This window comes from Oncorhynchus mykiss, chromosome 10, assembly GCF_057628025.1.
Source record: "Oncorhynchus mykiss isolate SJ-2025 chromosome 10, ASM5762802v1, whole genome shotgun sequence".
In the NCBI taxonomy this organism is placed as follows: Eukaryota; Metazoa; Chordata; class Actinopteri; order Salmoniformes; family Salmonidae; genus Oncorhynchus; species Oncorhynchus mykiss.
The window spans coordinates 52,157,520-52,724,942 of record NC_143031.1 but is presented as its reverse complement, the minus strand read 5'-3'; the positions used below and the strand labels follow the sequence as shown (position 1 = coordinate 52,724,942).

General features: G+C 42.5%; 8 protein-coding genes and 3 long non-coding RNA genes across 61 annotated transcripts; 5 read left to right on the top strand and 6 right to left on the bottom strand.

The window, feature by feature from the left end:
- Window positions 1–4,410: 4,410 nt before the first annotated feature.
- On the top strand, window positions 4,411–19,202 carry arcn1a (archain 1a). The gene is given in 10 exon segments (NM_001164069.2): window positions 4,411–4,546; window positions 8,739–9,002; window positions 9,277–9,456; window positions 9,678–9,880; window positions 10,083–10,244; window positions 10,488–10,653; window positions 11,342–11,489; window positions 17,013–17,121; window positions 17,281–17,485; window positions 17,694–19,202. Coding segments are annotated over 10 exon segments (1,530 nt in total). The 5' UTR covers window positions 4,411–4,543; the 3' UTR covers window positions 17,784–19,202.
- Window positions 19,203–20,093: 891 nt separating this feature from the next.
- On the top strand, window positions 20,094–105,275 carry phldb1a (pleckstrin homology-like domain, family B, member 1a). Of its 38 annotated transcripts, none has more exons than XM_090187064.1 (24): window positions 20,094–21,004; window positions 42,894–43,004; window positions 44,363–44,486; window positions 47,535–47,705; window positions 55,634–55,759; window positions 65,797–67,025; window positions 76,541–76,792; window positions 78,123–78,302; window positions 78,870–79,007; window positions 79,426–79,554; window positions 86,236–86,391; window positions 87,697–87,897; window positions 88,488–88,637; window positions 89,804–89,929; window positions 90,096–90,254; window positions 90,700–90,846; window positions 91,053–91,175; window positions 91,364–91,454; window positions 96,676–96,823; window positions 97,361–97,451; window positions 97,771–97,917; window positions 98,667–98,886; window positions 102,506–102,591; window positions 103,153–105,275. In XM_090187064.1, the coding sequence occupies exons 1-24, from the start codon at window positions 20,870–20,872 to the stop codon at window positions 103,291–103,293; spliced, it is 4,581 nt and encodes a 1,526-aa protein (XP_090043190.1). In that variant the 5' UTR covers window positions 20,094–20,869; the 3' UTR covers window positions 103,294–105,275. The 38 variants fall into 38 exon arrangements, with proteins under 38 accessions (XP_090043190.1, XP_036789233.2, XP_090043192.1 ...); XM_036933338.2 differs by having other exon boundaries at window positions 78,120–78,302; XM_036933342.2 differs by lacking the exon at window positions 20,094–21,004 and adding an exon at window positions 27,718–28,161 and having other exon boundaries at window positions 78,120–78,302.
- Window positions 105,276–133,752: 28,477 nt separating this feature from the next.
- atf5a (activating transcription factor 5a) lies at window positions 133,753–139,499 on the top strand. Its single transcript, XM_021618985.3, has 4 exons — window positions 133,753–134,134; window positions 135,494–135,748; window positions 136,077–137,316; window positions 137,604–139,499. Exons 2-4 carry the CDS (start codon window positions 135,604–135,606, stop codon window positions 137,791–137,793), a joined length of 1,575 nt encoding a protein of 524 aa, XP_021474660.3. The 5' UTR covers window positions 133,753–134,134; window positions 135,494–135,603; the 3' UTR covers window positions 137,794–139,499.
- Window positions 139,500–140,794: 1,295 nt separating this feature from the next.
- Window positions 140,795–151,687, bottom strand: stk36 (serine/threonine kinase 36 (fused homolog, Drosophila)). Of its 6 annotated transcripts, none has more exons than XM_090187060.1 (20): window positions 151,109–151,687; window positions 150,830–150,970; window positions 150,612–150,673; window positions 150,346–150,476; window positions 149,677–149,926; window positions 149,360–149,453; window positions 149,084–149,244; window positions 146,367–146,548; window positions 146,009–146,168; window positions 145,763–145,879; window positions 145,369–145,545; window positions 144,988–145,079; window positions 144,780–144,843; window positions 144,581–144,691; window positions 144,323–144,397; window positions 144,119–144,236; window positions 143,747–143,873; window positions 143,394–143,577; window positions 142,049–143,089; window positions 140,795–141,419 (listed from the first exon to the last, which is right to left on the bottom strand). In XM_090187060.1, the coding sequence occupies exons 4-20, from the start codon at window positions 150,402–150,404 to the stop codon at window positions 141,321–141,323; spliced, it is 3,111 nt and encodes a 1,036-aa protein (XP_090043186.1). In that variant the 5' UTR covers window positions 150,405–150,476; window positions 150,612–150,673; window positions 150,830–150,970; window positions 151,109–151,687; the 3' UTR covers window positions 140,795–141,320. The 6 variants fall into 6 exon arrangements, with proteins under 6 accessions (XP_090043186.1, XP_021474656.3, XP_021474658.3 ...); XM_021618981.3 differs by having other exon boundaries at window positions 150,612–150,689; window positions 151,109–151,473; XM_021618983.3 differs by having other exon boundaries at window positions 146,009–146,144; window positions 150,612–150,689; window positions 151,109–151,473.
- Window positions 151,688–151,825: 138 nt separating this feature from the next.
- Window positions 151,826–155,961, bottom strand: LOC149980066 (POU Class 2 homeobox-associating factor 3-like). The gene is made up of 4 exons (XM_090187063.1): window positions 155,645–155,961; window positions 155,183–155,274; window positions 154,724–154,978; window positions 151,826–152,330 (listed from the first exon to the last, which is right to left on the bottom strand). The coding sequence occupies exons 1-4, from the start codon at window positions 155,652–155,654 to the stop codon at window positions 152,118–152,120; spliced, it is 570 nt and encodes a 189-aa protein (XP_090043189.1). The 5' UTR covers window positions 155,655–155,961; the 3' UTR covers window positions 151,826–152,117.
- A 180-nt stretch (window positions 155,962–156,141) lies between these two features.
- pou2af2b (POU class 2 homeobox associating factor 2b) lies at window positions 156,142–161,142 on the bottom strand. 2 transcript variants are annotated; one of them, XM_021618980.3, is made up of 5 exons: window positions 160,927–161,142; window positions 159,264–159,364; window positions 157,682–157,724; window positions 157,077–157,381; window positions 156,142–156,760 (listed from the first exon to the last, which is right to left on the bottom strand). In XM_021618980.3, the coding sequence occupies exons 1-5, from the start codon at window positions 160,949–160,951 to the stop codon at window positions 156,359–156,361; spliced, it is 876 nt and encodes a 291-aa protein (XP_021474655.1). In that variant the 5' UTR covers window positions 160,952–161,142; the 3' UTR covers window positions 156,142–156,358. The 2 variants fall into 2 exon arrangements, with proteins under 2 accessions (XP_021474655.1, XP_090043185.1); XM_090187059.1 differs by having other exon boundaries at window positions 160,942–161,142.
- Window positions 161,143–233,021: 71,879 nt separating this feature from the next.
- LOC149980064 (uncharacterized) lies at window positions 233,022–433,899 on the top strand. The gene is made up of 3 exons (XR_016483805.1): window positions 233,022–233,226; window positions 234,202–234,290; window positions 433,788–433,899. It is a non-coding gene; the product is annotated as an uncharacterized LOC149980064 (long non-coding RNA).
- On the bottom strand, window positions 264,011–297,323 carry adamts8a (ADAM metallopeptidase with thrombospondin type 1 motif, 8a). The gene is made up of 9 exons (XM_021618978.3): window positions 294,388–297,323; window positions 276,289–276,528; window positions 275,172–275,304; window positions 274,687–274,854; window positions 272,417–272,733; window positions 269,149–269,335; window positions 268,485–268,657; window positions 268,122–268,297; window positions 264,011–267,902 (listed from the first exon to the last, which is right to left on the bottom strand). Exons 1-9 carry the CDS (start codon window positions 295,120–295,122, stop codon window positions 267,170–267,172), a joined length of 2,862 nt encoding a protein of 953 aa, XP_021474653.3. The 5' UTR covers window positions 295,123–297,323; the 3' UTR covers window positions 264,011–267,169.
- On the top strand, window positions 297,802–332,247 carry adamts15a (ADAM metallopeptidase with thrombospondin type 1 motif, 15a). The gene is made up of 8 exons (XM_021618976.3): window positions 297,802–299,091; window positions 305,973–306,105; window positions 306,630–306,797; window positions 324,101–324,387; window positions 324,753–324,930; window positions 325,221–325,396; window positions 328,679–328,854; window positions 329,072–332,247. Exons 1-8 carry the CDS (start codon window positions 298,144–298,146, stop codon window positions 329,871–329,873), a joined length of 2,868 nt encoding a protein of 955 aa, XP_021474651.3. The 5' UTR covers window positions 297,802–298,143; the 3' UTR covers window positions 329,874–332,247.
- LOC149980063 (uncharacterized) lies at window positions 321,115–466,289 on the bottom strand. 8 transcript variants are annotated; one of them, XR_016483812.1, is made up of 6 exons: window positions 465,839–466,288; window positions 465,409–465,470; window positions 324,733–328,797; window positions 324,044–324,320; window positions 323,883–323,933; window positions 321,115–323,138 (listed from the first exon to the last, which is right to left on the bottom strand). It is a non-coding gene; the product is annotated as an uncharacterized LOC149980063 (long non-coding RNA). The 8 variants fall into 8 exon arrangements; XR_016483808.1 differs by having other exon boundaries at window positions 323,709–324,320; window positions 465,839–466,289; XR_016483809.1 differs by having other exon boundaries at window positions 323,883–324,320.
- Window positions 380,427–395,599, bottom strand: LOC149980065 (uncharacterized). Its single transcript, XR_016483814.1, has 3 exons — window positions 393,071–395,599; window positions 392,640–392,701; window positions 380,427–380,646 (listed from the first exon to the last, which is right to left on the bottom strand). It is a non-coding gene; the product is annotated as an uncharacterized LOC149980065 (long non-coding RNA).
- Window positions 466,290–567,423: the final 101,134 nt, after the last annotated feature.

Sequence of the window (567,423 nt, the reverse complement as noted above, 5' to 3'; positions counted from 1 at the left end):
TTTTTTATGTATACAGTAACTAAGATACTGTTTTAAAGGGCATACAGGTCTGCTCTGACTTTACACGGTTATTGTTCTATTTAGTTATTAATACTTATTTCCAAGTGAAATAGGTCTTAGGAACATGTATATGTAAAATATTTTTTTATGATTAGTTTTCATATGCACTTAAAATAGTAGATACCCTTTTATTTAAATTATTATTTTGTATTTTATTTTTCAGAATAGTTCCTGATTACACTTTTTAGTCTCTCTTACTACAATAACCCTTGGTTTGGTCTTGAACATCATTTTCAGTTGACTTGAATTTCAAAGCCGGTCTACCTCAAAGTTTATGGAATAAGCTATTTTCACCTTAATTGACTTAAATGGTGCAGATCTCGGTTCCTTGTAATTTATCTTCACTGCTCCTACGTTTTTGACTCATCCTACTACAGTTAATACTTTTATATAATCTTTGTTTTGTCTTTGTCTATAGTTTCTCTTAATGCTAAGGGGTTACGAAAAAATGTGAAGCGCAAGGCCTTATTTTTATTTGCTAAATAATTTAGAACAGCTTTTTTTTTTTTTCAAGAGTCTCACTCAATTTCGGCCTCAGGTCACAGTGGGGCAACGATATTTGGCTTTCCCATGGATCTGAACGCTCCGCTGGTGTCACTACAATGAAAAATAGAATTGGGGTTTTATACTTTTTATGGAAAAAGTTTGATCTTACTGATATATAGAGAGAGAGGGTTCTGGCTGACAGATCATTCACTTTGAGTAACAAAACAGGTTCCAGACAACCCAGAATAGATTTTTGGCTTATATCAAAATGTATTGATAGTGAGTTTGTTACTACAAATATTTGTACTGCTACCCTCACAGACCATAGGGTTATTTACATTGATATCAAAATATTTACCCCTGATACTAACCTTGGTAGAGCATCCTACTGGAAGCTAAATAGCTCATTATTAAATTATATAGTTAAGTTTGAGGTTAAAGATCTGCTTTCACACTTTTGGGAAAGGGTTTGTGAAGAAAAATCTTATTGCAAGAACTGGGAGCTCTTTAAATTTGAGGTGTCCAAATACCTTAGAAAATATGGTAGTAATCTTGCTAAGACCAGAAGAACTGAGGAGGAAAATGTGATCATTAAGATAACTTCCCTTTCTCAGAGGTCTCCAGGCGGCCTCTCGGGGAGGAGAAGATGGAACTAATTGAGTTACAAAATAAACTGGATAATATATATATATATATATATATATTTATTTTAGATTAAAAGCAAAAGGAGCCTTTATTAGATCTAGAAAAAAATTGATTGAGGAGGGAGAACATAATTTATCCTGTTTCTTTAGACTTAAAAAAATTAACTCTGAAAATAACACTATCCATAAGTTAAACATTGATGGTGTTATTACAGATGACCAAAAATGAATCGCTAAATTCTGTAGCATTTTTTACAGAAAATTGTAAAGCTCTACGTACTGTCAGGAATCCACAGATATGTTTTTTTGACTCACTGAATAATGTTCACTCTATCAGTGATATAGAATCTAAACAGTGTGATGAACCCATAAAACTTGAAGAGATTATAGAGTCTATCAAACATCTAAGGAACAATTAATCACCAGGTGTTGATGGAATTACATCAGAATTTTACAAATTATTTTCTGAACAAGTAGCTCCCTTCCTATTTGAAGTCTTTTTTTAGAGAGAATTAAAAACAATGTTCGCCCTCCTACAAGTGAGTAAGGGGTTAATAACACTGATACCCAAGCCTAAAAAAGAAGTGCTGCTCATCGATAACTGGCGTCCAATTTGTCTTCTTAATAATGACTATAAGATATTAGCCTTACTACTTGCAAAAAAAATTAAAGAAGTCCTGGATGCAATCATTGATGAAACACAGTCTGGCTTCATGAGGAACAGACATATTTCTTACAAGGTCAGACTAGTATTAGACATACTTGACTACTCAGACCTAATAACTGAGGATAGCTTCATATTATTTTTAGATTTTTATAAAGCATTTGACACAGTGGAGCATCAGTTCCTCTTCCACTCCCTTGAGAGACTTGGCTTTGGTTTTTTTTCCTGTAATGCTATTAAGACTGTCTATGCAAATGGTAACAGCTCTATCAAATTGAAATATGGCACCTCACCTAGATTTGAGTTAAAGAGAGGAATTAGGCAAGGTTGTCCTATCTCTCCATAACTGTTTTTATTAATCACCCAACTTCTTGCAAATTCTTTAAATAGTCCTGTACAAGGTATTTCCATAGCTGGTAAAGAAATTATTATAAGCCAGCTGGCTAACGATACTACACGTTTTCAGAAAGATGCTAACCAAATTCCCATATCGATCAATGTGATACAATCCTTTTCCAAAGCGTCTGGTCTATATCTTAATATTAATAAATGTGATCTCATGGCTGTCAAAGATTGTGTGACACCTTCATATTATGGTATTCCAGTAAAAGAAGAACTTACATATTTAGGCATAACCATTACAAAGGATCAGAAGTCTTGAGGCTTACTAAATTTTAACCCTCTTATTAAAAAACCCCAGAAGAAGATAAGTCCCTCTGTAGCCATTGATTTATCTTTAAAAGGAAGAGTCCTTATAACCAAGGCTGAAGGTATCTCTAGACTAACATATGGCGCTCTATCTTTATATCTTGACAGTAAAATAAGCAAGGAGATAGACCAGATGCTTTTCAACTTTCTGTGGAGAAACCGTACCCATTACATTAGGAAAACTGTTGTAATGAACACTGATGAATGGTGGGCTGAATTTTCTGGACTTTACTACCTTAAATAATACTTTTAAGATCAATTGGATAAAACAATTCCGAAGAAGACCCACTTCTATCTGGAATTTTATTCCTCATCAAGTCTTCTCTACTTTTGGTGGCCTTAACTTCATGTTGTTTTGAAATTATAATATTGACAAAGTTCCAGTGAAACTTTCTGCTTTTCATCGGCAGGTTTTCTTGTCATGGTCCTTAATTTATAAACACAATTTTTCTCCACACAGATATTATGTATGGAATAATTGGGATATATTGTATAAAAATACTTATTTGTTTTTAGAATATTGGTTCCGAAATAATATCCTATTGGTGAGCCAACTTGTAAATGCAGAGGGCCTTTTACTCAGTTATAAGGAATTCTTATCACTTTAGGTGTTACAGGGACCTTGTAAAGATTTTGCAATTGTTTTAGATGCCATTCCCTCAGGTGTTGCTCTGTTATTCAGGAACGTGTCAAGACCTTGTTGACTCATCAGTAGGAAAGATTTGTTTCTCTTTTGGCCCATTCAACAACAGAGTGATACAAACAGTAGATTTATAATTGAACAATTTTATGAATGTTTAACACTATTGTGGAGAGATGTACTGCTTGGATTCTTTACCTACGATAGGAATAATGTAATTAATTTAATTATTCTTTTGGCCAAATTTCATAGTCACAAATGTAAATTTACAAACAAAATAAAAAATTTCTTACCCTACAAAAATAAATTGAACTGTATTTTAAGACAATTAAATACTCTACTAACAAAAAAGCTGTTAGAATTATAAGTATATGTATGTCCCTTAAGGTCCTTGTGTAATGTGATATTGTACCCCCTAGCTCAATTGTCCATTGTATATGATATATATATTTGTATTCCCTTTCTGTATTGATTTGTTGTTAATAAAAAATAAATGTTCAAAAAAATTACCATGAAAGATTACCTTCAGCTAACATCACCTATTGTGAATATTGAAGCATTTGTGTAATCATAAAAAGCGTATAATGTATGAAGGTCATGTTAACTGACTGATAAATCATAGAATTAAACGTATTGGATCCCTTAAATCTGTGTTAACCTCAGATCTTATTTTCGGCGTTAATCCCAAAACTTTATTATTTCCCCATTGCCATGGCTGAACTAAGATAACTAATTTCCGGGTTTTTTGACTACATGCTGGCGAACTCTATTATACGTCAGTGGACCAGACCCAGCTACATTGCTGTCTATGGGAGACCCACCCCGTTAAGTAGACCGGAACTGATCATTTTTTTCAATGGTAAACGTCTTGAGAGGACTATCTTCATTTATCCACCATCATTGACCCTATCTTCCACATGTTCCTTTTCTCGTCGCTGCCTTTTCTGGTCGTCATTAGTTACCACAGCCACAAAGTCATAAACCCGGCCCATTTATACACTTTCTCTTCTTAAAATCCGATTTGAAACCTAACTTTGATCATAATCACACTGCTAAATGTGTCTAACCTTAAAGTAAGACCAAAAAGCGATTTAGTGTTATCATGAATCTTTACGACATAGCCCATTTGTCTTTGTGGCTGTGGTAACTAAGTGATAACCCTTTTACCTTGCTGACGAGCTCTTTCCGGTGGAGACGTGGCTAGAGGTCCTTCCATATTGAGACAGTAAATCAAACAGACGCAAGTTTCACTCCGCATAAATATTATAGTTTAGACACTAATACGTGGTATTACATTACAGAAACGGCACACGGATTTGTAGCACAAGGGATAACAACAAAATGGTGAGCTATGAAATGTAATTGATCTACTGTATTTAGCTATCTGTCTTGTTCCGCTTGACTGTGAACATTGCATTTGCTGATAGCTAACAATCTAGCAAATTAACATAGCTAATTTTGCTGCGTATGCAGGCAAATATACTCCCCTTTAGTATATATTGGGCTTTATATCATTAGCAAGCTATCAATAGCGCTTTCAAGCGCCATCTCGTCGATTAACGCCAGCTCAGCTAACGTCAGCTAGTTAGCCTTTGCGTCTGTTTTCTATCAGCAGGCCTAGGTAGCTAATGTTATATTGGCTGTTAATTGTAAGTCATTTAACTGATATTGGTTAGATGGCAGAGTTTACAAAATAGCCACTCTGTAAATGACTGGTGAAAAGTCTAGATTCCCTAGTATGTCTCGAGTTTAAATTGAGGATCCCAGCTTCTATACCAAGCTTGCCAAGTTGATAGCTGTGTGAAGCTAGCCACAATATTGGAATAGTCCATGCTATCCTGGATCCTTGGGACGCCTACCCCGTTGAAGTTGACATGTTAAAATGGTAAGGGTTAGGTGGAACCAGTACCTGAGCTTGAGGAGACGATGAATATGACGATCTCTGACGCCAAGGATCCTTAAATTCCCAACATTAGCCAGCTCTGCAAATGTTGTCAAAAACCGAACGGTACTTTACTATACATATTTAATTGAACCTTTATTTAACTAGACAAGTCAGTTAAGAACAAATTCTTATTTACAATGACGGCCTGGGAACAGTAGGTTAACTGCCTTGTGCAGTGGCAGAACGACAGATTTTTACCTTGTCGGCTCGGGGATTCGATTATAGCAACCTGGCCCAAACCTCTAACTACTAAACACAGCCCCGAATTATTGCCGTTATGAACGGTATGTACAAAAAAAGGTCTAAATAAAAATCAATGATTTTTCGGGATACTGTAGCGCTGCCGAAGGTGGTTAAAGCTATTTTATTTAACCAGGCAAGTCAGTTAAGAATACATTCTTATTTACAGTGACGGCCTAACCCGGATGACCCTGGGCCAATTTTGCGCCTCCCTATCATCATGGTCGGTTGCCTGGAATCGACCCAGGGTCTGTAGTGACGCCTCTAGCGCTGAGATGCAGTGCCTTATACCGCTGCACCCCCCCATTAAAAAAATAATAATAATGCTAAAAAAGGTTGGAATGTTAGATCATTTACAAGGATTACAAGAATTAATTAATTTCGCAAACAATTTAAAAAAACGTGTCCCACTGGATTTATTAGACTGCATAATTGCATTGGGGGTGTACATATATTCAATGTACAGCGTTTGCTACGGAGTGTGCACCCATGATACAGGATATCAGCTAGAGAACGACCAATATAGATTGTTTTAGGGCCGCTACCGATATTTGGGCGCCAAGGAGGTTGATGGATGATATTTTGTCATTAAATTTTTTTTTACCAACATTTACCAGTCTTAACTACATAATGTCGGTGGTAATTTTATTTCAATCATTAATCTCTTGACCCCAATTAGTTGACTGGTCTATTGTTTGGTCGATAGGCTGTTGGTCGACCGGGTTTTTTAAAAGTCGAGCAGTAGCAGATATTTATTTATTTATATTTTAACTTTTGACTGGTACTATGTATGTATGTATGTGTGTACATACTTATTCCAGGGTTTTTTATTTTTTACAATTTTCAACATTGTAGAATAACAGTGAAGAAATTAAAACTATGAAATAACACATGGAATCATGTAGTAACCAAAAACATGTTAAACAAATCAAAATATATTTGCAATTCAACAAAGTAGCCACCTTTTGCCTTGATGACAGCTTTGCACACTCTTGGCATTCTCTCAATTCTCTCATGAGGTACTCACTTGGAATGCATTTCAGTTAACAGGAGTGCCTTGTTAATTTGTTGAATTTCTTAATGCTTTTAGACAATCAGTTGTGTTGACAAGGTAGGGGTTGTATATAGAAGATAGTCCATATCATGGCAAGAACAGCTCAAATATGCAAAGATAAATGACGGTCATCATTACTTTAAGACATGAAGGTCAGTCAGTCTGGAAAATTGCAAGAACTTTGAAAATTTCTTCAAGTACAGTCGCAAAAACGGTCAAGAACTGTGATGAAACGGGCTCTCATGAGGACCGCCACAGGAAAGGAAGACCCAGAATAACCTCTGCTGCAGAGGATAAGTTCATTAGTTACCAGCGTCAGAAGTTTTCACCCAAATAAATGCTTCAGAGTTAAAGTAACAGACACATCTATCTCAACATCAGCTGTTCAGAGGAGACTGTGTGAATCAGGCCTTAAGGGTTTGTAAGTATTTGGTACATTTGCGTTTTCTCCTGTAACTGTTTTAAAGTCACCATTAGCCTCATGGGGAAATCATTGAGCATATTTTTTTCCCTCTCCGGAAACCAAATTAGGAAGGACACCTGTATCTTTGTAGTGATTGGATGTATTGATGCACCATCCAAAGTGTAATTAATAACTTCAATGTCTGCTTTTTTAAAATTTGTAGCCATCTACATTTGTGAGGCAAAGGAAAACCTCCCTGGTCTTTGTGGTTGAATCTCTGTTTTGAAATTCACTGCTCAACTGAGGGACCATTTTTATAGATAATTAATTGAATGTTGGGTACAGAGATGAGGTAGTCCTAAAAAATCATGTTAAACACTAATATTGCGCAAGGTCCATGCAACGTATGTGACTTGTTAAGCACATTTGTACTCCTTATTTAGGCCTGCTATTACAAAGGGTTTGAATACTTATTGACTCAAAAAAATTGAAAACCCGGAATTCCACTTTGACATTATGGGGTGTATTGTGTGTGGCTGTTTACCAAAAAACCTCAATGTTATCCATTTTTTAAATTCACCTTGTAACACAATAAAATGTGGAAAAAGTCAAGGGCTGTGAATACCTCCTGAAGGCACTGTACATCCAAACATTTCAGGCCAACTGAAGTGTCTAGTAAGGGCTGTTTGGAATTTAGCAATAGACTTGAGTTGACACTCATTGACACCTTTTCCATGATCATACAGTTATGGAGTCATAGACTTCCTTATATAACAAGAGAGAGACAGGTTGGTTGATTTTTAGATTAGGCCTAGTAATTGGTAGTGTGGCTGAACTTTCCCAAATGTATTTAAATACATTAAATCAAATTCAGGCCACAGACAAACACTTACTGTCAGAATTAATTTAGGCTATTTTACAAGTAACAAAAACCTTAAGTCAACTTCTTGGTGTTCTGTTTCCAGTCACACTAAAGGAAACTGAGACGATGTTTGTGCGTGTGGTCAACTGTATTTGCGCGTGTGGTTCATTGTGTTAGTATTAGCCTACCTCTGAAAAAGATGACTGAAAACATAGAACCAAGGTAACACAATGTGCTCATTTAACTGAATCTTTGAGGTTGAATGAAAATAACATTTGTTTTTCTCTCAGGACTTAAAGAGCAGCTACTGCTATGTTACCTAACCAGGATATTTTTGCCCCTTATGGTGTTGATGTTCATTAATTCAAGACATCTCATGTGTCTTGTTAGAAGTGACCACTGTGATAGCTGACTTCAAAAGCCGTACACCGAGTGTACTAAACATTAGGAATATGACACTGACAAGGTGAAAGCTATGATCTCTTATTGATGTCACCTGTGAAATCTACATCAATCAGTGTAGATTAAGGGAAGGAGACAGGTTAAAAAAATGATTTTGAAGACTTGTGACATTGAGGATTATGTATGTGTGCCATTCAGAGGGTGAATGGGCAAGACAAAATATTGAAGTGCCTTTGAACGGGATAAGGTAGTAGGTGCCAGGTGCACCGGTTTGTGTCAAGAACTGCAACGCTCAACAGTTTCCCGTGTCTATCAAGAATGGTCCACCACCCAAAGGACATCCAGCCAACTTGACACAACTGTGGAAAGCATTGGAGTCAACATGGGCCAGCATCCCTGTGGGACACTAGCGGAACTTGTGGTCATGCCCTGACGAATGGAGGCTGTTCTCGTGCAAAAGGGGGAACAACTGAATATGGTGTTCCTAATGTTTTGTACACTCAGTGTATATTGTAATATTAGCTGAATAGGAGCAACACTTGAATATTTTGTCTACACGTCTTGAATCTTATCCATGCATGGACTCAATCATTGCTATTCTGTAACTATGGCCTCTTCCTCTTGTCCCAGGTGCTGTTGGCAGCAGCGGTGTGCACCAAGGCGGGCAAGGCCATCGTGTCGCGGCAGTTTGTGGAGATGACCCGGACTCGCGTGGAGGGCCTGCTGGCTGCCTTCCCCAAGCTGATGAACACAGGCAAGCAGCACACGTTTGTGGAGACTGAGAGCGTGCGCTACGTTTACCAGCCCTTGGAGAAGCTCTACATGGTGCTGGTCACCACCAAGAACAGCAACATCCTAGAGGACCTGGAGACACTACGCCTCTTCTCACGCGTGGTATGACATACTCTCACAGATGCCCTGTTCACACGCACGCACCTTCACAAATATCCTCAGTCGCCGACTCACACATGGTCTCACCCACACATACTTCTAGAAGTGGCAGAGGACACACATGTAAACAGTGTTTGTTACGCGTAGCCCAAAAACAGTTTTTTTTCCCCAGTTTGGCAGAGCCAATACAAAGTTTGCCGCTGAGTAAAAGTATCAGTAGGAATTTGTGATGAGTTGAGCATGGATGACTAAATGACCAAATATATTTCTTCCTTAGATCCCAGAGTACTGTCGGGTGCTGGAGGAAGGGGAGGTCTCGGAACACTGTTTTGACCTGATCTTTGCCTTTGATGAGATCGTGGCGCTGGGCTACAGGGAGAATGTCAACCTGGCCCAGATCAGAACATTCACAGAGATGGACTCTCACGAGGAGAAGGTGTTCCGCGCCGTCCGAGAGGTGAAAAGAGAGCAGCAGCAGAACTAATGAACATATTTACATTACGTTATTACTGATTCTAACAGTCTGAATGAAGGGGAGCAGCAGAACTGAACATCATTACATTATTATTGTAATGTAGCTGAATTGCTAAATCCAACACTGTCTGAATGAAGGGGTTTTGGTTCAAAAGACATTCATGTTTTATTCTGAAAGTCTCCTTTGTTCTCTCTCCATCTTAGACCCAGGAGCGAGAGGCTAAGGCAGAAATGAGGAGAAAGGCGAAGGAGCTGCAACAGGCCAGGCGGGACGCGGACCGTTCAGGGAAGAAGTCTCCAGGGTTCTCCGGCGGGTTCGGCAGCATGTCCAGCAGCAGCAACGCTACCATCATCACAGACACCCTCATGGAGCCAGAGAAACCCAAGGCCTCACCTGTCCCTGCCAGGTACTACCCTCGGTATATTAGGATTTTGAGGTGTTTTGATTGTTATGATGAATGTATCCTGTGTTCTATGTGTAAGACGTATTTGTTAGTATATTTCTTGGTTGGTTATGCTCAATGACATTTGTGAAACTTGTTTTGTCATGTATTTTTAATATTGCAGAAAGTTAGGCCTATGCCTCATGAGCTATGTATTCCTCCGTAGGGCTAGTGGTCCCAGTAAGGCCCTGAAGCTGAGTGCCAGAGGGAAGGAGGTGGATGACTTTGTGGACAAGCTCAAGTCTGAGGGACAAGTCATCATGCCCAGCTCAGGGAAGAGGCCCTCCGAGGCATCCAAAGCCCTGCCTCCACCAGTTAACACAGAGAGGTAGGTTTACCAGGTTTTATATTTTATATATCCCACTGATTACAGGCAGTGTGTTTGAGGAATCAGTTTGCACAAGGCGAGGCACAGAATCGCTCATCTTGATCCCATAATGCAGAGTTATTTGGGATGCAAAGTGATTGTAGGTCAGTGATTCTACACAGTCCAGACTGCAATGTAGTTGGACTCAAACACCTGCAGGTTGATATGTTCAATTGTATCTTACCTCTGCCCCCTGGTTCCCAGTGTGCACCTGCGTTGTGAGGAGAAAATCAGCCTGACTTGTGGGAGAGATGGAGGGCTACAGAACCTGGAGGTCCTGGGTATGATCACCCTCCGAGTGGCCGACGACAAGAACGGACGCATTCGCCTCACCATCAACAACGGTGACAAGAAGGGAGTCCAGCTGCAGGTAGGTTCCAAACAAATACATCATTCATTCCAAAGGGGGAAAGGTTCTCTACCTCAACACAACAGATATATATGTCAAGGCATTCATGGATTTGGCCTGTTTAAATCAAGATTCAAAATGGCACACAACCACAGTTATATTTGCTTTTGGTGCAGCATGATGCCATGGGAATTTTAACAATGTGTTTTGAAAATATTTTTTATATATATTTTTTTACCCCCTTTTCTCCCCAATTTCGTAGTATCCAATTGTTAGTAGTTACTGTCTTGTCTCATCGCTACAACTCCCGTACAGGCTCGGGAGAGACGAAGGTCGAGAGCCATGCGTCCTCCGAAACACAACCCAACCAAGCCGCACTGCTTCTTAACACAGCGCGCATCCAACCCGGAAGCCAGCCGCACCAATGTGTCGGAGGAAACACCGTGCACCTAGCGACCTGGTCAGCGTGCACTGCGCCCGGCCCGCCACAGGAGTCGCTAGTGCGCGATGAGACAAGGATATCCCTACCGGCCAAACTCTCCCTAACCCGGGCGACGCTAGGCCAATTGTGTGTCGCCCCATGGACCTCCCGGTCTCGGCCGGCTGCGACAGAACCTGGGCTCGAACCCAGAGTCTCTGGTGACACAGCTAGCATTGCAAGCCATTAACAATGTGTTTCTATCAATTTTTTCCTCCCTGCTCTGTCCAGACCCACCCTAACGTGGATAAGAAGCTGTTCACCACAGACTCTGTGCTGGGCCTGAAGAACCCAGACAAGTCCTTCCCTCTGAACAATGATGTGGGCGTGCTCAAGTGGAGGCTACAGACCACAGATGAGACCCTCATACCGCTAACGAGTCAGTACACTTTACTAGAGTTTTAAGTATTTCTATACTAGTGTATACTGTTTTTCCTTAGTGTTTCTCTCTCTGGAGAGCTGGAACCCATTATGTTCCAAGCATTCCAACTATTGTGTTCCAAGCATTCTAATAGGTTGTTATCAATATAGCATCACAAGGTGTAGTGCGTTAAATTGGCCTGCTAAAACAATTGACAACCGTGTCATTTTCGAGGGATTGTTAGTAAATGTTAACTATTTGGTTGTAACATCACCTCTTGAGGAGCATAGTCGCAACTACAGATTTCTGATTATTCCATGCAGTTATGCACATTTAGCTCTGTCATCAGAGTTATACAGCAAGTAATTGCATGCTTTTCATGATCATTAAACATCAATTAGACTTCAGTGCAGCTTTTGACATTATTGATCAAAGTCTGCTGTTGGAAATACGTATGTGTTTTGGCTTTACACCCCCTGCTGTAATGTGGATAAAGAGTTACTTGTCTAACAGAACACAGAGGGTGTTCTTTAATGGAAGCCTATCAAATATAATCCAGTAAGAATCAGGAATTCCCCAGGGTAGCTGTTTAGGCCCCTTGTTTTAAAAATGTTTACTAACGGCATGCCACTGACTTTGAGTAAAGCCAGAGATTCTATGTATATATACACGACAGCGACTGAAATGACTGCAGCACTCAACAAAGAGCTTGCAGTTAGATTCAGTGGGTGGCAAGGAATGTTAGCCCTAAATATTTCTAAAACTAAAAGCATTGTATTTAGAACAAAACACTCACTAAACCCTAAACCTCAACTAAATCTTGTAATAAATCATGTGGAAATTGAGATGACTGAACTGCTTGGAGTAACACTAGATTGTAAACTGTCATGGTCGAAACATATTGATGCAGTAGTAGCTAAAATGGGGAGAAGTCTGTCTGTAGTGAAGTGATGCTCTGCCTTAACAACACTATCAGTCGTGTGGTCAGGTGCCACAAAAAAGGACTTAGGAAAATTGAAAATGGCTCAGAACAGGGCAGCACGGCTGGCCCCTGGATGTACACAGAAAGGTAATATTAATAATATGCATGTCAATCTCTCATGGCTCAAAGTGGAGGATAGATTGACTTCATCACTACTTTTATTTATGAGAGGTATTGACAAGTTGAATGCACCGAGCTGTCTGTCTAAACTACTGGCACACGGCTCGGACACCCATGCATATCCCACAAGACATGCCACAAGAGGTCTTTTCACAGTCCCCAAGTCCAGAACAGACTATGGGAGGCACACAGTACTACAGAGCCATGACTACATGGAACTCTATTCCACATCAAGTAACTGACACAAGCAATACAATTAGATTTAAAAAAAACACCTTATGGACACATGCGCGCATACACACACAAAATAACATACCCACTATACATACACATGGATTTAGTGGTGGAGTAGGGGCCTGAGGGCACACGGTGTGTTGTGAATGTATTGTAATGTTTTTAAAATTATATGAACTGCCTTCATTTTGCTGGACCCCAGGAAGAGTAGCTTCCTGCCTTGGCAGCAGCTAATGGGGATCCATAATAAATACAAATTGATAATGTAATTTCAGATACGTGAGGGTATAGTCATGACAGCTCTCCATCATTAGCTGGATATTTGAGTGATAGAACATTTTAAAAAGAACTGTACTTGACGAGTATGAGTGGTGTCGGTTAATTTCCAATCTTTGTGGGCTCTGCCTGTCAAGCAGCAGAAGGGAGCATTTGCCGATCTGATAATGTGTACTTTGCCAGTTACCGGTAGAAACTTTGTACCGTTGGCTAAACATAGTGGTAAGTAGACCTGATGTACTTTTTTTCTCCAACTTAACATAGGCCTAGCGAAGTTTGCTAACATTATCCCCTTTTCAACATTGTTTTTAATGTTGTTTAATCAAGAGTTCTGCTGACAGACCATGGACCACATCAATATGGCTAGTTAACAAGTTACCTTTCAGGGGATTAACTAGATGGCTATATCCAAATATTGTGTGATTTGCTTGCCATATATAGTGGTGAGGACAGTAGTTCGACTGCCAACTTTACTAGGACAATGACTTGCTGAAGTGAAGCTCTTTTCAAAGTCCTAACCTCTGGTGAAGCAAGCTGACGCATGTTGTGTGCTTAGCTAGCTAGATAACTACATGCCAAATGGATAGGCTACCCTCGTGTATCATGAAAATACATGATCAATTGATGTTTACTGATCATGAAAATCATGCAGTTCTTGCTGTATAAAACTCTGATAGTTAAATGTGTAGTTCTGACTATGCTCTTCAAGAGGTTATGTTAACCAAATAGTTATGACATTTTATTTCACAATCTTGTGAAAACGTCAATACAATCAAACTAGCAAGGGCAATGATCACAAGTCAATCATAATGTGGCTAATAGGCTAGCGCACGTGTCAAACTCAAGGACCGCTGGCCAAATGGGACGCATTAATCAGTCAACAGTTGAGTTTGAATGTGAATTCAGCTTCACTTGTGCTGCTTTCCTGTGTTCCGTTTACAGCGCCCCCCCCCCGAGGGAAAGTGTACAGACACATGCCACTGTCCTAGCTAGGCTACTAAAATGTTGCAGTCTGGCTACATTTTGAGTGCACCGTACAGCAATGCTGCATTCAGCTGCACTGGTGATCCATGCAGTGCAAAAAAGGAAAAACATGTTTTAAGTTTAAATTAGAGGTTGGCCGATTAAGATTTTAACGCCGTTACCGATTTATTGGAGGACTAAAAAAAAGCCCATACCGATTAATCGGGCGATTTAAATTATTTATTTTTTTTTAAATACGTTTTTTTTATTATTATTTGTAACAATGACAATTACAACAATACTGAATGAACACTTTTATTTGAACTTATAATACATCAATGAAATCAATTTAGCCTAAAATAAATAATGAAGCATGTTCAATTTGGTTTAAATAATGCAAAAACAAAGTGTTGGAGAAGAAAGTAAAAGTGCAATATGTGCCATGTAAAAAAGCTACGTTTAAGTTCCTTGCTCAGAACATGAGAACATATGAAAGATGGTGGTTCTTTTTAACATGAGTCTTCAATATTTCATGGTAAGACGTTATAGGAATTACAGGACTATTTCTCTCTACCATTTGTATTTCATATACCTTTGACTATTGGATATGCTTATAGGCACTTTAGTATTGCCAGTGTAACAGTATAGCTTCCGTCCCTCTCCTCGCCCCTACCTGGGCTCGAACCAGGAACACATCGACAACAGCCACCCTCGTTACCCATCGATCCACAAAAGCCTAGGCCCTTGCAGAGCAAGGGGAACAACTACTTTACGTCCTCAGAGCGAGTGACGTCACCGATTGAAACGCTATTAGCGCGCACCCCGCTAACTAGCTAGCCATTTCACATCGGTTACACCAGCCTAATCTCGGGACTTGATAGGCTTGAAGTCATAAACAGCTCAATGCTTGAATCACAGTGAAAAGCTGCTGGCAAATGCACGTAAGTGCTGTTTGAATGAATGCTTACGAGCCTGCTACTGCCTTCCACCGCTCAGACTGCTCTATCAAATATCAAATCATAGACTTAATTATAACATAACACACAGAAATATGAGCCTTAGCCATATTTTATCTAACGGGTGGCATCCATAAGTCTAAATATTCCTGTTACATTGTACAACCGTCAATGTTATGTCATAATTACGTAAAATTCTGGCAAATTTGCTGCATATACCCTGACTCTGCGTGCAATGAACGCAAGAGAAGTGACATAATTTCCCTAGTTTAATATTGCCTGCTAACCTGGATTTCTTTTAACTAAATATGCAGGCTTAAAAAAATATACTTCTGTGTATTGATTTTAAGAAAGGCATTGATGTTTATGGTTAGGTACATTCGTGCAACGAATGCGCTTTTGTTGAATCATCCCCAGTTTGGCAAAGTTGGCTGTCTTTGTTAGGAAGGAATAGTCTTCACACAGTTCACAACGAGCCAGGCAGCCCAAACTGCTGCATATACCCTGACTCTGTTGCACAGAACGCAAGAGAAAAATAAGAGAAAATAAATTCATGTTAGCAGGCAATATGAACTAAATATGCAGGTTTAAAAATGAATACTTCTCTATTGATTTTAAGAAAGGTGTTGATGTTCATGTTTAGGTACACATTGGTGCAACGACAGTGCTTTTTTCGCGAATGCGCTTGTTAAATCACCCGTTTGGCGAAGTAGGCTATGATTCAATGATAAATTGATTATATGCAACGCAGGACAAGCTAAATAAACTAGTAATATCATCATCCATGTGTAGTTAACTAGTGATTTATGTTAAGATTGTTTTTTATAAGATATGTTTAATGTTAGCTAGCACCTTACCTTGGCTCCTTGCTGCACTCGCATAACAGGTAGTCAGCTAGCCACGCAGTCTCCTCGTGGAGTGCAATGTAATCGGCCATGATAGGTGTCCAATTTTTATGAAAACTTGAAATCGGTCGACCTCTAGTTTAAATGTAACAACAACCTTCAGCTATGTTTTTGTTATCTGACTTTTTGATTAGGATCACAGCATATAATGCACATCTGCAAGCATAGCAGCAAAGGCTGGACAAATATTATTTAACTCTTGTTTGAATGTTAAAATGCTACATACAGCATCCTATGTACATTAGTGGACATTATAAAAGGCCATGTTTTATCTAATAAAACCATGGCCAGTTTGGGTCGCAGTTGCATGTTTTCTTTTTTTTTGTCTGGCTTGTGAAGTCAGAAGTTTACATACACCTTAGCCAAATACATTTAAACCTAGTTTTTCACTACACCTGACACTTAATCCTGGAAAAAATTCCCTGTCTTAGATCAGGTTAGGATCACCACTTTATTTTAAGAATGTGAAATGTCAGAATAATAGTATAGAGTGATTTATTTCAGCTTTTATTTCTTTCATCACATTCCCAGTGGGCCAGAAGTTTACATGCACTCAATTAGTATTTGGTAGCATTGTCTTTAAATTGTTTAACTTTGGTCAAATGTTTCGGGTAGCCTTCCACAAGCTTCCCAAAATTAGTTGGGTGAATTTTGGCCCATTCCTCCTGACATAGCTGGTGTAACTGAGTCAGGTTTGTAGGCCTCCTTGCTTGCACACACTTTTTCAGTTCTGCCCACAAATGTTCTATAGGATTGAGTTCGGGGCTTTGTGATGGCCTCTCCAATACTTTGACTTTGTTGTCCTTAAGCCATTTTGCGACAACTTTGGAATTATGCTTGGGGTAATTGTCCACTTGGAAGACCCATTTGCGACCAAGCTTTAACTTCCTGACTGATGTCTTTTCCAAAATGCCTTACTATATGTCATTCCCAAGCATTCTATGATTTTGTGAAAATGACCATTTCTAAGTGCTCACTTGTCAGAAAATGTCAAAATCTTCCTAGGGGTGTATATGAATAGATTTTAATAAGATTGAATGTAGCTAAAATGCTGTCAGTTCCGCTTTAAGTATTCTATCTGTTGTGTTCTTCTACTTCTCCCCAGTAAACTGCTGGCCCTCTGAGAGTGCCACTGGCTGTGATGTCAACATAGAGTACGAGCTTCAGGAAGAAGCACTTGAACTGAATGATGTAGTCATCTCTATTCCCATCCCGTAAGTAAATTGCTCTGAAGCACCTCTGAGATCCCATTTCTCGTTTTATCTTTTCCATTCTATACAATGGATTCCATATTAATTTCCAGTACTAGGGTCTTAGACACTGTTGCAGTCTGTCATTGGAGTTTAATTTCATATGTTTATCTGTCCCTGCAGGTCAGGTGTGGGTGCACCTGTGATTGGTGACCTGGACGGAGAGTATCGCCATGACAGCCGGCGGAACGTTCTAGAGTGGTGTTTACCCGTGGTGGACGTCAACAACAAGACAGGAAGTCTGGAGTTCAGCGTGGCAGGCCAGCCCAATGATTTCTTCCCTGTCAACGTCTCCTTCGTCTCCAAAGGAAACTACTGTGACATAACGGTCAGTGTTTTTTTATTTATTTATTATATTTCACTTTTATTTCACAAGGTGAGTCAATTAAAAACAAATTCTTATTTACAATGACAGCCTGTAAGTCTGTTTAGCAGTTTGCGAGACCATGTACATCTCCATTTATTGTGTTAACCTAATGGCATTTGGATTTTATTTCCATTGTGACGATGTGTAATGACTCCTGTTCCGCCTCCAGGTGGCCAAAGTGTCCCAGGTAGATGGAGAGGTTCCAGTGAGGTTCTCCTCAGAGACATCGTTCCTGGTCGACAAGTATGAAATACTGTAATATATTCACATACAGTATTACCAACAAACATCAAGATCAGTGGATTGACATATGAAAAAATGAAACAAAATGAAAGTGAGAAGTGGACTTGAAACCCTTTTCAAAAAGAAAAACCCTTCCCACCATGCTTGCCAGCATTTAGTGTCTTTGTACATTTTTACCAGAAATCTATCAACTGATCGGCCTATAGCTGTATGTATAAAGCACCGCTCAATGCACCTGCAAGAAGGAATGGTAAAGTCAAACAGGACAACGTTAGATAACTGTATCCGGGTTAGGTTGGGTGGACCTGGGGGGTGATGACATCTGGGGTGGGCTTTGTGAATGACCCTCTCATTGGCCCAGTTTGTATCAAATCCATTGACAGACAGATTCTGTGAACTATTGGCTAATAGTTTTACAGATATGTCGTAATCATGTACGGAAATACTCTTTCATTACACATACTCCAATACAAACAGGCTTGCGGTCCATGGTATAACACTACAACCACTCTTTGCTTTGGCAAGAAGTACCATATTTTGTGATTGGTACTGAACTGATCTGAACTGCCTGTCTCCCACAAGGCTAAATCTTAGCTAAAATTATTAAGATTGCATGTTTTATAGTTTAGCTTTGCTCGAGATTGAAAGACCTCATTATTAAATAATTTATTTTTCATTACACTGATCTGTCTACAGGCTAGTTAATGTAATGGCATATTTTGTTTGTGATATTCTATCAAATCAAATGCATGGAGTAATTCAATGCTGAAATAAGTTTTTGTACCAGACCAGTACAACTCAAGCACAGTAGTTGTATGTACTTTTTGCAATGGCGGGAGGTCATTCAAAGAAAAAGTCCTGTCTGAGATTTCAACTGTTTTGAGTCTACTTATAAAATGGAAATGATCTATCCAAGAACCATGACCTTCTAACACTCCAAACATCAAACCTTTTTATATGTCAATTATCAGATGCTTTTATCCTAAGCGTCTTGGAGTACAGTGAGTGCTTACATATTATAACATACGTAACCCCGATGGGAATCGAACCCACAACACATGCTCTTATCAACTGTGCCACAGGAGAACCCTGTCCATCAACACCACCCACAGTCCAACCTCAAACCAGCCCCGTTACAATAAGCCCCCATGGTTATTATGTATGTATGAATGAATGTCAGGGCTCTTCTTGTTTCAGAGTGTATCTATATAGATGGCCATATTCACCTTGACTTTGCTTATGAAATACAATTGAGAGAGGGAGAAGTTAAATAATATTTGTCTTTGTTGGATTTTTTTTCTTTTGAAATTCTGAATTGTATGGGATTCAGATTGGCAGTGAATCAGACTTTTGTAACCCTATAGAATAATGATCATGGGTAATTAACATTCCAATGTAAACATGAAAAAGATTAAAGTGTATTATAAACTCTGAAGAGGGTCTTTTTATAATGAAGTATTTTCAGAATCATGCGCTTTACCAAGGTTACTTGTCGTCATTTCAATAATCAGTCTTATCTAGTGACTGCATATAGAAAATGGTTTCCACAATCAAAGTGTGTTTTGAGTAGTGATAGATGTGGTACTATGTTCTGTGACTACTAGAGTAGTGACAGCACGCGGGGGGGAAAGTTTTACATGATTTGATATGGAATGGATGCGCAAGTGAACTTCAAGACCAGAGTTTAACGTAATCTGTTGGTTTGATCCAAATGTCTGATGTTCTGATTTCTTCCATTCAAATAAAGGTTATTTGTCACGTGCGCCGAATACAACAGGTGTAGTAGACCTTACAGTGAAATGCTTACTTACAGGCTCTAACCAACAGTGCAAAAAAGGTATTAGGTGAACAATGGGTAAGTAAAGAAATAAAAAGACAGTGGAGAAAAATAACAGTAGTGAGGCTACGTACAAGCACCGGTTAGTCTGGCCAATTGTGGGAGTATGTAGATATGGTTAAAGTGACTATGCATATATGATAAACAGAGTAGCTGTAGCGTAAAAGAGTGGTGGGTGGCGGGACACAATGCAGATAGCCCGGTTAACCAATGGGCTGGGGCACTGGTTGGTCAGGCCAATTGAGTTAGTACACACAATGATTCAAATAATCCCAGTCATGGTGTATGTGTTGAACCTTTTTGAGGTGAAGCTTTGAGGGAGCTGTCCTGTCCCTGTCTACTGTTCACTAGGGCAACACCGTAGCAGAACGCTTTGCAAAAAGAAAGTGATTCTATTGGGCAAGTTCAGGTAGTACCTCCCGGTTTCACTCAATTTCTAAACATTTTCTCCCTACTGAACAGGCGGTCCCATGAGCTCAACCCGCCTCCACAGAGGATATTCGGGTCACTAGAGCAACAGGATGATCCCTCCACAGGGACAGGGCAAGTTCTGATTGAATCTGGGGGGGAAATACATTATTTTGCTTTTATTCCATCCCTTTTCTGTCGTAAGTGCATTTTATAAAGGGATTTCAGTGGCAGAGAATGAATGTCGAAATGATCTGTTTACTGCTCTGTACTTGAGAGAGTGTGTGTTTGAGAGAAAGTAAGGGATTAATGATTTGGCTTCCCTGACCAGCTTTCGTAGCGTGTGTGATGGAGACACACGATCAGGAATACGTAGAGAGCTGAAAACAGGAGGATTGGAGGGTGAGTTGAGTTGAATGCATATAGCTAAATCAAAGCAGGATATTACAACTCTAATGAGAGAAAGGCAGACTTCTTATAGCTAGGGAGTGTTTTCCATGCGCCTCACACACACACACTAATGCATGGAGTTAGTATCTGGAGAAGGTTAGAGAGGCAGCAACTTCCTTCTTTGAGTGCGTGGGACGAGAGAGCGAGTGTGTCGCCTTTTGGAAATTAATGGACGTACAGTTCAGTGTTTGGTGTGTGACGGACAGTGTCTCAGAGAGAGAGGTATGTCGGATGGTAGCCACAACCTTAGGGCTCTCCTGGAATAAAGTGTTCTCTGTTATTAGTTCTGAGGAAGAAGCTCTTTCTTTTGGACTATTGGCTTTCTTCCTCTGTATTTCTTATTGTGGCTGGGGTGTGACAGTCGTGGAGTGAACCTGTAAGGAAAATTAAAGGGGAGACACCTGGGGATGTATTGTGATTCTCAGTTGGATGATGGCACAAAGACAGAGATGATGATTATCCCAGGATACTGCAGTGACAGAGGAGAGGCTTTCTCCTCACACCCAGCACCCAGACTAAAGCTCAAGAGGGTCAGATTCAAGGTAAGTTATTTGTTTTTTATTTGGCATCACATTACGCAATGCAAGTTTATTTTGTTACTGATCACACAAATATTGTGTTTTATTGGGTATATACCGTAAAATATTTAATTTAGATATGATCCTCTGTATGCTAGATACACTGATGTGCAGATGCAGCTGTACTAGTAGGCATACTTTAAAATTAAAAACACATTAATTTCTCCCTGATTTTATTTTTATTCATTTAGCTTAGGTTTATTTCAACATCTTGGAGAAAGCAGAAAAAGCAGAAACACAGTGCCATTAACAGTATTCCCACCCGTTGACTTTTTCACATTTTTCTGGTACAGACTGAATTTAAAACATATGGATTATATTGGATAATTTGATGATCATTGGCCTACACATAATACCCCATGATGTCAAAGTGGAATTATGTTTTTCAACATCTTTTACAAATTTAAAAATGTAAAGCTCATGTCCTGTATCAATAATTATTCAACCCCTTTGTTATGGCAAGCCTAAATAAGTTCAGTAGTAAAATGTTGTAAAATGTGCTTCACAATTCACATTAAAGTTGTATGGACTCACTCTGTGTGCAATAATAGTGTTCGTGATTTTTGAATAACTACCTGATCTTTGTATCCCAAACATACAATTATCTGTAAGGTCCCTCAGTCGAACAGTGAATTTCAAACAGATTCATTCACAAAGACCAGGGAGGTTCTCCAATACCTCGCAATGAAGGGCACCTATTGGTACAGGGGTAAAACTAAATAAGCGGACATTGAATATCCTTTGAGCATGGTGGATGTTGTATTAATACACCCAGTCACTACAGGGATTTCACCATGAGGCCAATGGTGACTTTAAAACAGTTATAGAGTTTAATGGCTGTGATAGAATGAGTTACTCCACAATACTAACTTAATTAACAGAGTGAAAAGCAGGAAGCTTGTACAGAATTAAACTTTCCAAAATATGCATTCTGTTGGCAGCAAGGCACTAAAGTAATACTGCCCCCCTAAAAAGTAACTTTTTGTCCTGAATATAAAGTGTTATGTTTAGGGCAAATTCAATACAACACATTACTGAGTACCGCTCTCCATATTTTCAAGCATAGTGGTGGCTGCATCATGTTATGGGTATGCTTGTAATCGTTAAGGACTGGGGAGTTTTTCAGGATAAGAAAGAAACAGAATGGAGCTAAGCACAGCCAAAATCCTATGGAAATACCTGGATCAGTCTGCTGTCCACCAGACACTGGGAAATGAATTCACCTTTCAGCAGGACAATCACCTAAACAAAAAGCCAAATCTACTCTGGAGTTGCTTACCAAGAAGACAGTAAATGTTCCTGAGTGGCAGAGTTATAGTTTTGACTTAAATCTATTTGAAAATCTATGGCAAGACCTGGAAATAGTTGTCTAGCAATGATAAACAACCAATTTTAGAGCTTGAAGAATTTTGAAAAGAATAATGGGCAAATGTTGCACAATCCAGGTGTGTTAAGCGCTTAGACTTACCGAGAGAGACTCACAGCTGTAATTGCTGCCAAAAGTTATTCTACAAAGTATTGACTCAAGGGTGTACTTATATAAATTATATATTTCTGTATTTCATTTCCAATACATTTTCAAACATTTCTCTGAACATGTTTTCATTTATTCATTATGGGGTGTTGTGTGTCGATGGGTAAGATGTTTTATTTTTTTAATCAGTTTTGAATTCAAGCTGTAAAACATGTCGAATAAGTCAAGCGGTATGAATACATTCTGAAGGCACTGTACATAAAATGCAATGTCATAAATATAAAACACAAGTAAAAAGATATGTTCAGCCTAACTTTAAGGGCAGTGCATCATCAGTAAGTCATAAACAACAAATTAGCTTACCAGTAAATCAATGGGTTGAGTTAAATGCGGAAGACACATTTCAGTTGAATACATTGTTGAACAACGGACTAGGTATCCCCCTTCCCCTAAATATGCATATCAAATGTCTTAGGTCATAGAGAGTGTAATTTGCATAGTTTGACAGCCCTAGCCAGAAAGACCTCTGGTGTGATGTGGCTTGTTACAATAGATGATGATTGCCTTAAACTCCTCAGATCATACTGTCTCTGTGTAAGGGTTGGAAACTTGTGCATTGGACTTGTGTGGTCTGCTCTACAGAGATGGGAGTGAGTTGTAGGGAGTGCCAATGATGCGGCAGAAGAACTCGAAGTTCTGCTACAAACGTCATTGCCTGAGTCTCTTGGTCTTCATCCGTAATGATGAGGAGCTGCATTATAATTACAAGTCTGTTCAGCATCAGCTGGGTCCCCTCCATAACAGGTCTTTGTTGTCATTGCCTTCACTGCCCTGTACGGTGTACTTTCCAGCATGTACTCAAGTCCTCTCAGCTCAGGTATGTACAATGCCTTTCTTAGAAACCTTAGCAGGCAAAAAGGAATGAATGAGTTTTACAGGGGAGATATTTTTCCTGGCACGGATGTGACGTTCTTCTCTTGAGCGAGCAAAGTCCATTAAGTTCAAGAGGTCCATAAAGAGCTCATTTATAAAGTATTTCCTTCCCCTTCACTGGCTCTGGGTTCATCCCTCACTCCCTCTAGTCTACATAACAGACTCTGGCAGATTGGCACAGGGATGAGAAATAAGCATACAATATATAAGGCATAGCTACAGAATGGTTCAGCAAGGGGGAGAGTATATTTTGAGCAGTTTGGATATTAGGGTGTGTTTTCACAGGCAGCCCAATTCTAATCTTCTGCTACTATTTGGTATTTTGACCAATTAGATGCTGACCTGTTGCACCCTCTACAACCACTGTGGTGATTATTTGACCCTGCTGGTCATCTGTGAACATCTTGGCCATGTTCTGTTATAATCTCCACCCGGCACAGCCAGCAGAGGACTGGCCACCCCTCAGAGCCTGGTTCCTCTCTAGGTTTCTTCCTAGGTTCTGGCCTTTCTACTGAGTTTTTCCTAGCCACCGTGCTTCTACATCTGCATTGCTTGCTGTTTGGGATTTTAGGCTGGGTTTCTGTACAGAACTTTGTGACATCAGCTGATGTTAAAAGGGCTTTATAAATACATTTGATTGATTGATAGATCACATATTTTGCTAATAATTAAACAATAGATCAGAATTGGGCTGCCTGTGTAAATGCATCCTTAGTGAACTTGAACCTGTTCTCCGTTTGAAGCAGGATTGGCAGAGGGACTGCACTTCATTGTTTTAGTCGCAAGGGGGCACTAGTATAACATTCCTCCCAGGCATACCCTCGCTCCTGTGTGTTGTTCTGAAGGCAATCAAGAAATCAGTCAGATGTCAGTCACACAAAAATGGTGATGCATTGATGGTTTTTACAAGTCCTATGCTTTAAAATCGATGAAGTAATGAGTGTGCTCTTTCAGTCACTGAACAATGGCGCCAAGGGTAATATCTTTGATAAATCCTTGTGTGTTGGTTCATACCGGTCATATGCTGTTGGTAAATTCCACTCCTCTGGACGGACTGGACCTCATCCCCTCCCCACCCCACTCCCCCAATGTAGTGCTAATTAGCTCTCTTTGTGAATTGATCAAAAAATTCCAATCATCTTAGAACAACTACCCCCTCCATTAGCCTGCCTACCTTTCATGTTCTTAATGAGAGCTTTCATCTAATTATTCCCTGTGGCCGTACATTGGAAGTTAGGGAGCTTAACTTTGACTGCATGGGAAAGGAGGTAAAGGGCTTCCTGCTCTTATAATACAGTAGAACTTTATTGTCAATTTGTGACCTTACCCCATCCGTTAAGACATGGTGAGACTGCAGTGTTTCCTGGGAAATGCAGTATTGTAATGTGTGGCTAGTTATGGTGATTGTTTTGGTATCAGACAATGAAGTTCCTATGGTGCATTTTGAGACACTTTCTCCCATTCCTTGTTTTTGGATGTTAACCGGTGGGCTATGTATCCATTTAGGATGCAGGGTGTCATGCTGGGTACGCAGTAGTGACCACATATTGTTAGAACTACTGGCTACTAGATTAACTGCTACTGTCTACAGCTCATTCACATAAAATATGCAGACAATTTCAAAAACACTTCAGACTACGTGATGGGATACTTGTTGTAACACATCCGAAGTTGCACTTCTCTCATGTCTGTCTGGGTTATAAACCACATGGTTATTGAGTGTTGATGGTCAGCTACGGTGCGTTCATAAAAATATTCAGACCCCTTGACTTTTTCCACATTCTGTTACGTTACAGCCTAATTATAAAATTGATAAAATTATTTTTTTCCCATCATCAATCTACACATAATAACTGAAAATGACAAAGCAAAAACCTATATTTATTTTTGCGAATTTATAAAAAAAGAAAAAAATTAAACATCACATTTACATAAGTATTTAGACCCGTAACTTAGTACTTTGTTGAAGCACCTTCGGCAGCGATTACTGCCCTGAGTCTTCTTGGGTATGACGCTAAAAGCTTGGCACACCTGTATTTAGGGAGTTTCTCCCATTCTTCTCTGCAGATCCTCTCAAGTTCTGTCAGGTTGGATGGGGAGCATTGCTGCACAGCTATTTTCAGGTCTCTCCAGAGATGTTTTGTCGGGATCAAGTCCAGGCTCTGGCTGGGCCACTGAAGGACATTCAGAGATTTGTCCCGAAGCCACTTCTGCGTTGTCTTGGCTGTGTGCTTAGGGTCATTGTCCTGTTGGAAGGCTAACCTTCGCCCCAGTCTGAGGTCCTGAGTGCTCTGGAGCAAGTTTTCATCAAGGATCTCTCTGTACTTTGCGCCGTTCATCTTTCCCTCGATCCTGACTTGTCTCCCAGTCCCTGCCACTGAAAAATATCCCCACAGCATGATGCTGCCTCAACCATGCTTCACCGTAAGGATGGTGCAAAGTTTCCTCCAGACGTTTGGCATTCAAGCCAAATAGTTCAATCTTGGTTTCATCAGACCAGAGAATATTGGGCATCATGTGCCTTTTTCTGAGGAGTGGCTTCCATCTGGCCAATATCATAAATGCCTGATTTGGTTGAGTGCTGCAGAGATGGTTGTCCTACGGGAAGGTTCTCCCATCTCCACAGAGGAACTCTGGAGCTCTGTCAGAGGGACCATCGGGTTCTTGGTCACCTCCCTGACCAAGGCCCTTCTCCTCCGTTGCTCAGTTTGGCCGGGCGGCCAGCTCTAGGAATAGTCTTGGTTGGTTCCAAACTTCTTCTATTTAAGAATGATGGAGGCTACTGTTCTTGGGGACCTTCAATACTGCAGAAATGTTTTGGTACCCTTTCCCAGATCTGTGCCTCGACACAATCCCGTCTCCGAGCTCTACTGACAATTCCTTCGACCTCATGGCTTGGCTTTTTCTCTGACATGCACTATCGACTGTGGGACCATATAAAGACGTGCCTTTCCAAACCATGTCCAGTCAATTGAATTTTCCACAGGTGGACTCCAATCAAGTTGTAGAAACATCTCAAGGATGATCAATAGAAACTGGATGCACCTGAGCTCAATTTCGAGTCTCATAGCAAAAGGTCTGAATACTTATGTAAATAAGGTATTTCTGTTTTTTATATATTTAATACATTTGCAAAAATGTTTAAACGGTTTTCACTTTGTTATTATGGGGTATTGTGTTTTGATTAATGAGGGATTTTTATTTATTTAATCCACTTCAGAATAAGGCTGTAACGTAATAAAATGTGGAAAAAGGGAATGGGTCTGAATACTTTCCGAATGCACTGTACATTTCCCTGCCACCAATAACAATAATTCTGGGTAATTAATTGCTGTCTGTGAGTGGAAGTTGTTTATAAAGTTAATTTATTTACAATTCACCCCCAGATTTAGTAATGTAGTATACTCCACGCACATTACAGACATAGGAGGGAGAAAGGCCCATAACCCAGTAGAAGGGGTAGAGGGAATGTTTGTGTTTTATTTGTGGCAAAACCAGCATGACGCACCACAGAACTGAACCAAACCCAGGACAGCAGGAACCAATTACGGCGTCCTAGGCAACATGTCCAAGAGAAACAGGAGTCTACAATTTCCATCTCTGAGGGAAAAAATGTGAAAATCTCCACTGCTGCGTTAACTATATTTTCCGTACTGTCGTTCTCTCCAAGGCTGTCTAAATTTAAGAGCACACCGTTTCTCATTCACATATGTCACAAAGTTACTTTGTTAACCATTCCAAAATTGTTTTCATAATCTTTTGGGGTTATTCTGGTTGTGTTGTGGTCATGGTTTAGTCTCAGGAGCCGCCTGGTCTCGCGACCTTACATTAATGGTTCGCAACACGGATATCGAACCATTAATGTAAGCTTGCGGCATCAGGCGGCTCGCGAGGCTAGTTATGGTTGGTGTGTTTTGTAAATTATGTTTCCTTTCCCGATATTACCATATACATTCCTTCCTAAATTAGATATTACAAAGAGGGATGGAGAACTCTCCTGACAGAAGGAGAGAGAATCTGTCAAACAGCTCAAATTAACCCAGATTATGCCAAACGAGGTGCACATTGCTATATTGTTATAGTCATTAGGAGAAACCCATGACTATATGACTCTGGAACCCTGTGACGGCACAAATCAAACTGTCTTATCTGAGTGTGTCAATGTGTTGTCTCATCCTCAGTTAAATGTCTCTCTCTCTCTCTCTCTCTCTCTGGTCCAGGGGTCCGAACAAGTGGGCTACCGCTCCGCTAGAGAATAAATAACAGCCTTGTGTTAGCTCAGAGAGGGAGCGGGAGAGAGAAGGTAGAGAGAGAGCGAGCAAGAAAAGGAGTAGAAAGAAAGGGTGGGTGGATGCAAATGGTAAAAAAAAGAAAAGAGAGATGGGGAGGGAAAGAGTGGTTGTAAGAAAAGGGAGGGATAGAGGGTGGGAGCAGGGAGGGAGAGATATGTAAAGAGGCTGGCTGTCTCTTTCCCATCCTCTGTCTGACAGTCTGTACAATGTGTTAATCTCTAACCACTTTTAGAATGTGTAAACTAAAGTGAACTCTTCACTGGAGAGACAGCATAACAAAAACAATCAGGATACGTCTTCCTAAGGATATCACCAGCTAGGACATTTCTCTTCTCTCTCTCTCATGCAATGTTGGAATCATGCCTTGTCTCTGAAAACTATTTGATTTGACCATTTCTATGACAAAACTCTTCTGAGACCAGGTAATTATATTTTCATTCTATTTGCTGTGTTTGTGTAAGGAGGTATTAAATGCACACTGAATGTACAGCACATTAGGAACACCTTCTTAATATTGTATTGCACCCCCTTTTGCCCTCAGAACAGCCTCCATTCGTTAGGGCATGGACTTTTCAAGGTGTCGAAAGCATTCCTCAGTGATGCTGGCCCATGTTGACTCCAATGCTTCCCACAGTTGTGTCAAGTTGGCTGGATGACCTTTGGGTGGTGGACCATTCTTGATAGACACGGGAAACTGTCAAGCGTGAAAAACCCATTAGCGTTGCAGTTCTTGACACACTCAAACTGATGCGCATGCACCTACTACCATACCCTGTTCAAAGGCACTTGCATCCTTTGTCTTGCCCATTCACCCTCTGAATGGCACACACACATTCCATATCTCAATTGCCTCAATCCTTATTTTGCCTGTCACCTCCCCTACATCTACACTGATTGAAGTGGATTTAACAGGTGACACCAATAAGGGATCATCGCTTTCACCTGGTCAGTCTATGTAATGGAAAGAACAGGTGTCCTAATGTTTTGTACACTCCGTGCAACCTGTCTTTCAGTGCTTGTAAGCATCAAAAGGGTATTTTTCCCCTTAGTTTGCTATCTTACAGCAGAATGAGTTTATGAGTGAGATTGAGATTGAGGGGAAAAAATTAGGAAAAATGTAAAGAGAGAAAGTGTCGGGAAATGGAAAAACTTAGGAGGGAAATGTCATATTTACTCATCACTGGATACAAGCAGTAGATCATGCATACTTTTGGTTAGTCACACATAGAGGAAAGGGTAGAAATGGCGATACTAGACAGCACGCTATACTAATATTGCAGTGTGTAATGCAGAGGGAGCAGAGCTGGGATAGAGTGGTGGCTTTGTCTTACCTCAAGCAGAAGGATAATGGATCTATTGTACCAGTGTGTGTCAGGGGTCCTAGTCTCACATGGCCCACTTATTCCTGCACTGTGTGTGTGTGTGTGCTGACCATCACAGTAGGAGTAGACCACAGAGCTCCACCAATTGAGCGCTCATATTTATAATTGTGGAAGATCAACCAGGAATGTCTGGTGGCATTGACATTTCTGAAACTCTGAATGCTCAGATCAGATGTATGGTGCGATTATAGTATGGGTGCCATGTTTGTGCTAGTCCAAGTTACACATGTGCACTATAATAGCCAAGAAACACAGCTGTTGAACTCTCATGGCCGGATATTGGTGGAGGACTAGAGAGCACAGGTGTGTGTGTGTGTGCGTGCCTCCGTGTATGTGTAAGTAAGCCAATGTGATTCTGGGCCAAACCCAGCAGGCTCAGTGAATGGAGGCTTTCATGTGTGGGAGATCAAGCTGCTTCATTGGCACTTCGGTAATTTGCTGCAGCTTTAAATTCTTGAATAAATTGTTTCTCAGACTGCAGTAGAAGAGTGCACATTTGAGTGTGTAGTGAGTGTGCAATGTTATTTTAGTAAAATGCTGAAAAATAAGAACTTGTCTTTCTGAACTGCTGTGCTCCCACCATTGGGACAGAATCACTACGTGTGGATTAGAAGCCATATGTATTGTAAAAAGTTGAAGTGTGTGTTTGTTCATTTTTTTGTGTGTGTGTTCATGAATTCCACCAGAGAGAAACAGCATAAGAGAAAGAGAGATGAGGGCTGGAGTCACTGTTGGAAACATTACACCTACTTTACCCGGGTGAATGTGATGTGATGTGTCTTGTTTTGTGAGAGCTATTTTGCATGTAGTAGTAGATCATTGAACTTGGGTATAAATTGGCAGAGTGTAAAGACATCTAGCGAGTTCGTAAGATGATGTTGCCTATTCAGTGATGGTACAGTGGTTGCGATGGTGAAATTTAAACAAATACATTTTCACACATTTTTTCCACTTCTCACAACTTCTTGTTTATTCACTGAATAGAAACTTGCCTGAAGCTAATTGAATTGAAGCAGCTGGATTATGGGTTTCAGTGGCGAAGCAGGAGAACTGTAGTCATCTGAATGTGCTCCAGTTTAGGTGGAAATAACAACTGCTCTTGGCCAAGTCTGTCTCCATTTAGTACTCACTAAGTCACTGCTCACCGCTGTCTAGAAATATAACCAGGTGTGCAATCCTTATAGTAGCTGTGTTGGGTTGGGAATATAAAATACACTGAGTATACAAAACATTAAGAACACATGCTCTTTCCATGACAGACTGATCAGGTGAATGATCCCATATTGATGTCAATTCATAAATCCACTTCAAATGGTGTAGATGAAGTGGAGGAGACAAGTTAAAGAAGGATTTTAAGTCTTGAGACAATTGAGAAATGTATGTGTGTCATTCAGAGGGTGAATGGGCAACTCATTATTAGGAAGGTGTTCCTAATGTTTGGTATACTCGGTGTACAGCATATTTTTTTATTGATTCTAAATGGTTTTCTTTTTATTGTTTCTCAATGGCTATCTGGAGACAGCTGAGTTAATGTTCATGAATGTGTTCCCTGTTTACGCTTGATCCAACCACAACTCCCATCCCACCTGTGTTCCCCGGACCCCTACCTTCCCAGACTCAGTGAGAGTGTGCATGCTTAAGTGCTTTAATGCTGGCTCTATTCACAGTATGCCTCATAATCTCCAAAGTGAAAAGAGCTCTCACTGCCAAAGGAAAGTGACTGGAACATGTGGAGCCCTCTGAATCTGTGGATAGGAAAAGCGAAGCGTGACAACATAATACACAACGAAACATTTGGAACCCAAAAATGTGCAACAGTAGAATAATGTGTTCCCAATGTTCTACCATCCCATTTCCCCCTGTCCAAGCCTTCCTTTGAACAAACACACATTCCATCATGCGCCATTGCCAGGGAGGCAACTGGCCTTCTCACATACTTGCACATAAACATGGACACACACACACACACACACACACACACACTGGCCGAGAAGAACATGTTGTGTTGCCAGAGAAAGACTGACTCATCCCCAGTATAAGTGTAGCTTCCAGACCCGAGGCTATGAGGCTATGGTATTCAGACACACTGGCACACCATGCAGTGGGGCAACCATACTTTTTCACGGAAGCAGACCTGGGTTCAAATTCTATTTGAAATCGTTCAAATACTTTGAGCGTTTTCTCTAGCGGGTCTGGAATGCCTGCAGATGGTCTGGGTTTACAGTTTTGGATCTCTTGTATTGGTCAACTAAGTCAGGCAAGCTCGAACAAGTGTTGGGAATTGTTTCAAATAGTGTTTGAACCCAGGTCTGAACTGAGGAGAAGTGTGGTCTATTGAGGACATGCTATCCTCTACTGATAATGTGCCCCAGACCCAGACTTTATGGTGAGCATTTGTGGTGGGAAAAGCTGGAATCTCAGAGACTGATCTTATACCCAACACTTTGAATTAAGATCCAGAGGTCTCCAAGGAGTCAGTAATAATAGATTGGAATTTTTGATTGGTAACTTTGAACTATAAAATATAGGGCTGGACTACTGCATTTGGGACTCAGCTAATTTCCTGCATTTCAACAACTTTTGCAACGTTGCAGAGAGGAAAAATGTGCAGTTTTATAATCCTATTTTGTTAAGAGGCTAAAAGAAGATTTTGCAGTTTAAAAGATAATGTCCTACTATTCTACACATACCATGAGGCTGACAGAAAAATGTGCAGTTTCAAGAATAATTTCCTGCAATTCTACACATTTTGCTATCATATGCTGTCTGGGGTAGGGCTGTGACGATTATGGAATTTTGGGTAACGATTAATTGTCATGCAAATGGCCTCGGTTATTGTCATATTTTACATTTTTGTTGAAAAACATTTTAAGATTGTAATGCATCATAATGCATATTTTGAAAATGAGCTATGACATACCTAATGAATAAAACACTGCTTCGGTGACACCCCTGTCTCCAAAACAAATGATGAATGAACACTTGGAACTTTTGGAAATTAAACCTTTCTTCCCAACCGCGCCGTTCTGCTCTTAAAATGATTACCAATTTCCCACTTCCTGGCTATTGGATAAACTACTGTATATCTACTTGAATATAACATTGAAGCCCCCCCTTCTCCTAAAATGAATGTATTAAGATGATTATGTAGATTTTTGGGGGGTTCACAGTTATTGTCCATAATTGCTGGTTAAATTATTTTATGATCTCCCGAGTGGCGCTGTGGTCTAAGGCACTGCATCGTAGTGCTAGAGGCGTCACTACAGATCCGGATTCGATCCCGTATCGCCGCCGGCCGCGACCGGGAGACCCATGAGGAGGCCCAGCATCGTCCAGGTTAAGGGAGGATTTGGCAGGCTGGGATCTCCTTGTCCCTTCGCTCTCTAGCGACTCCTTGTGGCGGCCGGGTGCATGTGCGCTGACTTCGGTCACCAGCTGTACGGTGTTTCCATCGACACATTGGAACGGCTGGTTTTCGGTTTAAGCAAGCAGTGTGTCAAGAAGTAGTGTGGCTTGGCGGGGTTGTGTTCCAGAGGATGTATGGCTGCCAACCTTCACCTCTCCCGAGTCCGTACGGGAGTTGCAGCGATGGGACAAGATTGTAACTACCAATTTGGATATCATGAAATTGTGGAGAAAAAGGGTTTAAAAGTACCAAACAAATAAAATGTAATAAAAATGCATTTGTAAAGTTATTTGACAATAATTGTGCTAGCCCTAATCTGAGGGAATGGGTCACATGCCCTGCATGCCCGTTCGGTAATCTGGCCCTGATAACATGTCTTTGAATTCTTCTTTTGGGACTTTGAACCTCTTATGAAAGTTCCGTATCAAATGAACATAGTACTCCTTCTACAGTACTTACAGTGGGGAGAACACGTATTTGATACACTGCCGATTTTGCAGGTTTTCCTACTTCCAAAGCATGTAGAGGTCTGTCATTTTTATCATAGGTACACTTCAACTGTGAGAGACGGAATCTAAAACAAAAATCCAGAAAATCATATTGTATGATTTTTAAGTAATAAATGTGCATTTTATTGCAAGACATAAGTATTTGATCACCTACCAACCAGTAAGAATTCCGGCTCTCACAGACCTGTTAGTTTTCCTTTAAGAAGCCCTCCTGTTCTCCACTCATTACCTGTATTAACTGCACCTGTTTGAACTCGTTACCTGTATAAAAGACAACCGTCCACACACTCAATCAAACACACTCCAACCTCTCCACAATGGCCAACACCAGAGAGATGTGGAAGGACATCAGGGCTAAAATTGTAGACCTGCACAAGGCTGGGATGGGCTACAGGACAATAGGCAAGCAGCTTAGTGAGAAGGCAACAACTGTTGGCGCAATTATTAGAAAATGGAAGAAGTTCAAGATGACGGTCAATCCCCCTCAGTCTGGGGCTCCGTGCAAGATCTCACCTCGTGGGGCATCAATGATCATGAGGAAGGTGAGGGATCAGCCCAGAACTACACGGCAGGACCTGGTCAATGACCTGAAGAGAGCTGGGACCACAGTCTCAAAGAATACCATTAGTAACACATTACGCCGTCATGGATTAAAATCCTGCAGCGCACGCAAGGTCCCCCTGCTCAAGCCAGCGCATGTCCAGGCCTGGCTGAAGTTTGCACTGTCTGAAGTCTGTACGGACGAGTGGGCCAAAATCCCTGCTGCAGTGTGTGCAAACCTGGTCAAGAACTACAGGAAACGTATGATCTCTGTAATTGCAAACAAAGGTTTCTGTACCAAATATTAAGTTATGCTTTTCTGATGTATCAAATACTTATGTCATGCAATAAAATGCAAATGAATCAAATTAATACAATGTGATTTTCTGGATTTTTGTCTCTCACAGTTGAAGTGTACCTATGAAAAACAATTACAGACCTCTCATGCTTTGTAAGTAGGAAAACCTGCAAAATCGGCAGTGTATCAACTACTGGTTCTCCCCACTGTATCTATCTCTAAGTTCCACCTCTTTAATAGCTAAGCTGTACTCCCACTATTTAACATACTAGACATATCTATAAAAATCCCCATAGATGTTAATTGCAGACTGAAGGTGGATGTTTAGTGAAAGGTTTCTCGAGGTCCAGCTGGAGCATCCACTTCACCATTCCCAAGAGACTTCCATGTCCCTGGGTTGGCTCACAGGAAACAGCCCTGCTCTCTAGGCCGGATCCTGGAGGAATCCATTCCATCTGGTTACTTGGTTGTCTGCCTTTATTTGTTTATGTTTTTATGATCCATCATCTGTACTCCATTTGTTACATCACTCCTTTGGGCTTGACCATGGGAAAAGACATGAGAGATCAGAGATAGTGGACTCTCTCTCTCTCTGATTGTTCCTGAGGGACATCACAACAACAGGCTCATACATTCTCTCACATCCTATGGAAAGATAGTTGTATCTCTATACGCATGTCATTATCAAAGCTACAATGATCATCTATGTCATATAAAACAATTCCCAAATGGTCCTGAAAATTCGCAAATATTACCACATTTCCAGTTTGGACCCCCCCCCCCCCCCTTTGTTTTGCCAACAATACAGAGACCAACAGCCTGGTGGAATTCCACTTATGACTCAAGGTCTTTTCCCTCTTTTCTGTCTCCTCCTCTTCCTGCGCCTACGCTACTACTCCACGTATTTCCACTGTGGGTCCCCGACCTCCTGTGACTGTCAATGTCTGCTTTTATAAAAACACTGGAAACACTGAATGTTCAGTGTTATTAGTGGTTCGTATCCATAGCAAAGCAGAGTTGGGCTGTTGGGCTCTCCAGCTGGGCTCATCTGTCCTGCCTCAACTCTCCCCGATCAATGGTAGGACTGTCTGGATGAGGAACAGATTGGGTTAGGTCAAGTTCACTCTCTCTCTCTCTCTCTCTCTCCTTTAGACTTGACCTCATGGCTATTTGTTCTGTGTGTGTTTAGACCACAGATGTTGGCGCTGAACTTTAAATTACACCCGAGGGTTACTCAGGGTGTCTGAGTAGGAAGTTTAGGGAAGTCCTGGGAGGTACAACCTTTGACCTGACGGCATATCTACTTCGGAGGACACCTGATGTTGTTGCCCCCCAGTCATTAATGACGAGGGTGTAACGTTGCACCCTGGGGCCCCCTAGAGTTCAGCTTAGTGAGTGACTGAAGTGAACGAGAGGTTAGACGTAAACAACCATGTGTCCGCTTCGCTGCTGCGACTGCTCTGTGGAATATATTACAGAAATTACACAAACTTTACTGCAACTTGTCTTCCCTACGAGTGGAGATGGTGAGTGATTGTCTGCTATACCCGCTGAAGTTTTTGACATGTTAACAGTATTGGCCTTTTATACATCGGGGATCATTGATATAACTCAGCAGTCAATTCATTTAAATCCTGTACATGTTCTATTACAGCACCACTCCATACATGTGCTTTTTAGATGTGCAGTATCCAAGTTTTTCTCCGTTTTCCAATGTCCCCTTGTCTCTCTCTTTCTTAATTTCATTTCTCTTTACTGTGAAAGGTTGAGCAGGGATCAGCCCAGAGCAGAGCCCAGACTGTGTGGCTGGCTAGGTCTATTTCTAGCAGCCCGTGGCATAATTGCCCCCGTAATCACACGTTACAGAGGAAGGCCCAGCGTTTACAAGCATGAGACATCTCTCCCACATGGGTGTGTGCACTGTATGAGATCAGAGTGGCCTGTGCTGTGTAGGAGTGTGTGTGTTTCTGTGTCTGTGTGTATGAGACTATCTGTGTGACACATTACACTGTCCAATGCTCCCTGTCCCTCTGTGTCTGAGTTCTTCAGTCCATTCCTCTGTGTGGATGGGTCTGTTGACTACTGTTGCTGTGTTGTGTGCTGGGTGGTAAGGCAGGGTAAGACAGGGTTAAGGAGCCAGTGGCCAGAGCCAGTGGTGAACAGGACAGGAGGATACTCTGTTCTCCATGCTATTGGCTCTCTGAGAATCCAACACTGGAGAGGATTGTCAGAGATGCCCATGTGGCATTACCCAGCTGCCTGGGCTGATATGACATCACAGAGAGACCGAGGGAGACACAGTGGGAGAAAAATGCTTTTAGCCTATTTTGCTTAATTACTCTAAAGTTCTATGGACAAGATTATAAGGGGGAAAGCAACAGGTAGTACCACTGTAATACTACAGTAATATCACCGGGGCGGCAGGTAGCCTAGTGGGTAGAGCCAGTAACTGAAAGGTTGCTAGATCGAATCCCTGAGCTGCCAAGGAAAAAACTGTTGTTCTGCCCCTGAACAAGGCCGTCATTGTAAATAAGAATTTGTTCTTAACTGAGTTCCCTAGTTAAATAAAGAAAAAAATTATGAAGTAAAGATAAAACAACTATTTTCATCAACTGAGCATAACCAAGGATTCTGTCATACTATCTCCAATAACTATCGTATTGTGAGAAATGATTCCTGAAATTCACACTAGCTCTGTCTTTTCTTGCAATCTCCCTGATAAAATGCAGAACATGCATGAGAGGGAGAGAAATAGACAGAGGCTTTAGAAAAGTTGTTGTCCTCAGATAGCATTTTTGAGGGGGAAGGAGAGAAGGTGTTTTAAGGTGTGTTCCTTATCTACTCTTTAGCCATAGAAACCATAAAACTGCCAGATAACCAGAACAAAGTAATCATCATTTATTGTTTGCTTTAGGAGTTGTTCCCCACAATGTGGATCTGTCTCTGTCTGTTAGTACTTTACTGCGTTCGTAAGTTAGTCTCACGCGATATCTCAGACAGCACTGGCTCGATTTAGACTAAACTTCGGTGAATGATGCGTCTTGGATAGAGATCCGCATTTACAAAATTACACTGACTGACTGGAAAAATGGTGGCGCTATATAACATCATTGAAAATGCTACATTTGAAAGGTCACACCCCTCACCCTATATAACCTAAAGTCATGCAATTCGTTACATAGGTCCCTCTCCTCACGCGGAACAAATTAGCCTCTTAATACAATATTTTACAGACTACAATCTAAAACATGGCTGCTATTGACCAATAAACATTTACGTGGGCAAGGTCTGGCACACAAGTGCTTATAAATCAGCCAATGATATTGGTATTGTAACAACATTTGGTACACATCAAACCTCCAAGACTCAATATTTTGAAGAACATTCATATTGATCACACGGTCGTGCTATAACAGGCACATGTTTATATCTCCTGATCTGTTCGATTGAGTGATGGAATTTGGCACACATGCTCAGGGATATGAATCTAGCTAACCCAGGTGATATCTCAGACACCATTAAACCAATTCTGATGAAATATGGGTGAATGATGCATCTTGCCATAGAGATCTGTCATTTACAAGATTACACTGATTGGCCCAAGGATGCTGCATCCTTCGTGGGGGACGACATGTTTACTGTTGCCTTGTTTAACTTTACCATAGGATATGGTTTAGGTTTCTAAAACAACATCCTAGATGGATGAAGTAGGTGGTAATGGAGGGTTATGCTAAATGTTTGTCTGCTTCCGTTTGTGGTTGAGACAGCTCACTGGATATGTTTGTAATGGGAGACAATTACTTAAATTCAAGTGTAGAGACTAGAGTGGAGTAGAGATGAGCAGGTGGAGTCTACATAGCAGTCCACACAGTCACTGCTGTGACATAGAGCATTTTATGTGTATGGTAGACTGGTAGCCATAAAAGGTTTAGAGTTAAAAACAGTGTGTGCAACATCAGCTATCAACTGATCATATCAACTGTCTTTCTGTAGATACAGTAGTTCCCTTTCAGTCAGTACTCTCGGTAAAACATAACTATGGGGAGTTGTACTCTCGCGACTTAGACTGAAAGTCCCGCCTTCCACAGGTGATAAGCCTGATATTTGGATCAATTCCATCAATTCTTCCGCTCTTCACCTCGATATGAGCAGGAATGATTCACACTACTAAAAACAAACATTCCGTGAGACTATCTGACTTTGCACCAACTAAACTGTCCCTTTGTGGAAGCGCGTGCTCACCCCCTGGACATTGTGTGCTGGAGTTTGTATTTGTTCTCTTAGTTTCCCAACCACAAACCAATGTATAATTTTTTTGATCGTTCGGCCTGGCTGTAGCAATGAGTAAGATGGCTAACGCGACTGAAACGATGAAGGCTAACAAGCCGGGTTTGGGTTGGCGACCATGCCCAAATGAATAAAAAGATACTCAAGTGTGTTGTCTTGTATGTCTCGGCTCGGTGCGTGCTCTGGCTGCTCTCGCTTGAATCAGTTTGTGTGAGAGACTAGGAGATGGTGCCAGTAACAGTGACTTGTCCGCAGCTGGCTCTGTTCCCCTAGTCCACGGCTCAGGTTCTCTTGACAAGCCTGTAACATTCTAGAGAGGGCTATGCTGGTAGGTGCCCTCGCTCAACCCAGCTCCTGTGCATTCTGTCTCCGGTTGTGGGAGGCTACTCGAAGAGAGAGGGCGGCCAGGTTCAGTGGGCACACACCCGCAACCTGTGTCTGCCTTGGACAAGCACCGCTTGCCTCTCTTCCCAGACTTGTTGATGAAGGGTCCGGTCCCACATTCATGATCCAGTCCTACGTAGACTTTCGAGACCAGGTTAGCTAAGCAAGCACTGTTATGCTCTTTGAGACTGCGGTCAACGAGACTAGGTAGCCTAGCTTAGACTAAAAAGTATACTGGTTTATGTCGGCTAACATGCCTGACTTACTAACTTTCCCACGATGTTATGGGAACCCCATTCCTATTTCCAAATCCTGGAGTTGGAGGGCATGGAGGAAGCGGTGCTTGCGTGCACCTCAGGTGAGGAAGCAGCCACAAGGGGCACGGGACTGAGCACAGGTCTGAGCGACTGGTGCGCCCCTCCACAAAAGCATTACTGTGACAACAGTGCCCCCATATTTGGTTACGGCCAAACAGGGTACTACGTCAGCCATTACTGGAGTCCTGTATGCTTGTAAGGGAGACGGCCTTTATTTAGGCTATACAGTCTCATGGAAGCACAACGTACTGTATGTTGGAAGCTTGTCCAAGTTTAATGCCCCTCATTGTTACCCCGTGTTCCATGGTGTTTACAGGGTCCAAGGGGTATATCAATCTCCCCTGGGTGAGAGTAATAAGTTGGGCAAATCATTCTCTATCCACAAGGAGGTACCCCTCCCCAATAGTTGGGTTATTACTGAGATTCATTGCTGATTCGTGCCTGTGGCTCATTAGTCCCTATGCGGTGTCTAGTGATACATGTAATGGGCTCTATAGGCAATTGGATGTTGGTAGCGGAGTCGAGGGAACGTGCAGGTTGGACATGACTCTGCTATTATTCCACACACAGTCTCTGTAGTTCATATGAACTCTGTAATGAGCTGTCTGTCTCCAGCTCAATACTTTTAATTCCTGGGAATTAGATTAAATTACAAATCTCCCCTATCTGTTACCACAGAAGCTGTCTGTCCCATTCCCAGCTAGGTTACTAGGCGCTTTGTCACCAGTACCTATGACTGGCCAGTAGGGTAACCTCCATGATAATGAAATTGTATGTGTGTGTGTGTTCAGCACTGGGCACTGCCAATCGGGGTACATCACAGATCGTAGGAGCCCTTGTACCCAGAGTGGACCGGGGCTTTAGGCAAACCTTGGCACATAAACAAAACATTTTCAACCCCAAGTTCCAAAGTGTTCATGGGTGTCAAAAGGGTTGTGAGTTCAATGAAAGGTGTCCCTTCTCCACATTCAGACAGACGGTTGTCAAGAGTGGTGGGAATTGAAAAAATAATCACTCTCCCTGTCCACAAGGTGGCATCTTGCCCCTTCAGATGGCACTTCACGCGAGGCTCACTGTCTGCCACGACCAATGTGTTGCACTGGATCATGGAACTTTGACTGTTTCCAAGTTCTCAGCGCCCGTTTTGGGGGAGGAAATATCCTCCCTTCTCCAGAAGCAGGCAATCCGAGTGGTTCCTATGTCGGAGATCCAGGACGGCTGGTATAGTCAGTGTTTTCTGGTTCTGAAAAGGGACTTTGTGTCCCATTCTAGACCTTTGTGCCTTCAACAGGCACTTCAGAGTCGACAAATTCAGAATGCTCACAAGCCACCAGCTAATACAGCCGATTGCTACAGCCATGCTAATGTCCCGTATTCAGTCTCTAGGGAGGGGGGGGGGGGGTATGTCAGTGTGTCAGTGGTGGCGTACATCAACCAACAGGAGGAGACTAGGTCTCTCCCCTTCCTTACCTTGTCTCTCTCCCTATTGCTGGGGAGCAGTGCACACATGCTCTCGCTTCAGGCGACGCATGTCCCCAGTTGCCTCAACTTGGTGGTGGATCTGCTAACCAACTTATAGTTGATTTACGTGGCTCCCCGTTGACCCAAGCAGCTTTGTTTCGCCTGTTGGGCTGGGTCCCGTGGCAACTGCTGTTGCGCAGGGACCTGTTGTCCCAGGAGCACGGGCAGTTTTGACATGCAAAGCCAGAGATTTGGTTCCTGTTGGTCTGGCCCCTGAGAATGCCCCTGTCTGATGGCTAGATGTTTACCTCTGAACATGATTGCTACTATTCAGTCCGTCTCTGGCGACTCTTAAGGTGACTTTGCTTCCGAATGCGGCCTTCGCCCTGAAAAGTCTTTGGCGTTGAGCTATACCCTTTGAGCCTTCTCCTTTTGCTTCTGAAGAGCAACATAGGCTGCATGCCCTGTGTCCAATACGAGCTTTGCATAAGTACATTGAGCAGACCCAAGATATTAGTTTATGTGACCAGCTTTTTGTCTGTTTTGCTTATCCAGCTTGCGGCAGGGCGAGCTGGATTAGTTGAGTTTTTTCTTAAGTTTTTCAGTCAAAGTGGGTGACATTGCAACTCCCCATAGTTGTGTTGTACCTTGTTTCCCTCCTTCAGGGAACAATATTTATGACTATTTAAGTTTTGTTTGGTCTCAGATCAACTCAGAGGTATGGAATGTTGGTGAGACTAAAAGTGAGTGAGTGAATGGTTGGAGGATTCTTGAGCTAGAGCAGACCAGACAGACATGACTCTTCAGCGTTGACTATTGTTTGTATTTGTGTGTCTACAACGTCTATGGTTTGTGTATACTGCAGTAGACATGTCTGATCCTCAGAGGCTTTTCCTCTTCACTGAGGTGAGAACGTGTCCACAGCTGGGCCTTATCTACAGTATCTCTGTGTGTGTGTGTGTGTGTGTGTGTGTGTCTGTGTGTGTGTGTGTGTTGTGCGAGGCTGAGTCAAAGACAGTGACCCATGGTGAGGGGAAGCAGCCAGGGTAAATATATAATTTTTCACATTTACATTTTAGTCATTTAGCAGACGCTCTTATCCAGAGTGACTTACAGTTAGTGCATTCATCTTAAGATAGCTAAGTTGGACAACCACATATCACAGGCATCACAAAGTCATTTTTCCTCAATAACATAGATGTCAGTAGTCAGAGCTAGGAGGGGGGCGGGGGTCAAGTGCTGCATGTGCTGGGGTGCCAGGACAGAGAAGAACTTGGACTGGGCTGAGCGAGAGCTACCCTCCTGTTGGGGTGGCAGGGCCAAGAGACCTAAGGTGGCAGAACAGAACGGAGTGCTCGGGTTGGGGTGTAGGGTTTGAGCATAGCCTGAAGGTAGGTAGGGGCAGTTCCTCATGCTGTTCCTTATGTAAGCACGATGGTCTTGTGGTGGATGCGAGCTTAGACTGGAAGCCAGTAGACATTTACGAAAGATGCATATGTGTTTAGTGAGTCCGCCAGGCCAGAGGCAGTAGGCGTGACCACGTGTTCTCTTGATAAATGTGTGAATTTGGCAATTTTCCTGTCCTGCTGAAATTGCCTTTCGCCATATGCCTGATAGACAGTATGTGGATCCCATATTTGTATTTATTATGGATCCCCATTAGTTGCTGCCAAAGCAGCAGCTACTCTTCCTGGGGTCCAGCAAAATTAAGGCAGTTTATACAATTTTAAAACATTACAATACATTCACAGATTTCACAACACAATGTGTGTCCTCAGGCCCCTACTTCACCACCACCACATACAGTGGGGCAAAAAAGTATTTAGTTAGCCACCAATTGTGCCACCAAATTCATAAATAATCCTACAATGTGATTTTCTTATTTTTTTTTCTCCATTTTGTCTGTCATAGTTGAAGTGTACCTATGATGAAAATTACAGACCTCTCTCATCTTTTTAAGTGGGAGAACTTGCACAATTGGTGGCTGACTAAATACTTTTTTGCCCCACTGCATCTACAGTATCCATGTGGATTTAGATCCACGTATGTTATCATGTGTGTGTGCCATATGGCACCATGTTCCCTTTTGACCAGAGCACTATAAAGGGAATAGGGTGACATTTTGGATGGCGCTAGCGTAATCTTCTACTGTTGTCCATGTAGGCAACGTTCATTAATATTGAACATCAAAAAAGCTGACAGCATATTTCCTACGTTAACAAATAATCAGCTGGACAAATATATACAGCTTCTGTCTTATGGTCAGGAGATGGCGATAGAGCCTATAGGATCCATTCATATCACTTAATAGACAGCCTACAAAGTTACAAATCAATGAGATTACTATATATTTTAGGATCTTAATTTCTCTAGTTGAACTGTTATCTGGGACAGCAGGGATCTCTAAGGAGAGCAGTGTTTCTATAATGAGTGTGTGTGTGTGTGTGTGTGTGTGTGTGTGTGTGTGTGTGTGTGTGTGTGTGTGTGTGTCTGTGTGTGTGTGTGTCTGTGTGTGTGTTACAACAGGATGTCTTCATGTGTGTCCTCTCCTCTGTGTGTGTTTCCGACAGGATCTTCATGTGCCAGTAGGTGTGATTGACAATCCAGACAACATGGACAGCCTGAAAAGGAACGTATTGGAACATAATGGACGACAGACTCACCAACACCAGGTCTTACAGGTGAGTCGTGTGTGTGTGCACGTGCCTTACAGGTAACTCAGGTGCCATGGGTGTGAGTCATTTTTCACATGCAGAAAGTAGTGCAGATCTATTCAACTTAGCTGTCATGAGAAATCAAAAGAAAAATATTGAAGAGTGACTGACCCATAAGGAACAATGTGTAAGGCACAGTAAAGTGTAGTTCAGTGTGGTAAAGCGTAGTAAAGGTCAGCAAACAATAAAACCAGCGCTTACAGCGAAGGTCAGGAGGTGGCCAGGGAGGAGAAATGGCTTAAATAAACGTCTGTGACATTATGAATTCTAGGAGAGAAATGTTGGTTAACTTTAGACAGACAGGAGAACCCGAAAGGTCTGGGCTCAAGAGGTGAAATCAGTGGTTACTGAATAAATCCAGGGGGAGCAAATGAAGGTATAGCAAAAGCATTTCATCATGTAAAATGTAACAAGTAAAGCTTCTAAAATTGCTTTATCAAGTACTTACAATAAAAGTAGTAGTGTCTGTGTAATTTACACACACACGCACACACGCACAGGAAATACTTACCTAGCTTGTTAAACTGCAGGTGAAAGGCTGAAACAGTGCCTTCTGGCAAATTGGCTGCTTGATCTGGGCAACACTAGTTTTATCTTCATACCTTCTTCAAAGAGCAGGGAAAATTGTAACTATTTAAAGACCGACTCCAAAGGCATGATGCCAAGACCTTAATTTAATGTAAGCAGTCCAAAGGTGAGTCATCTAGATGCCATAAAGCTACTCTGTTTTCTTTCTATGCATTATAGGCTACATATGGAGTACATAGACTTGGATCAAATGCAAGAAAACATGTCAAATAGGCCTACATTTGAAGTTATTAAATATGCTTTCATATGCCATGATTTAGTGTCCTGATAGTGTACTGTAAGACCAGTCCATATTTGACTGACACGCACGGACAGTCTTGTGCTTTTGTCTTCAAAGCTGAACAGATTGCCTGGAGGGGGTGGGGGGGGGGGGGTGGGGGGGGTTGAACCCACTTATCCTGTCTAGCTAAAGCCTCTTATTAATCCTGTAAGGGGAGCAGTGGGGTGTGGGCCGTGGGCAGACATAACACAGCTTAGATTGGGCAGACACACACAGACCAGTCTGCCCTATTGTTCCAGTAACGCTTCAAGGAGTAAAGAAGAAGGGGGATCACTGGGACTCTGCTCTCAGGAAGATCGCAATGTGGACATGGGTATGCAGTCACTGAAATGCAAAGATGAGGGAGTGCTAGGACTGAGCAATCATAAGTGGTGTATCCTCTAAAATAAGTCTCATCTAAAATTAATGTCTCAGGTCTCATGACAGTTTTCTTCTGTCTTGTTTGTGTCATTACCAGAGTACTCCATTGGACCTGATCGAGATGGGCAAGTCACTGAGGTTCCAAGCAGAGCACCCCCACCTGGTCAGTCTGGGTAGTGGCCGTCTCAGCACAGCCGTCACCCTGTTACCCCTGCAGGAAGGTAAGCACTTCTGCATCTCAGAAACATTAAAAGGGGTCTTCTATTCAGTGCTTTGTTCATGCAGACTGGTCTTGAAAAAATACCTTGTGCTGAAAGCTTGAAGAAATATTGATAAATAGAGAGAACTCCTAAATTGTTTGACAGTTACACCAAGAAATATTATGACCATAAGTGACAAAAGGTCCATTACAGGAAATGAGCTGACAAAATGTCCATTAAAACTATTAAACACATCATCCCAGACTGGTTTCCTAGAAGCATTCAAGTCTTTCCATAAGACGCTGATTGAGAATGATACCCGACACTCTTACACAGTAATGACCAAAGCTGGTACTTCTGAAGAGAAAAATCCCCTACTGATTTATTTATGGCAATATCCATCCATCCATGCACTCACTTATTCCCTGGCATAGAGCCAGCTGGTGGATGATATCATAGGCATCGGGGAGGAGGAAGAGGAAAGAGGGAGGGAGAGAAGGATGAAATAAAAGTGACGTGCTGTAGCTAAACAGTGGAGCCAGTGTATTCAGAGCCCTGCCATATCTAATCATCCTAAGAATGACAACTAGAGGACTTTGTGATACGGAGGGGATGGAGAAGCTGAAACTGAAAACAGGGATTCATTCTAAAGGTTTGAGATACACCATATAACACTGAGAGGGAAAAATAGGACCATAGCCTGACCTTGTCTTCACCCCCTGAAAAAAACACAGTTGAAGCACACTCTCTCTCTCTCTCTCTCTCTCTCGCTCTCTCTCTCTCTCTCTCTCTCTCGCTCTCTCTCTCTCTCTCTCTCTCTCTCGCTCTCTCTCTCTCTGCACACACTCCCCCTCTGCCCTTCTCACCCTCAGCATTGTAACTCTGCCAGTGCCAGTGTGTTAGTTCCTCCAACGTCTTGTTATTCCTTTATCCACATCTGTCCGTCTGGAGGGCCCAGACACCAAAACAAAAGGAGCAGTGCTGGGAGGCTGGAAGGAGGTGAAGTGGAATAGCCCACTGGACATGGAGATAGTGAATAGGAATCTAAGGCAGCCTGCTGGGGTATTCTCAGTGGTGTCTCTCCCCCATGTTCCAGGGCTATTTTAACAGTGTGGTGAGGCCAGGGGAAAGGCAAGGGGCTTGTTGGATGAAGAGAGGGAGGGGGCTTTTGGGGTAAAGTTTTTCACCCCCTTGGGCTGGTGGAGTAATGTGCTCCACTCCTTGTTTCTTGTCTTGTGTCCCAGACAGGCAGGCAGACAGGCAGGCAGACAGACAGACAGACAGACAGACAGACAGACAGACAGACAGACAGACAGACAGACAGACAGACAGACAGACAGACAGACAGACAGACAGACAGACAGACAGACAGACAGACAGACAGACAGACAGACAGACAGACAGACAGACAGACAGACAGACAGACAGACAGACAGACAGACAGACAGACAGACAGACAGACAGACAGACAGACAGACAGACAGACAGACAGACAGACAGACAGACAGACAGACAGACAGACAGACAGACAGACAGACAGACAGACAGACAGACAGACAGACAGACAGACAGACAGACAGACAGACAGACAGACAGACAGACAGACAGACAGACAGACAGACAGACAGACAGACAGACAGACAGACAGACAGACAGACAGACAGACAGACAGACAGACAGACAGACAGACAGACAGACAGACAGACAGACAGACAGACAGACAGACAGACAGACAGACAGACAGACAGACAGACAGACAGACAGACAGACAGACAGACAGACAGACAGACAGACAGACAGACAGACAGACAGACAGACAGACAGACAGACAGACAGACAGACAGACAGACAGACAGACAGACAGACAGACAGACAGACAGACAGACAGACAGACAGACAGACAGACAGACAGACAGACAGACAGACAGACAGACAGACAGACAGACAGACAGACAGACAGACAGACAGACAGACAGACAGACAGACAGACAGACAGACAGACAGACAGACAGACAGACAGACAGACAGACAGACAGACAGACAGACAGACAGACAGACAGACAGACAGACAGACAGACAGACAGACAGACAGACAGACAGACAGACAGACAGACAGACAGACAGACAGACAGACAGACAGACAGACAGACAGACAGACAGACAGACAGACAGACAGACAGACAGACAGACAGACAGACAGACAGACAGACAGACAGACAGACAGACAGACAGACAGACAGACAGACAGACAGACAGACAGACAGACAGACAGACAGACAGACAGACAGACAGACAGACAGACAGACAGACAGACAGACAGACAGACAGACAGACAGACAGACAGACAGACAGACAGACAGACAGACAGACAGACAGACAGACAGACAGACAGACAGACAGACAGACAGACAGACAGACAGACAGACAGACAGACAGACAGACAGACAGACAGACAGACAGACAGACAGACAGACAGACAGACAGACAGACAGACAGACAGACAGACAGACAGACAGACAGACAGACAGACAGACAGACAGACAGACAGACAGACAGACAGACAGACAGACAGACAGACAGACAGACAGACAGACAGACAGACAGACAGACAGACAGACAGACAGACAGACAGACAGACAGACAGACAGACAGACAGACAGACAGACAGACAGACAGACAGACAGACAGACAGACAGACAGACAGACAGACAGACAGACAGACAGACAGACAGACAGACAGACAGACAGACAGACAGACAGACAGACAGACAGACAGACAGACAGACAGACAGACAGACAGACAGACAGACAGACAGACAGACAGACAGACAGACAGACAGACAGACAGACAGACAGACAGACAGACAGACAGACAGACAGGAAAGAAAGAAAGAAAGAAAGAAAATAATTTACTACCAAACGTGGGCATGATATAATAGAACAGAAGATAATACAATTGAATAGAATAGTTTAATATCCCAATGGGATATTCTTTCTGATGATGTCTGATGATATGTTTAAAGGATTCATGTTGACATGTATGTCTAACTCATCATTGTGTTGTTGCAGGGAGGACGACCCTGGGCAGTGGGAACACAGACATCCCTCTGCAGGGTCCAGGCATCACTGATCAACACTGCTATATCGACAATAGGGCAGGCAATATCACCCTCAACCCCTGTGGGAACCATTGCTCCATGGATGGTCTCCCCATCTCCAAGCCTGTACACCTTTCACAAGGTACTAAACTGTTTAATAACACATTTTGTACAATGTTATAAGAGTGATTTTGATTATTATCTGACATTTCATGCCATAGTGTCTTCATATATCTGTACCTGTATGTAGCCTAATATCTCCAATTGGTCATCTCAAAATGAAACCAGGTTTTAATTTCACTAAATCACCATGCTCATTAATTGAATACCTAGCTAGCTTTTTCTCCTTTAATAAGAAACACAGGCAAGACATAGAGAACCGCCCATGCTTTATGGCTCATGCATGACCTTGACCTAGATGGAAGGGAAACTTGATTAAACAGGCTGTAATAATTGCTTCACACAGTCAGCCTCTCTCTCTCAATTTTCAATTACATTTCAATGTCAATTTAAAGGACTTTATTGGCATGGGAAACACATGTTTACATTGCCAAAGCCAGTGAAATAATAGATAATAAACAAAAGTGAAATAAACAATAAAAAATGTACAGTTAAACATTGCACTCACAAAAGTTCCCAAATAATAAAGACATTTCAAATGTCATATTATGTATATATACAAAAGGGAAAATAAATAAACATAAATATAGGTTGTATATTTACAATGGTGTTTGTTCTTCACTGGTTGCCCTTTTCTTGTGGCAACAGGTCACAAATCGTGCTGCTGTGATGGCACACTGTGGTATTTCACCCAATAGATATGGGAGTTTATCAACCTCATATTTGTTTATGAGAACTTTCTGGGTCCCTCCCTCCCTCCCTCCCTCCCTCCCTCCCTCCCTCCCTCCCTCCCTCCCTCCCTCCCTCCCCTGCAGTTCCACAATTGATTTAGTTAGGTGTGCTGCATATTAATTCTGATTTCTCTCAACGAGTAAGACAGAAAATCTCTATACTCTCTTCAGTAACGTGTGGACTTTCATTCCAACCAAAAGAGATGCCATGTAAACTGTTAAAATGACCCCAATTAGACTTGCATTTAAAAAAATCTCTAAACGTTTAAGGGCCGGCTATTAATGAATCATGAATATATTTTCATATAAAATAGCTAAGTGGAGTAGGGGTGTATCTTTGAATGTAACCTAACCACCAAATATATACATAGGCCTAACTCTAGTCTACCTTTTCCAACATTATTTGCATATTATAGCCTTAACACTTAACACAATTACTTGTTGTAGTGTAAAGTGCTAGGAATTGGGTGGGCTGCAGTATTGATGAGAGAAGTGGTGTGAGTAAGAGTAAGGCGCAGGTTATAACACAATAGAAAACTAAACCAATCTCTTATCCTGCCCCGGGTTATGCATTCCATTTGTAAAACTCGCAGCTCACTGGGACATGGTCGCATAATAAATAAACTCCACGCCCCCCTCCGGCGTTATGCAGACAGGGTTGGGCAGGCAGTTTGACAATAATATCATTTGTGGACTGGACAACCGGTGTGTGGGACACGGAGCCAACAGACAGCTCTTAGGACGACACCGACAATAAGGCATTGGTACTCCGGATTCAGCGTTGTTGGCTATCTGCGTTATTTTTGGAACTTGGATCATTGGCCAGCAAAATGCTATTGATGAAGCATATCACAAAAGCCTGCTTAGCCTAAAGGGTCTTCTAATTCACTTTAATCGGACGCTGGACATCAGCGATTTTTGTGCTGAAGAAGCAGGACGTCAAGGAGCGCACGGAATTGTATTTATTCGTACAAAGACGCTGCAGACGCACGCGCTACATGCACGTTAAAATTACATTTCAAAGGAAATTGAGCTCTTGCTTTTAAATGACAATTATGCCAGTGAATGCATCAAATTAATTGCAGATACACGTAAGTGCATATACCTATTTGATTATTAGAGAGCAATTCCGCCACTTTTCAACCTCATATTCATTATCTCCATAAAAATAAAAAAACGCGTTTATATGATCTGTGGTTAAAAATATATGAAAGGTCCTAAAAAATGCTTCTTTGTGACATCACATCGTAGGATTAAAAGTAAGAAAAACAGTGATTCTCATAGTGTTTTTAAAATGTTTAAACTTTTTAACGTTTTTTTTTCTATGCAAAGTAGAAATGCACCGTTTTCACATATGTAGACACTGGTATTGTGCTGGAGATAATTAAAATAAGGTTGGAAAGTGGTGGAATTGCCCTATTGACTGTTATTTTTCAAAAGGTCTGTCAGATTCCTAATTGTGTGAGAGTCATTTTCATAAAGTGTGAGATATGGATATTGATTGATATTGATTATAAAGATTGGATATGTTGGGGTGTGTGGTCATTGCTTTGTTGATACAAAAATACCAATGCTTTATTACACAGACACTATTTTCAAACAGTTTATGAGCTGTTATTGTAGTGACAGGGATTATTTAAAATACTCTTTGAAGAGGTAGAGTTTCAGATGTTTTCGGAAGATGGGCAGGGACTCTGCTGTCCTAGCTTCAAGGGGAAGGTGGTCCTGCCATTGGGGTGCAAGGACAGAGAATAGTTTGGACTGGCCAATAGACCAGAGGTGGCAGAACGGGGTGCTCGGGATGGGGTGTAGGGTTTGAGCGTAGCCTGAAGGTAGGGAGGGGCAGTTCCTCTTGCTGCTCCACAAGCAAGTACCATGGTCTTGTACTGGATGCCAACTTTGACTGGAAGCTAGTGCGGAGGAGCGGAATGACATGGGAGAACTTGGGAAGGTTGAACACCAGACAGGCTGCAGCGTTCTGGATAAGTTGCAGGGGTTTGATGGCACAAGTGGGGAAACAGCCTATAGCGAGTTGCAGTATTCCAGACGAGTGTGGATGACAAGTGCTTGCATTATGACCTGTGCTGCTTCCTTTGTGAGGTAGGGCCATACTCTACGGGTGTTGTAGTGCATGAACCTGCAGTTGCAGAGAACGACAGGGTGTTGTCACACCAAGGTTCTTTGCACTCTGGGAGGGGGACACCGTGGAGTTGTCAACCATGATGGAGAGGTCTTGGAGCGGGCAGCCATCCCTGGGAGGAAGAGCAGCTCCATCTTGTTGAGTTTGATGTGGTTGCCAGACATCTAAGATGAGATATCTGCCAGGCACGCAGAGATGTGTGTCACCACCTGGGTGTCAGAAGGGAGGAATGCTAAAAATAGTTAAGTGTCATCTACATAGCAATGATAGGAGAGACCATGTAAAGATATGACAGAGCCGAGTGACTTGGTGTGCAGAGAGAAGAAGAGAGGGCCTAGAGCTGAGCCCTGGGGGACACCGGTAGTGAGAGTACGTAGTGAAGACACAGATCCTTGCCACGTCACCTGGTAAGTGTGCTGAGCCTGAGACGCCCATCTCTGAGAGGGGTAGGATCTGATGGTTCACAGTGTCAAAGGCAGTGTATAGATCTGGGAGGATGAGAACAGAGGAGAGAGCTTTGGCAGTGCGGAGAGCATCCGTGACACTGAGAATAGCAGTCTCGGTTGAGTGACTCATCTTGAAGCCTGACTGTTTAGGGTAAAGAAAATTGTTCTCAGAGATAGTGAGAGAGTTGGTCAGAGACAGCACCCTCAAGTGTTTTGGAAAGAAAAGAAAGAAAGGATACTGGTCTGTAGTTTTTTTTACGTCAGAGGAGTCGAATGTTGTTTTTTTGAGGAGGGGAGTGACTCGGTCCATTTTGAAGTCAGAGGGGACGCAGCCAGTGGTCAGGGATGAGTTGATGAGGGAAGTGAGGAATGAGAGAAGGTCTCAAGAGATGGTCTGGAGAAGGGAGGAGGGGATGGGGTCGGCAGGCAAGTTGCCAAGCATTTTATCAATGTTATATGTCATATTAGTGCATTGTTATTTACAGTATGTCTTGCATATGTTTTAACCTTGTGTTGTCTCTGTGTGTCATTCATTTAATTAAATTGTATTTTAATACAAACCTTGGCTGTCATCTCCTACATGACGCGATCATCTCTGTGCCTTGACTCGTTCCCTCAGCACATTGGCACATTCGAGGGCGCCGAGTGCACTTGCCTTGGTGCTCTGTAGGGTCCTGGCGACTGCTTCACAGGGCCCGAACAGTGCTTCACTACACAGCTGAGCGCCTGTTTGTGTAGTCACTCGATTTTTGCTCTCGTTTCCCCTTGACGCTCTTGTCATCTTTCAGTATGTTGAGTGTGGAGAGGAGAGTGCTGCAGACAAGCGAGATGGCTTTTGTGCGCATGCACCTCCTGGTTGGACACAGACCTAGGATATTGGTCACTACTTCTTCCACACCAAAAAGAGACTTGCACAACTGTTTACGCTTGTGTGATTCCCTTATGACGTCTGCCACACCCTGCACAAAGTTCAGTGTGTCAGACACAAGGCTTACCTTGCGCAAAACGTCTTGCAAAACCAGATCCAGTGAATGGTTACTACAGTGCACATACTGCACATGGACCCTGGACATGCCACTTTCAGTCGAGTCTGCACACCTGAAAACTGGTTTGACATGCTTGCTCCATCAAAGCAATATCCCTGGAACCGTTCCATGGGAATGTTTAACATCGCAAAAAGATGCCCTTCACACACAAGAACAGATTTTCAGCCGTGGAGTTGGGGGCTTTGTAAAACCCCCAAAACTCAGTTTGACACCAGGTTCTGGTTGACGTACTGGAGATTGTTCCATAGTGCACGCGTCAGTGGTGCCACCATCAGTCAGGTCATAGAAGAGACACTGATACGCAAGACACAATCACCCTCTGTACGGCGTGAGCCAGTTGTTGAATAATCTCATTCTGCATCGTGTCCCACATTCAGTTGTCTCTCCTGAGAACCCATTCCTGTTCCTTTGGTAGATTGTAAATGGGCTCTATTATCAACTTGTAAAGCACACCGTCACGAGTTTTGTCACCCCTGAAAGGAACAACAGCTTTGTTCCTGGCAATGCACTGTTCTGTAACAGCCATATCTGAAACCTGTAATCCGCTCAAACATTTTCCTCATTGATAACATTTTTTCTTCACTATTTTAATGCATGTGAAGCAAAGCACTCATTCATCTTCCTAAACATAATGCAGCCACTGACATTTTGCCAATCAACCTGACTTAAAAGCACAGGAGAAGTTTTCTGTTCCAAATTGCCTCCCTGGGGAAGGCAGTCATCCTTCAGCTGTTATGGCTGATTAGCTAGCTTAGCCTTGGGTGCCGGAATGCAGTAGGCCTAGCATGCTCCTCTGTCTGGGGTTGGGCTAACGTGGAGCTGTTGCAGTTGGTGGAGTTAGCATCTTGCTCCATGGAGGCTATGGTTTTGGTGCCAGTCACGTTACTGGTGGCTTACTGCTGCAGGTACTAGATGCAGCAGACCCAGGGATTTCATCTGTTAGGGCTGCTGTGATGGCAGTTTTTTTTGGTTGGCTAGTACCAGGATTGAAGAAATCTGAAATTATTTCTGATACATTTTTGATTGACCTTGATCTTGTAAATGCTAACTGCTAGCCTACAGGAAGGAATGAACCGGAAAACTTCAACATCACGGTAGTGCATTGTCAGTGATTGGTTGTAGCTTACAGTATAAAGATTTGATTAAAAATATATATTTCTCTCCCCTACCCCAATCCCATTATAATTTATATCAATAATGCAATGGACATTTTTGTAAAAAAATGTTTTGGTGCAACAACACAAATTCTGACACCTCTTCTGCAGGGTGTGCTGCCGTTTTGCCATTTCACCACATCTTGATGACGTCAAGACAACTTGCGGGCAGTGGGTTAAAAAAAACAACATAAAAACTGTATAACAACAAATGTATATATATATACTGTATACCACCACCTAAAAAGGGCACTTGGCAAGTGGGAAGGCAAAGGGACATGTGCTCTGCAGAGGTAGACTCTATATGTGTGTGGGAGTGAACTATTTTAAGGGTGAAATTTAACAATATACTTTAGGCTACTCACCTGTTGTTCATCGCTCTCTCTCTGCCTGCTATTCATCTGGCTTGTTCCTAGAATGTATGTGCTGTTCTTGTTACCGTTAAAACATCTCCTCTTGACCCTTTCACCCTGGATCTGGACCACCACGTGCTGTCACCCTAGCTCCCTCCCTTCACACCTGTCCTAGAGTGGAATGTGGTTAACATTCCACTGTTGTTGTGTCAATACAGTAGATTGTCACTAGCGCTAAGGAACATTTTGGCCGGGATCCTCTGACCAACCAAATGTTGGCTAACAAATATTTATTGTGCCATATTGTATTTTCAGGTATTTTTATTTATTTTTGTAAATCTAAGAGCAGTGTAACAGGGAATCCTAACCATTCAACCAATACATTGATTAGGGACCTTTCTAATAATTTAGTGAGGTCTCAATCAAGTAAGCCATAGGCTATACGAAGTGCATTAGTGGAGAAGCACATGGTAAAGTTATATTTATAAGACAATTTCCTAAATATGATAGGCTCTTAACATCAAAATTGCTACGTTGCATGTAATGCTTTTGAGACGAGGAAGAGTTTCTCAAACGGCATATCTAAGGCTCTGTTTCTAAAATATATTTTGCTTAGGGAAGTCATCCATTTTCATTTTTTAGTGGTACAATTTTCTCCATGTACCAGTTATTATAAATAAAGCACAGTCCATTAGGTCTACATGACATTATGTCATTTCTCTCTCTGTGATTTTGTGTTGGCTGAGACTTGTCCTACACAGCATCTCCTAACATGTTACCTCAGACAGTCTATAGATTTACGACTCTCTCGCTCTCTGTTTCTCTCTGTTTCTCTCTGTTTCTCTCTCTCTCTCTCTCTCTCTCTCTCTCTCTCTTTCTCACTCTCTCTTTCTCACTCTCTCTTTCACTGATTGTTCTGCTCACACAGCCAGGGACATTTTCATAATTAAATGGCCTTTAGAAGTCATAACTCACCACGAGGTGTCTATCCTCCACTGAAATACACCTGGCTGAGATTGATTAATCAGCTCTTTACTCACTACAATGTCACCAGCCAGCCCCGAGGTCTGAGTGGTCTGAGTGGTGTGAGTCAGAGACAATGACTGTGTATGAAGGAGTCGGAGATGACGAGAAGAATATGAATAGAAACAAGGACTAAGCTTCGTCATTCTGTTTTGATATAGGTTTGTGTGTGAGGTGTGTGGAAAGCTTAAAAATGCAGCGCTGGCTATCTATATCTATCATGATGGATGTGAACCACACCTGGAAGTACTAGTTTGACTCTCAGATGTATAGAGCCAGGAGAAGTAGTAGACTAAGGACTGGATTAAATCCATAGTTCTTCAGCGGTGTTGCGCTGTTGAAATGTAAAAGTAATTTTAGATTGAGCCGAAAATGATGCAGTGTTATTATGCAGCGTTTACCGTGAATTAAGTCTCTGCAATTGCGGGAAAAATGGCCTATAAATATCAATCAAGCTACAACGCTGATGTTGGGTGCTGTGGAGTTTGTCCAGTGCTAAGTGGTTTGAAAAGCACAGCACTGAAATATGCCCTCCTGCCCTGAAGAACATGGTGTTACTTTGTTTACAGTACATGTAATAGAGGTGGTATAGGATAGGCTCCTGTTTGTGGTAACAGGGAAAGTATCAGGCACTCTGGCCAGTGACTGCAGAGGTGAACAAAGGGACATAATATGGTGCTTTAGCTGTTTTCACAACACCGCTGTCAAGTTGTCATGTAAAATGATTCATTATTTTCTCCCCCAATCTTATCTTCTTATCTGCCTTCAGCAGTCTTTGTTTCCAGAGTGCTCCTGACCCACTGTGGGGTCGGGCCTATGTTTCATGTAGGGCGACCCTATCAAACTTACATACCTAGCAAGCAAGCATAGATCGGATCATTGTCGTTTTGGCAAACGCGTTTCACAGGTGACAAATTTCCATTTCACGCATAGAAATCCTATTAAATTACTCAAATTGCTAATTCTATGGTTCCACCACCATTGGGAATGCATGTTAACACAGTCTTGGAAGCCTAACCTTCCATCTCCTACAGTAGTCCTTCTCTTGTCCCTCCAGGGTGCATGCTGTGTTTTGGTCAGTCAGCCTTTTTCCGCTTCAACCACCCAGAAGAGGCCCTCAGAATGAAGAGCATGCTGCCTGGAGGAAGCCAGGGGCCCAGCCCCTACAAAAGCCATCACACAGGTAACCATCACACCACACCAACTCACATCACACTATACTACACAGCATGCTGCCTGGAGGGAGCCAGGGGCCCAGCACCTACAAGAGTCATCACACAGGTAACCATCACACCACACCAACTCACATCACACTATACTACACAGTATGCTGCCTGGAGGGAGCCAGGGGCCCAGTGCCTACAAGACCTACCACACAGGTAACCATCACATAGGAACCACACAGGTAATGATAGAGCAGGTGTACTCAACTCTTATTTGAGAAGGTCCGGTAAAAACACATTTAGTAGGTGGCAAAGATCCGGATGGATGTTTTCATTTATTGGCATAGTAACAAAAAAACGTCTCGCAATCGATGCAACCCCATACTGTTCAAACTGCTCACACCCCTCTTGTTGGACATTTTAAATCTCAGTTCCTGCAATTCTACACATTTTGCCATGGAGCAGAAAGAGCAGTTTTGTTCAGTTTTCTAAGCTAATTTGCTGCAATTCTACACATTATACAATGGCTTATGTGTGTTCATATGATACCTGAGTGACTCAACAAAATCAAATGGTGGTCCCCTGGGGGTTGAGGCCCCTGGGCACGTATTCTGTTCATGATAACTACAAGATTTAGATTGGTAAGTTAAGCTAACAAGCTATCTAACAAGTGTCACTGTTCCAGACTCAGATGTTCTGTTAGCTGGTTACAATATCTACAGAGCAGATAGAGTGGGTAGAGGAGGAGGTATTGCCATTCAGTGGGGCAAAAAAGTATTTAGTCAGCCACCAATTGTGCAAGTTCTCCCACTTAAAAAGATGAGAGAGGCCTGTAATTTTCATCATAGGTACACTTCAACTATGACAGACAAAATGAGAAAACAAATCCAGAAAATCACATTGTAGGATTTTTTATGAATTTATTTGCAAATTATGGTGGATAAGTACAAGTAAATAAGTATTTGGTCACCTACAAACAAGCAAGATTTCTGGCTCTCACAGACCTGTAACTTCTTCTTTAAGAGGCTCCTCTGTCCTCCACTCGTTACCTGTATTAATGGCACCTGTTTGAACTTGTTATCAGTATAAAAGACACCTGTCCACAACCTCAAACAGTCACACTCCAAACTCAACTATGGCCAAGACCAAAGAGCTGTCAAAGGACACCAGAAAGAAAATTGTAGACCTGCACCAGGCTGGGAAGACTGAATCTGCAATAGGTAAGCAGCTTGGTTTGAAGAAATCAACTGTGGGAGCAATTATTAGGAAATGGAAGACGTACAAGACCACTGATAATCTCCCTCGATCTAGGGCTCCACGCAAGATCTCACCCAGTGGGTCAAAATGATCACAAGAACGGTGAGCAAAAATCCCAGAACATCACGGGGGGACCTAGAGAATGACCTGCAGAGAGCTGGGACCAAAGTAACAAAGCCTACCATCAATAACACACTACGCCGCCAGGGACTCAAATCCTGCAGTGCCAGACGTGTCCCCCTGCTTAAGCAAGTACATGTCCAGGCCTGTCTGAAGTTTGCTAGAGAGCATTTGGATGATCCAGAAGAAGATTGGGAGAATGTCATATGGTCAGATGAAACCAAAATATAACTTTTTGGTAAAAACTCAACTCGTCGTGTTTGGAGGACAAAGAATGCTGAGTTGCATCCAAAGAACACCAAACCTACTGTGAAGCATGGGGGTGGAAACATCATGCTTTGGGGCTGTTTTTCTGCAAAGGGACTAGGACGACTGATCCGTGTAAAGGAAATAATGAATGGGGCCATGTATCGTGAGATTATGAGTGAAAACCTCCTTCCATCAGCAAGGGCATTGAAGATGAAACGTGGCTGGGTCTTTCAGCATGACAATGATCCCAAACACACCGCCCGGGCAATGAAGGAGTGGCTTCGTAAGAAGCATTTCAAGGTCCTGGAGTGGCCTAGCCAGTCTCCAGATCTCAACCCCATAGAAAATCTTTGGAGGGAGTTGAAAGTTCGTGTTGCCTAGTAACAGCCCCAAAACATCATTGCTCTAGAGGGGATCTGCATGGAGGAATGGGCCAAAATACCAGCAACAGTGTGTGAAAACCTTGTGAAGACTTACAGAAAATGTTTGACTTCTGTCATTGCCAACAAAGGGTATATAACAAAGTATTGAGATAAGCTTTTGTTATTGACCAAATACTTATTTTCCACCATAATTTGCAAATAAATTCATAAAAAATCCTACAATGTGATTTTCTGGATAATTTTTTCTAATTTTGTCTTTCATAGTTGAAGTGTACCTATGATGAAAATTACAGGCCTCTCTCATCTTTTTAAGAAGGGAGAACTTGCACAATTGGTGGCTGACGAAATAATTTTTTTGCCCCACTGTATATACACTACCTGTTAAAAGTTTTAGAATACCTACTCATTCAAGGGTTTTTCTTTATTTTTAGTATTTACTACATTATAGAATAATAGTAAAGACATCAAAACAATGAAATAACACATATGGAATCATGTAGTAACCAAAAAAGTGTTCATCAAATCAAAATATATTTTATATTTGAGATTCTTCAAATAGCCACCCTTCGCCTTGATGACAGCTTTGCACATTCTTGGCATTCTTTCAACCAGCTTCACGAGGAATCGTTTTCCAACAGTCTTGAGGGAGTTCCCACATATGCTGAGCCCTTGTTGGCTGTGTTTCCTTCACTCTGCGGTCCAACTCATCCCAAACCATCTCAATTGGGTTGAGGTTGGGTGATTGTGGAGGCCAGGTCATCTGATGCAGCACTCTGTCACTCTCCTTCTTGGTCAAATAGCCCTTACACAGCCTGGAGGTGTGTTTTTTGTCATTGTCTTGAAAAACAAATGATAGTCCCACTAAGCCTAAAGCAGATGGGATGACCTATCACTGCAGAATGCTGTGGTAGCCATGCTGGTTAAGTGCGCCTTGAATTCTAAATAAATCACAGACAGTGTCACCAGCAAAGCACCTCACACCATCACACCTCCTCCATGCTTCACGGTGGGAACCACACATGGGAAGATCATCTATTCACCTACTCTGCATCTCACAAAGACAAGGTAGTTGGAACCAAAAATCACTTGAAGAAACTTTCGAAGTTCTTGACATTTTCTGGATTGACTGATCTTCATGTCTTAAAGTAATGATGGACTGTCGTTTCTCTTGATTATTTGAGCTGTTTTTGCCATAATATGGACTTGGTCTTTTACCAAATAGGGCTATCTTCTGTATACCACCAATACCTTGTCACAACACAACTGATTGGCTGAAACGCATTAACCTCTCTAGGGTATGTGGGACGCTAGCGTCCCACCTGGCCAACATCCAGTGAGATTGCAGAGCGCCAAATTCAAATACAGAAATACTCATTATAAAAATTCAGAAAAGATACAACTATTTTACATACGTTTAAAGATGAACTTCTTGTGAATCCAACCACGGTGTCAGATTTCAAAAATGCTTTACGGCGAAAGCATACCTTACAATTATTTGAGAACATAGCCCAGCAGACAAATCATTACAAACAGTAACCAGCTAAGTAGAAGAGTTACACAAGTCAGAAATAGAGATACAATTAATCACTTACCTTTGATGATCTTCATATGATTGCACTCAGAAGACATTCATTTATTCAATAAATTTTCCTTTTGTTCGATAAAGTCTCTCTTTATATCCGAAAACCTCTGTTTTGTTTGCGTGTTTTCTTCAGTAATCCACAGGCTCAAACGAAGTCACAACAGGCAGACAAAAATTGTATCCGTAAAGTTCATAAAAGCATGTCAAACGATGTTTATATTCAATCCTCAGGTGTTTTTTAGCCTAAATAATCGATAATATTTCAACCGGACAATAACGTCGTCAATATAAAAGGTAAACAAGAAAGGCACTCTCTCGGTCGCGCGCATGAAAAAGCTCTGTGACAAGGCAGGGTCCACTCATTCAGACTGCTCTTACTCCCTCATTTTTTAAAGTACAAGCCTGAAACAATTTCTAAAGACTGTTGGCATCTAGTGGAAGGCACAGGAACTGCAATTTGAGTCCTAAATCAATGGATACTGTAATGGCATTGAATAGAAAAAAAATCCAACTTCCTGAATGGAGGTTTTCGCCTGCAAAATCAGTTCTGTTATACTCACAGATATTATTTTAACATTTTTGGAAACTTTAGAGTGTTTTCTTTAATTCCAAATGCTGCCCCCTACCCTAGAGAAGTTAAGAAGGAAAGAAATTCCCCAAATTTAGCAGACACACTTACCCAGAGCAACTTAGTTTGTGCATTCATCTGAAGATGAATGCACAGCTCGGTGGGACAACCACATATCACAGGCATAGTAAGTATACTTTTCCTCAATAAAGTAGCTATCAGCAAAATCAGAGTAGGAAAAGGGGGAAGGGGGGAGTCAAGTGCAAGTGTTGGTTCAGGAAAGTGTGGGGAAGGGGGGGACTCTGCTGTCCTAGCTTTTAGGGGAAGCTCGTTCAACCATTGGGGTGCCAGGACAGAGAAGAGCTTGGACTGGGCTGAGGGGAGCTGCCCTCCTGTAGGGTTGGGGTGGCCAAGAGACTAGAGGTGGCAGAACGGAGTGCTCCTGCCGGAAGCAATAGCAGCAGCAACAGCAGTAACAACAACCAACAATAACAAAAGGATGGAAATAGTGCCAGGACCATCATGACAAGAGATGAGTCGTTCGGCGGCTTGAGGATGTCCTACGTCACCATTAATGGCAGCGTCAAATTTAATTTCAAAAAGTAGCTGGCAATACAGCTAGTTCTGAAGAACCTAGCAAGCTAAACTGGTTACGCGCTAACTCACTAACATCACTAACAACTAATTCAAATATTGTTATCTTTTTTTTTACTTGTGTTTTTGTAAAAACAAAACAAATGTTTTACATTGATGGAACATATTTTTTATGCCATTATTATAGGCTTAGTCAAAAAAACTATCACAGATCTGAGTTATCTTGTTGCAGGTGTGTTGGACACAATGCAATAACTTAAAAGAAAAGAGAAACAAACACACTGCTCTTGTTATATTAATGCAATACATTTTGTATGCCATCATCTACACTGTAGATAGCTAAGCCTTATAAGCCTACAAACTAGCTGGCGCTAGTGCTGTCAAATAGTCCCACTTGTGCAATCAAGGGATGTGCTACTTTGATGAGTGAAGAACCTTAGCAAGCATGCATAGTGTTCGAAACAAACGACTGGATCCATAGATATAGAACAAAAATAATGAAAGACTGGGTCACGTCTCTGGCATGTATGAATTTACTTATCAAAATGAAAATATGTAATTTCTATTCCAGTAAATGTGTGCTTTAGTATTGTTTATTTGGCAGCTGTGGTATAATCAAATAACATTTTATTGGTGGCAGATGTTAATGCGAGTGTAGCGAAATGCTTGTGCTTCGAGTTCCGACAAGGCAGTAATATCTAACAAGTGTAAGGGATGAATAAGAATATGTACATATAAATATATGGATGAGCGATGGCTGTGCGGCATAGGCAAGATGCAGTAGATGGTATAGTGCAGTATATACAGTGCCTTGCGAAAGTATTCGCCCCCCTTGAACTTTGCGACCTTTTGCCACATTTCAGGCTTCAAACATAAAGATATCAAACTGTATTTTTTTTGTGAAGAATCAACAACAAGTGGGACACAATCATGAAGTGGAACGACATTTATTGGATATTTCAAACTTTTTTAACAAATCAAAAACTGAAAAATTGGGCGTGCAAAATTATTCAGCCCCCTTAAGTTAACACTTTGTAGCGCCACCTTTTGCTGCGATTATAGCTGTAAGTTGCTCTATCAGTTTTGCACATCGAGAGACTGAATTTTTTTCCCATTCCTCCTTGCAAAACAGCTCAAGCTCAGTGAGGTTGGATGGAGAGCATTTGTGAACAGCAGTTTTCAGTTCTTTCCACAGATTCTCGATTGGATTCAGGTCTGGACTTTGACTTGGCCATTCTAACACCAGGATATGTTTATTTTTGAACCATTCCATTGTAGATTTTGCTTTATGTTTTGGATCATTGTCTTGTTGGAAGACAAATCTCCGTCCCAGTCTCAGGTCTTTTGCAGACTCCATCAGGTTTTCTTCCAGAATGGTCCTGTATTTGGCTCCATCCATCTTCCCATCAATTTTAACCATCTTCCCTGTCCCTGCTGAAGAAAAGCAGGCCCAAACCATGATGCTGCCACCACCATGTTTGACAGTGGGGATGGTGTGTTCAGGGTGATTAGCTGTGTTGCTTTTACGCCAAACATAACGTTTTGCATTGTTGCCAAAAAGTTCCATTTTGGTTTCATCTGACCAGAGCACCTTCTTCCACATGTTTGGTGTGTCTCCCAGGTGGCTTGTGGCAAACTTTAAACAACACTTTTTATGGATATCTTTAAGAAATGGCTTTCTTCTTGCCACTCTTCCATAAAGGCCAGATTTGTGCAATATACGACTGATTGTTGTCCTATGGACAGAGTCTCCCACCTCAGCTATAGATCTCTGCAGTTCATCCAGAGTGATCATGGGCCTCTTGGCTGCATCTCTGATCAGTCTTCTCCTTGTATGAGCTGAAAGTTTAGAGGGACGGCCAGGTCTTGGTAGATTTGCAATGGTCTGATACTCCTTCCATTTCAATATTATCGCTTGCACAGTGCTCCTTGGGATGTTTAAAGCTTGGGAAATCTTTTTGTATCCAAATCCGGCTTTAAACTTCTTCACAACAGTATCTCGGACCTGCCTGGTGTGTTCCTTGTTCTTCATGATGCTCTCTGCGCTTTTAACGGACCTCTGAGACTATCACAGTGCAGGTGCATTTATACGGAGACTTGATTACACACAGGTGGATTGTATTTATCATCATTAGTCATTTAGGTCAACATTGGATCATTCAGAGATCCTCACTGAACTTCTGGAGAGAGTTTGCTGCACTGAAAGTAAAGGGGCTGAATAATTTTGCACGCCCAATTTTTCAGTTTTTGATTTGTTAAAAAAGTTTGAAATATCCAATAAATGTCGTTCCACTTCATGATTGTGTCCCACTTGTTGTTGATTCTTCACAAAAAAATACAGTTTTATATCTTTATGTTTGAAGCCTGAAATGTGGAAAAAGGTCGCAAAGTTCAAGGGGGCCGAATACTTTCGCAAGGCACTGTACATATGAGATGAGTGATGTCGGATATGTAAACATTGTTAAAGTGGTGTTATTTAAAGTGACTAATGATAGGCATAGGCAAGATGCAGTAGATGGTTTAGAACAGTATATACATATGAGATGAGTAATGTAGGATATTTAAGGTGACTAGTGATACCTTTATTAAGTCCATTTATTAAAGTGGCCAGAGATTTGAGTCTGTATGTTGACAGCAGCCTCTCTATGTTAGTGATGGCTGTTTAACAGTCTGAAGGCCTTGAGAGAGAAGCTGTTTTGCAGTCTCTCGGTCCCAGCTTTGATGCACCTGTACTGACCTCGCCTTCTGTGGACCTATTGGGGCGGTAAGCAAATTGGAGTGTGTCTAGGTAAAAAGTACCAACTTTGACTTTTCTGTTTTAAAACGCCTGTGTCTCAGGTAGGGTGGAGGTGATATGCTCCTTGACTAGTCTCTCAAAGCACTTCATGATGACAGAAGTGAGTGCAACGGGGCAGTAGTCATTTAGTTCAGTTACCTTAGCTTTCTTGGGAACAGGAACAATGGTGGCCATCTTGAGGCATGTGGGGACAACAGACTTGGATAGGGATTGATTGAATATGTCCGTAAACACACCAGGCAGCTGGTCTGCGCATGCTCTGAGGACGCGGCTATTGATGCTGTCTGGGCCGGCAGCCTTGCGAGGGTTAACACATTTGAAATGTTTTACTCACGTTGGCCACGGAGAAGGAGAGCCCATGGGCTTTGGTAGCGGGCCATGTCAGTGGCACTGTATTGTCCTCAAAGCGAGCAAAGAAGTTGTTTAATTTGTCTGGAAGCAAGACATCGATGTCTGCGACGGGGCTGGTTTTCTTTTTGTAATCAGTGATTGACTGTAGACCCTGCCACATACATCTCCTGTTTGAGCCATTGAATTGCGACACCTACTTTGTCTCTATGCTAACGCTTTGCTTGTTTCATTGCCTTGCGGAAGGAATAGCTGCACTCTTTGTATTCGGTCATGTTTCTAGTCGCCTTGCCATGTTTGAAAGCGGTGGTTTGCTCTTTCAGTTTTGCGTGAATGCTGCCATCAATCCATGGTTTCTGGTTAGGAAATGTTTTAAAAAGTCACAGTGGGTACGACATCTCCGATGCACTTGCTAATAAACTCGGGCACCGAGTCAGCGTATGCATCAATGTTTTTGTCTGAGGTTATCCAGAACATATCCCAGTCCACGCGATCGAAGGAATCCTGAAGCGTGGAATCCGATTGGTCAGACCAGCGTTGGACGGACCTGAGCACGGGCGTTTCCTGTTTTAGTTTCTGTCTATAGGCTGGGAGCAACAAAATGGAGTCATGGTCAGATTTGCCGAAGGCAGGGCAGGACTTTGTATGCATCGCGGAAGTTAGAGTAGCAATGATCCAGAATGCTAGCAGTACGTGTCACGCATTCGATATGGTGATAGAATTTAGGAAGTCTCGTTCTCAGGTTAGCTTTGTTAAAATCCCGGCTACAATAAATGCAGCCTCAGGATGTATGGTTTCCAGTTTACATAGAGTCCAGTGAAGTTCTTTCAGGGCCGACGAGGTGTCTGCTTGGGGGGTGGATATATACGGCTGTGACTATAATCGAAGAGAATTCTCTTGGAAGATAATGCAGTCGGCATGGATTGTAAGGAGTTCTAGGTCAGGTGAACAAACGGACTTAAGTTCCTGTATGTTGGTGTGATTACACCATGAGTCGTTAATCATACACCCGATTCCCTTCTTCTTACCAGAGAGATATTTGTTTCTGTCGGATTGATACATGAAGAAACCGGGTGCCTGTAACAACTCTGACAACATATCCCGAGTGAGCCATGTCTCTCTGGAAGGCAACTCGTGCCCTAATTTCGTCCACCTTGTTATCTAGAGATTGGACATGCTCGGGAGCGGTGGATGGTGTGCTCTCCTTCTGAGTGTGACCAGTACACCGCTCCGGCTGCCTCTCCTGTTTTGGGTCGGCCTCCGGGATAAGATCTCATGTCCAGTGTGGAGGTCCTAACAAAGGATCCGCTTCAGGAAAGACATATTCTTGGTTGTAATGTTGGTAAGTTGTCATTACTTTTATATCCAATAGTTCTTCTCGGCTGTATGGAATAACACTTGAGATTTCCTGGTGATTTCTGGTGCTAACAATGTAAGAAATAAAATATAAAAAAAACAATCACTGCATAGTTTCCTAAGGACCTGAAGCAAGGCGACCATCTCTGTTGGCGACTCCTTGCAATCGTATAAGCGGGATAAATCCCTCCACACTGTACATTACCTTGGAAATAATGAACTCTGCGGAGGGACTCCACTCCGAATCGTCCCACTGTGTTGTCCATTATTCCTAAGGTAATGTACAGAATGTCAGCATTTATGCCTTACTTATACTATAGGGACTTTTTGTAGCCTCTATACACTTTATTGTGTCTTAATTCTGGCCCTGTGCTGATGATGTCTCTTGGCCTGTGCTGTGGGTGGTGCTGACTGAGAGTCCATTCTCCTCTGACCTTAGTGCTGCAGCTGGTCTGAGAGCCACACCCGATCGTGTGTGTGTGTGTGTGTGTGAGAGTGTGAGTGAGAACCACACTTTCCTGTCTGGGCCCAGTGAGATTGAAGTAGAGAGTGTTTAAATTTAGCAGCCCCAGATCCCTATAGGATTACAGCACACACAGCTGAGAAACAAAACGTACAACACACACAGGGTGTTGCCACAGTAGCCTATATACAGTACTGGATGTTTTAGTAGGCTATAAAATACTTTTGGGTGTGTCCGTCTGTCTGTCTCTCAGTCATTGTTGATGTGTGTCGACTACTTTAGAAACATACAGTATATACCTTTAAAACACTGACAGGTTCCTTTTCCTGTCTTACCATAGACTCCCACACGGTGCTGAATGGGAACCACCAGCCTGCCCCCCATGAGAGGACCCGTTCCGGCTCTGGCCCACACCCAGGCCCCCTGACCAGCACCATAGAGAGGGACCTCCAGGACATCATGGACTCTCTGGTGATGGATGACCCCCAGTCCTCCGGGAAGCTGGCCCACCACCCCATCCCTCAGTCCCCCCTCTCCCCCATGCTGAATGGGGGAGGACGTTACCTGCTCTACCCTCCCACCAGCCCTGGGGCCATGTCCATGGGCTCCAGCTATGAGAACGCCTCCCCGCCCGGCCCCTTCTCCCCGTTCTCCTCTCCTCTGTCGGCTGCCAGTAGTGATGCTTTTCCGGGGCCTGATACTCCTCCAGTGCCTGCCCGCTCCTCCAGCTACACCCTCACCACCCAGACCCCTGTCACCCAGACACGTACCACCCCTCCTGGGGGCTACAGTGGACCTGCTGATGTGCAGAGGGTCCCGGAGAGCCCCAGGCCTCTGAGGAGGGCCCTAGCGGAGTCCTTGCCAAGCCCCACTGCTTCCCGTAGAGGTGTGGGTCAAGACAGCCCAGTAGGCAGTTCAGAGACTCCTAGAGCAGTACATGGACCATCCCACATCCCAGTCTCCAGCGCCAGACTAAACTCTAAGTTCTCTGGATGTCAGGCATCCACGGCCCCCTCCAGCCCTAGGGTGAGGGTGGGTGGCTTAGGCTCTCGTCCTCCCAGCCCCCAGCACCTCTTCCAGGCCCAGTCCCACACAGACAGCCCTCAGCAGACACGTAGGACCCCAGAGCCCTCTGGACCCTACAGTCTGAGGGAGCTACCCCCTCCCAGCCCCTCCATGTCTCGTAGAGGGGCTTCTCCAGCACAGGGCTCCCTCCAGGATAGGGGGCTGCGAGCCAGGAGTCCCTCTCCCACCTCCGGGGGAGGCAGGCAGCAGAAGGGCAGCCCGGGTATCGCCATTACCCCAGCCTTGGGCTCTCTGTCTGGGTCTGGGACAGGAACTGGGCCCTCTCCTCTCACGAGCCCCCAGGGACAGAGGAAGAAGTCTGGTAGTGCTGGGGCCACCAGGGACCCAGCTGGAGCATCTAGGGACCCCAAGGGGCCTTTACGGCCCCGGACCCGGGAACGCAAGAACAGCATCTCAGAGATCAGTGACAACGAGGATGAGCTGCTGGAGTACCACCGCTGGCAGAGAGAGGAGAGACTCCGCGAGCAGGAGATGGAGAAGCTGGTGAGTATTCAGGTGTGTGTGTGTGTGTGTGTGTGTGGAGGTGGGCGGCTATATGTGCTCAGAGGAGTCTAGTTCTATAAAGAGGGGGTGGTGTCTATATGTGCTGGGTGGGTGTTACAGTCTAGAGGAAGCTTGCCTTGAAATTGACTGCTGCACCCCCGCTCCTGTGTTGGGTATATATAGCAGTCAGGGAGACACCCACGCCCTCAGCACATGGACTTTTAGACTCCCTAAGGAATTTACACAAGCATGTCACTCTGATTGCATCCCAAATGACACCCTGTTCCCCACAGTGGGCTCCAAAATTACTGGCACCCCTGACTGGCAATGCACAAACAATACTTGAAAAAATATAAATAATATAATTACAGAGAGAAACTCAAAATACCAACATGTGAGAAATAGTGTACTTTATTGATGTTTCAATGGAATCCACCAAAATAATTTATTGATTTAATTAAACATCTATATCCTCTACATCAAGGTTTCACAATTAATGGCACTCTTAAAGATTATTGTAAACATCTATCAACATTATTGTAAATTGTAAACATCTACCAAAATTACACCAGGAATTAAATTCCACTTATTTATGTTTATCTTAGTCTTAAGGAACTATATTGAGCCATTACATCCCTTCCTGTTTCACTAGGGTATACAAATGAGGTAACATGCATGCAATATCCCTTCAACATCCAACACCATGAAGAAAACAAAAGAACTGGCAGTTCAAAAGAGACAGATGGTCGTAGACCTTCATAAATCTGGTAGTGGCTACAAGAAGATCCACAAACGATTGAATATACCACTGAGCACTGTCAGGGCAATTATAAAAAAAATCTAAAGATAAGGAACAGTTGAGAACCTCACGGGTAGAAGACGCAAGGATAGGGAGGAGGATGGTGAGAGAAGCAACAAAATCCCCAAGAATCACTGTGAAAGAATTGCAGGCCTTGGTGGCGTCTTGGGGTCACCAGGTTTAAAAAAGCACCATCAGATAGGCTCTTTGGAAGGGTTGCCAGAAGAAAGCCCTTTCTGACCCCAAGACACAGACAGATGCAAGTGCTTGGAGTTTCCGAAACGTCATTTAAATTATGACTGGAAGAAGGTGATCTGGTCAGATGAGACCACAATTGAACGTTTTGGTCAGATACAGCATCGGCATGTTTGGCATCGAAACAGAGATGCATTCCAGGAGAGGCACCTCATACCCACGGTAAGATATGGTGGTGGATCAAATATGTTTTGGGGCTGTTTTAATTCCAGATCTCCAGGGGCACTGATTAAGATTGATGGCATAATGAATAGTGGCTAGTACCACCAAGTACCAGTCAATTTTGGCTGACAGTCAGGTTGCCTCTGCCAGAAGGCTGTGACTTGGCCGTAGGTGGATTTTCCAACAAGACAATGACCCCGAACATACCTCAAGATCCACACAGAAATGGTTCTGTGTCAACAAAATGTATGTTCTGCCATGGCCATCTCAGTCGCTGGACCTCAATCCAATCGAAAACCTGTGGGCTGGTTTGAAGAGGGCAGTTAATAAGCGCAAACCCAAAAATGGGAAGGATCTTGAAAGGATCTGAATAGAGAAAGGGTCCAAAACCCTTCCAAATGTGTTCCTTAACCTTGTCAAACATTACAGGAAAGACCTTTATCCTTGCCAGAGGTGGTTGCACTGAGTACTAAATGAGGAGTGCCAATAATTATGAATCCTTGATTTTGGTGAAATTGATTTTGTATTAAATAATTGTGTGATTTTGGTTGGTTCCATTGAAAAATGTATGAAGTACAGTATAAAGTACAGTATTTCTCACATGTTGATATTTTGAGTTTATCTCTATAATTATATTGTTTATATTTTTTGAAGTATTGTTTGTGCATTGCCAGTCAGGGGTGCCAGTAATTTTGGAGCCCAATGTATATAGTGCACTACTTTGGACCAGAGCTCTATGGGCCCTGGTCAAAGGTAGCTCACTTTCAGGGAATAGGGTGCCATTTGGGGCACACACCTCTGACTGAGCCCAGGGGCATGGTGGCTCAGTCACCATGCAAACGCACGCACGCACGCACGCACGCACGCACGCACGCACGCACGCACGCACGCACGCACGCACGCACGCACGCACGCACGCACGCACGCACGCACGCACGCACACACACACACACACACACACACACACACACACACACACACACACACACACACACACACACACACACACACACACACACACACACCCCCCCCCCCCCCCCCCCCACACTCCAGTAGCTCTGGGTTCATGCTCCTGCGAGATAGCAGCTGATGAGACCATGGGGGGGGGGCTATTTCTGGAGCCAAGAAGTCTCTGGGAACAAACAGGACAGTTATTGACAGCATTTTGCAATAAGCATGGGAGAGGGGGCAGAGTGTTAGCATGTATGGAAGAAAGGTCAGAGCTGTGAGTTGGGAGGGAATGTGTCAGGGGCCTCATTTATAAACTTTGCATACGTACAAAATATACCCCAAAACTTGTGTGTCAATTTTCACGTAAAAGTTGGCGTTTATAAAAAAACGGAATTTGACATGAGAAAGTGCTTATCTTACCACAAACTTTAGACAATGCCTACACACAATATCTAGTGGTTGAAGTTTTGCATTACAAGTATGTATTTTGTGAAAATAGGTTATATGATGACACCCTTATGCATAAAAAAGGAAAATATAGTAACAAGATGCAAACATTTGTCGTTAGCGAAATGAGCTAAAATCTTTTTCTTTTTTCTTTGCAATCTAAAATAATTACAAATAGGAATATATTCCATATTAATTTCCATGAACATTTACAGAATAAATTCCTCACCTTTTCTGACTGTGATGGTTTCAAATAAAATAATACAGTGGGGCAAAAAAGTATTTAGTCAGCCACCAATTGTGCAAGTTCTCCCACTTAAAAAGATGAGAGAGGCCTGTAATTTTCATCATAGGTACACTTCAACTATGACAGACAAAATGAGAAAAAAAATCCAGAAAATCACATTGTAGGATTTTTAATGTGCGTATTGTTGAGCTTATAATATAAGGAAATACAACTTTATCAACATTGTAAGCTAAATGGTCAGCCTCATAGCTTTTTAAAATGGTTTATGTGCAGTGGTTGTATGCCATCCCAGATCTGTTCGAGTCTGTTATGTACCGTAGACATATTTTTCATCTTCCCAGGGAAGTAGGATGCTCTTAAAATTTCGAGCCCTGGAGGGAATTATTTTATAAAGACATAAAAAGTGTGTGGTTTTAATTGTTATATTGCAATATTTTATAGGCTACTAAAGGTGGCCAACAATCCTCCAGGAGAGCCTTAAAAGGGGAGTGTTGTATTTTCAGATATGCAAAAAAGCCAATAGGCAGAGTGTATACTAATTTTTGTCTGGTTCTCTATGGTAAAAAAAGATAGTAATGCTTTTTATTTTGTAATGTGGCATCCTTGCATCATACAATGTTGTAAAAATGGTGTTAGAGACTTTAATAAATCAGCAACAAAAAAAATCTGTTCTACAACCCTGTAGGCTGTCTCATTGCCATTGGTTATCAGTCCTACCACTATTGTGTTGTCAGCAAACTTGAAGATGGTGTTGGAGTCGTGCGTGGCCACACAGTCGTAGGTGAACAGGGAGTTCATGAGGGGATTAAGCACACGCCCCTGAGGGACCCCCGTGTTGATGGTCAGCGTGGCGGAGGTGTTGTTGCCTATCCTCACCACTTGCTTTCAGGAAGTCCACGATCCAGTTGCAGAGGGAAGTGTGAACCTCAACACGGGGTCCCCTCCGGGGTGCGTGCTTAGTCCCCTCCTGTACTCCCTGTTCACCCACGACTGTGTGGCCAAGCATGACTCCAACACCATCATTAAGTTGCTGAAGACACAAAGATCACTGACAACGATGAGATAGCCTATAGGTATTAGGTCAGAGACCTGGCAGTGTGGTGCCAGGACAACAACCTCTCCCTCAACGTGAGTAAGACAAAGGAGATGATCTTGGACTACAGGAAAAGGAGGGCCGAACACACCCAATTCACATTGACAGGGTTGTAGTGGAGTGGGTCGCCTTTTCCCCCTCAGGAGACAGAAAAGATTTGGCATGGGTCCCCAGATCCTCAAAAAGTTATACAGCTGCACCATTGAGAGAAACTGTTCGGCATCCGACCTTAAGACGCTACAGAGGGTAGTGCGTACAGCCTAGTACATCACTGGGGCCAAGCTTCCTGCTGTCCAGGACCTACTGCATATATTAGGCGGTGTCAGAGGAAGGCACAAAAAATTGTCAAAGATTCCAGTCACCCAAGTCATAGACTGTTCTTTGCTACCGCAAGGCAAGCGGTACTGGAGCGCCAAGTCTATGTCCAAAAGGCTCCTTAACAGCTTCTAACCACAAGCCGTAAGACTGCTGAACAATTAATCAAATGGCCACCCAGACTATTTGCACTGACACCCCCCCCCCACTTATTTTTACACTGAGAGAAAGAATGAAAAAATAATCATTTGATTTAATGGCATAATTGCGTCATTTTCCCCCCTTGTTTATTATGAATAAACAAGGGGGGAAAATGACGCAATTATGCCATTAAATCAAATGATTATTTTTTCATTCTTTCTCTCAGTGTAAAAATAAGTGGGGGGGGGGGGGTGTCAGTGCAAATAGTCTGGGTGGCCATTTGATTAATTGTTCAGCAGTTCCCAGGAGCGGAAAAAAATATAAATAAATGATATTAAACATTAAATATAAAATCAAACAGCTATTGATTTGAATATCTTGTGGCTGAAATGTTAATGCCAGCTTTTTCAGTTTACTCTCTATGCATAGTCACTTTACCCCTACCTACATGTACAAATTACCTCAACTAACCTGTACCCTCGCACATTGACTCGGTAACGGTACCCTATGTATATAAACTCAGCAGAAAAGGAAACGGCCCTGTCTTTCAAAGATAATTCTTAAAATCCAAATTACTTCACAGAACTTCATTGTAAAGGGTTTAAACACTGTTTCCCATGCTTGTTCAATGAACCATAAACAATTAATGAACATGCATCTGTGGAACGGTCGATAAGACACGAACAGCTTACAGACGGTAGGCAATTAAGGTCACAGTTGTGAAAACTTAGGACACTATAAAGAGGCCTTTCTACTGACTCTGAAAAACACCAAAAGAAAGATGCCCAGGGTCCCTGCTCATCTGCGTGAACGTGCTTTAGGCATGCTGCGAGGAGGCATGAGGACAGCAGATATGGCCTAAGACAGCGCTACAGGGAGACTGGACGGACAGCTGATCGTCCTCGCAGTGGCAGACCACGTGTAACAATACCTGCACAGGATCGGTACTTCCGAATATCACACCTGCGGGACAGGTACAGGATGGCAACAACAACTGACCGAGGTACTTCAGGAACTCATCAGTGCTCAGACTGTCCGCAATAGGCTGAGAGAGGCTGGACTGAGGGCTTGTAGGCCTGTTGTAAGGCAGGTCCTCACCAGACATCACCGGCAACAATGTCGCCTATGGGCACAAACCTACCGTCGCTGGACCAGACAGGAATGGCAAAAAGTGCTCTTCACTGATGAGTCGCGGTTTTGTCTCACCAGGGTTGATGGTCGGATTCGCATTTATCATTAAAGGAATGAGTGTTATAACGAGGCCTGTACTCTGGAGCAGGATCGATTTGGAGGTAGAGGGTCCGTCATGGTCTGCGGCGGTGTGTCACAGCATCATCGGACTGAGCTTGTTGTTATTGCAAGCAATCCCAATGCTGTGTGTTACAGGGAAGACATCCTCCTTCCTCATGTGGTACCCTTCCTGCAGGCTCATCCTAACATGACCCTTCAGCATGACAATGCCACCAGCCATACTGCTCGTTCTGTGCGTGATTTCCTGCAAGACAGGAATGTCAATGTTCTGCCATTGCCAGCAAAGAGCCCAGATCTCAATCCCATTGAGCACATCTGGGACCTGTTGGATCGGAGGGTGAGGGCTAGGGCCATTCCCCCAGAAATGTCTGGAAACTTGCAGGTACCTTGGTGGAAGAGTGGGGTAACATCTCACAGCAAGAAGTGGCAAATCTGGTACAGTCCATGAGGAGGAGATGCACTGCAGTACGTAATGCAGCCGGTGGCCACACCAGATACTGACTGTTACTTTTGATTTTGACTCCCCCATTGGACACATTATTCAATTTCTGTTAGTCACATGTCTGTGGAACTTGTTCAGTTTATGTCTCAGTTTTTGAATCTTGTTATGTTCATACAAATATTTACACAAGTTTGCTGAAAATAAACGCAGTGGACAGGGAGAGGACGTTTCTTTTTTTGCTTAGTTTAGCTTCGTTATTGTTATTCTATTGTTCTTTTTAAAAATGTAATTTAATTTTTTACTTTATTTAGTAAATATTTTCTTATCTATATTTTCTTTTGCAGTTTGCAGTGTTGGTTAAGGGCTTGTAAGTAAGCATTTCACTCTAAGGTCTACTACACCTGATGTATTTGTCGCATGTGACAAATAAAGTTTGATTTGATACAACAAGGATACTATTCGTCCCATCTCTCATTTAATTGGAACTACTTCACAGTAGTAAATAGATAAGCTATTTCAAGTATTTTGCTCTGTGCGATCCGGAGCATGATTAAAAAAATAGGCAACAGGAGATCTTAAAGGAATACTTCCGGATTTTGGCAATGAGTCAGATAAACTGGGGAATACCATTTGTATGTCTCTACGTGCTGTGTGAAGGGAGTTGCTAACTAGCACTAGCGCAATTGCTAACTAGTGTTAGCGCAATGACTGGAAGTTTACAGGTTTCTGCTAGCATGCTAGCCAATACCCATCTGCTACGGTGCTGATGGTCTGTCTATCTGTGTTTCTGTGTCTGTGTGTGTGTCTGTGTGTACATGCATGTGTATGTAATCGCGAGTTGATCAGATATCCAAATTCTTTACACAAGATTACACTTATCCTCATAATGTCATTTTATGAGTAAGAGAGATAAAGAGAAATGCGGGGAGAAGGATAAGATAACAAAGCTAAAAGGATCAGAGCGAGAGAGAGAGAGAGAGCTTTTATGTTGTCCTCTCTCCTGTCCTGTGCTGTCAGTGAGGTAATGTGGGTCATGGTGTATCTGTGGTCTAATTCCCAGAAAGAGTAGGGGCAGAGCAGCCCATAGAAATTGAATTGCTAAAATGGAAAAAGACCCTCAGACCACAGCAATTTGACTGTACAGTCACAGCGCTGACTGAAAATAGAGCCAGTCTGAAAGACAAGTCCGCTCACTCAACAGTTTTAACTAACTAAAAGATATCCAGTTTCCAGCAGAGCCATAGATAGAGATTGGTTTCCGTTGTAGATTTAGGTCATTATCAGAGGCCCATACCTTTGTACTGTATCTGTATCTGTTCCTGGTTTACCCCGGCCTACCCTGGCTGTTTGACTGTTGTTGCCTTTGGAACTGTTTGTAGTTTAGGCTACTCACCATCAGGGGGCAACCAAGTACCATATCCTTGAACCTACAAACGTGGAGGATTTTTTAGAGTAGGATTAACTGGTGCTAGGAAGGTTATTAATTGTACCTGTTACTAGATATAGTGATGTCAGTTCAGCCTGCTCTCTTTGTGTCATGCTGTGGTGCTTTGGTAGACTGACTGCCGACATCTCCTTTTTAAATTTTTATCATATTCACTTTGGGATTAACAGATCCTTCTTCCAAGACTGGAATGAATGACACAAAGAACAAACTGGCAGTTACCTTTCTCACTGTTCCACTGAACAACATTTGGGAGTCTTGTTGCTGTTGTTAAACTCTGAATCCAGTCTTAAGGAATTTGACTGTAGGACCCTATGTAAATGCAATCACAATATGTAATATCCTGACAAAAAGGCTGAGTGTTCCACGCTAAGCCATAAGGAATGTCTGAATGTTTGTAGATACTTAGAAAGTATATTATAGTTGGGCATTCACAGGCTTTTCTCTCACTCTCTTGTGCATTTCTTCCCTGGTGGTTTCACAAACATGTTACACGGGTCATTAGTGGCCCACACACACACAGCGTTAAGTACCCTATTCTGACCCTCATGTTGTAGACTTAAGACACAGCTATGTATATGGCTCTAAATGCTGATTCTGACACCTCTTTTCTCAAGAGTCGGCCTTTTACAATATGCCTGTATTGATTTGAAATCCCTTTTCAGTCTGGGCAACAGTGGTCATGAGTTCATATAATTTTAGCTGTTTGCCAACAGTTTTGACAAAATAATATACCGTAACACTGTCATAATATCTACAAATGTACCTATACCGAGTTGTACTTTGTAGGTGCAGTATGATTCAATTTGTTATATGCAGAGTAACAATACATAGCAGTACGTGTGAATACATTGCATGACTCCATCAACCTGTTTGCAGGTCATGGTGAGCTGTGGTGTCTGTCATCTCATGCCACTATTATCATTTAGCCTAGCTTCTCTGGCCTGAATGGTGTGGAGTAATGGGAGGCATGGGTGTCCTTCCAATGGTACTGCCAACCTGGCTGCTCTACAGGCAGACTAGAGGCCATATGTATATGGTAGAAATGAAGTAGGACCTACATACACGATTACTTCACTAGATACCTTTAATCAGTCTAGTAAATACACAACATTTGAATCAAAGTTTTCTTCAGCAAGCTCAGCACCCCCTAACAAGTGATGTTTGTTTAACTATACAGACTATATGTACTGTGTGTGGTACACAGTGTAGTGGGGCAGAGTGGAGATACATGTGAGGGTAAATGACTGCAGCAGATGGTGAGGTCAGAGGTGAAAGGTCGGCTGAAGACACTGATGGGGTCACAAAATGGGTAGCAGCAGGGGGTACTAAGGGAATGATGGTAGCATTGTGTGTGTGTGTGTGGGGGGGGGGGGGGGGTGTGTGTGTGATAGCTGTGTTTTTGTTTGTGTTACTTAATGTGTCTATATTGAGTGTGTGCGTATCTGTATATTTGTACTGGAAGTAGGTGCATTGGTTTACACCTTTATTTGGTTGGTGTATATGTGAGTTAATGTTAGTTAGGTTTAGCTTAGGTGCTCTCAACATATCTGTTTCCTAAGAGGTGGTCAAGCAGCTAGAATAGTGCTCTATGGAAGTCTAAAATATATGTGATTTAGAAGAAGAAAGCTCTAGCCTGGTTGGGGCCAGAGAGAAAGTTTAACACTTTCCCTGTTCTATATCAAAATACAGACCTAGCCTATACAGTATGAGTCTGGCATGATGGCTAGAGGACCCCTGTAAAGGGACAGTTATGCTCATGCCTGTTTAGTCACTTCTGGTGTCTGGTTACAGTCAGCCAATAGGAACAGCCGATGGCGCTGAGACAGCTGCCTGGACGGGACAATGTCACACAAGGACAATTTTAGAGGCAATCTGAGCTGTGTCATTGTGTGGTTTGTAGGCCTTCTTACCACTTTGCTCTGTGTGTGTGTGTGTGCGCGCATGTGCGTGTGGATGTGTGTGTAGGAGCGACAGAGGTTGGAGACCATCCTTAGCCTGTGTGCGGAGTACACCAACTCTCCCCAGTGTCTGGGTGGTGAGACAGGGAGTACAACAGGGCACTTCCCTGGACCAGGGGAGGGGGGCGCTAGAGAGAGACCCTGTACAGAGACAGGTGGTGGGGCGACTCAGCGAGGAGGAGTGACTCAGAGGCAGAGAGAGAGTGACGAGGAGAACCAGAGAGAGGAGTCCAGCAGCACAGAGAGCACTCACCAGGAGGTGAGAAAAAATACACTCACGCACAAACAAACACACACGCGACGCAGGCACTCACACACACAAGCACACATGCATGCTCAAGCAGACAAACACACGCACGCACTCATTCTCAGACGGTGCAATTGCCGTACCATGTGGTAATCCAGACCGACAGGATGCTCCTGACGGTGCCTCTGTAGACGTTTGTGAGGGTCTTAGGGGCCAAGTAGAATTTCTTCAGCCTCCTGAAGTTGAAGAGGCATTGTTGCGCCTTCTTCACCACACTGTCGGTGTGAAGGGACCATTTCAGGTCCTCAGTGATGTGCACGCCGATGGACTTGAAGCTTTTGACCCTCTCCACTACGGCCCTGTCGTTGTGGATCCCTTCACACCAACGTGCTCTCTCTACTGTGTCCTGTAGTCCACGATCAGCACCTTCATTTCGTTGACGTTGAGGGAGAGGTCATATTCATGGTGCCACGCTGACTCTCACCTCCTTCCTGTAGGCTGTCTTGTCGTTGTTGGTAATAAGGCTGTGGTGTCGTCAGCAAACTTGATGATTGAGTTGAAGACGTGCGTGGCCACACAGTCATGGGTGAACAGGGAGTACAGGAGGGGGCTGAGCACACACCCGTGTGGGACCCCCGTGTTGAGGATCAGTGTGACAGGGGTGTTGTTGCCTAACTTCACCACCTGGGGTTGGCCCATCAGAAAGTCTAAGACCCAGTTGCACAGAAAGAGTTTCAGACCCAGGGCCCAAGGCTTGGTGATGAGCTTGGAGGGCACTATGGTGTTGAAGGGTGAGCTGTAGTTGATGAACAGCATTCTTACATTGGTAATCCTTCTTCCAGGTGGGATATTGCAGTGTGCAGTGCAATGGCGATTACATAATCTGTTTAACTATTGGGCGGTATGGAAATTGTAGTGGGTTTAGGGTGTCGGGTAAGGTGGAGGTGATATTATCCTTAACTAGCCTATCAAAGCACTTTATGATGACATAAGTGACTGCTATGAGGCGATACTCACTTAGCTCAGTTAACTTGGGTACAGGAACAATGGTGGACATTTTGAAGTAAGTGGGGATAACAGACTAGGGTAGGGAGAGATTGAACATGTCCGTAAACAATATAGCTAGCTGGTTGGCATATGCTCTAAGGGTGCGGCTTGGGATGCAGTCTTGCGAGGGATTATTAACACACTTAAATGTTTTACTCACGTCGGCCACAGCGATCAGGAGTCCTCGTGAGTCCTCGTGAGTGGCGTGGGCCCATGTTGGCGGCTCAGTGTTCTCTGAATGTTCTCTTTTATTATGTAAGTACTCACATTGGTGCATGTGTGCTTTATCCAGCAGGAAGACTCAGGGTCAGGGTTAGGTCTGGGTGTGTCAAGGTTAGGATCAGGATCAGGTGTGTCTGGGCGTCAGGAGCAGCAGTACCTGGAGGAGGAGAGGACCAGGGTTCTGTCCAGGGTGGATAAGCTGAAACACAGAGTCACAGAGCTGGAGCAGCAGCTACAGGAGTCCAGACAGGAGGTAGGTTAACAAACAGCAACCCTTGTCCATTTCCCGTAAGCACTGCACTACTCTCCAGTTGTAAGTGCACTGTTAAAATAAAGTGATTTGTAACACTTAAACTAGTGGCAACTGAGCTGCCACCAACTTAATCAAAACTAAATCTTAACTTTGCGGGAGGTAGCCTTGAGGTTAGAGCGTTGTGAGTCGGTAACCAAAAGTTGGCTGATTCGAATTCCGGAGCTAACAAACATTTAAAAATAATAATTTCGCTGTGCCCTCTGAGCAAGGCGCTGAACCTTAATTGCTTCAGGGGTGCAATACAATGACGACCCTGGCCGTGACCCCACTTTTTTATTACAAACTTTATATATATATATTTAACTTTATTTAATTAGGCAAGTCACTTGTGTGTAACAGGAAAAAGAGAAGTAACTTCTACCTGATACAGCCAGCTAAGGATGGACTTTAGAGTCTGGTTCCTCTCCAGGTTTCTTGCCGCTGTGCTTCTACTTGCTCTTTGTGAGTCTAGGCCGAGTTACTGTAAACTAAGCACTGTTGTCTTGTTTGCCTGTCTGTCCCTCCTAGGCGGAGATGGAGAGGGCTCTGCTGCAGGGGGAGAGGCAGGCTGAGCAGGAGCAGGTCGAGGCAGAGACAAAGATCATCTCTCAGCTCCAGTCTAAACTCAGCCAGCTGGACAGGGCCACCCAGAGGGAGAAAGACAAGGTAGGACCGGTCTAGTAACAGATCACACAGCTACACAGCTACCTACACGTGCACGCATGCAAGTGTGCATAGAATTTGTACTAGTAGTTGTACATAAAAGTATCAATGATCAACCTTAATTTATATGGCCAAGTGTGTTGAGTACTGATAGCTATACACTTTTCAGCTTATTTTTTTCCTTTTTACTCAAAAAGATGCTTGAAGCCTTGCAACCTTAACCCCCGGCACCCTAATCCTCCTACCCCATCACTCACCTACTGCCTTTGACCTCTCTTTAAAGCTGCTTGGCTGCATGGCGTGGTTTTGAGCCGTGTGTTTTGTTTCTCCCTGGGACGATGTGTGCGCGTGTGTGTGTACGGTGTGTGCGTGTGTGTGTACGGTGTGTGTGTATGGTGTGTGTATGTGGTTTGTGTTCTAGGGGAGGGCTAATGTGTCTACTGAGCGGCAGCTGCTGGAGAGACTTCATGAGGGGTACAGTGAGCTGAAGAGCCAGGTTCATAACTGTCCTGAATCTCTGAGGGAACAGTTACAGGAGCAGCTACGGAGGGTCAGTGCTCTTCACACACCCTAGTCCACTAGAACTAGAACACTAGGAAATAGAACACTAGGAAATAGAACACTAGAACTAGAACACTAGAACTAGAACTAGAACACTAGAACTAGAACACTAGAAATAGATCACTAGAATTAGAACACTAGAACTAGAACACTAGAACTAGAACACTGGAACTAGAACACTGGAACTAGATCACTGGAACTAGAACACTAGAACTTGAACACTAGAAATAGATCACTAGAACTAGAACACTAGAAGTAGAACACTAGAACTAGAACACTAGAACTAGAACACTGGAACTAGATCACTGGAACTAGAACACTGGAACTAGAGCTAGAAACACTAGGAACTAGAACACTAGGAACTAGAACACTAGGAACGAGAACACTGGAACTTGAACAGTGGAACTTGAACAGTGGAACTTGAACATTAGAAATTGAACACTAGAACTAGAACGCTAGAATTAGAAGACTAGGGGCTGTATTTTTGGCTGTGTCAAACGCACGTTAGTTTGCAATTTCACATTTAAAAATTGGCGCACTGGCATTTTCCAGCACAATGCCAGGTTCGGCAATTTATCTGTCTAACATAAGCTCACTTGCACTGAGGTGGGAGGGTGGCAATATTTGAGGTGTGTTCTTTGAGGTGTGTCCAAGCACAACAGTGTAAATTTCATGCAGTGCTAATTGTAAGTTTTAAGACCCACAAAAAGCAGCTCTTAACGGTTACGCAGTGTATAATGGCATAGATTTTGAGAGCTGAAGCGCAGCATATCCAGCCATGACGCACAGTGCCCATGGAAGGAGAGATTCCTGAGCAAGCTCTGTACTGGTGGTGCCCCGATCCTGCAGCTGAATCAACTTTAGGAGACGGTTCTGGCGCTTGCTGGACTTTCTTGGGCGCCCTGAAGCCTTCTTTACATACCTTTACAACAATTGAACTGCTCTCCTTGAAGTTCTTGTTGATCCGATAAATGGTTGATTTAGGTGCAATCTTACTGGCAGCAATATCCTTGCCTGTGAAGCCCTTTTTGTGCAAAGCAATGATGATGGTTTCCTTGCACGTAACCATGGTTGACAGAGGAAGAACAATGATTTCAAGCACCATCCTCCTTTTGAAGCTTCCAGTCTGTTATTCGAACTCAATCAGCATGACAGAGTGATCTCCAGCCTTGTCCTCGTCAACACTGTCGTGTCTTTGGCTATGCCAGATGAAGTGATATGACATGCTATTCTATAAAATAATTTATCCGTAATTCATTTTACCTGATTGAGCTAATCATGTAAATGTAATTAACTATATAGTCAGGGCACCACAAAATAACATTTATAGAGCTGTTATCTTCCGAATAAACTCTTAAAGACCTAGTAATATTTTACATCAATAGCAGTCAATATTTATCGTCATCTTAATTCCGTCTCATCTGAAAATTGTAAATTCTTGGTTATCTGCACGAACCCTGGCTAACAAGTTGAATCATCAATACAAAATAGCGTTTAATTATTTATGTACTAAATACATAACTAATCACACATACACATAATTAAATCATAACTTAATTACAAATGACGTCATAAAGGAAAACGTCCCTAGCGGGCAGAACAGATATGACAGCTTGTTACACAAAAGAAAAGGGTCTGGGTTTGAGTGAAAGAGCGGGAAGAATGAGGGACACAGGGAGAAGCTGTGCTATCGTAAATAGAGTATCTTATGCACTCGAAATTACCGCCCATTTGGAAAAGGAAAATGCAATAAATATTTACTCTGAGCTGCGCTTCGGTATGTTGGTGGTAGATGGAAGGCCGTGTTGCCCAACCGAGTCCTTTGTCCTTTGAAGAATGTCTCTGCTGGTCAATTGTATACGTTGTAGTAACTTCGTTGTGTGGTAGACGGGATACTCTGTCTGTTCCTTCCTAACCCTCGTTTGCATCTGCTGTTGCTAACTCAACGGCTAGGAGGTATCACTTCTGTAGTGAATAAGAGTTCAAAGTTCATACCATTTGCAACCAAAGCTCACGCTGATGTTGGCTTCGTTCTGTAGTTATTATCTGAACCATTCTGACATCGGACCGTCGTCCTCACATCCTCAGAACAGTAGGTTATATTGTCGTCAAGGCTTTATATAGGAAGGGAGAGGAGGGCGTGTTTGAAAAGTTTTATAGCCCATGTCCCTTCACAGGGGCGGGCCACTGATTGAGCAGAGCCCTACCATATGAAAACCCAAATCTCACATTTTAGAAGCTAAAATCACAATTCATCCCATCACGAATAATTTCATATTCAAACATTTAAATTGAACAACAATTCCATGTGAATCCGATAACTCTGATGTGTAGACTTTCCACTGTAGATTTTATGTTATCTTATCTTTGATGAGAATGTCTCCGATGACCACCGAACTGACACCATATTCATTAAGTACCACGGCATATGTTCAATTGGTCGGATTACCAGAATATAGTTAATTTCCTTCTGAATCTCTATGTTAACCAAGGGTTTTGCAAATGTAACATCAGTAGGGTAGAGAGGGGAAAAAGGGGTGAAGAGGTATTTATGACTGTCATAAACCTACCCCCAGGCCAACGTCATGACAACACTCACACCTGTGTTAACGAGCGAATCACTGACATGATGTCAGCTAGTCCTTTTATGGCAAGGCTGAAATGTAGAAATGTGGAAATGTTTTTTGGGATTCAGTTCATTTGCATGACAAAGAGGGACTTTGCAATTAATTGCAGTTCATCTGATCACTCTTCATAACATTCTGGAGGATATGCAAATTGCCATCATACAAACTGAGGCAGCAGACTTTGTGAAAATTAATATTTGTGTCATTCTCAAAACTTTTGGCCACGACTGTACTTAGAGTGCCTTGAAAAGTTTTTGCCCTCATTATTCACAATTCACATAATTGCATTTGCTTGTTCAAGTAGGCTATCCATCCCCATTTAGGGCAGCAGGTAGCCTAGCGGTTAGAGCATTCGGCCAGCAACAGAAACGTCACTAGTTTGAATCCCAGAGCTGAAATTGTGGAAAATTTGACCCTGTGACCGTGAGTAAGTCACTTAACCCTTATTGTTCCAGGACAGCCGTTGATAATGGCAGACTCTTGCCGTGACCCCATTCTCCGAGAGTATCTCAGGGAATGTTGGATACGCAAACAACATTTCCAACATACACATGCGTATACTTTACATACACACTTGTACATGTGTGAAATAGGACAAATGTTAGCACACGCCAAATTAGTGTTTTCAAAGAGTGCCCCTCGTCCGATTACCAAAGACACGCCCCTATTCAGTCATCCTACAATGTTATATCAACGACAGTTTTCTGTGACAATCTGCCTTGCATATCAGCAAGGATACAACTGACAGGAGCCTAGTATTTTGTGCGAATGAATGCATAAAGACATTAGGCCTACGTGTGCACACAGTGCCATGTAACAAGAGAAGCAATTTATGATACCATGCTTCTGACCCTACCATATTTAGAAATATTGTTGTTGGTTTTAAAAACAGATTGATTGTTTTTTGTTTAATTTCATTAAACTCTCTGCGAGTAAGGCTAGTTTCCTGAATTTCCGCCTGTCTGACGTGCCCAAAGTAAACTGCCTGTTACTCAAGCCCAGAAGCTAGGATATGCATATAATTGGTAGAATTGGATAGCAAACACTCTGAAGTTTTTAAAACTGTTACAATAATGTCAGTGAGTATAACAATACTGATATAGCAGGCGAAAACCAGAGGAATTGATCCGGAATTGTTTGTTTTGGAGCTCACAATGACTTCCAATGCAATGCTATTGAAAGATTCTAATTTCCACCTCCCAGATTGCAGTTACTATGGCTTCCACTAGATGTCAACAGTCTTTATACAAGGTTTTAGGCTTGTTTTTTTTAAATTAAGAAGTGTTTGTAGTCGTTCCAAGTTGAGCACCAGGGCAAATGTAGTCTTTTGCGCACGTGAACGTGGGCACACTCTTTGTTCTTTTCCTTTGCTATTGAACATAGTAATCTCCGTCTGAAATATTATCGTTAATTTAGATATTAGACAACCTGAGGAATAATAAAAAACATTGTTTGACTCCTTTGGACAAAAATTGCTGGTATCTTTTTGGAATCTTTTGTATGCATGTTGAAGGACTGGATTATTGAATTCAATGGCGCCAACTAAACAGCGTTTTTGGGATATAAAGAAGGACTTTATCGAACAAAACGACCATTCATTGTGTAGCTGGGACCCTTGGGATTGCAAACAGAGGAAAAGTAAGTAAGTCAAAGTAAGTGATTTATTTTATCGCTATTTTGTGATTTTTTGTCACTTGTGCTGGTGTGAAAAGGATGTTGTTGTGGGGCGCTGTCCTCAGTCAATCGAATGCTATGCTTTCGCCGTGAAGCCTTTTTGAATTCTGACAATGCAGTTCGATTACCAAGATTCTAAGCTAAAGAATCATGTATGACACTTTTATTGTCATGAATGTTTAATATTACGATTTTGTATTTTGAATTTGGCGCGCTCCGATTTCACCGGATGTTGTTGAACTTTATCCCGCTAGCGGGATCTCCGCTCTAAGAGATTTTAACAACCAGAAGGATTAGAAGGATTCACTGTCTATGGGTTTATGGCTGAAATACAATGCAATTTCATCTGCTATTTCTGGAGAAGAGCAAATATGATCTGTAAGATGGTTCCATAATAGCTATAAAACACTATATTTGCCTTTCTCTTTATCCAGTTGCGTTGTTTGTATTATACACCCATGGGGAGCAGTTATGGTGCCTGTAACTGTATTTAGACCTAGCCTATTTAAAACAAGTTATTGTTTTGTTTTTTTGAATTATACATTGTCTTTTTAGGCTTTATCAATAGCCTAGTGAATTTAATCTTGCTTATTGAGTATGTTTGGCATGTCAGACTGCAATGTACAGTAGACCTAGCCACTATATCAGTGCAAATGTTATAATCTATGTTTAACAATGTATTTCCATATTGAAGCAATGCAATTAGAACAATGTGGACTGAAAACATGTTCAACATATTTTGCAAATATGGGCAGGCTATTTAACGAACTAGGCTATAATGGGACTAACATTTTAATTGGAGTTGATGACAAAGCAATACATAAAATACAGTAAATACACAACTTGAAGCAGCTACTTATTTAGCCATGGAGCACGTTTTGATTGGCGGTTGAGGGGCCAAGCCTCAACTCACCCACAACTTGTTTATTCATAAAAAACCCAGCCCTTTCGCGCCACTGCCAGCTACCACTCCCATATTTCCGGTTCTGAAGATATCTAAAATATTTCTGACAGCCCCCTGAACCTATAACACTACCTCCAGCGCTAAGATTTACCATTGCGATAGGTTTGTTAAAATAGAGCCCTAGAACTTTAACACTAGAAATTTAACACTAGAACTTGACCACTAGAATTAGAATACTACAACTAGAAAACTGTAGAACACTAGAACTTGAATACTAGAACTAGATGCCCCAAAACAGAACAGACTCCAGAGTCATAACAAACCATGGGCTACAATCAGACAGAAACACCTGAAGTACAGCAGATACAATCATAACACATCATACAGTCATACTGTCAGAACCCCTTACAAAACATCACCCATCCTCAACAAATAGAGCTGGGCCTTTCCACGAAATGAGTCCATTTTGGGTAGTGTAACTTAATGAAAAGAAGGCGTTTTAATTCACATAACTTTAACATTCTGTCAGAAAGGGCATGTGTTCAACTTAATAAAAAACTAGTTTTTGCATTGACCCATTTCAGTTTTCCACCAAAAAACTCCAGAAAATGGCTAAAAAGAGCAGAACCAAAACCACTATGATTTTACTATTAGATATTTAATGTTTCTTTAGATTTTTTTTAATGAATATTTCACCATATTGAAACATTAAATCAATTCATTAAATCAATCAATTTCCTAGAAGTCACAGAGGGTACACAGAGGGACATGCCAAAATGTTGAATCTTGGAACAATTTTATATAATTTTACATGTGGTCTATATTAAATGGCACTTCATTGAACATAACAGGCTTTTAAATGCAATGTTGGTGCTCAATTGCTACTTAAAATATCAAAGGGACCCAGAAAGTACCCAGCAACTGCTTAAATGTATTGCCTTGGAAAAGAGCAAGCATATCAAAGCTGTGAATGAAAGGACATTTGGACACTGAACTTTATTCAGGACTTTGGAAGTTGTATCGCTTTGCATGTGCTTGTTGTATTTTAAAAAATTATTGTGAAGTAGCCTAGAAGTATACTGTGCCCTTTCTGCTATGTATGTTGCAATACTATATAAAAATGTACTTTACTAATGAAATAACTAGCTGCCTGCTATAGGATTTTTTTTAAATCCGAGAACATGTTTTTCATGTTTTACTTCTGATTGTCAGTGAATAAGACCTCCCCATTTTGAATTGGTGTGTGTCTGTCTTGCCTCTTGTCTGTCCGTCTGTTTGTGTCTGTGTCTCTGGCAAGATGCAAGATGGCACCGACAGACATCGCAGCTCTTTTTGTTAGATACTGCGCTGTTGGAGCTAGGAACACAAGCATTTCGCTACACCCGCAATAACATCTGCTAAATATGTGTATGTGACAAATAACATTTGATTTGATCTGTCTGTTGGTCCATCTGTCTACCTGTAGGAGGCAGATGCGCTTGAGGTGGGGACCAAGCAGTTTGAGGACTTGGAGTTCCGTCAGCTGGAGAGAGAGAGCGGTCTGGAGGAAGAGAAGGAGACGCTCAGCAGACAGCTACTCCTGGAAAGGGCCGAGTACCACCGCAGCGTGGCCAAGAGAAAGGTAGAACAGGACACACTGCTACACAGTAGTCTACACCATATTGGTCATGATGAACCCTTTTCACACTACTGATCTGAACTGTAATACGCTGGCCTGGTTAGTTGTTAGCCTCTACGAGATTGGTGTCCCTATACTGGGATAGTTGCGCTAATGTGATTAGCATGACATTGTAAGTAACAACAAACTTTCCAGGACACAGACATGTCTTATATGGGCAGAACGCTTAAATTCCTGTTAATCTAACGGCACTGTCCAATTTCAGTAGCTATTACAGTGAAAAAATACCATGGTATTGTTTGAAGAGAGTGCACAACATCAACAAACTTTTATCATGGCAACTGGCATGATACATTCACCTCTGAAGGTAAATAATGTACTTATATTCAGTAATCTTGCTCTGATTTGTCATCCGGAAGGTCCCAGAGATAAAATGTAGCATGTTTTTTTTTTTTATAAAATCAATTTTTATATTAAAATGTAGGAACTGAGTTCTACAGTTTGAACCCCTGCTTTCTCTGGCTCCACACCCACCCCGCCTGGCCATCTAGATGTGTGAAAGTTAGTGTTTAAGCTAATGATCCATCATGTATGACATTCCTGGGAGTGTGTAAACTTAAATACTTTATTACCATAGCATACCATATCATTTTTGTATGTTCTCTATAGTTATGTACTTGAAAATGTATCAATTGACCAATTCGGCACATTGGGCAGACATAATATTGTCCAGTATTGCAATGCTTCACTGGATCAATCTGAAACTGCACACAATTTAGATGTTGGCCATCTATTGGCCAACATCTAAATTGCGGCTAAACAGCAATATTACATTATGGCATTTCTCTTGCATTTCAAAGATGATGGAACAAAAAATATATAGAAAACGCATGTTTTTTTGTTTGTATTTTCTTTTACTAGATCTAATGTGTTATATTCTCCTACATTAATTTCACATTTCCACAAACTTCAAGGTGTTTCCTTTCAAATGGTACCAAGAATATGCATATCCTTTGCTTCAGGTCCTGAGCTACAGGCAGTTAGATTTGGGTGTCATTTTAGGCAATTTGTTTTTAAAAAGGGTACGATTCTTAAGAGGTTTTTAAGCATCCACCACAGTTGCTAATACCGTACTGAAAAGGACAATGAGAAAATAAAATATCAAAACTAGTTCAGTATGGTTCAGGTTGGGACAATAGTGTGAGAGCGATAATAGTCATACCATCATGGAAAAAGTATGGAATTAAAAAATCCTTTGAGCTTGCATTGTAAGATGGGATGTAAAGCGAAGTGCACCTTGTTCTTTAGGAGAAGATGGGTGCTCTGGAGGTGCAGGCCAACCAGCTAGGGGTGCAGGCAGCTCAGGACTGTGAGAGGATGGGTAAAGACAGGACCCTGGCCCTACAGCTGCTTCATAAAGAGAAGGACAGGCTGTCTACTCTGGAGAAGAGATACCACACTCTGACAGGAGGACGGAGCTTCCCCAAGCCCTGCAGCACCATGAAAGAGGTGAGAATTGAATTGAATTCATCTTGATTTGTACAGATAGTATTTCAATTATTTAATTATTTGTTTCTTAGGCTTAAAAATCTAGATAATTTTTGTTTGTTTTTGTTTTAGAATAATTTGAAAGGTGTGCCTTACAAGCCTCAGCTTTTTTTTACCTCTTCGGCACATATACTTTTTGTTTGCCTTTAAATCTCTCTTTATATTGATAATAATAATAAATAGTCCACTCAGCAGCAACCGTCACTGTTTCCTAGAGAGTCATGGGATCTATAAAAAACAACCCACAAGCCTGACAACTAACAAGTGAGTCCGCAGTACCTCAGAGATGCTGAGGACTCTTGTTAGTGTAAATTGCTGACATCACTGAGCTGGCCTCTCTTACTGAGAGGAGATCAGCTATGTTTGTCAAGCTGGACTCTAGTCTAAATTATATAGGTGAAGGCTTTTCTACTGCTGTGTTGCTGTAATGAATAGAGTATAGTCATTAGGGTTAGTGTGTGTTGTTGATAGTGTATTTACAATAGTAGGGTAACAGGTTAAACCATAGACTTTTGAGTACACGTTTGACTGAAAACTTTTACTGAAAACAGGAAGTACCAGTGCTGCATATCAGCGAACCTGACCTGGTACAGGGGGAGGTTGTCCCTCCTCCACATCCTCCCTGCCCTCCTCCTGCCTCCTTCTCTTCTTCCTCCTCATACACCCCCTCCCCTGACCTCTGTCCCACCAGGCCACAGGAGGTAAACACACTGACGCATGTGGACTGACTAAACTACCCATAATGCAGCCTGACTACACTACCCACAATCCCCCTTCCTTTGGGGATGTATCCTACCTGGCTTGCTCTGCATTTGTCTTGTGTCCACTAAGATAAATGGAAATGAGAGGAATATTTCACCTTTATTTAACAAGGCAAGTCAATTAAGAACAAATTCTTATTTTCAATGACGGCCTAGGAACAGTGGGTTAACTGCCTTGTTCAGGGGCATAACGACAGATTTTTACCTTGTCAGCTTGGGGATTTGATCTTGCAACCTTTCGGTTACTAGTCCAACGCTCTAACCACTAGGCTACCTGCCGCCCCAATATGTGTTTTTGAGAAGCTTGAAAAATAATTCCTTGTTTGTATTAGTCTGTAGGTGTGTCTTATGACAAGGTGGCCTGTGCCTGAATGTTTCTGCATCTACATTTGTATCGTTTGTGTTGGGGTTGTCTCAATTTGTGACGTTGGATCCAGTGTGTTTGGACCAAGTGTCTGTTTGTTTTTTGTGGCTTGGCTGGCTTACCTTTACCCTTTGTGATGAGTACCTGTACTGTAGTTTGAGGTGAGTTATTTTTTGTGTGATAATGATCAAATACAAAATTAATTTTAGGATCTCGTGCATGTGTGTGGGAATCTCTGAGTGTGTGTGTGTGTGTGTGTGTGTGTGTGTGTTTGTTTAACTACCCTTGTGGGTACCAGAAGTCCTCACAAGGATAGTAAAACAAGGGATATTATTCAGGGTGGACATTTTGCCAGTCCCACAAGGAAAAATGCAATTTTAGGCTTAGGGGTTAGGGTTACAATTAGGGTTAGGGTTAGAATTAAGGTTAGGGTTAGAGTTTGGGTTATGGTTAGGTTAAAGGTTAAGGTTAGATTCAGGGTTAGGGAAATAGGGGGGAATCAATTATTTGGTCCCCACAAGGATAGCAATAGAAAAGTGTGTGTGGGGGGGGGGATGTACAAAAAAGTACAAACATGTATGCATTCCCTACTGTTAGTAGCTCTGGGTAAGAGCGTCTGCTAAATAACTCAAATGTAAAAAAAAAAAAAAATGTATGGGAATGTAAGGGTATTTTGTCTTTAGGTATACAATATATCCCTTATTTCAACTTGTGTGTGCTTGTGTTGTTGGTGTTGATGCAGGAGTACCTCAGGCTCGCTGATGTCTATAAGATGTATGGGAGCGGTGGTCCTCTCCCGACCTACTCTACCTCCCCTGCTCCTCACTGCCTCTCTCTCACTGTTGCTGCAGCAGCTCTGCCCGGCGAGGTAGAATATACCACCTACTTTCTATTATTCCCTCTGTTTCTGTTGGCTTTCTTGGACATATAACCTTGGTTAACATTCCTACCTCTCTCTGCTCTTTCCCAATACCTACAACCTTTGCCTTGTGTTTGTGTCTGTGCGCATTTGTGTGTTGACTATCTTTGTAAAGGAATACGTCACAGTTAGTCAGTTAAGCCAGATGTTGGGGATGCAGAAACTTGGCCCCTCCCCCGCACTTTCTATCCAGTCATTCCAGCTTGCGCTCGCTGACGCTGCCTTCTCCTGCCACACAACTCCATGTGACACCTCCCCCACTATCTCAGTTGAGGTGTGTGCCTCCCTCCTGGCTTTAAACCCCTCTTACCTTTCAGACTGTCACACGTAGACCATGTTTATATGGTTTATGGAGATATGGAATAAAATGTATTGTGGATGAAGTTATCTTGGGATTTGCTATAGATAAACTGACCTTTCTCCTTTTTCATATAGTGTGGTTAGAATGTAGTTTTTGGTGAATGGACCAACCTTTTTGCGCATAGAATGTTCTGAAAATACTTTACTTTATTCACTATGTTATGAATGGTTTCTATTACTGTCTGGGTAAAAGAAAGTATTCGCCATCAGCTTTATATTACTCATATCAAGTAATTTCCGTTCTATTACTTCTTATTTCTCCTGCCTCCTACCTCTTTTATGCTTCTCATCCTGTCTCTGTTGCTCTCCTTCTTTGCTCTCCTCTGCCTGGACTCTCTGCACCACCCCACCCCTCTCAGAGCCAGCCTGAGTGGATTAGACCTCACAACCCGGCCCTTAACTTAGAGCGCTGGTACCAGGACATAATGTCAGCAGGGGAGCCCCACCACCAGTCATGCCCTCCCCCTCTCCCTGCTAAGTCTCACTCCTCACGCAGACCTAGCCAGGTAAACCTCTCGCCTCTCTTTGCTTTAATCTACTACGCTATTTGTTCTATTCTTTATTTCATTTCCTGATATTATGTTTGGCATTTTGATTAGGGTTGGGTTGCTGGCCAGTGTTGGTGATTGTTGACATCAGTCATCTTGGTCTCCGGTTGTGTCATGGAGACCTCTTCTGGTCACCTGTCTGACTCCTCTGGTCTTGTCTTCAGGTGTACCGGTCAAAACCAGATGGTGATGTAGGTCAGACAGCATCACGCTCTAGTAGTGTCAATGGTACTGCCAGCCCTCCACAGTCCAATGGGGTTACACTGGGCCGAAGCACACCCATCAAGGTAAGGGACTCTCTTATACATCCTCTACCCATAGATCATGGTGGTAGGAACTATTTCATTCTACTCTATGCTCTTCCCTTCTCTTTTATTATATTCTATTCCATATTATATTCTGATATTCTCTATTATATTCTACATGTATACGTAATACCTCTTCATAACTCCCAACTCTCTCTGTCCCCTCCCAGGGTCTCCAGCTGGTGTCCAGGGAGCTGTCGGCATCAGGCCCTCCAGACATGGTGATGGACACCAGGAGACAGCTGTCACTGCAGAGCAAAGGTAACAGAGCCCCTCCCTTTCCCCTGTCTGGTTCCATCTAAACTCAGCAAAAAAATAAACATCTCTTTTTCAGGACCTGTCTTTCAAAGATAATTCGTAAAATCTAAATAACTTCAAAGATCTTTATTGTAAAGGGTTTAACCACTGTTTCCCATGCTTGTTCAATGAACCATAAACAATTAATGAACATGCACCTGTGGAACGGTCGTTAAGACACTAACAGCTTACAGACGGTAGGCAATTAAGGTCACAGTTGAGAAAACTTAGGACACTAAAGAGGCCTTTCTACTGACTCTGAAAAACACCAAAAGAAAGATGCCCAGGGTTCCTGCTCATTTGCGTGAACGTGCCTTAGGCATGCTGCAAGGAGACATGAGGACTGCAGATGCGGCCAGGCTAATAAATTGCAATGTCCGTACTGTGAGACGCCTAAGACAGTGCTACAGGGAGACAGGACGGACAGCTGATCGTCCTCGCAGTGGCAGACCACGTGTAACAATACCTGCACAAGATCGGTACATCTGAACATCACATCTGCGGGACAGGTTCAGGATGGCAACAACAACTACTACATCAGGAACGCACAATCCCTCCATCAGTGCTCAGACTGTCCACAATAGGTTGAGAGAGGCTGGACTGAGGGCTGTAGGCCTGTTGTAAAGGCAGGTCCTCACCAGACATCACCGGCAGCAATGTTGCCTATGGGCACAAACCCACCGTTGCTGGACCAGACAGGACTGGCAAAAAGTGCTCTTCACTGACAAGTCACGGTTTTGTCTCACCAGGAGTGATGGTTGGAATCCCGTTTATCGTTAAAGGAATGAGCGTTACACCGAGGCCTGTACTCAGGAGCGGGATCGATTTGGAGGTGGAGGGTCCGTCATGGTCTGGGGCGGTGTGTCACAGCATCATCGGACTGAGCTTGTTGTCATTGCAGGCAATCTCAACGTTGTGCGTTACAGGGAATACATCCTTCTCCCTCATGTGGTACCCTTCCTGCAGGCTCATCCTAACATGACCCTTCAGCATGACAATGCCACCAGCCATACTGCTCGTTCTGTGCGTGATTTCCCGCAAGACAGGAATGTCAGTGTTCAGCCATGGCCAGCGAAGAGCCCGGATCTCAATCCCATTGAGCACGTCTGGGACCTGTTAGATCGGAGGTTGAGGGCTAGGGCCATTCCCCCCAGAAATGTCCTGGAACTTGCAGGTGCCTTGGTGGAAAAGTGGGGTAACATCTCACAGCAAGAAGTGGCAAATCTGGTGCAGTCCATGAGGAGGAGATGCACTGCAGTACTAAATGCAGCTGGTGGCCACACCAGATACTGACTGTTACTTTTGATTTTGACCCCCCTTGGTACAGGGACACATTATTCAATTTATGTTAGTCACATGTCTGTGGAACTTATTCAGTTTATGTCTTGAATCTTGATATGTTCATACAAATATTTACACATGTTACGTTTGCTGAAAATAAACGCAGTTGACTGTGAGAGGACGTTTCTTTTTTTGTTGAGTTTACTAGTACACATCACTGCTTCTCCCACTTCTACAGTATAATTCCCTCATAGCCAAAAGACCATGGACGTTACCGTACCTCTGAGACTAAAACCAAAACTATGATGTTGTTGGAGAAAAGATCAACTGTAGGGGGAAACTGTTGGGAAATTGTTTGATGAATTGCATGTATACAGCAGGATTAATTTGTAAGAGACCTGGGTCTCAATATGACTCTCTGTTGAAATAAAGTTTAAGTAAAATAAATGCAAAACCAGATAAAATGCCTCATATAGTAGAATGCTGCACTTAAAAGGGTGCCGTTGTTCTTCACTTAAATTGTTCTTACATTGTGGTTTCACAGAGTCCCTCCCACCTAACTCTGAACCTTCCCCAGTTGTAGACAGTCCAACAGGTAGTGGGTATTTTCTTCCTAGTGGCCCCTATGCTCTAGACAAATGTATGTTTTTTTTGTATTCGTGCCTATAACACAGAATTCAGACCAGCTGTGGCTATGATGCAAAAATATAGCCCTCCAAAATGTCTGGATCAATATGGCATCAACAGAGCCATACAGTGCATTCAGAAAGTATTCAGACCACTTTACTTTTTCCACATTTTGTTACGTTACAGACTTATTATAAAATCTATTAAATACATTTTTTCCCTCATTAATTTACAAACAATACCACATAACGACAAAGCGAAAATAGGATTTTAGAAATTCTTGCAAATGTAATAACAATAAAAAACAGAAATACCTTATTTACACCCTTTGCTATGAGACTCAAAATTGAGCTCAGGTGCATCCTGTTTCCATTGATCATCCTTGCGATGTTTCTACAACTGGATTGGAGTCCACCTGTGGTAAATTCAACTGATTGGAGATGATTTGGAAAGGCACACATCTGTCTCTATAAGGTCCCACAGTTGACAGTGCATGTCAGGACAAAAACCAAGCCATGAGGTCGAAGGAATTGTCTGTAGAGTTCCGAGACAGGATTGTACATCCAGGCACAGGTCTGGGGACGGGTACCAAAACATTTCTGCAGCATTGAAGGTCCCCAAGAACAGAGTGGCCTTCATCATTCTAAAATTGAAGAAGTTTGGAACCACCAATACTCTTACTAGAGCTGGCCGACTGGCCAAACTGAACAATCGGGGAGAAGACCCTTGGTCAGGGAGGTGACCAAGAACCTGATGATCACTCTGACAGAGCTCCAGAGTTCCTCTGTGGAGATGATTGTCCTTCTGGAAGGTTCTCCCATCTCTGCAGCACTCCACCAATCAGGCCTTTATGGTAGAGTGGCCAGACGGAAGCCACTCCTCAGTAAAAGGCACATTTTGCTTTGTCATTATGTGGTATTGTGTGTCGATTGATGAGGAAAAACAACAATTTAATACATTTTAGAATAAGGCTATAACGTAACAAAATTTAGAGAAAGTCAAGGGGTCTGAATACATTCCGAATGCACTGTATATCATTGAGCGTTAGCATTCTAGCTAACTGCTGCATCCAATGCACTGTAGATAGAAGAATGATATAGATGTAAATATTTCCTCTGCTAAATATCTGTCTGAGTATTTCATGCTTTCTCATCTGACACTGCTGTTAATATGTCCTTTACAGATAGTTGTTTCAGAGTTGCCCAGATGTTTGGCATGTGTAGGTGCTCTTGACAATGTTCCAGACCTTAGTTAAAATAAAGCAAAGTAATAGCTTAATGCACTGTTGCAAATCTGAAAAAGAAGAAGATTATTTATTGTACTCCATCTGATTCAACACAATACACATCAGTTACCACAGCAAGTGAAATCACTGCAACACTTAACAAAAGGCTGCAGTCAGTTTCAGAATGGGTGGCTAGAAATAAGTTAGTCTTAAATATAAAAAAAAAACTGAAAATCATAGTATTTAGGACAAATCATTCACTAAACCCTAAACCTCAACTAAAACTTGTAATTAATAATGTGGAAATTTTGCAAGTTGAGTGTAACCCTGGATTGTACATTGTCATGGTCAAAACATATTGATGCAACTGTAGCTAAGATGTGGAGAAGTTTGTCCATAATAAAGGACTGCTCTGCCTTCTTAACAATGCTATCAACAAGGCAGGTCCTACACGCCGTAGTTTTGTCACACCTGGACTACTGTCCAGTCATGTGGTCAGGTGCCACAAAGAGGGATTTAGGAAAATTACAATTGTCAATCTCTCCTGGCTCAAAGTAGAGGAGAGATTGACTTCATCACTACTTGTATCTGTGAGAAGTATTGACATGTTGAATGCACCAAGCTGTCTGTTTAAAACACTAGCACACAGCTCAGACACCCATGCATACCCCACAAGACATGCCACCAAAGATCTACTCACAGTCCCCAAGTCCAGAACAGACTATGGGAGGTGCACAGTACTACATAGAGCCAATACTACATGGAACTCTATTCCACATCAGGTAATTGATGTAAGCAGTAGAATAAGATTTTAAAAAAACAAGTAAAAATATACCTTATGGAATAACGGGGACTGTGAAGAGACAGTCACAGACACACGCATGCACACACGATAACATATGCATTATACAAACATGTCCACATGGATTTTGTGTTGTAGATTTGTGGTAATCGAGTAGTGGTCTGAGGGCACACACTTAATGTGTTGTGAAATGTCATGTTTTTACTATTATATATTATTTATTTTTTTATTATTTTATATACACTACCGTTCAAAAGTTTGTGTTCACTTAGAAATGTCCTTGTTTTTGAAAGAAGAGCACATTTTAGTCCATTAAAATAACATTAAATTGATCAGAAATACAGTGTAGATATTGTTAATGTTGTAAATAACTACTGTAGCTGGAAACGGCTGATTTGTTATGGAATATCTACATACGTGTACAGAGGCCCATTATCAGCATCCATCACTCCTGTGTTACAATGGCATGTTGTGTTAGCTAATCCAAGTTATTATTTTAAAAGGGTAATTGATCATTAGAAACCCTTTTGGAATTATGTTAGCAGAGCTGAAAACTGTTGTTCTGATTAAAGAAGCAATAAAACTGTCCTTCTTTAGACTAGTTGAGTATCTGGAGCATCAGTATTTGTGGGTTCGATTACAGGCTCAAAATGGCAAGAAATAACTAACTTTTTTCTGAAACTCATCAGTTTATTCTTGTTCTGAGAAATGAAGGCTATTCCATGTGAGGAACTGCCAAGAAACTGAAGCTCTCGTACAATGCTGTGTACTACTCCCTTCACAGAACAGCGCAAACTCTCTCTAATCAGAATAGAAAGAGGAGTGGGAGGCCCCGGTGCACAACTGAGCAAGAGGACAAGTACATTATAGTGTCTAGTTTGAGAAACAGACACCTCACAAGTCCTCAACTGTCAGCTTCATTAAATAGTTCCCGCAAAACAACAGTCTCAACGTCAACAGTGAAGAGGCGACTCCAGGATGCTGGCCTTCTAGGCAGAGTTGCAAAGAGACTGGCCAATAAAAATTAAATATTAAGATGGGCAAAAGAACACAAACACTGGACAGAGGAACTCTGCCTTGAAGGCCAGCATCCTAGAGTAGCCTCTTCACTGTTGACATTTTTACAAATATCCTGGCCTCTGTCAGGTCTAAACAATGGCCTGCTATGACATCTCAGTACCACTGGGTGGTGCTTGCGCTGCAGACATTAGATAACCATTTCACTGTCCTGTTTTCACCTCCACCCACAGGCCCTTCTCCCATGGTCCACCACTCAATCCTGCACCACCAGACACCCCCCTCAGGGGACCCGCAGTACGACACCCTCAGCCTGGAGAGCTCTGACAGCGTCGAGACCTCCGTCTCCACCGGCAACAACTCTGCCTGTTCTCCAGAAAGGTGAGAGACGAGAAGGGGAGAGACGGGGATACCACGGCAACTCAGTCTGTTTCCATGGGAACACTCAAATCTGCCCTCTCTGTGTCCCTGACGATGAGGGGTCACTGTGTTCACTTTTGTTCCCCTGACAACATGTTTTGTTACACGTCTGTTCCCTTGACAACAAGTTTTACTCTAGCTTGTTGCTATGCCAACCCACTCAAGCGGTAGGCAAGGAGAACCTCACCTGTTTGAATTGTTTATGGAGTTCCCCCGGGGAAGATACTACAGTAGAAACTGTTTCATATATAACTGAGGCAGATATAATAGCAGTTCCATAGTGTTGTACAAAAGCTTCTTGAATGTTATCCACAGAGGAGTGCTACTCTGGTAACTGGTTCTGCTTTGGAGCTTTGTTGTTTGTAGAATGTTGGATTTGGAGTCATGTTTTTATTTACTTCTCATTCCCAGTGCAGTACTGTAGTAAACATCTAATTTGAGATTCACCCCCCCACTCCTTGTGTAGTAGTAACATAACATCTCTCTTTCTCCATGTAGTGGCAGTGGGCTTGAGGCCCTGAGGATCGAGGAGATGGAGAAGATGTTGAAGGAGGCTCAGCAGGAGAAAGCCAGGCTGGTTGAGAGCAGAGTGTGTACAAACAACATGTCTCCCACCAACACCAATGGAGCATATAACCTACAGATAATTATGGCAAATGGAGATTCCTTCTACTACAGTGCAACTGAATTTTAGTTGTCTCAACACCCTTATTCTCTTCTATGTGTCTCACTCTCAATCATTAACCCTTATTTCCCCTGACCCTACCATTCACCTTGTTATTGTTTACGTCCTGCACTCTACTAACATGTCTATACTTCCTGTCTCTCTCATCTCTATTACTCCACTCTCCCTTCCTCCATTCTTCTCTCCATCTGTTCTCCTCTCTTTTCCTCCCGCCTGTCCCCAGGAGAGGGAGGTGCAGGCGCGGAGGCAGATGTTGGAGGAGGAGCGGAGGAGGCGCGAGGAGGCCGAGAGGAGGTTGCAGGACGAGACGACCCACAGGCAGAGACTGGTGGAGGAGGAGGTGAAGATGAGAGAGAAGCACTTCTCTCAGGTTAGTGTAACAACGCAGCAGGAGAGGAGGACAGGATGGAGGGGAGGAAGAATGGAGAAAGAGGGGGGTGGAGAGAAGGAAAGACAAGAAATGGGGAGTGAGGGTGGGAAGATCAAACGGTGAGTGAAGAGAGAAAATAAAAAGAGAGGGAGGGGAATGGAGAGTTTGAAGGAAGAAGAGCGAGAGAAAGACAGAGGGAGAGAAGGGAGAGAGTGCAAGAGAGAGAGAGAGGGTTCACGCTAAAGTATGATATATATCACGCGTGCTTTTAGTTGATTGGGTTTAATTGTCTATATTTTCTGCCATGAACAATGAAACTAAACAAACATACTCTGGGATGATGAAGGTGCACCTGGTGTGCCTAGTTAAGTAATACTTATATTATCATACATATTAAGTCTCCCCACTACACTGCTGCCTCAGCTTGTGCAGTATATGGATGGAACTTTCATTCACATGGTGATAGACATAAAAATAGAATTACTAAAAGGGACATAGCCAAGCCTCAGACCACTACAGTTGAAATAGAATACTCATGGGCACACTCAACATGGCCTTCGGTCCACCCATCACAAACCATTTATTTGAACGGGATATCCATACTAGTCATTCTAATTTTATGGTGAAGCCTCTTTGTGGGGTGTGTGTTAGTGTGTCTGGGGGGGTTTGGATTAAGGAAACAGACACATATAAGTGTCTCTATGATAATAAAGTCATGTTCTTCACCTCCCTGTCTGTCCTCTTCCCAGGCCCGCCCCATGACACGCTACCTACCCATCAGGAAGGAGGAGTTTGACTTGCGTTCGCACGTGGAGTCATCTGGTCACAACGTAGACACCTGTCCCTACGTCATCCTCTCAGAGAAGATGTGCAAGGGACACCTGGTCAAGATGGGTGGCAAGATCAAGTCGTGGAAGAAACGCTGGTTTGTCTTCGACCGCCTCAAGAGGAACTTCTCCTACTATGCTGGTGAGGAAGGAAGCCATTCCTTAATTAGTAATCACAACATTTATTTCTATGAACCACATAGGAAAGAGGCAATGGCCTAACCACTCTATTAGTGGGTTAATGACAGATTTCTGTTATGTAGCCCCGAAGATAAGATATGGCACCCTATTCCCTATGGTGTGGTTTGCCCACTTCTGCCCTATTCTCCGAATCTCCACTCCTCTCTCTCTTTCTCCCTCTCTCGGATCACTTCCGCCTAGCCTTTTCACCCCCTCACTCCTGACGATGATGATGGTGATGAAATAAGCTGCAATACTTTCTGGTGCTGTGCATTTCTAAGGGAGGCAAAGAGGCTAGGCTAGCTCCTGGCTGGCTTGGTCGTGACTAACAGAACCAAACTCACAACATCTTCAAAAACATTTATCTCATTACGAAGCAGATTTGGCTAATCAAAAAAGGCAAGATGGTGAAAGAGAGAAAGTGGGATGGGTTTCAAAGGATTTGCTTTTTAATTGTTGTCAGCTATTGGTCTGCTTTCTTTGTTTTCCATGTACACTAAAGCGCCTCGCTGGCTGAATATGGATAAATAAATATATATATATATATATACACAGTCCCAGTCAAAAGTTTGCACACACCTACTAATTCAAGGGTTTTTCTTTATTTTTACTATTTTCTACATTGTAGAATAATAGTGAAGGCATCAACACTATGAAATAACACACATGGAATCATGTATTAACCAAAAAAGTTTTAAACAAATATATACAGTTTATATTTGAGATTCTTCAAAGTAGCCACCCTTTGCATTGAGGACAGCTTTGCAGTGTGCCTTGTTAAAAGTTAATTTGTGGAATTTCTTTACTTCTTAATGCATTTGAGCCAATCAGGTGTGTTGTGACAAGGTAGGGGTGGTACACAGAAGATAGCCCTTTTTGGTAAAAGTCCATATTGTGGCAAGAACAGCTCAAATAAGCAAACAGTCTATTATTACTTTAAGACATGAAGGTCGGTTAATCCTGAAATTTTCAAGAACTTTGAAAGTTTCTTCAAGTGCAGTCGCAAAAACAATCCAGCACTATGAAGAAACTGTCTCTCATGAAGACTGCCACAGGAAAGGAAGACCCAGTTACCTCTGCTGCAGAGGATAAGTTCATTAGAGTTACCAGCCTAAGAAATGGCAGCCCAAATAAATGCTTCACAGAGTTCAAGTAACAGACACATCTCAACATCAACTGTTCAGAGGAGACTGTGTGAATCAGGCCTTCATGGTCGACTTGCTGCAAAGTAGCAACTACTCAAGGGCACCAATAAGAAGAGGAGACTTGCTTGGACCAAGAAACACGAGCAATGGACATTAGACCAGTGGAAATCTGTCCTTTGGTTTCATTTGAGTCAAATTTGAGATTTTTGGTTCCAACCGCTGTGTCTTTGTGAGAGGCAGAGTAGGTGAATGGATGATCTCCGCATGTGAGATTCCAACCGGGAAGCATGGAGGAGGAGGTGTGATGGTGTGGGTTGCTTTGCTGGTGACACTGTCAGTGATTTATTTAGAATTCAAGGCACACTTAACCAGCATGGCTACCACAGCATTTTGCAGCTATACGCCATCCCATCTTGTTTGCACTTAGTGGGACTATCATTTGTTTTTCAACAGGACAATGACCCCACACACCTCCAGGTTGTGTAGGGACTATTTGACCAAGAAGGAGAGTGATGGAGTGCTGCATCAAATGACCTGGCCTCCACAATCACCCGGCCTCAACCCAATTGAGATGGTTTGGGATGAGTTGGACCGCAGAGTGAAGGAAACGCAGCTAACAAGTGCTCAGCATATGTGGGAACCCCATCAAGAATGTTGGAAAAGTATTCCAGGTGAAGCTGGTTGAGAGAATGCCAAGAGTGTACAAAGCGGTCATCAAGGCAAAGGGTGGCTACTTTGATTATATTCAATTATATTTTGATTTGTTTAACTTCTTGACGCTACCCATCCCTTAAGCAGGACAATTGTCATCAGCAACCGCTGTCAAATAATATTAGTCAAAAAATATAATATACAGTCAAATAATATTACAAAAAATATTGATATTCATGAAATCACAAGTGCAATATTGCAAAACACAGCTTAGCCTTTTGTTAATCCACCTGTCATCTCGGATTTGGAAATTATGCTTTGCAGCGAAAGCAATCCAAGCGTTTGTGTAAGTTTATCGATCGCATGACAAAACATTAAGTACACTTAGCATCAGGTAGCTTGGTCACGAAAATCAAAAAAGCAATCAAATTAATTGTTTACCTTTGATGATCTTCGGATGTTTTCACTCACGAGACTCCCAGTTACACAACAAATGTTCATTTTGTTCCATAAAGATTATTTTTACATCCAAAATACATCCGTTTGTTTGTCACGTTATGTTCAGAAATCCACAGGAAAGAGCGGTCATGACCAACCAGATGAAAATTCCAAATAATATCCGTAATGTCCACAGAAACGTGTCAAACGTTTTTTATAATCAATCCTCAGGTTGTTTTTAAAATATATAATCGATAATATATCAACCGCAACGGTCTTGTTCAGTAGGAGAGGGAAAGGAAATGGCTGTCCATACTCTGTTGCGCGAGCAAAACTCATGTGACCACCTGACGCGATGTTATCTTTCTGGCTCATTTTTCAAAATAAAAGCCTGAAACTATGTCTGAAGACTGTTGACACCTTGAGGAAGCGATAGGAAAAGGAATCTGGTTGATATCCCTTTAAATGGAGCAATGGGAGGCTATGGAACATGGAGTTTTCAAAATAGAAGCCACTTCCTGGTTTGATTTTTCTCAGGGTTTCGCCTGCAATTTCAGTTCTGTTATACTCACAGACAATATTTTGACAGTTTTGGAAACTTTAGAGTGTTTTCTATCCTAATCTGTCAAATTTATGCATATTCTAGCATCTGGTCCTGAGAAATAGGCCGTTTACTTTGGGAACGTCATTTTTCCAAACATAAAAATTAGCTTCAAGAGGTTAACACTTTTTTGGTTACTACATGATTCGATATATGTTATTTCATAGTTTTGATGTCTTCACTATTATTCTACAATGTAGAAAATAGTCAAAATAAAGAGTAAGTATGTGTAAACTTTTGACTGGTACTGTATATAAAAATCCTTATTTTGCCACACAGGAGGGAGAATGAATTATTAACTCCAATATCAGTTTGGCTCTATTAAACTCAGTTTTCTTAATTAAGGGCATTTTTAGACAGTTCCACATCCATCCTAAGACTTATTTTAAGTATATTTATTAATTCATTTGCAGTTTATATTTTGGACTGCACTTGACCATTGAGTATGTAGGAAAAACAGAAATTCTTGTTGAATTCCAATTCAATTCAATACAGTACAATGAAAAATAGGGTAGATTCACAAAGTAGCCGGCTACAATATCTTCATTTCATGATTTCTTATGTTTATTTTTTCCTTGAAGCAGCAAGAAAGCTTGACACAATTAAATTCCGTGTTATTTTGTCTGAGTTCATACTGAAACCGAAAGGCCTGTTATTGCATCAGCATAAGACTATGAAATACTGTGATTCTCCCTTCTCTCCTCTGAGACAACTTAAAACACAGTTTTTTTCTCTTATTCTCTCAGATAAGCATGAGTCCAAGCTGAAAGGACTGATCTACTTTCAGGCTATAGAGGAAGTGTACTACGATCACCTGCGCAGTGCCACTAAGGTACAGAACCCTTCACTCTATCCGCTACAGCTCAATACTCAATACATTGTCATTACATTCTTCAGTCCTCTTTCTGAGATAGTTCTGAATTTATTTTGAATGTATGATCACTTTTTTACTAGTTAATGTACAGATTTTGTTTTGTTTTATTGCAATATTAATATTTGGTTTGAAATCAATTATAAATACTTTAAAGGTAATTAACAAGAATGTCGCATTTTTGCAAAGAATGCTCTTACTAGATGTTATTTACTGGAGATATATGTGAATTTTCAAATCACAGAAGAGTGTGTGTAAGAGCTCCCGACAAAGAGAGTAAGTAATTAACTTATTTGTCAACTAAATGTATTAATATTCAAAGACAAGTTACCAATTATATTCTTAGTAATTTTGTGATAATTAACACACTGTCAAATAAAGTTGAATTGATGGTGCAATTTATTTTTACAAAGAGTGACTGTGAGTGTTCACAATATACTATTTTCCACAAAGTATTTTTCACCTTGATAATACTTTATTTTATTTTCCTTCCCCTCTCCCTCTCCCATTCTCTCTCTCCAGAGCCCCAACCCGTCGCTGACCTTCTGTGTGAAGACTCACGACCGGCTCTACTTTATGGTGGCCCCATCTCCAGAGGCCATGAGGATCTGGATGGACGTCATAGTAACCGGGGCGGAGGGATACACACAGTTCATGACCTGAGGGACTGAGCTCTCCGGGTGACAGACCTTCCGACAGGGTTGTGTTTGTTAGGGCATGTAATGGAAAAACATTTTTAAACCATTTACAACAGAAAACAAAAATGTTAGTTTATTTTTGGACAAGTCCTAGTAGTTCCTCTATGTTTCAGTCCTTCTTCTTCCGTTTGGTGCCTAATGAACATGACCCAGGAGAGAGAGAGACCATGGGCTTGCTGCTCCCAGATTTCTGTCTGCAGCGCTGCACTCCACTACTGCTGTTCTTTGAGTCCTTGTTTATTTGGCCTTTATTTAACTGTGCAAGTCAGTTAATAAGAACAAATTATTTTTTCAATGACGGCCTAGGAACAGTGGGTTAACTGCCTTGTTCAGGGGAAGAACGACAGATTTTTACTTTGACAGCTCGGGGATTCGATCTTGCAGCCTTTCGGTTACTAGTCCAACGCTCCAACCACTAGGCCTACTTGCCTACAGCAGTCTAAGGCACTAGCTGTGTCACTACAGATCCTGGTTTGATTCCAGGCTGTGTCGCAGCCGGCTGCGACCGGATGACCCAGCGTCATGGTTTAGCGTTGTCTGGGTTAGGGGAGGGTTGGGCTGGCCGGGATGTCCTTGTCCCTTCGCTCTCTAGCAACTCCTGTGGTGGGCTGGGCGCATGCAGTGCGACTTGGCGGGGTCGTGTTTTGGAGGATGCACAGCTCTCGACTTTCGCCTCTCCCGAGTCCGTACGGGAGTTGCAGCGATGGGACAAGACTGTAACTACCAATTGGATACCATGACATTGGGGAGAAAAAGGGGGGGAAAAATAAAGATGCATATGGGGTTTAGAGGGTGTGTGTGTGTGTGTAAGAGGATAAGAGATAAGGATAAGAGCGTCTGCTCAATGACTAAAATGTAAATGTATATATATATCTCAGTCACCAGATCTCAACCCAATTGAACACTTATGGGAGTTTCTGGAGTGGCGCCTGAAACAGCGTTTTCCACCACCATCAACAAAACACCAAGTGATGGAATTTCTCGTGGAAGAATGGTGTTGCATCCCTCCAATAGAGTTCCAGACAGAATATATGCCAAGGTGCATTAAAGCTGTTCTGGCGGCTCGTGGTGACCCAATGCCCTATTAAGACTCTTTATGTTGGCGTCTCCTTTATTTTGGCAGTTACCTGTAGCTTTCCAGAGGTAGCCCTGGGTCTCAGACCAGTAAAGATCATAAAGGAAGAAAGGTTTTTACATACGATACTTAAAGGGATGTGTTTTTACTCACTCTGTTTAATATAATAGTCAGTTTAAGGGCTCTATTCAATCCGTATCGCAGAAGGTCAGCATTACAGGGTGATTGAAATGTAAAGGCAATGTTCCTGCATTAGCGGAGACTACATTCATGGTAAACGCTGCGTATGTCGGCTCAGTCTGAAATTACTTTTATATTTCTAACGCTTCAGCGACACAGATTGAATAGAGCCCCTAAGCGCTGTATTTATATTATAGAATTTTAGCCAGACTAGCTAAATGAGAGTTTATACTACCTGACTGTCTCTGGATCTATAAAGGGAACTTTATAAAGACAATATGAACATTTGTAAAGGATCGTTTCCCTTTTGTTGCCAAATGTTTTTAACAGAGTGTATGTGCTACTATATTGCCTCTGAAAATAATTCCTATTTTATTGAATTTGACTAATATTTGATTAACTATAAGTCATCATATTAATGGCATATTATTTAGATTTCACTCATTCTGATGAAATCTAAATCTTTGTGCCAGCTATTGTATGCTTTATGTATGTTTGGTCAGACTGTCAGAAAAATTGTATTCGTTTTTTTTATATTATTTTAAATACTTTTCATATGGAAAATAACATAACACAAGCACACCAACATTTAAAACCAGTCTTCTACACCGCGAACAGGGCGGTACTGACAGTGTTGACACTTTCTCCACATAAACACTTTTAAATAAAATTTGCAAATGCATAATTACCAATTGTGTAATCTTAATTTTGTCACTGACAAATCAGGCAGCTAGAACAGTAAATCAATGTGTACTAAATAGATACAACAAAGTTCAATAGTTACTTTGTACCTTTGCGGATGTGAATGCCATACAAGGCCTTGTTGTTTAAGCAGACATAGCTTATTCCAGGCAGTTCTCCAAAGAAAAGCTAATTTCTTTCCTTTTTGTATTTTTTATGAAAAGAAACTACAACAGTGAATTTACGGTTTATTTATTTTAAAATAATATTAATAAAAAACATATTCAACATTTTAAAAAAATTAACATGACAACTATTCTGGATGGCATTTATAGGTGAAGGTGCATTTTAAGAATATCATTCATATGCAATACATCTAGGACAAGAGAGAGGAGTCCAGTGGGATGTAACTATCTATCTCCCTCCCACTTCCCTTCACAGGACCTATGGGATTAGAGTGATTTTCTCTACCTGCAATGTTATACTTTATTTGTTTCATCCCTTGTAATACAACAACAACAGTTCAAATACATGCATATGCACAACACACACCCACACACACACAAAGCGTTCAGCAGCTTTCCCTCAATATTGCCACAGCACTAACCAGAATGAGTGGTGGGCGGGTGATGGGATGGTCTGAATAAAATGGGCATTGGATTCTCCCATTCCCACTCCTGCTATTGCAGTCCTTGGCCTTTCCAAATATTTGATTTTGTGCTGGCACCCTCTTTCAACAGGGGCTGAGATCCCCCTATGGCTATTGTCAAACAACAGCCAGCCAATGTCGACAGTCAGCCGGCCGGTGTCGACTGACAGCATGCCAGTGCCAACAGACAGTGTCCTGCGGAGTGACCTGAGGCTAACGAGGGTGGGCTAGGGGTCAATGGCTGGGTCATGGAGGACCCCCGAGGGGCCACGGGTGCACAGCCCCCAACCAGTCTGAGTTTGTTTGGGCAGAGGGCTCCCACAAAACTATCTAAATAACTATATACACTACTGTTCAAAAGCACATTTTTTGTTCAATAAAATAACATCAAATTGATCAGAAATACAGCGAAGACATTGTTAATGTTGTAAATAACTATTGTAGCTGGAAACGGCAGATTTTTTTAAATGGAATATCTACATAGACGTACAGAGGCCCATTATCAGCAACCATCGCTCCTGTGTTCCAATGACACATTGTGTTAGCTAATCCAAGTTTATTATTTTAAAAGGCTAATTGATCATTAGAAAATCCTTTTGCAATTATGTTCGCAGAGCTAAAAACTGTTGGTCTGATTAAAGAAGCAATAAAACTGTCCTTCTTTAGACGAGTTGAGTATCTGGAGCATGATTTGTGGGTTTGATTACAGGCTCAAAATGACCAGAAACAAAGTACTTTCTTCTGAAACTCATCAGTTTATTCTTGTTCTGAGAAATTAAGGCTATTCCATGCGAGAAATTGCCAAGAAACTGAAGATCTTGTACAACGCTGTGTACTACTCCCTTCACAGAACAGCGTAAACTCTCTCTAACCAGAATAGAAAGAGAAGTGGGAGGCCCCGGTGCACAACTAAGCAAGAGAACAAATACCTTAGAGTGTCTAGTTTGAGAAACAGACACCTCACAAGTCCTCAACTGGCAGCTTCATTAAATAGTACCTGCAAAACACCAGTCTCAACATCAACAGTGAAGAGGCGACTCCGGGATGCTGGCCTTCTAGGCGGAGTTGCAAAGAAAAAGCCATATCTCATAAGATTAAGATGGGCAAAAAAAAACAGACAGCCAGCGGTGAGACACACAGAGGTTTGTGTCTCACCGCTAGCTGTCAGCATATGATGGCATCAGCAACAAGAGAATGGCGGAGGAGGAGCATTTTGCGTACCGATAGGATACAGTCTATCACAGTGCCATCCGTTTTGTCACCAAAGCCCCATATATTACCCACCACTGCGACCTGTACTCGCTCGTTGGCTGATCATCGCTTCATACTCATCGCCAAACCCACTGGCTCCAGGTCATCTACAAGTCTCTGCTAGGTAAAAGCCCCGGATTATCTCAGCTCACTGGTCACCATAGCAGCACCCACCCATAGCACGTGCTCCAGCAGGTATATCTCACTGGTCACCCCCAAAGCCAATTCCTCCTTTGGCTGCCTCTCATTCCAGTTATTTGTTGCTAATGACTGGAACGAACTGCAAAAATCACTGAAGCTGGAGACTCTTATCTCCCTCACTAGCTTTAAGCACCAGCTGTCAGAGCAGCTCACAGATCACTGCACCTGTACATAGCCCATCTGTAAACAGCCCTTCCAAATACCCCCATACTGTATTAATTTATTTATCTTGCTCCTTGCACCCCAGTATCTCTACTTGCACATTCATATTCTGCACATCTACCATTCCAGTGTTTAATTGCTATATTGTAATTACTTTGCCACCATGGCCTTTTTTTATTGTCTTTACCTCCCTTATCTTACCTCATTTTCACTCACTGTATATAGACTTTTCTTTTTTCTACTGTATTATTGACCCTATGTTTGTTTATTCCATGTGTAACTCTGTGTTGTTTTATGTGTCGAACTGCTGTGCTTTATCTTGGCCGGGTCGCAGTGTAAATGAGAATTTTTTTTCCAACTAGTCTACCTGGTTAAATAAAGGTGAAATAAAAAATAAATAAAAAATGGGAAGAGTCTAGCTCCGTTTTGTAAAGGCAAGACTGTGGTTATATGAAGAAACCAGACAACATATACTGAACAGAAATATAAACGCAACATGTAAAGTGTTCAAATGTTTAATGAGCTGAAATAGAGATCAAATACATTTTTCATACGCACAAAAAGTGTATTTCTCAGAAACAAATTTGTTTATATCCCTGTTAGCGAGCATTTCTCCTTTGCCAAGTGGTTTGCTGATGTAAACGTTGTGAACAGAGTGCCCCGTGGTGGCAGTATGGTATGGGCAGACATAAGCTATGGACAACAAAATATCATTTTATCGATGGCAATTTGAATGCACAGAGATACCATGACAAGATCCTGAGGTCCGTTGTCGTGCCATTCATCCACAGCCATCAGCACGTTTCAACATTATAATGCATGGCCCCTTGTCACAAGAATCGTTCTTCTGTGGCCTGCACATTTTTTTATTTTATTCTAGGATCCTTTCTAGTCCTCATTTGTACTAATCTTCCAATAGTTCTTAAACATTAAAATACAATTTATAATATGTCACCCATTGCCATTGAGCAGATTTGGGATGCTCTGGATCGACGTGTACGACAGCGTGTTCCAGTTCCTACCAATATCCAGCAACTTCGCACATCCATGGAAGAGGAGTGGGACAACATTCCGCAGGCCACAATCAACAGCCTGATCAACTCTATGCGAAGGAGATGTGTCGCGCTGACTGGTGGTTACACTAACTGAGGAAATACTTTTTTATTCTTCTGGATTTCATTCTTTAATAGCTCTTAAACAAAGCGTGTCTTGACTAGGAAACATGTATCTAAGACCAACAGATGGATTTCTGTATTCCCAGTCATGTGAAATCCATAGATTTGGGCCTAATGAATTTATTTCAATTGACTGATTTCTTTACATTAACTGTAACCCAGTAAAATTGTTGAAATTGTTGCATGTTAAATTTATAAATGTATATCAGTGTACTCTACATGAAGCCTTTAAAATCGATAAATCAATATACACTGCATTTGGAAAGTATTCAGACCCCTTGACTTTTTCCACATTTTGTTACGTTATACAGCCTTATTCTAAAATGACGAGGGGGAAAAAACTATTTAATCCATAATTGCAAAGCAAAAACATGTTTTAATTTTTTTGTGCAAATTTATAAAAAAAAAAAAAACTGATATCACATTTACATAAGTATTCAAACCCTTTACTCAGTACTTTGTTGAAGCCCATTTGACACCGATTACAGCCTTGAGTCTTGGGACACCTGTATTTGGGGAGTTTCTCCCCTTCTTCTCTGCAGATCCTCTCATGCTCTGTCAGGTTCAATGGGGAGCGTCGCTGCACAACTATTTTCAGGTCTCTCCAGGGTTGTTGTCCTGTTGGAAGGTGAACCATTGCCCCAGTCTGAGGTCCTGAGCACTCTGGAGAATTTCACGGATCTCTCTGTACTTTGCTCCGTTCATCTTTCCCTCACTCCTGACTAGTCTCCCAGGACCTGCCACTGGAAACCATCCCCACAGCATGTCCCAAAGGGATGGTGCCAGGTTTCCTCCAGACGTGATGCTTGGCATTCAGGCCAAATCTGAGTTTCATCAGACCAGAGAATCTTGTTAATTGTCTGAGAGTCCTTTATGTGCCTGTGGCAAAGAAGGGGGTCGAGTGATAAATGGCAGATATGTGAGAGCAGAACTAATAAACGGGCTCTGCCCGATCACTAAAATGGCCACCCCTGTCAGAACTACAGATCACAAAATGTCCGACCGCCAAAACTACAAGTCCCAGAAGCAAGGGGAACCCTCAGAAGGTGGAGCCGACACACAGATAAAGGGTCAGGAAAAACCAGGAAGAGGAAGAGAGAGTGCTGGAAGGATCTATGAACAATAGAGAAAGAGACAATAGAGATTGGCTGGATTTACCGTGTATGAGCTGGATTGTTTTGGACTTACCTGTTGGCGTTTGGACCTGGACCTACCGAGAACCCGATTCGTGTACCGAACCCTGCTATCCTTGACCTCGCCTACGGCCTGGGTGGACCAGGACGGAGAAACAAACACACAGGTACTGTCCTGTTCGAAAGAACTCTCATTCTTGGGTGATTTGGTGACAGTTTACCACTTAATTTGTGACAAACGCTCCTAACCTTGAAGGGGTTTGCCACACGTGGTGGAGAATGCAGGCATGGACTAACCATACCACTGGTTAGGTAGAAGAAAAATAAATAAACATTTCAGTTAGCACTCCAAAGGGGAGTCAGGTTTTTTTTTTTGGCTTTGTTTGGTTAGGACAGTTTCTCAGGAAAATGAGTATGGAGGGAGCCATACAGGCCCTGTTACAAGCGGTGGCCGCCCAACAAGAGGCAACTAGAGCTCAACAAATAGCTCATCAGGATGCAATGCGAATGTATCAGGACACGTTACAGGTCCAGCACTGCACCAACCAGCTGCTCAGAGAAGAGCAAGAGAGAAACACCCAGGAGTTAAGAGAAGGCCTAAAGGGGCTAGCGGACCAAATTGGGGCTCAATTACCAGCTGCTAATACCCAGAGGCGGGCCAATCATTTTCTTAAAAAAATGACAGCACAGGATGATGTGGAAGCATACCTTACCACCTTCGAAAGGACGGCAGAGAGGGAGAAGTGGCCGAAAGAAGAATGGACAGGGCTTCTGGCACCATACCTGACAGGGGATGCTCAAAAAGCATTTTTCGACCTGGAGTTGAAAGATGCACACGATTACGATAAACTAAAGGGAGAGATCTTGACTAGACTGGGAGTGACCGACACCGTGAGGGCACACCGCTTCCACCAGTGGTCCTACCAACCGGGACAACCCCCACGAACACAGATGTTCGACTTGATTCACCTGGAACGGAAATGGTTGCGACCAGAGACCCGGTCATCCGCCGAGATCGTCGAGACCATCGTACTCAACCAGTTTCAGCGAGGTCTACCCCAAGAAGTGAGACGATGGGTTGGCCAGAACGAGGTACTTTCCGCCGACCATCTCGTGGGCCTGGTTGAACGGTATTGTACGGCAGGAACAGCTGAGCAGGCACAGGAGGAAAGATTCCCGTTCCCCAGGCCTGGGCGAACCAGCGGACAGGGTAAGGCTGTCCCAACATATAGAGGGGGAAGAGAGCAGCGTGGGGCCATGAGGAAAGAATCAGAATCAGGCCGAGACACTAAGGGAAAAAACGGAAACCGGGACTGGGTGTCGAGGGGTTCTCCCCCCCGAACCCCTATTTATCTGTTACAATTGTAATCAACCGGGACATTTTGCAGCCTACTGCCCTATTAAAGAAGAGCCAATGCAATGTAACCTCAGTGAAAATGAAGATGATATACGGTATGCATGTCCTGTTGTAACCACTGTACTTGAAAGATCAAGAAACAAACATATGTGCAGGGTGAAGGTTGAAGGGAAAGAGGTTGAAGCACTGCTGGATTCCGGCAGTATGCTAACCCTGGTCGTTGCAAGCCTAGTGCCGAATCATAAACTGGATAAAAGACAGGATATCAGTGTTACATGCATTCATGGGGATACCCGTCTGTACCCCATGGCCTTAGTGAGCATACAAACAGAGGACGGTCTGCTGGATTATGAGGTCGGCGTGGTCCCAAAGATGCCATATGATGTAATATTGGGTAGAGACTTTCCTAACTTTGCGAAGCTAAGCCACAAGAATGGCATATTTGAGAAGCCAACAACCCTGACCAAGCAGGAAGAAGCATGGGGCCTTCAACCAAAGCCAAGAAAAGAGGTCTCCCAGGGGACAACATCACAGGTGCTAGTAGGGGAGGAGGAGGATGAAGTGGCAAACCTCGCTGATAACGAACAGCCCGGTACTAGTGGGGCTGGGGTCGATCTGAATCCAGAGGACGACGATCTAGAACCAGCAGACCTGGCAGGGTCCTTGACTAATTTTGGGACGGCCCAAAACCAGGATCCAACCCTGCAGCAAGCCAGAGCAGATGTGCAGGTCGTAGATGGTACTCCCATAAATGTTGGGATGATGCCTAATAGTTTCCCCCACTTCATCATGAAAAGGGGTTTGGTGTACAGAGTCTCGAAAATAGGGGTTGATGTGGTGGAACAGTTGTTGGTTCCCACTCGGTACCGGAGGACAGTACTGGATCTAGCTCATGGGCACATTCTGGGTGGACACCTTGGTATCGATAAAACCCGAGACCGGATTGTAAGGAGGTTTTACTGGCCAGGAATTCAAGCTGAAGTGGCTCGGCATTGTGGAGAGTGCCCGGAGTGCCAGTTAACAGCTCCCCGACCAGCTGTTAGAAGCCCGTTAGTGCCACCCCATAATCGAAACGCCATTTGAGAGGATAGCGATGGATTTAGTGGGCCCACTACCCAAATCCACCAGAGGGCACCAATACATTCTGGTCATTCTAGATTATGCCACTCGCTACCCAGAAGCCATTCCCCTTCGGACGATGGCTTCCAAAAATATTGCAAAGGAATTAGTGCTCTTGTTCACCAGGGTAGGGGTTCCAAAGGAGATCCTTACCGACCAGGGGACCCCCTTTATGTCCCGCCTTATGGCGGACCTTTGTAAACTGTGGCAGGTGAAACAGTTGAGGACATCGGTTTACCATCCTCAGACGGACGGGCTGGTTGAGAGATTCAACCCGAACCCTGAAGTCAATGCTCAGGAAGGTAATCGATAAGGATGGGAAAAACTGGGATTGCATGTTGCCGTATCTGATGTTTGCCATTAGAGAGGTTCCTCAAGCCTCGCTGGGGTTTTCTCCCTTTGAGCTGGTATATGGGAGGCATCCCCGGGGAATCTTAGACATCGCCCGGGAAACCTGGGAGCACCAATCCACCCCGTATACTAGTGTCATAGAGCACGTCACGGCAATGCAAGACAGGATAGCCACAGTCATGCCCATCGTCAGAGAGCACATGAGACAAGCACAGGAGCACCAGGGGCACACTTATAACCGACAGGCTACCCTGAGGGAATTTCAACCGGGAGATAAGGTGTTAGTGCTGATCCCCACGGTAGAGTGTAAACTACTAGCCACATGGAAAGGACCATATGAAGTACTGGAGAGAATAGGAGAAGTCAATTATCGGATCCGACAGCCAGGTCGACGGCCCCAGGAACAGATTTATCACATAAACCTGTTAAAAGCATGGAGAGAGAAACACTAATGGTCACATACCCCACACACACTCAGGAGACAGCCGAAGTAAATATTTCACCCACTCTGTCCCCAGCACAAGTACAGGAAGTAAAGACCCTGATCCAGAAAAACAGAGATGTGTTTTCAGAGGTACCTGGCCGAACTGAGGTTACGGCTCATGATATCGTTTCCCTACCAGGGAGAAAAGTGAGTATGAGGCCATATCGGGTACCCGAGGCTCGACAGGCCGCGATTAGAGCAGAGACAGAGAAAATGTTGACAGCTGGAGTGATCGAAGAGTCACATAGTGAGTGGTCTAGCCCAATTGTGATGGTCTCCAAGCCCGATGGGTCTTTGCGGTTCTGTAACGACTTTCGGAAGGTAAATGAAATCTCCAAGTTTGATGCCTACCCCATGCCCCGAGTAGATGAACTACTGGAGAAAATTGGTAATGCTCGGTACATTACGACCCTTGATCTGACAAAAGGGTACTGGCAAATTCCTCTGACCCCCAGGGCCAAAGAAAAGACAGCCTTTGCAACCCCTGACGGTTTGTTTCAATACACCGTCATGCCATTCGGCTTACACGGGGCCCCAGCCACCTTTCAACGGCTCATGGACAAAGTCCTAAAACCACACAAAGCATACGCCGCAGCTTATTTAGATGACGTGGGGATCTACAGCCCAGATTGGGAATCCCACTTACCCCGGGTACAGGCAGTGTTAGACGCCCTTAGAAAGACAAGGCTCACGGCAAACCCTGCCAAGTGTTATGTGGGGTTAGAGGAAACAGAGTATCTGGGATACACTGTGGGAAGAGGGTTAATCAAACCCCAACGTAAGAAGGTGAAGGCAATTAGAGAATGGCCGAAACCAGTAAATAAGAAGCAGGTTTGAGCCTTCCTAGGGCTGACCGGTTACTACCGGAAGTTCATCCCAAGTTATGCCACAGTGGCTGCCCCACTTACCGACATGACTAGAGCCAGAGGGCCAAACATGGTCAAATGGGATGAAAGGGCCATCAAAGCATTTAGGACATTACAGGAGGCTCTCTGCTGTAATCCAGTGCTGGTGGTACCAGACTTTGAGAGAGAGTTTGTGGTTCAGACGGATGCCTCAGAGGTCGGCTTGGGAGCAGTGCTATCCCAAGAGGTAGAAGGGGTGGAACACCCCATCCTGTTTTTAAGCAGGAAGCTGGAACCACGGGAAACCAACTACTCAGTCGTTGAGAAAGAGGCGCTGGCAGTAAAGTGGGCTCTGGAAAGCCTGAAATACTACCTGCTGGGGCGCCACTTCACCCTCATCAGTGACCATGCCCCACTCACCTGGATGCATAGGGCTAAAGAGAAGAACACTCGGGTGATGCGGTGGTTTTTGAGTCTCCAAACGTTTCATTTTGACTTGAAACACAGAGCAGGGAAGGAAATGGGAAACGTGGATGGGTTATCCCGCATGCACGCATATTTTGCTGCGGTAGCCCGACCTAGGGGGTCGGATCTAGGGGGAGAGATGTGTGGCAAAGAAGGGGGTCGAGTGATAAATGGCAGATATGTGAGAGCAGAACTAATAAACGGGCTCTGCCCGATCACTAAAATGGCCACCCCTGTCAGAACTACAGATCACAAAATGGCCGACCGCCAAAGCTACAAGTCCCAGAAGCAAGGGGAACCCTCAGAAGGTGGAGCCGACACACAGATAAAGGGTCAGGAAAAACCAGGAAGAGGAAGAGAGAGTGCTGGAAGGATCTATGAACAATAGAGAAAGAGACAATAGAGATTGGCTGGATTTACCGTGTATGAGCTGGATTGTTTTGGATTTACCTGTTGGCGTTTGGACCTGGACCTACCGAGAACCTGATTCGTGTACCGAACCCTGCTATCCCTGACCTCGCCTACGGCCTGGGTGGACCAGGACGGAGAAACAAACACACAGGAACTGTCCTGTTCGAAAGAACTCTCATTCTTGGGTGATTTGGTGATAGTTTACCACTTAATTTGTGACAAACGCTCCTAACCTTGAAGAGGTTTGCCACAGTACCTTTTGGCAACTCCAAGCGGGCTGTCATGTGCCTTTTACTGAGGAGTGGCTTCCGCTTTCCACTCTACCATAAAGGCCTGATTGGTCGAGTGCTGCAGAGATTGTTGTATTTCTGGAAGGTTCTCCCATCTCCACAGAGGAACTCTGGAGCTCTGTCAGAGTGACCATCGGGTTCATGGTCACCTCCCTGACCAAGGACCTTCTCCACCGATTGCACAGTTTGGCCAGGCAGCAAGCTCTAGGAATAGTCTTGGTGGTTCCAAACTTCTTCCATTGAAGAATGATGTGCCCACTGTGTTCATGGGGACCTTCAATGCTGCAGAAATATTTTGGTACCCGTCCCTAGATCTGTGACTTGACACAATCCTGTCTCGGAGCTCTACGGACGATTCCTTCGACTTCATGGCTTGGTTTTTGCTCTGACATGCACTATAAACTGTGAGACCTTATATAGTCAGGTGTGTGCCTTAATTGAATTTACCACCCGGTGGACTCCAATCAAGTTGTAGAAACATGTCAAAGATGATCAATGGAAACAGGATGCACCTGAGCTCAATTTCGAGTCTCATAGCAAAGGGTCTGAATACTTGTGTCAATATGGGGCGGCAGGGTAGCCTAGTGGTTAGAGCGTTGGACTAGTAACCGAAAGGTTGCAGGTTTGAATCCCTGAGCTGACAAAGTACAAATCTGTCGTTCTGCCCCTGAACAGGCAGTTAACCCACTGTTCCTAGGCCGTCATTGAAAATAAGAATTTGTTCTTAACTGACTTGCCTAGTAAAATAAAGATAAAATAAGGTATTTCTGTTTTTTTTATTTCTAATACATCTGCAACATGAAAAAAACAACAGTTTTCACTTTGTCATTATGTCATATTATGTGTGAAGATTGATGAGGATTTTTTCTATTTAATCCATTTTACAATATGGCTGTAACGTAACAAAATTTGGAAAAAGTCAAAGGATCTGAATAGTTTCCGAATGCACTGCATATGTCGTAAATGCCTTTAGTAATGAGTTGATACAATTCTAAGTCTGCAAGGTTAAAACCACCCTCAGATTTAGGAAGATGTAAAACTTTCCTTTTTATTCTGTTAATTGTATTTGCCCGTATAAAGTCTGTTATGACAGAGTGTACTTTTTTAAAGAACAGCTTCGGTGGGATAATTTGTATTACCAACAATAAATATAAAAACCTTAGGAGCCATGCCATTCTGAAGAGGTTACATTTAATTAGATCTGCTTCCATATTGTTGAGTAATGGAATAATGTTATCTTTTCATATTCGTTGTTTATCATCATTTATTAAACATCCTAAATATTTAATATTTTTTGTGGTCCACTTAAAGCATTGCTGTAGACCGTGAGTTATTTTTTTGCCTATTGCCATTATTTAGTTTATAACATGGGAGGCACCTAAAGCCAAAAGGCACCTAAAGGAATCTCAGACCATGAGAAACAAGATTATCTGTTCTGATGAAACCAAGATTGAACTCTTTGTCCTGAATGCCAAGCGTCACGTCTGGAGGAAACCAGGCACCGCTCATCACCTGGCCAATACCATCCCTATGGTGAAGCATGGTGGTGGCAGTGCTGTGGGGATATTTTTCAGGGGCAGGGACTGGGATACTAGTCAGGATCGAGTGAGAGATGAAGGGAGCAATGTACAGGGAGATCCTTGATGAAAAACTCCGGAGTGCTCAGGACCTCAGACTGGGGCAAAGGTTCACCAAGACAACACAGGAGTGTTCTTGAATGTTCTTGAGTGGGCCAGCAAGAGTCCGGACTTGAACCCGATCAAACATCTCTAGAGAGATCAGAAAATAGCTGTGCAGCAAAGCTCCCCATCCAACCGGATCTGCAGAGAGAAGAATAGGAGAAACTCCCCAAATACAGGTGTAACAAGCTTGTACCGTCATACCCAAGAAGACTCAAGGCTGTAATCACTGCCAAAGGTGTTTCAACAAAGTACTGAGTCTGAATACTTATGCAAATGTGATAGTTGAGTTTTTTTGTTTATAAATTTGCTAAAATTTCTAAAAATCTGTTTTTTCTTTGTCATTATGGGGTATTGTGTGTAGATTAATGAGAGAAAAAAACAATTTAATCCATTTTGGAATAAGACTAACATAACAAAATGTGGAAAAAATGAAGGAGTCTGAATACTTTTTTGAATGAGCTGAAGCAAAATGCAGTAAAGAGGAACAATGGGTACATATTGAAGATGTGCATGCTCATCCTCAGAATCTTTACACGTGTCTATTTTCAAAGGAAAAAGACAAGAACATTAACAATTTCATAGTTTAGAACACTATAATAATATTGAAGAAAATATCACTCCCTAGAAACACAACCTTATGGAACAATCCTTGGATAGCTTTTCAGAATTCATTGATAAATTGACCCACATGGAAAACTAAAGGCAAAGAAGTTGTATATCACAAAATCTTGAGGGAATCCTATTTGAGTCAGAAAATGATTTTCATATGATAGGTCAACTGTACAAATGATTATAACGTCTATTGGAACTAAGATTTAAAATAACTGATATTAGCATAAGATGTAGGGAATGTTGGAACATAACTAACAAGACCACAGTTAACAAAGATTTACGTTTAATCCAGTATAAAATAATGTATAGAATATACAATAGACAAAATTCACACATTATACAGCGTTATGCAGAGTCATGTCTGATAAATAAAACTACTGCTGACTTAATAGTTCATGCCTTCTTGAAATCTTACAAAATTCAAAAGTTATGGGCAGAGTTGGAAAGATGCATGTCAGAGGTACTGCAATGTAAATATAATATGTCTGTATATGTCTTGTGTATAACCCATCTGTCTATATGTATAACCCATCTGTAATATGTCTTGTATGTCAAGACATGACATATGAGGGTGCAGTGAGATACCAGATGGGTTGGACAATATTTTTCAAATCAATTAAAAAAACATACAGTTGAAGTCGGAAGTTTACATACACTTAGGTTGGAGTCATTAAAACTCGTTTTTCAACCACTCCACAAATTTCTTGTTAACAAACTATAGTTTGGGCAAGTCAGTTAGGACATCAACTTTGTGCACGACACAAGTCATTTTTCCAACAATTGTTGACAGACTTATAATTCACTGCATCACAATTCCAGTGGGTCAGAGGTTTACATACACTAAGTTGACTGTGCCTTTAAACAGCTTGGAAAATTCCAGAAAATTATGTCATGGCTTTAGAAGCTTCTGATAGGCTAGTTGACATCATTTGAGTCAATTGGAGGTGTACCTGTGGATGTATTTCAAGGCCTACCTTCAAACTCAGTGCCTCTTTGCTTGACATCATGGGAAAATCAAAAGAAATCAGCCAAGATATCAGAATCTGGTTCATCCTTGGGGGCAATTTACAAATGCCTGAAGGTACCACATTCATCTGTATAAACAATAGTACAAACAAGTATGAACACCAGGCGACCACGCAGCCGTCATACCGCTCAGGAAGGAGACGCGTTCCCTCTCCTAGAGATGAACGTACTTTAGTGCGAAAAGTGCAAATCAATCCCAGAACAACAGCAAAGGACCTTGTGAAGATGCTGGAGGAAACAGGTACAAAAGTATCTATATCCACAGTAAAACGCAAAAGGCCGCTCAGCCAGGAAGAAGCCACTGCTCAAAAACCGCCATAAAAAAAGCTAGATTACGGTTTGCAATTGCACATGGGGACAATGATCATACTTTTTGGAGAAATGTCCTCTGGTCTGATGAAACAAATATAACTGTTCGGCCATAATGACCATCGTTATGTTTGGAGGAAAAAGGGGGAGGCTTGCAAGCCGAAGAATACCATCCCAATTGTGAAGCACAGGGGTGGCAGCATCATGTTGTGTGGGTGCTTTGCTGCAGGAGGGACTGTGCACTTCACAAAATAGATGGCATCATGAAGTAGGAAAATGATGTGGATATATTGAAGAAACATCTCAAGACATCAGTCTTCTACCCCTCCCTTATTAAGCTCTCCCCTCCCCTGTAATCAGAAACATTCCCTTTAAGTGTTTTTTTTTTTTTTAACCATTCTTCTCCCTTACTGAACGGGTTGGCCTGTCTGAACTAGTTTCATTTGGCTTGTAATTTGTTAAAGTTAAAGCTTGGTCGCAAATGGTTCTTCCAAATGGACAAGCAATCTTCAAAAGTTGTGGCAAAATGGTTTAAGGACAACAAAGTCAAGGTATTGGAGTGGCCATCACAAAGCCCTGACCTCAATCCCATAGAAAATTTGTGGGCAGAACTGAAAAAGCATGTGCGAGCAAGGAGGTCTACAAACCTGACTCAGTTGCCGCCAGCTCTGTCAGGAGGAATGGGCCAAAATTCACCCAACTTATTGTGGGAAGCTTGTGGAAGACTACCCAAAACATTTGATACAAGTTAAACAATTTAAAGGCAATGCTACCAAATACTAATTGAGTGTATGTAAACTTCTGACCCACTGGGAATGTGATGAAAGAAATAAAAGCTGAAATAAATCATTCTCTCAACTATTATTCTGACATTTCACATTCTTAAAATAAAGTGGTGATCCTAACTGACCTAAGACAGCAAATTTTTACAAAGATTAAATGTCAGGAATTGTGAAAATGTATTTGGCTAAGGTGTATGTAAACTTCTGACTTCAACCGTATACTCAAAAACTGGAAATCAGCCAATCCTCTGTCGTTCACGCAATGGAAAGGTCAAATACAATATTATAAGAGAGAAACAAAACCCTGCAGTTTGAGGCCATGTGGCAGAAAGTGATAATGGTGATCAACATCACCAGCTGTCATCATAGGCAGCTCTATGGTGAGAATCATCTCGGTCCCAAAGGCAAAAACCCTGTGCTACCCAGGAGCACGAGTACAGAACATAACAAGGTTGCTTCCGGCTGTTCTACCACAGATGCTGGAAGCTGACGCTGTTGTAGTCCATTTGGGGGCAAATGACATCAGGAGCTCTGAACACTTGAAAATGTATTTTAAAGAACTGATTTTAGCATTAAAAGACTCCAGAAAAACTGACAATAATTTCAGGTCCAGTACCATCGTTGGGCTGCGGGTGTGAAAGATTCAGCAGACTGCTGGCATTACACATCTGGCTAAAATACTGCTGTAGCTCTGCTGGAGTCACTTTTATTGATAACTTTGCACCTTCTGGAAACAGAAGATACTCTACAGGAATGACGGAGTCCATCCAGATCATCTTGGCTCCTGGACTCTTTTCAAGGCTGCGTTGAAACAATGACTGGTATGGTGATCCAAGACCAGCTCAGTTAATCCTTACCATTGTGACAATGAGTCATCATAATACTGCATCAAATGTACATGATCTTAGGTGTATTGAATACATCTGTTACAGCTATTGTAAGCAGTAATAATGAGCCTATAAACCAGTTACACTGTTAGCACTGAGGTGGTGTGCAATAGTAGGAAGACCACTTTATGCAGTTCACCCTGCACTATCAGCTCCCATGTAAATAACATGAGTAAGTCTAACTCTGATAAGCTTCACAGTAAAGCATTAAAAACAATCAAGCAACCAAGAAAAGTGCTACAAATAGCTCATATTAACATATGTAGCCTAAGAAACAAGGCCTATGAAGTCAATAACTTGCTTGTAACAGATAACATTCATATTCTGACTATCTCTGAAACTCACTTAGATAATACCTTTGATCATACAGTGGTAGCAATACATGGTTATACATGGTTATAACATCTACCGAAAAGACATAAATGCCAACAGAGGCGGTCTATACTCAGAACCACATTCCTGTAAAGCTTAGAGACGATCTAATGTTAAATACAGTTGAAGTAATATGGCAAAAGGTTCATCTGCCTCACCTAAAGCCCATTCTTGTGTGAAGCTGTTATATACCACCAAGTGCTAACAGTCAGTATCTGGATAATATGTGTGAAACGCTTGATAATGTATGTGATATGAACAGAGAAGTATATTTTCTGGGTGATTTAAATATTGACTTGCTATCATCAATCTTCCCACTCAGGAAAAAACTTCAAACTGTAACCAGTGCCTGCAAACTTGATCAGGTTATCAGTCAACCTACCAGGGTAGTTACAAACAGCACAGGAATGAAATCATCAACATATATTGATCACATTTTTACTAACGCTGCAGATATTTTCTTTAAAGCAGTATCTAAATCCATAGGATGTAGTGATTACAATATAATATCCATATCTAGGAAAACCAAAGTTCCAAAGGCAGGGCCTAACATAGTGTATAAGAGGTCGAACAATAACTTTTGTAATGATTCATATGTTGATGTAAAGAATATTTGCTGGTCTGTGGTGTGTAATGAGGAGCAACCAGACGCTGCATTTATGAAACGACTTATTCCAGTTACTAATAAGCATGCAACCATTAAGAAAATGACTGTAAAAACTGTTAAATCCCCTTGGATTGATGAGGAATTTAAAAATCGTATGGTTGAGAGGGATGGCAAAAGGTATGGCAATTAAGTCTGGCAGCCCAACTGATTGGCAAACGTACTGCAAATTAAGAATCATGTGACTAAACTAAATAAAAATAAAAATAAACTACAATATGAAACAAAGATAAATTATATAAAGAATGATTGTAAAAAGCTTTGGGGCACCTTAAATTAAATTTGGGGAAAAAAAGCCAACTCGGCTCCTTCATTTATTGAATCAGATTCATCACAAAGCGTCCAACTATATCGGACCCAATTAGGAAAGACAAGAATTGTACTTTTGAATTCCGTAAAGTCAGTGTAGAATAGATGAAAAAATCATTGTTGTCTATCAACAATGACAAGCCACCAGGGTCTGACAATTTAGATGGAAAATTACTGAGGATAATAGCAGATGATATTGCCACTCCTATTTGCCAAATCTTCAATTTAAGCCTACTAGACAGCGTGTGTTTATAAAATATAATCCAGTCAGAATCAGGAATTCTGCAGGGTAGCTGTTTAGGCCCCTTGCTTTTTCAATTTTTACTAACGACATGCCACTGACTTCAAATAAAATCAAATCAAATTTTATTTGTCACATACACATGGTTAGCAGATGTAAGGGAATACCCCCCTGAAATGGACAAAAATGAATGGCAAAACATTGCCATTGGACAAACCATATACACGATGTCCAATACCACTCAATGTGGCGTTGATTCGTGCAAAGTTGATTGCAAATGCCATATGGAAATTGCCAGTTGTAACACTTCAAAAATCCAACAGGGGGCGAGTGCGCTCCACCGGGGTTTTTCATATTGGAAATGCAACCCAAGTCAACATCCAAAAGCAAAATGTTGAAAAAATGATATTTTTGTCAAAAACTTAGCACCCCTTAAAAAAGTGCTTTCTGGACCGTTTTTCGAAATTCTTTCGATTTTTTAGTCAATTACACATGTGTAAGAACTGTATGAATATACTGTTGTCCAATTTTGTTATCATAATTATTTGTTTTTAATTACATGCGCATAAGGCATATGTTTTGTCCATTTGCAATATGATTTCATAGGAAGTCAAAAGTCAAAAGTCAAAAATGTCAAAATTTTGTTAACTTCACACATCCTTAAAAAAGTGCTTTCTGGACCGTTTTTCAAAATTCTTTCGATTTTTGTGTCAATTACACACGTATAAGAACTGTATCAACATACTTTAGTCGTATTTTATTATCATATTTTTTTTTTATTTTTTTTACTTGTGCATAAGGCATATGTTTTGTCCATTTGCAATATGATTTAATAGGAAGTCAAAAGTCGAAAATCTGAACTTTAAAAAAAAACTTTAAAAAAAAAACGTTCAAAATTTTGTAAAAAACTTCACACACCCTTAAAAAAGTGCTTTCTGGACCGTTTTTCGAAATTGTTTCAATTTTAAGTCAATTAATCATGTGTAAGAACTGTATGAATATACTTTTGTAAAATTTTAATATCATACTTTTTTTTTTTTTTTTACTTGTGCATAAGGAACATGATTTGTCCATTTGCAATATGATTTCATAAGAGGTCAAAAGTCAAAGTCAAAAGTCACTTTTTTGGGGGCCAAAATTGACTGAACTGATGAACTCGGGATGGCCGGGCAGTGATAGTTGTTCATTTCCATCACTCGTTGTGTTGATTTCATCATGTCCATTTGGTGATGTTTTTTTCACTATTGAATCATATTGCAAATGCACGTGCATTTGCAATATGTTTCAATGGGCATTTACCATCACGAATTTGTCATGCTATAAAAATCCTGCAGGAATGTGAAATTGACTGGCCCGAAGAACTCGGGATGGCTGGGCAGTGATTCTGGTTCATCTCAATCGCTCGTTAGGGTTGATTTCAGAATGTCACTTTGGTGATGTTTTTTCACTATAGAATCATATTGCAAATGCACGTGCATTGTTGTGCAACTGGTAACCCAAAAATAAAAATATGGTTGTAAATGCATTTACCGGGACTCCTATTGTCCATGCCCGCTATGGGAGTACCCTACTACGGCCCTCTATCCACGGGGGCCGTCCTGAGTGCTTTATGGACAGTTTAAAATATGACGATGGATGCAGATTGTGATTTTCCTCCGTGCAACTGGTGATCTGAAATGTGCATCTGGTAACCCAAAAATTAAAATACTGTTTTAAATACATTTACCGGGACTCCTATTGTCCATGCCCGCTATGGGAGTACCCTACTACGGCCCTCTATCCATGGGGGCCGTCCTGAGTGCTTTATGGACAGTTTAAAATATGACGATGGATGCAGATTGTGATTTTCCTCCGTGCAACTGGTGATCTGAAATGTGCATCTGGTAACCCAAAAATTAAAATACTGTTTTAAATACATTTACCGGGACTCCTATTGTCCATGCCCGCTATGGGAGTACCCTACTACGGCCCTCTATCCACGGGGGACGTCCTGAGTGCTTTATGGACAGTTTAAAATATGACGATGGATGCAGATTGTGATTTTCCTCCGTGCAACTGGTGATCTGAAATGTGCATCTGGTAACCCAAAAATTAAAATACTGTTTTAAATACATTTACCGGGACTCCTATTGTCCATGCCCGCTATGGGAGTACCCTACTACGGCCCTCTATCCATGGGGGCCGTCCTGAGTGCTTTATGGACAGTTTAAAATATGACGATGGATGCAGATTGTGATTTTCCTCCGTGCAACTGGTGATCTGAAATGTGCATCTGGTAACCCAAAAATTAAAATACTGTTTAAAATACATTTACCGGGACTCCTATTGTCCATGCCCGCTATGGGAGTACCCTACTACGGCCCTCTATCCATGGGGGCCGTCCTGAGTGCTTTATGGACAGTTTAAAATATGACGATGGATGCAGATTGTGATTATCCTCTGTGCAACTGGTGATCTGAAATGTGCATCTGGTAACCCCAAAATGAAAATACTGTTTTAAATACATTTACCGGGACTCCTATTGTCCATGCCCGCTATGTGAGTACCCTATTACGGCCCTCTATCCATGGGGGACGTCCTGAGTGCTTTATGGACAGTTTAAAATATGACGATGGATGCAGATTGTGATTTTCCTTTGTGCAACTGGTGATCTGAAATGTGCATCTGGTAACCCAAAAATTAAAATACTGTTTAAAATACATTTACCGGGACTCCTATTGTCCATGCCCGCTATGGGAGTACCCTACTACGGCCCTCTATCCATGGGGGCCGTCCTGAGTTTTTTATGGACAGTTTAAAATATGACGATGGATGCAGATTGTGATTTTCCTCCGTGCAACTGGTGATCTGAAATGTGCATCTGGTAACCCGGTCATTCTATTATTATAGCCCGCTATGTGAACACCCTACTACGGCCCTCTATCAGTGGGGGCCGTCCTGAGTGCTTTATGGACTGTTTAAAATATTCTGATGGATACGCATTGTTTTCATGATTTCATCATGTCCATTTGTTTATGTTTTCTTACTTTTTCAAAGTCACTGTGCATTTGCAATATGTTTTAATGGGCAGGTACCATCACGAATTTGTCATGCTATAAAAATCCTGCAGGAATGTGAAATTGACTGGCCCGATGAACTCGGGATGGCTGGGCAGTGATTCTGGTTCATCTCAATTGCTCGTTAGGGTTGATTTCAGAATGTCCATTTGGTGATGTTTTTTCACTATAGAATCATATTGCAAATGCACTTGCATTGTTGTGCAACTGGTAACCCAAAAATAAAAATATGGTGATTTCATTATGTCAATTTGTTTATGTTTTCTTACTTTTGCAAAGTCACTGTGCATTTGCAATATGGTTCAATGGGCAAGTACCATCACGAATTTGTCATGCTATAAAAATCCTGCAGGAATGTGAAATTGACTGGCCCGATGAACTCGGGATGGCTTTTCAGTGATTCTGGTTCATCTCAATCGCTCGTTAGGGTAGATTTCAGAATGTCACTTTGGTGATGGTACCTCACTGTTTAAACATATTGCAAATGGACAAGAGTCAAGTGGACAAGAGTCCATCAGTCAATTAGATATCATTCTGACACCAAACTGATACAAACTGACACCAAACCCACTTTTTCCAACTCGTTTAGTAGCCAACTATTACATACTTCAGAGCTGGCCCAAAATTCACAACGCCTTCGGTTCAAACCATAAAAAAAACAAAAAACACGTAGTTATGTTCTAGCTGCGGGTCCATTTCTTATGTTATGTGTTGGCCTAGCTGAGGCGACCCCGAATCCCAAGTTTCGGCTCGATAGGTCATTTGGTGTCCGAGAAAAACCCTAATTGGTGCTGAAAATCCACTTTTTTCCATGACTTGCTACGGGGTCCTTGAATGAGCTATCGGACAGAAACATTGGGGTCCGTCTCTATGGGCCGAGCCGGTTTCAATGCACCTAGTCTTGCGTCTCTGAGACTTTTCTAAATGTCGTCATTTTTGTGATTGGTCAAAATGAATTGAAGTCATTGCAAATGTACGAGGCTGTTTCTCGGTCCGAGAACCTTCTAGAGCCACCTAACTCACCACACACTATCGACATGAGGTCTAGAACAGGATTCTAAAGTTTCGGAACTCTAGGTCTGACGGTTCTTTAAAAGTTCCAACAAGGTTAACTAATGCAGGCAGTGTATGTCTCTACGCACCCCAATGGGTCCCTCCTTCCAAGCTGTGTGTGTGAGTGATTTAGTTTTCCTTTGAAATTTTATGGGAAAAATGACTGATTTACAGTTCATGGGGGTTGCCTAATCACACATATGAAGTTTTGGAAAGATCAGACTTTTTTAACCCCTCGAAACAGCCCCTGAGACACCAAGTATGACACTTCCGTTTGGCACAGGAAGCTATAAATCCTCATTGGGGTATGCTTTTACAGAATCCTGAGTTTTAAGTCCTTACGTTAAGAACTGACTGACTTACACAGGGTTGAATGCACTATGTCTATCAAACTGCAGGCAGGGTATGGGTATACACTTTTAGGGTGATTTTAACCACTTCCGGTTGGTCCAGGAAGCTTAGAATCAACACAGGTAGACCTCATAGTGGCCTGATGGACTGGTACCGAAGACAGGTTAATACGGCATTCATAACCCATATAGGCTTCAGGTTGAATTTAGGAGTGCAGGCAATGTATTCCTATGGGGAGAGAAGTCAATGCAAACTGTTTGATGTAAACACCTTCTTTTAACTATTAAGGGTTATTGCCACACGGTCAAGGTTAGGCTTGCACGGATCGGGAGAACCTTAGGAACATTCCTGTGGTGGAAATTTTCTTCTCACCCTAACGGTTCTCTCACTGTCACCCAAAATCAAATGACGTTGTGGGGCAGGCTTCATTTTGGGCCTACTTTTCTAATGGTCGCTGCGCTTAGACCGAGCGAGCTACGGTCAAGCGGGATATCTCGTTGAACTCGGCACGGCCTAGGGATTATGGTAATGCCATTGCCTGCTCTCTGTGTCTTTAAGCACCGCACTTTGTCACTCCATCCTTCCTGTGTGTGTGTGAGGGAGCTTTTCTTTGACATCTGTTGGGAGAAATGACTGATTTACAGTTCAGAAGGGTTACCTAGTCACACATAGGAAGTTTTGGAGAGATGTGACTTTTTTAACCCTTCGAAACAGACAGTGATTTACGGAGGGTTTAGTGAGTGTGTGTTATTTCAGAAAATCATAGAAAATCACAGAAATCTCGCAGAGCTCCGCAGCACACTTTAAAAAGATTCGTATGAACACCCTGCAACTGGATCTGTAACTGTTGAAAAAAAAAAACGCCTATTTGTGAACATCACCAATTTGTCATTGTACGATTTCTCTTAAATTACGATAGATTAATGGCTGGTTCTTTTTTTATTGACACCGGAGGCTCCTTGACTTTGACGTGAAGTGGAAAAATAATTTCTCTATTTCCATTTTGGACCTTTAATCCCAGAAAAATGGCCATAACTCAAAAACCGTTGAGGCCTTATTTGACAGTTTGTGGCCTGCCTATCAGCTTGCAGGGTTCTTGCCATTTTCCTTCGACCTCACATCAACGAGCTGTTTTCACCCACAGGACTGCCGCTGACTGAAAATCGATTTTGTCATGCAGAAAAAACTAAGATGAAAACATTTATATTTATTTTTTATTACAGTTATTTTTTTATTCATTTGTGTGCCTACCCTGCCTACCCTGACCGCAAGTCACTGCGTTGTCCACAATTATGGCGCCATCACGTGCTAGTCGGAACTAGGAAACTCTGAAATGTCCCACTTGCGAACTGGTTGAACGTGGCACTTGTATAACTACAACCAATTTGCAAGTTATTTCGTGACATTGGCCAAACGTATATGCTTTAGTTGTCAGGATTCATTTACACTTCAAGACTATCTGTACAATACACGACTTCGACTACCTCTGGATATGGTCAGGAAGATCTCACAATCAGATCCCAATGTGTCTTGATTGTCTACACCTGCCGACAAATGTGGGCACAATCAAAATGTGGACAAGATCGGGACAAACAGACACATGTTAGAACCAGGTATTACCTCTTGTGTTCATGTAGATTATTTCAGGAGAGGGAGTTTTGGGAAAATCTGGCTTGAATTTGAGAGAGTTATTAAAGGAGAGGTGTTGTTGACAGACGAACACTAGCGTGTGACATTCTATATGATTAATGTATGAACACAGATCCCCAAAGACTAGTAAGGCTGAAACAGACACAGGTCATCAAAGGCACACACTTAGTGCAGGTTAACAGGAAAATACTTTATTTTGAGGGGTAGATTAGATGGAATTTAGCGCTGCTGAAGAACCCAGTCAACTTGTCATTCCCTCGCGATCTAGAAACGGAGCAGAGGTGCAACTGAAAAACACCCTAATGCTCTTTCCTCTGATGGTGATAGTCAGACAGGTACATGGCACACATACAGTCCCCTCGGTTCAGCACAGGTGACGCTATAAACCTACACTCCAACAGCCATATTAACCTTACCTGAAAACACTTATCAACCATAACAGGTTCTGTCTCTTTTACATGTCTCTGTGAATAACAATAAGAGCTGTTTGAGAACCTATAGTGGGTCTTTGTTTGACATTGAGAATTCCACATGCCAACATGAAGTAATACCTGTGAGGCTTCAGAGACCTGTGAGGATGCCATATTGAATAATAAACAGGATCTTTAAAAGGCCCGTCTACGCTCATTACCAAGGAGAGCAGGTGTTGAGTGACACCCAGGTTCAGTGTGGGTGAAATATAGATGAGCAGTGAGTGATCTCTCTCCAGTTTCACACGCACGTGTTGACATGGTCCCTCCTTGAGCTGTAGAGACGCATTAATAGGAGGGTCTGGTTCTGAGTAAGCAAAGCCGCATCTTATAGGATGGCATGGTGTCAATCAATATTCATGGAAAATGTTAAGGCGGGCTAAAAAACATCCTGAAAATATGGTGAAATTAAGAATTTGGCATTCAAACAATATAGTACTGCATAACAAAAATACATAGGTGTGCCAAACTGAAAAATTCAAGAGTTACTATGTCCATGCTGGGTGAATATTTCCCATAGCATAGGGCAGTGTTACCCAACTCGGATCCTCGAGTACCCCCAACATTATATATTTTTGTTGTGGCCATGGACAAGCACATCTGATTCTACTTGTCAACTACTCTTCAAGCCCTTGACAAGTTGAATCAGTTGTTTTTGTCAAGGAGCTAAAACAAAAATGTGTGCTGTTGGGGGTACTAGAAGACTGGAGTTGGGAAACACTGGCATATGGTCTGAAACAACCACAGGCAACCTAAAGTGCAAATCCCACCTTGGCCAGAAGAGGGCAACATATGTCCAATATCATTCAATGTATCTGTTTTACAATCTACTGTAGCCTAGTTTCATATAAGATTACTAACTGAAAGTCAAGACTGTTGCCAAGTGAGTTTTCCACAACACTTAATCATTGTCTTTCTACCACCACATTTACCACCACTTTTCAGGACTACCACAAAGTTGAATGGAATGTATGTTATATTTATTTGTATTTATCTGTGTCATGTCGATTGTATTTACACTATTTTAACTTGCATGATTTACATTTGAATATTAATCATTTAAATCCTATGACTGAACCAAAGAAACAGAACATGTATCATGGAGGCATAGCCTATATGTCGACAATTATAGGCTACTGTTAGGCTTCATTTTTAGACCTGAGTGACAACACATTTGATTTATTATTATTTATATTACTTTTTAAAATAGGGGAGGGGGGGTACCAAATGTAGGCCTAGATCATGCACAAAAAAGACAAATGACAATTTTCTAATTATTATACTTTGAGTAATTTCCCTACTTTGAATGAGATGTATAGACCTATACCCTATATACGTATCTACTGCCTGAGCTCAAAGGTGAGAGACGAGCGGGTCCAAGGGCTCTCGCGGTCTCAGAATGTGAATATCAACCTGACAAATCACGAGCGCAGTTGATGACAGAGGGGACACCTGGGACAAGATTGCACTTGAATGTGAAACATTGCTTCACTGAATAGATGTAAGTCATGCCTCAAGCTGACAGAAGGTTAAATAAGATGCCATAGACCTGTGGCCCATAGGGCCCCTACCTCTTGTGAAATTGTTTGTCATTAGTGTACTTGATACATAATTAATTCATGGCCATTATATTCCTTCTTTACCAATTATATACGTTGTGAGGATGAAAGAACAACTGATCTCGAAGTTTGGAAGTTTTGCACCTTATTGAGCCCGGCTCCACTGTGGTTTCGGGCTCCTGCTTGTCGCGCTATGGCCGCGCCTTTTATTTGGGATGCAAGAAGCGCTCTCGTATTCCTAACACCCTGCCATCCCAAAGGAGGACAAAAACAAATGTTCGTCCTCAAAATCAAACAGTTCTCATTTACCACGGTTTCCTTGTGGAATATTAAACAGATCAACCTCCCTGGCTGTGCCACGGTTTTAATATAGGTTACACCAGTCCAGCTTACTTTGCGGTGATTTTTACGCAAGCATGCATGATGGAAACACATTTGGAGATTTTAGCTTTAATTACATATTTCAAACCTATTTTGTTTGGGTTCATCGTGACTAATATTTTCATTAATGCAAACATGGAAAAAAACCATGCAAGCTACACAGCTTAATGTTAATATCACAAATCCCTATTGGAATGCATGCATACCCTTCACAAGTCATTCATTCTTTCAGTTTCAAATGTTTTGATCGTATGTTCAATGAGGGGATGTAAAAGTTGTAGACAACAATGAATTCAGAGAGAGTTGGTTGGTGTGTGATGAAATGGTGATGAAACCCGTACTAATGTGCCATACATGCACTTGGCATGCTGTGCTCCTAGCTTTCTGACTTGCTTACTTCATGTGCTGTATGTTCACTTTAGACTCACAAATAAATCAAATAACTCGCAGACAAGGCATTATATCTGGCTTTGACTATTTCAAATAGCGACAAGGCATTATATCTGGCTTTGACTATTTCAAATAGCGACGGGAGCAATGTTGATGACATTAATTAGGTTATAATTTTCTAATTTCACCTGAAGCTGGTTTGGATGGATGACATGTGCGATGTGGGCATACGGTTGCTTAGTTAATTGACAGAAACTATACATTGAGAATAGATTGATTGGTAGACCTATCGATTTGCAACAACATTCTTTAACCAACTGTAGTCGTTGTGTTTTCAAATTGAAGGCCAAATAAGAAAATCCACAGTTATTTTCCCCTTGTAGACTAGGCTACTTTAAGTAGGCCTACCTTGCGTTTCTTTTTTTTTTAAAGCTTCAATATTTGCTGCACTTGTATACACTTGTGGAGAATGGAGATAAAAAATATTGACAGAGGGAATTAAATCTAGGTTTAGTGGAGTGGAGACTTGGGAACAAATCCAGCATAAGGCCATGTGCGGTACACTGGATACCTCTCACACTGCGCAAACAGTAGTGCTCTCCGTGGACCAATTAACACGGCCCGCGAGAGGAGTCAGCGCTTTCCTGTGAGACATACTCACTTTAACAACCATTATTATATCTCACTCTCGTCTCCGTTACGATCGCGCTTATCTAGATTGCATCAGGTCGCTCTTCTACAACTCAACTGTGAACCGTCATGTGCGTTAGTACAGTGTTACAACTTCAAAGGATGTGCTATGATACTCGAAGGTTTAGTGTTATTTGGGACGGCAGGTGTAGAGAGGTTGTCTCCATCCTTTGGCTGTAATTAGGCTACTTGTCTCAATGAAACAGGGTGTTTCCCATGCAGATTAAACCCCATTGACCTTTAGTAAATACTCTCTTTTGAGTTAGGCTACTCTAACTCTCTGGGTAGGTCTGCTGGTTATCGGGAAGCTTATAGATGACAAGTTAAAAAATGATCACCTGAAAACATTACTTCTAGACAACAATATAAGTAGGCTATGCGACCCAACATAATGTGGTGATGCTTAAAACTATTTCCCTGAATAGATTACAAAAGGTGAGGTCCACGTTATCCATATGTTGTTATTTTTTATGTTTTTAGTTAGACATCCAAAAAACAAGGACTCAAGAGCCTTAGACATTGTACACAGACATAAGCAGTTTGTCCTTATGAATGTGGCAAAATAATACTGCAAACATTAAAACTTTTTTCGGAGATGCAACTCAGCAGGTGTGAGCTGGTAGAGGGGAAACATGGTTCGAGCTCGAGACAAGAGGAGAGAGGAAAGGAAAGAGAGCAAGCACTGCAAATCCCATGGCAACAGCAACCAGAAAACACGTCTAAAATAGGGGGCAGTGTTCGCTATTACTATAGCAACAGGAAGACACCGCTCCTTCAATCAGCTTTTGGATTTGCTGAAAGGGGCGAAAAACAAGGCATTATTCTTTTCATAATCGTCATTAGCTGGATTTAATGTATCAGTGTATTAATTTGATTAGACCAGCTGTGTCTCCCAGGGCAAGCCTTTAGGCTTCTAAGTACAGACATAAACCTATGCCTAAACTTAACCCCCATGAGATGCATGCCATTTTCAAGTGAATTAGGATACTACCAAAACAAAGAATTTAGCCTAACACTTATCCAGTGCGGTTTGTTTACATCACAACCTATCATCCAGTTACAGGAGCGCGCGTGTCAGGTGTGCCAAGGCAGCAACAGGCAGAGAGGAGTAGGGGGTGCGAAGCGGAAGATTCCTTCAAGCCAACCCCCTACAGGCTAAATAAAATGTGCTGAAGATGCGATTAAATGAGTCGTTTCCACTTGCTATCGTTTAATCACAGTAGGTAGCTACACTTTCCACATCACCCCGTGGGTGATATTGGTCTAAATTGTAAATTGGTCTACATATGATACAACATTAGGCTACGCACGAACAAGGGATGGGGTGATTGGAGTGGTTGTTTTTCTTCGTCTGTTGTTAATTTACTCACCAAGCAGTTGTCTATAGCCTAGATAAGACACTTGAAATTGAATACAAGCTTAATAGGTGTTTAATCGGTGTAACCGTGTTATCTTTTTCAACGTGGATTTTGGGCCGCATGAATAATTTCCCATAGCCTACATTTCTCACACGTTCTTTGTAGCACATCTTTATGACAATGTTACAAACCAGGTATAATCCACTTTACATGAGTAATGCTTGGGCTACAACGTAGTTTATAGTGGAATCCCAATACAACATGCTAACCCTTTTCAAAACATAGATGATGTGCCGCAGCCGCCTCTTTGGAAACGTTCCTTCTTCCTCCGTTTACACTCGGGATGTTGTTTACCTGGAGCATGTGCACACAGAGCGGTAAACTGAAAAACCACCGGGATGAATCCATAGCACCGGGTAGCCAATCGGGCAACATATCTCTCCTTCCACAGCCAATAGCGGAGCGACAGGTTCGGTGCATCCAGCGAATCTGCGCTCTGCCTGAAGCGCTGATGCAACTGAGTTGCAATAGCAACCAAGCATCCCCTGTATAGCATATGGTGTCCTTCCTCGCAGCATAAAATTAAATAGTCCCCATGTAAACAATGAGGCGCATAAGTGTGTTTACGCCTCGTGGCATCAATAATAAGTCACATTTTTGGCATCAGGCATGTTTACATTTCCTGTGCACCTGTTCTGATAGGGAACCAGCTGTAGCCTACCTCCTCCTCCTCCCACCTAAACATCGATTTTCAATATAATTGTAAAGACATCTCCACCAATAGCAAATATATTGAATAGATATTCTTCAAGTCTAAAAACTGGAACGTGCGTGGATGTCTCGAAAACAAGAGGTTGGAGAGAGAGGGCGGAGGAATCTACAGCATGGTTTGCCTGCCCATCGTGACGCAGCCGGTTGCTAGGTGTGAATGAACTGATGCTCTCACTCAATAAATCGTCTCTCAGTCATCAAGTTCATCACAACAAAGAAGCAACAACAAGACTTCACTTCTGTCCCGGATTTTCCAAGGGAGCCATGGCTTGTTAAATTAGAGAAGAACTCGGACCCCCGAAAGACGCCGTGCTTTGCTCTTGCAACGCACCCCAAACTCACAAGAATTTTCAGCAAGAATGGAGTAAGTGAAACTTGTTACATTGTATCCTTTCTGAAGCGTTCGAAACTTTGTTGCCAGCGCACTCACCTGAACTGTTGTGCATATTACATTGTATCTGTTTGAGATACATTTAACTCAATAATGTAATCTACGGGTGGTATGTTTAACCGAACGTTTTTAGTGCTTATAATAGCTACAGCGTTGTGATGACTGCTGAAAACTTTGTCAACAACAACAGTAATCACACCACTACAATAGAAATAGGCAGCCCATAAATGATAATGACAATGGCAGCAAAAGGCAAATAATAACAGTATGCTATGTTATTGCTGTTAAAAATTTTGAACACACTATTTTTGTGATAAATGTACAGTATGGCCAATACTGTAAACTTTATTGGCTCAGTATATTTGAGTCTGCCTTGGCAAAAGGTGTTGTCATGTGGGAATAGGTTTGTTTAAAAAAAATGTATTCACTTTGTCTGAGTATCCATTAATTAAGCTGTTGTTATAGTTAGACAACCATTAGGCTAAGGTGTTTCTCTATTATCAATGACGTCTTAAAATGGTGCATGTGAAGGCTGATTGTTTAGAGTAGGCCAATTAGATAGTTAACCATATTGAGGAAGTAACGGTGCTCCAGATGAGTCTGGGTTATCCTAGAACATAAACAGGTGTGCATTGTCATTTGCTTCAGCCCACGTGTTTTGAATGCATCAAGTGCATCAACATAACATTTGTGGTGTGGTCATTATGACAGCACACCCACGGACTCTCAGATCCTGTGAAGTTATTCTGACTTTTGAGAGATCTTTTATTTCTGACGATTATATATATATTTTTTTACTGTATGTAAGTGAACATAATGTGTGAATGTTGCTGTCTGTATTGTGGGTTTGGCTTGGGCTGTTATCTCACCTTTATGATCTGAACCTTTAAGATTTTGTAAGGTCAGATAGTTCAAAAACCCAATAACCTCAGTTGGGAGTGGGACCTTGAGGACATGTGTTACTTGCACTAATAACAATATGATAACATGGTAATAGTGCAACATTGGGTTATATTTCTATTTATTGCGATTGCCTGCTAGTCAAAAGCACATTTTTTTTTTACATAATGTTGTAAGTGTTGGGCTTGCAAACCTGTTGAGTTCATTACCTACCTAGCCACCTAGAGACTGAATGGGTTCAACCCAATATGTTTTCTTCTTGTTCCTTTGTTAAGTGGGACATCTATTCTTTTTGTATGATGAGTGACCCATACTGTTTTAAGAAATGTTTCAGCCACTGTTTTTGTGATGATGATCAGCAACCCAGTGTCAGTGTATAGTTTTTAATGATTTGCTTTTAACACCTCCCTACTCATTCTTTATCTCCTATAGGTGTCATTATGCTCACCCAGCCCTGCTCACTGTGGCTCAACTCTCAGACCCCACCAACTCATATTGTACGATCGGACTAATCGGATTGAATCAAAAGACCAATAGACAAAATGATGGCAACGTCAGCAGCTCCTCTCTGGAAGACTCTTCGCGTCTGCCCGGCAGACCCCCTCGCTCTCTCTCACCCACAGGCTAACCTCAGCCAATCACAGGAGTGCAGGGGGGAGGTGCCAGAGGAGAGCCAGCACTTAATTGGTGAGTTGCAGAGTACGCTTTTTTATTTTTCCACATTTCAGGTGGGCACCGCACTGCAGCACATTCGTTCTCCTTCGAACAGTGAGTAATAAAGTAGTTAACGTCTGAAGTTTTTTCCTGTTGAAATGTAGCTACTTTATACTAAATGATTGAAGTTGTTTTCACTCATTTTCATGTTCAAGCTTTAAAATACAAACACATTATTTGTTTTTCCATTATCGACGTTTAAGATTTCATTACCATTGCTATGTAGTTTTAATGAATTACAATCAATTAACGATGATGTTTGTTGCATTTATGACATTTTGTATTTTTCTTCTCTCAATAGGTGATGGTCTCACGGACTGGATGACGGAAGAAGTGGATTTCTCCTCGTACCTCCCAAACCCTCACCCCTCTCCCTCCCCCAATTCCTCCCTTCCTCCCTCACCCCTCCAGCATGACATCCAGGTGCCCTCTGACTTGGAGGTCATGACTTCTCTGCTGCAAGAGGAACTCGCTCAACTGGAGGACTACTTCCTGTCTGAACCGCTGCCGGAGAAAGGACCAAAACTGGGAAAATGCGACAAGGGTCCACCGCCAGTGGGTCCCCACCAGTCATACTACCAGTTGCCCTTTCATGCGTCATCATACTCCACCTCCAACCAATCGGAACACAGCCCTCTACTTGTTACCCTGGCAACTGGGGAACTAGACCTGCTGAGCTTTTGCGGAGGTGGGCCCATTGGGCGATCAAAATTGCCTAGACACACCCCTTACAGTTGTAGCAATCGCCCCAATGGGTGTAGTCGCAAAAGAGTTTCAGATGGGGTGAGGGTGGGCGAGGTCTACGAGAATAGCATATGGAGTTCCAAAGGAAGTAACCCATCAGTGACTCTAAGTGGCAGTTACAGCTGTGTAGAGGACGAGCGGGTAGTCGGGAAAGGTTACTGTCTAGGCAGCGGAGTTGAGATTCGAAGATGCCCTTTTTTACCCAAGGAAGAGAAAAATTGTCAGTTTGCGGAAGAGGTCATAGCCGTTGGCAGTGGGTATGGTGGCTTTGGCGGGCCGCTGGATATCCCACACAAGAAAGAGGAGCTGTTGATGTATGGCATGAGAGAAGTGAATGTCAGTTGTGGTGGTGGAGGATGTGCTAGTAGCAGTGGGATAGAATTGTTGAGTAGTAATGTCAAAGTTGGCGTAGTCGGTGAGTTGTCTTCCAAGATGTCCACTATTCCTTGGAAGACAGAGACTAGTGAGGGTTGTTATCTTCAGGCACCGTCCCAATCAGAGGCCTCCTACCACCACGGCTTCCAAGGGACGGTCAGCGAGCAGGTCAAGGCAGAGGGTTTAGATATGGGCCGTCAACATCATGACTTCCACTGTGGTGGGTTCCTAGAGGACCAGCAGGGCTCTGAGTGTCTGGCAATGGATAGGGAGGCTCTTGACAGGCAGGTGGTGTTGGGGTTGAAGGAGGACCCCTGTCCCCTCGCGAAGCCTGAGCTGGACGAAACAATGCCAGGGGAGGTCCACCACCCACCAGAGCGCAAGCAGAAGAAGAGAGACCAAAACAAGACTGCCGCTCATAGGTATGATGATTCAACCAAGCGCTGAAAACTTAAGGTGGTGTTCAAATTTGAGATCTGCGCACAATTTCTACACAAGTCTCCCATTGACATCAATAAATTATTTTAGCGAAAGCCTGAGTTGTGTGTCCTTCTCTCAACTCTAAATTGACAGGTTTGTGGTTATCCAAATGTTGTTGTCTGATTTGTTGATAACATAACTAAATAGAACATTGCCACTGGCATTTGACTTTTACTTTGATTTCACTCAGATTAATCCTATCTTCTCCCGTTTGACCCCACCCTACCAGGTATCGCCAACGTAAAAGGGCAGAGCTGGACTGCCTTGAGGAGCAGCTGCACGGTCTGGAGGGGCATAACCGGGAACTTCGGGACAAAGCAGAGTCAGTGGAGAGGGAGATCCAGTATGTTAAAGACCTACTGATCGAGGTGTACAAAGCCCGCAGTCAGCGGCTCAAGCAATCGGACACCGACGCCTGATGATGAAGATAAGATGACGAAGACTTTCTGCAAGTAGATTTGAAGAAAAAATGACAGGGAAATGTTAGTTTTTCAATGTTTTGAAATGGAATATTACATTTTTTCTTTTTCTTTGGGAGGGTCAGGGTGGGGGGCAACAAAGGGGTTCAATTGCATGTTTTGATGACGTGATTTTTTTTATTTTTACGAGTCAAACAACTACTTTATACTTCCACTGTTTCGGCAATCGGCACTAACCAAGCAAGCCTGCACTGTGATGCTGTAATGTCTCAGCTGACAATCAATTTCTGAATGGGTTTCCTGTTGAATGGCGATGGGTTTGATTTCCACCATTGGTGTTTTTTATATACTGGTTAGACTAATGTGATTCAACTAAGGCCTTACACTGGTCTTGATGTCAATAACTTAGCTACTGGTTCAATATACTCATTAGCTTTTTATCAAAAGACAATCTTTGTTTATTTGTGGGAGCTTTGCACTATTTGTATATTTTCCCAAATTATTATTCCAATAATTGAAAACAAACTAATATAAATATGAATGCAAAAACAGCCTTTAGGGAAGACTTAAGATTTTGTTGAAAGTGTTGTCCCCTTAAATGCTAATTGCAATATGATACAATCAGTTTTATAGCTCAGGTTATGCAATTCATGCCCAAAGTTCTAGAAGTATGTAAGTTGGTAATTCTTGACTGAAGATTTTTTTGCATGGCAAAGACATTCATGGCTACTAAAATTAACGAGTTCTGTCTGTCTATATGATGCTGTATAGCTACTGTGCACTGATTCCATAGCAGCCTCACATTCCATGCTCTCTCTCAGCAAATTCACTTGTCTCTAGCTCTTTCCTAGTTGTTTCTCTTCACTGGATTAGATGGTATAGGATTTCAGAAATCAATGTGGGACCCTCTGTCTCTTTACTTGCTGTAAAAGCAAATCAGGGTTTGTGATTTTATATGGCGGGTATGCTCGTCTGATTTATAAAGACTTTTTCAATTGTGTCTTGAAGGAGAGATGGTAGGTAGGTAGTTAGCCTTTGCGTTTTTCTAAAAAAGAACAAAAAAACTATTTTTCACTAGAATGTTTGTGATAGCTTTTCATGTTGTTTCCCGCTTTTGTCTACGAGGATGCAGTGTCAATTAATTTAGTATAAACCTTTATTTTATAATTAGGTACAATTCTCAATTTTTCTAAAAACGGTCAATCTGCTTTAAGCAAATGTAACAATATATCATCTTTAAATTTGAAAATCTAATTGGATCTTTAGTGAATTAATCCAATTGAATTGCTGTTGCTTTTTTAATGAATTTAAGTTGAAATGCAATAACTCTTAAATGTCCTAACGAATAGTTAAGATCTTAATATAATGTAATTATCTAATTATCTGTTATCAATCTTTTGGATGAATGAGTAGGACACTGCATCTTTTTCAAATATGGTCTGTTATCTTGGCGATATACAATCATGTTTCTGAAATACAGCTTTTAATGCAATGTGTATTAATGTTATTTTGTGATATTGAGATTCTATTACTTTCAATATTAAGCCTCACGCATTTCAGCAACACGATTACGACCAATAAGTTACACCTGATAAAATAACCAACCATTTAGTAATTTGGAAATAATTCCAATGTTTCCTCTCAATATATTTCCTTTGTGTTACATGTCACTCGTTTTATTCAAATAAAGTGATTTGTTGTCTACACAGTAGTAGTTTATTCTTGTTTTGAGCTCATCTCCGTTATGCATGGGTAATTTCTGGTGAAAAGCCAGGGGAGATTTAGCCCACATAAATGAAATAACGGATAGATTAGGATACTTCTTGGAACTGTTTCGAAATGAGGCATTAAAAGTATTTTTTTTTTTTGGATGCTTAGGCTATGTTGTTGTCTTTTACACAGCGTGGATTACATGGACTGTTGTACAGAATCTGGCTCGATTTCAAATATATTTAACGTTCTATTGCTTTATCAATCTGCTCCTCGGAGGGTAAGGCCAAAAACACCCGTCTCTATATTTTTGTTATGGAGGGCAAGCAAATTTTATACAAGACAGGATTTTCTTTGACATACATACCTGTAGCATATATATTTATAAATTTTTTCAAAAAAGTGCAACCAGTCATTCCATGTGAGATGGACCCAGTATTCACTCGAGGGTGTCATTTTCTGTGTAAAGAAGACAAGTTAAGTGGTGTAGACCTACATATAAAAAAAAAAATGACATGCTAAAAATCCCAACATGTCATTTTACATATAAAATAGTGTTACTACATACATATTAAACTGTCATATAGGCCCTATTCAGCACGAAATCAGGCACTAGCCTACTCAAAAACACATATTAAATTGTGTGTATCGACTCTATCAGTCACATTATATCACACAGCCTAGGACCAAATGTTATCAAGCATATAATGTTCAACAGTATTTGAAATATATTTTATCTCCTCAAAAATTATGTTTTAAGGGGATGCATTACACTCAAATATTGATTTATATACTCTGGGGGAAAAACATTTACTTTGACAAATACTAATTTGAGACATTTTCACAAGGGACCTTATGCCCATCTAAAATGGAATTGGATCATACGAAGCATATTTGTGCCACAAGGAAATCCACAACATGATCTCTCTCTTCCTGGTAATTGCCGCAAACTGCACTTTGGCAAGAAAGTTGTACAACCAACATGTGCAATGCCAATGTTCTAAATCCCTTTATATTCATACATGAATGATATTCCGTCTCATAAAATGGGCTAATTTAAATGTTGACAACATCTTAATAATGCAATCAAAATAAACAGATTTTTAGAATATTATTTTGTTCTGAAAACTTGCTCACTTGGCCACCTGTAGTTTTTTTGTTTTACAATTGAGTTATTATACTTCGTTAAATTATGATTTGAATGAATGCATTGATAGTGTGTGCATGTCATTTTTATCTAATTATTAAAATTGTTTTACCTGCTTTTGAGCCAAACTATCACAAATGTAACCCTTGTCATTACACACAGGAGGGTTTATTAATACCAGTGCATAACAAATCAAAAGTCTTCGTCAAGAATTACTTGAAAACTACCTTTTTACATAGTTAAACAAAATCTATCAATTTATGATAGGCTTACACTACATACTTTATTCAAATTCAAAGCATTACAAATTACATTACACTTAAAAAACTTGACTTACACCGTACAAGTCCAGACCACATTGCCCAAACTAAACAAATCAATTACGCACCTTTCAATTCAAGAGAGTAAAACATGTTAACAAGCTATCCCAAATTACAAATGACAATCCCTCAATGTAATGAAATGTACTTTTATCTTCTAAAACAAAGACATAAAATATTGATGGCAATAATTTTATCAACCAGCACAGATGAGTTATGGGTAGGGGATATAACATCCGGCATCCAGCTTATACATTGAATCCCGGTATTAAGGCAAAGGCAGACGGGCTGATCCACAAGTCTGATCTTACCAAATATACACACTATTCTCTCACTCGCTGCATTGGACTTCATAGCAGCTTGATGATCTGACAGTAGTCACACTGTGGAGGTGCGACATGCTGTGAAGCCTGACGAAGTTTCTCACGTGCATCAAGGGACAGCAGAGCCTTAAGGCACAGATGAAAGAGGTTGGAATATGGTCTTAGTAGAGACAGAGTTTGTGTATGTGTTAGAGAGAGCGAGAATGTGTGTGTGTGTGTGTGAGAGTATGTTTGTGTGAGAGAGTATGTGTATCTGTGTAAGCATGAGAGTGATAAGAGAGTGAATGTGTGTGTGTGAGCAGACATGCAGTGTTGCATCCAGAGTTAAATTACTAAAGGCAATGGTGAGTAAAGAAAGTTTTGGTGTTTGATCATGACATGAGATATGGCAACATTTAAGAAACTCAATAAATTATATAATAGAAAGACTAAATAAAAACTTTTTGTGTAAGCAATGGGTTCGGAGGGGATAACATTCTACAACAGCCTGGCCTCAACACACTGAAAAAGTTTTAGAAATGTAGAAAGTCTAATAACTACATAAACACTTCAAAGAGTAGTATTATTTGCATTCTAAATTAGATAACAAGCCAGTTATTTTTTTATTTTATTTTAAAATGTGTGTTAGATCTCATGGAGGATATGAACCCATTTTTCTTTAAACAAAATTAAGTTTGATCCACTGTGACTAAACTATTCTATGGTGCTTATATTTATTTCAATGTCTACCCCTTGGTAATATCACCCTCTATTACCTGTCGTAGTGCATCCTGTTGGCTGTATAAGCTCAGGGTAGCAACAGCCGCTTGTTGGACTGTATGCTGGGAGTCGGTACATGCGGCCTGTAGGAGGAGAAGGGGCACGTCTCCCTCCAGCAGTGAGGCCACACCCCCTTCCACAGCAGCCATGTTGCCCAGGGCAGCGCAGCAGTGGCGGCGCGTCAGGGCATCAGGGTCCGCTATGAGGGAGAGTAGCTCAGTTGTTGCCCAATTGGCTTCCGCCATCCATCCACTTCCATCCCCCTGGTCTGCTACTTGCTGTTTGAGTGTTGTGGATGAGTCTCCTCCGTCTCCTACCAGGGACTGGGAGGACACAGTTTTGTCTGGCTTGCCCTTCTTCCTGTCCCGGGCTGTAATAGGGGCACTACTGTTCTCTCTCTCATTGGCTCTCCGTGTTCTAAACTCTGCCTTTCCAATAAGCCCCAGCCAATTGCCCACAGCCTTGCAGGCCATCCTCCGTACGGACGTGGAGGGGTCGTGGAGACAGCCAATTATGTCTCTGAGGATGGCGGGTTGCAGCCGGGTCCATTGTGGGTCACTGGTGGAGGGAGGAGTATGAGGTGCAAACGGGTCCAGGTTACCTAGCAGGCTACAGGCAGCAGCTCTGACCCTGTCGTCTGGGTGAGCCAGGGCCTGGTGCAGGGGAGCAGGCTCCAGATAGAGATGAGGGGTGGAGGGTCGGGACCTGGGGGAGCAGCGGGCAACCTGGGATAGTAGGGTGAAGAGCTCCACGGCCGACCCCCACAGGGCTTCACTTTCAGGCTTTAGCAGGTCAGAGAGAAGGGAGCTGGCAGTCCTAGATACAGACACTGGGTGCCCAGCCTGGTCCCTGACCCTGGAGGCTGGGGCCTGGTCTCTTCTATCCTCCTTGGGGTCACTGCTGGGTGGAGAGAAGAAGCCTTGGGCCCTGGCGGCGGCTGTGAAGCAGGGGACAGAGCGGCCGGGGTCACACAGCAGTAGGCGACATAGCAGAGAGAGAGGCAGTTCCAGGAGAGACGGAGGAACGGACTGGATAACCTGATCCAGAACAGAAAAAAACAAACACACACAATCCAGTTCAACCATCAAAGACACCAGACATTGAACAACACAATGTTCTCCCAATGGTGTCAAGACAGCAGTGTGGTGGAGTAGCAGTTGTGGGATGTGTGACTAGAGCAAGCGGTGTCTTAAATTGCATCAGTCACTCGGTATGTCAGACAGACATATCAACAGAGGGAGATTAATTAAGAGTGGGGTCTTTGCACATTGTCAATATATACTCATACATCCAAAGGCTTAACAATGTTCTTGTAAGGGTGCAGTAAGGGGAGAGCCTGACCTGCAGCAGGCCAGAGACAATGCCAGCGCTGTGGTACAGCTGGAGTAGTCTGTCCATGGTCTCTGAGGACAGGTCCAGGGCAAAGGGGAAACACAGCAGGTGGCAGCTCAACACTGATAGGCTGTTCACACTGGAGTCACAACCCCAAAGCTGGCCGTGAGTCTCGTCAGACGGCCTGGAAACACTGGAAAAGAGGCACTCTCCACATATCACCACCGTAACAGTATGGTATTGATTGACTGTTGATATGCTATAAGTATTATTAGGACAATCACAAGTGAATAAGAAGATGTGTTATGCAAGAAGACAGCTAGACTGAGAGAGAGCGAGAAAGAGATGGAGAGGTCACTAACCATTTAGTGGTGAGCAGGTGGCCCAGGGTGAGTATGCAGTTTGTGTCGCTGTCTGAGAACAGGGGAACACAGCAGTACGGGTCCCTGGTAAGGACAAAAAGGGCGAGGGACAGGAACACATACAGTCCTGATGGGAGAGGAGATGGAAACCATTTATATTAGATTGGTGAGAGCTCAACCTAAAACTTGTCAAAAAAAATGAAGGGTAATAATAATAACAATAAGACAGAATTCCAGAAAATAATTGTTTGTTGTTCAATGTCTTTTTTAAGTAGGCATGGAAACAGATTAGACAGACGTTTCGGTTTTAGCCTTCTTCATTGTGTTCAACGTTGGTGAGAGACCAACATCATCAGGTAGTGTAGTTTATACCATTTGAGGAGCAGAACTTTGTTCTGGCTGATGTTTTCTCCAGTGAAGTACCAACTTTCACCCACAGGAGGCGCAGAATGCTTGGATCCAAAGAAGCAGAGTGCGGAGGACTTTCATGCTATTCAGAGAATAAAAGGGGATCTTTTTTTAAATGGATCAAAATATTTTTTGTTATTGACAAATCTGTATGCAGGCACAATTAACCTCAGTTAGGGTGTGGAGAACCAATGACAAGAAGCCATCACAGAACCCCCAGCCTGATGGTAACGGGACGCGTGGCTGGGAGAGAGAACATTTCAGGGAACAGTCTAGTCAGACACAACAAATCATGTAGATTTTTTCATTGCAAAACTATTTCTAGAAGTAAAAAGCTGTCATACAAATAATTTGTATAAATATTTACACACAAAGATAACACCATTCAATCATACACAATCATTAGCTATGCAAGTCATAGCCTACCTCATCGGAGTCTGAGAGAAGCTTGTTGAGCTGGGTAGTGATCCTGTCCATGCTAACAACCACAGAGACTCCACACTGGCTGAATATGGCCAGAATGGCTGCAGCCAGAGGCTAGATGAGAGATGGAGAAAAGGAGTCTGTCCAGAGCCAATTCAACACGACTAGCCTACTGCATTTCTTTGAGTGGTTTCATACTTACTGCCAATGGGTTAGGGTCAGGCCGAAGAAGAATCTTGAAAAAGGGCATGGCGTAATCTTCCAGTCTACAGTGAGAAAAGGTTTTGTGTCATATGACATTGAAATATTGTTAAACATTGTCATTTTAAACTATGACCTCTAACTATGTAAACGTGCTAAATACAAAAATGTTAAACCACTAAGAGGGGAGAAGAAATAAAGAAACAAACCTGTTCTCTGCTTGTTGCCAGTCACGGTGCTTCTCCCAATAGTTCAAGAGTAGAACAATAACTTCCCCCAGTACTGTCACACTCCATGGTTGCTGATGGAGATTATTAACATGATGAGAGAGACAGAAAAAGCGAGTTAGCAGTTGAGGGGATATCCACCGAAATTAACATTGCAGTCCTTACTGGCACATATTTACTTGAATGAAACAGCCATCAAATAGTTCTCACAATCTCATTGGATTATTGAAGACCAAGTCCTGATCTATGAAAATATAACATGTATACCCAGGGCCCAGCTGTAAAAGAGACCTTGGTCTCAGTCTGTGTTCCTTGTTGAAATAAAGGTAAAATAATAATACTGGTTAATATCACCAAATTAACCTTAACGACCACTGGATTCTCCACAATATCCTGGACTAGGTTGAACAGGAAATGAGGTAGTCCAACTTCCTGTCTAAGTCGATGGGAGTCCTCTGAGTCGGAGGTCAAGATCAGGTTGGACAGGACCTTCAGTGGCTGACGGATCTGACATGCCCCCTCCAGGATACCATCCAATAGCTGACCAAGAACACAGAACCACAGGGTTTATGTCAAAGAAAACATGTGAATAAACGTTATTGATCCTTAGAGGGGAGATTGGATTTGTCACCAGCATAGAAGACATCCCACACTTTACAGTGTCATTGAATTAAAATCACACCAAATACATTTTTTTCTATCCAACTTGAATTCAACTAACTTGATTCTACTGTAGTTGCCTGTAAGTAGTAGTTACCAGGGTTTTGGATGTCAGCAACTTCTCTTTCAATCGAGGTATGATTTGAATGGTTTGGCCGCTGGAAACGGAGGTCTGCTGGACCAACCTCTCCCACTCCTCATCACTGTCAACATCCTAACAAAAAGTAGTAAAGAACCAACAATGAATTACAAACCAAGAAAAACTCATGAAACCCAAAACCCTATCCTAGACTGTGTCTTCGTCACTCAAAGAGCACTTCTCTCCAGCAGCAGTGACACTAACCTGGCTGTGGAGCCGCACAGCACTCAGGCTGGTCCTGGCCTGACCCCGCTCCTGAGTCTCAGGTCGCCTCAGGGCCTGTCGGGGCCCAACCTCCACAGAGGGGAACTCCTGTTCGTAGTCCCGGCTAATCTGACCCCTGCTAGGGACACGGGGGAAACCCCTTTACATTTACATAAACAACTTTTATAAATTAGTAACGTTTCAGGTTGACATCCTTTGTCAAAGCTTTGAACATTTACGATGCACCTGGAGAAGCAACCCTCAGATGTGTGAGTGCTTTCCATTGATCATTTTCATAGAACACACCTGTCTGTGGGGAGTAGACTGTCTGGAGTTTTAAAGGCTCACCACATTTTACCTGTTAGTGGAAATCTCAATGGCAGACTGTTTTGGGGTAAGGCTCAGATTGGCGGTTAATTGTGACAGATCTTGATCCAAACCATCTGAGGGAGCCACCAGGCTGTCTTTGGACAGGGGCTTCACTACAGGTGCTGTCCTTGAAAGTGCCCGACTAGATGATTCAGTCTTTCCGTTTCCCACCTGAGCATAGAGTGTATGAGTGTTAAAGTTACAGTGAATAGAACAGCTTGTCCTTCCTTTCCATTTCTATGTACGTTCATGATTACGACACACACAATTATGATACACATGATACTTTACTTTTACAACATTTCTGGCCTGATACTGTGTGTTGATTCAACAGCTCTGTCTGTCACTTTGTGCACACAGTGTTTGACATTAACCTTCAGACAAGTAGGACAGATTTTTGAAACACAATTTTTACATCATTGTATGATGCAAGGAACCACTTTACAAAATAAAATGCATTATCATTATTATTATTACCATAGAAAATCTGTTTTTTTAGCCTACATTCTGCCTATCAAAATACAACAAGGCTCCCTTGGTTGGCCACCCTAAAGGCGTCCACATGCTTCCCAGTTTAGTGGAGTTCGTGAATTTATTATGATGACATTTTGTGACATTTTTGTTTGTTTTGGACTTAAGGGTTTTCTTGGCTTATCAGGCACACAAAAAGTCTATGCCCCTTCGTCAGTGATTGGTCAACAGTAGAGATTCTTCAATAAAGTGTTGTCGTTCAATGAGAGACAACTTGTTTTCATGCACATTTTTTAATAGAAAAATACTGCACCAAACATCTGTTTGAAATTAATGACAGATTTCTTGAGTTATCTTAAATTCATTTGGACTCTTTTGAGGAAGTGCATACTGGCTACTTCGTCTCAAAACGGACAAAGACTACTATTGCAGTTTTTGTTCTAGTTTTTCAAGCAAAGATCTTTTAAGGGAATATGCACGCACACTCATTCGGTTAGGCTAAGCACCAGCCGAACTGAAGCATTCGGGTGCCTTAAGTAGCCTATAAAATATTGCTACACTACAATTAAAACTATTACTTTATGTCTTTATAAAATAATTCCCTCATTCAATTAATCAGGGATCAAATGGCTAAGGTAGGCTACTTCAAAGCAAGGTAACGAAGATATGTTTATCTATAACCTTGTAAGGATAAAATATTCTGAAACTCCCAAAGCCACCAACTGTTAATAAATTAAAGCAATATAGGAAGATATTATAATTTCAGCACTGTTTTGATTGGGACAGCGCCATCGTGATGCTTTGAGACAAGTTTGGGGGACATGTCTTGATAAATCAATCAATATCAGACTTGAGTTTTCACTGAATCCCCATTTGGATATTTGGTTGCAATTAGGTCAGGAAAATTTTAGCTTAATTGAGGTGGGTGCTTATGATCATCCTTAGTCTAGTTTGCTCATCTCAACAAGTGGATTATTTTTCTCTTCACTCCCAACCAAAAACCCATGACATGTCTGATAAACAAAACCACATTGATTGATTAGCCTAACTGAATCGGTCTGTGTATTTGGTTAATTCATCTCTAGCTGGGCAAATAAGTGGAGGTGATAGCTCATCTATTTGTTGTCTCATCTATCACTGATAAGAAACATTTAGCTTGCTAATGTAACCTTAAATAACCTCACGCATATGCAACTCCAAAAGCCTGCAGAGTGTGTGTGCAATATGAACCCGAGACACTTAAAAAAAAAAGAGTGCTAATATTTTCTTTGCCTATCATGATGTAGTCCCAATTTAACACCATACGCCTGCTCCCCCCACTAGTCGTTGAATTTGCGCCATTTGTAACTCATAGAAGGGCTGGTGCAACCAGTGATTGGTGATTGAAAAAGACTGCTCGTTCCTGTCATTGCAAAACAATTGTACTCCGATGCGCTCTGCTGAAATTGGGAGAATAGTGCGCAAATCATTGCATCCGGATGACATTCTGATCAGAGTAATATATTGTTTAAGATAGAGATTTGTGTAATTTTTTTTACTTTTTTTTTACTTTACTTTTTTACTTAAATCTTTAGTCTGCTATTTTTTTTATTTTTAATTTTTTACTTGTCCCGAGCAAGTGTTCATTTTATTTAATTTATTTCACCTTTATTTAACCAGGTAGGCTAGTTGAGAACAAGTTCTCATTTATAAACTGGCCAAGATAAAGCAAAGCAGTTCGACACATACAATAACAGTTACACATGGAATAAACAAACATACAGTAGAAAAAGTCTATATACAGTGTGTGCAAATGAGGTAAGATAAGGGAGGCAATAAATAGGCCAAAGTAATTACAATATACCAATTAATAAACTGGAGTGTTAGATGTGCAGAAGATGAATGTGCAAATAGAGATTTTTTATTTTAGCTTTATTTAACTAGGCAAGTCAGTTAAGAACAAATTCTTAATTTCAATGAGGGCCTAGGAACAGTGGGCAGAACGACAGACTTGTCAGCTCGGGGATTCGATCTTGCAACCTTTCGGTTACTAGTCCAACGCTCTAAACCACTAAGCTACGCTGCCGCCTCAGATACTGTGGTGCAAAGGAGCAAGACAAATAAATAAATACAGTATGGGGATGAGGTAGTTGGATGGGCTATTTACAGATGGGTTATGTACTGGTGCAGAGATCTGTGCGCTGCTCTGACAGCTGGTGCTTAAAGCTAGTGAGGGCCCTTGCCCAGTCTACCTACCTGTCTGTTCCTCTTGTCCCTCTGTTCCCTGGCCTTGCGCAGTAACCTCCCCTCTCCACCATGTGGCGCTGCTTTCTGTACTGCCTGCTGGAGTTTCAGCACCTGCAGGTCTGGGCTGGCGGCCACTGTCAGCGGGCTGGACACAACGGGGTCTGAGAGAACTACAGACAACAACAACACAAGGAATAGACGAGGTCTCTATGTCTACTATAGAAGCCTGTTATTTAAAAAGGTCTATCATAAAAAGTAAAATATAGAATAAAAAAAGGGTCTTACCTAGAACTCCATCAGCAACAAATGGGTGTTTTAGGAGGTGTGGCCACGACAACCTCTTCTGTGGGTCTTTGGTCAACAAACCTTTCAGGAAAGTCTGGCATGGAAAGATTATAGACAAGCCATGTGGTGATGGGATGCTATCTTAATTAATATACATGAGCTTAAAATCAATAGTTTCAATTCCAAATTGAATTACACAAACTAAATGTTTCACTATTAGTTTTACTATAGTGTCACTGTGAAATGTAGCCTGATTCAGTTTGTATTTCAAGGTAAAACACTGGATTAATTCAGAGTTAACATGGACTCTGTAGTACCATGCAGGTCTGACTCATGGTGTCCGGCCACTTGACCGGGTCTCTGACTATGAGCTGGACCAGCTGAAAGATGGAGTTGGTGTAGAAGGGTGGCGCCCCCGTGTGTAGCTCATAGAGGATGCAGCCCAGAGACCAGAGGTCGGCTGTGTGGTCGTAGGGCTTCTCCTCTACCAGTTCTGGGGACATGTAGAGGGGCGTCCCCTTGATGGAAGTCAGGACCAGGGTGGACACACTCATTGCTCTAGCAAATCTGGAGGATAGGACACACACAGGTACAGTTAAAGGCAGGCAGACAGACAGACTCGCTATAGGGTATAATTAGGCATCATTCTCCACTTGAGTTTCCTCTAGTTTCCTCTTCTCATACATTTAATGAAGAGTGTACCCTCATCAGTGAGATTTCTATAACTGATTGAATCAAAATTCAAAAAAGCACTCGCACATCTGAGCTGTCTGTTGCAGGTGCATGGTAACAATGAGAATACTTGAAAGAAAAGAGAAACCCGCACACTGTTCTTGCTAACAGCTATCACTATTTTTATTCAAGCTTACGTTTTGGCCTTTTGGCCTCGCCAGAGCTTTTCTTAACAGATTGAATGTCACAGCTTTCAACACCACAAAGTTCTCCTTCAACACAAAGGCTGTCCTTTCAGCACCAAATATACTCACCCAAAATCACACAGCTTCACCACCCCTCCTTTACCCAGCAGAATGTTCTGTGGTTTCATGTCACGGTGGAGAATCCGATGGGAATGCAAATAATACAAGGCAGAGACCAGCTGGCAGGCAATATCGCGGACCTTTGCATAGGATGAAAAATACATGCATGAATATCTGCTGTTTGATTGATAATAGGTTTCATTTTACAGTACTTTGTCGTTCTTATTGTAGTACGTTGAGAAATAACCTACTACATCATGAGTCAATGGCTTTACCTGGCTCTCTGGTAAGTTACCATCATCTTCAAGGATCTGGAACAACTCTCCCTCTGCATACTCTGTCACAACAACAACCTGCCATGAATATACAGCATTATCATCATGTTATTAATGAAATTAAAATGTATTGTAGGCATGTATCTTCCATACTAAGTAATAATGTAACGTATAAGTGATGACATTATATGAAGGTGAAGACAACAGCTTTTACATACCTCTCTTTCGGTCTCAAAGCTGTCTAAGAGCAGGACAATGTTCGGATGTTCAAGTCCCCTCATGATGTCAATTTCCCTTTTGAGATTGCGCAGCTCCTTCTCAGAACGGCCCACCTTGGGGATAAACTTTAGTGCCACGACCTACAACGGACCAAAACAAAATGGATGCGCAATGAAAGGGAGCACTACAAGCTATTAATGACAGACCAAGCTGATGTTAACGTACAGCAGAAAGGTCAGTGTGTAACTTTATATTTTCCCAATATACCATATACTCACTTGGCCACTGAACTTTTTACGTCCTTTATACACTCGTCCAAACGAGCCCTCTCCTATCATCTCCAAAACGTGATACAAGTCCATGCTGAAGAGTGTTTGAGAACTTAGCTAGCTCGCTTAACGACGTTAACGTTCGCTAGCAAAACTGTAACATCCACGTTATCCCTCGAAAAATGATAGAGAGGTGAAGTGAGTCGCAGAAACTAGTTATTTGAAGGACCTTAACATATATTAAATTTGCTCCATGAGTATAAAATATGAATATTTGTTATTTTTCTGCAATGAAGTGCTAACCAACGTGCAGAGGAAGAAAACAAAGAGCGCTTGACCACCTGTTGCGTCTAAAGAAAGCGCCGTTTTAAAAACAGTCTCACAAAGAAGCATAGGGACAATACTAATGATTATTACTACATCGCATGAATTATTTCATAACAAATTATTATAATTATTGGTAAAATACTTCATTACGTTACTTTGAATGGTTTGTATTAAACCGTAATACATATTCGAGGCAGGCTACTGAGAAGACAGCAAATTTAACATGGGTCCTTAGCCTAACAACCGATTTTGCGTCTCAGTAACCGATGCTGTCGGTGGAGTTGGGCCATATAAATATAATGAATAGATGGATGTGGAAAAAGATAGATAAACGAGTTTTTAAACCATACTAAACCATATTTGGATAAACTACAGCTCTGGATGATCAAAAACGACAACCTTTTTTCAGTTTCATTTTATTGACTTGAAAAATAATTATGGCAATCTATAAAAAAAGTTCCTTATCTCACTTTCTCTCTCTCATACACTCACACACACAGCTGGTAGACCCTGCCAGCCCTAAACCTCAGGTTGGTCTCCAGATGGGGCACAGAACAGAGTGCGCCCAGCCAGCCACCATCTCCCCGTCACCCTCCAGAAACTCTGTATTTAAACATGACTCATGCTTGACATTTGCCATTTATAATAACAGTTGTCCAAAGTTGACCCATAATAACCTGTGCTACTTAAGTCAGGGCATCCACTGTATTGTAGAGGTCGATTCAGTAGGGTTTGAGTACACAGAGGTATCATATTGAGTGACATTTGTATTAAGCGATATGTAAGTGGGATCCACAGGGTCTGAGTATTCTTGTAGTGAGGAGGGGAGATGATGGGTGTCCAAAGGATTAATTTTCTCTGGTGTGCAGGCCGGAGTCCAAGTCTCTAATGAGGACCAGGAGGCCTGCAAAACATGAAAAGATGATGTTCAAGAAAATATGCATCCAATTGTACCCTTTTCATGCACAAGACACGGTCAATCGAGAAAATGGATAAATTACAAAAAGGGCCGCATCAGAAGCCTCTGTACCTTTTTAGACTGTAGAATTCTGCTCCTCATACAGTGCCTTGCGAAAGTATTCGGCCCCCTTGAACTTTGCGACCTTTTGCCACATTTCAGGCTTCAAACATAAAGATATAAAACTGTATTTTTTTGTGAAGAATCAACAACAAGTGGGACACAATCATGAAGTGGAACGACATTTATTGGATATTTCAAACTTTTTTAACAAATCAAAAACTGAAAAATTGGGCGTGCAAAATTATTCAGCCCCCTTAAGTTAATACTTTGTAGCGCCACCTTTTGCTGCGATTACAGCTGTAAGTCGCTTGGGGTATGTCTCTATCAGTTTTGCACATCGAGAGACTGACATTTTTTCCCATTCCTCCTTGCAAAACAGCTCGAGCTCAGTGAGGTTGGATGGAGAGCATTTGTGAACAGCAGTTTTTAGTTCTTTCCACAGATTCTCGATTGGATTCAGGTCTGGACTTTGACTTGGCCATTCTAACACCTGGATATGTTTATTTTTGAACCATTCCATTGTAGATTTTGCTTTATGTTTCGGATCATTGTCTTGTTGGAAGACAAATCTCCGTCCCAGTCTCAGGTCTTTTGCAGACTCCATCAGGTTTTCTTCCAGAATGGTCCTGTATTTGGCTCCATCCATCTTCCCATCAATTTTAACCATCTTCCCTGTCCCTGCTGAAGAAAAGCAGGCCCAAACCATGATGCTGCCACCACCATGTTTGACAGTGGGGATGGTGTGTTCAGCTGTGTTGCTTTTACGTCAAACATAACGTTTTGCATTGTTGCCAAAAAGTCTTGTTGTTGCCATCTGACCAGAGCACCTTCTTCCACATGTTTGGTGTGTCTCCCAGGTGGCTTGTGGCAAACTTTAAATGACACTTTTTATGGATATCTTTAAGAAATGGCTTTCTTCTTGCCACTCTTCCATAAAGGCCAGATTTGTGCAATATACAACTGATTGTTGTCCTATGGACAGAGTCTCCCACCTCAGCTGTAGATCTCTGCAGTTCATCCAGAGTGATCATGGGCCTCTTGGCTGCATCTCTGATCAGTCTTCTCCTTGTATGAGCTGAAAGTTTAGAGGGACGGCCAGGTCTTGGTAGATTTGCAGTGGTCTGATACTCCTTCCATTTCAATATTATCGCTTGCACAGTGCTTCTTGGGATGTTTAAAGCTTGGGAAATCTTTTTGTAACCAAATCCGGCTTTAAACTTCTTCACAACAGTATCTCGGACCTGCCTGGTGTGTTCCTTGTTCTTCATGATGCTCTCTGCGCTTTTAACGGACCTCTGAGACTATCACAGTGCAGGTGCATTTATACGGAGACTTGATTACACACAGGTGGATTGTATTTATCATCATTAGTTATTTAGGTCAACATTGGATCATTCAGAGATCCTCACTGAACTTCTGGAGAGAGTTTGCTGCACTGAAAGTAAAGGGGCTGAATAATTTTGCACGCCCAATTTTTCAGTTTTTGATTTGTTAAAAAAGTTTGAAATATCCAATAAATGTCGTTCCACTTCATGATTGTGTCCCACTTGTTGTTGATTCTTCACAAACAATTACAGTTTTATATCTTTATGTTTCAAGCCTGAAATGTGGCAAAAGGTCGCAAAGTTCAAGCGGGCCGATTACTTTCGCAAGGCACTGTAGAATGTTCGGGATTGTATCCACGACAACAATAAACCTTACATATTGATGTGCTGTTGTGTTGCCTTTCTGTTTTTTTAATGGTAGGGTAGATATGTGTTTTCTTTCTTACTAAATGTATTGGAAAGTCATTGTATTTAACGACTTCAAAGTAATTATCTTAGGATCTAGTGGTCTGCACGCAGGCAACATGCAGACAGCTCAAGATAATTTGATTGACAGTGCTGGATGCCTTGATGGACGTTAAGACCCCCTTCAGAAGCATCATTCCTTCCCAGACACGTTACACCCCTGTTCGGTGGCGCTTCGAAACTACACTATTTCCAGAGAAGTCTTCGCTGCGGCATTTAAAAAGTCGTAGTGTGTCCTTTCAGACAACCAAATATGCCTTAGCCAAGGCGCTTTCAAGGCGCCACATTCTGAAAGAGATATTCAAGACTTGGGAACATTCAAAGAGGCTATTTAACAGTCCTAGACATCTAGGAAGATAATCAATTAGCCTACAGCTAGAACAGAGGGAATTAGCGCTAGATCCACCACATAAGCATTTAAGAAGGGGAAAAAAAACAGGGGAGGAAGCTAAAGGATATCACTGTGTGAATGGCCATTATGCGTACCTGTCCTTCCCTATAGTCCCTGTGCAATATATGTCCAAGGGACCAGGGCTGTTGATGAGTGTAGTTGCAGGGTTCACTGTATGCTGCAGGTTCAGTCTGTTGAGCCGAGCTGAAGTTATCACTGTATAATGAGAGACACTCTGTCCCATAGTCACTGGGGTTGTCCTCACAGGGCCAGGGTTGTGCACTTGGCTCTGGCACCAGACTTAAGGAAGGTGTGGCAACAGCATCTTGATACCAAGAGTTTGCACATTCCTGTAAGATATCAAAAATGTGTTATTTTACACAAAATCGTATGTTTAATATACCACATAGTAAAGGTGCGTTGTGAAGTTTATCTTATCATATTTTACTGCACGTTACTTTTTTGCAAAGTTATTTAAAGTGGAAATGATGATGATGGCGAGAGCGAGCATGTGTGTTCTTTCTCTGGTTTTGGAACGAAGGATCTCAGCTTACCGATGACAATTTCATTTGACGAGCTCTGCGCTTTTCCAGCAATTCCTTTACCGTGATCTTCACCCGAACACCTTCGTAGACCTTTGGCTTTTCTGTGTCAAGGAAATGAGTATATTTATACATAGGAAAATTGCTTTTCCCGCGGCCTTCTCACTAATGCATTTACGCAGGTGCTGAAGTTTGATAGCCTATCCATTTTACGCAATGTGCGTAGTTTCTTTTTTTGCGCACTTAAATTTTTTAGCGCACTTAAATCCGTAATTGGTGAATATGCCGCCAGCCTTATTGTCGACCGAATCTTAACATTAGGCTACACTTAATTTCCTGCCAATGATCCATTTAAATGAGTTTGAGCATGAGAATAACAACGTCCTCAACTTATTTTATTTCATTTCACTTACTTACTTGCTGATGCTTTTTCAGCCAACCAATACACAGTTATCAAAATATAAAATAACTCACCACCCGACATTTTGCTTGGAGACACAAAACTGAGAAGAATGCAGTGCAAAGCTGATCAGGTAGAGGATTCAGTCAGTGGACAGCGGCAAGGTGCTGGATCAACTCACTCAATTGAAACAAACGAAACACGAGGTAGGACCTCCAAACGTGGCTAAGACGTGAACCAGAAATACAGGTCCGTTGTATTTATTCTGTATTTACTTCTGCGTTTTGTGATGCATATATATACACAGTGTACAACCTTGTCGTCATAACGATTAACAATGATAGTGGGGTATGTATTTGAATATTCAAATATGCATCTCAAAAAGAGAAGCGTTTTTTCCTGGTCTAAGGCGACCTCTATTGTCTCATCCATGTTGTTACAATGCTCCCAAAAGAGGTAGGCCTAATGGTGCATTTTCATACTAGCTTCTTGAATAATGTTTTTAAATGGTTATAAACACACACACACACAGAGACAGACAGACAGACAGAGAGTTATAAAACACAGACACATATGTCCCAATCAAAGATTTATATCTGTATTTTATCATTTGCACAATTAAATGTTTATATACAGGTCAAACGGAATACAAAGTATATAATTATATTGTATAACAAACCCACATCCACATTCTCTGTGGTAGTGACTCTGAAGTTAACTGTACTGTAGCTATCCATTAATGTCCACAACAACATGTCAGTTCGTGTCTCAGTCAGTGTCCATGCGTATCAATAGGCCTTCCTGGGTTCATATGGCAACCAAGAGCCAGTCCCGTCATCCTTGGCCCACGAGGCATCACTGAGGGTGACGGCTACACTGCCAGGGTCCTCTGAGGGCACAGGTGATACCTTGACCCCTGAAGTCTCCCCCGGGGATGTCAAATATGTGTAACTGGAGGGGTAGCTGGATGAGGGGCTGTACGAGGCACCAGGGTAGTGCACCTCTTCCAGGGGGTGTAGAGAGTAGGGCTGGGAGCCGGACAGGGTGGATCCTCCACTACGGCCAGGTATCAGCCGATAGAGGGAGGGGCTGTCAGTGTCAGGTGAAGCCAGGCCAGAGGTGGCTGTGGTGGGCACTGGGACCTCATCCTGGCTCATTGAGTGTCCGTCAGACTGCTCCCAAGAGTCTCTCTTTTGAGGGAAGACATATGAGAACAGTGAGGGGAAGGTTAAGAGAGCAACACAGATCTACTGTATTCACATAATACTCAGAGGTTGTGATGATAAAACAAATATGAAAGTAATGGAGAAGCATTTGAGGACTGACTGGTGTCTTTTAAAACTTAAAGGTCTTACACTTGACTTGACCGTAAAGGGAGACCTTTACGTTTTATAAGACAGCAGCTCAAATGCACTGTGACACACTAAAGGAAGACTCTCTGTCTCTCTGTCTCTATATTATTTTTGAAACTGTCTCCATAGCAGTTAAGGTGAAATGTGTTTGTACCAAGAGGAGATTTGATGATTCCCCAGGGAGAGGTGGTAGCAGATGAGGTAGAGACGAGGTGGGGAAGAGGGATCCTCCGCTGGTAGAGAAGGCTGTGGCACCACGGTAGTCCCCAAATGACTCGGGTGTATAGTAGCTGTCAATATAGGCAGGGTAAGTGGAGGTGTGGTCGAAGGAGAGGGCCTTTGCCCCCAGGGCTGAGCTGTAGGGATCTGAGGAGTACTGTTTAGTGGACGGGCTGAAGTCTGAGTCAGTCAGGTAGGGGGGCCTCCTCATGCTATAGTAACCAGGAAGCATATGGGATCCTGTAGAAAGAGTCTAGAGGTGAAGCTTCCAGTGTAACAGTGGAACCCCCCCCCATAATATATACCATTTAGAAGATACTTTTATCCAAAGAGACTTAAATTACTGTGTGTCCATACATTTTAGTATATGTGATCCCAGCCAGACTTGAACCCATGACCCTGGCGTTGCTAGCGCCATGTTCTTACCAATTGAGCTAAATAGGAGCAGGTATATTTACATATGAACCCCACATACTGTATGCTGTGGTAAAAAGCTTCAGCCATAGTGATTATTACAATAGGCTCCAACAATAGACTCACCTGGCATCTGCACAAAGGCTGCCTGGGAATTACTTGTCCCAGCCTGCTGGTGAGACAGAGACTGATGAGTACTACCTACCACACTGGCACCACTTGTGTGTGTGTGTGTGTGCGCGCATTATGCAAAACAATGCACTGAACTTGGATCAAGCACAATTCCGGTGAGACAGAGTGAGAGGAAGTAAGCAATGAGCATGAGAGAGAATGGGAGAGACTGAGTGAGACCGAGGGGGAGGGAAGGAGGCGGAATGGAGGGCAGGCAGGCAAATGTTGTGGGTAAAAATTTGAATGTAATTTGCCAATTCGCCATTGGGATGTGCCCTACCCCCTCCAAGTGCCATTTCCCTAGTGAGTACACGTTGCTTGCTCTTTGGGGTTTTAGGCTTGGTTTCTGTATAAACCATTTGTGACATCTGCTGATGTAAAAATGGCTTTATAAATAAATGTGTTTGATACACAAACTAGTATACTACAGCACAGACAGAATACAGAGCCAATACTGACTGAGAAGACATCACACCTGCAGAGTTGGACTGGTTTATTTAATTATACCATACCTATCTAAACACTTGACTAGTGAAAAATATATGAGTGTTAAATGGACTTGTATTTTCCAATTACTCTGAGTAGCAATGCACGGGCAAAATGACCCCAGTCTATCATTCCGTTTAGAATAAATCAATTGTCCTTCCAGTTAGTCCATTTTATTCAAATCACCACCAAAATTCTCCTTCACACAGGTTTTGTTATTCTTCTCAACTGTTTGGACGGTATGATTACAGGGTAAAGCAGAACTAGGTAAATTCCCTCATGCTCTGCTGCATGAACCATTTGAAATGGTTTCACATAAACTGTCATAAGACGCACATGTGAACCAAGCTTTTCAGGCAGCCAACAATGACCAACCATGTATCTGCATTCTATTTTCATAGAGGTGCGTGAACCAAGCTTTTCAGCCAGCCAACAATGACCAACCATATCTATGAGAATACAAATATATGTCAATTGACAATACATCAGTTTATTTAAACAGTCCCCATTCCCATTGAGAGTTAATGAAAAAGAGTCGAGCTCTTTGTGATCGGTCATCAGACTGACCTGTCCCCAACTGAAAACGAGCAGCCATTTTATGATTTGGTGGTGACTGATGAAAGGAGCTTGTTGTCTTTCCCTGTTTGATCTAGGCCTGGGTTTAGAGATGGCCTAACCTCAGCTTAACTGCCTGGGGCCCAACAATGGCTTGCTTGTCTGAAATGATCTGCTGGGGAGAAGGCTAGTAGCATTGGCAGGTGTGTCTGATTTCAGGATTCTGATAGGTGACCTGCTAGTGCTACCACAGAAAGCCCAGCAGGGATGTAGCCTACTGTCAACCGAAGCCTCTTGGGAGCACACACTTTCACTCTCTCACACACTCTCTCCATGGGTATTTCCTTTGTGTGGTCGGTGGTGGTCGCGTTGATTGTTTAATTGAAAGAAAGACGATACAGAATGTAAATAATCTGAGAGGCGACTAGGGAGCGAAAGACCGAAACAGAGAAAATGGATGGGAGCAAAAGAGGACAAGCCTGAAAAGTAAACTCACGTTGAACCTGGGAACACTTGTCTGTCTCTGCCTCTTCTCTGCCAGAAGGTCTTTGACAGTGTGTTTGACCCTGACACCCTGGTACACTCTTTTGGAGTATTCTGCAAAGAAACCACGGGAGAGTCATAACCTGTTTATCCAGAGAATATAAATAGTGATCATTGTTATGATAATGTTATTAAACATTTGACCTGTATGTATTGGTCAATATATTAGTAGCCTACAGGCAGGATATTCTCTCTCTCTCTCTCTCTAGACACATTGTACAATCAAATGAAAAGGAAAATCTGCTCAGTCTAGTAGCTCCAAATGTAATAATTTTTTCATCAGGGTTTCAAATGAGACAACATGAATATTATGCAAGAGCTGCGGGACAAAATAATACTTTTTTGGCAGCATATTTTCCTCAGGACTGTCAAAAGAAAAGATATGATACAGAAAGTCCCTATTTGAGATATTATATTAACAATGGCTACAACGTGCATTGGCATTGTCCAATCTGATTTATTTCATCCCTTGTGATGTTCTAGTTTCCATACCATGAGATCATGGGAGAAGTTAGATGGAACCCACCCTGTCATATGATTTAATTTCAGATAAAATCATTTTAGATAATACAGTCTAGGAGATGCAAGATACGCCTAAACAAAATCAAATCAAACTTTATTTGTCAGATGCGCCGAATACAACCTTACTGTGAAGTGCTTACTTACAAATCCTTAACCAACAGTGCAGTTCAAGAAAGAGTTAAGAAAATATTTACCAAATGAAATAATAATAAAAGTAACACAATTAAATATTAATAACAAAGCTAGATTACAGGGGGTACTTGTACCGAGTCTATGTGCGGGGGTACAGGTTAGTCGAGGTAGGTAGGGGTGAAGTGACTATGCATAGATAATAAACAGCGAGGAGCAGCAGTATAAAAACAAATGGGGGGGGGGTCAATGTAAATAGTTCAGGTGGCCATTTGATTAATTGTTCAGCAGTCTTATAACTGAGGGTAGAAGCTGTTAAGGAGCCTGTTGGTCCTAGATTTGGCGCTCCGGTACCGAATGTCGTGCGGTAGCAGAGAGAACAGTCTATGACTTGGGAGTCTTTGACAATTTTTGGGGCTTTCCTCTGACACAGTCTAGTATATCGGTCCTGGATGGCAGGAAGCTTGGCCCCAGTGATATACTAGGCCGTACATCAATGATATAACAGTGATGTCAGCAGTCATTCTAAGAAATGGTAGGCTATTTCTTGCTACTCAGAAATGTTACAGATCCATAAAAAAGTGTTATGGGGAAGAAATTGAGAAATAAATTAAATATTGACATGGAAAATGTCATTTAGATTTATTCAGTTGGCTAACGGTGAGCCCTAGTGGCTTAAACTTCAAAGTTACCAGATACCAGTAATATAATATGCTAAACCTTAAGCAAAATATTTTAAGGCATTGAACAAATGCCATAGGCTAATCCATCAGAACACAAAACATACATGTTGTTTTTCCTCAGTTGTAACCTAACATGGCTTCAACGTCAATTAAATCTATAATAAGGACTTAGCCACGCTCTTTTATACGGCCACTAAACATAAACAATTATTGTTTGAAAATGTTTTGCACAAAGGCCTTTCCATGTTGAGATGAAACATGAGAAAATATACTGTACCGTACCCTCCATGAGCGTACCTGCTTCCATCGTGTAGGCCTAGTTATCCACACAAGGATCTTAAAGGGTATTCTCTTAATGTATCCAGGAGTTGAAGTGAACAGTGTTCATGATACCAAACTTCAGCCCCTTACAATCTAACTCTGTGCCAGTCCTATAGAAGTTCAGATGTGATAACCCAGTCATTGAAGTGCCTCTGAGGCAGTCTTTTTGCTTTGTGTAAATGCAAATTATTGGCTGGACGTTTAAAAAAAAATAATTTGCATCATTATTCCAGATTAGACAGAGAGAACCTAGCTTTCCCATCGTACTGATGCAGGGGGATGTGTTTTGGGAATTGTTTTGGTGATGGTGGAGATGATGGTGTTGATGATGAGGAAGAAGATGAGATCGGTAAGAGAAAGAGGAGGGCAACAACTTTTGATGATGAATACTACAACATCATTTTTCTTTTTTTTTTAAGCTTTCAGCTTGTTCACCTGTCAAGCTACAGTATATCTCACAAAGCCAACTTGTTCTAGTAGAGGGGGTTTTCCCAGGACTCAAACGGCTGTATGTAGGTAGACCTGATGACCCCACACTGGGTAGGGGATTAAACAGGTGTCCAATATGAATCTCTGGTAAAAGTCTAAAATGCATATATATTTTATTTTTTTATTTTTTATTTTTTACCCCTTTTTCGTGGTATCCAATTGTTTAGTAGCTACTATCTTGTCTCATCGCTACAACTCCTGTACGGGTTCGGGAGAGACAAAGGTTGAAAGTCATGCACAACCCAACCAAGCCACACTGCTTCTTAACACAGCGCGCATCCAACACGGAAGCCAGCCGCATCAATGTGTCGGAGGAAACACCGTGCACCTGGCAACTTTGGTTAGTGTGCACTGCGCCCGGCCCACCACAGGAGTCGCTGGTGCGCGATGAGACAAGGATATCCCTACCGGCCAAGCCCTCCCTAACCCGGACGACGCTAGGCCAATTGTACATCGCCCCACGGACCTCCCGGTCGCGGCCGGTTGCGACAGAGCCTGGGCGCAAACCCAGAGTCTCTGGTGGCACAGCTGGCACTGCAGTACAGCGCCCTTAACCACTGCGCCACCCGGGAGGCCCAAAATGCATATATTTTATCATTATTATTACCGTACATTTATTTTCTAGGATTTATTAAGATATTTTGGAATTTGTTGACATTGATTGGTAAGGCATGTCAGTGGGTCATGTACAGTAGTAGTGAATTACAGTATATGACACAGGGGTGTTAAACAGGAAAGGGTAGTTATTTTGGAGGGGTTAAATGGGAAAGGGGAATACCTAGTCAGTTGTAGAACTGAATGCCTTCAACTGAAATGTGTCTTCCGCATTTAACCCAACCCCTTTGAATCAGAGAGGTGTCAGGGGCTGCCATAATCGACATCCACATCTTCGGCGCCCGGGGAACAGTGGGTTAACTGCCTTGCTCAGGGGCCAAATTACAGATTTTTAACTTGTCAGCTCGGGGATTCGATCCAACAACTTTTCGGTTATTGGCCCAACACTCTAACCACTAAATTACCTTCCGCCCGACTAACCGCTTTTGTAACCCCCTGCAGGAGAGCCTATGTAGAAAGCACCATCTCTTTCCATGGAAATGGCCAGGCTTAGTGAATCATTATAGTTTCAAGCTGCATTTCTGTTTTCATGGGAACATTATAATCAGGCTAACTAACTCCACCCTCTCCTAGAGAGAAACCCCCTGCCCATGCTCTGTGTGTACAGTTTGATAACGCAGTGCCCTCTTTATCTCTCTCTGGCAACACAGAGCTACAAAGGCCAGTGGCCACTGTCTGCTGGTTTGCAGAAGAAGCAAACATTGAACAGACTCAATATCAATGGAGCCTGGGCACCTCAAACTTGTGCATGTTTGTTAATATGATACATGTTTTGTACCCAATGTAATTGGGTCATGGTTGATGTGGGGGGTAGAGGCCTGTGGGTTAGAGATGGCCTGACAGAGTGGAGTACAGCCTCAGGCACTGGGTGTTCGTTATTGTCTGAGTGGTACATCAACAAGTGCAGTTGCGTTCAGACAGTTAGGTGGGAGTCGTCGATCAGAGATATCATCTTGTTCAAAATAACAGTACATTTTTAATAGCACAACTTGACCTCATCTTTGCTCCAGTTCTTTCCATGGCAGGCAGACAGACAGAGAGACACATGTAGGCACAAGCAACAGTCATTGCAGGACTTGGTCTTCATTGACTTTATTCAATAGACATTTTCTCAGGTCAGTAGGGACAGGCATTGGCTCAGGATGCTTCATGGCAGATCCAATATGGTGGGTGAACAAAGTGGACTTTGACACGCAGCCACCCGCGTCCCGGGCAGCTGAGAGGAGGAGGACGGCAGGAGGAGGCGCATGAGGACGTTCACGCTCCTGACCTGTCAGCACTCTTAATTAAATACAGGAAGGAGCACTAACTAGGCCCGCAGGCTCTGTGTGTCGATGGCTATCGGAGCGAGGAGGAAGTGGGCAGAGGGAGCGGAGGCAGTGTGACATGGTCTACACCTACGACAGGCCGGGCAGTCTTTGAGGTTTAAGAGAGGCTGGCTGGCAGCAGAACACAACAGATGAACCTGTGACATCAAACTCTCTTTATAGTTAATTTGATCATGGCTTTGTAGTTTGTCTTTGGGGCACAAAATGACATGGGTTTAAACTAAATGGTTTCAAAAGATGAATAATGAATTGATTCCTTTCTCACCTGGCCGTGGTCTTTGACTTCAAAATGGACTTTGAAGTCTTGAGGAGAGTGGTGATTTGTGTTGTGATGTGGGCTTAGCTCAGGTGTGAGAGAGTGTTGATGGCAGAGAGAAAATGTAGCTTTTTGTGTTTTAGGACCTTTTCTTGTTGCAGTGGAATTTCAACTTCTTATCAAGGAGTAGCAGTGGCTTCAAACATTTTCCCTTCTTCAAAAGAGGGATGTCATCAGAGGGAGAGAGAGAGAGAGGGATGGTTGTGACTGACATCGTAAAGATACAAACAACCAGAGGAGAGATCAAAGAGCATCCTAGAGCATAGAATGAGAGAAGGAATGGAGACAGACCAGTTAATCATTTTGGAAAACTGACCAAAAAGTCCCTAACATTGCAGCATCCATCTTTAATTAAGGCCACAACAGCACAGGCATCTGACACTCATTCACATATCAGAACGAGACATCCTCTGATAGTCAATCCACAGGATGTAAAGTATCTGTGTCTTTAGCCTATTTTTTTATCATAAAAACCACATGAAAAAAACTAATTTCAGAAACAAAGGACCCTTATTACTTCTAAAGCCCACATCAATGGATCCCTGATTAAAAAACAGCCTCAATAGACCTACAAAAGGATATTCTCAGTCAATGTCAGTGCCGTCTCTTCTCTAGTCTCTTTTAATCAGTGGAGGGTACTGAGAGTACTGTCTGGCCTATAGTGCAGGCTACTGTCTGGCCTTGGTCTTATAGCAGGTGGGGTACTGTAGACACTGCAGGACTGACACCTGAGGCACACTGGGCCCTGTATCTGTCTGACACTACAAAGGAGCCAACAGGAAATCCCATCCTGACTCCTTCCTGGCTACGGGTGAATCACTGTTCTCTCCTTCCTGGCAATGGGCCAATCACTGCTCAGGATTCAATATACTAAGGCATTCTTATTCGACCTACAGTATATCACCACTAAACTAGATGACCATGGAGATATATTAGTCAAAATCAACAAACCAGCAGGTTAGACGGCTGTAAGAACCATATATTTATGAAACATCAGCTCTTTGACCAACTGGCTCCGAGACAGCTTCTACCCCCAAGCCATAAGACTGCTAAATTGTTCATTAAATGGTTACCCGGACTATCTGTACTGGGTCTATCTTCCACTGACTCTATGCACACTCACACTCCTATATATATATACACAGTATATAGACACTCACTCACACACACTACACTGACACTCTCACTCATAGACAAACATTGGCAGTAGAATGGCCCGTACTGAAGAACTCAGTGACTTTCAATGTGGCATCGTCATAGGATACCACCTTTCCAACAAGTCAGTTCGTCAAATTTCTGCCCTGCTAAAGTTGCCCAGTCAACTGTAAGTACTGTTATTGTGAAGTGGAAACATCTAGGAGCAACAACGGCTCAGCCACAAAGTGGTAGGCCACATACTCTCACAGAATGCGAGTGCTGAAGCGTGTAAAAATCATCTGCCTTCGTTTGATACACTTACTACCGAGTTCCAAACTGCCTCTGGAAGCAATGTCAGCACAATAACTGTTTGTTGGGAGCTTTATGAAATAGGTTTCCATGGCCGAACAGCCGCACACAAGCCTAAGATCACCATGCACAATGCTAAGCGTCAGCTGAGTGGTGTAAAGCTTGCCGCCATTGGACTCTGGAGCAGTGGAAACGCCTTCTCTGGAGTAAAGAGTCACGCTTCACGATCTGACAGTCAGATGGACTAATCTGGGTTTGGCGGATGCCAGGAGAACGCTACCTGCCCAGATGCATATTGCCAACTGTAAAGTTTGGTGGAGGAGGCATAATGGTCTGGGGCTTTTTTATCATTCGGGCTAGGCCCCTTAGTTCCAGTGAAGGATAGATCTTAACCTTCCAGCAACAATGATATTCTAAGCTTCCAACTTTGTGGCAACAGTTTGGGGAAGGCCCTTTCCTGTTCATCATGACAATGCCCCCTTGCACAAAGCGAGGCCCATACAGAAATGGTTTGTAGAGATCAGTGTGGAAGAACTTGACTGGCCTGCACAGACCCCTGACCTCAACCCCATCGAACGCCTTTGGGATGAATTGTAATGCCGTTTGAGAGCCAGGCCTAATCGCCCAATGTCAGTGCCCGACCTCAGTAATACTCTTGTGGCTGAATGGAAGGAAGTCTCCACAGCAACTTTTCAAAGACTAGTGGAAAGCCTTCCCAGAGGACTGGAGGCTGTTATAGCAGCAAAGGGGCAGTGGCAACACCATATTAATGCCCATGTTTTTCGACAAGCAGGTGTCCACATACTTTTGTTCATGTAGTGTATCTACCTCATACCTCGTGCCCCTGCACATTGATTTGGTACTGGTTCTCCCTGTAAATGGCTCCATTCTTGTGCATTTTATTCCCCTTGTGTTACTATATTTTTCATTTTATTATTATTTTTTAACTCTGCATCGTTGAACAGTTCGTAAGCAAGCATTTCCCGGTAAAGTCTACACCCTTTTTATTCGGTGCAAGTGACAAATAACATTTCATTTTATTTGACGATTTACGAGTTGTTCGTTCACTCATTAATTCATTAATTTAGAGCAAGATACATTATTAGAAAATCGTCATTACTGTCTGTTGGTTGACTAATTTCTATGATGTAAAGACAGTGATAGAGCACATACAGGTACATACAGTAGATGACATCTGCTGATTATGTTCATTGACGGATTTGTTCAGGAAACTCTGCCCCTAAAGGCAATCACTCATTTGCCAAGTTTTTATAGTCAGATGGCAACTTGTTGCTATCCTTCCATGATGCTGTGTTGGGGAGCCAAGCTAAGGGCAGATCCTGACAGAATACAATAATGCCTAACAACCTACCTGTTTATCCAAAACAGGTAGATAGGTGTCGTCATACAACTGAGAATACTGTAGCATCACCTTTTCCCAAAGGTGTGTTACTGTTAGTTACCTGTGTTTCCTCACTTGGGGATGATGTCAGAGGCAACTGTCACCTCACCTGTAGTGGTATTATGTTCGCTTAGTGACCACACCCAACAGTTGAGGAGTCAATACTGCTTACAATAACATTACATTTATCTGTCTGTTTACCGCTGTGTGGGTGATCTGATCAGTACACACTCCGTTGCTATGCTGTTTCATTCATACAGTTGTGTCATCCTATTTATAAATCCTAAGTATAAATAATGTCATGGGATCACTCATGGGCCTTTGGATCTGAGAGATGAGGTAGGGTGACAGGGCAAGATAAATAAACATCGGGTTAAGGAGCTTTAATTTCAGTCAACCTATGTCTCACTGTTGACATTCTGCGTTAAAACCAGTGTAACACCCAAGTTGTTGATATACTTACTGTACAAGGTAATGGAGAACTGTAAAATATCCCTCTAGTTCTATTTTACCTTCACTAGGTGTCAGTATTCCCCTTGCTTACAGTAGGCTAAATCTGTCTGACTGTCTCAGATGGTTAAACAGGGAGCCACAAGACCAAGCCACAAGCCACACAGTTTGATATCCAAACCAGGAGGCCACATGCCAAAATCCAATAGTCTTCTGAAATACCTGAGCACAGCCTTTGCTTATGGAACTTTTGAATGAACCCCATGCATGTTGCTCACGACATATTCTCTGCATCCAGAATCCTGTTGCTTTCCAGGAAACTGCCTGGGATATGTTGACCATACGAGAGAGGATATGGTGGTGGAGCCTGGGAGATGAGGCTCTGTCTGTCTCATCCATTGTGTCTAGATGACGCACACAGGCACGCATGAACACACACACACACAGTCTGGAGTTACAATCAGGAGTCAACCATGACCTCAACCTGCACCGTCAGCCTCCATCACCTCATCTCTTAGGCTTAGGGTAAACCTCAACATCCTCTCATAACAACAAGCTGTAAATTCACTCCATTCTTCTGATTTTATTCTCTCTCTACGCCATCATCTTTCCTCTTCCTCCTCTGATCCTTGATCTCTTCTTTCCTCCCATTCCCCATTTTCACCCCCAAAGTCACCAATTATTATTTCAAAAGAAATTGGCAAAACAGTCCTGTATTGTCAATGAATGTTGGTGTTAGGTATTGTGCAGTATACATTGTTCACTTTCGAGGTTCTGTGATAACTGCTTCCGTTGTTTCTGGGATAGCAATCATTAATAAACATCCAGGGGACCAACAGACGAACGTCACAGCATGAGGAAGTGACTGAGAGGTCAGCCATGGCGCTGGGTTCCTGGAGGAGAGAACCAAGCCAGGAGTAGTCAAGTCTGGTCCTTTCCTTCCCATCATAAATAAGCATAAGTGTTAGCTGCCTTACTGGGCTCTGGACTCCAACTCAGTGACCAGGAGCTAGCTAAACCTGATGACACTACCATCTGTGGACTGCACTCTCTCTCTCTCTCTCTCTCTCCAAGTCTCTTTAAATCCAAGTCTCTTTAAATCCCTTACAATAGCTTTCACAGATAACAAGAACCTACGTTCTATCATTGTCTCCCCATGCCCGGCCCGCTTTTGTCATTCGACTCGGCCGATTTCTTTATTTTAATTTATTTGTCTTATTTTTTCCACACCAAATACAATCACACACGTACAAACAACAATTTACAGACGCACATAACCAACTACTACATCTCCTCTGCCCAGTTCTGCACCTCACTGTAAATATATGTTTTTTTTATTGTGTCATTGACTGCACGTTTGTTTATCCAATGTGTAACTCTGTGATGTTGTTGTTGTCGCACTGCTTTGCTTTATCTTGGCCAGGTCGCAGTTGTAAATGAGAAATTGTTCTCAACTGGCCTACCTGGTTAAATAAAGGTGAAAAAATGCTTACACCTCCATCACTAGTGCCTGCATTATTGTTTGCCACATGGCTTTAAATTGTACCAATTCGTTTTTCTCGGTCGCCCCCATGCTATTTTAATAATTAATCATTCGATTTTTACATTTTGTTAATGATGGCGGATTAATTGATGTCCATTTTTTTAATATCCATTTTTTTTCAAGATGAGTGATGAGAAGAGAATCGTCCAGCTCATGCCATGTCTTGAAATATGCAGACAGACGAATTAAAAGGAACTTTACATTGCAATACTTCTGACAGCCAAATATCTAGCGCCGCCCATAACTTTTGGACTTTGTAGCATTCCCAGAAAGCATTGATTATTGAATCACTGTTAGTTTGAACTTCTTTGGGACTGGGGGGCAGTATTGAGTAGCTTGGATGAACAAGGTGCCCAGAGTAAACTGCCTGCTACTTCGGCCAAAAAGCTAGAATATGTATATAATTAGTAGATTTGGATAGAAAACACTCTGAAGTTTCTAAAACTGTTTGAATGATGTCTTTGAGTATAACATAACTCATATGGCAGGCAAAAACCTGAGAAAAAAATCCAACCAGGAATTGGGAAATCTGAGGTTTGTAGTTTTTCAAGTGATATACAGTGTCTATGGGGTCATATTGCACTTCCTAAGATGTCCACTAGATGTCAACAGTCTTTAAAACATTGTTTCAGGCTTCTACTATGAAGGGGGAGCGAATAAGAGCTGTTAGAATCAGGGGTCTGGCAGAATGCCATGAGCTAAGTCACGTGCGCGGCTGTGAGCGCGAGCTGTGTTCCCTTTCATTTCTAAAGACAAAGGAATTGTCAAGTTGGAATAGTATTGAAGATTTATGATAAAAACATCCTAAAGATTGATTCTATACATCGTTTGACATGTTTCTATGAACGTTATTGTAACTTTTTTTACTTTTCGTCTGGACTTAGTGCCCGCGCATTGTGCATTTGGATTACTGGACTAAACGCACAAACAAAAATGAGGTATTTGGACATAAATGATGGACTTTATCGAACAAAACAAACATTTATTGTGGAACTGGGATTCCTGGGAGTGCATTCCGATGAAGATCGGTAAGGTAAGTGAATATTTATAATGCTATTTCTGAGTTTTGTGACACCTCTCCTTGGTTGGAAAATGGCTGTATGGTTTTCTGTGGCTAGGCGCTGACCTAACATAATTGCATGGTGTGCTTTTACGTAAAACGTAAAATCTGACACAGCGGTTGCATTAAGGATAAGTTTATCTTTAATTGTATGTTTAACACTTGTATCTTTTATCAATGTTTATGATGAGTATTTCTGTAATTTGATGTGGCTCTCTGCACTTTTACCGGATGTTTGTTTGAGACAATGTATTTCTGAACATAACGCACCAATTTCAAACGAGGTTTTTGGACATAAAGATGTACTTTATCGAACAAAACACACATTTATTGTCTAACATGGAGTCCTGGGTGTGCCATCCGGTGAAGATCATCAAAGGTTAGTGATAAATTTTAACCCTATTTCTGTCTTTTGTGAAACCTCTCCTTCTTTGGAAAATGAATTTATGGTTTTCTGTGGCCAGGCACTGACCTAACATAATCGCAAGGTGTGCTTTCGCCGTAAAGCCTTTTTGAAATCAGACACTGTGGCTGGATTAACAAGAAGATTATCTTTAAAATGGTGTTTAATACTTGTATGTCTGAGGAATTTTAATTATGAGATTTGTGTGGTTTTGAATTTGGCACCCTGCAATTTCACTGGCTGTTGTCAAGGTGGGATGCTAGCGTCCCACTTAAGACATCTGACTCTAGTGTTGTCCTGTAGAATTTGCGAATTTTGTATAATACATTTTTTGTATAATATATTATATGCAACAGTTTGTACTGGATTAAGCATACATTTTTGTGAACAGTAATTTCATTACTGTCTTAGAATGGCGTCGGAGGGGATGGCTGCCATTTTACAGGCTGCCATTTTCCCGCGTTTTTAAAGTTATTATGTACATAATATTGCTGCTACCGTCTCCTATGACCAAAAATATCTTCTGGACATCAGAACATCGATTACTCACTTTCTATAATGAGTCTGACTCAAGGGATATACTGCTTTCTCGGGAATGGGCCCAAATCCCCAGGCAAACTTAAATCTGTTTTTCCTCATTTCTACTAGCATGTCACATGTGCAACCAGATGAAAAAAACTATAGGCCACCTTTACTCCACACACAGAGACGCATACAAATCTGTCACTGGCACTCCATTTGGCAAATCTGACCATAATTCTATACTGCTGATTCCTGTGTGCAAGCAAAAACTAAAGCAGGAAGTACCAGTGACTCGCTCAATACGGAAGTGGTCAGATGACGCGGCTGCGGAGGACTGTTTTGCTAGCACAGACTGGAATATGTTCCGGGATTCATCCAATAGCATTCCACCTAAGTAATCGGCTTCATCAATAAGTGCATCGACGACGTTATCCCCACAGTGACCGTGCGTACATATTCCAACCAGAAGCCATGGATTACAGGCAACATCCGAATCGAGCTAAAGGCTAGAGCTGCCGCTTTCAAGGAGTGGGACACTAATCCAGAAGCTTATAAGATATCCCTCTACGCCCTCAGTCTAACCATCAAAAAGGGAAAGCGTCAATACAGGATTAAGATTGAATCCTACACCAGCTCTGACACTCGTCGGATATGGCAGGGATTGAAAACTATTATGGACTACAGAGGGAAAGCTAAATGCCTTTTTTAATGCTCGCCTAGAGGCAAGCAACACTGAAGCATGCATGAGAGCACCAGCTGTTCCGGACGACTGTGTGATAACGCTCTTGGTAGCCAATGTGAGCAAGACATTTAAACATGTCAGCATTCACAAAGCCGCAGGGATAGACTGATTACCAGGACATGTACTCAAAGCATGCGCGGACCAACTGGCAAGTGTCTTCACTGACATTTTCAACCTCTCCCTGACCGAGTCTGTAATGCCTACATGTTTCAAGCAGACCACCATAGTCCTTGTGCCCAAGGAAGCGAAGGTAACCTGCCTAAATGATTACCGCCGGTAGCACTCACGTTGGTAGCCATGAAGTGCTTAGAAAAGGCTGGTCATGGCTCACATCAACACCATTATCCCGGATACCCTAGACCCACTCCAATTCCAATTCCATAAGAATAACAAATAATTAAAGAGCAGCAGTAAATAACAATAGCGGGGCTAGATACAAGGGGTACCGGTAAAGAGTCGATGTGTGGGGGCACCGGTGTCGAGGTAATTGAGGTAATATGTACATGCAGGTAGACTTAGTAAAGTGACTATGCATAGATAATAACAGAGTAGCAGCAGTGTATGAGGGGGGGGGGGGGGGGCAATGCAAATATTCTGGGTAGCCATTTGATTAGCTGTTTAGGAGTCTTATGGCTTGGGGTTAGAAGCTGTTTAGAAACCTCTTGCCGTGCGGTAGCAGAGAACAGTCTATGACAAGGGTGGCTGGGGTCATTGACAATTTTTAGGGCCTTCCTCTGACACCGCCTGGTTATAGATGTCCTGGATGGCAGGAAGTTTGGCCCCGGTGATGTACTGGGCCGTACGCACTATCCTCTGTAGTGCTTTGCGGTCGGAGGCCAAGCAGTTGCCATACCATGCAGTGATGCAAGCCATCAGGATTCTCTCGATGGTGCAGCTTTGGGGTGACAGGTAGCCTAGTGGTTAGAGCGTTGGGCCAGTAACCGAAAAGTTGCTGGATTGAATCCTTGAGCTTGCAAGGTAAATATCTGTCATTCTGCCCCTGAACAAGGCAGTTAACCCAGTAGGCCGCCATTGTAAAGAATAATTTGTTCTTAACTGACTTGCCTAGTTAAGTAAAGGTTAAATCCCAAAACCTTTTGAGGATCTGAGAACCGATGCCAAATCGGAGTCTCTTGAGGGGGAATAGGTTTTGTCATGCCCTCTTCACGACTGTCTTGGTGTGCTTGGACCATGTTAGTTTGTTGGTGATGTAGACGCCAAGGAAATTGAAGCTCTCAACCTGCTCCACTACAGCCCGTTGATTAGAATCGGGGCACTTTTGGTCTTCCTTGTCCTGTAGTACACAATCATCTCCTTAGTCTTGGTTACGTTGAGGGATAGGTTGTTGTCCTTGCACCACACGGTCAGGTCTCTGACCTCCCTATAGGTTGTCTCATCGTTGTCAGTGATCAGGCCTACCACTCTTGTCATCAGCAAACTTAATGATGGTGTTGGAGTCGTGAGTGAGTGAACATGAGTGAATAGGGAGTCAGGAGACTGAGCACACACCCCTGAGGGGCCCTCGTGTTGAGGATCAGCGTGGAGGATGTGTTGTTACCTACCCTCACCACCTGTGGGCAGCCCGTCAGGAAGTCCAGGACCAGTTGCAGAGGGAGGTGTTTATTCCCAGGGTCCTTAGCTTAGTGATGAGCTTTGAGGGCACTATGGTGTTGAACGGTGAGCTGTCGTCAATAAATAGCATACTCACATCCTTTTGTTCCTTTTGTCCAGGTGTAAAAGGGCAGTGTGGAGTGCAATAGAGATTGCATCATCTGTGGATCTGTTGGTGCGGTATGCAAATTGGAGTGGGTCTAGGGTTTTTGGGGTAATGGTGTTGATGTGAGCCATGACCAGCCTTTCAAAACATTTCATGGCTACAGACGTGAAGTGCTACAGGTCGGTAGTCATTTAGGCAGGTTATCTTTAGTGTTTTTGGGCACAGGCACTATGGTGGTCTGCTTGAAACATGTTGGTATTACAGACTCGGACAGGGAGAGGTTGAAAATGTCAGTGAAGACACTTGCCAGTTGGTCAGCACATACTCGGCGCACACGTCCCGGTAATCCGTCGGGCCCTGCGGCCTTGTGAATGTTGACCTGTTGTTAGATGAATTTAATTATTATGTATTCATTAACCAATTCAATTAAAATACTCAGTCTGTACCCAGTTTTTGTAAGGTTCTGGGGGAAATGAAACAGACGGAGACCAGCCAAAAATAGTCAGTGACGTTTATCCTCGAGAGCTCTGCCTATCATTTCCTGTACATTGGTTTATATACCTCTCATTTCGTCATAAATGTCCCTCCTCCTCTCAGACAATGACAAAGCTGCTTTTCAATTAAATTCCAACACATACACATTGCTTATCTTCTGCTACCATATGTTGCACAATCTACTGCAGCCCAACGGTTTCTCCCCTCCCTGGTTAAGGACCAGACATATTTCCTGTTGTTAGTTTCACTGTGATCACGAGTTGTCTGTTGACCCTACCACTTGGCCTATGTACCAACATATTATTTTAACAGACGACAGACAGACCACTCTGTGAATCATATTATAACTCTACGACCAATGTATACATTATTTAGCCATATTTGATAAAAACCCTTCACCTGTTTGAAGATCTTACTCACATCGACTGCAGAGAGCATGCTCACATATTTGTCCGGAACAGCTGATGCTCTCATGCATGTTTCAGTGTAACCTGCCTCAAAGCGAGCATATAATTTATTTAGCCCGTCTGGTAGGCTTGTGTTACTGGCCAGCTCTTGGCTGCTTCCCTTTTTGTAGTCTGTAATAGTTTTCAAGCCCTGCCACATCCGAAGAGTGTCAGAGCTGGTGTAGTACGATAAGCTTCCGGGATAATCTATCAAATGTATTTATAAAGCCCTTCTTACATCAGCTGATGTCACAAAGTGCTGTACAGAAACCCAGCCTAAAACCCCAAGCAGCAAGCAATGCAGGTGTAGAAGCACAGTGGCTAGGAAAAACTCCCTAGAAAGGCCAGAATCTAGGAATAAACCTAGAGAGGAAGCAGGCTATGAGGGGTGGCCAGTACTCTTCGGCTGTGCCAGGTGTAGATTATAACAGAACATGGCCAAGATGTTCAAATGTTCATAGATGACAATCAGGGCCAAATAATAATAATCACAGTGGTTGTAGAGGGTGCAACAGGTCAGCACCTCAGGAGTAAATGTCAGTTGGCTTTTCAAAGCCGATCATTCAGAGTATCTCTATTGCTCCTACTGTCTCTAGAGAGTTGAAAACAGCAGGTCTGGGACTGGTTGCATGTCCGGTGAAGAGGTCAGGGTTCCATAGCCACAGGCAGAACTGTTGAAACTGGAGCAGCAGCACGGCCAGGTGGACTGGGTACAGCAAGGATTCATCAGGCCAGGTAGTCCTGAGGCATGGTCCTAGAGCTCAGGTCCTCCGAGAGAGAGAAAGAAAGAGAGAGAGAATTAGAGAGAGCATACTTAAATTCACACAGGACACCGGATAGGATATGAGAAGTACTCCAGATATAACAAACTGACCCTAGCCCCCCGACACACAAACTACTGCAGCATAAATACTGGAGGCTGAGACAGGAGGGGTCAGGAGACACTGTGGCCTCGTCCGATGACACCCCCGGACAGGGCCAAACAGGAAGGATATAACCCCACCCACTTTGCCAAAGCACAGCCCCCACACCACTAGAGGGATATCTTCAACCACCAACTTACCATCCTGAGACAAGGCTGAGTATAGCCCACAAAGATCTCCGCCACGGCACAACCCAAGGGGGGGGGGGGGGGGGGGGGGGGGGCGCCAACCCAGACAGGAAGATCACATCAGTGACTCAACCCACTCAAGTGACACACCCCTCCTAGGGACGGTATGAAAGAGCCCTAGTAAGCCAGTGACTCAGCCCCTGTAATTGGGTTAGAGGCAGAGAATCCCAGTGGAAAGAGGGGAACCGGCCAGGCAGAGACAGCAAGGGCAGTTCGTTGCTCCAGAGCCTTTCCGTTCACCTTCACACTCCTGGGCCAGACTACACTCAATCATATGACCCACTGAAGAGATGAGTCTTCAGTAAAGACTTAAAGGTTGAGACCGAGTTTGCGTCTCTCACATGGGTAGGCAGACCATTCCATAAAAATGGAGCTCTATAGGAGAAAGCCCTGCCTCCAGCTGTTTGCTTAGAAATTCTAGGGACAATTAGGAGGCCTGTGTCTTGTGACCGGAGCGTACGTGTAGGTACGTACGGCAGGACCAAATCAGAGAGATAGGTAGGAGCAAGCCCATGTAATGCTTTGTAGGTTAGCAGTAAAACCTTGAAATCAGCCCTTGCCTTGACAGGAAGCCAGTGTAGGGAGGCTAGCACTGGAGTAATATGATAACATTTTTGGGTTCTAGTCAGGATTTAGCACTAACTGAAGTTTATTTAGTGCTTTATCCAGGTAGCCGGAAAGTAGAGCATTGCAGTAGTCTAATCTAGAAGTGATAAAAGCATGGATTACTTTTTCTGCATCATTTTTGGACAGAAAGTTTCTGATTTTTGCAATGTTACGTAGATGGAAAAAAGCTGTCCTTGAAACAGTCTTGATATGTTCTTCAAAAGAGAGATCAGGGTCCAGAGTAACGCCGAGGTCCTTCACAGTTTTATTTGAGACGACTGTACAACCTTTAAGATTAATTGTCAGATTCAACAGAAGATCTCTTTGTTTCTTGGGACCTAGAACAAGCATCTCTGTTTTGTCCGAGTTTAAAAGTAGAAAGTTTGCAGCCATCCACTTCCTTATGTCTGAAACACATGCTTCTAGCGAGGGCAATTTTGGGGCTTCACCATGTTTCATTGAAATGTACAGCTGTGTGTCATCCGCATAGCAGTGAAAGTTAACATTATGTTTTTGAATGACATCCCCAAGAGATGTCAAATTCAATCTAAAAACTATTTTCTCTTGGATATACAATGAAATCAATGTGTATTTTTCACCATGTTCAATTCAAAATTAGAAAATGGCCTCCTTGGTCCCGGTGCTGGGATACATGGGGAAATGTTGTATTCTTATTTATCAGGATGCCTACACTTATGCTGTTACTACAGTAGGTGGTAGTGTAACAGTATTACTTTAGTCCGTCCCCTCGCCCATACCCGGGCTCGAACCAGGGACCCTCTGCACACATCAACAACTGACACCCACGAAGCATCATTACTCATTGCTCCACAAAAGCCGCAGCCCTTGCAGAGCAAGGGGAACCACTACTTCAAGGTCTCAGAGCAAGTGACGTCAACGATTGAAACGCTAATAGCGCGCACCACCGCTAACTGGCTAGCCATTTCACATCCGTTACACTAGCATGGGCCTCTCCAACACAGCTCCTCTTTAAATGTTACATTTCTCCTTTTTTTAATGTAACTCTTGCAAGAAAACCACCTCTGCTGACAATCTCTAAGTGTTAGTGAACCATATGCTTTTTTTCTCATCATGGAGCCAGTGCACATTCCATGTGATACATTGGATTTTGTTGGTCTTTACTTGTATAGAATCAAAGTTAACCTTATCATTGAAGAACCAAGGAAAACATTTTAGCAGACATGACATATGAGGGTGGTGGGCATTCCATAGAATGGGAGGTTCGTAGTATAAATACATAGTTACTGTATACATGACATATTCAGCACGTGGGCTGAGCAGACATTTAACAAAAAACAAAGAAAATTACCTTTTTGTACTGGAGGTGCTATGCCTTATTAGGACATTTTAGTGCCGACTTCTTAAGTACCCCAAAAAATTTGAATACATACATTGTACATACATTTGAAGAATGACTGCCACTTAAGTACTGTGGTTGGTTTGTATTACCTTATCAATTAAAGTATAGTGGCTGTTGGGTGTCTACTTGGGGCGAGTGGGTCCTCTGAGAGATTGAAATGGGATGAGTGGAGGACCCAATATTAAAAAACTGGACATTATGGTCATAAATGTTTGTCTGTAAAGAGAAAAAGTATGTGGGCAAATCTGACCCACATATTGACCCCTGTTAATCGTGCATGTGTGTAAAATCACTCTACTAGGGTTTTTATGCAACGTTATTGTACGGGTGTTCCAACTTCAGCCTCTGTTAAAATGCCATAAATATGTGGTTAAGATATACTGAGACGAACCAAAGTAATGACTATCTAGCTCTTTGATATGGCTTCAGTTGCCATCTGTCTCCTATTTACTGTCATTAGAAATAATGTTCAAATACCTTGAGGCTGTATAAAAGCCTTCCAATAAAAGGTAACTGGACTGACCTGGTCTGCATATGACTGTCACTCTGAGGCCTTGGACTCTGTGTTCTTTCTACCTGACTGCAGCAGAAAAATTTAACAGTCAGTGAACCCTGGGAAGGAACGCCCTCAGTTTATACAGACAGCCATTTTTATATGTCTATACTCGGACAGACTGACGGGGAGACTGGAAGGGCTGATTTGGAGGATATTAGGCTCATTGAGAGGACAGGGGAGTGAATTGTTCTTCCCACTGCCTAGCCCACCAACACCAGCCTCATGCAGCCACACTGCGGAGGGGAGATGGTGGCTGTTTGTGTGTGTGCACATGTTCTGTGCTATATGCCACTCATGTCATACATTTCTAAGCTGCATCTGTATCCAAACACTTAGAAAATGTAATAAGAAGGGAAAAAAGCTGCTGACTGGAATCTTCCTCTGCTCTGCCCACTCAGCCAGGAAATTATGGGATGATGCTCTCCTCTCCACCATCTGTCTCTCTGTCTGTCCCAGAGCAGCTGCCATGGTAACAAACATTTCCTTGGAAGCCAGAGGCTGGAGAAATGCTAGGGCTTTTTATGTCCAAGACTTTGGATCGTGCTGCATGGTGACATTCTTTTATCAGATCAGAGACAGAACTTGGCTATTTTCTGCTGCTGCAGTGGCTCGGCTACTAAGGCAGTGCTTTTGGAGAACTTCTCCCAGTTGTGTCTGGTCATTCAAGGTAGGCCGTCAATATAAACAATTATTTGTTCTTAACTGACTTGCCTAGTTAAATAAAGGTTTTTAAAAAAGACTCATGACCTAAATTCCTTGCCATGATTGGTCTTGTCCAGCGGTGTAGTGGTGCCTGGAGAAGTGGGTATACAAACATTTAGCCTTACTGTCTGCCCAGAGAAGGAAAGGCACCCCGTGTGATAAATTATGACACACAGTGCATTTGGAAAGTATTCAGACCACTTGACTTTTTCCAAATGTTGTTACGTTACAGCCTTACTCAAAAATGGAGTTTAAAAAAATTTCCCCTGACCAATCTTCACACAATACACCATAATGACTAAGCCAAAACAGGTTTTTAGAATTTACATAAGTATTCAGACCCTTTGCTATGAGACTCGAAATTGAGCTCAGATGCATCCTGTTTCCATTGATCATCCTTGAGATGTTTCTACTTGATTGGAGTCCACCTGTGGTAAATTACATTGATTGGATATGATTTGGAAAGGCACACACCTGTCTAGACAAGGTCCCACAGTGCATGTCATAGCAAAAACCAAGCCATGCGGTTAAAGGAATTGTCCGAGACAGGATTGTGTTCAGACACAGACCTGGGGAAGGGTACCAAAACATTTCTGCAGCATTGAAGGTCCCCTAGAACACAGTGGCCTCCATCATTCTTAAATGGAAGAAGTTTGGAACCACCAAGACTCTTCCTAGAGCTGGCCGCCTGGCCAAACTGAGCAATTGGGGGAGAAGGGTTCTGATTTTTTATTATTTTTGCAAGTCACACTTTATTAATAGAACACAACAAAATTGTTTGTTCTACAACAATTCTACAACCATGCTTAAAACACATTAGAAGATCACTTTTGAGGCCTGGAAAACAATCGAAGATATTTAGAGTTTTGAGTGTACTTAATTCAACTGTGCACTGTTGTTTGGTTAGCGATATTTCTGTTGTGCACTTGAGATCAAAATCAAATGAAATTGTATTTGTCACATGCATGTAATATAACAGGTGTAGTAGACCTTACCGTGAAATGCTTACTTACAAGCCCTTAACCAACAATGCAGTTCAAGAAATAGAGTTAAGAAAATATTTACTAAATAAACTAAAGTAAAAAAATATATCTAATAAACAAAAATCTAATAAATCAAACCGTAACAGGGGGGGGGGGGGGGGGGTCAATGTAAATAGTCTGGGTGGCCTTTTGATGAGTTTAGTTGTTGAGCAGGCTTATGGCTTGGGGTAGAAGCTGTTAAGGAGACTTTTGGTCCTATACTTGGCACTCTGGTACCTCTTGCTGTGCGGTAGCAGAGAGAACAGTCTATGACTTGGGTGACTGGAGTCTTTGACAATTTTTTGGGCCTTCCTCTGACACCGCCTAATATATACAGTAGGTCCTGGATGTCAGGAGGCTTGGCCCCAGTGATGTACTGGCACTACCCTCTGTAGCGCCGTACAGTTGCCATACCAAGCGGTGATGCAACCAGTCAGGATGGTGTAGCTGTAGAACTTTTTGAGGATCTGGGGACCCATGCCAAATCTTTTCAGTCTCCTGAGTGGGAAAATGTGTTGTGCCCTCTGTGTTGGTGTGTTTGGACCATGATAGTTTCTTGGTGATGTGGACACCAAGGAACTCAACTCTTGACCCGCTCCACTTCTGTCCCCGTCAATGTTACTAATCATGATATTATTCTGCCAGGTAAGCATAGGCTACTTTGTAGCCAGTTAACATTTAATTGAGAATGTTTTTGGGAAAGCCTTTCCATCTACCAGAAGACGGTTAGGCCTATCATTAGCCTCACTATATTTTTCCTGTTCCTTATTTGTTTGAAACCTGGACGTTTTACTATGAGGAATATCTTCGATTCAATGTAGCCTAGCCAAAATCCCACCATAGAAACATGGAGGCAATCATTTGATAAAGACTTCCTCCTATGCGCTCTCCTGTTCTATTGGTTTTCAAATCAACTTTCTTTCATTGTCTAGCAGGCAAAGCCATTATCCTAGTCATATTAGTAACCCATGATAGTTGTTCCATCTCTGTCCATGAAACTGCTTGCATGTGTAGTGCACATTTTAGAACGGTGTTTTCCTACAAATTGCATTTTGGAACATTTGCTTGTAGGCCTACTGCCGTGTGCACATTTCTGCACTTAAAATGTGAAGAAATAATAGTTTATTAACATTTTAAGCTAAACATTCTGATTTGTTACATCTGCATTATTAATTGATTACTTTGATACATATCGTTGGGATTAAGAAGTCAGTATACACAATGCCCACTGAAAAAGAAGTGTGTATGCGGCGTATACCTGCATATACCCTTCACTACGCTACTGGTCTTGTGCTATTATTTTGGGTGTAAGACAAGGACACACACGACAAGGTCCATCTTTGCATTACCCCTGTCTGAGTAAGGATTATGTTGGCCCCTGTCTAGGTTATAGTGTATTTATGTGACAGGATCAGGTAGTGTTTATTGGGGGGTGAAAATTAGCTGGGGGATGGTGTTGAAGAAGTTGAGTGATAGATTAAAAATGTTATGAACCTGCGGGCAGAGATAGAGGGAACAACAATGCAATTATCACGCATGTTGTAATATAGCTTTTTTTCCTGGCTTCCCCAGTGATTTTTACCTACGCACCGCTACTGGGTGCAGTGCACCTGTTCCTACAACACCTTTATTTTTCTTCAAATATTGACTCTTATATTCAGGTCAACTGTTGGAAGTTTGCCCCTTTGATGGAACAAAGTATTTGTCTCTTTAAAAAGAGAACAATAGGGATATTTACATTTTCTGTAAAAAAAAAATCCCCCCCTCAACATTTAATAGTCAGACAGACTTTTTGGGGGTTTGGCATTTCCAGTTATTTTCAGAGCAAAAAATAAGTGATAGGTTTTAATGGGTATCCTTTTATACATTCTCGTCTATCATCTGCTGGGGTTGCTGGTAGAGAAGGAAGATGTCAAGGAAGTTGTCAAGGAAGTTGGTGACATGAAAGTTACATGGAAGTCCCCACAACATTAGAAACTGAGCCCTATTTCGTCTAGTGGTTATGATTGCATCTTTAGGACAGTGGTCACCAACCGGTCAATCGATCGACTGATCGATCTTCAAGGCATTCCTAGTCAATCACCAAACATTTCTGTAGAAAAGCCAACGATAAAGCCTTTGGAATTTGTCTTGCACAGTTGGCGGTAGGTGCACTTTATTCAGAAGGCCTGCATGCCGGGTATGCAAAGTGTTCCCATTTTTAACCATTTAATTTGTCTGATGGGACTAACTCTGCCTACCTGGTGAACCAGGAGAGCTAAATCAAGTGTGCCTACTGTGCAGGCCAATCGGATAGCTCAAATCACCATTCCTACAGTTTCCATGACCCAACAGCAAAGTTTGATACTAGCCTTAGTGATGTTTCAGAACTTTTAAAATCATGAAAGAATACAGCAAAGAGCTCCTGTTTTTATGAGTGAGTTCACGTTTAAGTTTTTATTCAGCACTTTTACAAAACATAAAATGCACTTCTACCTACTGCCACTCGTGCTACAACCAGCTCTGCATCTGCAATTAATGAGAAGCCAAGTGTATCGATAGGCTTGCTTTTTTTTAAATTCGCAGCTCATCGTTTTTATTTTAATATCGAGGAATATTTAACTTTCTTTGGTCATAGGAACAACATGAATTTGTGCAAGAAGCAGAAGTAATGTGTGCTACTCGAGTTTCGCTATCAAGTGAAAGACGTGTTCCCTCTCTCTGGTCAGTCTCACCAGAGGAAAGGAGAGAGCAGGGACCGTGAGAGACGTGTTCCCTCTCTCTGGTCAGTCTCACCAGAGGAAAGGAGAGAGCAGGGCCCGTGAGAGACGTGTTCCCTCTCTCTGGTCAGTCTCACCAGAGGAAAGGAGAGAGCAGGGACCGTGAGAGACGTGTTCCATCTCTCTGGTCAGTCTCACCAGAGGAAAGGAGAGAGCAGGGCCCGTGAGAGACGTGTTCCCTCTCTCTGGTCAGTCTCACCAGAGGAAAGGAGAGAGCAGGGACCGTGAGAGACAGACCCTCTGCTGCTTTTTTCTTCTTCTCCAAATTAATAAAAAAATAATTTGAAAGAGTCTTGAGTTAAATAAGTACAGTTGTTATGGCAAGCCTACATACGTTCGGGAGTAAAAATGAGCTTAAGTCACATAAGTTGCATGCAATAATAGTATTTAACATGATTTTTGCATGTCCTACCTCATCTCTGTATACAATTATCTGTAAGGTCCCTCAGTCTAGCTGGACATTTGAAACATGGATTCAACCATAAAGATTGGGGAGGTTTTCCAAGGCCTCACAAATAAGGGATCCTATTGGTATATACAGTGGGGCAAAAAAGTATTTAGTCAGCCACCAATTGTGCAAGTTCTCCCAATTAAAAAGATGAGAGAGGCCTGTAATTTTCATCATAGGTACACTTCAATTATGACAGACAAAATGAGGGGGAAAAATCCAAAAAATCACATTGTAGGATTTTTTATGATTTTATTTGCAAACTATGGTGGAAAACAAGTATTTGGTCACCTACAAACAAGCAAGATTTATGGCTCTCACAGACCTGTAACTTCTTCTTTAAGAGGCTCCTCTGTCCTCCACTCGTTACCTGTATTAATGGCACCTGTTTGAACTTGTTATCAGTCTAAAAGACACCTGTTCACAACCTCAAAACAGTCACACTCCAAACTCCACTATGGCCAAGATCAAAGAGCTGTCAAAGGACACCAGAAACAAAATTGTAGACCTGCACCAGGCTGGGAAGACTGAACGTGCAATAGGTAAGCAGCTTGGTTTGAAGAAATCAACTGTGGGAGCAATTACTAGGAAATGGAAGACATACAAGACCACTGATAATCTCCCTCGATCTGGGGCTCCACGCAAGATCTCACCCCGTGGGGTCAAAATGATCACAAGAACGGTGAGCAAAAATCCCAGAACCACACGGGGGGACCTAGTGAATGACCTGCAGAGAGCTGGGACCAAAGTAACAAAGTCTACCATCAGTAACACACTACGCCGCCAGGGACTCAAATCCTGCAGTGCCAGACGTGTCCCCCTGCCTAAGCCAGTACAGGCCCGTCTGAAGTTTGCTATAGAGCATTTGGATGATCCAGAAGAAGATTGGGAGAATGTTATGTGGTCAGAACAAACCAAAATATAACTTTTTGGTAAAAACTAAACTCGTTGTGTTTGGAGGACAAAGAATGCTGAGTTGCATCCAAAGAACACCATACCTACTGTGAAGCATGAGGGTGGAAACATCATGCTTTGGGGCTGTTTTTCTGCAAAGGGACCAGGACGACTGATCCGTGTAAAGGAATGAATGAATGGGGCCATGTATCCTGAGATTTTGAGTGAAAACCTCCTTCCATCAGCAAGGGCATTGAAGATGAAACGTGGCTGGGTCTTTCAGCATGACAATGATCCCATACACACCGCCCGGGCAACGAAGGAGTGGCTTCGTAAGATCTCCAGATCTCAACCCCATAGAAAATCTTTGGAGGGAGTTGAAAGTCTGTGTTGCCCAGCAACAGCCCCAAACCATCACTGCTCTAGAGGAGATCTGTATGGAGGAATGGGCCAAAATACCAGCAACAGTGTGTGAAAATCTTGTGAAAACGTTTGACCTCTGTCATTGCCAACAAAGGGTATATAACAAAGTATTGAGATAAACTTTTGTTATTGACCAAATACTTATTTTCCACCATAATTTGCAAATAAATTCATTAAAAATCCTACAATGTGATTTTCTGGATTTTTTTTCCCTCATTTTGTCTGTCATAGTTGAAGTGATGAAAATTACAGGCCTCTTTCATCTTTTTAAGTGGGAGAACTTGCAGAATTGGTGGCTGACTAAATACTTTTTTTCCCTACTGTATATTAAAAGAAGACATTGAATATCCCTTTGAGCATGGTTAAGTTATTAATTATGTGTATCAATACACCCAGTCACCACAAAGATACACACGTCCTACCTATCTCAGTTGCCGGAAAGGAAGGAAATCTCTCAGGGATTTTACCATAAGGCAAATGGTGACTTTAAAACAGTTAGAATTTAATGGCTGTGATAGGCTGTGATGTTATGGGTATGCTTGTAATTTAGAGATAAATAAAAAATATATATATACAAATAAACAGAATAGAGCTAAGCACAGACAAAATCCTAGAGGAAAACCTGGTTCTGTCTGCTTTCCAACAGACTCTTGGAGACAATTTCACCTTTCAGCAGGACGATAACCAAAAACACAAGGCCAAATATACACTGGAGTTGCTTACCAAGACAACATTGAATGTTCCTGAGTGGCCTAGTTAGAGTTTTGACTTAAATCGTCTCGAAAATCTGTGGCAAGACTTCAAAATGGCTGTCTAGTAATGATCAACAGCCAACTTGACAAAGCTTGAAGACTTTTTAAAAGAATAATGTGCAAATATTGTACAATCCAGGTGTGCAAAGCTCTTAGAGACTTATCCAGAAATACTCACAGCTGCAATCACTGCCAATGGTTGAATACGTATGTAATGAATATATATTAGTATTTAAAAAATAATAATTCTATGACAATTAAATATATTTTAATCCAACTTTGTAACACAAAATGTGGAAAAAGTCAAGGGGTGGCACTGTAATTGCCTGTATTGTCCTCTCTATGTCCAATGTTTCACGTGTTGACAGCAGCTCACCTTGATTAGAAGGGCAGCTCTCTAGATTTAACACCAACCACACCCCCAGTTACAAATTCATATCTGTTGGAAAATATCACTGTTATTGTGTGATGTTGTCATTTGTGTCAGATCGTCGCAAATGATCATATCACACAACAAATGTACAATGGAAAACAGCAATGGAAAAAATCTCTGAGCATACTACCCATGAAAGAATGGAACATACAACAAAATATATATATAACCTATCACTTATTTCACAGGGCTTGGCCTATTAGCAACATTAGGACACAGTTATGAGATACTTAATCCTTGTCAAGCGAAATAAAGGACAATTGTCCTCATGAAAAATCACACCGCTGCTCTGTGACAATGGAAAAGACATTGTGCCAGTTGAGCTTGAAGCCCACAAAAGTAGCTCCCTATAAATCAAGCATGATATGTGATCCAAATGTTTATTATCTAACATCTGTTGAAATCCATTTGAAACCTTGATAGGTGTTATGAAATTATACTGTAGTTTATGAAATGTTGGAGAAATACTCAATTGGATCCAGTATATCAGGTTAAAAGTCTATTACACAAATGTATGTTACTTTTCATAAAAACACAGCCAAAGCAGCCAGGAGATTTTGACCTGAGGAGACACTGTTTGATAGCCTGGTCCCAGATGTGTTTGTGCTGTCTTGTCAACCAACTCCCATGGTCATTGTCATGCCAAAGACGATAATAGTTGGCAACACAGCTCAAACAGATCTGGAACCAGGCTACTGTGTTGATACAATACAATGGTCCCTTTAGAAGTCTGATGTTGATTCCTATAAATCATAATAGAATTACTCGTAGTATAATCATGTCAGATTGAAGACGTCAGCAGTTGACAATGACCTCAGTTTGATTTGGGCTGAACATAACCGGGTGTCATCATCATATCAACATCATCTATGTTTGAGATATCGTAGTGAGGAAAGAAAAGGGTTTTGAGGGAGAGACTTCGTCACCAGGACATTTAATCCTTCTCACCTTTACAAACTCTCTTAGGAGACAGCCACAGTAGCTTCCTGCCTGGCTCTCTCTCTCTGCACTCGGCTCCAAGGTACGTGGATAGTTTCCTGGCAACAGTGGCAAACGTCAGATGACAGTATGAGTAAGTGCATGTTACAGTCAATGGAGTAGTGGAGGGTAAACGCAAGTAAACAAAGTTTACCCCACCTTTTTTCTTTTGCCAAAAAGTTTACCTACCTTTGTATGAAGCATTACTTTTTTCAACCCACAACCGGCGATCAGATTTTACCCACCTAATTTTTTTTTACCACTATATCACTTGTTACATACAGTAAGAGACAGTGCCAGAAAAGTGATTTCACTGTTGTGGTAAGAATTTCACTTTAATTTGACAGGAAAATGGATGCATATACAAATAAGCTATCTCTGCGACCGGTGTGATGAGATAACTCGGGCTGTGGAACAAGACTGTTCTGTCGGGTTGTTCTATTCTCAGCCAGGCCAATTTTTTTTTCAAAGAAACACCATTTATTTCAACCTCTAGTCAAGCAAAATAAGTAGTGTTGTGAAGATGATCCAAAAAATTCAGGTAAAGTGCGCCAGTCATGCAGATAAATTGGAATGTTCTATCCTCTAAAGTGAGAACAAGTTGTTGTTTCCCTAGCTGCTACCAATGATTCCTACTCAGAAATACTATAGCCTAACAGTAAATTAATAGATAACATTCACTGCAATTATAAACATGTCTCCAATATAAAACTGCATACACAGACCCACTGTGGACCTTTGTCAAATACATATCTGTGTGAAAAGGCACCCCAGGTCTGTTTTTATCAACGAGCACAGTTTATTCCAAACACTGGTGGTAACCAGATTATCCAAATAATTGAGGTAGTAAACAACACCCTCCTCACCCAGAAAATGTTCTAGCATGAACTGTCTGGATCTCATTGTTTCACTGTTTGCTATCGTGTAACAGATGTTAATCATACTTTTGTTCAAAGAAATCACCCCAGCCAGTGGTCGCAGTTGAGCATTATTATTATCTGTAGCTAAATAGGAAACAGCACGTTAGTTGTGCAGGGCTTAATGATGTTGATGGCTGTCGATGGTAAAATCCCTTGCATCACATTTTCATACTGGGCATATTCAAAATGTAACATAAGTAAATACCTGTAGTTAAATAGGAAACAGCACGTTAGTTGTGCAGGGCTTAATGCTGTTTGTATTTGTATTTATTATGGATCCCCATTAACTGCTGCCAAAGCAGCAGCTACTCTTCCTGGGGTCCAGCAAAATTAAGTCAGTTTATACAATTTTGAAACATTACAATACATTCACAGATTTCAGAACACACTGTGTGCCCTCAGGCCCCTACTCCACCACTACCACATATCTACAGTACTAAATCCATGTGTATGTATAGTGCGTATGTTATCGTGTGTGTGTGTGTATATGCATGTGTCTGTGCCAATATTTGTGCTGCTTCACATGTTGATGGCTGTCGATGGTAAAATCTGTTCCATGTAAACAACTGTGTTAGCAGTGAGCTTATGTGACCGTTACATCGGTGCATGCTAGCTAACACTCATATACAGCTATCATATAACAAAGCACATCCCAAAAAGCCCCTCAATCCCTAACAGGTACCATATACCCACACATGTATAAATCAGGATTGTACAGCAAACTTGTACACATTGTAAAATATATAAAAAATAATACAGTAATTCAGAACGTGACCTACCCCATGCATCACATTTTCATACTGGGGAGACCTTACGTTCGCGATCTCCCACTATATGCAAGCGGTGCCAATAACACACCTTATTGTCATCGGAATTGAACCAACCATTAAAAATACATGAATATTAAATACACATTTCTTTAGAGGCAAGAGGAAACATAACCAACCCTGTTACCCTACCCAAAGATATTTTACTTATTAATAAGTCAGACAAAATTAACTGCAAACTTGTCTCAAATATATTAGCATAACTACACAGAACCACCGTGTGGACCCATTGTGAAGTGAGAGGTCAATCTCCATATTAAAATGTGTCCCAGTGCAACATGCCTACTGTAGATCTGCCCACTTGGGCGTGGTTTACAGGCGCTCTTTGCAATTAGCACTTGTACCATCTTGTTCCACAGTCCCAGTTATCTCATCACACCGGTCCTAGCTGGAAAAAAAATCCCCAAAGACATGAACTAATTCTGTAGACATGATCTGTATTAAACTATAATGTAATAGTTTATTTTCAGTTTAAAGTGTCTTTTCATGATGGAGAGAAGCAACAACATTCATCTCTAAGATAAGGAATGTCTTGATATGACGTCCTCTTATCGTGTCTTTATGAGTCTGTCTAAAGCACATTACCTTATCTGTTTCATCAATAGCCTTTATTAGGATATCATATGCATTGCGGTATCTTACCTAATAATATACCACAGCTATAGCATTGTCCTCAATGGAATTATATCCTGTAACCTAATCATTGATCTGATGAGGAAGCCTGGTTAAAGCAGAGTGAACATTGCGCTCACAATGTTCCGTCTGGTTTAACCTTGGCTTCAGTCTGGCGTTCACAGTGTTCAGGCTAACCTTAGCTAACACAAAACAATGGAATATATTTGCTAACAGTCTGAGAAGGTAGTGTGTGATGAACTTAGGTGTCTGTTTTGGGTCTAAACTCATTCAAATCATCCAACTGAAAATTGTTACTGGGGAACGTGTTTTCTGCAAATGGAAGCCTTGTTCAATGCATTCATAACGTTCAGTCTGGTTTAACCAGGCTACACGAGAAGGTGTAAGAACATAAAATCCAGGAGCCTTGACAAGTTAGACAGAAAGTATATACAGACACTTTGCTCACTGTTGTAGCAACCTGTTTGACAGTAGAAAATTCTCCATCCTAATACTGCCAGAGGAAAAAGATAGTTTGTTGATGGAAGGGAGCCAGACATTTTTTTGTTTGTTAGAACAAAGTGACCTACTTTTAGAGCTATTTCTTAAAAAAAAATATGATTGTTTGGATGAATCAGCAGTAACCACACAGGTACCATTATTCTTCTCCTTCTATGGTGATAAGAAAATACAATCTATACTCACTAAAATCATGGAAAAGTAAAATAAATTGGTACCCTCAACTCTTCATACTCAACATACAGTGCCTTCAGAATGTATTCAAACCCCTTGACGTTTTCCACATTTTGTTTTACAGCCTGAATTTAAAATCGATTAAATTGATTGTTTTGGTCACTGGCCTACACACAATACCCCATAATATCAGAGTGGAATTATGTTTTTCAATTGTTTTACTAATTAATAAAAAATGTAAATCTGAAATGTCTTGAGTTAATAAGTATTCAACCTCTTTGTTTATGGCAGGAGTAAAACATTTGCTTAACAAGTCACATGATAAATTGCATGGATAATATTGTTTAACATGATTATTTAATGACTAATAGTACTGACAATTATTTTTTTTCTCTGTACCCCATACATTTTCTGTAAGTTTCCTCAGTTGAACAGTGAATTTCAAACACAGATTCAACCACAAAGACCAGGGAGGTTTTCCAATGCCTCGCAAAGAAGGACACCTATTGGTAGATGGGTAAAAATAAAAAAGCAGACATTGAATATCCCTTTGGGCACCCAGTCACTACAAAGATACAGGCATTCATCCTAACTCAGTTGCCGGTGAGGAAGGATACTACTCAGGGATTTCACCATGAGGCCAATGTGGACTTTAAAACAGTTACAGAGTTTAATTGCTGTGATTGGAGAAAACTGAGGATGGATCAACAACATTGTAGTTACTCCACAATACTAACCTAATTGACAGAGTTAAAAGAAAGAAGTCTGCACAAAATAAAACTATTCGAAAACATGCATCCTGTTTGCAAGACAATAAAGTAATACTGCTGAAATTGTGGCAAAGCAATTCACTTTTTGTCCTGAAAGAAAGTGTTTGGGGCAAATCTAATATAATAGATTACTGAGTACAATCTCCATAGGTTCAAGCATAGTGGTGGCTGCATCATGTTATGTGTATGCTTGTAAGGACTGTGGTATTTTTCAGGATAAAAAATAAATGGAATGGAGCTAAACACAGACAAAATTCTACAGGAAAACCTGGTGTCTGCTTTCCACCAGACACTGGGAGAGGAATTCAATTTTCAGCTGGACAATAACCTAAAATACAAGTCCTAATTGACACTGCTGTTGCTTACCATGAAGACAATGAATGTTCCTGGGTGGCTGACTTGGTTATTTAATAAAGACCTTTTACATCAGCAGTTGTCACAAAGTGCTTATACAGAAACTGAGCCTAAAACCCCAGAAATCAAGCAATGCAGATGTAGAAGCATGGTGGCTAGGAAAAACTCCAGAGAATGCAGGCACCTAGGAAGGTACCTAGAGCGGAACCAGGCTCTGGGGAGTGGTCAGTCCTCTTCTGGGTATAGAGATTCTAAAAATACATGGCCATTAAGGCCAGATCATTTTTCAAGATGTTCATAGATGACCTGCAGGGTTATAGCAGGTGCAACAGGTCAGTTGGCTTTTCATAGATGAGCATTCATAGGTTGAGACAGCAGGTGCAGTAGAGAGAGAGGGAGAGAGTAAACAACAGTAGGTCCGGTAGAAGGTAGCACGCCCAGTGAATGGGTCAGCGCTCCATAGCTGCAGTCAGAACAGTTGAAACTGGAGCAGCGGCACGACAAGGTAGCACATCTGGTGAACAGTTCAGGGTTCCATAGCCACAGGCAAAATAGCAGAAACTGTATCAGCAGCACTACCAGGTGGACTGGGGGTGGGGATGGGGACAGCCAGGAGTCATCAGTCCAAGTAGTCCTGAGGCATTGTCCTAGGGCTCAGGTCCTCTGGGAGGGGAAAAAGCCAGTGACTCGGCCCCCGTAATCGGGTCAAAGGCAGAGAATCTCAGTGGAGAGAGGGGAGCTGGCCAGGCAGAGACAGCAATGGCGGTTCATCACTCCAGTGCCTTGATGCTCATCTTCACAACCCTAGGCCAGACTTCACTCTCATAGTACCTACTGACAAGATGAGTCTTCAGTAAAGACTTAAAGTATGAGACCGAGTCTCATAACCCCTCTTTTGAGAAAACGTTTTTGTACACCTACTGGAGAGCTCTTCTTTGTATTCAGCATATTCAGCATATCACCTATAACCTTCTTAAGCCTTAGCACCACCCATCTGTTTAAGGATTCACATGTGTGGCCATGTGCTTAAACAGAGTAAGGTAGACAATCAAAGATTTCAAGACTAACAGTGGTGAAAGTAGTAGAAAAAAGTAGTATTAAAAATACACTAGTCCTTAGCCTATATTCTAATCTGATGTTACTGTCTCTGGTAACAAAACACAATATGTGACCCACCGTATCTTCTAGTCTTATGTAGCAACATTTAATTATTATTTTTTTTTTACATTGGATAAAATTATATCAGTATATCTAGAAAAGGAATAATTTCACCAAATTGAAAAAATGTATTCTCTGAACATATTCTCACCAAGGTACCCCTTAAAACAAGCCATCCACAGTATTAAATTGCCTGTTGTTGTATAATAAAGATAACCTTTCACATTGAACAGCTACAGTGCTGCTCTTTGTTTAGGCACCTTTTAGCATCTTTCACACCCTCTAAAGACTTAGACCCACCCATCTCTTAAAGGATTCACATTGGAACATGTGAAGGTGGCCGTGTGCTAAAGCAGTGAGGTAGTGCTTAAAAAACAATGAAAATATTTGAACAATAAAATGTGCTAAAGGTAGTAGCCTACAATTTGGAAAAACTTAAAACACATAAAGGTTAAAACACTATCTAGACCTACAGGACCAGTCAAAAGCTTGGACACAGCTACTCATTCAAGGGTTTTTCTTTATTTTGTTTTACTATTTTCTACATTGTAGAATAATAGTGAATACATCAAAAGTATGAAATAACACACATGGAATCATGTAGTAACCAAAAAAGTGTTAAACAAATCAAAATATATTTTAGATTCTTCAAAGTAGGTACCCTTTGCCTTGATGACAGCTTTGCACACTTGGCATTTTCTCAACCAGCTTCACCTGGCATGCTTTTCCAACAGTCTTGAAGGAGTTCCCACATATGCTGAGCATTTGTTGGCTGCTTTTTCCCCCTCTGCGGTCCTACTAATCTCAATTGGGTTGAGGTCGGGTGATTGTGGAGGCCAAGACATCTGATGCAGCACTCCATCACTCTCCTTCTTGGTCAAATAGCCCTTTACATAGCCTGGAGGTGTGTTTTGTGTCATTGTCCTGTTGAAAAACAAATGATAGCCCCACTAAACGCAAACCAGATCGCCGTATCGCTGCAGAATGCTGTGGTAGCCATGCTGGATAAATGTGCATTGAATTCTAAATAAATCACTGACAGTGTCACCAGCAAGCACCCCCACACCATCACACCTCCTCCTCCATGCTTTACAGCGGGAACCAAACATGCGGTTATCATCCGTTCACCTACTCTGCGTCTCACAAAGATGCAGAGTAGGCCCAAGCAAGTCTCTTCTTCTTATTGGTGTCCTTTAGTAGTGGTTTCTTTGCAGCAATTCAACCATGAAGGCTTGATTCACGCAGTCTCTTCTGAACAATTGATGTTGAGATGTGTCTTTTACTTGAACTTTCTGAAGCATTTATTTAGGCTTCAATCTGAGGTGGAGTTAACTCTAATGAACTTATCCTATGCAGCAGAGGTAACTCTGGGTCTTCCTTTCCTGTGGCCCTCATGAGAGCCAGTTTCATCATAGCGCTTTATGGTTTTTGACATTGCACTTGAAGAAACTTTCAAAGTTCTTGAAATTTTCTGCATTAGTAATGATGGACTGTCATTTCTCTTTGTTTATTTGAACTGTTCTTGCCATAGTACGAACTTGGTCTTTTACCAAATAGGGCGATCTTCTGTATACCAACCGTACTTTGTCAACACACAACTGATTGGCTCAAACCCATTAAGAAGGAAAGAAATTTCACAAATGAACTTTTAACAAGGCACACCTGTTAATTGAAACGCATTCCAGGTGACGACCTCATAAAGTTGGTTGAGAGAATGCCAAGTGTGCCCAGCTGTCATCAAGGTCAAAGGGTGGCTACTTTGAAGAATCTCAAATATTAAATATATTTAGATTTGTTTAACACTTTTTCGGTTACTTTATGATTCCATATGCGTTATTTCATAGTTTTGATGTCTTCACTATTATTCTACAATGTAGAAAATAGAAAGAATAAACCCTGGAATATCCAAACTTTTGACTGGTACTGTACATTCTGAAATATGGTGCAGTCTCACTACCATATGGAAGACATTGGATCTGTATGATAGTATAATGTCAAAACCACAACGAGAATCGATTGTATTGTGTTTTCCTCAATACCAGAACGTTAGAATTGCTTGAGTGGATGCAACTTCAGTTCTGGGCCTCTTAGCTTTTTTCTATACAGTTCATCCTTTCTACATGACACAATCATCAGATAATTGTTTCCATTTGGTTTATCACCTTCAGTGATTTATAGCAACACGTGGATGCTATGGGAACTGACCCAATTCCTCACAGTAACAAGGCTGAACCTCAGTCCCGGGTCGCAAATCAGAGGGACACCAAATCACATGCATGTGTCTTGGAATCTGCTTACATGACATTACACCACACTACGAACCTTATCTGGTTCGCCAAGGCAAATGTCCTGATAGTAGGCTGCTCACCCATCATCTGGATCATTTCACATGACTTTTTCCATGTTGGGCCTGAGGTCGTAGCCAGAACTATGAGTGTCCTGTCCTAAAGCTGAACCTGATGTTGGTCACTACCGGTAGTGACTGTGACCTACAGGCCATTCTGTAGTAATGCTATGAAGTAGACACCAATTCAGAATGCTGCAGAGACCTTAGTACAGCACCTAGCTTCCCTGTTGAGAGGTAAGGACCTTCTGGTGTACTATTCAACTATAGCCCCTCTTCCCCATCCTGGGCCTGTCTATCTGTGGGGGAGAGCAGGAGATCAGCTACAACTGGCCCAGAGACATCTCCTGCAGCTGGCTCAGGTACTGAGGGAAGAAGCGAGGGGCCAGGGGGGAGAGAGAGAAAGCATTATGATGTCATGGTCAATGGAGATTGACACTTATGAAAACAAAACATTACTAACACTGAAACCACTGCTTATTAGAGATGTAAACAAAGGACCAGAGTATAATATTGCTGAAGAGAACCTAGATTATTGTGATCTTTAATGATGGGAAAACATGCAAGCGCTGAGCCTTTATTGGAGTAAAGTAATATCTCTATTCTGGCTGTTTACATCTGCATATAAACAGCAGCTGCGCAGCTGAAGGAGCAGGGGGGCCAATGAGAGTCTGTTTCTGATTATCTGGATGGAAAAATATGTATCGGATCAGCATCATCGTGCAGCACTGCGATGGAGGAGCCTGCCAACTCGTTCACTACGCGTCGCACATCTGACGTCTGGCCAGGCCAGAGCATTACCTCACTGGAGATCAGGGTCCGAGCTGCTGGGCTGACTGGGTCTGAGCTGCGGCAGATTGTTTTTGATGGATGCAGATGTGCAGGATGAGGCCCAGGGAGAGGCCTAATTTGGAGCATTACGGGGCTCCACGTCTGCAGGGGGTCGACTCTACCCAGAAATGTCCTTATCTAGGCTGATACACAATGTGGACTTTGGTGGGGTTGAGGTATTTGCATTTCTTATGGATCCCCATTAGCTGCTGCCAAAGCAGGGGTCCAGCAAAATTATGACAGTTTGTACAATTTTAAAACAATACATTCACAGATTTAACAACACACTGTGTGCCCTCAGGCCCCTACTCCACCACTACCACATATATACATTACTAAATCCATGTGTATGTATAGTGCGTATGTTATCATGTATGTGTGTGTGTGTGTATGCCTGTGTCTGTGCCAATGTTTGTGTGGCTTCCCAGTCCCCGCTGTTCCATAAGGTGTTTTCTAATCATTTTTTTTTATCTAATTTTACTGCTTGCGTTAGTTACTTGATGTGGAATAGAGTTCCATGTAGTCATGGCTCTATGTAGTACTGCATGCCTCCCATAGTCTGTTCCGGACTTGGGGACTGTGAAGAGACCTCTTGTGGCATGTTTTCACCTTTATTTAACCAGGTAGGCTAGTTGAGAACAAGTTCTCATTTGCAACTGCGACCTGGCCAAGATAAATTGTAGCAATTTGACACATACAACAACACAGAGTTACACATGGAATAAACAAAACATACAGTCAATAATACAGTAGAACAAAAGAAAACAAAAAGTCTATATACAGTGAGTGCAAATGAGGTAAGGAAATAAATAGGCCATGGTGGCGAAGTAATATACAGTGCCTTGCGAAAGTATTCGGCCCCCTTGAACTTTGCGACCTTTTGCCACATTTCAGGCTTCAAACATAAAGATATAAAACTGTCTTTTTTTGTGAAGAATCAACAACAAGTGGGACACAATCATGAAGTGGAACGACATTTATTGGATATTTCAAACTTTTTTAACAAATCAAAAACTGAAAAATTGGGCGTGCAAAATTATTCAGCCCCTTTACTTTCAGTGCAGCAAACTCTCTCCAGAAGTTCCGTGAGGATCTCTGAATGATCCAATGTTGACCTAAATGACTAATGATGATAAATACAATCCACCTGTGTGTAATCAAGTCTCAGTATAAATGCACCTGCACTGTGATAGTCTCAGAGGTCCGTTAAAAGCGCAGAGAGCATCATGAAGAACAAGGAACACACCAGGCAGGTCCGAGATACTGTTGTGAAGAAGTTTAAAGCCGGATTTGGATACAAAAAGATTTCCCAAGCTTTAAACATCCCAAGGAGCACTGTGCAAGCCAAGAGGCCCATGATCACTCTGGATGAACTGCAGAGATCTACAGCTGAGGTGGGAGACTCTGTCCATAGGACAACAATCAGTCGTATATTGCACAAATCTGGCCTTTATGGAAGAGTGGCAAGAAGAAAGCCATTTCTTAAAGATATCCATAAAAAGTGTTGTTTACAGTTTGCCACAAGCCACCTGGGAGACACACCAAACATGTGGAAGAAGGTGCTCTGGTCAGATGAATCCAAAATTGAACTTTTTGGCAACAATGCAAAACGTTATGTTTGGCGTAAAAGCAACACAGCTGAACACACCATCCCCACTGTCAAACATAGTGGTGGCAGCATCATGGTTTGGGCCTGCTTTTCTTCAGCAGGGACAGGGAAGATGGTTCAAATTGATGGGAAGATGGATGGAGCCAAATACAGGACCATTCTGGAAGAAAACCTGATGGAGTCTGCAAAAGACCTGAGACTGGGACAGAGATTTGTCTTCCAACAAGACAATGATCCGAAACATAAAGCAAAATCTACAATGGAATGGTTCAAAAATAAACATATCCAGGTGTTAGAATGGCCAAGTCAAAGTCCAGACCTGAATCCAATCGAGAATCTGTGGAAAGAACTAAAAACTGCTGTTCACAAATGCTCTCCATCCAACCTCACTGAGCTCGAGCTGTTTTGCAAGGAGGAATGGGAAAAAATGTCAGTCTCTCGATGTGCAAAACTGATAGAGACATACCCCAAGCGACTTACAGCTGTAATCGCAGCAAAAGGTGGCGCTACAAAGTATTAACTTAAGGGGGCTGAATAATTTTGCACGCCCAATTTTTCAGTTTTTGATTTGTTAAAAAAGTTTGAAATATCCAATAAATGTCGTTCCACTTCATGATTGTGTCCCACTTGTTGTTGATTCTTCACAAAAAAATACAGTTTTATATCTTTATGTTTGAAGCCTGAAATGTGGCAAAAGGTCGCAAAGTTCAAGGGGGCCGAATACTTTCGCAAGGCACTGTATATAGCAATTAAACACTGGAATGGTAGATTGGCAATTAAACACTGGAATGGTAGATTGGCAGAAGATGAATGTGCAGGTAGAAATACTGGGGTGCAAAGGAGCTAAAAAAATAAATACCAGTATAGGGATGAGATAGGTAGATAGATGGGCTGTTTACAGATGGGCTATGTACAGGTGCAGTGATCTGTAATCTGCTCTGACAGCTGGTGCTTAAAGCTAGTGAGGGAGATGTGAGTCTCCGGCTTCAGAGATGTTTGCAATTTGTTCCAGTCATGGGCAGCAGAGAACTGGAAGGAAAGACGACCAAAGGAGGAATTGGCTTTGGGGGTGACCAGTGAGATATATCTGCTGGAGCGCGTGCTACGAGTGGGTGCTGCTATGGTGACCAGTGAGCTGAGATAAGGCGGGGCTTTTCCTAGCAGAGACTTGTAGATAACCTGTAGCCAGTGGATTTGGCGACGAGTATGAAGCGAGAGCGTACAGGTTGCAATGGTGGGTGGTGTATGGAACTTTGATAGACTGCATCCAGTTTGTTGAGTAGAGTGTTGGAGGCTATTTTATAGATGATCACCGAAGTCGAGGATCGGTAGGATGGTCAGTTTTGCGAGGGTATGTTTGGCAGCATGAGTGAAGGATGCTTTGTTGCGATATAGGAAGCCGATTCTAGATTTAATTTTGGATCGGAGATGCTTAATGTGAGTCTGGAAGGAGAGTTTACAGTCTAACCAGACACCCAGGTATTTGTAGTTGTCCACGTATTCTAAGTCAGAGCCGTCCAGAGTAGTGATGCTGGACGGGCGAGCGGGCAGGTGCGGGCAGTGATCGATTGAATAGCATGCATTTAGTTTTATTTGCGTTTAAGAGCAGTTGGAGGCCACGGAAGGAGAGTTGTATGGCATTGAAGCTCATCTGGAGGTTAGTGTCCAAGGAGGGGCCAGATGTATACAGAATGGTGTTGTCTGCATAGAGGTGGATCAGAGAATCACCAACAGCAAGAGCAACATCATTGATGTATACAGAAAAGAGAGTCGGCCTGAGAATTGAACCCTGTGGCACACCCATAGAGACTGTCAGAGGACCGGACAACAGTCCCTCCGATTTGACACACTGAACTCTATCAGAGAAGTAGTTGGTAAACCAGGCGAGGCAATCATTTGAGAAACCAAGGCTGTCGAGTCTGCCAATAAGAATGTTGTGATTGACAGAGTCAAAAGCCTTGGCCAGGTCGATGAATACGGCTGCACAGTAATGTCTCTTATAGATGGCGGTTATGATGTCGTTTAGAACCTTGAGCGTGGCTGAGGTGCACCCATGACCAGCTCTGAAACCAGATTGCATAGCGGAGAAGGTATGGTGGGATTCGAAATGGTCAGTAATCTGTTTGTTAACTTGGCTTTCGAAGACCTTAGAAAGACAGGGTAGGATAGATATAGGTATGTAGCAGTTTGGGTCTAGAGTGTCACCCCCTTTGAAGAGGAGGATGACCGCGGCAGCTTTCCAATCTTTGGGAATCTCAGACGATACGAAAGAGAGGTTGAACAGACTAGTAATAGGGGTTGCAACAATTTCGGCAGATATCCTTAGAAAGAGAGGGTCCAGATTGTCTAGCCCAGCTGATTTGTAGGAGTCCAGATTTTGCAGCTCTTTCAGAACATCAGCTATCTGGATTTGGGTAAAGAAGAAATGGTGGGGGCTTTGGTGGGTTGCTGTGGAGGGTGCCGGGCAGTTGACCGGGGTAGGGGTAGCCAAGTGGAAAGCATGGCCAGCTGTAGAGAAATACTTATTGAAATTCTCAATTATAGTGGATTTATCGGTGGTGACAGTGTTTCCTAGCCTCAGAGCAGTGGGCAGCTGGGATGAGGTGCTCTTATTCTCCATGGACTTTACAGTGTCCCAGAACTTTTTTGAGTTAGTACTACAGGATGCAAATTTCTGTTTGAAAAAGCTTGCCTTAGCTTTTCTAACTGCCTGTGTATATTTGTTCCTAACTTCCCTGAAAAGTTGCAATCACAGGGGCTATTCGATGCTAATGCAGAACGCCACAGGATGTTTTTGTGCTGGTCAAGGGCAGACAGGTCTGGAGTGAACCAAGGACTATATCTATTCCTAGTTCAAATTTTTTTGAGAGGGGCATGCTTATTTAACTTCTTGCGACTCTCAAACCCGGATCTGGGAGCGTAATCATCGCCTCAAACTAATTAGCATAACGCAGCGGACATAAATATCCCTAGAAAATCTTCCTATTCATGAAAATCACAAATGAAATATATTGAGACAGAGCTTAGCCTTTTGTTAATCACACTGTCATCTCAGATTTTCAAAATATGCTTTACAGCCAACGCTAGACAAGCATTTGTGTAAATTTATCATAGGCTTGCATAGCATTATGCCCGGCTAGCAGCAGGCAACATTTTCACGAAAATAAGAAAAGCAATCAAATGAAATAATATACCTTTAATATACCTTTGAAGAACTTCAGATGTGTTCACTCAGGAGACTACCAGTTAGATAGCAAATGTTCCTTTTTTCCAAAAATATTATTTTTGTAGGCGAAATAGCTCCCGTTTGTTCTTCACGTTTGGCTGAGAAATCGACCAGAAAATGCGGTCACTAAATGCTCCATAATATCGACAGAAACATGGCAAACGTTGGTTAGAACCAATCCTCAAGGTGTTTTTCACATATCTATTCGATAATATATCCGTCGGGACAATTGGTTTCTCATTAGAAGCGATTGGAATAATGGCTACCTCAGTACCTTACGCAAGATTTTCTGCGGGAGCCATCATGTGACCACTTGCTCAATGTGGTCCCTTACGGCTATTCTTCAACATAAATGCGTAAAAAGACGCCACAATGCTGTAGACACCTTGGGGAATACGTAGAAAACGTAAGCTCATTCGTAGCCCATTCACAGCCATATAAGGAGTCATTGGCATGCAGCGCTTTCAAAATATGGGGCACTTCCTGATTGGATTTTTATCTGGGTTTCGCCTGTAACATCAGTTCTGTTGCACTCACAGACAATATCTTTGCAGTTTTGGAAACGTCACAGTGTTTTCTATCCAAAGCTGTCAATTATATGCATAGTCGAGCATCTTGTCGTGACAAAATATCTTGTTTAAAATGGAAACGTTTTTTATCCAAAAATGAAATACCGCCCCCAGAGTTCCAAGAGGTTTTAAGATGGTGAGGAAGGCACTTTTAAAGAATAGCCAGTCTTGTGGAGTATAAATTGGTGTCTGAGCTGTGTGCCAGTAGTTTAGACAGACAGCTCAGTGCATTCAACATGTCAATTCCGCTCCTAAAAAAAGTAGTGATGAAGTCAATCTCTCATACACTTTCAGCCAGGAGAGATTAACATGTATATTATTAATATTAGCTCTCTGTGTACATCCAAGGGCCAGCCGTGCTGCCCTGTTCTGAGCCAATTGCAGTCCTTTTTTGTGGCACCTGACCACACGACTGAACAGTAGTCAAGGTGCGACAAAACTAGGGCCTGTAGGACCTGCCTTGTTGATAGTGTTGTTAAGAAGGCAGAGCATCGCTTTATTATAGACAGACTTCTCCCCATCTTAGCTACTACTGCATCAATATCTTTTGAATATGACAGTTTACAATCTGCTCCAAGCAGGTTAGTCATCTCAACTTGCTCAATTTCCACATGATTTATTACAAGATTTAGTTGAGGTTTAGGGTTTAGTGAGTGTTTTGTTCCAAATACAATGCTTTTTATTTTAGAAATATTTAGGGCTAACTAATTCCTTGCCACCCACCCTGAAACTAACTGCAGCTCGTTGTTGAGTACTGCAGTCATTTCAGTCGCTGTATTAGCTGACGTATATGGTGTTGAGTCATCAGCATACATAGAAACGCTGGCTTTACTCAAAATCAGTGGCATGTCGTTAGTAAAAATTGAAAAAAGCAAGGGGCCTAAACAGCTACTCTGGTGAATTCCTGATTCTAACTGGATTATATTTGATAGGCTTCAATGAAAGAACACCCTCTGTGTTCTGTTAGACAAGTAACTCTTTATCCACATTATAGCAAGTTGTGTAAATCAATAACACATACGTTTTTCCAGCAGTAGACTATGAACAATAATGTCAAAAGTTGCACTGAAGTTTAACAAGACAGCCCCCACAATAATTTTCATTAAAATCATCATTAATTTCTCTCAGCCAATCAACATTCATTTGTGTAAGTGCTTGTTGAGTGTCCTTCCCTATAAGCATGCTGAAATTCTGTTGTCAATTAGTTTACTGTAAAATAACATTGTATCTGGTCAAACACATTTTTTCTCAGAAGTTTACGAAGGGGTGATAACAGGTTGATTGGTCCGCTATTTGAGCCAGTAAAGGGGGCTTTTCTATTCTTGGCAAATAGTTGGCTTAAATTGAAGATGTGGCAAATAGGAGTGGAATTCCGTCTGTATCCTCAGTCATTTTCCATCTAGATTGTCAGACCCTGGTGGCTTGTCATTGTTGATAGACAACAATATTTATTTCACCTCTTCCACACTGACTTTACGGAATTCAAAAGTACAATTCTTGTCTTTCATAATTTGGTCCCATATACTTGGATGTTTAGTGACAGAGTTTGTTGATGGCATGTCTTCCCTAAGGGTACTTTTCTTGCCAATGGAAAAGTCATTAATTAAAGTAGTTTGCAAAATCAGTGGGCTTTGTGATTCAATAAATGAAGGAGCCGAGTTGGCTTTTTTTCCCCCAAGAATTTAATTTTAGGTGCCCCAAAGCTTTTTACAATCATTCTATATAATTTATATTTGATTCATAGTGAAGTTCCTTTTTATTTAGTTTAGTCACATGATTCTTAATTTGCAGTACGTTTGCCATCAGTTGGGCTGCCAGACTTAATTGCCATACCTTTTGCCATCCAACTCAACCATACAATTTTTCAATTCCTCATCAATCCAAGGGGATTTAACAGTTTTTACAGTCATTTTCTTAGTGGGTGTGTGCTTATTAGTAACTGGAATAAGTAGCTTCATAATTGCGTCAAGTGCAGCATCTGGTTGCTCCTCATTATTCAACACAGACCAGTAAATATTCTTTACATCATCAACATATAAATCAATACAAAAGTTATGGTGTGACCTCTTACACACTATATAAGGCCCAGCCTTTGGAACTTTGGCTTTCCTAGATATGGCTATTATATTGTGATCACTACATCCTATGGATTTGGATACTGCTTTAAAGAAAATATCTGCAGCATTAGTAAAAATGTGATCAATACATGTTGATGATTTAATTCCTGTGCTGTTTGTAACTACCCTGGTAGGTTAACTCACAACCTGATCCAGGTTGCAAGCACTGGTTACAGTTTGAAGTTTTTTCCTGAGTGTGCAGCTTCATGATAGCAAGTCAATATTTAAATCACCCAGAAAATATCACATACATTATCAAGCATTTCACACGTATTTTCCAGATACTGACTGTTAGCACCTGGTGGTCTATTACAGCTTCCCACAAGAATGGGCTTTAGGTGAGGCAAATGAACCCGTAGCCATATTACTTCAACAGTATTTAACATTAGATCGTCTCTAAGTTTACAGGAATGTGGTTCTGAATATAGACAGCAACACCGCCTCCGTTGGCATTTATGTATTTTATAAGGTAGATGTTATAACCATGCATTGCTACCACTGTATCATCAAATATCATCAAAGAGTTTCAGAAATAGTCAGAATATGAATTTTCTCTGTTACAAGCAAGTTATTTACTTCATGGATCTTGTTTCTTCAAATTCAATCAATCAATCAAATTTATTTTATATAGCCCTTCGTACATCAGCTGATATCTCAAAGTGCTGTACAGAAACCCAGCCTAAAACCCCAAACAGCAAGCAATGCAGGTGAAGAAGCACGGTGGCTAGGAAAAACTCCCTAGAAAGGCCAAAACCTAGGAAGAAACCTAGAGAGGAACCAGGCTATGTGGGGTGGCCAGTCCTCTTCTGGCTGTGCCGGGTGGAGATTATAACAAAACATGGTCAAGATGTTCAAATGTTCATAAATGACCAGCATGGTCGAATAATAATAAGGCAGAATAGTTGAAACTGGAGCAGCAGCACAGTCAGGTGGACTGGGGACAGCAAGGAGTCATCATGTCAGGTATTCCTGGGGCATGGTCCTAGGGCTCAGGTCCTCCGAGAGAGAGAAAGAGAGAAGGAGAGAATTAGAGAACGCACACTTAGATTCACACAGGACACCGAATAGGACAGGAGAAGTACTCCAGATATAACAAACTGACCCTAGCCCCCCGACACATAAACTACTGCAGCATAAATACTGGAGGCTGAGACAGGAGGGGTCAGGAGACACTGTGGCCCACTCCGAGGACACCCCCGGACAGGGCCAAACAGGAAGGATATAACCCCACCCACTTTGCCAAAGCACAGCCCCCACACCACTAGAGGGATATCTTCAACCACCAACTTACCATCCTGAGACAAGGCTGAGTATAGCCCACAAAGACCTCCGCCACGGCACAACTTAAGGGGGGGGGGGGGGGGCGCCAACCCAGACAGGATGACCACATCAGTGACTCAACCCACTCAGGTGACGCACCTCCTCCAGGGACGGCATGAGAGAGCCCCAGTAAAGCCAGTGACTCAGCCCCTGTAATAGGGTTAGAGGCAGAGAATCCCAGTACATTGGAGTACAATACAATACATTGGAGCTGATAGTGCACAGTGAGCTGCATAAAGTAGTCTTCCCACTATTGCACACCGGCTCAGTGCTAACAGTGTAACAGTGTAATCATGATTACTGCTTACAATAGCTGTAGGATAAACAGATGTATTCGATGCATTTAGGGGTACATAACTGAAATGACTTACATTGTGTTTGCCAATGCCCCTAAGATCATGTACATTTGATGCAGCATTATGACGACTCATTGTCACAATGGTAGGGATTAACTTAGCTGGTCTTGGATCATTTACCAGTCATTGTTTCAATGCGGCCTTGAAATGCCAGGAGCCAGGAGCCAAGATGATTTAGATGGACTCCGTCATTCCTGTAGAGTATCTTCTGTTTCCAGAAGTTGTCAAAGTTATCAATAAAAGTGACTCCAGCAGAGCTACATTAGTCTTTCAGCAGACTGCTGGCATTACACATCTGGCTAAATCTTTCATACCCGTGGCCCAACAATGGTACTGGACCTGAAATGATTGGCCGTTTTTCTGGAGCCTTTTAATGCTAAAATCAGTTCTTTAAAATCAATTTTCAAATGTTCCGAGCTAGCCCTCCTTATATCATTTGACCCCACATGGACTACGACAGTGTCATCTCCCAGCATCTATTGTAGAGCAGTCGGAAGCAACCTTGTTATGTCCTGTACTTGTGCTCCTGGGTAGCACTGGGTTTTTTGCCTTGGGGACTGAGATGTTTCTCACCATTGAGCTGCCTATGATGACAGCTGATGATGTTGAATGGGCCTGAATGGGTCTCTCAGGCAGCCTCACGGTCTGGTGAGGCTGGGAGCTCCGAGGATCTGAACCCGAGGTAGAAGCCACCGGAGAGCGAGACAGAGCCGAGGACTAAGACTCAGGTACCTCCGGATCCGATCTTGATTCAGAAGCCACCATGGACGAAGGTGGTGGAACCTCTGGAACCAGGGTGGCAAAGCTGTTTCTGGTCTGTGTCATTTCCGGGCTCAACATCTCCATGGAGACTTCCATTTCCAGAGGACGTCTTCTTTGATTTTCACGGCGAGTGATGTACCTCCATGGCTGGTTGGTTGAGTCGAGATCAGCTTTGTTCTCCAGGGAAGGAGGAGACCCCTTTGGGGATGGAACCCCTGCCTAGCACCGGCCAGTCGGCTGTGGAGAGTCAACACTGCGGCGAAACTTCCACCAGACCAGAGCGGCATCCGGCTGCTGGGGTGGAGAAAAAATCAAAAGTAGGTGGGCGTGGGCTCCCCTGTAGCTTATGTAGGTTTGCTACTTGCTTGCTAAGAGTAGCTACTTCGCTCCTGTAGTCCTCTGCAAGCAAGCAGTTGCTACATTGAAAGTCAACGCGGTCCACATTGTCCCGGAACAAAGCAAAGTAAACGCAGCTCCTGCAATGTTGGAAACGTTCAATAGCAGCCTCTTCTTGAGACTAGCTTAAGGCTAGCTGGGCTTTCACGTCTCTCCTATACGGAATCTGGCAGGATCCCTGGACAGATAGCAGCGCTCACAGCAATTTAGCCCAACAGAGCCGCATGATTCAAAATACAATAAAAGTATATAAAAACACTGACAGTTCTTTAGTTCAGGTTTCAGCGTTCGACAGTGTTCAACAACAACAAACATACAGTGCCTTGCGAAAGTATTCGGCCCCCTTGAACTTTGCGACCTTTTGCCACATTTCAGGCTTCAAACATAAAGATATAAAACTGTATTTTTTTGTGAAGAATCAACAACAAGTGGGGCACAATCATGAAGTGGAACGACATTTATTGGATATTTCTAACTTTTTTAACAAATCGAAAACTGAAAAATATGGCGTGCAAAATTATTCAGCCCCCTTAAGTTAATACTTTGTAGCGCCACCTTTTGCTGCGATTACAGCTGTAAGTCGCTTGGGGTATGTCTCTATCAGTTTTGCACATCGAGAGACTGACATTTTTTCCCATTCCTCCTTGCAAAACAGCTCGAGCTCAGTGAGGTTGGATGGAGAGCATTTGTGAACAGCAGTTTTCAGTTCTTTCCACAGATTCTCGATTGGATCCAGGTCTGGACTTTGACTTGGCCATTCTAACACCTGGATATGTTTATTTTTGAACCATTCCATTGTAGATTTTGCTTTATGTTTTGGATCATTGTCTTGTTGGAAGACAAATCTCCGTCCCAGTCTCAGGTCTTTTGCAGACTCCATCAGGTTTTGTTCCAGAATGGTCCTGTATTTGGCTCCATCCATCTTCCCATCAATTTTAACCATCTTCCCTGTCCCTGCTGAAGAAAAGCAGGCCCAATCCATGATGCTGCCACCACCATGTTTGACAGTGGGGATGGTGTGTTCAGCTGTGTTGCTTTTACGCCAAACATAACGTTTTGCATTGTTGCCAAAAAAGTTCAATTTTGGTTTCATCTGACCAGAGCACCTTCTTCCACATGTTTGGTGTGTCTCCCAGGTGGCTTATGGCAAACTTTAAACGACACTTTTTATGGATATCTTTAAGAAATGGCTTACTTCTTGCCACTCTTACATAAAGGCCAGATTTGTGCAATATAAGACTGATTGTTGTCCTATGGACAGAGTCTCCCACCTCAGCTGTAGATCTCTGCAGTTCATCCAGAGTGATCATGGGCCTCTTGGCTGCATCTCTGATCAGTCTTCTCCTTGTATGAGCTGAAAGTTTAGAGGGACGGCCAGGTCTTGGTAGATTTGCAGTGGTCTGATACTCCTTCCATTTCAATATTATCGCTTGCACAGTGCTCCTTGGGATGTTTAAAGCTTGGGAAATATTTTTGTATCCAAATCCGGCTTTAAACTTCTTCACAACAGTATCTCGGACCTGCCTGGTGTGTTCCTTGTTCTTCATGATGCTCTCTGCGCTTTTAACGGACCTCTGAGACTATCACAGTGCAGGTGCATTTATACGGAGACTTGATTACACACAGGTGGATTGTAATTTATCGTCATTAGTCATTTAGGTCAACATTGGATCATTCAGAGATCCTCACTGAACTTCTGGAGAGAGTTTGCTGCCCTGAAAGTAAAGGGGCTGAATAATTTTACACGCCCAATTTTTCAGTTTTTGATTTGTTAAAAAAGTTTGAAATATCCAATAAATGTCGTTCCACTTCATGATTGTGTCCCACTTGTTGTTGATTCTTCACAAAAAAATACAGTTTTATATCTTTATGTTTGAAGCCTGAAATGTGGCAAAAGGTCGCAAAGTTCAAGGGGGCCGAATACTTTCGCAAGGCACTGTACATCGCGCTCTGATGAGGTCAGTGTCAGGTATGGGAGGTGACATTTTTTTAATTGGTTTTAAAATGTACTACACTATAGAGGTGTTGCAGTTGCATCAGATATGACGTAGTAACCACAACAGGTGCCATTTTGGAAGACCAGAGTCACTGTGATGGAACGTTGTTGCCCGGTGTCCTCCAATCATCCACATGGCTGGCTGCGTTTTGCTACCACCAAAAACATTATTGAGATTGCCCATTATATTTAATTTCAAAGGACCCAGAAAACGGAGGCAGTGGGAGAACCTATTTAATTAAGTAAATACATTTTGAAAATGTTAAATAATGTATTATTAGCTAGCTAGCTTGCTACAGTAACGTTAGTGTGCAGGCTATCTCAAATGAGCTGCTAACGTAGCTAGCTAGCTTACTTTACTTGCTGTATAACATTAGCTGCTTAGCTACATGGGTATAAGGCCCTCTCCCATCCTCCTTTTGGAAAATCCGACCATGACTCCATCTTGCTTCTCCCCACCTACAACCAAAGACTTGAGGGAAGTTCCGGTGATCACGTGTATACCGAGTTGGTCCGACCAATCAGAATTCACGCTCCAAGACTATTTTGATCACGTGGACTGGAATATGTTCTGGGTTGCCTCTGGAGATATTTTCAAGCGGACGTGTCACAGCTGTGTCACAGCCGGACGTGACTGTCAGACCCATGAGTTGGCGCACAATTGGCCCAGCATCGTCCGGGTTAGGGGAGGGTTTGGCCGGCCGGGTTTTCCTTGTCCCATTGCGCTCTAGTGACTCCTTATGGCGGGCTTGGGTGCCTGAATGCTGACTTTGGTCGCCAGTTGGATGGCGTTTTCTCCGGCACTGGTGCGGCTGGCTTCCGGGTTAAGCAAGCAGTGTGTCAAGGAGCAGTGCTGCTTGGTAGGGTCGTATTTCGGAGAACCCATGGCTCTCGATCTTTGCCTCTCCCAAGTCCACAGGGGAGTTGCAGTGATGGGACGAGACTGTAAATACCAATTGGATATCACAAAATTGGGGAGAAAAATCATATATGTTCATGTATAATAATAATAATAATAATAATAATAATAATAATAAATAGTAATAAAAATGCATAGATGACATTATACAGATAGTATCTTTCAAAACGTACCTGAAAATAAAGAAATGTGGATTGATAGCAGCCTTGTAGGAAAACTGCTTATTAACATGGCAAGGTGACCACGGACAATAGTTTGGTTAAACAGTACAAATATGACTTATGCAGATTCATCAAGATGGTGAAACAGAAGTATAGAGACAAAGAGGAGGAGCAATTCAGTAGGTTATACGTGTTAACCCTCGCAAGACTGCCTGCCCAGATGGTATCGTTAGCCGTGCCCTCAGAGCATGTGCAGACCAGCTGGCTGTGTTCTTTGACATTTTTCAATCTCTCCTTAGCTCAGGCCTCTATACCCACCTGCTTCAAGATGCTCACTATCATCCCTGTGCCCAAGAAAGGGAAAGTAACTGAACTGACTTCCGACCAGTAACTCTCACCTCCTCCCTCCCCGACATACTCAACCCTCTCCAATTCGCCTACCGCCCTGACAGATCTATGGACAACACAATTGCCATTGCACACTGCCCTTACCCACCTGGACAAAAGGAATGTATATGTGAGGATGCTGTTCATTGACTACGCCTTCAATACCATATAAGCTATGTAACTGGGTCCTAGACTTCCTGACCGGCCGCCCCCAGGTGATGAAGGTAAGCAACACTACCTCCTCCACAATAAGGATGGATCAACACCATTGTAGTTACTCCACAATACTAACCTCAATGACAGAGTGAGTAACAGAAAGCTGGTACAGAATATTTTTTTCTTCTCCAAACAAGCATCCTGTTTGCAATAAGGCAAAGTAAAACTGCAAAAAATGTTGATAAGAAATTAACTTTATGTCCTGAATATAAAGCATGTTTGGAGCAATTCCAACACATCACTGAGTACCACTTCATATTTTCAAGCATGGTGGTGGCTGCATCATGTTATGGGTATGCTTGTTAACAGCAAGGACTAGGGAGGTTTTTTGGGATAAAAAACAGAATAGAGCTAAGCACAGGCAAAATCCTACAGGACAACTTGGTTCAGTCTGCTTTTCAACAGACAGTGGGAGACATTCACTTTTCAGCAGGACAGTAACCGAAAACACAAGGCCAAATTTACATTGTAGTTGTTTACCAAGATAACATTGAATGTTTATGAGTAGACTAGTTACAGTTTTGATTTAAGTCTGCTTGAAAATCTATGCCAAGACTAGAAAATGGCTGTCTAGCAATGATCAACAACCAACTTGACATAGCTTAACTTTTTTTTAAAGAATGTGCAAATATTGTACAATCCAGGTGTGCAAAGCGCTTAGGGACTTACCCAGAACGAATCATAGCTCTCATCAATGCCAAATGTGATTTTAACATATATTGACTCAGGGGTGTGAATACTTATGTACAGTTGAAGTCGAAAGTTTACATACACTTATGTTGGAGTCATTAAAACTCATTTTTCAACCACTCCACAAATTTTTTGTTAACAAGCTATAGTTTTGGCAAGTCGGTTAGGACATCTACTTTGTGCATGACACAAGTCATTTTTCTAACAATTGGTTACAGACAGATTATTTAACTTATAATTCACTGTATCACAATTCCAGTGGGTCAGAAGTTTACATACACTAAGTTGACTGTGCCTTTAAACAGCTTAGAAAATTCCAGAAAAGGAAGTCATGGCTTTAGAAGCTTATGATAGGCTAATTGACATAATTTGAATCAATTGGAGGTGAACCTGTTTATTTCAAGGCGTACCTTCAAACTCAGTGTCCCTTTGCTTAACATCATGGGAAAAACAAAAGAAATCAGCCAAGACCTCAGAAAAAAAATTGTAGACCTCCACAAGTCTGGTTCATCCTTGGGAGCAATTTCCAAACGCTTGAAGGTACCATGTTCTCCTAGAGATGAACGTACTTTGGTGCGAAAAGTGCAAATCAATCCCAGAACAACAGCAAAGGACCCTGTGAAGATGCTGGAGGAAACAAGTACAAAAGTATCTATATCCACAGTAAAACGAGTCCTATATCGACATAACCTGAAAGGCCGCTTAGCAAGGAATAAGCCACTGCCCCAAAACCAAACATCGTACAACCGTTTTTAAACCTCCGTTCTAGCATACGGACACACACACACTGATAATGAATATGGTTTTTCTAAAACTACCACAGCAATTACGTTGTCTATGCTAAATGTGTTTAAATTGTAACGTAAAGAACGTAAAGAATAGTGTTACGCTATAATAAATACATGGCGTGACATTGCTTGGAGTATACCAGGAAAAGCAAAATGAAACAACACTAGAGAATTAAATTTGACAATAATTTCCTCCTCCATGATAGATGGACGTCATATTGTACAATTTGTGTCTCCCTTTTTCATAGGCCAAGATTAGATGGTTGCATTCAAGAAAAGGTTGTTTTTAATGATATGTGAAAAAAATTGCTTCACCAAAACCTGAAACTCGCACGCCGCCTATGAGAGAGACGCATGCTAATAGCTAGACTGCAAGCAATCTAGCTTATGTTGGCAACTTAGTCTTGTTGTTAATTAACACCTGGTTAGCATAACAGATAAACTAGCAGATGTTCTGAAAGAGCTGCAAAACCTGGACCCGTACAAATCAGCTGGGCTTGACAATCTGGACCCTCTATTTCTGAAACTATCCGCCGCCATTGTCGCAACCCCTATTACCAGCCTGTTCAACCTCTCTTTCATATCGTCTGAGATCCCCAAGGATTGGAAAGCTGCCGCAGTCATCCCCCTCTTCAAAGGGGGAGACACCCTGGACCCAAACTGTTACAGACCTATATCCATCCTGCCCTGCCTATCTAAGGTCTTTGAACGCCAAGTCAACAAACAGGTCACTGACCATCTCGAATCCCACCATACCTTCTCCGCTGTGCAATCTGGTTTCCGAGCCGGTCACGGGTGCACCTCAGCCACGCTCAAGGTACTAAACGATATCATAACCGCCATCGATAAAAGACAGGACTGTGCAGCCGTCTTCATCGACCTTGCCAAGGCTTTCGACTCTGTCAATCACCATATTCTTAACGGCAGACTCAGTAGCCTCTGTTTTTCTGATGACTGCCTTGCCTGGTTCACCAACTACTTTGCAGACAGAGTTCAGTGTGTCAAATCGGAGGGCATGCTGTCCGGTCCTCTGGCAGTCTCTATGGAGGTGCCACAGGGTTCAATTCTCAGGCCGACTCTTTTCTCTGTATATATCAATGATGTTGCTCTTGCTGCGGGCGATTCCCTGATCCACCTCTACGCAGACGACACCATTCTGTATACTTCCGGCCCGTCCTTGGACACTGTGCTATCTAACCTCCAAACGAGCTTCAATGCCATACAACACTCCTTCCATGGCCTCCAACTGCTCTTAAACGCTAGTAAAACCAAATGCATGCTTTTCAACCGTTCGCTGCCTGCACCCGAACGCCCGACTAGCATCACCACCCTGGATGGTTCCGACCTAGAATATGTGGACATCTATAAGTACCTAGGTGTCTGGCTAGACTGTAAACTCTCCTTCCAGACTCATGTCAAACATCTCCAATCTAAAATCAAATCTAGAATCGGCTTTCTATTCCACAACAAAGCCTCCTTCACTCACGCCGCCAAACTTACCCTAGTAAAACTGACTATCCTACCGATCCTCGACTTCGGTGATGTCATCTACAAAATAGCTTCCAAAACTCTACTCAGCAAACTGGATGCAGTTTATCACAGTGCCATCCGTTTTGTTACTAAAGCACCTTATACCACCCACAACTGCGACCTGTATGCTCTAGTCGGCTGGCCCTCGCTACATGTTCGTCGCCAGACCCACTGGCTCCAGGTCATCTACAAGTCCATGCTAGGTAAAGCTCCGCCTTATCTCAGTTCACTGGTCACGATGGCAACACCCACCCGTAGTACGCACTCCAGCAGGTGTATCTCACTGATCATCCCTAAAGCCAACACCTCATTTGGCCGTCTTTCGTTCCAGTTCTCTGCTGCCTGTGACTGGAACGAATTGCAAAAATCGCTGAAGTTGGAGACTTTTATCTCCCTCACCAACTTCAAACATCTGCTATCTGAGCAGCTAACCGATCGCTGCAGCTGTACATAGTCCATCAGTAAATAGCCCACCCAATTTTACCTACCTCATTCCCATACTGTTTATATTTATTTACTTTTCTGTTCTTTTGCACACCAATATCTCTACCTGTACATGACCATCTGATCATTTATCACTCCAGTGATTGTAATTATTCGCCTACCTCCTCATGCCTTTTGCACACAATGTATATAGACTCTCTTTTTTTTCTACTGTGTTATTGACTTGTTAATTGTTTACTCCATGTGTAACTCTGTGTTGTCTGTTCACACTGCTATGCTTTATCTTGGCCAGGTCGCAGTTGCAAATGAGAACTTGTTCTCAACCTACCTGGTTAAATAAAGGTGAAATATATTTTTTTTTTTTAAATCTGTGCCTTGATTTGTTATGTTTCATCACTGAAAATGTCTGTTCACATACAGTACATCTTCTGTGCAAGTTTTGTTCATCGAGAGATGCATAGAACCTCATCAGTGACATTGTTTTGAATAGTTCTCCAATCACTGCATCAGACTGAAGATCAATGAGCTCAAGTTGCAGGTCAGTGGGAGCGTTATCCACAATGAAGGTGAAAGGAGAGGAAACCAGCAGTATTTAATTTTACAACACTTTGAAATCCTCAAAACGATGAGAGAACTCACTGTTCAAAGCACTTAGCAGCGATGTATACTTCTGCCGCTGGTCTTCTGATAGGGAACTAGTGGTGTCGGAAGGTGGATGAGATTGTAGGCGGGTCAGGAGGAATACTTTTCCATTGAAGGCTTTGACAAGGTTGTACATCTGATGTGGAAAAAAGCCCTTCCATTGTAGTTTATAATTCAGTTCATTCATGAGGGCCATGATGTCCACAGTGAAGGCAAAATCAGCCAACCATTCTTTATCTTGCAGTTGAGGGAAATCCACATATTTTCCTTTCATTTGCAAAAACTCTGCAATCTCCGACTTCCGGTCCCACACCCTTTTTAAGCATCTTCCCCAAACTTAGCCATCTCATGTTTGTGTGGTAGGGGAGATCTGCAGTGAGAAAACTGCCTGTGGTTTAAAGATTTTGCTCTTATGAAGTTTACAACTTTAGTGACTGCATCCACAACATAGCTCATTTTCAGAACACATTTACAGAGCACATCCTGATGAATAATGCAATGCTGGAAAATATTTTTCTGATATGGTTTCAGCTCAGCTACTTGATCTTGTGTCCTTTTCAAAAGGCCAATGTTTTTTCCTGTGAAGTTTGGGCACCCATCAGCGGTCACAATGGATAACTTTTCAAAACTCAGTCCCAGCTTTGCCACACACTTACTAACCTCCTCCAATAAATCTTTCCCTGTGGTTGTGCTCTTTATTGACTGCACTGAAGCAAGCTCCTCTGTAATTTCGAAGTCTGGGGTTATGCCTCATAAGAATATCAACAACTGCGCCGTGTCATGTGCATCACTGCTCTCATCCAGGGCCAAGGAGAAATAGGTGAAATCCTTTACCTTGTCTTTCAACTGTTGTTCCATATTCTCTGCAATGTTCTCAACACTCCGTGCCACTGTTCGTCTTGACAGGGAAACATTTTTAAACAGCTCTTTCTTGTCGGGACAAGGTATTGCTGCATAGTCAATTAAACATTCTTTAATGAATTCGCCCTCAGCGAATGCCTTGCTATGCTTAGCAATTTTAGCTAGCTCTCGCAATTCCGTTGTTTGCTAAATGCAGTTTTGGGGAAAGTCCATGCTACTTTTGCAACTGAGAAATCAACTCTTTTGATGCACTAGCCCTCTGCTCAGAAGATATATTTCTATATTTCTCTGCATGCTTCGTCTAGAAGTGTCGGGACAAGTTGTAGTATTTCAAGACAGTGATTCTTTCTTTGCACACTAAGCACACAGCCTTCCCTGATACCTCAATAAAGAAATATTTAACCCTACATTCATTGTCTACTTTCCTTTTCTTTGAAATCTTTGAAAACCTATTTTTTTGGGCAATTTCTAGCTAGCTACTTTTTGTAACTGTTACATGTGTGTCAGCCTGTCATTCATTGTCTGTCCTCGTGCAGTTGTTATTTATACGTGCCTTCAAAATAAATGTCCCAAAAGTGGTGGGAGTTAAATAATTACACAAAGACATTTTCATTAATTTGTATAGTAAATACGTTTTTGAAAGCTTTACTATCGCAAATTCTTTAAGTGATCTGAGCATGATTCTGCAGGCCGTATTGAATCAGATCGTAGGCAGCACACGGCCCCCGGGCCGGCCTTTTCCCAGGCCTGTCCTTAGTGCTGCTTTTGACACGATCGATCATCACAATCTTTTTGAGAGAATGGAAACCCTAATTGGTCTACATGGACAAGTTCTTGCCTGGTTTAGATCTTATCTGTGGGAAATATATCAGTTAGTCTCGGTGGATGGTTTGTCCTCTGACAAATCAATGGTAAGTGTCTGTGTTACTCAAGGTTCCGGACCCCTATTGTTTCACGATATATTCTATATTACTATATACAGTGCCTTGCGAAAGTATTCGGCCCCCTTGAACTTTGCGACCTTTTGCCACATTTCAGGCTTCAAACAAAGATATAAAACTGTATTTTTTTGTGAAGAATCAACAACAAGTGGGACACAATCATGAAGTGGAACGACATTTATTGGATATTTCAAACCTTTTTAACAAATCAAAAACTTAAAAATTGGGCGTGCAAAATTATTCAGCCCCCTTAAGTTAATACTTTGTAGCGCCACCTTTTGCTGCGATTACAGCTGTAAGTCGCTTGGGGTATGTCTCTATCAGTTTTGCACATCGAGAGACTGACATTTTTTCCCATTCCTCCTTGCAAAGCAGCTCGAGCTCAGTGAGGTTGGATGGAGAGCATTTGTGAACAGCAGTTTTTAGTTCTTTCCACAGATTCTCGATTGGATTCAGGTCTGGACTTTGACTTGGCCATTCTAACACCTGGATATGTTTATTTTTGAACTATTCCATTGTAGATTTTGCTTTATGTTTTGGATCATTGTCTTGTTGGAAGACAAATCTCCGTCCCAGTCTCAGGTCTTTTGCAGACTCCATCAGGTTTTCTTCCAGAATGGTCCTGTATTTGGCTCCATCCATCTTCCCATCAATTTTAACCATCTTCCCTGTCCCTGCTGAAGAAAAGCATGCCCAAACCATGATGCTGCCACCACCATGTTTGACAATGGGGATGGTGTGTTCAGCTTTGTTGCTTTTACGCCAAACATAACGTTTTGCATTGTTGCCAAAAAGTTCAATTTTGGTTTCATCTGACCAGAGCACCTTCTTCCACATGTTTGGTGTGTCTCCTAGGTGGCTTGTGGCAAACTTTAAACGACACTTTTTATGGATATCTTTAAGAAATGGCTTTCTTCTTGCCACTCTTCCATAAAGGCCAGATTTGTGCAATATACGACTGATTGTTGTCCTATGGACAGAGTCTCCCACCTCAGCTGTTGATCTCTGCAGTTCATCCAGAGTGATCATGGGCCTCTTGGCTGCATCTCTGATCAGTCTTCTCCTTGTATGAGCTGAAAGTTTAGAGGGACGGCCAGGTCTTGGTAGATTTGCAGTGGTCTGATACTCCTTCCATTTCAATATTATCGCTTGCACAGTGCTCCTTGGGATGTTTAAAGCTTGGGAAATCTTTTTGTATCCAAATCCGGCTTGGTGTTCCTGGTTCTTCATGATGCTCTCTGCGCTTTTAACGGACCTCTGAGACTATCACAGTGCAGGTGCATTTATACGGAGACTTGATTACACACAGGTGGATTGTATTTATCATCATTAGTCATTTAGGTCAACATTGGATCATTCAGAGATCCTCACTGAACTTCTGGAGAGCGTTTGCTGCACTGAAAGTAAAGGGGCTGAATAATTTTGCACGCCCAATTTTTCAGTTTTTGATTTGTTAAAAAAGTTTGAAATATCCAATAAATGTCGTTCCACTTCATGATTGTGTCCCACTTGTTGTTGATTCTTCACAAAAAAAGACAGTTTTATATCTTTATGTTTGAAGCCTTAAATGTGGCAAAAGGTCGCAAAGTTCAAGGGGGCCGAATACTTTCGCAATGCACTGTATTTCTAAGCAAACAGATGGAGGCAGGGCTTTCTCTTATAGAGCACATTTTTTTATGGAATGGTCTGCCTATCCATGTGAGAGATGCAGCCTCGTTCTTGACCTTTACATCTTTACTGAAGAATAATCTCTACACTCAATCATCGGACATACTGTAGTCTGGCCCACAGGTGCGAAGGTGAACGGCAAGGCACCGGAGTGACGAACCGCCTTTGCTGTCTCCCCTCTCTCCACTGGGATCCTCTGCCTCTGACCCTATTACGGGGGCTCAGGCACTGGCTTACTAGTGCTCTTCCATGACATCCCTAGGAGAGGTGCGTCACATCGTGCCAGGCTTTTTCACTATACTGTCACATAGGCTTTCTGTGGTGCTAGGGCATGTAGCCTATAGCTTTGCTTTAGCTAATGGATAAATGTTTATTGGTAGGCCTATTTGGTCATACTTTTCTCATGTTAAGCCTAATATTTCACGAAGCTTTACACAGTGTCTGCCGGCTGGCGGCAATAATGTAATTACTTATTCAGTAATTAAAGTTGGAAATTGCAGATTGTAAAATACATTTTCAATAACAGCATACTAATCAGCTACCAATTTATTTTTGGGAATATGCAACGGTCCTGTATAGCCTGCCTGAACCTGCATAACAGGTTCGCTCTCTCCCAGCTTGGATATAAAGTTGCTATGCGTAAAACCAGTCTATTAATGCCAAATAATATAGTCAGTCCACGCTCAAAACACATTGCTAAACTACTGCATTTATACTATTTATAGATACACTGTTTATAAAAATGACACATCAAATAGCCTAACAATGAGGGAAAAAGTAATCGCCTTGAGGATAAATTCAACCACTATTTATTGTCGAACTCAGCGGATTTTCTTTGGCCTACACAAATGAGGCCTGAAATGATGGAGAATGAGAGGCTCAGTTAAATACGTTACACAACTGCTGTATTTGAAGCATCACTCCTTTGTGCACACGACCGGAAATCAAGCATTATTTACCATCCCTGTAACTGTCACTGCTGCAGAAAGATCCTTTTCTAAACCAAAACTCATAAAGAACTATAGAAGCATTAGGCTCTTGGTCTGATATGCACTTTTGAACACCTGAGTAAGCTCCACTCATTGCATTAGCGCCATCGTAGCCTTGACCACGGCATTTGTTCACCGATATCCCTTTACTTTCATTTACTTTTTTTTTTTTACGTCTGAGGCACTTTTTCTGTCACATTCTTGAAGCCCAAGAAACAAACAAAGTACATTTGGAAATTAAAAAGGTTTATGAATGACTTTTGGAGGGTTACTGGCAAAATTATTGATTCAATAAAAAAAAATAGACATGGTTGTAGGCCATTTGGAAGCTGTAGATTCATGGATGGACAATCACAACATGTACAAATAGAGTTACAAGACTTGTGTAAGTGACAATACCCGAATGTCACTTATTCATAACACTTTTTGGTGTTTTGTAACTGATGTCTCTTTGCATTTATCAAATGGCGGTTGCACAGCGCACTGAATGGATGTGAGAATTATTTTAGAGTGGAGTAACAGCAGCCTTTTGAAGTAATTGTTTGACATTCAAATGGAATCATCATGACTGGTTGTGTTTATGCCGAATTAAAAGGTACACTGTAAAAAATGTCCCTACAAATTTACAACATAATACGGTCACCAGACTAATACTGTAATTTTGCTTTACAGTAGAGGTGCTGTGATATATTTTACAGTACTATTTTCTTACCGCATACATTACAGCATCCCTGCTGTAAATGTACAGGGATTCTGTAATGTTTTACAGTAAAGAAAACAGTACTGTAAAATGCAAACGATGATATACAGTGGGGCAAAAAAGTATTTAGTCAGCCACCAATTGTGCAAGTTCTCCCTCTTAAAAATCCCAATCTTCTTCTGGATCCTCCAAATGCTCTCTAGCAAACTTCAGACGGGCCTGGACATGTACTGGCTTAAGCAGAGGGGCACGTCTTGCACTGCAGGATTTGAGTCCCTGGCGGCGTAGTGTGTTACTGATGGTAGGCTTTGTTACTTTGGTCCCAGCTCTCTGCAGGTCATTCACTAGGTCCCCCCGTGTGGTTCTGTGATTTTTGCTCACCGTTCTTGTGATCATTTTGACCCCACAGTGTGAGATCTTGCGTGGAGCCCCAGATCGAGGGAGATTATCAGTGGTCTTGTATGTCTTCCATTTCCTAATAATTGCTCCCACAGTTGATTTCTTCAAACCAAGCTGCTTACCTATTGCAGATTCAGTCTTCCCAGTCTGGTGCAGGTCTACAATTTTGTTTCTGGTGTCCTTTGACAGCTCTTTGGTCTTGGCCATAGTGGAGTTTGGAGTGTGACTGTTTGAGGTTGTGGACAAGTGTCTTTTATACTTCTTAAATAAGAAGTTACAGGTCTGTGAGAGCCAGAATCTTGTTTGTTTGTAGGTGACCAAATACTTATTTTCCACCATAATTTGCAAATGAATTCATTAAAAATTCTACAATGTGATTTTCTGGATTTTTTTTCTAATTTTGTCTGTCATAGTTGAAGTGTACCTATGATGAAAATTACAGGCCTCTCTCATCTTTTTAAGTGGGAGAACTTGCACAATTGGTGGCTGACTAAATACTTTTTTGCCCCACTGTATGTCGCACAGCTGAGAGCCAAGTGAACTGAATCACACAGGGTTGTGACAGCTAAGGAGGACATTGTGTCCTGGATTTGTTGCCGTTCATGCTCTCACCATTGAGTAGACTATATCAAGGTGACATCTAGACGGCTACCAATATTAGTTATTTCTTAGATAGGCTGCTATCCTACTTGAAATATAATCCTGGGAGGGAAAAAAAATTGTCCACTGCCGGCGACACTGTGAAAAAATACCTACCGCTGACGACACTGTGAAAGGCTACAGCGGCCCAGTGCCCACTGCACCTTAGGTCGTCAGTTACCTTGCTACAGCACCGGTGCACTCATCATTCGCATCAGCTTTAGCCGTGCCCTCAATATGGTTTATGTGTAAAATGCGGCCCGACAATCCCCCCCAAAAAACTTTCTGCTGGTATTATAGGTATTATCTTTTAAACTGCTAGAAACAAGCCATTTTCTTTTGTAGTAATGGTGAAAAAAACCGTCATGAATCTGCACTCAGTGTATTCTCATGGCACTCAGAGGCTGCGGTACACCGAAGCCTATCACCATTACCGCAATTATTATCTGGGTGATGTTTTTCTATGTTGCACAGCAAGATATTTAAGAGCAATTTAGAGCAGACCGAAATGGCTTGTCTCAATTTGAGCTAACTAGCTAGCTTCTTCGGGATCGGTGTGCCTTTCATGGGACAGTTGGGCTAATGTAGTAGTAACACAAATATTTCCCAGGACATATCTGATATATTAATTATTGTTAATCTAACTGCAGTGTCCAATTTAGAGTAGCTATTACATTGAAATAATACCATGCTATTGTTTGAGGAGAGTGCACAATTTTGAATATGAAAAGTTATTAATAAACAAATTAGGCACATTTGGGCAGTCTTGATACAAAATGTTGAACAGAAATGCAATGGTTCATTGGATCAGTGTAAAACGTTGCACATACACTGCTGCCATCTAGTGGCCAACATCTAAATTACACCTGGGCTGTAATAATACATTATGGCCTTTCTCTTGCATTTCAAAGATGATGGTACTTATTCAAAGATGATGTATTATCTTTTATCTATTGTGTTATATTTTCCTAAATTCATTTCACATTTCCACAAACTTCAAAGTGTTTCCTTTCAAATGGTACCAATAATATGCATATTCTTGCTTCAGGGCCTGAGCTACAGGCAGATAGATTTGGGTATGTCTTTTTAGGCGAAAATTGACAAAAAAGGGCAGATCCTTTAAGAGGCTCTAGCTAGCTAGCAAACATTACTAAGAAAACATGCAGTAATTCACCGTTGGCTTGCAATAAATATACTTATAAACAAGTCAAGGTACCTACTCAGCAATAGTCTGAGCTTCATGTGTCTCACCCTAGAGCATGAGGTTGACACCTGAAACTGATCATTTGAATCTACAGTAGAAATACAGTATGTTAGAGTAATTTTTAAAGGAGGATTCCAATTACAGTTAACAGTATTTTCAGCTTTTACCCATAATGCAGTGCAATCTACAACATGAATGCCCGTTAAACACATTTATGGTATTTTACTGTGCATTCTACATTGTTTTACTGTTGAAATTACAGAAAAGTCTTACAGTGTAGGCTAATACATTTTAAAACAAGCTAAACAACAAATCTTTACTACCTTTACACCAAGCACGTGCACACATTGGATGTCCCCGTACTGGGAAGAAATTAAATCTACTTTCACCCCGGCAGCTGATATAATGACTACTCTACATGACTGTGTAAGTGTCTGATCCCAAGGAACACCTTGTTCTCATCATGATTGTTGTTACGAAGTTCACAATATTGCCCCCATGTGTCCCTGTAGATCTCGTTCCAATTCCCAATTTAGGTTGTGAAAAACACATGGACCTGGCCTTCTTGGATGAACTCTTCACACCCTGACAAAGAGTTCTGAGAGGTTTCCCCTTCAAGTAAACCTGGATGGTTCTCAGTAGGAAAAAAACCCACAATTGAATAACACTGGAGTTCAAAATCAGAGTACAGTCTCACCACTGTGGCACCAGTAACACTGTACCATGGAGTAATAAAGCTCACCTAAGGCAAATACCCACATATTGGTCACACTCAGTGTTGCTGTGGTTGGGTACGGCTCAATGTTGGCGGCGAGGTAGGACCCCATATGTATTGTTTTGATGTCAAATCTGAGGACAAGAGTACAAAAGTAAATTACTATTCATCATGATGCCAGAAAACTAAAAAAATTCTAAGCTTAATTTGAAATGATGACAAATATAATACCAGTCAAAGGTTTGGACACACCTACTCATTCAAGGGTATTTATTTATTTTTTCTATTTTCTACATTGTATAATAATAGTGTCAGGATTTGGCCAGGATTGTTCAGGTTTTGGTCACTAGATGCCCCCATTGTGCTTTTTTGACCCTTTTGTTTTTCCCTTGTTCTAGCTATTAGTTGCACCTGTGCCTCATTTCCCTTGAATGTATTTAAACCCTTAGTGTTCCTCAGTTCTTTGCTCTGTGTTTGTATGTTAGCACCCAGCCATGCTGTGAACTTTTGTTTCTCTAGTTGGATTTTCTTGAGGTACTCTGGTTTTGTTCTTGTTTGTTTTTTATTATTCTTTTGAGGTTTGTTTTTTCCCTGCTGTTCTTAGGTTTGTTGTTTTTTTCCCTGCTGGATTTTCCTTGTGTCTTGGAGGATATACATTTTTTCTCTTGGAATTACTTTTGACGTTGTGGATTTATATTTTTGTCTGAAGATCTTTTCCTTTTTTCTTTATTAAATCCACCGTCTCTAGTACTGCTGTGTCTGCCTCATCTTCTGGGTTCTGCCAACTATTAGTGGCTCAGTTTACTAAGTGACTGTTTCTCACACCGGAGACCCGAGTTCATAACCGGTTCCTGACAAATAGTGAAGACATCAAAACTATGAAATAATACATATGAAATCATGTAGTAACTAAACAGGTGTTAAACAAATTGAAATATATTTTATATTTGAGATTCTACAAAGTAGCAAACCGTTGGCTTGATGAGAGCTTTGCACACTCTTGGCATTTTCTCAACCAGCTTCACCTGGAATGCTTTTCCAACAGTCTTGAAGGAGTTCCTACATATGCTGAGCACTTGTTGGCTTATTTACCTTCACTCTGCGGTCCAACTCCTCTCAATTGGGTTGAGGTTGGGTGATTGTGGAGGCCAGGTCATCTGATGCAGCACTCCATCACTCTCCTTGAGAAAAGCCCTTACACAGCCTGGAGGTGTGTTTTGGGTCATTGTCCCATTGAAAAACAAATGATATCCCATCTGGTTTGCGTTTAGTGGGACTATCACTGCAGAATTATTTTTTGTACCTTTATTTAACTAGGCAAGTCAGTTAAGAACAAATTCTTATTTTCAATGACAGCCTAGGAACAGTGGGTTAGCTGCCTTGTTCAGGGGCAGAACAGTCAGTGTCACCAGCAAAGCACCTCCACATATCACACCTCCTCCATGCTTCACGGTGGGAACCACACATGCGGAGATCATCCCTTCACCTACTCTGCGTCTTACAAAGACAGGGCGGTTGGAACCAAAAATCGCAAATTTGGACTCATCAGACCAAGGACAGAATTGATTTGTTTAACATTTTTTGGGTTCCTACATGATTCCATATGTGTAATTTTATGGTTTTGATGTATTTTCTATTATTCTACAATGTAGAGAATAGTAAAAAAAAAATAAAAAAACCTGGAATGAGTAGGTGTGTCCAAATCTTTGACTGGTACTGTATGTGTTCTGGCGGGATGACAGGATTACACCCTGATGTAGTATACAGTTCACCGCCAAGCTATTGGACGGGTCCACAATCTCCGAAGATAAGTTTTTCCTCTCTCCCATAAATTCTGAAAACACTGGTTTCAGGCCAAATTGAGTAGCCATCCGAGCCACTCATGCCCTCATAAATGCATCGTATGGTATACCTTAGATCCTGCCACACATATATTACAGGTTAGATGCCTGTTTTCACTATGAGGTTTATGAACAATCTTCTGTGTGATATGAAGTCTGGAGACATCAGTCAGCATTTGCTCTTCGGGATTTCTCAAATCTGTTGAGATGTAAATTAATAGTGAGGAACTTTTGGACTGTTAGTCCACTGTTAGTCTCTTGTCTCCATCTCTCCTTCTCTCACTCTCTTTTTATCCTATTGTGCTTGTCACATAAGCCCTTTTTAGGGCCAGGAAAAACCCTGAATGTGTTAACCCAACAAAGACTGCCCTCTAGTGCACAACAACAGTGATATTACAAGTCAGGGGATGGCCCTTACAAGTGATGGTATTATACAGTTGAAGTCGGAAGTTTACATACACCTAAGCCAAATCCATTTAAACTCAGTTTTTCACAATTCCTGACATATAATCCCAGTAAAAATTCCCTATTTTACGTCAGTTAGGATCACCACTTTATTTTAAGAATGTGAAATGTCAGAATAATAGAAGAGAGAATGATTTGAGAATGATCCCACAGGGTTCAATTCTCGGGCCGACTCTTTTCTCTGTATATATCAATGATGTCGCTCTTGCTGCGGGTGATTCCCTGATCCACCTCTACACAGACGACACCATTCTGTATACATCTGGCCCTTCTTTGGACACTATATTAACTAACCTCCAAACGAGCTTCAATGCCATACAACACTCCTTCTGTGGCCTCCAACTGCTCTTAAATGCTAGCAAAACCAAATGAATGCTTTTCAACAGTTCGCTGCACACACCCTCCCTCCCGACTAGCATCACTACAAATACCTAGGTGTCTGGCTAGACTGTAAATTCTCCTTCCAGACTCATATCAAACATCTCCAATCCATAATCAAATCTAGAATCGGCGTTCTATTTCGCAACAAAGCCTCCTTCACTCAAGCCGCCAAACTTACCCTAGTAAAACTGACAATCCTACCGATCCTCGACTTCGGCGATGTCATCTACAAAATAGCTTCCAATACTCTACTCAGCAAATTGGATGCAGTCTATCTGTCACGTCCTACCTTAGAGAGCCTTTTTATTTTTCTATTTGGTTAGGTTGGGGTGTGATTTGGGTGAGCATTCTAGTCTTTCTATTTCTTTGTTGGCCGGGTATGGTTCCCAATCCCAATTCTTGTCTCTGATTGGGGATCATACTTAGGCAGCCTTTTTTCCACCTTTAGTTTGTGGGATCTTGTTTTTGTGTAGTGCCTGTGAGCACTCCAGTCGTTTTTTGGGAGGGGCACACGAGGGTGGCCGGCGGTGTGCCAGAGGCCACCTGGGATTCAATAGAACAGTGCGAGGAGGTGAATGGAGTTGGTGAGGAGTATGCGGAAACGTAGGCGTTTGGAGGAGCGTGTCACCAGACCGGTGAAATCTGTGCCGGTCCCACGCATCATGCCTCAAGTGCGCCTCCCCAGTCTGGTACGTTCTGTGTCTCCTCCTCGAACTCGCCTTGAAGTACGTATCCCCAGTCTGGTACGTTCTGTGCCTGCTCCCCGCACTCGCTCTGATGTAAGCCTACACAGCCCAGTACGTCCTGTGCTACCTCCCTGCACTCACCCTGAGGTAGGTGTCACCAGCCCGGTGCCACCTGTACCGGTCCCACGCATCAGGCCTCCAGTGCATCTCCTCAGTCCAGTATGTCCTGTGCCTCCTCCCCGCACTCGTCCTGAGGTGTGTGTCACCAGCCCGGTACCACCAGTGCCGGCCCCACGCACCAAGCTTCCGGCGACAGTTCCCAGTCCAGAGCTTCCGGCGACGGTTCCCGGTCCTGAGCGTCCGGCAACGGTCCACGGTCCGGAACCACCGGCGACGGTTCACGGTCCGGAACCTCCGGCGACGGTCCACGGCCTGGAACCTCCAGTGACGATCCACGGCACGACGCCTCCAGTGATGATCCATGGACCGACGTCTCCAGTGGTGATCCATGGCCTGAAGTCTCCACTGGTGATCCATGGCACGAAGCCTCCAGTGATGATCCATGACCTGGAGCCTCCAGTGATGATCCATGGCCTGAAGCCTCCAGTGATGAGCCAAGGTCCGGATTCTCCAGCAAGGGTCTGCAGTCCAGAGTCTCCAGCGACAGTCTGCGGTCCAGAGCCCCCAGCGACGACACCATTCTGTACACACCTGGCCCTTCTTTGGACACTGTGTTAACTAACCTCCAAACGAGCTTCAATGCCATACAACACTCCTTCCGTGGCCTCCAACTGCTCTTAAACGCTAGTAAAACCAAATGCATGCTTTTCAACCCTTCGCTGCCCGCATCCGCCCTCCCGACTAGCATCACTACTCTGGGCGGTTCTAACTTAGAATTTGTGGACAACTACAAATACCTAGGTGTCTGGCTGGACTGTAAACTCTCCTTCCAGACTCTTATTAAACATCTCCAATACAATATTAAATCTAGAATCGGCTTACTATTTCGCAACAAACTTAACAAACTGGATGCAGTCTATCACAGTGCCATCCGTTTTACTACCAAAGCCCCTTATACCACAGTGTCTCCTGACCCCTCCTGTCTCAGCCTCCAGTATTTATGCTGCAGTAGTTTATGTGTCGGGGGGCTAGGGTCAGTTTGTTATATCTGGAGTACTTCTCCTGTCCTATTCGGTGTCCTGTGTGAATTTAAGTGTGCTCTCTTTCTCTCTTTCTTTCTCTCTCTCGGAGGACCTGAGCCCTAGGACCATGCCTCAGGGCTACCTGACATGATGACTCCTTGCTGTCCCCAGTCCACCTGGCCGTGCTGCTGCTCCAGTTTCAACTGTTCTGCCTTATTATTATTGGACCATGCTGGTCACTTATGAACATTTGAACATCTTGGCCATGTTCTGTTATAATCTCCACCCGGCACAGCCAGAAGAGGACTGGCCACCCCACATAGCCTGGTTCCTCTCCAGGTTTCTTCCTAGGTTTTGGCCTTTCTAGGGAGTTTTTCCTAGCCACCGTGCTTCTACACCTGCATTGCTTGCTGTTTGGGGTTTTAGGCTGTGTTTCTGTACGGCACTTTGAGATATCAGCTGATGTACGAAGGGCTATATAAATACATTTGTTTTGATTTGATTTGATTATATCACCCACCACTGCGACCTGTATGCTCTAATCGGCTGGCCCTCGCTACATATTCATCGCCAGACCCACTGGCTCCAGGTCATCTAGAAGTCGATGCTAGGTAAAGCTCCGCCTTATCTCCTCTCACTGGTCACGATAACATCACCCACCCATAGCACACACTTCAGCAGGTATATCTCACTGGTCATCCCCAAAGCCAACACCTCCTTTGGCCACCTTTCCTTCCAGTTCTCTGCTGCCAGTGACTGGAATGAATTGCAAAAATCGCTGAAGCTGGAGACTTGCTTTTCCCTCACAAACTTTAAACATCAGCTATCTGAGCAGCTAACCGATCACTGCAGCTGTTCATAGCCCATCTGTAAATAGGCCACCCAATCTACCTACCTCATTCCCATATTGTTTTTATTTACCTTTCTGCTCTTTTGCACACCAGTATTTCTCCTTGCACATCATCATCTGCTCCTCTATCACTCCAGTGTTCATTTGCTAAATTGTAATTACTTTGCCACTGTGGCCTTATATTGCCTTACCACCTCACGCCATTTGCACACACTGTATATAGACTTTCTTTTTTTTCTATTGTGTTATTGACTGTACGCTTGTTTATTCCATGTGTAGCTCTGTGTTGTTGTTTGTGTCGTACTGCTTTGCTTTATCTTGGCCAGGTCGCAGTTGTAAATGAGAACTTGTTAAAATTAAATTAAAATAACGCAAAACAAACTCATAGAATAAAAAAGAGAGCAGAGGTTGATTTTAACCTTCCAGACTTGGAATTGTATTAACTCGCCCAGGGTTTTTACTTGCGACATATATGCAGTTATATGCACTAAAGAGGGACAATGGGTATGTATTGAAGATGCGCATGCTCATCCCCAGAATCTTTTTACATTTTTATTTTTTAAGGATAGAGCTAAGAACATTAACAATGTCATAGTTAAGAACACTATAACAATATGGAAGAAAATTAAACATATTCTACATGTAACGAATCTCCTCTATGTAACGAATCTCCAATATGCAGCGTGGTAAGTGTTCGTCATATTTTAATTGAAAAACTGAATACTACACAAAATAACAACGAAGAGAAAACGAAACAGTTCTGCCAGGTGAACAGACACTAAACAGAAATTAAACACCCACAACCAAAATGGGGAAAACAGGCTACCTAAGTATGATTCTCAATCAGAGACAATTAACGACACCTGCCTCTGAATGAGAACCATACTAGGCCAAACACATAGAAATATAACATAGAAAAAATAACATAGACTACCCACCCCAACTCACGCCCTGACCAACCTAACACAGACATAAAAAAGGAACTAAGGTCAGAACGTGACATTACAAGAACATATATCACTCGATAAAAACACAACCCTATGGAACAAAATTTGGATAGCTTTTCAGAATTCACAACTAAAGTGATATACATGGAAGACTAAAGGCATAGAAACCCTAAATAACTTGGTGATAGGAAATACATTTAATTCCATGACAGAATTAAAAATCAATTTTGGACTGACCTATGTAGATACATTTTAATACATCCAACTTAAAAGTTTTAGATCAAGAAATCTTTTTGACATCAGAGTAATTCATATGATAGGTAAGATATACAAAACCTCGTAGACAGCCTATCCAACTTGGAAGCAAGACTTAAAGAACTGATATTGGCACAAGATGGAGGGATGGTTGGAACTAACTAAATTACAGTTAACGTAAATGTACGCTTAATCCAGTATAAATTAATGTACAGAATTTATAACACGTGACAACATTCACAAATTCTACAGCACAACGGCAGAGTAAAACTAACAATGACTCAATAATCCATTCCTTCATGGAATGCTATAAAGTCTATAAAGTTGGCTTCTAATCTGTCTGTCTGCATATTTCAAGACATGGCATATGAAGGTGCAGTGAGATAACCGATGGGTTGGACAATAGTTTTGTTGTCAATCATTAATCTTTAAAAAAACGTGTTCATAAAAACTGGAAACCAACCAGTCCTCCATCGTTAACACAATGGAAAGGTCAAATGCTTTATTATCTAAATGTTTAAAGTGCATGGGCAATGGAGAGAAACAAAATGGTGCAGTTTGATGCCATGTGGTGGAGAATGATACTGGAAATATGAGACACAGGACTGTGAGACATGGGTTTGATCTTAGACACATGAAAAGTGGGATGTACAGTGGGGCAAAAAAAGTATTTAGTCAGCCACCAATTGTGCAAGTTCTCCCACTTAAAAAGATGAGAGAGGCCTCTAATTTTCATCATAGGTACACTTCAACCATGACAAAATCCAGAAAATCACATTGTAGGATTTTGAATGAATTTATTTGCAAACTATGGTGGAAAATAAGTATTTGGTCACCTACAAACAAGCAAGATTTCTGGCTCTCACAGACCTGTAACTTCTTCTTTCAGAGGCTCCGCTGTCCTCCACTCGTTACCTGTATTAATGGCACCTGTTTGAACTTGTTATCAGTATAAGACACCTGTCCACAACCTCAGACAGTCACACTCCAAACTCCACTATGGCCAAGACCAAAGAGCTGTCAAAGGACACCAGAAACAAAATTGTAGACCTGCACCAGGCTGGGAAGACTGAATCTGCAATAGGTAAGCAGATTGGTTTGAAGAAATCAACTGTGGGAGCAATTATTAGGAAATGGAAGACATACAAGACCACTGATAATCTCCCTCGATCTGGGGCTCCACGCAAGATCTCACCCTGTGGGGTCAAAATGATCACAAGAACTGTGAGCAAAAATCCCAGAACCACACGGGGGGACCTAGTGAATGACCTGCAGAGAGCTGGGACCAAAGTAACAAAGCCTACCATCAGTAACACACTACTCCGCCAGGGACTCAAATCCTGCAGTGCCAGACGTGTCTCCCTGCTTAAGCCAGTACATGTCCAGGCCCATCTGAAGTTTGCTAGAGAGCATTTGGATGATCCAGAAGAAGATTGTGAGAATGTCATATGGTCAGATGAAACCAAAATATAACTTTTTGGTAAAAACTCAACTCGTCGTGCTTGGAGGACAAAGAATGCTGAGTTGCATCCAAAGAACACCATACCTACTGTGAAGCATGGGGGTGGAAACATCATGCTTTGGGGCTGTTTTTCTGCAAAGGGACCAGGACGACTGATCCATGTAAAGGAAAGAATGAATGGGGCCATGAATCGTGAGATTTTGAGTTAAAACCTCCTTCCATCAGCAAGGGCATTGAAGATGAAACGTTGCTGGGTCTTTCAGCATGACAATGATCCCAAACACACCGCCCGGGCAACGAAGGAGTGGCTTCGTAAGAAGCATTTCAAGGTCCTGGAGTGAACTAGCCAGTCTCCAGACCTGAACCCCATAGAAAATCTTTGGAGGGAGTTGAAAGTCTGTGTTGCCCAGCAACAGCCCCAAAACATCACTGCTCTAGAGGAGATCTGCATGGAGGAATGGGCCAAAATACCAGCAACAGTGTGTGAAGACTTACAGAAAGCGTTTGACCTCTGTCATTGCCAACAAAGGGTATATAACAAAGTATTGAGATAAACTTTTGTTATTGACCAAATACTTATTTTCCACCATAATTTGCAAATAAATTCATTAAAAATCCTACAATGTGTTTTTCTGGATTTTCTTTCTCATTTTGTCTGTCATAGTTGAAGTGTACCTATGATGAAAATTACAGGCCTCTCTCATCTTTTTAAGTGAGCGAACTTGCACAATTAGTGGCTGGCTAAATACTTTTTTGCCCCACTGTATACAGAGGGTACGGGGCAGAGGGGCTAATGATCTTGGAGATGGGGAAAGGGATGATAAACCAGGGGAAAGTTTGCGGGACTCCACCCAGTGGGGCAGATCTCGGGTGGACAGTCATACCCTCTGCCTGAGACGATACCGTGGTGCCGGTAAGGTCTTGAGAAAAGCCTACCAGGCTCTCTTTCAGGTACGTCGACAGTGGTGGACGAGCATCTTGGCCGAGGGTATGCCAACCTCTTCCTCTTGCTCCGGGAAGAGCAGGGGCTGTTAACCCAGGGAACGCTCAAAGGGCGAGAGACCGGGGTCTCTAATGTTTCATCCCTTCTCGACTGAGGTGAATGAATAAGTTATGCTAATGAGTAGCTACCACAATCAGGTCAGCTCTAGCCTCTAGTTATCTGGCTATTTTTACTATCTAACAGCAGTTGTTTGAATGGAACATTTTTGTAGCCATTGTTTTGTTATGTTTCAGAAGTACATGCTGGAAGAAGAAGAAACGGTGTGACCTAGCATTTACTGTATGGGGGGGGGGGGGGGGCTAATAAATGCATTGCCATTAATTGAAAGGTACGGAAGAAATGTCAAGTTATGTACAGTATCACTATATTTGTTTTAAGATTAAGAGTATACTGTGCAACTTTCATAAGGTCTGGATGCCTTATATGGAATACTGTATAACAAAAGGCGTCTGTATTGAAAACATGCCCACGTCAGGGGAGACACCTATTTCATTTTTTTATTTAACTAGGGAAGTCAGTTAAGAACAAATTCTTATTTACAATGACGGCCTACACCGGCCTGGATCCGAACCAGGGTGTCTGTAGTGACGCCCCTAGCACTGAGTGCCTTAGAACGCTTGCACCACTCGGGAGACAATCCCTAGCTGCTGGGCTGCTCAGTCCTGGACCTGGGGGTTTGCTGTACTGCTGTCACTCTGGCCTTGGCCTAACACACCTGAAACACATAATGAATGTTTCACTAAGATCCTAAAGCTGTGTGGGGTGTGTTGGGTTGGGGCACTGCAGGGCTGTGGACCCCTAGGGGCAGGGCGGGGTGACCCAGATATATTGTGTGCAAGTAAAAATAGCTACTATTAGGCCTATGATATGAATTATATGGTGGGTGTACTGTTTCTGTGTGTTAATGTGTAGGCAGGCGTATGTGTGTTTTCATTCAACTTTTGTTATCCAAACCTTTCCCTTGAGACATTAAAAAAAGATGGGTAGGAAGTTGTGTTGGGGAGAGATTTGAGTTATTGACTAGAGCTGCTTATAGGCGGTTGGCTGTGTGGTTTGGCTGAAATTTGATATGGAGGATGTCTTTAAGACAATCAAAAGTTGTCTTTGTACTTTAATTGTAAGAGTTGTTCATTTGTTAGGCAATTGGTTAAAGGTGGAACACAATATTGATTACTTAATTATCATGGATGTAGTTCAATCTTATCATTCACTTAAATATATTTTATAATCTCTTACCTAGGTCGATGACTGTGGGCATTTTTGCTTACTTTTTGTTGTTGTAAATAGAGAGGGCTAGAAGGGCCACGGGTCATATTAGATTGTGTAGAAATGCAGGAAATGTGGTTTAGATGCGCCAAAAAATGGGAGGGCCCCCAGACTCCTGCCAAGTCATGTCCCAATCTGCAAATAGCACTGCTGGGTGATTTAAAAAGTCATAGTCAATTGATCGATACTATAATAATAATCTTAGCAAAAAATTTTATTTTTAATGTACAATATGTAGAATCTATGAAAATAGAAAGGTTCAGAACTTTTGGGAAACATCACAGCACAGTTGAAAAACATATGGAAAATAGAAATCTAAACTGGATGGTGTTCAGAGATAGATGGAAGTGGTTGAGTGGAGCTGAAAGCTGAGACTAAAAACAAACAAAAAATAACTATTGTAAAATATACTGTGTCCATAAAATGTATATAAACTCAAGCAAAAAAAGAAACTGGGCCCTGTCTTTTAAAGATAATTCGTAAAAATCAAAATAACTTCACAGATCTTCATTGTAAAGGGTTTAAAAACGGTTTCCCATGCTTGTTCAATGAACCATAAACAATTAATGAACATGCACCTGGGGAACGGTCGTTAAGATACTAACAGCTTACAGACGGTAAGCAATTAAAGGTCACAGTTATGAAAACTTAGAACACTAAGAGGCCTTTCTACTGACTCTGAAAAACACCGAAAGAAAGACGCCTAGGATCCCTGCTCATCTGCGTGAACGTGCCTTAGGCATGCTGCAAGGAGGCATAAGGACTGCAGATGTGGCCAGGGCAATAAATTGCAATGTCCGTACTGTGAGATGCCTAGGACAGCACTACAGGGAGACAGGACGGACAGCTGATCATCCTTGCAGTGGCAGACCACGTGTAGCAACACGTGTTACACCAGGAACGCACAATCCCTCCATCAGTGCTCAGACTGTCCGCAATAGGCTGAGAGAGGCCTGTAAAGGCAGGTCCTCACCAGACATCACCGGCAACAATATCGCCTATGGGCACAAACCCACCGTCGCTGGGCCAGACAGGACTGGCAAAAAGTGCTCTTCACTGACGAGTTGCGGTTTTGTCTCACCAGGGGTTGATGTTCGGATTCGTGTTTATTGTCGAAGGAATGAGCGTTACACCGAGGCCTGTACTCTGGAGCGGAATTGATTTGGAGGTGGAGGGTCTGTCATGGTCTGGGGCGGTGTGTCACAGCATCATTGGACTGAGCTAGTTGTCATTGCAGGCAATCTCAATGCTGTGCGTTACAGGGAAGACATCCTCTTCCCTCATGTGGTGCCCTTCCTGCAGGCTCATCCTGACATATGACCCTCCAGCATGACAATCTCACCAGCCATACTGCTCGTTCTGTGCATGATTTCCTGCAAGACAGGAATGTCAGTGTTCTGCCATGGCCAGCAAAGAGCCCAGATCTCAATCCCATTGAGCACGTCTGGGACCTGTTGGATCGGAGGGTGAAGACTAGGGCCATTCCCCCCAGAAATGTCCAGGAACTTGCAGGTGCCTTGATGGAAGAGTGGGGTAACATCTCACAGCAAGAACTAGCAAATCTGGTGCAGTCCATGAGAAGGAGAAGCACTGCAGTACTTAATCTTTGTGCTAGGCCCCATTTTCCTCCACTTCCTGTCTGAATGACGTGCCCAAAGTAACCTACATGTAGCTCAAGCCCTGAAGCCAGGATATGCATAGAATTGGTACCATTGGAAAGAAAACACCTTGACGTTTGTAGAAATGTTAAAATAATGTAGGAGAATATAACACAATAGATATGAGAGGAGAAAATCCAAAGAAAAACCAACCATAATTATTTTTGGAGAGAGACCATCCTCTTAGAAATGCAAGAGAAATGTCACATTGAGAATGAGCTCCCTGGATGCAATTCCTATGGCTTCCACAGGGTGTCAGCAGTCTATAGAAATAGTCTAGTTTGATTACATTTTAGGGTATGTGAGGAGTAAATAGAAACTCATTTTGACTTGTTGAAACAAAGTTTAAGGGTAGATTTTCAGATTCCTTTCTCTGCACATTGATTACTCAAATCGATGGCGCCAACTAAACTGACTTTTTGGGATATAAAGAAGGATTTCATCTAACAAAAATACACTACATGTTATAGCTGGGACCCATTGGATGACAAATCAGAGGTAGATTTTCAAAAAGTAAGTGAATATTTTATGTGAATTTATGAAACCTGTGCCGGTGGAAAAATATTTTGATGTGGGGTGCCGTCCTCAAACAATCGCATGGCATGTTTTCGCTGTAATAGCTACTGTAAATCGGACAGTACAGTTAGATTAACAAGAATTTAAACTTTCAGCCGATATAAGATACTTATATGTACCTAAAAAAAAATGTTTTAAATAGCATGGTTGGTGAAGAGCCGATACAACGGCAGCCCTACCCTCCGGCGCCATCTTGTAGATCTTTAATTCATTTTCTGTGTTAAAACAGAGCAATCGGCAACATGAAAACAACCCTTTTTTATTACATTTTTTATGGAAAAATTTTCAATGGCTTAATAGTTTGATTTTCACAAGTGGGCAGGGTTAAATGCACAGCCAACACTTTCTGTCCCTTCAAAACATGAGTTCACCTTTTTAACTTCATTCTATCAATCTAATATCTATTAATTTATTAATGCCAATATAAAGGTGATATTTCTCAATTTCTACATTAGATTTAAGATTATAAGCTAGTCACAGCATTGATAGTGTTCATTCACTTATTAATGAACCCTGGTGCTATAAATGGTTTGTTAACTGTCCTAGCTACCTAGTTAAACATTGGTAATCTGAGCATTTTAGACCATATAATTTATAAAGAGGTGCCATTTCAGAATGCGGGGTGCTGTAGCTCTGCTGGTGTTGCTATTCTGTCTGTCGAGAGCATGGGCTCAGGAAAGGAGGAGAGTGGAGGAGTCAGAGAATGACAGCACAGAGTGACAGTAAAGAGGTAGAGAGCAGGGTGAGAGTTTCAGATTAAGAACCAAAGGCCTGAGGCGACAGAAACAACCCACAAAGGACTGGCCAGGCCACCACACACACACCTTCAGTATACTCATCACTAGCTGTCAAATCCATGCCTCCTCCGTCCTCAAATCCATGTATCCTTCATTCCTTGCCTCTCTTTCAAAGCGCATCGGAGGAGGAGGCCCGAGGGGAGGAACCTGCAATCCTTTCCCCAAATGTGGTTTCAGAGGGAGGCAAAGAATGAAGGAAACAAGGTGGGTTTGTGGGGTACCTTTAGCACCAGTGTTAATTTTGTCAACAATAACTATGACGAAAAATATTAATCAACTACCTATTTTTCCTGAGAAAAACAAATGACAATAATGAGAGGAGATGCCCTAAAAAAAACGTTTACAAATTACTTTTAATTTTAGTTGATGAAAATGTAACGAGAAGAGTTCCACGAGAGACAAATTGGCATTCAGTTTGATGGACATCCTTTTGATCTCCTTTTGATTTGTTTTGTCCGATCATAATCACCCATGCCTTAGCAGAATATAATACAATCCTCTCATTGGTCTTTCAGTTGTATGGGCTGATTGAGCTGATCTGCCTGGCTTTCCCACACACACAGCTACCATTCGGTCACTCATCTCTCTTTTGAACTAATGCGCAACCAGGACATTTCAATTGTAATTTACCTCAATTAGAAACAATGTATTTGATCATCTTTGCTTTCATATATGCAATTTTTTAATTTATTTTTAATCTTTGCTCACATCCAAAACTGTATTTTGCCATGTGCATTGTTAATTAATCTGTTTCCTCTCTTGCATTTGTCAAATGTAAGTGCAGTTGCCTCTTCCCGATATTAAAAATACTATTTCTATTAATATTAGGAGTACAGTAAATATTCTGGGCATTGTTGGAAAGCTCAGATTCCCAACTTTTTAAGGCAAGGCACCGCACCCTCTTAGGGGGAAAAATGTCTTAATCATATCACAATCAAATTTAGCAGCTGAATATAGACACAAAAATAAGACTTTTTTTGTGATACAATTTTTTTGAAATATTGTATTAAAATATGCAAACGAGGTGAAATCTCATTATACAAATACATTCTTCTGGACACTGGATGAAGTCAACCTAAAAATGTTGGTTTAATTGTGTTAAGTCACTCCAGGATTGGACTTGTCCACAGCAGATTGTGGGTAAATACTTTTTTCATCTTTCTATCTGTAAAATACTGTACTAAAGACATGTACAGAAAATGTTTTTTTGTCGCATTTTTCTAAAGAAAATGTCATCTAGAAAAAACTATTACAACATATCAACAATTCCCTCTGGGCAAGTCTGGAGAATATATCCAAAGATAACCACCATAATTTAGTGAATGAAGAAAAATATTTTGGCGTGTGGGAATATAGCCCAATTTATAACACTTTTAAATTATGTGTAATTTTGTGTAGTCAGCTTTACAATTATTGATGTATGTTCATTATATAGTGTTCATTATAAAATCATTAAAATGTTGATGACGGTAATATGATAAACTAAAGAATATATACATTTTTAATCAAGGGTTTTACATTTTTATGTTTACTATTTGAAAATACGAATACTCCCAAGGTTATGAGACTCGAAATTGAGCTCAGGTGCAACCTGGTTCCATTGATCATCCTTGAGATGTTTCTACAACTTGATTGTAGTCCACATGTGGTAAATTGAATTAATTGGACATGATTTGGAAAGGCACACACCTACAGTTGAAGTCAGAAGTTTACATACACCTTAGCCAAGTACATTTCAACTCAGTTTTTCACAATTCCTGACATTTAATCCTAATAGAAATTCCCTGTTTTAGGTCAGTTAGAATGACCACTTTATTTTAAGAATGTTAAATGTCAGAATAATAGTAGAGAGAATGATTTATTTCAGCTTTTATTTATTTCATCACATTCCCAGTGGGGCAGAACTTTACATACACTCAATTAGTATTTGGAAATGTTCTATTGGTTTGAGGTCAGGGCTATGTGATGGCCACTCCAATACCTTGACTTTGTTGTCCTTAAGCCATTTTGCCACAACTTTGGAAGTATGCTTTGAGTCATTGTCCATTTGGAAGACCCATTTGCGACAAAACTTTAACTTTCTGACTGATGTCTTGAGATGTTGCATCAATATATCCACGTACTTTTCCAACCACATACTTTTCCATCCTCATCATGCCATCTATTTTGTGAAATGCACCAGTCCCTCCTGCAGCAATGCACCCCCACAACATGATGCTGCCACCTCGAAGCTTCACGGTTGGATGGTGTTCTTCGGCTTGCAAGCCTCGCCCTTTTCCTCCAAACATAATGATGGTCATTATGGCCAAACAGTTCTGTTTTTGTTTCATCAGACCAGAGGGCATTTCTCCAAATAGTACGATCTTTGTCCCCATGTGCAGTTGCAAACCGTAGTCTGACTTTTTTATGGTGGTTTTGCTTGCTGAGCGGCCTTTCAGGTTATGTCGATATAGGACTCGTTTTACTGTGGATATAGATACTTTTGTACCTGTTTCCTCCAGCATCTTCACAAGGTCCTTTGCTGTTGTTCTGGGATTGATTTTCACTTTTCACACCAACGTACGTTCATCTCTAGGAGACAGAACACATCTCTTTCCTGAGCGGAATGACGGCTGTGAGGTCCCATGGTGTTTATACTTACGTACTATTGTTTGTACAGATGAATGTGTTACCTTCAAGCACTTGGAAATTGCTCCGAAGGATTAACCAGACTTGTGGAGGTCTACAATTTTTTTTTCTTGGCTGATTTCTTTTGATTTTCCCATGATGTCAAGCAAAGAGGCACTGAGTTTGAATGTAGGCCTTGAGATACATCCACAGGTACACCTCCAATTGACTCAAATTATGTCAATTAGCCTATCGGAAGCTCATTTTCTGTAATTTTCCATGCTGTTTAAAGGCACAGTCAACTTAGTGTATGTAAACTTCTGACCCACTGGAATTGTGATACAGTGAATTATAAGTGAAATAATCTGTCTGTAAACAATTGGTGGAAAAATGACTTGTTGTCATGCACAAAGTAGCTGTCCTAACCGACTTGCCAAAACTATAGTTTGTTTACAAGAAATTTGTGGAGTGGTTGAAAAACAAGTTTTAATGACTCCAACCTCAGCGTATGTAAACTTCCTACTTCAACTATATATAAGGTTCCACTGTTGACAGTGCATGTCAGAGCAAAAAGCAAGCAATGAGGTCAAAGGGAATGTCCTTAGAACGCCAAGACAGGATTGTGTCGAGGTACAGTTCTGGAGAAGGGTACCAAAGAATGTCTGCAGCATTGAAGGTCAATGTTGCGTCTGCTCTGTTGCTAGTGGTTGTATTCATTTGGGATCTATCCTATCCCACAACTGTCCTAGACTATGTTTGGAATATTTATTTATCGCACAGAATAGAATATGGCGTCCTTTGCACTATGGGGAATAGTAGAATGACATAGGCTAGTGCTTTTGCTGATCCCATTAGGCCTACTCGTCTTGTTGGCTGACGAAAAGTAAATGTGGACAGTTTTTCCAATATCTTCAATATGCACCTCGGAATTAGATAGAGAGAGATAGAGATCCGATCACGTGATGGAGAGCCATGTGAGTGAGAGGTGACTCAGAGCACTCAGCACTTAATAATAAGGAGAAGGGCACAACGGCCACTGGCCACAAAAGGCATGGATTTTTTTTAATGGGATGCCACCGTGAAATTCTAGGCATTATCAAATGCTTGTAAAATTATGAGTGAGTGAATGATGCAGTGTACAGCCTGCACAAAAAAAAACAAAGCAGAGCTCATGCCTTTCAAGCAACTGTTTTCAAATCATCATTAGAGTCGCATCATGCAGCCTTACCTATTTCTTTGTTAACTGGCATAGCCAGATCAGGACCTAACACAAGGACAACTCAGAGTATGCTATTCTGTTCTTCTGAAACAGACTACATTTTCTTCATATCATGTTTCTTTAGACCTGTCTAAAATAAATAATGGATTTATTGTGAAGGTGTAGGCTATATTACATGGATTTATTAGTCTTTTTAAAATATAGATGTTACAAAGGTCTGCATCAGTGGCATTTTCTGTTTTTCCATTAAAAAAACACAACAAACCCCGAAATACTAGATTGTGGTAACGTTGCCGATTGCTCCGTTTTAACACAGAAAAGGAATTAACCACACGTACATGGACCTCATTTATTTGTTATATTTGGTCTTAGAACACGTCAAATAACAATACTATATGCTTTTAAACAATTTACTTCTGAAATGTATTTCAAAATATATACACTGATGTCATTTTATTGATTTTTAAAAAACATTTTCTCAAAATCGCAGATTTGTTTGACACTGGAAGTATGATAGATATTGACAATTTTAAAATGTCAATATGGCCTGTCTAGATACTTGTACTAACTTTGTTGACACCGCATTTTATGCATTTACACCAAACATAATTTGTTCTGTGGCACATTTTGATATATACTAAATATATGACAACCAAATATTAAAATCGGTTTCTTATTGAAAGATGGGAATCTGTAGGATTAACCATTGAGCACAAATTATGACCACATTTCCACTATCTTTCTTAAACGATCAGTATTTATTTATTCTATATAGCTGAGCATCTCTCCATCGTCTTCTTGAAACGCACTTTGAAGTAAATCTCAACTATTTTATTGACCACCAATATTAGACCACTATACAAAAAGCCCTAAAATTGCTGAAATAAGTAGTCAATGAGAGCAGTCAATGAAATAATATTTGATTAACTGATAACTGACACAGACATGGTGGCATAGCAGGAAGTTTGGAAAGACGTGAACTAAGCGGTTCAAATCCCAGGTGAGGATATGCTGAATAATAAATTCTGTATATATTAACATGCACAATGTTATCATGTACACTGAGTATACCAAACATTAGGAACACCCTCCTAATATTGAGTTGTACCCCCCTCCCTTTTGCCCTCAGAACAGCCTCAATTCTTCGGGGACTCTACAATGTGTCCAAAGCATTTCACAGGGATGCTAGTCCATGTTGACTCCAATGCTTCCCACAGTTGTATCAAGTTGGCTGGATGTCCTTTGGGTGGTGGACCATTCTTGAAACACAAGATAAATTGTTGAGTATGAAAAACCCAGCAGCATTTCAGTTAAGTGATAATGCCAGAGAAGCCGGTATTTGGGGGATTTATTGACACGGGTTCTGTTAGGCACGAAACGAAGTGGCAACACTGGCAACCATGTTCTGGATATTTTTTTGTGGGACGTTAAATGAAATATTGTCCTAACCCTCAGAAAACTGGACAAAGGAATGTTCTTGCAACATTCCAATGAAACGTGTCTAGGATATTAATATTGGATATTCTGAGAAGTTCTGTTTGCCATTTAGAGAGTGTTCTCCTAACTCTAATCCCAAACATGCTAAATTGGTTCTCAGGAGGTTTTTGTAACAGACATGTTCCCCTAATTATCGTAAACCTGGACACTCAAACATCTGGGGAACATTATGGGCAACATTACGTAAGCATTCTCTCACCCTAGAATTGTTAGCTGGGATGCCTGGAATGTTTCATGCCAGGCGTCCTTGTGGTTGGTGGAACATCGGGGGATTGAACACAGGTTCTGTTAAATTGCCATGCTGGCATTCCCTCTCTTTTACGTCCTGGATTAGTGAGCTTTCTCTCAGAGTTGGAGATTTGTGATTTGTGTATAAGGATTTATTTGGCATAGGCTACAGTAACCTGTTTGAGTTGCATAATAAACCGTTTAATTCGAGAACACGATCCACTGTCCTGGAAATTATTTTATTCATGATATATTGAGGTCATTACATTGGTGTCAGAAGCAGAAACAAAAAATGAAGGTAGTTAGATGACAAACATTGTGGTGGCTAGATAGCTACGTGGATTATGGTAGCTGAGAAAAAGGACTGAAAATACTTTGTGGTAGTCCGAGAGTAAAGGAGGAGGAGGAGGAGGAGGCACATTGGGAAGCTTTTCATGCCCAGTTTCAACTGTTAGCTTAATCACGGGAGTGGTTGGTTGAAGATAAGGCACTTCAGCTAGCTTTGTGCCTCACGGACGATGCTCTGTTCTGTTCGATATTAATTAGCCCGGAGGACAGATGTGATTATGGGGCTTTAGTTAGAGCACTGAAGAGGCGTTTTGAACATTGTTTATTTTCTGGTTGTCACGACTCCGACCGAAGGTGGCTCCCCTTCCCGTTCGGGTGGCGCTCGGCGGTCGTTGTTGCCGGCCTACTAGCTGCCACTGATTCTTTTTCTCCCCCTCCTTATGTGTTTATTGAGTACACCTGTTTTGTTGGTTATAATTAGTGAGGCCTTATTAGTCAGCCGGCCCGCCTTGTTCTTTGTGCGGGATTGATTATTGTAACCCTGGTGTTTGCATTAGATGTACATGTTCGTGTACTTAGTGCTAGACTGTTTTCGTTTCCCTGTGTCTGGGGCATTTGGTTTGAGCACCCGTAAGTGGGGTGACCGTAGTTCACCGTGTGTGCATAAAAAAAAGCACTTTATTTAACTCTGCTTTCCTGCGCCTGATTTCACCCTCACGACACCCAGGACCTTACACTGGTCTGCAGTGCTCCGAATTGACTAATAGACACATGCAGCCAGGGGAGCCACTACGGTTAATAGCTAATGATTACAGAATGCCTTGAAGATGTATTTGAAGAGGGGTAACTTTCCGGGCTGTGGTGCAAAGCAGCCCAAAGCTGGAAACGCCTGCATGGGTGGCTGAAATAAATTAACTAATTCGTGCTGTAGCACTACAGATTGCATGCAACACACAGACCGCGCGCAACACACGCTCTGGCCCCATGGTCTGCTGGGGTTGTGGAAAAGTCAGGCCATCTGCACAGGGATTACCACATGTCCCCCAGGGCCCAAGGAAATGGTGCAAGGTCCATATAGATAGTGCAGTGTGGACCCCTGGCTCTCTTTCCCAATCCCCTCCTTTGCCAGGAGGAGCCCAATGGCACCTGTGTTGGGGACTTTTTTCACGTCCCTGCCACTGTGTAGGGAGTGCCCTGCTCTGCCCTGGTGGACACTGGGTCCACAGTCACCCTGGTGAGGCCGACATTGTACCAGGTTGGACACAGTTCAAGCCCACAACTGTGCAGCTCCACATAGTAACAAGTAAGCTGGCAAGGGGATAATGGGAAGAGGATAATGACTGTGCATCATCCTGTGTGGGTAGTGCCTGTACAGGTCCTCTGTATCGCTGGGGTTGGACTTTCTTAAGAGCACAGATTTCCAGCTAGACCTAGACAGGGGCACATTGAGCTTCCAGGGAGGGCCTGCAATCACCATGCCCCCCCCCCCCCCCCAATGTCACAGGTGTCTTTCTTAGGGCACAAAGTGGGAGGAGAGAGCATCGGCACCATGGAGGACAAAGTGTGGGCTGTCTGAGATTGGCTCACCCCCACTGACCAGCAGCAGCTGAAGAACTTCCTGGGCGTGGCCTCATAGTACAGGAGGTTTGCAAATGGATTATCTGGTGTCACTGCTCCGTTAAACCATCTGCTGTCGAAGAACAAGACCTTCACATGGACAGTGGAGTGCCAGGAGTCCTTCACAACCCTTCAGCGTGAACTGGTCAAGGCCCTCGTGCTGAAGCCACCCCCGACCCCACCTTGCCCTTTATCTTGGAAGCAGACGCTAGCAATGTGGGCATGGGTGGGGTTCTGGCCTAGGTGGTGCCAAAGGAGGAGAGAGGGTTGTGGTGTACTTCAGCAAGACATTCAACAAACACGAGCACCACTGCTGTGCCACCCGGCGGGAGCTCCTTGTTGTGGATGGGTCCATCAGCCACTTCAAGCTCTACCTGGGTGGCCTGCACTTCACGGTAAGGACTGACAAGTCTGCTCTACAGTGTCTCATGTATTTCAAAGAGCCAGAGGGACAGGTTGCACACTGGTTGGAGGAGTTTCAGCCATACAACTTCACAGTGGTACACAGACCGGGGGCACACCACTCCAACGCCGACACCATGTCCCGCAGTCCCTGTAGTACAGACGGGTGCCGCAACTGTGAGCTGAGAGAGGCCCGTAAGTAAGAGCTGTGTGCAGAGGAGGAATTCTATGCCTCAGTATGCAAAGTGTGCGTGCCTGTCTGCTGTGAGCTGCAGGCTGTAGACGTGGATGAATGGAGGCAGGAGGTCACAGGCCTACAGACAGTGCTACAGTGGGTGGAGCCTCAGCCGAGGCCACCATTGTCATGAAAACCCTCAGCAGACTCCGAAAACGGACCTCGGGGATGGCGTTCGAGCGGCCCTCTGATTGCCCTGCTGTTCTCCTGGGCCAGAGTACGGCAGGAGACACCAGGACCGTCTGGAGATAGCTCACACCTTCGACACAGAGCAGCTGGTAGATGCAGGTTTGAGGCAGAAAAGGAACTATGATGTGAACATCCAGGGAAGACATTTTGTGGCTGGGGAGCTGGTCTGGGTCTATAGCCCCCTGAGAAAGAAAAGCCGATGCCCCAAGCATGACAGTGACTGGGCGGGGCCCTGCAGGATCTTGGAGAGGATGGGGGAGGTGGTGTACTGGGTCTAGCTATCTCCCAGGGTGAGAAAGATGGCACTGCACTGGGACAGGTTAGCCCATACAGAGGGGCAGCTTCTACTCCACAAACCCCAGGGACCCCCACAACCCCTCCCTCTGGCAATGACATTCCCCTAACTCCCACACCCACGCCCCACAGACAGGTTTCCAGATCGCCCACTCACCCAGTCTCCACTGTGCCACTGCATGGTTCCCAAGAGCCACGGACTGTATCCCCTGTTCCGACTGTAGCCCCTGTTCCCTTATCCTTTTCTCCCATGTCCCTGTCTCCACCACCTGTGCCCCAGAGGGACAACCCCCTACATTCTGTTGTTGTGTGGTTATCAGGGCACGTTCACGAGTTACTCAAGGTTTTACAGGGTCCAGCAACCCAGACCCCTGCTGTCTGCCAATCAAAAGAATGCCTGGAATGTTTCGTTCCAGGCGTCCTTGTGGTTGGTGCAACAGCGGGGGGCTGGACAGGGGGCTAGACGCAAGTTTGGTTATATTGCCATGCCGGTCATTATTCTATATCTTTCCGTCCTGGATCAGTCAGATGGTAATTTGTCATTTGTGTATTCATTATAGCCTGTTCGAGTTTCATAATAAACCGTTTGATTCGAGAATGCTGTTCTGTTCTGGACATTATTTTATTCATAATCTATCGAGGTCATTACAGTATGTAATCATTTAAGATAACTATTTTGCCTGTTCATGCTCTGGTCTGAATCATTGCCTATCCAGCTAACAATTCTATGGAGAGATACATTTTTTGCAATGTTACCCATAATGTTCCCCTAATGTTTGAGTGTCCAGTTTTCTGTTAGTTAAGGGAACATTCTATCTATTTTAGAAAAACCTTTGGAGAACCTTTTTACCATGTTTTGGTGTTAAAGTTAGGAGAACATCCCCTTAATTAAAGAAAAACTACACCCAAAAACGATATTTTGGTATTTATTTCATTAGTCCATGGTTGATATAGTCCCAAAATGTTTTGCATGTCAGCAATCAAGTTTTCAAGATATGTAACTTTCAAAATACAGAAATACAAGTGGAATGATGCATCTTGCATTATATGATGCTGTGCATTTGATGTGTGTATATTTACAGTAGCATGTCTGTACATTCTTACATTTGCATTTAAGCAATGATGATGCCAATTACACCAAAACAATACACAAAACAGTGTTCCAAGTTTTGTTGTGGAAAAATAGACAATTTGCTAAATAATAATAATTTATATATTACTTAGAGTTTTATACATTTTATGAGTAACAGAGTAATATAACGAGTTCCTGTCTTCAAATATTGTAATATTATTACAGGTACCCATATATTACATTGGTTCTTCCTTTAAAAGCTTTGAGTTTATGCTGCAACCGTTTGTGGTAGATGGTGGCAGATTGTGGTAAATTGAGTCATTTTGGCAACAATGACACTTAAATTACGTGCCATAGAATTCCTTGGCACCCCGCAAGCTTTTCCGCAGTGTGCCGCAACTTTTAAAGGACCACTGTACTTTCAGAAGCATATCTTTACCAGCGTGTTATATATTTTTTATGTCTGAATTCATGCTGTAGGCCAGCGGTTCCCAAACTTTTCATAACCTGTACCCCTTCAAACATTTAGCTCCAGCTGCGTACACCCTCTAGCACCAGGGTAAGCATACTCTCAAATGTTATTTTTTTGCCATCATTGTAAGCCTGCCACGCACACTATACAATTTATTAAGCGTAAGAATGAGTTTGTCACAATCCGGCTCACGGGAAGTGACAATTTGCACGCAAAAAATCATACAATGATGGAAAGACCTTTGTGTTGTCCTTGTTAATGCATACAGGGAAGAGCTCCAACGTCTTAATCATAGCCTCAATTTTGTCCCGCACATTAAATATAGTTGTGGAAAGTCCCTGTAATCCTAGATTCAGCTCATTTAGGTGAGAAAAAACATCACCCAGATAGGCCAGTCGTGTGAGAAACATGTCATCATGCAAGCGGTCAAACAAGTGAAAATGATGGTCAGTAAATAACTTTTAGCTCGTCTCTCAATTCAAACTTTCCCCCTTGATAACCAGCGCACTTTTGTATGTTGTAAAAGTGTTACATGGTCGCTGTCCATATCATTGCATAGTGTAGAAAATACACGAGAGTTCAGGGGCCTTGCTTTAACAAAGTTATTCTCCACACTGTAGTGTCCAAAACCTTTCAAGCTGTCAGGCATTCCTTTGGCAGCAAGAGCCTCTCGGTGGATGCTGCAGTGTACCCAAATGGCGACGGGAGCAACTGCTTGCACGTGCGTTACCACTCCACTATGTCTCCCTGTCATGGCTTTTGCACCATCAGTACAGACAACAACACATCTTGACCACCAAAGTCCATTTAATGTCACAAAGCTGTCCAGTACATTAAACCTCTCTGATCTCCCCATCCCGGATCCGGTATCGTGAATACAGACTCAAGCTCATTACCATAACGCAACGTTAACTATTCATGAAAATCGCAAATGAAATGAAATAAATATGCCATCTCTCAAGCTTAGCCTTTTGTAAACAACACTGTCATCTCAGATTTTCAAAATATGCTTCTCAACCATAGGAAAACAATCATTTGTGTAAAAGTAGCTAGCTAGCGTAGCATTTAGCGTTAGCATTAGCGTTAGCATCCAGCACGCAACAAAAACATAAAATCCTTAAAATAAAATAATTTACCTTTGAAGAACTTCAGATGTTTTCAATTAGGAGACTCTCAGTTAGATAGCAAATGCTCAGTTTTTTCCAAAAAGATTATTTGTGTATTAGAAATAGCTCCGTTTTGTACATCACATTTGGCTACAAAAACCCCCTGAAAATTCAGTCCTCAAAACGCGAACTTTTTTCCAAATTAACTCCATAATATCGACTGAAAACATGGCAAACGTGGTTTAGAATCAATCCTCAAGGTGTTTTTCACATATCTCTTCGATGATATATCGTTCGTGGAAGCATGGTTTCTCCTCTCAATCAAATGGAAAAAAACTTGCAGCTGGCTTTGCGCACCAATTTCGACGCAGGACACCAGGCGGACACTTGGAAAATGTAGTCTCTTATGGTCAATCTTCCAATGATATGCCTACAAATGCGTCACAATGCTGCCGACATCTTGGGGAAACGGCAGAAGGTCTAAGCTTATTCCTGTCACATTCACAGCCATATAAGGAGACATTAGAAAACAGAGCTTCAGAAATTCTGCTCATTTCCTGTTTGACGTTTCATCTTGGTTTCGCCTGTAGAATGAGTTCTGGGGCACTTACAGACAATATCTTTGCAGATTCTGAAACTTCAGAGTGTTTTCTTTCAAAAACTGTCAAGAATATGCATAGTCGAGCATCTTTTCGTGACAAAATATCGCGCTTAAAACGGGAACGTTTTTTATCCAAAAATGAAATAGCGCCCCTAGAGATCCAACAGGTTAAAAATAACCTCTCCTGTTGTCCTGGTTTCCAGTGGTTTGCAGAAGAGGATGTCTTCCTTAATTGACCCCCCATAAACGTAATGGACATATACCAGGAGCTGTGCCAGGCCTGCGAAACAGTAATTGTTTCAAAACATCTCCTGCCACGTCATCAATGCGTCTTGGAACAGTGTTGTGTGATGAAGGCATTTTCTGTATAGTTTTCTTGGCCTTTACCCCCAGGATTGTCCCAGCCATATCCGCGGCAGCAGGAAGAACTATGTCCCCCACAATAGTTTGGGGCTTGCCTGTCCTAGCCACTCGTACCTCACCATATAAGACTCTTCTAGCCCCTTCTTATTAATGGTATCTGTTGCTTTTATACATGTCTTACTACTCAAAAGTCATCTTAATTTGCGCTCAAAAAGTGTTTGTGTAAGTTTATCGATAGCCCAAGCATAGCATTATGTACACTTAGCATCAGGAAGCTTGGTAACGAAAATCAGAAAAGCAATCAAATTAACCGTTTACCTTTGATGATCTTCGGATGTTTTCACTCACGAGACTCCCAGTTACACAAACAAATGTTCCTTTTGTTCCATAAAGATTATTTCTATACCCAAAATACCTCCGTTTGTTTGTCGCGTTATGTTCAGAAATCCACAGTAAAGAGCAGTCACGACAACGCAGGCGGAAATTCCAAATAGTCTCCATAATGTCCACAGAAACATGTCAAATGTTTTTTATAATCATTCCCCAGGTAGTTTTTAAAATATATATTCGATAATATATCAACCGTGTGTAGGTTATTCAATAATGGCCGCTTTACTCTGTAGCGCAAAAACTCACTCTGAGAGCCCCCACCTATCCACTTACGCAATGTGATCTTTCACGCTCATTTTTCAAAATAAAAGCCTGAAACTATGTCTAAAGACTGACACCTTAGGGAAGCCATAGAAAAATGAATCTGGTTGATATCCCTTTAAATGGAGGATAGGCATGCATAGGAACAGAAGGGTTTCAAAATAAGAGGCACTTCCTGATTGGATTTTCCTCAGGGTTTTGCCTGCAATATCAGTTATGTTATACTCACAGACAATATTTTGACAGTTTTGGAAACTTTAGAGTGTTTTCTATCCTAATCCGTCAATTATATGCATATTCTAGAATCTGGCCCTGAGAAATTGGCCGTTTACTTTGGGAACGTTGTTTTTCCAAACATAAAAATAGTGCCCACTAGCTTCAATAGGTTAACGTTTTCCTTGTGGTAGTGCTACCATTATTTTGAGTTAAATGAGAAAAAAGATCTCTTTGTCCAGAAACACCACATCAAACCTGAAAAAACTTCTGGAGGTCACTCACAAAGGCAAAGTTTTAGAAGTGGATGAAATAGGAGAAATATATGCACACTATGGAAATAAACAAATATTATTTCCAAGTGTTCTAATGAAATTTCCATATAAACAGTTGAAATGTCTGATAAATGCTATTCACACAGCAATAATGACATTAACATGTATTGCTAAAAATGTGAGAGTAGGGTGACTCCTCTAGCCGGTCTCACACCCAGGCCACCAGCACCAATGACAACCACCCTAACCACTGTCCCAATAAGGAATATCCACAGGGGATGTGCTTATTAGGCCCTGTCCAGAAAAAATCTGTCCAGAAGTAAATCTCAGCTCTGTTCAAATATTTTATTGATCATAGTGATTCAGGAGTATCATTAAAACAGGCTAATTAACATGACACAACAACTTTAGACAACTATACAGAAAGTAAATAAAATCAATAATGAGAGAATAGTCAGATTAACTGATACCCGACAAGACATGGTTGCGTAGCAGGAAGATCGGAGTCCCGTGAACTAAGATGTTGTGAGTTCAAATTCCAGGTGAAGACATGTTGAATAAGAATTACTGAATAAATTAACATGCAAATGTAATCATGTCTGTCAAATATGTATGGTGAAAGCACTGTATACTAAAAGCACTGTGTGCGTGAGTATCCCAAACCTTGCCCACAGGCAAAGAGCAATGAGTGGATCAGTGGTTCAACAATCAGGGCCTCGGCAAAAGACATGATGTGTAATTATTTATGTTTTGCACACATAAAAGTCCGTGCAACGTTCCCATAAAAATGTGTCTATTAGTGATGCTAGCATTGGATGTGCACTATATATACACTGCTCAAAAAAATAAAGGGAAAACTAAAATAACACATCCTAGATCTGAAGGAATTAAATATTCTTATTAAATACAAATTTATCAACCCATTGGAGGTCTGGATTTGGAGTCACACTCAACATTAAAGTGGAAAACCACCCTACAGGCTGATCCAACTTTGATGTAATGTCCTTAAAACAAGTCAAAATGAGGCTCAGTAGTGTGTGTGGCCTCCACGTGCCTGTATGACCTCCCTATAACACCTGGGCATGCTCCTGATGAGGTGGCGGATGGTCTCCTGAGGGATCTCCTCCCAGACCTGGACTAAAGCATCCGCCAACTCCTGGACAGTCTGTGGTGCAGTCTGTTGGTGGATGGAGCGAGAAATTATGTCCCAGATGTGCTCAATTGGATTCAGGTCTGGGGAACGGTCCATAGCATCAATGCCTTCCTCTTGCAGGAACTGCTGACACACTCCAGCCACATGAGGTCTAGCATTGTCTTGCATTAGGAGGAACCCAGGGCCAACCGCACCAGCATATGGTCTCACAAGGGGTCTGAGGATCTCATCTCGGTACCTAATGGCAGTCAGGCTACCTCTGGCGAGCACATAGAGGGCTGTGCGGCCCCCCAAAGAAATGCCACCCCACACCATGACTGACCCACCGCCAAACCGGTCATGCTGGAGGATATTGCAGGCAGCAGAACATTCTCCACGGCATCTCCAGACTCTGTCATGTATGTCACGTGCTCAGTGTGAACCTGCTTTCATCTGTGAAGAGCACAGGGTGCCAGTGGTGAATTTGCCAATCTTGGTGTTCTCTGGCAAATGCCTAACATCCTGCACGGTGTTGAGCTGTAAGCACAACCCCCACCTGTGGACGTCGGGCCCTCATATACAACCCTCATAGAGTCTGTTTCTGACCATTTGAGCAGACACATGCACATTTGTGGCCTGCTGGAGGTCATTTTGCAGGGCTCTGGCAGTGCTCCTCCTACTCCTCTTTGCACAAAGGCGGAGGTAGCGGTCCTGCTGCTGGGTTGTTGCCCTCCTACGGCCTCCTCCACGTCTCCTGATGTACTGGCCTGTCTCCTGGTAGCGCCTCCATGCTCTGGACACTACGCTGAAACACGCAGCAAACCTTTTTGCCACAGCTCGCATTGATGTGCCATCCTGGATGAGCTGCACTACCTGAGTCACTTGTGTGGGTTGTAGACTCCGTCTCATGCTACCACTAGAGTGAAAGCACCGCCAGCATTCAAAACATCAGCCAGGAAAGATAGGAACTGAGAAGTGGTCTGTGGTCACCACCTGCAGTACCACTCCTTTATTGGGGGTGTCTTGCTAACAGTTTGATTTCACAGAAGTGTGATTAACTTGGAGTTACATTGTGTTGTTTAAGTGTTCCCTTTATTGTTTTGAGCAGTGTATATAAAAGTATGTGGACACCCCTTCAAATTAGTGGATTCGGCTAGTTCAGCCACACCCGTTACTGACAGGTTTATAAAATTGAGCACACGTGCAATCTCCATAGACAAACATTGGCAGTAGAATGACCTGCTTGACTTCCGGCGCCGACAGAGATGGCCGCCTCGCTTCTCGTTCCTAGGAAACTATGCAGTATTTTTTTTTTTTACGTGTTATTTCTTACATTGGTTCCCCAGGTAATCTTAGGTTTCATTACATACAGTCGGGAGGATCTACTGAATATAAGAGCAAAGTCAACTCACCATCATTACGACCAGGAATATGACTTTCCCAAAGCGGATCCTGTGTTTTGCCCTCCACCCAGGACAATGGATCAGATCCCAGCCGGTGAACCTAAACAACATCGCCGTAAAAGGGACAAACGAAGTGGTCTTCTGGTCAGGCTCCGGAGACGGGCACATCGCACACCACTCCTGAGCATACTACTCGCCAATTTCCAGGCTCTTGACAACAAGGTTGATGAAATCCGAGCAAGGGTAGCATTCCAGAGAGACATCAGAGACTGTAACGTTATTTTCTTCATGGAAACATGTCTCACTCGAGAGACGCTCTCGGAGTTGGTGCAGCCAGCTGGTTTCTTCACGCATCGCGCCGACAGAAACAAGCATCTTTCTGGTAACGTCTGTGGATATTGATACTTTGTACCCGTTTCCTCCAGCATCTTCACAAGGTCCTTTGCTGTTGTTCTGGCATTGATTTGCACTTTTCGCACCAAAGTACGTTCATCTCTAGGAGACAGAACGCTTCTCTTTCCTGAGCGGTATGACGGCTATGTGGTCCCATGGACGTGGTGTGATCATAACAACATACAGGAACTCAAGTCCTTCTGTTCACCTGACAATCAAATGTCGACCGAATTATCTACCTAGGGAATTCTCTTCGATTATAATCACAGCCGTATATATTCCCCCCCAAGCAGACACATCGATGGCCCTGAACTAACTTTATTTGATTCTACGTAAACTGGAAACCACATATCCTGAGGCTGCATTCATTGTAGCTGGGGATTTTAACAAGGCTAATCTGAAAACAAGACTCCCTAAATTCTATCAGCATATCGATTGTGCAACCAGGGCTGGTAAAACCCTGTATCATTGTTATTATAACTTCCGAGACGCATATAAGGCCATCCCCCACCCTCCTTTCGGAAAAGCTGACCACTACTCCATTTTGTTGCTTCCAGCCTACAGACAGAAACTAAAACAGGAAGCTCCCGCGCTCAGGTCTGTTCAACGCTGGTCCGACCAATCTGATTCCACACTTCAAGACTGCTTCGATCATGTGGATCGGGATATGTTCCGCATTGCGTCCAGCAACAACATTGACGAATACGCTGATTCGGTGAGCGAGTTCATTAGAAAGTGCATTGGCGATGTCGTACCCACAGCAACTATTAAAACATTCCCAAACCAGAAACCGTGGATTGATGGCAGCATTCGCGAGAAACTGAAAGCGCGAACCACTGCTTTTAACCAGGGCAAGGTGACCGGAAACATGATCGAATACAAACAGTGTAGCTATTCCCTCATGCAAGGCATTCAAACAAGCTAAGCGTCAGTATAGAGACAAAGTAGCATTGCAATTCAATGGCTCAGACACAAGAGGTATGTGGCAGGGTCTACAGTCAATCACAGATTACAAAAAGAAAACCAGCCCCGTCGCGGACCAGGATGTCTTGCTCCCAGACAGACTAAATAACTTCTTTGCTTACTTTGAGGACAATACAGTGCCACTGACATGGCCCGCTACCAGAACCTGTGGACTCTCCTTCACTGCAGCCGACGTGAGTAAAATATTTAAACGTGTTAACCCTCGCAAGGCTGCAGGCCCAGACGGCATCCCCAGCTACGTCCTCAGAGCATGTGCAGACCAGCTGGCTGGTGTGTTTACGGACATATTCAATCAATCCTTATCCCAGTCTGCAGTTCCATCATGCTTCAAGAAGGCCATCATTGTTCCTGTTCCCAAGAACGCTAAGGTAACTGAGATAAACGACTACCGTCACTCACTTCCGTCATCGTGAAGTGCTTTGAGAGACTAGTCAAGGACCATATCACCTCCACCCTACCTGACACCCTAGACCCACTACAATTTGCTTACCGCCCCAATAGGTCCACAGACGACGCAACCACACTGCACACTGCCCTAACCCATCTACTGTACATATGAGATGAGTAATGTAGGGTGTGTAAACATTATATTAATTGGCATTGTTTATAGTGGCTAGTGATAATTTCTTTCCATACATTTCCATACATTTCCATTATTAAAGTGAGCTGGAGTTGAGTCAGTATGTTGGCAGCAGCCACTCAATGTTAGTGGTGGCTGTTCAACAGTCTGATGGCCTTGAGATAGAAGCTGTTTTTCAGTCGCTCTGTCCCTGCTTTGATGCACCTGTACTGACCTCGCCTTCTGGATGATAGCGGGGTGAACAGGCAGTGGCTCGGGTGGTTGTTGTCCTTGATGATCTTTATGGCCTTCCTGTGACATCGGGTGGTGTAGGTGTTCTGGAGGGCAGGTAGTTTCCCCCGGTGATGTGTTGTGCAGACCTCACTACCCTCTGGAGAGCCTTACGGTTGTGGGTGAAGCAGTTGCCGTACCAGGCGGTGATACAGCCCGACAGGATGCTCTTGATTGTGCATCTGTAGAAGTTTGTGAGTGCTTTTGGTTACAAGCCGAATTTCTTCAGCCTCCTGAGGTTGAAGAGGCGCTGTTGCGCCTTCTTCATAACGCTGTCTGTGTGGGTGGACCAATTCAGTTTGTCCGTGATGTGTACGCCGAGGAACTTAAAACTTACTACCCTCTCCACTACTGTCCCGTCGATGTGGATAGGGGGATGCTCCCTCTGCTATTTCCTGAAGTCCACGATCATCTCCTTTGTTTTATTGACGTTGAGTGTGAGGTTATTTTCCTGACACCACACTCCGAGGGCCCTCACCTCCTCCCTGTAGGCCGCCTCGTCGTTGTTGGTAATCAAGCCTACCACTGTAGTGTCAACCGCAAACTTGATGATCGAGTTATATGCGTGTATGGCCACACAGTCGTGGGTGAACAGGGAGTACAAGAGAGGGCTCAGAACGCACCCTTGTGGGGCACCAGTGTGGAGGATCAGCGGGGTGGAGATGTTGTTACCTACCCTCACCACCTGGGGGATGTCCAGTACCCAGTTGCACAGAGCGGGGTCGAGACCCAGAGTCTCGAGCTTGATGACGAGTTTGGAGGGTATTATGGTGTTAAATGCTGAGCTGTAGTTGATGAACAGCATTCTCACATACAGTACATGTATATACTGTACTCTACATCATCTACTGCACTCGCATTAACATCTGCTAACCATGAGTATGTGACAAAAAATATTGGATTTGACCTTACTGAAGAGCACAGTGGCTTTTAACACATTTCTGCCCTGCTAGAGCTGCCTGGTGAACTATAAGTGCTGTTATTGTGAAGTGGAACTGTCTAGCCAAGAGGTGGTAGTCCACATTAGCTCACAGAACAGGAGTGCTGAAGTGCGTAGCACGTAAAAATCGTCTGTCCTTGTTTGCAACACTCACTAAGGAGTTCCAAACTGCCTCTGAAAGCAACGCCAGCAGCTGTTCGTCGGGAGCTTCATGAAATGGGTTTCCATGGCTGAGCAGACGCACACAAGCCTAAGATCACCATGTGCAATGCCATGGGTCGGCTGGAGTGGTATAAAGCTCGCCACCATTGGACTCCAGAGCAGTGGACACAGGCTCTCTGGAGTGATGAATCACGCTTCACCATCTGGCAATCCAACGGACGAATCTGGGTTTGGCGGATGCCAGGAGAACGTTACCTGCCCGAATGCATAGTGCCAACTGTAAATGTTGGTGGGGCTGTTTTTCATGGTTCAGGCCTGTTAGTTCCAGTGAAGGGAAATCTTAACGCTACAGCACAGAATGACATTATAGACGATTCTGTGTTTCCAACTTTGTAGCAACAGTTCGGGGAAGGCCCTTTCTGTTTCAGCATGACAATGCCACTGTGCACAAGCGAGGTTCAAAAATAAATTGTTTGTAGAGATCAGTGTGGAAGAACTTGACTGGCCTGCACAGAGCCCTGACCTCAACCCCATCGAACACCTTTGGGATGAATTGAAAAGCTGACTGAAAGCCAGGCCTAATCGCCCAACATCAGTGCCTGACCTCACTAATGCTCTTGTGGCTGAATGGAAGCAAGTCCTCTCAGCAATGTTCCAACATCTAGTGGACAGCCTTCCCAGAAGTGTGCAGGCTGTTATAGCAACAAAGGGGGGAACAACTCCATTTTAATGCCCATGATTCTGAAATGAGATTTCCGACGAGCAGGTGTCCACATACTTTTGGTAATGGAGTGTCCATATCCAGGCTATCTGCAACGACGTTCAAACCTACCTATCTGTTCATTTTTAAATGCCCAATCAGAACAGAACCAAACCCATAAAAAGAGACTCAGTATGGTACGGTTCAGTACCCAGGTCAAAAAAAAAACTATGATTATCCCAAGCTTGGGAAATTCATTTGGTCCAATGTGTATATATATATATATATATATATATATATATGTATATATATATACAGTACCAGCCAAAGGTTTGGACACACCTATCTTGTTCTATAGAATGTCCTTCCAAGGTCGTAATTACATGGTTTTCAGAGTGTTTCGTATTGGAAAATACCATGTATTTTATATACACAGTACCATTCAAAAGTTTGGACACACCTACTCATTCAAGGGGTTTTCTTTATTTTTACTATGTTCTACATTGTAGAATAATAGTGAAGACATCAAAACTATGAAATAACACATATGGAATCATGTATTAACCACAGAAATCTCATAATTACAATTCCTAAAACATACATGTGTCTTATATCATTTTAAAGCTATTCTCGTTGTTAATCCCACCAAAGTGTCCGATTTCAAATAGGCTTTTCAGCGAAAGCACTACAAACGATTATGTTAGGTCTCCACCAAACCACAATAAGCACAGCCATTTTCCAACAAAATGTAGCATTCACAAAAAGCATAAATAAAGATAAAATGAATCACTAACCTTAAATTATCTTCATCAGATGACACTCATAGTACTTCATGTTACACAATACATGCATGTTTTGTTTGGTAAAGTTCATATTTATCAAAAAAAATCTGAGTTTACATTGGCGCGTTAGATTCACTGGTTCCAAAAACATCAAGTGATTTTGCATAGCCACATCGTATCAACAGAAATACTCATCATAAATGTAGATGATAATACAAGTTATACACATGGAGTTATAGATATACCTCTCCTTAATGCAACCGCTGTGTTACATTTCAGAAAAAGTTTACGAAATTAGCCTCCATGTTGGAGTCAACAGAAAGCAGAAAATACAAAATAAATGTTTCCTTACCTTTGATGAACTTCATCAGAATGCAGTCCTAGAAATCCCAGGTCCACAATAAATGCTTGATTTGTTCAAAAATGTCCGTTATTTATGTCCAATTAACTACTTTGGTTAGCACGTTTGCTAAACAATTCCAAAGTCAAAAAGCGTGTCCACTATAACGTGACAAAATGTCCAAAGGTTCCATAACAGTCAGTAGAAACATGTCAAACGATGTACTGAATCAAACTTTAGAATGTTGTTTACATATATCTTGAATAACGTTCCAACCAGAGAATTAGAATTACTTCAGATGAGCGGTGGAACGCAAGTCCTTCCCCTGTGAACGCGCCTGGTGAAAGCATGGTCCACTCATGGCTGTGTTGACTATTTCCTGTGTCAATCGACCCCCCTTCACATTAGAGTCATCAGACAAAGTTCTATTGACTGCTGACATCTAGTGGAAGGCGTAGGAAGTGAAAATTCATCCATATCTCGCTGCAATTTCAATGAGACCTTGGTTGAAAATCTGCCACCTCCAGAAGAAAACAAATCAGGAAGTGGAATTTCTCAGGTTTTTGCCTATGAGTTTTTGCCTATATGAGTTATGTTATACTCACATACATAATTCAAACAGTTTTAGAAACTGCAGAGTGTTTTCTATCCAATACTAATAATATGCTAATATTAGCAACTATGACTGAGGAGCAGGCCATTTGATATGGGCACCTTTCATCCAAGTTACTCAATACTGCCCCTGCAGCCATAAGAAGTTAACCAAAGAAGTGTTAAACAAATCAAAATATATTTTAAATTCTTCAAAGTAGCCACCCTTTGCCTTAATGACAGCTTTGCACACTCTTGGCAATCCCTCAACCAGCTTCATGAGGAATGCTTTTCCAACTGTTTTGAAGGAGTTCCCACATATGCTGAGCTCTTGTTGGCTGCTTTTCCTTCAATCTGCGGTCCAACTCATCCCACACCATCTCAATTGGGTTGAGATCGGGTGATTGTGGAGGCCAGGTCATCTGATGCAGCCCTCCATCACTCTCCTTCTTGGTCAAATAGCTCTTACACAGCCTGGTGGTGTGTTTTGGGTCATTGTCCTGCTGAAAAACAAATTATAGTCCCACTAAGCGCAAACCAGATGGGATGACGTATCATTGCAGAATGCTGTGGTAGTCATGCTGGTTAAGTGTGCCTAAATAAATCACTGACAGTGTCACCAGCAAAGCACCCTCACACCTCCTCCCCCATGCTTCATGGTGGGAACCACACATGCGGAGATCATCCGTTCACCTACTCTGCTTCTCACATAGACACGGCAGTTTGAACCAAAAATCTCAAAATTTTGATTTATCACACCAAAGGACAGATTTCCACCGGTCTAAAGTCCAATGCTCATGTTTCTCTCTCCAAACAAGTCTGTTCTTCTTATTTTTGTCCTTTAGTAGTGGTTTCTTTGCGGCAAGTTGACCATGAAGGCCTGATTCACCTAGTCTCCTCTGAACAGTTGATGTTGATAAGTGCTGTGGCAGTCCTCATAAGTGACAGTTTCATCATAGTGCTTAATGTTTTTTGTGACTGCATTTGAAGAAACTTTTAAAGTTTGTGAATTATTTTCGCATTGACTGACCTTCATGTCTTAAAGTAATGGTGGAATGTCATTTCTCTTTGCTTATTTGAGCGGTTCTTGTCAAAATATGGACTTGGTCTTTTACAAAATAGGACTGTCTTCTGTATACCACCCCTACCTTGTCACAACACAACTGATTGACTCAAACACATTAAAAAGGAAAGACATTCCACAAATAACATTTTAACAAGGCACACCTGTTAATTTAAATGCATTCCAGGTGACTATCTCATGAATCTGGTTGAGAGAATACCAAGAGTGTGCAAACCTGGGGTAGCTACTTTGAAGAATCTCAAATATAAAATATATTTTGATTTTTTTAACACTTTTTTTGTTACTATATGATTCCATATATGTTACGTCATAGTTTTGATGTCTTCACTATTATTCTACAATGTAGAACATAGTAAAAAGAAAAAAGAAACTTGAATGAGTAGGTGTGTCCAAACTTGACTGGTACTGTATATATAATTTATTATATTTATTTTTAAAATAAAACATTTTCAGGCCTCAAAATGTGGACAATGAGGCTTGCAAGACAAGATAATCCTCTTGTGTTGAAGAACTGGTTGAACAAGACAGACCCAACAAAAGTGTTTCAGTCAAGAGACATCTTTATTGTTAAATTATGAATCAGTCTAATTTCTTACAATCCGGGAAGATAGACAGCAGCAACATAAAGATGAAACTGTAGTAATTAGTCTGAAAGTATTAAAAAATAAATAGCTTTGTAGGGAAGCTATAACAATAGCATCATAAAGACCTTCATTGAAGGGATAGAATGCTTTGAAATCAGTTCTACATCTTTTCTCCTTTAAATACATTCTGGAATGCTCTATCATTACATACCTAGTGAGAGGAAATCTGAAAACAAAGCTGTTTTCAACTAACGACACATAAGGGGTGGCATAATAGCTAACTCCCCCCTTTTACTCTGTCACCAGCAGCATCTTCAATTAAATAAAGCAATTATGTTTTAACACTCAGGGATTTACCTGGCAGAAATATAATCATTTTAATATACAGTTGAAGTCGTAAGTTTACATACACTCGTTTTTCAACCACTCCACAAATTTCTTGTTAACAAACTATAGTTTTGGCAAGTCGGTTAGGACATGTACTTTGTTCATGACACAAGTAATTTTTCCAACAATTGTTTACAGACAGATTATTTCACACAATTCCAGTGGGTCAGAATTGTATATACATTAAGTGTACTGTGCCTTTAAACAGCTTGGGAAATTCCAGAAAATTATGTCAAAGCTTTCGTAGCTTCTGATAGGTTAATTGACATAATTTTTGTCCATCGGAGGTGTACCTGTGGATGTATTTCAAGGCCCACCTTCAAACTCAGTGCCTCTTTACTTGACATCATGGGAAAATGAGCCAAGACCTCAGAAAAAAATGTGTAGACCTCCACAAGTCACAAGTGGTTCATCCTTGGGAGCAATTTCCAATTTCCAATTTCCAAACACACAAGGTATCACGTTCAACTGTACAAACAATAGAACGCAAGTATAAACACCATGGGACCACACAGCCGTCATACCACTCAAGAAGGAGACGCGTTCTGTCTCCTAGAGATGATCGTACTTTGGTGCGAAAAGTGCAAATCAATCCCAGAACAACAGCAAAAGACCTTGTGAAGATGCTGAAGGAAACAGGTACAAAAGTATCTATATCCACAGTAAAACGAGTCCTATATCGACATAACCTGAAAGGCCGCTCAGCAAGGAAGAAGCCACTGCTCAAAAACCGCCATAAAAAAGCCAGACTATGGTTTGCAACTGCAAATGGGGATAAAGATCGTACTTTTTGGCGAAATGTCCTCTGCTCTGATGAAACAAAAATATAACTGTTTGGCCATAATGACCATTGTTATGTTTGGAGTAAAAAGGGGAAAGCTTGCAAGCCAAATAACACCATCCCAACCATGAAGCACAGGGGTGGCAGCATCATGTTGTGGGGGTGATGTGCTGCAGGAGGGACTAGTGCACTTCACAAAATAGATGGCATCATGAGGATGTAAAATTATGTGGATATTTTGAAGCAACATCTCAAGACATCAGTCTTGAAATAGACAATGACCCCAAGCATACTTCCAAAGTTGTGGCAAAATGGCTTAAGGACAACAAAGTCAAGGTATTGGAGTGGCCATCACAAAGCCCTGACCTCAATCCCATGGAAAATTTGTGGGCAGAACTGAAAAAGCGTGTGCGAGCAAGGAGGCCGACAAACCTGACTCAGTTACAACAGCTCTGTCAGGAGGAATGGGCCAAAATTCACCCAACTTATTAAAGGCAATGCTGCCAAATACACTCAATTAGTATGTAAACTTCTGACCCAGTGGGAATGTGATGAAAGAAGTAAAGCTGAAATAAATAACTCTCTCTACTATTATTCTGACATTTCACATTCTTAAAATAAAGTTGTGATCCTAACTGACCTAAGACAGGGAATTTTTTACTAGGATTAAATGTCAGGAATTGTGAAAAACTGAGTTTAAATGTATTTGGTTTAAGTGTATGTAAACTTCCGACTTCAACTGTAGCTATTAACTATTAACTAAAATGACCATTAATTTCAGTTGTTGCTGTGTCTTATAAACTTCTGTTCTCATTCCACCCAGAGAGTGGAAATGACTCTTAGCTCAAATATACAATATATTTTATTTCTACTTAACAGAGGACATGGAAACCATTACCTCTTTCTCTGTTACTCTGAGTTGTACAGTCTTAGAAAAAAGGTGCCATCTGTTACGGTGCGTGAATGAGGACCCAAAAGCGAATTAATGTAAACAGAGCTTCTTTAATAACCAAACATAGGTAGGCTCAGATGGACCGGCAGATTCCGACAGGACAGGACAAGGTTGCAGCAAACATGACGATAGTCTGGTTCAGGCATGACTAACACAAACAAGAATCCGACAAAGACAGGAGCAGAAAGAGAGAGAGATATAGAGACCTAATCAGAGGGAAAAAGGGAACAGGTGGGAAAAGGGGTGAACGAGGTAGTCAGAGAAGACAAGGGACAGCTGGGGGAAAGAGGGGGAGAAAAGGTAACCTAACACGACCAGCAGAGGGAGACAGGGTGAAGAGAAAGGACAGAAACAAGACACAACATGACAGTACATGACAGTACCCCCCCACTCACCGAGCGCCTCCTGGCGCACTCGAGGAGGAAGCCTGGCGGCAACGGAGGAAATCATCGATCAGCGCACGGTCCAGCACGTCCCGAGAGGGAACCCAACTCCTCTCCTCAGGACCATACCCCTCCCAATCTACTAGGTACTGATGACCACGGCCCCGAGGACGCATGTCCAAAATCCTACGGACCCTGTAGATGGGTGCGCCCTCGACAAGGATGGGGGGGGGGGGGAAGACGAGCGGGGGCGCGAAGAACGGGCTTGACACAGGAGACATGGAAGACCGGGTGGACGCGACGAAGATATCGCGGCAGAAGAAGTCGCACTGCGACAGGGTTAATGATTTGAGAAATACGGAACGGACCAATGAACCGCGGGGTCAACTTGCGAGAAGCGGTCTTAAGGGGAAGGTTCTGAGTGGAGAGCCAAACTCTCTGACCGCGACAATATCTTGGACTCTTAGTTCTACGCTTATTAGCAGCTCTCACAGTCTGCGCCCTATAACGGCAAAGTGCAGACCTGACCCTCTTCCAGGTGCGCTCGCAACGTTGGACAAAAGCCTGAGCGGAGGGGACGCTGGACTCGGCGAACTGAGATGAGAACAGCGGAGGCTGGTACCCGAGGCTACTCTGAAAAGGAGATAGCCCGGTCGCAGACGAAGGAAGCGAGTTGTGGGCGTATTCTGCCCAGGGGAGCTGTTCTGACCAAGATGAAGGGTTGCGAAAAGAAAGACTGCGTAAGATGCGACCAATAGTCTGATTGGCCCGTTCTGCTTGACCGTTAGACTGGGGGTGAAAGCCGGAAGAGAGACTGACGGAAGCCCCAATCAAACGGCAAAACTCCCTCCAAAATTGAGACGTGAATTGCGGACCTCTGTCCGAAACGACGTCTGACGGAAGGCCATGAATTCTGAAAACATTCTCGATGATGATTTGTGCCGTCTCTTTAGCAGAAGGAAGCTTAGCAAGGGGAATGAAATGAGCCGCCTTAGAGAACCTATCGACAACCGTAAGAATAACAGTCTTCCCCGCTGACGAAGGCAGTCCGGTGACAAAATCTAAGGCGATGTGAGACCACGGTCGAGAGGGAATGGGAAGCGGCCTGAGACGGCCGGCAGGAGGGGAGTTACCGGACTTAGTCTGCGCGCAGACCGAACAAGCAGCCACGAAGCGACGCGTGTCATGCTCCCGGGTGGGCCACCAAAAACGCTGGCGAATGGAAGCAAGCGTACCCCGAACGCCAGGGTGGCCGGCTAACTTGGCAGAGTGAGCCCACTGAAGAATGGCCAGACGAGTAGGAACGGGAACGAAAAGAAGGTTCCTAGGACAGGCGCGCGGTGACGGAGTTTGAGTGAGTGCTTGCTTTACCTGCCTCTCAATTCCCCAGACAGTCAACCCGACAACACGCCCCTCAGGGAGAATCCCCTCGGGGTCAGTGGAGGCTACTGAAGAACTGAAGAGACGAGATAAAGCATCAGGCTTGGTGTTCTTAGAGCCCGGACGATAAGAAATCACGAACTCGAAACGAGCGAAAAACAGCGCCCAGCGCGCCTGACGCGCATTAAGTCGTTTGGCAGAACGGATGTACTCAAGGTTCCTATGGTCAGTCCAAACGACAAAAGGAACGGTCGCCCCCTCCAACCACTGTCGCCATTCGCCTAGGGCTAAGCGGATGGCGAGCAGTTCGCGGTTTCCCACATCATAGTTACGTTCCGACGGCGACAGGCGATGAGAAAAATACGCGCAAGGGTGGACCTTGTCGTCAGAGAGGGAGCGCTGAGAAAGAATGGCTCCCACGCCCACCTCTGACGCGTCAACCTCGACAACGAACTGTCTAGTGACGTCAGGTGTAACAAGGATAGGTGCGGATGTAAAACGATTCTTGAGGAGATCAAAAGCTCCCTGGGCGGAAACGGACCACCTAAAGCACGTCTTGACAGAAGTAAGGGCTGTGAGAGGAGCTGCCACCTGACCGAAATTACGGATGAAACGACGATAGAAGTTCGCGAAGCCGAGAAAGCGCTGCAGCTCGACGCGTGACTTAAGGACGGGCCAATCAATGACAGCTTGGACCTTAGCGGGATCCATCTTAATGCCTTCAGCGGAAATAACAGAACCGAGAAATGTGACGGAGGAGGCATGAAAAGAGCACTTCTCAGCCTTCACAAAAAGACAATTCTCTAAAAGGCGCTGGAGGACACGTCGAACGTGCTGAACATGAATCTGGAGTGACGGTGAAAAAATCAGGATATCGTCAAGGTAAACGAAAACAAAGATGTTCAGCATGTCTCTCAGGACATCATTGACTAATGCCTGAAAGACAGCTGGAGCGTTAGCGAGGCCGAAAGGAAGAACCCGGTATTCAAAGTGCCCTAACGGAGTGTTAAACGCCATCTTCCACTCGTCCCCCTCCCTGATGCGCACGAGATGGTAAGCGTTACGAAGGTCCAACTTAGTGAAAAACCTGGCTCCCTGCAGGATCTCGAAGGCTGAAGACATAAGAGGAAGCGGATAACGATTCTTCACTGTTATGTCATTCAGCCCTCGATAATCTATGCAGGGGCGCAGGGACCCGTCCTTCTTCTTAACAAAAAAAAACCCCGCTCCGGCGGGAGAGGAGGAGGGGACTATGGTACCGGCGTCAAGAGCTACAGACAAATAATCTTCGAGAGCCTTACGTTCGGGAGCCGACAGAGAGTATAGTCTACCCCGGGGGGGAGTGGTTCCCGGAAGGAGATCAATACTACAATCATACGACCGGTGTGGAGGAAGAGAGGTGGCCCTGGACCGACTGAACACCGTGCGCAGATCGTGATATTCCTCCGGCACCCCTGTCAAATCACCAGGCTCCTCCTGTGAAGAAGAGACAGAGGAAACAGGAGGGATAGCAGACATTAAACATTTCACATGACAAGAGACGTTCCAGGAGAGGATAGAATTACTAGACCAATTAATAGAAGGATTATGACAAACTAGCCAGGGATGGCCCAAAACAACAGGTGTAAAAGGTGAACGAAAAATTAAAAAAGAAATGGTTTCGCTATGATTACCAGAAACAGTGAGGGTTAAAGGTAGCGTCTCACGCTGAATCCTGGTGAGAGGACTACCATCCAGGGCGAACAAGGCCGTGGACTCCCTTAACTGTCTGAGAGGAATGTCATGTTCCCGAGCCCAGGTCTCGTCCATAAAACAGCCCTCCACCCCAGAGTCTATTAAGGCACTGCAGGAAGCTGACGAACCGGTCCAGCGTAGATGGACCGACAAGGTAGTGCAGGATCTTGAAGGAGAGACAGGAGTAGTAGCGCTCACCAGTAGCCCTCCGCTTACTGATGAGCTCTGGCTTTTACTGGACATGAAGTGACAAAATGACCAGCAGAACCGCAATAGAGACAGAGGCGGTTGGTGATTCTCCGTTCCCTCTCCTTAGTCGAGATGCGGATACCTCCCAGCTGCATAGGCTCAGCACCCGAGCCGGCAGAGGAAGATGGTAGTGATGCGGAGAGGGGGGCAACGGAGAACGCGAGCTCCTTTCCACGAGCTCGGTGACGAAGATCAACCCGTCGCTCAATGCGAATAGCGAGTTCAATCAAGGAATCCACGCTGGAAGGAACCTCCCGGGAGAGAATCTCATCCTTAACCTCTGCGCGGAGACCCTCCAGAAAACGAGCGAGCAAAGCCGGCTCGTTCCAGCCACTGGAGGCAGCAAGAGTGCGAAACTCAATAGAGTAGTCTGTTATGGATCGATTACCTTGACATAGGGAAGACAGGGCCCTGGAAGCCTCCTCCCCAAAAACAGATCGATCAAAAACCCGTATCATCTCCTCCTTAAAGTCCTGATACTGGTTAGTACACTCAGCCCTTGCCTCCCAGATTGCCGTGCCCCACTCACGAGCCCGTCCAGTAAGGAGAGATATGACGTAGGCGACACGAGCAGTGCTCCTGGAGTAAGTGTTGGGCTGGAGAGAAAACACAATATCACACTGGGTGAGGAACGAGCGGCATTCAGTGGGCTCCCCAGAGTAACACGGCGGGTTATTGATTCTGGGCTCCGGAGATTTGAAAGCCCTGGAAGTGGCCGGTGGATCGAGGCGGAGATGGTGAACCTGTTCTGTGAGGTTGGAGACTTGGGTGGCCAGGGTCTCAACGGCATGTCGAGCAGCAGACAATTCCTGCTCGTGTCTGCCTAGCATCGCTCCCTGGATCTCGACGGCTGAGTGGAGAGGATCCGAAGTCGCTGGGTCCATTCTTGGTCGGATTCTTCTGTTACGGTGCGTGAATGAGGACCCAAAAGCGAATTAATGTAAACAGAGCTTCTTTAATAACCAAACATAGGTAGGCTCAGATGGACCGGCAGATTCCGACAGGACAGGACAAGGTTGCAGCAAACATGACGATAGTCTGGTTCAGGCATGACTAACACAAACAAGAATCCGACAAAGACAGGAGCAGAAAGAGAGAGAGATATAGAGACCTAATCAGAGGGAAAAAGGGAACAGGTGGGAAAAGGGGTGAACGAGGTAGTCAGAGAAGACAAGGGACAGCTGGGGGAAAGAGGGGGAGAAAAGGTAACCTAACACGACCAGCAGAGGGAGACAGGGTGAAGAGAAAGGACAGAAACAAGACACAACATGACAGTACATGACACCATCTGGAACCTAAAATGGTTATTCGGCTACCCAAATAGGAAAACCCTTTGGAGAACCCTTTTTGGTTCCAGGTACAACCCTTTTGGGTTCCTCTACATGGAACCCAAAAGGGTTCTGGTTTCCTCTACATGGAACCAAAAACAGCTGATGAACCCTTTTGGAACCCTTTTTTCTAAGAGTGTGTGGATTAGACTTTAACCACATTAGGAGTGTATCTACTATCTACGTAAACAACTTCTCATTTCTTATTTCACTTCTAAAAGAAGCTGTGATTCTACATGCAATTTAACACTAATTAATGAATGACATCTAGGTTGTGGCATCATAAAGTACATTTACACCATTTCAATAGCTGCTATGCTCGTTTCAGTTGAGCTCAAAAGTATTATTCTTCAGCTAACCTTTCATAATGCCATATTTTCTGGGACAGCATATTTCAAATGAAGCATCATATACATGTTTTACATTAGATACAGATATTCCATTGTTTTCCTTGTCATTAGTTGAAGAAAAAACACAACTCATAAAATGTTTATCTACAGCATTCACCATGGCCAAGAATAATAACGAAAACACAAAGTTAAGAAAATAAATACAATCTCCTTGTTATTAACATGACAGACATTTGTTTTAAAAGAATGCCACAAAACCATTCCAACTAGCTGTAGATACAAAATTAAGTCTAAAGAACTAGTACTTCTATCATGAATATGCATATTTCAGCAAGCTATAAATAGTCAAGCAAATTAAAAAGGTTATGTGGGTTTGTTTCAATCATCCCTACTTGATTAAATAGCTCTGATTTTATGTGAGAAATATGATAGTGTGAGTTTAACTCTGTGGCCAGAGACTTGGCATCAAAAACTTGCTCCAGTGTTCCAGAAACACAGACAGAATGGAACAGGGTTTCAGATGTTCCGATATGGCTCCTCAACACGGGGGCCCCTCAGGGGTGCGTGCTCAGTCCCCTCCTGTACTCCCTGTTCACTTATGACTGCAGGGCCAGGCATGACTCCAACACCATCATTAAGTTTGCTGATGACACAACAGTGGTTTGCCTGATCTCCAAAAACGATGAGACAGCCTACAGAGAGGAGGTCAGAGACCTGACCATGCGGTGCAAGGTCAACAACCTCTCCCTCACGTGATCAAGACAAAGGAGATGATTGTGGACTACAGGAAAAGGAGGACCGAGCACGCCCCATTCTCATCAACGGGGCTGTAGTGGAGCAGGTTGAGAGCTTCAAGTTCCTTGGCATCCACATCACCAACAAACTAACATGGTCCAAGCAGAAGAGGGCACACAAAACCTATTCCCCCTCGGGAGATTGAAAAGATTTGGCATGGGTCCTCAGATCCTCAAAAGGTTTTATAGTAGCACCATCGAGAGCATCCTGACGGGTAGCATCACTGCCTGGTATGGCAACTGCTCGGCCTCTGACCGCATGGCACTACAGAGGGTAGTGAGTACGGCCCAGTACATCACCGGGGCCAAGCTTGCTACCATCCAGGACCTCTATACCAGGCGGTGTCAGAGAAAGGCCCTAAAAATTGTCAAAGACTCCAGCCACACTAGTCATAGACTGTTCTCTCTGCTACCGCACGGCAAGCGGTACCGGAGCGCCAAATCTAGGCCCAAGAGGCTTCGAAACAGCTTCTACCCCAAAGCCATAAGACTCCTGAACAGCAGCTCCAGACTATTTGCATTGCCCCTCCACCTCTTCTATGTTGCTGCTACTCTCTGTTATTATCTATGCATTGTCAATTTAATAACTCTACCTACATGTACATATTACCTCAATTACCTCGAGACCGGTGCCCCCGCACATGGACTCTGTACCGGTACCCCTTGAATACAGCCCTGCTATTGTTATTTGCTGCTGCTCTTTAATGATTTGTTATTCTTATTTCACTTTTTTTCTGTATTTTCTTCTAACTGCATTGTTGGTTAAGGGCTTGTAAGTAAGCATTTAAGGTCTACCTACACCTGTTGTATTCAGCACATGTGAGAAATAAAATTTGATTTGATTTGAGCTATTGTCTCTCTATTCATATGAAAGGTTTTTCTTTGTTCCCTAAAATATTGAATGTCACTTGATTTGATTAGGTAGTATACTTTGAATTGATTTGAGGGCATGTGTGTTCAAAAGGGGTGCATGTGGCCCGACAAAAATGAATGACAGTGGTATTCAACCACTCCAGTGGACTATCAGCAGCATTTGTGGAAAGTTAAGATGTACCTTTGATAATGTGTTAAGCTAGACGCAAACAGAAACTTTAGGTTAAGAAGTGATAGTTGATTATTTTTACATCCTTTGAGGTAGATCTCTGTTGGAAAACAAACCGTCAATAGGCGTTTTGAAGCTATGACATCATCAAGGAAATAAACATTGAAATAATTAAGTTAATCTATCAAATGTGAAATATTTCTACAACCAAGCCAAACCATAGTTTTGGTTCTGGCTGATATAGTGAACCGACCACTCTTGATGATTCTAGCTTCCCTGCTTGTCTCTGAAGCAGGGTTGTGGTGGTTGGGAAAGGGTTGTGCATTGGTTAGTTGACTAACTAACTAGCTTCCTACACTACTTCCCTCGGCCTTGGATCCCACCACTGCCACCAACTGCCCTTTCCCTTCCTGCTTTATCAGCACAGACTCAGCAGTCCTGGTAGCTGCACTCTGAAGAAACCACCTCTGGCCTCTTGGCGAGGTTACATTTTCCTAGCTCCACCATCTTACCGGTGTAGTCAATACACAGCACGCTTCGATGGCGCACCCCCACACCACATGTCCTTGAGCATGCCGACCAGGGACCCATCTGCCAGACAGGGCAGGGCAGGTCCCCACACGGCCGGATGTCTGCCGGCCGCAGGTCCTCATCACAGGAGAAGGACAGGGTGCCTGCCCCGTCCCGGCACTCTACGTTCCTTCTTGACCAACCTGAACCACAGCTCTTGGAGCACTCGGACCACTCCCCCAGAGCCCACTCTGAGCCCCCTAGTGGCAGAATCGCATGTAGCGAAGCTCTACCCTCAGCTCCAGGCTTGGTGAAGGGGACATCCCTGGGGAGGAAAAAGCTGTACTTGACCCTAGGGGTAGAGGCGTCTCCGGCTGTGGACAGGAGTTGGACAGCGACTGCCTGTCGGAGCTTCTGGTAACTCAAGACCCTCTCCAGGGTGGTGGAGGAACCACTGTACCGGAGTACGGCGCCCAGGACTGGGATGTCCTGCTCTGCTGTGGACACAGAGAAATTCCCGTTCAGGATGTAGGAAACCTCTGTCTTCAAGGCCAGGTAGTTGCCGTCGTGTCTGATCCCGCGGTGGCTCTTTTGCTTGATGTCGATGTTGGTGGCCCCGGCCGGAATGGTCACAATGTCGTTGTAGCCGAAACTGTGTTAAATTAAATTAAGACAGAGGAAAGTTTCAGTTGAAAGCTTATACTTATCTACAGGATGTATGCTAATGACTTTCCATGACCAGCTTTTGAATTCTTTCTATGACATCAGAATCATCTTGAAAAGACGTGAATCAGTCAACCATTTTCACGAATTCAGAGAAACAACTCTGCCCTCAAAGGAATTTAATCCTGAATATATTTATTTTACTCACATGGCTTTATTCATCGATCCAGTGATCTTCCTGCAGGTTGTTCCATCACCCCCACACATGCCACATTTGTCCAGCTTCACACTGGAGCCGATCACCTGATCGCAGCCAGCTTTGACGCACTGTCCCTGGACACAGATGGAGGTGGTGTCTGGGCCACAGGTGGTGCCATCAACAACCTGAAACAACATAGAAAAACATGCAAAGTATTCGCCTCAACTCCTAGAGCACTGTAAATCAAGCGTGTTGATGAGTTGGAAATGAATCAACCCAGTGATCAAAACTAGGCAAAACTGGTTTCTGGTTATAATGATGTCATTTCAACCAGCTGGGAACTATTTCAAATTTGAGTAGAGTTATAGCTACCTTGGCCTCGAAGACTTTGAATTCATTGCTGTCTCTTGCTCTGCAGAACAGTTTGCACCTGTCCCTGGGTGAGACACCGTTGTATTTGGGGATCCACTGCTTGATGTTCCCATGGATGTCCAGGTATCGGTCGCTGTTGTACTTCTCACACTGCTCATCTCTGAAGCTTTTACCTGGGAGAACGAACATGGCATATCATTATCAATCCTATCTCTACTGATGACATTCAAGCATGTCAAGGAAACTCTTATACTACTAATTAAACTAGCCTTGTATCTATACTGTATGTGATAATGCCAACTGTATACATTTGAAATGCTATCATTGCCATGCACCATATGGAAGATGTATTTGTATTTATTAAGGATCCCCATTAGCTGCTGCCAAGGCAATATTAAGGCAGTTATATACAATTAAAAATATTACATGACATTACATTTCATAACACTTTTCACAACACATTAAGTGTGTGCCATCAGGCCACTACTTTACTACCTCATATTTACAATACAAAATCCATGTGTACGTGTGTGTAGAGTGCGTGTGTTCGCATGTGTATGTGTGTGTCTGTGCTTGGGTGCCCGCCCAATGTAATTGTTGAGGTGTGGATATATTGATCAGTTATTGATTTGGATATAGTGATTCATTGTTGGTGTTAATTTACCATGCTCATCTTGGCAGGCCTGTATGTGACAAGTCTGGTACTTGGCTCTCTGTCCCGCACAGTATGCTCCTCCGTTTTGTGGCTTGGGATCAGTGCATTCTCTCTGGGAAAACTCCACCCCTCCGCCACATGACCTGGAGCATGACCCCCAGGGGCCCCACACACCCCAACCTCCGTCCACAGGCTCCTACAAGATACAACCAGACAGATCAATCAGTAATTAAATCAATGAAATTGTGCTTAGAACCCTTCAACTGTTGTCACAAAGTTTACAGGCTTTGAGTGAACATGTGAAATTAAATTATTCACACTACAAAAATGGAATCTCTACCCTCAGTAATGAAATTCCCTACCCGTGTCATTTGAAAACAATTACTATATGGCAGTCTTGATAAGAGTTTTTCTTTGCTTGGTTAGGTTTTTAGTTTGGCATCTCTTGTGGCATATAGTGGCCTGGCCTGCAGTCTGCCACTCGTGTAACTGCCTCTTGTGCGTACTCACAGCTCCTGGCATGTGCTACTAAGACACAGCATTTCATTTCTCTGGGGTTTTTACGAGTTGGCTGCAACAACTCCTCTAACAGCCAGAGTGTCTGGAATCACAAGCTAGTCCCTTGGAACAGGCTTGGCTGTATTTAAATATACTTACTTTTTAAAGGCCTGAACCAAATATACTAAGCCGGGCCCTCAGACTGACATTTGGGGGTCTGAATAAGAGAGGGATTTATTATTTTCAGCTGCCACGCGACAGGGCTGGTACTGGGGCCGGGCATAGGGCCAGGACCGGATGGGGGCACATGACAAAATGAGACTACATTCTATTTCTGAAGATGAAGTATTGAAACAGACGGGAGCCAGAAACTGTCTCTCACCAAAGCAGTGAAAAGAAATAACACCTGTCATGGTCAAGTGTAGACAGTGAGAGAAACAGAGCACAAGAGAGAGAAAGTCAGAAGAGAAAGACTGCAAGAGAGAAATCCTGTAGGCTATGACATAAACACTGCATACAAAAAGCTGAAGTAGGTAGTAAATCGTTGAGGTAGCCTATTTAAACATGTTTTTTCAGGCAGGTAAGAGGGTCCATAAATCACACAGAGACTGGAGGAGTTAGTGCCTCAGACACAATCATCCGATCCCTATGCAGAAGGATGGAGGATTTTAGCCAGTCACTCAGACAGACAGAGCGAGAATCAGAATGGTTCAGAATACTGTTGAAGTCGGAAATTTACATACATCTTAGCCTAATTCATTTAAACTCAGTTTTTCAGAATTCTTGACATTTAATCCTAGTATAAATTCCCTGTCTTAGGTCAGTTAGGAAAACCACTTTATTTGAATGTGAAATGTCAGAATAATAGTAGAGAGTGAAGTTTACATACACTCAATTAGTATTTGGTAGCATTGTGTTAAGGTGCGTGAATGAGGACCCAAAAGCGAATTAACTTAAACAGAGCTTCTTTAATTACCAAACATAGGTAGGCTCAGACGGACCGGCAGATTCCGACAGGACAAGACAAGGTTACAGCAAACATGACGACAGTCTGGTTCAGGCATGAAACACAACAAACAAGAATCCGACAAGGACAGGAGCAGAAACAGAGAGAGATATAGGGACCTAATCAGAGGGAAAAAGGGAACAGGTGGGAAAAGGGGTGACGAGGTGGTTAGGAGGAGACAAGGCACAGCTGGGGGAAAGAGGGGGAGAAAAGGTAACCTAACAACGACCAGCAGAGGGAGACAGGGTGAAGGGAAAGGACAGAGACAAGACACAACATGACAGTACATGACACATTGCCTTTAAATTGTTTAACTTGGGTCAAACGTTTCAGCTAGTCTTCCATTTTGGCCCAATCCTAACAGAGCTGGTGTTGTAGCTGAGTCAGGTTTGTAGGCCTCCTTGCTTGCACACAGTGCTGCCCACAAATGTTCTACAGGATTGAGGTAAGGGCTATGTGATGGCCACTCCAATACCTTGACTTTGTTGTCCTTAAGCTATTTTGCCACAACTTTGGAAGTATGCTTGGGGTCATTGTCCAAGGGTGGCAGGGTAGCCTAGTGGTTAGAGCGTTGGACTAGTAACCGGAAGGTTGCAAGTTCAAATCCCTGAGCTGACAAGGTACAAATCTGTCACTCTGCCCCTGAACAGGCAGTTAACCCACTGTTCCTAGGCTGTCATTGAAAATAAGAATTTGTTCTTAACTGACTTGCCTAGTTAAATTAAAATTTGGAAGACCCATTTGCAACAAAGCTTTAACTGTCTGACTGATGTCTCTCTCCTGCAGCAAAGCACCCCCACAACACTCTGGGGTGTGCTTCACGGTTGGGATGGTGTTCTTTGGCTTTTTCCTCCAAATATAATGATGATTATGGCAAAACACTTCTATTTTTGTTTCATCAAACCAGAGAACATTTCTCCAAAAAGTACAATCTTTGTCCCCATGTGCAGTTGCAAACTGTAGTCTGGCTTTTTTATGGCGGTTTTGGAAGCAGTGGCTTCTTCCTTGCTGAGCGGCCTTTCAGGTTATGTCAATATAGGACTCGTTTTACTGTGAATGTAGATACTTTTTTATGAATGTAGATACTCCCTTCTTCCTCCAGCATCTTCACAAGGTCCTTTGCTGTTGTTCTGGGATTGATTTGCACTTTTCGCAACAAAGTACATTAATCTCTAGGAGACAGAACGCGTCTCCTTCCTGAGTGGTATGACGGCTGCGTGGTGCCATGGTGTTTATACTTGCATACTATTATTTGTACAGATGAACGTGGTACCTTCAGGCGTTTGGAAATTGATTCCAAAGGATGAACCAGACCTGTGGAGGTCTATACTTTTTTTCTGTGTTCTTGGCTGATTTCTTTAGATTTTCCCATGATGTCAAGCAAAGAGGCACTGAGTTTGAATGTAGGCCTTGAAATACATCCACAGGTACACCTCCAATTGACTCAAATGATGTCAATTAGCCTATCAGAAGCTTCTAAAGCCATGACATAATTTTCTGGAATTTTTCAAGCTGTTTAAAGGCACAGTTAACTTGTGTAAGTGTATGTAACTTCTGACCCACTGGAATTGTGATACAGTGAATTCTAAGTGAAATAATCTGTCTGTAAACTGTTGGAAAAATGACTTGTGTCATGCACAAAGTAGATATCCTAACTGACTTGCCAAAACTATAGTTTGTTAACAAGAAATTTGTGGAGTGATTGAAAAAATAATTTTAATGACTCCAACCTAAGTGTATGTAAACTTCTGACTTCAACTGTACATATAGTACCTCTCTTTTCTGCTGATCAGTCACTGCAGCACAGACACCTCCCTGACAGGTGGTGTTGGTCCCAGCTACAGCCCCGGCCCCAGCCCAGCAGAGCGTGCCATCAGCCCAGGGCAGGCTGCCGTTCCGGGTGGTGCAGTGTGGCTGGCCCTCCTCCCGGCACCACAGCTGGCTGCAAGTCTGGTCCTCTGGGGTGTCCGGACACAGGCTGAACTCCTCCCCGAAGGCCTGCTGGCACTGACGGTCCAGGTTGTAGGAGACACCAGGGGCATCAACAGGGAGAGGGAGAGTCTGCTCTGGAGGATCCAACAGACAGTCACCTGGGAGAGAGGAACATAAAGCAGGCACAAATCAGTCAATTAAATTGATTTATAAAGCCCTTTCTAATTCAGCCGACAGTCACCTGGAAAGAGACACATTTTTATTTATTTATTCAGTTGAGGATAAATGATTGCATACAACGATGGTCTAGCTACATTAACAAACAGGCTCAGACACATCAACAGGCATGAAAGTTCCAGTAAGCTCAGGGGTGACAAAATGTCAATAAGATCTGTAGGACGTGTTAGTCAGTGACTGACATTTGGGAGATCTGTACATACTGTATTATACTGAAGGTGTTAAGAAGACCTAGGGGGGGCTAAAGCTCTGATAAAGTTGGGAGCACACGTTCCTCTTCTATCAATCACCAGGAAACGACAACTGCAACTGGGTGCCAGTCCGCCTGAAGCACGTGAAATTGGACTGTTATGTTTATTTTTTGCAAACCTAAAACAGGTGTACAACAGTTTTAGCTTGAGGGGGCTATTTTCATAGCAGAATGGAATGGTCAAATACACAGAGATGTGTTTAAGGGAAGATACATTCCTTGCCTCTAAAGATTTTGTTGCCAGAAGGTAACGTCATATCCAGTGGCTGAATCAGGTGATAGAAATGGTTGTAGATCATTGCCAAACATTACATTTAACTTTAGACTTCTGAAGCAGCTTTTCTTCATGAACTCTATGTAGAAAAATATACTTTAACTCTTGGCATTGATGTGCATGTCAGACAGAAGAGTTACTGCCTCTCTGCCCTGGTACAGTATGTTGCTTAATCCTATTTTGTTAGATCTTTTTAGTGGTATGGCCCCTTTAACAAAGGAGAATTCTGCAACATCAGTTCACTATATATCTGTGGCAAGGCCGGTAAAGACAACATGTGCTTGGCTACACTCGTTTTCTCTTCTCTGTGAGGGAAAACAGTTGTTAAAGCTGGAATGTGTGACTCACCAGCAGATGAGTCAGAGAGAGAGAGAGAGAGAGACAGAGAGATTATTTTATTACAATGTATATTGTATATATTGTTGCTTTGGCAATATTGACGCAATGCTTTTTTCATGCCAATAAAGCAACTTGAATTTGAATTTGAGAGAGAAATCAAAGTGGAGATTGAAATATCGATGGGAGATAAAACATTGACTGAGAAAAATGTATGCTATTTCGCAACACAAATATCTGCTTTGCCTTAGATTTGCTATCTTCCATTCTAGGAGCAAAAACATCCATCTTGAGATGCCTTCTCCCAGCAATCTCAGGCATGTCTGCTGTGTGTGTGTGTTATCTGAATTATTACAGTGCTGTCTGTGTCTCTGCCCTGCCATGAGCAGACAGAAGTGAAGAGAAGAGCCTCTCACTGCAAAGAGAGAGGAGCTTACTCTCCAAGGACTGTTAGTTTGGACACTCTCAGCAAAATTACAAATAGTGGTTTTCAGAGACCATAAATAGAGGTTGATGGAGCGAGTTTAGGCAGAATGGGCTTTTTAAAAAGAGAGAGAAATAAAATAAACTTGTAAAATGTTAGGGGTTCATATTATATAGGGAATTTTCCCCACTCTCTGAGTCCTAAATTACATAGCACACTCTCTGTGGCAGGTGTCTATTAACTGCATAATAACAGCCTATGGCCCTTTAGGACAAATGTCTCAAAACTGTTATTCAAACATAATGAAACCGCAAACTGTTTTTACTCAGATTCAGTTTGTCTGGAATGCTACCTCATGACCAAAACCAAATGAAAGCTGGGAACCACATGTTAACCAATAAGAACAAACTGCAAACTACATGCAATTATGTTCTTGGGTAGTAAGTAGTGCATCGGGGAATCATGATTTCAGCCAATACATCTGACTCAATACATCTACACTTGATACAGTGGTTAGAGAGAATCTAATAGAATAAAATAATAGAGAAGAAAGCACTGGGATAAAGGTTTAAAAGGGTAAGTTATCCTACCATATCCATTGTCGAAGAACTCTGTGACATAGCGGGCGCTACATGGCGACCATGGCAAAGTCTTGTTGAGGCTAAAGAACACAGACGCCATCATGTGTGGCCCATCCAGGTGTCCGAACCATCTGATACAGTTATTAGAGTCGTCATGAGGCATGCTGAGTACATGACCTGAGGAGATAAAGAAGAAGATGCTGCTGAGAGCTGACGTATGGCTTACATCATGCACTTTTCTAACTTTATTTCTAGCTAGTTGGATGGTTTCGTGGTTTACAAGGAACCTAATTATGATATTAACTGAATGAAAACAAGAGGCAAAGCAGGACAGCCATGACAGGTGACTCAGGAGAAGTACTGGACATCCATCCACATTGGCCTTTACTCAAGTTTCCTACCTTGTGAGATAGGAAACACACAAGTATGCAGTTTGTTCCATAGTGTGTTACTGTAACATACCAAGCCCAAAATTCTATAGCGCATTAACATACCTAGCTCGTGTGTCACAGTGTAGGCGGCCTGCAGACCGTTATCCTCTATTACAGAGCAGCTTCTCTTGGGGTCACACATGGTGCCCACGTCAGCCACCCCCAGGGTGTCACAGCTCCTCTGACCACAAATGTCCTGCATAGGGGGTACAGGGAGAGAGGACATGAGGACTTTATCACAATGGGAAAGAGGACAAGATGAGAGAAAAAGGGCGAGAGGAGTAGGGATCTCACAACTCATCTGCCCATAGATATCCTACATGGGGTAGAGGGAGAGGAGAGGAGAGGAGAGGAGAGGAGAGGAGAGGAGAGGAGAGGAGAGGAGAGGAGAGGAGAGGAAAAGGGCTAGGGGATTAGAGAGTAGGAAGAGGAGGGACACATTTCAGACACTGATATCCAGACATTGCTGCGTTTGTTCCAGACAGAGGGGGTTTTCCCCCTAAAAGTGAAGCTCTTGCCAGCAAAACATATTTGTCAGTGTTTCCATCGTAAAATGAAGCAAATACATGGCAGCCAGTAGATTTGGGGAGAAAGAAAATGTAACTGTGTGGTAAAACAAGGCCATTGAAGCTCTAGTTTCAGTTACACTTACAGACAGGCATCCCCAAAAAAGGGTACTTTGGAGACTAGAAGAGAGACTGGAAGGGCAAAGGGGCATGTGCTCTGCACAACACAGAGGTTGATGGGAGAATAGGCTGGTGGTAATGGCTGGAGCGGAATGGGTGGAATGGTATCAAATACATCAAACATATGGTTTCCATTCCATTTGCGCCGTTCCGGCCATTTTTATGAGCCGTTCTCCCCTCAGCAGCCTCCTGCGCTGCACAGGTGGAGCCCTATCTGTGCACGTGCCACCCTATCTGTGCACGTGCCTGCTTTTCACACTAAACAGAGCCAAACCAAGCTGTACCGAGCATGGCCTGGTTTTGCATCCACCATAGTTGCTGGAACCATACTGAAAAGGACAATGTTAAAATAAAATATTTGAGCTAGTACTGTTTGGTCAGCACAAGAGAGTAAAAGGGTAATAGGGTTCATCTCACCTGCCTGGTGAATTGGATAGTTGTGTCCTAGCTTGCTGGGTGATTGAGATGGAATGGTTAATGTTCTAAGTTCTCACCTGTCTGGTGAATAAGATGGCTGTATCGTAGTGCTCCAAGTGCCTCTGGCTGGAGGGGTTGAAGAGCTGCTGCCAGTTACAGAAGTTCCTGAGGGCCATTCCTCCGTTGTTGGACACCTGGGGCCCTACATCTTCGTCCTCCACCACCAGCATCTTCACAACCACCAGGCTCACTGAGTTCTTCAGACTGGGGTGGCGGTAGACCTGCGCCGCCACTGCCATCAGAGTCAGTAGGTAGTGCTTTAGAGGGAAGAGAGAGATATGCCTTGTAATATATAATTTAGTAGAATTGTCAGCATTGACAGTGACACATATATTACGGAAATGTGGCTCATGCGGGAATCGAACCCTGGTGTTGCCAGCACCATGTTTTAACCAAATGAGCAACTGGAAGCACATGTGGAAGCATGGGAAACAATGACCTGACCAATGATCTGTAACACTCAACTAGAGGTCGACCGATTAATCGGAATGGCCGATTAATTAGGGCCCATTTCAAGTTTTCATAACAATCGGAAATTGATATTTTTGGGCGCCGATTTGCCAAATTTTTAAATATCATTTTTTATAACTGAAAGCGCGAAGCACTGCTTTTAATCATGGCAAGGTGACCGGAAACATGATTGAATACAAACAGTGTAGCTATTCCATCCGCAAGGCAATCAAACAAGCTAAGCGTCAGTAGAGACAAAGTAGAGTTGCAATTCAACGGCTCAGAGACGAGACGAATGGGGCAGGGTCTACAGTCAATCACGGATTACAAAAAGAAAACCATCCCTGTCACGGACACCGAAGTCTTTCTCCCAGATAAACTAAAAAACCTCTTTGCTCGCTTTGAGGACAATACAGTGCCACTGACACGTCCCGCTACTAAAACCTGCGGGCTCTCCTTCACCGCAGTCAACGTGAGTAAACATTTAAACGTGTTAACCCTCGCAAAGCTGCCGGCCCAGACGGCATCCCTAGCTGCGTCCTCAGAGCAGGCGCAGACCAGCTGGCTGGTGTGTTTACGGACATATTCAATCAATCCCTATCCCAGTCTGCTGTTCCCACATGCTTCAATAGGGCCACCATTGTTCCTGTTCCCAAGAAAGCTAAGGTAACTGAGATAAACTATTATTTCCCCGTAGCACTCACTTCCGTCATCATGAAGTGGTTTGAGAGACTAGTCAAGGATCATATCAACTCCATCCTACCTGACACCCTAGACCCACTCCAATTTGTGGGGCCCCACAAGGATGCGTTCTCAGCCCTCTCCTGTACTCCCTGTTCACCCATGACTGCGTGGCCATGGACTCCTCCAACTCAATCATCAAATTTGCAGACGACACTACAGTGGTAGGCTTGATTACCAACAACGGCGAGACGGTCTACAGGGAGGAGGTGAGGGCCCTCGGAGTGTGGTGTCAGGAAAATAACCTCTCACTCAACGTCAACAAAACAAAGGAGATGATCGTGGACTTCAGGAAACAGCAGAGGGAGCACCCCTTATCCACATTGACGGGACAGTAGTGGAGATGGTGGAAAGTTTTATGTTCCTCTGCTTACACATCACGGACAAACTGAAATGATCCACCCACACAGACAGCGTGGTGAAGAAGGCGCAACAGCGTCTCTTCAACCTCAGGAGGCTGAAGAAATTTGACTTGTCCCCGAAAACACTCACAAACTTTTACAGATGCACAATCAAGAGCATCCTGTCGGGCAGTATCACCGCCTGGTACGGCAACTGCTTCACCCACAACCGTAATGCTCTCCAGAGGGTAGTGAGGTCTGCACAACGCAACACTCCTGGGGGCAAACTACCTGCCCTCCAGGACACCTACACCACCTGATGTCACAGGAAGGCCAAAAAGATCATCAAGGACAACAACCACCCGAGCCACTGCCTGTTCACCCCGCTGTCATCCAGAAGGCGAGATCAGTATAGGTGCATCAATGCTGGGACCAAGAGACTGAAAAACAGCTTCTATCTCAAGGCCATCAGACTGTTAAATAGCCATCACTAACATTGATGGCACACGGCCATCGCTCATCCATATATTTGTATGTACATATTCTTATTCACTCCTTTACACTTGTGTGTATAAGGTAGTTGTTGTGAAATTGTTAGATATTACTGCACGGTCAGAACTAGAAGCACAAGCACATTACACTCACATCTGCTAACCATGTGTATGTGACCAATCAAATTTGATGGTATAGAGACACATGACATTTTAATTGAATTCACAGGACATTTGAACAGTATTTAATCATACAAACACAACACAGCTATCTGTATTACCCTTCATATGCTGACAAACTGCATGTGGGGTTTGAACTTTCAATGTTTGGGTTTTCCAACCAGATAATTAACCATCTGAGCCACTGGGGGATAGCCTTGTGGCTTTGTTCAGCCAAATATGGTCAATCAGGACACAGAACACATAAAAATATACCCATCCTCTTCATATGCTGTGTTCTTGTAACACTGTATTTCATGATTTTCTTTCTACATCACGTGTTGAAAGTCTTATTATTCACACCACTTGACTTTTTCAAAATGTTGTGGTGTCACAGCCTGAATTATTTAAAATTGATTAAATTGAGATTTTTTTTTGTCACTGGCCTGCACACAATATCTTGTAATGTCAAAATTAGATGTTTTTTTACTCATTTTAAATTTTTACAAATTAATTGAAAATGAAAAGCTGAAATGTATTGAGTCAATAAGTATTCAACCCCTTTGTTATGGCAAGCCTAAATAAGTTAGGGAGTAAAAATGTGCTTACCCAGTTACATATGTTGCCCGGACTCACTCTGTGTGCAATAATAGTGTTTAACATGATTTTTTAATGACTGCCTCATCTCAGCACCCCCACATATTTTTTATTTTATTTATATATCCGTTATTTTACCAGTTAAGTTGACTGAGAACACATTCTCATTTACAGCAACAACCTGGGGAATGGTTGCAGGGGAGAGGAGGGGGATGAATGAGCCAATTGAAAACTGGGGATTATTAGGTGACCTTGATGGTTTGAGGGTCAGATTGGGAATTTAGCCAGGACACCGGGGTTAACACCCCTACTCTTACGATAGGTGCCATGGGATCTTTAATGACCTCAGAGAGTCAGGACACCCGTTTAACGTCCCATCCAAAAGACAGCACCCTACACTTGGCAGTGTGCCCAAACACTGCCATGGGGTATTTTTTAGACCAGAGGAAAGAGTGACTCCTACTGGCCCTCCAACACCACCTGGTCTCCCATCCAGGGACTGACCAGGACCAACCCTGCGTTAGCTTCAGAAGCAAGCCAGCAGTGGTATGCAGGGTGGTATGCTGCTGATATGCATACAGTTATTTGTAAGGTCCTTCAGTGATGCAGTGCATTTCAAACAGAGATTCAACCATGAAGACCAGGGAGGTTTTCCAATGCCTCGCAAAGAAGGGCACCTATTGGTAGATGGGTAAAAATAAAAAAGCAGACATTTGAGCATGGTGAGGTTATTAATTACACTTTGGATGGTGTGTCAATACACCCAATCACTACTGGCGTCCGTCCTAACTCCGTTGCCGGAGAGGAAGGAAACCATTCAGGGATTTCACCATTAGGTCAATGGTGACTTTAAAATAATTACAGTTTAATGGCTGTGATAAGAGAAAAGTGAGGATGGATCAACAACATGGTAGTTACTCCAAAATAATAACCACATTGACAGAGGGAAATAAGGAAGCCTGTACAGAAGAAAAATATTCCAAAACATGCATCCTGTTTCTAACAAGGCACTAAAGTATTACTGCAAAAAATGTTGGAAAGCAATGCACTTTTTGTCCTGAATACGAAGTGTTATGTTTGGGGCAAATTGAGTACAACACATTACTGACTACCCTTCTCCATATTTTCAACCATAGTGGTGGCTGCAATATGTTATGGGTATGCTTGTAATCGTTAAGGACTGGGTAGTTTTTCAGGATACAAAATGAATGGATAAGCACAGGCAAAATCCTAGAGGAAAACCTGGTACAGTCTGCTTTTACACACTGAGAGATGAATTCCCCTCTCAGCAGGACAATAACCTAAAACACAAAACCAAACCTACACTGGAGTTGCTTACCAAGAAGACAGTGAACGTTCTTGAATGGCCGAGTTACAGTTTTGACTTAAATCTACTTAAAAATCTATGGCAAGACCTGAAAATAGAAATGATCACCAACCAATTTGACACAGCTTGAAGAATTGTGACTAATGGGCAAATGTTGCACAACCCTGGTGTGGAAAGCACTTAGAGACTTACCCATGACTCATAGCTGTAATCGCTGCCAAAGGTGCTTCTACAAAGTACACTGCTCCAAAAAATTAAGGGAACACTAAAATAACACATCCTAGATCTGAATGAATGAAATATTCTTATTAAATACTTATTTCTTTACATAGTTGAATGTGCTGACAACAAAATCACACAAAAAATATCAATGGAAATCAAATTTACCAATCCATGGAGGTCTGGATTTGGAGTCACACTCAAAATTAAAGTGGAACGCTACAGGCTGATCCAACTTTGATGTAATGTCCTTAAAACAAGTTAAAATGAGGCTCAGTAGTGTGTGTGGCCTCCACGTCCCTGTATGACCTCCCTACAATGCCTGGGCATGCTCCTGATGAGGTGGCAGATGGTCTCCTGAAGGATCTCCTCCCAGACCTGGACTAAAGCATCCGCCAACTCCTGGACAGTCTGTGGTGCAACGTGGCGTTGGTGGATGGAGCGAGACATGATGTCCAAGATGTGCTCAATTGGATTCAGGTCTGGGGAACGGGCGGGCCAGTCCATAGCATCAATGCCTTCCTCTTGCAGGAACTGCTGACACACTCCAGCCACATGAGGTCTAGCATTGTCTTGCATTAGGAGGAACCCAGGGCCAACCGCACCATCTCGGTACCTAATGGCAGTCAGGCTACCTCTGGCGAGCACATGGAGGGCTGTGCGCCCCCCCCAAAGAAATGCCAATCTTGGTGTTCTCTGGCAAATGCCAAACGTCCTGCACGGTGTTGGGCTGTAAGCACAACCCCCACCTGTGGACGTCGGGCCCTCATACCACCCTCATGGAGTCTGTTTCTGACTGTTTGAGCAGACACATGCACATTTGTGGCCTGCTGGAGGTCATTTTGCAGGGCTCTGGCAGTGCTCCTCCTGCTCCTCCTTGCACAAAGGCGGAGGTAGCGGTCCTGCTGCTGGGTTGTTGCCCTCCTACGGCCTCCTCCACGTCTCCTGATGTACTGGCCTGTCTCCTGGTAGCGCTTCCATGCTCTGGACACTACGCTGACAGACACAGCAAACCTTCTTGCCACAGCTCGCATTGATGTGCCATCCTGGATAAGCTGCACTACCTGAGCCACTTGTGTGGGTTGTAGACTCCGTCTCATGCTACCACTAGAGTGAAAGCACCGCCAGTATTCAAAAGTGACCAAAACATCAGCCAGGAAGCATAGAAACTGAGAAGTGGTCTGTGGTCACCACCTGCAGAACCACTCCTTTATGTGTCTTGCTAATTGCCTATAATTTCCACCTGTTGTCTAACCCATTTGCACAACAGTATGTGAAATTTATTGTCAATCAGTGTTGCTTCCTAAGTGGACAGTTTGATTTCACAGAAGTGTGATTGACTTGGAGTTACATTGTGTTGTTTAAGTGTTCCCTTTATTTTTTTGAGCAGTGTATTTTCACAGGGGTGTGAATACTTATGTAAATTAGATATTTCTGTATTTAATTTTCAATAAATTTGCAACATTTTCTAAAAACATGTATTAACATTGTCATTATGGAGTTTTGTGTGTAGATGGGTGAGAAAAAAAGGCTGTTACACAACCAATGTGGAAAAAGGGGTAAGAATAGAGAATAATGTGGTTTCTGAAGGCACTGTATGAAGTATAAAAATACATGTTTATTTTTATTATTAAATGCGTTTCAAATGTCCTATTAATGACATTCTATGCAGATTAGTTACATAGCAAGTGTAAAAAAAATCTGGTTGTGTTTGTATGATTAAATGTTCAAATTCAAATGTCCTATGAATTAAATTAAATACAGATTGTCAACATATGAAGTGTTAAAAATACGGATGTGCTTGTATGACTAAATGCTGTTCAAATGTCCTACGAATTAAATAAGAATGTCCTGTGTCTCTACAGTGCATTTGGAAAGTATTCAGACCCCTTGACTTTTTCCACATTTCGTTACATCATAGCCTTATTATAAAATTGATTTAAAAAAAAAATCCTTCATCAATCTACACACAATACCCCATAATGGCAAAGCAAAATAAGCTTTTTAGACATTTTTGCAGATATCACATTTACATAAGTATTCAGACCCTTCACTTAGTTCTTTGTTGAAACATCTTTGGCAGCGCTTACAGCCTCGGATCTTCTTGGGTATGACGCTACAAGCTTGGCACACCTGTATTTGGGGAGTTTCTCCCATTCTTCTCTGCAGATCCTCTCAAACTCTATTAGGTTGGATGTTGAGCGTCGCTGCACAGCTATTTTCAGGTCTCTCCAGAGATGTTTGATTGGGTTCAAGGACATTCAGAGACTTGTGTTGTCTTGGCTGTGTGCTTAGGATTGTTGCCCTGTTGGAAGGTGAACCTTCACACCAGTCTGAGGTCCTGAGCACTCTGGAGCAGGTTTTCATCAAGGATCTCTCTGTACTTTGCTCCGTTCTTCTTTCCCTCAATCCTTTCTCTCAGTCTCCCTGATACTAAAAAACATAACCACAGTTTGATGCTGCCACCACCATGCTTCACCATAGGGATGGTGCCAGGATTCCTCGGGACGTGGCACTTGGCATTCAGGCCAAAGAGTTCAATCTTGGTTTCATCTGACCAGAGGATCTTGTTTAGAGGATCTTGTTTCTCATGGTCTGAGAGTCTATAGGTGCCTTTTGGCAAAATCCAAGCGGGCTATCAAGTGCCTTTTACTGAGAAGTGGCTTCCGTCTGGCCACTCTACCATAAGGACCTGATTGGTGGAGCGCTGTAGAGATGGTTGTCCTTCTGGAAGGTTCTCCTATCTCCACAGAGGAACTCTGGAGCTCTTTCAGAATGACCATCGGGTTCTTGGTCACCTCCCTGACCAAAGCCCTTCTCCCCGATTGCTCATTTTGACCGTGCAGCCAGCTCTAGGAAGTCTTGGTGGTTCCAAAATTCCTCTATTTGAGAATGATGGAGGCCACCGTTTTCTTGGGGACCTTCAATGATGCACATATTTTTTGGTACCCTTCCCCAGATCTGTGCCTCGACACAATCCTCAATCGGAGCTCTACAGACAATTCCTTTGACATCATGGCTTGGTTTTTGCTCTGACATGCATTGTCAACTGTGGGACCTTATATAGACAGTTGGGTGCCTTTCCAAAATATGTCCAATCAATTGAATTTACCACAGGTGGACTCCAATCAAGTTTTAGAAACATCTCAAGGATGATCAATCTAAACAGGATGCACCTGAGCTCAGTTTTGAGTCTCATAGCAAAGGGTCTGAATACCTATGTAAATAAGGTATTTCTGTTTTTTTTTTATGTCTATAAACCTGTTTTCACTTTGTCATTATGGGGTGGATTAATGAGGAAAAACGTAACGTAACAAAATGTGGAAAAAGTCAAGGGGTCTGAATACTTTCCGAATGCACTATTTGTCAAATACAGTCCTGAAATGTGAATTGCCATTAAATCCGGAGAGAAACATAATGTGGATGCATTCCAATCTATGCTTTAATGTGCATATGTTGTGGTAATATTAGGTCAAACTTAAATACATCATTTTCTAAATGCTCTTGAATGTTGTGAAGACCTCCAAGACAAGGTAAAATGTATATTGAGTGAACATCAATGGACTATTATGTTACATTTAAAATAAATACGCTCTGAACTTCATAAAAACTCACATTTCATTCTTACAACATTATGGGAATGTCCTGTGCAACCTAACTTAAACATTGTATGAATGTCATCACAACTGAGCATATTTTGTGTTTTGGTAACCTATCATAATTTACCCACACTGTTCCCACAACCTAATTACATGTTCTTGGAACCTTTAAAGAACTCAGAAACACTGTTTTGTCAACATTCTTGCAACATCAAATGAATGTTTTGTACACGCTGATACAACCGTTATCTGAATGTCAAAACTACTCAACAGTTGAGTTTTGGGAGTATGTTGTGTCTCTTGTTATGTCCCAACAATGTTCCCACAAAGTTCCCACAAATTTGTGGGAATCAACAGATGAAATGTGTTGTGGGAACGTTCTTGTAACATAAGGTGAATGTTTTTTGCACCCTTAATTTAAAGAAATCATCTGCACAGCTGGACAGTTTTGGTGTTTTGGGAACATATATTTTGTCCCCACAATGTTCCCACCAGACTCTTCCCACAAGCTAATTAAACATTCTGGGAACCTTTAAAGAACAGATTAAATATGTTATAGGAACATTCCTGCAACATCAGGCAAATGTTTTATACAAACATACAAACTTTTTGGGGAATGTTCTGTGGTCGTTGTTACAGATGTTGTGCACAACATTTTAGCGAACGTTAGAACATTCCAAGGACATTTAATATAAAACATTTATAATAAATACATTTGTCTGAATGTTTTTGTATGTTATATTCTTAGTGTTAGATACATCCCTAACTAGAACTTAATGTGAATCTAGGTTAATGTTATGGGAATGTTCCCGGGTTTGCTGGGAAGGCACTATCAATTGTGCACTACCTAGTTGTTGTCAATAACCATTGAATCCTGGATTAATTTCACTGCTTAATTAATTGCAAAGAGATCTGACAAACACACGCTCTGCAGGCAGTCAGAGAAGGGACCCAAATCCGTAAGCCAATTGGAATCAAATGTTTAAACATTTGTGTTTTTCTTTCCATCAATAAAATGGGTTGAAGACGACAAAAACAAAACTCCTCTTGGCTTCCTCTCATTCCCAGATGGTTTAAACTCAAACACAAGACTCTGTGCCAACATTTTTATTTACAGTTTCAGATAGACACAAACTTAGTCAGATTGTATAACATCACACGATATATATATTAAGACCAGAATGTCTCCATCTTTTCTGAGGTTATTAGGTATTGACAGAGATACTGTATATAGTGAGCTCCAAGAGTATTGGGACAGTGACAATTTTTTTTTGTTTTGGCTCAGCACTCTAGTACTTTGGTTTTGAAATTATAACATTTTTATGAATGCAGACTGTCAGCTTTAATTTGAGGAACTGTTAGAAATTACAACACTTTTTGTACATAGTCCCCCCCATTTTAGGGGACCAAAAGTTTTGGGTCAAATTCACTTACATTACCGTTCAAAAGTTTGGGGTCACTTAAAAATGTCCTTGTTTTTGAAAGAAAAGCTATTTTTTGTCCATCAGAACACCATCAAATTGATCAGAAGTACAGTGTTGACATTGTTAATGTTGTCAATGACTATTGTAGCTGGAAACAGCAGATTTTTAATGGAATATCTACATAGGCGTACAGGAGTCCAATTATCAGCAACCATTACTCCTGTGTTCCAAGTTTATAATTTTAAAAGGCTAATTGATCATTAGAAAACCCTTTTGTAATTATGTTAGCACAGCTGAAAACTGTTGTACTGATTAAAGAAGCAATAAAACTGTCCTTCTTTAGACTGGTTGAGTGTCTGGAGCATCAGAATTTGTGGGTTCGATTACAGGCTCAAAATGGCCAGAAACAAATAATTTTCTTCTGAAACTCATCAGTCTATTCTCGTTCTGAGAAATTAAGGCTATTCCATGCGAAAAATTGCCAAGAAACTGAAGATCTCGTACAACGCTGTGTACTACTCCCTTCACAGAACAGCGCAAACTTTCTCTAGCCAGAATAGAAAGAGGAGTGGGAGGCCCCGGTGTACAATTGAGCAAGAGGACAACCTAACCAAATATCAAAATTTGAAAGAGATGTATCTTCTGCTTGGATAGTTTATTTGATTTAGTCCTATTTTTTTTTTAAACTTAGATTGTGCGTTGAGATGGAGACGTGAATCCAACATATCAATTATTCATTTTGTAGACTTAACTATCCAAGCAGAAGATTTATCTCCTTCAAATGTTTATATTTGGTCACTAAATATAATTACATTTTAAATCGACCAGAGCTTGAAACCCTAGGCCTATACTCTAAGTCGGTATTCATGTCATAAGCAGGAATTCCCCTCGACCACACCCAAGAATTGGGGAAGACAAACATCACTGACAACGATGAGACAGGCTATAGGGAGGAGGTCAGAGACCTGAACATGTGGTGCAAAGACAACAACCTCACCTTCAACGTGATCAAGACAAAGGAGATGATTGTGGACTAAAGGAAAAGCACCAAGCACGCCCCAATTCTCATCGACTGGGCTGTAGTGGAGCATGTTGAGAGCTTCAAGTTCCTTGGCGTCCACATCACCAACAAACTAACAAGGTCCAAGCACACCAAGACAGTCGTGAAGAGGGCACGGAAAAACGTATTCTCCCTTAGGAGATTAAAAAAATGTGGCATGGTTCCTCGGACAAAACACACATCACGACAGGAGAGACACCACAACACTACATCAAGAGAGGCTTAAGACACCTCATAGCATGGCAGCAACACATGACAACACAGCATAGTAGCAACACAACATGACAACAACATGGTAGCAACACAACATGGCATCGGCACAACATGGTAGCAGCACAAGACATGGTACAAACATTATTGGGCAAAGACAACAGTATAAAGAGCAAGGAGGTAGAGACAACACTACATCAAGCAAAACAGACACAACTGTCAGTAAATGTCCGTGATTGATTCTTTGAATGAAAAGATGAAGATAACCTGTCCAGTTTGAGTGTTTTTTGCTGATCGTTCCAGTTGCTAGCTGCAGCAAACTGAAAAGAGGAGTGACCCAGAGATGTGTGTGCTTTTGGGACCTTTAAAAGAATGTGACTGGGAGAACAAGGTGTTGTATGTGGAGGATGAGGGCTGCAGTAGGTATCTCAGATAGGGGGGAGTGAGGCCTAAGAGGGTTTTATAAATAAGTATCAACCAATGGGTCTTGCGACAGGTATACAGAGATGACCCGTTTATAGAGGAGTGATGCAGTGATGTGTCCTATAAGAAGTATTAGTGGCAAATCTGATGGCCAAATCAAATCAAATGTATTTATATAGCCCTTCGTATGTCAGATGATATCAAAGTGCTGTACAGAAACCCAGCCTAATACCCCAAACAGCAAGCAATGCAGGTGTAGAGGCACGGCGGTAAAGAACCTCTAGCCACTCGAGAGCACCCTTACCTGCCGATCTATAAATTGCGTCTCCGTAATCTAGCATGGGTAGGATGGTATAAGACTGTATCATCTGTATATAAATGGAGGAGAGAGCTTCCTACTGCCTGAGCTATGTTGTTTACGTGTATTGAGAAGAGCGTGGGGCCTAGGATTGAGCCTTAGGGTATTCCCTTGGTGACAGGGAGTGGCTGAGACAGCAGTTTTTTTAAACTTTATACACTGCACTCCTTGAGAGAGGTAGTTAGCAAACCAGGCCAAAGACCCCTCAGAGACACCAATACTCCTTAGCCGGCCCACAAGAATGGAATGGTCTACCGTATTAGGGGCGGCAGGTATCCTAGTGGTTAGAGCGTTGGAATAGTAACCGAAAGGTTGCAAGATCGAATCCCTGAGCTGACAAGGTAAACATCTGTCGTTCTGCCCCTGAACAAGGCAGTTAACACATTGTTCCTAGGCTGTCATTGAAAATACGAATTTAGAAAGGTAAAACATAAATAAAATCAAAAGCTTTGGCCAAGTAAATAAAAATAGAAGCACAACATTCCTTAGAATCAAGGGCAATGCTGATATCATTTAAGAAGGATAACCCAGTGCCAACGACGCGGGCCAAGGACTGTGGCCGATGTGAGTAAGACATTTAAGCATGTTAACCCTTGCAAGGCTGCCCTGACGGCATCCCTAGCTGCATCCTCAGACCAGCTTTCTGGAGTGTTTACAGACATATTCAATCTCTCCCTATTCCAGTCTGCTGTCCCCACATACTTCAAAATGTCCATCATTGTTCCTGTACCCCAAAAAGCAAAGGTAACTGAACTAAATGACTATCGCCCTGTAGCACTCACTTCTGTCATCATGAAGTGCCTTGAGAGACGAGTCAAGGATCATATCACCTCTACTTTACCCGACATCATAGAATCACCGCCCTGTGCAACTGAGTCCTGGACTTCCTGACGGGTCGCCCCCAGGTGGTGAAGGTAGGAAACAACACCTCCACTTCACTGATCTTCAATACTGGGGCCCCACAAGGGTGCATGCTCAGCCCCTTCCTGTACTCCCTGTTTAACCATGACTGCATGGTCACGCACACCTTCAACTCAATCATCAAGTTTTCAGACGACACAACAGTAGTAGGCTTGATTACCAACAGTGACGAGACAGCCTACAGGGAGGAGGTGAGGGCCCTTGGAGTGTGGTGCCAGGAAAGTAACCTCCCACTCAACGTCAAAAAAACTAAGGAGCTGATCGTGGACTTCAGGAAACAGCAGAGGGGGCACCCCCTCTCCACATCGACTGGACCTCAGTGGAGAAGGTTGAAAGCTTCAAGTTCCTCGGCGTACACATCACTGACAAACTGAAATGGTCCACCCACACAGACAGTGTGGTGAAGAATATGCAACAGCACCTCTTCAACCTCAGGAGGCTGAAGAAATTTGGCTTGGCACCTAAAACACTCACAAACTTTTACATGCTGTATCACCGCCTGGTACAGCAACTGCACCGCCCACAACCACAGGGCTCTCCAGAGGGTGGTGCGGTATGCCCAATGCATCACCGGGGGCAAACTACCAGCCCTCCAGGACATCTACAGCATCCGATGTCACAGGAAGGCCAAAAAGATCATCAAGGACACCAACCACACGGCCACTACCTGTTCACCCCGTTATCATCCAGAAGGCGAGGTCAGCACAGGTGCATCAAAGCTGGGACCGAGAGACTGAAAAACAGCTTCTATCTCAAGGCCATCAGACTGTTAAATATCACTAGCACATTAGAGACTGCTGCCTATGTATATAGACTTTAAATCACTGGCCACTTCAATAATGGAACACTAGTCACTTACAGTGCCTTGCGAAAGTATTCGGCCCCCTTGAACTTTGCGACCTTTTGCCACATTTCAGGCTTCAAACATAAAGATATAAAACTGTATTTTTTTGTGAAGAATCAACAACAAGTGGGACACAATCATGAAGTGGAACGACATTTATTGGATATTTCAAACTTTTTTAACAAATCAAAAACGGAAAAATTGGGCGTGCAAAATTATTCAGCCCCTTTACTTTCAGTGCAGCAAACTCTCTCCAGAAGTTCAGTGAGGATCTCTGAATGATCCAATGTTGACCTAAATGACTAATGATGATAAATACAATCAATCCACCTGTGTGTAATCAAGTCTCCGTATAAATGCACCTGCACTGTGATAGTCTCAGAGGTCCGTTAAAAGCGCAGAGAGCATCATGAAGAACAAGGAACACACCAGGCAGGTCCGAGATACTGTTGTGAAGAAGTTTAAAGACGGATTTGGATACAAAAAGATTTCCCAAGCTTTAAACATCCCAAGGAGCACTGTGCAAGCGATAATATTGAAATGGAAGGAGTATCAGACCACTGCAAATCTACCAAGACCTGGCTGTCCCTCTAAACTTTCAGCTCATACAAGGAGAAGACTGATCAGAGATGCAGCCAAGAGGCCCATGATCACTCTGGATGAACTGCAGAGATCTACAGCTGAGGTGGGAGACTCTGTCCATAGGACAACAATCAGTTGTATATTGCACAAATCTGGCCTTTATGGAAGAGTGGCAAGAAGAAAGCCATTTCTTAAAGATATCCATAAAAAGTGTTGTTTAAAGTTTGCCACAAGCCACCTGGGAGACACACCAAACATGTGGAAGAAGGTGCTCTGGTCAGATGAAACCAAAATTGAACTTTTTGGCAACAATGCAAAACGTTATGTTTGGCGTAAAAGCAACACAGTTGAACACACCATCCCCACTGTCAAACATGGTGGGGGCAGCATCATGGTTTGGGCCTGCTTTTCTTCAGCAGGGACAGGGAAGATGGTTAAAATTGATGGGAAGTGGATGGAGCCAAATACAGGACCATTCTGGAAGAAAACCTGATGGAGTCTGCAAAAGACCTGAGACTGGGACGGAGATTTGTCTTCCAACAAGACAATGATCCAAAACATAAAGCAAAATCTACAATGGAATGGTTCAAAAATAAACATATCCAGGTGTTAGAATGGCCAAGTCAAAGTCCAGACCTGAATCCAATCGAGAATCTGTGGAAAGAACTGAAAACTGCTGTTCACAAATGCTCTCCATCCAACCTCACTGAGCTCAAGCTGTTTTGCAAGGAGGAATGGGAAAAAAATTCAGTCTCTCGATGTGCAAAACTGATAGAGACATACCCCAAGCGACTTACAGCTGTAATCGCAGCAAAAGGTGGCGCTACAAAGTATTAACTGAAGGGGGATGAATAATTTTGCACGCCCAATTTTTCTGTTTTTGATTTGTTAAAAAAGTTTGAAATATCCAATAAATGTCGTTCCACTTCATGATTGTGTCCCACTTGTTGTTGATTCTTCACAAAAAAATACAGTTTTATATCTTTATGTTTGAAGTCTGAAATGTGGCAAAAGGTCGCAAAGTTCAAGGGGGCCGAATACTTTCGCAAGGCACTGTAAATAATGTTTACATATTTTGTATTACTCGTCTCATATGTACAGTATATACTGTATTCGATTCTATTGTATCTCAGTCTATGCCACTCTGACATTGCTCATCCATATATTTATATATTCTTAATTCCATTCCTTTACTTAGATTTGTGTGTATTGTGGGTATTTTTGTGAAATTGTTAGATATTACTTGTTAGATATTACTGGAGCTTAAACACAAGCATTTTGCTACACCCGCAATAACATCTACTAAACACGCGTATGTGACCAATAAAATTGTATTTTATTTGATTTGAAGGAAGGCTTGCTAATTAAGGTTTTTTAGCAAGCGCCTATGACAAATCAGTACAGGTCATTTCACTGAGCAGCCATTATGAACACAGGCTTTAAAACAATGATCGATAAGGTCATTACAGAAAACACCAGACTTTTACGTGATGATAACATCAAGGAAAATAGCTTTTTCTGGGTGTTTGGAGACATACCTTGTGGAATTAGTAATAATCTGAGAAAGAATTAGGGAGTCCCATTATTTTAGTTGCTTTAGGACTTGGTCAGGTGGTTTAAGCATCTGCCAGTTTAGGTCACCTAGCAGGACAAATTCAGACAGGGCATTTAGAGTACAGGCCAGTGCTGATGGTGGACAATAACACCCAGCAACAGTCAACAAAGAGCTATTTGAAAGTTTAACGCTTAAAACCGGAAAATCTAATTGTTTGGGGACAGACTTGGTGGAGACAACCGAGCACTGAAGGTGTTCCTTGTTAAAGATTGCAACTCCAACACCTTTGGAAGATTTGTCTTACCGAAAAAGGTTATGACCAGAAAGGTTTAACATCAGTGTTCAAAACACTTTTTCTTAACCACGTCTCAGTAATGACCAACACATCTGGATTGGAGCTGTGAACCCACACTTTCAATTGATCAATTTTAGGTAATAAGATTCTAGGGTTAACGTGTAGAAAACCCAGGCTTTTACGAGAGCAGAAATCAGTGAAGCAGATATCAAGTCTGAATTGCGGCTAGCAACAGTAGATGGTCCAGGGTAGATGTTCCAGTAATACAATCAGGGCACGGCAGAGGATAGAGAGAGCTCTGCAGTGTTGATTTATGACATTTGAATGTGCATTAAATGGAAACAAGAACATATTGTACAGCAATTTCATCAGGAAACATGAATACAAAGCCGGGAAGAGGTGGTTAGAATAGGATGGGAGGCCAAGAGTCTGTATAACCAATAGAGAGTGGAAACAAACATAGTCTGTCCTACTTTGAAATATGAAATAACACATATGGAATCATGCAGTAACCAAAAGTGTTAAACAAATCAATTTTTCAAAGTAGCCATCCTTTGCCTTGATGACACCTTTGCACACTATTGGCATTCTCTCAACCACCTCCATGACCTGGAATGCATTTCAATTAACAGGTGTTCCTTGTTAAAAGTTCATTTGTGGAATGTATTTCCTTCTTAATGCGTTTGAGCTAATCAGTTGTGTTGTGGCAGGGTAGCAGTGGTATACAGAAGATAGCCCTGTTTGGTAAAAGACCAAGTCCATATTATGGCAAGAATGGCTCGAATAAGCAAATAGAAACGACAGTCCATCATTACTTTAACCGCCACAAGAAAGAAAGACCCATAGTTACCTCTAATGCAGAGGTTAAGTTCATTAGAGTTACCAGCCTCATAAATTGCTGCCCAAAGAAATGCTTTGCATACTTCAAGTAACATACACATCTGAACAACTGTTCAGAGGAGACTGTGTGAATCAGGCCTTCATGGTCAAATTGCTGCAAAGAAACCAATATAGAAGAACACCAATAATAAGAAGAGATTTGCTTGGGCCAAGAAACACTAGCAATGGACATTAGACCAGTGGAAATCTGTCCATTGGTCTGATGAGTCCAAATGTAAGATTTTTGGTTCCAACCACCATGTCTTTGTGAGAATGGATGATCTCTGCATTTGTGGTTCCCACCATGAAGAATTGAAGAGGAAGTGTGATGGTGTGGGGGTGCATTGCAGGTGACACTGTCAGTGATGTATTTCGAATTCAAGGCACACTTAACCAGCACGGCTACCACAGCATTCTGCAGCGATACGCCATCCCATCTGGTTTGCACTTAGGACAATGACTCAACACACCTCCAGGCTTTGTAAGGGCTATTTGACCAAGAAGGAGAGTGATGGAGTGCTGCATCAGATAACCTGACCTCCACAATCACCCAAGCTCAACTCAATTGAGATGGTTTGGGGCGAGTTGGACTGCAGAGTGAAGGAAAAGCAGCCAATAAGTGCTCAGGATATACTTCAAGAGTATTAGAAAAGCATTCCAGGTGAAGCTGGTTGAGAGAATGTCAAGTGTCCACATCAAGGCAGTGGATACTTTGAAAAATCTCAAATATTAAATATATTTAGATTTGTTTAACACTTTTTTGCTTACTGCATGATTCCATATGTGTTATTTTATAGTTTTGATGTATTCCCTATTATTCTATAATGTAGATTTTTTTTAAATAAATAAAAACCCTGGAATGAGTAGGTGGGTCCAAACTTTTGACTTTCACTGTATGTGCAATTTGTAAAATATGTTACGTATTTGCAAAATGTACAATATGTTACGAATTCCAATTTTTTGTTGCTAACGTTAGGTAGGTGTCTAGGTGGCTAATGCTAATGCTAATTAGCCAGATGGCTAACATTAGTAGGCTAGGGGATATTGTTACAGTTAGGAGTTAGGTTAAAGGTTTAAGGTTAGCTAAAAGGGTTAGGGTTAAGGTTGAGGAAGTGTTAGCTAGCATGCTAAGTGGTTCCAAACTACCTAAAAAGTAGTAAATAGTTGCAAAGTTGCTAATTAGCTAAAATGCTAAAGTTATCCATAATGAGATTAGAACAAAGATTGCTAGACATTTGCATTATATGCCCACCCATCCATCCTCCTTTTATTTTTGCCTTAAATAACCTTCTATCTTGTTTAATATGTTTTTATTTATTTTACCCTTATTTTACCAGGTAACCATACCAAGTAACATATACTAATTTAGTTTTCACGGATTTACATGAACTATATTACGCCTGGTCTATGAGACCAGGCTGGGCTGCCTTGACAGTTTCACAAATGACATTTCAGGCGCTTATTTTTGCCTGGAAAATTAATCTGCATTGGAAATCCCTTGTGTGTAATGACGCGTTTGGACATGTGCCCATCACATTGCATCCAATGCAAAAAAATATATAATTAGTGTATTGGTTTATAATTTTTGTTAACCACAAACGGAATATATCGTTATCAATTTGTGCCAGTTCATGCCCTCACCTTTATTTCGTCTCCATAGAAATGTGTCATTGAAGCGTCGGCTACGACCAGCGTCTCGATATATCTTGGAGAGGAGACAAACCGTCGCTTCCGTCCCGTCGCTAGCTCAGCATCATCAACAGGATATGCAGAGCCGTCATCTGTGGCCAGACGGCTTTTATCCTTCACCTGATCAAAAGCTTGGAAAGTCTTGGACAAATTTTGTACTTCGGTCAAAACTCTCCTTTTTATAATGTGCACCTGCAAGAATGATCTCTCTGTTTTACCATGGCCAAGAACTTTGGGTTGAATTAGATACACATCCCCATGCGCTATGAAGAACCCTTGCATCCCGTGGCACAGGCTCACCGCGACAACAGATTCCTGGTCGGTGTCCACCTTCCCCGAGAAGAAGCAGCCTTTAAACTCGTCCCCATTCCCCCCTGTCTTGATGATACCACCGGTAAAATGCCCTGATCTGGTTCGGTTGAAAAGCGCAGCCAGATGTTTCGATTGTATGTGCTGAATGGTTAACTTTGGAGCAACAAACGAGTCGTCCGGAGTCAAATTCAATGTGAAGTCCTGGCCGAAAGCTGTCAATCTGAAGCTATGTTGATCCTCGCTCCTTTTCCAGAGCCGACCGCTGGTCTTCACACTGTTTATGACGGGTATGGTCTCCTCGGAGTGGAACAATTCCGACAGCACAACGTTGTTTAAGGACAGGGTTAATAAAGTGATATGTAAAGTTGAACCCATTTTATTACTATCACAAGCACCCTTTATATCAAAGAAACTATGTAAATGTGTGATAAGATCTTTTTTCTTCTTAATCTTCTTAATAGAGAAATTGCTATGAATAAAGAAGAGCGCGTATGACAGGTACCATACAGTCTTGAGTGCTCAACATAAAATTGCGCTATAAATCTTAATTTTACTTAATAAATCAAAAGTAAACAACCACCAATCACCTATAGCCATTGACATCTATAGGAGTTGCAAAACAGTAGGCTATACTAAAAATACAGAATTATTCTTATAGTTAGTTGAAGTCAGAACTCGAGACCTGTAGCAGACTGAATAAGCGGCGACTTCTCGTGACTGTGGTATTTATACAGCCTTGCTCTTCTTAAACATAGGCCTAAGTGGTTTATTTTTTTATATAATTTGCTCCTGCTCTCTCCACCCCCTCGTGCTTACAGAAAAAAACATAAACTAAAATCAAATTGATCCAATGGGACCTCACTGGCACGCCCACTCTTCAATAGATCCAACAGATATTCTAGACGGGATAGTCTAAACGGGATCCTTGGAACGTCCCTGGACCGAGTAAGGTCGAAGTAATAGCAGCAAACCGTTGGCTCAACTCACTCCATTACGCTTAGCTCTCTATTTCAGCGGCAAACTGCAGCATAAGTCTGAAAATATAATCAAATATCTTCCAGAACTGCATGCACACACTTAAGGCTCGAGTCTCATCTTCACGTTCCATCTGACAAGACTGGACCGAAGACAGTACAGTATTTAGAACCTCTGTGGCTGGACTGTTTACCACCAAATACTTGATTTCAGCTCAAAGGAAGCGCTTACATAGATTACATAATAAAGCCGTGAGTGATACATAGAGGAAAGACTTGAGCACATTTTTCTTTCTCTGGAATAATTTTGTAGGCTGTGCTTGTGCTGCTTATTCATTCTCAGTGATTGACTGAGCTCGTGTCGAGCTCGTGCACATTATTTAGGATCAGTAGGCAGTTTATGGCTATAGCCATTGACAGTAATAGCCTGGTAGTAAAAATGTAAAATGGCTATTTGTTACACAACAATAATAATGTAATAATTGTGTTTTCGTTAGACACATTAAATTAAGTTAAAACACGCCCACACCTAACACACAAATGTGGAGTTAAATAACATTTCCAAAATTACAATGAAAAACAATGCAATCGCATCACATTCACTTTGGGACTTTTAAAATGCTTCGATGTCTATTACGTATTTCCCATTTTGGCCACATTACAATAGGCTAATTTGAAGTCTCTATCAGGCGTCAGCTAAATTATCATAATGACCAATGATAAAACAAGAGTATTATTAAATCACCGTCTTTTAACCACGATGTGGCAGTGTTGTTTCACAATTCAAATGTAGGCGCTTCTAGTGATGGAGTTGAAGCCCATGTATGTTACAAAAAATGCATTTAAATGGAAAGAAATCAAACAAATGATGCACACAATTAAAACGTAACAATTAATGGATGATAGCAGCTAATTGTATTTAATTTATTTGATTAGTCTTGTTTAGTTAGACGGAAGCGGTGTACATGATTATGCCTATTAGCCACAAGATGCCGCACTTGTATCAGCCTCCAGAATATTGTATCTGAAAAGAGGACTGTCTGGACACCGCCAGGCATCAGTTCTGAACAATCTTGAAAGAGCAAAAACATCAAGTAAAAGTACCCAACACATCACATTGTTTCACTTTATCAAGGGGGAGTTGTATTATTATTTTCACAGTTCCATAGTAACATTAGGCTACTGTGTTACATTGTAGGCTATAAACTCGTGTTGAACTTGAATGGACTTTTCCCCAATGATCTGATGATGATGATTAGTATGATGATTGTGACAGCATGATTACTTTATAATCAGATATAGCCTAAACCCTGTCTCACTGGCTCAATTATACTACAGTGCATAGGCATGTAGCCCACTGGTTTCAGTTAATTATAAACCCCAAGAAGATTGGGTATATTGAGCACAAGACTAAAATTATACACACTATCCACGGCCACTGATGTTTGTCTCTGAGCTCGTATGCCAATAAGATGATCATATTTGTATCATCAGTGGGTGTTGAAGCATAGCCTAACCCCTAGATACATCTTACTAATTCACAAAGCCATGTTATAAAAGGACATTTTGTAGAGTATAGGCACTGGCTAGTAAACATATGCAAAATATATCACTCATTTGGTGTTGTGCTACTTTGCTTTGGATGTTGCGTTGGATACAAATGTGTATGGAGGCAGGCTGCGCGCTATGCACTGCATAGCATAGCACAGACCCAGCTCGAGGGGTAAGTGTGAGGAAACCCTGTTTTTCGTGTGCTGCGCGGAAGTGGTGATGCTAATACAGTACAGAGTTTCAAGTGGTCGCAGAGTAAACCTTGAACTGAGACGCATAACCAATGAGCTTTCCCGAGCGCCTCCCCAAAAACTCTGTTGTCACTAGTTACCGCAGCCACAAAGTAAAAATGGTCTATATCGTAAAAATTCATTAAAACAAAATGTGCTTTATAGTCTTAATTTAAGGTTATGGTTAGGCATAAGGTTTGCAGTGTGGTTAAGGTTATGGATAAATTTAACGTTAGGTTTAAAATCAGACTTTAAGAGAAATTGTAGAAATAGGCGGGGTTAAACCATAATTATGACTTTGCGGCTGTGGTAACTAGTTACGACCCCAAAAACTCTGATTACAATTTCTCAATATTTAGGCTACTCATGACGCAAAAGCATAAAGTCCACAGAAGGCAGCAATCGGCTCAGCAGACAGGTAGATGATGGGAACGGGTCAGATACTGAAGGATTTTGCACTGAGCGGACTTGTAACGGCAATGTTTTAGAATAGCCTTCCATTTGCACCTTGGATTATTCTCTGTTGTATCGATCACTCATTACGACTGCATTAGAGGGAACGTTTACGGCTCCTTGCAGGCTACTTTTGTTGTTCATTTCAATTCCTGATCATTACATTAGGTTACTCAATAAAATCAATCATGGTGATGTTCATAAGGACAATATTGCTCTATTGTTTCGTGATTCTACACTCCAGATCCGTTAATTGCATGGAGAGTGAAAGTGAACTTTGCTACCCCATTATACTGGATGACAAACAATATGAGCATAATGTTTTTGACAACGGCGAGGATATTCTTACGGGGATAATTGTTCTTAAAATAAGCGCCTTCCAGCAGGAGCTAGTGCTTGATTTGCATCCAGATTCAAATTTCCTTACCCCCACGGTCTCTGCCTCCAGTCCAGCTGCAAACGGGGACCTGAGCAGGTGTTTTTACTCTGGTTATGTCAACTCAGACCGGCTCTCATACGCAGCGCTGAGTCTGTGCAAGGGCTTGCAAGGCGCATTCGGTTTCAAAGGCTGGGAATATTTCATCAACCCTGTCCACAATGACACCACTTCAGGAAATACCAGGAGCGCCGAGAGCGTGCATGTTATCCGGCGCCGTAGCAACGATAACTTCAACGGTAACTCGACCTCCAGGTGCGCGGTGGACACGGGTCTGAGTCCCGACGTCGCGGCGTCTTTGGAGAAATACAAGCACTTATACAAAGGGCACAATGTGACTGAAACAATGTTAAAAGGTATCCAAGGTAGATCCAAGAGATTTGCCTCCATCCCCAGATACGTGGAGACGTTGGTTGTTGCTGATGAGTCCATGGCTAGTTTCCATGGAGATGACCTTAAACATTACCTCTTGACACTCATGTCTGTGGCAGCTAGGCTCTACAAACACCCCAGTATTCTCAACTCCATCAACATTGTTGTTGTCAAGTTCATTGTGCTAACTGATGATGACAAAGGACCCAAAGTCTCAGGCAATGCAGCAATGACGCTGCGTAACTTCTGCACTTGGCAAAAAAAGATGAATAAGAATAACGACAAGCATCCAGACTATTGGGATACTGCCATACTGTTCACCAAGCAGGTAAAGTTGAGCTTCATTCTGTCAACATGGGGTGCTCTCTCTCTGTCACCTTGCAATCACCATGGGAGCATGGGATGGCAGGTAGCTTATTGCAAAGGTGTTGGGGCAGTAACCGAAAGGTTGCTAGTTTGAATTCCACAAGATGAAAAATCTTCCCTATAACTCTAAATGTTTCAGGGTCTCTGTCAATAATCGTTTATTCCGGCCAATGACCCCACTCTCAGGGGGAGTTGCAATAAGCAAAAAGCAAATTTCCATTTTACACCTCACACTTGTACATGCCGTGAAACTGGATAGATTTAAGCACCGTCTATTTTACCTTGGTTTGCAAGTATGTATGCATCTGTGCAATTAGAATTACTGTGTAATCTGTATGCAGAATGAGGATGATTGTGATGCATTGGATCATTGCAATAGTTTGAAAATGGGAATATAATTGAATGCACCACATAAGCAGTCTAAACCAGTCTATAATGCTGACCAGCATCTTCTATTAGTCATCAGTGTGTTTGTCTATGGTGACATAGATGCCATATAATAGAACTTGTGTCACAAGGAGGTATGGGAGCCTTGGCATAAGTCCATGTAAACCCAATGGCACACGAGACATAGTCGTAGACATAAAACTAGCTAAACCAACCCAACCCCAGGTCTCATAAAGTAGACACTGACTTGATTTATGCTTGTTCACAAATCACAATGCTTATTTATAAAAGGCTGGGTTCAGTGGGTTGTCCCTGCCCTTAAACATTAATTGATTTGCACTCAAACACACTTTCCACCTCTGATGAACTCTGAGACAATCCCCACCTGTTGGGAGGGAGAGGTAGACAGAGAGGAAGAGGGAGAGAGAGAGAGTGAAATGGAGGGCCGCGCCCACAGCACAGTGTCGACAGACCAGACCACTCATTACTCACACAGCCAAACAACAAGACTCTACATGCCACGTGGCCAACCGGCTGGTCAGCCCTAACACTGAAGTAAGGTCAGGGATTGTCATGGTCCAAGTTTACCATTACAACCAAAAATAATCACGCAGAGCAGAGTGGCAGTTATTTGTTTCTGTTATGCTGACATATTTTCTTTTTGATTCATTTCTAAATTTCAGACAAGGTCAGAGTTGAAGTCCCTCCTTACATTCCAACCATTATTAGAGAAGGTGTAGCTCTTTGACCCATGAAGAGACATGTGAACACTCACTTCTCAGCCAAGTTTCAGACAGCCGTGATATGACAGACAGACACAGACGTTATACAGTCCTTTGTTTTCCTTAGTAAAGAAGGTTGTCCATGGTTTACTGTCTTGAAGGTAGGCAAGCATTTAGTGGGGAGAGAGATTCAGACACCTCCAATAGTAGCAAGGAATACAGTTACCATGCAGTTAGCTACTTTAGTCTCAGAGCTTTCATGCAATAAATAGATTGGCAGAGCCAAACTTAATGTCAGTGCAGTGCTGTACTCAACCACCCTTACTTGGCAGATGTAATTGAAATAATTCCGGATCATGTCATATAGCACATTATGTCATGGCCAATCTCTTCATGACCAAGTCACTGTACTTTCCAGCAAACATACTGAACATAATTATCCAATAGAAAATGTAACAATAAACTAACAACTAGCTTAGTTATTTGTGCTCTGTGACAGGGGAGTGTCAGTCAGTCTGTCAGTACCCCGAGGGATGCAGCAATCGGAAGTGTCTTGTTTTATGTGGACCTTTCCCACCCTGCCTTGCCTCCAGCTGTAAATGCGCTGGCTTGTCCCTCCCCACCTCCCCCTTCCCCCTCTGAGGATGCCTTGCCTGCTCCCCATTAAATATGCCCCTGGGGAAGATCACCATGAACATGTCAGAAATTCCCCTATCCTTCCCTCCCTCCCGCCACGTCTCTGGCCCTGGCCCACTTGCTTGCCCCCAGTCTGAAACCACAGCAGCACTAGAGGAGGGAGAGCCTCACAGCTGCAGCCAGCCGCAAGGGACAGGATTCAGCACACCTCTCCTCTGCCTAGTGCACATTTCTCATCTGGGTTGTTGGCTCAGTTTTAGCATTTTGATTTAGATCTGTTTGTGTGTATTTCCATTCACTCCTGCGTTTCTACCATGTGACCTCTACAGCAATTATTTTTTTTACCTGTCACTCGTCAGGGTTGTTCACCTACACATTATGTGAAAGTGATTCTGAAAATTGATTGCGAATTTATTGTTGAGTATTGAAAATACACTGGAGATTTTAAACAACTGCACAATAACTACACTATTACACGTCTTGTTGCTTTTTAATTTACCATAGTGGTTTCCAGTTGGCTAAACCTTACCTTTAATAAAGCCCAACTTTATCGAGTCCCTCAGATTTACACCTAATAAAAGAGGCTTAGTAGCACTGGCAGTGTGGTGTGGCACAGTTGGCCATCATCAGTCACACGCTTTCCTCTCAAAACCCCAAAAGTGACAAAGAAGCCTTGCAAGTCATTTTAAGTAGCACCATATGAGCCTGTCATCCTAAAACCACTAAATATAAACAGTCTCACGCCAGGCTATAACCAAGTAATTACATATGAATAACATAACAGAGACTGACTGTTGTGTGTGTCAGAACATTCGCTGTGGTAAAGAGTGGCAAAGAATGGCAATATGGATCAGCATCACTATTAGAAAATTGAATGTGTCAGAATCATATCTCTCCAGGCAACACTTTTGTTGGCTTAGTTGGCAGCTGTATAGGCTGAATGTAGGCTTAAAAAGTAATGTCAATGATAATAGGCCTACTAGAAGAGGAGTAGATTGATAAAACTTAATTCAACAAGTTGGATGAATATTTTATCTCTAGAATTACACTCTGCAGTCATTGCCTTTGCAGTAATCTTGGTAACCATACAGACCATTGGCAACAGGATTTGTTATGACCACTGAGATACTATGCAGTTCTGTGAGGGTAAAACCTTCCAAAGCACGGGCTTGGGCTCATCATTTAAAAGATACTGCCATGGGGACTTGTAAAGGAAGTGGGAGAAAGAAAGACTTGAAACAATCAGTTTCAGTTTAAATTTAGCTCCCTCAGGCATTCAGATTATTCCTCATGACAAATGAGTCTTACTGTTCCTGAACATTGGAGTGGACGTGAAAGACTAACATATCTCACCTTCAGCTGTGAAGCTGTCATTATGAGACCCAATACTCCCAATGGGCCCTTACAACTACCACACAGCAGACCCTTGTGTGAGCTAATTTCTTTACTGTCTTTCATTGGCAGTAATCCTAACTTCCTCCTCACCCCAATCCCATTCTCTCCAGCTCTCCTTTCCATTTCCGCTCGTTTCTGTCTATAATAATAACAAGTCTGATTAAACATGTTAAAGCTGAGTTGTGGTGGACACTGGTATGTAGTCTGTGACTCAGAGAGAGAGAGAGAAAGAGAGGACGGGGAGAGTGGGAGAACTAGAGAGAAAAAGAGAGGGAGAAATTGAGAGAGAGAGAGAGATGGGGGAGAGTGCGAGAACTGGAGAGTGGGAGAAAGTAGACAAATTGAGAGGGAGTTGGAGTGAGATAGAGGCAGAGAGGAAGAGAGAGAAATGGAAAGAGAAGGAGGGGGAATGCACACATGGAACAGTTTGGATGTTATAAAAGCCTAATGAAAGTCTGCTGTTTGTACCACCAGGTGCCAATTGGGTCAGTGTTGCTTGAGGAGAGGAGTCGTCTTTGACACAGTGAAAATGAATAGGTTTTGACAGACATGGGCTGGTGGTGATGCTGATGATGCACTCAGCCGACCTTGGTCCATAGCAGGAGACAGTCATGGGACACTTTCCATGCTTGTGGCATAGGAATTCTCATTCTAAATACCCAGAGGGCATGACATCACAATGACGTAATTTCAATCAGTTTCTAATGCCATTTCAACCATTTCCCCCCAGCTGGTTAGGCACATTAGACTTAGACGCCTGTGAAAGGGTCTTGAAATGGTTTGCAATCAACAGCACAATGGCATGAGTAAAGGCACAGATTGCGCCTGATGTGATGTTTACTTATGCTGAGTTTAATGTACTATACTTATGTGTTTTATATAGACCACTCAGCTCTCACAGGGAGCCTCAGTTCTCCCCACGGCTCCTTCCTTACTGCTCTGCAGCTTGCTGAGATTGCACAGTAACGTCCACAGAATGTGCAGTGTATGTGAAAACCCCTTTTCCAAAAGATTAGTAATGGATTCTGACCATAAACCTGCCAGATTCATATTTCCCCAGAGAGGGCTGGATGGGAGAGTAACTCTACACTAAGTTTGCTATTAACTTCCATGATAGACAGATACACACCAGGGTAACAAGGGGGGAAGGACACACCTAGCTAAGTATTTCCAGATCTTATAAAACCCTTCCCGGTGATACTGGTGTATCAGACCAAGGTTTCCAGTTGTCGTTGCAAGCTGCTGCAGTTGTTGTTGTGTAACTTGTTTAGTGCCTAGCCTAATTCTTTCTCGCTGTTGCTCTTTTAACATTTTGCAACAACATGTTGCTTTTGAATATGCCGCCAGGCCCCTACTAATCAGCCACCGGCTGATTGATTGAATCACTACAACTTTGATTGGTTCCCGGCCCTACTCTGTTCTGTTGCAGTTCTGTTTAACAACATGTTGCTTTTGAATGTCCCCCCAGGCCCTACTGAGCCATCACTAGCAACATGACTTATGTTATGGAGGGGAGAGTATTTTTTTATTTAACCTTTATTTAACTAGGCAAGTCAGTTAAGAACAAATTATTATTTACAATGACAGCCTAACGGGGAACAGTGGGTTAACTGCCTTGTTTAGAACGACAGATTTTTACCTTGTCAGCTCGGGGATTCAATCCAGCAACCTTTCGGTTACTGGCCCCACGCTCTAACCAATAGGCCATCCCAAATCCTACTCTGTTCTCTGCCTGGTTCAGTGAAAATAGGAAGTAACATGCAAAAACAAGGTCACCAAAAGCAGTGGGTCTTTTAATTATGATTAGTCAGGATTGGAACGATATTATTGGTCATTGTCATTAAACAGCTGGGTGAGTGAGTCCACACCGTGGAAAGATGGATAGGATGGAGAGTCAGGATTGGCAGTTGTGTTTGTGTGCGTGCGTGCGTGTCTGTGTGTGTGTTAAACAGCTGGGTGAGTGAGTCCACACCATGGAAAGATATGGCAGATGGCGGATGGGAAAAGTAGGTCAATGGCAGATGAAAACAGCAGCTCATTGCAGTTTAGTATACCTTCTCATAGGCCTAGCGCAATCAAAAAATGTGATTGTCCTGTGTTTTATATATATTTCCACACTATGAGGTTGGAATAATAATTTGAAATTGTGAATATGATGATAATGGCCTTTTAGTGTAAGAGCTGTTCGAAAAGACAGTTCTCAGTTTTTCCCTCCCCACTCAAACCAGTCGTAGAAAATGATTGCTTGAGAAATTACAATTTTTGACCATTTTAATTGAAAAGAATCCCAGGTACTTTATTATTTGATATTGAGTTAAAACACAAACACACACACACACACACACACACACACACACACACACACACACACACACACACACACACACACACACACACACACACACACACACACACACACACACACACACACACACACACACACACACATCTGGATTGGATTTTCATTGTCAAGCAATTGTGGTAGATACTTCAAATAATTTGTCACAGTACTTTAAGGCTTCAGTTTGGATATACTTTTAAACACCAGATCAGAGCAATATGAAACATACTTAATGTATTTCTGAGCATCTCCAAGATGTATGATACCTACTAATAATCTAGTTACTTTAGACTGAAACAAAAGTAGGGAGATTGGTTGGACGTAGCAATTTAAAGGTTGTGTGTTTGAGTCATGTCGGGAACAACTGTATTATTTTAGCTAACCCTTCCCCTAACCTTTATTCTAAACTTTAAACCAATTCACCTAAACTACTACTTAAATTCACCTTACAGTTTTGTTTTAGTTCCCCTAACCTTTCACGTAATTTATCCTAACCTTTGTTGTTAGTTCCCCAAACCAACAACGTAAATTCTCCCCGTATTTCTACTTTGTTGTTACATGCAACAATCAACCTGGTCTCAGAGAAAGATGTATAATACTATATGTCCTCCCAGATGTGTGATAACTTCCGTCATCCAATTCGTATGCTACTGTACGACCAGGTAAAATGTATGATACTATACATCCTCTAATTTGTATGATATTGTACGATTGCTTTTCCATTCATTATGTAACCCGACATAACGTAACATACTGTATCATACTAAATTTAGTTTCACAGATGTATTTACAGAATAATACAAACTGGGCAGAAAGGCATTGCTCCATGGGTTGTTTAGGTACTGCCTGGTTGTCAGTGAGGCCTGTGTTAATGAGGTCCCAATGGGTCCTTACTCACTAACATACATTGTGTTTAAAACAGTGTGGTGCAGAAATATAGGTAAATTGTAAACTTTGCTACTTGGCAGAACAATTGGAGGCATTTTCATTAACTCAAGTACAGGTAGATTGAATGTGTAGTGGGGGTTTCCAGAAAGCAATGCCTATTGGGAGAACGTATGGCAAGCCAAAGCAGACATATTAGAATGGTTTGTCACAGCATTAACATCTGCTAACCATGTGTATGTGACAAATACAATTTGATTTGATGACACACAGTATAATCACTATATATAGTACTGTGGTCTACCTCTTTCAAGGTATTAAAAGCACGACAAGTAAGAGGGTCAAATTAGCTTGACAGCAAGTGAATATCCTAGTTAAATCTCAGAACAGCAATAGAAATGTTATTACCATGTGTAATGGGAGAGATGAGTGTGTTTGTCTGACCAGTGTGTGGTGTGTGTGTTATCTCCTGTCCAGGACCTGTGTGGAGCCTCCACCTGTGACACCCTGGGCATGGCTGACGTGGGCACCATGTGTGACCCAAAGAGAAGCTGCTCTGTGATAGAAGACGACGGTCTGCCCTCCGCCTTCACCACTGCTCACGAGCTTGGTGAGTGCTCTGTCCCATCACCTTAGTCCGTCCTCCAGGGTTGGAATTGAACGTTCAGTTTACTTCCTGAATTGACTGAATTGACTCAATGGGGTGAACCCATTCACCCAAACCTGCTGTCCTCTCCAAACCCCCCTGGCACAGTAATTGAGAACCCAAAGTTGCTGTTTTGTCAGTGTGACAAGAATAGTTACTAAAAATGATCCAGATTTCCACTTTTTAGTTTGAAGGAAAGGAAGACCGATATCTATGCAGATTCTCATTGTATTTTTATGTGAATGTAAAGCTGTAAAAACGGTCAAACAAAGACAAAACTGTTGACGGTATCACCTCCTTTCACAATACCTGAGCAACCATGAAATAATTTTTGTAAATGTCCAGTGTTTATTGACTGACAAAAACAACAAGCCAGTTGACGGCAAGGTATATGACCTATGCTGCCCAAGTAAATCCAGTAAGTAATTTATTGAATAACAAAGATGAATGAGACATTACTGTCTCCCTTCTTCCTCTTCCTGCTATAGGCCACGTGTTCAACATGCCGCATGACAATGTGAAGGCGTGTGAGGAGACGTTTGGGAAGCTGAAGGACAACCACATGATGTCCCCTACCCTGATCCAGATCAACAGGACCAGCCCCTGGTCCCACTGCAGCGCAGCCATCATCACTGACTTCCTGGACAGCGGACATGGTGAGTCAGCAGAACCTCTGACCCCTGACGCACACACATAGGCATGTACGCACAGCACATACCTGACCCGTACTAAGGTGTGGTAGTGGTAAAGAGATATTTGGGTAACCCTTGAGTGCTGCCGGTAAAAAAGTGGGCAAACCCTTAACCCATTTATCTTGTGTAATATGTGGGAAAACCCTACAAGGTTGGTAAACTGCCTGGACAGTGGAAATGGTGAGTCATCGTGACTCTTACCTTCTGACCCCTAACCCCTGACCCTTGTTGTGTAGAACAAGAGGAAGGAATGTAGGGAGAGTGTTTGATAAAGAGGTGTGAGTGAGACTCAGCTGAACTCAGTCTCACTGTGGTGCTTCAGGCACCCCTTATAACACACTCATTGGTTGACAACATACAGTACAAACATCTTGTGTTGTGTTGGCACCAGGACTGCTGATGGCTGATCACATTGAGAGAACACATGCCCATCCTTACGTGCTGCTGAGCACATAATCACAGAGCCTGTTCTGTTCCTGTTGTGTCCCTGTCACAAACAGAGTCACACAGTCTAGCCTGTTATCTGTTGCCACAGGGTCAGTAACTAAGGGGCTATGAAGCCTGCGGTTGTCAAGGAGCAGGCTGACTTACTTCGCAAAGCAGACATTTGTCTCTTTATTTTTCTAAATTCCGCCTGATAAGATCAAATAGATAAAGATGGTAGTTATTGTCCCTGAAAGGGAAATGTGTTTTAGACATATATACATACTGCTTAACATAATGATTATACGTCTTCAAATAGTCCAAGAATATAATAACCTCTCAGCCATGAATATGACCTGATGGGGTAACAACAGCTATAGTTATCTCTGTCGTAAAGACGAATCACGTATCAGATAACTCTAAATGGGACATGTGCACAGACCAGACAGCCTACACTCACTGTAACGTTGGAGGCACTCACAAAATGTTACATTACAGACAATGAGAGAGAGAACTCTCTCTGCAGACATCCTAATCCTACTCTCTTGAATATGGAGCTTGTGCCAAGCAGGGCAAACCACAAGGTCTGGACCCAGATCAGTGACAAACTGTTATTTCAAGGCCTGCTATCCTGACCATCTGTCCCAAATTAGAGAGGCTGTTATACGAAGAACCACCACAGTGGTTTGGGCAGCTAGGTGTAGTCCTCAATACTTTCCACATAGGTTAAAATAGAATAGAAGAAAAATGCTCTGTTCGTTCCATTCTGTTTTCATGGCCATTACATGACATTTTTCCTCAGGACAGAGAAAAGTAGACAACGACAATGGCTGGTTCAAAGTAGCACAAGCACGCACGCAAGTTAGGAGTGCCTTGAGACATTAGGAGTGTGTGTCTCTTTGTTAAAAACAGCTGGTGCGTGTTCTCTAATGTTAAGGAAGTCTCAAGTTTTTGCTCGCCTGAGTTAGAATACCTTATGGTAAGCTGCAGACCATACTATTTACCAAAAGAGTTTTCATCTATATTTTTGGTAGCCGTCTATTTACCACCACAAACCGATGCTAGCATCAAGACTGCACTCAACAACCTGTATAGGGCCATATTCAAACAAGAAAATGTACACCCAGAAGTGGCGATTTTCGTGGCCAGTGATTTTAATGCAAGGAAACTGAAATACGTTTACCTAATTTTTACCAGCATGTCACCTGTGCAACTAGAGGCCACAAAATTCTAGATCACCTTTACTCGACACACAGAAACATATACAAGGCTCTCCCTCGCCCTCCCTGATTCCTACTTACAAGCAAAAAACTGAAACAGGAAGAACCAATGTGGAAGTGGTCCGATGAAGCGGATGAAACACAGCAGGACTGTTTCGCTAGCACAGACTGAAATATATTCCGGTATTCATCCAATGACATTGATGAGTGTACCACATCAGTCACCAGCTTCATTAATAAGTGCATCAATGACGTCGTCCCCACCGTACGTACATATCCCAACCAGAAACCATGGATTACAGGCATGCCATGGATTCTTGTACGACCTCACTGAGCTAAAGGCTAGAGCTGCCGCTTTCAAGGAGTGGGACATTATCCGGACGCTCATAAGAAATCCCTCTTCAACCTTTGATGAGCCATCAAACAGGAAAAGCATCAATACAAGACTAAGATCGAATCCTACTACGCCGGCTCTGACGCACGTCGGACTTGGCAGGGCTTGCAAACTATCACGGATTACAAAGGGAAAACCAGCCGCGAACTGCCCCGTGACACGAGCCTACCAGATGAGCTAAACGTCTTCTATGCTCGCTTCAAGGCAAGCAACACTGAAACATGCATGAGAGCACCAGCTGTTCCAGACGGCTGTGTGATCTCACTCTCCGTAGCCAATATGAGTCATTCCTTTAAACAGATTAACATTCACAAGGCCGGATTACCAGGATGTGTACTCAGAGCATGGGCTGACTAGCTGGCAAGTGTCTTCACTGACATTTTCAAACTCTCCCTGACAAAGTCTATAATACCTACATGTTTCATGCAGACCACCATATTCCCTGTGCCCAAGAACGCCAAGGTAACCTGTCTAATTGACTATCGCCCCGTAGCACTCACATCTGTAGCCATGAAATGCATGGCTCACATCAACACCATCATCTGAGACACCCTGGACCCACTTTGCATACCGCCCCAACAGATTCACAGATGATTCAATCTCTATTGCACTCCACACTGCCTTCTCCCACCTGGACAAGAGGAACACCTATGTGCAAATGTTGTTCATCGACTAAAACACCATGGTGCCCTTCAAGCTCATCACTAAGCTCAGGACCCTGGGACTGAACACCTCCCTCTGCAACTTGATCCTGGACTTCCTGACAGGCCGCCCGCAGGTGATGAGCATAGGCAACAGTACAACCGCCACACTGACCCTCAACACATGGGCTCCTCAGGGGTATGTGCTTAGTCACCTCCTGTACTCCCTGTTCACCCATGACTGCGTGGCCATGCATGACTTCAACACCATCATTAAGTTTACTGATGATGACTACACAACGGTGGCAGCTCTGATCACCAAAGATGATGAGACAGCCTATAAGGAGGAGGTCAGTGACCTGGAAGTGTGGTATCAGGAGAACCTTACCTCTCCTTGCCTAGTTAAAGGTTAAATAAAAAAAGAAAAAAATGTCAGCAAGACAAGAGCGCTGATCGTGGACTACAGGAAACGGAGGGCTGATCATGCCCCCATCCACATCGACGGGGCTGTAGTGGAGCAGGTTAAGACCTTCAAGGACCTCTATACCAGGCAGTGGAGAAAGGTCCTAAAAGTTGTCAAAGACCCCAGAAGACACTGGGACACATGTTGGACAATAGAACCCAAATTCATACAATCAGTAGGTCTAGGCAGTGTTGTAATACTGGAGACTGTGACCGTTCTTGAGACCACATTTTTAGTGTCTCGGTCTTGTCCTGTCAGAGACATTTGTACTCAGTCAGCGGAGACCAGCGAGTAAAAAACACATAATTATCAGCCTCCATTTAATAAGCGCATACAACCGCTTTGCCAGGCCAAATATACACACTCCTTTCTTGAAACATTAATTCCTGCAGTCTTTATATCTATTATAGACATGTTTGCGCAGTGGCGAACCTATTGGACCTAGGCCTTCATTGTGTGACAGGTTGGTGATGCTGAAAAGACAGCAACGGTAATACCAGCGCACTCATGTACGTAGGAGAGTGCACATTTTGTAAAACAGATGATCCCCAGGTGAAGAATAAAAAAAATGTATGGATAGCAGGGGCTATTTAAGCCAGTGGTGTAGTGGGGGATATTTAAGCAATAAGACAGGTGGACTCAACAGGGTGGGGGGTGGACTCAACAGCCCTTAGCCGTGGTATATTGGCCATATATCACAAACCCCCGAGGTGCCTTATTGCTTTTATAAACTGGTTACCAATGTAATTAGAGCAGTAAAAATACATGTTTTTGTCATACCCGTGGTATATGGCCTGATATATCAAGGCTGTCAGGGCTCAAACCATCCAGTTTTTAAATGCAGGTATATGCCGTATACCCACTTTTCTTTCAGTGGGCATTGCATTTACTCACTTCTTAATCCCCAGTTATGTGTAACAAAGTAGTGTAGTAGAGGTATACAATATCAAGTATGTAATACAATAGTGGAATCCTGCCTACACAATTGCAAAACACGTGAAATATATTCACATGCACGCTGCTCACATAGCCTAGTTTCAGCAAAATATCATCTGCAGGCAGGCAGCAAGAGCGCGCAGCTCTTAACTGGTTTTGGTATGGAGCAGCTCACAGAAGAATGTCACCCACAGCTGGTAGGTAGGAAAGACGTTTCAACTTATGATATCTACCAATAAATGCTAACTAAGGCAACAATGGGTATGCAAACCAGGTATTAAAAAATGTTAGTCTGATGTCTTGGTTAGTAGGCTATTTGTGATTTCAGTCATCATGTGCTGTTTGCATCAGGGGCATAGGCATGAGTGGGCCTGGTTGGACACAGGCCCAACCACTGGGGCCCTGCCAGGCCCACCCAATCAGATTGAGCAAAAAAACAACAACACAGTTCCACTCACCAGATGATAATCATTTGAAACAACCCTTCCCTGCAGTCAATGACCAAAAGTGCCTTCTTTGGCCTCAAAGGTGGAAGGATATTAATAATTTTAATAATTGTGTAATTAGTAAAGATTATAAATATAAAATTAAGATAAAGTGTTTCTATGTCAAACAGTTTTGTTATATTTCAGTCTTCTGTGATGTAAATAAAGTGTAATATTGGGATGCGAACAACAATTTGAATACATTTTAGTTCCATATCTGACATGGTATAAGTGTCTTTTTTTTAAGTCCATAACCATGTGTGAGGTGTATACTTTTTTTAAATGCATTTTTTTTAAGACTACTAAGAATCACTCTGTGTGACCCTGATTTAGCCCACTGCAGTTAAAGGTTAACTTCTTGTTAAAAGTTATTCTTGAAAAGGGAGAAGCTAACAAATTAGCAACAACATCCTCTTCGATAACACCTGTTGCAGCCGCTGCAAACTAGCCAACAACAAAGGATAGCTAGCTAGACCCTGGGAAAACTACTGCTCGCTATTGCACAGTGATCTGTTGGCCTTTGATAAGGCAGAAGTTTCCATAAGTATTTTTGGTAAAAACTGTCCCACCCATTACAAATTAAAATGTGATTGGTTTATTCCTGTAAGGGTTTTCCTGTGGTGAAGGAGAAGCGGACCAAAATGCAGCGTGGTGGTTATTTATGTTTTTAATAAAGACAACTATACATGAACAGACTAAACAAAACAAGAAAAGTGAAAACCTAAACAGTCCTATCTGGTGCAAACACAGAGACAGGAACAGATCACCCACAAACACACAGTGAAACCAAGGCTACCTAAGTATGATTCTCAATCAGAGACAACTAATGACACCTGCCTCTGATTGAGAACCATACTAGGCCGAAACATAGAAATACCCAAATCATAGAAAAACAAACATAGACTGCCCACCCAACTCACGCCCTGACCATACTAAATAAATACAAAACAAAGGAAATAAAGGTCAGAACGTGACAATTCCACTGTCACTCCCAAATGTTGCCCTAATACAGTTGAATGGCATGTGCCTTCTATCCAGCTTCCCATGGCCTAGCTAATGGCTGAATTAGCTAGGTAGATTTATCTCACCAAAGACTAAATCTGAACTGAAGAGATTAAATCAGAACATGATTGAAAATAATAATACAATTGTAATTATTTTTGATTTTATTATATTAGAAATCCTTAGCCCTCTGAAGGCGTAGAAGGTCCTCATTGTTCCCCGCTGTGTTTGGGTTAGTAATAATTGCCCTCAGCATGCATTTGTTTACCATTCTGAATGTCTATAGAATCCATATGTTCTTCTGAAATATGCAGAAATACTGGACAAATAATTCCAATTATGGTCTTGAATGGGACTCGCTTTTTTATGTTCTTGGAATTGAATTGGTCTCGAACCTGCTTGTCCCTCTCCCGGTCTCGGTGTCAACTCGGACTCGACCTCCCTCCGGTCTTGGTCTTGACTCAGGACTCGATTTTCTCCGGTCTTGGTCTTGAATTTGTCTCGCTTTAGGTGGTCTCGAACACAACACTGGGCCTAGGCTACATAAAAAAAATACAAAAATCAATGAGTCTGATGCAACAGATCAGAAAATGTTGATGCACTATTAGTCTGTGTCTTCACATTATAAGCGCAACAATGTGCACAAGACAGTAGGCTACGCGTGAATGTTCGTTTCATAATGCAATTAGCATGAAAATACCATTGTCAAAGTGACAGATATGAAAATATCCTTTCGAAATTTAGAAAGAGGGGAGATCTAAAGATGCAACAACTAGCATGGGTTGCTAATATGACTAGGACTGTGCCTTTGGTTACTGGACAATTAAAGAAAGTTGAAAACCAATAGAACATGAGAAAAATAGGCTACTGGTTTCAATGGCATATGGAAGTCTTTATAATATAATTGCCTATACAGATATGGTCGGATTTTGCCGGGACTACCTTGAAGCAAAGTACAATATGTAGTAAAACTTTCAGGTTTCAAACAAATAGCTATACTTTTTCAAAATGTGTATTGCCTCCAGCACATTGCAAAGTGTTGTGTGGCGCGCTGATGAAGCCTACCTTCCATTGCCTATGCATTTGAAAGGCAAAAGGGAATCGCGCTACAATTACAAGATGAGATTTTTCTGTTGCTGTTTTTAATCGTGGCCAGAAAAATGATTTTCAACATGCGATTGCATTTCAAATTATTGAGCAACGATTGGGCTTAAATAAGATACCCTACATAACAAATATACACTACCGTTCAAAAGTTTGGGGTCACCTAGAAATGTCCTTGTTTTTGAAAGAAAAGCAAATTTTTTGTCCATTAAAATAACATCAAATTGATTGGAAATACAGTGTAGACATTGTTAATGTTGTAAATGACTATTGTAGCTGGATTTTTTTAAATGGAATATCTACGTAGGTGTACAGAGGCCCATTATCAGCAACCATTACTCATGTGTTCCAATGGCACGTTGTGCTAGCTAATCCAAGTTTGTCATTTTAAAACGCTAATTGATCATTAGAAAACCTTTTTGCAATTATGTTAGCACAGCTGAAAACTGTTGTTCTGATTAAAGAAGCAATAAAATGGGCCTTCTTTCAATTTTATGTTATTTTAATGGGCAGAAAATCTCCATGGCACTGTTTCAAGCAGACCACCATAGTCCCTCTGCCCAAGAACACTAAGGCAACCTGCTTAAATGACTACAGACCCGTAGCACTTACATCCGTAGCCATGAAGTGCTTTGAAAGGCTGGTAATGGCTCACATTAACACCATTATCCCAGAAACCCTAGACCCACTCCAAGTTGCACTCCACACTGTCCTTTCCCACCTGGACAAAAGGAACACCTACGTAAGAATGCTATTAATTGACTACAGCTCAGTGTTCAACACCATAGTACCCTCAAAGCTCATCACTAAGCTAAGATCCTAGCACTAAACACCTCTGTCTGCAACTGGATCCTGGACTTCCTAACGGGCCGCCCCAGGTGGTGAGGGTAGGTAGAAACACATCTGCCACGCTGATCCTCATCACTGGAGCCCCTCGAGTGCGTGCTCAGTCCCCTCCTGTACTCCTTGTTCACCCATGACTGCGTGGCCAGGCACGACTCCAACACCATCATTAAGTTTGCAGACGACACAACAGTGGTAGGCCTGATCATCGACAACGACTAGACAGCCTATAGGGAGGCGGTCAGAGACCTGGCTGGGTGGTGCCAGAATAACAGTCTATCCCTCAACTTAACCAAGACTAAGGAGATGATTGTGGACTACAGGAAAAGGAGGGTGGGGCGCCCCTATTCTCATCGAAGGGGCTGTAGTGGAGCAGGTTGAGAGCTTCAAGTTCGTTGGTGTCCACATCACCAACAAACTAGAATGGTCCAAACACACCAAGACAGTCTTGAAGAGGGCATGGCAAAGCCTATTCCCCCTCAGGAAACTGAACATATTTGGCATTGGTCCTCAGATCCTCAAAAGGTTCTACAGCTGCAACTTCGAGAACATCCTGACTGGTTGCATCACTGCCTGGTACGGCAACTGCTCGGCTTCCGAACGCAAGGCACTACAGAGGGTAGTGTGTACAGCACAGTACATCACTGGGGCTAAACTGCCTGCCATCCAGGACCTATATAATAGGCAGTGTCAGAGGAAAGCCCATTAAATTGGCAGAGACTCCAGTCACCCAAGTTATAGACCGCTTTCTCTGCTACAGTACGGCAAATGGCACCGGAGCGCCAAGTCTAGGACCAAAAGGCTCCTCAACAGCTTCTACCCCCAAGACATTAGACAGCTGAACAATTCATAAAAATCCCCACTGGACAATTTACATCTTGTACACTGCTGCTACTTGCAGTTTGTTTGTTACCTATGCATAGTCACTTCGCCCCCACCTACAGATGACCTCAAGTAGCCTGTACCCTGCACACTGACTTGGTACCAGTGCCCCCTGTATATAGCCTTGTTATTGTTATTCTTATTGTGTTACTTTTTATTATTACTTTTTATTTGAGCCTACCATTATGGGCTATTAGCAGGACAATGTACCTTAACCAACACCTCTCTGTATTTTGATACTTTGTAGATGGGAGCTCCGGAGTGGATGGGGGCTCCCACATTGTAAAATGCATTGCTACAGATGCAGGTTTGATACCTGTGCCGGCCGCTACCAGGAGACCCATGAGGTGGCTTTTAGTTTTAACTTAGAATCCTTCAACTCTCTATATGTAATTATTGGCGGAGAGTCACGTCATATTTTTCGATCTAGTGTAGGCCTACCGTAGGCGACATGAGTCTCACTAGTGTTGAGTAATTTGCTGTTAAAGTGGTGTAGGTCTTATTTATTTAAAGAGCATATTGGAGTTAGAAGCAATATAGGATTTGAAGCAAAAGCCTACAACTATTTTAGCACCGTTTTGCACTGCTCTGAGACAAGCATGGGGACTGGTCTTGATAAATCAGTTGAGGTTTTTATTTTCACTTAATCTCCGTTTGGATATTGGTTAGAATAAAGAATTAGGTCGCAGATGTGTTATGCTGTTAGTGTAACCTTTATTTAACTAGGCAAGTCAGGTAAGAACAAATTCTTATTTACAAGAACAGCCTATTCCTTCCTCCCCGTCTGGGTATTGAACCCCGGTCTCCCGCGTGCCCTGTCCACATGACATGGGGATTGTTTAGCTAAATAGCCAAGTACTGTACTGCCGACCGTCACGTTGTACAGCGCCATATTCTCCATTCCTTCCTAACGGAAACCCAGAGGGTTTTTTGTTTTTTCTTGAAATAGAAACACCATAATATTAATCTAATTAACTAAGCAAGTAACAATCTAAATTTGCCACACCTAATCATTCCAGGATGTTTCTTTATTTTGACTATTTTCTACATTGTAGAATAATAGTGAAGACATCACAACTATGAAATAACACATATGGAATCAGTTAAGAACAAATTCTTATTTACAAGGACAGCCTACTCCTTCCTCCCCGTCAGGGAATTGAACCCCAGTCTCCCTGTGCCTGCATTCTCTAGTACAGCCATCATTGAAGGTACTTGAGGTCACCGAGAAAGTCTGGACATGGCCTGCTCTCCCTTATGTAAGGAATTAGGCACTTACCCATGTTTACTACAGTATGTATTGTAGGCTATGCTTACTTGTCAGACTGCACATTGGCCTAATAAACAAATGCAGGTGGCTTATATCTTCAAAATGCTTTAAATGCTTTATTATCCAAATGTAAAAGCATATACTTTACAGTACTGTATTTCCTCATCAGCATCTTTATGCTTTCATTAATAAAATAATGATAAAAATACTTTTTCAAAATGCAGATGTTGATTTAGCTTTGGATCCATAACGAATTACTATGAGAATAAATCACTGAATTACAGAAATATTGGAACAAATTTGTCTAATGAAGGCAAACAAATTGTTGCTTACTGGAAAATACTCTTTCAAACGCACATGGTTACGTTGTACATCATCGTTATGGCCATTAGCAGTGCTATATATTTTGTCCTTTATTCAGATTACAATCGCTCACTGTTGTTTTAAATAAAAAAAAATCGACAAAATATCATTATAAATAGCCTTCCCTCTGTGGACGTCTATTTCAGCACCGTTTCTCGCTGCTATGAGACAAGCATGGAGAAACGAAAATGTTCAATTATATTCCATGATATTCTTAAGATATATCTTTTTAGATATACTGTAGGCTTATCATAGGCGAAAGGAGTATTGGTCACACTACAATTAGGGTGCGGAAATGTTATGCCCCTTAGATATTAATTTAGAATCCTACAATCTTCTTATGCTGTAGCCTACTCCCGACCGTCACGTTGTACAGTGCAATATTTTCCATTCCATCCTAAAGGAAACCCTGAGGGTTTCGTTTTTATTTTCCTCGGTGGTCAAACTAGCACTAACTTGCCCTCTGGTGGTCAAACTAGCACTAACTTGCATTAACATAAAAAATGGCTGACAATTAAATAACATGCCATAGAATGCTGCAGCAAGGTGTGCTGCAGTATGACACAACTTTTAATCGAGGAACCACTGCATGCCAATTTTATTCCACAAAATTATGCAAATTAACCCATAGACCGATAAGCATGACCGGTCAAATGTATTGACTGGTTTTTCCATCAATGAATAGGCTAAAAATGATTATTTTTGCAATGTGATTTTTTTTCTTCTCCAGGACAATTGGCCAGTGCTAATTGTATTTATCACCTTTTCTATTGTTTTTATCGTCCAAAAGCCAGCTATTACCTTCTAACAGAAACTCTGCGCTGGACAAGTGACGATTTTCATTTTCATTTGAAAAATGTATTGGTCATCTATGTGCATTGGGGAGTAACCCATTAGGGCATCCACACACGCAGCCAGCGGCATCAAAAACCTAGGGCTATTGGCCAAATGTCACGCCCTGGCCATAGAGAGACTTTTTATTCTCTATTTTGGTTAGGCCAGGGTGTGACTAGGGTGGGCATTCTATGACCTCTTTTCTATGTTTTGTATTTCTATGTATTGGCCTGGTATGGTTCTCCATCAGGGACAGCTGTCTATCGTTGTGTCTGATTGAGAACCATACTTAGGTACCCTTATCCCCCATGACAAAAACACTATTCTATATGTTTTGATATTCAATGTGTAGCATATGCAAAACTATAGCAAATGGTTTTATTGAGTTTTACTTTCCTAAAATAATTATTGTCCACCTAACGGTTCAGCCGTTAGATTTGAGCACTAAATGCATCAGAGAATTGCATGCATATAGGCCTATAGACTTATGCATCCACTCTATGATATTAATATTTTTAAATAAAATGTAAAAGGAAGAGATGCTTAGGCCTAGCCCCAGAGAGAGAGATACAGATATGCCAGTGGCATGCTATGACACCGACATGCATTTATTTATCCTTGTCAGATAGGCTACTGCGTCTGCTATACAGATATAGACATAGGAGGCTAAATTCGTAAATGTATTATCCTAATATTTTTTAATAAAGATAAGCATTGTATGTTAGATTATAGGAGAATCTTTGGTAGGCCTAAAATTTTCTTCCTCAAGTTCTACTGTCATAGACAGTTGGAGTGCCAGTTCACACTGCCTTCATATCACACCACACCAAACTGTCAAAACCGTTTCTAAACTTAAGGTAATGTAATATCATAAGTCAAGTTATTGGTAAAGGGAAAATATCACAGCAAACACAACATTGCATTTGGAACTTCATTTGGCCAAAGAAAATGGCTGAAAAGAATGAAATAAAACACTTGCAAACTGGTTTAAACCTTCACCAAAGTTCTGAACAGGCTGTATTGCAGGAATTATCAAGAAAGGCTAGTGACTACTTTATAACCTTTGTTTAACACCTTTTTGGTTACTACATGATTCCATATGTGTTATTTCATTGTTTTGATGTCTTCACTATTATTCTACAATGTAGAAAATAGTGAAATAAAGAAAAAGCCTTGAATGAGTAGGTGTGTCCAAACTTTTGAATGATAATGTATATACAGTGCCTTGCGAAAGTATTCGGCCCCCTTGAACTTTGCGACCTTTTGCCACATTTCAGGCTTCAAACATAAAGATATAAAACTGTATTTTTTTGTGAAGAATCAACAACAAGTGGGACACAATCATGAAGTGGAACGACATTTATTGGATATTTCAAACTTTTTTAACAAATCAAAAATGGAAAAATTGGGCGTGCAAAATTATTCAGCCCCTTTACTTTCAGTGCAGCAAACTCTCTCCAGAAGTTCAGTGAGGATCTCTGAATGATCCAATGTTGACCTAAATGACTAATGATGATAAATACAATCCACCTGTGTGTAATCAAGTCTCCGTATAAATGCACCTGCACTGTGATAGTCTAAGAGGTCGGTTAAAAGCGCAGAGAGCAACATGAAGAACAAGGAACACACCAGGCAGGTCCGAGATACTGTTGTGAAGAAGTTTAAAGCCGGATTTGGATACAAAAAGATTTCCCAAGCTTTAAACATCCCAAGGAGCACTGTGCAAGCGATAATATTGAAATGGAAGGAGTATCAGACCACTGCAAATCTACCAAGACCTGGCCGTCCCTCTAAACTTTCAGCTCATACAAGGAGAAGACTGATCAGAGATGCAGCCAAGAGGCCCATGATCACTCTGGATGAACTGCAGAGATCTACAGCTGAGGTGGGAGACTCTGTCCATAGGACAACAATCAGTTGTATATTGCACAAATCTGGCCTTTATGGAAGAGTGGCAAGAAGAAAGCCATTTCTTAAAGATATCCATAAAAAGTGTTGTTTAAAGTTTGCCACAAGCCACCTGGGAGACACACCAAACATGTGGAAGAAGGTGCTCTGGTCAGATGAAACCAAAATTGAACTTTTTGGCAACAATGCAAAACGTTATGTTTGGCGTAAAAGCAACACAGCTGAACACACCATCCCCACTGTCAAACATGGTGGTGGCAGCATCATGGTTTGGGCCTGCTTTTCTTCAGCAGGGACAGGGAAGATGGTTAAAATTGATGGGAAGATGGATGGAGCCAAATACAGGATCATTCTGGAAGAAAACCTGATGGAGTCTGCAAAAGACCTGAGACTGGGACGGAGATTTGTCTTCCAACAAGACAATGATCCAAAACATAAAGCAAAATCTACATTGGAATGGTTCAAAAATAAACATATCCAGGTGTTAGAATGGCCAAGTCAAAGTCCAGACCTGAATCCAATCGAGAATCTGTGGAAAGAACTGAAAACTGCTGTTCACAAATGCTCTCCATCCAACCTCACTGAGCTCGAGCTGTTTTGCAAGGAGGAATGGGAAAAAATGTCAGTCTCTCGATGTGCAAAACTGATAGAGACATACCCCAAGCGACTTACAGCTGTAATCGCAGCAAAAGGTGGCGCTACAAAGTATTAACTTAAGGGGGCTGAATAATTTTGCACGCCCAATTTTTCTGTTTTTGACTTGTTAAAAAAGTTTGAAATATCCAATAAATGTCGTTCCACTTCATGATTGTGTCCCACTTGTTGTTGATTCTTCACAAAAAAATACAGTTTTATATATTTATGTTTGAAGCCTGAAATGTGGCAAAAGGTCGCAAAGTTCAAGGGGGCCGAATACTTTCGCAAGGCACTGTATATATGTTTTTTTTAAATCTTTCTCTCTGCATTGTTGGGAAGGTCCTGTAAGTAAGCCTTTCACTGTTATTATGCCCCTTTTGTTTACGAAGCATGTGACAAATAAAATTAGATTTGAGTGTATTGAGAAGTTAGGAGAGTCTCACTGAGTGCTAAGTCACAGACCGTCCGACACTTCCAATTCAGTCTGGCCTTTTGATGTTGTGTAACACATGCCTGTCAAACCTGAGTTATTATTAGACTTTTCCTGGAAACAGCTAGGCCCTCTGCTCTGTGCTTCTTCTTCTTATCGTAACTCCACTCTGCAGGGCTTTTGTCACTCAGGTGTGCTGTCTTAGGTAGGGTTGCACATTTTGGGGAATATTCAGAGGTGGAAAGATTCCATGGGAATTAACGGGAATATATAGGAATTATCGGTAATATATGGGAATTATTGGAAATATATGCACATTAATATTAATACCATTTAAATTTAGATTTTTTTTGTATTGGATATATTTACCATATCACATGGAGACAGAAACATAAACCTTTTACCTTATCATAAGTTGACATAATTGCAAATGATAAATGCTTCCAATAGAAAGAAACAAATTGGACTTTAATTAAATTAGTTGACTCTTCACACGTGGGATGATTTCACTGAACAACAAAAGAAAGGGAATATTGAATGATCCCCAATGATCCATCGCATCTCCCAAAAATGTTTTCAACATACATCTGTAAAATGATAGTTTAGAAACAAAAACTTTGGTTGTTTTCCTCTCAGACTTCCATGTCTTCTCCCTGGACCTCCTCAATGTCCACCTCTTGAACATCAGACTCTGAGGCCTCATCTTCACTGTCACTTTCCAACTTTGTCAAGGATGGCTCATTGTCAGGCTCAAAAAGCCTCAAATTTGCCTGGATGGCCACCAATTGTTCAACCCTTGTGTTGGTCAGCCTGTTGTGTGCTTTGGTGTGTGTGTTCCCAAACAAGAACCAGTTGTGCTCTGAGGCGACTGATGTTGGTAGGATTTGGAGGATGATGGAGGCCACAGGGGAAAGAGCCTCAGATCCATAAAGTCCCTTCCACCAGGTGGCTGATGAGATATGTTGGCACGACTGCTATATTGCATCTCCATCCCAAAGCCCTTGTTTGGAAGTGTACTTCGCCAGACTGCCAAGAACCTTGCCCTTATCCAGGCAAAGGTGGCGAGACACGGTAGTGATGACACCATAGGCCTTGTTGATCTCTGCACCAGACAGGATGCTTTAACCAGTAAACTTGGGGTCCAACATGTACGCTGTGGCGTGCATGGGCTTCAGGCAGAAGTCGTCACGCTTTTTGATGTATTTCAGAACAGCAGTGTCCTCTGCTTGGAGCAACAGTGAAGTGGGCAGGGCAGTATGGATTTCTTCTCTTACATCTGCAAGTAGAGTCTGAACATCAGACAGGATGGCATTGTCTCCCTCAATCCGTGCAATGGCTACTGCTATAGGTTTCAGGAGTTTCAGGCTGCTTACCACTCTCTCCCAAAATATATCATCCAGGAGGATCCTCTTGATGGGGCTGTCCATATCGGCAGACTGTGATATGGCCATTTCTTGGAGATACTCTTTCCCCTCCAGGAGACTGTCAAACATGATGATAACTTCACCCCAATGGGTGTTGCTGGGAAGCTTCAATGTGGTGCTCTTATTCTTCTCACTTTGCTTAGTGAGGTAGATTGCTGCTCTAATTGATGACCCTTCACATACCTAATTATTTCCTTGGTTCTCTTGTAGAGTGTATCCATTGTTTTCAGTGCCATGATGTCCTTGAGGAGCAGATTCAATACATGAGCAGCACAGCGAATGGGTATGATGTGAGGGTAGGACTCCTCCTCTCTAGACCAAGCAGCCTTCATGTTCGCAGCATTGTCTGTCACCTGTGCAAATACCTTCTGTGGTCCAAGGTCATTGATGACTGCCTTCAGCTCATCTGCTATGTAGAGACCGGTGTGTCTGTTGTACCTTGTGTCTGTGCTCTTGTAGAATACTGGTTGAGGGGTGGAGATGATGTAGTTAATTATTCCTTGCCCACGAACATTCAACCACCTCAGAGATGAATGCAATACAGTTTGCTTTCTCTATGATTTGCTTGACCTTCACTTGAACTCTGTTGAAGTCAGCAAATGAGTGGATAAAGCATGTCTGGTTGGAGGGGTGTATGCTGGGCGAAGAACATTCAGAAATCTCTTCCAATACACATTGCCTGTGAGTATCAGAGGTGAACCAGTTGCATACACATCTCGAGCAAGACATTCATCAGCATTTCTCTGACTACATTCCTCCATTGAGTCAAAAAAATATCTGATTCCAGGAGGACCATGAGCTGTTGCTATCGATAAGATGTCCGATTCATAATTTCCCCTTCAAATATAAGTAGAGGGACCTTTGTCAGAGGTTGCTTGTTGTGAGCGCTGAGGGAACTTTATGCACTTCACCAGATGATTCTGCATCTTTGTTGCATTCTTCACATATGATTTGGCACAGTATTTGCAAATGTACACAGCTTTTCCTTCTACATTAGCTGCAGTGAAATGTCTCCACACATCAATCAGATAGTGCCTGTGGATTTTCCTGTAAAGATTAGAAAAAAATGAGTAAAAAAAACAACAAATACAATTCCATGGATAGATAAATAGTTCAGCAGTTAGATTAAACAACTGCTTTGTAAGATAAATGTTTTAAAATGAATGGGATGTATGGAAACAGGTGAATTAACACACTCCTCAGTTAGCAGTTAGCACACTCCTCAGTTAGCAAGCTAAAACCCACATGGTAGCAAAAACTAACTAGCAGAAATTGTTAACAAGTTGGAAATCATTTAAACACACTTTGCTGTAAGCTGCTATTTCACCAGAAAGATTCCGACCCTTTGCAACCCTAGCCTTAGGTCAATGAATTTGCATATATCTGTTTGTGTGTGTGTGTGGTCATGTGTCTCTGTATATGTCTGTGCGTTCACATGTGTGTGTGCATGTCTGTGTGCTTGTGTGTGTGTGTGATCGTTACTCTACTCAGCAGGGCAGAGGCAGACATTAGGCAGACACTAGGCAGACGTCTATGGAACAGCACACTAATGGGTTAAACTAGACTTGGCCGAGTCAAGAAATTGCGTGTGTATGTTTTAGGAGGTAGACGTATCACCTCCTGTGTGTGTGTTTGGTCTTTAACAGCTAAGTGTAATGAACCATCAGCAGTTTCTGAAGCGCCGTCTTCAAAGGGGTCGACGTCACAGGGTCACAACTGGGTGACTGGCTGAGAGGCTGTGCACTTGTTTAATCTGCACACACGTGCACACACGCAGAGATACACACGTACCTACTCACACAAACTTTTGAAAATCCTAATCCTCACGTGCAAAGTGTTTCACTACAGAAAAATAGAGAAAGGTTGCAAAAAGACAGAGCAGTTAAACACTTGAATTGAAGGCACTTGAAATACAGTAAGCTCAGCCTTACTAAGAGTTGGAGTAAAAAAACCTCTGTTGGTGTAGCTGTGTAACTCATGGCCTGTATTTCTCTCTCTCTGTTCACTAGGTGAGTGTCTGCTGGATCAGCCCCTGAAGCCTCTGGCCCTGCCTGAAGTCCTCCCTGGATCCTCCTACAGCCTGGACCGGCAGTGTGAGCTGGCCTTCGGAGATGGCTCCAAGCCCTGTCCCTTCATGCAGCCGCCCTGTGGTCGGCTCTGGTGTACAGGGAAGTCCCGGGGCCAGCTGGTGTGTCAGACACGTCACTTCCCCTGGGCTGATGGCACCGCCTGTGGGGATGGAAAGTTGTGTATGAGGGGCGTCTGCATGGATAAGATGGATATACACAAGACTAAGGTAAGGCTGTGAGATATGCACATGCATGCACATGCAGGTGGGCAGGCACGCACACACACACACACACATACACACACACACTCGCTCGTCCAACACTCGTCAACACACTTCAAACACTTCAAGCTTTCAAGCAATTCTCACACCAGTGTGAGATATGTCATGTCAGTAGAGATGTGAATGCCCTTCCACTGTGGTGTGAATGACGCAAGCCCCATGTTGTCAAACATACTTATTTAGGTATTTTACTCACGCTGGAGCATTGGCCACTGACATAGGCCATGTTGTCATATCGCTTATAAGAACCATGTAATAACACTTTGATAACTGTTATAGCCGTATAATAACCTGTTATAACCTCACCCCAGGTGGACGGGCGGTGGGGGAGGTGGGGTTCGTTTGGCTCCTGCTCCCGTACGTGTGGCGGGGGTGTCCAACTGGCCAAGAGGGAGTGTAACAACCCAGTGCCCTCCAACGGGGGCAAATACTGCCAAGGGGTCCGGGTCAAGTACCGCTCCTGTAGCCTGAACCCCTGCTCTGACACAGGTAAGAGTCGGCCCAAGACCTATATTTAATTACTTAATCCTCTCTATTCCCTTTGGGACATTTTGTAAGGTCAATGAGCTCACTCCACTTCTTCCGGACCATGGCAACATGTTGTACCTTGCTTCAAGAGAGGTGATCCCTGCCAGGTCATCTCTCAAAACCTATAACTACTTTACTCTATTACTTTTACTTTGTTACATTTTGTTTTACTGGGACAGTACACATTAAATCAACATGACTGTATGGTTGTTCCTCACCTCTAACATCTGACCTCTCTCTCCCTGTCTTAGGTAAAAGCTACCGCGAGGAGCAGTGTGAGGCATTTAACGGGTTCAGCCTCAACACCAACCGGCTTACCCCCTCGGTGGTCTGGGTCCCCAAGTACTCCGGGGTCTCCCCCAAGGACAAGTGCAAGCTCATTTGCAGGGCCAACGGCACTGGATACTTCTACGTTCTTGCACCCAAGGTTAGTTAGCAGCCACGCATAAAAGTAACACATAAAAAAGTACCTGGTCTGTGTGTAAATGTAAGCAGTAGTTCCTCACTGGGTTTGAAAGATCTTTCCAACACTCTCCTTCTCGATGGGCGTAAGTAACCACTGCGCCTTGGTATGAAATAACAACATATTGCTGATTTCATATCTCCAGTGGAAACATCATGGAATATGCTACCTGAACACTTCCCCCTTGGGAGGGCCCAGTTGAAACAATGTAGCATGTCCTCTACAGTGAGAGATCAAGCCAGTCAGAGAAAGAGGCAGACAGGCAGAGGAGAGAGATTCATGCTTTTGACAACTGCCATGTGTAGCAAACGTGATTCATGGGGAATATTTATTTTCATCAGGATATTTTCTTCTTCAAATACAGTTTTGGATCTGGTCGGTATTTCACATATTGTCAGACATATCCGAAATCCCTGGCGACCGAGCGTGATCAAACCCGGGATCCAAGGGTCAACTACAGAATATCTGACCTGTTCGAATATCGTGTCGGATCTCGGGTAATCGGGTTAGGGTATATCCGTGAAGACCTCTCCTACACATGGCCAGACCACCTGAGATATGTTTTTGTCCAGAATTACTAAAGCATAATGTTTTACTGGTATTGCAGATGTTACAGTACAGTATCAGTAGTAAAGACATGAAAAGAACAATTGCAGGCAGTCAAGCATTATGAGATGATGTGACAACCCCCCCCCCCCCACACACACACACGTACATGCAGATGAACTGACCTAAGAGAGCAGCGTCTAAGAAGAAAGGAATGAGGAGGGAATGTAGAGAGAGAAGGAGGGCATGGAGACAAGGCTTATCTTGTTCAGATAGAGTGGTGTGGAGTGAGACAGAGCAGGAGCCTCAGTCACGGCATGGAGTTGCGGGTTCCACAGTCCACAAACTCCACTTCACATTGCCGTCACACTATCAGGCTTTCAGATATGCAGAGAGACATGAATGGGTAAGAGCTCTTACTGGTCAATACTGGAACAGAGTTTCTGAGAACAAGTATGTTTATTTAACCCTCCTGTTGTGTTCGTTTCATGTTAATTAATTCTGTGTTCCCTGTCCAAAATGACCACCCCATTATAGCTAATGTTATCACCTAATGTTGTGTTAGATCTTTTTATCAACTTAAGTTATTGTGAACATTACAAGGCCTGTAGGCCTCATTGACCTGAGCTCACACAACTAATTTTTGAGTAAAAAAAGCATAATGTATGGATTATTTTGACTCTAACAAATACTCAGATGAAACATATTGTGCTATTTATCACAGACTACTTTGTGTCAAAGTTTAACAAGGCCTCTCTCTTCCTCACCAGTGTCATGATCAAATATATGATCAAGAGCCTCACATACAGTATATTGTTTGGTCATTGTGCTGCCACAGAATGAATTGTGAGCAAGGCCTCAAAAAGGTTTCATATACTAGAGCTGCGAGAAAAGTTATATATATTATTGAAACAATGTTGTGAATGTTTGTGAGAATGCCAACAGGTGTGGTTCCAGTGGCAGAAAGATTCTATTGGGGAAAGGTTCCCGTTGGGGTTGCCACTCAATTTTATACAGTAATTGTAGTCTCACCCATTCATTTATAATGATCTGTAATTTTTGACTAGGAACACCACAGGTGTACAAAAGTTAAATAAAACACCCAAAATGTTATGAAAATTATCTAAATGTATTTTGTGTGTTCAGATGCCCTGTGTGGACAAAGTCATGGAATCTTATGACAACAAGATTAAATTAACTATATTTGTCAGAGAGAATACTTGTAAATCGGTCCAATTCGATCGGAACACACCAGGAGGGTTAAAAAATTGGGACTTCAATTGGGTCCCAGTTTTGACCGGGTCATGGGAAAAAGGCAGTTGAGTTCAGTTGAGGCAGTACTCACAGACACCATGTTGAGTTATCAGCTACATATTCCACCATGGTCCCGACTCTGCCGACACAGACTGTTGAGCATACTGACCTGGTCGACTGCTTCCACTCCAGACAGGCTGATCATGCGTTAGTAGGGTCATGTTCAGGGTGTGAGAACCAACTATAAGGCTGTATGTAAAACTACATATTTTGCTCAGTCTAAGCGTGTCTAAAATGATCACAGTAGGACAGAACAGAGGGGTATCCCACAAAACAAGCTACATCTACTTAGGGTTTTCTAAAGCTAACCAGCTTCAGTTAGCTTCGCTTTCCAGCTCAGGGTTCATCCATACTATGACAGTGGATATTGCTCGTCCGCCTGCCGCTAACTCTAGCAGGCGTTTAACTGCACGTGCATGTCGCACTTGGCAAGTCGAACAACAAACTCTTCATTGAGACAATGCTGAAATATCAATCCATGTGCGAGTCAGTGCCACATTTTCATTTGTGCCGAAATCAAAATTATTTTTTGATGGTGTGAAATAGACTTTTTATTTTGTATTACTTATTGTTAATGCCGTCTTTTGTGTGCTTTGGTGTGCTTATTTATCAACACACAATCATTTTTCCCCCACTCCTATCGATATTTTTTATTTCTTTATTAAGTCATACAAAAGGGTTACGTTGCGTGATGTTTTAAATTAATTGTGTTCTTACTAAATGTGCAATGTGATATTTTAACACTACTGTTTTTTTTAACACGCAAAAAAACTATTGAATAATACAGTATTTAATCAGTCGTCTTCCTCAAATGAAGGGAATGATGACGCAATCTTTGCAACAGGGACAGAATCTGATTGCATTTGGTCCTCAACTCGCGGCTCAGTCATTTCACTCAGGGTAAGTTTTCCGGGAGTTAGCCTGCCCGGTGCAGGTTAGTTCTGAAGAATTCGTGGGCATAGAAATTTACCTGGCTAAAAGGTTTTCCACTTTCGTATGACCAGTTATCCTGAGTTGACCAAAGTTATCTCGCTAACTCCTCAAACCTGCTTCGTTCAAATACCCCTCAGGTGTGGTATTTTGCATGTATAGTTTGTGTATGTTATGTACACTAATCTCAGAGCCCAGAACTTAATTTTATTTATTTATTATTTTACCTTTATTTAACTAGGCAATTCAGTTAAGAACAAATTCTTATTAACATGACAGCCTAAGAACAGTGGGTTGACTGGGGCAAAACGACATATTTTTACCTTGTCAGCTTAGGTATTCGATCTTGCAACCTGTTGGTTACTAGTCCAACGCTCAAACCACTAGGCTACCTGCCGCTATTGATGTTGCATAACATTTGTTGAGTAATAAAATATATCTATCTCTGTATCCCAGGTGGTGGATGGGACCCCATGTTCTCCAGACTCCTCAGCAGTGTGTGTCCAGGGGAAGTGTATCAAGGCTGGTTGTGACGGCAAGCTGGGCTCCAACAAGAAGTTTGACAAGTGTGGCACCTGTGGAGGTGACAACAAGAGCTGCAAGAAGGTGTCAGGACTCTTCACCAAACCCATGTGAGTTCTCGGACCATTTATGCAATTTCTCATAGGTGTTTAGAGAACCATCTTGTATTGCATGGAAGTCGTCATTGTTTACAAGTGACACAAATTCCTATAACAGGAATGGATTGGATGAATTCCATGTAAAAGGAATGGTTTTGTTAACATTACTGTAACTGTTTAATAACAGTGGTTTTACTGATTTATGAATGTATTCTATTTTCCCCCAAAGACACGGTTACAACTTTGTGGTTATGCTTCCGGTGGGGGCATCCAACATAGACGTACGGCAGCGCGGCTACAAGGGCCTGGTGAGTGATGACAACTACCTGGCGGTGAAGAACAGCCAGGGTCAGTACCTGCTTAACGGGAACTACGTGGTTTCTGCCGTGGAGAGGGACATCATCGTGAAGGGTAGCCTGCTGAGGTACAGCGGTACGGCCGGCCTGGCAGAGACCTTGCTGGCTGTGAAGCCGCTCCGCGAGGCCCTCACTGTGGAGGTCCTGTCTGTCGGTCAAATGACCCCTCCCCGCATCCGCTACTCCTTCTACCTAGCCCGCGAGAGCAAGGACAAGAAGAAAGAGGAACGGGCGAGGTCACATAACAGTGTTCTAGCAGAGGACGTGGGCGGGGGGCAGAAGGGAGGAGAAGGAGGGGATCTCCTGAAGAAGTCCTCATACAGTATTGAGGGACCCATTCCAGGTAAGTGGTCTGCGGCCATGTGGGACGAGTGTTCGGTGACGTGTGGGAGAGGGGTGCAAGGGAGGCTGGTGCAGTGCCTGGGGCAGGACGGAGAGCCAGGGCTGGACTGTGACTCCATCGTGAGGCCCTCGGCTACCAGGGTGTGTGGTGACCCTTGTCCGGTGTGGGAGATTGGGGAGTGGTCGCCCTGCTCCAGGAGTTGCGGGAAAGGCTTCAAGAGGCGGCCGCTGCGCTGTACCACGCAGACGGGGTTGCAGCTGCCCCGGGACCACTGCAGTGCGGGGAAACGTAAGCCACAGGAACTGGACTTCTGTCACCTAAAGCCCTGTTAACACACCATGAACCCTCCTTTTGTTGCCTCCTAGTCTACAGTACTATCCCTCCTCAATGGACTGGTGTGTTTTTCAAAAATGCATTTGACAAAGAAAAGACAAAACCAACAAGAATAAACAATCCCAAAAATGATCCTGAACTTTGTTTCTGGTGTATCTGGCATCTGCCTGCAGAATGGGACAAATGTGAAGAATGAAGGACCCAATGTTGTTGGAAAGACAGAGAGACTGAGAGGGAACTGTGCTGTAATCTTTAGGTCATTGGTTAGTTGGTTACCGGTAACACTTTTGAAGAGCCAATATTACAGAAACAGTTGGTGTTGTTTGTATTTTTTGTTACAATCCCAATGTATTCTAGATTGTATTCTAGAATGTCCATATGCCAGCAATCCATCCAGTTGACCTGATGAATCTGGAACCAATGCACCATCTTGTCCCTCTCTGGTGTTGTAAAGTTCAGGTTCTGTGGGACATAGCAGAACTCTAAGTTGCTCGCGAGCCAACTGTCCACACAGCTTTCTCACCTACTTATCCTGAAGCCAGACATTGTGGGAAAATATAAAGAAAACATACAGTATGGAAAAACCATCTGCTAACTGGACCAAGATCATAATGCCCTTGTACTGCATGAGAATACTTTATACTGCAAAAATACTTATTGTATCCCCTTTACGTCCAGAGGTAGAATAAGAATCAGGAGAAATGGTTGTACTATACAGAGCATTGTACTGAGTATTATTGCACCGGATATTACCAGTAGATACAGTATCATGGTAATTATTCCACACCTGGTTCTAGAATTCACATGTTCTTATTAGGAATTAATTTGGGAAGCATAGAATGTGATGATAGGATGTCTGTTCCGTGATCCATGAAAACAATTGTTTTCCTATGGTGTTCTGATCCTCCACGACATGAAAATATGCCTACACGTTTTTTTAGTAATGACAAAAAGGGGTAGTGCAATGGGGATATCATATCTGTTTCCCTTGTGTTCCTCTTGCAAACAATACAGAAGAGCAGAAATAAACCTGTCCTTGGATGCAGCATAAGACATTAACTTTCTACAGAACTTTGACAGACAGCAGAACTTCAGTAACGGAAACTGTTACAGAAATAGATGCAAAAATCGTCCTATTGGCTGCTTTAGAAAAAGCCCCATACAGTAGTGTAGTCAGTCCCTAGAAGCGAACTGGGACAGGAAAAAGGAAACTCGCTACCGACGCCTCTGTAGTAGTCTGCACTCTGTCACCACCACACCAGTGTGTTAGCGAGAGAGAGAGAGCTTTCAGCGATGTCATCATCCTCTACGTTAGGCTGCGCCCCCAGCCCCTGACTTCACCGGCCGTTACCACGTTGTTCAGTTCAGTTTAGCAGAGACTGATGTTGACTAAGCCTGTTTGATTCTCCCTCCCTCTACACGGATTGAAGTGGATTTAACAAGTTAAATCAATAAGGGATCATAGCTTTCACCTAGATTCCCCTGGCCAGTCTATGTCATGGAAAGAGCAGGTGTTCATGATGTTTTGTACACTCAGTGTACACCGTCCAACGAAATGCTAACTTGCAGATACCTTTCCCCTTTCATTCTCCCTTTCCCCACCGTCCCCTCCACACATGCACATGGACAGACAGTGTGTTCCAATATCTGCACTGGCAGACCACAAGGAATTAAGCAGTGGGTGTCGGGCATGCATTCTTCCAAGTAGTGTGCTAGTATAGATGCAGTATTTGAACTTGTACTAGGACATAGCAAGCATGTAAGCATCTTTATCACTGGGTTTGATTGTGTGTTCATTGTTGCCCTTATCATTCCAATTGTTGAGCCAGCGGTGCAGCTTCTGAAATCCTGTCAAAGTGTTTGGCTTAGTTGCAATAGCCAAGTTATTATCGTTGAAATTAAATCATCAAACTGGTATAGAAAAATGTCCTAATCTTTCTGAGACTGTGACAGAATGTGTGTTCTGTTGGAGCTCTCTGTTCCATCCTGTCCACAGCCGGAGCCCTAAGGCGAGAGGCAAGCTGTTCTTTGTACACAGTTAATGAAACCCCCTGTAATCCATTATATGCTTCTTGTTTTGGTTCTTCAGAGGGACCACATTGTCCATCTACACGATGGTTCCTGTATTACTTGGAATATTTTATTTGTCATTTATCTTTTGCACTTTGTACAGCAAAAGAGTGCAATGTCATGTCCTTGCATGGGCTGTCTTTGTATACTATGTATACATCCATTCCGCTTTGCGCAAAATAAGTATTGTAAATACTTTTTCATGTTTTTTTTGGGGGGGGGGGGGGTTTATCTACGCTGGCAATTTTTTAAATTGTATTTGACATCAAGATATTTATTCCAAATAAAAACATTTACACATCTGTTCACTCCCCCTTTTCCCCTCTGCAAAATATCTTTGGTTCTCACAGTCGTCCTCAGGCTTGTTGCCAACGATAAATGAAAAAGCTTCCCACTGGGTACAAACTGGTTGACTCAATGTAATTTGTCAATGTTTTGTGACATGGAATCTATGTGAAAAATACATTAGATTTGAAAAAGTAATCAATGTAAACTGTTGTTTTGGGGGTAAAATTTAAACCACAGGATTATGTCATCATGGTAAACATACACAAATCCATCTCAACCAAAAATACAAGTTAAAGAATGGGACTAAATCAAATCAAACTTCATTTAAAGTGCATTTTAAGTTTGATTTGATTTAGTCATATTATTTAACTTCGATTTTTGGTTGAGATGGAGACATGAATTCAACATATAAATTATTAATTTGTAGACCAAGTGTAGACCGAGTGGCACAGATGGAACTATCCAAGCAGAAGATACATCTCTTTCAAACTAATGTAACATTCAACCTTAAAATGATGAACACATTCATAGCCACATTGAGGCTACTGTCTAACTATGCATTTCTTCTTATGAATCATATAAAGCGTGCATGTTCAAGATAGCATGCATAGGTCGTTGCAGGTCTAGGGAGATCTTTACAATTGTTGTAATAATCTGTGCAGAATCTCAAACGGCATTGATCACTTGCACCATGTACTTTTAATGTAATCTCAACTCCAATCCAGGTCATTTGGTTCTGACCAAGCACAGTGATAACACATGAATCTGTTTTATAAATAAACAAAGATCTGACATTGTATTCCCATTTGAACTTTGCTGTCAAATATTATCCACTTTGAAATGACATATGCCCAGTGGGATATGTATACAATATACAAAGTTTTTTTTTCTCTCTCTCTCTTGTAGTTGTGTCTGTTAGTCATATGTTTATAGCATATAATTTTCCAGGCATTGTTTAAGAAATGTGGGGCAAGTAAAAAATATGGATCATCATCCAAAAAAGAGGGCAAACAGAGAGAGAGAGGAAGAGAAAGGGAGTGTGGAAGGAACCAAATTGCAAGCAGGAAAATGTTACATCTGGAGCCTCCCAAAGCAAAGCCGTGTATGGCAGTTTGACTTCATTATTACTCTGTTATATATAGGCAGGCTCTCGGCTCTCACTGAGAGAAAGAGAGAGAAAGAGAAACAGAGAAAGGGGTCAGAGGCTAGCTAGTACAGCCAGTCAGCCAGGAGGGAGGTATTGTTCCAGGCTGCAGAGAGGACTATTACATCAAGCTGAAGGTATTGTTATGTCAGTAGGAAGAAAGTTTGATTAAACTGACCTACATAAAAGTAGATCGAAATAAAGAAAGAGAAAAAAAGCTAAGGGAATAGAAAAACCTGACGGAATTGTTTTGTTCTTGGCTTCTTAGCTTCAGTCCAGGATGATGGAGTTTGGTTGAAGGCTCCTCTGGAACAGCCAAATAACTCTCAACTGTATCTAGAGAAATTCTGAGCAGTGCAGCATGCACTTCACAGAAGATAAAAAAAACGTTGAGCAGTTTGAAGAACCGCTTGTTCCAGGGAGACACATCTTGGGAGATACAGATGCTTTAGTAACAACATCTTCTCAATAAATCTGGGGCATTCTTTTGGGGGCCCCAACTCCATCAGAGCTCTTTATCAAGGGTCCTTTTCTGGATACTACATGATTCCATATGTGTTATTTCATAGTTCTGATGTAGAAAAATAGTAGAAATAAAGAAAAACCCTTGAATGAGTAGGTCTGTCCAAACTTTTGACTGGTCTGGGTAGCCATTTGATTAGATGTTCAGGAGTCTTATGGCTTGGGCGTAAGAGCTGTTAAGAAGCCTTTTGGACCTAGACTTGGCGTTCCGGTACCACATGCCGTGCGGTAGCAGAAAGAACAGTCCATGACTAGGGTGGCTGGAGTCTTTGGCCATTTTTAGGGCCTTCCTCTAACACCGCCTGGGATATATGTCCTGGATGGCAGGATACTTGGCCCAAGTCATGTACTGGGCCGTACGCACTACCCTCTGTAGATCCTTGCGGTCAGATGCCGAGCAGCTGCCATACCAGGCGGTGATGCAACCATGCTCTCGATGGTACAACTTTAGAACTTTTTGATTATATGTGGACCCATGCCAAATCTTTTTAGTCTCCCGAGGGGGTGCCCTCTTCACGACTCACTTAGTGTTTGGACCATGATAGTTTGTTGGTGATGTGGACACCAAGGAACTTGAAGTTCTCAACCTGCTCCACTACAACCCTGTAGTCCACGATCATCTCCTTTGTCTTGATCACGGTGAGGGAGAGGTTGTTATCCTGGCACCACACTGCCAGGTCTCTGGCCTCCCCCCTATAGGCTGTCGGTGATCAGGACTACCACTGTTGTGTCGTCTGCAAACTTAATGATGGTGTTGGAGTCATGCTTGGCCATGCAGTCATGGGTGAACAGGGAGTACAGGTGTGGACTGGGCACGCACCCCTGAGGGGCCCCTGTGTTGAAGATCAGCGTGGCAGATGTGTTGTTAACTAGCCTTACCACCTGGGGGTGGCCCATCAGGAAGGCCAGGATCCAGTTGCAGAGGGAAGTGTTTAGTCCCAGGGTCCTTACATACTATTCCCTTACATTAGTGATGAGCTTTGAGGGCACTATGGTGTTGAACGCTGAGCTATAGTCAATGAATAGCGTTCTCACATAGATGTTCCTTTTTTCTAGTTGGGAACAGGCAGTGTGGAGTGCAATAGAGATCGCGTCATCTGTGGATCTGTTGGGGCGGTATGCAAACTAGGGGTTTCTGGGATAATGGTGTTGTGAGCCATGACCAGCCTTTGAAAGCACTTCATGGCTACAGACTTGAGTGCAATGGGTCGGTGGTCATTTATGCAGGTTACCTTGGGGTTCTTGGGCACAGGGACTATGGTGGTCGGCTTGAAACACGTTGGTATTACAAACTCGGTCAGTGACAGGTTTAAAATGTCAGTGAAGACACTTGCCAGTTGGTTAGCGCATACTCGGAATACACGTCCCGGTAATCCGTCTGGCCCTGCGGCCTTGTGAATGTTGACCTGTTTAAAAGTCTTACTCACATCGACCATGGAGAGCTTGATCATACAGTCGTCCAGAGCAGCTGGTGCTCTCATGCATGCTTCACTGTTGCTTGCTTCGACACGCGCATAGAAGTAATTTAGCTCATCTGGTAGTCTTGTGTAACTGGGCAGCTCGTGGCTGTGCTTCCCTTTGAAGTCCTTAAAAGTTTCAATGCCCTGCCACATCCGACAAGCGTCGTTGCCGGTGTAGTAGGATTCAATCGTGGTCCTGTATTGACGCTTTGCCTGTTTGATGGTTCGTCGAAGGGCATAGTGGGATTTCCTATAAGCGTCCAGGTTAGAGTCCCGCTCCTTGAAGGCTGCTGCTCTACCCTTCAGCTTGAGGCGGATGTTGCCTGTAATCCATGGTTTCTGGTTGGGGTATGTACCCCACTGTGGGGACATCATTGATGCAATTATTGATGAAGCCAGTGACTGATGTGGTGTACTCCTCAATGCCTTCGGAAGAATCCCGGAACATATTCTAGTCTGCTAGTTAAACAGCCCTGTAGCTAAAAATAGTTTTAATGTAGTTTTAGCTTAATTTAGTTTTTTTTTCCTCTGGTGGTATATGTGACATGCTTGTAGAAATTAGGAAAACTGATTTAAGTTTCCCTGCATTAAAGTCCCCGGCCACTAAGATCGCTGTATCTGGATGAGTATTTTCTTGTTTGCTTATGGCCGCATACAGCTCATTGAGTGCGAGCATCGGTTTGTGGTGGTAAATAGACAGCTACGAAAAATATAGATGAAAATCTCTTGGTAAATAGTGTGGTCTACAGCTTATCATGAGATACTCTTCCTCAGGTGAGCATAACCATTTGAAAATCTAGTCAGCTGTATGATATCGATGTCGTCATTCAGCCACGACTCGGTGAAACATAAGATATTACAGTTCTTAATGTCCCGATGGTAGGATAGTCTTGATCGCAGCTCATGCAGTTTATTATCCAGTGATTGTACGTTGGCTAATAGGGTGGATGGTAGAGGCGGCTTACCCACTCGTTGGTCAGCAGCCCGTAAATCGCAGCCTTCTCCTCCGGCGCCATTCTTATCATGAACTCATCCACCTTCTGCTTCAGAGTAGGAGTGCTAATCTAAGATTAGGTCCCTGCGTCCATAAAATCGTATTCATTATGATCTCAAATCAGAACTGATCCTAGATCAGCACTGCTACTCTGAGATGCTTTTTGAATACAGGCCCTGGAATCTAAACCTAGGATCTATTGGGCCCAATAGAATGGGAAGAGGGGGAAGTCTTTGGAGGAGGAGGAAAATCCGACCTCATCACCTTATTTCCTGTTTAAACCAACTGACCCATAAATCCAAGCTTTTTTCTTTCTTTCTTTCCTCCTCTTTCTTTTCTTTCCCCCATCATTTTTAGTTTCTTCAATGACCACAGACATTTTTTTTAACCGTTCTAGAACTCTGGAGCTAATTAGAATGAGAAGAGTCAGCAGATGACTCAGTTCTCTCTTCTCTCTCTCTGGGTTCCGTCTGATCAGCAACAGATTCCTGTTTTTGTGGTTGAACACGGAATCACTGAATCAGACAAACTGCTCTCTCTGGAGACAGTTTAAAGGATAATCGCTGTGGAATAAAAAGTGCTTTGTACCAGTATCATATGGTACTGAATGAGGGTAGGCCTATATGGTGAATGTTAAATTAAAGGGCTTATCAGAAGAGCCCTTAGGGCCCACATCAGCACATCTCAACTCTGAGGAGGTCTGCTGGGTGCTAAGTCAGGGAATAGAATATGATACATCTGGGAACAATATTGCTGACCTGGAGAAAGGGTCTACTGTAGCCTGGTCCAATGGTTATAGGAGTCTGGATAATGGCTATAGGAGTTGGAAAGACATCACAAACAGATCTGGGACTAGGCTATACTACTCATAACAACAAATTTCACCCCTCTTCTCCAGTGCATATAACATTTGAAGTCATTCGGCCCAAAGGGGTTCTGTGTGTCTAAGGTTCAGTGATTGTTCAATTTAATGTCTGTTGTTAATACACTCTGTGTTACGGAATAGATGGAGTTTCTTCAACTGTCAGTAAACACAGGCCAAAAGTTCCCCAAAAGTCCCCTCAGGCCACACTTGTAGGATGAAATACTTCAATACCCATAATGCTGTTTTATCTGAGTAAATATGTTAATGAAGGAAAACATAATGGTATCTTCTAACCAATACATGGTGTCAGAAGTGGGATATCCAATAAAACACTCTCTTGATGACATTGTAGCTCCAACAAGAGTCATTCCTTAGGGTCGTTTAGTATTTGTGAACGACAGGATCAAATCGTTCTTAAGTAGCAACATTTGAAATTGTGTTTTTTACATTGGATAAATCTAGAGACTCAGAGCTACAAAAATGGTATATCATACACTCTATTTGAGGAACAATGGGAAAGTAATTTTGCTTTGATACACAAATGTGTATTTGTTGATTGTGACCCAGAGACTCCCTGACCATTTATTTTGAGACTGTTCTTATTTCAGAAGATTTCGTAGTAGATATTTTTTATTTTTATGTTCCTATTAATGTTAATTTGAAAGACTCTGATATTATGTTTTATTTTGAATCAAAGTATATGGACCCTGATTTAACGTTCATTGTTGATTTGTTAATTTTTCATGGCCGATTCTTTATCCATAAAATGAAGTGGGCGGAGAACAAACCCCTCTTCACATTGTTAAGATTGATTTAAATATTATTTTGAAATTAAGTATAAAAACAAAAAAGCAATACGTACCATAAAACGTTTTGACAAAATGAAAATGTATCTCGATATGTAGGTTTATGTATATTTCTGTTTTTCTATTTGTTTTGTTCATAATAATAATAATAAATATATAAAACATAAATAAAAATAGCAGTCAAGCACCCAAGCTAACTTGCTAGCTACTTCCAGGCACAAATGAGAGAACAGAATGTTCACTGAACATTACTCTCCCTAGCCGAGCTGGTTAGGCTGTTATGTTATCCAGAGCGTTGGTGACTACAACTGTGCTGTTAAATTGTCCTTTCGTAAATTCAGAGCATTCCGCTCTCCGAGCATTCAGAGCACACACTGGACCCTCTGGCCGATGAGTAGGGCTGATCCGAACATTCTGACATCAAAACGGCAGTCAAGCACCCAAGCTAACTGGCTAACATTGGCTAGCTTACTAGCTACTTCCAGACACATAATGAGAGAAAACCCCACTCTGACCATTTTACTCGCCCTAGCAGAGCTGGTTAGGCTGTTTTCATGTTATCCAGAGCATTGGTGACTGTAACTGTACTGCTGGCAACAATTTAATCACGCTTTTTTGCCAACATTTTCTGACACCAGCCATATTCAACTGGTGTTGAGTGTTCACAAATTCATCACTTATTCTGCGCTCTGGCACACTCAGATGAGATTGCTCTGAAATCGTAGTAGATGGCCAGACGGAATTTACGAATGCACCTGAAATGGTTACTTGCATAGTGGAGTCTTTTGTTAAGACATGTAGCTAGCTAGCTAGCTAAGCAATGAACCGCAATCACAATTCATGATGTTGCTACCCTGCATGAATCTGCAGGTAGCTAACCAATGTCTATCAACAGTTGTCACAGTGAAATTCAATTGAAATGGATACTTGCATAGTGGAGTCTTTTGTTAAAATATTTAGCTAGCTAGCTAGTTAGCTAAACAATGAACCATAATCCTGTTACTACCCTGTATGAATGTAACGTTAGCTAGCAAGCCAGCTAACGTTAGCTAGCTAACAGTACACTTTAACTTCAAATTAAACTACTTTCTTACCCGTACATATCATAGATGGACGCATCTCCTGTCGGGTGCCATGGTTGCCCTTAGTTTGAAGATGTAATCTGGAGAGAGGTGTTTTTTTACTATGCAAGAGATTTTCTTGTAGGCAGAATGCACCGGAGTAGGATTCTGTTGCAATGACAGGCACAACTCAGCCCATACTCTACAAACCTGTGTGGCATAACCACTCAGAACTGCAGCATCTCTATTTAAGCAACAAGGCACGAGGTGGTGTGGTATATGGCCAATATACCATGGCTAAGGCTGTTCTTAGCCATGACGCATTGTGGAGTGCCTGGACACAGCCCATAGCCATGGTATATTGGCCTTATACCACAAACCTGAGGTGCCTTATTGCTATTATGAACTGGTTACTAACGTTATTAGGACAGTAAAAATAAATGTTTTATCATACCTGTGGTATACACTCTGATATACCATGGCTGTCAGCCAAATCAGCATTCCCTGGTCGAACCACCCAGTTTATCAATGCAAATAGACCATTGCCATATATGGATCTGTGCCATTCACTTTGAACTGAACTGCGTTTACAGCATGAGTGGTTACGCCTGTTTTGAGATCAAAGCGAGAGCTGCATGTAGCCACTTGTGCACATTTGTTCATATTTTCTGCTAGTAAGTGTGTTATTAGCCCAGTTATAGCTAATTTCTAGTCAGCAATTGGGGAGTGGTTGCTTCCTACAAGAGCTCAAAACATGTGCATTTCTAGCCATCTTTGCAAAGCGAGTGAGGTAAAGAGCACAGGCTTGAATAAGCTAAGTAGCCAAAAGGGTAGAAATATTTGTCTAATTCTCTGTAATAATGTTATGAGAATAATAATTAACTTTAATTTGTAAAGTGGTTTCTTGTATCAAACAACACATTTTCAGTCATCTCCTTGTCTGAAGGATAAGTGGATGAACAGTTTAATGGTCAAGCCCTGCATATTTTCCAAAAGTTCCAAAAGTCTCATAATGTATAGTAGGCCTTGTGGTGGTTAATTTCTTTACTATCAAATGAGGAAGCAGGTCAATACAACGCACACATATAAAGTGAATCGATTGAGTGCTCTACGATAATGATGGCTGGTCATGGCTGGTCGACGATTCACGCTCTGATGATTTGTTGAGTACCCCAAGACAAAAGTACAAAGGTCTTTTATAGCCAAAATATACCCCTTGGGGGGTCATAAGGTTAAGATCTGTAAGAAAGATACCTATAATACATAGCAGACAGTATATATATACAACTATTTCAGAGCACTCTCGTCTGAGTGTGCCAGAGCACAGAATAACTGATGAATTTATGAACACTCAATATGGCCAGCGTCAGTAAATGTCGGCAAAAAAGCGTAATCACATTATTGGTTTTTGAGATCGGTTCAGTTTCGGTTATATTAAAAAAAAAATATATCACGTTTTTTGCTTTTGATAATTTTTTAAAACATTAAATGCACTTTGAATTATGTGGGTTGTTTGCTGTAACTACACAGAAAAAAACAACAAATGATCGTAGTAACTTCCCATTACTGTTTATGACTTATTAACCATCATTTATTTACATAAATTAATTTATTTAAAGTTGTGTATATTACATTGGTTTTATTTGATTACTTTATTATTGAATTTGAAAGTCATCATCTCAGCTGCTGCCTATACTGTCTGATAAAAAAATCACTATTTTAGTAGTTCTTCAAAGTCAATAAAGGCGTACTGCTGAATACCAACTATCAATCACTTAGATCATGTATTTTCAGGTAGAGATACGCCGAGAAGCAACTGCTCTCAATCTAACATTCTTCTGTCTCTTATGTAGCAGTCATAAAACACAGATCTGACAAGTAGGCGTGCAATGTATTTTGGTCATTATATTAATTACCACATTTTCTGTGCTAAACTTTGTAGAATATTGGCCTTTTGGAAACTACAACTTGATCTGATTTATCTCTAGAGAAACTGCAAAATGTGCTCATTGAGCATGCAGAAAAAAACTAAATGGAATTACAATAATTCCACTGAACATTGCGCCCAGAAAAAAACTGAACCAAATGGAATTAAAATAATTGAACTGAAGATGGTCCATTAGTTGTTTAAAAACCGAAACATAACCAAAATGTTGGTTAATCACTCAGCACTATTAGCTATACAACTGTAACGTTCTACCCCTGAAAGGGGGGAAATATGAGAACTGTTTCACACTGACACATAGCATCAGCGACAAAACAAAACAAATGACATTTTTAGAACTGCATTGTTTGCATTTTGATTGCATTCGGATGTAGGCCTATAGGGAAGATAGGGCATGTGGATATGTTCATATTGAAACATATCTTCTAACTTGTCCTAACTTGTTTGATAAGATTGTAACACTTTACTTGACACCCATCGTCATAAGACTTTATGACAGTCATAACTATGTCATTTTGTCAAAATAGCTTACATAACCTGTCATAACACTGTCATGACCCATATATTTACACCTGTTGCGACATATATTATGTCATTTTATGGCTGGTTATGACACCTACATAAGAGTGTCAAAACCCAGATTTATTCAATGTGTTTTTTCCCTGTAAGGAAGTTTCCTTTCGTTTGAAAATGTGTTTCTTTATTCCTTTTTTTTGTGCATCATATTTTAAATAACTTGCAGAAAATAAGATTTATGACCCTGACAAGAAGCATTATGAACATCCTGCGTCACTTTAATTGGACTAAGAAAAAATACACTTTATGACAATGTCAAGAAGCATTATGACCATAATAATCATATAACCCAGACAGGCCTATCACATACATACCCTTATGTCAGTCATAAATCAAAAAGAGGGTGTCTTTTCCTGGTCCTGAAATCTGCTCCTGCATTCATCCCAATCAGCAGCAACAGAGTTGGAAGAAGGTGCATGTCTGACTTAATTTGGTGCGCAATTACAATTATAATTTTATATGGTCAATTTCAGAAAATGTTGTATAACATAAACATACTCTTGACAAGTAGGCTATGGTGTAATGGAATGTTTTGCTTTGTGTGGTAGGTTTTGTGGGTTTTGGCACTATTTATGTAGGTGTCATAACCAGCCATAAAATAACTAACCATGGTAGGTTTTATGGGTTTTGATATGCTTATGTAGGTGTCATAACCAGCCATAAAATAATGCAATATCTGTCACAACAGGTCTAAATACACAGCATGTGTCATGACAGTGCTATGACCATATTATGACAAGTTATGTCAGCATGCATTGTATCCTGCCTCAGCCTCACCACTGAGCACCACATCACTGTCTGTTTCAGTAGCCTACTCTCTGGCTCCAGTTAACGTTAGCTTATTACTTCATCCTTCTAGCTCACTAAGTAATACTAGCCAGAGCCCTGGAACGTTATTGCAATAAAAGTCTCTGCCGGTAGCTAGTCACCTGACCAGGGGTGAAAGTGTAATTATTTTAGTACCTACTATATGTTTGCGCGTGCACTAAAAATGTGTATGGGCCTAATCATAGAATTACATATAGAATCCCTATTAATTCAATAGGATCTCTGTGGACCTAAAAGTAAAGATTTGTCATTTAACTTTTAAAATGCATGACCTTTTATTGTGGCATTAACACAACCAGTCGTGATGTTTTCATCTGATTGTCAAACAATCACTTCAAAGGGCTCCTTTACTAGACTACCCTCACACGTTCATCCACTCACAACATATTTCCAGCCTCAAAAACAGCGGTGATTGGAAAGAGACATCGGTTACACAAAGCACCAAGTGGCCCGCACCATCTGGCTAATGTTTTACCAGTACAGCGTACCCCCACTATTATTTTGCGGACACGCGGTACCAGACTGTACCTTCTTACTTGCACCCCTGCACCTGACTGACATAGCTAACCTATAAGTGGCATTTATTTTTTTCTTCAGACAATTCTTTCGCCCTAATGGCTTGGTTTTTGATCTGACATGTGCTGTCAACTGTGGGACCTTATATTGACAGGTGTATGCCTTCCCAAATCATCTTAAATGAATTGAATTTAACACAAGTGGACTTCAAATAAGTTGTAGAACTATCTCAAGGATGATCAATAGAAAAAGGATGCACCTGAGCTCAATTTCGAGTCTCATAGCAAAGGACTTGAATACTTATGTAAATAAGGTATTTCTGTTTTGATTAGCAAACATTTCTAAAAACCTGTTTTTGCTTTGTCATTATGGGGTATCGTGTCTGAATTAGGGCTGTTGCAGTGACCGTATTACCACCACACCGGCGGTCACGAGCCATGAAGGCAGTTAAATTCCACGTTACCGTTAAGTCATGGTAATTAGACTTCTCTAAGCTCTGATGCTGCTGCTGGTCATTAATAGCCTCCCAAACTTGCTAACTGCCTGGTACTCAGCATTCTTTTGTCCCTCTAATCACTCTGACATCCAATGCAAGTGTAATTGAAATCTAATCAAACACTTCATGAGAGCCCGTGTGAGAAAACAGAGTGATGGCCTCTATCCTACTTCCGGCGCCGACAGAGATGGCCGCCTCGCTTCGCGTTCCTAGGAAACAGTTTTTTGTTTTTTTACGTGTTATTTCTTACATTAGTACCCCAGGTCATCTTAGGTTTCATTACATACAGTCGAGAAGAACTACTGAATATAAGATCAGCATCAACTCACCATCAGTACGACCAAGAATATGTTTTTCGCGACGCGGATCCTGTGTTCTGCCTTACAAACAGGACAACGGAGTGGATCCTATGCAGCGACCCAAAAAAACGACTCCGAAAGAGAGGGAAACGAGGCGGTCTTCTGGTCAGACTCCGGAGACGGGCACAGCGCGCACCACTCCCTAGCATTCTTCTTGCCAATGTCCAGTCTCTTGACAACAAGGTTGATGAAATCCGAGCAAGGGTAGCATTCCAGAGGGACATCAGAGACTGTAACGTTCTTTGCTTCACGGAAACGTGGCTTACTGGAGAGACGCTATCCGAAGCGGTGCAGCCAACAGGTTTCTCCACGCATCGCGCAGACAGGAAAAAACATCTTTCTGATAAAAAGAGGGGCGGGGGCGTATGCCTTATGACTAACGTGACATGGTGCGATGAAAGAAACATACAGGAACTCAAATCCTTCTGTTCACCTGATTTAGAATTCCTCACAATCAAATGTAGACCGCATTATCTACCAAGAGAATTCTCTTCGATTATAATCACAGCCGTATATATCCCCCCCCAAGCAGACACATCGATGGCTCTGAACGAACTTTATTTAACTCTCTGCAAACTGGAAACAATTTATCCGGAGGCTGCATTCATTGTAGCTGGGGATTTTAACAAGGCTAATCTGAAAACAAGACTCCCCAAATTTTATCAGCATATCGATTGCGCAACCAGGGGAGGAAAGACCTTGGACCATTGTTACTCTAACTTCCGCGACGCATATAAGGCCCTGCCCCGCCCCCCTTTCGGAAAAGCTGACCACGACTCCATTTTGTTGATCCCTGCCTACAGACAGAAACTAAAACAAGAGGCTCCCACGCTGAGGTCTGTCCAACGCTGGTCCGACCAAGCTGACTCCAAACTCCAAGACTGCTTCCATCACGTGGACTGGGAGATGTTTCGTATTGCGTCAGATAACAACATTGACGAATACGCTGATTCGGTGTGCGAGTTCATTAGAACGTGCGTTGAAGATGTCGTTCCCATAGCAACGATTAAAACATTCCCTAACCAGAAACCGTGGATTGATGGCAGCATTCGTGTGAAACTGAAAGCGCGAACCACTGCTTTTAATCAGGGCAAGGTGTCTGGTAACATGACCGAATACAAACAGTGCAGCTATTCCCTCCGCAAGGCTATCAAACAAGCTAAGCGCCAGTACAGAGACAAAGTAGAATCTCAATTCAACGGCTCAGACACAAGAGGCATGTGGCAGGGTCTACAGTCAATCACGGACTACAGGAAGAAACCCAGCCCAGTCACGGACCAGGATGTCTTGCTCCCAGGCAGACTAAATAACTTTTTTGCCCGCTTTGAGGACAATACAGTGCCACTGACACGGCCTGCAACGAAAACATGCGGTCTCTCCTTCACTGCAGCCGAGGTGAGTAAGACATTTAAACGTGTTAACCCTCGCAAGGCTGCAGGCCCAGATGGCATCCCCAGCCGCGCCCTCAGAGCATGCGCAGACCAGCTGGCCGGTGTGTTTACGGACATATTCAATCAATCCCTATACCAGTCTGCTGTTCCCACATGCTTCAAGAGGGCCACCATTGTTCCTGTTCCCAAGAAAGCTAAGGTAACTGAGCTAAATGACTACCGCCCCGTAGCACTCACATCCGTCATCATGAAGTGCTTTGAGAGACTAGTCAAGGACCATATCACCTCCACCCTACCTGACACCCTAGACCCACTCCAATTTGCTTACCGCCCAAATAGGTCCACAGACGATGCAATCTCAACCACACTGCACACTGCCCTAACCCATCTGGACAAGAGGAATACCTATGTGAGAATGCTGTTCATCGACTACAGCTCGGCATTCAACACCATAGTACCCTCCAAGCTCGTCATCAAGCTCGAGACCCTGGGTCTCGACCCCGCCCTGTGCAACTGGGTACTGGACTTCCTGACGGGCCGCCCCCAGGTGGTGAGGGTAGGCAACAACATCTCCTCCCCGCTGATCCTCAACACTGGGGCCCCACAAGGTTGCGTTCTGAGCCCTCTCCTGTACTCCCTGTTCACCCACGACTGCGTGGCCACGCACGCCTCCAACTCAATCATCAAGTTTGCGGACGACACAACAGTGGTAGGCTTGATTACCAACAACGATGAGACGGCCTACAGGGAGGAGGTGAGGGCCCTCGGAGTGTGGTGTCAGGAAAACAACCTCACACTCAACGTCAACAAAACTAAGGAGATGATTGTGGACTTCAGGAAACAGCAGAGGGAACACCCCCCTATCCACATCGATGGAACAGTAGTGGAGAGGGTAGCAAGTTTTAAGTTCCTCGGCATACACATCACAGACAAACTGAATTGGTCCACTCACACAGACAGCATCGTGAAGAAGGCGCAGCAGCGCCTCTTCAACCTCAGGAGGCTGAAGAAATTCGGCTTGTCACCAAAAGCACTCACAAACTTCTACAGATGCACAATCGAGAGCATCCTGGCGGGCTGTATCACCGCCTGGTATGGCAACTGCACCGCCCTCAACCGTAAGGCTCTCCAGAGGGTAGTGAGGTCTGCACAACGCATCACCGGGGGCAAACTACCTGCCCTCCAGGACACCTACACCACCCGATGTCACAGGAAGGCCATAAAGATCATCAAGGACATCAACCACCCGAGCCACTGCCTGTTCACCCCGCTATCATCCAGAAGGCGAGGTCAGTACAGGTGCATCAAAGCTGGGACCGAGAGACTGAAAAACAGCTTCTATCTCAAGGCCATCAGACTGTTAAACAGCCACCACTAACACTGAGTGGCTGCTGCCAACACACTGACACTGACTCAACTCCAGCCACTTTAATAATGGGAATTGATGGGAAATGATGTAAATATATCACTAGCCACTTTAAACAATGCTACCTTATATAAATGTTACTTACCCTACATTATTCATCTCATATGCATACGTATATACTGTACTCTATATCATCGACGGTATCCTTATGTAATACATGTATCACTAGCCACTTTATACTATACTATGCCACTTTGTTTACATACTCATCTCATTTGTACATACTGTACCCGATACCATCTACTGTATCTTGCCTATGCTGCTCTGTACCATCACTCATTCATATATCCTTATGTACATATTCTTTATCCCCTTACACTGTGTACAAGACAGTAGTTTTGGAATTGTTAGTTAGATTACTTGTTATTACTGCATTGTCGGAACTAGAAGCACAAGCATTTCGCTACACTCGCATTAACATCTGCTAACCATGTGTATGTGACAAATAAAATTTGATTTGATTTGATTTATTAAAAAGAGGAGGATGCCATCAGCTTTCTATAGGCTAGGCCTACTATATTTATTTCTCAATATTCCTAATATTAACCCTTTGACGCGTACAATCACATATTTGTGATCATTGTACGATCTGCGTACAATGATCACGTATGATTTGCGTACGATCTCAAATACGTGATTGGAACAGTAGCAACAGAAAGTATGACGCAACAATCACGTCTAAACACCAGTGTTGTCAGAACGGTATCTAAATATTTTTTGTATGGATGGAAAAAAAAGGTCTTAAACTTTATTCCTCAATTTGACCTTTTACTGTAATAGATAAATGCAAACTTCATCATCCAAGCATCACACAGAAGCATCCACAGCCAAACTCATTCAATAAACCAGTCTAAATAACAGGTTGCACTGACAAAAAACAAAACATAAGTTAGCAACCTAACAGCTAGACGAGTTTACAATGTATCACATCTCTGGTGAGCAGAAGAAACTAATGTAATGTGGTTTAGAAAATAAATGTGTGTCAGCTAAGCTAACAGCAGCTAAAGTCTTTATAATGGCAGCCATGGTTGTATACTTTTGCGAAAACTACCTAATCCCAGAATGCGAATTCAGTATAATGTCACATTCAAAACAGCGTGGAACTCAGAAATCTCTGACTTCCGACTTCAGTGTTTTGAAAACCACTGGTAACTGAAAATAATGAGCTCAGACTTGGAAAAATAGATTTGAAAGGTCGTCCAACTCGGAAATACAACTCGGGGCCTCTTTCTAGAGCTCTGGCTTTACAACATGAAGATCACTGATGTCAAATATTTTACCATGTATTTTTCATATTTCCAAGTTGTTTTGAACGCGGCATAAGACGCAAATAAACAAAGTCAAAGATGGCTGTGCCCATTGCCCGGAAAAAATCAACTTAGTTTGGTCACTTTTCAGCATATTACAAATCTGCATGAGCTTGTATACAAGAACCGGAGCACATGACTTGACAAGTTATTTACAGTTTTTGACCAATCACAAAGCAAATAAAATGTTATTACCTCACAGATCATCACGAAAATACAAGCCTACTGCCTAGCCGTAGCACGAACAGGGTTGACAGATTTAGTTGAAACCATTTTAGTGGGGTGGAAATGTTAATTTAATTTGTGGGGGGTTTTCAGGTACATGGGGGGAAATGGGGGAAGGTATCGTGGGGTGGCTATAACGGAGGAAATAGTACTATCATGAGGGATTTATCAATAAATGGGCAAACACGGGAGAAGTTTATAAACTAAATACAATTAAACCCCCTGGAAACGGAGTCTGAGTCTGAGATTGAGTTGTATCAATAGTGACGAGGGATATCTGCCCTCCAACCTTCTGGACTGTGAGCGTGAGGTAAATGGTGCCCACCCCAACCTTGCAGGCAATGAACATCATTCACTTCCCCAAGATGCTGGTGCTGCTGTCAATGTTGTAGGCTGTGAGGGAGAAGAGGTTGAAGTTGAGGAGGACTGTCCCAGCTGCTGGAGATCCTGTCACTTCACACCATCAGAGATAGACTTCAATGACACCCTGTCTGGCGTACAAAGCACCCTGCCTACCCCCTCAGTGTCAGAATGTTTTAAACTGGTCCTTGATTCCTTGATGAGGAATTGATGGAGATTGTCGTGCAGGAAACCAACAGGTATGTCCATTATCCTATTACAGGAAAATCCAAGGCTCTCTTCTAATGTATCAAAATTCAGAATGCCTTTAGCCTACTAAATATGCATATTTGTTTGTAGGATGTTCTGATGAACTGAAAGAGAAGACTGCCCATGGCGTAAAAGGGAAGCTCTCAAAATGGGTGAACACTACTATCAGTATACCTTCCTGGAGGCGGTGGGCAATAGTAGGAAGGCCACTTTATCCAGCTCACCCTGCACTATCAGCTCCAATGTAAATAACATGAGTAAGTCTACCTCTGATAAGCTTCCCAGTAAAGCATTAATAACAAGCAACCCAGAAAAGTGCTAAAAATAGTCCATTAGCATATGTAGCCTAAGAAACAAGGTCCATTAAGTCAATAACTTGCTTGTAACAGATGACATTCATATTCTGACTATCTCTGAAAATCCCTTTGATCATACAGTGGTAGCAATACATGGTTATAACATCTACCAAAAAGACAGAAATGCCAACGGAGGCAGTGATATATTCAGAACCACATTCCTGTAAAGCTTAGAGACAATCTAATGTTAAATACTGTTGAAATAATATGGCTACAGGTTCATCTGCCTCACTTAAAGCCCATTCTTGTGGGAAGCTGCTATAGACCACCAAGTGCTAACAGTCAGTATCTGGATAACATGTGTGAAATGCTTGATAACGTATGTGATATAAACAGAGAAACATATTTTCTAGGTGATTTAAATAATGACTGGCTATCATCAAAAACATTAAACTGTAACCAGTGGCTGCAACCTGGATCAGGTTGTCAGTCAACCTACCAGGGTAGTTACAAACAGCACAGGAATTAAATCATAAACATGTATTGATCACATTTTTACTAACGCTGCAGATATTTGCTTTAAAGCCCTATTAAAAATTTGTAGAATGTAGTGATCCTAATATAATAGCCATATCTAGGAAAACCAAAGTTCAAAAGGCTGGGGCTAATATAGTGTATAAGAGGTCATACAAGAAGTTTTGTAGTGATTCATATGTTGATGATGTTAATAATATTTGCTGGTCTGTGGTGTGTAATGAGGAGCAACCAGACGCTCCACTTGATGCATTTATGAAACTACTTATTCCAGTTACTAATAAGCACGGAAAATGACTGTAAAAACTGTTAAATCCTCTTGGATTGATGAGGAATTTAAAAATTGTATGGTTGAGAGGGATGAGGCAAAAGGTATGGCAATTAAGTCTAGTAAGCCCAACTGATTTGCAAACGTACTGCAAATTAAGAAATCATGTGACTAAACTAAATAAAAATAAACTACACTATGAAACAAATATAAATTATGTAAAGAATGACACTAAAAAGCTTTTGGGCACCTTAAATGACATTTTGGGGAAAAAACCCAACTCGGCTCCTTCATTCATTCAATCAGATGGCTCAAATCAAAAAGCCCACTGATATTGCAAACTACTTGAAATACTTTTTAATTGGCAAGATAAGCAAACTTAGGGATGTCATGCCAGCAACAAATGTTGACACTACACATCCAAGTATATCGGACCAAATGAAAGACAAGAATTGTACTTTGGAATTCCGTAAAATCAGTGTGGAAGAGGTGAAAAAATAGTTGTCTATCAACACTGACAAGCCACCGGGGTTTGACAATCTAGACGGAAAATTACTGAGGATAGTAGCAGACGATATTTCCACTCCTATTTGCCACATCTTCAATTGACTTCTTACAGATCAGTGGGACGCGACTGTCCCACCTGGTCAACATCCGGTGAAATTGCAGAGCGCCAAATTCAAATTACAGAAATTGTAATATTAAACATTCATGAAAATAAAAGTGTCATACATAATTTAAAAGCTCAACGTCTTGTTAATCCAGCCACATTGTTTGACTTCAAAAAGGCTTTACGGCGAAAGCACACCATGCGCTGTGGACAGCGCCCCGCACACAAAAGCATTACATACATTACATTCCAACCAAGCAGATGCGTCACAAAAGTTAAATAAATCACTTACATTTGAAGATCTTCATCTGGTCACAATCACAAGGGTGCCAGCTACATAAGAAATTGTCATTTTATTTGATAAAGTCCTTCTTATATCCCAAAAAAGTAAGTTTCAATGGCACGCTTGACTCCGTAATCCACCGGTTTCCCTCGTTCAAAATGCATACAAAATGAATCCCGTAAGTTACCAATAATCTTCTTCTAAACAAGTCAAACAACGTTCCTAATCAATCCTCAGGTACCCTATTATGTAAATAAACGATACAATTTAAGACGGAGAATACCGGAGACCATTATCGGAGATAAATAACGAAGTACGCGCATTCGCTACAAACACTACAGCCAAAATGGGAGCCACTTAGAAAAACGACAAATTCTAGCTCATTTTTCAAAAAACAAGCCTGAAATTCTTTCCAAAGACTGTTGACATCTAGTGAAAGCCCTAGGAACTGCAATCTGGGAGGACTTCCTTTTATATTCTCATTCCCAACCATTGTAATCAGAGGTGAGCTGAAAAAATAAGAAAATGGATGGATTGTCCTCGGGTTTTCACCTGCCATATCAGTTCTGTTATATTCATCGACAATATTTTAACAGTTTTGGAAACGTTAGAGTGTCTTCTATCCAATACTACCAATTATATGCATATCCTAGCTTCTGGGCCTGAGTAACAGGAAGTTTACTTTGGGCACCTCATTCATCCAAACTTCCGAGTAGTTTGCAATATCAGTGGGCTTTGTGATTTGAGCCATCTGATTGAATGAATGAAGGAGCCGAATTGCCTTTTTTTCCCCCCAAATGCCCCATAGCCCGAAGAATTTAACCCTACTAGAGAGCGTGTGCCCTCAGGCCTGGGGGGAAGCTTAAGTCATTCCTCTACCCAAGAATAGTAAAGCCCCCTTTACTGGGTCAAATAGCCGACCAATCAGCCTGTTACCGACCCTTAGTAAACTTCTGGGAAAAATGGTGTTTGACCAGATACAATGCTATTTTAAAGTAAACAAACTGACAACCAAATTTCAGCATGCTTATAGGGAAGGACACTCAACAAGCACAGCACTTACACAAATGACTAATGATTTTCTGAGAGAAAATTATGATAAAAAGACTGCGGGTGCTGTCTTGTTAGACTTCAGTGCAGCTTTTGACATTATTGATCATAGTCTACTGCTGGAAAAACTTGTGTTATGGCTTTACACCCCCTGCTATAATATGGACAAAGAGTTACTTGTCTAACAGAACACAGAGGGTGTTCTTTAATTGAAGCCTGTCAAAAATAATCCAGTTAGAATCAGGAATTCCCCAGGGTAGCTATTTAGGCCCCTTGCTTTTTTCAATTTTTACTAATGACATGCCGCTGACTTTGAGTAAAGCCAGAGTTTCTATGAATGCGGATGACTCAACACTATATACCTCAGTTACTTCAGCGACTGAAATGACTGCAACACTCAACAAAGAGCTGCAGTTAGTTTCAGAGTGGGGGGCACGGAATAAGTTAGCCCTAAATATTTCTAAAACTTAAAGCATTGTATTTGGAACAAAACACTCACTAAACCCTAAACCTCAACTAAATCTTGTAATAAATAATGTGGAAATTGAGCAAGTTGATATGACTAAACTGCTTGGAGAAATACTAGATTGTAAACTCTCATGGTCTAAACATATTGATGCAGTAGTAGCTAAGATGTGGAGAAGTCTGTCTATAATTAAGTGATGCTCTGCCTTCTTAACCTTTTTGGGATAGGGGGCAGCATTTTCACTTTTGTACGAATAGCGTGCCCAGAGTGAACTGCCTCCTACTCAGTCCCAGATGCTAATATATGCATATTATTATTAGTATTGGATAGAAAACACTCAGAAGTTTCTAAAACTGTGAGTATAACATAACTCATATGGCAGGCGAAAACCTGAGAAAAATCCAACAGGGAAGTGGGACATCTGAGGTTTGTAGAATGATGTCTGTGAGTATAACATAACTCATATGGCAGGCGAAAACCTGAGAAAAATCCAACCAGGAAGTGCGACATCTGAGGTTTGTAGTTTTTCAAAGCTTGGCCTACCGAATACACATTGAGATATGGATGAGGTTGCTACTTCCTACGGCTTCCACTAGATGTCAACCGTCTTTAGAAACTGGTTTGAAGATTCTACTATAAAGGAGGGGCTCATGAGACCTCTTTGAGTCAGTGGTCTGGCAGAAAGCCTTGGTCTCATGATGCGCGCTCCAGACAGTGTTACTTCTTGTTCCAGTGCTTTTCTGAAGACAAAGGAATTCTCTGGTTGGAACATTATTGATGTTTTATGTTAAAAACATCCTAAAGATTGATTCCATACATCGTTTGACATGTTTCTAAAGGACTGTAATGGAACTTTTCGAGTTTTTGTCTGGACGAAGAGCCTGCGCCTCATGAAGATGGATTAATGGGCTGAACAAGCTAACAACAAGTAGCTATTTGGACATACAGTGGGGCAAAAAAGTATTTAGTCAGCTACCAATTGTGCAAGTTCTCCCACTTAAAAAGATGACAGAGGCCTGTAATTTTCATCATAGGTACACTTCAACTATGACAGACAAAATGAGAAAAAAAATCCAGAAAATCAAATGTAGGATTTTTAATGAATTTATTTGCAAATTATGGTGGAAAATAAGTATTTGGTCAATAACAAAAGTTTATCTCAATGCTTTATTATATACCCTTTGTTGGCAATGACAGAGGTCAAACGTTTTCTGTAAGTCTTCACAAGGTTTTCACACGCTGTTGCTGGTATTTTGGCCCGTTCCTCCATGCAGATCTCCTCTAGAGCAGTGATGTTTTGCGGCTGTTGCTGGGCAACACGGACTTTCAACTCCCTCCAAAGATTTTCTATGGGGTTGAGATCTGGAGACTGGCTAGGCCACTCCAGGACCTTGAAATGCTTCTTACGAAGCCACTCCTTGCGGTGTGTTGGGATCATTGTCATGCTGAAAGACCCAGCCACGTTTATGGTGTTGTTTCTAACTTTGCTGATTCCAAAATGGCAGATATTCCTCTGGCTGTTTTGGGTTCTGAGCGCCGTTCTCAGATTATGCTTTTTCCGTGAAGTTTTTTTGAAACCTGACACAACGGTTGCATTAAGGAGAAGTCTATCTTTAATTCTGTAAATAACACTTGTATCTTTTATCAATGTTTACTGCACGTAAGGCGCCAATGTAAACTGAGATTTTTGGATATAAATATGCACATTATCGAACAAAACATACATGTATTGTGTAACATGATGTCCTATGAGTGTCATCTGATGAAGATCATCAAAGGTTAGTGATTCATTTCATCTATATTTCTGCTTTTTGTGACTCCTATCTTTGGCTGGAAAAATGGCTCTGTGTTTTTTCGACTTGGTTATGACCTAACATAATCATATGTTGTGCTTTAGCTGTAAAGTATTTTTGAAATCGGACACAATGGATAGATTAACAAGATGTTTATCTTTCATTTGCTGTATTGGACTTGTGAATTAATGTGTGAAAGTTACATATTTCAAAAAACTATTTTTGAATTTCGCACACTGCCTTTTCAGCGGAATGTTGTCGAGGCATGTCCTAAAGGCCCTAGTTTTTTCCCACCTTGACTACTGTTCAGTCGTGTGGTCAGGTGCCACAAAAAAAGGACTTATTACAAAAGTGCAATTGGCTCAGAACAGGGCAGCACGGCTGGCCCTTGGATGTACACAGAGAGCTAATAATAATATGCATGTCAATCTCTCATGGCTGAAAGTGGAGGAGAGATTGACTTCATCACTACTTTTATTTATGAGAGGTATTGTTGTCTGAGTTGTCTGTCTAAACTACTGGCACACAGCTCAGACACCCATGCATACCCCACAAGACATGCCACAAGAGGTCTCTTCACAGTCCCCAAGTCCAGAACAGACTATGGGAGGCACACAGTACTACATAGAGCCATGACTACATGGAACTCTATTCCACATCAAGTAACTGACGCAAGCAGTAAAATTTGATTTAAAAAGAGATAAAAAAAAACCACCTTATGGAACAGCGGGGACTAACATTGGCATAGACACGCGCACACACACACTAACATTGGCATAGACACACACACACACACACACACACACACACACACACACACACACACACACACACACACACACACACACACACACACACACACACACACACACACACACACACACACACACAGATTTAGTACTGTAGATGTGGTATTGGTGGAGTAGGGGCCTGAGGGCACACAGTGTGTTGTGAAATCTGTGAATGTATTGTGGTGTTTTAAAATAGTATAAACTGCCTTAATTTTGCTGGACTCCAGGAAGAGTATCCTGGAAGGGGATCCATAATAATAGCAAATACAAATACAAAGATGGCATATATGACAACTGTTGCCAACATGCGAAAAAAAAAACTGCCCCTGGTTTTGACATGCTTATGTAGGTGTCATAACTAGCCATAAAATAACGCAATATACCTGTCTTGACAGTGTTAGGTGTCATGACAGTGTTATGACCATATTATGACAGTTTATGTAAGCTGTTATGACATAATTCTGACATAGCTATGACCGTGTCATAACATGTTATGACGCTAGCAGTCAATTAAAGTGTATCAATAGTAGATAGGTTTCAGTAAAGCTACTGACTGAAAACAGTGTTGGAAGTGCTCTGCTGTCCTCTGTTACACTTTTGCTGCTGCGAACAGGGTTGCAATCCCACACATACAATATCCTCATGGGCAGACATAATAAAGTGTCAAGTAGAAAGAAAGTAGTGAAAATCAGGGATCTCAAAATGGCATGTAATCTTTAATTGTAGGTAGGAGACCGGCAACAGCACTCCTTTTCTTTATGACATTCATGCACAATTCTGCTTAGCACAGGCTCTTTTCAATATAGCTCATTATGCCAAATTGTTGTCCCAATATTGCCATGCAATTTCATAGGCTACGGGGTATGGGTCACTGGAGCAATGCTCGGCAACAGGCAACATGGACAACATTTTTTATAAGAAGCATAGGTTCAGATCTCCTCCCACCAAGACGGCAGCTGAACCTGCATGTTTCATGCACGTCTGCTAATTTGTTTGCTTGTGTTTTTTGTTTACCCACACCAAACGCGATCACGACACGCAGGTTAAAATATTAAAACAAACTCTGAACCATATACAGTGCCTTGCGAAAGTATTCGGCCCCCTTGAACTTTGCGACCTTTTGCCACATTTCAGGCTTCAAACATAAAGATATAAAACTGTATTTTTTTTGTGAAGAATCAACAACAAGTGGGACACAATCATGAAGTGGAACGACATTTATTGGATATTTCAAACTTTTTTAACAAATCAAAAACTGAACAATTGGGCGTGCAAAATTATTCAGCCCCTTTACTTTCAGTGCAGCAAACTCTCTCCAGAAGTTCAGTGAGGATCTCTGAATGATCCAATGTTGACCTAAATGACTAATGATGACAAATACAATCCACCTGTGTGTAATCAAGTCTTCGTATAAATGCACCTGCACTGTGATAGTCTCAGAGGTCCGTTAAAGGCGCAGAGAGCATCATGAAGAACAAGGAACACACCAGGCAGGTCCGAGATACTGTTGTGAAGAAGTTTAAAGCCGGATTTGGATACAAAAAGATTTCCCAATCTTTAAACATCCCAAGGAGCACTGTGCAAGCGATAATATTGAAATGGAAGGAGTATCAGACCACTGCAAATCTACCAAGACCTGGCCGTCCCTCTAAACTTTCAGCTCATACAAGGAGAAGACTGATCAGAGATGCAGCCAAGAGGCCCATGATCACTCTGGATGAACTGCAGAGATCTACAGCTGAGGTGGGAGACTCTGTCCATAGGACAACAATCAGTCGTATATTGCACAAATCTGGCCTTTATGGAAGAGTGGCAAGAAGAAAGCCATTTCTTAAAGATATCCATAAAAAGTGTTGTTTAAAGTTTGCCACAAGCCACCTGGGAGACACACCAAACATGTGGAAGAAGGTGCTCTGGTCAGATGAAACCAAAATTGAACTTTTTGGCAACAAAGCAAAACGTTATGTTTGGCGTAAAAGCAACACAGCTCATCACCCTGAACACACCATCCCCACTGTCAAACATGGTGGTGGCAGCATCATGGTTTGGGCCTGCTTTTCTTCAGCAGGGACAGGGAAGATGGTTAAATTGATGGGAAGATGGACGGAGCCAAATACAGGACCATTCTGGAACAAAACCTGATGGAGTCTGCAAAAGACCTGAGACTGGGACGGAGATTTGTCTTCCAACAAGACAATGATACAAAACATAAAGCAAAATCTACAATGGAATGGTTCAAAAATAAACATATCCAGGTGTTAGAATGGCCAAGTCAAAGTCCAGACCTGAATCCAATCGAGAATCTGTGGAAAGAACTGAAAACTGCTGTTCACAAATGCTCTCCATCCAACCTCACTGAGCTCGAGCTGTTTTGCAAGGAGGAATGGGAAAAAATGTCAGTCTCTCGATGTGCAAAACTGATAGAGACATACCCCAAGCGACTTACAGCTGTAATCGCAGCAAAAGGTGGCGCTAAAAAGTATTAACTTAAGGGGGCTGACTAATTTTGCACGCCCAATTTTTCAGTTTTTGATTTGTTAAAAAAGTTTGAAATATCTAATAAATGTCGTTCCACTTCATGATTGTGTCCCACTTGTTGTTGATTCTACACAAAAAAATACAGTTTTATATCTGTATGTTTGAAGCCTGAAATGTGGCAAAAGGTCGCAAAGTTCAAGGGGGTCGAATACTTTCGCAAGGCACTGTATATTAGTTTGGGGACAGCACGAAAAGCATTAAACATTTATGGCAATTGAGCTAGTTAGCTTGCACTTACTAGCTAATTTGTCCTATTTATTTCCACAATCCCCCCCATCAAACACCTCAAGTCATACATTTCAATACATTTTAAAATTGTATATTTAAAAATATCAGCATAAAGCAACAATTGTATCAGCCTACTTTCCACTTAGTGGAAAGGGTGTGGTAACTGCACACAAGGCTGTGTCACATGGCTCACACAGATACTTGGTCAAATTTCTTTGTCGGGTAGATTATAGACAGACCTTGCAATGCCTCCTTGTGCGTTTTCCTTGCAGGGTGGTCTGAGGGACATCACTTGGAATGTGGCGTCCAGTGAGGCATAGAGGATTGTCAGAGGCAGGCTGGACCCAAGCAGACGGACGACGAGAAGTGTATTTGTGTTTGTGTTCTTGCGGATTCAAGACGTCTGCGATGATCAGAATGAGACTGATATGAGGTAATGATTAATCAATGACTGATATCAATATATATCATCTTGAGTTTAATTCGGGAGACCGTAACTCGTTAACCAACTTTTCTGTGGTGCACCAAATTCCTAATGAGTTAATTGTTACATGATTAATTTAATCGAGTAACAATTAAACATAGTTAGTTGATTCGATACATAACAGTCATTAGATGAAATAAGTCACGTCAAGACACAATTACAGGCTGACCACACCTCTCGCATCGCGTGCGCGAGCGTTGCAAACTAAATTTAGAAATCTATGTTATTCAATTATTGCACCCACAATGCTCGCGGGCGCCAATGAGCGTCTGCTAAAAAAGGGCTAAAAAAGAATCTGTTCTAAAAATCAGTAAGGGCTAAAATAGAAGACAGTTCTATTTCTGACGCAGATTTCATTGCAAAGCCTGCCTCTCCCATCTCCTCATTGGTTTATAGAAGCAGGTACCCATGTGCCATCTCCTCATTGGTTATACCCACGTGGGTGACTGAAGTGGATATAAATGTAACCACGTTTTGGAAGGAGAGTGATAACTGGTCCACCCACGTAACATTCAGCACATAGATGGCGCCAAAGCATAAACCTAGATAATCCTGTCTAGCTCCATAGTTTACGATAATCCATTATATCTACAACCTCGCTTCACTCATGCCACGTTCTCTGCATACAATATAGCTGATTACACGCATGTACCATTCAATCTGATCGCCTGCACAAACTAACTCACTTTGTTGCTTACATGACTTTGTCCACCACCCTGTTCTCATTATCCTCTGCCTCGACCAGGCTAAAACCTATCCAAGCCATAACACTCACCGCATTTGATGAGAAATATCTTCTTGGTGACAAAGCAGGCAACAAGGTAGGCTATGGGTGTTTTCTGTTAAGAGAATGTGTTTCTTGTTAAAAGGCTAAATAGCATTAAAGGGAGTAAGCAAAGGCACCATGTTTAATCCTGGGATTAAGTGTACTTAATGGTACAATTCTATAATGGCCTATAGTTATCTGTGCTTAATCCTATAATGGCCCGTAGTAATATAATAGTCTGATAATGGCATGTAGCAATATTATAATTGCCTATAGTAATCTGTACATATTATTTTCTGGAAATAATGTATAGCCGCGCCACCAATTTAATTGATCCAACGAACTAGAGGGGAGGGGAAACCCCTCCTATAGGAAATCATTTAGATTTAGAAACAATGGTGGAGTAAAACCAAGGGGATATGGTAATTAGCATAAAGTGGAGGGACTATGAATCTTGTATAAGCATGAACCTGTATAAAAGGAATGGACTGAGACTGAGTCCGGGAGTTGGTCCATGGGCCCTCTCGGCTTGTTGCTTTGTAATAAAGTCTATTTGAATTCACAAGTTCCGGTATCTGAGAAATATGATTGAGCGAATATTTCCACAACATAAATGGTGAGCTTGCTAGGAGTGGTAAAAAGGGACCATAAACTGTGAAAATCTGCAGTGTTGGACAAACTACAGAAAGTGACAACTTAAAAAGGTAAGCAAAATTCTTGCTTAAAACAGTATACACGCCCTCAGCGTTAGGACATCAAGTGGGTCTTTCCAAATTTAATGAACTAAAGATATTGGGAGCTTTTGAATTCAATAAATGCATGAAAAATAATGAGAAAAAAATGAAAAAGTATAATAGAAATATTAGTGTGTCAGCTGCGGATTGATAGTTGTGTGTTATCTGTTTTGGATGGCTCAGTTGAGTGGGGTTATTCACCTGTCTTGCTTGGGTGGTTCATCTGACCAGTCTGTTCTGTCTGTTTGCGTTAAGATTGTGTTGTCTGATTCAGTTTGGCCGGAACTGTTTGTTTAGACCTGTTTGAGTTAGCGCACAAACGCAACGCATTCATCTTATTCAATCAGTCCGAGTCAGGTTGGTCATTCAATTCATCCGGCTCGCTCAGTTGCTCATCCATTCAGGGCGACAGGGTAGCCTAGTGGTTAGAGCATTGGACTAGTAAGCGGAGGGTTGCAAGTTCAAACCCCCGAGCTGACAAGGTACAAATCTGTCGTTCTGCCCCTGAACAGGCAGTTAACCCACTAGGCCATCATTGAAAATAAGAATTTGTTCTTAACTGACTTGCCTAGTTAAATAAAGGTAAAATTAAATTCACATTGACGGAGTGGGTCGAGAGTTTCAAGTTCCGTGGGGTCCACAACACCAACAAACTATAATGGTCCAAACACACAACGTAAGATCCTCAGATGCTGGTATGGCAGCATCTGAGCGTATGGTGCTACAGAGGGTAGTGCTTACAGCCCAGTAAGCAAGCTTTCTGCCATCCAGGACCTATATACTAGGTGGTGTCAGAGGAAGGCCTCAAATATTGTCAATGACTCCTGCCACCACACGGTAAGTGCTTAAAATACCCCCAAGCCATAAGACTGCTGAACAATTAATAAAATGGCCAACCGGACCTAAAATTTACACTGCTGCTACTCGCTGTTTATTATCTATGCATAGATACTTTACCCCTACCTACATGTACATGTGTTTTTTACTTTAGTTTATTATCAAATATTTTCTTAACTCTATTTTCTTAAAACTGTATTGTTGGTTAAATGTGTTCAAAAACACAAAAATATTTCCTGAGCTTTATATCACTTCAAAACATCATTCATTAAGAATTTTTTGCTGTCTTTTTGTAATTTATAAGTGTGTTAATTAATGTGTTTCTATCGGCTATAGTAGTAAAGGACAAACTGAACATTTCATCAAATATTTTTTTTTATAAATTTAAAAAATATCTAAAGTGGTCCTAAAATTCCAAATCAAATAAATGATCATTTCATACCTTTTATGTTGTGCAGTCTGCTTATAATGTCTCTCCTTTGTTGCAGAACCACACACAAATCCAATTTTACCATGTCCAACCACAAGTCCCTAATCAACATGTTAACTTTGGCTCTGTCTCTGTTGTCTGCTTTCTCTCTGACCGGAACAGAGTACCCCTGATGACATCTATCCAACCAGTTACCTATCTTGGGGTTTAATAGACTATTTTTCAAATTTGTTTACATACCTGTTTGTGAGCATTTCTCATTTGCCACGATAGTGGCTTGTAAATAAGATGACATTACTAAAGTAGGCAAATGTTTAGTAGGAAACAACTTTGCCATCATTATCATGTTGTCAAATTTTCACTGAACAAACAGCTAAACACAAAAGGCAACAATTTCAAAGATTTTACTGAGTTATAGGTCATATAAGGAAATCAGTCAATTTAAATAAAAAAATTAGGCCCTAATCTATCGATTTCACATGACTGGGAATACAGATATGGATCTGTTGGTCAAAGATACCTTAAAAAAGGTAGGGGTGTGGATCAGAAAACCAGTCAGATTCTGATTTGACCACAATTTGCCTCATGTAGCGTTACACACCGCCTTCGCATAGAGTTATCAGGCTGTTGATTGTGACCTGTGGAATGTTGTCCCACTTCTCTTAAATGGCTGTGTGAAGTTCCTGAATATTGGCGGGAACTTCAACACGTTGACGTATACGTAGATCCAGAGCATCCCAAACATGCTCAATGGGTGACATGACTGGTGAGTATGTAGGCCATGGAAGAACTGGGACATTATCAGCTTCCAGGAATAGTGTACAGATCCAAGAGACATGGGGCCGTGCATTGTCATGCTGAAACATGAGGTGATGGCGGTGGATGAATGGCACAACTTTGGGCCTTAGGATCTCATCATGGCATTCAAATTGTCATTGATAAAATTCACTTGTGTTCGTTGTCCGTATCTTATGCCTGCCCATACAATAACCCAACCGCCACCATGTGGCGCTCTGTTCACAACGTTGACATAAGTAAATTGCACGCCCACAAGATGCTATATACGCTGTCTACCATCTACCCGGTACTGTTGAAATCAGGATTAATCCTTAACAGAGCACAATTTCCAGTGTACCAGAGGCCGTTGAAGATGCGCATTTGCCCACAGTCAGGTCAAGACCCTGGTGAAGACGACGAGCATGCAGATGAGCTTCCTAGAGACGGTTTCTTACAGTTTGTGCAGAAATTATTTGGCTGTGCAAAACCCACAGTTTCATCAGCTGTCCAGGTGGCTGGTCTCAGATGATCCTGCAGGTGAAGAAGCTGGATGTGGTGGTCTGCGGTTGTGAGTCCGGTTGGATGTACTTGTATCTTGAGACATCTGTGGCATTTTGTTGTGTGAAAAAGCTGCACATTTTAGAGTGGCCTTTAGTTGTTCCCAGCACAAGGTGCACCTGTGTAATGATCATGCCATTAAAAATCATGATCATTAAACAGGTGAACCTTGTGCTGGGGACAATAAAAGGCCACTCATGGGTGCTGAGGAGTATTTCTGTCTGTAATTTGTGGGGGAAAACTAATTCTAATTGGCTTGTCCTGGCTCCCCTGTGGTTGGGCCTGGCTCCCAAGTGGGTAGGCCTATGCCCTCCGAGGCCTATGGCTGCTGCACCCCTGTCCAGTCATGTGAAATCCATAGCTTAGGTCCTAATTTATTTATTTAAATTGACTGATTTCATTATATGAACTGTAACTCCAGAACATTTTGGGAAGTGTTGCATGTTGCCGACCCCTTGACTTTTCCACATTTTGTTACGTTACAGCCATATTCTAAAATTGATCAAATACATTTTTTCCCTCAGTATTCTACACACAATCCCCCATAATGACAAAGTGAAAACAGGTTTTTAGATATTTTTTGAGGACAAAAAACAGAAAGACATTACTTACATAAGTATTCAGAACCTTTGCTATGAGACTCGAAATTGAGCTCAGGTGCATCCTGTTTACATTTAGCATCCTTGAGATGCTTCTACAACTCCCACAGTTGACAGTGCATGTCAGAAAAAAAACAAGAACTACAAGACAGGATTGTGTCGAGGCACAGATCTGGGGAAGGGCACCAAAACAATTCTGTAGCATTGAAGGTACCCAAGAACACAGTGGCCTCCATGATTCTTAAATGGAAGAGGTTTGGAACGAACCACCAAGACTCTTCCTAGAGCTGGCCGCTGGGCCAAACTGAGCAATCAGGGGAGAAGGGCCTTGGTCAGGGTGGTGACCAAGAACCCGATGTTCACTCTGACAGAGCTCTATGGAGATGTGGAGATGGGAGAACCTTCCAGAAGGACAACCATCTCTGTAACACTCTACCAATCAGGCTTTTATGGTAAAGCGGCCAGATGGAAGCCACTCCTCAGTAAAAGGCCCATGACAGTCTGCTTGGAGCTTGCCAACAGCTACCTAAAGACTCTCAGACCATGAGAAACAATATTCTCTGGTCTGATGAAACCAAGATGGAATGCCAAGCATCACGTCTGGAGGAAACCTGGCACCAGCCCTATGGTGAAGCATGGTGGTGGCAGCATCATGCTGTGGGGATGTTTTTCAGCGGCAAGGACTGGGAGTCAGTATCAAGGGAAGATAAACGGAGCAAAGTACTGAGAGATTCTTGATGAAAACCTGCTCAAGAGTGCACAGGACCTGACTGGGGAGATTGTTCACCTTACAACAGGACAACAACCCTAAATACACAGCCAAGACAACGCAGGAGTGGCTTTGGGACAAGTCTCTGAATGTCCTTGAGCTAGAACCTGATCGAACATGTCTGGAGAGACCCCAAAAATAGCTGTGCAGCGACGCACCCCATCCAACCTGGCAGAGCTTGAGAAGAACTTGTAGCGTCATACCCAAGAAGACTCGAGGCTGTAATCGCTGCCAAAGGTGCTGCAACAAAGTACTGAGTAAAGGGTCTGAATACTTATGTAAATGTGATAATTCCCTTTTTTTTATAAGGCTGTAATCTAACAAAATGTGGAAAAAGTCAAGGGGTCTAAATACTTTCCGGATGCACTGTATATATGAACATTATCATATGCAATCAATTCAATTCCTGCATGCAAAGTTGGGCAGCTGTACCATTCGTTTCCAGGATCAGTAGACAGCATGGTCAGAGAGATCAGTTGTTTCAGGCCCCGGGTTATCCCCATAGTGGTCCAGTAGACCAATAACATATGATGTTGGCTCTTTAGTTCAGTTGGCCTGAGGTTTTCTCTTCTCTAATGACTGCACAGCAACATCTTTCCCATCAGCGCGTGGGAGGAGTGAGTGACAAATGAACATGGTTCATATTTATATTTTGGCAGAGGAAGGCTGGGATAATGGCTAGGTTACAGTCTCATGACCACTTTGAAACACCAGGGACCAAAAGCCCCTATTAGTTAGATTTGCTGCATGTCGTCAGTCGGTTCTCCTGAAACAAGGAAAGCCAAGGAAGGGGAGTGGGGTGGGCCTCAGCATGCTAAAATCTGAGTTTGGCAATCCATCCCTGCTAACATTTTACTCCAATTTGCTCTTCCGTTTCAATTTTTGAATGTTTTGGCTCTCCGTCTTTGGAAGGAACTGAGGAGTGTCACTTCATGTTAGTGGTAATGGACTATCAAGGCGGCATCTTCATCTTTTTAATTTATTTATTTTTACTCCAGATTCCTGTGATATGGTAAAACAACTCATGCGTTGGTTTGTTTGTGTGTCTTTGAGGTCAGAGAGAGCCTGCATGGCGGCTGGGCTGAGTCATGGCTGCCTACCCTGTCATAATGCCTCACCTCTCTGGTACGAGATGCTCCACACATAGATATAGTCCACCCGTCACAGAACATTGACTTAAATGGGAATGTCCGTTCTAGAAATTATATTTATATGGCTCCACATGTAGGAACAATGTTTCCGAGGACACAAAGGACTGGACTGTGCGTCAGCTTTTCATATCGTGGCATGAAATGTATACAGATGGAGGCTAATGTCTGTGCAACAGATGATGTTGCATAATGTGAAAGAATGTCTTCTAAGATACACCGTAATTAATAGAATATAAAAAAACATTATTGTAAAGGACTAAAATGAAAAAAGGGAGCGACCTCAGATTGTCATAGTAAATTATCTTGACTTTACCCAACTAATATTCTCACAAGTAATGTTTTCAGCTAATATTCTCAAACACTTAATTTAACTTTTTATCATGGTTGTTTATCAAGGGAACCTAAAAACAGACTTCTGTGGAAAGCAGTTAGAGTGCTTGTAAAAGCTGCCGTTCTAAGTCAGCAGAAAGTGCCACTAAGAGAATTGAGCCAACATGTCCATTGGATTGCATCTCTCTACTGGGTGAGGCATGTGAAACTGGAGCAGCAATGTAAACATTATAGCTCTCAGCTGCTGTAATTGTGACATTTGATTTGATATGAACCTATGTTTGTTTTCACAACCACACATCTCTCAGGTGATGGCAAATGATTATTGCTATTTGTGAGGAGAAAGATTTGAGGAAATAAAAAAGAGAGAGGGTAAAACCACTTTCAGTACCACCTGTTCCTGCATCATATAGGGGGAGGGACTAGACAAGGCCCTGTCAATCAAAGTAAATTAAACACTGTCATAATTGGATCAATCAACCAAAGGGTTCCAAAATTTGGACACTAACATATCCAATACAAAAAAGGTGCTATACATCCCATGAAATGTGCTCATTCACTCCCATTGTTTTTGTCAGCACTGCCATTGTAGGAGTTTCAACCAATTTGCTACAGCAGGAAAATATTCCTGCAGCAGAAATGTAAATTATTATGTGGATTATAATTAACAGATTTGTTTAGGGGTTGATACATTTTTCATAAGGGAAAATCTCAAGTCTGAAATTTCAAAGTGGATATTACAAAGTTCAGAAGCCTTTTTATACGTCAAATACAATACACGTTTAAATGTCCTGCATGCAGGAAAGTTGTCCTGCAACAGGGTTATCATTAAGATCCTACATTTGTACCTATCAACTGCACCCAGTGTCACGCCATGGCCATAGAGAGGCTTTTATTCTCTATTTTGGTTAGGCCAGGGTGTGACTAGGGTGGGCATTCTATGTTAATTTTCTATGTTTTGTATTTCTTTCTTTGGCCGGGTGTGGTTCTCAATCAGAGGCAGCTGTCTATCGTTGACTCTGATAGCTTTTTCCCACATGGGTTTTGTGGGTAGTTGTTTTCTGTTTTGTGTCTGCACCAGACAGAACTGTTTCGTTCATTCTCTTTGTTGTTTTGTTATTCAGTGTTCAGTTCAAATAAAAAAAGATGAACACGTAACACGCTGCACCTTGGTCCTCACCTTCTTCCACCAACAGCCGTTACAGAACTACCCACCACCAACGGCCCAAGCAGCGTGGTGAAAAGGAGGAATGGACATGAGAGGACATCTTGAACGGCAAGGGATCCTACACATGGGAGGAGATCCTGGCTGGAAGGGATCGCCTCCCATGGGAACAGGTGGAGGCAGCCAGGAGAGCAGAGGCAGCAGGAAAAGGGAACCAGCGACACGAGGGAACACGGCTGGCAAGGAAGCCCGAGAGACCCCCGTGGGGAGGCACAAGGGGAGTGTGGTACAGTCAGGAGTCAGCTGAGCCAACTCCCTGTGCTTAAGGAGCCAAGGATGGAACCAGAGCCAGTCAGGGTGAAATTGGAGGTGAGCGACGGAAGCAAGGCAGAGACAGTGAAGGAGTTGATGGGGAGATTGGAGGAGAGAGTAATGAGGGAGTTGCTGTGTTGGTGCATGAGGCACGACATCCGCCGGACGGAGCGTGTCCTGGATTTGATGTCACCTGAGTCAGCTCTCCATACTCGTCCTGAGGTGTGTGCTAGCCGTCTGGTGAAGACTGTGCCAGCACCACGCACCAGGCCTCCTGTGCGCCTCCCCAGCCCTGCACGTCTTGTGCCGGCTTGGTGCAACAGATCTCCAGTACGCGTTCTAAGCCCGGTGCGCTGCATTCCAGCTCCCCGCATCTGCCGGGCTAGTGTGAGGATCCAGCCAGGACGGATGGTGCCAGCCCTGCTCTCCAGACTTCCAGTGCGTCTCCTCTGGCCAGGATATCCTGCACTGGCTCTAAGCACAGTTTCCACAGTTTTCCAGGAGAACCCAGTGCGTCCTGTTCCAGCTCCCCGCACGTGCCGGGCTAGACTGGGCATTCAGCCTGGAAGAGTGGTGCCAAGGCTACGCACCAGATCTCCAGTGCTCCCCCACCGCTCGGTCTATCCTTTGCCTGCTCCCAGAGCCAGGTCTCCTGTCCGGAGCTGCCAGAGTCGACCAAGGTGCAGTTGGCCAAGCCGTAGGTGGAGCGGGGTCCACGTCCCGCACCAGAGCCACCGCCGGACCACCTGGACCCTCCCCTTTAGAGTCAGGTTTTTCAGCCGTAGTCCGCACCTTTGGGGAGGGGGGTACTATCACGCCCTGGCCATAGAGGCTTTTATTCTCTATTTTGGTTAGGCTAGGTGTGACTAGGGTGGGCATTCTATGTTCATTTTCTATGTTTTGTATTTCTTTGTTTGGCCGGGTGTGGTTCTCAATCAGAGGCAGCTGTCTATCGTTGTCTCTGATTGAGAACCATAATTAGGTAGCTTTTTCCCACATGGGTTTTGTGGGTTGTTTTGTGTTTTATGTCTGCACCAGACAGAACTGTTTCGTTCATTCTCTTTGTTGTTTTGTTATTCAGTGTTCAGTTCAAATAAAAAAGATGAACACGTAACATGCTGCACCTTGGTCCTCACCTTCTTCCACCAACAGCTGTTACACCCAGCCTATGGAATGCCCTGTTGTACTTTTATATAATTTCTCCCCAAAGGAATATCTCTGCACTGTTGGGAAGGGCCTGTAAGTTAGAATTTCACTGTTAGTCCACATCTGTTTACTAAGCATGTGACAAATACAATTTGATTTGAAGGCGCCACACAGTCTGGGCTCCTTTAAAACATAACTTTCTCTTTAGACTGGCTTTCTGTTGATATTTTACGAGGCAACTTAAGAAACAATTCTTATCAATAACTGCCTTAGAACAGTGGGTTAACTGCCTTGTTCAGGGGCAGAACGACATTTTTACCTTGTCAGCTCGGGGATTCTATCTTGCAACCTTTTGGTTACTCCAGTGCGGTTACTCCAATGCTCTAACCACTAGGCTACCACAGGGTGCTGTGCTCCTTGGTGTCATTGTCTTTTGTACAGTAGCGTCATCTGTGTTCTTTATGTAAGTTGCCCTGTTTAGTTGTGTACATCTTTTTTTCTATTTGGTTTTTATTTTATGCACTTTGAGATTATTCTGTATAATGAAAAGTGCTTTACAAATATTAATTATTGTTGTGGCTGTAGCCCATAGACTATTTTCAAGATAAGAAAATCAAAGCACATTTTGTTACATAGGTACGTCACTCTCCTACTCAATAGTAATTGTGTAATGTCTGAGAGTCTTTGAATGATGAAAGAGTTGAGGATATTGGTAGGTTTGTTTTAGCACAAACAATCTGATCTCAGATTTAGAGAAGGCCTTTGAAGCAATAAAATAAACATGGTAGTATTTTTTATTTTTGGACCCGGTCTCTCCCAGTCTGTCTTTAGAATCAGTATCCTGGTCAAGAAACAGTCTTCATTGCTATTCCTTAATAAAAGGTAGTAATTCAAGGTTTTATATCATACAGAACAGATGCAGTGGAGGCAAAAATGACACGCACAGTTGTGATTATTATTGATTCAGCTTACAGTAGATTAATTTAGCATGTATTAATAATTATTAGCCCTTTAATTATGTTATTTAAGAAAATAAACATTAAGGCATTTTGATTGAAGGAGTTGTTTGACAGTGAATCTTGTGAGAAAACATGAGAACCAAGTCATTGTGAAGTAAACATCCAGGAGACAGAGCGTGCATCTCAAATGGCACCCTATTCCCTATGTAGTACACTACTTTTGCCCAAGGCCATGGCGGGTCCTGTTCAAAAGTATAACACTATAAAGGAAACAGAGTGCCATTTGGGGTGCAACCAGAGGGAAGCCATTGGCATCGGTCAAATTAAGCTGTAGTCATGCAACTGTTATTGCTCCGTCTCTAACCAAACCACTTTTAAAGACTTTGAAAAACAAAAAAAATCTTATGACTTATTTACATTTTGTATCGCCTGGAGCTTGCATGCAATGCTCATAGCGCCACAAAATGACTAAGAGTGCATCCCAAATGGCACCCTAATCCTTATAAAGTTCACTACTTGTTATATACAGGGAACAGGCTGCCATTTGGGACACACACTAAATGGGATGTAAATCTGAGGTCTGGCTAGTTGTGTTGGCTGGACATGAGAGACCTAAGGAAACCTTGAACATAGTTGTATCCCCTCCAATCCACTCACATGATTAACAACATTGCTTATTGTACATTTTGTTCCTGTTTTGAATTTCAAATCATCGTTCAAAGAAGGGATTTCCTAATTGTTTTTAGCACCACTGGTATTTAGGAAAACCAATGGCTTGAAATACAACTCCTCGATCTGTGCTTTGAAGTTGTTGGAAATATTCATAATTCAATTTCAGTTTTTCCCTAAGAAATCTCACAATGACTTATTTGTACTAATTTCTTTGTTTGTTTCTGTTGTTGTTTTGGCTGGTTATCCATACTCGATCATACCCAGGCAAGTCCCTGGATGATGTTGTTGAAACTTAATATTGTGTTGAATAGCAAAGTCTGGAAATTCGGATAAAATTAGTTTGTGTGTTCATTTGATGGTATGATAATTGTTTGAATCAGGGGATGCTCAGTGTCACCCTGTGCACGGTCTGGCTGGTCTACAGCCATTGTGTGTTATGGTTGAGTGTGGTTGGCCTTAAGTTCATCCTCACATGCAGATTTCATCGAAACCACCGCTAGTGGTGGGATACCATCATGACCTGAACTTCAGGTTACACACATCTTCATTTTGAGCCAAATTCAAACCGTTTACTGAAGCTGAACTAACCGAACTGAATTGGGGTAAAGTTTGAATAACCCTCTACTTTGTAATAGTGGGTACCGGTCCTGAATTGCTGAGAATGGTTGGTGCTAGGCTGGAGGAAAAGTAAAGTCACTTGAGAGATAGCTATATAAAGCTGAAGTATAGTAAAGGCCTAGGAGTCCTAAAAAGTCCATATTGTGTTGGTAGTTTTGTTGGGATGTGTGTGTGTGTGTGTGTGTGTGTGTGTGTGTGTGTGTGTGTGTGTGCATGCACTAAAGGGCTAATGGAGACACTAATGAGGCTAGAACACAGGGAGGATGAAAGTTATACACTGAAGTTATACACTGAGGAGAAGAAGAGCCCACCCACTTTGAGGAGAGATAAAGAGAAAGTGACAGAGAATTAACAGGTTCAGATATAGGCCTACTAATGCATCCATGGAGCATTACATATATTTGCTGTCACTGATACTGACAAAATGGAAAGGGCCATATTCTCTTAGCTTAGTCCTATTCACTGTCATAGAGCCTATAATTGATGTCATGAGCTACGCATGACTTAACGGAAACCACGAGTAGTAAAGGAAACTTGTAAGAAATAAACAAACACTGCTATTTGACACGAGGCAGTTTAGGCAGTTACATACTTCTTATTAGTGTTTTTATTATTGTAAGTATAGTATAAGCAGTATTGTAATTACTCATTGTGGCACTTATACAGCAGTGAGGAGTTACTTGCTATAGGTATGTCAGGTAGAAAAAAGGCACACACACACACACACACACAGACACACACTCTTTTTTCTGTGTTACAAGCTCTACATGACCTGAGTGGCTCTGTTTTACTGTAGGATTATGGGTGATGTATTTTCCAGGGCAAGCTATTCTGTTGAAGGGCGTTGGTTTGAGGCCTACAGCAGGTTTGGATTAGTCTGATCATGGCCTTGATTAAACCTCTGTACGTTCTTGGAAATATGGTCTGCCTCCCAAATGGCATCCTATTCCCTATATAGTGTACTAATTTTGACTAGGGCTGGTTATGTGTTTGTTTTCTCATGGTAAATTACAGACTACTTATTAACAACTCCTATAATTAGAACTGAAGATTAATCATCCTGGCTTCAACAGATCAGTGGGATGAGAGCTGAGACATTCTTCGCATTGGTTATAAAAAAACTACAGTGGTTGTGGAATTAAAATTGTGCATTATTGTACTTCAGACTCTGCCATAAAATTACCTCATAATTAGGACCAGGAGTTTTTTCCCTGTTACTGACCACATCACTAGATCAGGCGGAAAAACTCATGTCCCTACAGTTGTAATGGAATAGATATTGTTAAGTATTCAAAAAACTGCACCTGGATCTAGACACTGCTATGCACAGTTTTTTTTCTTGGTTGTACAGTCTTGTAGCTAGCGATCATCATCTAAACCAGATAGGAATCCCCCTAATGTTCTGGCCATGCATGAGTCTGAGTGGGGGTTTTCTCCTGCTGAGCGCTCTAGTTTGGTAGATTTATAGCATAACCATATGACTTCATCCTCTCACTCACTTCTCCCTTCAAGATGTTTTGCGTGTTGAGTAATGAAGCCAGTCTCTCTGTGGACTGGCAGCAAGGGCCAGATTGACGTGGCAGGTTCCCAAACACACACTAACCACAGACCTGCTGCAGGACTCTTCTCTCTCTCTACTCCTGATCCTCATCTATAGCATACATACTATACTGGACAAAGAAAGAAACACATACACAAACAGGCGCACATGGATACGCATAGGCACACACTTATGAGTTTCCTATTCCCAATATTGTTGCTCTTATAGGCAAAGTTAGTCTCTCAGTCATCACTTACACAATTAAGCCTGAAAGTTTCTGCTCATAATGCAACGTTCTTTCACTGTTCTTAATTTTTCATTTTTGATACTCCAACTCTCTCTCTCTCTCTCTCTTTCTACTCATATCTCTCTCTCTCTCATTCTCTGCTCAGTGAACGTTAAGCCTAGAAAGAAAATGAAATGCAGGCTGTATTTACGTTGGAGAGGGCCAATCGCTGTCATGCTCTGGTCAACTTCCATAATATTGGACACATTCTAGCAAATCCTAGGCGGCAAGTAAATTAAGCTAATCCTGGCTCGGGATTAAACACAGGACTCAAATGAAGAACTGGATGGGAACACCCCAAACCCTCAGTAAGGGTTATGTGTGTGGCCATCAGTGTTGTGGTCGAGACCACCTAAGGCGAGAATGATTCAAGACCAAGACCGGAGCAAATCTAATCCGTGTCAAGACCCAGACCGGAGGGAGGGGCGAGACTGAATTAAGACCGAGACTGGGAGGGGGACAAGCGGTCCGAGACCGAGTCAAGACCAAAACCAGAGACATGCGAATCCAATTCAAGACCATGATAGTAATTTTGTCAAATCACCATCATAATAAGAGTTAAAAAGGTCCAGTATTTCTGTTCATATTTCAGAACAAATTCTGTAGACATTCAGAATAGCAAAAAAATGCATGCAGAGGGAAAACGAAGCCACTCTACAAATGACTTCTAACCCAAACACAGTGGGGAACAATGGGCCTTTTACACCTTCACCTTCAAGGATATATAAAATAATGCTTATAATATAACAATAACCATGATTATATTATTATTCTTTTCAATGATGTTCTGATTTAATCTCTTCAGATTTTGTTGGAAAGGGTCTCGGGGGAGATAAATCTAGCTAACTAAATCAGCCATTAGCTACGCAATCAGAAGCTAGATAAAGGCATCTGCCATTCCACTGTATTAGTTGAGAATTTTTTTGAGTGACAGTTGAATCAACTAATGACATTTTGACTGAATGGGAAGCAGTAAGCAAGCAGTAATTTACCCACGGTCTAGCTAGCTAGCTTTTGTTGTCAGCTAGTTTGCAGCCTCTGGATCCAGCAGGTGCTAACAAATCTTACACCCATAACAAGGATGCTGTTGCTAATTTGTCAGCTTCTCACTTTTCAAGAATTGCTTTGAACAAGAAGCTAAGTTTCAAATGATCATAATCTGGTGAGTGGAACCGTTTTTTATTGCATTGTGCTTGCTGTTGTTAGCCATCTCTTTGAAAATAACTGATGTGTGTGAAATATTGGTGCATTTAAAGTGGAACTGACAGCATTTTTGCCACAAGAAATCATGTTAAAGTCTTTTAATTTACACCCAGGCAGAACATCACACTTTTTTAAAAGAATATCACATTTTCATAAATTCTTAGAATGTTTAGGAATTACATACTAAGGCATTTGTAAAAAAAAAAATCTATAGCAATATAGAGTGGGAAAGCGTCCATACGTTTCTAGAAATAATAGACCCTGCAGTAAACAAAACCAAATTAAAACTTCTGTCTTGTCCAGGACCTAAAGTATTCAGACCCCTTGACTTTTTCCACATTTAGTTACGTTAGTCTTATTCGAAAAAAATATCCTCGTCAATCTACACACAATTATCCATAATGACAAAGCAAAAACAGGTTCAATTTTTTTTGCACACATATATTTACATATGTATTCAGAACCTTTACTCAGCACCTTGGCCAGTGATTACAGCCTCGAGTCTTCTTGGGTATGACGCTACAAGATTGGCACACCTGTATTTAGGTAGTTTCTCGCCAAAAGCCACAAAATACACAAATGGATTTCTGCAATATGTAAACGCCATGGGACTCCTCTTACATTTGGGAACTTTACAGTCCTATTGATCAAACAACCATGAAAAGGTAAGCTCTCGCTCCCTCAGTTATGCAAATTAACAAAAACAAGATCAACAACTAGTGCTAGCCAGAGCAAGATTAGCTAAAATCTAACAAAGACACATTAGATAAACCCTCAAACCTTTTCAGCTAGTTGGTCGTCAAAATTGCATTGATAAACTATGGGGAATTGTAGCCTTGTCATCCTTCTGCAGCTTCCCTGCCAATGCATGCTTGCCCCAAACATGTAGCCAAGCCAACTGGATAAAGATGGTTAGCTTGCTAGCTAGCTACTGCCAGACACAAATAAGAGATAACCTCACTCTGACCATTTTACTCACCATAGCAGAGCTGGTTAGGCTGTTTACATGTTATCTAGAGCATTCCTGACTAAATATTACTTTTTTTGCTTACATTTACTGACACCAGTCAATTTCAATGGGGGTTGCGCTTTCGTAAATTCATCAGTTGTTCTGCGCTCTGGCACACTCAGATGAGAGCGCTCTGAAGTCGTAGTAGATAGCCAGAGTGAATTTGCGAACACAGTAGATATGCTAACATTCCTTTAAGTTCTTGGTAGCTAACCAAATGACACCTGCATCGCTTGCTGTGTATAGCCACCAAAAAACTATATGAGGGGAAAAAGTCAGTCACTCTCCCACTCTTCCAATGGCATGGCATGACATCCTCCTATCAGCTAGCTAGCTATCTATCTAACGTTAGGCTCCGTGTTTTTTGCTTGCTACACAAATCAATACGCTAGCCTATTAGCCACGCTTTGACTGACTTGTGATCATTGCCCTTGCTAGTTTGATTGTATTGACATTCCCAGCTTAAATTACATTCATCCATTTATGTCTAGAATATCGAGTCATTGAAACTGAAACAGTGCATCCCGAATGGAGGCATCAAACAATTTACCAGGCCATCTGTGATTTACAACCTGATTGCAATATTTTTTTAACTACCAAGAAATGTAATGGTGAATTATATTAATCATGAATCATATCTACAAAGTAGCTAAAACACTGTCAGTTCCACTTTAAACTTTAGGTCACTGGTTACTTTGTGTGCTGAACGTTAAATGTTTTTGCAAAGGGAAGTAATAGTTGTACATTTCAATTGTGAAATGCTTAATGGTTGTGCTTGTGTATCCTTATCATTGGGACCTACTGGCTTACTATGACCGAGTTCATCCTTTAACATCATGCTGTACCTGACTGTTGTCTTTCCATCAGCCCTATGCAGTGGTGTAGTGGTGCCTGGAGAAGTGGGTATACTCTAATTTTGCCAAAAGGTTCCCAAATGGCCTGCCCAGATTTTCACTCTCATAATCACACCTTTTTTATAGAAAAAATACAAACATTGATGATCTAAGTCCACAACAATGCTTAAACGACATCAATCTCATTGGTTGGGTCTGTTAGTGACTGGCTAACTAACAACAACAAAAAAGCATAAGAAGCTATTATCTGATGATAGCACAACAGTAAACAAAGAGGGTAGCATATTTCAACCCTGCAGGCGCTTCACAAAACACAGAAATAAAATATAAAACATGCCTTACCTTTGACGAGCTTCTTTTGTTGGCACTCCAATATGTCCCATAAACATCACAATTGGTACTTTTGTTCGATTAATTCCGTCCATATATATCCAAAATGTCCATTTATTTGGCGCGTTTGATCCAGAAAAAAACAGCTTCCAAATTCCGCAACGTCACTACAAAATATTTCAAAAGTTGCGAGATATCACTGAATAGACAGAGACCTCAAAAACAATCTGAACGATTAGTCCTCAGGGTTTTGCCTGCTACATAAATTCTGTTATACTAACAGACATGATTCAAACAGTTTTAGAAACTTAAGCGTGTTTTCTATCCAAATCTACTAATAATATGCATATATTATATTCTTGGCATGAGTAGCAGGAAGTTGAAATTGGGCACGCTATTTATCCAAAAGTGAAAATGCTGCCCCCTATACCTTAAGAAGTCTTAACCAACAATGCAGTTATAAGAAAAATACCTAAAAAAGTATGAAATAAAAGTAACAGACATTTAAAGAGTAGGAGTAAAATAACAATAGCGAGGCTATATACAGGGGGTACCGGTACAGATTCAATGTGCGTGGGCACCGGTTTGTCGAGGTAATTGAGGTAATATGTACATGTAGGTAGAGTTATTAAAGTGACTATGCATAGATAATAACAGAGAGTAGCAGCAGCGTAAAAGGGAGGGGGGGGGGGGGGCAAAGCAAATAGTCTGTGGTAGCCATTTGACTAGATGTTCAGGAGTCTTATTGCTAGGGGGTAGAAGCTGTTAAGCACTTTTCATGAGGTAGCAGAGAATGAACAGTCTTTGACTTAGGTGACTGGAGTCATTGTCAATTTTTGAGGCCTTCCTCTGACACCGCCTAGTATATAGGTCCTGGATGGCAGGAAGCTTGGCCCCGGTGATGTGCTGGGCCGTACGTATTACCCTCTGTAGTGCCTTGCGGTCGGAGGCCGAGCAGTTGCCATACCGCAGTGATGCAACCTGTCAGAATGATCTTGATGGTGCAGCTGTAGAACCTTTTGAGGATCTGAGGACCCATACCAAATCTTTTCAGTCTCCTGAGTGGGAATAGGTTTTGTCGTGCCCTCTTCACGACTGTCTTGGTGTGCTTGGACCATGTTAGTTTGTTGGTGATGTGGACACCAAGGAACTTGAAGCTCTCAACCTGCTCCACTACAGCCCCGTCGATGAGAATGGGGGCGTGCTCTGTCCTCATTTTCCTGTAGTCTACAATCATCTCCTTTGCCTTGTTCAAGTTGAGGGAGAGGTTGTTGTCCTTGCACCACACGCTCGATGTCGGTGATCTGGCCTACCACTGTTGTATTATCGGCAAACTTAATGATGGTGTTGGAGTCGTGCCTGGCCGTGCAGTCATGAGTGAACAGGGAGTACAGGAGGGGTCTGAGCATGCACCCCTGAGGGGCCCTCGTGTTGAGGATCAGCGTGGTGGATGTGTTCTTACCTAGGACGTCCAGGGTCCAGTTGCAGAGGGAGGTGTTTAGTCCCAGGGTCCTTAACTTAGTGATGAGCTTTGAGGGCACTATGGTGTTGAACGCTGAGCTGTAGTCAAGGAATAGCATTCTCACATAGGCGTTCCTTTTTTCCAGATGTGAAAGGGAGTGCAATAGAGATTGCATTATTTGTTGATCTATTGGGGCGGTATGCAAATTGGAGTGGGTCTAGGGTTTCTGGGATAATTGTGTTGATGTGAGCCATGACCAGCCTTTCAAAGCACTTCATGGCTTGAGACGTGTGTGCTATGGGTCGGTAGTAATTTAGGCAGGTTACCTTAGTTTTCTTGGGCACAGAGCCTATGGTGGTCTGCCTGAAACATGTTGGTATTACAGACTCAGACAGGGAGAGGTTGAAAATGTCAGTAAAGACACTTGCTTGTTGGTCAGCGCATGCTCGGAGTACACGTCCTGGTAATCGGTCTGGCCCTGCGACCTTTTGAATGTTGACCTATTTAAAGGTCTGACTCACATTGGCTGGGGCGAGCATGATCACACATTCGTAGGCTGTGCTTCCCTTTGTAGTCTGTAATAGTTTGCAAGCTCTGCCACATCCGACGAACTTCGGAGCCGGTGTAGTACGATTCGATCTTAGTCCTGTATTTATGCTTTGCCTGTTTGATGGTTCGTCAGAGGGCATAACGGGATTTCTTATAAGCTTCCAGGTTAGAGTCTGTTTAATGGTCTACATGTCTTACATGTTTGCACTGTGGCAAACCTATAGGCCTTCAGTGTGTGACAGATTCCTGATTCTGCACAGCCGACAAATGCGTGATCATGCTCTCCGCAGCCGATGTGTAAACAGGTCAGCACTGAGCTAAAGGGTAGAGCTGCCAAGGAGCGGATGTTGTCTGTAATCCATGGCTTCTGGTTGGGGTATGTACGTACAGTCCCTGTGGGGACGACGTCATCAATGCACTTATTGATGAAGCCAGTGACTGATGTGGTGTACACCTCAATGCCATCAGTCTGTGCTAGCAAAACAGTCATTTAGCTTAGCATCTGCTTCATCTGACCACTTTTGTATTGATTGAATCACTGGTGCTTCCTGCTTTAATTTTAGCTTGTAAGCAGGAATCAGGAGGATAGAATTATGGTCAGATTTGCCAAATGGAGGGTGAGGGAGAGCTTTGTAAGTGTCTCTGTGTGTGTAGTAATGAGTAGAGTTAGAGTTTTAGAGTTTTTTCCCTCTGGCTGCACATTTAACATAATGATAGAAATTTGGTTAAACTGATTTAAGTTTCCCTGCATTAAAGTCCCCGGGCCACTAGGAGTGCCACCTCTGGATGAGCATTTTCCTGTTTGCTTATGGTGGTAAACAGCTCATTGAGTGTGGTCTTAGTGCCAGCATCGGTCTGTGGTGATACAGCTACGAAAACTCTCTAGGTAGATAGTGTGGTCTACAGTTTATCATGAGATTCTCTACCTCAGGTGAGCAAAACCTCAAGACTTCCTTAGATATCGTGCACCAGCTATTGTTTACAAATATACATAGACCGCCACCCCTTTTCTTACCAGAGGCTGCTGTTCTATCCTACCGATACAGTGTATAACCTGCCAGCTGTATGTTATTCATGTCGTCGTTCAGCCACGACTTTGTGAAACATAAGATATTACCGTTTTTAATGTCCCGTTGGTAGGATATATTGTACATGCTTTTAGTTCATCCAATTTATTATCCAGCGATTGTACATTGGCCAATAGTACGGATGGCAAAGGCAGATTAGCCACTCATCGCCTGATCCTCCCTCACAAGGCACCCCAATCAACTTTCGTGAAATCTCCGTCTTTTTCTCCTGGGAATGACGGGTAGGAGGGCCTGTTCGGGTGTCTGGAGTAAATCCCTCTCGTTCGACTCTTTAAAGTTTTTTTTTTTGTCCAATTCAAGGTGAGTAATCGCTGTTCTGATGTCCAGAAGCTTTTTTCAGTCATAAGAGACGGTAGCAGCAACATTATGTACAAAATGAGTTACAAGCAATGCGAAAAAACAAACAAAATAGCACGGTTGATTAAGAGCCAGCAGTCTTCCTCTCCGGTGCCATTAACTAACAAGACCGAGAACGAAAGACCAAGTACAAATGTATCTGACACACTCAATAGTGGTCTCGAGACCGGACTCTACAACACTGGTGGCCATAGTGGTCCTGTTGCTTTGATTCCATGCTTGCAGAAGCCCAGGGCACATAATAATAAGGCCTTCGAGTAGGAGTACTGATCTAGGATACATTTTGCCTCATAAATCATAATAAATAAGAGTGGGGATGAACCTGATCCTAGATCACCACTCCTAATCTTAGACACTTTATGAATACAGGCCCTGATCCCAGCTCAGTTGATTGACACCATATTTTCTATTTTCCAGGGTTGCTGTTTGTCATTCAAATTATATTGGGAGGAATAAATGTCAGATCTGTAAAACATCCCCCTCTCCTCTCCTCCTTGTGGGGCTCTGACTGTATTCCTCTTGTAAAGACACACAGATGGTTCTACTTAATCTTCCTCTTCATTCGGAGGCCTTTCAAAGCTCTTGATTAGACTAAATGGAATATGAAACCCCATGCATTTTTCAGCAAAAGGTGGGTAAACTGCGTTTACCTTGCCGGAACATTTGGAGGTGAAGCTGAAATTAAACATTATTCAAAGCTAAGTATCTAAATGTACTAAGTTCACCTATCAAGATTTGGATAGTTTACATTCGTTTCTGACGTGGAAACATACAGTATGTAGATCTTGCTTTTTAATGATGATAATTACATGGGACATATGTATACTGTGCAGTGCTACATCATACACTTTTTCACTCAGTTCTGAGTAAATGGGAGTAATTTTCTCTGTAAGTGATTGGGCAACATGGGTTGTTATAGATGTGTCTGTAGTGGGGTGATTGTGTCATGACCACTACCCCCCACACATACACACACACATACACACACACACACATGCAGGGGGGACAAGAATTTGGCCCTGGCATTCTGTCCACTCCAGCCACATCACTGCAGGCGTCGCCAACTCACCTTGGGGTTGACAATTAGAAATAGGATTCCAGAATTTCCTGATTTGTTTTTGTTCAATAGGGATGCATTATATCCATCTTGATGTGCACTAAATATAATCATAGACTAATTAATTTGGGATTCAACACCTGAGAAAATGGAAACTCAAAACACATTAACTAGATCACTAACTCTAAGTACAATAACCACTGCTAGTAGCCATGTATTCATCCAACAGTATTTTTTATGTCCTTGAAAAACGTTGCAGTTGTAGGCTACTGCCCACGATACCTTTGCCCTGTCAATGGCCGTTGCGTAATTCATGTGCATGCCACTCCATACAGTATATCAAAGCCATATCAAATATCTAGACAGTAAAATAGTTGCTATTGAGCTGAGTACTGAGCGTTGAGAAATAAAAATACTTACAGACAGCTGATACCCTCCACTCTTTGATTGGGACAAGGGGACTAAGCTTCCAAAGTTGTATTTTGGAACGTTATTGTGTTATTACGATCAGAAATGTTATACGATCAGAGCACATTTTTCTCTCGGGCTCATGGTGGGAAAGGAGAGTGGCTCATCAAAGCACAGGGGAAGGGGCAGACACTTTCAATTCAATTCAAATTTATTTTATATAGCCCTTGGTACATCAGCTGATATCTCAAAGTGCTGTACAGAAACCCAGCATAAAACCCCAAACAGCAAGCAATGCAGGTGTAGAAGCACAGTGGCTAGGAAAAACTCCATAGAAAGGCCAAAACCTAGAGAGGAACCAGGCTATGTGGGTTGGCCAGTCCTCTTCTGGCTGTGCCGGGTGGAGATTATAACAGAACATGGCCAAGATGTTCAAATGTTCATAAATGACCAGCATGGTCCAATAATAATAAGGCAGAACAGTTGAAACTGGAGCAGCAGCACAGCCAGGTGGACTGGGGACAGCAAGGAGTCATCATGTCAGGTAGTCCTGAGGCATGGTCCTAGAGCTCAGGTCCTCCGAAAGAGATAAAGAAAGAGAGAATTAGAGAGAGCACACTTAAATGCACGTAGGACATTGAATAGGACAGGAGAAGTACTCCAGATATAACAAACTGACCCTAGCCCCCCGACACATAAACTACTGCAGCATAAATACTGGAGGCTGAGACAGGAGGGGTCAGGAGACACTGTGGCCCCATCCGAGGACACCCCCGGACAGGGCCAAACAGGAAGGATATAACCCCACCCACTTTTCCAAAGCACAGCCCCCACACCACTAGATGGATATCTTCAACCACCAACTTACCATCCTGAGACAAGGCCGAGTATAGCCCACAAAGATCTCCGCCACGGCACAACCCAAGGGGGGGCGCCAACCCAGACAGGAAGATCACATCAGTGACTCCACCGATTCAAGTGACGCACCCCTCCTAGGGACGGTATGAAAGAGCCCCAGTAAGCCAGTGACTCAGCCTCTGTAATAGGGTTAGAGGCAGAGAATCCCAGTGGAAAGAGGGGGACCGGCCAGCCAGAGACAGCAAGGGCGGTTCGTTGCTCCAGAGCCTTTCCGTTCACCTTCCCACTCCTGGGCCAGACCCACTGAAGAGATGAGTCTTCAGTAAAGACTTAAAGGTTGAGACCGAGTTTCCGTCTCTTACATGGGTAGGCAGACCATTCCATAAAAATTGAGCTCTATAGGAGAAAGCCCTGCCTCCAGCTGTTTGCTTAGAAATTCTAGGGACAATTAGGAGGCCTGCGTCTTGTGACCGTAGCGTACATGTAGGTATGTACGGCAGGACCAAATCAGAGAGATAGGTAGGAGCAAGCCCATGTAATGCTTTGTAGGTTAGCAGTAAAACCTTGAAATCAGCCCTTGCCTTGACAGGAAGCCAGTGTAGGGAGACTAGCACTGGAGTAATATGATCAAATTTTTGGGTTCTAGTCAGGATTCTAGCAGCCGTATTTAGCACTAACTGAAGTTCATTTAGTGCTTTATCCGGGTAGCCGGAAAGTAGAGCATTGCAGTAGTCTAACCTAGAAGTGACAAAAGCATGGATTAATCTTTCTGCATCATTTTTGGACAGAAAGTTTCTGATTTTTGCAATGTTACGTAGATGGAAAAAAGCTGTCCTTGAAATGGTCTTGATATGTTCTTCAAAAGAGAGATAGGGGTCCAGAGTAACGCCGAGGTCCTTCACAGTTTTATTTGAGACGACTGTACAACCATTAAGATTAATTGTCAGATTCAACAGAAGATCTCTTTGTTTCTTGGGACCTAGAACAAGCATCTCTGTTTTGTCCGAGTTTAAAAGTAGAAAGTTTGCAGCCATCCACTTCCTTATGTCTGAAACACATGCTTCTAGCGACGGCAATTTTGGGGCTTCACCATGTTTCATTGAAATGTACAGCTGTGTGTCATCTGCATAGCAGTGAAAGTTAACATTATGTTTTCGAATGACATCCCCAAGAGGTAAAATATATAGTGAAAACAATAGTGGTCCTAAAACAGAACCTTGAGGAACACTGAAATTTACAGTTGATTTGTCAGAGGACAAACCGATATCTTTTCGACAGATAAGATCTAAACCAGGCCAGAACTTGTCTGTGTAGACCAATTTGGGTTTCCAATCTCTCCAAAAGAATGTGGTGGTCGATGGTATCAAAAGCAGCACTAAGGTCTGGGAGCATGAGAACAGATGCAGAGCCTCGGTCTGATGCCATTAAAAGGTAATTTACCACCTTCACAAGTGCAGTCTCGGTGCTATGATGGGGTCTAAAACCAGACTGAAGCATTTCGTATACATTGTTTGTCTTCAGGAAGGCAGTGAGTTGCTGCGCAACAGCATTTCCTAAAATGTTTGAGAGGAATGGAAGATTCGATATAGGCCGATAGTTTTTTATTTTTTCTGGGTCAAGGTTTGGCTTTTTCAAGAGAGGCTTTATTACTGCCACTTTTAGCGAGTTTGGTACACATCCGTTGGATAGAGAGCCGTTTATTATGTTCAACATAGGAGGGCCAAGCACAGGAAGCAGCTCTTTCAGTAGTTTAGTTGGAATAGGGTCCAGTATGCAGCTTGAAGGTTTAGAGGCCATGATTATTTTCATCATTGTGTCAAGAGATAAGGTACTAAAACACTTGAGCATCTCTCTTGATCCTAGGTCCTGGCAGAGTTGTGCAGACTCAGGACAACTGAGCTTTGAAGGAAGACGCAGATTTAAAGAAGAGTCCGTAATTTGCTTTCTAATAATCATGATCTCTGACTGTTTCATCCTAACATTGTTGGTGCCGACATGGATAACAATATCTCTATACTCTCTACACTCGCCAGCTTTAGCCAGCACCATCTTCAGATTAGCCTTAACGTCGGTAGCCCTGCCCCCTGGTAAACAGTGTATGATCGCTGGATGATTCGTTTTACGTCTAATACTGCGGGTAATGGAGTCGCCAATGACTAGAGTTTTCAATTGTTTAGAGCTAATGGTGGGAAGCTTCGGCGTCTCAGACCCCGTAACGGGAGGAGTAGAGACAAGAGAAGGCTCGGCCTCTGACTCCGACTCGCTGCTTAATGGGGAAAACCGGTTTAAAGTTTCTGTCGGCTGAATGAGCGACACCGGTTGAGCATTCCTACAGCATTTCCTTCCAGAAACCGTGAGAAAGTTGTCCGGCTGCGGGGACCGTGCGAGGGGATTTATACTAACGTTACTATCTGTACTTACTGGTGGCACAGACGCTGTTTCATCCTTTCCTACACTGAAATTACCCTTGCCTAACGATTGCGTCTGAAGCTGGGCTTGCAGCACAGCTATCCTCGCCGTAAGGCGATCGTTCTCCTGTATATTATGAGTACAGCGACTGCAATTAGAAGGCATCATGTTAATGTTACTACTTAGCTTCGGCTGTTGGAGGTCCTGACGAACCACGTCCAGATAAAGCGTCCGGAGTGAAAAAGTTGAGGGAAAAAAACAAAAACATTAACGGTAATTAAAAAGTAAAACACGTAAAGTTGTCAGGTAGCAAAGTAGGTTGGCAACAAAACGCACAGCAACACGTAAACAAGTCTGCAAGTTGTGACCGGAAATGGCGTCTGGGATCCTCAGACATTTTAGGGTTGGATACTTTCATTACAGGAATCATGAGGTTAATGCACTTTACTGTATGGGGGATTGGAAGTGATGCAGACAATTACATTGATGGAAGCTACAGTCTATTTTGGGGCGGCAGGTAGCCTAGTGGTTAGAGCGTTGGACTAGTATCCGAAAGGTTGCAAGATCAAATCCCCGAGATGACAAGGTAAAAACCTGTCGTTCTGCCCCTGAACAAGGCAGTTAACCCACTGTTCTTAGGCTGTCATTGAAAATAAGAATGTGTTCTTAATTGACTTGCCTAGTTAAACAAAGGTTCATCTTTGGGAGCAATTTCCAAGCACCTGAATGTATCATGCTCACCTGTACAAACAGAGGTACAGGTAATAAAAAAGTATCTATAGTCATATATCAACATAACCTGAAAGGTGCTCCAAAACAGGAATAAAAAGGCCAGACTACGGTTTGCTACTGCACATGGGGACAAAGATCATACTTTTTGGAGAAATGTTCTCTGGTCTGATGAAACAAAAATATAACTGTTTGGCCGTAATGACCATCGTTATGTTTGGAGGAAAAAAGGGGGATGCTTGCAAGCTGAAGAACACCATCCCAACCATGAAGCACAGGGGTGGCAGCATCATGTTGTGGGGGTGCTTTGCTGCAGGAGGGACTGGTGCACTTCACAAAATAGATGGCATCATGAGGGGGGACAATTATGTGGATATATTGAAGCAGCATCTCAAGACATCAGTCATGAAGTTAAAACTTGGTTGCAAATGGGTCTTGCAGATGGACAATGACCCCAAGCATACTTCCAAAGTTGTGGCAAAATGGCTTAAGGACAACAATTCAAGATATTGGAGTGGCCATTACAAAGCCCTGACCTCAATCGGCAGAACTGAAATAGCGTGTGCGGGCAAGGAGGCCTACAAACCTGACTCAGTTACACCACCTCTGTCAGGAGGAATGGGCCAAAATTCACCCAACTTATTGTGGGAACTTGTGGCAGGCTACCTGAACCATTTGGTATGTAAAGGCAATGCTGCCAAATACTAATTGAGTGTATGTAAACTTTTGACCCACTGAGAAAATAGTCAAACTAAAGAAAAACCTTGGAAAGAGTAGGTGTGTCCAAACTTTTGACTGGTACTGTACTTCCAAATTCTCTAAAACGCTGTTGGAGGAGGGTTATGGTAGAGAAATAAACATTAAATTCTCTGGCAACAGCTTTGGTGGATTTTCCTGCAGTTAGTATGCCAACTACACACTCCCTCAAACCTTGAGACATCTGTGGCATTGTGTTGTGTGACAGAACTGCACATTTTATTGTCCCCAGCACACGGTGCACCTATGTAATGATCATGCTCTTTAATCAGCTTCTTAATATGCCACACCTGTCAGGTGGATGGATTATCTTGGTAAAGGAGAAATGGGATGTAAAAACATTTGTGCACAACAATTTTGAGAAATAAGCTTTTTGTGTCTTTGGAAAAATTCTGGGATCTTTTGTTTCAGCTCATGAAACATGGGACCAACACTTTACATGTTGTGTTTATATTTTTGATCAGTATATTTTCAGCTCTTCATCAGAAGCACACTTTTTGTAAGTAGTTAAGCCTACTTTCCTCTTCAAGTTTAACTGTAATTTAGGCCGAAGAGATTGAGAAATATGAATTGTTGAAGATAGGCCTATGTCTCGTCTTGCGCAGTGCAGAATATCTAGATCTCAATAGATCTCAACAACTATTGGAGAAGTGTTTAACAATCACCAGTAGGCTTAGGCTACCAGATCCTTATGATTATATATGTTTTCATAAGCACAACATGACTGCAAGAGACAGGCTGGAATGTCTGACTAATATAATAATATAATAATAATATAAAGGGACAAATCAACCTTTTTTCAAAATGATTGGTTCTTGAATTTGTTGATAAAATGTGGGACATGATTGTGTCATTACGGGACGCAGGACAAAGGGGCAAGATGCAGGACTGTGGTCACCCTAGCCGCCGGCCATGTCACCATTTTCCTTGTCTTGAAAATTGTCCAGCCCATCTGGCATTTACCAGAATTGCCAGCTGACCAATCTGCCCCTGCATATGCAAACACACACACTGGCACAGACTGGCTACGCTGTATTTTCTGCTCTGCTCTAACAAAGCCTGTTTTATGTGTCAGTTGTTCTTCCCCATCCCATGGCCCATGCCGCCGGCCTCTTTCTTCTCCACGCTGCCCCCCAGGGGGTACCCAGTCATGTCCGTGCCACAACCCAAACCAGCCCAGGACGGACCAGACCGGGCCAGCCCACAGCAATTCACATCAGTCCAACACAGTCTAGTACATCACAGGCTAGCCCACACCAAGCCCACACCAACCCGACATAGGCTAGCTCACAACCAGCCAACACCAGCCCAATATGGACTAGCCCAGCATGGGCTTTCACACACCACGCCCACACCAGCCCAACACGGGCTAGCCTACATCAGCCCACCACAGGCTAGCAGATACCAGCCCAACAAGGGCCAGCCTATACCAAGCCCAACACGGGCTAGCTCAACACGGGCTAGCCCACACCAAGCCCAGCACACATAAGCCCACACCAAGCCCAGCTACATAATAATGTAGAGGTGGGGTATATTCAAATATTTGCAGGCATGATTTGCAAATACCCTAATACATATTGTTAAGTGATTGCTCTAGGTTGACAAGTTATTTTTGTGCAACCGTTACTGAGTGTTGTTTCAGTGTTATGTTATGTGTTGTCAAAAAAGGTATTTTGTACAATGCAAATAATGAAGTTATGAAAATACTTAGATAAGTGCATGTGACATAAGACATACTTTTAAGTTATGTATATGATAGCAACAACTTTGTCTTTCTGATACAATGTAACAGGCAGACGATCCCAAAGAGTGGACTTGTTTCTTGGGGCCACCTGCCTTGTGGCTAATGTGGAGCCGATGAGCAAAGGCAAGAGAGGGACATCCCATGACCATTAATTTCCTGTATTTACATTGAATATAACTTACAAGTAATACATAGTGTAACCATCATCCATGTACATTTCTGTTTATTAGCCATTCTTTCTTTTTCTCATGGTATTTTATTTAATTAAATGTATCGATCAAAGATGACGCAATACAACAGCAGTAGTGTTGGACCTGTATATATTATATGTACATGTACTATAATTATTACTACTGAAATTAACTGTATTTCATTATCCTCATTGCATTTACCGAAATGCTGTATGGCCATGGCAATATCTACAAATTGTATTTCATGCCAATAAAGCAATCTGAATTTGAGCGAGCGAGAGCGAGTTCACGATGTAGCCTTGCAGTATATCCCATTCAGCTTTAGCAGCACCTCAGAGTTGTTGGTGAAATAATGAGCTGGGTTTACAGACAGAGTAACACAGCGAGGAGATTCGGAGCTATGGATAAAAGTTTCCTTTTCTTTAATTGAGTTGGTCATAACACTGCATAAATGTACCTTACATCTCCACTTTGGCGACAGCTAAGACTCCGGACTAGACTGTGGGTTAAAGTTTGAAACATTAGTGTCACAAAAAGGAAATGACTCATGTAAAGAATTGCCACATTCAGGGTGACAGGAAATTTGACAGACATGTTACACAATATGACCTCACAAACTGAAGTCGAAATTATACTTTTGTACAACTGCTGCATTTGTAAAATTGTGAAGAACCCCCTGTGGTGTGCAAAAGTAAAAAAATGTGACATACAAATGTGTTGACAGACCTCATACACTGCACTTTGTCTATCATCATATCATGTACCTCTGTCTGTAGTTACAGGTCTGGACAATGAAGCATGATGTCATTGCTGTAGGGTTACTGTTGTGGATACAACATGGTGAAATACAATGGGTTTACAGTTTTACAACTTCAATTCTGTAAAAGGAGAGAGAGCTAATTCAAAGGGAAGACTTATTTTTATATGCAGTGCGGAGGCATGAGTTAGATTTTGATGGGGATTTTGGTATTCTGTTTAATTAGATTTCCGCAGGGGCGCGACCATTGTAGGCTATGGGTTAAAGCCTATGGTTATTGGTGGTGATGCCCTTCTGCCTTCTTTTACTGTGATCTAATGCTGTGGGTGAGATATAAACTGTCTGTGTTGTTTAATTTAACCCCCAATAAAAAAAGAGCTCTGTTATCCAGAACATTGGCACTGATTGTTGGGGGACAATGAGAGGTCAACACACACACACACAACAGTAGTGCTCTTTGTTATGACAGTCAGGGGTTCATCTGCCTGAGTCAATACACTGTATCACCAACTATGCTGGTGCGAGACTATGGGAAAGGAGATTTCCTCACTGACCCTGGTAAGTCCTGACAGTGATACACAGTACAAGCCAGACCCAGTCCCAAACAAAGAGCCAACATATATGTCTTGTTTTACCATGCACAACTGAGTGAGTATTAGCAGATGATAAAATGTAAACTAATATTGAATAACATCAACAACATAAGTGGAGACAGAATATTAGGATGTTTAGGTTTGTTGACAATGATGCACGACCATTTATGCAAGTGTCCTGCAGAGTCATTCAGCATATTATAATTAAACTAAGGTGAAGCTGGAGCTCCAGAGGCAGACTTGAACTTGTGACCCTAGGATCCAAAGTTACACACACACACTGCTTTCTGTGGGCTTTCCAGGTGTGTGTGTGTAGGTGTGTATGATGGACTTCTCTTGTAGGTCATGCAGGCTGTGCTCTGGTCTCTGCGGACCACTCATCATCTTGCAAAGGTGGTCTTTGGAGCTGCGTTCCCTTCCAGTCTTTCAGATAGTTCTGTCTGCTTACTGACAGAGAGAGAGAGCAAGGGAGAGGGAGGGGGCGAGAGATATGGTTGGGATAGATGCCAGTCAAAAGTTTGGACACCTACTCACAAGGGTTTTTCTTTATTTTTTACTATTTTCTACATTGTAGAATAATTGTGAAGACATCAAACTATGAAATAACACATATGGAATCATGTAGTAAGCATAAAAGTGTTAAACAAACAAAATACAGTTTAGATTCTTCAAAGTAGCCACCTTCTGCCTTGATGACAGCTTTGCACAGTCTTGGCATTCTCTCAACCAGCTTCACCTGAAATGCTTTTCCAACTGTCTTGAAGGAGTTCCCTCATGCTGTGCACTTGTTGGCTGCTTTTCCTTCACTCTGTGGTCCCACTCATCCCGAACCGTCTCAATTGGGTTGAGGTTGAGTGATTATTGAGGCCAGGTCATCTGATATAGCACTCCATCACTCCTTCTTGGTCAAATAGCCCTTACACAGCCTGGAGGTGTGTTGGGTGATTGTCCTGTTGAAAAACAAATTATATTCCCACTAAGCACAAGCCAAATGGGATGGTGTATTGCTGCAGAATGCCATGGTAGCCATGTTGGTTAAGTATGCCTTGAATTCAAAATAAATCAGTGTCACCAGCCTAGCACCCACACACCTCCTCCTACATGTTCCACGGTGGGAACAACACATGCGGAACTCACCCGTTCACATACCCTGCGTCTCACAAAGACATGGAGGTTGGAACCAAACATCTCAAAATTGGACTCAGACGAAAGGAAAGATTTCCACCGGTCTAATGTCCATTGCTCGTGTTTTTTGGCCCAAGCAAGTCTCTTCTTCTTATTGGTGTCCTTTTATAGTGGTTTCTTTGCAGCAATTCAACCATGAAGGCTTGATTCAAGCAGTCTCCTCTGAACAGTTGATATTGAGATATGTCTGTTACTTGAACTCTGAAGCATTTATTTGGGCTGCATTTTCTGAGGCTGGTAACTCTAATGAACGTATCCTCTGCAGCAGAGGTAAGTCTGGGTCTTCCTTTCTGTCAGGTGTTCTCCCTCTCCGGCTTCCAGGTCATCAGGCTGCTGATTATCCCGCACAACTGTCACCATCGTCTCGTGCACCTGCCCCTCATGACACTCACCTGGACTCCATCACCTTCTTGATTATACCCTATATCTGTCACTCGCCTTGGTTCTTTCCTCAGGTCATCTTAACGCTGTTTCATGTCGGTGTCGGTAATTGTTTTGTTTATTTATTAAAACACTCACACCCTGTACTTGCATCCCGACTCTCAGCACACTCGTTACACTTTCCTGTGGCGGTCCTCATGAGCCAGTTTTATCATAGCACTTGATTATTTTGGTGACTGCACTAGAAGAAACTTTAAAAGTTCTTAATTTTCTGTATTGACTGACATTCATGTCTTAAAGTAATGATGGACTGTCGTTCCTCTTTGCTTATTTGAGCTGTTCTTACCATAATATGGACTTGGTCTTTTACCAAATAGGGCTATCTTCTGTATACCACCCCTAACGGATTGGCTCAAACGCATTAAGAAGAAACTAAATTCTACCAATTAACTAACAAGGAAAACCTGTTAATTGAAAATCATTCCAGGTGACTACCTCATGAAGCTGTGTAACAATGTGCGCTGAGAGTCGGGAATCAATACCACTTAATACAAAACAAGAACCACGAACAACGCACAGACATGACACTGGAACAGAAACAATAACGCCTGGGGAAGGATCCAAAGGGAGTGCCATTTATCAGGAAGGTAATCAGGGAGGTGGAGTCCAGGTGAGTCTGAAGACACGCAGTTGTGTGTAACGATGGTGACAGGTGTGCGCCATAGCAAGCAGCCTGGTGACCTAGAGGCCGGAGAGGGAGCACACGTGATAGTACCGCCTTCCCGACACGTGGCTCCTGCCGCAGGACGCCAACCAAAATGACGATCCCTGGACTCAGGAGTGGACCAGTCACCTCTGCTGAGGCGCAGGAACCTGTCAATCCAGCTGAGGCGCAGGAGCATGGCGACCTAGAGTGCCGGAGAGAGCATACGTAACACTATCCCCTCCCCAGTGCGTTCGGCTCCAGCTGCAGGACGTCAACCAAAGGAACGATCTCGGGGATCAGGAGCGGACCGGTCACCACAGCTGATGCTGTCGCCGGCTGGGGCGAGGGAACCTGACAGACCGGCTGAGGCAGGGGAGCCTGGCGATCCGGCTGAGGCATGAGAGCCTGATGAGCCTGTGGAAGCAGGTGAGCCTGACGATCCAGCGAAGGAGCCGGCTGTGGCATGAGAGCCTGACGAGCCGGCGAAGGCCATGGAGCCTGACAATCTGGCTGAGGCATGAGAGCCTGTAGCAACTCTCGGATCCGTCGTCATTCCCACAAACAAAAAAAAACACTCCCTGATGCTTCTGTTAGGTGAGGCATTATTCTGTAACGATGTGAGCTGAGAGTCGGAAAGCAAGTTCAGTGAGTAGTATTTTAATAAATAAACGCAACTTAATACAAAACAAGAACCACAAACAATGCACAGACATGACACTGGAAAAGAAACAATCATGCCTGGGGAAGGAACCAAAGGGAGTGACATATATAGGGAAGGTCATCAGGGAGGTGATGGAGTCCAGGTGAGTCTGAAGACAGGCAGGTGCGCGTAACGTTGTTTAAAAGTGTGCGCCATAACGAGCAGCCTGGTGACCTATAGGCGGGAAGAGTCAGCACAAATGCCAAGCTGGCTGAGAGAATGCCAAGAGTGTGCAAAGCTGTCATCAAGGCAAAGGGTGGCTATTTGAAGAATCTCAAATCTAAAATATTTTTTGATTTGTTTAACACTTTTTTGTTTATTCCATAATTCCATGTGTTTTTTCATAGTTTTGATGTCTTCACTATTATTCTACAATGTAGAAATGAGTATGTATGTCCAAACTTTTGACTTTTGCAAAAAAGGTATGGGGGATTGGAAGTGATGCAGACAATTACGGTGATGGAAGCTACAGTCTATTTTGGGGCGGCAGGTAGCCTAGTGGTTAAAGCATTGGACTAGTAACCGAAAGATCAAGTCCTCGAGCTGACATGTTAAAAATCTGTCATTCTGCCCCTGAACAAGGCAGTTAAACCACTGTTCCTAAGCCGTCATTGAAAATAAGAATTTGTTCTTAACTGACTTGCCTAGTTAACTAAAGGTTAAAAACAATCTTAAAGCTGATTACCCCCTTAAAAAAATCTAATCTAATTAAAAAAAAATATTGGGTAACTTACATGCTTCTAATAATATTTCTTACTCAAGGCCATTTTTTGTTGGTATTCCTGTCACCGTTAACATGCCCCGTTGTGACCCCAGTGTACAGAAATCATGAACTACCCAAAATGCTTTTCGAGAATCTGTGTATATTGTAACATTCTTCCCTTTCTGCCCCCTGGGACGAGACAGAGCCTGGCAGTGGGCCAGCCTTCACTATACTTCACTACCCTGTTATCACACACAGCATACCCAGTTACTCTTTTCCCTTCTATGGTTATGTAGGTAGAGTCGTCTACATACAATACTTGTCCCGATTCCCATTCTGTCTCTTGCAAATTGGGCCGAGACTTTGGAGTAATTTCATCTGGGCAGGTGCTCAGCAAAAAACGAAACGTCCTTTTTTCAGGACCCTGTCTTTCAAGGAACATTCGTAAAAATCCAAATAACTTCACAGATCTTCATTGTAAAGGGTTTAAACAGTGTTTCCCATGCTTGTTCAATGAACCAGAAACAATTTATGAACATGCACCTGTGGAACGATCTTTAACCTTTCTGATCTCCCCATCCCGGATCCGGGTTCGTGAATACAGACTCAAGCTCATTACCATAAAGCAACGTTAACTATTCATGAAAATCGCAAATGAAATGAAATAAATATGCTAGCTCTCAAGCTTAGCCTTTTGTTAACAACACTGTCATCTCAGATTTTCAAAATATGCTTCTCAACCATTGCAAAACAATAATTTGTGTAACAGTATTGATGGCTAACGTAGCATTTAGCATTAGCATTCAGCTGGCAACATTTACACAAAAAAACAGAAAAGCATTCAAAAAAATCATTTACCTTTGAAGAACTTCAGATGTTTTCATTGAGGAGACTCTCAGATAGCAAATGTTCAGTTTTTCCTGAAAGATTATTTGTTTAGGACAAATCGCTCCGTTTTCTGCGTCACGTTTAGCTATGAAAAAACCCCTGTATCCAGGATTGTGTAAATCTATCAGCAAGCTCATTAGCATAACACAACGTTAACTATTTATGAAAATCGCAAATGAAATGAAATAAATATGCCATCTCTCAAGCTTAGCCTTTTGTAAACAACACTGTCATCTCAGATTTTCAAAATATGCTTCTCAACCATAGGAAAACAATCATTTGTGTAAAAGTAGCTAGCTAGAGTTAGCATTTCGCGTTAGCATTTCGCGTTAGCATTTAGCGTTAGCATCCAGCACGCAACATTAACAAAAACATAAAAGCCTTCAAATAAAATCATTTACCTTTGAAGAACTTCTGATGGTTTCAATGAGGATACTCTCAGTTAGATAGCAGATGCTCAGTTTTTCCAAAAAGATTCCTTGTGTATTAGAAATAGCTCCGTTTTATACATCACATTTGGCTACCAAAAAAAATCCATAAATTCAGTCCTCAAAACGCAAACTTTTTTCCAAATTAACTCCATAATATCGACTGAAAACATGGCAAACGTTGTTTAGAATCAATCCTCAAGGTGTTTTTCACATATCTCTTCATTGATACATCGTTCTTGGAAACATGCTTTCTCTCCTGAATCCCAGGAGAAAATGCCTGCACCTGAAGATTACGCACAAATTTAGACAAAGGACACCGGGCGGACCTCTGGAAAATGTAGTCTCTTATGGCCAATCTTCCAATGATATGCCTACAAATACGTCACAATGCTGCTAAGACCTTGGGCGAACGACAGAAAGTGTAGGCTCATTCGTTGCACAATCACAGCCATATAAGGAGAGAATGGAAAACAGAGCTTCAGAAATTCTGCTAATTCCTGGGTGATGCATCATCTTGGTTTCGCCTGTAGAATGAGTTCTGGGGCACTTACAGACAAAATCTTTGCAGATTCTGAAACTTCAGAGTGTTTTCTTTCCAAAACTGTCAAGAATATGCATAGTCGAGCATCTTTTCGTGACAAAATATCGCGCTTAAAACGGGAACGTTTTTTATCCAAAAATGAAATAGCGCCCCTAGAGCTCTAAGAGGTTAAGACACTAACAGCTTAAAGACGGTAGGCAATTAAGGTCACAGTTATGAAAACTTAGGACACTAAGGACACTACTGACTCTGAAAAACACCAAGAAAGATGCCCAGGGTCCCTGCTCATCTGTGTGAACGTGCCTGAGGCATGCTGCAAGGAGGCATGAGGACTGCAGATGTGGCCATGGCAATAAATTGCAATGTCCGTACTGTGAGACGCCTAAGACAGCCCTACAGGGAGACAGGATGGACAGCTGATCGTACTCGCAGTGGCAGACCACGTGTAACAACACCTGCACAGGATCAGTACATCCAAAAATCACAGGTACAGGATGGCAACAACAACTGTCCGAGTTACACCAGGAAAGCACAATCCCCCCATCAGTGCTCAGACTGATAGGCTGAGAGAGGCTGGACTGAGGGCTTGTAGGCCTGTAAGGCAGGTCCTCACCAGACATCACGGGCAACAAAGTCGCCTATGGGCACAAACCCACTGTCACTGGACCAGACAGGACTAGCAAAAAGTGCTCTTCACTGACGTGTCGCGGTTTTGTCTCACCAGGGGTGATGGTCGGATTCGCGTCGAAGGAATAAGCGTTACACCAAGACCTGTACTCTAGAGTGGGATCTATTTGGAGGTGGAGGGTCCGTCATGGTCTGGGGTGGTGTGTCACAGTATCATCGGACTGAGCTTGTTGTCATTGCAGGCAATCTCAACGCTGTGCGTTACAGTGAAGACATCCTCCTCCCTCATGTGGCACCCTTCCTTCAGGCTCATTCTGACATGACCCTCCAGCATGACAATGCCACCAGCCATACTGCTCGTTCTCTGCGTGATTTCCTGCAAGACATGACTGTCAGTGTTCTGCCATGCCCAGCGAAGAGCCCAGATCTCAATCCCATTGAGAACACATCATCCCTGTTAGAAGGTACATTTATAAATTGAACTTTTTATTGCCGGTAATAACTCTTCTCATTACAGCCCCCATTTGACCCTGGTTTCCTGTCACAAGTGGCCTGGTAATGGAAGATCAGTATCTCAATGCATACTTAGTCCAAATTGTTCATAGTGTGTAGATCAATCCCCCCCCCCCCCCCCCCCCCCGTTCTCCCGGCTCTCTCGGTCTTTTTCAGATAGTGTTTACAGTTCATCTTCCCAGCGGCTCATGTAACTCTTGCCTGTCCCATTTGATGGCCCATGATAATGTCCCAATTTCAATATCCTAAAATATACATCAGTTTCTCCCACGTACACAAGAATCTCACCTGAGCTGTTATATCTCTGTCCACACTAACACAACATGCACTCTCAGCACTCCTGCCGCCCGCACCCGGGTTTATGGCTCGGTCTAAGATAGAAGTGTTAAAACTCACTGTTGCATTGCACGCCTTTGTTGCTCTTTCTTCCCTGTCTGTTCTTCCCTGTCTGTTGTTAAATTATTCCTACCATGCATTAACTTAAGGTTTTGGGGGGAGCATTTTCACTTTTGGATAAATAGTGTGCCCAATTTCAACTTCCTGCTACTCATGCAAAGAATATAATATATGCATATTATTAGTAGATTTGGATAGGAAACGCTCGGAAGTGTCTAAAACTGTTTGAATCATGTCTGTGAGTATAACAGAACTTATGTAGCAGGCAAAACCTCGGGACTCTTAGGTCTCTGTCTGTTCAGTGAGATCTCATTGGGAAACAATATTTCTTAGGCACTTGTTTTCAGGTCCTACCGCTTCCACTGGATGTCACCAGTCTTTGGAATTTGGTTGAGGTTATTACTTTGTGCAATGAAGAAGTACGGCCATCTAGGAACTGCGTAACACTGTTGAGAGTTGTGCAAGACTTGAAAAGTAGCTTGGTTGGTTGTCTTCCTTTATTGAACACAGACAGACCCGTCTTCAAGTATTATTAACATTTAAAAATACCTAAAGTTGTATTACAAAAGTAGTTTGAAATGATTTGGCAAAGTTTACAGGCAACTTTTGAAATATTTTGTAGTGAGGTTGCGCAAATTGGAAGCTGTTTTTTTCTGGATCAAATGCACCAAATAAATGGACATTTTGGATATATATGGACGGAGATAATTGAACAAAAGTACCAATTGTGATGTTTATGGGACATATTGGAGTGCCAACAAAAGAAGCCCGTCAAAGGTAAGGCATGTTTTATATTTTATTTCTACGTTTTGTGTAGCACCTGCAGGGTTGAAATATGCTACTATCTTTGTTTACTGTTGTGCTATCATCAGATACTAGCTTCTTATGCTTTCACCGAAAAGCCTTTTTCAAAATCTGACATATTGGCTGGATTCACAACGAGTGTAGCTTTAATTTAGTATCTTACATGTGTGATTTAATGAAAGTTTTATTTTTATATAATTTTATTTGAATTTGCCATGCTGCATTTTCCCTGGCTTAAGAGGTTAAAGAAATAGATCTTAGGTATTATCCCTAGAGTTGGTTTACTAAGTAGCTCATTATCCCTTAGGCCACAAAGTGTGTCCTAACCTGCTCTACCACCTGCTCCACTAACCCCCCTGTTGATACATGGCTCTGCCCATGTATTAATAGTGCCGCATATCTAAACAGTGTCTTTGTTAAGATAAGTAAATGATCCTTGTCAGACCTTATCTTGTAGGATTGCCCCTTTCATTTTCCACATGTCCAATTCTTCCTGGGGCGTTCGTTCTTGGCTATCCTGTAACAATTATCTGTCAAGTGTCTTATCTTCTTTAAGATTTATCTGTCCTGCTTTGTATGGTTTTAAATGCATATGTGCTGTCTGTGTAAATAGTAACCTTTCTCTCTAGTCAATGCTACTATTTCAGCCTGCCGTGCAGAATAATTTCTGGGCAATGGTTCAGTGTCTAACACCTTAGTTCCTGAAACCAACTAAGCTTTCATTCCCCTTTTAGTTAGGGTAACAACTACGTTCAACAAAATCATCATATCTCTTCCTAGCGAATTTACTAAACATAAACATAAATTTAAAACAAAAACAAAAATACATGCCTGCCCTCCTAACTTTTATTTTTGAAACTAATGGAGCAGACAGTCTTTCCACGAATTTATGTCCTAAAGCTAAGCGAACCAAATGATCTTCCCATTTTATTCTTATTCTGTCTGTCACGGTATTATTTCTGTCCCCCATTTCTCGGGAGAGCCTTGTCATCTAATCCTGTCTATAATTTAACTATGCTGGTCAGTAACTGTTATCTACCCCTTCTGTGCCACTTCTATCTTCTCTCAATCCTGGCTTATTATGAGATTCTAACCTTCTGCTCTCTATCTTGCTCTCCTCCTGCCCCCCGCCCCCCCCCTCTTCCTACTAATCCCAAACCATCAAGGTCTCAGCAGTGCGGGGGAGGCCTTCTCTGTCAGCCCTTCCATCTGTCTGTCGTTCTTTCTCATAACAGTCAGTATCAAATATGGTTTCTGTTTCCAAATATTGACTAACTGTCTCACTGTCTCCCTGTTTGCTCTCATGGATTTTAGAAAAATCAACATGTCTATGGTAGTAATCTCTAAGATTATTACATAGTTGATTGATTAAGTTTCTCGATACTCTCAATGATCCTGGATCACCACAGATGTCATATATCCCGGTCCTGTTGGCTTAGAATATGTCCTAAATACTTAACATAAGTCTACCATTATTAAAACACACACTGTATAACCTTATTCATACAACAAAGTATAATAATATTATTATATCAATTTCACAGCCTTGTTGTGTTAAATTTCTTACACTGCTGACTACCCAAGGGAAAATAAAACTTAGCTAGGTTACTAAACATTACTTAAGCCAAAATAGTGGGAGTTTTAAAATAACCTTATGGCAATTTTTTATAAACCCACCCTTGCCCCATTTCTAACACGTAATTATCCATGAGAGTAATGTATAAAAAAATACTACTACTGGTCAAAAGATAAAACCAAATTTCAAATAACATAATCAGACCAAAACCACTACTAACTACACAGAGAAAAATAGACTTGAGGAAGCCTACCCTTAGTCAAAGGCTTTGCCCTTTCTTTCTTCTCATTGGTTCAAATTAGAAATATGTCTAAGAACTTTAAACTCAATCATAAATATCACCTACACAAATTACCTTAAAATCAGTATTACAAATTACCTTAAATTCATTATCCAAATGGCTTTCCAATAAGGCCACCAAGGAAAGCCATGATAGAGGTCATAAGTCAAAGCACCCCTTCAAAGAAGTGTTTCTTACTATATTAGAAAAACCGTCATACATTTTCTACATGTTGTATCCCAGGTTCCCAGAACATTCCTTTATCAAAAGAATTCACGTGTTTAATTAAAACTCAGAAAATAAAAAAATTCCATGTGTGTGCGTACCCCTTTAAGATATCGTGGCTCTAGGAAAAATGGAAATCTCCTTTAAGATATCGTGCCACTCCTGTCTTTACAGAGTCTGAAGTTCCAATGTATGCAGATGATACAGTGGTAAATACATGCAAATAGTAAACAAACTACACAAGACCTCACTAAAAAGAAAACAACTGATGCCCGAGACAGATGTCTACGATTTTAAGTACCACGGCACCATACTTGATTCCAACCTCTCTTTTAAAAAGCAAGCGAAAAAGGTAACTCAAATAACCAAATTCAACCTAGCTAACTTCCAAAACATATGAAATTGTTTGACTACAGAGGTACTGTACTTCAAATCTATGATACTCCCCTTGCTTAAAATAACAACTGACTAGTTTGGCCCAAGCTTGCTTTACAACATTAAACCCCATTCAGTCTGTCTGCAAACAGGCTCTCAAAGTGGTTGATAGGAAGCCCGATAGCTATAATTACTGTTACATTCTCAAAAAGCATGATCTCCTGCATTGGAAAAAATCTTGTGCAATACACTGACACATGTCTTGTATTCAAGATTCTAAATGTCCAGGCTCCCCCTCCACTCAGTAATGACCGGACATTGTTCCACGTAATGGAAACAGATTATAATGTTAGAATACATTAAACTTCCTACTCAAATTCACCAAGAACAATCATCAGAAACTTAACTTTTCCTTATTCACACCTGAATCCCTTACAGCCCAACATAGCCCAGTGCGCACAACCAACTCTCCTATTCTTACCAGTAGGCAAAAATATACCTCTCATCCCCGATTAATTCCGGGACCTCCTTTGAGGATTTACCACCCATATTATTAAATTACTTTCCTTGTTATTATGCTTATTCTCACAATCTATGTGTGTGCATTTACTGTTTTTATACTTAAATCTTACAATCTGTGTGTGTGCTCTTATTCTCATATGTATTTAATAGTCCCAGACTACTTCCCATATATTTGTACTTATCCCAGACTACTTCCCATATACCTGTAATAGTCCCAGACTATTTTGATACAGGGTAGTTTCTTTTGGTAATGGCCTCAACTACCTTGAATCATTGCGGACCCAATTTCGTTCAATACTCAGCCCCCCGTTTTATATTTATCTAGACACTTTGTTACTTTTGAACTTTCTCTATATAAACTTCAAAAAAAAAAAAAGTATACTGAATATGAATCCTCCTGGACTTTTGTGATTATCACCTTACCTACACAAGATTTATAACAATGTATACGTCTAATGCAAGTTTAGATTCTTCCCCAAAAAATCTATGAATAAAGACTACTGACCTTATTCTTGCAGCTGAGAATTCAATTTTGGTTGGATCTTGTCACCGTTTCTGTCACGCACCAGTTTGCCACCGGCCTGTAAAGAACCCTCATAAAGGGGCCAGGTCTTTAATCTACGGATATTTAATCTGCCTGTGCACGGTTTCGGTGTCTCCATGGAGCGACAGAAAAATATATTGAAATCCGTCTCGAAAGGACCAAGCTGTCACAAGAATTTTCAATCCCAATGATATTAACTAACAATCAATAAGCTTGGACCAATCCCGAGGGTTGTAAGACCCTGGGTTTAATAATAATTAGGCAAAGACTCAGCTTATGCAAAAGGTTTGTTGTAGTTTATTCATGAGAGCTCTACAAACTATATAATGTCCGTAGCCTTTTATATAACTCCTACAAGCACCTACAAGTCTACAAGCGCATCTGTTCCTCCCTGGGTGTCTGTTGTCAGTTCCTCTTTATCACACACAAACACAATGTACCCACTGTCTCACAATATTCTAGTATTATTTCTAAAAACATTGTCTAAGCTTCTGTAACTATTAGGGTGAAACACTTTAGTCATTACTCTTAATGTCATTCAGATTCTCTTATTATTAGTTTAAACATATCACTTATCACTTGTTTTGTATTCGTTCGTTTTCATTTAACTCACACTGCACTTGCTTCTAGACTCCTTGTGTCTACGTTACAGATACAAGCTATTTTCAAATTAATCTTGTCTTTACTAATATGTAAAATTAGTTTAGATTTAGAATGGCCTATTATCAAATGGGCAGTAGCAGGGACAATTGTTTAAAATATACATGTCAATGGTGTGTACTGGAATAGACCACTTTCCCGACAGTTAATTTCACTTCACTCATGTCGGGTAGGCAACTTCACCCAAACTCTGTATGCCATGGGCTCTCCAACCCTGTTCTTGCATCTACTCTGTGCTTAATTTGGGAAACCAACTGAAATCTGTTCGGGAACATCGATAGTAACATGTTTTCATAGCGACACATAGTTCATTAAACTTGACAGCCCCGGGGGAGGAGATGGAAACTCACCGTGGTGAAATATTCTGTAGCTAAAGGTAATGTGTCAGCCTATTAATTAGGAAAATATAAAAAATACCAAATTACCAGGTTGTTCAAATACAAATTCACTATAATTGTAGGCAAATGTGTTTAATTTAGACTAGACTAATTATGTACAAAATATCTTAAATCCAAAATGTTTTCCTGCCGTGTGTAATATGTGGTATAATAACAATCATTATTTTAATTCAGTTTTTTGGGGGGCTTGGGGTCAGATATAGGCCTATGCGTAAGCTCTAATATGCTTATGCATTATCTTTGACAGCACTGTCCATTTTGTTGTTAGGCTTTGAACCAACATCCACAACTACCATGTTTCCACTCTTCTTTCTTCAAATTGATCAATCGCAGTGAGGTGAGTTTTAAAAGCACTTACTGTTTTGATGTGCTTTCCGAATGCATTTGCATTGATGATAGAGGGACAACAGAGCCCTGAGTACCAGGCCATTAGTGACCTGTCCGGGGTGCATAAAAAGAGGAGATTACTGCGGTCATGACTCATCACTGCCGGTGTGGCGGTAATACAGTCACCACAACAGCCCTAGCCGCAGCAGCCAATGTGTGATCGTAATTGTTACATGTTAGGGATAAAACATAAATAAAGCTGCACACTTAAGATATGCTACAAACAATTAAATTGTTAGGAGCATATTTAGAGCATCCAACTTTCTTCTATACAGTTTACTTTCACTTAGTCAGCATCTCGACCAAGATTTGTGGATGCACATGCTTTTTACGAGACATACGACGGATAAACCTCAACTGGTTGGACACTCAGGGGATTAGGATAAATGATAATTTGCGGTTAAATGTGTGTTCTTTGTATTTTCTTTATTTTTTACAGCTGTTCTCCCCAGAGATTTTATCATCATTAGACACACTTTAGCAACAGCTGATTTTGCTTCAACTGCAAAGGCTGCAGTTGAATGGTTCGACCCTTCAGAGGTTCCGGACGTGACCGAACTTTGATTTCCGGTGTCCTCACTAGAACATTTGAAGAGAGTTGAGGGAAGGATTGCTAGGCAACCAGACCTAAAAAAAGAACCTGGTTTGGGAAGATATTAAATCATTAAATGCAGTGTGGAAAAGCAATTCCTCAGAACCAATCTGAACCAGAATGCCGTTCCACCTCAAAATGTCCAGCCCTGGGTGTACCATCACCTTTGTGCTTGACCCCTTCTGATGAATAAACCTATTTTGAAGCAGTACTCTAATCAGTATTATCTTCATGACATACCCGTTTGTTGTCTTTCAGATCACATCTTTTGGACTGGATGGAGGAATGACCACCAAGGAGACTGTGTGGAGAATACTAACAAAACTCCTGACAAATGCCCTGGCCATGAAGAGGAACTGGAGAGGGGCCAATGGGATGCAGGCATTCCAACCGCTTACCCTGTAAGGCGTAGTTCTCAGTAAGTTTGCTGTTTTACTTTTTATCTTTTACATGTTTTTTGTTGTTGAAGTATGATGTTTTTACACAGTTGCAACTTTATTTGGTCCTTATAAGCCTATGCTGTCTTTGCCTACGATGCAATTGTCACCACTGAAAACCTTCATGCAGAATTTGGCTAGATATACACTATATATACAGAAGTTTGTGGACAGACATCAAAATTAGTAGATTCGGCTATTTCAGCCACACCCGTTGCTGACAGTTGTATAAAAATCGACCTTACTGAAGAGCTCAGTGACTTTTAACTGGCCCCGTCATAGGATGCCACCTGTCCAACAAATCAGTTCCTAAAATTTGTCCTGCTAGAGCTGCGCCAGTCAACTGTAAGTGCTGCTATTGCGAAGAGGAAACGTCTAGGAGCAACAACGGCTCAACCGTGAAGTGGTAGACCACACAAGCTCACGGAATGTACCGGAAAGTGCAACACTCACTACCAAGTTACTAATATTGCCTCTGGAAGCAATATTAGCACAATAACTGTTCGTCGGGAGGTTCATGAAATGGGTTTCCATGGCCGAACATCCACACACAAGCCTTAGATCAACAAATACAATGCTCACCGCCACTATTCTCTGGAAAAGTGGAAACGCTATCTCTGGAGTGATGAATCATGCTTCACCATCTGGTAGTCCGACGGACAAATCTGGGTTTGGCAGTTGCCAGGAGAACGCTCCCTGCCCCAATGCATAGTGCCAACTGTAAAGTTTGGTGGAGGAGGAATAATGGTCTGGGGCTGTTGTTCATGGTCTGGGCTAGGCCCCTTAGTTCCAGTAAAGGGAAATCATAATGTACAGCATAGAATTACATTCTAAGACGATTATGTGCCTCCAACTTTGTGGCAACAGTTTGGGGAAGGGCCTTTCTTGTTTCAACATGACAATGCTCCTGTGCACAAATCAAGGTCCATATAGAAATGGTTTGTTGAGATCGCTGTGGAAGAACTTGAATGGCCTGCACAGAGCCATGACCTCAACCCCATCGCTGTGGAATAACGTGATTGGCCTGCATAGAGCCCTGACCTCAACTCCCACTAACACTCTTGTGGCTGAATGGAAGCAAGTCCACGCAGCAATATTGCAACTTCTAGTGGAAAGCCTTCCCAGAAGAGTGGAGCCTGTTATAGCAGCAAAGGGGGGACCAACTCCATATTATTGCCCATGATTTTGGAATGAGATGTTCGATGAGCAGGTGTCCACATTCTTTTGGTCATGTAGTGTATTTCCTTATATTCACTGACTGGACATATGACATGTTGTGGAATAGGACCGTCATTGTGAGATTCTTTTCATAAGGTACTTTACTACAACCATCAAAGGTTGCATGTTCAAACCCTGACATCCGTAAGCAGTTTTCAAAAAGAAAACCCTGAGACAGTCATCACTTAGATATATGAGGCCATGCACATTATTCACCAAATTCTCTGTACCATAAAACTGGCCAAAATGCTCTACAAAAGACACTGTTACAATTATGTTGAAAAACTGCAGCTTCCATGGCCCCACAGCAAAGTTGATATAGCAGTGAGCGTTCATCATTTTTTAAACCAGGACCAGAGAGAGATTGATGTCAATGGTATTGGTGTCAAGTTTTTAGTGACAGGCCAGTTTAAGTCACAGGCCATGCTGGAGACTGTGGTTTATATTTTGGGCTCTGCTCCCTACTTCCTATGGTATTTTTTTAATGAAATGTGATATCTTTCCTGTTAAAATAAAAATAATAAAATACCATTCTGAGCAATGAGTAAATGTCTACTTGTTCATTGTTTAAGGTTGTGACAGCTGTTTGTATTTTGATATTGCATAATGCAACTGAAGTGAAAAATATTAGGGGGGTGGATGGGTAAAATTAATTTGCATCGGGCCACTTTTGGGGGATTATGGCAAGACAGCGGCTTGTCGGCTTAGTTCTGACAGACGGAATCGGCCCAATGTACCTGGGCCGATTCTGGGCAGTCATCACTCAATATGACATCAGGCCTAGTACTCAACCTGCTTCCAGCCAAACTGGCAATGTAGACACAACAAGATAACTAGCTAGACTGAACTCTTTAGAACCCATAGCGGCCATCAACGGCTTATCTTTAAATTACTATAGCGGCCGCTATAACAATAATATCTACGTCAATATCACAAAATGAACTTGTTGTCGTATATATTCGTGTGACTGTTGTCATCAAACAGAATCCGGAAACATATGGTATGCTGTCATTTGACCTTTCAAAGCTTCTGGCTGGGCCACTCAAAGACATTCAGAGACTTGTCCCGTAGCCTCTCCTGCATTGTCTTGACTGTGTGCTTATTGTCGTTGTCCTGTTGGAAGGTGAACCTTCGCCCCAGGCTGAGGTCCTGAGCACTCTGGAACAAGTTTTCATCAAGGATCTCTGTACTTTGCATCTTTCCCTCAATGCTGAATAGTCTCCTAATCCCTGCCACTGAAAAACATTGCCACACCATGATGCTGCCACCCCTATGCTTCAGCGTAAGAATGGTGGTAGGTTTCCTCCAGACGTGACACTTGGCATTCAGGCCATAGAGTTCAATCTTGGTTTCATTAGGCCAGAGAATATTGTTCCTCATGGTCTGAGACTCTTTTAAGTGCCTTTTGGCAAACTCCAAGCAGGCTGTCATATGCATTTTACTGAGGAATGGCTTCCATCTGGCCGCTCTACCATAAATGCCTGATTGGTGGAGTGCTGCAGAGATGGTTGTCCTTCTGGAAGATTCTCCCATCTCCACAGAGGAGCTCTGTCAGAGTGACCATAGGGTTCCTGGTCACCTCCCTGACCAAGGCTCTTCTCCACCGATTGCTCAGTTTGGCCGATCGGCCAGCTCTAGGATGAGTATTGGTGGTTCCAAACTTCTTCCATTTAAGAATGATGGAGGCCACTATGTTCTTTGTAACCTTCAGATGTCTCAGAACTCTACGGACTATTCCTTCAACCTCATGGCTTGGTTGTTGGTCTGAAATGCACTCTGGGACTTTATATAGACAAGTGTGTGCCTTTCCAAATCATGTTCAATCAGTTAAATTCACCACAGGTGGACTCCAATCAAGTTGTAGAAACATCTGAAGGATGATCAAAGAAAACAGGATGCACAGGAGATCTCATAGCAAAGGGTCTGAATACTTACGTAAATACGTTTTTTTTTTGCTTTGTCATTGTGGGGTATTGTGTGTAGATTGCATTTATTTTATTTTCAAATAAGGCTGTAACGTTAGAAAATGTGGAAAAAGTCAAGGGGTCGTAATACTTTCCGTAAGTAAGTAAACAGCAGTATGTTTGGTGTTGTCGATGTTTGAACGCTTTGAAACTTGGGGAATAGCTCTCAGACTACCAAGTCCTTTCATGATCTCTTGGTTAGTACAGGCGATCACATCAGCGGTGGAGCTCAATTTATTATTTTTCTGTCTCATGGAAATAGTTTCAGTGTTTAGGTGTACAGTTGAAGTTGGAAGTTTACATACACCTTAGCCAAATACATTTAAACTCAGTTTCACAATTCCCAAATGTTAAAGCTAGTAACAAATCCCTGTTTTAGGTCAATTAGGATTACCACTTTATTTTAAGAATGTGAAATGTCAGAATAATAGTAGAGAGAATTATTATTTATTTGCTTTTATCACATTCGCAAGGGTGCCAAATGTTTACATACACCCGATTAGTATTTGGTAGCATTGCCTTTAAATAGTTTAACTTGGGTCAAACGTTACTGGTAGCCTTCCACAAGGTTCCCACAATGAATTTAGTGAATTTTGGCCCATTCCCCCTGACAGAGCTGGTTTAACTGAGTCAGGTTTGTAGGCCTCCTTGCTCACACACACACACAGTTCTGCCCACAAATGTTCTATGTGATTGAGGTCAGGGCTTTGTGATGGCCACTCCAATACCTTGACATTGTTGTCCTTAAGCCATTTTGCCACAACTTTGGAAGTATGCTTGGGGTCATTGTCCATTTTGAAGAACCATTTGCGATCAAGCTTTAACTGATGTCTTGAGATGTTGCTTCAATATATCCACATACTTTTCCTTCGTCACGATGCCATCTAATTTGTGAAGTGCGCCAGTCCCTCCTGCAGCAAAGCACCCACACAACAAGATGCTGCCACCCCCGTGCTTCATGTTTGGGATGGTGTTCTTTGGCTTGTGAGCCTCCCCCTTTTCCCTCCAAACATAACGATGGTCATTAGGGCCAAACAGTTACATTTTTGTTTCATCACACCAGAGGACATTTCTCCAAAAAGTACGATCTTCGTCTCCATGTGCAGTTGCAAATCGTAGTTTGGCTTTTTTATGGCGCTTTTTGAGCAGTGGCTTCTTCCTTGCTGAGCGGCCTTTCAGGTTATGTGGATATAGGACTTGTTTTACCGTGGATATAGATACCTTTGTACCTGTTTCCTCCAGCATCTTCACAAGGTCCTTTGCTGTTGTTCTGGTATTGATTTGGACTTTTCGCACCAAAGTACGTTCATCTCTAGGAGACATAACATATCTCCTTCTTGAGTGGTATGATGGCTGCGTTTCTCATTGTGTTTATACTTGCGTACTATTGTTTGTACAGACCGCTGTGCCACTCGGGAGTCCCCAATTTCAAAATTGTAATTGAAAATAATATCACCAGCAGTTGATATAAAATAATATGTCAACGAACATTTCAGGACTGGCTGATTAGCCTTTCCAAGAACTTCAGTATCCCTTGGGCAGCAGCAGCAGATCATGTCATCTTTTTTTTATCCTGTGCCAATCACATTTATTCCTTGAGTGTAAATTATTAACATTATCTACTGGCTACATGATTGTGTCAACATAGTTAGCTGTATAGCTAGGCTACTTTAAAACTAACGGTAATAGTTTTTTTAGCTAGTTATTAAAGATTGGATCATTCTAGCTAGTGAATCATTCTAGCTAGGACGACGAGACTGATTGTATTAACTGCTTTTATTAACACATACCTTGTTTTCCATGAACATGTGTGTTCGCTCTCCCGTGAGGCAGGCAAGCAGGCAGACAGGAGAGGAAGGTTTCCACTAGATCAGTATTTCCCAACCCTTGTCCTCGAGTACCGCCAACAGTACAGATTGTTATTGTAACCCTGGACAAGCACACCTGATTCAACATGTGAACGAATCATCAAGCTCTCAATGAGCTGAATGAGGTGTGTTTTGGCTACAACAAAAACGTGTACTGTTGGGTGTACTTGAGTACCAGGGTTGGGAAACACTGCACTAGATTACACAGCCACAACAGGAGAGGAGCGTGATTGAAGAAAGAAACCAAGTGCGGAGTGCAGAGTCAAACAACGAGGTGTTGGTGCTACCAAACATAGTTGTTGAGAGGCATGGTTGATGAGGTTCAGCAGGCTGTACCTACGAGAACATTGTGACTGACAAGTGAATCAACCTTTCGGAGTGAGCGTGTGGGTTACCGTGTGAAATCCCAGGGACAGGTTTGTATTCACTAAACAAAACAGAGGAAAATGGGCTGAAATTGGAGGATGTACCTTGTCAACTTGTCCAATAAAAAAGGCCTGCTTTATTTTACTCTACAAAATATTTTTCTACGTTTTTCAATTATGTGAACAAATTGAAAAGTACTGGTGCAAATGTTGTCTCTGACTCATACTATTTCTATGTGCCAGTAGCTTCTGCTTGTGCAGCAGGAGGAGGAGTGCAGTGCACACTCGCGTGGGGGATGAGGAGTGGGGAGGGGACATTTTCCAAGATTAAAAAATAAGACATTTACTAGTTCGATGGGCAATTCTCTACAGAACAGTAGAGAAAAGAGAATAAAAGTCAAATGAAAATGTATTGATAAAAGTGCTACCAATATGAAAGGGCACTTTTCTCATAGGAGGGCAGAAGGGCTGGTTCTCAGGCACCCCTAGAGCCTCATCTGTGCCTGCTGTAAAACATACATAAACACTTGTACTTACATAAGTGTTTGTACCAAACCGTGACACTGCCTAAAACACACAATTTAACTACTGATTGCAATACAATAAATCACAACTATTTAAAACCACAGCTATTGGTAATGGGCTATATCCAGGAATATAATTATTTTAGTGGTATCTGCATCCAATCAGGACTCCTTTCAAATATCCATCTAGTTGATAGTTATCTCTGATTATGGAACCTGCTGTGAGTAATCAGGAAATTGTTATCTTTGATCTGCAGTTGGCCCAATTGGTTGATATTGTTGGTTTCAACTTTATATTTCACTTAGCATAGATGGCCCATAGTACTCACTCCCCAATCAACCAAAATCAACAAGCCCATAATTGGCAGTAAAGCCTAGATGTTTGGTCACAATTTTGCAGTAGACTGCAAGAATGTACAAAATGTGTGCTGCACAAAATAGAGCTGTTTCTGAGTGGAAAACATGAGCTGTTTCGTGTGATGTAGAGAGGCTTGGGTTCTGTACTGCATTCTAACATATTTTGGTCACTCAGATATGTAGCCTATTCATTATTATTGTTTAGGCCAGGAAGCAAAAGCGAAGACAACAGCAAGTATTGATATTTATGCGTGACCAAAATAAGACTTTACAGAAAATCAAAATGTATTTCCGGCGCCGACAGAGATGGCCGCATCGCTTCGCGTTCCTAGGAAACTACGCAGTATTTTGTTTTTTTACGTGTTATTTCTTACATTGGTACCCCAGGTAATCTTAGGTTTCATTACATACAGTCGGGAACAACTACTGAATATAAGAGCAACGTCAACTCACCATCATTACGACCAGGAATTTGACTTTCCCGAAGCGGACCCTGTGTTCTGCCTTCCACCCAGGACAATGGATCGGATCCCAGCTGGCGACCCAAAACAACGACGTCGTGAAAGAGTCTTCTGGTCAGGCTTCGGAGACGGGCACATCGCGCACCACTCCCTAGCATACTACACGCCAATGTCCAGTCTCTTGACAACAAGGTGGATGAAATCCGAGCGAGGTTAGCATTCCAGAGAGACATCAGAGACTTTAACGTTCTTTGCTTCATGGAAACATGGCTCACCCGAGAGACGCTAACGGAGTCGGTGCAGCCAGCTGGTTTCTTCAAGCATCGCGCTGACAGAAACAACCATCTTTCTGGTGAGAAGAGGGGCGGGGGTATGCCTTATGATTAACGAGACGTGTGATCATAACAACATACAGGAACTCAAGTCCTTCTGTTCACCTGACTTAGAATTCCACACAATCAAATGTCGACCGCATTAGGGAATTCTCTTCGATTATAATCACAGCCGTATATATTCCCCCCCAAGCAGACACATCGATGGCCCTGAACTAACTTCATATGACTCTATGCAAACTGGAAACTTGGTCCCCAGGTGGTGAGGGAAGGTAACAACATCTCCACCCCGCTGATCCTCAACACTGGGGCCCCACAAGGGTGCGTTCTGAGCCCTCTCCTGTACTCCCTGTTCACCCACGACTGCGTGGCCATGCACGCCTCCAACTCAATCATCAAGTTTGCGGACGACACTACAGTAGTAGGCATGATTACAAACAACGACGAGACGGCCTACAGGGAGGAGGGGAGGGCCCTCAGAGTGTGGTGTCAGGAAAATAACCTCACACTCAACGTCAACAAAACAAATGAGATGATTGTGAACTTCAGGAAACAGCAGAGGGAGCACCCCCCTATCCACATTGACGGGACAGTAGTGGAGAAGGTAGTAAGTTTTAAGTTCCTCGGCGCACACATCACGGACAAACTGAATTGGTCCACCCACACAGACAGCGTCGTGAAGAAGGCGCAGCAGCGCCTCTTCAACCTCAGGAGGCTGAAGAAATCCGTCTTGTCACCAAAAGCAATCACACACTTCTACAGAGCCTCAATCGAGAGCATCCTGTCGGTCTGTATCACCGCCTTGTATGGCAACTGCTCCGCCCACAACCGTAAGGCTCTCCAGAGGGTAGTGAGGTCTGCACAACGCATCACCAGGGGCAAACTACCTGCCCTCCAGGACACCTACACCACCCGATGTCACAGGAAGGCCATAAAGATCATCAAGGACAACAACCACCCGAGCCACTGCCTTTTCACCCCGCTATCATCCAGAAGGCGAGGTCAGTATAGGTGCATCAAAGCAGGGACCGAGAGACTGAAAAACAGCTTCTATCTCAAGGCCATCATACTGTTAAACAGCCACCACTAACGTTGAGTGGCTGCTGCCAACACACTGCCAAAAGCTTTTTCCGTATCAGGTAAGACCACCACCTCTGGATCCCCCGATGCGGCGGAGTACAGTATATTCATAAGGCACCTCATATTGAAAAACAAATGCCTATTTCTCACAAAGCCAGTCTGGTCAGAGTGTATTACTTGGTGCAGCGAGCTTGGCTAGAGCTTGGCTAGGATTTTGTAATCACAGTTTAAAGCGAGATTGGGCAATAGGATCCACATTCTAGAGGGTCTTTGTTTTTCTTTAATAGTAATGAAATTGAAGCCTGATAAAGACTAAATGGTAGCTTTGAGGTACTAAGGCACTCTGCAAATAATTGAGACAAGAATGGGCAAAGCAGACCAGAAAATGTCCTGTAAAATTTGTTTGGAAAACCGTCGGACCCGGTGATTTCCCACTTCTCATTGCGGACACTGCTGTTGCAATCTCCTCAGGTGTAAATTCTTCTTTTAAACAGTCATGGGAGTCTGATTCAATTGAAGGCATATTCAAACCATTCACTTTTTATGGCTGCAGGGGCAGTATATGGCTGCAGGGGCAGTATAGCTTGGATGAAAAGGTGCCCATTGTAAACGGCCAGCTCCTCAGTCTCAGTTGCTAATATATGCATATTATTATTAGTATTGGATAGAACACAATCTGAAGTTTCTAAAACTGTTTGAATTATGTCTGTGAGTATAACAGAACTCATATTGCAAGCAAAAACCTGAGAAATTCCACTTCCTGTTTGTATTTTTTCTGGGGGTGGCAGATTTTCAACCAAGCTCTCATTGAAATTACAGCGAAACATGGATGAGTTTTCACTTCCTACGCCTTCCACTAGATGTCAACAGTCAATTGAACTTTGTCTGATGACTCTAATGTGAAGTGGGGTCGAATGAGATAGGAAATAGTCACTACTGCCACTAGTTGACCATGCTTTCACAATGCGCGTTCACAGGGGAAGCGTTCCACCGGTCATCTGAAGTCATTCTAATTCTCCGGTTGGAACGTTATTCAAGATATATGTAAACCTCATTCTAAAGATTCATTCAGTACATCGTTTGACATGTTTCTACCTACTGTTACGGAACTTTTGGACATTTCGTCACGTTATAGTGGACGTGCTTTGTAACTTTGGAATTGTTTACCAAACGCGCTAACCAATGTAGCTAATTGGACATAAATAACGGACATTTTCGAACAAATCAAGCATTTATTGTGGACCTAGGATTCCTAGGACTGCATTCTGATGAAGTTCATCAAAGGTAAGGAAACATTTATCATGTATTTTCTGGTTTCTGTTGACTCCAACATGGCGGCTATTTGGCTACTGTTCTGAGCTCCGTCTCAGATTATTGCATGGGTTGCCTTTAAAAAAAATCTGACACAGCAGTTGCATTAAGGAGAGGCATATCTATAATTCCATGTGTGTAACTTGTATTATCATGTACATTTATGATGAGTATTTCTGTTGAAACGATGTGGCTATGCAAAATCACTTGATGTTTTTGGAACTAGTGAATCTAATACGCCAATGTAAACTCAGATTTTTTGCTATAAATATGAACTTTATCAAACAAAACATGCATGTATTTTGTAACATGAAGTCCTATGAGTGTCATCTGATGAAGATCATCAAAGGTTAGTGATTAATTTTATCTCTATTTGTGCTTTTTGCGACTCCTCTCTATGGCTGGGTTTTTCTGTGAGTTGGTGGTGACCTAACATAATCGTTTGTGGAGCTTTCGCTGTAAAGCATTTTTTAAATCAGACACTGTGGCTGTATTAATGAGAATTGTATCTTTAAAATTGTGCCTAATACTTGTTTGGTTGAGAAATTTGATTTATTACATTTCTGTTGATTTGTATTTGGCGCCCTGCAATTTCATTGGCTGTTGGCGAGGGGTTCCGCTAAAGTAAGCTAAATGAGGAAACTTCTAACATCTTCAATATGTGGCTCGGAATTCGATAAGAGGGAAGTGCGCAGTTGCGCCCCGATGTGTCTGTCTTCATTCACTTGTAGCCTACTTAGTTAAAATGCCTGTGAGATGGACCTGATCAAGTGACGGGCATAGACATCTGAAGGAGCCATGTGAGTGAGAGGTGCTTTGGAGCATGGCAGCCGGGAGAAGGTAACTATAATTATTATATTAAGCCCAAGGGCACAACGGCCACATTGGCCACAAAAGGCATGGATTCTACCAATGTCTCCAACTTAACTACCTCCCTGGAGGCTGACGTGAAACGCCTGGCTGCAGATCTGAAAAAGGTGCATGAGAGTTGTATGAGTATAGAGGGATTCTCTCGCCCCAATAACCTGAGACTGGTATCGGTGCCAGAGTCAGCGTAAATGCCTCGCGCCACAGATTTCATATCTGGGCTGCTGAAGGATGTTCTTGCCATGGATGAGAAGTCCCTGTTTGATCGTTCCCACCGGTCGCTGCGCCCAAAGGATGGTGAGAGGCCCCGTGACATCATTCTTCAAGTGCACTTTTTCCATGAGAAGATGGAGATTCTCCAACGAGCCCGTAATACCACTCTGAGCTTTCAAGGACAGCTTCTCTATCTACTAGGATTACTCCCCCACTATTTGCAGGCAGCGCACAGCTTTCGGGCAGGCCAAACGACTACTACGGGACCATCCAGGTGTGAAGTACCTACTGTGTTTCCTGGCACTTTATGGCTTTTTCATGATGGTAAAGACTACACATTTGATTATCCGGATGAGGCTATGGCTCACATTCAACGTCACATCAAGAAATATTGAACTTGTGCATACATCAGCAACTGTTGCTTGTGAACTGTGGATAGTAAGTAAATAGCTCACCTGTGGTACAATTATGTTTAGTTATAACATACTATTCTTGTATAGTTGAGGAGTTGGCGAACCCATTCAGGCTTAATTGATGTGATCTAATGTTTTGATTATCATGTGTGCTGGCCTTACAAGCATTCAGTCATTTCAATTTCGTTGTATTAAGGTTTTACTTAACTTCTTTGTTTCCAGGTTATCTCATTCACCTATTCAGTTTGTTTACATAGTGTCTCAGTGACTCAAAATATTTTTGGTTATTTGTTTACTGCATCCATTTGTACCGACCCAGTAAACAGTAAATGGTTCCGAGGCTACACGTTTTGGGGTGTCTTCACTTCAATTTTAAAGATTTTGAATGTCATTTATGCCCAGAAAACTTTCAACGTCGCACACACACAGTTTTCTGGTCTTAGCTGTGAGTTGTCTTATCATCAAACTAGACAATTATTATAAACATTTTTTTTCATAATCTTACTACGATTTGCTTACTTTAAATTAGGTTTTTGGTTGAGAGCTTTGATAAAATAAAATAAAATCTCTCAGTGCCTGTTATAAGACTGGGAATATAATTATGTAATTATATACATCAACAAGTGATGCTCTTGTAATATTGATTGCACAAGCGATTCACTTTTTTATTTGTATTTAATTTTTTTATTCTCTCTTTTTGCTGCTTGATCCACTAACATAAAACACGACTTTAAAGAGCGGGACTGTGGGTTTGGGTTTAACACCACAATCTCACAGACATACTGTGCGAAGAGAACATCTTCTATTTAGGTTTGTACCTCATTTGAGGAGGTACTGTCTGGGGTGGAGGGAGGTGGTTGGGGGAACGAAGGAGATTGAATTGTTCAGTTCTAATGTTGTCATTCTGTCTTAAGTTTTTTTCTGTACTTTTTCCAAGTATCTTACACTGTACATTATTACTCTGAGACAATTTATTCAGGGTTTTTTCAGTATTCATTGCTTTTCCACTCTATTCTCTAATGACAGGGTTGTATAACAGGAGTGCTCAGGGTGGCCGAAATAATACAATCATGTACATTTTGTGGAACATCAAGGGGGTTAACAACCCGGTGAAGCGTAAGAGGGTTCTGACACTTAAAGGGTTTGAATGCAAATGTTGCATTTCTACAAGAGACTCACTTGAGGACTGAGCATTTTAGGATGCGTAGGGACTGGGTTGGTCAAGTGTTCCACTATAACTTTCATAGTAAATCAAGAGTTGCTGCCATTTTGGTTGATAAATCTACTCCCTTTGTATCTTCTGAGGTTATTGTTGATCCTAAGGGACGATACATCAGAGTAACCAGTAAACTATTTTCTACCTCTCTTGTGGACAGGTAGTATTTATGCTTCCAACAAGTTTCATTTCTTCCTTTTTATCTGCTGTACCCAATTTAGACTCCCATTTGTTGATTTTAGGGGGGTATTTCAACTGTACAATGTCCCCAGTTCTTGACAAGTCCTCACGAAGAACTACAGGCCCATCTAAATGTGCCCTACTTATTCAATATTTTCTTCAGAAATATGCTGTGTGAGGGCCTGGCATTTCCTACACCTTACAGATAGACAGTATTCCTTTTATTCTCATGTTCATCAAACATACTCCCGCAATTGATTATTTATTTTTGGACAAGAACCTTCTGCCTAAACTTCTGAGGTATATCATCAAATAAAATAAAATCAAATCAAATGTATTTATATAGCCCTTCTTATATCAGCTGATATCTCAAAGTGCTGTACAGAAACCCAGCCTAAAACCTCAAACAGCAAGCAATGCAGGTGTAGAAGCACGGTGGCTAGGAAAAACTCCATAGAAAGGCCAAAACCTAGTAAGAAACCTAGAGAGGATCCAGGCTATGAGGGATGGCCAGTTCTCTTCTGGCTGTGCCGGGTGGAGATTATAACAGAACATGGCCAAGATATTTAAATGTTCATAAATGACCAGCATGGTCAAATAATAATAATCACAGTAGTTGTCGAGGGTGCAACAAGTCAGCACCTCAGGAGTAAATGTCAGTTGGTTTTTCATAGCAGATCCTTAAGAGTAACTCTACCGCTCCTGCTGTCTCTAGAGAGTTGAAAACATCAGGCCTGGGACAGGTAGCACGTCTGGTGAACAGGTCAGGGTTCCATAGCCACAGGCAGAACAGTTGAACCTGGAGCAGCTGCATGGCCAGGTGGACTGGGGACAGCAAGGAGTCATCATGTCAGGTAGTCCTGAGGCATGGTCCTAGGGCTCATGTCTACCGAGAGAGAGAAAGAAAAAAGAAAGAGAGAATTAGAGAGCATACTTAAATTCACACAGGATACCGCATGAGACAGGAGAAGTACTCCAGATTTAACAAACTGACCCTTGACACATAAACTACTGCAGCATAAATACTGGAGGCTGAGGCAGGAGGGGTCAGGTGACACTGTGTCCCCATCCGATGATACCCCCGGACAGGGCCAAACAGCAAGGATATAACCCCACCCACTTTGCCAAAGCACAGCCCCCATACCACTAGAGGGATATCTTCAACCACCAATCCTGAGACAAGGCCGAGTATTGCCCACAAAGATCTCCGCCACGGCACAACCCAAGGGTGGGCGCCAACCCAGACAGGAAGATCACGTCAATGACTCAACCCACTCAAGTGACGCACCCCTCCTAGGGAGGGCATGAAAGAGCACCAGTAAGCCAGTGACTCAGCCCCTGTAATAGGGTTAGAGGCAGAGAATCCCAGTGGAGAGAGGGGAACCGGCCAGACAGAGACAGCAAGGGCGGTTCGTTGCTCCAGAGCCTTTCCGTTCACCTTCACACTCCTGGGCCAGACTACACTAAATCTTATGACCCACTGAAGAGATGAGTCTTCAGTAAAGACTTAAAGGTTGAGACCGAGTTTGCGTCTCTTACATGGGTAGGCAGACTGTTCCATAATAATGGAGCTCTATAGGAGAAAGCCCTGCCTCCAGCTGTTTGCTTAGAAATTCTAGGGACAAATAGGAGGCCTGCGTCTTGTGACCGTAGCGTACATGTAGGTATGTACGGCAGGACAAAATCAGAAAGATAGGTAGGAGCAAGCCCATGTAATGCTTTGTAGGTTAACAGTAAAACCTTGAAATCAGCACTTGCCTGAACAGGAAGCCAGTGTAGGGAGGCTAGCACTGGAGTAATATGATCAAATATTTTGGTTCTAGTCAGGATTCTAGCAGCCTTGTTTAGCACTAACTGAAGTTTATTTAGTGCTTTATCCGGGTAGCCGGAAAGTAAAGCAATGCAGTAGTCTAACCTAGAAGTAACAAAAGCATGGATTATTTCTTCTGCATCATTTTTGGACAGAAAGTTTCGGATTTTTGCAATGTTACGTAGATGGAAAAAAAGCTGTCCTTGAAACAGTCTTTTTTTTCTGGGTAGGACAACCATTTTAATAGCGTTTATACGACCAACCAAGGAGATAGGCAGAGTTTTCCAAAAATCTATATTTAGTTTAAGCTGATATATTTTCATGTCCCAATTCGCTTTCAATAGCTGATCAAGGTCTCTTGTCACTACAATGCCAAGGCTTGTGAACTTGTCCATCACTGTTCTAAATGGGGTAGGTTGCAGAAATTGCATATCCACAGGCCGTGATATTGGCATCAACTCACTTTTTTGCCAGTTTATCTTGTAGCCAGAGAAGGAGCCAAATGTGTTAATCAAGTTAAGTAAGGGTGGAATAGAAGTTTTAGGCTTGGACAAAAACAAAAGAACATCGTCTGCATATAGGGAAATTGTGTGCTGTGTGTCCTTTATTTTAACAGAAGCTATATCGGCACATGCCCGAATGCGAGTAGCAAGGGGTTCCATGGCTATAGCGAAGAGAGCAGGCACCCCTGTCGGCACCCCTTGAACAAGCGGAATGACTGCGACATTTCTTGATTGGTTACCACGGACGCCATTGGGTGTGCATAAATAATTCTTATCCAATTAATAAATACCTTTCAGAATCCGAAGTGCTCCAGAACCGACATCATATATTTCCACTCAATCCGGTCAAACGCCTTCTCTGCATCAAGAGCTATTACCACTGCCTCAACCTTATGATCGTGATACATTACGTTGAAAAGACGTCTCAAATTGTAGTGTATATGTCGGCCCGGGATAAAACCTGTCTGGTCAGGGTGTATGATGTCAGAAATATATGTTTTCAATCGGTTTGCCAATATCTTTGTCAACACCTTGTTTTCTATGGGGAGTAACGACACGGGGCGACATCTGCATGGAATCCCTATCTTTTTTCAAGATCAGTGCTATTGTAGCCTCATACAGTGTTTGCGGGAGTTTGGCATTTTCTTTGGATTGTTTAAACATTCGCAACATAAGTGGAGCTAGACTGGCGCAGTACTTCTTATAGAATTCTATTACATATCCATCGGGCCCAGGGGCCTTGCTGTTTGGAAATTGTGCTATCGCTGTGTTAATTTCCTCCAAAGTTATTCCTGCATCAAGTGCAGAAGCTGCCCCCCTGTCTAGTTTAGGAAGTTCACATTCAGCGAGAAAGCGTTCCATAGTTTGTGGATCAGTAGCATCGCATTTTGATTGGTATAGCTCTGAGTAAAACTGCACAAAGCATTTATTAATATCCTGCGGATCTGTTACTATTCCTTCTTGTCTTTTATTTTGTGAATAGCCCTAGATGCCTGTACGTGCCTTAGCTGTCTTGCTAATAATTTATGCGGTTTGTCACCCAGTTCAAAATAACTTTGTTGCGTTCTAGCAAGAAAAGAGCCCACCCGTTTCGAAAGAATGGTATTGTATTCATATTTTAACTTTGTGATCTTCTCAAGGTCTGTATACGAGGAGTTCGTCCTAAAAACGTTCTCCTGTTCCCCTAACTCTCTTTCAATTTCTCTTAGCCTAGTATTGGCGTGTTTCTTCCTTTCTGATGTATAAGAAATAATGTAACCTCTAATCACAGCCTTTAGAGATTCCCAAAGGGTGGAGTCGTTAACATCCCCCGTGTCGTTAGTTCCGAGGAAAAAGGCAATCTGCTCCTTCAAATACTGACAAAAAGCCTCATCTTTCAGCAGGTATGCGTCTAAGCGCCACGGTCGCCGACCTGTCGACATATTGTCGAGTTTCAGCACCATGGACACAGGAGAGTGGTCCGTAATTAGAATAGGGTGATAGGTAACCGACTCAGCCGCTGAGATTAGTTTGGAGTCCAACAAAAAATAGTAAATTCTGGAATATGATTTATGAACTGATGAAAAGAAAGAGTAATCCCTGTCTGTTGGGTGCGTCAGTCTCCAAATATCGTTTGTCATCAATGTATTTAGACAGACACTGGCATTTGATTGTTGAAGTGATCTTGATAGCTGTTTATCTAAAAGAGGATCTAACGTAGAGTTAAAGTCCCCTCCAACAATAACACTTGTATCCGAGATATTTGGTATGTCCTTAAATACCCTTTGAAAAAATAATGGATCATCGAAGTTGGGTCCATATAAATTGACCAAGGTTACTGGTTTCGAATTCAGTGTACCAGCCACAATAATATACCGACCATTAGGATCTGAAATCGAGGATGAGTAAACAAACGGAATGTTTTTCCTTATCAGAATTGCTACCCCTCTCGCTTCTGCATCAAAGTTAGACCGGTATATCTGACCGATCCAGCCGACTCGTAGCCTGGCCTGAGCGGAGCATTTAATATGAGTTTCTTGAAGAAACACTATGTCAGCACCCAGTGATTTAAGATGAGAGAAAACCTTAGCTCGCTTCACCACATGCCCTAAGCCATTACAGTTCCAGCTGACTATCTTTATTCCACCTGGTCTACTCTGTGCTCTGTCACTATGTGGCATTTCTTATTTTAGAGCTAATTGTTGCTGTCATACAAAACTCAGAAGAAAAACGTCCCGCCGTGCGGGAGCTTGTCATGCCACCTGTACTAATAATAAACGTGAACATAAAACACATACCCCATCCCCCCTCCCGTCCCTTTACCGAGTGACTTCCCCAAACGAAGCACTCCTTGATAACACACAAACTTTAGGGTGTCTAGACATACAGCTTGAGCTAACTCGTCGTCTATAGATGCTCCGCATATACGCTAATATTAAATAACACGTAACACTTAACTCTCACGTTAAGGGGTGAGTGGCGCTAAAACATGATATGTTATATTAGCCACAACATCTCACCAATCATAAGTCCCAAATTCTGATCTTCTAATCGAAAAGACATTTCGGAAATCCAAATACATTCCTGGCCTGTATTTGGTCATTTAGCCGGCTGACACAGCCGTTCTGTATCCTCAGCCAGGGAGCTTGCTTGTCAAGAACAGATCGGCCTCTTTTGGGTTGTCAAACGTACGTGTTGATCCTTCGACTGTCACCTTAAACCGGGCTGGGAAGAGGAATCCATATCGGATGTTGGCCGCCCTGCATTTGTTGCGTACCTCATCAAACTCTTTCCGTTGGTTCCTCACCTCCAAGGTAAGATCTGGGTAGAAAGACACCCTGGCTCCGTTGAAGTTAAGGGGGAACTTTTGACTAGCCAGCTTGAGGATGAGATCCCTGGTCTGGGGATAGTGCAGCCGTACAATGAATGGCCTTGGTGGCCCGCCCTTGGCCGGCTTCGTTGCCTGAGATCAGGATGGCCGTTTTGAAGTGTTCGCTCCCCAGCAGGGCCGGTATCAGCTCCGAGACAAATTCAGTGGGTTTCCCTTTCTCAGTGTCCTCCTGGATGCCACATATTCGGATGTTCTGGCGTCTTGAATGCGACTCAAGCATTTCCAGTCGGGCTTTCAGGGTTTTGTTGTCATTTTTTAACATTGCACACTGTTTCTCTATGTCCTGTAGCCTGGCCTCGTGATCGACTGTCGTCTGCTCAACCTCCTGCACCCTTCTCTGAGTTGCCTTCACAGTTTCGGCCAAAGTCCCAATACTCTTTGAGATATCAGCCAACCTTGTGTCCACCTTCTTGCTTAGTGAGTTTATGGCAGCCAGTATGTCACTTTGCGTAGGCTCTGTGGGGGACTCTTGGAAGCTAGCCTCTTCAGCTAACTCTCTTTTCTGGTGCCTTTTCCCTTTGTCATTATTTGTTTGAAGATATAGGTTGTGAGAGGTTAAGATAAATACTAATTTGTTTCAAAATGGAGCGGAGCTCTAGCAAAGCACGTCTACTCCATAGCACGCTCTCTAGCGCCCCCCTTGAAACAGTCTTAATATGTTCGTCAAAAGAGAGATCAGGGTCCAGAGTAACGCCGAGGTCCTTCACAGTTTTATTTGAGACGACTGTACAACCATCAAGATTAATTGTCAGATTCAACAGAAGATCTCTTTGTTTCTTGGGACCTAAAACAAGCATCTCTGTTTTGTTCGCGTTTAAAAGTAGAAAGTTTGCAACCTTCCAATTTATTTTGTCTGAAACACAGGCTTCTAGCGAGGGCAATTTTGGGGCTTCACCATGTTTCATTGAAATGTACAGCTGTGTGTCATCCTCATAGCAGGGGAATATCGCCGTCCCAAGGCAGAGCTGGATGCCGCTAAGGCAGAGAGGCGCTGGTATGAGGAGGCAGCACGGCAGCACAGCTGGAAGCCCGAGAGGCAGCCACAAAAAATTATTGGGGGGCGCACACGGGGAGTGTGGCGAAGCCAGGTAGGAGACCTGCGCCAACTTCCCGTAGTTACCGGAGAGAGAGAGGGACCGGGCAAGCACCGTGTTATGTGCGTGTGCATAGCCCGGTGCGGTACATTCCAGCTCCTCGTAGCGGCCGGGCTAGAGTGGGCATCGAGCCAGGTGCCATGAAGCCGGCTTTACGCATCTGGTCTCCAGTGCGTCTCCTCGGGCCGGCGTACATGGCACCAGCCTTACGCATGGTGTCCCCGGTTCGCCAGCACAGCCCAGTGCGGCCTATTCCACCTCGCCGCACTGGTCTGGGTACCAGGAGCATTCAACCAGGTAAGGTTGGGCAGGTTCGGTGCTCAAGAGCTCCAGTGCGCCTGCACAGTCCGGTCTATCCAGTGCCATCTCCATGCACCAGCCCTCCGGTGGCAGCCCCCCGCACCAGGCTGTCTCTCTGTCTTCTGCCTACAGGTGCTCCCGCCTGTCCAGCGCTGTCAGAGGCTTCCTCCTGTCCTGAGCTGCTAGAGTCTCCCGTCTGTCCTGAGCTACTAGAGTCTCCCGTGTGTCCTGAGCTGCTAGAGTCTCCCGTCTGTCCTGAGCTGCTAGAGCCGCCAGTCTGTCCTGAGCCGTCAGTCAGCCAGGACCTGCCAGAGCCGTCAGTCAGCCAGGACCTGCCAGAACCGTCAGTCAGCCATGACCTGCCAGAGCCGTCAGTCAGCCAGGACCTGCCAGAGCCGTCAGCCAGCCAGGAGCTGCCAGAGCCGTCAGCCAGCCAGGAGCTGCCAGAGCCGCCTGTCACGTCGGCACTGCCGGAGTCTCCAGTCTGTCCGGCGCTGCCGTAGTCTCCCGTCCATTCGGGACCCGTGGCGTGGTTCCCCAGTCCAAGGTTGGCGGCGAGGGTCGGCGCTCTAAAAAGGCCACGGAGGCGGGCTAAGAGGCACACTAAAACTATGGTGGAGTCCATATACCGCGCCAGAACCGCCACCGCGGGCAGACGCCCACCCAGGCCCTCCCCTATAGGTTCAGGTTTTGCGGCCAGGGTCCGCACCTTTGGGGGGGACTGTCACATTCTGAATTTTATTTCCTTTGTTTTGTCTTTATTTAGTATGGTCAGGGCGTGAGTTGGGGTGGGCAGTCTGTTTGTTTTTGTGTTCAGCCTAGTATAGTTGTCAATCAGAGGCAGGTATCGTTAGTTGTCTGATTGAGAATCATACTTAGGTAGCCTGGGTTTCACTGTTGGTTTGTGGTTGTTTGTTTCCGTGTGAGTGTTTGTCGCCACACGGTACTGTTTCAGTTTTTGTTTTCATCACATCGTTTATTGTTTTGTATTTCAGTGTTCAGTTCATTTTTTAATAAATCGTCATGAACACTTACCATGCTGCATCTTGGTCCGATCCTTACTCCTCTTCAGACGAAGAAGAAATCTGCCGTTACAGGGACTGAGTAGGAGGCAGTCAACACTGGGCACGCTATTCATCCAAAAGTAAAAAATGCTGCCCCCTATCCCAAAGAAGTTAGAACTTTCCTCATTTAACTTACTTTTCATCAGCCAACAACATGAGTAGGCCTAATGAACAGCAAAAACACTTGCCTATGTCAATCTACTATCCCCCATAGTACAAAAGTTGACCTATGCTATTGGTCAACTGTTCTTCTAAACTCCTGTTGTAAAGCGAAGCAATGTGCTTAATATTAGGAAAGTTGAGAAATAGTAGGCTTAGCCTATGGAAAGCTGATGGGATCCTCCTATGTTTAATACAGTCCATAAAAACTCTGTTTTCTCACGCAATTGCATAGCCTTTAGAAATGTTGCACAACATGAGCTCATGGGCTCTCATGAAGTGTTTGATTAGATTTTCGATTACATTTGTGTTGATGTCAGAGTGATAAGTGGGACAATAAAGTGCTGAGTACCAGGCAGATAGCAAATTTTGTTGGCTACTAATGACCATCAGCAGCATCAGAGCTTGGAGAATCCTAATCACCATGACTAAACGGTCACGTGGAATTTGATTGCCATCATGACTCGTGACCGCTGGTGTGGTGGTAATACAGTCACCGTAACAGCCCTAGGGCTACCCCCAGGGTGGCTAATATCGTAATATAGGTTACAAAGATACATTTGTCAAACTGCTATCAGCTTATCTGTGTTGGTGTGAATTAGGCAATTTCAATTGAAGCCAAATGGAGACAATATATGATAACGTTTTACAGAAAACACGAGATGTGAGTTGCTTATTACTAAGGTAATGTGTCATGGTCAGGGTAATGTGTCTGAGTGATGATACTGTGGGACGGATGTGGTTGAGTGAGCTCAGACAAAATAAAACAATAGCCTTTAGTTGAGCTTTGTCTTGTCATTCTTCCATGTAATTGAAGTAATCGTTTCAGTAACGTCATGCAATCTGCAATACAGCGTATATTAAACCTACATTTTATCAGCAATGGTGTATCATGTAACCTCTTGTTGTACGATGAAGACTTCCACATCTGTACCTACAGTACAGCAGACAACTGGCCTGGCCTAGTCCTGGTCTGGCCTGGCAGGTCTCCCCGTGTTTGAGATGTTGGCCCTGGGTTGAAAAGACTCCCATGAGACTCAGCTCTATTGTTTAACCTTCTGCAAGGAGCCACACTTCCAAGGCAAATGTTTCTTCAAGCCCTGCTTATTTTCAAATAAGTTAAATATAATTGATGTTGACATTGGAGCTGGGAACTCTGGGAAAGGTTGCAAAGGTCAGGGGTCAAGGTCATGACAAAGGGATTTGGGGGTATTCTGGAGGGTTCAGGAGGGTTCTGTGCATCTCAACTCAACTCAAGTCTTGGAATTCCACAGAGCAACATTCCAGAACACCTCCGAAGAACACCAGAGTTCTGATTTGTCACAACGGTCTCAGATGTATTGTTATGAAACTCTGCAAACTATTTTTATTGATTAATCCTATTTTCTCTTCTCTGCTAGACATTTCTGACCACAGCTGTGTTCATTTTTCAGCATGTTACAGAAAAGCTTGAAAACAAGTGACTCTTCTTTTAGTAAAGCCTGCATGGGAAAATCTAAGATCCAAGTTCATGTTCCAGCTTGATGAACGGAAATTGCCACAATTTGACTGTAAAACCATGACGTTAACATGACATGTAAAGCACCTGGAGTTAGCATACAATATCTGGTCAAACCTCGGAAATGAATTGTGGTGAGAGTCTTATTTCCCAAAAATGTTATGAAATAAATCACTTCCACATGGTTCTTTGGGTATAGCATTCCATAGCTTTGTTTGGAACTACAGCACTGTATGTTGGGGTGGCTGAAAGGCTAATAAACTAGCAGGACAACAATCTCATATAATGTACACAAAACATGTACACAAAACATTTGTTATTAAACTCATCTCAAGGGCATTTTACAGGCCTTTGATCTTACTCAACAGACTGGCCGCATTCACTTTTAAAGAAACTTTTTGTTCTGATTTTATTCCCAATGCAAAATGCATTAATCGGAACACCCATATCTCCATTATAAAACATTCTCTCTTTCATTCAGCTATTTGTGTACTGTGTGTGCATGATATGGTCTGCTCTGTGTTTCCCTCTCCAACTTAATTATTGTGGGCAGCAGAAAGAGAGAGTTTCCCATGGGAACTTTGTGGACGTTCTGCTCCATCCCTACTCCTTCTCTTCCTCTTACACACCATCCTAAAAAAGAAACAAGGGGAACAAGGAACGTAATCAAGGAGTTTCAGTGTTACAGTGCATTTTGGTTGCCATGGAGAAAATGTAGAGAGCAATGCGGCCTTGAAGAGGAGGGGGTATGAGGTGGGACGGGGGCTTGCCGGCTGGGAATAGGGTGGCTGCTGGCTGGAGTCTGCAACCTTCCAATGATCAATGCCTTCCCCTCCTCCTCTTCCTCCTCCTAGTTCTTCTCCTCCTCAAACTGCAGGAGACCTGCTGAGCATTACCTCTGATGAATGATAGAGTAAAGAAAGGGAGATCAACATAACAGTACTTGCTGCATGCATAAAGTGGAATAAGTCAAATGTATGAGGAGATCTGTCATGATTGGAGGATAGAATATAGATGAATGCTGCTGTAAATTATCCAAAACTTAAATACGACAAATTAATGTCTTAACCTCTCTGCGCACGGAACCCGGTAGCGGGCTGAAATTCCACCACATACGTGATCGCTACATAAATAGTCATATTAAACATTTCTGAAAATACAAGTGTCTCACATGTTTCGAAAGCCTAGAATCTTGATAATTCAACTGCGTTGTCAGATTTAAAAAAGGATTTACTGCGAAAGAATACAATGCGATTATCTGAGGATAGAGCCCCATAAAAAATATATATATATTTCAACCAGCACAGGCTAACAAAATCACAAACTGCATTAAAATAAATCGTTTACCTTCGACGATCTTCGTCTGTTTGCAATCCCAATGCTCATTGTTACACAATGAATGATCTTTTGTTTGATGAAATCAGTTTTTATAGCCTAACACGAAACATTTTGTGAACCGTTTGTGTCGTGAATTTCGTCTCATTCCATTTTCGACGACACATTCGAGGGTAAATACCCACACAAAACGGGACTTTTTCAGTCATGTTTGGTTTCATTGCAATCAACTGGTTTGTTTGTAACACAACCAAACCTGATGGGACATTTTGCGGGACGTATTGACTGAAAGAAACCGATTTGAAGACAACAAGTAATGACATCACTGTGCACCAATGTTATGACCACTGTTTCGTTGATTGACTGTATTTTAACCCAATGACCACTGATCGTCTTGAAATCTAGCTGGGTAGATAGCTTATGAGCTGAGGTAAACGGCAATATGCAATGGTTATGTGTTGGAAGACCAACCCATGTAGTAAACTCCGGCGTAAAGAGAGTCATTCGCTATTGAAGTTTTATACCGGAAGGAGCTACGCATATTACGCACAGCATTGTTTGGTAAACGCGCAGATTCAGCTGTTTATATATCAATCAGTACGGCGAGTAAGTCAGGGAAAGCTAAATCGATGTCTAGATATACAGGTGTACACACAATTTTTGTCAAGAAATTGATCGGGAAAGTGAGACAGAGATTGTTGTAGGACGATTCATTTAGCGATTCCCAAGTGGAGGAATATTTTTTGAACGGAGAGGACATGTTTTGGACTGGTAAGTTCCTCTCATGCCCTTGTTTGAAATTAATAATATAAAATATAATTTGTGATTTTTTTTAAATTTTAGAAGCAATATATAAAAATGTAATGTAATGAAATGTGAGATGCGTGTGTCTGCCGCCACACCCCAACCCACATGAAATAGCCTATTTGAGGCTGTTGAGGGGAGGGCAGGCCCACAACAATGGCCAAAGTGAAATGGAGACAGTAGATACAGCTGGTCTGTTGTCATATAGTAGAGACAGTAGATCTAGCTGAAATGTCATAATATAAAAGAGACAGTAGATCTAGCAGGTCTATAATAATATATTCAACCTTATTGTCACGACTTCCGCCGAAGTTGGCTCCCCTGCCTGTTCGGGCGGTGCTCGGCGGTCGTCGTCGCCGTCCTACTAGCCGCTACCGATCCCTTTTTTCGTTTGTCTGTTGGTTTTGTCTTATTAGTTCCACCTGTGTTTATTTTGGTTTAAATAGCTTCCCTATATGTAGTAGTTTGACCCGCCCTTGTTTTGTGCGAGATTATCTTAATGTTACGTGTGCATGTTAGGGAGTGGTGTATTTTGTTGGGCTTATTATTTTGGTGTGCAAGAGTAAAGCACTTCAACTCAGTTACTCTCTCTCTCTCTGCGTCTGATTCCTGCAACCACCTAGTCCCGCGTGACACTTATGTTCCCTGTACTCTATATACTGTAGTTACCCATGTTATTATGTAAATGTATATATTTGTTTCTTCATATTTTTTTCCCCATATTTTTTTCTCCATTTTTTTTTGGGGGGGGGGGGGTGTTAGAATACCATTTTGGCATTTTGTATATAGTTATTTGTTTCAAAATGTATACCTTCACCAATTTGTCCACTTGGGTACATTTGGGCTACTTGTGTGGGACACCTGGGTGACTTCATGATAAATGTCATGTAGCACATTCATTTTGGAAGTTATCATTCTGAAACCTTGCACAAGTACTGTTGCCCTCTTATGTTTTTTTTGTTTTATCTTGTTCATTTTAAAGATGATGATACAACAATAAAAATAAAAAACGTATGCTTTTTTTCATTGTATTATCTAAACCAGATCTATCGTATTATATTCTCCTACATTCAATTCACATTTACACAAACTTCAGAGTGTTTTCTTTCAAATGGTACCAAGAATATGCATAGCCTTGGTTATGTGCCTGAGCTACAGTGTTAGATTTGGGTATGTCTTCAGGCAGAAATTTTAAAAAGTAGGGGGGTAGCTCTAAGAGGTTTTAACTGATTAATGGGCAGAAAAGCAGACCATCAAACTTTCTTCTGCAAATAATATGAAAAAAGTTCAAACTAAAAACTGGTCAAGTGGAATGGTCAAGAAGCAGCATATTAGGAAAAAGAGTGAGTGACTGAGGAGACTGAAGTAGCCAATCAGAGCTGATGTTCTGAGACACAAAATGAGTCAACAACTGAGCTTGCTCACTAGGCAGTGACCAATTATGATATCTACAGTAACTCATTGTGCTTTCACTCTCCTGAGCCAGGGCGAACACAATCTCAAATGTTCCATTAGAATACACTGCTTTAGCTTGTCGCTTGTCTCTGGTTTTCCATAAAGCCATCCAGGCATATTCATTTTTTTAAAGAACTGAGACCCTCTTTTATACAGATACAGTGCATTCGGAAAGTATTCAGACCCCTTGACTTTTTCCACACTGTGTTACATTAAAGCCTCATTCTAAAATGGATTAAAAAATGTATCATTCATCAAAACACTAATAGAAATAGGAAGATAATAAAAACAGGAAGACCTTATTTCTATTAGTATTCAGACCCTTTGGTATGGGACTTGAAATTGAGCTCAGGTGCATTCTGTTTCCATTCATCCTCCTTGAGATGTTTCTACATCTTGATTAGAGTCCACCTGTTGTAAATGCAATTGACTGGACATGATTTGGAAAGGCACACAAATAAAATAAAATTGTATTGGTCACATTCAAACATATATCTAGCCGGTGATATTGTGGGTGTAGCAAAATGTGTTCCTAGCTCCAACAGTGCAGTAGTATCTAACATTTCACAACAATACACAAATCTAAAAGTAAAATAATGGAATTATGAAATGTATAAATATTAGAACGAGCAATGTTGGAGTAAAATTGACTAAATACAGTAGAATAGAATACGTTATATACATATGAGATGAATAAAGCAGTATGTAAACAATACGTGACTAGTGTTCCATTATTAAAGTGGCAGCAGCCTCTAATGTGCAGGGTTGAGTAGTCGGCTAGTGATGGCTGTTTAACAGTCTGGTGGCCTTGAGATAGAAGCTATTTTTCAGTCTCTTGGTCCCAGCTTTAATGCACCTGCACTGATCTCTCATTCTGGATGATAGTGAGGTGAACAGGGCACGGCTCGGGTGGTTGATGTCCTTGATTATCTTTTTGGCCTTCCTGTTACATCGGGTGCTGTAGGTGTCCTAGAGGGCAGGCAGTGTGCCCAAAGTGATGCATTGGGCAGACTGTACCATCCTCTGTAGAGCCCTGCGGTTTCCGGGTGGTGCAGTTGCCGTAGCAGGCGGTGATACAGCCCAACAAGATGCTCTTAATTGTGCATCTGTAAAAGTTTCTAAGGGTCTTAGGGGACAAATCCCAAAATAATTCTTAGGGGCCAAGTCAAACTGTGCCTTCTTCACTACACTGTCTGTGTGGGTGAACCATTTCAGATTGTCAGTGATGTGTACGCCGAGGAACATGAAGCTTTCCACCTTGTCCAATGCGGTCGCATCGACGTGGATAGGGGCGTGCTCCCTCTGCTGTTTCCTGAAGTCCTCGATCAGCTCCTTCGTTTTGTTGACGTTGAATCATTTACCATCATTGTTTCAACGCAGCCTTGAAATGGATAGGCAGTGTCCAGGAGCCAAGATGATTTTGCTGGACTCGTCATTCCTGTAGAGTATCTTCTGTCTCCAGAAGGTGTCAAAGTTATCAAAAATGACTCCAGCAGAACTACAGTAGTCTTTTAGCCAGATTTGTAATGCCAGCAGTCTGCTGAATCTTTCACACCCGTGGCCCAACAATGGTACTAGACCTGAAATTATTGGCAGTTTTTTGGATCTTTTAATACTAAAATCAGATCTTTAAAATCAATATTCAAATGTTCCGAGCTAGCCCTCCTGATGTCGTTTGACCCATCTGTGGTAGAACAACCGGAAGAAACCTTGTTATGTCCTGTACTCGTGCTCCTGGGTAGCACATGGTTTTTGCCTTTGGAACCGAGATGTTTCTCACCATAGAGCTGCCTATGATGACAGCTGGTGATGTTGAATGGGCCTGTCTCTCAGGCCCATGTCTCTCTCGGTCTGGGAGCTCTGAGGATCTGAACCCGAGGTAGAAGCCACCGGAGAGAGCGACAGAGCCAAGGATGCAGGTAACTCCGGTTCCGATCTTGATTGGGAAGCCACCAAGGACGAAGGCGCTGGAACCTCTGGATCCAGGGCGGCAAAGTTGTTTCTGGTCTGTCTTAATTTATCTACATTTCACATCAGAGTTATGGAAAAACACAGTTCTAAAGATGCCCATTGCGGTGCCCTATTGATGTTCCCATTGTTATGCAGATGCCCATTGCTGTACCCCTTAACTGTTCCATAATGCTGTGCTGATGTCCATTTCTGTGCCTACTGCTCTGCAGATCCTTGAGTCATCATAACAGCCACATACATAATGGCTCTGTATCCCTTGTAAGTTATAACCACATTGTCTATAATTCATCTTCATTTGGCTAAAAAAGTTAATTGGATACCCTTAGTTGTATTCTCATTGGCTCAGATGCGATCCCCTAATCCATATTATATTGCATACGGTTGCAGAGAGTAGGATGAGAGTAGTACTGAGGTGGGCTCAATAATAATGAATCTTTGTCGAGACACTTTGTCTGGTCTGTCCAATGCTTTTAGCTCAATTCTTTCATCCAGTGTTTCCAGTTACAGATGTGATATTTGGGCGTTCTATCGGAGGCCGGGATGGCGTGGACTTCAGCCTCAGCCACTAGGTCGTCCATCACAACTGCACCATTGTTGAATGTAACTTCTCCGTCTCAATTGTTTATTATATTATACTCAGCAGGCAGTTGGCATGGAGGGATGTAATGTAATTTAAAGGCAGCGGAAACGTTATGAATGACAAGGATTTACAAGTCATATTCCTAGAGACTGGAAAGCCATTTATAGTTGGAAAAGTAAGAAAAAGTGGCAGATGTGAATATGAGATGAGAAAATCAGAGGCATAGGTGCATGGCGTAATGTGGAAAATACTTTTCTATTTCAACAGAGGATTGTAATGCTAACTCCGGTCCTCAGATGCTTTGTGGACCTCTACATTTTTACAACAGCGTACAAGTAAAGCATGACCTTTCTCTGCAGGCTGTTTTTTACTTACCTGGAAAGCTGCTTACTCATTTTGATTGAATAAATCTGCTGCTCAATTTGCCATTAGATTAAAAAACATCATACTCAGTGGTTTCATGAAAAAAGGTAATCGACAATCTTAAATTATTGACAATATTTTCTGTCTTGGTTTATTGGCTAGAACCATTTTACAGTTTGTGGCATATTACAGTGAAATGTAATTCTAAACCTTCAATGATTTCTGAGAATACTGTATACTGAGTTTCCTGGCTTGCTTGACCATGATTGAAAACACATACTACAGAGAAACGGTTTCATACACAACATGTTGTATTACAAATGCCCCTGGTGACCTCTAGTAGCAAATGTAAATTACGGTATGTCCTACTATGTGATCCTAGATTTTGACAAATAATCTGGCTTGGGGAGCTCACTTCAACATTTCTACCAATGCAACCGCCAAAGAAAATTCCATAACTGGCCATAGTTACATGGCATGTCTTACCCTTACACCCACACTAGTGGGCGTAAGGGTAAGAGCTGAAATACAAAGGCGAGAGCTTACCCATGATGTTGCACAGTGATATAAGTCAATAAGTCATCATTTTAGTCAACGTATGATATATTTGGGATTAAAGTTACAAATCCAAATGGTCTACTTTGTGTAAATCATTGCCAATGCAGTGTATTTTCCTATAAGATGATGTGCAAATTCTTTTTAACCTACATTTCGTTTCAGGGGTGGGTTTTATTGCAAAGTTACCACCTACCAGCGTGGCCTGATTGTTTTTCTATTAGAAAAACCTAAAACGATATTCCTCTTCGCGACTGAGCCAAACAGCCTTTTGAAGTCCATTTGCCATTGCTTCTGGTTTTTTTGGTCTGTCTTTCTGTCTGTCTAAATCCTTTTGTCTGTTTGTGGCTTTATACATTTGTTTATCGTTCTCACTTCTGTATCTGTTTGTCTATCTGTTTGTAGCTTTATACATTTGTCTGTCTGTCCATTTTTGCAATGGTGCATATAGGGTTGCCGGTTGCCCTCCTGACGTCTACATCCTCATGTTTACTGCCAGTAGATGACTTTCCTTGGCTTGGAAGAGTCGGAAGAAACTGTATGCGTGTCATTCTGCAATACGCATTTCACCCCGGAGTCCTTTTCAAATTACTTGTGGAGGTGGTCTTTCAAACGAGGCTTCGACTCAATGAAGACACTGTTCCGACGGCAAGACCTTAACTAAAGAGAGCTTCTCAGCTAGCTAGCTAGTTAACTGATCAAATGTCAATAATAAACATGCTTCTTCTAGTTAGCTACATTATTAAATGAAATGTTTATGCTGACTAGCTAGCTGTGATAAAAGTATGCAATTAAAAGATCCAAATGAAATGAGCTCAGTTCAAGTTACCTTGCTAGCTACCAAAATTCAAGGTTTAGGGCAAAATTGATCCAAAACTCTCTAGGTTACAATGTACAGCTGTGTATAGGTTTCTAGCACAAGATTGGCTGCCAGACAGACCCACCGCAGGCTTGTGATTTCTCTGTGCAAAGAATCCCCACAGAGGAGCAGGGGTGAGTTTCTGACACACAAGAAGAAACTACAGTGGTTCTCATAATAACATATCAACTAGAATAATTAGCTGCTTGGCTTGGCTATTTCACTTTGCCTCTCCCCACCTACTCAGATGAAATGTTACATTACATGACCAAAAGTATGTGGAAACCTGATCATCAAACATTTAATTCCAAAATCATGGGCATTAATATAGAATTGGTCCCCCCAGTCGGCATTCCAATTCATCCCAAAGGAGATTGATGGGGTTGAAGTCAGGGCACTGTGCAGGCCAATCAAGTTCTTCCACACTGATCTCAACAAACCATTTCTGTATGGACCTCGCTTTGTGCTTGGGGGCATTGTCATGCTGAAACAAGAAAGCGCCTTCCCCAAACTGTTGCCACAAAGTTGGAAGCACAGAATCGTCTAGAATGTCATTCTGTGCTGTAGTGTTAGGATTTCCCTTCATTGGAACTAAGGGATCTAGCCTGAACCATGAAAACAGTCCCAGACCATTATTCCTCTTCCATCCAACTTTACAGTTGGCACTATGCATTGGGCAGGTACAGTAGCATTCTCCTGGTATCCGCCAAACCCAGATTCGTCCATCAGACTGCCGGATGGTGAAGCATGATTCATCACTCCAGAGAGTTTCCACTGCTCCAGAGTCCAATGGTGGAGAGCTTTACACCGCACAAGTCGACGCTTGGCATTGTGCATGGTGATCTTAGGCTTGTGTGCGGCTGCTCAGCCATGGAAAACCATTTCATTAAGCTCCCGATGAACAGTTCTTGCGCTGACATTGCTTCCGGAGGCAGTGAGTGTTGTAACCGAGGACATACAATTTTTTACGCGCTACCGGCTTCAGCACTCGGCGGTCCCATTCTGTGAGATTGTGTGGCCTACCACTTCATGGCTCTGTTCCAGGATGTTGTGGGTAATCCAGGGCCATACTAACAGCTGCTGGAAAGCGTGACTATCCCAGTCTATCTCTGCTCTGAATTTGACAAATCAGTGCATAAGTAGGATACACAAAAATATATTATTTTGCTTAAGTTTTCATGTACCAAATAAGTTCAATGTGTTTTCATCGCATTTTCAACTCTACCAATAGTTTTGTATGTTTTGTCACAAAAACTTTTGCATTAAATAGTCTTTGCACATGCGCTCTAGTCAACAGCTTGCACATACAGTGCGGGTAGTCCGTGCGGGTCTACATGATGAGATTATTATGTATAAGAGCAAGAATATTTATATTTGTCAAATGGCAGTCAAGCATCGATCGTCATGTCACCAGAAGAAGACCCTTAATATTTATAGGAAAGGAGCATTAAGCGTACATTTTCAACACCCTGTGAAGTTCATAATTTATTGAATCTGTAGCCTAATAAACTGCATGGTTTCCTGAGTTGTAGTGGGAGGACCACACACAATATAATTGTGTGACTTCAAGTTTGCTTCAATATGATGCTTATTATATCAATATTTGCAGCATAAAAACTTTTCCACCACTATTTCTCACAGAATACATTTTACAGACACAAAAAGATTCCCCACCATATCGAATTAACAAATCATATGTAGGCATTTTTAAAATTGTAGGGGAACTTCCTGTTTCCAATTCAGCTGTTCTATATTTTTTTATACGTTTAACTTTACTCGCATGAAAACTGTGAATGGAAATGTGGTTTATGACAGACAAAAATCACTATTCAACTGTAATATACCTCTGTGTTTCATGTCTGCTATAGGGATGATGCACTGTGTAATCATCCCTCCAGATTCCGGATGAGAAAGCATTTGCAGCCATCAACACAGTAAATGTGTTCTAACACCTCACACTGAGGGGATTCACCTAGAGTGCAGTCTACACATTCATTCAACTATAGTGGTAAGTCACGGAATCCTAGCACTAGGATACTGATGTTGGATCTGGAGCCATGACAGACGGGGCTGAATCATATCAACACATAGTTTCTGCAGTAAATCTCCATCTGACATTACAGCATGATTTGCTCAAAAGTCAAAGCACCTAGATCTCAAGTTAGGATTACGCCTACAATAGCTTCAATGACCTAACTATACTCATGTGTCGTGTTTTACAGGACTGCTGTGCTGCGTGAGACCAGATGGACAGAGGCTGAATCATTGGTTGTTATAAAAATAAAGTTTTTTAATGAATTGTACTGTTGAAATAAAGTGAGGATGTTTACACAATTTGACCGACTAAATCATTCTAATAGGTGAAATTTGGCCTGAACACACTGGGATTACCAAGTGGACACAGCACCAATTCGCAACAACTGTTACAATTGCAAATTAAATACTTTGAAATGGAATAAAATGTATTCCAATCTACAGAAAGCCAGTAGGTTTATTCTAGTCCACTATTCTTTTGCTCTGGATTTCCCCATTGACTGGGGATTCATTGATATTTCAGTTACCATAGGTATGTCCAATCCTCCTATAATTAGAACCATGCTGGTGCTCTAACACAGCATACTTTGAATGTTTCTACCCATGTATTTCAGCATCCATGACCCCGCACAAGAACACCCATTTGAGATAACATTAGATGGCAAAGTGTTCCCTACATGCTTATGACATACTAGATTCAGAACCAGCCATAACCAGTGTTATGGCTAATCCTTTGAACACTACCCTAAATATAGGTTTCCACTAGTTTCCACAGCCACAAAGAAAACGTGGCTATATAGAAAGAATGAATGAAAACAAAAATGCTTTAGGGTTAGGGTTAGGCATAAGGTTAACAATGTGGTTAAGGTTAGGTTTAAAATCATATTTTAAGAAAATAAATTGTAGAAAAGGGCGGGGTTTATGACTTGGTGGCTGTGGTAACTAGTGATGACCCTAAAGACAGAATGTGTTGTTGTTTATTGTTGCTTGGTTAAGAGGTCATCACCAGAGCATCATGGATAGTTCACATTCACTCAGACGTATCTGGATCATATACAGTCATTGATCTGTATGTACCGGTACTGCTGTATCCCAGAGAGAACAAGGAGCATCTTTGGCTGTATGCTAGCTAGCTGAATGTGTATAAACCACCAGACTTCTGTGAGTAAAGTTACAACATGTGTTTATAGTTATATATGTTGTCAAAAGCTAGAGGATTAGCTATGGCATAATGACTCAGATGCATTAAAGCAGGAAGAACCAGTGACTATAAAAAAATGGTCAAACTGTTATCACAGACTGGAACATGTCATCGGATTCTTCTGATGACATTGAGGAATACACCACATCCGTCACTGGCTTTATCAATAAGTGCATTGAGGACGTCGTCCCCACAGTGACTGTATGTACATACCCCAACCAGAAGCCATCGCTACAACTCCCGTACAGGCTCAGGAGAGACGAAGGTCGAAAGTCATGCGACCTCCGATACACAACCCAAACTTCTTAACAAAGTACGCATCCAACCCGGAAGCCAGCCGCACCAATGTGTCGGAGGAAACACCACGCACCTGGCAACCTTGGTTAGCGTGCACTGTGCCCGGACTGCCACAGGAGTTGCTGGTGCGCGATGAGACAAGGACATCCCTACCGGCCAAGCCCTCCCTAACCCGGACGACGCTAGCCCAATTGTGTGTCGCCCCACAGACCTCCCGGTCGCGGCCGGTTACGACAGAGCCTGGGCGCGAACCCAGGGTCTCTGGTGGCACAGCTGGCGCTGCAGTACAGCGCCCTTAACCACTGCGCCACCCGGGAGGCCCCATTACAGGCAACTGCCATTTTCAAGGTGCGGGACTCTAACCCGGAAGCTTACAAGAAATCCCGCTATGCCCTGCGACGAACCATCAAACAGGCAAAACGTCAATACAGGGCTAAGTTTGAATCATACTACACCGGCTCCGACACTTGTCGGATGTGGCAGGGCTTGCAAACTATTACAGACTACAAAGGGAAGCACAGCTGAGAGCTGCCCAGTGACACGAGCCTACCAGACGAGCTAAACCACTTCTATGCTCTCTTCGAGGCAAGCAACACTGAGGCATGTATGAGTGCATCAGCTGTTCCGGACGACTGTGTGTGATCACTCTCTCCGTAGCCGACGTGAGTAAGGCCCTTAAACAGGTCAACGTACACAAGACTGCAGGGCCAGACGGATTACCAGGACGTGTGCTCCAGGCATGTGCTGACCAAATGGCAGGTGTCTTCACTGACATTTTCAACCTCTCCCTGATTGAGTTTGTAATACCAACACATGTTTTAAGCAGGCCACCATAGTGCCTGTGTCCTAGAACACAAAGGTAACCTGCCTAAATGACAACCGACCCGTAGAACTCACGTCTGTAGCCATGAAGTGCTTTGAAAGGCTGGTCATGGCTCACATCAACACCATCATCCCAGAAACTCTACACCTACTCCAATTTATAAACCGCCCCAACAGATCCACAGATATTGCAATCTCTATTGCACTCCACACTGACCTTTCCCACCTGGACAAAAGGAACACCCATGTAAGAATGCTATTCATTGACTACAGCTCAGCGTTCAACACCATAGTGCCCTCAAAGCTCATCACTAATCTAAGGACCCTGGGACTAAACACCTCCCTCTGCAACTGGATCCTGGACTTCCTGACGGGCCGCCCCCAGGTGGTAAGGGCAGGTAACAACACATCCGCCACGCTGATCCTCAACACAGGGGTCCCTCAGGGGTGCGTGCACAGCCCCCTCCTGTACTCGCTGTTCACTCATGACTGCACGGCCAGGCACGACTCCGACACCATCATTAAATTTGCAGATGACACACCAGTGGTAGGCCTGATCACTGACAACAACGAGACAGCCTATAGGGAGGAGGTCAGAGACCTGGCTGTTTAGTGCCAGGACAACAACCTCTCCCTCAACGTGATCAAAACAAGGGAAATTATTGTGGACAACAGGAAAAAGAGGACCGAGCACAGCCCCATTCTCATCGACGGGGCTTCAGTGGAGCAGGTTGAGAGCTTCAAGTTCCTTGGTATCCACATCACCAACAAACTAACATGGTCCAAGTACATCAAGACAGTCATGAAGCGGGCACGACAAAACCTATTCCCCCTCAGTAGACTGAAAAGATGTGGCATGGATCCTCAGATCCTCAAAAGTTTCTAAAGCTGCATCGCTGTCTGGTATGGCAACTGCTCGGCCTTCGACCGCAAGGCATTACAGAGGGTAGTGCGAATGGCCCAGTACATCACTGGGGCCAAGCTCCTTGCCATTCAGGACCTCTATACCAGGCGGTGTCAGAGTTAGGCCCTTAAAATGTTCAACGACTCCAGCCAGTCATTGACTGTCTGCTCTGCTACTGCATGGCAAGCGGTACCGATGCACAAGTCTGGGACCAGCAGCACGCTGAATAGCTTCTACCCCCAAGTCATAAGACTACTAAATAGTTGTTTATTATCTGTCACTTTATTTGTAGTTTTATGGTCATATCTACCTCAATTACCTAGTACCTCTGCACTGGTGTCCCGTGTATATAGCCAAATTATCATTACTCATTGTGTATTCACTTCCTTGTGTTATTATTTTTCTAATTTTTTTTCTGCATTGTTGGGAAGGGCCCATAAGTAATCATTTCACTGTTTGTCTACACCTGATCTTTATGAAGCATGTGACAAATAACTTTTGATTGGATATGATGTTTACTGGAGTGGCCATAGGACTGGATGGATCATAGGTCTCCTGGTATATTGGAAACAATATACCACACAATTAGGACATATATTTCACTGAACATGCCTGATAAACATGCTAATATGTCAGCACTATTTTTTTAACCTTTATTTACAGTGCCTTGCGAAAGTATTCGGCCCAATTGAACTTTGCGACCTTTTGCCACATTTCAGGCTTCAAACATAAAGATATAAAACTGTATTTTTTTGTGAAGAATCAACAACAAGTGGGACACAATCATGAAGTGGAACGACATTTATTGGATATTTCAAACTTTTTTAACAAATCAAAAACTGAAAAATTGGGCGTGCAAAATTATTCAGCCCCTTTACTTTCAGTGCAGCAAACTCTCTCCAGAAGTTAAGTGAGGATCTCTGAATGATCCAATGTTGACCTAAATGACTAATGATGATAAATACAATCCACCTGTGTGTAATCAAGTCTCCGTATAAATGCACCTGCACTGTGATAGTCTCAGAGGTCCGTTAAAAGCGCAGAGAGCATCATGAAGAACAAGGAACACACCAGGCAGGTCCGAGATACTGTTGTGAAGAAGTTTAAAGCCGGATTTGGATACAAAAAGATTTCCCAAGCTTTAAACATCCCAAGGAGCACTGTGCAAGCGATAATATTGAAATGGAAGGAGTATCAGACCACTGCAAATCTACCAAGACCTGGCCGTCCCTCTAAACTTTCAGCTCATACAAGGAGAAGACTGATCAGAGATGCAGCCAAGAGGCCCATGATCACTCTGGATGAACTGCAGAGATCTACAGCTGAGGTGGGAGACTCTGTCCATAGGACAACAATCAGTCGTATATTGCACAAATCTGGCCTTTATGGAAGAGTGGCAAGAAGAAAGCAATTTCTTAAAGATATCCATAAAAAGTATTGTTTAAAGTTTGCCACAAGCCACCTGGGAGACACACCAAACATGTGGAAGAAGGTGCTCTGGTCAGATGAAACCAAAATTGAACTTTTTGGCAACAATGCAAAACGTTATGTTTGGCGTAAAAGCAACACAGCTGAACACACCATCCCCACTGTCAAACATGGTGGTGGCAGCATCATGGTTTGGGCCTGCTTTTCTTCAGCAGGGACAGGGAAGATGGTTAAAATTGATGGGAAGATGGATGGAGCCAAATACAGGACCATTCTGGAACAAAACCTGATGGAGTCTGCAAAAGACCTGAGACTGGGACGGAGATTTGTCTTCCAACAAGACAATGATCCAAAACATAAAGCAAAATCTACAATGGAATGGTTCAAAAATAAACATATCCAGGTGTTAGAATGGCCAAGTCAAAGTCCAGACCTGAATCCAATCGAGAATCTGTGGAAAGAACTGAAAACTGCTGTTCACAAATGCTCTCCATCCAACCTCACTGAGCTCGAGCTGTTTTGCAAGGAGGAATGGGAAAAAATGTCAGTCTCTCGATGTGCAAAACTGATAGAGACATACCCCAAGCGACTTACAGCTGTAATCGCAGCAAAAGGTGGTGCTACAAAGTATTCAAAGCTCTAACACAGCATACTTTGAATGTTTCTACCCATGTATTTCAGCATCCATGACCCCGCACAAGAACACCCATTTGAGATAACATTAGATGGCAAAGTGTTCCCTACATGCTTATGACATACTAGATTCAGAACCAGCCATAACCAGTGTTATGGCTAATCCTTTGAACACTACCCTAAATATAGGTTTCCACTAGTTTCCACAGCCACAAAGAAAACGTGGCTATATAGAAAGAATGAATGAAAACAAAAATGCTTTAGGGTTAGGGTTAGGCATAAGGTTAACAATGTGGTTAAGGTTAGGTTTAAAATCATATTTTAAGAAAATAAATTGTAGAAAAGGGCGGGGTTTATGACTTGGTGGCTGTGGTAACTAGTGATGACCCTAAAGACAGAATGTGTTGTTGTTTATTGTTGCTTGGTTAAGAGGTCATCACCAGAGCATCATGGATAGTTCACATTCACTCAGACGTATCTGGATCATATACAGTCATTGATCTGTATGTACCGGTACTGCTGTATCCCAGAGAGAACAAGGAGCATCTTTGGCTGTATGCTAGCTAGCTGAATGTGTATAAACCACCAGACTTCTGTGAGTAAAGTTACAACATGTGTTTATAGTTATATATGTTGTCAAAAGCTAGAGGATTAGCTATGGCATAATGACTCAGATGCATTAAAGCAGGAAGAACCAGTGACTATAAAAAAATGGTCAAACTGTTATCACAGACTGGAACATGTCATCGGATTCTTCTGATGACATTGAGGAATACACCACATCCGTCACTGGCTTTATCAATAAGTGCATTGAGGACGTCGTCCCCACAGTGACTGTATGTACATACCCCAACCAGAAGCCATCGCTACAACTCCCGTACAGGCTCAGGAGAGACGAAGGTCGAAAGTCATGCGACCTCCGATACACAACCCAAACTTCTTAACAAAGTACGCATCCAACCCGGAAGCCAGCCGCACCAATGTGTCGGAGGAAACACCACGCACCTGGCAACCTTGGTTAGCGTGCACTGTGCCCGGACTGCCACAGGAGTTGCTGGTGCGCGATGAGACAAGGACATCCCTACCGGCCAAGCCCTCCCTAACCCGGACGACGCTAGCCCAATTGTGTGTCGCCCCACAGACCTCCCGGTCGCGGCCGGTTACGACAGAGCCTGGGCGCGAACCCAGGGTCTCTGGTGGCACAGCTGGCGCTGCAGTACAGCGCCCTTAACCACTGCGCCACCCGGGAGGCCCCATTACAGGCAACTGCCATTTTCAAGGTGCGGGACTCTAACCCGGAAGCTTACAAGAAATCCCGCTATGCCCTGCGACGAACCATCAAACAGGCAAAACGTCAATACAGGGCTAAGTTTGAATCATACTACACCGGCTCCGACACTTGTCGGATGTGGCAGGGCTTGCAAACTATTACAGACTACAAAGGGAAGCACAGCTGAGAGCTGCCCAGTGACACGAGCCTACCAGACGAGCTAAACCACTTCTATGCTCTCTTCGAGGCAAGCAACACTGAGGCATGTATGAGTGCATCAGCTGTTCCGGACGACTGTGTGTGATCACTCTCTCCGTAGCCGACGTGAGTAAGGCCCTTAAACAGGTCAACGTACACAAGACTGCAGGGCCAGACGGATTACCAGGACGTGTGCTCCAGGCATGTGCTGACCAAATGGCAGGTGTCTTCACTGACATTTTCAACCTCTCCCTGATTGAGTTTGTAATACCAACACATGTTTTAAGCAGGCCACCATAGTGCCTGTGTCCTAGAACACAAAGGTAACCTGCCTAAATGACAACCGACCCGTAGAACTCACGTCTGTAGCCATGAAGTGCTTTGAAAGGCTGGTCATGGCTCACATCAACACCATCATCCCAGAAACTCTACACCTACTCCAATTTATAAACCGCCCCAACAGATCCACAGATATTGCAATCTCTATTGCACTCCACACTGACCTTTCCCACCTGGACAAAAGGAACACCCATGTAAGAATGCTATTCATTGACTACAGCTCAGCGTTCAACACCATAGTGCCCTCAAAGCTCATCACTAATCTAAGGACCCTGGGACTAAACACCTCCCTCTGCAACTGGATCCTGGACTTCCTGACGGGCCGCCCCCAGGTGGTAAGGGCAGGTAACAACACATCCGCCACGCTGATCCTCAACACAGGGGTCCCTCAGGGGTGCGTGCACAGCCCCCTCCTGTACTCGCTGTTCACTCATGACTGCACGGCCAGGCACGACTCCGACACCATCATTAAATTTGCAGATGACACACCAGTGGTAGGCCTGATCACTGACAACAACGAGACAGCCTATAGGGAGGAGGTCAGAGACCTGGCTGTTTAGTGCCAGGACAACAACCTCTCCCTCAACGTGATCAAAACAAGGGAAATTATTGTGGACAACAGGAAAAAGAGGACCGAGCACAGCCCCATTCTCATCGACGGGGCTTCAGTGGAGCAGGTTGAGAGCTTCAAGTTCCTTGGTATCCACATCACCAACAAACTAACATGGTCCAAGTACATCAAGACAGTCATGAAGCGGGCACGACAAAACCTATTCCCCCTCAGTAGACTGAAAAGATGTGGCATGGATCCTCAGATCCTCAAAAGTTTCTAAAGCTGCATCGCTGTCTGGTATGGCAACTGCTCGGCCTTCGACCGCAAGGCATTACAGAGGGTAGTGCGAATGGCCCAGTACATCACTGGGGCCAAGCTCCTTGCCATTCAGGACCTCTATACCAGGCGGTGTCAGAGTTAGGCCCTTAAAATGTTCAACGACTCCAGCCAGTCATTGACTGTCTGCTCTGCTACTGCATGGCAAGCGGTACCGATGCACAAGTCTGGGACCAGCAGCACGCTGAATAGCTTCTACCCCCAAGTCATAAGACTACTAAATAGTTAGTTGAAGAGTTAACAAAATAGATACCCGGACTATCTCTCCTTCCAGACCCATATCAAACATCTCCAATCCAAAGTTAAATCTAGAATTGGCTTCCTATTTCGCAACAAAGCATCCTTCACTCATGCTGCCAAACATACCCTTGTAAAACTGACCATCCTAACCAATCCTCGACTTTGGCGATGTCATTTACAAAATATCCTCCAATACCCTACTCAACAAATTGGATGCAGTCTATCACAGTGCAATCCGTTTTGTCACCAAAGCCCCATATACTACCCACCATTGCGACCTGTACGCTCTCGTTGGCTGGCCCTCGCTTCATACTCGTCGCCAAACCCACTGGCTCCATGTCATCTACAAGACCCTGCTAGGTAAAGTCCCCCCTTATCTCATCTCGCTGGTCACCATAGCATCTCCCACCTGTAGCACACGCTCCAGCAGGTATATCTCTCTAGTCACCCCCAAAACCAATTCTTTCTTTGGCCGCCTCTCCTTCCAGTTCTCTGCTGCCAATGACTGGAACGAACTACAAAAATCTCTGAAACTGGAAACACTTATCTCCCTCACTAGCTTTAAGCACCAACTGTCAGAGCAGCTCACAGATTACTGCACCTATAATTTAGCCCAAACAACTACCTCTTTCCCTACTGTATTTTAATTTATTTATTTATTTTGCTCCTTTGCACCCCATTATTTGTATTTCTACTTTGCACATTCTTCCATTGCAAATCTACCATTCCAGTGTTTTACTTGCTATATTGTATTTACTTTGCCACCATGGCTTTTTTTTGCCTTTACCTCCCTTCTCACCTCATTTGCTCACATCGTATATAGACTTGTTTATACTGTATTATTGACTGTATGTTTGTTTTACTCCATGTGAAACTCTGTGTCGTTGTATCTGTCGAACTGCTTTGCTTTATCTTGGCCAGGTCGCAATTGAAAATGAGAACTTGTTCTCAACTTGCCTACCTGGTTAAATAAAGGTGAAATAAAATGTAAAAATATCTGCATTGACCCTTTTTGCATTAACTATGTTGACTCATCACATACGATGCTGCTACTGTTTATTATCTGTCACTTTATTTGTAGTTTTATGGTCATATCTACCTCAATTACCTAGTACCTCTGCACTGGTGTCCCGTGTATATAGCCAAATTATCATTACTCATTGTGTATTCACTTCCTTGTGTTATTATTTTTCTAATTTTTTTTCTGCATTGTTGGGAAGGGCCCATAAGTAATCATTTCACTGTTTGTCTACACCTGATCTTTATGAAGCATGTGACAAATAACTTTTGATTGGATATGATGTTTACTGGAGTGGCCATAGGACTGGATGGATCATAGGTCTCCTGGTATATTGGAAACAATATACCACACAATTAGGACATATATTTCACTGAACATGCCTGATAAACATGCTAATATGTCAGCACTATTTTTTTAACCTTTATTTACAGTGCCTTGCGAAAGTATTCGGCCCAATTGAACTTTGCGACCTTTTGCCACATTTCAGGCTTCAAACATAAAGATATAAAACTGTATTTTTTTGTGAAGAATCAACAACAAGTGGGACACAATCATGAAGTGGAACGACATTTATTGGATATTTCAAACTTTTTTAACAAATCAAAAACTGAAAAATTGGGCGTGCAAAATTATTCAGCCCCTTTACTTTCAGTGCAGCAAACTCTCTCCAGAAGTTAAGTGAGGATCTCTGAATGATCCAATGTTGACCTAAATGACTAATGATGATAAATACAATCCACCTGTGTGTAATCAAGTCTCCGTATAAATGCACCTGCACTGTGATTGTCTCAGAGGTCCGTTAAAAGCGCAGAGAGCATCATGAAGAACAAGGAACACACCAGGCAGGTCCGAGATACTGTTGTGAAGAAGTTTAAAGCCGGATTTGGATACAAAAAGATTTCCCAAGCTTTAAACATCCCAAGGAGCACTGTGCAAGCGATAATATTGAAATGGAAGGAGTATCAGACCACTGCAAATCTACCAAGACCTGGCCGTCCCTCTAAACTTTCAGCTCATACAAGGAGAAGACTGATCAGAGATGCAGCCAAGAGGCCCATGATCACTCTGGATGAACTGCAGAGATCTACAGCTGAGGTGGGAGACTCTGTCCATAGGACAACAATCAGTCGTATATTGCACAAATCTGGCCTTTATGGAAGAGTGGCAAGAAGAAAGCAATTTCTTAAAGATATCCATAAAAAGTATTGTTTAAAGTTTGCCACAAGCCACCTGGGAGACACACCAAACATGTGGAAGAAGGTGCTCTGGTCAGATGAAACCAAAATTGAACTTTTTGGCAACAATGCAAAACGTTATGTTTGGCGTAAAAGCAACACAGCTGAACACACCATCCCCACTGTCAAACATGGTGGTGGCAGCATCATGGTTTGGGCCTGCTTTTCTTCAGCAGGGACAGGGAAGATGGTTAAAATTGATGGGAAGATGGATGGAGCCAAATACAGGACCATTCTGGAACAAAACCTGATGGAGTCTGCAAAAGACCTGAGACTGGGACGGAGATTTGTCTTCCAACAAGACAATGATCCAAAACATAAAGCAAAATCTACAATGGAATGGTTCAAAAATAAACATATCCAGGTGTTAGAATGGCCAAGTCAAAGTCCAGACCTGAATCCAATCGAGAATCTGTGGAAAGAACTGAAAACTGCTGTTCACAAATGCTCTCCATCCAACCTCACTGAGCTCGAGCTGTTTTGCAAGGAGGAATGGGAAAAAATGTCAGTCTCTCGATGTGCAAAACTGATAGAGACATACCCCAAGCGACTTACAGCTGTAATCGCAGCAAAAGGTGGTGCTACAAAGTATTAACTTAAGGGGGCTGAATAATTTTGCACGCCCAATTTTTCAGTTTTTGATTAGTTAAAAAAGTTTGAAATATCCAATAAATGTTGTTCCACTTGTTGTTGATTCTTCACAAAAAAATACAGTTTTATATATTTATGTTTGAAGCCTGAAATGTGGCAAAAGGTCGCAAAGTTCAAGGGGGCCGAAAACTTTCGCAAGGCACTGTAACTAGCCATGTCAGTTAAGAACAAATTATTATTTTCAATGATGGCCTAGAAACAGATGCTGCCTTCAACTGCCTTGTTCAGGGGCAGCACGATAGATTTTTACATTGTCAGTTCAGGGATTCGATCTTACAACCTTTCGGTTACAAGTCCAACACTCTAACCACTAGGCTACCTACCGCCCCACGTCAAATGCGGTGAACTTCTGACCTTATTCATAGATAATTCATAACATATTACTAACACATTCAATGAGACATCATTGATTCGCTTAGTTATGCACATTCAGGGACGCAGCATAAGTCCAAATATCTTGTCATGTGCTCACACGCCTGTTTAGTGAGACACTGTGCATCACTCAACACCTCCACCATACTGTCCCAGAGCCCCTCCCCGCTGTCCTTCACTCAACACCCCAGCCTCCCCAACCATGCTGTCCAAATAATGATCTGCTCTTCCTCTTCTGGCTGCTTCCCAGGGATGTGCAGTGGCAGGAGCTGGGGTTCGGCCCCTACGGAGGTGTACGTCTTCATTATGACTGTCACAGCAGTCCAGGGGCCTTTCAGCACCACACACACACACACATACAGGCTCAGACACACACACACACTCACACTCTCACGCACGGTTCTCTTGATGCAGGTGTGACTTTGGGTCTGGGCCAGTGTGCCAGATTGGGGTATGATATCACTGAATGATGTACGTGTCAACACAGGACAGACCAGTAAATAAGTGAGTTTAATGACTGCTTACAAACACACACAGGACCTCTGTCAGGGTTGTATCTCCGACACATGCTGGGATCTCTAATAGTATCTCTTTGTTTCTGCACAGACACCTTTTTCCATCATTTAGTTTACCACAAAGAAGAGAGAAAACATACTTTGGCTCAGATTTCACTCCCATAGATATTAATTAAGTTCCAAGAGTATTGGAATGAATTCCCAACCTTGGAACCGGCCTTATTATTCAATATCAGCCCATAACTGACAGATGCTGCTGTAAGAATACTGAAGAACACTGGCCACTGCCACCCCTTAGAGCTGGCAGCCTGTATTATGGCTCAAAGGGCCTGATATAACTCCCAAACACACACACACACACCCACACACACACACACACACACACGAATGTGCATGCACTCATCCATGCATGGAGACACACACAGACACACACACACACACACACACTGGAGGAAAATGAAAATGGAGGGTTTCATTGCAGCAATAAATGTTGATGTTCCAACAGAACAATGTTGAGAGCTCAGATTCAGAAAATCCCCTATCGGGCCGTTTAGAAAACTATTTTGGCCGCAGTGTGAAAACACTGAAACTCACCATTTATGACACAAATTGTTCAAATGATCTATAGTATTTCTGGTGGAGGCGATCGGAATAGGATATACTTTTGAGAGAGCTATTTCGTTGACTAAACAAGTCTGTTTTATTACCCAACACTATCACATCCATTCTCTCTCAGGTGGGTGGGCACTGTGTTGGGGTTTGGTGCAGGTATATCAGATCACATACGCATGCAGTGTATAGGAGCTTACCATGAGCTCACTGCGCTGAAGATGGATTGAAAGAGAACAGAAATCATTCAGGATATGTCATAGGAAAAGAGTAAGGCTAAAGTATAACTTACACAGAAGGGGTTAACTCACAGTAGTTTATGCTTGCTGGCATACCACACATGTGAATACATGCGAGTAAAAAAACACCCCATCATTTAAAAAAAAAATTCAAATGCATTAGAAGGGGGCTGAGATCCCGCTAACGGGATCGATATGACAACAGCCAGTGAAAGTGTAGGGCGCCAAATTCAAAACAGAAATCCCATAATTAAAATTCTTCAAAACATACAAGTATTTGACACCATTTTAAAGATACACTTCTTGTAAATCCCACCACAGTGTCCAATTTCAAAAAGGCTTTACGACGAAAGCAAACCAAACGATTATGTTAGGTCAGAGCCAAGTCACAGAAAAACACAGCCATTTTTCCATCCAAAGAGAGGAGTCACAAAAGCAGATATGGAGATATATTAATCACTAATCTTTGATGATCTTCATCAGATGACACTCATAGGACTTCATGTTACACAATATATGTGTGTTTTGTTCGATAAAGTTCATATTGGTATCCAAAAATCTCTGTTTACATTGACGCGTTACGTTCAGTAGTTCCAAAACATTCAGTGATTTTACAGAGGGCCACATCAATTTACAGAAATACTCATAATAAACATTGAAAAACGATAAAATTATTATGCACAGAATTATAGATACACTTCTCCTAAATGCAACCGCTGTGTCAGATTTCAAAAAATATTTACCGAAAAAGCACACCATGCAATAATCTCAGTACAGCACTCAGAGACCAAAACAACCCAAACAGATATCCGCCATGTTGTGTAGTCAACAGAAGTCAGAAATAGCATTATAAATATTTACTTACCTTTAATGACCTTTATCAGAATGCACTCCCAGGAATCCCAGTTCCACATTAAATGTTTGTTTTGTTCGATAATGTCCATACTTTATGTCCAAATACCTCCTTGTTGTTCACGTGTTTTAGCCCAGTAATCCAAATTCATGACGCGCGACCACTAGGTGCAGACGGAAAGTCAACAAGGAACTTACAGACCGTAGAAACATGTCAAACGATTAATAGAATCAATCTTTAGGATGTTTTTAACATAAATCTTCAATAATGTTCCAACCGGAGAATTCCTTTGTCTTCAGAAATGCAATGGAACTCAAGCTAACTCTCACGTGAACGCGCGTGGCCAGCTCGTGGCTCTCTGGCAAACCTTATTCCCCTCTCATTTGCCCCCACTTCACAGTAGAAGCATCAAACAAGGTTCGAAAGACTGTTGACATCTAGTGGAAGCCGTAAGAAGTTTGACCCCATAGACAGACTACAAACCTCAGATTTACCACTTCCTGGTTGGATTTCTTCTCAGGTTTTTGCCTGCCATATGAGTTCTGTTATACTCACAGACATCATTCAAACTGTTTTAGAAACTTCAGAGTGTTGTCTATCCAAATCTACTAATAATATGGATATATTAGCAACTGGGCCTGAGTAGCAGACAGTTTACTCTGGGCACCTTATTCATCCAAGCTACTCAATACTGCCCCCAGCCATAACAAGTTTTAATGGTCTGGCTCTAGACCTGAAGATTGCAAGTTCAATCCCGCATGTTTCTTTACTTTTTTTACTGTATAATTGAGGCTCAGATATAATCTATTAAAAAAGTATTTATTTCATCCAGATTTAGAAATCCAGTCAGAAAAATTACATTGTGAGACAATTCACTGTTCAACATGTAATTCCCACTTTCAGACGCTTGATATGGTCCCCCCTGTCTTAACTTTCATGATCTGAAAAGAAAAAGGGATCCTAGGTCAGCACTCATAGCTTGTAAATATTGGCCCAGAAGTATGCAGCATATAAAGAGGATGGCTGAAGTGATGGAGAATAAGCCAGTTACCAGTGTTTCCCTGGGTTAGTTATGTCTCAGAAGGTTAAAAAGGATGTATGGAATTCCTGATTGAACATACTGCCATGGCTATATACTGAAAGAATAAGTTGTAAGAGAACTGTTCTGGTGGTGCAGGGGATAAAAGACCTTGCAAACATTTCAGGTTCTAACCCCACATGTGCAGATTGTCAAAATATGAAGTATAAAACATGTAATTGCCATGTGCCTTTATATCAACTACAAAATAGTCATCAAATACAAATTGTCATTAAATCTGGAGAGAAACATAATGGGTATTTATTCCTATCTGCTTTAAGTAGCTAAATATTTGCATGCTGAGAATGTTGTAGTAATATTAGGTAAAACTTAAATATAACATTTTCTAAATGTTCTTGAAATGTTCCTACAAGGTAAAATATATATTATGGTGTCCATATTAGGATGGTCTCAGTCTCAGTAAGATGTGTCATTCTCACAAGGAGTTGAGTCATTCAGCGGTCTAAGGCACTGCATCTCAGTGCTAGAGGCGTCACTACAGACACCCTGGTTTGAATTCAATCTGTATCACTACTGGCCGTGATTGGGAGTCCCATAGGGCGGCGCACAATTGGCCCAGCGCCGCCCGGCTTTGTCCGGTGTAGGCCGTCATTGTAAATTAGAATTTGTTCTTAAGAGACTTGCTAGTTAAATAAAGGTTAAATAAAAAATATAAAAAATAAAAAACATTCTCACAAGGAGTTGGGTCATTCTCACACGGATTTTTGTCATTCTCGCAAGGATTTTAGACATGAAAAACAATCCCGCTGAGTTCCGGGGTGCTGCCACAGGTACGAGGCCTGGAAAACACACACACCCAGATCAGGTAATGTTGTAAACTTAGGTGGTAGTGGTGTAGGAGTAAGGGGCTGAGGTGAGAGTAGGGGGGTAATGCTAGGGTGTAGGGAAAGACTAATATGGCACCTTTCTGTCCAGGAATTTGGAGTGCATCTGCATGTCTTCCTCCCACACCAGACACCTCTTCTCAAACACTGGTTTATCATCCCTCACCTCAGACACACAGTACACATACACACAAACATGTAAATAGGGGAACATTACTAATAGTGTGTGTGTGAACCTGTGTGTATTTGGGGCTGGAGCAGCAGAAGCCTCATGTTGACGGGAGAGCCCACCTGAGGTGTGCTCAGTTTGCTTGAACTTTTGCGGAATGGTTAGTACAGGACGACATGTCTCCCCAAAACGTTGTTGAACAGACTTTGAAGTACGTTTTCTCCCGTTTGGTGGGTGTGGTGAAGTGTGGCTTGAAGCAATGAGTGACGTGTTTAAAGGGCAGTGGACATGCTGACAGCTTTCCCCTACCCCTCCCCATTTTATTCACTGGTTGTTCAGTACAGCACCGTATCCGTTTAATTAAACGTTCCAGAATGTACAAATGTACTGAACACAGCCCTGTACTCGACTGTTCAGGTGCCTAAACAGGAACAGGATATGACCACACAAGGAGAAAGAGATGGCAGGTACAATGGTGCCCTGTATATCCCGAGTTTCTCTGGTGTAGGCCGTTACTGTTTTAGTACTTTGTGATAACTGCTGATGTAAAAAAAAAAGGCCAAACATAATTTTGCTTGATTGATTGTAAACGTAGAAGTGACGTCCTCTTACCCATTAGGTAGGAAGTAACAGTGCCGACACTGCAAAGTGGTTGGGATGTCCTTTTTTTAGATAGACCTTCACCTTCAATGGGTTTTAAGGAGATGAAGAGAGAAGAGAGAGGATGTGAGGAGTATGCAATCTCCCCCACCAACCTTCCCTCCCTCTCTTTCCTGCTCTCTCCCCTCTCTCTCCCTCCATCCTCTCTCTGTCTCTCTCTAGCCCTCTCTCTCCCACCCTCCCTTCCCTCCCTCCCTCTCTCTCCCCCCTCTCCTTCTCTCTCTCTCTCATTCTTTCTTCCTCCCTCCCCCTCTCTAAGGTTTCTCTCTCATTCTCTCCTTCCCTCTCACCTCAAGCATGGGCCCAGATCGCACAGCTTTTCACTCAGTGACTCATTCATAGAATATTCTGTTTTCCCCCTCTCCTCTCTTTCACATCCAAGACAAAGCCATCCATTTTATTTTCAAACAGCTGAGGGTTCCGATGGTGTGCCACATATTTTTTGGAAAGACACATCACATGGACCCAGGCATGACATTACATAAGGATATCCAAGTAAAGTACTGGAACAAATCTTAATGTTGGTTTCCTATGAAGACTCTAGTAACTCATAACTGATAGCAAATATCTGTCCTAAGTCAGTCTTTAGTGGAAAATATACCACTCCAATGAAATGTTATCCCAATCCAGGTTTTTCTTGTGATAAAGACATTACAAATATTAAGATAACATGAATTTGCTCTTGAAAAGATAACACATCTTAACGGTAATATTTAAATGTCTTTAGCCCTCCTCTAAAAGCAAAGTCAAGAAAGTTAGGAGCATAGTGTGTTTCAACTATACATGGAAAGAGAAGACGGAGAGGAACAATACGACCATGGTGGGCAGATTATTCGAGAAAAGGTCTCACCAGAGCAGAAGTAAAACGGGATCCCAATATAGTACTACAATATCTCTTCACTGGAGATGCTGCTAGAAAAAGGTTAGCTCAGCCTTGCTTTAGTATGTGGTCTCTTTCCCTCGCCTTTAGTGTAGCACACAAACGACTCCCCACCACCTGCAGAATTCATTATCCCAAAGAAGATTGGTTCCACGTGTAAGGATCCACTCCCACAAATGCTGTGTCCCATAAAACAGAAACGTTTGGCATTAAATTGTGTGAAAAAAGTGATGAAATTGTGAGAGCATTTGTATTTTTTTGAAAGGAAGGTGCACACTGACTGTGTGATAGCTGTTGTTTTTCTAGGCTCCTCTGCATAAGTCACTGAGTAAGAATGTGTTGAGTAAAATGTCACAATGTCACCCTTCAGCTGAAATAATCTCCCAAATCTGGCAATGAAGAATGAGAAAATGAGAAGGAACACAGCTGACCCTAAAGTTAGATAAAGGAACATTACACACTCCACAAGCGCCCCCCCCCCCCCCCCCCCACACACACACACACGCACACACACACACCCACAGACACACACACACACACACACACACACACACACACACAAAGCCTAGTCCGTGGGTGGTTCATGGTTCATCCCATCAGAGGAGCTCTGAAGTCTTTTAAGCCGTTGGTGGATGTTGTGTGTGGGATCAACGAGTGTGACCCTTCTCCCAACGGCTGGGGCTGTGAAGCTGCTGCCAGGCGCAGCAGAATGACTCCCACCCCGGCTTGGGCCTGCCTATGGGTGTCTAGTGTTGAGTCAGCATGGGTGTGGTGGTGGTGGATCCAGCAAAGCCTTAAGCTGCAGAACCACAGCCACCAAACCCCAGATCCATATGCTGAGAGCCTGGGAGAGTTGAGTGACAAACAGGCAATCACTGACTAGACTTGAGTGTGTGTGCGTGCATGTGTGTGCGTGTGCGTGTGTGTGCGTCAGTGGACCCTCTGGAGGACCAGGGTCTTTCATGGTTGTTTTATCCTCATCAGGAGATACTGTAGATAACCACTCTGCTCTTCATTAAGCTTCTATGCTGCTGACAATGACAGACAGAGTATTTTTCCTGAGACAGCTATTTGAATAATTGTTTTCAGTGAGCCCAAAAGGTCAACTGTTGTTCCAAAATGTATAATCAGATCCAGATAGCTGTGGATGATGTATTGTGATGTGAGGCTGTTGATGCTTGTCGTTGTCGGGTGAATAATGTTCTGGATGCTCTGAGCTCAGGCTGTTGGACCCAGAATCCGCATGCTGAGGATGAGCTCCAGTTTCTTATGAAACATTAAATTGAGTGCACACACACCAATACATACACAAACACACACACAGATAAATGTAGTGTATTCAGACCCCTTCACTTTTTCCAGATTTGGTTAGGTTACAGCCTTATTATAAAATTGGGTATTTTCTTTTTCAACAATCTCCACACAATACTCCATATTGACAAAGCGAAAACAGTTTTTTAGAAAGTATTCAGACCCTTTGCTATGAGACTTGAAATTGAGCTCAGGTGCATCCTGTTTCCACTGATCATCCTTGAGATGTTTCAACAACTTGATTGGAGCCCACCTGTTGTAAATTCAATTGAGTGGACACGATTTGGAAAGGCACACACCTGTAAATAGAAGACAAATAAGAATTTGTTCTTAACTGACTTGCCTAGATAAATAAAGGTTACATTTTTTTTTAAATATGTAAAAATGGCTTTGGTCAGGGAAGTGACCAAGAACCAGATGGTCACTCTGACAGAGCTCCAGAGTTGCTCTGTGAAAATGAGAGAACCTTCCAGAAGGACAACCATCTCTGCAGAACTCCACCAACTAGGCCTTTATGATGCAGTGGCCAGATGGAAGCAACTACTCAGTAAAAGGCACATGACAGCCCGCTTGGAGTTTGCCAAAAGACACCTAAAGGATTCTCAGACTATGAGAAACAAGATTCTCTGGTCTGATAAAACCAAGATTGAACTCTTTGGCCTGAATGCCTAGCATCACGTCTGGAAGAAACCTGGCCCCATCCCTACGGTGAAGCAGGGTGGTGGCAGCGTCAAGCTGTGGGGCTGTTTTTCAATGGCAGGGACTGAGAGACTAGTCAGGATCGAGGGAAAGATCGAGCAAAGTACAGAGAGACCATTGATGAAAACCTGCTCAAGAGCGATCAGGACCTCAGACCGGGACGAAGGTTCACCTCCCAACAGGTGAACGACCCAAAGCACACTGCTAAGACAACGGATGAGTGGCTCATTCAGAGGAATGTCCTTGAGTGGCCCAGCCAGAGCCATGACTTGAACCCGATCGAACATCTCTGGAGAGACCTGAAAATAGCTGTGCAGCGACGCTCCACATCCAACCTGACAGAGCTTGAGAGGATCTGCAGAGAAGAATGGGAGAAACTCCCCAAATACAGATGTGCCAAGTCATACCCAAAAAGACTTGAGGCTGTTTTCGCTGCCAAAGGTGCTTCAACAAAGTACTGAGTAAAGGGTCGGGTCTGAATACTTCTGTAAATTTGATTTCAGTTTCTTACTTTTAATACATTTTAAAGAATTTAAACAAACAGTTTTTGCCGTGTCATTATGGGCTATTCTGTGTAGATTGACAAGGAAAAATAAGGCTGTAATGTAACAAAATGTGGAAAAAGTCAAGGGGTCTGAATACACTGTGTGAGGGTGGGGTTGAATCAGAGAAGACTCCTGTGGCTTTTAGCTATGCCCATATGTTTTATTGTTTCCTACATGCTCTGTTGCTCTGAGATACAGAGACTGACTAATAGTTTCAGTCTGGATATCAGTTTTGACACTAAGGGTGAGTCAGGGTCCCTGTGGACTGCATTACAACCGTAGTTAACTTGGTTGTGGATTATAATTCTACCACCTGCATTTACTGATAGACAGATGTACATGTAAGTAGATATTACACTATATGATAAACCCAAGTGACCCAAAACAGCCAATGCTTTTTGAAAAGAAAAAATCAAAAATCTTTTCCAACTTTGATTATAATGGCAAGAAAAATGTATGAAAACTGCAAACATATTTGCATCTAAAATATTTTCTATGATCCACAACCGAGGCATATCAACACCATTCCAGTATTTTGCGTAATCATAGTCACTGCCAGTGTGTTTTCTGGATTAGCCTAATAATGGGCATTACTAGTTCCAGAACAACACATGGCCAGAAACAGCCAGCTCTCCCTTCTTCACTAAACGGACCATAACATAGTCGTCATGATTCAAAACATGACATATCAACACCGCCGGGCTGGTGGGAGACTGGGGGAGACGTCAGGGCGCTGATAGTGATCAGACATGGGCTTGATTGATTTTGCCTAGTGAAATGGAACCAATACAATTGTAATATAATAGTAAAATGTGCAAACCCCACCCATCTGAAACTCCAGGGAGGCTAAAGCAAATCCTCAAATTATCAAAAGATTTCAAATAGTATTTGAACCCAGGCCTGGTAGTGATTATAATCACAGACGGAGTCAGCTGCTGTCGGCGATGGCCACTGGCCTGCCTGTAAATGGCATCATTAAGCCAAGCAGCCAAGTGTCTCAGCCAAGGGCACAGGGCAGTTACCACTTACTACAAGGGGGTTGAGAATATAATGAGGAAAACAACAGTCAACATGGATCAGTAGAACAGAGAGAATAGAGAAATAGCTGACCCTAATCTTCAATTTGAATCAAGCCATAATCATTTAAATCAGTGTTCCTGGGGATATCCAGTGTGTGTGAAGGCTTGTGTTCGAGGACTAGCAATAACGCAGCCAATTAAAGATTTTTTTTTGTAAAAAGTTTTAAAATGTATATATATATTTTAGTAGGGAGTCCCACTGAGAACAAGGTCTCTTTTACAATAGGAGCCCTGCATATACACAATTTACAAATTAAACAAAATACAAATATACAGGATTGCCGAATGTCATTGCAGAAACATTGACATTCATCAGCAATGGTGTCCCCAATCAATAGTTTGAACTGCCTGAGAAGCACATCTAGTTCTAGGGAACTCTGTAGATTGTTTCATACTGTGCCTTGCAAAAGTATTCATCCCTCTTGGCGTTTTTCCTATTTTGTTGCATTACTATCTGTCATTTGAATGGATTTTTATTTGGATTTCATGTAATGGGCATACACAAAATAGTCAAAATTGGTGAAGTGAAATTTAAAAAAGAATTCTAAAAAAAACAAAACAGAAAAGTGGTGCATGCATATGTAGTCACCCCCTTTGCTATGAATCCCCTAAATAAGATATGGTGAAACCAATTACCTTGAGAAGTCACATAATTAGTTAAATAAAGTCCACTTGTGTGCAATCTAAGTGTCACATGATCTGTCACATGATCTAAAAGGCCCCAGATTCTGCAACACCACTAAGCAAGGGGCACAACCAATCAAGCGGCACCATGAAGACCAAGGAGCTCTCAAAACAGGTCAAGGACAAAGTTGTGGAAAAGTACAGATCGTGGTTGGTTCAATTTTTTTTTTATCTGAAACATTGAACATCCCCCAGAGCACTATTGTAAAGAAATGGAAAGAGTAAGGCACCACAACAAACCTGCCAAGAGAGGGCTGCCCACCAAAACTCATGGACCAGGCAAGGAGGACATTAATCAGAGCGGCAACAAAGAGACCAAAGATAACCCTGAAGGAGCTGCAAAGCTCCACAGCGGAGATTGGAGTATCTGTCCATAGGACCATTTTAAGCCGAACACTCCACAGAGCTGGGCTTTAAGGAAGAGTGGCCAGGAAATGCCATTGCTTAAAGAAAAGAATAAGCAAACACATCTGGTATTAGCCAAAAGGCATGTGGGAGACTACCCAAACATATGAAAGAAGGTACTCTGGTCAGATGAGGCAAAAATTGAGTGTTTTGGCCATCAAGGAAAATGCTATGACTGGCACAAGCCCAACACCTCTCATCACCCCGAGAACACCATCCCCACACTGAAGTATGGTGGTGGCAGCATCATGCTGTGGGGATGATTTGCATCGGCAGGGACTGGGAAACTGGTCAGAATTGAAGGAATGATGGATGGTGCTAAATACAGGGAAATGATTAAGGGAAACCTGTTTCAGTCTTCCAGAGATTTGAGACTGGGACAGAGCTTCACCTTCCAGCAGGACAATGACCCTAAGCATACTGCTAAAGCAACACTCAAGTGGTTTAAGGGGAAACATTTAAATGTATTGGAATGGCCTAGTCAAAGCCCAGACCTCAATCAAATTGAGCATCTGTGGTATGACTTAAAGAACGCATCCAACTTGAAGGAGCTGGAGCAGTTTTGCCTTGAAGAATGGGCAAAAATCCCAGTGATTAGATGTTCCAAGCTTATAGAGAGATTCCAAAAGAGACTTACAGCTACAGTATAATTGCTGCAAAAGGTGTCTCTACAAAGTATTGACTTTACGCATGCTCAAGTTTTTTTTGTTTTTTTGTCTTATTCTGGTTTGTTTCACGATCAAAAATATTTAGCATCTTCAAAGTGGTAGGCATGTTGTGTAAATCAAATGATACAAACCCCCCAAAAATCTATTTTAATTTTGTAAGGCAACAAAATAGGAAAAATGCCAAGGGGATGAATACTTTTGCAAGCCACAGTACATTGGGTGCAAAGATACGAGAAGCAGATTTAGCTAAATCTGTGAAGACCAAAGGGATTTCCAAAGTTTGCCATCCCCGAGACTGGGTATGGTAAATTGTCTGAAAGTTATTAATCATGTTAGGTACGGTGGATGTTTTTGTAAAGAGCTTTATAAATAAAAAGACAGCTGTTTTGCTTCCACTGGTCCTGGGGCCCTTGCTTAGGTCAACGGGCATCATGAACTTCACCCAGTACCAGGATATTTTAGCCAAAAACATGGTTGCTTCTTCAAGGAGGCTGAAACTTGGATCTTCCAGCAAGACAATAATCCCAAACACACATAAAAATCCACAAAGAAAAGGTCAATTGACCACAAATTCAACATGTTTTTACCCGAGGTAGAACAAAACACAACCATGTTTTTTCACACCCCTAATGTCTCCCATTTGTGAAATGAATGGATGTGTAAAAAAAGTGGTAAAATGTAGATATTTTGACACACTCCCTAAACTAGAAGTCTTCTGAAATGGATCTGTGGCTTTCACACCCAACCCGATATGCATAAATACATTTTCAAAAAAGGAGACCCATTCCGAATGGACCCGAGGACAGTCATACCGGTTCGAAAAAGGGCTGTGGAAAACAGACCCAAAAGACCAAAAATCAGACCCCGTGCTGGTTCAGAGAGAAAGAGAGAGAGAAAGAAACCTCCAACTGGGTGCTGCCAGCACTATCAATAAACAAGCATATTGGCCAAATGATCCTCAATTTACGTGTCCTTTACAACTGCTTATAACAAATTACAAAAAAAGATTTGTTGTGTTTCGACGTGAAGCATAATAAAAACATTATAGTCTATTGTTTTATTGGTTTTACTTTCCTAAAACAATAGTCATGGTTCAGCTTTCGGAGATTTGAGCTATAAATGCATCAGGGCACTGAATACATATACTGTAGATAGGCCTATAGGCCTATAGGCCTAGGCATCCACTGTATGATATTCATATTTAAAAAAACAAAACATACTGCAGTGGGCAATATCAGGAACACAGAGAGTTTCTTGGTAGTCTTAAAACTTAAGATGACAGTCTGTCAAAATTGGGCACTAGAAATACTTTAAAATGTTTACAGTACCAGTCAAAAGTTTGGACACACCCACTAATTATACGTTTTTTCTAAATTGTTACTATTTTCTACATTTTTTTATAATAGAGAAGACATCAAAACGATTAAATAACACATATGGAATCATGTAGGAACCAAAAAACTGTTAAACAAATCCAAATATATTTTATATTTGAGATTATTCAAAGTATCCACCCTTTGCCTTGATGACAGCTTTGCACACTCTTGGCATTCTTTAAACCAGCTTCATAAGGTTATCTAGAATGCATTTCAATTAACAGTGTTGTACAGTTCAGTGTTTTTGAATATGTCTCAGGTGTAGTAAACCTCAGAGAACTGTAGTTAAAGATTAGTTCAACAAATGTAATTTAACCAAAGATATTTGGCATGCATTACTGGGAGTTACAGGATAGGTACTGTTTTGTGCAGCACAGAAAATGTTTCAACCAACCTTAGCTTGTTGATGTTGTCCTCAATTTCGTGGAAACAGGAGTATCAAAATGTCCAAATCCAGTTGCAGTGGGTCCGTTTGAATTTAATACATTTTAATAAATACTTTTTTGCTCCATTAAGTAATTCATCCGTGTATGCTGCCATTTTATCCATTTCAAGTCTTTTCTCATTGATCGAGACAGGTGTCTGTCATCATGAAATGCTGCACGTTGGGTGGACAGCAAGTGGAATAATTTATTTCCCGTTAAAATGTGTCTTAGTTGTGGAATTGAGACAGTCAATGGAAAAAACACTCCAATGTTCTTCAGTAAGGAGTATCAGCATTATCAGACTGATGGATAGCACTGGGGAGGAGATGGTTCTGGGAAGGCTTAAGAGGGTGATGGATAGTTCTTCAGCAGGATTATGTTACTACAGCAATATGACAAATGCACTGCTCTTATCTTTTTGGAAGTAAACAGTCCCCGTTGGTCTTGAATATTAAAAAGTTCATCCAAAAAATCTATCAAAATCATATGACAATAAACACTGGGCCCTACAGAGAGGTCAGAGGGCCAACACTAACGCGTTATGTACTGTACATTTTTGCTCTCTTTCTCAGTCACACATTTTATGTTTTCAGCCAGGCAACCTCCTCGTCCTCTGTAGGCTGAGTGCAGAGTGGTGGGTCCAACGTTTGTAATTATGAACATATTACATTGTTCTTTTTTAGATGTAACCCTATTGTTGCCAGGTAAGTTCTCATGTTCTCATTTCATGAAATGACATGGGGGATTTCTGATGGAAAGTGAGCTACATTAATGTGGTTCAACAGTTTAGGGGGAAATGACCAGCTGGAAACAGGTATTGTGAAAAAACCCTGGCAAATTCACACACCAGCAACCTTTTGAAGCCTGAGCCTCAACTTCAGCAGAGAGTGTATGACAAGGTATTGGGTTTCACAAAGGGATGGGAACTAGTGGAGGATGACGTAAAAGAGGACCCCAGAGCCAGACCAGCCACACAGCCTATCAATCTAGAACCTTCTTCAAAGGACACTGAACTTGCCACAAACTGAATTGCTTTACTGCTTTCCTTATTCACCAAACTCAAAAGACATTGTGCATCAAAACAAAGAGGATCCTTCCATGGAAATTGATAGTTATGAATTTTAAAGGCAGAAAATGTAATAATGTTGAGAGGGATGGGACGTCCACTTATCCTACGGTGCATTCGGAAAGTATTCAGACCCTTTGACCTTTTCCAAATGTTGTTACGTTACAGACTTACTCCAACACATTTTCCTCATTAATCTACACACAATACCCAATAACCCACAAAGCAAAAACAGGTTTATAGACATTTTTGCAAATTTATTAAAAATAAAAAACAGAAATACCTTATTTACATAAGTATTCAGACCCTTTGCTATAAGCTCAGGTGCATCCTGGTTCCATTGATCATTCTTGAGATGTTTCTACAACTTGATTGCAACCCACCTGTGGTAAATTCAATTGATTGGACATGATTTGGAAAGGGACACACCTGTCTATATAAGGTCCCACAGTTGATAGTGCATGTCAGAGCAAAAACCAAGCAATGAGGTCGAAGAAATTGTCCGTAGAGCTCCAAGACAGGATTGTGTCGAGAAACAGATATGGGGAAGGGTACCCCAAAAATTCTGCAGGATTGAAGGTCCCCAAGGACAGAGTGGCCTCCATCATTCTTTAATGGAAGAAGTTTGAAACCACCAAGACTCTTCCTGGCCGCCCGTCCAAACTGAGCAATCGGGGGAGAAAGACCTTGGTCAGAGCGGTGCCCAAGAACACGATGGACACTGACAGACCAGAATTTCTCTGTGGAGATGGGAGAACCTTCCAGAAGGACAACCATTTCTGCTGCACTCTACCAATCAGGCCTTTATGGTAGAGAGGCAATACGGAAGCCACTCCTCAGTAAAAGGCACATGACATTCCGCTTGGAGTTTGCCAAAAGGAACCAAAAGACTCTCAGAAACAAGATTCTCTAGTCTGATGAAACCAAGATGCAACACTTTGACCTGCATGCCAAGCATCACGTCTGGAGGAAACCTGACAACATCCCTAGAGTGAAGCATGGTGGTGTCAGCACAATGCTGTGGGGATGTTTTTTAGTGGCAGGGACTGGGAGACTAGTCAGGATCGAGGGAAAGATGAATGGAGAAAGTACAGAGAAATCTTTGATGAAAACCTGCTCCAGACTTCAGACTGGGGCGAAGGTCCAACTTCCAACAGGACAATGACACTAAGCGCACAGTCAAGACAATGCAGGAGTGGCTTCGGGACAAGTCTTTGAATGTCCTTGAGTGGCCCAGCCAGAGTCCGGACTTGAACACAATCGAACATCTCTGGAGAGACCTGAAAATAGCTGTGCAGCGACTCTCCCTAACCAACCTGACAGAGCTTGAGAGGATCTGTAGAGAAGAATTTGAGAAACACCCCAAATACAGGTGTGCCAAGCTTGTAGCTGTCACGACTTCTACCGAAGGTAACTTCTCTCCCTGTTCGGGCGGCGCTTGGTGCTCGGCATCGCCGGTCTACTAGCCGCTACCGATCCCTTTTTCTTTTTCTGGTTGTTTTGTCTGTGTTCCTTTTCACACCTGGTTTTAAGTGTATGTAAAGTGTCGGAACTGTGTTTGTTCCTCCGTGCGTTTGCACGAGTTTCTGAGTATTCGAGAGCGTAGTTTGGGGATTTTTGTCTGTGACGTTTTGTATTGGTGGACTATATTATTAAACACGCTTCTCAGACATCCCTGCTCTCCTGCGCCTGACTCCTACACCTCTCACCAAGACGCATGTTATCACAGAATCCTGCACCAATATAATCATGGAGTCAGCAGGAGCGGACGCACTCCCAGGGTCTGTGGAGGAGCGAGTTCAACACCACACGGCAGTGTTACACCGACTGGGGACCGCCATGGATCAGGTGATGGCGACGATGGAGAGATGGGAGAGAGGTGGCCTTCCCACACCGTTATCAGCCACACCCCAACCAGTACCACTACCCTCTCCTTCATTGCCTGAGCACAGTGGGATTCGACTCGCCCTCCCGAGGGAGTATGATGGGATGGCGGCCGGGTGCCAGGGCTTCTTACTCCAGATGGACCTATACCTGGCGACCGTTCGTCCGGCTCCTTCGGGGGGTGAGAGCGTGAACGCCCTCGTCTCCTGCCTCGCAGGTAAAGCCCTGGAGTGGGCCAACGCGGTATGGAACGATCCTGACTCGGCGAGGGACCACTACCCAGAGTTCACCCGCCGCTTTCGGGCCGTGTTCGATCACCCACCTGAGGGTCGAGTGGCGGGTGAACGGCTGTTCCATCTGAGGCAGGAGAGGAGGAGTGCTCAGGACTTTGCTCTAGAGTTCCGGACCTTGGCCGCTGACGCGGGATGGAACGACAGGGCCTTGATCGATCACTATAGGTGTAGTTTGCGTGAGGACGTCCGTAGGGAGCTGGCCTGTAGAGACACCACCCTGTCCTTGGACCAATTGATCGACATGTCCATTCGGTTGGACAACTTGCTGGCAACCCGTGGACGTCCAGATCGGGCTCTGTCAGTTCCATCTCCCAGCTCCACCACTCCAACACCCATGGAGCTAGGAGGTGCTTCAGCGAGGGCGACCGGAGGAGGGGGCCTTTCCTGTGCCAGCTGTGGTCGCAGAGGGCACACTGCTGACCGGTGCTGGGGGGGTCCCCACGGGAGTCGAGACGCCAGGCCGAGCACTGCCCGGACACCTCAGGTGAGTCGGCACCAGGCTCACCCAGAGCCCCCTGTTGGTCACATGTATGTATGGATTGTTTTTCCTGAATTTTCCCCTCTTTCCCGGCATAAGGCGCTAGTAGATTCAGGCGCGGTGGGGAATTTTATTGACCGCGGTTTAGCGAACAGGTTAGGGATTCCCCTTGTTCAGCTGGACAAACCCTGTGCGGATGACCGCATTGCAGCCGTGCGTAATTGGCCGACTCCAACCACGGTAAAGGAGGTTCAGCGGTTCTTAGGGTTTGCCAACTACTACCGGAGGTTTATCCGGGGTTTTGGGCAGGTGGCTGCGCCCATTACGTCACTGCTGAAGGGGGGGCCGACGTGTCTGGGATGGTCGGCTGAGGCGGACAGGGCTTTTGGTCGCCTGAAGGCTCTTTTTACCTCGGCTCCCGTGCTGGCGCATCCGGACCGCTCTTTGGCATTTATAGTGGAGGTGGACGCATCCGAGGCTGGGATTGGAGCCGTGCTCTCCCAGCGCTCGGGTGCGCCACCGAAGCTCCGCCCCTGTGCTTTCTTTTCTCGGAAGCTCAGCCCGGCGGAGCAAAACTATGACGTGGGGGATTTGGAGCTGCTAGCTGTTGTCAGAGCCCTGAAGGTGTGGAGACATTGGCTTGAGGGGGCCCAACACCCTTTCCTCATCTGGACTGACCACCGTAATCTAGAGTACATTCGGGCAGCGAGGAGACTGAACCCTCGTCAGGCAAGGTGGGCCATGTTTTTCACCCGATTTAGGTTTACCATCTCCTATAGACCAGGCTCCCAGAACACTAAGGCAGACGCACTGTCCCGACTATATGATACGGAGGAGCGGGCCATTGATCCTACGCCCATCCTCCCGGCTTCTTGTCTAGTGGCACCTGTAAGGTGGGAGGTGGACGCAGACATTGAGCGAGCATCGCGTGTTGAGCCCACTCCACAACAGTGTCCAGCGGGACGGGTGTATGTTCCGCTGGAGGTTAGAGACAGGTTCATTTGGTGGGCTCACACATCCCCCTCCTCTGGTCACCCGGGGATCGGGAGGACGGTGCAATGTCTTAGTGGGAAGTACTGGTGGCCCACTTTAGCCAAGGACGTGAGGGTTTCTGTGTCCTCCTGCTCAGTGTGCGCTCAGTGCAAGGCTCCTAGGCACCTGCCCAGAAGGAAGTTACAACCCCTTCCCGTTCCACAGCGGCCTTGGTCACACCTGTCGGTTGACTTCTTGACCGATCTGCCACCGTCACAGGGAAACACCATGATCCTGGTCGTTGTGGATCGGTTTTCTAAGTCCTGTCGTCTCCTCCCTTTGCCCGGTCTCCCTACGGCCCTACAGACGGCGGAGGCCCTGTTTACTCACGTCTTCCGGCACTACGGGGTGCCTGAGGATATTGTTTCTGATCGGGGTCCCCAGTTCACGTCCAGGGTGTGGAAGGCGTTCATGGAACGTTTGGGGGTCTCGGTCAGCCTGACCTCTGGGTTTCACCCCGAGAGTAATGGGCAGGTAGAAAGAGTGAACCAGGATGTGGGTAGGTTTCTGCGGTCGTATTGCCAGGACCGGCCAGGGGAGTGGGCGAAGTACATCCCCTGGGCGGAGATGGCCCAGAACTCACTCCCCCACTCCTCTACGAACCTGTCACCCTTCCAATGTGTTTTGGGATATCAGCCGGTCCTGGTACCATGGCATCAGAGCCAGACGGAGGCTCCTGCGGTGGACGATTGGGTGAAACGCTCAAGGGAAACCTGGGAGGCCGCCCACGGGTACCTTAAACAGGCCGAAGGGCGGCAGAAGGCCAGTGCCGACCGCCACCGCAGCGAGTCCCGGTGTACACACCGGGGGACCGGGTCTGGCTCTCGACCCGAAACCTGCCCCTCCACCTGCCCTGCCGGAAGCTGGGTCCGCGGTTTGTGGGGCCATTCAAAGTCCTGAGGAGAATAAACACTGTCAGGACTTCTACCAAAGGTAACTCCTCTCCCTGTTCGGGCGGTGCTCGGCGTCGCCGGTCTACTAGCCGCTACCGATCCCTTTTTCTTTTTCTGGTTGTTTTGTCTGTGTTCCTTTTCACACCTGGTTTTCAATTGCTTTGATTTCTGTGGGTATATAGGGCACCTGTTACCTGCCGTAATTTGTGCAGGATTAGACTTGTGTGTATTGCGCTTGATTGTATTTGATGTTTGTTGTTTTTTCGCTATTACGCACGTGTATGTAAAGTGTCCCTTGCGTTTCTGAGTATTCCAGAGCGTAGTTTTGGGATTTTTGTCTGTGCCGTTTTGTATTGGTGGACTATATTATTAAACACGCTTCTCAGACATCCCTGCTCTCCTGCGCCTGACTCCTACACCTCTCACCAAGACGCATGTTATCACAGTAGTATCATACCCAGGAAGACTTAATGCTATAATCTATTTTATCAATTTTAGAAGAAGGCTGAAATGTAACAAAATGTGGAAAAAGTCAAGTTGTCTGAATACTTTCCAAATGCACTGTATGTCTGAGGAAATACATCATATGCTATACATGTGACGGAAAGTGCCACACCAAAACTGCTTTATTCCTTTCCTACTTCATCAACTTAAAGGGCATTGTGCTTTAAAAGAATACCCCTTCTTTCAATATAAACCCATTCTTATAAATGTCCTACCTCTCAGGTTGTAGATTTCACATGTTAGAAGGAGGGGACATCCACTTATCCTGTCACTGATGGAATACATCATGCTATAAGAGGTGTGAGGGGTATCTGCTGCAGTGGGGAATAATTTTTAGGACATCCAACCACTATATCAGCAGGCAGGCTGTTCTGGTCCCCAACCAACAAGCCTTTACAAACTAATTTACTTACTGAATTGAGTTTCCACCCAGCCTGACAGGCCCAGGACGAGAAGCTAAAGAAGTTTTGCAGGTGGCATGGTGCTATAGCCATCATCCGACCGTGCTTCATAAAACACTATAACACTATAGAAACAGCAGGGACTGCAGGCATGTCATTACTATTATAACTCTATGAAAAATTAGCCCGGGTGATAGGTATTCTGGTGACACATATTGCAATTAAATGCATTAAATTAATCATTTTCATCTCTATTTTTGGCCACATAACCAGGTTTCCATCTGACCTTTATATGCACCTCAGCCAAATACATTTAAACTCAGTAAAAATTCCCTGTTTTAGGTCACCACTTCATTTTAAGAATGTGACATGTCATAATAATAGTAGAGAGAATTATTTATTTCAGCTTTCATCACATTAACCTTTCTGATCTCCCCATCCCGGATCCGGGTTCGTGAATACAGACTCAAGCTCATTACCATAACGCAACGTTAACTATTCATGAAAATCGCAAATGAAATGAAATAAATATGCTAGCTCTCAAGCTTAGCCTTTTGTTAACAACACTGTCATCTCAGATTTTCAAAATATGCTTCTCAACCATTGCAAAACAAGCATTTGTGTAACAGTATTGATGGCTAACGTAGCATTTAGCATTAGCATTCAGCTGGCAACATTTACACAAAAAAACAGAAAAGCATTCAAAAAAATCATTTACCTTTGAAGAACTTCAGATGTTTTCAATGAGGAGACTCTCAGATAGCAAATGTTCAGTTTTTCCTGAAAGATTATTTGTTTAGGACAAATCGCTCCGTTTTCTGCGTCACGTTTAGCTATGAAAAAACCCCTGTATCCAGGATTGTGTAAATCTATCAGCAAGCTCATTAGCATAACACAACGTTAACTATTTATGAAAATCGCAAATGAAATGAAATAAATATGCCATCTCTCAAGCTTAGCCTTTTGTAAACAACACTGTCATCTCAGATTTTCAAAATATGCTTCTCAACCATAGGAAAACAATAATTTGTGTAAAAGTAGCTAGCTAGAGTTAGCATTTCGCGTTAGCATTTAGCGTTAGCATTAGCGTTAGCATCCAGCACGCAACATTAACAAAAACATAAAAGCCTTCAAATAAAATCATTTACCTTTGAAGAACTTCTGATGTTTTCAATGAGGATACTCTCAGTTAGATAGCAGATGCTCAGTTTTTCCAAAAAGATTCCTTGTGTATTAGAAATAGCTCCGTTTTATACATCACATTTGGCTACCAAAAAAAATCCATAAATTCAGTCCTCAAAACGCAAACTTTTTTCCAAATTAACTCCATAATATCGACTGAAAACATGGCAAACGTTGTTTAGAATCAATCCTCAAGGTGTTTTTCACATATCTCTTCATTGATACATCGTTCTTGGACACATGCTTTCTCTCCTGAATCCCAGGAGAAAATGCCCGCACCTGAAGATTACGCACAAATTTAGACAAAGGACACCGGGCGGACCTCTGGAAAATGTAGTCTCTTATGGCCAATCTTCCAATGATATGCCTACAAATACGTCACAATGCTGCTAAGACCTTGGGCGAACGACAGAAAGTGTAGGCTCATTCGTTGCGCAATCACAGCCATATAAGGAGAGAATGGAAAACAGAGCTTCAGAAATTCTGCTAATTCCTGGGTGATGCATCATCTTGGTTTCGCCTGTAGAATGAGTTCTGGGGCACTTACAGACAAAATCTTTGCAGATTCTGAAACTTCAGAGTGTTTTCTTTCCAAAACTGTCAAGAATATGCATAGTCGAGCATCTTTTCGTGACAAAATATCGCGCTTAAAACGGGAACGTTTTTTATCCAAAAATGAAATAGCGCCCCTAGAGCTCTAAGAGGTTTTAACAGTGGTTCAGAAGTTTTCATACACTCAATTAGTACTTGGTAGCATTGCCTTTAAATTGTTTAACTTAGGTCAAACTGAGTCAGGTTTGTAGGCCTCATTTCTCGCACACGCTTTTTCAGTTCTGCCCACACATTTTCTATAGGATTGAGGTCAGGGCTTTGCGATGGCTGCTCCAATACCTTTACTTTGTTGTCCTTAAGCCAGTATGCCACAACTTTGGAAGTATGTTTGGGGTCATTGTCCATTTGGAAGACCCATTTGCGACCAAGTCTGATGTCTTGAGATGTTGCTTCAATATATCCCCATAATTTTCCTCCCTCATGATGCCATGTAATTTGTGAAGTGCAACAGTCCCTCCTGCAGCAAAGCACCCCCACAACATTATGCTGCACCCCCGTGCATCACGGTTGGGATGGTGTTCTTCGGCTTGCAAGTCTCTCCCTTTTTCCTCCAAACAAAACAATGGTCATTTTGGCCAAACAGTTCTATTTTTGTTTCATCAGACCAGACGACATTTCTCCAAATAGTACAATCTTTGTCCCCATGTGCATTTGCAAACCGCCGTCTGGCTTTTTTATGGCGGTTTTGGAGCAGTGGCTTCTTCCTTGCTGAGCGGCCTTTCAGGTTATGTCAATATAGGACTAGTTTTACTGTGGATATAGATACTTTTGTACCTGTTGCCTCCAGCATCTTCACAAGGTCCTTGTGACAGAACGCTTCTCCTTCCTGAGTGTATGACGGCTGCGTGGTCCCAAGGTGTTTATACTTGTGTACTATTGTTTGTACAGACGAACATGGAACCTTCAGGCGTTGGATTGTGGAGGTCTACAATTTTTTTCTGAGGTGTTGAATGATATCTTTTGATTTTCCATGATGTCAAGCAAAGAGGCACTGAGTTTGAAGGTAGGCCTTGAAATACATCTACAGGTACACCCCCAATTGACTCAAATGATGTCAATTAGCCTATCAGAAGCTTCTAATGCCATGACATAATTTTCTGGAATTTTCCAAGCTGTTTAAAGGCACAGTCAACTTAGTGCATGTAAACTTCTGACCCACTGGAATTGTGATACAGTGAATTATAAGTGAAATAATCTATCTGTAAACAAATTGCTGGAAGAATTACTTGTGTCATGCACAAAGTAGATGTCTTAACTGACTTGCCAAAACTATAGTTAGTTAACAAGACATTTTTGGAGTGGTTGAAAAGCAAGTTTTAATTACACCAATCTAAGTGTATATAATCTTCTGACATTTGTGATGTAAATAACATTGGACTGATCAATGTGTTGTCATGTGTGGCATGAGTTCTGAGTGTCAAATAGTACAGAAAGCTGATAAAACTAACATTGAAATTAAGATTGGCTATAGCCCATGCTGATCAATGTTCTTTGTGTGTCGCAGGGTACAAAGTGTTATGCAGTGAGTACATGCAGTTCTTATTTCACTGTCCCGACACTCACCCTGCAGGCATTTCTCTCTTCATGTACGTAGACAAGAGGGGCCTTACCTTGTAGCATATTCTCACACAAACTTGGTCCTCCACATCCAGATTGGCTGTTTGCTCGGCAATGGCTGTTCTGACCTCAAATGGAACAGCCTTACACGTGGGTCAAGCCATTATATTATTTATTCAAGTCAGTATTCACTTTACTTTAAAAGGTTCTGGGGCCTATTCAAAACACATACATTTACAGCGAGCCGCCCTTTGCACCGTGCCTAATAAATAACCCACAAACCTAAGCAGCTCTAATGCACTGTGACATGTTATGGATCCAATGCTCTTTCACCTTCGAGAACAGAGAGATTAATCCATACTGCAAGTACACAGGCTGTACCACGTTGACCACATGACACAAGACACAGGGAACCTACACCATACAGAATAAACAAAAGTATGTGGACACCCCTTCAAATTAGTGGATTCGGCTATTTCAGCCACATCCATTGCTGACAGGTGTATAAAATTGTTCAATCTCCATAGACAAATATTGGCAGTATAATAGCTTTTACTGAAGAGCTCAGTGACTTTCAACGTGGCACCGTCATAGGATGTCACCTTTCCAACAAGTTAGTTCGTCAAATTTATGCCCTGCTAGAGCCGCAATAAGTACTGTTATTGTGAAGTGGAAACGTCTAGGTGCAGCAACAGCTAAGCCACGAAGTGGTAGGGCGCACAAGCACCACAGAACAGGACCGCTGAGGGCTGAAGCGCGTAGCTTGTAAAATGTGTCTTTCCTCGGTTGCAACATTCACTACCGAGTTCCAAACTGCCTCTGGAAGCAACGTCAGCACAATAACTGTTCGTCTGGAGCTTCATGAAATGGGTTTCCATGGCCGAGCAGACGCACACAAACCTCAGATCACAATGCACAATGCCAAGCGTTGACTGGAGTGACGTAAAGCTTGCCATTGGAATCTGGAGCATTGGAAATGCGAAATCTTGATTAGATAAGTATTAAAATCCCTGGTTAAGTCTGTAAGAGCTATCTACACCTGGATTGTACAATGTTTGCACATTATTCTTTTAAAAATTCTTCAAGCTCTGTCAAATGAGTTGTTGTTCATTGCTAGACAGGTCTTTCCATATATTTTCAAGCAGATTAAAGTAAAACATGTAACTCAGTCACACAGGAACATTCACTGTCTTTTTGGTAAGCAACTCCATTGTAGATTTGGCATTGTGTTTTAGGTTATTGTCCTGCTGAAAGGTGAATTCATCTCCCAGTGTCTGGTGGAAAGCAGACTGAACCAGGTTTTCCTCTAGGATTTTATCTGTGCTTAGCTCCATTCTGTTCTTTTTCATCCTGAAAAAATCCCCAGTCCTTCACGATTACAAGTAAACCCATAACATGATGCAACCACCACTATGCTTGAAAATATGGAGAGAGGAGTCAGTATTGTGTTGTAGGGGATTTGCCCCGAAACATAACAGTTTGTGTTCCGGAAAAAAAGTAAATTTGATTTGTCACATTTTTAGCATTATTACTTTTGTGCCTTGTTGCAAACATGATTCATGTTTTGGAATATTTTTTATTTTGTGCAGGATTCCTTCTTTTCACTCTGTCAATTAGATTAGTATTATGGAGTAAATACAATGTTGTTGATCCCATCCACATTTTCTTCTATCACAGCTATTAAACTCTGCAACTGTTTTAAAGTCACCGTTGGCATCATGGTGAAATCCCTGAGCGTTTTCCTTTCTCTCCGACAACTGAGTTGAGTGTGAAAAACCCAGCAGTGTTGCAGTTCTTGACACACTCAAATCGGTGCACCTGGAACCTACCACCATATCCCGTTCAAAGGCACTTAAATATTTTGTCTTTCCCAGTGTTTCCCAACCCTGGTCCTTGAGTACCCCCAAGAGCACACATTTTTATTGTAACCATGGACACGCATAGAAGCGAAGCGAGGCGGCCATCTCTGTCGGCGCCGGAACTAACTGCCCTCCAGGACACCTACACCACCCGATGTCACAGGAAGGCCATAAAGATCATCAAGGACAACAACCACCCGAGCCACTGCCTGTTCACCCCGTTATCATCCAGAAGGCGAGGTCAGTACAGGTGCATCAAAGCTGGGACCGAGAGACTGAAAAACAGCTTCTATCTCAAGGCCATCAGACTGTTAAACAGCCACCACTAACATTGAGTAGCTGCTGCCAACACACTGACTCAACTCCAGCCACTTTAATAATGGGAATTGATGGGAAATTATGTAAAATATATCACTAGCCACATTAAACAATGCTACCTAATATAATGTTTACATACCCTACATTATTCATCTCATATGTATACGTATACACTGTACTCTACATCATCTACTGCATCTTTATGTAATACATGTATCACTAGCCACTTTAACTATGCCACTTTGTTTACATACTCATCTCATATGTATATACTGCACTCGATACCATCTACTGTATCTTGCCTATGCCGCTCTGTACCATCACTCATTCATATATCTTTATGTACATATTCTTTATCCCCTTACACTTGTGTCTATAAGGTAGTAGTTTTGGAATTGTTAGCTAGATTACTTGTTGGTTATTACTGCATTGTCGGAACTAGAAGCACAAGCATTTCGCTACACTCGCATTAACATCTGCTAACCATGTGTATGTGACAAATAAAATTTGATTTGATTTGACACGCATACCTGATTCAACTTGTCAACTAATCATCAAGTCCTCGATGAGCTGAATGAGGTGTGTTTGTCCAAGGCTACAACAAAAATGTGTACTGTTGGGGATACTCGAGGACCAGGGTTGGGAAACACTGGTCTTGCTCATTCACCCTCTGAACAGCACACATACACATTTCCTGTCTCAAATGTCTCAAGGCTTAAAAATCCTTCTTTAAGTCTCCTCCCCTTCAACTACATTGATTGAAGTGGATTTAACAAGTGACATCAACAAGGGATCATGGCTTTTACCTGAATTCACCTGGTCAGTCTATGTGATGGAAAGTTCGTAATGTTTTGTACACTCAGTGTATAGCCAAGTTGTGTATTTATTATTATGTGTTATTACTTTTCTATTATTTCTTTATTTTCTCTCTCTCTGCATTGTTGGGAAGGGCCCGTAACTAAGCATTTCACTGTTAGTCTACACCTGTTCTTTAAAAAGGATGTGACAAATAATATTTGGTTTGATTTGAGAATATCCTAGCTCTGTGTATGAAATTAAGCGCGTACATACTGTATATCTCTAATTCCAATACTGTAGAAACCGGTAAGTGGAGTAGGTTACACAATGTGTGGAGTAGGCCTATAAAACTAATCCACAAAAATATACAAGGGCTGAAGGACACATTTAACATCTTCAACAAAGACTAAAGGAGTGTGATTATGATTTTGGGGGAAAAAGCTCAAAATGCGGTGAAAACATTTCACAAAACATTATCAAAGGCTCTTGCGTATCAAACGAGTTGGACCAGATTGAGGAGGATATAAATTCTGATTGAAATTACAATAAATACCAGACTTTTTCCTCTCTTTGATATGGTTGCTGTGCATGTTATTTGGAACACTTAGTCATTTAGCAGATGCCCCATTCTATACAGTCTTTGCAGCATGCATGAAAATGATTAACAACATGCGATGTGTGATCAAAAACATAACGCGATCCAAAGATAACAAATGTGTTTGATTGAACAGAAAGCTCTCTGAAAGAAAGTAAATGGTGGCAAACCTATGAAACAGGCAATATAACTATGTCAAAGATACTGGTGGCCAACGAATGTTACAACACATGTTTGCTGGAAGCAATTATATAAAACAGTGTACATAAGAAAAAGCATTGCTGTTTTGAATATAAACGTATGTTAGGCTAGCTTTACGGACACTTAACCACAGTATTGTGCTACTACAAGCACACAAGTCTCCGATACAGGAAAATTATACAAAGCAGTATTCATTTTAAAGTATGGCTGTGATAAACTATGTGATTTAGCCCTACAGACACTTAACTACAGTACTATACTCCTTCAAGTAAGAACATAAGTCTCCCCTACAGGATAATTATATGAATACACTTATTTTTGTGAAGAATGTGTAAATGACATACAGTACATGTAAACTGTACTACTCCAACAAAAGGGCTTATCAAGAAAAATATCCAAAAGGACTAATTTGAGGCAGCGCTACTCCTACAGTAGTACAGAAGTACTTTTAGATAGTAATTTTTTGACACTTGTGAGAGTAAATGCCATTCCGATTAATCTGTTATTTTTTATTGTTAAAGGAAAATACCACACAAGATGCATCACACTGTGACACTTTCTGGGAAGTTTCTGGGAAGTTCTATACCGTGATTGCTGCCATTGCAAAACATTTTCGACTGTATCAACAGCGGACTAATGAAACAAATACCAAAAGTTTTTGACTGTTATTTTCCTTTAAGGTTAAACACTGACCCTTTTGTATCTAAATGAGGCTTACACAAGTGTATGAGTTCCTCAAGAGCCTGTGCATATTCCAATGTTGGGATATGCAAATAGTAATGTTATGAAGGACAATTTAAGTTTTCTGTTTACAAACCTAAGATGATGAACAGGAATCACATTTACTCTTACGGTTGGCCAAAAATAATTATTTGAAAGATATGGCCCTAATAGGCCACACCTCCTGAAACAGATGGTTAAACAAAATGGTGTTCTGTCCAATATTAACCCAGCGCTGGGTTACTGTACCAAATTAACCCCACATTTGTTAGAGTGTACCCAGGTCTCCCCAACAGGATGTGACTCTTTAACCACTTCAGTAATCACCCGGTGGTCTAATGACTATAGAGATATTAACCTGGTAGAAATTGGAGCTTTTAACTCACCTTAACAACTACCCCCTGCCCCCTAATGACTACCCCCTTCCCCAGCTAATGATGGGTCACTGCAGTCTGCTGAGTACTAAACACCTAGAGAGAGGGAGGGAGGGAGGATGAGAGAGAGAGAAAGAGAGACTTCTAGGGAAAGAGTAGGCAGAGTCAAAGGCCAAGGCAACAGAAGAGCTCATTAGGAAGGTTGGGAAAACAGAGGTAATTTGCTCTTATGTGGAGTCAGGAACTCCTCTGCTATGGAAGGCACATATAGCACTCTCAGAGGGGTGTTTCTCTAACAATGTTAGTCTGACTGGCTTGTATATGTACACCAGTGGCGGTCAGTGCCATTTCAGATGAGGGAGGCCAATTTATTTTATTTGGGGCGGAGAATGGCCTTCTTCCTATTACAGCATATTGGATGACTGTCATTCAAATTCCATTCACCCAGATAAACGTAACAGCGATAGGGTTAGGCTGCTACATTTGTATTTATTTAACTATGCAAGTCAGTTAAGATCAAATTCTTATTTACAATGACGGCCTACTTGTAAAGCACCCCAGGCCAAACCCTCCCCTAACCCGGACGACGCTGGGCCAATTGTGTGCCACCCTATGGGACTCCCGATCACGGCCGGTTGTGAAACAGACCAGGATCAAACCCGGGTCTGTAGTGATTCCTCTACCATTGCAGTGCCTTAGACCGCTGCACCACTCGGGAGTCCGTGATACAGTATACTCAAATTTTCCCTATACCCATTATGAGGTTGCTACAACCTAGACTATGAATGGACGTTTACAACGTAGGTGCACACAGGTCGAGAGACAAATTTGATGTGACATACAGTGACACATGGACAAACAGTGATATAGCGGGTGCAATCATTAGTCCATTGGACAAATGTAGGTAAGTTTATCCCTGTTTCGTTTAGTTTGCTTCTGTTTAAGAATTGTTTTTCAACAGAATCGGCGGAATGAATCCACTCCTGATAACGCGTAAACTAAACGCAATTCACAGTTTCATAGCAGCCACGCTGTATTCCTTCTCCCATCTACGTTACCTCTTCCCTTCGCTTATGGACTTCAATGCACAACACATCAGCTATATGTGACCAGGCGAAAAAATACTTTCCAAGCCACTACACACCACCTACATCGTTGTCACCATATTAGCTAAAGTAATGTCATAGTCAGCATAGCTAATAGAACTAACGCGTTAGTTAACCCACTACAATCATGCAGTAACGTTACAGTGTACAGTCAGTAAGCAGTTACACCGGCGGCCCCAGTTTCAATAAATTTGTAAAACCAAAAGCTTACCTTGACTTGGAAGAGTTCCAGTGTTGTGTTGGACAGTCATAGTCAGCTAACTAACATAGCATCCCTATGTTTGAGCAGGGTTCTTCAGTAGGGTAAAGTAGCTAGCTACATTTGCTAGCTAAGTAAGTGAAACTGAAAAAAAATGACTCACTCTCTCTCTCTCTTTCTCTGTTGCTTCTCCTTCATTTAGGAATAAATTAATTTTTTAAAAACTGTTCAACTATTTTCTCTTTCTTTTAGTCAACTACCCACCACCTTTTATGTACTGCAGTGCTAGTTAGCTGTATATTATGATTTCAGTACTAGATTAATTATCTGATCCTTTAATTGTGTGGACCACATGTCAGTTCATGCTGCAAGAGCTCTGGAAGATGTCCTCTGGAAGTTGTCATAAGTACTGTGTAAGTCTATGGAAGGGGAACCATGAGCCTCCTATGTTTTGTATTGAAGTCAATGTACTCAGAGGAGGACGGAAGCTAGCTGTCCTCCGGCTACACCATGGTGCTACCCTACAGAGTTCTGTTGAGGCTAGTGTGTGTTTTAATAAATTATTTGGTGCCATGAATATATTTAGTATTGTTTTATCTATACTAAATTCACTGAGAAGAATGGTCCTCCCATTCCTCCTGTGAGGAGCCTCCACTGATGTACACCTCTACTATGGGGGTAGCTAGCACTCTCAGAGAACATCTCTGGAGGAAACCTAGAACTCAGTTAGGGGTCTGTTTCTCTAACAAGGTTAGTCTGACTGGCCTTTGGCAGTCACAATCAGACCCCACTGGGCTGAATCTGTGTGTAGCTGTATGGGGACTTTTCAGTAAACACTTCTATGACACTGAGTGCCAGGCAATAGCTCATGCATGGCCAACAGCTGAAACAACATGCTCATGTCTTCGGGGAGAAAGAGGGGAAAAAAACCTGCATGGCCACTCAGGTTGAGCCGGGTGTGCGGCGCATGCGCAAACACACACACACACACAAGTTGGGTCGGGCGCTGTCGTAATGATGCGTTCATGGGTTATTTTCTCCTCCCAAATTAAGTACAGCTGTGTCAATACAGGCCTAAGGTACAAGCAGGTCAAAGGACATCTGATTATTGCAAGTGGATAATCTGAAAATAATGTTGATACCTCTATACCTGAAGGTTGGGGGGCTGGGTATATCGTACTGTATGCCCTATATAAACTACACAGCAGATCACATATTGTGTTTGACCTTTATTAGTGAGTTCATGAGACTCTGGGTGACTGTGGAGTGTAGACCGAACATTACCAGACTGCATCCAAAATTACACCCTACTTCCTATATAGTGCATTATGTATTGTAAAATAGGGCAGCGATTGACTGGTCGATGTCCAAGACATTCCTATTTTTTTTATTTGTCTAGTGCTGTTGGCGGTAGGTAGTCCCGATTCAGTTTTCCCTGCACGACGGGTAGGTGACATGTTCCCATTTTGAACCATTTCATACTGTATGTCTGGAGGTACAAGATCTGCCTTCTCGGGTAAGCAAATCAAGTGCACTAAAGGCCTACCACTGGCCAATCGGATGCAGTAACGTAGCAGGCATGAAAGAAAGCTACAGCAAAGTTGATACTGTGAGATTTCTAAACTTTTAAAACCACGACTAGAGAGAGACTGTCAACGTATACAGCAAAGAGCTACTGTTTTCATAAGTGAGTTCATGTTTTTACTCATCACTGTCAACACTTTTTATTCAACACTTTTATAAGCCATAAAATGTACCTTTTCCCTACTTCCACTCGCGCTATAAGGAAAGTGTATCGATAGGCTTGCGCTATTATTATTAGCGGCTTGGGTATTTTTTTATATTATATATAAAATATTTCACTTTCTCTGGTCATATGAGAAACGACATGGATTTGTGCATGAGGGAGAAATAAGACAGTGCAACTCGAGTTTTGCCATCAGCTGGAAGACTGTCCCTTTTTGGTCAGTGTCAGCAGAGGAAAGGGAGAACAGAGGGAAGTTGAGAGGCGGACCCTTAGACTGCTGCCCTCTCCGTCCGCTGAGACTGACCATCAGATGTAGGTTCCATCAGCCCAGTAAAATAAAAAAAGCAAATTATTAAAATGTCTTGCTTATTCAGCTGTGCCTCAGAAGTAATAAAACAACTGGTCTATTGGTGTGATCATATAGCCTACCACAAATGTTGAAATAAAAATGTTTTAATTTGTCTGAAAGAACAACAATGCAGTAGACTGGGCAATGTTTTGGGCCTATAGCCTACTGCACAAACCTCCTTACTGCAGTACTACAGTTTTTAATAGGTTCATGTTGCATAGGCTTACGTTTTTTTAAGTAATTCTGAAATGTAAATCTCGGCTTGCATTTTGACTCAGAAAGTGATCTCGGCTCAAAAAAGGCTGGTGAGCACTGGAATAGGGAATACTGTACCATTTGTGCCAAAGCCTTGGTCAATGAGTCCCACCGTAACGCTGTTGAGTTTTGGACTTCTAACAACTTTTAAACATTGTGTTTAAGCTACAGACTTCTGGGTTGTACCATTAGAGTATATTTCTTCTGCAGCTGTATATGCCAACCATTAGTCTGTGTGATTAACTGAAGCTGAGCTAGACCGGTGTTTGGGAGACAAGGGCTGATCCCGAAGGGGCCCTTTTAACAAAAACATCTGTGGAGTCCGAATGGTTCGAGCTCAAACTATAAAAAGCTATCTATGAAAAGGCTCTCACGACCATGACACGCACGTGTAACATGTTTTGCTCTATGACGCTCACAAGTTACACAAGAATCGTTAGAAGGTCAGGGGTTCTTCCTCATAGAAGATCATACGAAATTCCAACAATAGCAGTTAAAACAACAACCTCACTCATATCTCAAAATATCCCACTGCACTACATATTTTCTCTTGAAAATGACTTTTGCTGACTAAGTACTTTTGCTCTGATTTGGAAAGACATGGGAGTGTCAGGATCCCACTTTTCCTAGGTGTGATAACACACAGCCCACATCGCCATGTATTTCAGAAAGGGAGAATTAATAGAGCAGGGCCAGACAAACAGACATGAAAAAACACAAAGCTCTAAATGAGACTTTACAGTCACTGCAATTATCCAGTAAGTCTGAAGGATTTCAGAGTGAACAGTAACTAATGTTACATGAAAGGGATGGAAGACATATACACTCCCCTACGTATGTTTTTGGACAGTAAAGCTAAAACTTTTCATTTGGCTCTATACTGCAGCATTTTTGGATTTTAGATCAAATGTTTAATGTGAAGCGACCTTGTTGTTGAGGGTATTTTCATACACTATTGTATCTGGTCCCCACATTTGAAGGTGTCATAAGTATTTGGAGAAATTCACTTATGTGTATTAAACTTTTACTGCAGTGGGCCAAATCAGGGTCACACAGAGTGTTCGTTGGTAGTCTTAAACAAATCTACTTTGAAACAAAAGTATATGACTCACACATGCTTATGGGCGTAAAAAAAAGAAGACACGTGCCATGTCGGATATACAGTTGAAATGTATTCAATTTTGAGTTTGCATTCAAATACGTAAGGGATAAAAGCAGAGGTTCTATACATTACCTTGGAAATAATAGACGACGCAGCAGTACGAGGCGTGACTAGTCCCTTTGCAGTTCATTTTTCCAAGGTAATGTACAGAATGGAGGCGTTTATTCGACTGCCGAAGAAAACAATACTAAATAACACATTAACCGGCAGAAATAAATTATTTTTATTTCGATTTTAATTTTTATCAGCAAATTCATACTTTCTCATCTTTTGGTTGGTAGAGATGCGACCCAGTCCTTCGTCCGATTCGTTTGTTCTTTATGTTCCATTGCCATGTTCAGTTCTTATCCCTTGCTTGCTAGCTAGCCAGCTAGCTACAACTAACACAGTCACAAGACATCCATAACAATGAGCTGATAATTCCCTATTTTGCCTCGTGTAGCTAGAAAAGTTTGCATTCTCGTGAGGTCACTCAAGACTGTTTAATAGGAGTTCACACTGCATACCAAAAACTAAGCTAGAAGCTAGATAAATAGTTTGTTGCTAGCGAACCTTCCAACATGACAACCGAATTCAAAAATACCAGTTGCTGAAAACAGCTGGTCAAACTAGAAACATGTAGGAGGATTTGACAGCATCATGTTCATCACTCACCAACGTAAGGTCATCAGATGATCCAAAAAAAAAGTCTCGGCAATAACAAAGAAATGCTAACTAGCTAGCTTGCTAAGTTTTTCCTTGTGGGACCTATGTTTACAATGTATCCAATTTTAGTTTGTGTGGTTGTTGCTTAAGTGTTCTGTAACTTTGTAGCTGCATTTTCAATTGAATTTTCAATTGAATTTTCAAGCTGTTTTCTAATGGCATTTAGTTGGACACATCCATAATAATGAGCTAATGAGGCACGATTTCAAACGGCATAGAAAATGTGCTCTCTCGTCAAGACACTGTTTTTCAGAGGAGCTAGTCAACAACACAGCTAACACATTCACGTCAAACTGAGCTGGAAAGACTGAACACTAGCTGAAATTTGTTTCGTTTTACGTTTTTTCAATTCACATTTCTTTGTATATATCCATAAAAAGGATGCCAGCTGATTCATGATTTCGACTGGCTGAGAAACGCTGCCTGCCTGTCTGTGTTGTCCCAACTCACGACACGTTCATTACCATGGGAAACCTGGAGATCGACTTTCAATATTGAAACAATATTGCATGTTGGAGAGACAGACAGCAAGTTTATACAAAAGAAGATGTGAGATAATGTCTATCTACATTTTATAGTGGAGATCAAGTTTATAAATTGTCTGGCTGGGCTGACGAGACAGTGGATTGCGCAGTCAGATGGAACAGAGTAAATAGGCAATTTAACGCAATAGATTTAGCCGGTGGTAACTTGTGGAATAGACACCGGTTGGAATGCAGTTTTAACCAATCAGCATTCAGGATTAGACCCAGCCGCTGTGTAATACACTTTATATACATCACAGAAGACTGAAATATAACAAAACCGTTTGACATAGAAACAGGATTTTTGGCAGGGATTTTAAAATAATGTTTAGTAATTATGGAAAATATTAATAACATTCCACCCATGACGCCACTTGAGGGCGATTTGCAGAGGTGTGGACTCGAGTCACATGACTTGGACTTGAGTCAGACTCGGGTCACAAATATGATGACTTGCAACTCGACTTTGACTTTAACACCAATGACTCGAGACTTGAATTGGAATTAAGCCTTATGACTCGACCCGACTTGATACCCTCCCCAAGCCCAAATATTAAAAATGATGCTATTAAAAAAAGTGTGTAGTGCATCAACTCTTCATTTAACGGAATACAGTTTGAATCGGACAGCAGCAAATCAAATTGTGCCAGCTGAGAAAAAGTTTTGCGTGGCAGTGCAGAGGAACGTCGGCGGGTGAATTCAGAAGGAGCCCTTGGGAAGATGATACCCAAAAGACGACGCTGTATCAACAAAAAACGCATTGCAACTTGCAAAACATGCGCGGAAGAAAATTACAGACAGAGGCGCAATAATTTCCAAATTTGTTAGACATTTGAAGCTGTACAAAGGACTGTAAGTCGTGGCTAATATAGCCGATGGCTATATATTTTATTACTTTATTAGTGTATCATGTAGGCTAACGTTAAATCAATGAGCCTCCACACAGTCAGTCAGTGTGGGAACGTGATCATTACACCCAAGATTGAGCTGCAACTGGCTAGGCAGTTGGTAGTTTAAATCCTGCCTTATGTTACTGCTGTTCCTAAAACCATTGACATACATTAGCCTACTGTAACCACACAAAGAGTGTGTGTGTGTGTTAAGATTGGGAGATTGTGTACAAGCCTACATCGCCCGATTGCGCATCATAGCGATCCTTGATAGTCGATCACTATTGGGGGGTGGTCTTTCTCATGGCTACCCATGTATTTCCATGGAAATATAACATTTATTTGGAAAGTACTAAATATATAGATCGTTTTAAAAGCATTCATAATTTGCGTAAATGTAATATACTAACTACTACTCTTGTTAAAAATATGAAATGGTAATACATTTGGTGAAGAGCACATTATGACGTGTTTAGGACTCAAAACTCAAAGTTTAGGACTTGAGACTTGATTTGATACTTGACGGTCTTGACTTGAGACCTGACTCGGACTTGCCGGTCTTGACTTGGGAATTGACTTGGGACTTGAGTGCTAAGACTTGAGACTTACTTGTGACTTGTAAACAATGACTTGGTCCCACCTCTGGCAATTTGTTCTTTGCAGGAAAGGGCTACAGTAGTCCGAAGTTTAGTATTTGATCCCATATTACTAGCAAAAAAATTACTACATCAAGCTTGTGACTCTACAAACTTGTTGGATGCATTTGCAGTTTGTGTTGGTTGCGTTTCAGATTATGCTTTTCCAAAGATAATAAATAAATGGTAAATAATTTGTTGTGTCATTTTGGAATCACTTTTATTATAAAAACATTTATGTAAAAGGTTTCAGACACATGCTGTGTTGACCTTGCAGCTGGATCTTTTTGAATGGAATCCTTTCAGCTAGATCTCATTGGCCACTAATAAGAGTAAATGTAATTCCTGTTCATCATAAATTTGCATACTGCAAATTAACATTTTCCTTGAACTGTTTTGCATTTCACAATTCTAAAATATTAAGATTATTAATTACATATTATAATAAGGTACACCAACAATAGGATTTACAAAGGCTTTTAGAGGATATATTGAAGCTACTGTATAAAAATGTAAACCATAACATGTAATAACAATACAACAGAGCAGATGAACAGGACTGACATTTACTCTCATGGGTGGCAAAAAAGAACTCTATGAAAGCCACAACTCTACTAAAGGCCTCCGGTCTTCTGATCTGACCAATAACCCAGCACCCAGCATCAATAACCCAGCTGTTTCTAAAGACAACACAACTATCCCAACGCTTGCAACCCAGCATATTTTTTTTACAGTGTATGTATGAAAATACCCTAAAATAAAGGTGACATTATGTACTGTCACCTCATATGAAACAATTGATCTCAACTATAAGGAGTATAGAGCCAAATTGAACGTTTTAACTCCACTGTCCAAATAAATACGAAGGGGAGTGTATGTGCAGACATCAAATAAATCCAGAATTTTCCCCAAATGGCACCCTAATCCCTATGTGTACTACTTTTGAACAGGTCAAGGGCCCATAGGGCTCTGGTCAAAAGAAGTGCACTATATAGGGAATAGGGAGTCATTTTGATGCAGAGACAGTTTCTTCACAGGTTATTTTCTTATTATTTATTGTGTTTTTAATATACAACTGATATTTGTGTTAAAACATTCTGTTCAGGGCTCTGGCCCATTAGAGAGGTGCCTGAGCAAAGTACGTTTCGTCTCGGGAGAGAGATAACAATGTGAGATGTGGATAAACTTGGCTATCAGAAGGGTTATGTCCCAAATGGCACCCTATTCCCTACATAGTGCTCTACTTTTGACCAGAGCCCCAGGGGCCCTGATCAAAAGTGCACTATAAAAGGAATAGGATGCCATTTGGTTTGTAGCCAAGGTGGTTATGGGGCTAGGGAGGTTGTGTTTGGGAGGGTCCCTCACACTCACACTCCCCCATCCTGTCCTCCTAGCAGTACAGTCAACATTAAATCAACCTTGTTAGAACTACAACTCTGTCTGTGTACAATAGAGTCCTGTTTTCAGAGTGAGGCTTCTGCCAAGACAACAATGTTTACAAGTTATCATCTGTGCAGAGAGCGAGCACACATGCACAGATACACACACACACACTCACATAGGTGATCTGAAATGTATCAAAGGCAACAGTCCAGCAGTGTTTACACTTTGGATAAGGATTGTAGTCTATTGAACATCAACTACAGGACAAAAATGAGAGAAAACAGGAAAAGCATCTCCAATGTTGCTGCTTCATCAGACCAAAAACAAGACTTTCTTCATCACATAATAACTGTACTTCATAATATAACAACCATAAGAAAGCCTATTATTTTCTACAGACACCTAGGGATTAAGAATAGACGTGTCACTGTTTTATTATCTCCTCTCCACTGTTGTAAATTATCTTCCCACGGTATTCCCTTAAACGCAGATGACATTCTAATCTAGAGAGGATCTTTGGAATGCTTCATCAAGCCTCCTCCAGGTCTGTCTGATTTGAAAAGAAACACTAATCAAAATGGGTGTGTGTTTTTTTCCTGCAGTATGTCAAAAGGGTGTGTGAATCAAATCAAATTTTATTGGTCACATACCAATGTTTTGCAGATGTTATTGCCGGTGTCGTGAAATGCTTGTGTTTCTAGCTCCAACAGTGTAGTAATATCTAACAAGTAATATCTAACAATTTCACAAGAAAACACAATGCACACAAATCTAAAGTAAAGGAATGGAATTAAGAATATATAACTATTTGGATGAGCAATGTCAGAGCGGCATAGAATAGAATACAGTAGAATAGAATACAGTATATACAGTGGGGCAAAAAAGTATTTAGTCAGCCACCAATTGTGCAAGTTCTCCCACATAAAAAGATGAGAGAGGACTGTAATTATCATCATAGGTACACTTCAACTATGACAGACAAAATTAGAAAAAAAATCCAGAAAATAACATTGTAGGATGTTTAATGAATTTATTTGCAAATTATGGTGGAAAATAAGTATTTGGTCACCTACAAACAAGCAAGATTTCTGGCTCTCACAGACCTGTAACTTCTTCTTTCAGAGGATCCTCTGTCCTCCACTCGTTACCTGTATTAATGGCACTTGTTTGAACTTGTTATCAGTATAAAAGACACCTGTCCACAACCTCAAACAGTCACACTCCAAACTCCACTATGGCCAAGACCAAAGAGCTGTCAAAGGACACCAGAAACAAAATTGTAGACCTGCACCAGGCTGGGAAGACTGAATGTGCAATAGGTAAGCAGCTTGGTTTGAAGAAATCAACTGTGGGAGCAATTATTAGGAAATGGAAGACATACAAGACCACTGATAATCTCCCTCGATCTGGGGCTCCACGCAAGATCTCACCCCGTTCGGGTCAAAATGATCACACAAATCCCAGAAGCACACGGGGGGACCTAGTGAATGACCTGCAGAGAGCTGGGACCAAAGTAACAAAGCCTACCATCAATAACACACTACGCCGCCAGGGACTCAAATCCTGCAGTGCAAGACGTGTCCCCCTGCTTAAGCCAGTACAGGCCCGGCCCGTCTGAAGTTTGCTAGAGAGCATTTGGATGATCCAGAAGAAGATTGGGAGAATGTCATATGGTCAGATGAAACCAAAATAGAACTTTTTTATAAAAACTCAACTCGTCGTGTTTGGAGGACAAAGAATGCTGAGTTGCATCCAAAGAACACCATACCTTCTGTGAAGCATGGGGGTGGAAACATCATGCTTTGGGGCTGTTTTTCTGCAAATTGACCACGACGACTGATCCGTGTAAAGGAAAGAATGGGGCCATGTATCGTGAGATTTTGAGTGAAAACCTCCTTCCATCAGCAAGGGAATTGAAGATGAAACATGGCTGGGTCTTTCAGCATGACAATGATCCCAAACACACCGCCCGGGAAACGAAGGAGTGGCTTCGTAAGAACCATTTCAAGGTCCTGGAGTGGCCTAGCCAGTCTCCAGATCTCAACCCCATAGAAAATCTTTGGAGGGAGTTGAAAGTCCGTGTTGCCCAGCAACAGCCCCAAAACATAACTGCTCTATAGGAGATCTGCATGGAGGAATGGGCCAAAATACCAGCAACAGTGTGTGAAAACCTTGTGAAGACTTACAGAAAACATTTGACCTCTGTCAAGGGTATATAACAAAGTATTGAGATAAACTTTTGTTATTGACCAAATACTTATTTTCCACCATAATTTGCAAATAAATTCATTAAAAAGCCTACAATGTGATTTTCTGGATTTTTTTTCTCATTTTTCTGTCATAGTTGAAGTGTACCTATGATGAAAATTACAGGCCTCACTCATCTTTTTAAGTGGGAGGACTTGCACAATTGGTGGCTGACTAAATACTTTTTTGCCCCACTGTACACATGAGATGAGTAATGCAAAATACGTAAACATTATTAAAGCAAATCAAATGTATATATATTGCCCTTCTTACATCAGCTGATATCTCAAAGGTGGAGATTATAACAGAACATGGCCATGTTCAAATGTTCATAAATTACCAGCATGGTCAAATAATAATAATCACAGTAGTTGTCGAGGGTGCAACAGGTCAGCACCTCAGGAGTAAATGTCAGTTGGCTTTTTATAGTCGATCATTGAGAGTATCTCTACCGCTCCTGCTGTCTCTAGAGAGTTGAAAACAGCAGGTCTGGGACAGGTAGCATGTCCGCTGAACAGGTCAGGGTTCCATAGCCGCAGGCAGAACAGTTGAAACTGGAGCAACAGCACAGACAGGTGGACTGGGGACAGCAAGGAGTCATCATGCCAGGTAGTCCTGAGTCATGGTACTAGGGCTCAGGTCCTCTGAGAGAGAAAAAGAAGAAAGAAAGAAAGAGAGAAAGAGAGAGAGAGAGCATACTTAAATTCACACAGGACACCGGATATGACAGGAGAAATACTCCAGATATAACAGACTGACCCTAGCCCCCCGACACATAAACTACTGCAGCATAAATACTGGAGGCTGAGACAGGAGGGGTCAGGAGACACTGTGGCCCCATCCGATGATACCCCCAGACAGTGCCAAACAGGCAGGATATAACCCCACCCACTTTGCCAAAGCACAGCCCCCACACCGCTAGAGGGATATATTCAACCACCAACTTACCATCCTGAGACAAGGCCGAGGTATAGCCCACAAAGATCTCTGCCACGGCACAACCCAAGGGGGGGCGCAAACCCAGACAGGAAGATCACGTCAGTGACTCAACCCACTCAAGTGACGCACACCTCCCAGGGACGGCATGGAAGAGCACCAGTAAGCCAGTGACTCAGTCCCTGTAATAGGGTTAGAGGCAGAGAATCCCAGTGGAGAGAGGGCCAAGCAGAGACAGCAAGGGTGGTTCGTTGCTCCAGAGCCTTTCCGTTCAGCTTCACAATCCTGGGCCAGACTACACTCAATCATATGACCTACTGAAGAGATGAGTCTTCAGTAAAGACTTAAAGGTTGAGACCGAGTCTGCGTCTCTCACATTGCTAGGCAGACCATTCCATAAAAATTGAGCTCTATAGGAGAAAGCCCTGCCTCCAGCTGTTTGCTTAGAAATTCTAGGGACAATTAGGAGGCCTGCGTCTTGTGACCGTAGCATACATGTAGGCATGTACGGCAGGACCAAATCGGAAAGATAGGTAGGAGCAAGCCCATGTCATACTTTGTAGGTTAGCAGTAAAACCTTGAAATCAGCCCTTGCCTTAACAGGAAGCCAGTGTAGGGAGGCTAGCACTGGAGTAATACAGTATTATAATTTTGGGGGGTTCTCGTCAAGATTCTAGTAGCCGTATTTAGCACTAACTGAAGTTTATTTAGCGCTTTATCCGGGTAGCCGGAAAGTAAATCATTGCAGTAGTCTAACCTTGAAGTAACAAAAGCATGGATTCATTTTTCTGCATCATTTTTGGACAGAAAATGTCTGATTTTTGCAATGTTACGTAGATGGAAAAAAAGCTGTCCTTGAAACAGTCTTGATTTGTTCGTCAAAAGAGAGATCAGGGTCCAGAGTAACGCCAAGGTTCTTCACAGTTTTATTTGAGACGACTGTACAACCATCAAGATTAGTTGTCAGATTCAACAGAAGATCTCTTTGTTTCTTGGGACCTAGAACAAGCATCTCTGTTTTGTCCGAGTTTAAAAGTAGAACATTTGCAGCCATCCACCTCCTTATGTCTGAAACACAGGTTTCCAGCGAGGGCAATTTTGGGGTTCACCATGTTTCATCGAAATGTACAGCTGTGTAAAGTGATTAGTGTTCCATTATTAAAGTGGCCAGTGATTTCAAGTCCATGTTTATAGGGTAGCAACCTCTAAATGTGCTAGTGATGGCTGTTTAACAGTCTGATGTTGAGATAGAAGCTGTTTTTCAGTCTCTCGGTCCCAGCTTTTATGCACCTGTAGTGACCTCGCCTTCTGGATGATAGCGGGGTGAACAAGCAGTGGCTCGGGTGGCATTGGCTGCTGTAGGTGCCCTGGAGGGCAGGTAGTTTGCCCCTGGTGATGTGGTGGGCAGACCTTCACCACCCTCTGGAGAGCCCTGTGGTTTCGGGCGTTGCAGTTGCCGTTTCAGTATGTTACAATCCCCAATGTCTCTCTGGAAGGAAATCCTCACCCTGAGCTGGTCAGCTTTTTTTATTGAGAGACTGAACATAAGCAAGTAATATACTCGGCAGTGGTGGGTGGTGTGTGCGCACCCCCTGAGTCAGACTAGAAGTCAACTCCGAATGCCTCTTCTCTGCCGGCGGTGTTTTGGATCAGCTTCTGGAATCAGTTCAATTGCCCTGGGGGGTACGAACAAAGCATCCGATTCGGGAAAGTTGTATTCCTGATCGTAATTCTGGTAATGCTGTTGAGTTACCGCCGCTCTGATATCCAAAAGTTATTCCCGGCTGTATGTAATAACACCAAAAAATTCAGGGCTAATAATGTAAGAAATACTACATTAAAAATCTACATACTGCAAAGTTGCCTAGGGGTTAGAAGCACAGCTTCCTTATCTGTCGGTGCCCTTTTCTCCAGATATGAATTTGTGCGTGTGTGCGTTTGTGTGTGTCTGTGCAGGTGTCTGTGTGTTTGTGCACATGTGGTTGTGTGCATGTGTGTGTATGCATGCATGTATGAGTGTGTGTGTGCTATCTTCCATGCGCGCATGTGTGGTAGAGTGAAGTGGAATTATTTTTCTTATGTTTGACAAAGCCAAATATATAAGGTCAAACACATTTGAGTATGATTATGATAGACGTGTGTCTTCCTATATACAGTGCCTTGCGAAAGTATTCGGCCCCCTTGAACTTTGCGACCTTTTGCCACATTTCAGGCTTCAAACATAAAGATATAAAACTGTATTTTTTTGTGAAGAATCAACAACAAGTGGGACACAATCATGAAGTGGAATGACATTTATTGGATGTTTCAAACTTTTTTAACAAATCAAAAACTGAAAAATTGGGCGTGCAAAATTATTCAGCCCCTTTACTTTCAGTGCAGCAAACTCTCTCCAGAAGTTCAGTGAGGATCTCTGAATGATCCAATGTTGACCTAAATGACTAATGATGATAAATACAATCCACCTGTGTGTAATCAAGTCACCGTATAAATGCACCTGCACTGTGATAGTCTCAGAGGTCCGTTAAAAGCGTAGAGAGCATCATGAAGAACAAGGAACACACCAGGCAGGTCCGAGATACTGTTGTGAAGAAGTTTAAAGCCGGATTTGGATACAAAAAGATTTCCCAAGCTTTAAACATCCCAAGGAGCACTGTGCAAGCGATAATATTGAAATGGAAGGAGTATCAGACCACTGCAAATCTACCAAGACCTGGCCGTCCCTCTAAACTTTCAGCTCATACAAGGAGAAGACTGATCAGAGATGCAGCCAAGAGGCCCATGATCACTCTGGATGAACTGCAGAGATCTACAGCTGAGGTGGGAGACTCTGTCCATAGGACAACAATCAGTCAATCAGACAAATCTGGCCTTTATGGAAGAGTGGCAAGAAGAAAGCCATTTCTTAAAGATATCCATAAAAAGTATTGTTTAAAGTTTGCCACAAGCCACCTGGGAGACACACCAAACATGTGGAAGAAGGTGCTCTGGTCAGATGAAACCAAAATTGAACTTTTTGGCAACAATGCAAAACGTTATGTTTGGCGTAAAAGCAACACAGCTGAACACACCATCCCCACTGTCAAACATGGTGGTGGCAGCATCATGGTTTGGGCCTGCTTTTCTTCAGCAGGGACAGGGAAGATGGTTAAAATTGATGGGAAGATGGATGGAGCCAAATACAGGACCATTCTAGAAGAAAACCTGATGGAGTCTGCAAAAGACCTGAGACTGGGACGGAGATTTGTCTTCCAACAAGACAATGATCCAAAACATAAAGCAAAATCTACAATGGAATGGTTCAAAAATAAACATATCCAGGTGTTAGAATGGCCAAGTCAAAGTCCAGACCTGAATCCAATCGAGAATCTGTGGAAAGAACTGAAAACTGCTGTTCACAAATGCTCTCCATCCAACCTCACTGAGCTCGAGCTGTTTTGTAAGGAGGAATGGGAAAAAATGTCAGTCTCTCGATGTGCAAAACTGATAGAGACATACCCCAAGCGACTTACAGCTGTAATCGCAGCAAAAGGTGGCGCTACAAAGTATTAACTTAAGGGGGCTGAATAATTTTGCACGCCCAATTTTTCAGTTTTTGATTTGTTAAAAAAGTTTGAAATATCCAATAAATGTCGTTCCACTTCATGATTGTGTCCCACTTGTTGTTGATTCTTCACAAAAAAATACAGTTTTATATCTTTATGTTTGAAGCCTGAAATGTGGCAAAAGGTCGCAAAGTTCAAGGGGGCCGAATACTTTCGCAAGGCACTGTACTTATCTCCTCTACCCCTCCCCTGTGGCAAGATATCAACAGCATGATTGGGTGGGTCCAGACACACACCCAGTCCCAACACAACACCTCAAACATACCACTCAAGATGAAAAATGACCTGAGATTACAGTATCAGCTTCAGATATAAACCTAACCCAAAGGGAAAGTTACAGTGGTTGATTAGGGTAATACAGGAAAATAACATGAGATTTCTGTATCAGTATAAACCTTAGCCAAAGAAAAGTTATATTAGTTGGTTACAATAATACCACTTACAGAAAAAACAGATAATTTCACATGTGAAAAATCACAGGATTTCACCTGAAGTCATTTGAAAACATCTGTTTTTGGAACACTTTACATGTACATGGGATCACGTTTTCAAATGTGTAGTTTCATGTTATCATATGTTGCTTTACATGTTGTCACATTATCACATTCATTTCACATGTGACTACATGAAAACGTGTTTTTTTAGCAAGGGACAGGAAAATAACATACGATTTCTGAATCAATATAAACCTTAACCAAAGTGAAAGTTACAGTGGTTACTTACAGTAATAAAGGAAAATAACAAAACAAAGCTAGAGGTTGGAAGAGAACAACTCACATTTTGTGTCAGTTGCAATTCTCCTACAGTGCATTATACCGTTGTCCTTCAATGCTGCGATTGACCTTAATGCTTTATAGAACATTTGATTGCACTTATACTTCAGGACACAAGTTATTTACCACAAAAAAAATGCTATGAGTCATTTGGGCTTTTTGTTAGATTGAATAGGTGATTCATGGACAATAGAATGTAACCACTATGGGTACGTCCCAAATGGTACCCTTTTTCCCCATGTTGTGCACTACTTTTGACCCTGGGGCCCACAGGGCTCTGGTCAAAAGTAGTGCACTGTGTAGGTAATAGGGTGACATTTGGGACGCATGGCATTTATGATTCTGCTAGGTCATGCTCCAATTACAAAGCTTGACTCGAACATTAGGCAAAGTGTGTTAGGGATTGTTGGCCGGCTCTGAGATTTGCTCTTTAGGTAGACCTCTTGTGGTAAGACTATGCCAAGTTATAAAGGCTTATTTTTCATCACATAATAAAACACTAGCACCTGGTGTGTTGTGTTCTAGTACATTTGGTATTACCCATTAGTAGATACATGTTCAATTGACTTACATTATAACTCTTCTTAATGTGTTTTCAATACATAATTTCTTTATTAAGTTATAAGATAAGAGGACAAAAGGACATACATTCATCATCTTCTTACAGATGTTGAAACTGCAGTATGAACCATAAACCAACCACAGCCAAACAAAATGCATTAGATTGTTGAATATAAACAAAGCTTCAATCTGTACAGTGTATGTTCTTTACAGTCTCTGCCAAATGTCTTTACCCAAGACATTATTACACATTATTCTACCAGCAATAAAACAATGAATTAAGAACAATTAAGAACAAATTATTCAGTGACCCATCGTAAAGGTGTGATTTGAACATGCAGGATATGTGTGGTAGCTTAAGTCAAAAGACTCAGAAGGGTAGTTGAGAAGTTGCATTAGTTTTACTGGCTTTCGATGATAACACAGTAAGGCCTATATTGGTGGCATCCAAAATTACAAATACAATTTCTTCATTCAAGCCAACAAATCAAATCAAATCAAATGTATTTGTCACATACACATGGTTAGCAGATGTTAATGTGAGTGTAGCGAAATGCTTGTGCTTCTAGTTCCGACAATGCAGTAATAACCAACGAGTAATCTAACCTTACAATTCCAAAACTACTACCTTATACACACAAGTGTAAAGGGATAAAGAATATGTACATAAAGATATATGAATGAGTGATGGTACAGAACGGCATAGGCAAGATGCAGTAGATGGTATCGAGTACAGTATATACATTTGAGATGAGTAATGTAGGGTATGTAAACAAAGTGGCATAGTTTAAAGGGGCTAGTGATACATGTATTACATAAAGATGCAGTAGATGATATAGAATACAGTATATACCTATACATATGAGATGAATAATGTAGGGTATGTAAACATTATATTAAGTAGCATTGTTTAAAGTGACTAGTGATATATTTTACATCAATTCCCATTAATTCCCATTATTAAAGTGGCTGGAGTTGAGTCAGTGTGTTGGCAGCAGCCACTCAATGTTAGTGGTGGCTGTTTAACAGTCTGATGGCCTTGAGATAGAAGCTGTTTTTCAGTCTCTCGGTCTCTGCTTTGATGCACCTGTACTGACCTCGCCTTCTGGATGATAGCGGGGTGAACAGGCAGTGGCTCGGGTGGTTGTTGTCCTTGATGATCTTTATGGCCTTCCTATGACATCGGGTGGTGTAGGTGTCCTGGAGGGCAGGTAGTTTGCCCCCGGTGATGCGTTGTGCAGACCTCACTACCCTCTGGAGAGCCTTACGGTTGTGGGCGGAGCAGTTGCCGTACTAGGCGGTGATACAGACCGACAGGATGCTCTCGATTGTGCATCTGTAGAAGTTTGTGAGTGCTTTTGGTGACAAGCCGATGAACAGCATTCTCACATAGGTATTCCTCTTGTCCAGATGGGTTAGGGCAGTGTGCAGTGTGGTTGAGATTGCATCGTCTGTGGACCTATTTGGGCGGTAAGCAAATTGGAGTGGGTCTAGGGTGTCAGGTAGGGTGGAGGTGATATGGTCCTTGACTAGTCTCTCAAAGCACTTCATGATGACGGAAGTGAGTGCTGCGGTAGTCGTTTAGCTCAGTTACCTTAGCTTTCTTGGGAACAGGAACAATGGTGGCCCTCTTGAAGCATGTGGGAACAGCAGACTGGGATAAGGATTGATTGAATATGTCCGTAAACACACCAGCCAGCTGATCTGCGCATGCTCTGAGGACGCGGCTGGGGATGCCGTCTGGGCCTGCAGCCTTGCGAGGGTTAACACGTTTAAATGTTTTACTCACGTCGGCTGCAGTGAAGGAGAGTCCGCATGTTTTGGTTGCGGGCCGTGTCAGTGGCACTGTATTGTCCTCAAAGCGGGCAAAAAAGTTATTTAGTCTGCCTGGGAGCAAGACATCCTGGTCCGTGACGGGGCTGGTTTTATTTTTGTAATCCGTGATTGACTGTAGACATAGCGAATGTTACTGTCCTTCGAGACAGAGAAGAAGATTGAATTGTTCCTTACTGTGAAACATGGGCCATTCTGGCTCAGACAAGCCAACAGGACAACGACCCTAAGCACACTGCCAAGACAACTCAGGAGTGGTTTCGGGACAAGTCTTGGAATGTCCTTGAGTGGCCCAGCCAGAGCCCAGACTTGAACCCGGTCGAACAACTCTGGAGAGACCTTACAATAGCCGTGAAGAGACGCTTCCCATCCAACCTGACAGATCTTGAGAGGATCTGCAGAGAGGAATGGGAGAAACTCCCCAAGTACAGTTGTGCCAAGCTTGTAGCGTCATACCCAAGAAGACTAAACTAAACTATACTAAACTACTTCGGCAAAATCATTCGCAAGGAGATTCCTGCAAAAATATTATTTGAAGATGAAACTATTATTTATTTGAAGACTAAACTATACTAAACATTTGTAGAGAAACAAATAATGAATTACAATGATGTAGTGCTAATCGTCACCTCTCTCTACAACATAGACACACAAGACAAAGGCTTGAGATCAGTCAAGGAGCTAGCCATCATTCACACATACAGTACAATACACTAGCTAGCTAGTAACCTCATGTTGAATTCATAATCATAATACAATTACAATGGTATCTTGACCATACCACCCCTTATGAGTAAACGCTATATATACACACCATTATTCATGAACAAAACAATGTGTGCCATGACTTTTGTGCTTATTAGATCTAACTTTTCTGAAGACGACAGAAAAAGCATGATCTGACAAGTACACACTCCCCTATTCCCCAGGATGCAGGAATGTATAGTACCAAAACATGCTAAATGAATATATGAACCTGGTGAAATTCACAAAGTAATTTAACAACTGTTGGACATTACTGTATGTTTTACTTTGATTTAGAAAGTTGCTTTTAAATCATCAGATGTGAAGATAAGAATAGGTTAGCTACATTTAAAAAATACGTAAGAGTCGATTGACATACCCGTACAAAATCTGTCTGTTTAAGCTAGAGATGTGTTTTTTTTTGTTTAGGCAGCATTTCAATCCACCACATCCACTTATGTCGGCCTTCCGCATCTGTGGTGGAAAGTGGCAGAGCTACAATGCTGTTTGTCTGACCAAAAGACATCCCGAAAATCGGTCTTCTCACGGAAACATCTAGCCTACGACCCTTACAAGCCCCATGAGACATGTCTGGCCTACGACCCCCATAAGCCCCACGAGACTTGTCTGGCCTCCGACCCCCCCACCCCCCAATGACTTAGACTGCATCTAAACTCTGACTGTTTTCAGGCCAGCAATGTTTTATGTCCACACATAGAAAAAAGGATAAATATGTTGTTGTTTTTTACAACCTGGGAGCGTTGGAACTTTCTCAGCACTCTGTGAGGTGTACTGCCAAAAGGCTTAGAGACCTCCAATGAAAAACCTGGTCTCTAAGCAAAAGCAAACAGCGCCAGAACATAAAGTCACAAATTATGAATTAGTTTGCAGGATTTAAGACTTGTGAAATTAAATACATGTACTTGTTCTAGCCTCTGTATAAAAATAATGTACTTGCATGAACTCCCCGACATGCATTCCGAATCACAGAAGATCATACAGTATGTTAAACGTACTCTTATTGTGTAACTGAGGGTTGTCTGAACTGCTTCAAGCCTCCATTCAACCACTCGACCACACACACCCCAACATAACTTTAAACGACTCCTCTCATTTGTTTCTCACAAAATCCTCTGGGAAACATTCTAAAAAGAACCCACCAACTTAGTAAATCCAGGAGGAGGTTTTTTTGGCGGCTACTTTGGCAGTGATGCGTATCTTGGGTCTGGTGAGTTGAAGACTGCTTTGGTGTTGAGGAGCCTGGCTCAGTATCTGTACTGCTCCACGACAAACACATGGGGCCATGTGCCATTCCTAAATTCATTATGTTGAAAGCACACTCTCCCAAGACAACAGCCTATCCTCTCCAAATGTAGTATATATGTAAACAAAAATAATTTACAATTCAAAATATACAATAACGACAGCATACACTTAAGATATGACTCTGTCGATGTCCTGTAGAATTTGTGATTTTTTTTCTCTTCAAATATTCAATGATTTTATATTGGATTAAGCATACATTTTTGTTAACTGTAATTTAGTTAGTTATGTTCCAACATTCCCTACACCTTGTGCTAATAACAGTAATTTTTTAAAGTCTTGGTTCCAATAGTTTATACAAGAGATTGTCAGTTGGATAAGCTCTCTGCAAGGTCACCTTTCGTATGAATACATAAGGGCACAAGACGAGACCCAAATGCAAACTCAGGAGGCAGATAGTTGAGCTCCAATCTTTATTTTACAAAAAGGGGTAGGCAAAAGGCAGGTCGGGACCTGGTCAGAGTCCAAACAGTACCAGGCGACAGGCAGGGGTTCAGTGAATAGGTCCGAGTTCAAACTGTACAAAGGGGATAGGCAGGCTCGAGGTCAGAACAGGTAGAGTGGTCAGGTAGGCAGATACGGCACCAGGACAGGCAAGGGTCAAAACCAGGAGGACTAGGAAAAAACAGAGACTGGGAAAAATAGGAGCTAGGAGAAACACTGGTTGACTTGGCAAACACTGGTTGACTTGTCTTCTCCAAACTGTCACAGAGAGTCAGGAAACACAGGGATAAATACACCGGGGACTAATGGGGAAACAGGAGACACCTGGAGGTGGGTGGAGACAATCACAAAGACAGTTGAAACAGATTAGGGCGTGACAGAATATCAATTTCTGACTGAAATAGGATTCCCTCAAGACTACTCTGATGTCCAAAGGATTTAAAATCTACATTTCATGATATGAAACTTTGAAGTTGCATGTATTTGACAATATCTACATTGGTCAGTCCAAAATTGCATTTGAATTCTGTCATATATTTCCTATTACAAAGTCATTTACCGTTTCTAATACTTTCGTTTTCCATGTGGACCAATTCATCTGTGAATTCTGAAATGCTATCGAAGGATTGTTTTTAGTGAGTGATAATGCTTCTTGTAGAATACATTTAGTTTTCTTCCATATTGTTACTGTGTTCTTAACTACAAAGTTGTTAATATTCCTAACTCTATCTCTTTAAAATAGACATGTCAAAAGATTCTGGGGATCCAGAATGTGCATCTTCAATATGAACCCATTGAAGATGTTAGAAAACATCAAAAAATACCTGCTCATTCGATGACATAGACTGACCAGGTGAAAATGATGATCCCTTACTGATGTAACTTGTTAAATCCATTTAAAATCAGTATGGATGAATGAGAGGAGACAAGTTAAAGAAGGATATTTGGGGCCTCCCGAGCGGTGCAGTGGTCAAAGACACTGCATCGTAGTGGTTGCTGTGCCACTAGAGATTCTGGATTCAAGTCCAGGCTCTGTCGCATCCGGCCACGACCGGGAGACCCATGGGCGGGCATACAATTGGCCCAGCGTCGTCCGGGTTAGGGAAGGGTTTGGCCGGCAGGGATGTCCTTGTCCCATCGTGCACTAGCGACTCTTGTGGTGGGCTGGGTGCAGTGCACGCTGACACAGTTGCCAGGTGTACAGTGTTTGCTCCGACACATTGATGCAGCTGGCTTCTGGGTTAAGTGGGAAATGTGTCAAGAAACAGTGCGACTTGGTTGGGTTGTGTTTCGGAGGACGCACGGCTCTCGACCTTCGCCTCTCCTGAGACCTTACGGGAGTTGCAGTGATGAGACAAGACAGTAACTACCAATTTGATACCACAAAAAAGGAGTAGATTCTTTTTTTTAAATAAGGATTTTTTAGCATTGAGACAATTGAGACATGGATTTTGTATGTGTGCCAATCAGAGGGTGGATGGGCAAGACAAAATGTTTAAGTGCCTTAGAACAGGGTATGGTAGTAGGTGCCAGGCGCACAAGTTTGTGTCAAGAATTATGCGGGTGGGACGAACGGGTGGGACTAATCCTGAATGCTGATTGGTTAGAACCGCATTCCAGACGGTGTTTATTCCACATGATAAATCCATGATGTTCCACTTAATTAATTAATTAACTTGATCTCCATTATAAAAAGCATCTAGACATCATCTCGCATTTCTTTTAGGCCAACATTTAGTTTTCAACAGGGAAGATTAGTATAAACTTTTCTGTCTATCTCTCTGAAATTTGCAAAACATTGTTTCAATGTAATGAAAGTGTCGGGAGTCAGGATGAAACAGACAGGAAGGCAGCTTTTCTCAGCCAGTCGAAATCATGAATCAGCATCATTTTTATGGATATAAAGTGCATTCGGAAAGTATTCAGATCCCTAGAATTGTTCCACATTTTGTTATGTTACAGCCTTATTCTCAAATATATATTGTATCATTTTTTTCCCTCGTCAATCTACACACAATATCCGATAATGACAAAGCAAAAACAGGTTTTTAGAAATATCACATTTACATAAGTATTTAGACCCTTTACTCAGTACTTTGTTGAAACACCTTTGACAGTGATTTACAGCCTCGAGTCTTCTTGGGTATGACGCTACAAGATTGGAACACCTGTATTTGGGGCGGCAGGTAGCCTAGTGGTTAGAGCGTTGGACTAGTAATTGAAAGGTTGCAAGCTTGAGTTAAATAAGGATAAAATACGTTTGGGGAGTTTCTTCCATTCATCTCTGCAGATCCTATCAAACTCTATTTGGTTGGATGGGGAGTGTTGCTGCACGGCTATTTTCAGGTCTCTCCAGAGATGTTCGATCGGGTTCAAGTCTGGGCTCTGGCTGGGCCACTCAACGACATTCCAAGACTTGTCCCAAAGCCAATCCTGTGTTGTCTTGGCAGTGTGCTTGGGGACCTTCAATGCTGCAGAAATGTTTTGGTATCCTTCCCCAGATCTCTGCCTAAACACAATCTTGTCTCGGAGCTCTTTGGACAATTCCTTCGACCTCATGGCTTGTTTTTTTCTCTGACATGCACTGTCAACTGTGGGACCTTATGTGTGTGCCATTCCAAATCATGTCCAATCAATTGAATTTACCACAGATGGACTCCAATCAAGTTGTAGAAACACCTCAAGGATGATCAATGTAAACAGGATGCACCTAAGCTCAATTTTGAGTCTCAAAGCAAAGGGTCTGAATACTTATGTAAAGAAGTTATTTCAACATTGTGTTTATTTATTTTTTATTTTTTTAAACCTGTTTTTTGTCATTATGGGGTATTGAATGTAGATTGACGAGGGTAAACATTTATTTAAGCAAACTTATAAGGCTGTAACTTAACTAAATGTGGAAAAAGTCAAAGGGTTTGAATTCTTTCCAAAAGCACTGTATTTGTTGTTTGTTGTCACTTACTAAGCTTCCGAAGTATTACATGTTTTCTGGTCCACTCAAAGGATTGCTGTAGATCGTGAGTTTTTTTTCGTATGGACATAATTTTGTTTTTTTCCACATTCATTTTATGTCCTGAGATTTTAGAGTATTCTGAAAATATTTTTAGCAAGGAGGGCATTGAGTGTTCAGTATTGGTCAGGTATATCAGGAGAACATAATATTTTTATTTGATGTAATATTTCAGCTGGAACGTTGAAAGCTTCCAAGGTTTTGAATAGAAAAGGCCATTCAAAAAAGTCAAAAGCCTTTTCAGAATCAACAGCAATTTTTGATAAATGTGTATTTCATTTTTTAGGGTATTGTATTAAACAGTTATTGTATTTCTCTGTAAGTATCTATTTTTTAAAACACCTGTTTTCCATTGCTAGTGAGCTTTGTTATTATTTTAATGTCACAATTTATTAAACTTATGGGTCTGTAATCAACAGGGGACTCTCTAGATGTTATGGGTTTCAATATAACTGAAATAACTGTTTGATACATGGAACTACAGTGGGCTCCAAATGATTGGCAATGCACAAACAATACTTAAAAAATATAAACAATATAATTCTAGAGATTAATTCAAAATACCAACATGTGAGAAATACTGTACTTTATTAATGTTTCAATGGAACCCACCAAAATCATTTCTTGATTTAATTAAAAATCAATGTCCTCTAAATCAAGGTTTCACAATTAATGGCACCCTTAAAGTTTATTGTAAATAACATCTACCAAAATGAAACAAGGAATTCACATCCACTTATTTAAGTTTATCTAAGTCTTAAGGAACTACTGTATATTGAGCCATTACATCACTTCCGTTTTCACTAGGATATAAAAATCAGTCATCCAACACAATGAAGAAAACAAAGGAACTGGCAGTTCGAAAGAGACAGATGGTCGTAGACTTTTATAAATCTGTTTATGGCTACAAGAAGATACGCAAACAATTGAATATACCACTGATCACTGTCAGGGCAAAAAATAAATAAGTAAAATATATGGAAAGGTTGAGAACCTCACGGATAGAGGACGCAAATGCATTTTGACCCCCCGAGATAGGGAGGAGGATGGTGAGAGAAGAAACAAAATTCCCACGAATCACTGTGAAATAATTTCAGGCCTTGGGGACGTCTTGGGGTCAGCAGGTTTCAAAAAGCAACATTAGACACCACCTCCACAACCACAGGCTCTTTGGAAGGGTTGCCAGAAGAAAGCCCTTTCTGACCCCAAGACACAGACGCAAGCACATCGAGTTTGCAAAACGTCATTTCAATTATGACTGGACAGATGAGACAAAAATTGAACGTTTCGGCATGTTTGGTGGCGAAACAGAGATGCGTACAAGGAGAAGCATCTCATACCCACTGTGAAATATGGTGGTGGGTCAGTGATGTTTTGTGGCTGTTTTAATTCCAGAGGTCCAGGGGAACTGGTTTAGATTGATGGCATAATGAACTCCACCAAGTATCAGGCAATTTTGGCTGACAATCAGGTTGCCTCTGCCAGAAGGCTGGGACTTGACTGTAGGTGGACTTTCCAACAAGACAATGACACAAAACATACCTCAAGATACATACAGAAATGGTTCTGTGACAATAAAATCAATGTTCTGCCATGGCCATCTCAGTTGCCGGACCTCAATCCAATCGAAAACACGTGGGCTGAGTTGAAGAGGGCAGTTAGTAAGAGCAAACCCAAGAATGTGAAGGATTTTGAAAGGATCTGCATGAAGGAATGGTCCAAAATCCCTCCAAATGTGTTCATTAACCTTGTCAAACATTACAGGAAAAGACTCCATGCTGTTATCCTTGCCAGAGTTGGCTGCACTAAGTACTAAATGAGGAGTGCCAATACTTATGCAACCTTGGTTTTGGTTAAATGTATTTTGTATTAAATAATGTATGATTTTGGTTGGTTCCATTGAAACATTAATAAAGTACAGTGATTCTCAAATGTTGGTATTTTGAGTTTCTCTATAATTATATTGTTTATATTTTTTTAAGTATCATTTGTGCATTGTCAGTCAGGGGTGCCAGTAATATTGGAGCCCACTGTAGTAAGCACTGAATTGAGTGTCAATTGTGTAAATAGGGGCACAACTTTGTCCCAAAATGCCCTGCACAAGGAAACGTTGACAGATCTCCCACAAGGTCAAAAAACGGGTACCCGAACCAGCGATCCATCAGCCACTGGCCCAAGCTCCCAACAACCAGCCCCCCACAGTTCCCCAAGAGCTGCCCCTCAACTATCCGAGCCTCCCCCCACAGTCCCCCCCCCCCCCGGATTTTTTTTTATTATAATAAAAAATATATAATTCCGTTCTCTTCAAAAGTAAAAGATTATATTCCTGCTTAAGATTAGATATATTATTTTCTTATTTTTGTATGGGCTTTTTCTAAAATAGTGATTTATTTAACTCAAGTATTGAAAGTATCCAAAATGATATCGTGGGTCGTCTTTTCTCTGTCCTCCATGTTTACATTTGTAATGGAAAAAGGTGTTTATTTTTTCATTTATGTATTTAAAAAATGTTGGGTCTGAAAGATGCGCTCTGTTCATTATCCATATTATGTTGCTAAGTGTATTTTCTGTTGGTGTTGTACATACATTAGAAAAAGACTGACACTTAACCTTTTCACACGTACCAACAAATGGGTGTGACCACTCTACAGTGGTCCCTGCAGTGTACACTCAAACCAGTGTGATTAGAATGCTTATTTAGACGGTCCAGTTACGATTGATGCAACAGTCCCCATTGTTTTTTCACAGAAACTTCCAGAAGGACAACCATTTCAGCAGCACTCCACCAATCAGGCCTTTATGGCAGAGTGCTCAGTTCGGAAGCCACTCTTCAGTTAAAGACACATGATAGCCCGCTTGGAGTTTGCCAAAAGGCACTTAAAGTCTCTCAAATCATAAGAAACAAGATTCTCTGGTCTGATGAAACCAAGATTGAACTCTTTGGCCTGAATGCCAAGTGTCATGTCTGTAGGAAACTTGGCACCATCCCTACGGTGAAGCATGGTGGTGTCAGCATCATGCTGTGGGGATGTTTGTCAGCTGCAGGGACTGGAAGACTAGTCAGGTTCGAGGGAAAAATTAACGAAGCAAAGTACAGAGCGATCCTTGATGAAAACATGCTCCAGAGGAGCATAGGCTGTGGTGAAGGTTCACCTTCCAACAGGACAACAACCCTAAGCACACAGCCAAGACGATGCAATAGTGGCTTCGGGGAAAGTCTCAATGTCCTTGAGTGCCCCAGCCAGAGCCCGGACTTGAAATGTGATATTTCCGTTTTAATTTGAATAGATTTGCAAAAATTTCTATAAACCTGTTTTAGCTTTGTGATTATGGGGTATTGTGTGAAGATTGATGAGGAAAAATAACTATTTAATCCATTTTAGAATAAGGCTTTATTAATGTAAGAAAATGTTGAAAAGTCAAGTGGTCTGAATACTTTCCGAATGCACTGTAGGCCAAGGACTAGATAAAAGTGTATTTTTACCTGTAGTTTTTCATTATTCTAGGTTACTTTATCACTTTTAGTCTTGCAATTTTGGTTGTTTACTTAAAACTTGTTAAGGATAGGGGGCAAAATCTGTCCTAAATTGCTCATATATGCATATTATTATTGTTATTGGATAGAAAACACTCTGAAGCTTCTAAAACCGTTTGAATTATGTCTGTGAGTATAACAGAACTCACAGGGCAGGCAATCTTCCAAACTAGTTTTGGAATCCTGAAAGTTGGGGCAACTTTGACGTCATCGCCCCAATCCCTTCCCAACAAGTCATGGATCTGGAAACACTTCCTATGTCTTCCACTAGATGTCCTCATTTAGTAGAAAGTGCAATGGAGCATTTGCTGTGAACTTTGACCTAATGGGAAGGAAATTACTACAGTGTCGCAAAAGATTCATGTGCTTGAAAGCGCATATGCGTTTGGAGTGCTTCGTCTGTTCCAATCAGCCTGAGATGTACTAGGATTGCCCGGTTGGAATGCCATTTGTTTTGTACGTTTATAACATCCTGAAGATTGATTCTGCACTTAGTTTGACCAGTTTTGTCGACCTGTAATATGTCATTTGGAAGTTTTGATGCAAAATTATCCTGGACCAGAAGTCATTTATTGGGCATTTGAGCTGAAAGTGGTAGCAGATGCTGCTACATGGACACTAGAATTGAACATTATGAAACAAAACAATTTATTGTTGAAGTAGGACTCCTTGCACTACATTCTGATCGAAGACCATCAAAGGTAAGGGAATATATATGTTGTAATTTTGTATTTCTGTTGACTCCAACATAACGGAGAAATATTGTTACGTCTGAGTGCCGTCTCAGATTATTGCATGGTAACCTTTTTCCGTAATGTAAAAAAAAAAAAGTGACACAGCGGTTGCACATGTATCTTTAGTCAAAGTTTATGATGATTATTTCTGTTATCTGGCGTAGCTTTCTATAATTCCTCCGGACATTTTGGAGAATTTTCTGAACATGGCGTCAATGTAAACCGAAATTTATGGATATGAAATGCATATTATCGAACAAAACATAAATGTACTGTGTAACATGTCATATGACTGTCATTTGATGAAGATTTTCAAGAGGTTAGTGAATGATTTTTTTTTAAATCCTGCTTTTTGTCATTTTATCTTTTGTGGTACAAAATGGCTGCCTTTTGTCTTTGTTTCGGTGGTGGTCTAACATAAATATGTGCTGTGTTTTCGCCGTAAAACATTTTAAAAATCTGACACGCTGGGTAGATGAACAAGGTGTTTATCTTTCATTTGAGGTATTGGACTTGTTAATGTGTTAAATATTTCTAAGAATATTTTTGCATTCCCTGCACCACCGTTTCAGCAGAACGGGGGGGGGGGGGGGGGGGGGGGGTGGAGTTCCCTGAGGGGAACGCCTCGCCGCAACAGGTTTTAACCTACTCACTCTGTTTAGCACTTGGTCTCATGTGAATCCTTAAAGAGATGGGTGGGGCAATGGCTTAAGAGGGTGTGAACAATGCTGAATGGGTTTCGACAAAGAAGAGCTCCCCACAGGCCCGGCGCCGCAAGGGTGCAAAAGGGGGCATTGCCCCCTTAGTTGGAATATTGTGTCGCCTCAGTTTTGTATCACTATTCTGTCCCACAATCTATCCCCTTTGTCATGCCCAACCAATTCATTGTGTATGCTTCATTCATGCAACTCCTTTGCATGCATCATACGTCATGCACATTTTACCAGTAGTAGGGCGGGGTCAATTTGACCATTTATGTTTAACAGGAAAAAAAGTTTCACCGCGCAGCTGGATGGAATTTAGCTAATGTTAACAGTTCGGAAGGTAGCTGATAGCATGATGGATATTAGAAAGTGGCTTTGCCAGGGCACAATGGCAGCATTGGATCAAAGTGGCGGGGGAGGGGGAGAAGCCTGCCACAGAGGCCAAGGCAGCTGAGCCGACGCTAATCACCAAAGCCAAGGCTGTCGAGCCCTGCAGCAAAGGCACCTACACAACCGTCTTGCAGCCTGGTGACATAGGATGTAACCAACCCGAGGGGCCTGCAGCCGCAAAGATCGAACCTAGCAGCAGCACCGCCAGGATGCTACAAGCACCGACGCATCAGTTAGTGCCTGACGACCTCGGTGATGAGGAGTCAGCGCATGTTTTTCTAGGGAAATACCCAACACACCTATACTGTGGGAGAAAACAGGCATTTTGTATCACATGGTTCAAAGGCAGAGAGTGGCTGGAATATACCTGCAAGGCAGATGCAGCTTTCTGCTATCCTTGTCGAAAATTTTACATCGGCTCCAATGCTAATGCCGATAAGGCATTTACCCAAATTGGATATAATAACTGCCGACATGCCATTGATAGCAACAAGGGACTGGGGAGGCACGCATCAAGCAAAGAACATTTGAAATGCATGGTACTTTGGACAGAAAGACAAGCAAGGAACACTTGTGAATTCTGCGCAGCTTGCAAGAAATGGTATGCATTTGTCATCGATTGTGGAATTTCTTACTGTCAACGAGCTTCCTCTCAGGGGAACTATTGATGCGATGGATTCAAGAGGGGAGGGGGGCGGTGGACTATTTCTGGCAATGTTAGATTATACACCCCAGGAAAGACAAGGAACTTGCTATTGCTTTAAGCACAATTCCCTGCAATGGCACATACACATCTCATGACATCCAGAAGGAAATAACTGGGCTCATGGGTGAGGAAGTCACAGAGGAAATTGTGAGTGAAGTAGGTGTTTCATGGTACACACCTTTAAAGTGGATGGAGCTAAAGATCCAACCTGGTACGAGAACATTTCATTGTACTCCGTTACATAGGCGAAAACAATCGTGTTTGTGAGTGGCTGCTGTCAATGGCAAAGAGTAAAGAATGTAATGCTTTATCGCTTACTAACTTGGTCCTGTCAGAGCTAACAAATGTTGGCCTTAGCACCGGGAAGATTCTTAGTCAATGTTATGATGGGTCCAGTGTGATGTCTGGTATACATGGGGGCATGCAAAAGGTAGTGCAAACAAGCTGAATTGGGAAGTACCATATGTGCATTGCTTTAACCACTAGCTGCATTTAGTCATAGTGCACACTATGTTCTCTGAGGCTGCATTGGACGACTTTTTAAGGTGTGTAATTCCCTTTACAAGTTTCTCAGGAAACCAACTGTGGCTGCGCAATATATAAACGAATGCTTGAGCAGTGATTGACTGGTCATCTGGCGATGGTGTTGTTATAAAGTGTCGTTATATAATCTCTGGACAGCATCATCCACCTGCTCAGAGAAATCGAGAGTACCCGCACCTATGGTACAGAGTTGCAACTTGAGGCTGTCGGCCTATTGAAAGCTGTTTCCTAGCCGAGCTTCAGATTCATTGCCTTCATGGTCCACAAAGTCCTAGCCTGCTCGACCCCCCCCTAACAAGTTACTTCAGGTTGAAGCAACTGATCTGTACACTGGCATTGGAGTCATCCGCAGTGCCCACAATTGTGTGAAAAAACTGAGACGTGACAGTGAGTTTGATGAGTTATGGAAGAAATACAATCACAAGTACATCCCCCACTCCAAGCAAACGGTAAAGAGTAGTAAGTAGTAATCTGAAAGAATATGTGGTTGAAACAACAATGTGCCAGCAAGAAGAGAATAATGAGAGACAGTGCAAAATACTGTTTTTCAGCACTCTGGATGATGTACTGGGAGAAATGTCAGCAAGATTTAACGAACAAAACAGCCAACTTGTTGAGGCCCTGTGTGCCTTGCACCCAGAGAATGAAACCTTTATGGATGTGGAAAAGGTGAAACCACTGCTGGACTTAACCTCAGGAGACTCTGTGGAAGTTGAGTTTACTGTTGCAGGCCAGTTTCTACAGAATGAAATCACCCGATTTGGAGAAAAAAAATGGACTACACAGACAATTATGGATAGATACTCCGGGCCTCTAACAGCAATGCCTACTGTGATGATGGCATTGAAGCTCGGATTAACATTTGGAGCATCCACAGCAACAAGCGAGAACTCTTTTTCAACGTTGAAAAATGAATTAAGTGAACACAAATGGAGCATGTTGCACAGGAGGAAAGCGCAGCTGATTCAACTGGCATTTGAGAGGGATCTTACAAGCAAATTCATATCCCGTGGGGAGTGGGAACGAGAGACTGCTGAGGAGGTTCAACACAGAATCAAGGCGGCTGCACCTCTTTTTTGAATCTGGGTAAGAACAAGCAGCTTGGCTGGGCTTGTATTATTTTGTTATTTCTTAGCTTTTGGAAATACGTGGCAAATGTCAGAAATAGGCGTAGAGGTGATTTCCTTTAGTGTCGTTGCTGCCAAGCCTACTGCTTGATTTCTGTGATTTGATTGTAAATGTTTGATTTATAATATAATCAGATTGTTTTTAATGATTTATATGGTAGAAGAGGTGCTTTGCATTACATTGATGAGGGTTGGCAGACCTTGACCAATGGTTGAGTAACGATGTAGCTATAGTGTTGCCAAAAACAACTCGTTGCTACGGGAATACTAATTTCTCTGTTATTATACGCAGTGTAGTACCGCACTCTTGTGGGAAGGCAGCTCAGTAGCTGCGTCCAAGCTGCATTGTACCGAGAAGTCGTGGTAGTGCATTGTACATTATTGTTTGCGTTCCGCGATTGGAAATGCATTATATTGGCATGGGGAAGTGTTATTACGGTAATTAGCAACTGTTTTGCATTGCATTGATGTAGCGTTGTCATAAGTTGCAATTTCTCGAGCCGGTCATGAATTGTCCATGTTGGTAAAGTGGTGCAGTAGCCTGTATTCTTGCTGCAAGACAGCTGTTGCGTGGCTGCAAATACAATGTGTGTAATTGTACTATCGATTTTTATCAATCCTGTGTTATCAGCAAGCGAAAATACTTGTGCCCCCTTAGTCATTTCGCCAGGCCTGGCTCCTCAGTAAGTGTACCAATATATTCAAGGGCCATTTTCTCAAAAGTGGGGTTACAAGTTGATCAGCAGAATTATTTTCCCATTGTTCCTCAACTGCAGTGTATGATAAACAATTTTCTAGCTCTGAGTCTCTACTTTTTTCAATGTAAAAAAGCACCATTTCAAATTTTACTACATAAGACTGAGTCAAGTTGGTCGGTCACAAACTTACAAATAATAAAATACGTAGGAGTGTCTCCTATTGCCTTGGAAGAGGTGGTCTTCACTTATATATCGCTTAAACTATGTAAACTACGCTTTGGTCCTATTATTGCTCACACAATTTCTATTTGGCACAACGTTTTAAACAATCTAACTGGGAATCAAAATGGCATGCAGCTACTCCAATATTTCACAATGCCGTCTTGCGATCTGGAGTGTGGCCTTTTGCATCCACCCATTAGTCCAAATGTGTAATCCGAACCCTTGACGATATCATGAACAGTAATGGTTTGAGAACATTCCAAGATTTGAAAGACATACAAATTACCAGGAAACTCCTTTTTGCTATATACTTCATGTGATATTCAAAATTTCCCATGTGCTTTTGTAATAGGTGGTGTTGGAACCCGGAAGCCAATGTCTTGATCATTAGACCGCAATGGCCGACACTGGATTTTCTCTTCCAATTCTCTCATAGGCGTACAGAGGCTCAACCATCACTCCTGTGTTCCAGTTGTACATTGTGTTAGCTAATCCAAGTTAATCATTTTAAAAGGCTAATTGAGCATTAAAAAAACATTTTGCAATTATGTTAGCACAGCTGAAAACCGTTGTCCTGATTAAAGAAGCAATAAAACCGACCTTCTTTAGACTAGTTGAGTATCTGGAGCATCAGTATTTTGGGGTTTGATTACTGGCTCAAAATCGCTAGAAACAAAAAACTTTATTTTGAAACTCGTCAGTCTATTCTTGATCTGAGAAATGAAAGCTATTCCATACGAGAAATTGCCATGAAACTGAAGATCTCGTACAACGCTGTGTACAACTTCCTTCACAGAACAGTGCAAACTGGCTCTAACCAGAATAGAAAGAGGAGTGGGAGACCTCGGTGCACAAATGAGCAAGAGGTCGAGTACATTAGAGTGTCTAGTTTGAGAAACAGACACCTCACAAGTCCTCAACTGGCAGGTTCATTAAATAGTACACTCAATGTCAACATTGAAGAGGCGACTCCAGAATGCTGGCCTTCTAGGCAGAGTTCCTCTGTCCAGTGTCTGTGTTCTTTTGCCCATCTTAATATTTTATTTTTATTGGCCAGACTGAGATATGGCTTTTTCTTTGCAACTCTGCCTAGAAGGCCAGCATCCCAGAGTCACCTCTTCACTGTTGACGTTGAGACTGGTGTTTTGCAGGTAGTATTTAAGAAGCTGCCAGTTGAGGACTTGTGAGGCACGCTTGATTTAGTCATTGCCTGCTAGGAATATGGGAGGTGGGTGTAAATTGTACCCGTTGTAACGCCCTCCTACCCAAAGAGGTATGTAGAAGAGAAAGAAAATGATGATCACAGCAGTCCTTTACTCAGACAAGACTATTTATTTTGGCCCCAGTCATATGCTAGCATTGCATAACCTATTCTAATTTAAGAAGGATAACAGTGTGGAGAGGGTAGTGAGATGGCTCATGAATCTCTGACGTCCTGGGCACACCACTGGTACTGTGGATTGTAGGTCAGCAACTAAGTAACAAATAAGGAGGTGAGAGTACAGCACATTACACAGATGTGCATGAACTGTTTCATATACTCTACTGTATATTCTACTCTGAATTAAAACACCAACAATGAATTATCTTTTATACACTGAGGTTTAAATAAATAGGTGTGAGTTGACTTGACAAAACCGTGTTAATGATACACTAATGTTTCAGGATCTAATATCTGTCAGATTGTAATTGCTGTCAGCGGTGAGATCCTGAGGTAATCACAGAACACATTGCTTAAACACATAACATACAACCTCAATTAGAAGGATGACTAAAATGTTGTTGTTGCTGCTGTTGATTTAGAAAATGATAACCTTTATTTTACTAGACAAGTCAGTTAAGAACAAATTCTTATTTGCAGTGACCACCTACCCCAGCCAAACCCTAAGAACGCTGGGCCAATTGTGCGCCGCCCTATGTGACTCCCAATCACAGCCAGTTGTGATACAGCCTGGAATCAAACCAGGGTCTGTAGTGATGCCTCTAGCACTGAGATGCAGTCACTTAGACTGCTGTGCCACTCGGGAGCAATATGCTGAAATCGCTCAGCCATTTCCTGGTTGCTAAAATTCAAATAGTTTTCCTAATGTCAGTCTACTGTATGTGGCAACACATGTATAGATAAACCACTGAGAAATATATTTTCAATAACCAAAAATAATATTATATTCAGTGATATTTTCAGAATGGGAAACATACAAAAAGCACACCTAGAATGGACCTACTCCCTCCTTTCAATCAGAATTGAAGATCTATAATTCACATTTCTACGTGAATTTGGTTGTGCCGTCCAAAAGTTACATATTGCAGCTTTAAGTGCATATTTACGTTTAGATGGATCAGTTAATTTGTGCCACAGGTGCTAGAGTGTATATAAGGCCCACCAAAGTTGATTTGGACAGCCGCAGCCATATGTATGCCAAGAGCCCAGGCAAAATATACTGCTGCTCAACACAATGAAGCACAGTCAAAATATACATTCGGTCCCCACAATGTGATGTGATGTCAAAGAATCACCAGAGGAAAAGCACTGAAATGTTTCTCTGATTCATTGGTCATTATGTAAGACTGTTGTACAAGTGTTACTCCTTTAACATGTGAACAAATGCTCTAATCAACTTTAGAATGTGTAGGGCCTCCCAAGTGGCGCAGCGATATAAATCACTTCATCACAGTGCGGGGCTGTATCACAACCAGCCATGATTGGGAGTCCCATAGGGGAAGCGCACAACTGGCCCAGTGTTGTCCTTGTTAGGGGATGGCTTGGGGGCTTTACTTGGCTCATCGCGCTCTATTGACTTCTTGTGGCGGGCCAGGCACCTGCAGGCTGACCTCAGTCATCAGGTGGTTCCTCCGACACATTGGTGCGACTGGCTTCCGGGTCAAGTGGGCGGGCGTTGAGAAGTGTGGTTTTGCGGGTAATGTTTTGGAGGGCGCATGACTCGTTCTTCACCAGAAATTGGGAAGGAAAAGGTAGTGAGGACCCTCCAGCTCACACATTCTCCTACAAAGCCTGATCATGACCTTTATGTAATAAAATAACACAAATACACTGGGCTTAGTGCAATTGTTTTAACACTTCTCTCAACATACCAATAATCTGCACTCTACACAGTGTATGCTCGACACATACATGTTTTCTAGGCCCTGACATCTCCCAATCCAAGGGTTATTGTTACAGTTTTCTTCTGGTGAAAGAGGACCAAAACGCAGCGTGGTTATTCATAAACATCTATAATGAAAGATGAAAAATACGAACAGTATACAAAAACAATAAACGTGAAAAAAAAAAAAACGAAACGCCCTATCTGGTGCAACAAACACAGAGACAGGAACAATCACCCACGAAACACTCAAAGAATATGGCTGCCTAAATATGGTTCCCAATCAGAGACAACGATAAACACCTGCCTCTGATTGAGAACCACTATAGGCAACCTTAGACTTACCAAGACTACTTCACTAAACCACAATACCATAACCTACAAAACCCCTAGACAAAACACACCACAATAAATACCCATGTCACACCCTGGCCTGACCAAAATAATAAGGCCAGAGCTCTGGCTGCTCCATGCCGACAGACGGGAGACTCTGGCGGATCATGACAGATGGGAGACTCTGGCGGATCATGACAGACGGGAGACTCTGGCGGATCATGACAGACGGGAGACTCTGGCGGATCATGACAGACGGGAGACTCTGGCGGATCATGACAGACGGGAGACTCTGGCGGATCATGACAGACGGGAGACTCTGGCGGATCATGACAGACGGGAGACTCTGGCGGATCATGACAGACGGGAGACTCTGGCGGATCATGACAGACGGGAGACTCTGGCGGATCATGACAGACGGGAGACTCTGGCGGATCATGACAGACGGGAGACTCTGGCGGATCATGACAGACGGGAGACTCTGGCGGATCATGACAGACGGGAGACTCTGGCGGATCATGACAGACGGGAGACTCTGGTGGTACTGGGCCGAGGACACGCACAGAAAGCCTGGTGCGGGGAGCTGCCACTGGAGGGCTGGTGTGTGGAGGTGGCACTGGATGGACCGGACCGTGAAGGCTTACTGGAGATCTTGAGAGCAGGGATGGCACCAACTGCCCTGGCTGGATCTTCACCCTAGCCCGGCAGATGTGAGGAGCTGAGATGTAGCGTACCGGGCTAACATTAATATGAATTTCAGTGGTGATTTTTATGTCATGGGAGTAGTTTAGAGTGTACTTTAGTTGCTAGTAAGTTGTGAATAATAAGTTTCACTCAGTTTGTGCTTAACACGTACTGGGGACACCGTACGTTCCACCGCATAACACGGTGCCTGACCAGTACCACGCCCGCCACGGTTAGCACTGCTAGGCGCACTGTAGCGCTGAGCTGGCACAGGACGTGCAAGGCTAGGGAGGTGTATAGGAGGCCTGGTGCGTGAGGCTGGCACAATCTTCACCAGCCGACTAGCACACACCTCAGGACAAGTATGGAGAGCTGACCCAGGTGCCATCAAATCCCCGACATGCTCCGTCGGGCGAATTCCGTGCCTCATGCACCAACACAGCAACTCCCTCATTACTCTCTCCTCCAATTTCCCCATTAACTCCTTCACAGTCTCTGCTTCGCTCACCTCCAACACCGGCTCTGGTTCTGGTTTCCTCATTGGCTCCTTACGATAAACAGGTGGAGTTGGCTCAGGTCTGACTCCTGACTCTGCCACACTCTCCCTGTGCCACCCCCCAATACATTTTTTGGGCTGACTCTCGGGCTTCCATCCGCGCTCCTCATACCAGCGCCTCTCCGCTTTCGCTGCCTCCAGCTCTTCTTTGGGGCGGCGATATTCTCCTGGCTGAGCCCAGGGTCCTTTACCGTCCAATTCGTCCTCCCGTGTCCATTCCTCTTTGCACAGCTCCTGCTGCTGCTGCCTGTCACCACGCCGCTTGGTCCTGTAGTGGTGGGTGATTCTGTTACGGTTTTCTTCTGGTGAAAGAGAGGAGGACCAAAATGCAGTGCAATCCCATAACCTACAAAAAAACCCTAGACAAAACACACCACAATAAATACCCATGTCACACCCTGGCCTGACCAAAATAATAAAGAAAACACAAAATACTAAGGCCAGAGCGTGACAGTTATATATTACAGAGTTGTATTTTGTTTGAAAAACTGTATACGCTAAAGATAAGCTAACTACACTCGCCTGTCAAGCTTATAGGGTTGCTATTAGCTTAGCGGATAGTGTTAGCCGGCCCAGTGTTGAGATTGCTGCACTAGTATATGGTTCATTTAGCTATAAAGTTTAGAACAGGCTTCCTTAAATGTGTATTTATTTTTATTGAAACATTACATGATTGGTAACTTTTCTATCATCTGAGGTTAAGATAAATACTGAGAAAGTTTATTTTTAAACACAAGTCAATGTATTAGGGCAGCTGGTAGCCTAGTGGTTAGAGCGTTGGGCCATTATCCAGAAGGATGCTAGATCGAATCCCCGAACTGACAAGGAAAGAAATCTGTCGTTCTGCCCCTGAACAAGACAGTTAACCCACTGTTCCTAGACTGTCATTGAAAATGTAAATTTGTTCTCAACTGACTTGCCTAGTTAAATAAAATAGCTAGCATGACTATTTTAAAAACAGAGGATGTATAATGTTACTGTACCTACAGTACTTTCCAGTCTTTTACAGCATCTGACTGAATTATTCATGTTTTCTACATTGTAGAATAATAGTGCAGACCTCAAAACTATGTAATAACATATGGAATAATGTACTAACCACAAAAGTGTTAAATAAATTGTAATATATTTTAGATTTGAGATACTTCAAAGTAGCCACCCTTTGCCTTGATGGCAGCTTTGCACACTCTTGTCATTCTCTCAACCAGCTTCATGAGGTGAGGTAGTCACCTGGAATGCATTTCAATTAACAGGTGTGCCTTGTTGAAAGTTAATTTGTGGAATTTCTTTCCTTCATAATGCTTTGAGACAATCAGTTGTGTTGTGACAAGGTAGGGGTGGTACACAAAATATAGCCCTATTTGGTAAAAGCCCAAGTCCATATTATGGCAAGAACAGCACAAATAAACAAAGATAAATGACAGTCCATCATTAATTCAAGACATGAAGGTCAGTCAATGCGGAACATTTCAAGACCTTTTAAAGTTTCTTTAAGTGCAGTCGCAAAAACCATCAAGCGCTATGATGAAACTGGCTCTTATGAAGACCATCACAGGAAAGGAAGATAAAGAGTTACCTCTGCTGCAGAGGATACGTTCAAAAGAGTTACAAGCTTCAGAAATTGCAGCCCAAATAACTGCTTCACAGAGTTCAAGTAACAGACACATCTCAACATCAACTGTTCAGAAGAGACTGCGTGAATCAGGCCTTCATGGTTGAATTGCTGAAAAGAAACCACTACTAAAGAACACCAAAAATAAGAAGAGACTTGCTTGGACCAAGAAACACGAGCAAGGGACATTAGACCGGTGGAAATCTGTCCTTTGGTCTGATGAGTCCAAATGTAAGATTTTTGGTTCCAACGGATGTGTCTTTGTGTAGGTGATGTGTCTTTGTGTAGGTTTCCGTATGTGTGGTTCCCACCATGAAGCATGGAGGAGGAGGTGTGATTGTTTGGTGGTGATTTGCTGGTGACAATGTCAGTGATTTATTTAGAATTCAATGCACACTTAAAAAGCATGGCTACCACAGCATTCTACAGTGATACGCCATCCCATCTGGTTTGCGCTTAGTGGGACTATAATTTGTTTTTCAACAGGTCAATGACCCAACACACCTCCAGGCTGTGTAAGGGCTATTTGACCAAGAAGGAGAGTGATGGAGCGCTGCATCAGATGACCTGGCCTTCACAATCACCCGACCACAACCCAAATTAAATGGTGTGGGATAAGTTGGACCTCAGTGTGAAGGAAAAGCAGCCAACAAGTGCTTAGAGTATGTGGGAACTCCTTCAAGAGTGAAAAAGCATTCCTCATGAAGAATGCCAAGAGTGTGCAAAGCTGTCATCAAGGCAAAGGCTTACGCAGCACATTGAAAAATTTCAAATAAAAAAAATATTTTGATTTGTTTAACACTTTTTTTTTACTACACGATTCCATATGTGTTATTTCATAGTTTTGATGTCTTCACAATTATTCTACAATGTAAAAAAATAAAAAAAATAAGCAAAAACCCTATGTATGTAGGTGTGTCCAAACTTTTGACTGGTACTGTATGTACAGAGATTGTATAGACATATTGGGATAAGTCTGCCTATAGTAAAGCGATGCTCTGCCTTCTTAGCAACACTATCAACAAGGAAGGTCCTACAGATCCCTAGTTTTGTCGCACCTTGACTTCTGTTCAGTCGTGTGTTCAGGTGCAACAAAAAAATAATTGCAATTGGCTCAGATCAGGGCAGCACGACTGGCCCCTGGAAGTACACAGAGAGCAAATATTAATAATATGCATGGCAATCTCTCCTGGCTGAAACTTCATCACTACTTTTATTTATGAGCGGTATTGACATGTTGAATGTACCGAGCTGTCAATCTAAACTACTAGCACACAGCTCGGACACCCATGCATCCCCCACAAGACATGAGACAAGAGGTCTCTTCACAGTCCCCATGTCCAGAACAGACTATGGGAGGCACACAGTACTACATAGAGCCATGACTACATGGAACTCTATTTGACATCAAGTAACTGACGCAAGCAGTAAAATTAGATTTATAAAACAGATAAAAAACACCTTATGGGACAGCGGAGACTGTGAAGTAACACAAACATTGGCACAGACACATGCATACACACACACACACACACCCACACACATGCACACACACACACACACACACGCACACACACACACACACACACACACACACACACACACACACACACACAATAACATACGCACTACACATGCACATGGATTTAGTACTGTAGTTATGTGGTAGTGGTGAAGTAGGGGCCTGAGGGCACACAGTGTGTTGTGAAATCTGTGAATGTATTGTAATGTTTTAAAATTGTATATACTGCCTTAATTTTGCTGGACCCCAGGGAGAGTAGCTGCTGCTTTGTCAGCAACTAATGGGGATCCATAATGAATACAAATACCAATACAAATAGACAGTAGAATTACACTGAACAGAAATATAAACGCAACATGTATAGTTTTGGTCCCATGTTTCACAAGCTGAAATTAAAGATCCCAGATATGTTCCATACGCATAAAAAGCGTATTTCTACCATATTGATTGCACAAATTTGTTTACATCCCTCTTAGTGAGAATTTATCCTTTGCCAAGATATTCCATCCACCTGACAGGATTGGCATATCAAGAAGCTAATTAACAGCACGATCATTACACAGGTGCACCTTGTGCTGGGGACAATAAAAGGCCACTCTAAAATGTGCAGTTTTGCCACACAACACAATCCCTGTCACGACTCCGACCGAGGGTGGCTCCCCTTCCCGTTCGGGTGGCGCTCAGCGGTCGTCGTCGCCGGCCTACTAGCTGCCACTGATTCTTTCCTCCCCCTCCTTATGTGTTTATTGAGTACACCTGTTTTGAGTTGGGTATAATTAGTGAGGCTTTATTAGTCAGCCGGCCCGCCTGGTTCTTTGTGCGGGATTCATTATTGTGACCTTCTGTTTTGTGTAACTTGTGTGCAAGTCTGTGGGTTACGTGTTTCCCATTTCGTGGGTTTTGCTGGACAGTTTAAGTCCCCGTGTTTGGGGCGTTTGTTTTGTTATACACCCTGTGTTTTCGTGGGGTTGGTTTATGTTCGCCGTTTTGTGCATTAAATTAGCACTAGCCTGAACTCTCTGCTTCCTGCGCCTGACTTCTCACCCACTACATCCAGAACGTTACAGAATCCCGCACCCGAACAGCCAACCCTCTCCCATCGATGGAGGAAAGGGTTCTACATCATACCACCGTTCTCCATTGGATCGGAGCAGCTATGGATCAGGTGATGGAGAGAATGGACCGATGGGGGAGATGTGGTCTCCTCTCTCCACCTTCGGCTCCCCCCGCTCAGGACTCCCCATCTCCCGACTCTTACGCTCCCGAGTGTTTATGATGGAGCGGCGGCGGGGTGCCAGGGGTTCTTACTCCAGCTGGAACTGTACCTGGCCACCGTCAGACCCACTCCCTCGGGAGTGGAGAGGGTGAGTGTCTTCATCTCCTGCCTCACGGGTCGTGCTCTGGAGTGGGCGAACGCAGTCTGGAATGGCCCAGACTCAGCGAAGGAGCACTACCCAGAGTTTTCCCGCCGTTTCCGCGCTGTGTTTGACCACCCTCCAGATGGCCGAGCGGCGGGAGAACGACTATTCCATCTCCGGCAGGAGAAGAGTAGCGCCCAGGATTATGCGTTGGAGTTCCGGACCTTGGCAGCAGGATCTGGGTGGAACGACAGGGCCCTTATCGACCACTACCGGTGTAGTCTCCGGGAGGACGTCCGCAGAGAGCTAGCGTGTTGGGACACCGCTCTTTCCCTGGATGAGCTGATTGACATGTCCATCCGACTGGACAATCTGCTGGCTGCCCGCGGGCGTTCGGAGAGGGTCCTGTGTGTTCCACCACCCAGCACCTCCACTCCCGTTACGATGGAGTTGGGAGGGGCTGTGCCGAGGGGTACCGGAGGAGGAGACCAGCTGTGGTCGGAGAGGACACACGGCCGATCGGTGCTGGGGGGGTCCGTCTGGGAGTCGAGAGGGCAGGCGGAACACTTCTCGATCACCCCATGTGAGTCAGCACCAAACTCACCCAGAACCCCCTGTTGGTCACATGTTTGTCTTGATTTTTTTCCTTACATTTTTCCCCTCTTCCCAGCATAGGGCGCTAGTCGATTCAGGCGCAACTGGGAACTTTATGGATCGCGGACTCGGTATTAAATTAGGTGTTCCGCTTGTGCCGATAGATTCTCCCTTTCTCGTGCACTCCCTAGATAGCCGGCCATTAGGGTCAGGGGTGGTCAGGGAGACCACGGTTCCACTGGACATGGTAACGCAGGGGAATCATAGGGAGCGTATCAGTCTCTATATTATTGATTCGCCTGCGTTTCCAGTGGTGCTAGGGATTCCCTGGCTGGCCCGGCACAATCCTAAAATTTAGTGGAGACAGGGGGTTCTCCAGGGGTGGTCAGAGGAGTGTTCTGGAAGGTGTCTGGGAGTTTCCATCAGTGCCACGTCGGTGGAGAGTCCAGACCAGGGTCCCACGGTGTGCATTCCCCCCGAGTATGCCGATTTGGCAATCGCTTTCAGTAAAAAGAAGGCGACTAAATTACCACCACATCGACCGGGAAGGGATTGTGCGATAGATCTCCAGGTAAACGCTGCGCTTCCCAAGATTCACGTGTACCCATTGTCCCAGGAGGAGACGTTGGCTATGGAGACATATATCACGGAGTCTCTGGGACAGGGGTACATTCGGTCCTCCATCTCACCCGAGTTTCTTTTTTGTGAAGAAAAAGGAGGGAGGTTTGCGTCCGTGTATTGATTATAGAGGTCTAAATGCCATCACAGTGGGGTTCAGCTACCCACTACCTCTCATTGCTACAGCAGTGGAATCATTTCAGGGAGCACAGTTCTTCACAAAATTGGATCTCAGGAGCGCGTATAGCCTGGTGCGTATTCGGAAGGGAGACGAGTGGAAAACCGCATTTAGTACCACATCGGGCCACTATGAGTACTGCGTCATGCCGTATGGGTTAAAGAATGCTCCAGCCATTTTTTCCAATCCTTTGTAGATGAGATTCTCAGGGACCTGCACGGGCAGGGAGTGGTTGTTTATATCGATGACATTCTGATCTACTCAGCCACTCACGCCGCGCATGTGTCTGTGGTACACAAGGTGCTTGGTAGAATGCTGGAGCATGACCTATACGTCAAGGCTGAGAAGTGTGTGTTCTCCAAACGAGCCGTCTCCTTTCTGGGTTATCGCATTTCCACCTCGGGGGTGGAGATGGAGGGTGACCGCAGTAAGGCTGTGCGTAATTGGCCGACTCAGAGGTGCAGCGTTTTTTGGGTTTTGCCAACTACTACTGGAGGTTTATCCGGGGTTTTGGCCAGAAAGCGGCTCCAATTACCTCACTGCTGAAGGGGGGCCCGGTGCGGTTGAGGTGGTCAGCAGAGGCGGTCGGAGCTATCAACAGGTTGAAGGCGCTGTTCACGGATGCACCCGTGTTGGCGCATCCGGACCCCTCTCTAGCATTCATAGTGGAGGTGGACACGTCAGAGGCTGGGGTGGGTGCCGTGCTATCACAGCGCTCGGGTACACATTTTGTTTTGTTACAGCCTTATTCTAAAATGTATTACATGTAAAAACAATACTCATTAATCTACACACAATACCTCATAATGTCACAGCAAAAACAGATTTGTAGAAATTTTAGCAAATCCATTACATTTCAAAAACTAATATCACAATTACATAAATATTCAGACCCTTTACTCAGTACTTTGTTGAAGCACGTTTGGCAGAGATTACAGATTCGAGTGATCTTGGGTATGGCTACAATTTTGGCACACCTGTATTAGGGGAGTTTCTCCCATTCTTCTCAAGCTCTGTCAGGTTGGATAAGGAGCGCCGCTGCACAGCTATTTTTATGTGTCTCCAGAGATGTTAGATCGATTGTGAAATCCATAGATTAGGGTCTAATTTATTTATTTAAATTAACAGATTTCCTTATATGAACTCTAACTCAGTAAAAAATAAATTGTTGCATGTTGCATTTATATTTTTGTTCATAGATGGGGGGAAAATGGACAGCAAAGGGACAGGTGGGAATGGCTTGCAACAGTAAAATAATTTAATTGAGAAGCGATGAGAGAAATTAAATGAATAGGATTAAATTAAGATTTTTGCGTTTTGTGTCGTTTGTTCTAATGTTTTATACCATGACTACAAGTACACTATATATACAAAGGTATTTGGACACCCCTTCAAATTAGTGGATTCGGCTATTTGAGCCACACCAATTGCTAACGTGTGTTTAAAATCGAGCAAACAGCCATGCAATCTCCATAGACCAACATTGGCAGTAGAATGTCCTTACTTAACCTCGTAAGGATCCGCCCCTTTTTTACAATTTTCACCAAAATGACACACCCAAATCTAGCTGCCTGTAGCTCAGGCCCTGAAGCAAGGATATGCATATACTTGGTACTGTTTGTGGAAATGTGAAAGGAATGTAGGAGAATATAACACAATAGATCTGGTAAAAGATAAATCAAAGAAAAAAACAACCGTTCTTTTGTATCTTTTAAATGCAAGAAAAAGGCCATAAGGTATTATTCCAGCCCAGGTGCAATTTAGATTTTGGCCACTAGATAGTAGCAGTGTATGTGCAACCTTTTAGACTGATCCAATGAACCATTGTTTTTCTGTTCAAAATGTTTTATCAAGACTGCCCAAATGTGCCTTGTTTGTTTTTCAATAACTTTTCATGTTCAAAATTGTGCACGCTCCTCAAACAATAGCATGGTATTCTTTCACTGAAAACTGTTTAGCTAAAGTCTTTCTCTCTCTTTGAATCAATTACTCACCACATTTTATGCACTGCAGTGCTAGCTAGCTGTAGCTTATGCTTTCAGTACTGGATTCATTTTCGGATACATTGATTGGGTGGACATGCTCTGATAGGTTGGAGAACGTCCTCCAAAAGTTGTCATAATTACTGTGTAAGTCTATGGAAGGGGGTGAGAACCAAGAGTCTCCTAGGTTTTGTGTTGAAGTCAATGTACCAAGAGGACGACGGAAGCAAGCTGTCCTCCGACTTACACCATGGTGCTACCCTACAGATTGCTGTTGAGGCTCCAGTAGACCTTCATTGCAAAGCAGTGTGTTTTAATAAATTATTTGGTGAAATGTAAATATTTAGTATAGTTGTATCTAAAAATAATAACTTTTTTAATGTTTTAAAAATAGCATTTTTATGAAGTTCACTGAGGAGGATGGTCCTCCCCTTCCTCCTCTGAGGAGTCTCCACAGCCCTACAAATTTGGCACACCTTAATTTTATGGTGTTTCTCCCATTATTCTCTGCAGATCCTCTCAAGCTCTGTCAGGTTGGATGGGGCTCGTTGCTGCACAGCTATTTTCAAGTCTCTCCAGAGATGTTCAATCGTGTTCAAGTCCAGCCTTCGGCTGGGCCACTCAAGGCCATTCAGAGACTTGCCCCGAAGCCACTCCTGCGTTGTCTTGGCTGTGTGCTTAGGGTTGTTGTCCTGTTGGAAGGTGCACCTTCACCCCAGTCTGAGGTCCTGAGCGCTCTGGAGCAGGTTTTCATCAAGGATCTCTCTGTACTTTGCCGCTGTTCATCTTTACCTCGATCCTAACTAGTCTCCCAGTCCCTGCCGCTGAAAAACATCCCCACAGCATGATGCTGCAACCACCATGCTTCACCATAAAGATGGTGCAAGGATTCCTCAGACGTGATGCTTGGAATTCAGGCCAAAGAGCTCAATCTTGGCTTCATCAGACCAGAGAATTTTGTTTCTCATGGTCTGCGAGTCCATTAGGTGCCTTTGGGGAAACTCCAAACAGGCTGTCATGTGCCTTTTACTGAGGAGTGGCTTCCATCTGGCCACTCTCCCATAAAATACCTGATTGGAGGAATGCTGCAGAGATGTTTGTCCTTCTTTAAGGGTCTCCCATCTCCACAGAGGAACTCTGGAGCTCTGTCAGAGTGACCATTGGGTTCTTGGTCACATCCCTGACCAATGCCCTTCTCCTTCGATTGCTCAGTTTTGCCGGGCGGCCAGCTTCTTGGGAGTTCCAAACTCCTTCCATTTAAGAATGATGGAGGCCACTGTGTTCTAGGGGAACTTCAATGCTGCAGACTTTTTTTGGTACCCTTCCCCAGATCTATGCCTCAACACAACCCTGTCTCAGCACTCCAATGACAATTCCTTCGACCTCATGGCTTGGTTTTTGCTCTGACATGCACTATCAACTGTGGGACCTTATATAGACAGGTGTGTAACTTTCCAAATCATGTACAATCCATTGAATTTACCACAGGTGGACTCCAATCAAGTTGTAGAAACACCTCAAGGATGATGGCTTGGTTTTAATTCACATTTCACGCTTGTCATTTCCGGTCACAACATGCAGACTTGTTTACGTGCTGCTGTGCATTTTGCTACCAACCTTACTTTGCTACCTGACAACTTTACGGTTTTTACTTTTTAATTACCGTTTATATTTTTAGTTTTTCCCTCACATACCTTAAGTGAACATTTCGGCATTTCGTGTATGGTTAGTGAAAAAGTCCATGTTGCAAATGTACGATCCCTTACTAGACGTCCAAAATCGTTTGTAAAATTTGCGGTCGGCGTCGGGCCGTGCGGTAGGGCCGGACCTACCGGGAAGTCATCAAATGAACTTTGTCGGACATTCGGTTTCCGTTTAATAAAATAAACAAGTTTTGGACCATTTTTCCGCTATCCCGGAAATTCCCACAAGAGGGCATACGGAATCATATGGCAATTTGGCAAAACATCACGAATCACGACGGGGCCTTATCTCGAAAACGGAAAATATTTCGAAGCCGAAACTTGGTGAGCGTAGGTTTGGCATAATAGGCAGTTGGCCCCGAACAAGATGGCGTCTAGGCCTCAACGGTTTTTAAGTTATGGCCATTTTTCTGGGATTAAAGGTCCTAAATGGAAATAGAGAAATTATTTTTCCACTTCAGGTCAAAGTCAAGGAGCCTCCGGTGTCAATAAAAAAAGAACCAGACATTTATCTATCGTCATTTAAGAGAAACGGAACAATGACAAATTGGGGATGTTCACAAATAGGCGTTTTTTTTTTCAAATGTTACAGATCCAGTTGCGGGGTGTTCATACGAATCTTTTTAAAGTGTGAGGCGGAGCTCTGCGAGATTTCTGTGATTTTCTATGATTTTCTGAAATTACACACACACACTAAACCCTCCGTAAATAACTCAGTTCTTAACGTAAAGACTTAAAACTCAGGATTATGTAAAGGCATACCCCAATCAGGATATGAGTTTATTTATAGCTTCCTGTGCCAACCAGGAGTGCCTTAAATGGTGTCATAGTGGCTGTTTCCAAGGGTTAAAAAGGTCAGATCTTTTCAAAACTTCATATGTGTGATTAGGCAACCCCCATAAACTGTAAGTCAGTCATTTCTCCCAACAGATGTCAAAGAAAAGCTCTCACACACACACACACAGCAAGGATGGAGTGACAAAGTGCGGTGCTTAAAGACACAGAGAGCAGGCAATGCAATGCATTACCATAATCCCTAGGCCGTGCCGAGTTCAACGAGATATCCCGCTTGACCGTAGCTCGCTCGGTCTAGGCGCAGCGACCATTAGAATAGTAGGCCCAAAATGAAGCCTGCCCCACAATGTCATTTGCTTTTGAGTGACAGTGAGAGAACCGTTAGGGTGAGAAGACAAATTCCACCACAGGAATGTTCCTAAGGTCCTCCCGATCTGTACAAGCCTAACCTTGACCGTGTGGCATTAACCCTTAACAGTAAAACAGGGTTTTTTGATCTCACAGATTACAGTGACATCTCTCCCCATAGGAATACATTGCCTGCACCACAAAATTCAACCTGAGGCCTATATGGGTTATGGCCGTATGAACCTGTCTTCGGTACCAGTCCATCAGGCCACTATGAGGTCTACCTGTGTTGATTCTAAGCTTCCTGGACCAACCGGAAGTGGTTAAAATGCCCCTAAAAGTGTATATCCATACCCTGCCTGCAGTTTGACAGACATAGTGCATTCAAGCCTGTGTAGATAAGTCAATTCTTAACGTAAGGACTTAAAACTCAGGATTCTGTAACAGCATACCCCAATGAGGATATGTATTGATTTATAGCTTCCTGTGCCAACCGGAAGTGCCATAATTGGCGTCTCAGGGGCTGTTTCGAGGGGTTAAAAAAGTCTGATCTTTCCAAAACGTCATATATGTGATTAGGCAACCCCCATGAACTGTAAATCAGTCATTTTTCCCCAAAAAATTCAAAGGAAAAAAAAATCACACTAAAACACAACTTGGAAGGAGGGACGTATTGGGGTGCGTAGAGACAGACAGTGGCTGCAATAGTTAGCTTTGTTGGAGCTAAAAAAGAACCGTCAGACCTAGAGTTCCGAAACTTTAGAAACCTGTTCTAGACCTCCGGTCGATGGTGCGTGGTGAGTTACGTGGCTCTAGAACGTTCTCGGACCGAGAAACAGCCTCGTACATTTGCAATACTTTCAATTCATTTTTGCATCACGAAAATGACAACGTTTAGAAAAGTCTCAGAGACGCAAGGCTAGGTGCATTGAAACCGGCTCGGCCCATAGAGACGGACCCCAACGTTTCTGTCCGATAGCTCGTTCAAGGACCCCGTAGCAAGGCATGGAAATAAGTGGATTTTCACCACCAATTAGGGTTTTTCTCGGACACCAAATGACCTATCGAGCCGAAACTCGGGATTCGGGGTCGCCTCACATAGGCCTTCACATTATGTCCGAACTGGACCCGTAGCTAGAACGTAACTATGTGTTTTACCTTTTTATTATGTTTTCAACTGAAGGCGCTGTGAATTATGGGCCTGCTCTGACATATGTGATAGTTGGCTTCTAAATGAGTAGGAAAAAGTGGGTTTGGTGTCAATTGATGTCAGTTTGGTGTCATAATGACATCTAATTGACTGATGGACACTGACTTGCTAGTTGACTTTTGTGCATTTGCAATATGTTTAAACGGAGAGGGACCATCACCAAAATGGCATTCTGAAATCAACACAAAAAATGGCATCACCATAGTCTCCAGACTATGCTGAGTTCAACGAGCTATCCCGCTTGACCGTAGCCCGCTCGGTCTAAGCGCAACGACCATTAGAAAAGAAGGCCCAAAATGAAGCCTGCCCCACAACGTCATTTGATTTTGGGTGAGAGTGAGAGAACCGTTAGAGTGAGAAGAAAAATTCCACCACAGGAATGTTCCTAAGGTCCTCCCGATCCGTGCAAGCCTAACCTTGACCGTGTGGCATTAACCCTTAATAGTTTAAAGAAGGTGTTTACATCAAACAGTTTGCATTGACTTCTCTCCCCATAGGAATACATTGCCTGCACCCCTAATTTCAACCTGAAGTCTATATGGGTTATGAATGCCGTATTAACCTGTCTTCGGTACCAGTCCATCAGGCCACTATGAGGTCTACCTGTGTTGATTCTAAGCTTCCTGGACCAACCGGAAGTGGTTAAAATCACCCTAAAAGTGTTTACCCATACCCTGCCTGCAGTTTGATAGACATAGTACATTCAACCCTGTGTAAGTCAGTCAATTCTTAACGTAAGGACTTAAAACTCAGGATTCTGTAACAGCATACCCCAATGAGGATATGTCTTGACTTGCTAGTTGACTCTTGTCCATTTGCAATATGTTTAAACAGTGAGGTACCATCACCAAAAGCGACATTCTGAAATCTACCCTAACGAGCGATTGAGATGAACCAGAATCACTGCAAAGCCATCCCGAGTTCATCGGGCCAGTCAATTTCACATTCCTGCAGGATTTTTATAGCATGACCAATTCGTGATGGTACCTGCCCATTGAAACATATTGCAAATGCACAGTGACTTTGAAAAAGTAAGGAAACATAAACAAATGGACATAATGAAATCAACATTTTTTTTATTTTTGGGTGACCAGTTGCACGTGCATTTGCAATATGATTCTATAGTGAAAAAACATCACCAAAAGCGACATTCTGAAATCAACCCAAACGAGCGATTAAGATGACCCAGAATCACTGCAAAGCCATCCCGAAGTTCATCAGGCCAGTCAATTTCACATTCCTGCAGGATTGTTATAGCATGACCAATTCGTGATGGTACCTGCCCATTAAAACATATTGCAAATGCACAGTGACTTTGAAAAAGTAAGGAAAAATAAACAAAAAAAATCAAAAAAAAGTTTTTGGGGGTTACCAGTTGCACATTTTAGATCACCAGTTGCACATTTCAGATCACCAGTTGCACGGAGGAAAATTGTTACTTTTGACTTTGACTTTTGACTTCCTATGACATCATATTGCAAATGGAGAAAACATATGCCTTATGCACAAGTAAAACAAAAAAAATTATGATAATAAAAGTTGACAAAGGTATAGTTTGAGCAAAGTATAGTTTTAATTTTGAGCATGACCAATTCGTGATGGTACCTGCCCATTTAAAACATATTGCAAATGCACAGTGACTTTGAAAAAGTAAGGAAACATAAACAAAAAAAATCAAAACATTTTTTTTGCGGGTTACCAGTTGCACATATTAGATCACCAGTTGCACATTTCAGATCACCAGTTGCACATTTCAGATGACCAGTTGCACGGAGGAAAATTGTTACTTTTGACTTTGACTTTTGACTTCCTATGACATCATATTGCAAATGGAGAAAACATATGCCTTATGCACAAGTAAAACAAAAAAAATTATGATAATAAAAGTTGACAAAGGTATAGTTTGAGCAAAGTATAGTTTGAATTTTGAGCATGACCAATTCGTGATGGTACCTGCCCATTAAAACATATTGCAAATGCACAGTGACTTTGAAAAAGTAAGGAAACATAAACAAAAAAAATCAAAAAAAAATTTGGGGGGGTTACCAGTTGCACATTTTAGATCACCAGTTGCACATTTCAGATCACCAGTTGCACGGAGGAAAATCATTACTTTTGACTTTGACTTTTGACTTCCTATGAAATCATATTCCAAATGGAGAAAACATATGCCTTATGCACAAGTGAAAAAAAAAAAATATGATAATAAAGTATGACTAAAGTATGTTGATAAAGTTCTTATACATGTGTTATTGACACAAAAATCGAAAGAATTTTGAAAAACGGTCCAGAAAGCACTTTAAGGATGTGTGAAGTTTTTTACAAAATTTTGACATTTTTGACTTTTGACTTCCTATGAAATCATATTGCAAATGGACAAAACATATGCCTTATGCGCATGTAATTAAAAAAATAACAATTATGATAACAAAATTGGACAAAAGTATATTCATACAGTTCTTACACATGTGTAATTGACAAAAAAATCGAAAGAATTTCGAAAAAAGGTCCAGAAAGCACTTTTTTAATGGGTGATAAGTTTTTGAAAAAAAAATCATTTTTTCAAAATTTTGCTTTTGGATGTTGACTTGGGTTGCATTTCCAATATGAAAAACCCCGGTGGAGCGCACACGCCCCCTGTTGGATTTTTGAAGTGTTACAATTGGCAATTGCCATATGGCATTTGCCATATACTTTGCACGAATCAACGCCGCTTTGGGTGGTATTGGACATCGTGTATATGGTTTGTCCAATGCCAATATCTTGCCATTCATTTTTGTACAATTCAGGGGGGTATTCCCTTACTCAACTTTTTTTCATTAAACTTTTTCACTCTGGACGTTTTCTGGACTTGGTTCATCAGGACTTCCAACAGCCAAAGCTAAGTAGTAACATTAACATGATGCCTTCTAATTGCAGTTGCTGTACTCATAATATACAGGAGAACAATCGCCTTACGGCGAGAATAGCTGTGCTGCAAGCCCAGCTTCAGACGCAATAGTTAAGCAAGGGTAATTTCAGTGTAGGAAAGGATGAAACGGCATCTGTGCCTCCAGTAACTACAGATAGTAACGTTAGTATAAATCCCCTCGCACGGTCCCCGCAGCCGGACAACTTTCTCATGGCTTCTGGAGGGAATTGCTGTAGGAATGCTCAACCGGTGTCGCTCATTCAGCCGACAGAAACTTTCAACCGGTTCTCCTATTGACTTTTTATGGCTGCAGGTGCAGTATTGAGTAGCTTGCATGAAAAGGTGCCCAATGTAAACGGCCAGCTCCTCAGTCTCAGTTGCTAATATATGCATATTATTATTAGTATTGGATAGAAAACACTCTGAAGTTTCTAAAACTGTTTGAATTATGTCTGAGTATAACAGAACTCATATTGCAGGCAAAAACCTGACAAATTCCACTTCCTGTTTGGATTTTTATCTGGGGGTGGCAGATTTTCAACCTTGCTCTCATTGAAATTACTGCGAGGTATGGATGAGTTTTCACTTACTACATCTTCCGCTAGATGTCAACAGTCAATAGAACTTTGTCTGATGACTCTAATGTGAAGGGGGGTCGAATGAGACAGGAAATAGTCACCACTGCCACGAGTTGACCATGCTTTCACTATGCGCATTCACAAGGGAAGGACCTGCGTTCCACCGCTCATTTGAAGTCATTCTAATTCTCCGGTTGGAACGTTATTCAAGATGTATGTAAACAACATTCTAAAGATTGAGTCAGTACATTGTTTGACATGTTTCTACTGACTGTTACGAAACTTTTGGAGATTTTGTCATGTTATAGTGGACGCGCTTTGTGACTTTGGAATTGTTTACCAAATGCACTAACCAAAGTAGCTAATTGGACATAATTGACGGACATCATTGAACAAATCAAGCATTTATTGTGGACCTGGGATTCCTAGGACTGCATTCTGATGAAGTTCATCAAAAGTAAGGAAACATTTATGTACTTTCTGGTTTCTGTTGACTCCAACATGGAGGCTAATTTTTCTATCGTTCTGAGCGCCATCTCAGATTATTGCATGTGTTTCTTTTTCCGTATTTAAAAAAAAAAATCCTGACACAGGGGTTGCATTAAGGAGAGGTATATCTATAATTCCATGTGTATAACTTGTATTATCATCTACATTTATGATGAGTATTTCTGTTGAATGATGCGGCTATGCAAAATCACTGGATGTTTTTGGAACTAGTGAATGGAATGCTCCAATGTAAACTCAGATTTTCTGATATAAATATGAACTTTATCAAACAAAACATGCATGTATTGTGTAACATGAAGTCCTATGAGTGTCATCTGATGAAGATTATCAAAGGTTAGTGATTTATTTTATCTCTGTGCTTTTTCTCTCTCTCTTTGGCTGGTAAAATTGGCTGTGTATTTTAGTGAGGTGGTGAGCTAACATAATAGTTTGTGGTGCTTTCCCTGTAAATCCTATTTGAAATCGGACACTGTGCTGGGATTAACAACAAGACTACCTTGAAAAGATATAAGACACATGCATGTTTGAGGAATTTGAATTATGAGATTTCTGTTCTTTTGAGTATGGCGCCCTGTACTAACACTTGCTGTTGTTATATCGCTCCCGGTAACGGGATCTCAGCCATAAGAAGTTAAGCAGCGAGTCGGAGTCAAAGCCCGAGCCTTCTCTGGTCTCTACTTCTTCCCGTTATGGCTCCCACTATTAGCTCCCACCATTAGCTCTGACAAATTGAAAACCCTGGTCATTGGCGACTCCATTACCCGCAGTATTAGACTTAAAACTAATAATCCAGCTCTCACTGTTTACCAGGGGGCAGGCTACCGACGTTAAGGCTAATCTGAAGATTGTGCTTGCTAAGGCTAAAACTGGCGATTATAGAGATCTTGTTATCCACGTCGGCACCAAAGATGTTAGTTTCATCATGTAAATCAGCTACAAAGATGTGTACTAATTGAGTAATTGTCTCTGGCCCCCTCCCAGTTAGGGGGAGTGATGAGCTCTACAGCAGAGTCTCACAACTCAATCGCTGGTTGAAAACTGTTTTCTGCCCCTCCCAAAATATATAATTGGTAGATAATTGGCCCTCTTTCTGGGACTCACCCACAAACAGGACCAAGCCTGGCCTGTTGAGGAGTGACGGACTCCGTCCTTGCTGGAGGGGTGCTCTCATCTTATCTACTAACATAGACAGGGCACTAACTCCCCTAGCTCCACAATGAAATAGAGTGCAGGCCAGGCAGCAGGCTGTTAGCCAGCCTGCCAGCTTAGTGGAGTTTGTCACTAGCACAGTCAGTGTAGTCAGCTCACCTATCCCCATTGAGACCGTGTCTGTGCCTCGACCTAGGTTGGGCAAAACTAAACATGGCGCTTTTCGCCTCAGCAATCTCACTAGAATAAAGACCTCCTCCATTCCTGACATTATTGAAAGAGATCGTGATACCTCACATCTCAAAATAGGGCTACTTAATGATAGATCCTTCACTTCCAAGGCAGTTATAGTCAATGAACTAATCACTGATCACATAATCTTGATGTGATGGCCAGACTGAAACATGGCTTAAGCCTGATGAATTTACTGTGATGAGGCCTCACCTCCTGGTTACACTAGTGACCATATCCCCCCGTGCATCCCGCAAAGGCGGAGGTGTTGCCAACATTTACGATAGCAAATTTCAATTTACAAAAAAAAACTATGTTTTCATCTTTTGAGCTTCTAGTCATAATCTATGCAGCCTACCCAATCACTTTTTTTAGCTACTGTTTACAGGCCTCCTGGGCCATATACAGCGTTCCTCACTGAGTTCCTATCGGACCTTGTAGTCATAGCAGATAATATTATAATTTTTGGTGACTTTAATATTCACATGGAATAGTCCACAGACTCACTAAAAAAGGCTTTCGGCGCCATTAGTGGGTTTTGTCCAACATGTCTCTGGACCTACTCACTGCCACAGTCATACTCTGGACATAGTTTTGTCCCATTGAATAAATGTTATGGATCTTAATGTTTTTCCTCATAACCCTGGACTATCGGACCACCATTTTATTACGTTTGCAATCACAACAAATAATCTGCTCCGACCCCAACTAAGGAGCATCAAAAGTCATGCTATAAATTCTCAGACAGTCTGTCACGACTTCTACCAAAGGTGGCTCCTCTCACTGTTCGGGCGGCTCTCGGCGGTCGTCGTCGCCGGTCTACTAGCTGCCACCGATCCTTTTTCCTTTTCATTTGGTTATGTCTGTCTTGTGTTTCACCTTCGTTCGATTTAAGGTAATTAGGCGGGGTATTTTAATCTCGCCATACACTCTGAGTTTTGTGCGGGATTGTTACGTTATGTCATTTTGTTTGGGTTGCGTTTTCTTGTGTTCTGTTGAATAGGTGTTTTTTAGACGGTTTTCTAGACGGTGTCCGGTTGTTTTGAGGCTGTTGTAGTCCTGTTCCTGTTCTTTGGACTTGTTAATAAAATGCCCTCTTCAAATTTGCTCTCTCTTGCGCCTGACTCCACACCAACTTCTCCTTGGGGAGATACTTGACAACATCAGAGGACACAAATCAGTTAACCACCTAACTGAGGAACTCAATTTAACCTTGCACAATACCCAAGATGCAGATGCACCCCTAAAAACGAAAAACATTTGTCATAAGAAACTAGCTCCCTGGTAAACAGAAAATACCCGAGCTCTGAAGCAAGCTTCCAGAAAATTGGAACGGAAATGGCGCCACACCAAACTGGAAGTCTTCCGACTAGCTTGAAAGACAGTACCGTGCAGTATCGATGAGCCCTCACTGCTGCTCGATCATCCTATTTTTCCAACTTAATTGAGGAAGATAAGAACAATCCAAAATGTATTTTGATAAAGTCGCAAAGCTAACTAAAAAACAGCATTCCCCAAGGATAAATTAATGAACTTCTTTGAGGAAAAAGATCATGATCATTAGAAAGCAAATTACGGACTCCCCTTTAAATCTGCGTATTCCTCTGAAGCTCAGTTGTCCTGAGTCTGCACAACTCTGCCAGGACCTAGGATCAAGGGAGACTCAAGTGTTTTAGTACTATATCTCTTGACACAATGATGAAAGTAATGATAGCCTCTAAATCTTCAAGCTGCATACTGGACCCTATTCCAACTAAACTACTGAAAGAGCTGCTTCATGTGCTTGGCCCTCCTATGTTGAACATAATAAACAGCTCTCTATCCACCGGATGTGTACCAAACTCACTAAAAGTGGCAGTAATAAAGCCTCTCTTGAAAAAGCCAAACCTAAACTATCGGCCTATATTGAATCTTCCATTCCTCTATAAATTGTTTGAAAAAGCTGTAGCGAAGCATCTCACTGCCTTCCTGAAGACAAACAATGTATACGAAATGCTTCAGTCTGGTTTTAGACCCCATCGTAGCACTGAGACTGCACTTGTGAAGGTGGTAAATTACCTTTTAATGGCGTCAGACCGAGGCTCTGTATCTGTCCTCGTGCTCCTAGATCTTAGTGCTGCTTTTGATGCCATCGATCACCACATTATTTTGGAGAGATTGGAAACCCAAATTAGTCCACACGGACAAGTTCCGGCCTGGTTTAGATCTTATCTGTCGGAAAGATATCGATTTGTCTCTGTGAATGGTTTGTCCATTGACAAATCAACTGTACATTTCGGTGTTCCTCAAGGTTCCGTTTTAGGACTACTATTGTTTTCACTATATATTTTACCTCTTGGGGATGTCATTCGAAAACATAATGTTAACTTTCACTGCAATGCAGAAGACACACAGCTGTACAGTTCAATAAAACATGGTGAAGCCCCAAAATTGCCCTTGCTAGAAGCCTGTGTTTCAGACATAAGGAAGTGGATAGCTGCAAACTTTTTACATTTAAACTCGGACAAAACAGAGATGCTTGTTCTAGGTCCCAAGAAACAAAGATCTTTTGTTGAATCTGACAATTAATCTTGATGGTTGTACAGTCGTCTCAAATAAAACTGTGAAGGACCTCGGCGTTACTCTGGACCCTATGCTGTTGTCACTTCTAGGTTAAGCTACTGCAATGCTCTACTTTCCAGCTACCCGGATAAAGCGCTAAATACACTTCAGTTAGTGATATATATGGCTGCTAGAATCCTGACGAGAACCCTCGAAACTGATCATATTACTCCAGTGCTAGCCTCCGTACACTGGCTTCCTGTTAAGGCAAGGGCTGATTTCAAGGTTTACTGCTAACCTACAAAGCATTACATGGGCTTGGTCCTACATATCTTTCTGATTTGGTCCTGCCGTACATACCTACACTTATGCTACGGTCACAAGACGCAGGCCTCCTAATTGTCCCTAGAATTTCTAAGCAAACAGCTGGAGGCAGGGCTTTCTCCTATAGAGCCCAATTTTTATGGAATGGTCTGCCTACTCATCTCTTCAGTAGGTCATATGATTGAGTGTAGTCTGGCCGAGGAGTGCGAAGGTGAACGGAAATTCTCTGGATTAACACATCGCCCTTGCGGTCTCTGTCTGGCCGGTTCCCCACTCTCCACTGGGATTCTCTGCCTCTAACCCTATTACAGGGGCTGAGTCACTGGCTTACTGGTGCTCTTACATGCCGTCCCTAGGAGGGGTGCATCACTTGAGTGGGTTGAGTCGCTGACGTGGTCTTCCTGTTTAGGTTGGCGACCCCCCCCTTGGGTTGTGCCGTGGCGGAGATCTTTGTGGGCTATACTCACAAAGATGGTGGTTGAAAATATCCCTCTAGTGTTGTGGGGGGCTGTGCTTTGACAAAGTGGGTGGGGTTATATCCTGACTGTTTGGTCCTGTCCAGGGGTATCATCGGATGGGGCCACAGTGTCTCCTGACCCCTCCTGTCTCATCCTCCAGTATTTATTCTGCAGTAGTTTATGTGTCGGAGGGCTAGGGTCAGTCTGTTATATCTGGAGTATTTCTCCTGTCTTATCCGGTGACTTTTCCGGTGACTGTACATTTAAATATGTTCTCTCTAATTCTCCCTTTCGCTCTTTCTCTCTTTGTTTCTTTCTCTCTCTCGGAGGACCTGAGCCCTAGAACCATGCCTCAGGACTACCTGGCATGATGACTCCTTGCTGTCCCCAGTCCACCTGGCCGTGCTGCTGCTCCAGTTTCAACTGTTCTGCCTGCGGCTATCGAACCCTGACCTGTTCACAGGACGTGCTACCTGTCCCAGACCTGCTGTTTTCAACTCTCTAGAGACAGCAGGAGCGGTAGAGGTACTCTCAATGATCGGCTATGAAATGCCAACTGACATTTACTCCTGAGGTGCTGACTTGTTGCACCCTCGACAACTAGTGTGATTATTATTATTTGACCATGCTGGTAATTTATGAACATTTGAACATCTTGGCCATGTTCTGTTATAATCTCCACCTGGCACAGCCAGAAGAGGACTGGCCACCCCTCATAGCCTGGTTCCTCTCTAGGTTTCTTCCTAGGTTTTGGCCTTTCTAGGGAGTTTTTCCTAGCCACTCTGCTTCTACACCTGAATTGCTTGCTGTTTGGTGTTTTAGGCTGGGTTTCTGTACAGCACTTTGATATATCAGCTGATGTAAAAAGGGCTATATAAATACTTTTGATTTGATGAACAATGGAAAGAGGATGCACCTGTGTACAATTTCGTGTCTCATAGCAAAGGGTCTTAACTGTTATGTAAGTAAGGTATTTTTTAAATATATATTTTTTTATACATTTGATAACATTTCTAAAACTCTTTTCGCATTGTCATTATTGGATATTGTGTGGAGATTGATGAGGGGAAACAATTATTTTGTACATTTTAGAATAAGGCTGTAACGTAACACAATGTGTAAAAAGGGAACGGGTCTGAATACTTCCTGTATGCACTGTAAATTGAGCTGATGAGACAGTGGTTTGCGCAGTCAGATGGAACAGAGTAAATAGGCATTTCAACGTCACAGATTTTGCCGGTGGTAAATTGTGGAATAGACACTGGTTGGATTGTGGTTTTAACCAATCAGCATCCAGAATTATACCCACCCGTTGTATAAAACCACCTGTACTCATCCCAGTCCAACAGAGGATCAGCCTCATTGATGCAAACAGCATAATGGATGTGTACTGTACTCTTTCTACATGCCATAGTGATTAACTTTCAATTGCACAGTCCAGCAACAGCAACCTATGACAAGCAAGACAAATGGACTCATGGAAATACGTAAGAAAAGTTGGCTCCATCTGATGCCCCAATGTTCACACTCACTCAGCCCAGATATGCCACGATTTAAGAAAGAATGTTTATTTTGGAGTCAAATAGGTGAAACTAAGTTGGACCACTGAAGGAGAAATAAAAAATGTATCTAATTTCCACCAACTAACCCCAGCCCTCCAAATGGGCCATTATTAAATTGTAAATGTCTAGAGAGCATTTTCCCATTTACTATGTGTCAGGCTCATGGCAGACTACACAGACAACATCAGGCCAGGATCACAGCGCAACATACCAGACTAGACAGCGAAACAAACTCAAACTAGGCGAGAGAGAGAGAGCATTCTATGCATTTGGTCTTGTCTTTGAGCTTGTGGGTATGGGGGTTTAAATCAGTACACTTTACAGGCGGAAGTGAGTGCTGACCTGAGTGTGTCCATTGTTACCTAAAAAAGGTTCCAAACGGATTCTTCGGTTGTCCCCAGGGAGAACCCTTTTGGGTTCCATGTAGATCACTCTGTGGAAATGGTTCTACCTGGAACCAAAAAGGTTTCTTCAAAGGGTTCTCCTATGAGGAAATCCGAAGAACACTTTTAGGTTTTAGATAGCACCTTTCTTTCCAAGAGTGTAACAGAGATAAGGGGAGGGGAATAGAGGCTAGTAAACTTTTGACTCCAATATTATTTTGAGTTGAGTGTCATATATCTTGGTTAGGAAAAACCACAAGAGGCCAACCTCTTGGTGCTATGCTTTCATAAACTCATGGTAACCACTTAAGATAAGATATGCTTATTTTTTTATTTAACCAGGAAAAGCCCATTGAGACCCAGAGTGTCTTTTTCAAGGGAGACCTGGCCAAGCAGGCAGCTACAATCAATACATTACATAATTAAAACATTAAAGTCCTGGGGACTTTAAGTAGCAACCACCTAGCAGACCGGGTATGGTAACTGCTGGTGAAGGAGACCAGACTACAGAGGTAAAGAGGGAGTTTACCCAAAAGGTCTTTGTAGATGAACACATACAAATCTTTCTGCGCATATAAAGTGAGGTCCAACCTACCATTTGGTACAATGTGCAATGGTGGGTGAGCGACTTGGCATTTGTAATAAAGTGCAAGGATGCATGATAAACAAAGGAGGCTGCAAGCATATTCAACAAGTCGCCATAATCAATTACAGAGAGAAAAGTGGCCTGAACAAGCTTCTTTCTAGCCATAAGCGGGAAACAAGCCTTATTACGAAAATAAAACCCAATTTCAATTTAAGCTTTGCCACAAGATTATCCACATGAACTTTAAAGAACAACTTGTCATCCAACCAAATACCTAGGTATTTGTTGGATGATACTTTTTCAATGGATAATCCACCAGATGTGACAATGCTAACGTTCTCTGGCAGAGTTTTAGCTCTGGTAAAGGTCATGAATTTAGTTTTTTGTACATTCAAGACCAGTTTATGACCATAAAGGGAGGCCTGCTGTGACTGAAAAGCAGTCTGGAGCTATTCAACAGCATGAACCAGAGAAGGGGCACATTAATATATAACTGTATAATCTGCATATAGATGTAACTTTGCTGGTTGCATCCCATTTCCCAAATCATCAATAAAATTGAGAATAACACAGGAGCTAAAATGGAACCCTGGGGCACACCTCTATTAATCTCAAGAAAGTTAGACTTGTGATTGTCAGCATAGGGTTGTCCAAGAAACATATTTCAGAGAACATAATCACTGAAAAATATGGAGTAATTTGGAGAAACACAAACCCCAAGCTGGTCTTTGAGCACTGCGTCAGTGATGGTGAGACATAACATCAGACCCCCTGTGCTCCACTGTAACCACGGAGCCTGCTCATTGTCATGGCTACCCTCACACACTGATGTCATGTTTTCATTTCTGTGGTTTCTTCATGTGCTCTTAATCAAAGTCACTGTTACAGGCTGTTCCATAAGCCTTGCTCTGTTGGTCTGCTATGATGGAGTCATCCCAGACACAACGGCACGGAACGATTAATTGACACGGTGTGTGTGTATGTTGACACACATTACATTACATAACCCCAACGTACTGTTCTGCTCTGTGAAAACAACACTGAGTTTGATAAATTAATCAGGCCATGAATATTATTACAGCTGAGTCTCTGTGTGAGGAGCGCTTCAAGAGGCCCAGTAAAAAATAAAAGGTATTGGTCACCTTACCTTATATATAAAATTAGAAATAATAGAAAGGACATTCCAATGTCGATGCTCTGAGATAGAGGGGCTTTGACCCTTCTTGTAACTTTAATTATTTGGCCCCATGCTGTGATGACCTGCGCCGTAAGCACTACCCTATATAGCGCATTACGGACGGATGATGAGCAGTTGCCATACCAGGCAGTGATGTAACCGGTCAGGATTAGGACTGTGGCAGTCACCAAATTTCATCAGCCGGTGATTGTCAAGCAAATAACTGGCAGTCTCATGGTAATTGACTGTTAATTAACATAACCACATTTAGCATCTCCTGGCCATTTAAAGCCATTTAAACAAATCTCATAAATCCATGTAATGTAGCCTACACCTTCACAATAAATCCATTATTTATTTTAGACAGGTCCAGAAACATGATATGAAGAAAATGTAGTTGATTTCAGAAGAAAAAAATAGCATACTCTGAGTTGTCCTTATGTTAGGTCCTGATGTGACTATGCCAAATGGTGTGGGCTACACTTGTTCATTTAGCAGACAAGATTTGCTTATAATTCCGTTGCATTATATTGTATTATTTTATAGTATAAAGAATTCAATTGAACAAAGCTGAAAAATATATAAATATTTTCTCCAAATTATTTGAGGGAGTGCGCACGTGGCTATTCTGTGTTGAGCTGTTAACAAAGAAAGTGGTACTCCTATATGCTTAATTTAGAGTTATTCATGTAATTTTTGTTGTTCTGCAAACATTGGGCTATATGTTTAGATTTTGTATATATTATAAGCCTGCATGATGAGACTCTAATGATTAGAAAAAAGTTGCTTGAAAGGCATGAGCTCTGCTTTGTTTTTTGGGTAGGCTGTACACACTCCAGCAGTCTCTAATTCACGATTTCACAAGAACTTGATAATACCTTGAATCCATGCCTTTTGTGGCCTGGAGTGCTGCATTGTGCCATTCTCCCTGAAGGTGCTGCACAATCAAAAGTATCTCACTCACACTGCGTTCTGTCACATGATCAGGTCTTTCTCACAGGCTACAAGTTAAGATTGGGGACGCAACTGTGTCCTTATCCGAGGTGCAAATTTAAGATATTGGATGAACTGTCCACATTTACTTTTCGTCAGTCAAAAAGATGAGTAGGCCTAACGAACAGCAAAAGCACTAGCCCATGTCAATCTACTTTCCCCCATAGTACAAAAGTTGACCGATTCTTTTCTGTGAGAGAAATAACTTATTTGGGCTAGGGGGCAGTATTCGGAAGTTTGGATGAATGAGGTGCCCAAAGTAACCTGCCAGTTACTCAGGCCCAGAAGCTAGGATATGCATTTAAATGGTAGTATTGGATAGAAAACACTCCAAAGCTTCCAAAACGGTTAAAATAATGTCTGTGAGTATAACAGAACTGATATGGCAGGCAAAAACCCGAGGACAATCCATCCAGAAAGATTTTTTTTCAGCCCACCTCTGATTAAAATGGCTGGGAATGGGAATATAAAAGGAGGTCCTCCCAGATTGCAGTTCCTAGGGCTTCCGCTAGATGTCAACAGTCCTTAGAACGAGTTTCAGGCTTGTTTTTTGAAAAATGAGCTATAATTTGTAGTTTTTCTTAGTGGCTCCCATTCGGCTGAAGTGTTTTCATGTGCTTTCCGGTGAGTGCGCATACTTCAGTTATTTATCTCCGGTAATGGTCTCCGGTATTCTCCGTATTCTCCGTCTTAAATTCTATCATTTATTTACATATTAGGGTACCCGAGGATTGATTAGGAACTTGACTTGTATAACGTTTATGCATTTTTAACGAGGGAAACCAGTGGATTACTGAGTCAAACGTGCCATTGAAACATACTTTTTTGTGATATAAAGGACTTTATCGAACAATAGGACCATTTGTTATCTAGCTGGGACCCTTGTGATTGCAACCAGATGAAGATCTACAAAGGTAAGTGATTTATTTTATCGCTATTTCTGACATTCGTGACGCATCTGCTTGGTTGGAAAATGTATGTAATGCTTTTGTGTGCGGGGTGCTGTCCTCAGATAATCGCATGTTGTGCTTTCACCGTAAAGCCTTTTTGAAATCTGACAAAGCGGCTGGATTAACAATCTAGGGGGCACTATTTTCATTTTTGGAAAAATAACGTTCCCTAAGTAAACGGGCTATTTTGTCAGGGCAAGATTCTAGAATATGCATATAATTGACAGTTTAGGATAGAAACACTCTAAAGTTTCCAAAACTGTAAAAATATTGTCTGTGAGTATAACAGAACTGATATTGCAGGCGAAAGCCTGAGAGAAATCCAATCAGGAAGTGACTCTTATTTAGAAACCTCTGCGTTCCTATGTGTCCCTATTGAGCAGTGAATGAGATATCAACCAGATTCCTTTTTCTATGGCTTCCCTGATGTGTCTAGTGTCACAATACATAGTTTCAGGCTTTTATTTTGAAAAATGAGCCTGAACGTCAACATTGCGTCAGTGGTCAGCTGAAGTCTCTCAGAGTGTTTTGTGCGTAAAGGACAAATGCGGCCATTGTTTCTCTCTTTCCTACTAAGAAGCCATCTGTGAGTGAAAACATCCGAAGCGTATCAAAGGTAAACAATTTAATTTGATTGCTTTTCTGATTTTCGTGACCAGGTTGCCTGCTGCTAGCTAGGCATAATGCTATGCTAGGCTATCGATAAACTTCCACAAATGCTTGTCTTGCTTTGGCAGTAAAGCATATTTTCAAAATCTGAGCTAAGCTGTGTTTCAATATATTTCACTTGTGATTTCATGAATAGGAATATTTTCTAGTAATATTCATGTCCGTTGCGTTATGCTAATTCGTGTCAGTTGATGATTACGCTCCTGGATCCGGGATGTGTAGTTACAAGAGGTTTTAAATTATGTATGACACTTGTATTTTCATGAATGTTTAATATGATGATTTCTGGGCCTCCCGGGTGGCGCAGTGGTCTATTGCACTGCATTGCAGCGATAGCTCTGCCACCAGAGACCCTGGGTTCTTGCATGGGCTCTGTCGCAGCCGGCCGTGACCGGGAGGTCCTTGGGGCGACACACAATTGGCCTAGCGTCGTCCAGGTTAGGGAGGGCTTGGCCGGTAGGGATACCCTTGTCTCATTGTGCACCAGTGACTCCCGTGGCTGGCCGAGCACAGTGCACGCAAACCAGGTCGCCAGGTGCACGGTGTCTCCTCTGACACATTGGTGCGGCTGGCTAACGGGTTGGATGTGTTAAAGAAGCAGTGCGGTTGGGTTGGGTTGTGTTTCGGAGGATGCGTGTCTTTCAATCTTCATTTCTCCCGAGCCCGTACGGGAGTTGTAGCGATGAGATAAGATAGTAACAATTGGATACCATGAAATTGGGGAGAAAAGGGGATAAAATTTAAAATAAAAAATATATATATATATTTGTTCACATTATCAGAGCAGCAATGCACACATTCTGGTAGGCTATAACCTAGCGGAAAACACTAAAGTGTTCAGAAATGCAATTATGAATGTAATGCTTTTTTTTTTTAAAGGTGCATTCTAATGGTGAAAATGATCTTCCCCAAACTTGATACTCACGCGCTGATTATATAGGCCAGTTAGGCTCTGTAAAGTGGATTAATGCGCTTATCTTTAAGAAGTTATTTGGCCACTTTAGTTGTGATACAAACCTTATTAAAACATATAGGCCTATGGGCTAGACTGCATGAGGTGTGTGACTATGATTCGAAAAAATCGATTACATTTTCGATTACATTTGCATTGATGTCAGAGTGATTAGAGGGACAATAGAGTGCTGAATACAAGGCATTTAGCAAGTTTGGTAGGCTATTAATTACCAGCAGCAACAGCATCAGAGCTTGGAGGAATTTGACTGCCTCGTGACCGCCGATGTGGCGGTAATACGGTCACTACAACAGCCCTAGTCAGGATGATCTTGATGGTGCAGCTGTAGAACTTTGAGGATCTGTGGGCCCATGCCAAATCTGTTATGAGGGTGAAAAGGTGTTGTCGTGCCCTCTTCATGACTGCCTTGGTGTGTTTGGAGCATTTTTTCCAAGAGTAAATTATCAGCTCCTTTTTCTTGCTCACGTTAAGAGAGGTTTTTGTCCTGGCACTACACTGCCAGGTCTCTGACCTGTTCCCCTATAGCCTGTCTCATCATTGTCGGTGATCAGGCCTACCACTGTTGTGTCATCAGCCAACCTTAATGATGGTGTTGGAGTCGTGCTTGGCCACTCAGTTGTGGTTGAACAAGGAGTACAGGAGGGGACAAAGCACACACCCCTAAGAGTCTCCCGTGTTGAGGATCAGCATGGCAGATGTGTTGTTGCCTAACCTTACCACCTGGGGATGGCCCGTCAGAAAGTCCAGGATCCAGTTGCAGAGGGAGGTGTTTAGTCCCAGGGTCTTTAGCTTAGTGTTAAGCTTTGTGTGCACTAAGGTGTTGAATGCTGAGCTGTAGTCAATGAACAGCATTCTCACATAGGCGTTCCTTTTATACAGGTGAAAAAGGGCAGTGTGGAATGCAATTGAGATTGCGTCATCTGTTGGGGCGGTATGCGAATTGGAGTGGGTCTAGGGTTTCCGGGATGATGGTGTTGAGGGTGTTGATGTAAACCATGACCAGCCTTTCAAAGCACTTCATGGCTAGCGACAAGAGTCCTATGGGGCAGTAGTCATTTAGGGAGGTTACATTTGCTTTCTTGGCCACAAGGACTATGGTGGTATGCTTGAAACATGTTGGTTTTAAAGACTCAGACAGTGACAGGCTGAACATGTCAGTGAAGACACTTGCCAGTTGGTCAGCGCAAGCTCAGAGTACACAACCTGGTAATCCGTCTGGCCTTGTGAATGCTGACCTTTTTAAAAGGTCTTGCTCACACCAGCTACGGAAAGCCTGATCACACAGTCGTCCGGAACAGCTGGTGCTTTCATGCATGCTTCAGTGTTGCTTGCCTCGAAACGAGCATAAAAGGCATTTTGCTCGTCTGGTATTCTTGAGTGACTGGGCAGCTCACTGCTGGGTTTCCCTTTGTAGTCTTTAATAGTTTGCAAGCCCTGCCACATCCGCCGAGCATCAGAGCCGGTGTAGTAGGATTCAATTTTAGTCCTGTATTGACGCTTTGCCTGTTTGATGGTTGTCTGAGGGCATAGCGGGATTTCTTATAGGCGTCCAAATTAGTGTCCCGCTCCTTTAAAGCAGCAGCTCTAGCGTTTAGCGAATATTGCCTGTCATCCAAGGCTTCTTGGGATATGTACGTATGGTCACCGTGGGGATGACTTCGAGGTATTTATTGATGAAGCCGGTGACTGAGGTGGTATACTTCTCAATGCAATTGCATGAATCCCAGAACATACAGTGGGGCAAAAAAGTATTTAGTCAGCCACCAATTGTGCAAGTTCTCCCACTTAAAAAGATGAGAGAGGCCTGTAATTTTCATCATAGGTACACTTCAACTATGACAGACAAAATGAGAAAACAAATCCAGAAAATCATTTTTAATTAATTTATTTTCAAATGATGGTGACAAATAAATATTTGGTCACCTACAAACAAGCAAGATTTCTGGCTCTCACAGACCTGTAACTTCTTCTTTAAGAGGCTTCTCTGTCCTCAACTCGTTACCTGTATAAATGGCACTTATTTGAACTTGTTATCAGTATAAAACACACCTGTCCACAACCTCAAACAGTCACACTCCAAAGACCAAAGAGCTGTCACCAGAAACCAAATGCACCAGGCTGGGAAGACTGAATCTGCAATAGGTAAGCAGCTTGGTTTGAAGAAATCAACTGACCACTGATAATCAACAGACCACTGATAATCTCCCTCGATCTGGGGCTCCACGCAAGATCTCACCCCGTGGGGTCAAAATGATCACAAGAACGGTGAGAAAAAATCCCAGAACCACAAGGGGGGACCTAGTGAATGACCTGCAGAGAGCTGGGACCAAAGTAACACACTACGCCGCCACATGGACTCAAATCCTGCAGTGCAAGACGTGTCCCCCTGCTTAAGCCAGTACATGTCCAGGCCCGTTTGCTAGAGAGCATTTGGATGATCCAGAAGAAGATTGGGAGAATGTCATATGGTCAGATGAAACCAAAATATAACTTTTTGGTAAAAACTCCACTCGTTGTTTTTGGAGGACAAAGAATGCTGAGTTGCATCCAAAGAACACCATACCTACTGTGAAGCATGGGGGTGGAAACATCATGCTTTGGGGCTGTTTTCTGCAAAGGGACCAGGACGACTGATCCGTGTAAAGGAAATAATTAATGGGGCCATGTATCGTGAGATTTTGAGTGAAGATGAAACGTGGCTGGGACTTTCAGCATGACAATGATCCCAGCTCTAGAGGAGATCTGCATGGAGGAATTGACCAAAAACCAGCAACAGTGTGTGAAGGCCTTCTGAAGACTTACAGAAAACGTTTGACCTCTGTCATTGCCAACAAAGGGTATATAACAAAGTATTGAGAAACTTTTGGTATTGACCAAATACTTATTTTCCACCATCATTTGCAAATACATTTTTAAAAAATCCTACAATGTGATTTTCTGGATTTTCTTTTCTCATTTCGTCTGTCGTAGTTGAAGTGTACCTATGATGAAAATTACAGGCCTCTCATCTTTTTAAGTGGGAGAACTTGCACAATTGGTGGCTGACTAAATAATTTTTTCCCCCACTGTATTCCAGTCTGTGCTAGCAAAACAGTCCTGTAGCGCAGAATCCACATCATCTGACCACTTCTGTAATGAGCAAGTCACTGGTACTTCCTGCTTTAGTTTTTGCTTGTAAGCAGGAATCAGGAAGTTAGAATTATGGTCCGATTTGCCAAATGGAGGCTTTGTATGTGCCTCTGTGTGTTTAGTAAAGGTGGTCTAGAGTGTTTTCTCCTCTGGTTGTTATGTGAGATGCTGGTAGAAAATAGGTAAAACGGATTTAAGTTTGCCTGCATTAAAGTCCCTGGGTCACTAGGATCTCCGCTTCTGGATGAACAATTTCTTGTTTGCTTATGGCCTTATACAACTTGATTGCAGTCTTAGTGCCAGCATCGGTTTGGGGTGGTAAATACACGGCTACAAAAAATATAGATGAAAACTCTCTTGGTAGATGGCGTGGTCTACAGCTTATCAGGCGCGCAAAACCTTGAGACTTCCTTAATATTAGACATTGCGCACCAGCTGTTATTGACAAATAGACACACACCCCCACCCCTCGTCTTACCAGACGTAGCTGTTCTGTCCTGCCGATGCACAGAAAACCCAGCCAACTGTACATTATCCATGTCGTTGTTCAGCAATGACTCGGTGAAACAAAAGGTATTACAGTTTAATTGTCCCATTGCTAGGATAGTCTCGAGCGGAGATCCTCCAGTTTATTCACCAGTGATTGCATGTTGACCAATAGAATGGATGGTAGAGGCGGGTCACCCACTTGCTGACGAAATCTCACACGATCTCCCCCCTGTATTTCTGTCCTTTCTTAACGTGAATGACGAGGATTTGGGCCTGGTCTCGAAGAAGCATTATATCCTTTGCATCAGGAATCATTAAAGAAAAAATCTTTGTCCAGGTCGAGGTGAGTAATCGCTGTTCTGATATCCAGATGCTCTTTTTGGTCATGAGAGACTGTAGCAGCAACATTATGTACAAAATAAGTTAATAAAAACGTGAAAAAACACACACAACAGCACAATTGGTTAGGAGCCTGTAAAACGGCAGCCTTCTCCTTCGACTCCATTCGCATCTATTGTCAGTGTTACAGTAAAACGTGAAGCTATTATTCCATTATTCATTTCCGTGGATGTGACATGCAAACTCACCCTTAAGCCCCCCAGGCTGGCCCTCTGTTTGTGTCTGTTTGTGTGTGCGCGCGTGTGCATGCGTTATCTGATTCATCCACATAGCACATCAAGTAAAGACAGCTGAGGACTGACCTTTGACCACTGTGTTACTTTCAGCGGTGAGAGGGCGTCCAGGTGGGTTTATGGCGGTAGGCAGAAAGACAGGAATCCCCTCTGGTGATGGACTGCCTGTGAAACCGCCTCGGCTTAACCAGTGGAATTCTTCTGTTTTGGATGGAGAGTAAACGGTGCATGGCTTAGTCAACCCTCTATATTGTAGTGACTTTCCACGCCAATCATTCGATTCTCTTCAACACTTTGTGTCATACGACTATCAGAAAACATTTACACACCATCCGTGACGGATGGTGGTAAGTAAGCCTTAAAAATGTTTTACTAGTACAGATAGTCCCATTCAAGTCAATGATCTCTGCTGTTGTAGCAATTATATTTCTTATATAAGAAATGGATGTCTTAATGCCAGGCTTCAACCTGGCATCTCTGTTCTAAATTTTTTATTTTTTTGTATTAATCTTTTTCTTAAATGTGTTATATATTTATTATATAACCCTTCCTCCCGTCCCCTAATTGGAGTAAACTAATTGACAACAGTAGATAGGCTTCTACTTCCTGCTGACACATACTATATACACTACCGGTCAAAAGATTGAGAACACCTTCTCATTCAAGAGTTTTTCTTAATTTTTTTTCTATTTTCTAAATTGTAGAATAATATGAAGACTTCAAAACTATGAAATATCACATATGGAATCCTGTGGTAAGCATATCAAAACATAAGGTTGAAGTCGGAAGTTTACATACACTTACGTTGGAGTCACTAATACTTGCTTTTTAAACAACTCCACAAATGTCTTGTTAACAAACTATAGTTTTGGAAAGTCGGTTACGACATCTACTTTGTGCTTGACATAAGTCATTTTTCCAACAATTGTATCCAGACAGATTATTTCACTTTTAATTCACTGTATTATAATTCCAGTGGGTCAGATGTTTAAATACACTAAATTGACTGCCTTTAAACAGCTTGGAAAATTCAGAGAAATTATGTTATGGCTTTAGAAGATTCTGATAGGCTAATTGACATCATTTCAGTCAGTTGGAGGATGTATTTCAAGGCCTACCTTCAAACTCAGTGCCTATTTGCATGACATCATGGGTAAATCAAAAGAAATCAGCCAAGCCCTGAGAAAAAAAATTGTAGACCTCCACAAGTCTGGTTCATCCTTGGGAGCATTTTCCAAATGTCTGAAGGTAACATGTTCATCTGTACAAACAAACTTACGCAAGTATAAACACCATGGGACCACGCAGCCATTATGCCGCTCAGGAAGGAGACACATTCTGTCTCCTAGAGATGAATATACTTTGGTGTGAAAAGTGCAAATCAATCCCAGAACAACAGCAAAGGACATTGTGAAGATGCTGGAGGAAACAGGTACAAAATGATCTATATCCACAGTAAAACTAGTCCTATATCAACATAACCTTCAAAGGCCACTCAGCAAGGAAGAAGCCACTGCTCCAAAAATAATCAAGACTATAGTTTGCAACTGCACATGGGGACAAAGATCGTACTTTTTGGAGAAATGTTCTCTGGTCTGATGAAACAAAAATAGAACTATTTGGCCATAATCACCATCGTTATGTTTGGAGGAAAAAGGAGGAGACTTGCAAGCCGAAGAACACCATCCCAACCGTGGAGCACGGGGGTGGCAGCATCATGTTGTGGGGGTGCTTTGCTGCAGGAGGCTGTTGCACTTCACAAAATAGATGGCGTTATTAGGCAGGAAATTTAAGTGGATATATTGAAGCAACATCTCAAGACATCAGTTAAAGCTTGGTCGCAAATGGGTCTTCCAAATGGACAATGACCTCAAGCATGCTACCAAAATCGTTGCAAAATGGCTTAAGGACAACAAAGTCAAAGTATTGGAGTGGCCATCACAATGTCCTGACCTCAATCCTACAGAAAATTTGTGGGAAAAATTGAAAAAGCATGTGCGAGCAACCTAAAAATGACCTAAAAACCTGACTAAGTTACACCAGCTCTGCCAGGAGGAATGGGCCAAAATTCACCCAACTTATTGTGGGAAGATTGTGGAAGGCTGCCCGAAACATTTGACCCAAGTTAAGCAATTTAAAGGCAATGCTACCAAACACTAACTGAGTGTATGTAAACTTCTGACCCACTGGGAATGTGATGAATGAAATAAAAGCTGAAATAAAGAATTCTCTCTACTATTATTCTGACATTTCACATCATTAAAATGAAGTGGTGATCCTAACTGACCTAAGACAGGTAATTTTTACTTGAATTATGTGTCTGAAATTGCCAAGAGTGTGCAAAGCTGTCAATAAGGCAACGTGTGGCTACTTTGAAGAGTCTCAAATATATAATATATTTTGATTTGTTTACCACTTTTTACTACATAATTCCATATGTGTTATTTCATAGTTTGTTTTTGATGTCTTGACTATTATTCTACAATGTAGAAAATAGTACAAATAAAGAAATACCCTGGAATGAGTAGGTGATCTCAAACTTTTGACCAGTAGGTTACATTTTACTGACACGGTAAACTGATACGTTACATTTAACATTAGTAATACTTTTTTTTAATCTCACCCTTCAACTACCCTCAACCCCTCCCATCTATCTATAAAAATCATCCAGTCTTGACTTCTACTTGGCAAATATTTTTCAAAAGTTCTGAACCTTTCTATTCTCATAGTTTCCACAGATTCTAATTTAAAGATGAACACCTTTACAAAAAGTACTATTATATTATCGACCGACTGACTGTGGCTTTTCAAGTCACCCAGCAGTGCTAAATGTTATGATTCCCAGCCATTCCTGAACCTGCTACCAAAAACAAGCTACATATGGGCAGTACCAAACAAGTGATCTGATGGTTATGTCTCTTCACAGTCAAATCTGCAGAGCTGGGATGGTTGTAACCCCCATATACATAATATTCTATTGGTTGCAAGAATTTTGTATAATAATTTAAATTGTAAAACTCTGTGTTGAAAGGAAAGTGAGATACCTAGTATATCCCAACCCCTCTGAATCAGAGAGGTGTGGGTGGCTGCCTTAATCGATGTCACGACTCCTACCGAAGGTGGCTCCCCTTCCTGTCCGGCCTACGAGCTGCCACTGATCCCTTTTCCCCCTTTTCTGTTTATTAGTTGCACCTGTGTTTAGTTAGGATAATTGTTTGGGCTTTATTTTCCAGCCGGCCCGCCTGCTGGTTGTGCGGGATTATTTTTAGTGTATGGTTGTACACGACTGTAGGTCATGGTTGTCCGTGTGTGGGTATTTTTGCTGAACTGTTTAAGTTCCCCGTGTTTGGGGCGGCGTCGTTTCACCGGTGTGGTGTATTAAAAGTATCTATACCCTGAACTCTCTGCTTCCTGCGCCTGACTTCTTCCTCCACTACACCCCGGGCATTACAGAATCCCGCACCACCTAAAGAATGGAGTCAGCAGGAGCAGCTGCCAACCCCCTCCCATCAATGGAGGAACGTGTCCTCCACCATACCACTGTCCTCCATCGGATCGGATCCGCGATGGACCAGATAATGGAGAGAATGGACCGATGGGAGAGGAGTGGTCCCCCCTCTCCACCTCTGGTTCCTCCAGCTCTGGATCACCCTTCTCCTCTCTCCCCCTCCTCCGGCTCCAGAGCTCTCCATCTTGCGCTCCCGAGGGACAATGATGGAGCGGCGGTGGGGTGTCAGGGGTTCTTGCTCCAACTGGAACTGTACCTGGTGACTGTGAGGCCCACTCCCTCTGGAGCGGAGAGGGTGAGTGTCCTCGTCTTCTGCCTGACGGGTCGTGCTCTGGAGTGGGCAAACGCGGTCTGGAATGGCCCAGACTCGGCGAAGGAGCACTACCCGGAATTCACCCGCCGCTTTCGTGCCATTTTTGACCACCCTCCAGAGGGCCGAGCGGTGGGAGAGCGACTGTTCCACCTTAGGCAGGAGAAGAGGAGTGCACAGGATTACGCCTTGGAGTTCCGGACCTTGGCCACTGGGGCTGGGTGGAACGACAGGGCCCTGATAGACCACTACTAGGGAGCTAGCGTGTCGGGACACCACCCTCTTCCTTGATGAACTTATCGACATGTCTATCCGGCTGGGCAATCTGCTGGCTGCACGCGGGCGTTCGGAGAGGGTCCTGTTCATTCCACCACCCAGCGCCCCCGCTCCCATTCCTATGGAGTTATGGGGGGCCGTGCCGGGGGGTGCCGGAGGAGGAGGCTCCCCCTGCACCAGCTGTGGTCGGAGAAGACACACGGCTGATCGGTGCTGGGGGGGGCCCGTCTGGGAGTCGAGATGGCAGGCGGAACGCTTCTCGGTCACCTCTGGTGAGTCAGCACCAAACTCACCCAGAACCCCCTGTTGGTCACATGTTGTCTTGATTTTGTTTCTTGATTTCTTTCCCTCTTCCCAGCATAAGGAGCTAGTTGATTCAGGCGCAGCTGGGAACTTTATGGATCGCGGATCGCCATCAAGCTGGGTGTTCCGCTCGTGCCGATAGATTCTCCCTTCCCCGTGCACTCCCTAGATAGCCATTAGGGTCAGGGTTGGTCAGGGAGGCCACGGTTCCACTGGACATGATGACGCAGGGGAATCATAGGGAGCTAATTAGTCTCTTCATTATCGATTCGCTTGCGTTTCCAGTGGTTCCCTGTCTGGCAAGTCACAATCCTAAGATTTCGTGGAGACGGGGTTCTCCAGGGGTGGTCAGAGGAGTGTTCTCGAAGGTTTCTGGGAGTTTCCATCGATGCCACGTCGGTGGAGAGTCCAGACCAGGGTTCCACGATGCGCATCCCAACTGAATATGCCGACTTGGCAATCGCATTCAGTAAGAAGAGAGCGACTAAATTACCACCTCATCGACAGGGGGATTGTGTGATAAATCTCCAGGTAAACGCTGCGCTTCCCAAGAGTCATGTGTACCCATTGTCCCAGGAGGAGACGTTGGCTATGGAGACATATGTCACGGAATCTCTGGGGCAGGGGTACATTCGGCCCTCCATCTCACCCGTCTCCTCAAGTTTCTTTTTTGTGAAGAAAAAGGCATCCGTGAATTGATTTAGGGGTTTAGTTACCCACTACCTCTCATCGCTCCTGGATCTCAGGAGCGCATATAGTCTGGTGCGTATTTCGGATGGAGACGAGTGGAAAACCGCATTTCGGGCCACTATGAGTACCTCGTCATGCCGTATGGGTTAAAGAATGCTCCAGCCGTCTTTGTAGACGAGATTCTCAGGGACCTGTACGGGCAGGGCAAGGGGCGTTTATATCGATGATATTCTGATCTATTCCACCACCCGCATGTGTCTCTGGTACACATGGTGCTTGGTAGACTGCTGGAGCATGACCTATTTTACTATACCTTTATTTAACTAGGCAAGTCAGTTAAGAACAAATTCTTATTTTCAATGACGGCTTAGGAACAGTGGGTTAACTGCCTGTTCAGGGGCAGAACGACAGATTTGTACCTTGTCAGCTCGGGGGTTTGAATTTGCAACCTTCCGGTTACTAGTCCAACGCTCTAACCACTAGGCTACGCTGCTGCCCCCCAAGGCTGCTGCCCCCCCACCCCCCAAGGCTGAGAAGTGTGTGTTCTCCAAACGAGCCGTCTCCTTCCTGGGTTATCGCATTTCCACCTCGGGGGTGGTGATGGAGTGTGACCGCATTAAGGCCGTGCGTAATTGGCCGACTCCTACCACGGTGAAGGAGATGCAGCGGTTTTTGGGGTTTGCCAATTACTACCGGAGGTTTATCCGGAGTTTTGGCCAGGTAGCGGCCCCCATTACCTCACTGCTGAAGGCGCTGTTCACGGATGCACCCGTGTTGGTGAACCCAGACCCCTCTCTAGCATTCATAGTGGAGGTGGACGCGTCCGAGGCTGGGGTGGGTGCTGTGCTATCACAGCGCTCGGGTACGCCACCAAAACTCTGCCCCTGCGCTTTCTTTTCAAGGAAGTTCAGTCCAGCGGAGCGTAACCATGATGTGGGGGACCGGGAGTTGTTAGCGGTGGTCAAGGCCCTGAGGGTGTGGAGACACTGGCTTAAGGGGGATAGGGACCCCTTTCTCATCTGGACCGACCACCAGAATCTGGAGTATATTCTGGCAGTTAGGAGACTGAATCCGCGTCAGGCAAGGTGGGCCATGTTCTTCACCCGATTCAGGTTCACTCCGTATTATCGACCAGGCTCCCTGAACATAAAGGCCGACGCGCTGTCCCGTCTTTATGACATGGAGGATCGGTCCACCGAGCCTACCCCATCCTTCCAGCCTCAAAGCTGATGGCACCAGTGGTATGAGAGGTGGACTCGGACATCAAGCGGGCGTTACGGGCGGACCCTGCGCCTCCTCAATGTCCGGCTGGTGGCCCACGTTGGCTAGGGACGTTAGTGTTTATGTCTCTTCCTGTTCGGTGTGTGCCCAGAGTAAGGCTCCTAGGCACCTTCCTAGAGGGAAGTTACAACCCCTCCCCGTTCCACAACGGCCATGGTCCCACTTATCAGTGGATTTCCTGACCGATCCCCCCCCAGGGGAACACTGCGGTTTTGGTGGTTGTGGATCGTTTTTCTAAGTCCTGCCGTCTCCTCCCGTTGCCCAGTCTCCCTACAGCCCTACAGACTGCGGAGGCGTTATTCACCCATGTCTTCCGGCACTATGGGGTCCCCAGTTCATGTCCCGGGTATGGAGTGCGTTCATGGAGCGTCTGGGGGTCTCGGTTAGCCTGATCTCCGGTTATCACTCCGAGAGTAATGAGCAGGTGGAGAGACTGAACCAGGAGGTGGGTAAGTTTCTGCGGTCCTATTGCCAGGACCGGCCCAGGGAGTGGTCTAGGTACGTCCCATGGGCAGAGTTGGCCCAAAACTCACTCCGTCACTCATCGACATAACTATCTCCGCTCCAGTGTGTGTTGGGCTACCAGCCGGTCCTGGCACCTTGGCATCCGAGTCAGACCGAGGCTCCTGCAGTGGAGGAGTGGGTGCAGCGCTCCAAGGAGACCTGAAGGACCGTCCAGGAATCCCTCAAACAAGCCAGTGGATGGCAGAAGAGGAGTGCTCTCGACCCGAAACCCGAAACCTACCCGGCCGCAGTGTGTGGGGCCCTTCAAAGTCTGAGGAGGATAAACGAGGTGTGTTATAGATTACAACTCCCTTCCTATTATCGCATGGTACCCTCGTTTCATGTGTCTCTCCTCATGCCGGTAGTAGCTGGTCCCCTGCAGGCCGGTGAGGTTCCGGAGGTCCCTCCGCCCCCTCTGGACATCGAGGGGTCCCCGGTGTACACGATACGGGCCATTCTGGACTTGAGACGCCGGTTGAGGTGCCTGCAGTACCTTGTGGACTGGGAGGGGTACGGTCCGGAGGAGAGGTGCTGGGTCCCGGTGGGGGGCATATTGGATCCGTCACTGTTGAGGGATTTCCATCGCCTCCATCCGGCACGACTCTTACCGAAGGTGGCTCCCCTTCTTGTTCGGGTGGCGCTCGGCATCACCGGCCTACTAGCTGCCACGGATCCCTTTTCCCCCTTTTCTGTTTATTAGTTGCACCTGTGTTTAGTTAGGATAATTGGTTGGGCTTTATTTTCCAACCGGCCCGCCTGCTTGTTGTGCGGGATTATTTTCAGTGTTTGGTTGTACACGACTGTAGGTCACAGTTGTCTGTGTCTGGGTATTTTTGCTGAACGGTTGGTGTCGTTTCACCGGTGTGGTGTATTAAAAGTATCGCTACCCTGAACTCTCTGAATCCTGCACCTGACTTCTTCCTCCACTACAGCCCGGGCGTTACAATCGACATCCACATCCAGCATTGTTTTGTGTGTCAGTTCAAAACCCTGTGCCCTCAAAAATCTGTCATCAAAAATCTCTTCCCAACTATTTTGCAACCTGTCTGGCAATTTATTGGTCCCTAAATGGAGTTGGTCTAATTTTTTAAATGTATAACATTTAAGACATTAGTGGAGGGGTGTGTGCTAAGCTGACATATGTAATTGTTTTAAAGATGGTCATACTATGGATAATTTAGCTATTTGATTTAGAATTTTATGTATCAAAAAAATACACAAAACATTTACTTTATAAAATATAGATTTTGGTTTACTACTAAATGTCCAACCGTTCGGACGCTACAGACAATTTTTTGGGGGGGGATGTCTCACGTTCTGACAAACACTGCTCTAGCTCTGCCACCTTTCACTGCAGATGCGGAAAACATTTAAGAAAAACCTCAATGTAGCCTGGAGATATAAATTGCACAAGAATGATACTTTATGGACTTCTTAATGTATTGTTTTCTCTTCATTCAACCCGACCTCCCCCACCTACAAAAAAAAAAAAAAAAAAAAGAATCTCAATCATCCAAAATTGGCATCATGGACGTTACCAGGACCTGGCTTTCAGGGCTTTAGCCCCAATACTTTTGCGCTGCTGCAATGGTGTAAACATTTGTTTTTGCATTTTGTTTCTCATGCTGTGTTTACCCCATCTGCTCTAAATATTATGTTTATTTATTTACTCATTATTTCTCCTCAGTTTCGTGATATCCAATTGGTAGCTACAGTCTTGTCCCAGCGTTGCAACTCCCGTATGGACTCGGGAGAGGCGAAGGTCAAGAGCCATGCGTCCTCCGAAAATGCGACCCTGTCAAGCCCTACTACTTCTTGACACACTGCTCAAGTAACACGGAAGCCAGAAGCACCAATGTGTCGGAGGAAACACAGAACAACTGGCAAACGTAGTCAGCTTGCAGGTGCCCAGCCCACCACAAGGAGTCACTAGAGTGCAATGGGACTAGGACACAGCCGGCAGTAACACAGCCTGGGATCGAACCCAGGGCTGTAGTGACGCCTCAAGGACTGTGATGCAGTGCATTGGACTGCTGCACCACCGGAAGGCCTATCTGCTCTAAAATGTGATTAGTTAGGCCAGTTAGCCACCCTTACATCATTCAGGAAGATCTAAATTAATATTCCTATGAAACTGACTGGGATCAAATGGTTGGCATGCATGCAGCATGGACGTTTCACCTGTAAAACGTGAGGAATTATCACTCCCAACTGACAGTGATGGCCTACTTTGTACACATTTTTCCCTTAGCCACTTAGTGTTTGTAAGCATAGGCAATCATACAACTTGGATGATGCATTGTATGTAGCTTATATTCTAAAATTACTTCATACAATATGCGTCATCTTTGTACCAACTATCATTCAGAAATGATGGCTTAATAATAATTTAAAAATGGCCCTCTGGTAGGCTACCTAAAAAAAGAACACTAGACCACTGGTTTTAACACATTTAAACAAATTGCCATGTGTGGTTAACTGATAAATCCAGAACCATTTTGATTGGAACACCGTCATTGTGCTGCTTTGCAACAGGGCAGGCAAACAGGTCAAGACAGGCAGGGGTCGATAATCCAGAATAGTGACAAAGTCACAGGACGGCAGGCAGGCTCAGAGTCAGGACAGGCAAGGGACAAAACCAGTAGGATGAGAAAAAGAGAGACTGGGGAAAGGCAGAAGCTGAGACAAAACGCTGGTTGACTTGAACAAAGAAGACAGACTGGCACAGACCGACAGAACACAGGTATAAGTAACTAGGGGATAATGGGGAAGATGGGCGACACCTGGAGGGGAGTGGAGACGAGCACAAGGACAGGTGAAACAGATCAGGTTCTGACACGATTGGATGTTTGGTTACAATTAGGCTGGGTTGAGGCAATTAGCTAAGTTGAGGCAAGTGCTCATGATCATTAGTCTAGCAACTGAAAGCAATGCAAATCTTGTCTACACACACTCATTAGGCCTATAGCTTACCTGATGAGCTTCCCTGATGTTTTCCTGATCACGTTTTCCTGATCTAACATTTTCAGTCACTTAGCCTACTGATGCGAATAGTACACTTTTCCCATAGGCTATTCAGGTCATTTCACATATTTTTCTGCTGTTTAAAAAGGTCATAAGGCCTACATAATTTCAATAACAATATTGCTGAAACCACTTTTGGCTTTATTGTTTTACTGAATTTATTATCCTAATTATAGGCTAGGCTACTTGCTGATAGATAATATTTTTAAACATTTGTAACAGTAGGCCTACCTACACAATAACCTCATATTGGGATTGAATTAATAATAACAAGTGTTTATTTGGCCTTGGGGAGAGCACAGAGCATGTAAGAAATCAAAGTGCTGCAGGAAGGGGTGCTGGAAGTGCTGTAGATAAATTGAAATACATTTTCCAAATTATATAAGTAGGGGGAGTATAGGTAAAGAGGAACACAATCTGAAAAAAACATTTGGGAACACCGTACTGAATCATTACATTGTCTTAATTAAATGATAATACCTGAGAAGCCGGTGTGTGGAAGATACAGTGCATTCAGAAAGTATTCCGACCCCTTGATTTTCTTCAAATGTTGTTAAGTTACATTATTTTAAAAATGTATTCAATTGTTTTTTTTTCTTCTCAACAATCTACACACAATACCCACCCCATAATGACAAAGCAAAAATATTTTTTATAGATTTTTCCACATTTATAAAAAAATAAATAAATGACATCCCATGTACTTAAGTATTCAGACCCTTTACTCAGTACTTTGTTGAAGCACCTTTGGCATTGATAAAATCCTTGAGTCTTCTTGGGTATGACGGTACAAGCTTGGCACACCTGTATTTGGGGAGTTTCTCCCAATCTCATCTGCAAATTCTCTCAAGCTCTGTCAGGCTGGATGGGGAGTGTCACTGCATAGCTATTTTTAATCGGGTTCAAGTCCGGGCTGGGCCACTCAAGGACATTCAGAGACTTGTCCCAAAGCCACTCATGCATTGTCTTGGCTGTGTGCTTAAGGTCATTGTCCTGAGCGCTCTGGAGCAGGTTTTCATCAAAGATCTCTCTGTACTTTGCACCGTTCAACTTTCCCTCAATCCTGACTAGTCTCCCAGTCCCTGCTGCTGAAAAACATCCCCACGGCGTAATGCTTCCACCACCATGCTTCACCGTAGGGATGGTGCCAAGTTTCCACCAGATGTGAAGCTTGGCATTCAGGCCAAAGAGTTCAATCTTGGTTTCATCAGACCAGAAAATCTTGTTAATCATGTTCTAAGAGTCTTTTAGGTGCCTTTTGCCAAACTCCAAGTGGAATGGTTTCCGTCCGGCTGCTCTACCACAAAGGCATGATTGGTGGAGTTCTGCAGAGATGGTTGTCCTTCTGGAAGGATTCTCCCATTCGACAGATGAACTTTGGAGCTCTGTCAGAAGGACAATCGGGTTTTTGGTCTCCTTACAGACCATGGCCCATCTCCCCTGATTGCTCAGGTTGACCAGATGGCCAGCTCTAGGAAGAGTTTTGGTGGTTCCAAACTTCTTCCATTTAAGAAAGACGGAGGCCACTGTGTTCTTGGGTACCTTCAATGCTGCAGACATTTTTTGGTACCCTTTCCCAGATCTGTGCCTCAACAAAATCATGTCTCAGAGCTCTACGGACAATTCCTTCCACCTTATGGCTTGGTTTTTGCTCTGACATGTACTGTCAACTGTGGGACTTTATATAGACAGATATGTACCTTTCCAAATCATGAAGTTGTAGAAACATCTCAAGGATGATCAATGGAAACAGGATGCACCCGAGCTGAATTTAAAGTCTCATAGAAAAGGGTCTGAATACTAACTGTACGTAAATAAGATTTTTCCATTTTTTATTTGTTATAAATTTGAAAAAAGGGCCCCAGTTGTTCCTTCTAAATGTTCCATTGCCTTTCTTGCTAGCTAGGTTACTACGGCTAACTTACAGTCACATCAAACAGAATAACAGCAAAGTAGCTGCATTTGCGTTTGTTTAAGCTGTCTTCTAGTGACATTTATTTGGATACATCCATAACAATGAGTTAATGATGTGCGATTTCGCCTGGCGTAGAAAATGTACTCTCTCGTCAGGACACTGTTGCTCAGAAGAGCTAGCCAATAAACTTAGCTAACACAATCCATTCAAAATGAAGCTGGATGGACAGCAAACTACTTGCATTTTGTTCGTTTAACCTGTTTTCTATTTATAGTTCTTTGTATATAGCCATAAAAAAAATGCTGATTCATGATTTTGACTGGCTGAGAAAAGTTACCTGCCCATCTCTCTCATCCCAATTCCCGAAACATTTCTATAGGACAGCTGGAGATCAAACTTGAATATTGAAACAATGTTGAAAATGTCAGCGAGATAGACAGCAAGGTTTACACTTATCTCCGCTGTTGAAAATGAAATGTTAGTTTAAACAATGTGAGATGCTTTTGATAGTGGAGATCAACTTTATACATTGTCTGGCTGGGCTGATGAAACAGTGGATTGCACAGTCAGATGGTTAAAAAAATAACGTCATTCATTTAGCCAGTGGTAACTAGTGGAATAGACACTGGTTGGAATGCAGTTTCAACCAACCAACATCAAGGATTAGACCCACTTGTTGTATGACCCCCAACGTGATACCATTCTAAATAGCTTAAGAACTCTACTACACTATACAAAATAAAATAGAAAGACATATTAAACAAAGGATGGATGACTCTTCTTCAAAAAATATTTTGTGCTGAGACCACTTTCTTTTAACGTCTTATGGCTGTAGGGGCGGAATTGAGTAGCTTGGATGAAAGGTGCCCATATCAAACGGCCCACTCCTCAGTCATAGTTGCTAATATTTGCAAATTATTATTAGTATTGGATAGAAAACACTCTGAAGTTTCTAAAACTATTTGAATGATGTATGTGAGTATAACAGAACTCATATTGGCAGGCATAATCCTGAGTTGAAATCAAAACAGGAAGTCAGAAATCTGAGCTTGTGTGTATTCACCAGAGTCCCCAATGAAATCCCCTTGAGATATGAATGATGTTGCACTGCCTAGGGGTTCCACTAGATATCAACCATCAATAGAAATTATAATGACGCTTCTATGTTGTTGTGGGAGTGAATGAGAGCAGAGTATATCAGATGTCCATCAAGCAGCCATTTTGTGATCACACTTTTTCCTCATGGTAGTCACTTGCGTTCCATTGCTCACGAAGACAAGAAAAAATATTCAGGTTGAAACTTTTTTGAAGCTATGTTAAAAACATCCTAATGATTGATTCTTTACTTAGTTTGAAATGTTTCTTTGACCGGTAATGTCACTTTTTGAAATTTTTGTCCGATATAACGCTGACCAGAATTAGCGTTTGGATATGTATACCAAACGCGCTAACAAAAGAAGGTATTTGGACATAAATAACATACATTTATTGTGGACCTGGGATTCCTGGAGGGCTTTCTGATGTAGATCATCAAAGGTAAGGGAATATTTATCATGCAATTTCTTGTTTATGTTGACGCCATCTTTGCGGCTGTGGTGTTTTTACTTTTGAGCGCCGTCTCAGATTATTGCATGCGTTTCTTTTTCCGTAAAGTTTTTTTGAAATCTGACACAGCGGTTGCATTAAAGAGAAGTATATCTATAATTCCATGTGTATAACTTGTATTATCATCTACATTTATGATGAGTATTTCTGTTGAATGATGTGGCTATGAAAAATCACTTGATGTTTTTGGAACTAGTGATTCTAACGCGCCAATGTAAACTCAGATTTTTTTGATATAAATATGAACTCAAACAAAACATGCATGTATTGTGTAACATGAAGTCCTATGAGTGTCATCTAATGAAGACAATTCAAGGTTAGTGATTAATTTGATCTTTATTTCTGGTTTTTGTGAACGCTATATTTGGCTGGAAAATTGGCTATGCTTATTGTGGTTTGGTGGAGACCTAAAATAATCGTTTAGCCTATTTGAAATCGGGCACTTTGGTGGGATTAACAATGACAAAAGCTTTAAAATGATATAAGACACATGTATGTTTTCGGAATTGTAATTATGAGATTTCTGTGGTTTGAATTTGGCGCCCTCTATTTTCACTGGTAGTTGTCATATCGATCCCGGTATCGGGATTGCAGCCATAACAGGTTGTCGATACTGACAATTGGTATACCTTGATTGGCAAAGTGGGACACTTTATTCTTTATTGTAAAGAAGATTACATTAGAGAGTATTTGAGTAATTTGAATATTTGAATGATAAACTTCAATTATTCATACAAATTAAATGAATTATAACAATCTTTATGTTTTTTTGTGGAATGATCATTTATTATTATTATCATCATCATCATCATACTTGATTATAATTATGATGTAGCCTATATGTAATTGTATAGCCTATTCATAGAATAAAATGAACTTCATCTAGGCCTATCAGCTCAACATTCTCAACACTACACTCTCAACACTACACTCTAATCACTCTAATCATGGATGTCTCTGTCACGGATGCCATGGTTGCCCTTAGTATAAAGATGTAATCCGGAGACGTGTTTTATTCAACAGCCTTCTGCGTGTTCTCTTTTTGACTCCGTCTGCATATTTGAAATCAAATATTCTATTTTCACTGATTTCAAAACTTGGTCCTCCAGAAAGTGGAGAGCAACACATATGCAGATCTACTACGTGATATCTTTCAAAAAAGCCACGCTAGAAAGGACTACCTACACATACAGACCAGCTCATGTTTTAGACTGGAGCGTGCTACATGGCAGACCAATCCGAACGCATCTCTTGGCATGTCCAGACCACTCATTATCTCAGCCAATCATGGCTAACGGGAAGGTTGCTGACTTTTTCAATGGCTTAACCAGCTAGGCTCGTAATTTAACAATTTTATGAATAGTTACAAATGGCATACAACTTTGTTATTAGCCACATGAAAGTTAACGTGTTCCAGAAGGCATTTCTGCCAAAAAATGCATTTTGATTTATGAAGTAGTGACGACATACGCCTAGTTTCCTGAAACAAGTCACATGGTATAAAAGCATATTATTACAATGTCACCAGTCCTGTAAATTGACTTAAAATGTCAGGAAATTATTTTAGAAGAACCCCCTTTTTTCTCGTACCCACAACCCCTCAGCCCCTGGTCTTCAGGACTGAGCCCCGAATGTTATGAAATGCTGGTGACAACCCTGGCCAGGACCACAATAATATACCATCTCTCTGATTGTCTGGGTGTGATCCCCTCCCCATGGGTTACTGCAACCAGTGTTGCCAGCACTGCCACTACCTGGGTGGGGGTACTCCACTGGAATTCCCACTGGCTAGGTACAAGGTCACCAAGTTTCTCATTAGCAGCTTTGAGAAATCCTTGTATATTATCCTCACCCATCCGTGGGCTTTGGCTTTGTTAGACCAAGCCTGCCAGGCAGGCAAAGACTATTGAGAGGGTGGTGCTGCTTTAGTGGATCTCTGACCACATGCATCTTTATGTCTTGGCTGCGTAGGCTACTTGTAGTGGGCCTGTAAGACAGATAAGGACATCTACTTAGTGGTTGGGTCTCTCAGATGGGCATTGAGGATATGGGGTTGACACCATTCCATCATGTTTGGAGGATGTTTGAATGTAAACCCAAAGTACTATAAGTGTTTTAATACACAAAATGTGTTACATTTCGTTAGAATTTTACCCACTCAACTACACAGCCTAAGAAAATATTCTGGGATGAATTGATAAAAAAACAAAAACATATACTTGATAAAAATGAATGCAAGTCATGCAGAGCCCATGGTTTTAGAGGTAATGCACCCAGTTTAGACACCACCCTTCTCCCCACTGAAGACCGGGGTTGAATTCCCCACTCCAACCCTTCAATCTGTTTCTCCCACCTATCTGTATCCTCTCTGTCCAAATATATTTGAAAACATTTATGCAAGTCGTTTCAATGATTTGTTAATTTAATTTTATAAAAATAATGTACGAAAATCCAACTTAATATGTTACTCAAAATGTTAATATATTTCAGGAAATATAAAAATGTGTGATTGAACTAATTGGAAGACTTTGGTTTTAATCACCTAGCATTTCCTATCTTGCCATGTGACTCTGTTTTTAAAGAATTGTAGGTAATTAAAACTTTTTAGACTATGATTCTTTCACAAAATATTGTATACATGTTTGATGAAAAAAAGGTATATTTCTACATTATTAAGCTAATTGTGCCATGAGGTGTAGATTAAAGGTAGAGTTGCAAAGAAAAAGCCATATCTCAGACTGACCAATGAAAATAAAATATTAAGATGGGCAAAAGAACACAGACACTGGACAGAGGAACTCTGCCTAGAAGGCCAGCATCTTCATTGTTGACATTGAGACTGGTGTTTTGCGTGTACTATTTAATGAAGCTGCCAGTTGAGGACTTGTGAGTTTTCTTTTTCTCAAACTAGACACTCTAATGTACTTGTCCTCTTGCTCAGTTGTGCACCAGGGCCTCCCACTCCTCTTTCTATTCTGGTTATAGACAGTTTGCACTCTTCTTTGAAGGGAGTAGTACACAGCGTTGTACAAGATCTTCAGTTTCTCATATGGAATAGCCTTCATTTCTCAGAACAATAATAGACTGACGAGTTTCAGAAGAAAGTTCTTTGTTTCTGGCCATATTGATCCTGTAATCGAACCCACAAGTGCTGATGCTCCAGACACTCAACCAGTCTAAAGAAGGCCAGTTTTATTGCTTCTTTAATCAAAACAACAGTTTTCAGCTGTGCTAACATAATTGCAAAAGGGTTTTCTAATGATCAATTTGCCTTTTAAAATTATAAACTTGGATTAGCTAACACAACTTGTCATTGGAATACAGGAGTGATGTTTGCTGATAATGGGCCTCTGTATGCCTATGTAGATATTCCATAAAAAAATCTGCTGTTTGCAGCTACAATAGTCATTTACATCATTAACAATGTCTACTCTGTATTTCTGATCAATTTGATGTTATTTTAAGTGGAGACATTTCTTAGTGACCCCAAACTTTTGAACAGTAGTGTACATCTAACAACACACCTTATAGATAGTTTCCACGTAACTTAATTGTGGTAGCTGTGATACCAGAGTTTAAGGTAACTCATTCCAAGATCAGGAAATCCTTTTTATTGTTGTTATTACAGTAGCATAGGCCTCAGAAGCGGCCTGCACAGAAAAGGAAATGTTCTTATATATAGTGGATAGTCTTTCAATCCATGTCAGCTGCGGAGTTGAGGTGGCCTATGGCTTTACATCATTTCCTGTGAAGCAAACAAGTAAATTCAAATTGTGGAAGAAAATTGGTATTAACACTTAGTTCTCAGTTTATGTTTAGCTCGTGTTTACATTACTTTTTCTCTACACTGCCTTAAACTGAGATGTCTCGTAAATGATACGTGTTTTCATCTGTTTACGAGTGAACCTTAACCACACAACTCATGCCAATCTTATAAAATCTACACTTGGGCAGTTTTCTCAACATTGTTTTTCAACCCAACAGTTTAAAGGAGAGTTGGAGGAAGAACATAATATCTTGTGGTCTGCACTACAACATTAAGCATGTAAAGCAGTAACCATTAAAAAACCAAAAGTCTTATGTTGTGTTTTGTTGAGAGCCACATGCAGAATACTTTTGCATCCATGGGACTTTGGATTAAAGCTGCGATATGTAATTTTTTGGGCAACCCGACCAAATTCACACAAAAATTAGATTTTTAGATCTGTTTCAGATTCATAGATCTGTTCTTTGTGTGGTATTTCAATGCTTAACGGTCTAAAGTTTGTTCTTTCACACCAGTTCCATCAGCTGAAAATACAATGTTTTTAGCTATTGAAAATTTGTTTAAATGGCACAATAATTCTCTACACTACACATTGCTTGTTTTGTCACAGAGTGAAATTAGGCAAATAATTAACATTATAGCAACCAGGAAATGTCGGGAACATTAAGGCTGAGGACATTTGAGCTGTAGCTTCTAGTTACTTATTGATGTTAAATTGTTTACCCTGGCCTAAAATTTTTCTTTGTTATATGCAATTTTGGAATTACGGTGAACTCAAAGTATTGGGAGTGTAACAGTTTTCCTGTGGTGAAGTAGAGGCGGACCAAAACGCAGCGTGGTTATATTGATTCATGTTTAATGAAAAAACGATAAACACGAACACTACAAAACAATAAACGTGGAAAACCAAAAACAGCCCTATCTGGTGCAAAACACAGAGACAGGAACAATCACCCACAAACACAGTGAAACCCAGGCTACCTAAGTGTAATTCTCAATCAGAGACAACTAATGACACCTGCCTCTGATTGAGAACCATACTAGGCCGAAACATAGAAATACCCCAAAACATAGAAAAACAAACAGACTAGACTGCCCACCCAACTCACGCCCTGACCATACTAAATAAATACAAAACAAAGGAAATAAAGGTCAGAACGTGACAGTACCCCCCCCCCCCCCAAAGGTGCGGACTCCGGCCGCAAAACCTTAACCTATAGGGGAGGGTCTGGGTGGGCGTCTGTCCGCGGTGGCGGCTCTGGTGCTGGACGTGGCCCCCACTTCACAATAGTCTTAGTCTGACTTATTGTCCGTTTCCGTGGCCTCCTAACCACGGCGACCCTTCTCAATGGACAGAGGGGCGGAAGCTAGGGACAGAGGGGCGGAAGCTCTGGGCTGAGGGGCTCTGGCGCCTCTGGGCTGAGGGGCACTGGCGGCCCCTGGCTGACTGGCGGCACTGGCGGCCCCTGGCTGACTGGCGGCATTGGCGGCTCAGGGCAGACGGGCGGCTCAGGCGGCGCTGGGCAGACGGGCGGCTCAGGCGGCGCTGGGCAGACGGGCGGCTCAGGCGGCGCTGGGCAGACGGGCGGCTCAGGCGGCGCTGGGCAGACGGGCGGCTCAGGCGGCGCTGGGCAGACGGGCGGCTCAGGCGGCGCTGGGCAGACGGGCGGCTCAGGCGGCGCTGGGCAGACGGGCGGCTCAGGCGGCGCTGGGCAGACGGGCGGCTCAGGCGGCGCTGGGCAGACGGGTGGCTCCGGCAACACTGGAGAGGAAGGCTCTGGCAGCGCTGGACTGAGTAGCTCTCGTAGCGCCGAACAGGCGGGAGACTCCGGCTGTGCTGGAGAGGAGGAAGGCTCTGGCTGCGCTGGAGAGGCGGGAGACTCCGGCAGCGCTGGAGAGGAGGAAGCCTCCGGCAGCGCTGGACAGGCGGGAGCCCCTGTAAGGATGAGCCGGAGAGACAGCCTGGAGCGGGGGGCTGCCACCTGAGGGCTGGTGTGTGGAGGTGGTGACGGATAGACCGGACCGTGCAGGCGCACTGGAGCTCTTGAGCACCGAGCCTGCCCAACCTTACCCGGTTGAATGGTCCCGGTCGCCCTGCCAGTGCGGCGAGGTGGAATAGCCCGCACTGGGCTATGCAGGCGAACCGGGGACACCGTGCACAAGGCTGGTGCCATGTAAGCCGGCCCAAGGAGACGCACTGGAGACCAGATGCGTAGAGCCGGCTTCATGGCACTTGGCTCGATGCCCACTCTAGCCCGGCCGATACGCGGGGCTGGAATGTACCGCACCGGGCTATGCACCTGCACTGGGGACACCGTGCGCTTCACAGCATAACACGGTGCCTGCCCGGTCTCTCCAGCCCCCCGGTAAGCACAGGAAGTTGGCGCAGGTCTCCTACCTGGCTTCGCCACACTTCCTGTGTGCCTCCTCCCCAATAAATTTTGGGGCTGACTCTCGGGCTTCCATCCACGCCGCCGTGCTGCCTCCTCATACCAGCGCCTCTCCGCCTTCGCCGCCTCCAGCTCTTCTTTGGGGCGGCGATATTCTACAGGCTGTGCCCAGGGTCCTTTACCATTCAACTCATCCTCCCATGTCCATTCCTCTTTTCGCTGCTGTTGCTGTTGCTGTTGCCCGTTACCACGCCGCTTGGTCCTGTTGTGGTGGGTGATTCTGTAACAGTTTTCCTGTGGTGAAGTAGAGGCGGACCAAAACGCAGCATGGTTATATTGATTCATGTTTAATGAAAAAACGAGAAACACGAACACTACAAAACAATAAACGTGGAAAACCAAAAACAGCCCTATCTGGTGCAAAACACAGAGACAGGAACAATCACCCACAAACACACAGTGAAACCCAGGCTACCTAAGTATGATTCTCAATCAGAGACAACTAATGACACCTGCCTCTGATTGAGAACCATACTAGGCCGAAACATAGAAATACCCCAAAACATAGAAAAACAAACATAGACTGCCCACCCAACTCACGCCCTGACCATACTAAATAAATACAAAACAAAGGAAATAAAGGTCAGAACGTGACAGGGAGAGTGATTTTTTTGTTGTTGTTTTGGCTCTCTACTCCAGCACTTTGGATTTGACTAGTGCAGACTGTTACCTTTAATTTGAGGGTATTTTCATCCATATAGGGTGAACCATTTAGACATTACAGCACTTTTTGTACATAGCCAACCCATTTTAGGGAACCGAAAATATTGGGACAAATTCACATATACATTATGTATTTTTAAAGTAGTCAAAAGTTTAGTATTGGGCCCCATCAGTGGTGTAAAATACTTAAGGGAAAATACTTTAACGTACTCCTTAAGTCATTTGGGGGGGGGGGGGGGGGGGGGCATTTGTACTTTAATTATTATTTCTGTAAAAAGAAAAAAAGAAACCTCCCCTAACCCGGATGACGCTGGGCCAATTGTGCCCCGCCCCATGGGTCTCCTTGCTGCGGCCGGCTGCGACAGAGCCTGGACTCAAACCCAGAATCTCTAGTGACACAGCTAGCACTGTGATGCTGTGCCTTAGACCACTGCACCACTTGGGAGGCCCACTATTTATGTTTTTGACTGTACATTTCACTCCGTACATTTTCCCTGACACGCAAAAGTACTCGTTACATTTTGAATGTTTAGCAGAACATGAAAATGGTCCAATTCACGGCAATTATCAAGAGAACATCCCTTGTCAACCCTACTGAGTCTGATCTGACACTCACTAAACACACATGCTTCATTTGTAAATAATGTCTGAGTGTACTCCTGGCTATCTATCCATACTTTTTTTTTTAAATGGCCTCCGATTTGCTTAATGTAAGAAATCTTAAATGAAAAATACTTTTACTGTTATGGTACTTAAGTATATTTAAAACCAAATACTTTTAGACTCTTACCGAAGTAGTATTTTACTGGGTAACTTTCACTTTTACTTGAGTGATTTCTTTACTTTTACTCAAATATGACATGTGGGTACTTTTTCCACCACTGGGTCCCATATTCCTAGCACGCAATGATTACATCAATTTTGTGACTCTACAAACTTGTTGGATGCATTTGCTGTTTGTTTTGGTTGTGTTTCAGATTGTTTTGTGCCCGATAGAAATGAATAGCAAATGATGTATTGTGTCATTTTAGAGTCACTTTTATTGTAAATAAGTATATAAAATATTTTTAAACACTTCGACCTTAATGTGGATCCTGCCATGATTACGGCTAGTCCTGAATGAATTGTGAATAATGATGAGTGATAAAGTTACCTACGCACAAATATCATACCACTAAGACATTCTATCTTCTCACCATTACAATAACATGGGTGGTTAGCATTTTTATTGGGGGGGTGACGTTTGTGACTCGTTTCAAGAAGCTAGGCATATGTCACATGTCACTACCTCACTGTACACATCAATGAGAATACTATCTGATTCAGCAGGTATTGTTTTACTCTCTGACTGTGCTTTTAGCCTGAGTGGGCCGAGGCTTTGTTCTTCATGGAAGTTAGCTCCCCAACTTCAAAAATTGTCAACTGATATCCTCCTCCAGAGACACATCAGGGACTGAAACATACTCTGTTTACTAAATCAGGGCTCTCTCCAGATATACTGTCCCAGTCCATTCAGCCAGCGAGTTTCTGTCAATCGTGCGGACAGGAAGAAAGAAATCTCCGGTGGAAAAAAAGGTGGAGGTGTATAGTTAACTACTTGTGGTGTGATTGTGGTAACATACAGTAACTCAAGTCCTTTTGTTCTCCCAATCTATTTTACCTTTATTTTACTAGGCAAGTCAGTTAAGAACAAATTCTTATTTTCAATGACGGCCTAGGAACAGTGGGTGTTCAGGGGCAGAATGACAGATTTGTACCTTGTCAGCTCAGGGATTCGAACTTGCAACCGTTCGGTTACTAGTCCAACGCTCTAACCACTAGGCTACCCTGCTGTCACCATCAAAATCCCAACGTGTTACCTCCCAAGATAATTTTCTACGGTCATCGTCACGACCGTGTTCATTCCCTCCAAGCCGACAGAGCTACAGCTCTCCAGGAACTACACTGGAATTTGTGCAAACTGGAAACCTCATATCCTGGGACCGCATTTATTGTAGCTGGGGACTTTAATAAAGGGAATCTGAGGAAAATGCTACTAAAGTTCTATCAACACATCTCCTGTGCTACTCGCTCATTGAGCACTCTTGACCATTGCTACTCCCCCTTCCGGGATGGCTTGAAGGCCCTCCTCTGCCTTCCCTTCAGGCAAATCAGATCCCGCCTCCAGTTTGCTCCTCCCCTCCTATAGGCAGACATTTTTAACAGGATGGACCCATGGTAAGTACTGTTGATCTGACAAATCAGAATCTATGCTTCAAAGGTTGTTTTGATCACGCAGACTGGGAAATGTTCTGGGTTGCCTCCGAGAACAGTATTGATGTACACACTGATTCGGTGATTGAGTTCATCAGGAAGTGCATAGAGATCAGGACGTGCATAGAGGATGTTGTTCCCACTGTTAGGGTAAGAATTTATCCAAACTCAAAAATGGGGATAGATGTCAGCATTCGAGCAAAACTGAAAGCATGAACCACTGAATTTAACCACAGCAAAGTGACTGGGAACATGGACGTGTACAAACAGACCAGCTATGCCCTCCGTAATCCAATCAAAGAAGTAGAATGACAGTACAGGGACAAAATGGAATTTCAAGATTAAGATTTGTTTAAGATCATTTTATTTTACACAAGGTCCAACCGAAATTTGACTTCTGCTTTTAACCCAACCCCTCTGAAAGACACGCATACAGTTTTTTGGGGGGTGAGATGCAGGGGGCTATCACACTGGGTGCCTAGTGAGCTATTGTGGAGGGTTAAGTGCCTTGCTCAAGGGCAAAATGGCAAGCAATGGCATCTAGGATTCAAACTCTCTAACCGCTGCTGCAATTCAACAGCTCAGACACAAGATGCATAGTACCAGTCAAACGTTTGGACACACCACCTCATTCAGTTATTCAAATAATCAAATAATTGTATTATTCTACATTGTAGAATAATGGAAGGCAAGTCTCTTCTTCTTTAGTACTATCCTTTAGTACTGGTTTATTTGCAGCAATTTGACCTTGAAGGCCTGATTCATGCAGTCTCCTCTGAACAGTTGATGTTGAGATGTGTGTTACTTGAGCTCTGTGAAGGATTTATTTGGGCTGCAATCTGAGGTGCAGTTAATTGCCGATTTCTGAGGCTTGTAACTCTAATGAATTGATCCTCTGCAGCAGAGGTAGCTCTGGGTCATCCTTTCCTGTGTTGGTCCTCATGAGAGCCAGTTTTATCATAGCACTTTTGTTTTGCGACTGCACTTGAAGAAACTTTAAAAGTTCTTGAAATTTTCCGGATTGACCTTCATGTATTAAAGTAATGATGGACTGTCATTTCTTATTTGCTTATCTGAACTGATCGTGCCATAATATGGACTTGGTCTTTTACCAAATAGGGCTATCTTCTGTATACCAACCCCACCTAGTCAAAACACAACTGATTGGCTCAAATGCATTGGAAGGAAAGAAATTGATTCAGGCTCGACAATATTGCTCATCTCTCAAGCATTGTTCAATGATCTGAAAAGGGCTTTGAAGCCAACTAAACATTGGGAATGATGCGACACTTCACTCAGACTACCTCGCCTCTCACATTGAGACTCATGCTGAAACTACACTTCCAGGAAGTATCACTCGTTCACCCTGTGTATGTTACCAGCCTCAAATCTGAACCCCTGCTTCTCTGTGCAGACTTGATGGATCATTTACTCCCACTGATGGGTTGGAAAACCAACCACGTATGGTCACACGTCACAGTGCCTTCTCCACTGACCACACTGTCTTCCCCTAACGCTAGCTGCAACACAGTCATTCACAAGGGGTATCTGTCAAAAGCACCCCTTGGGAAAAAGACGTTTCGAAACCTCTTGGTGTAGAATCTGATAAAGGAGATATTACGATGTCTTGACACCTTCCATCAGCAAACCTGATTGACCATTCTTTTCATGATTTTGAGCCAGCAGTCTCTGTGAATGAGCAACTTCCCTCCTCCTTAAAGTGGTGCAATACTGTAGTTGACACGAATGGCATCAGTCCCGCAACTGACCTGACGACTCCCACTGGTGAAAAACTTTGCGATATCAGTTTGCAGGTACTGAAGAGGTTGCCACATGCCACAAGTGGATGCTGTGGTGACTGACAGCCCTTGACAATACCAGGAGATATGGTTGAAACGTTACAGCCAATCTAATAACCACGCAGTCGCTGACAACTCGTACATAGGGTCTGATCTTTTTGTTTGTGCCTAGGATACCAACACCAACCACTGGTGGGGGGGTCCCGAGACACAAGGGTATAGCCCAGATCCAGAGGCC

Excerpts from the sequence above, each read along its gene's own strand:
- phldb1a (XM_036933338.2), top strand. The coding sequence starts at position 20,870 with ATGTATTGTGATTCTCAGTTGGATGATGGCACAAAGACAGAGATGATG. Across the intron at positions 87,898-88,487 it reads CCTGCAGCACCATGAAAGAG|GAAGTACCAGTGCTGCATAT; the intron begins GTGAGAATTGAA and ends TACTGAAAACAG. Across the intron at positions 90,255-90,699 it reads CCCCCACTATCTCAGTTGAG|AGCCAGCCTGAGTGGATTAG; the intron begins GTGTGTGCCTCC and ends CACCCCTCTCAG.
- atf5a (XM_021618985.3), top strand. The coding sequence starts at position 135,604 with ATGATGGCAACGTCAGCAGCTCCTCTCTGGAAGACTCTTCGCGTCTGC. Across the intron at positions 135,749-136,076 it reads GGAGAGCCAGCACTTAATTG|GTGATGGTCTCACGGACTGG; the intron begins GTGAGTTGCAGA and ends TTCTCTCAATAG. Across the intron at positions 137,317-137,603 it reads AACAAGACTGCCGCTCATAG|GTATCGCCAACGTAAAAGGG; the intron begins GTATGATGATTC and ends CCACCCTACCAG.
- stk36 (XM_021618981.3), bottom strand. The coding sequence starts at position 151,192 with ATGGACTTGTATCACGTTTTGGAGATGATAGGAGAGGGCTCGTTTGGA. Across the intron at positions 150,971-151,108 it reads GTAAAAAGTTCAGTGGCCAA|GTCGTGGCACTAAAGTTTAT; the intron begins GTGAGTATATGG and ends GGTCCGTTGTAG. Across the intron at positions 149,454-149,676 it reads CCATGAGTCAGACCTGCATG|ACTTTCCTGAAAGGTTTGTT; the intron begins GTACTACAGAGT and ends TTTCCATGCCAG.
- LOC149980066 (XM_090187063.1), bottom strand. Across the intron at positions 154,979-155,182 it reads GTCAAATGAAATTGTCATCG|GAATGTGCAAACTCTTGGTA; the intron begins GTAAGCTGAGAT and ends GATATCTTACAG. Across the intron at positions 152,331-154,723 it reads GGGACTATAGGGAAGGACAG|GCCTCCTGGTCCTCATTAGA; the intron begins GTACGCATAATG and ends CATGTTTTGCAG.
- pou2af2b (XM_021618980.3), bottom strand. The coding sequence starts at position 160,951 with ATGGAAGCAGGTACGCTCATGGAGG. Across the intron at positions 157,725-159,263 it reads CAAGTGTTCCCAGGTTCAAC|GCTGGGACAAGTAATTCCCA; the intron begins GTGAGTTTACTT and ends TCTCACCAGCAG. Across the intron at positions 157,382-157,681 it reads AGCCTTTGTGCAGATGCCAG|GATCCCATATGCTTCCTGGT; the intron begins GTGAGTCTATTG and ends CTCTTTCTACAG.
- adamts8a (XM_021618978.3), bottom strand. The coding sequence starts at position 295,122 with ATGGGTTCAACTTTACATATCACTTTATTAACCCTGTCCTTAAACAAC. Across the intron at positions 276,529-294,387 it reads TCTATGGAGACGAAATAAAG|CACTACCTACTGACTCTGAT; the intron begins GTGAGGGCATGA and ends TTCCCTCTAAAG. Across the intron at positions 272,734-274,686 it reads GTTCTTCGACAATGGATATG|GTGACTGTCTGTTGGATCCT; the intron begins GTAGGATAACTT and ends CCTCTCTCCCAG.
- adamts15a (XM_021618976.3), top strand. The coding sequence starts at position 298,144 with ATGGTGATGTTCATAAGGACAATATTGCTCTATTGTTTCGTGATTCTA. Across the intron at positions 306,798-324,100 it reads CTTCCTGGACAGCGGACATG|GTGAGTGTCTGCTGGATCAG; the intron begins GTGAGTCAGCAG and ends TCTGTTCACTAG. Across the intron at positions 328,855-329,071 it reads GGACTCTTCACCAAACCCAT|ACACGGTTACAACTTTGTGG; the intron begins GTGAGTTCTCGG and ends TTTCCCCCAAAG.